Below are 576,716 nucleotides of genomic sequence, written 5' to 3' on the forward strand. Positions count from 1 at the left end.
GCGAAAAGCGCCTCAACATGCCATTACGTCTGAAATTACAGCCCCGTAATTTCAGCCGTAACGGAGGCTGCCGTGTGAACATACCCTTATATTCTACTTCATGTTCCTAAATCTTCTTGTACTTTGCGTTAGATTAACTCATTACAATCCACCTGTAAACCTGCCGCAGGACGGGCCCAGGTTAGGCTCCGATTACTAATAATTTGGAGGCGGATTGGCCTTGCATCATTTTTTTTCAAGCAGTAAAGGGTCTATTCACAAGTTGCAGTCAAATTGGGATTTCTACCGCGATTATGCAAAAAACGCAATATGGCCGCAAAGTGTGAATAGACCCTTATTTAAAGGGGTTGTCTCAGGATAACATAATGCTAAGATATACAACCAGTGTCCGATCGATCGCCAGAGGTCTGGCCGCTGTGATCGCTAAGAAGTTGCAGCAGTAATAATATAATAAACCCCAATCCCTAACATTGTACTGCGCTAGGAAATAAAAATCTGCAACAAATTCACCATGTGCAAAATTTGCGTCAGTTTTACCAAAAGCACACTGGAAAAATTGCATCGAATCTGCGTCAAATACGGATCAAAACCTACATGACGTGCTGTCAAATTGCGGTTTCTTGCCACGATTATCATGAAATTGCGTCAAAACGCCACGGTCTTGATGTCATTTTGAAAAACCCTGTGTTTTGTAAAGAAACGTCAATTTAACTGCACCATGTGAATGGACCCTCGTGGCTGTTAATGATCATAGGAGTTGCCGCAGAAAAAAAAATTGCTTTTTTTTTTCAGAAACAGCGCCACCCTTGTCCATAGGCTGTGGCTGGTTTTGCAGCCAGCCCGATTTACTTAAATGCTGCAATACCAGACGCAGTCAATTGCAAAAGTGGCGCTGTTTCTGTAAAAAAAACAAAAAACTGTTTTTTTTGCTAATCTCACACAATCCCTTTGCTATGATCTGAACATGTGATCGGTTATTACAGAAGATAATGAATGAGATCTGTAATGGCAAACGATGTTTCATAAAGAAAATCGTTCCCATTGTTTCAGCTCTATCGCAGTGTCTGCCCCTTTAACAACCAACTTCCCAATAGTGTAAAATAGAAGAATACTGGATGGATTGGGGAAAAATTGAGCAGATTATGGCCGGCTTTATGTACTGCATAACAAACATGTTATTCATATATCTATTAAACGTCATTTTTTTTAATTTCTCCCCTTTTTCAAGATCTCTGTTTTCTGTCAGTGAATGCATTTAATTACATCCAGAGTCTGGAAACCAGTACAGAGCTTGACTCCTGCACACATAACTGAAGTTTGTTACACTGTATCAGTGTAGATAAAATCACCATGGAGACCAGAACAGCTGAGAGATTTTCTGCTGCTGCTTTGTTTAGCTCACAGATTACCTACACTAATACATTGTAACAAACACTCAGCTCTGATAAATCCAGATGGGTTTTCAGCCACGTTTCCATTCATCGACAGCAAGCATAGATGTTTAAAATCGTCAGATACTTAAAACTTTTCATTGCACAGTCACTAAATATAACAATACACAAATCGTAATGGTTTCATATTTATAGAGCTTTTTGGCAGGTGCCTGCAGTGCAGGCTTTTGTCCAGCGGAGGGCGCTGCTCCGTCGCATTCCAGAGCGTGAGTGGGCGGAGTCTTTACCCACGTGTTGGGCATTTAATTTAAAGAGACAACAGCCTCGGAGAGACTAATGAAACTGACAGCCCGGCGGCTTCCAAGTGAAAGAGGATTCATCATCTCAAGGAGGAAGGAGCCGAGGACCAGAGCATCACCCGGGAGTCTCAAGTGTCACTGAAGTTTAGGGAGGAATAAGTGCAGGATCACAGCCAACTTCACTTATATTATTATAATAGTTTATAATCTACAACCTCCTATAATCAGCTAGTGAGCAGTATATAGAATATATATCTAGTCCATGGCATAGACCGGCCCTGATCTAATTATTAGACTAATCTGGAAGAGTCTGATTTAAAGGGGTGGAGTGCAGGGTGAGATAAAAGCTGCAGGAGTCGTTACATAGACATGTGGAGTAAGGACATATAATTATACACTGTGTAAGGAGGGCAGGACAGAAGCCATCAGCCTCAAGACTAACCCCAAAGATGTGAAGACTTGTCCCTTATGCTGGAGATGTTTGATTGACAGCCTGAGTAGTAGAGTGCAGATACTGGGGTGACCCAGGGGGCAGACTATGCAGGGTTGAGGGGAGCCCACAGCCTTTCACATCACTACTCATCACCCCCATCGTCTGGGATCCATTTCCTGTCATGCAGAACAAGGGATTCACATTCATTGTGTTCCTGGAATGGATTGTCTCAGTGCACACAGATCCAGGTGAGTCATGGAGGTCACATGACTACCAGCAAGACACAGGTATGGGGGGATTCCAAATCTCATCGTGTCCTGACACCGCTTGCTGGGCGTTATTAGATGATCTTTGATGTCAGCAATCATTGTACTTATTTATATGTTACTATATATGATGATCTGGATATATGGAGACAGAACAGATTCCATTTACATTACATATTAGAGATGGATATAAGATAATTAGATTATCTATCTATCTCTATCTATCTATCTATCATATTATATGATAATTCTATAAATACACAAGATATGGGATAATTAGATGTATAGACAGGTAGAGGTTATCATTAGATACATATTTTTACAGTGTTTCAGCTCAGATGTTGCATCTATTAAATAGATTTTGAAAAATAAGACCCAGCTGCTGCAGAATCTCTTGGGTAGAGCAGCTGTCAATAAATTGTATGCTCCAGCTTTATGATTGACCGCTTTCTATCCAGAGTGGAAACAGTCAGTTCCATATTTTTGCAGTTTGTTGGGTAGAATTCTTTATTTCCATAGATACATCAGGATCTTCTTTCTCTTTCGTGTCACTTGGCTCCAGGTCGGTTGTTACAGCCAAGAAAATGTGACACATGATCAATACTGCAGATGATTATAGAACAGTCCACAGATATTATATAGGTCAACCAGTATTGATCATGTATCAGATTGCCATGGGTTGTGTAGTCTTGTTTCACTTCGTCTGTATCACTGATCTATATCCTCCTGAAGTAATATTGAGAATTAACCCCCAGCAGCACAAAAAAAAATTGTACGTTTTATCTATGTGTGGTAAATCTGTGTGACAACAAATACAGTCCACACAAGGGTTGTCATCCAGCTATTCACCTCCTTGTAGCAATACGATCTAGGGGAGCCCAGGGTTTGCCATGTTTATTAGGCAAATACTAAGTAATTATTTAACGTATGTACACAGTGACTCCACCAGCAGAATAGTGAGTGCAGCTCTGGAGTATAATACAGGATGTAACTCAGGATCAGTACAGGATAAGTAATGTAATGTATGTACACAGTGACTCCACCAGCAGAATAGAGAGTGCAGCTCTGGAGTATAATACAGGATGTAACTCAGGATCAGTACAGGATAAGTAATGTAATGTATGTACACAGTGACTCCACCAGCAGAATAGTGAGTGCAGCTCTGGAGTATAATACAGGATGTAACTCAGGATCAGTACAGAATAAGTAATCTAATGTATGTACACAGTGACTCCTCCAGCAGAATAGTGAGTGCAGCTCTGGAGTATAATACAGGATGTAACTCAGGATCAGTACAGAATAAGTAATGTAATGTATGTACATAGTGCCACAACATTTATGTAGATTCAGGGGTGCAATGCTCCATACAGCACAATTTTCAGCAGGTTATAAAACTTTAATAGTTGGTCCCAACAATAGATTTCTGGATCCAAGGAATTGGCCTCCAGTAACTGATTTCTCGCTCGCACATGTTTGGACGGCACATTGTGAGCCTAGATGACGATGATAGATCATTTCCAATTCTGTTCTGTTCAGATAAGGGATTAATTAGCAAAATGTAATAGCAATCAATGGCCAAAATATTTTACTAACCATTTGTGCATTTCATTTTATGGGACTAGTTTAAAGGAGCAGTACACCCAAAGTCAGCAGGTTATAGTAGTGCAGCTCCGTTATAAGAGGAGCGGCTGATATCAGGCACACATATGGATATAAAAAAGTCTCAGCGCTGGAGATATGTGATATAAAGTAGTGATCATGGGGGGTTTTGTGCACTTCCGGTCACTCATCCACTTGTACACAATAGTCAGCATCTCTTTAGCCTGAAATGGCTGATAACAGGGAACAATAGATCACATTCAACTGCACTGCACATGGAGATCAGACAGGCTTTAGGTTTAGAGTCCTTTTAAGACAGAGCTACGTTGCGACTTTTCCACAAGGATTCTTCCTCATCACCCCGGCAGCTGGATAATTATCAGTAGCCTATATCTTCTTCTCCCATGTCAGTATACAGACCCTATAATCGATACCGGTATCCTGCAGAGCAAAGTCAGGGGTGTCTGATCCCAGGCCCCTTGTAGGAACATTCACACCTACAAAGAAAGCCATTCCAATAATAGGAATATACTAAGGAATTGCTATTTATGCCGTTTCCTGTCTTATGAGTGTGAATATATTAGAGAATTACTATTAAAAAGGGGTTGTCTATTTTGTACAATCCCTTTTTGTTAGAGGGGAAATCCAGCGATCAGCAGTAATCTGCAGGGGAACTCGGCGACAAGTGTTCAGTTTCCCTGCAGCGCCACCACAGGAGAAATGAAGCATTACACAGTTCCTGTTAAAATCAATGGACTGTCCTCCAAAGAGACGCTCCTTTTATACACTCTCCACTCTGACTGATAGATGAGGGTCCTAAACTAGGGACCCCTCCCTCACTATTAACTCAGAATTTCCTAATGGGATATTTGAAAATGGGTTTCCTAAACTTTACAACCCCCTTAAGCAGTTTGTTTAACAGATTAGTGTAAGTTCATCAAGGGTGACCCTAAATCAGAACAATTTTTTAGGGACAGAAGATCCCCAAGATGAAGTGTTACAGAACAGACTGTGACTGACCGCAACGCAGAGTCCTGGACTCCATGATGTCAGTCCTACATGTCCCCCCCCCCCCCCCATCCCATTACTGAGACGACCAGCAGGATCTCTGTGTAACCAGAACAGATATTATCGCTCGGCCGTCATGTTCTACAGTTCTGTATAAGGACCGGACTGACCTGTATGTGTTCTCCCCCAGGGTCATCACGTTTCAGGGCAGTGAAAGTTTATTCCACTCATTGCACTATGTGTGACATGTCATGATCGTTCTTCCTATACACTGACTACTACCCCCATCAGACTACAGATATAGACTAAATATATTTCTGCATTTTGCATTCATTTTCTAGCTGCAGCCAAGTTGTTTATCCACAGCAGCAGCACAAATCTCTCTTTCTGTCCTGATTTTTGCTACAATGTATCAGCGCAGGTAAAATGTATCAGTCCGGACTGATTAGCCCATAGAGGGTTATCTAGACTGGATGCAATTGTAGCAAACCCTCCAATCTCACTGGTTTTCAGTCTCTGGATGCAAACAAGAATGTCCCTATTCAATGACAGCAAGCAGTTATCATGGAAATGGTGAGGAATTTAGACACAAAGTGAAATAGAAAGTTGCAGAAATTATTTTATATAAAGATGGACCATCCCTTTAGAGATCTCCACATCTTTGAGATTTATCTTCATTAACTTTTTGCTATTTACACTTGTTTTTAGCGAGTTTATTCTCCATGCAGTGCTGCCTGGAAACCATCAACAAGCAGGCTGCTGCTGACGGATCTTATTACAATAATACTCTAATTATAGCCCTGCAGGTCAGATCATGAACATCCATATGAATCCAACTAATGAATGACTGTGGAGATAAGTTGTGAGTGGCACCCAATGTTGGGCACCATAGACCAGCTTCAATGGAAGGATAATATAGGGGTAGATACTGCTGGACTTTAGATGTCATGTACTATTCCCCGGATCAGTCCAACCTGTAGAGGCAGCGATTCAGGTAATAGGTATAAATCCCACATGGTCACCATCTTGCAGTGGTTGGGGGTCGTCTGTAAGTTTTTTTTTTTTTCCAAACCTCAAGAGTCCGGTGCCCCCTTGGGCAATGCCGTGTTGCATTAGCCTAATAAAAGAAACAGTGTATGAAGGCTACATGTACTACTACAGAAGCCTTGAAGGGCCACCTGCGGACCCATTTATGATGCCATCAGTTGGGTAAGATGCGGGTAATGTAGCGGGCCGGGTCCCTGGCTTATGAGAACGGATACTGGCTGATTATTGGTGAATGGATCCGGTTCAGCGGCGGCCGTCAGGGGATCAGTGAATGCAACAGCAGCTCCAAAAGAGATCAGACCGCTTCCCAGTCATCATTATTATATGAATTATTGAAGATCTGCGCTGGCATCTGAGGTCGTCTCCTTGCGTGGCAGGCTGGTGACCCCTGACTGTGGGCGAATGACATCATTATAACAAGAATTTAACTTGATCCATTAATTAGATTGCAAGCTCTTTGCACTACAGAGACTCCATATAATCACTGTATAGGGCGTTACTCCTGTGTGGTCCCTATTCATGATACAATGCTTCCTTATACCTCCAAATGTTCTAATATACACTGGATTTGAAGCGATTCCTCACCCTTTTCAAGGTCTCTGCTTTCTGTCAGTGAATGTGAACATTCGTGTTTATATCCAAAGTCTGTGCAGACCCAATGTTTCTCACAGCTGAGAGTTTGCTGCAATTGTAACCAGTCTAAACAATCCTCCTGTGAGCTAAACAGCCAGGTCTTCAGACTAATACATTTTACCTGCACTGATACATTGTAACAAACTACCATCACAGGAGAGAGATTTGTGCTTCTGATGGGTTTAGCTCACAGAGGATTGTCTAGACTGGAGACAATTGTTACAAATTCTCAGCTGTGAGAAGTATAAATGCCTTTCCACAGTTTCCGTGACAAAATCGGCGCCAAAAAACTCTGTGTGAACGGACCCTTAACAGGACTGTTACTATCTTGAAAACGATGAGGAATGTGGCACTGTGTGTGGAACAGCAGTTAGTTAAAGGGCCACAACGCTCCCTCCTCTTCCTTCATCTGATTGGTGGGGGTCCCAATTACACATTGATGACTTCTCTTAAAGGGGAATTCCCATCTTAGACAGTTCTGGCTTATCCTTGGGATAGATGCAGGTACCAGCTCTGGGACCAGCACCTATCTAAAGACCGGGAACCATACAACCCCTGCCCGCTTCCGCTGCATCCAGACGGATCATCAATAGAGAAGTGGCCACGCAAACAAGCTCGGCTTTTGTCCGTAACTCCCATAGGAATCAATGGTGAGAGCCACTCACATGCGCAGCCACCTGTCTATTGATTCTCCGACGGTTCGGTCACTCCCGTTCTGTAGACATGTGAGGGTCCCAAATCCGGAACTTACATCTATGAGACATTGGTGGCATATGCCATAGATATGTCTTATATGGGAATACCCCTTTAAGTATAGACTATTAAAGGACTTCAATGTTACAGGTGGAGACGATTTCGGACATGAACCCGGAGGCCTCACTGTCTTTCCGTTCTGTTTTCTAAACAGATTCATCTAAGTTCCACCGTCTCCGGTGCGATGGACATTCCTGCAACCCGCCAGTTGGAAACCTTGCCATCGGCCGGACGCCGGTCACCCTCACCACCTGCGGCCAGAATGTCAGTGAACTCTATTGCTTCTACCCCGAGGTCCAGTTTCAACAGACGCCTGTCGCCTGCGGCCAAAGCCAGTGCACGAAATGTAGCATCAACCAGCCGGAGAATTCCCACCTTCCTTCTCACATGACGGACGACGTCTTCTCCAGTCCGGCTACTTGGTGGCAGTCGGCTCAGGGCGTCCTCAGGGAGGAGATCAGGTTGGACTTCGAGACAGAGTTTTACTTGACGCACGTCATCATGGTCTTCAGGTCTCCACGTCCGGCAGCGATGGTTCTGGAGAGGTCTCTTGACCACGGCAAAACTTGGAGGTCTTCTAAGTATTTTGCTAGTAACTGCACGGCTACATTTGGCCTTCAGGACGACCTGAATGAAGAGGGGTCACTGTGCACCTCCAGGTATTCAGACGCCCGGCCATGTACGAGAGGAGAGGTGAGACCAGAAAACACCACACACATTATTTAGGGTCAAGTTTTTCGTATTTTATATCGGAGAGGTTTTCCTATTTCAGCGGAGGTCTGGGAGCTGAAGATCCAAGCGCTAGATTTAAAGGGTATGATTAGTTTTGTAACAAAATTTCTAATTGCTCCAATGCATCTCAAAAATGGAATCAACTTTGTAAATAGTAAAAGACCATGGGAACACATAGTTCTGCATAGGAGCTGTATACACAAAACAGTACAACATTTTTAATAAAGGCTGTTTGCAAAGATGCTGTTTCTTTTATTTATTTTTACTGAGATGCACTGGAATAGAAAATTTGTTGCAAAAGTAATCACACCCTTCAATGGAAACATGAGCGCTCAAGCCAGAAAGCAGCACCACGGAAATCTAGATAAGTTATGGAACCTAATGAGTGAGAATAATTATACATAAAAAAATAGAAAAAGTTTATTCTTCAGAATACTTGGGGGACAGCATAATGATACACTGACACTTGGGGTACAGGATAATGATACACTGACACTTGGGGTACAGGATAATGATACACTGACACTTGGGGTACAGGATAATGATACACTGACACTTGGGGTACAGGATAATGATACACTGACACTTGGGGTATATATAACAGGCTGGATGGCTGCACCCACTTTATTTACTAGATTTGTAGGTTAGGTGTGGTGGTGTCTTCCTACATCCCCTAGGGGGCGATGTGTGGATTTTTGCGATATAACCTCTCCTCTCTATCCATGTCGCTGATTGGATGGGGTGTATTGCAGTTCAGTGCTGAATTTTGCAAATTTGTTACCTGAATTATTCAGGATTTGGAACTTTCTTTGCAGTTTTAACTCCCAATTCCAGGAATCACATATTAGGGAATTGCCATTTAAGCAATTTTAAGCTAATTGGCTTCAAAAGGGTTAAGTGCGCAGAAGATCCCATCAGCCCCCCTTCCACATAACAGAACCACGGGGGTCCAGGAGCCGCCCGTCAGCAGCGGTAGACGCACTTGTGCCCGCGGCGTTGGAATTTAATTTCTTCCCGACTGCTAGTGCAGGAGAATGGAGCGTTTCTGTGTCACAGCGGGGTGAGCGTCTCCTAAACAGTGGGGGGCTGGGAAATCGGACCCGCTGCTCGGGATGAGGGAATTTGTTAGGATGTTCTTTAATTATGACAGTTGACCGGGCAGGAAAACCGCGACGCAGATCACGCTGTGCAGTGGGCGGGGCCATGCGCTTCCGTCATTATTCCTCAATCTCTATTCATTTTCCGTCGCATTATCCATCATACACAATACATAGTGCTGCTGTACTCTGCAGTATGCCTTATACTCTAGTCACATCCAAAGCTGCATTCAAAATTCTGCTGATGTCACCTAAACTAGGTTCTTATAAATGCAGAGCATTCCTAAATATGTAGCATTTTCTGCACCTGTATAAAGCCGGGGGTTAAATGCCACATCTCCCACAATGCACTGCAGAAAAGCTTGCGATGCAAAGACACAGCCAGCAGTGAAAAGCTGTGAGATTCCAGTTCATGAATCCTGAGAGCAGGAAAGCCGGCTCCAGGTTTATGTGGGCCCTTGGGCGACACAGACTTAGTGGGCCCCTTTGTGGGGAACTCACTGCGGCAGTAAAACAGCAGAAAACTGCAGCTTGTCCCCCATATAGAGGTTATGCCCCCATATATACAGTGCCTTCTGTAAATAATGCCCCCCCCTGGTAGTGCCTCACACACCCTCCCTTGTAGATAGCGCAATTGGGGATCTAGGAATGGAATCCCCAGCCAGAGGGTTGCCTGGCCAGGAATTTTGCTCCAAGAGGGACCCCCTGACGTCACTGTGCATATATGCACAGTGACGTCAGGGGCTCCTCCAGGAGCGGCACCACCGGCCAGAGCGCCGCCGACGCTCTGGCCCGGGATTCCTGACGTCACTGTCCATATATGGGATTCTGCTCCCAGACAGGGGCTCCCTCTGAGAGCGGAATCCCCGGCAAAAGCCATAGCGGCTGCGTAAAGCACCCAGCAGCCGAGAGGGGCCCCCCAAGGGTAGATGGCACTTGCCCAGGTTCGCCGGGTGCTGACGCCAGCCCTGCCTGAGAGCTAACAGAAAACCAGCAGAATTTAAAATGCAGCTCTGGATGTGACTGGAGCATAAGTCATGCAGATTTGCTCAACATAATATGTAGATTTTAACCTGTAAATTTCGGGGTGCACTATACATTGTATTTTCAATAACTTTGTGTTTGCATCCCCCTTACCTGCAGGTGATATTTCGAGCCTTAAATCCAGCCAATAGGATTGAGGATCCCTACAGTGCTCAGGCACAAGAGCTGCTGAAAATTACCAACCTGAGACTTCAGCTCTTAAAGAGACAGGAATGTCCTTGTCAGGCCGTGCCGGGGTTACAGGAGAAGCCCCAGAGATTCGCTCATTACGCCATTTATGATCTGATCGTACGTGGAAGCTGTTTCTGCAACGGACACGCGGAGGAGTGTGAACAGGCGGCAAGCGTTACAGGATCAGAAGCTGCTGTGAGTAGAGGGGACCGATTGTTGTGTGTTAAGGACACGCATTTCCTACTAAAGTAAGGTTTCTTAGTTATATTACGCTCCTACCAAGAGCTGCTGCATGACAACCACTACTGGCAGCCATTACATTGGTCATAGTGGTTGTCACTCAGCTTTCCACTGACCCTGAATGGCATAGTCTTTTGCATTGCAGAGAAAAATCCATCTGCTCCCCCTCTACTACTGTCCTATGTGTGTAAGTGTCAGTCTTTACTGCAGTTCTGGCATTCTATTCCATAATCAGGAAGATCAGAATGACCGGGACTATAAGCCCTGCCCAGATAGGACAGCATTTAAAGCTACACTGTACACTGTGCACGGTGTTTCAGAATTGGTTGTCAAAATGTAACTACAGGTCTGTCCTGTATTATATAGGATTCTGCAGGGTTCACAAATTTCTACCAATGTCGATACTGTTCATCAGACCATCTTTTTAGAAATTGGAATATAGTTTGCAACTCTATAATCGACCCCTGACCCCCCCCCCCCCCCCCGTAAAACATTTGACCAAAGACATTGTTTAATGAAGAGTTCCGCACCTTTTTTAATATACTTTGCACATTAAATCCTCAATATTGTAAGATCTCTGCTTGCCGTAGGCAATTTGGAACATTCTCGTTTACATCCAGAGTCTGAAAACCCCTCCAGACCTTATACTTCTGACTGCTGAACATTTGCTACAATTGTATCCAGTCTAGACAAACCTCTGTGAGATAAACACTCTGGACTCTGGGCTGATACGTTTGACCTGCACTGATACAATGTAGCAAAGTATCAGGACAGGAGACAGATTTGTGCTGCTGATCGCAGAGGATTGTGTAGACTGGATTCCATTGTAGCTGTGAGAAGTTTTAGGTCAGGGCAGGTTTTCAGGCTTTTGGATGTAATCAACAATGGTCCATTCACTGACAGCAAGCAGGTATTTTGAAAATGGCGAGAAATTGAGACGCAGAGTATAATAGAAAATTATGGAACTCTTCATTTTAAAATTATTAAGCTTTATTGACATAAAACCTTGAAAACCTTGAAAAACTAGGGAGGACTGATGGAGAAACAATAATCACGGGTTTTCCATAAATCCGATATTTCTACCTCACAATGGGGGAGGTGAGGACTTTATTATTTTTCTGTAAGATTCCTCCACTTGCAGCAACGAGTAACTCGTCCAGCGTTGTCATTACCCGGATAGCGTCCCACTCTCTGAGCATGAGGCCCTGGGGGGATGCTGGCACGACCTGACCTTCATAGTGATGGGGTAGCCGGCTCAACTAACACCTCACCCCACCCCATGCACACCGCCCAACTGGCCGCGCTCCAGCAGGGAGGTGACCCAGCCCCAACAGTAGCCCCCACAACACTGGGTTCAGCAAAATGTTAATGCACAGACATAGAGCAAGTGGCTCACAGCCGGAAACTTCCTGACCCTGTGATATGGGATATGCTGGAATCTTGTGGGCATCTTCTGCTATAAAATTATATATGATAAATACCTATATGGACAATGATGAAATAGCCTGCGGTCCTTCTGCTGCGTACGAGTGATGGACACTGGTCCTGGTGTCCTGTAGTTTAGTGCTGTATTTCCTGGTGTCCAGTGCTTTAGTGATCCAGTCCCTGGTCTTCAATGGCTCAGTTTCCAGTCCCTGGTGTCTGGTTGTTTTATACTCCAGTCCCTGGTCCTTAGTAGCTTAGTTCTCTAGTCCCTGGTGTCTTAATGTTCCAGTCCCTGGTGTCTAGTGGTTTAATGCTCCACTCCCTAGTCTTAAATTACTTAGTTCTCTAGTGGTTTAATGCTTCAGTTCCTGGTCTTTAGTGGCTTAGTTCTCTAGTCCATGGTGTCTGGTTTAATACTCCAGTCCCTAATCTTATGTAAGTTAATGCTCTAGTCCCTGGTGTTTAGTGGTTTAGTTTTCCAGTCCCTGGTCTTTAGTGGTTTAGTTTTCCAGTCCCTGGTCTTTAGTGGCTTAGTTTCCCTGTTTACACACCAAGATGTGCTGCCAACAACGATAATATTTTACTTTTTTAAAACGATACGATCAGCAGATGATCGAGTGTTTGCTCTTTCATCTGCTGATCGCTGATCTGTTTACACTGGCCAATTATCAGCAACGAGTATTATATTAACGCTCGTCTGCCCGATAATCGTCCTGTGTAAAACCCCCTTTAGTTCTCTAGTCCCTGGTCTTTAGTGGTTTAATGCTCCAGTCCCCGGTCTTCAATGACTTAGCTCTCCAGTCCCTGGTGTCTACTGATTTTCTTCTCTAGTTCCTGGTGCATAGTGATCCAGAGCTATAGTCCTTGATGTCAAGTGGTTCATTGGTCCAGTCTTTAGTGTCCAGTGCTTACACAATCGCCGCCTCATCCCCATGCAATCTGCTGACATGAAGTGCCGTACAATGAGCCACTAGGATGTTCACAAGAAACGTCAGGTTCCTGCTCAAATCTGTTTATCAGAAGGAACAGCTGCCATCTGAGAGCTGCTTCCTTCCCTGTGATGAGCTGGAGCTGTGAGTGAGCGGTCCCTACAGTCAGGGGAGACAGGATTGCTGTTAGTTGTCTCTCCTGCCTCTTCCTCACCCTGATGACACCAATGAATACCTGGTTATTCTCTATAATATTCCTTAGTATTAGGCTATGTTCACACGGAGTATTTTGGGGGAGGAATATCTGCCTCAAAGCTCCAAACGGAATTTTGAGGCAGATATTCCTCCCCCAAAACACTCCGTGTGAATAGCAATTATCGCGCCGTTTTTCGCCCGCGGCCATTGAGCGCCGCGGGCATAAAACACGCTTTCTCCTGCCTCCCATTGAAGTCAATGGGAGGTCGGACGCGGAAGCGCCCGAAGATAGGGCATGTCGCTTCTTTTTCCCGCGAGGCAGTTTTACTGCTCGCGGGAAAAAGACGCCGACGCCTCCCATTGAAATCAATGGGAGGCGTTCTCGGGCCGTTTCTGCCGAGTTTTGCGACGCGGTTTCCGCGTCAATAAACTCGGCAAAAGACCCCGTGTGAACATAGCCTTAGGCTCTGTTCACACACTTAACAAAAAACGGCTGAAAATATGGAGCTGTTTTCAAGGGAAAACAGCTCCTGATTTTCAGCCGATTTTTAAGCAACTCGCGTTTTTTACGGCCGTTTTTGGAGCTGTTTTTCTATTGAGTCAATGAAAAACGGCTCCAAAAAACGTCTCAAGAAGTGACATGCACTTCTTTTTATGCGGCGGTTTTAAAAAACGGCCGCGTAAAAACCGCCCCGTGGGAACGGAACGCTGTTTTTCCCATTGAAATTAATGAGCAGATGTTTGGAGGCGCTCAGCCCCCGCATTTTTAGCCGTTTTTAGGGGCGATTACGGCCCGAAAAACGGCTGAAAATAGGCCTTGTGAACATACCCTTACTCTGCTGCTGTTACAGTTAAGGGTTAAATAACACTATAATTGCCCCTGTGATTAGGCACATATATCTGAACACAGTGTGGCCCTTTCTGTGTAGTTGGGGGCCACATATGAGAGCCTTACTCTCCGCTTGCTGTACGATAGTCTAGGGGTGATGTTAGATTGCCATGAGGACCCAGTGATGTCATCACTCCTAGCACGATGATGTCACTTAATGTGAGAAAATAACATTGCTGATGTAGTGCAAAAGGATATTAGGGTCCCCAAAACAGTGCCAGGATCAGGAGGTGGTTGGGCCCTTGATATGGTCATGGGGCCCTTCCTCTTTAACCCTTCAGATCTCTCTATTGTTTTGCTGCAGATGAGTGCACGCTCCCTAATATGACTTGAATGTATCAGGGTTTGGTTTGTGAGGGGGTAATGTCTGGCGAGGGGCTCTAGTCTGGGGGCTCCGTCCCCTTCCCAGGTCACATGAGGTAAATCTTGTTTTTGCACACAGATTTCTTAGTGGATTTAATCACATTCCTTCTATAACCCTCCTCCGTTTCTAAAAGTTATCTCTTGTCCAAACATCTTGTGCCTTTACCCTGATAATCCCCAGCAGAGTTTCCAAACGATCTGCTGTACGCGGTGCCAGGCTCGGTGACCTCCAGGCATGGTGCAGCTCTGCTGATGGCTCGGCAATTCAAAGACCAGCTGGATGTAAAAAAAGAGGCTCTGGTTCTGTGCCAGGCGGAAAACATCCCAGACAGTGACATGAGCGGCAGCCCGGAGGGCGCTGCCTCCCCACATAGAGCCGCCGCCGTGCCCCCCATAGTTTACAAGCGTCAGACTAATGTGATACAAAGGAACAATGAGGGGCAGAGGCCGAATATATCAATGCCTGACCCACATATTCTCTTCTGGAATATACAGCAGGAAGACGCCAATGGCCGCCCCCTATCTCAGGATCCGCACCTCAAGTGGTTCTGAAGACAAGGGGGATATCAAGAGTCATTGGTGTCAACTTATAACATTACATGATGGGGATGTAGTCCTGTGGTTAGCTGAAACTGTATCACACATGACAGGCTTAGATACACCAGTTCAGCAGACAGTATCACACATAATAGGCTTACACGGCTTTAGCAGACAGTACCAAACATAATAGGCTTAGATACAAGGCTTCAGCAGACAGTATCATACTTGATAGGATTAGATACAGCAGCTCAGCAGACCGTATCACACATGATGGGATTAGATACAGAGGCTCAGCAGACAGTATCACACATGATAGGATTAGATACAGCGGCTCAGCAGACAGTATCACATAATAGGCTTAGATACACAGCTCAGCAGACAGTATCACACATGATAGGCTTAGATACACAGCTCAGCAGACATATTCCATGCAATGGACTTAGATACACCAACTTAGGCACAAACTGAATTCTGAATACACTTTAGACATAAATAACTTTCATTACATATAGTCTAATGTTCTTATACTGAGGGTGACATTTACACATTTAGCTCAATCTGCCTATAAGTCAATGGAACTTGTTCTTTATCTTGCCAGGTCCATGGTAAGTGTGTGTGCCAACATAACACAGCGGGGGATCACTGTGAAAGATGCGCCCCAATGTACAATGATCTGCCATGGAGGCCAGGAGATGGGAAGACTGGAGATCCTAATGAGTGCAAACGTGAGTGTGAAGAAAACACAAGAGAGGGAGAGAGAGATATAGATAGATAGATAGATATGAGATAGATATGAGATAGATAGATAGATAGATATGAGATAGATAGATAGATAGATATGAGATAGATAGATAGATAGATAGATAGATATGAGATAGATAGATAGATATGAGATAGATAGATAGATATGAGATAGATAGATAGATATGAGATAGATAGATATGAGAGAGATAGATAGATATGAGAGAGATAGATAGATATGAGAGAGATAGATAGATAGATAGATAGATAGATAGATATGAGAGAGATACTATCTATTTGTCTTCACGTGGTTGATTGTATATGATTGTCATATATGAACCCCGGTAATAACTAGTCTTCCTCCTCCCGTCTCCATGTTTAGGCTGCCGTTGTCACAATCACGCTGTCCGCTGTCGCTTCGATCACAATGTCTGGCTGTCCTCTGGAAAGAAGAGCGGAGGAGTGTGTGAGAACTGCCAGCACAACACAGAAGGGCACCGCTGCCAGAGATGCCGGGCAGGCCACTACAGGGATGCCACAGAGCCCGCCAGCTCCCCTCTAGCGTGCAAAGGTAAGTCCAGCAATGTACCAGGCTTAGAGGACACCGGCTCCTCGCTACTTATAGGCTCTGCACATGCTCCCAAGAAGCCAATTATGGGAGTCCCCCACCCCCAATATCTGTAAGATGAATATCTATCTGTGACAGCGCAGCGGCAATGTCTATACTCAACAAAGCATACCAAGGTGCCCATTGAAATTATTGCCCTAGGAGTGACCCCAGCATTTGTGAATCAAGTTGCTCCAACCCTAAATCTTCATCCCATATACGACATAATGTGGCCAATATTGGGTACCAAAGGCAAATCACATGAAATTGTAAGTTTCAATGCATGTTGGTGTGCCCATCGGTGGGCATCCATGCTGGTGCCAACTCTTCGCAGCTGTTACAGCGGGGTCTCTAGTGGAGCGGCCCCCTCTATTAGATAAGATGTGACACAGAGATATCTTTTGTAGACGACCCCTTTAAGATACGAGCTTGAAGAGCGTGCGCCGTGATGCATTGGTGAGCAATTTGTCTCAGCATCTTGTGCCAGGAAATAAGTCCATAAAAATGCACAAAACTGCCAGTATAGATGCCACATACCCAGCGCTTCAGACACAAAGGAAAGGGAGATAAAAGACGGCCGTCTGCCCGACACACACCTGCCCCTCAGCTACAGCATAACACCGGATTCCTGGGTTTTGATATAGTGTGATATGATTCATTTGGCGCTGGGATTTTCACTGAGAGCCGGGCATTACACTTCACGGGGGCCGTAATGCCAGCCCTTTGTTCTGTTAAGCCTCTGTCTCCTTCTGTGATACATCTGGGGCATTAGCGGTGCTCATTCAATTATATCTTGGCTTTTTTTTCTAGTCCCGTAATCCAGCGTGCCTGTGTATGCAAAGAACAGCTGTGAGCGGGCGAGGAGAGACCCGTTCTATTTAAATAGCTGAATTGTGTTTAACCAGCCTGATGCCAGGGTACAGTTAAAGGGACAATTAGCCTAAAATATATCTTTTATCAATTTGCAGTGCAGTGAATGCAACCTGTTGTATAAGAAAATAACCACTATAATACTGCCCCCTATATACAGAATATAACTACTATAATACTGCCTCTATATACAGAATATAACTACTATAATACTGCCCCTATATACAAGAATATAACTACTATAATACTGCCCCCTATACACAAGAATATAACTACTATAATACTGCCCCTATATACAAGAATATAACTACTATAATACTGCTCCTATATACAAGAATATAACTACTATAATACTGCCGCTATATACAAGAATATAACTACTATAATACTGCCCCCTATATACAAGAATATAACTACTATAATACTGCCCCTATATACAAGAATATAACTACTATAATACTGCTCCTATATACAAAAATATAACTACTATAATACTGCCTCCTATATACAAGAATATAACTACTATAATACTGCCCCCTATATACAAGAATATAACTACTATAATACTGCCCCCTATATACAAGAATATAACTACTATAATACTGCCCCCTATATACAAGAATATAACTACTATAATACTGCCCCTATATACAAGAATATAACTACTATAATACTGCCCCTATATACAAGAATATAACTACTATAATACTGCCCCTATATACAAGAATATAACTACTATAATACTGCCCCCTATATACAAGAATATAACTACTATAATACTGCCCCTATATACAAGAGTATAACTACTATAATACTGTCCCCTATATACAAGAATATAACTACTATAATACTGCCCCTATATACAAGAATATAACTACTATAATACTGTCCCCTATATACAATAATATAACTACTATAATACTGCTCCTATATACAAGAATATATCTACTATACTACTGCCCCTATATACAAGAATATAACGACTATAATACTGCTCCTATATACAAGAATATAACGACTATAATACTGCTCCTATATACAAGAATATAACTACTATAATACTGCCTCTATATACAAGAATATAACTACTATAATACTGACCCTATATACAATAATATAACTACTATAATACTGCCCCTATATACAAGAATATAACTACTATAATACTGACCCTATATACAAGAATATAACTACTATAATACTGACCCTATATACAAGAATATAACTACTATAATACTGCCCCTATATACAAGAATATAACTACTATAATACTGCCACTATATACAAGAATATAACTACTATAATACTGACCTATATACAAGAATATAACTACTATAATACTGCCCCCTATATACAAGAATATAACTACTATAATACTGCCCCCTATATACAAGAATATAACTACTATAATACTGCCCCCTATATACAAGAATATAACTACTATAATACTGCCCCCTATATACAAGAATATAACTACTATAATACTGCCCCTATATACAAGAATATAACTACTATAATACTGCTCCTATATACAAGAATATAACTACTATAATACTGCCCCTATATACAGGAATATAACTACTATAATACTGCCCCTATATACAAGAATATAACTACTATAATACTACCCCTATATACACGAATATAACTACTATAACACTGCCCCTATATACAAGAATATAACTACTATAATACTGCCTCCCATGTACAAGAATATAACTACTATAATACTGCCTCCTATATACAAGAATATAACTACTATAATACTGCCCCCTATATACAAGAATATAACTACTATAATACTGCCCCTATATACAAGAATATAACTACTATAATACTGCCTCCTATATACAAGAATATAACCACTATAATACTGCCTCCCATGTACAAGAATATAACTACTATAATACTGCCCCTATATACAAGAATATAACTACTATAATACTGCCTCCCATGTACAAGAATATAACTACTATAATACTGCTCCTATATACAAGAATATAACTACTATAATACTGCCCCCTATATACAGGAATATAACTACTATAATACTGCTCCTATATACAAGAATATAACTACTATAATACTGCCCGCTATATACAAGAATATAACTACTATAATACTGCCCCTATATACAAGAACATGACTGGACATTTCTACGGGGCTACTGGTGGCAACCAGTCTTATCTTCTTTTAGCACATAAATCAATATATTCAACTTGCGCAGTATGCTGTATCATAACTCTCATCATCCATATAACAGAATGTTACTGTAATACAATTGGCTCCGTGAATGAGACACTGAACCGCAGCTGGAAGTGTAACCCCAAAACTGGTTTCTGTTACTGCAAACCCGGTGTGGCCGGCCCATACTGTGATCGCTGCTTGATGGGATACTGGGGGTTTGGAGAGAATGGCTGCCGCCCATGTGACTGTGCGAGAGACTGTCACCCGGACACAGGGGAGTGTCGGAACAGGTATCCTGAATTTTTTTTTTTAACATAAACTGTCTAAAAATGTTACAAATCCCACTGATGACGTCACTACTTCTGATTTTTGCCGTAATCTAGTCACTTTATCCTTTTTCGGCAGCAATGACAATGAGCACTACCTAAACATTCCTATTGGTGGGCGGATTCCTGACATCATAGAAATGCCAGCCAATGAGAGTGAAGAAGACTGGAAGTGGACAAGTGAACAGGGCTTTTCAGCTCTACGTCATCCAGGTAACCACCGCGACCAATCCTAACATATGGGATTATCGGATTAAGCTTTAATTTACCAATAGAATTCTCTTACAGGAATACTCCAATTTTGAAGAACAATTTAGAAGCTTTCGCAGTGCAACTTTGTAAATCCTTAGTTTTACTGATCTTGTACTGCTATATAGATACAATGTTTTCATCTCTATTCACAACCAAAGTGAAAGTCTGTTTTTTACTGGTCTCCCCTTAAGTACATTTTGAGAGGTCACACGACAGCTGAACATTGAGAACTCAGATCACATGTCTGACAACAGGCAGGGCTGATCTGTTGTCTGTTTCCAAGGGCAACCACTAGAAGTTTCGTAGACTGCTCTAGAAGTGAATGGATAAAAGGAAATTAAAGAATTCAAAAAAGTGCAGGAGCAAACATTTTATTTTTTTACCTGCTATATGGATTACCCATGTCTGGATACATGTAGGGCAGGTGACCCAGCATTCTGTCACTTGTAGTGCACCACACCTGCCAGATTGCCTGTGTTAACCATTTGGCTGATATGTTGTCTTTCTTTACATGTACCTGGCACGTCATGTGCGTCCTCCAGAGAAGTGTGTGTGCAAGGAGCGGATGTTGCGGAGCATAACGGATTTCTGCCAGATGAAATATGCGTATGGTAAGTGGGAGAACGGATGTTACTGCGCTCTCCAGATCTTAACGATAGTAAAATAACGTCTTGCACTTGATAAATTCTCAATATTTCTGACCCGAGAACATTAAGATGACATTTTGATTTGCCAGGAATCTAAAAACATTTTAAGCATCCTAATGTTTTCTTGTCTTATACTCCAATCACACACAAAGCTGTATTCATAATGCCGGTTTGCCATTTTCTCCACTGCACAATCAAGTAGGTGACTTAACATCGGAGCTTCAAATGTATAACTGCCATACAACCTCCCAAAATGCAGTTTTCTGGTAATAGGCAACTAGTAGAATTGTGGATGCAGCTTTGGATGTGACTGGAGAAGAAAACACCATGTAATTTAAGAAGTAGATAGATATCTGTTCTTTCGTGCAGTCATAAAAGCACGGATCCTCTCCGCACATGATAAAGGAACACACGCAGAAGTGGTGGTGAAAGTGAGAAAAATCCTAAAATCTGGGAAAGTGAAAATTGGACGAAACAACCGGAGCATCTATCCTGAATCATGGACAAATCGTGGCTGCACCTGCCCCATCCTTAACCCAGGTATGGCCTGAAATATATAAATCTGACTTTTCTGTGATTTACTCCAGACTATATCTTTATAGGGTATGGAGCTCCTTTTTCTGATACAGAGCTCCAAATCCCCTGCTCCGATTAACACAGCCATAGAGTTAAATGATAAAGTTCTCTTTGCCTGCAGCCACCACTAGGAGGCGCTCACTGCATAGGGATTTATACAGCTTCCATTTAACTCAATAATAAATCTGCTCCTAAGCTCCCCCTAGTGGTGACTACCGGCAGAAAGAATTTTATCATTTATATGTGTATATGCAGGGGATTTGGAGCTCTATCAGAAAAATGTAGCTCTGATCGCTATCAAGATATATTAAGAAAGTAATCAGTGCAAAATGTTGGACAGATTTAGATAAAATAATAAAACAATAGGTAAAATGTATGTTTTCCAACCTCAAGAATGAGGCAGAAGACACAAACAGGAGCTGATAGAATATAGAGGGAGTTCAGCCAGGCTGTGAAGGATGTAGAAACTGCCGGGTGGGCGCAGGGTCGTGCCATGCAACATGCCACAGTCTCATCCGGTACTTAAAGGGTCAGGACTGGCAGCTCTGCAGTGAATGCCAGCGTTTCATTCTCTCCCAGAAATCGCTGACAGACACAGTGCCCTTTCTGTTCGGGGCAGGTCTGGCCTGTTTGCGACACAAGATCAATTTCTTCTGTCTCTTATCCAAGTCTCATTCCGCAAGTTGAACTGAATGAATCAAACGTTTCAAGTGAAGATATCTGGCAGAGCAGCTCCCACCCCTCGCAGCGCCAGGGTCACAGACGATGGGCATTCTACCCCTAATACTCTGTCACATATGGGATTTTCTTCATCGGCCCATATTACCCATACATGACCCGTACTGAAATATACTTTGGGCATCATCCTCACCATTTTCAAGATCTCTGCTTGATGGCTGAATAGCCATCCTGATAATATGAAACTGACACCGCTGCATGGTTCGTTCAAAGAAAGAATATGGATACAATAACCACAGCCTCACCATCAAGAATACTGGGACCCTGACTGATCCCTATAGAGTTAGTGGGGTTCGTCGGACCCGTCAGATCTTCATGGCTTCCGCTATAAAAACAGAAGCCGTGATGCTAGTGTGAACAGAGACTATGGGTGTATTCACACAGTCTGCACGGACAATGACCGCGCCAATTCGCAGTGAAAAGCGTGCAGTTTTGCGGCATGAGTTCTGACAGCGCGGTACACTATTGACCCTTGTGAATACACTCGTAGGTCTGTGCAGGTTTTGTGCTTCTGTATGTTAACAATGTCCTCATTCACTGACAGCAAGCAGATATCTTGAAAACAGAGGAATTCATACACAAAGCATATTAGAAAGTGTGATAAAAATGGAAGCAGTTTGTAACTCCATTCTGGTCCGGTCTGAGTTGGTCTTCGGTTAGTATATGAGGGTTCTCGTCCAGATAAGTCAGGTGTACCGATATCTCATTATTATGCGGTTTCTTTCAGGTGTAGACTATCTAATAGCCGGACCGGAGGACACCCGGAACAACAAGCTGCTGGTCAACATGAACAGTCTGGTCAAGCCCTGGAAGGCGGTCTGGGCCAAGCAGGTCATTGACTTTATCCGCTCGGGCTGCAAATAGGTCTCGGCGATCTTGGAGGAGTCGACGATCTTTGACATTTTCTAATAAGGGCTTTTTCTTCTATTCATCTGCCAGTAGCGTAGATCTCACTCCACACACAAGGAACTCTTAGGCCTCCTGGATAGACGAGCAATGAAGGTGAAAAGTCCTAGAAGCTCATGGCAGCAAAAAATAATTAACTCCAGTGCTGTGAGTTTCTGCTTTCACGATGGAGGGAGCTGCTCGTAAACCATCAGAAATCTATGATGACTGCAGAGATCTCATTGCTGGAGAACACACTGGATGTGATTTATTATCCAGAGACCCTATGATGGGATGGAGAATAACTAACACGCAAACAAAAACTAACTTGGTCCCTCATGGACATTTTAAAGGAGCAGTACACTTTATAATAATTCTGGAGCGTTATAAGAGGAGCGGCTGGATTCAGCCCTACATAGGGATGTAAATGTCTCGGCAGGTGTGCGATATAAAGTAGGGGTCATGGGTACAGGGAGTTTCCATTACTCATCCCATTGAAGAAGAATACAGTCAGCGCCTAACCAACCTGAAATGGCTGACACCAGGGAGCAATCGCTTGCATTGAGCTGCACAGTAAATAGAGAGACGATGGACTGCAGGTGTAGTTTCCTGAAGTTCTAGATTAAGTAATATACCGGCTTACGTTTTTCTGTACCCTACAATGATTTTTGGACGGTGGATATTATTTGATTTGTTTATAGGGTGAATGAATATTCATGAGATGACGGCCAATGAGAATGCTCCATTATTCCCCATTGACTATTTTGCTTTTAGGGAAATGTAACCATGTGTTTGCCATGCGGTCTTCAGAATGGATCTGTGTAAAAGTTTAGGGGTCATCTGTGTTATTCTGCCTGACCTTTCCCCCTTTTTGGGTTGAGCGCCGATTCCTCCTGTAAATATGCTTCCGTTTTCTTTGCGATGTCACTCGTTGACCACATCCGCTCAGCGCGGCTAGAACCCCCTTTTTGTACTTAAATGTAAATTAAAGTTATTTAAACATTTCAGACTGAAGGCGTGTGCTTAAAAATATATCACCGGGACAGTGTGCTGCTGTATCTAATCCGGTCATGTGTGATACTGTCTGCTGAGCTGCTGAATCTAATCCGGTCATGTGTGATACTGTCTGCTGAGCTGTTGTATCTAATCCTATCATGTGTGATGCTGTGTATCTAATCCTAACATGTATGATACTGTCTGCTGAGCCGGTGTATCTAATCCTATGTGTGATACTGTCTGCTGATCCAGGGTATCTAATCCTAACATGTTAGGATTAGATACCCTGCTTTAGCAGACAGTATCACACATGTAAGGGTATGTAGGATTAGATACCCTGCTTTAGCAGACAGTATCACACATGTAAGGGTATGTTCACACGAGGGCATCCGTTACGGCTGAAATTACGGGGATGTTTCAGCCTGAAAACATCCCCGTAATTTCAGCCGTACCGGCATGTGCAGGCGCTTGAACGCCGCGTCAATTACGGCCGTAATTAGCGCTGCTATTCATTGGAGTCAATGAATAACGGCTCCAATTACGGCCAAAGAAGTGACAGGTCACTTCTTCTACGCGGGCGTCTATTTACGCGCCGTCATTTGACAGCGGCGCGTAAATATACGCCTCGTGTGAACAGACAAACGTCTGCCCACTGCTTTCGTCTGCCCACTGCTTTCAATGGGCAGATGTTTGTCAGCGCTATTGAGGCGCTATTTTCAGACGTAATTCGGGGCAAAAACGCCCGAATTACGTCCGTAAATAGGCCGTGTGAACATACCCTTAGGATTAAATACCCTGGCTCAGCAGCCAGTATCACACAGGATAGGATTAGATACCCTGGTTTAGCAGACAGTATCACACATGATAGGATTAGATACCCTGGTTTAGCAGACAGTATCACACATGTGTGATACTGTCTGCTGAGCTGCGTATCTAATCCTATCATATGTGATACTGTCTCCTGAGCCAATGTTCCAAATCCTGTCACGTGTGATACTGTCTGCTGAGTCAGTGTATCTAAGCCTATTGTGTGATACTGGCTGTTGGGGGTTGTAGTTTTGCATCAGCTCGAGGACACTGCTCTACAGGAAACCAAAAATAATGGGGAAAAGATATCCAGGAAGAAGGTAAAAAGAGATTTAATATTTTCTAGTCGCTCTGCGCGTGATCCACAGATAAGGAGTCCGGTAAGTTCAGTGCATTCGGGAGGAGAGGCAGCAGTGGGTACGAGGTGAGGCACAGGCGGGTGCTGTCGGCTCCTCTACAGGTTTTTGTCCGCACCCCATAATTCTGCATTGAAAAGACAGCGAGGAGCAAACCGGAAACCAGGAAAAGTAACAGAAAAGCCCCACAATAAAGCCGATCGTTCCCTCCAGTCGTCCTCTTCAATTAAACTGAATGTTTGTTATATCCGATTCTGGAAAAGCCGAGTGGTCACCAATATGGTAGGGGTTGCCACCCAGCTTTACCAGACTACTGAATGGCAAATCTGCCTAGTGACTTAATAATAGTGGAACAGAAGAAATATCACTGGGTGGATTTGCCATGCAGGGCTCTAGGAAAGCTGAGTGACAACCCCAGTGGGAGCTGTAAAGGTACTCATATGGGTTGTAACCCAGCTTTCCCAGAAGCAGACAGAGCAAAGAAATAGTTGAATGGAGCTTCTTAACTCAGTGATTTATATTTACTGGGCTTTTTTTTTTTTCTTAAAGGGGAAATGCTCTTTAAGGATCAGCAGTGATCTCCAGCTATTAGACGATCTGTATCAGGCTCCTGTGGGGCCACACGTAAGATAGATAAGGTAGCAGAAGGTCAGCTCTGAATGACATGGTCCATAGAACAGTGGGAGGTAAAATCTTCCAGGAGGCCACGCCCCCTCCCTTACATTAGCTGGATGATGACTCCTCCTCCGTCACAGGCGTAGCCTCCGTAGGTGCCGGTTCTGGGCTCTGCTGGTCTTTGTTGTCCTCATCGTCTTCCTGGGGGTAGAGGTCGGGGTATTTCTGCATACACTCCTGCATACCCCGGAACTGGTCTAGGCAGTCAGAGCCCTTCACGTCATCCTCGCTGTAGTGGAAGCATGAGAAGGCCGCTTTGAATTGCTCCCCGCATGGTCCGCTGGCCATACCCCCCAGACACGGACAATTCCAATTAATGTCTCCATTGGGCAGAATTAAACCTGGAAATGAAAAAAAAAAAAATAAGACATGATTAAAAATTGACCAGGATTAGAAAAACATGGCAACAGTCTTCTCAAAACAGCACCACTCCGGTCTACAGGTTGTGTGTGGCATTGCAGCTCCGCCTCATTCACTTAAATGGAGCGGATCTGCAATCCCAGACAATCCATGGACAGGCGAGGCGCTGTTTTTGGAAAAAAGCTGCCATGTTTTTCTAATCCCCCTTTAGTGTAGAGTAGACAAATGTTGGGTGTTTTCCTGCTCTCCGCTGTTTGTGTAAATGCCATTTCTCTTTCCATGCTTACTGAGTGGGAGGGATCTTCCTGGTGTGATGTCAGAGCTGTGCTATGTACTCTGAGCCAATCAATGCCTCCCTCTTGCTGCTCCTCCTCCCCTCTCACATCCTCAAAGTAAAACTGCAGCTGCATCCCCCCTCTTCATCCCGGTCTAGTACTTACACTAGCTCGGTGACCACTCTTACTGCTCCCCCATGGGGTTGTCACCCAGCTTTCCTAGAAACAGATTCAGCTAAGAAACTGCTAAAGACAAGGATTTTTTTTTTGGGGTGTGGGATCTTGGGAGTACATGAATAGGTGTCAACTGCTCCATCCCAAGTTCCCTTCCCCCACCAGTGGGGCTGTTCTGGCATCTGCAGAATTAAAACCACAGTTTGCATGGCTCATTTTTCTCCTGTTCATCATTACGTCGCCTGCTGTCCCCAGTTCTCTTACAAGGTGTCCGTATATATGGTACATTTGCATGACAATGGGCAGCCTGGGCACATATGACAGATGGTGGCGGTGCCAGTGCTTCCTGAGCATCCACGAGGTCAGGGCACCCTCCCGCACACATGTTATCCATCCCCGGGTGGAAGGAGGGACGCCCGCAGCGCCCTGTAGTAATTCCCACTGACCTGCGGTTAAGGTTGCTGGTGACATAATGCTCAGCGCTGTACACACACACACACACACACACACACACACACACCTCTGTAATGCCAAGCCATGGTTTCAATCTTTTCGAGATCAGTGGCAGCTTTAGACAATATCTCCCACCCAGCAGACCCCCCCCCCTTTAATACAAGTGACAGGCAGGATAAATCCGACTATTCATGTCTCGCTGCCAGCTGCAGCCCGCCTGCTACACCAGTCCTTTCAGGAGCAGTCAGCCAATGACGGATGCATTAACCCTTCAAAATCCAACCATCACCCTTGTGATGGATGATGGAGCAAGAGAAAAAAAAAAACGCCTAAAATGTGATCACGGCAGTGACCGGAGTCAAATATATATATATATATATATATATATATATATATATGTATTTACGGGAAAACTCCACTTAAAGGGAACCTGTCACCAGCATTTCACCTATTAATCCAGCAATACCTGGTGGAAGTGGGTGAAAAATCATTGTTGTGTAACCTATAATTATCTTCTAAGTCGCTCTGTACCTTTAATATTCCATTTTTTTGTGTTCCCGCACCGTATGCTAATGAGCATAAGAGTCGGATCTTCATTCCTCAAGCCCTTCGAGTAAACCCCGCCTCCTTACTTTTGATTGACAGCTCCTCGCCTTCCCCCAGAACGCATGAAACCCCACGCTTGCGCATCGATATCCTGTTCTGGTTTGTACGCACAACGGGACACCACAGCGGCGCCTGCGCAGTAACTAGATTTGAGGCCCGGACAAAGCAGGGAAGGGCGTCGGACTATACATGATACGCACGGTCTCAGACGGGATTTCGGCATTCAGGGCGGGCACAGTTTTCAGCAGTGGGATGGCATAAGAAGAACGAGACTGCCGGATTATTACCATAAAAGGCGCAAAATGTTTGCAGACCGTTATTTACGGTCTTAGGAGGAGGAGTTTAGGAGACGGGATACAATGAACTTTTGACAGCAGCGGCCGGCGAGGAGAGTTCAATAGGTGAAATGCCGGTGACCGGTTCCCTTTAAATCTACAAAAAAGATTTACTATTTTTACTTATCGTCTCCTGTTCCGAATTCTTATTATTTAATGTGTTATTCTCCAATCAGGCAGAAAGCTAAAATCAGCATCCTGCATCTCCTGTGCAAAGAGCAGTGCATTATGGGAGCTCAGATGACAATTACACAGTAGCTTGCAGACAGTCATGTGACATGACAGCTGAGGATTCCAGATTCCAAAATTTTAGCTTTTTCTTTAGGTGTGAATGGAGAAGAAAACACCAAATTCATTACCCAAGAAGTGAAGGAAAGTATTGACAAAGTTACTTCACTTTTTACATAGATTTTAATGTCGGACTGTTGTACTGTAGGTGATCTGACCACCTATACGAAGCGATGGCAGCAATTTTTTGGGTTGAAGTAATATTCAGCCATAGTATTCACCCGCTGGTATCACTGCGCCTCCTGTCTTTATGATGCCGCCAACGCCAGTGTCATAAGTACCGGAGCTGGTCGCCAGCTGTTGTGATACTACAAGTCCCAGCATGCCAGCTCAGGCTGCAAGTAGCGTGTCCGACATGGCTGCAACTTCAGCATAACATGCGACACTACAACGGACGTCAATGCGAGTCTTATGTGAATGTCCAGATACTTTGGCGGGTGAATGAAGCAAATCGTCACGGTCATACAGTCTACGGCCTCATCCATCTCTATGGAGTATAACATCCTGCGCCCGTAACTCCGCCCACTTTAATGAACACGTACAGATAATCCGAGGGTACGCGCTCCCCATACCAGGACATGCTTAGAGACATCTGCTGACTCTGCAATACGGGATAATCTGGTTTTTGGATCGACGTCCATTTCAAATTTAACTCTTTGCGGCAAATCTAGGTTATTATTTTTTTGCAATCCGCTCAGTCTGGAGACAAAAACGACCAATGAGTCATTTCCAGCCGAGCAGCGGTGCCAAGTCTGAGGGTGATCTATGTGGTGCTGTGATGTACGACTCCCCCAAAGGAGAATGAAAAAGTGTCTATATGTTGCCCCCTGGAGGCGAGAGACAGAACTGCACTTGTTTTACAAAATGTGCTGCTAACATAGCCAGGAGGTATTTGATCTGCAGTTTATCCCAAATCTCTCCCACCAGGATCAAGGTTCGTATTACAAGCACCTTAGGGAATGGCGTATGATACGTTTTCTTAATATACTTGCTTTGTATTTTTCATTTTGTCCTTCCCGGTCACCTGAGCAAAACTCCAGATCAGACACAATGGGACGGATTTACTATAGTGTTTCATACGTCAGTCATAACTATCTGCTCCGCCGGAGTAAGATGCAACAGATTTATTATGTGGAGCAACAACTGCGGCCGTCCACCATCCATTCCCCCATTGGACATAGATTAAAAAATAAGTATACTCACCTTACCTCTCCTCCTCTGGCTCCCTCAGTGTGCGGCGGCTCATACAGGGTCTTATATGCGACGCAGCACTCAATGTCATCGGTCTGGACTTTGCGTGAGCCGCCGCCGCTCGCTGAGGGAGCGGTAATTAAAGTATAAATGTTTTATTTAACTGTCCGAAGGGGGGGGGGGTAGCCGATCAGGAAGGTGGGTATGGACCTCTACCTTGCTACGCCTCGCAGAGTGAAATCTACGCCAGCTAGGAGCTTGCGTAGTTTTCCCACTATATTTTATGCCAGTTTTCTGCCGTAGATTATAATAAATTTGTACGGCTACTGTGGCCCAAATTTTAGGAAGCCTGGCACAAGGTTGTGCTGTGCAAATTGCGACTTTTGGGTCCTTTATGACTTTTCTACATCAGAAAACTAGCGTAGAAAGGTTGATAAATCCCCCTAAAGAGCCGATTTACAAGGGAAACTGAAGCGGAGCAGCTAAATGAATGGCCTGGCAGGAGCATGCTCAGTGTGCTGATCAGACATGATCAAAAGGGACTACATTAAAAACCTGAATATTTGTTTGTTGGCCGAGTTAGGGTTAATCTACTATCCCCCAAAATCTCAGAGGGGTCTCAGGAGTGCTCATAGTAGTAACCGGAGACCTGATACATTGTAACAAACTATCAGGACTGGAGAGAGATCTGTGCTGCTGATGTGTTTAGCTCACAGAGGATTGTCTAGACTGGATACAATTGTAACAAACCCTCAGCTGTGAGAAGTATTCGGTCAAGATGAGGTTTATTTAGTGTGTGCGCGCGAGGTTGGAACTTTTCATTATACAGCAATTAAACTTAATTTGCAGAATAGACAACCCCTTGAATTTGATTACACATTCTGGAAACCTCATTGTACCCCATGCCGGGGCTGTAGAGACATCTTCGTCGGTAATAAGAGCGCTGTGATGTCACTAGGAATTATTATAAAGCAATAATTATACACGTCACCAACCTTGGTCTTCATAAGGGTCGTTGGGGTCATCGGGGATGAGCTCCGCGCTGCTCGGCGTTGCGTGGTCTTCTTTGGTTACAAAGATAATTTTGTCCTTTCCTGGAAGAATCATTAAAGGTGTTAGAAAAAAAATAAACAGGAGAAAACACCTTCTGCGCTGTGTGAACGGCGCAGTTATTTCCTTCAGTCTTCTCTCAAGAGATTCTATTCAACCGATTAGCTTTTTTTTTTTGCTACTTGGAAAAAGTTGGGTGACAACCAATATGGCTGCCATAGTGGATGTCACCCAGCTTTCCCAGAATGTAGAATGGCTGATCTGCCATTCAGGAGCCAGAGAAAGCAGAGTGATCACCCCAATGACTCCCATAGGAACAGTCCACAGCTTTCCACTCTCCTGAACAGCTGATCTGGGTCACTATTTCCTCCAATTCAGATCTCCCACCCGATCCAGCATCGAACGTGGAGAGACCCTACTGCACGCACGACGGTAGTTACCGTGGAAACCGTACGACTCCCAGAAAGTATCGTGCCCGAGTCCTATTAATTAGAACAGGACTCGTGCAGGATACACTCTGGGCGCTGCTAGATTGCCATGGCAACTAAACCATCCTGCGTGCAGTAGCGTCGCTCTACATCCGATGTCGGATCAGAGATGGGCAATGGAAGGACATTAATACATCCCCGCTGCATAATCAGACTATCTGCCATTCAGTTGTCTAATAAAGCTGGGTGATAACCCATCGGACTGCCATAGTGTAACCCAAAGAGGTTGTCACCCAGCTCTCCCGAACTCCAGAATGGCTCGTGATTTCATTGATATATCCCCAGTGCTGCCGAGCAGTCGTTAAGGAGCGTGGGACAAATAACTGGCAGCCATATTGGTGGTCATCCGGCTTTCCAGACCCGGACATCACAAGACAACGTCCAACTTTTATTTATTTTATTGTAGTTTTTTTTTTTTAGGTGGGGGGGGGGTTGATTTCTTAACACAGGTCACCCCTTTATGGCGAGCTGGAGATGTGCACAAAACGGTTGTCACTTCCCTTCCCCCACTCCTCATAGACTATACATTACTGAGCAGGCTGTGACAACCTGCAGAGGAGGAAGCTCCTCCCATAGTGGGGAACTTGTGATCTGTGCTTCCCCCTGAGGCATGCTGGGAATCACAATCAGAAAAGGAAAAAGGGAATTTTTCTGAAATTATTGTTAAAAACCATCTTCGCCGTGTTATCAGGAACGATTACCGCACCGGGGATCTGAAAATCAACACTAACTGGAGTTGCCCTTGAAATGAATTAACCCTTAGTGCCTTTCTCTTACCCTTTTCTGCTTTACTCACCTGCTTCCCTCCTAGTTACCCGTATGTGGCCCCTCGCCCTCCATTTCTCTGCCTCCGCCCGAGCTTTCTCATTCCGTCCCCAGTGCCTCCTACCCCTCATGTCCTTCCTTACCTTCCTGTTTGCAGTAGGACATGGCTGCAGCTCTCTCACACTGCGACCGGCGCCGCGCACTCTGTTGACGTCACGCAGAGAGACACTGAAGCCCCCGAACGGGCTGCCCTTGACATTGCCTGTTCCAAATGACCCTCTTTATAAAAGATTATTTAATTATTGTGAAACCGGTCGCATTGTACCTTGTCAAGTATCCATAATCAACAGACAAATATATTCAAATATACCAGTATCATCGTCTTCCGCAATAAAACTACATCTCCCATGCTGCAGGGCTGGGACTACAGAGCATGCGCAGATGTGCGTTGGGACAGGGAGGTAACTTTGTAACGAAAGGAGCTGGCAAGAAGTGAGAGGCTACAAGACTGAGGGGAGACGTCTGTTTTATAGTCTTCTTGGTAGCCAATATCTGAGCTGAACATGGCCAGACAGGTAAGATATGTCAGCAGCAGATGGTGTTACGTGTGTTATAGTAACTCTGCTATCCAGCTGTTGTAGAACTGCAAATGCCAGCGTGTCCTAATAAAGTAGGTATCTGTTTGTACGTAGATAAATCTTATAATGAACAGTTATGCAACTTTCCCCTATACTTAACATTTTCAATATCTCTGTTTGCTGTTAGTGAATGGGATTATTCAAGTTTGTATCCATTATTTCATACAAAGAAATACTTTTCAAAACTGTGGGCTTGTTACAATTGCATTTAGTCTGGACAATCTGTGTGCTAAAGACATCATCAGTGCAAATCTCTCCCCTACCCCGATAGTTTGTTACTCTGTATCAGTGCAGGCCAGACTGTTTAGCTCAAACGGGACTGTCATTGTCTTGACTGATCCCAATTGTAACAAACCCTCAGCTGTTACAAGTCAATTCCATCAAAGATCTCTGCTTGCTGCGAATAGGGACATTCTTGTTCACACGCAGGGGCTAGAAACCTGTGCGTACCTAATATTTTTCACAGCTGAGGGTTTGTTACAGTTGTATACAGTCTAGACAATCCTCTGTGATCTAAACATCCTGGATTCCAAACCGATAATTTTTACCTGCACTGATACACTGTAACAAACTATCAGGACTGATGTGTTTAGTGCACAAAAGATTGTCTAGACTGGATACAATTGTAGCAAAACCTCAGCTATGAGAAGTATTAGGTCAGGGTGGGATTTCTAATCTCAGAATGTAAACCATAATATACCCAGTCACTGACAGTAAGCAGAGATTGTGAAAAAATCTAAAAAGATAGATCTAAACTATCACACGTATACATAATGATATTGGATGTGTCTGTTTTTTCCAGTATGCAGATTCCACCAGAGAACACACGACGATTAGAAGTGAACCGGCGCCGGGATTCCTCCATCGTCTCAGTGACACAGCCGGGGGGATGCTGGTCGGCCTCGTCGCCTTCACCCTGTCATTCTATCTCCTGTTTACTAATGAGGTGAGAATATGCAGTTTATATATTATTCCTCTAAGGCCTGACTACGACTACGCAATCTCAGCCAGAGGCGGGTCACATGATGCCACTTGCGTGACTTGAGTCGTGCTCCAATAGAAGTGAAGGGGGGCGGTTACGGGATTTGTCGACGCCCACTCACGTTTATTGAAGTGCGACTATTGCGCAGTCATTGCAACTCGGATGCTTTTGCGAAAAGCAGGTTTATTCCTGTGGCTGTGACTCTTTCACTACTCCAAAGACGCCATCATCTAGTTCTTAAGCTGACCTTGAGATACAAGTCCCTGAGTCGTCATCGGTCCGTCCATTTACAAGTTCACAAATCGCAACAACTAGTACTGGCTGCCATTGCAGTGCCCATATTATTTGTCACCCAGCTTTTTAATGACTCTGAAAGGCATATAAATCTGCATTTTAATTCAGCCAGTGTTCTATTCCGTCTCCTTGCCTATATTCCTCCTGTCTAGGTGAGTGTCAGTACCTACTGAAGTATTTGCATTCTGTTCATGAATCAGGAAATCCTGGATATACAGAACTAGAGGCCCTGCCCATGTAGGAAAATATATAAAACTGTTTTGCAATGGATAAGAAAAGACAAATAAAATCTAAATTGAGCTGCAATCACAGACTCCATCAGCAGAATAGTGAGTGCAGCTCCGGATACAGGATGTAACTCAGGATCACTACAGGATAAGTAATGTAATGTATGTACACACTGACTCCACCAGCAGAATAGTGAGTGCAGCTCTGGAGTATAATACAGGATGTAACTCAGGATCAGTACAGGAGATGTAATGTATGTACACAGCGACTCCACCAGCAGAATAGTGAGTGCTGCTCTGGAGTATAATACAGGATGTAACTCAGGATCAGTACAGGATAAGTGATGTAATGTATGTACACAGTGACTCCACCAGCAGAATAGGGAGTGCAGCTCTGGAGTATAATACAGGATGTAACTCAGGATCAGTACAGGATAAGTGATGTAATGTATGTACACAGTGACTCCACCAGCAGAATAGGGAGTGCAGCTCTGGAGTATAATACAGGATGTAACTCAGGATCACTACAGGATAAGTAATGTAATGTATGTACACACTGACTCCACCAGCAGAATAGTGAGTGCAGCTCTGGAGTATAATACAGGATGTAACTCAGGATCAGTACAGGAGATGTAATGTATGTACACAGCGACTCCACCAGCAGAATAGTGAGTGCTGCTCTGGAGTATAATACAGGATGTAACTCAGGATCAGTACAGGATAAGTGATGTAATGTATGTACACAGTGACTCCACCAGCAGAATAGGGAGTGCAGCTCTGGAGTATAATACAGGATGTACCTCAGGATCAGTACAGGATAAGTAATGTAATGTATGTACACAGTGACTCCTCCAGCAGAATAGTGAGTGCAGCTCCGGAGTATAATACAGGATGTAACTCAGGATCAGTACAGGATAAGTGATGTAATGTATGTACACAGTGACTCCACCAGCAGAATAGGGAGTGCAGCTCTGGAGTATAATACAGGATGTAACTCAGGATCAGTACAGGATAAGTGATGTAATGTATGTACACAGTGACTCCTCCAGCAGAATAGTGAGTGCAGCTCCGGAGTATAATACAGGATGTTACTCAGGATCAGGACAGGATAAGTGATGTAATGTATGTACACAGTGACTCCTCCAGCAGAATAGTGAATGCAGCTCCGGAGTATAATACAGGATGTAACTCAGGATCAGTACAGGATAAGTAATGTAATGTATGTACACAGTGACTCCACCTGCAGAATAGTGAGTACAGCTCTGGAGTATAATACAGGATGTAACTGAGGATCAGTACAGGATAAGTAATGTATGTACACAGTGACTCGTATACATGTATATAGAGTGATGGGTCATGAATGCATCTGGTGTTATTACAGGGTCGGGCGGTGCAGACGGCGTTCTCTCTGGACGAGGGACTTTCACTTGTGGTCTCTATAGGAAATATCCAACGGATCGATCCTCTGAATGAAGCTAAATTGTTGCACTTGACTGGACCCCTGCAGACATTGAAGGTCAGTGTGTAGGAATTGTGTGTCAATTCATCTCTGGACATGTTTTTATATTAGTGTGAAATTTATTTAATCCGAAATCCAATACTCTATCAAATCTGATAATCCGGCACTTATTTACCATTGATACCAGATTATAGGAATTTTACTGAATATCAGTACATTTTGCACCACATTTTGTGTATTTTCAGTCTCCTCCAAGGGTCCGTGTTACACATACAGCGGGGATCTGCAAGTTGCGACTCTCCAGCTGTTGTGAAACTACAACTCCCAGCATGCTATGACAGCCCCTCCCTGTGTTTCCTGCTATAATTTTGTGAACTGCGCCTTTTGTAAAATAAGATGTGGCGATCGTTTTCAATTATCGGTAATTGCTGTCAGATAATGGAATTGAATCTGACATTTTGAAAATTTGCGGAATAGTCAGTCCGATCGAAAAGTCGTTTTGATATGATGACGGGATCCCCGCAACCCCGTAGCGTGCGCATAGTTTCACCGTCTCTGACAGGACCCGGTCTTATATGATTTTACAAAGCTGCACAACCTGCCAAGTTCACAGGGTGTTGGCTCAGCTGAATCATCATTGGCTCTTGGAATAAAGGCCCCGCTGTATGGGAAACATAAGATTCAGTCGTCTGTCCACTTGGTGGTAGTCATTTTGTGGGCTGCACTAATACACCCAAGATATACCATATAGTTCACTAAGAAATAAAGAAGCGAGGTATGGTGCACCTCATGCCTCAGTAATATCCTAGACCGTACCCCAAAGACTGTACCCCAGAAGTTAATAATGCCTTATTTTTATGTCCATAAGGCTTAATCATTGTATAATGAAAAGTTCTGCAACTTTCTAATATACTTTGTGTTTTCATTCCTGACCGTTTTCAAGATCTCTGATTGCTGTCAGTGACTAGGAACATTCTTACTTACATCTAGAGGCTGATAACCTGCCCTGACCTAATACATCTCACAGCTCAGGTTTTTTTTTTTACAATTGTATCCAGTCTAGACAATCCCCTGTGAGCTAAACAGTCTGAACTCCAGACTGATACAATGTAACAAACGATCAGCACGTTGTTTTTATTCCAATGTCCTTTTTTTTTATGCAGCCACTTTTTGACCCAAACTATGGGGTCTCCATGCACTGCGTGCAGCTGAAGCGCCAGGTGGAGATGTACCAGTGGGTGGAATATGAAGAATCAAAGTAAGAATTGTCTAGATCATCAACCTGTTCTTTTGCCGGAAAGCTAGGTGACCGCCTGTACGGACACGGGTATGATCACCCAGCTTTCCTGAGCTGCTATTCTGCCTGGTTAAGCAGTGACACATTTCATGCCCTTTCCTCCCCTTGTTTCATAACCCTGGACAGATTTACCATTCAGGGTGCCGGGAAAGCTGGGTGACGGCTGTAACAGTGGCCCTAATGATTATTACCCAGCTTAGCAGAAACTAATATAATAGAGTGGACTGGCGGTGTGATAACCTTTCTGCAACTGGATATGTGTCATGTGTTCGGATAATTTACCCCCCAGCGCGGTCTTTGCATAATGACTTCGTGCCCGGATCATAACCGTAAAATAAAGCCGGGGCCAAATGCCCTTTTGCGCAAAAAAACTAAACAAAAAAAACCCAACTACATAAAGTAAAATCCTTTTAATTTTGCATATTTCTATTCTTTTCTATGGCTGTCCGATAATCCAGAATATGTGATAATCCAGAATATGTGATAATCCGCCAAGTAATGCCAGATTAAAGGAAATTTACTTTATCTCTTTATTTATGGGAAAAAATAGTGTGGGGGGTAAATTGACATCATATGTGATTTATATCAGCTGCTCCTGCGCTATTATAAGCTGCTGATTTTAGGTGTAGTGGCCCTTTAACGTGCTGGTTCTTGATATATTAAAATTAGTATTGAAAACGCAGGGAAAGGCGTTTTTAGCAGCAAAAATCGCCAAAAAGTGAATTTTTCAGATTATAAATGGTCCTTGTGTCTGTTCTCCAGGGATTATGAGGAAGGTGGAGAGAAGAAGACAGAAACCAGATACACGTACAGTGAGTACTCGCCTCTCCTACCCAACACACCGGACAACTGACCGTTATCTGTCATGGCAGCCAGTCCGGCCAAGTCCACTTATGCAATAAAGTACCGTATGTTGTTTTAACGTGCAGGTGGACATGATATGGGCTCGTAAAGAATAGCTCCACCTTCTAAATGTTGAGCAAATATTTTAATTATTCAGAGTTACATCCTGTAACATTATTCTCTAGTCACACCCAGAGCGGTGTTCAAAACTCTGCTGGTTGTTCTTGGGGACAGACCGCATAGTTAACTGCCCATACACATAAAAAAGCTGTCGCCGATAGCTATTCCTCCCGACTCCCACATATACATGCACGCTCCCCCATTGTGTTTTCAGTGCGGAGAGGGGACACCCACATAGACATTAGATAGTCGGCTGGTAGCGCTGAGTTAGTCAGACTTTCATCTAATGAGTATAGGACCTAATAGCTGTTCTCTAACACTATGTAACTGTCCTCTAAGCTCCCAGAATGCACCTGTCTCTGCTATCAGAAAAAACAAGCGAATTGTTAATGCAGCTTTGGATGTGACTAGAGTATAATTATTATAACTGTACAAATCTTTGCAAAGTTTATGCTTTGTTCTAAATAACTAGAGACGAGACACTCGCCTACAAGTCACTTTAAGGTACAATGCGCTTCGGCCGCACGCTTTGAGGTGGTTCTTGTTTTCCTCAGACACTGAATGGAGGTCAGAGGTCGTCAGCAGCCGTCACTTCGACAGAGAGATCGCCCATCGGAACCCCAGGTAAGCGCTTGCTCGTATGTAATCCGCTAATAGAGTCCAATTATCCGGACATGAGCACAGCAGCTCCCTCTAGTGGCTGTGCGCCAGTAACACAATTACAAAGCCAGCGGCACGGATTTCTGTTGTTGCGCCGATTCGCTGAGGTTTTGAAAACGCCACAATAGTCGCGCACAGCTCACGTTCTAACTTCTGCTTATACCTTGTGTTAAAATGCATTCGCTGATCTGCGGCAGCCTCTTTTTACATCACGTCTACGGATACAAACATTTCTTTTACAGCGCTATGGCGGTGGAGTCGTACACGGCGGTGGCCGCAGACGTTCAGGTTGGAAATTACTATTTATCTGAAGGTAAGAGATTTTATCCACAACAGGAGACCCGAATATATTACAGCTTAATACCGTATGTCTGGAGGGAAGAGAAATTAAATCGCCAAATATTCTTTGCTTTATCCGTAGCGATGGATTGTAGCGTTAAGTAGAAAGATAGTGAAGGAAGAGGGTGGAATGATCCTCCAATTATACACATATGACCGCAGCTCAGGATTTTAAACGAAATCCTAGGTAAATGCAGTCTATTGCTCCCTGTTATCAGCCATTTCTGGTTGGGTAGAGGCTGCCTGTTCTTCAAAGGAACGACTAATTAGAAGTCCAGAGAAATGTTTTCTATTTTCAGGTTTAGTGCTCCTTTAATTAGTTTTTAGTGATTCTACTGAAAGGGGAGGAGCCTTGACAACTCTGACTCATTGTCATGGTTGTCGCTCTTCACGGATGGCCGGTGTGAACATGAAGGCCTGTTCTAAATAATGTAATGGGCTCTGGGCAGGCCGATTCACTCTCATTTATCCTTATTTAATATTATTTTTGCGTTCTCCGGTTTGCTGAGCTCCTCCCTTTTCTTCCAGGGCTGATTAATAAGATTGACAACTTCAAGCAGCTCCGCCTGTCTCCGATCAGCAGTCCGCACGCGGATGTTACCGCCGAAGGGAATTACTTCTACCAGAGCGCCAATCCTAAGAATCCAGAGGCGAGTGCAACATTGTATCTAGTTCCATGAAATTCCGATAATCCAGAATCCTCCGCACTGCTGGATTTTATAAATATCTATATACGTCGGATTATCAGGATTTTTAACTCATCGGGTGCCTGACTGACACTATTAAAATACACGAACCATAAATTGATCCCGACGTGTTTGTATTATTTGTAATCACCGCGTTCACCGGTCTCTTTCTGAATGGTCACATTTGGTCTCTCTCTTTTTCAGGTGGGGGATTTGCGCATTTCTTTCTGGCACGCCGGAGTTTCTATGGGAGGACCAACTTTTGGATCAGTGGACACGGTAATATAATATGATGAGCGTGCCGACTATTCATAGGCGCTAGTAACATCAGTGAGGTGCGACGCATTCAATTGACCTGCGGTGCGTTTTTTTAATCCGCAGCATGTCCATTGTATTTGCGTAATCACTGCGCGTTTTCCACATTGAATTCAATGCGCAGGTAAAACCCGCATGAAATAGCAGATGTTGCGATTTTTGTGGCAGAAAAGTTGCGATTCCGCCGCAAAAATCGCAAACCAGAAAAAAAAAAAGTTATACTTACCCAGAATTCTGTGCTTCTTCATCCAGGCTCCATTTGTGCGTTTTTTTTTCTGCCGGAATTTCCTGCGGTGACCAGTGCGGATACGCTGTGCACTTTTACGCAGCGTATCCTCCCTGTGTGAACATTCTCTTAAAGGGAAAGTCCACTTTACAGTAAAGTTGTTTTTTTTTTTTGGTCTTTTTCCCAGGTGAGCATAATAGCGCGGCAGCGAGGACAAGAACTGACGTCTTATAAGACCAGATCCGGAGACCAACTGGAGCTTCTGTACTTGGGGAGTCACACAGCAGAGGTCAGTGTGTATATCGATAAGTGGGAGGTAGCAGCCATTGACCCCCCTCCCCCGACCCCTCCGTACATGACGAGGCGCTCTATATCTTCTAGGAAATGTTCCTTGCAGAGCAGCAGAGCAACAACATGAAGACCTGGGCCCTGCGCGCCGCTGGCTGGCTGATGATGTTTGTAGGTGTATGTCTGATGACCAAGATCATCCACACTCTAGGTGAGCACTGAATTCCCCAGGAGAGATCTTGTATAAATGAGAAACAACTGGCGCCCCCTGTGGGACATTAAAATATTGCAACCTTCTAAGTAATACAGGCCATTTCTTGTAGAGGTCATTGTTTGCTGTGCTTTTCAGCTCTGCTTCAGAGGCTCCAACTTGGCTGCATTGTCTATTGGAGTCTAAAGTAGTCTAAAAATCCACCTTCTGCTCCAGCTGAGGCTCAGACCGCTGTTCTGTCACTTCTCCATACTTTATACTGCAGCTCTACTTCATTAGGAAACAGCTATGATCAGCAACTCCAGTGTAGCAGCATTGTCTATTAAGAGAGGCTGAAATCCACCTTCTCCCCCATGCTTTACACTGCAGTTCTGCTTCTGCAGATTGGCTGGTATTATAAGCACAGGCTCGGCTGGAAGTCATTGTATGGAGATTATGGAAACCTATGATGAGGAAAAGAGAATTATTAGATAACTGGTGCTCATTGACTGTGGGGAACCCGTAACGACTATTGGGCACGTGTGTCCTGGAAATTAGCGTTGATTTTCAAATTCGAGCGCTATTGCGCGTTTATTATATTAGAATTTGTTGATTTAAGTTTTTCCCATTACAGTGGACTGGCTTCCTATCGTCCGGGATCTCGTCAATCTGGGTCTCAAGCTGTTTGCCTTGTGCATCTCCACGTCTCTCTCGCTGCTGACCATCGCCTCCGGCTGGTTGTTCTATCATCCGCTGATGGCCCTGCTGCTGAGCGCCGCCGCCTTGGGTATAATCCTCCTCGCCCGATCCCGTGTACCTGCCAAGAAATACCAATAGGAACACTTCACGCTCTCAAATCCTGAATCAGAATGTGCTGTTCATGAGGTTCCAATTCCCCGACCTCCTGGGGTCATTGATGCAGTAATGTGTTTTCTGTCACAATGTAACTTTTTTGGTTTTGTTTTATTTTTATACTTTTTTTTTTTTTCTTCTTTTACTTTGTGGGCTATTGAATAACTGCAGATACTTTGCTTTGTAAATCTTGTACTGAATGTCATCTAGAATTGTACTCCTGTCACATCTAGAGCTGTCTTCAAAATTCTTCTGGTTTCCAGCTAAGTCTCTTGCCGATTGACCCGACATCTACCTGGTGCTCCTTCAGTATCTGAACCGAGCATGATTTGGTACAGGAGCATTGTGGGAACTGAGCTGTTAGGAAATACTTACCAGCAGACTTTTGAATGCAGCTTTGGATGTGACTGGAGGATAAGTAAACCAAAGTATCTGCAAAGTTACTTGACATTGTAGGTCCGATATCACTCCAATTTTAAAGGTCATAACAAGAATTAACGTAAATGTAGCATTCAGCTGATTGTCACCGTCCATCCATGGAAAATGTTGCCAAAGAGATTCTCTGTATTTTATGTTATAATTCCCGACTGATGAGGACGTAAATATCCTTGTCTGCCATACCCAGCTTTGTGGCGTGGAGCCCAGTTGTGCCTCCGAGCTGGCGGGATGAGTTGAATGTTTATGGCTGTGAGTGCAGGGGACACGTGAATCTTCTGTCTGCTGCAGCACTACAACTCCCAGCAGGAATGTTCACATGTATCATTGTATTGGCATTGTGCACGCTGCAGTCCGATGCTACTTTGTAACGAGGGGCATCTATTTAAGTTTCCCATTCATACAAACTCAATCGGTTTTCACTAAGTGGTGTTTTTTGCAGCAATGGGGGAAACCAGGGGGCATTAAAAAAAAAAGTTATTTTTCTTTAGTGGTATTTGTAGTTCTGCTTTGTCTTTCTCGTCACCACTGCGGCAGCCACAGCTTGTTACATTCCCTACTTATAGCTGCAGTCTCCGTACAGTCTGAGGAGTCACCGGGGGTTTCACATTTGTATCCTGAAAAGTTTTAAAACTTTAATGTACTTGTACTGTTTCAATTCCTCAGCATAGTTAAGAGCTTTGCTTGCTGTCAGTGAATGGTAAGTGATGATGAGAGCCGGGTATCACACTTTACTGCTCACACAGCTGCAGGTCTCATTGAGATTATCAAAGCACTTTTGCGACGAGCCGGGCACCTGTGTCAGCAGGACGGGCGTTCAACGCTGAAAACCAAACCAGCAGAAATGAAGGAAACAAATCTTAGAAAAAATAAAAAAGTGGGGAATTGAATTCTAGTAGATAATAAAGTGATTAAGCTTTAGAGGGATTTTGTGGATTCAGCAAATAAAAGTAATTTCTTGTATAACCTATTATTAAAGATTTCTCAATTTGTTACTGTGAAGATGATCGCAATCATTTAAAGGGAACGCTCAGGATTCACCTCCGGAGGAGGAGGAGGAGGATCCGTCCCGGTCACGTGATGATCACACAGACGAACGGCTCGTTACAAGAGCTCTGATAACTGTACTGCGCCTGTCCAATTATCACATGACCAGGAGATTCCCATTCAATGACTAAAAGCAGAGATCTTGAAAACATTTCCTGTTTTGTTTGTTTTTTTACAGATGTAGGCTAGATTCACGCGAACGTGCCAGTTTTGCGTGTGTAAAAAGACACGTTTTTCACGCGTTGCAGTTCCGTGTGCCATCAGTTTTTGATGTGAGCGTTGGTGCACATTTTTCAAATTTTTTTTTTCTCTGCGTTTCTTTAGTAACTGGTGCGTAAAACACAGACCGCATACCGATAACGTCCGGGATTTTCATGCACCCATTGACTTCAATGGGTGCGTGATCTGCAAAAACAGACTAGAATAGGACATGCAGTGAGTTTCACGTAGCGGAAACACGCTGTGTGAAAAATCACGCATGTCTGAATAGCCCCATTGAATTTCATAGCTCCGTGTGCGGTCTGTTGTTTTAACGGACCGCACACAGACGTAGACGTTTGTCTGAATAAGGCCTTAGCGCTCGTTTGGATGGTTGTATTAGGCCGGGTTCCCACGGGACTGATATGCTGCGTAAAAAACACGTGTCCAACCCGCAGGACGTTGCGTCCGAAAAATCGCACCACACTGCGGTGCAATTTTTCGGACGGAAATCCGCTGCACAAGAAAGCCGTTCATACAGCCTCCCTGGATGATGCTGCAGGCCGTGTGACGCTTCAGTCTGTGTTTGACTGCAGCAGTCACATGGGATACGTCATCCCAGGAGGCCGGACTGCAGGAAGGAGGGCGTTCTGGGTAGAAGTATGATTATTTTTTTTCTTCCTGCATGCGATTTTTGCGGCGTAAACGTTGCGATTACGGCGCAAAAGTCGCACCGCTTGGATTTCTGTTGCGGGTTTTGCATCCCCATTGAATTCAACGGAAAAACAAACTACATAAATTGATATGCTGCGGAATTAAATTCCGCAGGTCAAGTTAACAACGTTTACCCTGCGTTTTTTTTCCCCCGCAGAGTGGGCATGAGATTTACTTAATCTCGCCCACTTGGCCGCTACTCTAAACGCTGCGGAATTTCCACACAGAATTCGGTCAGTAACAGCTGGAAAGCCACGGGATTGTGACTACTGGTATATAGTATATGTACTGCCTTGCACCCCTGAAGCTCGTTGTGGGATCCCTACTAGAAATAAGTATCCAGGTACAGTAGCATAAGAGTCGCACTAGTTCTAGAATAGCGACACATGACTTGGGGATGTTACCGAAGGGCCCATTCACACGAACTGAATCTCGTACGTGTGCGGTACATGGAAATCACGCACACAGAACACAGAATCATTGATTTCAATGGGGCCGTTCACACATTCAGGAGTTTTCACGAAACTCACTGCATGTCCTATATTGGTGCGTTTTCATGCACCTACGCACCCATTGACGTCAATGGGTATGTGATTTGTACATCAATTCCTTTGAAGAAAAAAAGTGTTTTGCCAGTGTGTGAAAAACGCAACGCGCACTGATGCATAACGCACACCAACAGATTTATGCACGTAAGTGTCACGCTGGTGTGAATATAGCCTTAATATTCAGGCACCAATGTAGCTCCAAGTGGCAGATTATCAGGTAACACCTGTTAGTCCGGCATGCTGATAAAGTGGTGCATTAAAGGACTTGATTGCGGCCTCAGTGATGTAAAGAGATCAGTTTCATCTCCTCATTTCTATTCACATTATGTAGATGGACGAGGATTGTCCGGCTTGTGGAATAATAAAAAGCGCTTTTGCCAAACTTGTTTTTTCTCATCTCTAAAACATTTATTTTAAGTCTTTTACAAAAACAGATGGGAGACAAATTATTATTCTTTTTTATAAACAATTCTACTTTAATATTCTATTCTTACATTTCCTTGAATACAAATACACAATCTTTAAAAGGAATACTCGGGTCAAAAATGTATATGCTGTTATACCTAGTGAGGGGGCGGAGCATGACACGATTCTCTCTGGTGTGGTTTGAATTTCTGGGTCATGCTCCGCCCTCAGGTCCTGCACTAGACATAACCGTATCAGTTTTGCCCGGCCTGTTCCTTGAATGTCAGTCACTGATAGGAAGCGGAGACTTGTGGTTCATCTGTGCCCGTAAGACCTCACAGCTTTTCAAATGGGAATAAGTTTTTCTCTTCTCCTTTTTTCTCCCTCTTGGTTTTCTGCTTCGCTTTCCGTCCCTGCTGCGCTTCAGCCTCACGGTTTTGGGGCCAGGATACGGCAGCGTCTAGAGCTGGGGTCTCGGTTACCGGCTCTTCTTCATCGGATGAGAATCCTTTTCCGGCTGTGGAGGTCAATTGTTCGGAGTCCTGCAGAAATAACGGAGTGAGAATCAGGATAAGATTTGTATTTTATGTCCTACATATAGATACAAAACCGGAACTCAGCCAATGTAACCAGCCAGCAGCGCAACGTTATCAGTCTGGTGAAAGCATTGGATACAGGGGTCAAACCGGTTAATGTATAATTAATGCAAAGGTCAAGTGAGGGAACGGCCAGGGTCAAATGCAGATAAAGTCTGCAGCAAAACCCCCTCTGTGACTCGGTGTGGGAGATTTGCCACGGGTTGCATCCATGCAGTGAAACATGCAGCATTTCTGCAAGGAATTAGGTATAATGCAGATTTAAAAGGGAGACTCCAACCAAAACCAAAGTTTGCCACGTGTTCCGTTTAAGAATTCCATGTGTCAGTTTCTTACCTGTTCTTTTTCTTGCTGCTTTGAATATATATATAATATCACACTGGGGCGGTTGCGTAGCAAGTCTGAATCAGTCTGCGGTGACACACTTTTTCTACTTGAGTCAATGGGGATAATCCTGTGTCACTTATACAGGCACCAGAACTTCCTGTATGATGAAATTGCATGGACTGTTCCACACAGGTATTGAGGTATGTCAACCCGGCCAAAAAATGAAACCATCATAAGGTTGCGTGGTCTGTCACTAATCAACATTCAGGAGACTCCTTTGCTGAGTGAAGTTAATGCCCATGTGCAGACTTACTGGGTGACCGGCACCATCTTTGGTCGTAGCTTACCTGCTGTCCGTATCGCACTTTCAATCTCTCTCTGATCAGAAGCCCCTTCACCAGCAGTTTCCAGTTGCCCAGAGCTCGTTTTTCTTTCTTCTACAACACAAGGTTAGGGATTGGTATGAGTATTGGTTATGGATCAGTCATGGATCAATGTCTCCTTACACGCCCTCATATTTTTGCTCCCTGTTATTACATCAGGCTCATGTGAATTGACCCTGTACTGTATCATTTACCTCTTTCTGCTTGCGCTCGATCTCTGCCTGCTCATTCTCCCAGGCAGCCAGCAAGACGTCTTTATATTCCTCACATACAATGTAGCCGTCATTCCTAGGAGAGAAGAACAAGACTGACATGAGGAGGAGGAAGCCAAAATGACAAGAAATCTATAGCCTTAGTAAAGTTCTATAACTTTCTAATAGACGGTGTTTGAGTTTTTCAATTTTCAAGATCTCTGCGTACTGTCAGTGAATGGGAACATTAATGGTTTACAGGCAGAGGCTACAAATGTGCTTGGACAGGAACAGGGTAATAGCTCAGGCTGGATGTAAACGATTGTTCTTTTCACTGATAGAAAGCAGAGTTATTGCAAGCAGTAAAAGCAAAAGCTTCAGACTTTGGGGTTTGTGGAGTATGTACACTGGATAAATTAGGTACAAACCCCAAATGTTACGTCAGAGGGCGCTTCAGCCTTACACAGGATGCGAGAAGCCACAGTGGAAGTCAAAGCCGGTGATTGCCGTGGCGCAGTCGATGTCCAGCTTCCTGGCTACACGGTTAAGATTAGCGACCCGTAAATGAGAGCAGCCGACGGGCAGCATGCAGGGCTTAAACAGGTACACGTTGCCAAACTCATTGCGTGGAACCTGCAGACGAAACAGAGAATCTGGTAATACTCATGGACGTATGCGCTCTATGGAGGAGATACTTCCCTCATGTGTGGCTCCCTACCGAGGACGATCGGGGCCCTGACCCTACAATATTTATTATTACACAGACAACACATTGATATGGATGGACACTGTGTAATTCTTCATTTCTCCTGTGGTGGCGCTCCAGGGTAATTGAACAAGGCGGCCTCATGCACATGGCTATGCCCGTAATCACGGTCCGCGATTACGGGCACGGCCGACCGCGGACAGCCACCCACATTTTCGGCCCGTGCTCCCATACTATGGGAGCATGGTCCGTAAAAAGTAAAAGACAGGACATGTCCTATCTTTTGCGGAGGCTTTCTACGGCCCGGACACCTTCCCGCAAACATACGAAGTGTCCATGGTCAATAGAAGTGAATAGGTCGGTAATTGCGGACTAAATCTACGGTCGTGTGCATGGGGCCTTACTGCCAGGTTTCCCCACAGATTACAGCTGATCGCTGGAGGTCCCAGCAGGGGGACACTATGTAAACATGAGGGACACTTCTAACAAGAAAGGATTGCCCAAAGCCGAGGACCCCTTTAATGTGTTACATATAGGAACGCGTGAATCCCATGAAGCCTTCAATGTACTTTACAAACTTCAAGCCCTGACACCGCAGCGTTTCTCGGCCACCTCTGCGCTCACCTTTCCATCCACGGCTATGGGCGGCTGATACTCCTCGGTCTGCCACAGGCCAAACAGAGCCAGGTCATTGCTGTCCTTCTTCTCCGGATCTGCCAGGCGCGCTTTCCTCGCTCGGTTAGACTGTCCTTTCACCATCTGTGCATGAAGCAGAACGCGTGGGACATAAATTACATTACAGCGTATCCTCTACTTTTTTTCTTCACCATCTCTGTTAAAAGTTTATCTTCAGCGTCCAATTATTTTGCGCACAGGGGGGTAAAGTTTATTTCATCACCTTGTAAGGCACCTCCCCGAGCCGCACCACACGGGCATCTTTTAACCACGTGTCTCTGGAATGCATGGTGTGGACACAAGACCTGTAGAGAGAATTAGAGGTTACTTTCTATCAAAAAGCAAATTGGGTGCATGTGCAGTCATTTTATGTTTGACATTGGGACCCGAATATCTTGTAAGCTCAGGTGTTGGTGCTCCAGTCTTCTCCTGCATTCATTTTCTTGCACAGGAAGTAGCTATCTGCCAATGTCAGCCATATTAACTATCACAGGGCCGCTTTTTCAGTCACCCAGTCAGTCAGAAGCTCCTCCCCTTTCCTCTCTCAACGCTTCCTCTATGCCTTTCACCATGCAGAGACTTGCTCAATTGAATCTCTTCCTGTAGTGAGAGTCATGATCGGATATTGGTGACTAAATGCTTATCAGTCACATGTATCAGACCGACCAGGGCCTTCACTCTTATTTAAAGTCTACAAGCTCTTCACGAAGTTGAAAAACAGTGGAAGCTGGGAAGTGTAGTTTAGTTGTGATATGAGTGAGGAAGTAGCTAACTTCTCGTCCTATTAGAAGGATTGCAGCGTTGTCCATAACTACATAAAAAAGATTAGGGATTTATAAGAAACACATGTAGCAGTTTTGTTGTCTACCCTAAGACACATATCATTGATCACAGATCCCAAAGATCATTGGAAATAAACCTTTAAAGTCTGTAAAGAGTTGGTAGAAGGGCCCGGCTGCTGATTCAGGTTTCCCCGGTGGTCTGAGGCTGCATGTCACAGTGTGATACAACGATAATGTACGACCAGAGAAGGGATGCTGCTCCGTGTCAGCCCCATATTCCAATGGTAAAGTAGAAAAACAGAAATCTGTAAACATGTTTATAATTACTGACATATTCAACACTGAGCACAGCGTCATTACCTGGAATATACAGCTTCCCCTCTACAGTAGCCCAGGGTGGCCGCAGAATCCGGGTAGATGGCTTCATACTTAAGCAGGTGTCTCTTCAGAGCATAGAGAGGATGGTTCTTATACTCGGTGATTGAGGTCGGCAGGGGTTTATCCAGTAATTTAGCTTCAAACTAGAGAGATACAAGACCAGGAGTTAGTTTAGGGGTCTAGCCGTGAACAGTTAACATTTCTAAAAAGTGTCAGAAATAAACTAGAGGTTAAGGGTCAATTATTTAACATCACATTATACTTGAATATACAGGGCGAGTAAACCACTACCTTATATACTCCAGAGCTGCACTCACTATTCTGCTGGTGGAGTCACTGTGTACATACATTACATTACTTATCCTGTACTGATCCTGAGTTACATCCTGTATTATACTCCAGAGCTGCACTCACTATTCTGCTGGTGGAGTCACTGTGTACATACATTACATTACTTATCCTATACTGATCCTGAATTATATCCTGTATTATACTCCAGAGCTGCACTCACTATTCTGCTGGTGGAGTCACTGTGTACATACATTACATTACTTATCCTGTACTGATCCCGAGTTACATCCTGTATTATACTCCAGAGCTGCACTCACTATTCTGCTGGTGGAGTCACTGTGTATATACATTACATTACTTATCCTGTACTGATCCTGAGTTACATCCTGTATTATACTCCAGAGCTGCACTCACTATTCTGCTGGTGGAGTCACTGTGTACATACATTACATTACTTATCCTGTACTGATCCTGAGTTACATCCTGTATTATACTCCAGAGCTGCACTCACTATTCTGCTGGTGGAGTCACTGTGTACATACATTACATTACTTATCCTGTACTGATCCCGAGTTACATCCTGTATTATACTCCAGAGCTGCACTCACTATTCTGCTGGTGGAGTCACTGTGTACATACATTACATTACTTATCCTGTACTGATCCTGAGTTACATCCTGTATTATACTCCAGAGCTGCACTCACTATTCTGCTGGTGGAGTCACTGTGTACATACATTACATTACTTATCCTGTACTGATCCTGAGTTACATCCTGTATTATACTCCAGAGCTGCACTCACTATTCTGCTGGTGGAGTCACTGTGTACATACATTACATTACTTATCCTGTACTGATCCTGAGTTACATCCTGTATTATACTCCAGAGCTGCACTCACTATTCTGCTGGAGGAGTCACTGTGTACAAACATTACATTACTTATCCTGTACTGATCCTGAGTTATATCCTGTATTATACTCCAGAGCTGCACTCACTATTCTGCTGGAGGAGTCACTGTGTACAAACATTACATTACTTATCCTGTACTGATCCTGAGTGACATCCTGTATTATACTCCAGAGCTGCACTCACTATTCTGCTGTTTTTTTATTGGAAACATAATGTAGAAGTACACACTTTTTCTCTATCAGATTCGTGGTGTAATGACCACACTGCCCACTACAATGCAAATCAACAGGGCAAGCTCTGTGCAGACATTGAGGCAACAGGAATGCTGGGAGATTTCAGGTCTGAAGCCTGCAGAATCGTGAATGCAGCTTTGACTATAGTAAAGTCTGTTACTCTATTTAAAAATAGAGAAATCTTAATAAAGAGAACATCATATTGAGAGTTTTGCTGGACTGTTACGACCTGTAATCCCCCCACCCACACCCGGGTGGCGTTGCTCTGGCATTGTGGGATGACATGCCTTGGCAATCCAGCATGGGATCCTTTTGGCCCGAGTTTAGACTGACCAACAATTTTACAAAGATGTAAATTTTATCCCAGTTCTTTGCTTCTGACACTGTCATGAGGTCAGTCTATGCTCCGTACCTCTGCATCTTCCCCGTCTTCCAGAGTAGTGTCGGGGCTTTTATAAAACATCAGCGTCTCCTCCCACCACTCTGCGTCAACGCGTCGTTTGCGGGTGTTGGTCATCCACTCTGGATCGTATCTCCGCGTCACATCTTTAACGTGTCCAGCGGTGTCGATCCCCACAATATAAGTGGTCGGTTTGGTGGCAGCCTTGTAGCAGAGTGAAGGTTGGTTCACAGTCCCATACACACAGTCCACGCACATCCACTTCTCTTCTTTCTCCAAGTAAACCTCCACCCACTGATCGCTACCTCTGGGGGGCGGTGGCGCGGTCACGCCATCCTCGTCATCGGTGGAAATGATCTTGCCTCTCCTCCTAGGTTGTTGGCTGCCATCTTTAGGCGAGCACTTTGCTTTAGGCTGTCCTGGGGCAACAGGACTCTTTGCTGTGCCCTCCCCCGACCTCCTCTTGTTCGCCTTTACATACGATGACCCCTTAACTTTTCTTTCAATCGACTCATCCCAGTCGGAGAAGTCGCTGTCCTCGCTGTGAGTGTAGGAGTAGTCGGAGTCGCTGCTGCCCGTGCGGCTCTCACTCTCCTCCTTGTATGTCACTTTGGAGGCCGCTTTCCTCCGGAGCTGATTTTTGGGACTAGCTCTACTCTTAGGGTCTTCAGAAATCCCACCTGACTTGTTCTTCCTGCCTTTACGTACTTCTTTCTTAGGCTTGGTATCTTCTGATGGTTTCTGGTCTTCATCCTCTGAACTGTCCAAGAAAATTGTCTCTTCTTTCTCCTCCTTGAGTTTTGGTGCGGCTTTTGATTTCCTTTTAGGAGACTTTGGGGATTTCACGGTTTTCTTAGAGGACTTGCCCTTTGGGCTGCTTGTTGTCTAGAAGGTATAGAGATACAGTTGAGCTCAAGTCTCCATTACTCTTATGTCAATTATTAAGTAAGGCCCCATGCACACCACTGTAGAATTTGTTCGTAATTACGGATCAATTCACTTCTATTGACCATGGACGCCATTCCCATATATTTACAGGAAGGGGTCCGGGCCGTGGAATGCCCCCGCAAAGATAGGACATGTCCTATCTTTCACTTTTTACGGACCATGCTACCATATTTTGTATGGGAACACGGGCCGAATATATGGGTGGCTGTCTGCGACCGCCAGACGTGCCCGTAATCGCGGACCGTGATTACGGGCACGGCCGTGTGCATGAGGCCTAAGGCAGGTTTCTGCTCAGAATATTTTCCTATAAAGTTCATCAACAGCTGCAAGTGGCTCATGCCTCGCCTTGTGTGTTTGAAACATATCTTGACCTTACCTTGGTGGGTGGTTCCTTTAAGGGGATTGGCTGCAAGGAAAGCACCAAGCGGCTCAGAAGCTGCAACGCCCGAAGGAGAATCAAGAAAAGCTGCAAAAGAAGAAAAAAAAAAAAAAAACATCAACGATCTGCAGCACATAAATAAATAAATAAATCTAAAATACTTTTCCAGTTTTATGTAAACAAAAGCAAAAGGAATATTCCAGCCAGAATCATTTATTACCGCTCCAGTGGAGAGCGTTAGATCAGTGTGGGGGAGGGGGTCCGACTACTAGGACCCCTAACGATCACTCGGATGGAGAGGTAGGGCGTATGCTCAATCACCGCTCCACTTTAAATTCCTCCAAGCCGCTGTCATGTGGCCGGGTCCCCCATTTTAGCGATCAGTGCGGGTCCAAGCGGTCAGACCCCTACTGATCTATTGATCATCTATCCAGTGGAGAGCTAATAAATGCTATTGCAGAATAAAAAGTTCTGAGACTTCCTAATAGACTTTGCGTTTCATTTCAACTGCTTGCTGTCAGTGCACATTTCTCACAGCTGAGTGTTTGCTGCAATTGTATCCAGTCTAGATAATCCTGAGTGAGCTAAACTATCTGAACTCAACTGATACATTTTACCTGTACTGATACATTGTAGCAAACTATAAAGGACAGGAGAGAGATTTCTGCCGCTTTTGTATTTAGTTGACAGACAGAGGGGGTGCTCAGATTACAGTCGCACTTAGCCCTGATGCCTGGGGGGGTTGGGGGACCCTGGTACAGATTTGGCGTCCCAGGAGCTTCAAGTTAGGCCTCTAGCTCACAGAGGATTACCCAGATTGGATACAATTGGAGCAAAAACTCAGCTGTGAGAAAAGTTATGTCTATACAAGTTTTCAGCCCTATAAAGAATGGTTTGCTAATAGGAGGGCATCCCACAATCTAGATATTCCCTCTATTAGCTAAAGGTTTCAGGGCACTGATTAAATATAATGGATGCCACGGAACTCCATTGATTTACATAGACACCGACCACGTGGTTTCCCAGCAGCGAGATCCCACATAAATAGAATCTGGCAGCGGGATTGTCCGGATCATGCAAGTCAGGGAAATCAAGTACAAAGTTTGCATTTAGGTTTTGAATCATTGTGTGATCTTACATGGACCATCTCCTCTCCATCCCTCACTCCGTACACTCCAAATCTGCGCTCCAGCCGGGCTGATAAAACGTCTCTGTCATCAAGAGACATGTCCGGATTCAAGGTAAACGTGGTTGTAAACCTAGGAAGGGAGAGAAGTTTACCTGGAAACACGTAGCACGTTACATCGTCTCGCTATCCCATCATAGTTAACCCTGAATATGCTTGTAATAAACACAACCAGACAATTATAAAAGTTAACAAGGAGATGGTCTTACCACTTCACCAAGTTTGTCATGTACACCACATCTACCCGGGCAGCGGGAATTTTTATAAATTTAACTGGAACCACAGACAGCGCCACCGCCTGAAGGTCAGGGGAGTTACACGTGTCACTACGGAAGAAACCATTGGCAAGGAGGCAGAGCAAATGTACCTGAAGGGGGAGACCGAAAACAATAGCATTTAAAGCCGAGTCGTTCTCATCAGTTCCTTTAGGATCTATCTACATGTTGTGTACACTTCCTGCTGTGTGTCTCACCTTGTGCGTATCTTCTCGCAACTCCTTGCTGAACCGGGTTACCATTCGGCGCAAATAAGCGGCAAACTCTGCCTTTCTCTTCTCTCTGTATAACAAAGGCCACTCAGTCAGTACCTCGTCTCGGCCTTAATCCCATTGTAGACTTTGCTGCAGTATGTATTATACTCCAGAGCTGCACTCACTATTCTGCTGGTGGAGTCACTGTGTACATACATTACATTACTTTTCCTGCACTGATCCTGAGTTATATCCTGTATTATACTCCAGAGCTGCACTCACTATTCTGCTGGTGGAGTCACTGTGTACATACATTATATTACTTATCCTGTACTGATCCTGAGTTATATCCTGTATTATACTCCAGAGCTGCACTCACTATTCTGCTGGAGGAGTCACTGTGTACATACATTACATTACTTATCCTGTACTGATCCTGAGTTACATCCTGTATTATACTCCAGAGCTGTACTCACTATTCTGCTGGTGGAGTCACTGTGTACATACATTACATTACATTACTTATCCTGTACTGATCCTGAGTTACATCCTGTATTATACTCCAGAGCTGCACTCACTATTCTGCTGGTGGAGTCACTGTGTACATACATTACATTACTTATCCTGTACTGATCCTGAGTTACATCCTGCATTATACTCCAGAGCTGAATTCATAATTCTGCAGGTTTCCAAGCCGTTCTCTCCCAGTATTCCCTGCTTTTTCAGCGTCTGCACAGAGCATTCTCTGCCAATTTCCGAGCTACCTGACTGTTTCTAACAATCGGCAGAATCGTGAATGCAGCTCTGGACTAGAATACAGGCTACTAGAATTGTTCAGTGGAGGAGTTCTGTATATGGAATTATTCATTTTAGGCAATTATTTTACTTTGTACACCTTAAACCAAAAAAAATAAAATAAAGCGTGAGGATCAACCTTCTTAATCTTTTCTTTGCTGCTTCTGCTGTTTCGATCTCTATTTCCACGGACTCGGTGGGCAACGCAGAATCATTGGATGTTGTGGCTTGTAAAGCATCCAGTGTTGTTGCATTGAGTTCTATTGTAAAAGGGGAGACACAGAAAATAATTCAATGAGGATCGGTCACGCTATACGTATTTTTATATTGCAAAAGTACTAGCACCCCATGTGTCCCCAATTATTACATAACTGACGCATTGAATGATTTCTGATCATTTAAGTATTACCCAACAACATTTTCACCCATGTAAAAAAAAAAAAAGTACCTACCCCCTTGAACTCAATAACTGGTTGCACCACCTGTGACCAAGCTAGCGCCATATCAACTATACAGAGAAATGATCCGCAATAGGTGGCAAAGCCTGGAGCTCAGCGTTAACGAAGGACCCCACCCAATATTCCCATGTACTCCAAGTAATGAAAACTTGGGAGATGAAAGGTGGTGGGATAGTGAGTAACTTTATACCCAAAACTGAATTTCACGTAAACCTTTGAACACTTTGTTTTAGTAAAAAAAAATTAAACATATTGTGGGGTTTAATTGGTTTTTATAAAAAATAAAGAAAAAAATTTACTTTTTGATATACAACTTCTATGTATCCTGGATACATAGAAGCTGTATTTTGTGCTGAAACCCGAATCCGTCAGGTCAGCGGGACTGACGGCTGGGGTGACAGCAGGTCTTGCGTGTCTTTGACAGTTCACAACTTAGATGTTATTGATAACAAGTGGATTAGGACCTGCAGCCACCAAAACCGTCAGTCCCGCTGACCTGACGGATTCGGGTTTCAGCTCAAGATACAGCTTCTATGTATCCAGGATTGTATATCAAAAAGTAAACATTTTCTATTAAAAAAAACCAGTTACAAAGTTGCATTAAACACCATAAAACATTGTTATTTTTTACAAAAAATTGCCTTAAAAAGTCTTCATTACTTATACGTACAAACAGAAGTTTTACTCTTTACACCCCAAAAATGAAAACACTGCTGCACCTTAACTTACACCCCCCTCAATAATACCTTCCACGTCCTCCCAGTCATCGCTGTCCTCTCCATCCTCCGAGCTGCTCTCTTCTTTAACCGCTGCATCCGGGACGGCAGGCTGCGACTCCAAGTTTAATAAGTCTCTGAATGAAGATGAAGAAATAGAATGATACATTGTATCCGGCAGTGAACGAAAGATCTGACCGTGGTGCAGCAACACAGAGCATCGTATATGCTAATGAGCTGAAAGAGGAGGAGTCATGGAGGAGCACGGCCACGAGGCATTTTATTTATTTATTTTGGGGGGGGGGGGGCCCTTCGTTAATTACTTAAAGATACAATTGATGCCATCTCTTATTGGCGACCGGTTTCATTTAAAGGGGAATTCTACTTTTAGTTATATTTGATGGGTCACTGAGACAAGTAAGATGACTTCCCGAGGTGGAAATCACTCATACCTGGAATAAAGAAGTCACGGCAGTCTATAATGCACCAAGAGGGGTTCTGGTGCAGCCAATGAGATCTAGGAATTATTGGGAGGGGGCTGGGGGCAGCTAAAGGATAGATCTCCAGAATTGTTACCTTTAGAGCAGTATCTTTGAATAAACACCTTAAAGAGGACCGGTCACTAGGACATATACGTTAAACTGGTTACTGACCTGAATAGCGCTGTCTCCCCGATTCCAGCGCTGTTTTTCTTTTTTCCCTGGACACCCCCGTTCCAGAGATATGACCCAATGTTGTGTTGCCTCCCTCTATGCTAATTTGCTGTAGTAAACCAATGAGGCGGAGCTAGTTTCCCTGCCTCTGACTCTTACCAATCAGCACGAGGCAGCATGAGGGTAGTTCACGCCCTGTTGGCTAACTACAGCAAATTAGCATATAGGGAGCCAACACAACAACGGGCCATATCTCTGAAACAGGAGGGTCCAGGAAAAAAAAAGAAACACAGCGCTGGAATCAGGGAGACCGCACTATTCAGGTCAGTAACCAGTTTAACATCTATAACCTAGTACAGCTCCTCTAATTTGCGTTTCTCTAATTATAATAATGTGCTTGCTCTGGGGTTGCCATGGTAGCACCCACAAACTTCTGTGCATGGACATCATGTCATGTCACATTTACTCCAATGAATGTGCTCTTATTAAGAGGAAGTCACATGACAGGAAGTCCATGCAGAGATAATCGGTTAACGCTACCATGACAACGCCAGAGAAAGCGCAATATTTACATTAAATCATGCAGAAGGTGAGAAAAAACAAATAAGGGGTTTATCAGTTATTATTTTTAAATCTGACTCCAGGATCAGGATTGGTTTGTAGTCTGTCACCATGGAGACGAATAGGTCCGCATAGGAGCTGTATACACTAAACGGTAGGTGAATTATAATCAAGACTCTATGCAAAGTCGATTCTTTTTTTAATTTTAGATGCATTGGAGAAATAGAAATCTTCATAACGTTTAAATGTCCCTAGAACTGCTTCTAAGGAAAACAGAATTGTGGTACTGCAGTTTTCCATAGAAGTCGATCCCATTCCCCGCTACCGATCCAGCGGCACTTTATTATTGTGCAGGGAGGACTCTGGCACAGGACGATGCACTCACTCGATCTCCTTCCCTGGATCCTCCTCCTTCACAGTCGGCTTCTTGATTCTAGGAGATTTCTTCCCTGCAGATTCTCCAGCGGGCGTCTTGTCTGCCCCTTTAACAGTCTTTTTTGTGGTTCGGACACCTGGCGCTGCGACTTTGCGTTTCTTATTTGGCGCCTTCTCTACATCCTCCTCACCACCTGCTGGAGAAAACCACCGGAGGATACAGAAGTGGAAACAGTCAGTTAGCTGAAAATAACTTTTTTTCTAAAATTAAAAAAAACACAATATAAATCCTTTAGTGATTTATAAAAAAAATAAATAAATAATGTGATATTTAGGCCAAATGCACGCGATGCTTATTACGTGCGGATTTGCAGCGCGGATTTTCGTGTGGCAAATCCGCAGCGTAAAATACAGCACCAGCAAAGTAAATGAGATTTCAAGAAATCTCATCTCCACGTTTGCTGCGTTTTTCAGACGAAACGTCACCATCCCCCAGCACTGAGAAAAACGCAGAAAAATCTGCACCATTTTCTGCAGTAAGATGCGCGGGAAATGGTGCATAATTTCCGCATCGGAATTTCTGCTAGTTTGTGCGGGATCGCTGCAGAAATTTTCTGCAGCAATTCCGTTTCGCGTGGACGAACCCTTAGGCCACATGCACACGTTGCGTATTTTGCTGCGGAAAATACGCACCAAAACTGAGCAAAAACCCAGGAAATTGGCAGGTAAAACCCCAACCAGACCACGCATTTTTGGGTACGTTTTGATGCATAAATTGGTGCATTTTTCTTCGTATTAGGCAGATACAATTCGCAAGCAGAAACGCAAGAAACAGACAGGCTGCAGATTTTTTTTAAAAACACTGCAGGTCAATTTACGTGCTGAAAAATACTGCAGCGTGTACGTGAGATTTCCTGGAATCTCAAGGACTGCGCTGGTTCTGGATTATGCGGTTGATTTGCCGCACGTAATACGCATTGTGTGCATTGAGCCTTAACGTGTTCTCCGGGACTTTCACATTGATGATCTATCATTAGGATTAGTCATCAATTTCTGATCGGTGGCGGTCTAACTCCTGTCACCCCTCCCCCACTCGGCTGACAAAGGCTACGGCGTTCGCCGCCTCTTCACAGATTACAAGGCACGCCGCCGTTCACTTCCGTAGCGCCTATGTCTGGGATTCTAGTTCCATTCTAGCGTGAACCCCTTTAGTATAAAGAAAAGTTTAGCAACTTTGTAATATATTTAGTGTTGAAATTCCTACATCTCTGCTTGCTGTCAGTGGATCCAATATTTCTTACAGCTAATGGTTTGTAATAATTGTATCCAGTCCATCCAATCCTCTGTGAGCTGGAATCCAGACTGATACATTGTAACAAACTATCAGGACAGGAAAGAGATTTGTGCTGCTAATCTAACAGAGGTTTGTCTAGACTAGACACAAATTGTAACAAACCCTCAGCTGTGAGATTGCACAGGTCTTTACGCTCTGGATGTAAGCAACATTCAAAATTATATTAATACACAAAGTAAATTATAAAGCGGCGTTTGCCTAAAATAAGAAATTGTCAGGTGACCACGAGTGATAAACGCGATGGCGACTTTTCCATAGTGACGGAACAATGTGCGTCAGCGATTGGTTTATTGGTGGATGGCCCCTTTAAGAAATGTTTACAAAAAAAGAGAAAGCCCTTTAAGGGGCGATGCTGAAAGAAAAGGGCGGAGCTTATATTATAGCTGATGACGATTACGTGAGGCGAATATAGTCATATAATAGCCAGTAATTATAGGGACTGCAGCGGTCATCCCACCTCTGCCCCGTGCTGCCTGCGCCCTCTTCCACGGCTGCTTCCTTGGCTTTTTGCCGTCAGTCACGGCGTCCACGGAGCCCCGGCGCTTCCCCATCCTTCCCCGTCTCCCCGGTGCTCCGGTCCCTCAGTATCCTGTCAGTCACACATGCTGCAGTTGTATAACAAACTCACAGGAAGTCACATGACACCGGAGCTTACACCTGATTGGCTAACACTCCGGCCCGCCAGACAGCGGCATAAATCTCGCGAGAGTTCCGTTACCAGGGTGACCGGCCTCTTCCGCTGAGCGGGGTTTTCAAGATGGCGGATGATGGGGAGCAGGTGAGCGCGGTACTGGGGATCCGTGGTGTTATTTCCCGGACCACAGAAGGGATGAGTGCAAGTCACAATGACTGCTGGTGAATTCTGGATAGGCTCAGATAGTTTCTCTGCTTCTCTACCGCTGCTGACTTCTAGAGTGACTTACACCAGTTCTACAGGGGGAGTGCACCCTGCCGGCTGGATACTCTTCAAGTACAAAGCAACGGCTATCCGCATAATTCCGCTTTTAAATTAATTTAACCCCCACCTCAGCAGAATAGTGAGTGCAGCTCTGGAGTATAATACAGGATGTAACTCAGGATCAGTACAGGATAAGTAATGTAATGTATGTACACAGTGACTCCACCAGCAGAATAGTGAGTGCAGCTCTGGAGTATAATACATGATGTAACTCAGGATCAGTACAGGATAAGTAATGTATGTACACAGTGACTCCACCAGCAGAATAGTGAGAGCAGCTCTGGAGTATAATACAGGATATAACTCAGGATCAGTACAGGATAAGTAATATAATGTATGTACACAGTGACTCCACCAGCAGAATAGTGAGTGCAGCTCTGGAGTATAATACAGGATGTAACTCAGGATCAGTACAGGATAAGTAATGTACTGTATGTACACAGTGACTCCACCGGCAGAATAGTGAGTGCAGCTCTGGAGTATAATACAGGATGTAACTCAGGATCAGTACAGGATAAGTAATGTACTGTATGTACACAGTGACTCCACCAGCAGAATAGTGAGTGCAGCTCTGGAGTATAATACAGGGTATAACTCAGGATCAGCACAGGATGAGTAATGTAATGTATGTACACAGTGACTCGACCAGCAGAATACTGAGCGCAGCTCTGGGGTATAATACAGGATGTAACTCAGGATCAGTACAGGATAAGTAATGTAATGTATGTACACAGTGACTCCACCAGCAGAATAGTGAGTGCAGCTCTGGAGTATAATACAGGATGTAACTCAGGATCAGTACAGAATAAGTAATGTAATGTATGTACACAGCGACTCCACCAGCAGAATAGTGAGTGCAGCTCTGGAGTATAATACAAGATATAACTCAGGAAAAGTACAGGACAAGTAATGTATGTACACAGTGACTCCACCTGCAGAATAGTGAGTGCAGCTCTGGAGTATAATACAGGATATAACTCAGGATCAGTACAGGATAAGTAATGTAATGTATGTACACAGTGACTCCACCAGCAGAATAGTGAGTGCAGCTCTGGAGTATAATACAGGATGTAACTCAGGATCAGTACAGGATAAGTAATGTCATGTATGTACACAGTGACTCCACCAGCAGAATAGTGAGTGCAGCTCTGGAGTATAATACAGGATGTAACTCAGGATCAGTACAGGATAAGTAATGTCATGTATGTACACAGTGACTCCACCAGCAGAATAGTGAGTGCAGCTCTGGAGTATAATACAGGATGTAACTCAGGATTAGTTCAGGATAAGTATTGTAATGTATGTACACAGTGACTCCACCAGCAGAATAGTGAGTGCAGCTCTGGAGTATAATACGGGATGAAACTCCGGATAAGTAATGTATGTACATAGGGACTAAATTTTTTATGTAGATTAATTGTATATATTGTTAAGCTTTTTCTTCTCTAAGGATAATGAGACAAACTGGTATGTTTGTCCTTAGACTTAATTAAAGTTGACCCAGCAATCCCCTCCATTCTATAGTAACAATCCTACAGCTGTGAAAAGTATTAGTTCTGTACAAGGATGCAAACTTTCCATTTACTGACCAGTAGAGATCCAAAAAAGTTTGAAACTGAATATATTCGGAAATTCCACAACTTGTCATTATACAACTAATAATCTGCATTTACGACCAGAGCTCAGGACAAGAAGTAAATGTTTGTGTATTTTTGGTGGCGTTATGTTTTATTTTTGCTCTTTTTGTTTTCTATATTATGAACAGCAACCGACCACGAATACTGTAGAGGAGCCTCTGGATCTGATCCGGCTGAGCTTAGACGAGCGCATTTATGTGAAGATGAGGAACGACCGCGAGCTCAGGGGACGGTTGCACGTACGTGTCCAGTTTACCGTCTCTGTGGTCGTGTTAAATTGCAGACGCTGGACCATACCATTATTTTTCTCCCCCTTTTTTTGCTTTTACACAGGCCTATGATCAACACTTAAACATGATACTGGGGGATGTAGAAGAAACCGTGACCACCATAGAGATCGACGAGGAAACCTATGAGGAGATCTACAAGGTATTTAAAGTGACCTGTGATTGAAAGGAAACATTTTACTAAAGCAAACAGTCATTGTTGTGGTGTTGATGCAGGAGCTGTCAGTGAATTGAAGCTTTCTCGTTTACATCCAGAGACTGAAACCCATAAATAACTAATACTAAGTTCTCACTACTGAGGGTTTGCTACAATTTTTTTCCAGTCTAGATAATCTTCTGTGATTTTGTCCAGCACAAATCTCTCTCTCCTATCCTGATAGTTTGCTACAATGCATCAGTGCAGGTACAATATAGCAGCTTGGAGTTCAGGCTGTTAAGCTTACAAAGGATCGACTAGATTGGATACAATTGTAACGAACCCTCAGCTGTATTACGTCAGAATGGGGTTTTATCCGTAGGATATATACAAGAATGTTTCTCCTTACTGGCAGCAAGCAATGATCTTGCAAATGGCAAGATATTGAAACACAAAAGTATTTTAGAAAGTTTCATTATACAATGGTTACATTTTATGTAAAGTGTGGAAACTTTAAAAACTTTTGACTTGACATAGTGACATGTCAGAAGTTTTGATCGGCGGAGATCCGAACACTGCGAACCCCCCCCCCCCCCCACCCATCGCTAAAACGAAGCATTTGGGTGAGCGATGTGCCGCTTAGTTTCTGATCGGCTTTCCTCGGAGCGGTGTACAGGCTCAATAGAAAGTCAGTAGAGTCCGTACACCGCTCACTCTGCTTTCCTCAGGAAGCCGATCAGAAACAAAGTGGCATAGTATTCACCCAAACGCTTCGGTTTAGCGATCGGTGGGGGTCTCAGTGCTCGGACCTCCACTGATCAAAACTTCTGACATGTCACTGTCATGTCAAAAGTTTTTTAATAATTTAGTTATCCTTTTAAGAAAAAAAAATGGTAAATCCACTTGTCTTATTTTAACCCACTATAAACTATCAAGTTTCCGGTGAGCATGTCCTGTGAGTAACCGCATAGGAAAAGTATTCGTAAATAGGAGTGGTTATGTGGATATTCTGCCCTATATCTGTGCAGTGTAGAGGTCTGGACATTATCATGCCCAAAATGAAGTTAAGTGTAGAACCCCTTTAACAGCTGGCACCAACGAGGTCCAGTGCTTTGAATACAAGGGCCCCTCTTTCTGGAAATTGGGCTTCCTCCTCATGTACCTCTACTAGTCTGTCTGACAATAAGTGGTGAAACTTTTTTTTACCTATGTATTCATGTACCGGCCGTTATAGAAAACTTCTGAAATTAAAGAAGTTCTCATCGATGGGGCCCAGACACTTAGACCCCAATAAATGGCTGAAAGGAGTTGGTTTGCAGAGCTCAGTGCCCCTTTACCTCAACCGAGGAGCAGGGAAGACCGATCATAGACTGTAGGGAGATTATGGCGCCTCTTCCCCCTCTCCCAAATAAAACAGACCGGCCACGTTGCTCTGCACAACTCCCTAGCGTCTTCATTCATCGCCCAACCCACCAATGAGAACTCCCGACATGTCATAGAGGTGGATTGTACGCTGCTGATGTACAGCAATACATTTGATGGATTTCTTAGAATTTTTGTTTTTCCCCTCCTTTTCCAGTCCACGAAGAGGAACATCCCCATGCTTTTTGTTAGGGGCGATGGCGTTGTACTGGTAGCTCCTCCCTTGAGGGTCGGCTGATGATCCCAGGATACAATGGGGGTCCACAAGACCAGGATATCCAGACCTATCCATGGACTCCTCCTCAGCAAGATCCTTGCTTATGTCGGTACATTGGTCTTGTCTTGCTGCTGGAAAGAGACTTGTATCCTCAGTCTGTGGTTCGGTAGTAAAATAATTCTAATCTCCTACCAAAAATGTGGATCTTCTTCCCTTCACTGTTTTTTTAAGATATTCTTTACCGTTTTCGCTTTCTTGGCAGCCGCCACTGTTTACGTTTTACTTTTAAATTGGATTTTTTTTTGTGAAAGTGAAAACGTAAGTTTTATATTGAACGCCGGTAACCGAAATCTGATACAGGTTTTACTGTATTCGAAAAGATTGCTTTAATTTTGGGGAATTCAATTAAAGATCACTGGTGCCCATGATGGTTTTGTGTTTCTGATTTATATTTGTGATGTAAAACCTTGTAGGCTACAATTCTGATGAACTCCCCTGATCAACGTCCTACCCTTCACCCTCTGACGCTGAGGTCCGGCCGCTGAGTAGTGAGGGGGCTGAGAGTATGGAAACAGCTGAGCTTAGCTACGCTGTTTCTTTAACTCCCGTAGAAGTGAATGGGAGCTATGGAAACAGCCGGGCTAGCTGTTTCCGTAGCTTCCGTTCACTTCTCGTAACTCAGTGGCTGGACCTTAGCGGACGATGATAGGACTTGGAGGGTCAGGGGCCCCTTTCTAGAGATAGGTTCACATACCAGGGGTGGATCCCACCTCCTTCGCACATTTATGAAAATACCCTTTTTAAGAGCCAATTGCAAAGTTCTTTCCTTTTTCATATTAGATATGAGGATAATAACATTTGGTTGTGAAGTTGGACATGGCTTATATATCAGCAGCGTTATGACACTTTGCAGAATGTAAAACACAAGGGGTTGTCATGAGGGAGTCTCATCACTAGGTGGCAGTACAATCTATGACATATACTATAACTTGTGATAGGCACATTTACAGGGCTGTATTTTCAGGCCTTGTCGAGTCTGTTGAATTCCTGACTGAAGCCAAAGAAAGACCTCAGTGACCACTTTTAGGACTATTAATCTCTGGCGGAAACCAAGAAATAGTTATTTGAAGCTCCGAATAATAGCAGGACCCCCCCCCCCCCTCTGTTAATGTTTAACCCCTTCATGACTGCCATACGGCTCTATACGTGCAGTGCTGCTTCACAGTGAGCAGCACTACCCTCTCATGTCGGCCAGGCCTTTGGGAGCCCCGGAATACACCACCCACTGTAGATAGTGCCACCCACAACCCCCTGTAGTCAGCGCAAAACCCTCTGTAGATAGCGCCACCTAAGCTCCCTCCAGCATCGGAATCCCCGGCCAGCGCTCTGGCTGAGGATTCCCATCCTAGAGGGAGCCCCCGCCGTCTCTCCATCACCTCTGTAGATAGTGCCACCTCTACCGCAGATGCCACCCCCCCCCCCCTGCTGTAGATAGCGCCACCTGAACTGACTCTAGGAGCGGAATCCCCGGTGTCAGATGGCACTGGCCGGGGATTCCGCTTCTAGAGAGGGCCCCTGACGTCACTGTCCATTTGGACAGTGACGTTAGTGGCTCTCTCTAGGAGTGGAATCCCCGGCCAACACTCTCTAGCCCGGGATTCCGATGCTGGAGAAGCCCCTGGTGTCACTATCCATATATGGACAATGACGTCAGCGGCTCTCTAGGAGCGGAATCCCCGGTGTCAGATCACGCTGTGTCGGGGATTCCGCTACTAGAGAAGCCCCTGGTGTCACTATCCATATATGGATGGTATTTTCGGGCTACTCCTGGAGCGGAATCCCTGCTCTGGCAGGGGATTCCGCTTTTAGAGTTAACCCCTGACGTCACTGTCCATATATGGACAGAGATGTCAGGGGCTTTATGTAGGAGCGGAATGTTCAGCCAGAGTGATTCCACTCCTACAGGGAGCTACAGTGGTGCTATTTACAGGAAGGGGGTGCCATTTAGGGGGGTGGTGGCGCTATCTGCATCGGGGATATTGCTAAATACAGGGGGATGTGGTGCTATGTACAGGGGGTGTGGCACTATCTACATGGGTACTATGTGGCACTATGAGGGCATTATCTACAGGGAGAACTGGCACGATCTATATGGGCAATGTGGCACTATCTACGTTGGCACTGTTGTGTTTTCAGGGGATTGGGACAACAAACCGTAACAAATAAAATTCATCCATTTTTTTTATTTTTAACATCCATGAAAAATGGATGACAAACGCCGGTTACAAACGGTCGGACGGCCGGGAAATGGTTTCAAATTTTGCGACTCACTGATGCAAAGCAGCCAAGAAAAACTGACCGTTCATTCGTGGTTGACGGCCATTTTTTTCACGGTCCTGTGTATATAGCCCTCTTCACTCTCCCCTCACAACGATCCAGGGTGACGGAGGGAGAAGAGGACTAATTGTTACAGAGCTCTACAGTGTAATAGATAAATTATATCTAAAAAAAATGACACTTTTTTTTTTTCTGATAAATTAAAACACTGAATTAATTAAACTAATCTAGAAATTGAAAGCCTCATCAGTCGTGTAAAAATAGTTGTGATAATCAAAGTGGTTCCAAAGATATTATCAATTAAAGAAGTGCATATCAAAAATTCTAAATTGGACCTGGTCATGACCTTTGGTCATGAAAGGGTCAATACCAAACTATCAGAAAACCCCTGTTCCTGAACCTAATCTCTGGCCTCCTCTGATCTATAATTCCACACTTCGTGCCGCCTTGAACTCGGCCTCTTATTAACCTGACTTGTACTCGTGCAGTTGAGTCTGTAATCTCCCTCTGACCTGACACCGTCTTAAGCAATTTCACAATGTCTTGGCTGAGAACTTTTTCTTTTTGTACTGCGTTCAAGGGAAACGTCTCATATGTCCAGTCCGAAGAGTCAGCCGTGATTATATGTCATTCCTATTGGTGAAATCCATCCTGGCAAATTAAAGGAGTTCTCCACTTTGGACCCCCCCCCCCCCCCCCCCCATTCCCTTTTAGCCGTCTCCATTTTGGACGGGGTTTATGTGCACTTCTATTTTGAGCAGGATCCAATGTATACAGAAGAGAGAAGCGTCTGGCTCTGCTATAGGAAGAGAAGCTGCTACAAATGGTGTCTGGGTAATGGGTAAATACAGCGAGCGTGTCATATATGAAGCAGAAAGCCGTGACCAGCGTCATCCATCATCCGATCCTCCATTCATCGCGGCCAACTGAAGGTGACAGAGGAGAACGCATCGTCTATCCGGGTGCAGTCAGCCGTTCCCTCTGAGCTTTGATGCTAAAACTAGAGATTATGCTCAACAGGGAACTTCTTAATTATTCCCAAGATGTTTGGAGCAGCACGAGAGGCGACACATTTATTATTCCCACCTCACATCTCCGGCAGCTACAAGTTATAAACCTCTAGAGCAACCATCGAATGGAAACCAGTTCTAAATGAATGTCCTTAATACATAAGAGAAACAAACAAAAATGCATTTATGGTAAAAAGTCTTCACCAAGTTACTTAAAGCGTCTCTGTCACCACATTATAAGTGCCCTGTCTCCTACATAATGTGATCGGCGCTGTAATGTAGGTGACAGTAATGCTTTTTATTTAGAAAAACTATCTATTTTTACCACTTTATGAGCGATTTTTAGCTTTATGCAAATTACTTTCTTAATGCCCAAGTGGGCGTGTTTTTACGTTAGACCAAGTGGGCGTTGTACGGAGGAGTGTATGACGCTGACCAATCAGTGACCAATCAGCGTCATGCACTCCTCTCCATTCATTTAGGCAGCGCATAGGGATCCTGCTAGATCCTTATGTGCGGTCTTATACTAACACATTAACAATACTGAAGTGTTTAGACAGTGAATAGACATCACCTCCAGACAGGACGCGAGACGCCTTGTATATAGGGGCAGTATTATAGTAGTTATATTCTTGTATATAGGAGCAGTATTATAGTAGTTATATTCTTGTATATAATGGCAGTATTATAGTAGTTATATTCTTGTCTATAGGAGCAGTATTATAGTAGTTATATTCTTGTATATAGGGGCAGTATTACAGTAGTTATATTCTTGTCTATAGGAGCAGTATTATAGTAGTTATATTCTTGTATATAGGAGCAGTATTATAGTAGTTATATTCTTGTATATAGGAGCAGTATTATAGTAGTTATATTCTTGTCTATAGGAGCAGTATTATAGTAGTTATATTCTTGTATAAAGGAGCAGTATTATAGTAGTTATATTCTTGTATATAGGGGGCAGTATTATAGTAGATATATTCTTGTATATAGGAGCAGTATTATAGTCGTTATATTCTTGTCTATAGGAGCAGTATTATAGTAGTTATATTCTTGTATATAGGAGCAGTACTATAGTAGTTATATTCTTGTATATAGGAGCAGTATTATAGTAGTTATATTCTTGTATATAGGAGGCAGTATTATAGTAGTTATGTTCTTGTATATAGGGGCAGTATTATAGTAGTTATATTCTTGTATATAGGAGGCAGTATTATAGTAGTTATATTATTGTATATAGGAGCAGTATTATAGTAGTTATATTCTTGTATATAGGGGCAGTATTACAGTAGTTATATTCTTATATATAGTAGTAGCAGTATTATAGTAGTTATATTCTTGTATATAGGAGCAGTATTATAGTAGTTATATTCTTGTATATAGGGGGGCAGTATTATAGTAGTTATATTCTTGTATATAGGGGGCAGTATTATAGTAGTTATATTCTTGTATATAGGGGGCAGTATTATAGTAGTTATATTCTTGTATATAGGGGACAGTATTATAGTAGTTATATTCTTGTATATAGGGGGCAGTATTATAGTAGTTATATTCTTGTATATAGGGGACAGTATTATAGTAGTTATATTCTTGTATATAGGAGCAGTATTATAGTAGTTATATTCTTGTATATAGGAGCAGTATTATAGTAGTTATATTCTTGTATATAGGGGGCAGTATTATAGTAGTTATATTCTTGTATATAGGGGGCAGTATTATAGTAGTTATATTCTTGTATATAGGGGGCAGTATTATAGTAGTTATAGTCTTGTATATAGGAGCAGTATTATAGTAGTTATATTCTTATATATAGGAGCAGTATTATAGTAGTTATAGTCTTGTATATAGGGGGCAGTATTATAGTAGTTATATTCTTGTATATAAGGGCAGTATTATAGTAGTTATATTCTTGTATATAGGAGCAGTATTATAGTAGTTATATTCTTGTATATAGCGGGCAGTATTATAGTAGTAATATTCTTGTATATAGGGGCAGTATTATAGTAGTAATATTCTTGTATATAGGGGGCAGTATTATAGTAGTTATATTCTTGTATATAGGAGCAGTATTATAGTAGTAATATTCTTGTATATAGGGGGCAGTATTATAGTAGTTATATTCTTGTATATAGGAACAGTATTATAGTAGTTATATTCTTGTATATAGGGGGCAGTATTATAGCAGTTATATTCCTGTATATAGGGGGCAGTATTATAGTAGTTATATTCTTGTACATAGGGAGCAGTATTATAGTAGTTATATTCTTGTACATAGGGGGCAGTATTATAGTAGTTATATTCTTGTATATAGGAGCAGTATTATAGTAGTTATATTCTTGTATATAGGAGCAGTATTATAGTAGTTATATTCTTGTATATAGGAGCAGTATTATAGTAGTTATATTCTTGTATATAGGAGCAGTTTTATAGTAGTTATATTCTTGTATATAGGAGCAGTATTCTAGTAGTTATATTCTTGTATATGGGGGGCAGTATTATAGTAGTTATATTCTTGTATATTGGGGCAGTATTATAGTAGTAATAGTGTTGTATATAGGAGCAGTATTATAGTAGTTATAGTCTTGTATATAGGGGGCAGTATTATAGTAGTTATATTCTTGTATATAAGGGCAGTATTCTAGTAGTTATATTCTTGTATATAGGAGCAGTATTATAGTAGTTATATTCTTGTATATAGCGGGCAGTATTATAGTAGTAATATTCTTGTATATAGGGGCAGTATTATAGTAGTAATATTCTTGTATATAGGGGGCAGTATTATAGTAGTTATATTCTTGTATATAGGAGCAGTATTATAGTAGTTATATTCTTGTATATAGGGGGCAGTATTATAGTAGTAATATTCTTGTATATAGGGGCAGTATTATAGTAGTAATATTCTTGTATATAGGGGGCAGTATTATAGTAGTTATATTCTTGTATATAGGAACAGTATTATAGTAGTTATATTCTTGTATATAGGGGGCAGTATTATAGCAGTTATATTCCTGTATATAGGGGGCAGTATTATAGTAGTTATATTCTTGTACATAGGGAGCAGTATTATAGTAGTTATATTCTTGTACATAGGGGGCAGTATTATAGTAGTTATATTCTTGTATATAGGAGCAGTATTATAGTAGTTATATTCTTGTATATAGGAGCAGTATTATAGTAGTTATATTCTTGTATATAGGAGCAGTATTATAGTAGTTATATTCTTGTATATAGGAGCAGTTTTATAGTAGTTATATTCTTGTATATAGGAGCAGTATTATAGTAGTTATATGCTTGTATATAGGGGCAGTATTCTAGTAGTTATATTCTTGTATATGGGGGGCAGTATTATAGTAGTTATATTCTTGTATATTGGGGCAGTATTATAGTAGTAATAGTGTTGTATATAGGAGCAGTATTATAGTAGTTATATTCTTGTATATAGGAGCAGTGTTATAGTAGTTATATTCTTGTATATAGGAGCAGTGTTATAGTAGTTATATTCTTGTATATAGGGGCAGTGTTATAGTAGTTATATTCTTGTATATAGGAGCAGTATTATAGTAGTTATATTCTTGTATATAGGGGCAGTATTATAGCAGTTATATTCTTGTATATAGGGGGCAGTATTATAGTAGTTATATTCTTGTATATAGGGGTAGTATTATAGTAGTTATATTCTTGTATATAGGGGGCAGTATTATAGTAGTTATATTCTTGTATATAGGGGCAGTATTATAGTAGTTATATTCTTGTATATAGGGGGCAGTATTATAGTAGTTATATTCTTGTATATAGGGGCAGTATTATAGTAGTTATATTCTTGTATATAGGAGCAGTATTATAGTAGTTATATTCTTGTATATATGGGGCAGTATTATAGTAGTTATAGTCTTGTACATAGGAGCAGTATTATAGTAGTTATATTCTTGTATATAGGGGCAGTATTATAGTAGATATATTCTTGTATATAGGGGCAGTATTATAGTAGTTATATTCTTGTATATAGGGCCAGTATTATAGTAGTTATATTCTTGTATATAGGGGCAGTATTATAGTAGTTATATTCTTGTATATAGGGGCAGTATTATAGTAGTTATATTCTTGTATATAGGGGCAGTATTATGGACCTTACTTTCTATATTTATATTCCGTTCCTTGTTTTGGTTTGAAAAATACTTGCAAAATCTGCTGCAAATGTGAACAAGGCCTAATATAATGTTGTCATTAGTATCACTAAGGCTATGTCTTCAGGTAAAACGAAAAACGGCTGTAAAATATGGAGCCGTTTTCAAGGGAATACAGCCTCTGAGACATGGCTGAAAATAAGCCGTGTGTACCTACCCTCATAATACACACCTTGTCTGCTGTAGATCTTTTTCCTGCTGTAATATGGGTGCAGAAATGCTGGTGGGAAATGGACCTACTGCGCATCGCGGGAGGGATTTTTGATTGGAACATATGTTGTATCTTTTTGTAGGACTCTTCATGCTTTTGCCTATGCTTCGCATTCATTCATGCTCCAATTTTGGTAAGTTTTGTGCTGCCTTTGCCAGCAGAAAAGACTCATTTTATGCCCGTGGCAATTTTGCATTCGGTGACCAGTAGGGGGAAACTATCTCTGCGCCCCTGGGGGCCACAAAGTATACAGGGAAACAAAGTAACACCAACTCTACCCCTTTATATAAACTGAACATTTGACTCATTATTAAATACACAAGATTATTTGTTTCTTTGTGACATGTGACTGGACTTCTGCTTTGTTATCCTGATCACACTCGGGCTGTGTTCTTATGATAAGGGGATTCTGTGTCATTTACTTTAGGGTTTATTGATTCATATTATATAATGCAGAATAAGCGTTGTGATGGCTCGCAGGCCTTTGCTGTTTATTTACGTTACAAAGCTTGATTAATCGTAACGAGCTCCACCCAAAACACACAGTTGCTTTATTGATTTGCCGCTTATATCCTTGGCTTATCGCTGCAGGCGTTTTACACTGTGATCGTGAGACCCAGCGTGATATCCATGGATTATTGGAGCAGTGTGACAAGCGCTGTCCTTTTTCATCAATATACTGATGGGTTGTCGCCGCTCCACCCACTACGACCATCAATCAATCATCATAATATGGATATTAAAGGGGTTCTCCACTTTGGAAAATCCTTACTTGTCAGAAGGGTCCATTGACAAAAATCTGATCGCAAAGTGTCCCGCTGCTCAGACCCCCAGCGATCAGTTGTAATCTGTGGGGTTACCTGGAAGTGTTCAGTTTCCCTGCAGCGCCACCACAGGGGAAATTAAGTATTACACAGTGTTCATTCATGTCAATGCGATACCAGTGTAATGCAGGACAGGACAGGTCCTCCACAGAGAGGGAGGCTCTATGAGTCCTTCACTGTGGCTCTATGATTCTTTGTTGTTGCGGGATGACTAATGTGAAGTCGTCCATGATTACTGTAGGCTCCCCCTTACACAGGTCATAAGGCCAAGCTGCTAATTGTGCAAATTACTTTTGATCCGATCATCTGAGCATCTTGCCTTAAAGGGAATGTGTCGCTAGAAATAATTTTTTTTATTATTTTTTTTCAGTTAAACAGTTAGTATATAAATTATTACACATTGTTCTAATTTTCAGGAAATATTATAAATTGGATTCTAATTTATAAAATTTCCATGCGCTGGTCACTAGAGGGAGCAATTCCCAAAATTACAGCATTGGCATGTGGTAAAGCAACCTCATTGCTTTATGCTGCAAAATTGGAGAAGACACATTCGCTCTAGTGAGCTCACAGAATCCCCCCTCCCTTATTCTGGCTAGTGCCAGGAGAAAGGAGGGGGTTGAATGTTCAAACCTCCTACACTGTGTGCCATTATGTTTTGAGCAAATGCACAGTGTAGGAGGATTAGATACAGTGTAATCACACAGTATAACACGAACATACACACACATCACATACATAAACATAACTTACCTGCTCCTGCTGCCGCTCCCTGTCCTTGCGTCTGAACATATGAACGGAAGCTGCGACCGGAAGTAGTCATCTTATTGTCCGGCCGCGACCTCCGGTCCACATGAAAATGGCGCCGGATGTCGCTCTGCCGAAGACCTTCCTTTTGGACTGTGGGAGCGGCATGCGCCATTCCCACGCAGACGGCGTACACTATAGTGAATGGAACGGCTCCCGTTCGCATTCTCTATGGGGATGTATGTGCCGTATTCCATCTCTGTATGTGTCGTTAATAGACACATACAGAGATGAAAAAAAAAATGGCAGCCCCCCTAGAGAAGTAAAAAAAAGTAAAACACAAAAACACAAATAAATAAAATTTATTTTAATCTACTAAAAGCAATAACATATATATAAAAAAAATAATCGTGACACCTTCCCTTTAAAGGGCCCCTAACCCTAAAGTTTGCAGCATTATAACAGTAGAGTATTTTGACTTTGTGTGAGCGACGTATATTTTGATAAGAATCTCATCATGGGAATGCAGGAAAATCCCTCTTCTTTCCCGTGACGAGATCTGATCCGTAGTTCAGCACCAAATATAGGAGACCCCCCCACAGTGCCATTGTACACTCTTTTGCATGTATCGTAAAGGGATACGTTTACACGTATTTTAAAGGGATACTCCCATCTCAGTCATTTATGCCATAAATGTCTGGTAGGTTCTAGTGCTCTGCTATTTCTGTATCTCTTAGGGCTCATTCAGACGAGCGTATAAGTAGTCCGTGTGACGGCTGCTTAAACAACGGCTGTGACGCGAGCTCAAGTATTTCAATGGGGCTGTTGACACGGACGTTGTTTCAACGGAGCGTTTGAAGGGTCAGAGAAAAAATAGGACCTGTCCTGTTTTTTTGCGCTTCACGCATCCCTCCATAGACTCTAGTCTATGGGGGATTTGTGATAACGCGTCCCGCACGGGTGCACCTCGGACGTGAAAAACTGTAGTTTTTCATGTCTGAGGTTGGCGACGTTCGTCTGAATGTAGCCTAATAGTAGTGAATGAAGGGCTACCTCTGTACTCTACCTATATGTGGCGGCCGCCTCTCTAGGTTGGACGGGGGTCGTGTACATGTTATAATTTTGGGTTTTTTTTTCGCCACATTATAACTCCGTGCAACTCAGATCCATAATACAACCGTGTAGGCCTTAGGGTATCTTTAGGATATATCACAAGCCTCTGGGCCTGTGTTAGTCCTGGTCCAACCCTGGAGCCCATATCAATACAGGTCTGCAAAAACCAATATAAAATCAGCCCCAACAGGTCTTGTAAATACCTACCTCTCCCAGTCTTCCGATCATTGCTGCCATGTTCTTGGCATAACCTTTTTTTTTATAAAGAATTGAAAAATCCCACACATGGCAAGGTGACAGGATGAGGCATCGAGTGCAATGTCTTTCCTCCACGTCTCTTGGAAGTTAAACAATAAAAACTTTGAGAAATTGTTCTCGAGGAGAAAGGAGTTTGTGCTGTGGTCAGGCGTGCCTTCCGCGTCTCCCGTTACACTCGCTGGATCACTCGCCATCCTGCAGACTAAAGCAATTAATGATTTACTGCCAATATCAGTCACTGCCCTGATAAGTTCACCATCAGAAATATTTACACTGACTACTGTTTTGCTACATTGCACTAACGTATAACCGAGGCGACGGACTGCGCGGTGACAAGAAATACGTGTCTCTATGGTGATCTGGCAGGGCTGAGTGTTTCTACAGAACAGTCACGTTTACAGAAGACTGGAGAATTATTTATTTTTTTCGTTCTTAAGTTTAGAAAAATCCTTTGCCAAGAAAATCACAAACTAGAAGAAAACGCCAAATATCTTTCTCATCAAAGCAAAAGTAGCCAGTGGTTCCTTTCTGTCAAATTTTAAGGGGGTTATTCAGTTGTTTATTAGTGAAATCTGTTCCTGGGAAAGGTGGATGACAACCTGTAAGGCCACATTACAACACAAACATGTGGCTGTTAACCCAGTTTTCCATCTGTAAAACTTCGGCAATGGAGCAGCATTAAGATGACAGCTACTCCTACTGATCATAGTGAATGGAGCAGCAGTCATCTTACAGCTACTCCTACTGATCATAGTGAATGGAGCAGCAGTCATCTTACAGCTACTCCTACTGATCATAGTGAATGGAGCAGCAGTCATCTTACAGCTACTCCTACTGATCATAGTGAATGAAGCAGCAGTCATCTTACAGCTACTCCTACTGATCATAGTGAATGGAGCAGCAGTCATCTTACAGCTACTCCTACTGATCATAGTAAATGGAGCAGCAGTCATCTTACAGCTACTACTACTGATAATAGTAAATGGAGCAGCAGTCATCTTACAGCTACTCCTACTGATCATAGTGAATGGAGCAGCAGTCATCTTACAGCTACTCCTACTGATCATAGTGAATGGAGCAGCAGTCATCTTACAGCTGCTCCTACTGATCATAGTGAATGGAGCAGCAGTCATCTTACAGCTACTCCTGATCATAGTAAATGGAGCAGCAGTCATCTTACAGCTACTCCTACTGATAATAGTAAATGGAGCAGCAGTCCTCTTACAGCTACTCCTACTGATCATAGTGAATAGAGCAGCAGTCATCTTACAGCTACTCCTACTGATCATAGTGAATGGAGCAGCAGTCATCTTACAGCTACTCCTACTGATCATAGTGAATGGAGCAGCAGTCATCTTACAGCTACTCCTACTGATCATAGTGAATGAAGCAGCAGTCATCTTACAGCTACTCCTACTGATCATAGTGAATGAAGCAGCAGTCATCTTACAGCTACTCCTACTGATCATAGTGAATGAAGCAGCAGTCATCTTACAGCTACTCCTACTGATCATAGTGAATGGAGCAGCAGTCATCTTACAGCTACTCCTACTGATCATAGTGAATGAAGCAGCAGTCATCTTACAGCTACTCCTACTGATCATAGTGAATGAAGCAGCAGTCATCTTACAGCTACTCCTACTGATCATAGTGAATGGAGCAGCAGTCATCTTACAGCTACTCCTACTGATCATAGTAAATGGAGCAGCAGTCATCTTACAGCTACTACTACTGATAATAGTAAATGGAGCAGCAGTCATCTTACAGCTACTCCTTCTGATCATAGTGAATGGAGCAGCAGTCATCTTACAGCTACTCCTACTGATCATAGTGAATGGAGCAGCAGTCATCTTACAGCTGCTCCTACTGATCATAGTGAATGGAGCAGCAGTCATCTTACAGCTACTCTTGATCATAGTAAATGGAGCAGCAGTCATCTTACAGCTACTCCTACTGATAATAGTAAATGGAGCAGCAGTCCTCTTACAACTACTCCTACTGATCATAGTGAATAGAGCAGCAGTCATCTTACAGCTACTCCTACTGATCATAGTGAATGGAGCAGCAGTCATCTTACAGCTAGTCCTACTGATCATAGTGAATGGAGCAGCAGTCATCTTACAGCTGCTCCTACTGATCATAGTGAATGGAGCAGCAGTCATCTTACAGCTACTCCTACTGATCATAGTGAATGGAGCAGCAGTCATCTTACAGCTACTCCTGATCATAGTAAATGGAGCAGCAGTCATCTTACAGCTACTCCTACTGATCATAGTGAATGGAGCAGCAGTCATCTTACAGCTGCTCCTACTGATCATAGTGAACGGAGCAGCAGTCATTTTACAGCTACTCCTACTGATCATAGTAAATGGAGCAGCAGTCATCTTACAGCTACTCCTACTGATCATAGTGAACGGAGCAGCAGTCATTTTACAGCTACTCCTACTGATCATAGTAAATGGAGCAGCAGTCCTCTTACAGCTACTACTACTGATCATAGTGAATAGAGCAGCTCTCAGATTTTATAGTTTTTTTTTTTTACTGATTACTTGGATTTCAGATGACAGCCGCTTTTCTTTTCTGTTTTTGCTTACAACTCGGACATAGATTGAAAGGAATAGGAAGCTTGATGCAATTATATCAGGTGCTGCCAGTATGCACCCCAACCTCCATAGCTGGACAATGCTGTTCTAAAGTTTGCTTATTCCACTCGGCGATACTTTTACCAGTGTGCGCTAAGTATGTTAGGCCTACACATGGAGTCAAATGGAAAGCAATGAGTTGTATAAGTGTCATGTCCGTGGCTGCGGGCTGTAAGCTCCGTTCTTCCCCTGACAGCCACAGCCACGAGTCGGCAAGCGCTGGTCCCAGCCTCCTCCTCGGGAGAAGCCAGCGCTCGCGTCTACTCACCAATGCCGGATCCCGTAAGGTGCTCGTGCCCGCTCTTAAAGGGGCCGGACCACGTTCCTGAACTTTGACCCGTGCGTACCCTGGACTATAAGAAGGGTCCAGCCCCCTAGTTCTATGCCTGAGCTTTGTTGTTATATTCCTAGTCTGTCTTGCAAATGGCCGCCTAGTGTTTCCTTCTCCCAGTGGTTCCTGTTCCCAGTGGTTCCTGTATCCTGATCTAGTGCCGTGCTGTGCTGTATTCTACGCCTGTCCTGCTTCTCCACACCTGACGTCCACCTGCTTCCAAGTTCCTGCCTAGCCTGCCTTGCTACTGTCCGAGCTGCCACAGGTGCCCTATAGGAACTATAGACTTAGACCTGCGTCCTGTTGGCCAGCTGCCTTACAGCCAAGACGGTACGGCCCAGTGGGTCCACGAACCCCTCGTGACAGTAAGCTCAGGCCATGGACCCCGCTGGTCGATCCAAGACCATGATGACGTCACCGGAGATACGTGCGGATTTGCTGGATATCCAGTCTCGACAGAACCAACTCCTCCAAGCTTTGAACACTCTCGTTCGTCAGCAGGAAGCAAGAGCTGCCGTTCCTCCTACTATACCTCCTGGCAGTGTCGACCCGCGTTTTTCTTTGCCACTTCCGGACCGCTATGATGGAGACGCAATTTCCTGTCGTGGATTTTTTAACCAGTGTTAGATCCATTTCAGCCTGTATACTAGGACATTTTCGTCTGATGGTGCAAGGGTCGCTTTCATCATCTCTCTCCTCACTGGCAAGGCACTTGCATGGGTGAACCCTATCTGGGAAAGACAAGGACCTGAGACCCGTGACTTCCAAGCCTTTCTCCGGACTTTTCTAATGGTATTTGAGGAGCCTGGACGGGTCTCATCTGCAGCGGCATCTTTGATTAACCTACGCCAAGGAGACACCTCCGTGAGTGAGTACGCCATCCACTTCTGCACCCTGGCGGGAGAGCTGTTGTGGAACAATGAGGCTCTGGTGGCGGTATTCTGGAATGGACTGTCTCCTAAGATTAAGGACGAACTTGCCGCTCGAGACCTGCCATCTACCCTGGATGACCTCATCCTTCTGTCCGCCCGGATTGATATGCGGATCCGAGAACGCCTCCAAGAGGTTCGTCGGGAGGGAGACCCTCCTAGTCTGGGACCTACTTTGCAGCAACCCATGCTGTCCTCAGATGTCGATCCCCCTAAGGAGTCTGTGATGATGGACCGGGGTAAGCCATCCACCCAGGAGAGACAGCGCAGACGCACTTCGGGACTCTATGTCTATATTGCGGCCTCGGTGGTCATCTTGTGCGCCTGTGTCCCCTAAAGTCCCAAAGCCTAGGGTTGCTAGGAGTGACAACCCTGGGTAAAAAAGGACTTTCGTCCAAATTGTCCATACCAGCAACCATAGTGGCCGGCGAGAGAATGCATCAGGTCTCTTCGTATCTGGACTTGGGATCCGCTGCTAATTTCATCCGTAGAGACCTGGTGGACCTTCTTCAGTTGCCTACCACCCCTACCAGTTGCCTACCACCCCTATGGAGAGCCCGTTGACAATTGCTTCTATAGATGGTCTACCCCTGCCAGACCCAGTTATTGCTGTGACCAAACCACTGAGGTTCCAAGTAGGGACTCTCCACTCCGAACTGCTGTCGTTCTATGTCCTACCCAGAGCCGTTGATCCTGTGTTGCTGCAATACTGCAGGTTATTACGGCCGCGCCAATACGTGTATTTTATGTATTGAGACTTATTTGAATGCTTATTGTAAAAAAAAAAAGTGCATTTTTTAAAATTTTATATTACTTTATGTTTTTACTTTATTTTTCAACTTTAATGTACTGGCATATATCTATACACTGATAGTACACAGGCAGTTGTTAGGACATTCCTCAGTATGCCTTAACAACAGGAATTATGGTAGGACAGCCCTGGGTCCTTCAATGGACCCTGGGCTGTTTGCCCATATATGGTATGTCCCTCAATTGCATCACAGGGATTCCTGTGACGTAATCCAAAAGGCATCCACCCTTCTCATTTTCCTCTTGAATGCTGCAGTCAGGAGAATATCGGCGGAGATGAGCGGTTTCTCTGATCTCCGCCGTTATAGAGCGGGGCTGCGGCTGTGTAATAGTCATTGCCCCGCTCCTGACATTAGGTGCGCGCGGGCAGCATGAGGTGATGTGGCCGGCGCTGCGCTAATGAGCGGCGGCGTAGGCACTGAGGACAGAACATGGGGTTGTTTTGTAGTGCGCCCGCCATGTTCTGTCTTCATTGCCGGCAATCATTAGTGCAGCGCCGGCCGCAACGCATCATCCTGACGGAGCGCGCTTGTCAGGACTCAGGAGTGCGGCGATGACTGTATTACACAGCCGCTGCCCCGCTCTCATACATTCATGTGTTATTATACTTAGCTGTGCGGCCGCAAAGCTTAGTATTGAAATACATGAAAGAACGGTATCGAACCGTTTGAGGATGCAGAGTATCGAAACATTATCGAAGTTTTGATGCTTCGTGCATCCCTAGTATCTGCACTCAATACTATATGTGACTGTGTGTACAGCAGGGACCGCGCATGCGCGTTACGGGCGGTACAACAGAACAGCTCATACACAGCACGTCACAAGTGACGTGTCGTATACCCGGAAAAAAAATGAAGATCAACACAGCGGCCGGAGAGTGACGTCACCCGTCAAGTACCCCACGGCAGCATCCGGAAACGGGGCCACTTTGGAAAATGTAAGTATATTACCAATGTATTTATATTAATAAATTACAAGCATTAAGAGTCCTCTTATCTCGGACAACCCCGTAATCATCAACATTAGAAGGAAAAATGCTGGAAATAGATCCCTCTGTGTGTAATGAATCTATGGAATATATAAGTTTCACTTTTTGAATTGAATTATTGAAATAAATTAAAGGTTTGACGATATTCTAATTCATTGAGGACTAGTATATATAATATAGCGCTGTTGCTTATAGCAACCATTACTTTTCATTGAGAACCTCAGCGGGTGGTTTGGGCGTCACCCCTGATTTTTCTTGCCCTCGTTTTTATTAATATGTCTTATTATGTCCTTGGGTTTGTTATCCGGTCAAACGACATTAAAGAAAGGTATGATTTGCCAGGCAGGACTAATCGCTTAATTCGTACTTGTCATGGATTTGCCAGCCTAAGCTTTGCCCCAATAAATGAGCTGGGTCATGTGACGTGGCCGATTCTATCTCACCTTGTAAGCGCTGCCACTGTCCTTGTACCATTACAGGGCACTCTGCGGTGGACAGCAAGCAGTGTTATCTGCATCCTCGCATATTACATTATTACATTGAGTTGCTACTTTTTGCTCCCCCGGGCCAGGGAAGTAGTTCTGCAGCTAAAGGGGTTTTCTGCTTTTCCCTAGATGAAATGTAAATACTGTATAATGTAAAGTTCTGTAACTTTCTTTTTTACTTTTCGTTTTTTTTAATTCATGTTTTAAAATCTCTGCTTGCTGTCAGTGAATATGAACATTCTTGTTTACATCCAGTGGGTGAAAACCTGTAAAGATCTAATACTTCTCACAGATGAGGGTTTGCTACAACTGCATCTAGTCTAGGCGATACTCAGCAGAACAAATCTCTCTCCTGTCCAGGACGCCAGGCTGATAGCTCTGGCTACACTAATACATTGTAACAAACCCAATGCATCAACAAAAAACAAAGCATCAGACTGGAATCAAGAGCACTTGGCTCACAAATGTTGCAAGTCATTAGACCAACAGTCTCTAACCCATGACTCGGGAGATGCTGGGAGTTGTAGTTTCATAACATCTGGAGAGCCACAGGTTGTAAGCCACTCTACTAGACACTAATCCTTGTTAGGCAAAGTCCTAGCTGTCATATGATAGGGAAAAATTGATCAATTAAACTTTTTGCTAATGTATCAATATGGAGAATGGTAATGTATCATTTAGGAGAATAGAGGCTATATTGATTCTGTTGTCAGTTAAAATACCGGGAGTGACAGGAATTCCGTCTGTTCAAATAACGTTATCTTTATCACATTATGTAAAAATGTAACATTGTATATGATAAATCAACCTTATCTTGACCACATTGTATAATGTAAACATATACTATTGTATTCTTATTCTCTCGGTCTCCTGGTGCTCATGTCAAATATACAACATATACGTCCTGGTGCAGGGGAGAAGTATGGAGCATAGTCATGCGCTGAGCGCGCTTTATACGCAGCGGTTGTCAGCTGTGTTTTACAGCTGACACCCGGGACTAACGGCCAGGAACAGTGATGGTGCAGTTCCTGGCAGTTTAACCGATCAAATGCTGCGGTCTAACGTGACCGCAGCAAAAGAGGGAGCGGCCCCCTCCAACAGCTCATCGGCGCCCCTACAACGCGATCTCGGGACGTCGATGGTTGTCATGGCAGCCCAGGGGCCTAATGAAGACCCCCAGAGCTGCCTCTGTTGAGCCTGTAAAAATGACTATTTACTGCAATACATTAGTATTGTACCAGCGATCTAACTATCGCTGGTTGAAGTTCCCTAGGGGGACTAATGAAATGTGTTAAAAAAAAAAAGAAAAAATAGTAAAATATTTTTTTAGTAGTGAAAAAATATAAATTCAAAATTGAAAAAAAAAAATTCAACATTTTTCCTCTAAAGTAATGTAAAAAATAAAAAAGTAAACCATTTGTATTGCTGCGTCCGTAAAAGTCTGAGCGATTACATTATAGCGTTATTTAACATACGTGGTGAACGCCGTAAAAATAAAAAATTTAAAATGCCTAAACCGCTGTTTTTTTTGGTCAACTTGGCTCTCAAAAAATTGTAATAAAAAGCGATCGAAATGTTGTAATGGTACCAATAAAAACTACAGCTCGTCCCGCAAAAAAAATAACCCCTTACACCGCTCAATCCACGCAAATATAAAAAAGTTATGGCTCTCGGAATGTGGTGAAAAACACCAGTGTTTTTATATCATCTTGTACCAATAAATCCTTTCATTACCGACTATACCGTTATCCTTGAGGAATTTGGAATACACGTCTTTTGGAAGATTCTATTGATCAATAGCGCATGGAAGACACCCGTTTTTTGGCTTTCTGCTTTTATTCCTTCACAGAATAAAGTTAAGTTGTCGTTTTTACCGCATGGGAAAAGTCGTAAAAACAAAACCCCAAAAACTTTGGAGGAATCGCAGTTTTTAACAATTTTAGCCCGCAAAGAATTTTTAATTTTTTTTCAGTGTCATTACATGGTACTTTAAATGCTTCCAATAGAAACTAAAACTCCTCCCGTGAAAAATAAGCCCTTACACCACTTTGACCGAAAAAAAATAAATGTATGGCTCTTGGAAGGTGGGGAGTGAAAAACAAAAATAAAAAAATGGCTGCGTCCTTAACCCCTTGCCGCAGAATTACGTACATGCACGGCATAGAATGCACCCATTAGCATATTCTGCCGTGCATGTACGTGATGGAGATCGTGCGGGCACAGAAGCTGTGCCCGCACTATCGCCGCGGGAGCACGGCTGTGACTGAGAAACCTCCAATCCTGGCCGTTTAACATCTTAAATGCCGAGGTCAATATAGACTGAGACATTTAAGTTGTTTAACATAGGGACGGAGCTCCCTCTGTCACCGATCGGCGGCCCTCGAATGCAATCGCCGACCGCTGACCGGTTGCTATGGGAGCCGGGGGCCTAACAAAGGCCCTCAGGCCTGCCTTGGCTGTTTGCCTATTACGCCGTGTCAGAGGCATGGCCTAATAGACTGCCTGTCAGATTTACACCGACAGGCAATAATGCTTTGGTATATTAAAGAGGCTGTCACCAGATTTTGCACCCCCTATCTCCTATTGCAGCAGATCGGCGCTGCAATGTAGATAAGAGTAACGTTTTTTTAAAACGAGCATTTTTGGCCAAGTTATGACCATTTTTATATTTATGTAAATGAGGCTTTCTAAAGTACAACTGGGCGTGTATTAAGTGCGTACATCGGGGCGTTTTTACTTCTTTTACTAGCTGGGCGTTCTGATGAGAAGTATCATCCACTTCTCTTCACAACGCCCAGCTTCTCGCAGTGCAGACACAGCCGTGTTCTCGAGAGATCACGCTGTGACGTCACTCACAGGTCCTGCATCGTGTCGGACGAGCGAGGACACATCGGCACCAGAGGCTACAGTTGATTCTGCAGCAGCATCGGCGTTTGCAGGTAAGTCGATGTAGCCTCTGTCGCCTGGTGCCGATGTGTCCTCGCTGGTCCGACACGATGCAGGACCTGGGGCAGGAAGTGAGTGACGACACAGCGTGATCTCTGGAGAACACGCTGTGTCTGCACTGTCAGAAGCTGGGCGTTGTGAAGAGAAGTGGATGACACTTCTATACACAACGCCCAGCTAGTAAAAGAAGTAAAAACGCCCCGATGTACGCACATAATACACGCCCAGTTGGACTTTTACTTTAAACACGCCCAGTTGTACTTTAGAAAGCCTCATTTACATAAATATAAAAATGGTCATAACTTGGCCAAAAATGCTCGTTTAAAAAAAAACAAAAAACGTTACTCTTATCTACATTGCAGCGCCGATCTGCTACAATAGGAGATAGGGGTTGCAAAATCTGGTGACAGAGCCTCTTAAGTATACCAAAGCATTATATAAGCGATCAGAAGATCGCATGGTAAAGTCCCTAGTGGGACTAATAAAAAAAACAAAAAAAAACAGTTAAATAAAGTTTATTAAAAATAAAAAGATTACAGTAAAAATTTCAATAAAACCATAAAAAAAAAATTTTATTTACTAGAAGTGGAAAAAAATACAAAAAACACACACATATATGGTATCGTCACGATCGTAACGGCCCAAGTAATAAAGTTAACTGATTAATTAAATTGCGGGGTGAACACGCAATAACTACGGCAAAAAATATTATTTTTTTCCCATTCCCCCCACTTAAAAAATTAAATAAAAGTTAATCAATAAGTCCCATGTACCCCGAAATGAGACCAATGAAAACTACATCTCGTCCCGCAAAACACAAGTCCTCATATTGCGACATCAACATAAAAAAGTTACGGCTCTTGAAATGCGACGATGCAAAAACAAATAATTTTTCTTTAAAAGTGTTTTCATTGTGCAAAAGTAGTAAAACATAAAAAAATACTACACATATTTGCTACCTCCGTAATCGTACTGACCCATAGAATAAATTTAAAATATTATTTACACCGCATAGTAAACGGCGTAAATTTAAACCGCGAAAAACTATGCTGGAATAGCTGTTTGTTTGTTTTTTTTTTCAATTCCTTCTCTAAAAAATCAATAAAAGATAATCAATATAATATATACACCCAAAAATTGTGCAATTGAAAAATACAACTTGTCCCGCAAAAAAAAAGCCCTCATAAGGCTATATCGACATAAGAATAAAAAAAGTTATGACTCTTGGAAGGCGGGGAGGAAAAAATGAAAAAGAAAGCCTGGTCCTTAAGGCTGGGTTCACACGACCATGTTACGTCCGTAATGGACGGAACGTATTTCGGCCGCTAATCCCGGACCGAACACAGTGCAGGGAGCCGGGCTCCTAGCATCATAGTTATGTACGACGCTAGGAGTCCCTGCCTCTGCGTGGAACTACTGTCCTGTACTGAAAACATGATTACAGTACGGGACAGTTGTCCTGCAGCGAGGCAGGGACTCCTAGCGTCGTATATAAGTATGATGCTAGGAGCCCGGCTCCCTGCACTGTGTTCGGTCCGGGATTAGCGGCCGAAATTCGTTCCGTCCATTACTGACGTAACATGCTCGTGTGAACCCAGCCTAAGGCCGAAATACACCTGGTCCTTAAGGGGTTAACGTAAAAAAAAGCCAGCATCCATTAGAGTTCCTAGTGGAGATTGAGACGTTTTTACACTTCCGTAACAACGTATACAGCAATATTTTACTCCCAAATGTGTTCCTGGCCATAATAACTTTGGCGTAACCATGATTAGATCTAGACATTGAATAAAGTTCTTGGGCCCCTCTGCAAAAGCTTTACCTGAACCGATCGCCTGGCGGGGGACGACCGTCCATTCTCTGTATTACTCTGCATTATATTTATATATTCTATCTATTTACAATAAATATATCCAGTCCTCTGTATAGTGAGGTATTCCTATAGGGTTATATATTATATTCCCATATGTAGGACCTGTAAGACCTCCAGGAGGGGGCTCTGTCATAGCCGCTACCTCTGCTCCCCCTATAGCTTCTCCGCAGGTCCCGTACCATGTAATCAGCCATTTCTTCTAATTCACAGGTGTGAGCGGAGTAACAGCGTTCTGCTGATCGCGGCTGCCCGCCGCCTTTCATGTTCCTTTGCAACAGGATTATAAAATTCTCTTTCTTTGATCTCCAGAACATGAGAGGTCCCAATGCCTGAATATTGCTAAATTCAGAAGTCCGAAATTGGGTATTAAAAATCCGGAATCGAATATTGATTTATGTAAATAAAAGAATTGCGTAATATCCTGGCACGTTTTATAGCTTTTTTTTTTTTTTACCCCCCTTTAGAGGTGGGAAACCAAGAAGAAAAAAACGGTAACGTAGTCGCACATTTTCTATAGAAGCAGATACGGGAATTTTTCCTAGAACTCCTTTTAGTGTTTTTTTGTAATGTTTGAGGCTCACAGTCCCAACTGTCATGGGTGGTCCCTTTTAAGGACCTGTACTTCTCATCTTCTTGCTAAACGCAAGGTTATATCAACTGACAAGATAAACAGAGAAAGTCGGATACGCAGCAATATTCGCTAGTTAGCAGATAACGTATTACCTGCACTGCTGTGTATATTTGAACAACGAAAGGCGTCCAAGTATCAGGGTCAATGATCAAAGTGCCTGAACCGTATTCCCAGATGTGCAGTCAGGCAGCGTTCCTATCACTTTACTGCTTGAATTAATTTCCGCAATAGAAAGCTATACTGCTGTGATAAAAAAATAAGAAATTAAAAGTAAAACTTATTCTCCTGACCTCATTCTTCCTCTTGCAGCTATTAACAGGAGGTAGTTAAATTACAGCATCATATTCAGCCACTGCGGCGCTGTTGTTTAGTCACAGGGTCGCCCAGGCTTTCTTGACACGCATAGCCCCTGATTTGTACCTCCTCTTTTTTTGTTAAAGTTTAGCTTTTCATCTTGAAAGTGAAAATATGAAAAAATACATTAGTTTTCTTTTAACAACAAAACTATTCTGTTTTAATACACGTTGAATACTCAAGGCATTTTTTAGGAGGGACAGGAAGGGCAGTGTATGGCAGTCAGCTGATTGGTGGTAGCAAGGACAAACCAGAGGCAGCTCTGCAGCCTATAGAGAATAGCAGGGTCCCTCAGGGACCAGTCAACCTTCCCCATGGGCCGTTTTAACCCTCACCACAGGCCCGCAACATCACACAAGTGGAGAATTATCTAGATGGGATGGATGGGAAAGGAGAGTGCAAATAACAGGGTGTGTGATAGCATGAACCTACACCAGAAAGATGGTCTCTGGGTAGCAGGAAAGATGCAGAGAATTTGAGTCCGTCCCCCCCCCGTTAGGCCTTCTAGTTATTGTCTGAGTCCTCCTACCACTAGGGGGAGCCATTCTATTGGTACCATATTAAGGAATTGCTATATAAGCAAATAGTGAAATACAAATAAATTTTTTGAAAAACTATATATATAATGTTATGCTCCGCACACAGATGTTGATTTTTTATTTTTTTTAATTATTATTAGTGTCCCTTTAAAATTAAGCAGGGACTATGAGACGGCAGCAGCGATCGGCAGGCTTCCACCATGCAGCCTGCCCAAATTGGCTGTTTACCTGTTCCACAGGAGCCAACCCTGGCCGAGCCAACCTCCAGCCTCCCCTCTCTAACACCAGCTAATCCTAATGCATTGTGTCAGGTATGCTGTAATCAGCTGCGCTGCCGTCCCTAATGGATCAGATTAGAGTAGTTAATGAATTATTTTTAGGCAGCAAATCTCAAGCTGTGAAGGGTTTTTGTTTCTGTCTGGGAACAAATTGCAGCTAAATGGCTTGACATTTCACTAGGTGACATACTGGGCGACAAATACCAGGAAAGTAAAGATCCATTTTGACATCTGCACGGAAAGTATATAAAGCGAGCCCAAGGTGAATGTGTGTAAGGAGGCTGCATGCAAAGCAATTCCCTCATTTACTTCTATTACTGGAATTACTTATTTTCCAGGTGGGAGTGATTGGGAAGCAAAGTTCCCCCGCAGTTGCCATGTCCGTGCTTATGTGACAGCATTTGCTGTTCAAGTGTTGGGGAAAGCCGGGTAGAAACTTGCATCAGAGATTTAAAGAGGCTCCGTCACCACATTATAAGTGCCCTGTAATCTACGTAATCTGATCGGCGCTGTAATGTAGATAACAACAGTGGTTTATATTTTGAAAAACGATCATTTTTGAGCAAGTTATGAGCAATTTTAGATTTATGCTAATGACCAACTGGGCGTGTTTTTACTTTTTACCAAGTGGGCGTTGTACAGAGAAGTGTATGACGCTGACCAATCAGCGACCAATCAGCGTCATGCACTTCTCATTGTTACAGCCCATCTTTCACTGCACAATCCCACTGTAACAATGAGAAGTGCATGACGCTGATTGGTCGCTGATTGGTCAGCGTCATACACTTCTCTGTACAACGCCCACTTGGTAAAAAGTAAAAACACGCCCCTTTCCCATTAGCATAAATCTAAAATTGCTCATAACTAGCTCAAAAATGATCATTTTTCAAAATATAAACCACTGTTGTTATCTACATTACAGCGCTTATCAGATTACGTAGGAGATAGGGCACTTATAATCTGGTGACAGCCTCTTTAATGACTGCCGTATTGTTACACATGAAAATCCTATGGGTCCTTGTTTCGTGCTGCTGTATGGTGCCTCCAGTTCTCCTGTTAACCCAAATTTTTATAGTCCAGAATGCTGCCATACAATGTACAAACATTCAGTAAAGAAATAATTATACCATATAGTGCCCAAATAATACTGCCATATATTTCCCACACAATACCACTATTTAGTATAGAAATAATACTACCATATAAGTATCCATATACCACTGCCATATATTTCCCATGCAATGCCAAAATAAATCTTGTACATTACTGTACAAATAATACCGCCATACAATGCCTGAATAGTGAGGGTAAAGTTCCCGGTAGTTTAGGGCAGTACAGGAGTTACGGGCCCCTGTGATATCCTGATGTAACAGGAAGCAGAATAAAGTCAACGTGTCACGAGATAATCACTTCATCTTCTCTGTTCTCCTGCACGGATCTGTGTGATACGGCGAGGACAGTGCGGCCGGGAATTATCACCGTTCTCTTTCTCGTCGGGCAGAGCGCCCAGTGTAAATAATCTCTCTGCTCGACTACTGGAGCTTACAGTGGAGCAAAATGTGTTTCCACTCCACTCTCCGGTTGCTCCTGGTGGTGCAGTTTTTTGGGGGGCCCTAGAAAGGACGTGACTTGGAGCAAATGGCCAGTTTGCCTCTAAAACCGGCCCTGTCTCCCACCGAGACACGTGGCTGGAGCATTCTCTGGGCGGAGATGTGGTCACACAGAGGGCCCCAATGCAAAATCTGTAACGGTCCCCCACACCCCTATCCAGGGGCGTAGCTAAAGGCTCATGGGCCCTGGTGCAAGAATTGTCTCTTGGTGTAAGAGACGTGTATGACATATCCTGTGGACGCAAATACAGTTGGAACCGGGACTTCGGTGAGTGGCTCGCGACGCCCCACGGAGGTCTTCACATGACCCCCCCACGGGGTCGCGACCCAGTTTGTAATGTATTGTATCGTGCAGTTTGTGTTTGCGGGGGAGATAGGAGAGGGGGGCCTGTAATTTAAAGCCCCCCTCTCCTCTCTCCTCCGCAAACGCCGACAGTACAATACAGCACAACAGACATACATTACGGGCCCCCTCTGCAGGTCACCTGGAGTCCTCCAATCTCTTCCGCACCGGCTCTTCCACAGTGGCTGGAGCGCCCCTCAGGTGACGTCACGGTCACATGGTACACTGAGTGTACCATGTGACTATGACGTCTAAAGGAGCCTGGCCCGTAACCAGGAAGTGCCGGCATCACGGCACATAATTAGTATTAGAGCGCTGCGTGGCAACAGGGGCCCTGCAAGCCCCCCTGGAATAGGGACCCGGTTGTAAGTGCGACCGCTGCGACCCCTATAGCTACGCCACTGTCCCTATCATATTCCATTTAAAATGCTGGTGTCTTCCTATGTGGCAAAGAGGCATTAGGGCCCCTCAGGCACCAGGGCTTGTGTGCAATGGCTACCACTGCACACCTATAGCTACACCCCTGGTATTTTGTTCATAGGACTGCTTCTAAAGCATTTCTTGCAGAAAATCGTGTTGAAGTATTGCATATAAAAGCAGCAATTAGGACATGCTGAGGTTTTAAAATAAAATGCACATTGTTAGTAGTTGTACCACCATTATGTAATATAACAGAGCAGAAAAGTCCCGGGCACTTTAACAGGTTTTTACAAAGTATTTATAGAACAATTTCAACTGTTTTGATATACAGACGCCTCCGGCAGATCAAACGCGTGCAACTGTGAACCCGATATTTGACATTAGGGAATTATTAGGCAGCCCCCTTGTCAATGGATCGTATTAACGTCACTTATCTCTGATAATTTGGCGCACTCCGGGGAATTTCTGCGGCAGCTGCTACGTAAACTGAAGCTCGGATTGACTATTAATAGCCTCGCAGATTGATACTTGCTATCTTTTTACTGGTTTTGATTATGTTGACAGCTGTTAAACACCAAATACAGACATTTACAAATTCACACTCCTTAAAAGTCTACCCACAGCCTCAATGGAGGTTACTGAGAACACACTGAAGAATGACCGAGTAGTAGAGACATCATTTTACAGCATGAGTCTGCAGACCTACACGATTCCAAGATAACCCAATGCAGTGGCGGACACAGACTGCAAAAGGCCCCTGTGCAGATAATGTGCCAGGGCCCCCCCGCCCCCCCCCCAATACCGACAAAGTTACCTAAACATATATATGCATATAAAAATAAACCTTACTAATAAAAATTATGAAGGAAGATTTATATTGTACATTTTATTACCAGTTTAGAACACAAGTAACACATTTTTTTCCGGGTTAAATTCTTATCTAAACTAAGTCCCTAAATGTGGGCAAAGAAAATGAAAAACCTATACTCACCTCCTCCGGCGCCTCCGTTCCCCCTCCGCAGCCCCTATCCCTTTCTGTGTTTACAAAGCTGCTGTGGTGACGCGCGGTCGATGGCACATGACCGCTGCAGCCAATCAATGCCCTCAACAGCGATTTGCTGTGGAACTACTGTCCTCAGCAGCACACCAATGAGGAGTTATTGGCAGCAGCGGTCACGTGCCATCGGCAGCGCGTCACCAGTGCAGCCTTGTACACTTGTAACACAGACCGAGACAGGAGGATGGGGGCTGCGGCGGGTGAACGGAGGCGAGGGAGGAGGTGAGTATAGTTTTTTTATTTTCTTTGCCCACATTTTCTTTGCCCAGCTACTGTCCACGGGGGGCCCGCTGATGGGCTCGCAGCTACTGTCCACGGGCCTCTGTCTCAGTCCTCAGCATCGCGCAGCTGAGAACTGAGTCGGCCAGCAGAGGAACGGGCCCCCTTCCCACGCGGGGCCCTTGTGCAGCTGCACCGGCTGCACATGCGGTATGTCCGCCCCTGACCCAATGTGAAGTCAAGAAACTGCCCCTGTCAAGAGATGTGCAAGTCCCGTGAAACATTACAATGCACTCCCAAGGTGCGCTCTATGTACAGGAATCAAACTACTATAATACTGCCTCCTATATACAAGAATATAACTACTATAATACTGCCCCCTATATACAAGAATATAACTACTATAATACTGCCCCCTACATACAAGAATATAACTACTATAATACTGCTCTTATATACAAGAATATAACTACTATAATACTGCTCCTATGTACAAGAATATAACTACTATACTACTGCCTCTATATACAAGAATATAACTACTATAATACTGCCTCTATATACAAGAATATAACTACTATAATACTGCTCCTATGTACAAGAATATAACTACTATAATACTGCTCCTATGTACAAGAATATAACTACTATAATACTGCCCCCTATATACAAGAAAATAACTACTATAATACTGCCCCCTATATACAAGAATATAACTACTATAATACTGCTCCTATATACAAGAATATAACTACTATAATACTGTCCCTATATACAAGAATATAACTACTATAATACTGCCCCCTATATACAAGAATATAACTACTATAATACTGCCCCCTATATACAAGAATATAACTACTATAATACTGCCCCCTATATACAAGAATATAACTACTATAATACTGCCCCTATACACAAGAATATAACTACTATAATACTGCTCCTATATACAAGAATATAACTACTATAATACTGCCCCTATATACAAGAATATAACTACTATAATACTGCCCCTATATACAAGAATATAACTACTATAATACTGCCCCTATATACAAGAATATAACTACTATAATACTGCCCCTATATACAAGAATATAACTACTATAATACTGCTCCTATATACAAGAATATAACTATTATAATACTGCTCCTATATACAAGAATATAACTACTATAATACTGTCCCCTATATACAAGAATTTAACTACTATAATACTGCACCATATATATATACAAGAATATAACTGCTATAATACTGCTCCCTATATACAAGAATATAACTACTATAATACTGCCCCTATATACAAGAATATAACTACTATAATACTGCTCATATATACAATAATATAACTACTATAATACTGCCCCTATGTGCAAGAATATAACTACTATAATAGTTCCCCTATATACAAGAATATAACTACTATAATACTGCTCCTATATACAAGAATATAACTACTATAATACTGCCCCTATATACAAGAATATATCTACTATAATACTGCCCCCTATATACAAGAATATAACTACTATAATACTGCCCCTATATACAAGAATATAACTACTATAATACTGCCCCTATATACAAGAATATAACTACTATAATACTGCTCCCTATATACAAGAATATAACTACTATAATACTGCTCATATATACAAGAATATAACTACTATAATACTGCCCCCTATATACAAGAATATTTCTACTATAATACTGCCCCCTATATACAAGAATATAACTACTATAATACTGCCTCTATATACAAGAATATAACTACTATAATACTGCTCATATATACAAGAATATAACTACTATAATACTGCTCCCTATACACAAGAATAGAACTACTATAATACTGCTCATATATACAAGAATATAACTACTATAATACTGCCTCCTATATACAAGAATATTTCTACTATAATACTGCCCCTTTATACAAGAATATAACTACTATAATACCTCTCATATATACAAGAATATAACTACTATAATACTGCCCCCTATATACAAGAATATAACTACTATAATACTGCCCCCTATATACAAGAATATAAATACTATAATACTGCCCCTATATACAAGAATATAACTACTATAATACTGCCCCTATAGAAAAGAATATAACTACTATAATACTGCTCCTATCTACAAGAATATAACTACTATAATACTGCCCATATATACAAGAATATAACTACTATAATACTGCCCCTATATACAAGAATGTAACTACTATAATACTGCTCCTATATACAAGAATATAACTACTCTAATACTTCTCCTATATACAAGAATGTAACTACTATAATACTGCCTCAAATATACAAGAATATAACTACTATAATACTTCTCATATATACAAGAATATAACTACTATAATACTGCCCCCTATATACAAGAATATAACTACTATAATACTGCCCCCTATATAGAAGAATATAAATACTATAATACTGCCCCTATATACAAGAATATAACTACTATAATACTGCCCCTATAGACAAGGATATAACTACTATAATACTTCTCCTATCTACAAGAATATAACTACTATAATACTGCCCATATATACAAGAATATAACTACTATAATACTGCCCCTATATACAAGAATATAACTACTATAATACTGCCTCCTATATACAAGAATATAACTACTATAATACTGCCTCTATATACAAGAATATAACTACTATAATACTGCCTCCTATATACAAGAATATAACTACTATAATACTGCCTCCTATATACAAGAATATAACTACTATAATACTGCCCCCTATATACAAGAATATAACTACTATAATACTGCTCCTATATACAAGAATATAACTACTATAATACTGCTCCTATATACAAGAATATAACTACTATAATACTGCTCCTATATACAAGAATATAACTACTATAATACTGCCCCCTATATACAAGACTAGAACTACTATAATACTGCCCCCTATATACAAGAATATAACTACTATAACACTGCTCCCTATATACAAGAATATAACTACTATAATACTGTTCCTATATACAAGAATATAACTACTATAATACTGCCCCCTATATACAAGAATATAAATACTATAATACTGCCCCTATATACAAGAATATAACTACTATAATACTGCCTCCTATATACAAGAATATAACTACTATAATACTGCCCCTATATACAAGAATATAACTACTATAATACTGCTCCTATATACAAGAATATAACTACTATAATACTGCCTCCTATATACAAGAATATAACTACTATAATACTGCCTCCTATATACAAGAATATAATTACTATAATACTGCCTCCTATATACAAGAATATAACTACTATAATACTGCCCCATATATACAAGAATATAATTACTATAATACTGCCTCCTATATACAAGAATATAACTACTATAATACTGCCCCATATATACAAGAATATAATTACTATAATACTGCCTCCTATATACAAGAATATAACTGCTATAATACTGCCTCTATATACAAGAATATAACTACTATAATACTGCCCCATATATACAAGAATATAATTACTATAATACTGCCTCCTATATACAAGAATATAACTACTATAATACTGCCCCTATATACAAGAATATAACTACTATAATACTGCCTCCTATACACAAGAATATAACTACTATAATACTGCCCCTACATACAAGAATATAACTACTATAATACTGCCCCTATATACAAGAATATAACTACTATAATACTGCCTCCTATATACAAGAATATAACTACTATAATACTGCCTCCTATACACAAGAATATAACTACTATAATACTGCCTCCTATATACAAGAATATAACTACTATAATACTGCCTCCTATACACAAGAATATAACTACTATAATACTGCCCCTATATACAAGAATATAACTACTATAATACTGCTCCTATATACAAGAATATAACTACTATAATACTGCCCCCTATATACAAGAATATAACTACTATAATACTGCCTCTATATACAAGAATATAACTACTATAATACTGCCCCTATATACAAGAATATAACTACTATAATACTGCTCCCTATATACAAGAATATAACTACTGTAATACTGCCCCTATATACAAGAATATAACTACTGTAATACTGCCCCTATATACAAGAATATAACTACTATAATACTGCTCCCTATATACAAGAATATAACTACTGTAATACTGCCCCTATATACAAGAATATAACTGCTATAATACTGCTCCCTATATACAAGAACATAACTGCTATAATACTGCTCCCTATATACAAGAACATAACTGCTATAATACTGCTCCCTATATACAAGAACATAACTGCTATAATACTGCCCCTATATACAAGAATATAACTACTATAATACTGCCTCCTATATACAAGAATATAACTACTATAATACTGCCTCCTATATACAAGAATATAACTACTATAATACTGCTCCTATATACAAGAATATAACTACTATAATACTGCTCCTATACACAAGAATATAACTACTATAATACTGCCTCCTATATACAAGAATATAACTACTATAATACTGCCTCCTATATACAAGAATATAACTACTATAATACTGCCCCTATATACAAGAATATAACTACTATAATACTGCTCCTATATACAAGAATATAACTACTATAATACTGCCCCCTATATACAAGAATATAACTACTATAATACTGCCTCTATATACAAGAATATAACTACTATAATACTGCCCCTATATACAAGAATATAACTACTATAATACTGCCCCGTATATACAAGAATATAACTACTATAATACTGCCCCTATATACAAGAATATAACTACTATAATACTGCCCCTATATACAAGAATATAACTACTATAATACTGCTCCCTATATACAAGAATATAACTACTGTAATACTGCCCCTATATACAAGAATATAACTACTATAATACTGCCCCTATATACAAGAATATAACTACTATAAGGGCATGACCACACATGGCGGAATTCCTCCGCAACTGTCCGCATCAATGCCGCACCTAATCCGGGTTGCGGATTACGGCTGCGGATCTGCACAAAATGTGCAGAAAATTGATGCGGACTGGCTGCTGCGGACTGTGGGAAAAGTGCTTCCCTTCTCCCTATTCAGTGCAGGATAGAGAGAAGGGACAGCACTTTCCCTAGTGATAGTAAAAGAAATTCATACTTACCGCCCGTTGTCTTGATGACGCGTCCCTCCTTCGGCATCCAGCCCGACCTCCCTGGATGACGCGCCAGTCCATGTGACCGCTGCAGCCTGTGCTTGGCCTGTGATTGGCTGCAGCCGTCACTTACACTGAAACGTCATCCTGGGAGGCCGGACTGGAGACAGAAACAGGGAGTTCTCGGTAAGTACGAACTTCATTTTTTTTTACAGATACATGTATATTGGGATCGGTAGTCACTGTCCCGGGTGCAGAAACAGTTACTGCCGATCGCTTAACTCTTTCAGCACCCTGGACAGTGACTATTTACTGACGTCTCCTAGCAACGCTCCCGTCATTACGGGAGCCGCATTGACTTCCTCAGTCTGGCTGTAGACCTAGAAATACATAGGTCCAGCCAGAATGAAGAAATGTCAAGTTAAAAAAGCAAGACGTATCCGCAGCACACATGACCTGTGCATGACAGCTGCGGACTTCATTGCGGAACTTTGAATCTCCATTGAAGTCAATGGAGAAATTCCGCCATGAGTCCGCCACTGCTCCGCAACAGACAGAGCATGCTGCGGACACCAAATTCCGCTCCGCAGCCTATGCTCCGCAGCGGAATTGTACGCATCGTGTAAACGAACACTTCTAAATTAAAGTGAAAGTCAATGGAGAAACGGCTCCGCTGCGGATTAACGCTGCGGAGTGTCCGCAGCGGAATTTAAGTGAAATTCCGCCATGTGTGAACCCGCCCTTATACTGCTCCCTATATACAAGAATATAACTACTGTAATACTGCCCCTATATACAAGAATATAACTACTATAATACTGCTCCCTATATACAAGAACATAACTGCTATAATACTGCTCCCTATATACAAGAACATAACTGCTATAATACTGCTCCCTATATACAAGAACATAACTGCTATAATACTGCCCCTATATACAAGAATATAACTACTATAATACTGCCTCCTATATACAAGAATATAACTACTATAATACTGCCTCCTATATCCAGGAATATAACTACTATAATACTGCCCCTATATACAAGAATATAACTACTATAATACTGCTCCTATATACAAGAATATAACTACTATAATACTGCCCCCTATATACAAGAATATAACTACTATAATACTGCCCCCTATATACAAGAATATAACTACTATAATACTGCCTCCTATATACAAGATTATAAATACAAGAATATTTGTCTTATCGGGTAGGTGAATTATTTTAGTTCATTGGATTCACTATGTAAATTCTTTCCTTGGCGGGGTGGTAAAGAATTTCATAGGGCGATATATCACTCCGCTAGTTATGTACACATTAGTTGTATCACATGATTATATGACTTATTAATCATGTCAGGCTGGGGGACAGCTGCAATAACTTAGATACACAAAGACGTGCTACGCGCGTCGCACGGATCTATGTTAGTGAATGGGGCCGTTCAGACTGTCAGTGAATTTCACGCAGTGTATGTGCGCTGCGTAAAGCTCACGACATGTCCTGGTGATTCGCGCTACTGTATTTAAAGAAGTGAAGGGAAACATAAAAGCCCCTCCTTCTTTACTGTTTTGTAACATCAAAACAGAGTGTCATCATGATGCCGGCTGTGCGAAAATCACGCAGCCACGTGCCATATACAGATGACACACTGAACTTTTGCGTGCGTAAAACGGACACGTTCGTGCGAATAAGGCCTTATAGATACACAGAAGTCACGTCAGATTTGGATCCAGTAGAGGAGAATGTAACATAGAGAGACGTTTCTCAGTTCTATCTGTTTCTGGGAAAGTTGGGTGACTGGTTAGAAGTTTAATGTTTTTCTTACTTTAGGTGAAATGGCCCTTTAATAAATTTTGACTGCGTTGTAAAGAATGTGTTGTCAAGGAATTGCTCACATAATGTTCCCTCTTCTGCTCCGTAATTTTCAGATCCTCCAGGGTTTTCTTACTGTTTCTAAATTTGTTCCAAATTCCAAGTAATGAAACAAATTTCCAAACTTGTTCTGGGATTTTTTACACATTATATGAATGCGGTCAGCGGACCAGGCAGCCGAGGATCATCTGCCAGAGCGCACAAAAAGACATTGACCGAGTCTAGAGGAGCGGGAAAAACAACCACAATTTAAAGGAGAACTCCGGGGTGGGGGAGGGGACATTTACTATGGTTGCCCACTGCCCCCCTAGAGCGGCCATGTTTACTGACTTCCTTCTCTACATCAGTAGACCTGTTGGGGCTAAGTGATAAATAGGTTTATTTATTTCTCTCTCTATTGTATTTATTGCAAAATTCGGGGAGGGAAGATTTGAAAAAAATACTTGAGTTCTTTAAAAACATCCCGTTACCTATATCCTAACTTACCTGATGTTTTTCTGGTGAAATTGTCTTCCGCAAGTTTTTAACATATTTTGTGTTTCAGTTCCTCACTATTTTCACAATCTCTGCTTCCTGTCAGTGAATGGTAATTTTTAATTTTTTTATTTTTTTCTTACATACAGAGGCTGAGAAGCTGTACAGGCCCCCTGTTCACACAGAGTGTTTTTTTGCCGCGGAAACTGCTGCAAAAAAATGACGAAATTGCCTCTCATTGATTTCAATGGGAGGTGGAGGCGTTTTTTTTTCCACGAGCGGAAAAAAACCGCTTGCGGAAAGAAGGAACATGCCCTATTTTTAGGTGTTTTCCGCCTCAAAAATCCCATTGAAATCAATGGGAGATGGAAAAAAAGCGTTGCAACTGCCGCAGCGTTTTTATGACACGTTTTATGGCAATAAAACTCTCACGTTTTTATCCTTTGCCAAAAGAAAGAGGTAAAAAAAATGCTGCTAAATTCGAGACAAAAAAAGGCAGCAAAAAACGTCTGTGGTGCAGAATCACTTTAAAAAAAACGGAGCTAATTTTTACAGGCAGAATTTTCTGCCTGCAAAAAAGCTCTGTGTGAACAGGGGGCTTTGTAACAATTGTAACCAGTCTAGAAAATCCTTGTGAGCTAAATAATCTGGATTCTAGACTGATACATTTATCTGCAGCGATACATTGTAACAAACTTTCAGCTGTGAGAAGTATTAGGTCAAGAAACCTCTTTTCAGCAGCTCAGTTGACATGCTGATATATGGCAGGTGACGATAGAGTTGACCGATTGATCAGGATCTCTTCTGCGTCACACGAGTAATTGAATGGAATAGTCATTATGAAATATAATCCAATGCAGAATTTTCTTTGGCTCTCCTGGGATTCCTGATCATGTGAACAGATATCTGCCTCTTAGTGAAGGACGACGCTGGAGCCTCATCTGTTAGGACATATCAAGAAATCGTTGTAGCCAAGGAGCCGGGTGTCAGGTCGTCTGCTGAGAATAACCTCTCACTGGGTGCGAACTACTTGTACCTATATCTAAGAACATTATCTGCTCTGCGTGTAACGTGCTCAGTAAACAAAATGAACGGGAGAGCGAGAAGTTGACAGATCGCCGGTACATTCTGGTGCCGCAGTGTCCCATGCCTTCTATTCCAACTGCAGATACACTGGCCAAATGTTTGTGGACACCTGACCATCACACCTAAATGAGATTGTTAATTATCTCGTTCCATAACTATGGGCGTTAATGTGAAGTTTAGCCCCTTTTGTGGCTATAACGGCCCCCACTCTTCTAGGAAGGCTTTCCACAGATTTTGGGGTGTATGTGTGGCTCCAGCAACTCAGCGGCCCAACTCTTGAGTTCATGACGTGGCTGAGCTGTCCTTATTATTCTAATTCCACCTTACAATAATTTCACTTACAGGCGACCGGAGCAGATCCAGCAGATAATAATAGTACTTACAGGTGACCGGGGCAGATCTAGCAGATAATAATAACAGTCGCAGATGTCCGGGGCAGATCTAGCAGGTAATATTTACAGGTGACCGGTGCTGATCTAGCAGATAATTATAGCACTTACAGTCGACCGGGAAGATCCAGCAGATAACACTTACAGGTGACCGGGGCATATCTAGTACATAATATAAGCACTTACAGGTGACCGGGGCAGATCTAGCAGATAATAATAACACTCGCAGGTGACCGGGGCAGATCTAACAGGTAATTATAGCACTTACATGTGACCAGGGCAGATATAGCAGATAATAATAGCACTTACAGGTGACCGGGGCAGAACTAGCAGATAATAGCACTTACAGGTGACCAGGGCTGACTTAGCAGATAATAGCACCATGGCTGTCCCTATTGGCTGTCAGTTCTGTCAGTATGGCGTCATGGTCAAGTGTGGATGGGCATAAATAGGACAACAATTTACGCTACATTAAAACAGCACTAAAATTGCTTCTATGGAAAACAGCATCACATTAGTGCTGCATGTAGAGCCCATAATCACAGTTTACCCCATTGAAGTCATTGGGGAAAAGACAGCAGAAAATCCGGAACAAAACTGAGACAATGAATTACTCCTTATACAGTGGTAACTTATTTTTATGATAAATCAGCTTCAGCCTAAGAATGTTTCTTCTTAAAGGGGTTCTCCGCTTTGGACAATCTCTTCTTGTTAGAAGGTTCCCATGACCATAAGCAGCCTACAAAGTTTCCTCCTGCTGGGAGTCCCTGCGATCAGCTGTGATCTGTGAGGAAACTTGGAAGCAAGTGTTCAATTTTCCTGCAGCTCCTCCACAGGGGAAATGAAGCATTACACAGTGATTGTTCATATCAATGTGTTGTCTGTGTCATACAGGACAGGTCACCCGGAGAGATGCTCTATGTGACTACTCTCCACTCTGAACAAGAGGTGAGCATCCTGAACAGCGGACCCCCCTCTATTAGGTCGGAATTGCCTGTACTGGACAATCCCTTTAATAAGTACATGAGAAATAAAGTCGTTGAGGCTGGTGATCTACGAGGTGCATCAAGAGCTCATTACCAAATGTCATCGTAATGTCTTGCTCAGGATTCTGGGAAACATGTTCCGTTTTTCCTGGTTGACAGAGCCGGCGCCAGCACATTCCCAGGCTATCTCGTGTCTTGGCTCCATATGGCAGAAAAATAAACGTTCCTCTGTCGCAATCTCACTGGATGGGTTGTCTTTATAATTGTCACAGCAGCTGACAGATGTCACGTGTTTATTGAGGCAGCTGTCCGCTTAGAGGAATCCAAAGTAGAATGGAAAAGTACTGAGGCGACAGACCCTGAGCTGCGGGGTCCCACCAGCCAATAACGCCGGGAATTCTTTCTGCATTGGTTGTCACCTTACCTGTCCTAAAAATACAGCATCTAATATTCAGTAAAGATGATCAATATTACAGTAACAGTCCATATTGATTAAATGTGCCATTAATGTCTGAACACTGAGACCCCACTAATCTGTGGCTGCTCCCCCATTCTCGACTGAGAGGTGGGCACACATAAGCTGTCAATTTCCATTACAGTGAATGGGATATATGAAAACAGCCATTACCCCAGATCGGTGGCGATCCCATTGGTCTGATACCATTTATGTCTGTCAGGCCGGATTAATACGAGCGTGTGCGTTTTGCGTGCGCAAAAAACACTGCGTTTTGCGCACGCAAAAGCTACATAACATCTCCGTGTGTCAGCGGCATATGATGCGAGGCTGCGTGATTTTCTCGCAGCCGCCATCATTATGACACTCTGTTTGTATGTTTGTAGCACGTGGTGCTTTTCTGTTTTCAGTCATAGTTTTTACTGCTGTTGTGCGAATCACGCAGTGTACCACAGAAGTGCTTCCGTGTGATTTTCACGCACCCATTGACTTCAAAGAAGTGCCTGTCACTTCTTCAGACGTAAATGGAGCCGTTTTCCATTGACTCCATGGAAAAACAGCTCCAATTACGTCCGTAATGGACGCAGCAAAAAGCGTCTGCACATGCCATTACGGCTGAAATTACTGTGCTGTTTTCTCCTGAAAACAGCTCCGTAATTTCAGGCGTAACGGACGCTGCCGTGTGAACATACCCTAAACCTTTAACGGACTTTTTTCAGGGTTGTACAGGATTAGAAAAACATCTTTCTTGCAGAAACAGTGCCACACCTGTCCACAGGTTGTGTGTGGTATTGCAGCTCAGCATTATTCACTTAAGGCTTTATTCACACGACCGGGTGTCAAATCGGCCCTGCAAAATGGCCGTACTTCATTACACTGGAGTCTATCGAGGGATCCGGGAAAACAGCCAAAAATAGGACATATCCTGTTTTTTCCCGGGCCATTCACACGGTCCGTTAAAAAAAAGAAACCGCTGGAATATTAAAGGGAACCTGTCACCAGCATTTCACCTATTGATCCTGGTGGTAGTGGGTGAAAAATTATTTTTATGTAACCTATAACTATCTTCTAAGTCGCTCTGTACCTTTTAGTATTCAGTTTTTTCCCGTGCTGTATGCTAATGAGCATAAAAGAGTCATATCTTCATTCGTCAAGACTTTCCGCGTTAACCCCGCCTCCTTACTTCTGATTGACAGCTCCTTGCATCCGCCCAGCACGCACAAAATCCCACGCTTGCGCGTCGATATCCTGTTCTGGTTTGTACGCACAACGAGACACCACAGCGGCACCTGCGCAGTAACTAGATTTCAGGCCCGGACGAAGCAGGGAAGGGTGTTGGACTATACATGACGGGCGCATGCGCACTCTCTCAGAAGAGATTTCGGCATTCAGGGCGGACCAGTTTTCGGCAGTGGGCAGGAATAAGAAGAACGAGACTGCCGGATAATTACCATAAAAGGAGCAAAATGTTTGCAGACCATTATTTATGGTCGGAAGGGGGGTTCAATAGGTGAAATGCTGGTGACAGGTTCCCTTTAACCCCTTCCCTCCATCCATTTTTAGGATTTTCACTTTTGTTTTTTTCCTGCCCACATTCCAAAAGCTATAATTTTTTCATTTTTCCATTTTTCCATCAATGTAGCGATATGAGGACTTAAATTTTGCGGGGCAAGCCGTAGTTTTCACTGATACCATTTTGGGGTACATGCGACTTTTTGATCACTTTTTATTAAATTTTTTGGATCACTAAGCTGACCAAAAACCAGCAATTTGCGTGTTTTATCTATTTTTTCACCCGCTGTGTATGGCGCGAGCTCACTCCATACTTCCCCTTAACCCTTATCACGTACAGTTACGTGATTTTGCGTTAAGGACACGACCGCAGGATAATATTTCCGACGTGTAGTTGTTTTGTGTTTTTTTTCTTCACATTATGTTTTCCATGTTTTGTCACTGCAAATAATTTTTAATAAAGTCGTGGCTCTCACCGTCCGCTGACCTCAGATTTTGGGGTTTCTTTGTTTAGAATTGGTTCATGGGGGTTCCTCTTGTTTCTGTCATGTGATGATGTGACCCCGAATTCCTGCATCGTAAACAAAAGCCTACAGTCCGCTCTGTGACAATGGATGTGATTGTCAACGTCAAGTACGCGTTATCCTTCACTTTGATAAGACGGCGAGTAACCTTCAAACATATTTTACACTGCAAATATCTGTTGATCCGGAACTATAATTAGGAACATAAGTCAGTAGCCATTAGGTGTGTGAATGACAAGGTGCCCTCGGTCGCCTGGCCGTAAGCTGCACCCAACTGAAATGAAGAAGCTGCATAAGTTCAAGGTGAACCTGTATTAAAGGGTCCCACTACTTAAAGAGGCTCTGTCACCAGATTTTGCAACCCCTATCTGCTATTGCAGCAGATAGGCGCTGCAATGTAGATTACAGTAACGTTTTTTGTTTTTTTAAAACGAGCATTTTTGGCCAAGTTATGACCATTTTCGTATTTATGCAAATGAGGCTTTCTAAAGTACAACTGGGCGTGTTGAAAAGTAAAAGTACAAGTGGGCGTGTATTATGTGCGTACATCGGGGCGTTTTTACTTCTTTTACTAGCTGGGCGTTCTGACGAGAAGTATCATCCACTTCTCTTCACAACGCCCAGCTTCTGGCAGTGCAGACACACAGCGTGTCCTCGAGAGATCACGCTGTGACGTCACTCACTTCCTGCCCCAGGTCCTGCATCGTGTCGGCCATATCGGCACCAGAGGCTACAGTTGATTCTGCAGCAGCATCGGCGTTTGCAGGTAAGTCCATGTAGCTACTTACCTGCAAACGCCGATGCTGCTGCAGAATCAACTGTAGCCTCTGGTGCCGATGTGTCCTCGCTCGTCCGACACGATGCAGGACCTGGGGCAGGAAGTGAGTGACGACACAGCGTGATCTCTCGAGGATACGCTGTGTCTGTGCACTGCCAGAAGCTGGGCGTTGTGAAGAGAAGTGGATGATGCTGATTCGTCAGCATCATACACTCCCATTCACAACGCCCAGCTAGTAAAAGAAGTAAAAACGCCCCGATGTAACACACATAATACACGCCCACTTGTACTTTAACTTTAAACACGCCCAGTTGTACTTTAGAAAGCCTCATTTGCATAAATATAAAAATGGTCATAACTTGGCCAAAAATGCTCGTTTAAAAAAAAACCAAAAAAAACGTTACTCTTATCTACATTGCAGCGCCGATCTGCTACAATAGGAGATAGGGGTTGCAAAATCTGGTGACAGAGCCTCTTTAAAGGGGTTCTCCGATTTGGACAATCTCTACGTGTTCGAAGGGTCCCTAGACAATAAGCTGATCACATAGTATCCCCCTGCTGGCACCCCGAGCGATCAGCTGTGATCTGTGAGGAGACCTGGCAGTAAGTTTTCAATTTCCCTACAGCGCCCCCACAGGGGAAATTAAGCATTACATAGTGCTTATTCATATCAATGTGTTGTCTGTGTAATGCAGGACAGGACAGGTCCTCCAGAGAGAGAGACGCTCTTTGTACCCGGATGTTAGTCCCCGGAGAGTGTAGGTCAGAACTTGGGTGAACGCTTAGGAGCGGTGATGCAGAGTAAAGCAGCGGTATAGGACTAGACTTCAGTGGCAGGTTGACCTGAAGTGCGGAGTCTCCCATTCTTCATCCTTTACCCCTGCAAGGGCGTATGAACTTTGCCGGTAGGATTCTCAGGTCGTGGTCCCCCTGATAGTCCCCAATAGATAGTCGGTGCTGCAGATGGTGGGTAAAGGCAATATCATAGTCAAACGGGTCGAGTTGGCCCAAAAAACGGTATCAGGAGGCAAGGTCAGGCCAGAGGTTGGTACACGGATTATTGGATCAAGCGAGGTCAAGAGAAGCCGGGTCAAATACAAGAAAGCACAGGAAAAAATGCCATAGAAATTACCACCGTGGTTGAGCAAGGGACTCCAGGAGCAGTTCCAGTTTAAGGTCTCCAGCCGCTGGCATATTCTGCTGCGGCTCAGCCGCGCGTAGTGCAGAACAGAGCTGTGGCATTGCCTTAGGAACGGACACCACAGCTCCATCACAGCAGGGGTCCGCAAAGCTGACGAGCGCCCCGCAGGGCAAAATGGGCACTGCGGCGGGTCAGGTGCAATCCCTGGCATGCCCTCCGCCAGGCAGATGGAGTGGCATGGGGACGTCCCGGGCTGCCCCCATTCTCAAGGGTGGCCTCTGGACGCACAGACTGGATGTACTTTGACACTCCTCAAACAATTTTGGGCTCAATATTACAAAGAGGGGGCCTAGAAATTCTCATCAGGTCTCTACAGTAACTTCTCTCATCAGTTATTATTGGTCTAGGAGCAGGACATTCACTGGGTGGTCAGAACTCGGGGTAAAAGACTTCAGCGGCGATATATGGAACACAGTGTGAATGGATAATCATGACGGTAAATGAAGCTTGAAGGCTCGTCCACACGTAGCGGAAGTGCTGCAGCAATCCCGTTGAAAGTAGCAGACTTTCCGCTGCGGCAAAAATGCACCATTTCCTGCGTTTTTTACTGCAGGAAATGGTACATATTTTACCGCGTTTTTGTCATTGCTGGGAGATGGCGACATCTCCCGTGAAAAACGCAGCAAAACATTCCACTTTCCGCAGCAGGAATTTACATGCTGCTGTCTGAAAAAAAAAAAGGCACCGCATGTAAATTTTTGCACTAAATTTTTACGTGCAAAATTCCGCCTGGAAGATTGCGGCAATTCCGGAAAGTGGCCAGAATTGCTGAGTTTTTCAGAGGATATGTCGCCATCTCCCAGCAATGTGAAAAACGCTGCAAAATCCGCACCATTTTCTGCCATAAAAAAACGCAGGAAATGGTGCATTTTTTCCACAGCGGAAAGTCTGCGTTTTTCAACAGAATTGCTGCAGAAATTTTCTGCAACAATTCTGTTGTGTGTGGACAAGATGTAACTCTGGATCAGTACAGGATAAGTAATGTAATGTATGTACATAGTGACTCCACCAGCAGAATAGTGAGTGCAGCTCTGGAGTATAATACAGGATGTAACTCAGGATCAGTACAGGATAAGTAATGTATGTACACAGTGACTCCACCAGCAGAATAGTGAGTGCAGCTCTGGAGTATAATACAGGATGTAACACGGGATCAGTACAGGATAAGTAATGTAATGTATGTACACAGTGACTCCACCAGCAGAATATTGAATGCAGCTCTGGAGTATAATACAGGATGTAACTCCGGATCAGTACAGGATAAGTAATGTAATGTATGTACACAGTGACTCCACCAGCAGAATAGTGAGTGCAGCTCTGGAGTATAATACAGGATATAACTCAGGATCAGTACAGGATAAGTAATGTATGTACACAGTGAGTCCACCAGCAGAATAGTGAGTGCAGCTCTGGAGTATAATACAGGATGTAACTCAGGATCAGTACAGGATGAGTAATGTAATGTATGTACACAGTGACTCCACCAGCAGAATAGTGAGTGCAGCTCTGGAGTATAATACAGGATGTAACACGGGATCAGTACAGGATCAGTAATGTAATGTATGTACACAGTGACTCCACCAGCAGAATAGTGAGTGCAGCTCTGGAGTATAATACAGGATGTAACTCAGGATCAGTACAGGATAAATAATGTAATGTATGTACACAGTGACTCCACCAGCAGAATAGTGAATGCAGCTCTGGAGTATAATACAGGATGTAACTCAGGATTAGTACAGGATGAGTAATGTAATGTATGTACACAGTGACTCCACCAGCAGAATAGTGAGTGCAGCTCTGGAGTATAATACAGGATATAACTCAGGATCAGTACAGGATAAGTAATGTAATGTATGTACACAGTGACTCCACCAGCAGAATAGTGAGTTCAGCTCTGGAGTATAAGGGCATGACCACACATGGCGGAATTCCTCCGCAACTGTCCGCATCAATGCCGCACAGAATCTGCGTTGCAGATTCTGCAGCGGATCTGCACAAAATGTGCAGAAAATTGATGCGGACTGGCCGCTGCGGACTGCTGGAAAAGTGCTTCTCTTCTCCCTATTCAGTGCAGGATAGAGAGAAGGGACAGCACTTTCCCTAGTGAAAGTCAAAGAAATTCATACTTACCGCCCGTTGTCTTGGTGACGCGTCCCTCTTTCGGCATCCGGCCCGACCTCCCTGGATGACGCTCCAGTCCATGTGACCGCTGCAGCCTGTGCTTGGCCTGTGATTGGCTGCAGCCGTCACTTACACTGAAACGTCATCCTGGGAGGCCGGACTGGAGACAGACGCAGGGAGTTCTCGGTAAGTATGAACTTATATTTTTTTTTACAGATACATGTATATTGAGATCGGTAGTCACTGTCCCGGGTGCAGAAACAGTTACTGCCGATCGCGTAACTCTTTCAGCACCCTGGACAGTGACTATTTACAGACGTCTCCTAGCAACGCTCCCGTCATTACGGGAGCCCCATTGACTTCCTCAGTCTGGCTGTAGACCTAGAAATACATAGGTCCAGCCAGAATGAAGAAATGTCATGGTAGTAAAAACAATACGCTCCGCAGCACACATAAGATCTGCGGACTTCATTGCGGAATTTTGACTCTCCATTGAAGTCAATGGAGAAATTCCGCCATGAGTCCGCAACCAGTCCGCCACTGCTCCGCAACAGACAGAGCATGCTGCGGACACCAAATTCCGCTCCGCAGCCTATGCTCCGCAGCGGAATTGTACGCATCGTGTAAACGAACACTGCTAAATTAAAGTGAAAGTCAATGGAGAAACGGCTCCGCTGCGGATTAACGCTGCGGAGTGTCCGCAGCGGAATTTAAGTGAAATTCCGCCATGTGTGAACCCGCCCTAATACAGGAGGTAACTCAGGATCAGTACAGGATAAGTAATGTAATGTATGTACACAGTGACTCCACCAGCAGAATAGTGAGTGCAGCTCTGGAGTATAATACAGGATGTAACACGGGATCAGTACAGGATAAGTAATGTAATGTATGTACACAGTGACTCCACCAGCAGAATAGCGAGTGCAGCTCTGGAGTATAATACATGATGTAACTCAGGATCAGTACAGGATAAGTAATGTAATGTATGTACACAGTGACTCCACCAGCAGAATAGTGAGTGCAGCTCTGGAGTATAATACAGGATGTAACTCAGGATCAGTACAGGATAAGTAATGTAATGTATGTACACAGAGACTCCACCAGCAGAATAGTGAGTGCAGCTCTGGAGTATAATACAGGATGTAACTCAGGATCAGTACAGGATAAGTAATGTAATGTATGTACACAGTGACTCCACCAGCAGAATAGTGAGTGCAGCTCTGGAGTATAATACAGGATGTAACACGGGATCAGTACAGGATAAGTAATGTATGTACACAGTGACTCCACCAGCAGAATAGTGAGTGCAGCTCTGGAGTATAATACATTATGTAACTCAGGATCAGTACAGGATCAGTAATGTAATGTATGTAAACTTTTTATTTAGATTGATTTGTTTAGACGTAATAATACCAGCTTTGGCCGGAGAGGTTTATCAGACCGGTTACTATGCTCTCTGGCACTTGAATCTTGACCTGAATACGTTTTAGATGTTATAAAGGGGGAATTGAAGAGAAGTAAATGTAACGACACGTTGGGCTGTGTTTATTATCTCAGTCATAGAACATTACAGATTTTTATTTTATTTCTGGCTGTAGTTCAGTGCTATAAATATAATCGTGAATGGAAATATCTCCTTGTCATAACTGTAATATCTTGAGATGTGAATCTGGAACATCTCCAATGATGATTCAATTTAAAATATTTTTTTAGGGATAGTGTGCTTTTGAACCCGTATATCTAAACCTATCATATGTGTTACTGTCCGCTGAGCCCATGTATCTAGGCCTATTATGTGCGATCCTGTCTGCTGAGCCAGTGTATCTAAGGCTGTCTTGCATGATACTGTACTGAGCCCGTGTATCTAAGCATATCATGCGTGATACTGTCTGCTGAGCCCGTGTATCTAAGCATATCATGCGTGATACTGTCTGCTGAGCCCATGTTTCTAAGCCCATCAGGGTTGATACTGTCTGCTGAGCTTGTGTATCTAAGCCTATCATGTGTGATACTGCCTTTTGAGCTGGTGTATCTAACCTGTCATGTTTCATATGGTCTGCTGAGCTGGTTTATCTAAGCCTAGCATTTATGATACCGTTGGCTTATCCATGTATCTAATCCCATCAGATGTGATACAGTCTGGTAAGCTGTGTATCTAAGCCTAGCATTTGTGAGTCAGAGAAGCGCATAGCACTACATCTCCCATCATGTATTCTTACTAAATTTCATTATAAAATAACCTCCAGGGACAGATTTGGGATCCCATTTAAGGTTATAGTGGCTCAGCACTCACCATAAATATGCCCTGAGGGCTCTGTGCAGCGGAATCCCGTGCAGACCTGGCATGTATCATGCGCTGCCAACTTCTCCTTGAGTTTGGAATTAGACATCATTCAGATCTTGTCAACAGGAGATTTAATCCCATTGTCTGAGCGAGATTTATTCACATGTCAGTATTAAGGTGTGACCGAGACCACGAGACGATGATCGGCGGAGGCGGCTGAGCAGCTGCACTGGACAATGCGAAGGATACAATGGTATATAGTAAATGTGATAAGAGATTGAATATAGAAGTATAAAGCAGAGGGACAGCTGGGAGCTCCTGCGCCCCCAATGCAACGATTGGGGCTCCTACAACCATCACCTGCCAGTTATAATACTGCTGTCCTCTTATGTGGCAGAGGGGCTTTTAGGCACCAGGTCCTGAATGTGACTGCAACCTCAGCACCCCCTATAGCTAAATTCCGTCTATAAGGCTGGATTCACACGAGCGTGGGGAAACTCGGAATCTAGCCTTTCTGTAAGGGTAGATGGACTAGGTCAGTGTTTGTAGCTATAGGGGGTGCAGAGAATGCAGTTGTGCCCGGGTCCTTGGGGCTGATGGGTCCTAAAGGCCCCTGTGACATATCAGACACCAGTATTATAAATGGTAAGTGGGATACTGTGAGTTAAATCATGTTTCATTCTTTGAATGCAGCTTTGGATGTGACTGGAGTATAATAGCAGTGCATTATGGAAGCTCAGATGACCGTTGCACAGTTACAGCTAAGCTTTCCCGTCACATGACGGACTGCTCTCTGTCTCTCACTCTCAGGACATCCAGCAGAATGGTGAATGCAGCTTTGGATGTGACCGGAGTATAATAGCAATGCATTATGGAAGCTCAGATGACCGTTGCACTTGTACAGCTCAGCTTTCAGGTCAAATGACCGATTGCTGTCTGTTTCTCAGGGCATTCAGCAGAATTGTGAATGCAGCTTTGGATGTGACTGAAGCACAAGACATTATATAACTTCAGATCAGTGAAGTTACTCAACATTATGCGTCTATTTCAACCAGTGAACTACGGCCTGGACAGACCCCAACACTCGCTGGCTAGTATAAACACAGCATTCCGCAGTAATCGTGGGGACCCCGCCTATGTCATGTTTACAGCCAGTTAATCCATTCTTATTTTAAGGCATAATTCCTTTTAAACAAAATCCTGTATCTATGGCCGGGCCAGTCATGACATCATGCGCTCCTTCCAGATTTACTAGTTGTTTGTGAGCGCGGACAATCTTTATTGCTTACAAAAGCCATCATAACAGCCTTATCTAAGAACATCTACATCATTACAACATCTCACAGAACACCAGGTACTCGTGTAAAGGGGAAAGATGCCGCCATAAATGAGCGGGAGGTGGACGCCGGAGCAGCTTCACGTAGAGCGAGGCCGAATAAGAAGATGGAGGGGAATACTCTGGAGTCCCGGCGAATAATTCATCCTGGAGTCTATAAAGACGGCCGTAATTCTCAGCCAAAATCAATCCTGACCTGATACTTGGTTGGAATCTTAAAGTGTAACTCTACTTTTAACACCATTTAATTTTAGGTCCAAAATTCTGTTTTTTTTTATTTTTTCATATATCTTTATAGCGGCTGGAGCTCAGTTTTTCTAGTACACAGCTCCAAATCCCCTGCGTAGTAACATTATAAAATTCTAATTTCCTGCAGCCATCACTAGGGGGAGCTAAAGGGAACACAACCTATAAATGAATGGTAACACACTGTCAGTCTGCAAGATTTTCTGCATGTTCCTGAAATTGTCTCGTAAAAATCCTGCAGATAGCACAGGAGGGAATTTCTTGCTGATCTCTACCGTTTTGATGAGGTGGGGCTTAGCAAAGGGGCGGGGCTTAATGCTTTTTGCATCCTACTGCAGACAGGGCAGAGGGAGGAGGCAACTGATGCAGCCAGTTGTCTTACAGGCAGACAAAGGATTGTGATAAGGAGGGGAGACATGGCTGATCTACTGGAACACATACAGAAGATGTTTGTATCTTTATATATTTCTCCGTTTTAAAGGAACAGTGTCACCCCCAAATTTTTTTTTATATCAGTTTGATGTTAGTGTTTTATTAAAAACGTTTGTATTCATTTGTGTGTTTGTGTGTTACTTTTTTTTATTTTTACACTTTTTCTTCACTATGGGGGCTGCCATTTTTTTTTACATTTCTGTATGTGTCGATTAACGACACATACAGACATGGAATACGGCAGCTCCAGTCCCATAGGGAATGCGAACGGGGCCCGTTCCATCCACTATGGTGTACGCCGTCTGTGTGGGAATGGCGCATGCGCCGCTCCCACACAGTCCAATTTGAAATGCGCGCCGTCCGGCGCCATTTTCTTGTGGACAGGAAGTCGCGGCCGGACAGTAAGATTACTACTTCCGGTCGCGGCTTCCGGACTTGTGCACATGGAGCAGCGGCAGCAGACGGAGCGGACGGACCGGAGGGAGCGGCGGCGACTGGAGCAGGTAAGTGATTTCTATGTATGTTCGTGTTTCAGTGTGTTTTACTAGTGTATGTAAACCTACTACACTGTGTGTTAGCTCAAAAAATGGCGACACAGTGTAGGAGGTTAGACCGTTCAATCCCCTCGTTTCTCCCGGCACTAGCCAGGATAAAGGAGGGGGGATTCTGAGAGCTCACTAGAGCGAGGGCTTTTTTCCCAATTTTGCAGCACAAAGCAATGTGGTTGCTTTACCACATGCAATGCTGCAATTTTGGGAATTGCTCCATCTAGTGACCAGCAATGGGAAATATTATAAATTAGAATCCAATTGAATCCAATTTATAATATTTCCTGACTCGTGAAAAAAATAAAAAAAATTAGAACAATGTTTAATCACCCACACACTAATTGTTTAACTAAAAAAAAAAATACATTTTTTGCTAACAACACATTCCCTTTAAGTGCCATATGAGACAAAATTGGATCAAAGGAGAGGAAGCAATGAATGAAAGACTTGTTTCTAAATTTTCTATGTTTAGTGTTCCTATAAGCTCTTACTGCGTACATTCAACTCAATTATAAGTAAACTCCACAGCTCCCTCTAGTGGTGGCTGCAGGCAGTCACCGTTTTATCATCCACTTTATGACTATACAGGGAAAATGGAGATTCCACCCTTATAAAGATATATTATATTATGAAATGAATCCGCACATGTGGACCTACTATATGTATAGGAAATAATACAAAATGATGGCCATTCACTGATTACAGAGGGATCACATGAAACGTTTCCCTGTAGGCCTACAGGGGTGGGACCCAATTCTTTTGCCCCGAAGGATATTTAATAGGTGGAATTGCGACTGAATTGTGTTATACCTGGTCCAGGGCCTCTCTTTCATGTTCTTTTCCTTTCTGTGTCATGCTCCGCCCCCTCATGCCCTGCACTAGAGACATAACATGTAATGTTTAGAGTTACTGTAAATCCCTGATACCAGGAACTGTGTTAATTTAGGGAAAAAGCCATCCAGGGCTGAAAGTGTCAGGTCCAGATTTGTGTATGAGAAGAGTCGTGCCAAATGTGGAATATCCCTTTAAGAAAGTTAATAAAATAAAAGAAAAACAAGAAGTTCTGTATTTATTTTTAGGGAAATACATCAGCTCTGATGTGAATAAACAGGAGCTGGGGCCGGGCCGGGTTCTTGCAGGCTGGACCTTGTTTATTTTACAGTTATTTATTCATTTCAGTAAATTGAATGTTAATATTTAAATTCTACAAATATTTAAGAAATCCGGAGTGCCAGGAGGACCCTCAGCACTGCTGCTGCACCCGCACAAGTGTGTTTTCTGCTTGGGTTAGACATTCTGTTTTCTGGCTCCGTCCCCGGTCAGATTTATTTATTTGGGTAAGGATTGGCCGCTCTGTTGTGGAAGGAAAAATCAGATTTTTGTTTTTTTTCTTGTAAATGTTTAATTTTCTGTGAAAACAGAGATAATGGCGAAAACTGTTCACAGAGCGACTCCACGGAGGGGCCCAAGAACTGACGTCCGAGCACGGGGTTCCCATACACACTAAGCATCATATGTACAGTATCACACATGATCGTCTTAGATACAGCAGTCCAGCAGACAGTATCACACATAATAGGATTAGATACAACAGACTAGCAGACAGTATCACACATTATAGGCTTAGATACAGCAGGCCAGCAGACAGTATCACACATGATAGGCTTAGATACAACAGTCCAGAAGACTGTATCACACACGATAGGCTTAGATACAACAGACTAGCAGACAGTATCACACATGATAGGCTTAGATACAACAGTCCAGAAGACAGTATCACACACGATAGGCTTAGATACAACAAACTAGCAGACAGTATCACACATGATAGGCTTAGATACAGCAGGCCAGCAGACAGTATCACACATGATAGGCTTAGATACAGCAGTCCAGCAGACAGTATCACACATGATAGGCTTAGATACAACAGACTAGCAGACAGTATCACACATGATAGGCTTAGATACAGCAGTCCAGCAGACAGTATCACGTATGATAGGCGTAGATACAGCAGTCCAGAAGACAGTATCATGTATAATAGGCTTAGATACAACAGACTAGCTGACACTGTCACACATGAATGATAGGCTTAGATACATCAGTCCAGCAGACAGTATCACACATGATAGGCTTAGATACAGCAGTCCAGAAGGCAGCATCACACATGATCAGCTTAGATACAGCAGTCCAGCAGACAATATCACACATGATAGTTTAGATACAGCAGTTCAGCAGACAGTTTTACACATGATAGTTTAGATACAGCGGCTCAGCAGACAGTATCACACATGATAGGATTAGATACACAGCTCAGCAGACAGTATCACACATAATAGGCTTAGATACAGCAGTTCAGCAGACAGTATCACACATGATAGTTTAGATACATAGTCTCAGCATCACACAGTCCCCAGAAATTATTTTATGAGGAAATTCAGTAAGATTACATGATGAGGGATGTAGTTGGGTGTGGTTCCTCAGGTACAACTACATAGAAGGCAGCTGGCATGGGCACATCTTTTTGGTGCCACTGGAGGAAAAAGGGAGAATATTGCAGCTGCAGCTCTGAACTTGTACGTGGGGATCTGATACAATAATCCTATAACGCAGGGACTGAGCTTCCATGTGAGGCTTAAGCATCTGACCCTCATCTCCCTGCCAAATACACAGATTACACTGAGAATACCCAGCACATAAAATGCCCCTGTGTCTAACCCAGCCCTGCCCTGCGCGCTTCATGCCCAGCCTCCAGCAGGTACAGGTACGCGGCACGGCACACGCATTTCTAAGAATACGACTAAAGTCTCATGGGAATAATTTCCCCTAAAAATAGAAATAAGATCTTTTCTGAAGTCCGTGAGTCGTTCATTATTCAGCCAGTTATATCTATTTCTTGGAAAGCTGAGTGACAACCAATATCGAAGCCATTACATGTTCCCCAAGGCTTGGACCCGGCTTTTCCCAACTCCTGAATGGGAATATAGATATTGCCACATTTCTAGGCAGATTTGCCATTTATAAGCCTAGAACCCAACTTTCCCAAAAGAAGAGATTACTAAGAAACAGCTGAAAAAATGATGATAGACTTAAAGGAATTGTCGCTTTAAGATAACCTTTGGCCGTGTGCCCTCTTAAGGTATATGAACATCATAGAGGCCGGGACCCCCACACAGGACCCCCTTCTATGAGTAGAGAGTCTAAACCTAAAGGGGGTTTTACACTGGGCGATTATCGGGCAGACGAGCGTTCATATAACGCTCGTTGCCGACAATTTCCCAGTGTAAACAGGGCAGCGATCAGCAGATGATCGAGCAAACGCTGGATCATCCGCTGGTCGTATGGTTTTAAAAAAGTTAAATATCGCTGTCGGCCGCACATTTTGGTGTGTAAACGCCGCCAACATGATAACAATGTATGGGGACGAGTGATCGCAATAACGACCGCTCGTCCCCATCCATAGCTCCGTGTGACCAGAGCAAACGAGCGCCGATCAACGAGTGATCGGAGTAACGACCGCTCGTCCCCATCCATAGCTCTGTGTGACCGGAGTAAATAAGCACCGATCAACTTTGTCTCGTTGATCGGCGCTCGCTGCACTGGCCGATTATCTGCCAATAGTGTAATAGGGGCTTAAGTAAGAGCCGTCCTTGCTCTAGCGGACCCAGCCCCACCATGTATGACATGGCGGCTATTCATTTGAATGACCACCAGATAATACGCCCCCCCCCCCCCCCAGTAAAGCTGATTGGCGTGGCAGCTGTTTATAGGGAAGAGGTTTTCTCACGGCAACTACCCCTTTAAAGAAGTTTTCCGCTTTGGACAATCCCTACGTGTTAGTCTATGTTCACATCAGGTTTTCAGCCTTCATTTGACATATACACCAGAAAAAGTTTTATCTCTGACAAAAGGCTGCAACCTATACCACTGTGTAGATATACAGTCCGATGCGTAGTACATAGGCTCCCATTTAAAAAAAAACGTATACCATGCGCTATACATTTTATTGCTGTGTACAGGTGTATGGAATAGTCTAGACTGCTACACTATTTCATACTTTTTTTTTTCAGTATTCTATAGTATAGCTTCCCGTCATAGGCCAAAAGGACACTCTTTTGATCTTTCTCGGGTTAATGGAGCCCTATGGATACGCTTAACATGTACTCCGGGGGCATTTCCAGGCATACAAGCTAAGCGTACATCACTAATGTGATGTGAACAGGGCCTTAGAATGGTTACTCCATAATAAACTGCTCACAAAATGTCCTCCTACTGGAACCCCCAGCGATCAGCTGGTAGTAATTGTTCAATTTCCCTGCAGCGCCACCACAGGGAAATTGAAGCATTACACTGTGTCCATTCATATCAATGGGTTGTCTGTGTAATACAGGACAGGTCCCCCCCCCCAAGAGATGCTCTTTATAACCGCTCTCCACTTATTATCCCAGGATTCCCTAATAGGGTGTATAACAATGGGTTTTCTAAACTGGACAAACCCTTTAAGGGAACATTATTTTTAATTGTCATTTGTTTAAGGTTCTATAGAAAAGATCTGTCATTTTATTTGCTTCATCATCAAACACTTTCTATAAACTCATAAAAGTGACTATAAAACCGCTGCTATAAAATTATTCTCTGCAAGAGAGTTCCTAAAATAAAATATAATATAAACAGCAGGTGGAGGTTACAGTCTGCGCCTCTGACTGGGTATAGCAGTGGCCAAGGTGCCATATATAATTCCTGTGCCCCCCCACATGTGTGTTTCAATTCCTCACCATTTTCAAGATCTCTGATTACTTTCAGTGAATGGGAATATTCACTGTACAGGCAAAAAAAAAAAAGTCCTGACCCAATATTTTGCACAGCTGAGGGTTAGCTATTCTGGTATCCAGTATAGACACATCAGCAGAACAAAACTATCTCTTGTCCTGATAGTTGCTACAATGTCTTAGTGCAGGTAAAATGTATCAGTCTGTCCAGGCGTTTTTACATCATAGAGGTCGAGACTGGATACAGTTCAAACAAACCCGTCAGCTGTGAGAAGTTTTGGGTCATGTTTACACTTTAGATTGTAGTGCGGCTCGTCACAGACATTTTGATGTAATTTCATTCTTCCTTAGATAAAATTCTTGGAAATGTTTATAGAACTGCATTTATGGAAAAGGACATAAAGAAGGTCAATATTATATCCTGGAAACTTTTTTTGTGATCCATTGTCAACTCTGGTATTACAGTTATTTTAGTGAACATCCCTAGTAATCAAGTGTTTTTTTTCATCCCTGGTGTCCCAGTGGTTTAGTGTCGGTCCCTGGTGTCCCAGTGGTTTAGTGTCGGTCCCTGGTGTCCCAGTGGTTTAGTGTCGGTCCCTGGTGTCCCAGTGGTTTAGTGTCCATCCCTGGTGTCCCAGTGGTTTAGTGTCCATCCCTAGTGTCCCAGTGGTTTATTGTCCATCCCTGTGGATTAGTGTCCATCCCTGGTGTCCCAGTGGTTTAGTGTTCACCCCTGGTGTCCCAGTGGTTTAGTGTTCACCCCTAGTGTCCCAGTGGTTTAGTGTCCACCCCTAGTGTCCCAGTGGTTTAGTGTCCATCCCTGGTGTCCCAGTGGTTTAGTGTCCATCCCTGGTGTCCCAGTGGTTTATTGTCCATCCCTGTGGATTAGTGTCCATCCCTGGTGTCCCAGTGGTTTAGTGTTCATCCCTGGTGTCCCAGTGGTTTAGTGTCCATCCCTGTTGTCCCAGTGGTTTAGTGTCCATCCCTGGTGTCCCAGTGGTTTAGTGTTCATCCCTGGTGTCCCAGTGGTTTAGTGTCCATCCCTGTTGTCCCAGTGGTTTAGTGTCCATCCCTGGTGTCCCAGTGGTTTAGTGTCCATCCCTGTGGTTTAGTGTCCATCCCTGGTGTCCCGGTGGTTTAGTGTCCATCCCTGGTATCCCAGTGGTTTAGTGTCCATCCCTGTGGATTAGTGTCCATCCCTGGTGTCCCAGTGGTTTAGTGTCCATCAATGGTGTCCCAGTGGTTTAGTGTCTATCCCTGGTGTCCCAGTGGTTTAGTGTCTATCCCTGATGTCCCAGTGGTTTAGTGTCCATCCCTGATGTCCCAGTGGTTTAGTGTCCATCCCTGGTGTCCCAGTGGTTTAGTGTCCATCCCTGGTGTCCCAGTGGTTTATTGTCCATCCCTGTGGATTAGTGTCCATCCCTGGTGTCCCAGTGGTTTAGTGTTCACCCCTGGTGTCCCAGTGATTTAGTGTTCACCCCTAGTGTCCCAGTGGTTTAGTGTCCATCCCTGGTGTCCCAGTGGTTTAGTGTCCATCCCTGTTGTCCCAGTGGTTTAGTGTCCATCCCTGGTGTCCCAGTGGTTTAGTGTCCATCCCTGTTGATTAGTGTCCATCCCTGGTGTCCCGGTGGTTTAGTGTCCATCCCTGGTATCCCAGTGGTTTAGTGTCCATCCCTGTGGATTAGTGTCCATCCCTGGTGTCCCAGTGGTTTAGTGTCCATCCCTGGTGTCCCAGTGGTTTAGTGTCCATCCCTGGTGTCCCAGTGGTTTAGTGTCCATCCCTGTGGATTAGTGTCCATCCTTGGTGTCCCAGTGGTTTAGTGTCCATCCCTGGTGTCCCAGTGGTTTAGTGTCTATCCCTGATGTCCCAGTGGTTTAGTGTCCATCCCTGGTGTCCCAGTGGTTTATTGTCCATCCCTGTGGATTAGTGTCCATCCCTGGTGTCCCAGTGGTTTAGTGTTCACCCCTGGTGTCCCAGTGGTTTAGTGTCCATCCCTGGTGTCCCAGTGGTTTAGTGTCCATCCCTGTTGTCCCAGTGGTTTAGTGTCCATCCCTGGTGTCCCAGTGATTTAGTGTCCATCCCTGTGGATTAGTGTCCATACCTGGTGTCCCGGTGGTTTAGTGTCCATCCCTGGTATCCCAGTGGTTTAGTGTCCATCCCTGTGGATTAGTGTCCATCCCTGGTGTCCCAGTGGTTTAGTGTCCATCCCTGGTGTCCCAGTGGTTTAGTGTCCATCCCTGGTGCCCCAGTGGTTTAGTGTCCATCCCTGGTGTCCCAGTGGTTTAGTGTCCATCCCTGGTGTCCCAGTGGTTTAGTGTCCATCCCTGTGGATTAGTGTCCATCCCTGGTGTCCCAGTGGTTTAGTGTCCATCCTTGGTGTCCCAGTGGTTTAGTGTCCATCCCTGGTGTCCCAGTGGTTTAGTGGTGATCGCTGGTGGCCTTGTAGTTTAGTTGCCATCCCTTATAATCAGTGGCTTAATCATCAATGGGCCACGGGGCCAAGAAGTTTCATCTTTCCTAACTTCCTGCATCCAGAGCGAAAAAGGACAGAGCTGCTGTAAACTGACAAATGTTCTCCATGATTCTTGCCCGATTACTTGCTCAGGGCAGCAGCTGTATTGGTCTCTGGGTTTGAGGTGACGGACCTGACATTTAGGGTACAGGCCCGTGGTGTAACCCTTTGACTCTACATCTTCCCACCTTCCCTGCATCATTGCTCCGGCCTGATATACTGGTGGTGACAGCGCAGCGGAGCAGGACCACTCTACATTAGGAGTTTTGGCTGTTTCCTTCACATTCATATCTCACATAGTTCCACTTCTGGCAAAGAACCAAATGCTCATAGGGAAAATGTTCTGTAGAAGGGACTAAGCATTCCAGCGAGTAGAGAAATGTTCTGGAAAGTGATGTGCAGGGGAAGAGGTCAGGACAAGGTGCAAACAGAAGTCACTCCAGTAATCCCTGATTCCAAGGAACACATTGTATCCAGCGGAGGTCAGAATCCAACACAGATCATAGACTGGATATAGTGAGTGTGAGGCGCAGAGGAAGGAGAAAGAACTATCTATCTATCTATCTATCTATCTATCTATCTATCTATCTATCTATCTATCTATCTATCTATCTATCTATCTATCTCATATCTATCTATCTATCTATCTATCTATCTATCTATCTATCTATCTATCTATCTATCTATCTATCTATCTATCTATCTATCTATCTATCTATCTATCTATCTATCTATCTATCTATCTATCTATCTAATCTATCTCATATTTCTCTTGTTTTCCTTTGCACGTGTTTTTCTGTATCTTCCACACAGGCCCCTCCCCTCTTTCAGTATAACCCCGCCCTCGTCGTCAGTCCCGCCCCCGGCAGAGCAGTGTGTGCGGAGGAGCCGGTGATTTTCCACCATGAGTCGCGCGCTATCATCAGTTCCTCTCTGGATCCCGGAGCCTCCGTCCAGTGATTACTGAGCAGCTACCGGGAGCAGACGGGACCATACGGGAGTGCTGCCTCTGACCCTGGAGCTGGAGGACGGAAACCCCCAGGTGAGTGTGAGACCTGCTAGTGATGCTGCGGCTGTCTGCTGTTCCTCTACATATAATACTCTCATCATCCAGCATACAAGACCTATTGTACATATACTGTGCTCCTCATCCAGCATATAGGACCTACTGTACATATACTGCACTCATCATCCAGCATATAGGACCTACTGTATATATACACTGCACTCCTCATCCAGCATATAGGACCTACTGTACATATACTACACATCATCCAGCATATAGGACCTACTGTATATATACTGCACTCCTCATCCAGCATATAGGACCTACTGTATATATACTGCACTCCTCATCCAGCATATAGGACCTACTGTATATATACTGCACTCCTCATCCAGCATATAGGACCTACTGTACATATACTGCACTCCTCATCCAGCATATAGTACCTACTGTATATATACTGCACTCCTCATCCAGCATATAGGACCTACTGTATATATACTGCACTCCTCATCCAGCATATAGGACCTACTGTACATATACTGCACTCCTCATCCAGCATATAGTACCTACTGTATATATACTGCACTCCTCATCCAGCATATAGGACCTACTGTATATATACTGCACTCCTCATCCAGCATATAGGACCTACTGTACATATACTGCACTCATCATCCAGCATATAGGACCTACTGTACATATACTGCACTCCTCATCCAGCATATAGTACCTACTGTATATATACTGCACTCCTCATCCAGCATATAGGACCTACTGTATATATACTGCACTCCTCATCCAGCATATAGGACCTACTGTACATATACTGCGCTCATCATCCAGCATATAGGACCTACTGTATATATACTGCGCTCATCATCCAGCATATAGGACCTACTGTATATATACTGCACTCCTCATCCAGCATATAGGACCTACTGTACATATACTGCACTCCTCATCCAGCATATAGGACCTACTGTACATATACTGCACTCCTCATCCAGCATATAGGACCTACTGTACATATACTACACTCCTCATCCAGCATATAGGACCTACTGTACATATACTGCACTCCTCATCCAGCATATAGGACCTACTGTATATATACTGCACTCCTCATCCAGCATATAGGACCTACTGTATATATACTGCGCTCATCATCCAGCATATAGGACCTACTGTATATATACTCCTCATCCAGCATATAGGACCTACTGTACATATACTGCACTCCTCATCCAGCATATAGGACCTACTGTATATATACTGCACTCCTCATCCAGCATATAGGACCTGCTGTATATATACTGCACTCCTCATCCAGCATATAGGACCTACTGTACATATACTGCACTCCTCATTCAGCATATAGGACCTACTGTACATATACTACACTCCTCATCCAGCATATAGGACCTACTGTATATATACTGCACTACTCATCCAGCATATAGGACCTACTGTATATATACTGCACTCCTCATCCAGCATATAGGACCTACTGTATATATACTGCGCTCATCATCCAGCATATAGGACCTACTGTATATATACTGCACTCCTCATCCAGCATATAGGACCTACTGTACATATACTGCACTCCTCATCCAGCATATAGGACCTACTGTATATATACTGCGCTCATCATCCAGCATATAGGACCTACTGTATATATACTGCACTCCTCATCCAGCATATAGGACCTACTGTACATATACTGCACTCCTCATCCAGCATATAGGACCTACTGTATATATACTGCACTCCTCATCCAGCATATAGGACCTACTGTACATATACTGCACTCCTCATCCAGCATATAGGACATACTGTATATGTACTGCACTCCTCATCCAGCATATAGGACCTACTGTATATATACTACACATCATCCAGCATATAGGACCTACTGTATATATACTGCACTCATCATCCAGCATATAGGACCTACTGTATATATACTGCACTCATCATCCATCATATTGGACCTACTGTACATATACTGCACTCGTCATCCAGCATATAGGACCTACTGTACATATACTACACATCATCCAGCATATAGGACCTACTGTATATATACTACTCATCATCCATCATATAGGACCTACTGTATATATACTGCACTCCTCATCCAGCATATAGGACCTGCTGTACATATACTGCACTCATCATCCAGCATATAGGACCTACTGTACATATACTGCACTCATCCAGCATATAGGACCTACTGTATATACACTGCACTCCTCATACAGCATATAGGACCTACTGTATATATACTACACATCATCCAGCATATAGGACCTACTGTATATATACTGCACTCCTCATCCAGCATATAGGACCTACTGTATATATACTACACATCATCCAGCATATAGGACCTACTGTATATATACTGCACCTATCATCCAGCATATAGGACCTACTGTATATATACTGCACTCATCATCCAGCATATAGGACCTACTGTATATATACTGCACTCATCATCCAGCATATAGGACCTACTGTATATATACTGCACTCATCATCCAGCATATAGGACCTACTGCATATATACTGCACTCATCATCCAGCATACAAGATCTACTGTGTATATATACTGCACTCATCATCCATCATATAGGACCTACTGTACATATACTGCACTCATCATCCAGCATATAGGACCTACTGTGTATATACTGCACTCATCATCCAGCATATAGGACCTACTGTATATATACTGCACTCATCATCCAGCATATAGGACCTACTGCACTCCTCACCATTTAGTATACAAGACCTACTGCGCTCATCATCCAGCATATAGGACCTATTGTACATATACTACACTCATCATCCAGCATACAAGACCTACTGCACTCATCATCCAGCATATAGGACCTATTGTACATATACTACACATCATATAGCATGCAAGACCTACTGCACTCATCATCCGGCATATAGGACCTACTGCACTCCTCACCATTTAGTATGCAAGACCTACTGCGCTCATCATCCAGCATATAGGACCTATTGTACATATACTACACATATAGCATGCAAGACCTACTGCACTCATCATCTGGCATATAGGACCTAATTTATAAATACTACACATCGTTTAGCAAACCAGACCTACTGCAGTTCTGTCATACAGCACCTGCTGAACGTATTCTGCACTCCTCATCCGGGTCACTTAAAGGCACCCAGTGTGCTGTATACAGTTATACCTGCCCTCATCTATACAGAAAAGTGGCGGAAAATGGTTTCAATTAGTCACCTATGAAAATGCCTGTTTTCTGGGCCTCAATATAGCGTCATTGCTCCAGTGTGTGTCTATCTATCTATCTATCTATCTATCTATCTATCTATCTATCTATCTATCTATCTATCTATCTCTCATGTTGTGGAAACCCGATAACAGAGAGAACCTGCTGTACTCCTATATCTGCATCACACACAGTTCCAGTCATAGATAACATGATGACCCCTGCACTCCTGGCAGATACAGGTGTCATCTATTCAGTGATTGCAGTCCTCTCACTTGTCCTGTCCTCTGAATACTATTACAATATACTATAATGTTTAGTGGTATCCCATGTAATAATATAATAGGGTAAAATAATGATATAACGTATAGTGAGATATGTAATGTATATTATATAATGTGTAATAATGTTACATAGTAATATAATATATGTGTAATAAAATAAGGTGACCCTATTATAAAATATAATTTGTGTAATACAATGTAAGGGTATGTTCACACGTAGTCAACAAAAACGTCTGAAAATCCAGAGCTGTTTTCAAGGGAAAACAGACCCTGCTTTTCAGACGTTTTTTTACCAACTTGCATTTTTCGCGGTGTTTTCACGCCGTTTTCGCAGCGTTTTTTACGTCCGTTTTTGGAGCTGTTTTCATTGGAGTCTATGAGAAAACAGCTCCAAAAACGTCCAAAGAAGTGTCCTGCATATAATGTATATAAGTGTCCTGCATATAATGTATATAAGTGTCCTGCACTTCTTTTGACGAGGCTGTATTTTTACGCGTCGTCGTTTGACAGCTGTCAAACGACGACGCGTAAATGACAGGTCGTCTGCACAGTACGTCGGTAAACCCATTCAAATGAATGGGCAGATGTTTGCCGACGTATTGTAGCCCTATTTTCAGACGTAAAACGAGGCATAATACGCCTCGTTTACGTCTGAAATTTGGCCGTGTGAACATACCCTAACTGTGATACAATGTGTGTGTGTGTGTGTGTGTATATATATGGTGTAACAATATAATGTAACATGGTGATATAATATATAATGGGTGTAATAATATAATGTAACATGGTGATATAATATATAATAGGTGTAATAATATAATGTAACATGGTGATATATAATATATAATAGGTGTAATAATATAATGTAACATGGGGATATAATATATAATAGGTGTAATAATATAATGTAACGTGGTGATCTAATATTGTGTATAAGTTTCACTCCCAGCGCCCGACCCCCTGTAGCTGTTACTCAACTGACATAATCTCATTAGAAGGTGGTCGCAGGTTTGGCAGCTGTGGGTCCCAGAAGCTGAAGAACTACTAGTCTTAGATTGCTGAACATCTCTGACGCTGCTAATTTCTGCTGGGATTTGTAGTTCCACATCAGTGGTAACACTGCTGGTCTATGAATAGTGCAGGTGATTGTATCTATCCTTATGTGCTTATAAGATCTTGCCCAGGAGATGCCCCCGGAGAGCTGGCGCTGTACATAGTGATATTACACAGCGGCAGGTCTCATTGGTAGTTACCTTACAGCTTCACTCTTGCCTGATAGTTTTCAGTTTAGAACAGTTAAAGATTCAGATATAGCAGAGCTAAGCGTGTCACTTGGCACTACATATCAGTAGGTTTACCCACACTGACAATACTGCCCCAACATATTCCGCTCTGTTACAATAAAGTCTCAAGTTATGTCCGCTTCCCTCTTCATTATTAAGGTATCATAGTCCTCATACCAGGATTCCACGGTCAGCTTTTCAATTGTAATAGTACAGATGTAGCAGAGCTGGATCTGTCATTGAAGCCTTTAGGCTGCATTATTTGTGGTAAGATGCAGTAAGTCTACCGACAGTCCTACGTAAAACCACGTCCTATATGTCAAACGCCGCTCTACTACATCTGCGTACGTTTTTCAGAAGCAGAGTTGGGTACTAATCACTTTTGTGTTATAAATACTCAGATATAGTGTCCGCATCTGTTCTTTGTCCTTTATATAGGCAGCATCAGCAGCGATATTGTAACGGTAGTTAAATGTATCTTCGTAGCTATTATACCGATGTAGCAGAACTGAGTTAGTCTTGTGGCACAACCCATTGTGGCAGGGCAGTATTTTACCTGTGGTTTTACATTGCACTGCCAATAGAGGTTAGTTTGGACTTGTAATGCCTGTACATGTGGGGGACACAACCAGATCCATAGAAGAGCCCGGAGAAAAGGACGGGGCACCTACTTGTGTAAGAAATAGCTGGAACATATTAGGGCCGCTGTACAGCAAGCAGCAGGGGCCAAACAAAAGTTCATTAGATCATTTTGAAGAATTTCATTATAAATACCCGAGTGTTTCTATAAATGACGATTTCGGCTCTGCTACATATATTAGCAGTGACGTTGTAGAGTGTGTGTGTGTGTGTGTGTGTGTGTGTGTGTGTACACATATTGTTTTGGGTACCGGTCACCTCTATTCCATTCATTGCAGGGACATTCAGTGAGAACTGTCTCTGCTTTTTGCAATGAGCTTACAACTGCCACACACTGGATCCTAAATCCCTGCACTCTCGCCGTATAGCCGCTGCCTTCTGCACAGGTTCAGTTTGCTATGAAGCGCCACGCTATGTACGATAATACTGTCACTCGTCTAGTAGGGTGACCGAACTACCCATCGGCCGTGATATTGAGCGCAGGAAGAGATGCTTTTTACGTTAACTGGGCACTGCTAAGTTTTCTTAGAACTGCCTCTTTAAGAAAAACATGGCTGCCGTTCATTGTACCACCGTGTGTGAACATAGACACAGGGTAGAGGTTCCAAGCAGTGGAGGAGCGGAAAACTGTCTGGCCACCATTTTTTTTGCATGTTCTCAGGTTTGAGCCTGGGGCTGTGTGATGGCTAAAAGTCGTATGCGAATTGCGTGAAAATCTGTGCGCACAGTAAGTACCAAGTACTAATGGTAAAGACGGCAAATTTCCAACTATATTGAACATGTTGCAAGGTTGGTTGAGATTTTGTTTTCCCATTGAGAATAATTGGAGCGACCGTGATCCGCCATGTAGCCCCATGTGTGCCATGGTGGACCAATCAGAACCAGGTCAGCCAGTTGGATGTTTGTCTAATCTTTTGTAAATGCGCCAAATTCAAATACGTCCATGCAAAATTCCTGTGAACTTGGCGCAGGTGTAATAAAAAGACAAAATTTACACCGAGGCCTATCGGCTGTAAGGGCTTGTTCACACGCAGTGTTTTCAGGCGTAATTCGGGCGTTTTACGCCTCGAATTACGCCTGAAAAAGCGGCTCCAATACGCCTACAAACATCTGCCCATTGCTTGCAATGGGAATTACGATGTTCTGTTCCCACGAGGTGTCATTTTACGCGTCACTGTCAAAATACGGCGCGTAAAATGACGGCTCGTCAAAAGCAGTGCAGGACACTTCTTGGGGCATTTTTGGAGGCGTTTCTCGTTGACTCCAAAAACGGCCGTAACAAACACGAGTTGTTAAAAAAAAAAGTCTGAAAATCAGGAGCCGTGTTCGCCTGAAAACAGCTCCGTATTTTCAGACGTTTTTGCTCACTGCTTGTGAACATGCCCTAAAGGTGCGATGAAAGTGAGTGGATCCCTTAGGCTTCACACAGACATATTTTTTATGCCCCATAATACGCCTAGAAACCGCTGAGGTAAATTAGGCATTTCTGAGGCGTAAAATTACGCTTCGTATGCACTACCCAGCTTTTGTCCATTGAAAACATTGTGAAGCGGTTTGCAGGCGTTTTCAAGACGTATTTCGGAGTGTAATGTAACCGTTTTGAGCTGTGAAATACGCCTGAAAAACTTAGTGTGAACACGTTCGTCATTCCTCATCGCAGAAGATTTCAGACATAGAGCCTTGTAGGGGAGGGATGAAAACCGCTATAATGGCTGCGCCGCGTGCCACAGATTCGTCTTCAGTCATCGGCTGCTTTACATTTTTACTGTTCTGTTTATAGCTCTATGTTTCGGCGACAGCAGGTACGACCCGTGCAACTGTTGTCATGGAAACCGCCGTTCTCTCCCACTCATTTTGAATCATGGCTCCCACACACAAAACTGTTTATTCCATCGCTGGAACGGATGAAACTAATTACAACCAAAATCACGCATTTCCGGTTTTATCTCTCTGAACTTTATTCATTGTAAAATTTTAAAGTTCTGCTGTTTTCTAATAGACTTTGTATTTCAATTCTTCTCCAGTTCCAAAATCTCTACTTGCTGTCAGTGAATAGGAATATTCCTTTATTAGAAACTGTTATAGACCTAATACTTCTCACAGCTGAGGGTTTGCTTCAATTGGATCCAGTGTAGACCATCCCCCAATAGCTCACAAAGAATTGTCTAGACTGGATGCAATTGTAGAAAACCCTCAGATGTGGAGGCATTAGGTCAGGATTAGTTTTCAGACTGGATATAAACACAAATGGTCCCATTCACTGACAGCAAGCATAGGTTTTTAAAATGGTGAATAATTAATACTAAGTATATTAGAAGGTGGCAAAACCTTGATGATTAAGCTTTATTTACATGAAACCAGAAAAGCCTATGTGGAATTCTAAAGTACATGGCCCCTTTAAATGAAGTTCCGCCATTCATCGCTGTCATCGTATTTTACCACAAGCGGCCACTTCCCCCAACATGGTTTTGTTTCTGTCCAAATAAAAAAATAAAATAAGTTATCGGCTGATTTATATTGAAAGAGGAAGTGGTTTTTATTTCACTGCTTTGCGTTCGGCTCGTCTCTGTATGCCAAACTGGAAATTTCCATTTGATGTTAGAATGAACGCTCATTGTTATTGATTATAATCATTCGCACCTAATAAGTGAGTTCTGGAGACAATGGTCGATCCTTAGGGACGTGCTCGGCCCTTTATCATTGATCAAATGAAAAATAAAGCGGTGGCCATTGGAGTTTACAGGTTACACTATGCCCATAGCAACCAATCAGATTAAAGCTCTTATTTTACCAGAGCAGGTTAGAAGATGAAAAGAGTGATCTGATTGGTTAATGCATTAGGCCCATTGTATGCTTCTGTTAATGATGATGAAGCGCATGATTACCATGGCAACCAATCAGATCCCAGCTGTAATATTCCCAGTGCAGGTAGAAAAATGAAAGGAGTGATTTGATTGGTTTGATACATGAGATCTTATCGCCCTGAAATTGAATGATTATTTGGCAATTCACTAATTTATTTTGGTAGAGAACGGGCAGAAATGTTAGTGTTACCACACATAGCGGCCCACTCACAGTAACTTTATATGTAACGTGCCGCAACCAATTTTTCTAAATTTGTGTGGTATTATATGACTTATTGTTGTGTCGCTGCGTTTTGAGGCAATTTCTAAAAGATGCAGTGAACGGTAATGGGAGTTTGCGGCCACTCAAATCAATATGAGGCCATGTAATCCATAGCTGGGCTGAGTCCACCGTTTTTATTTAGCATCTCTCCGCTCTGGCTAATGGAAGGTGGTCCTGAGAGGGACATCCATCTATGATGTCAGTATGCCCTAATAGGGACAACCAGTCTCATCACAACCTCAGGCTACTGCTCTGGACTCCTCCATGCTTTATAGTGCAGCTCTGCTCCATTAGGGCACAGCTATAATCAGTTAAGACAGTTCACCTTTTCAGGTTGTAACATTGAGGGTATGTTCACCCGGCTTATTTTCGGCTGTTTTTCGGGCCGTAAACGGCCGAAAAACGTCCGACAAATTGGAAGCAGAACGCTTCCAAGCATCTGCCCATTGATTTCAATGGAAAAAAACGGCGTTCTGTTGCGATGGGGTGTTTTTTGAAAAATTGACTACAGAAAAACAGCTCCAAAAACGGCTGAAAATCAGGAGCGGTTTTCCCTTGAAAACAGCGCCATATTTTTAGACGTTTTTTTAGCCGAACTATTATTGCCATGTGATTCGGCACTTGTCCTGAGAGCGACGCTTTAGACGCAGGCAGGATTATAATGTTTCGGCGACTTCATTTTTATTGCGGCCAGATAAGGGATGAATGAAATCAAACCAGAAGTTGAAACAGAAACGGCTTCGAAGGGACGTTACTCTGAATATTTCTCTATTCGGCTGTGATTGTGTTTTTGGAAAAGATTTTTGCCATGATTTTTTTTCCAATCAGTGGGGCTGCCGGGATGGCTCGTCACCACCGCTCCGCACTCGCATCCTTTTTTGTGTCGTTCTGCAGCTGCGAAAGAGGAAGTCGATGAAACGGTGAAATCCTGGTTTTTATCTGATTGCCTTGTGACCTGCTGTCATATAGTGAATAGATAATAACAATATAATCTTTACCTGAGAATTACCCCCCTGCTCACCAAAGCGCTTATACATCCAAGACCGTTGACCTTTATGGGGGGCAGATGTTTCTCGGCGGTCTGTTATACCCCACTAGGGAGCAGGCCCACGCCATTATCTCACCAATAGAGAAGAAACTACCCCCAGCGCTGTGCCCAGACGTCGGCGCCCCATAGAGATCAATAACGTTTGCGATGGGCCATTTCTTCCCTAATGGTTTTTTACCCCTTGGGGTCAGTTCCATGGCCCTTTTCCAATCCACTGTCAGCCATCTTCTTCTCTGGGCTACCTGTGTCCAGAAGTGGTGGTAAGGCAGATCAATACACTTACCAGCCTCTCACTACAAGGCCTTGTTCACACAGTGCAGATTTGCTACCGATTTTTGCATGTATTTTTTTAAGCCAAACCCTAAAACGGAACCCAAAGAGAAGCAATATATAAATGAAGGCGTTCTAGGTCTACTCGGCTGGCTTTGGCTTAAAAGATGCCTGCAAAATCAGCAGCAAATCTGCACTGTGTGAACAAGGACCAATAACGAGCAATCCTCTAGAGTCTCACAGGAACTTGGAGATCCGTCGCCATCTTCCCCTGGCTTCGTCACCTGTTGCTAAGCGAGGCCTGAACAATTTCGGCAAGCAGCGGAAGCGAATCCGAGGGATGTTCTAATGTATAATTATAATAGAAGCTTTTCTTAGATTTTCTCTTTAAACAGCTGGGCCTACCACCTAACCGCCAGTGATGCCAAATCCGCCAGTAATGCCATGTCCGCCAGTTCGGACTCCTGCACACGACCGTAGTGGTGTGCACGGCCCGTGGTTTGCGGCTCGGGCGGCCGTGGAGTGTCATCCGCAGGCCGCACGCAAATCACGGGCCGTATACATTCATTTCAATGAGTCAGGACCGCAAAATGTGTCCGTAATAAGACATGTCCGGGCTACCAGGCAATGCACGGACCGTTTGTGTCCATGGGGCCTTGTATCACGCTGTGTAGGATCTATACATCCTAAAAGTCAGTGTAAAATGGAAAATATTCCATCGTTGCACATCTGCTCCGCCCACGAATACGGCACTTATATACTGGGACCCCTGTGGCCCCAGCAAGCGTAGTTGCCCATTTATAGCTTCAGGCTCCATGTACACGACTCTATTTTCATCCATCTGTAAATACTGTCCGTAAATACAGATCCGTAGTCATCCGCAACTTATCCGCATATGCGGAACGATATCTGCAAATACGTTCTGTAGTGAATCTGTATATACGGATCAGCAAAAAAAAATAAAAAATGACGTGCAACATCTGCAAACCTGCCGTCGCCTAGCAACGCTTCCGTAATTGCGGACGGCTACGGGTGCACATCCGTAGTAGTCTGTAATTATAGGATCTCCCATAGACTTCTATAGGGAGTCCGTGCCGTAATTACGACAAGGATATGACATGTTCTATATTTTACGGATCATTTCTACTGAACGGACACCCACCCGTAAAAATACGGAAATGTGTCCGTAGCCCATAGAAATGAATGGGTCCGTAATTACGGATGAAAAATACGGCCGTGTGCGTGGGGCCTCAAGGTCTGCAAACCAGGATATTATCTTCTCCTATCTTTCGTATTGTAACATTTGTATCCGTAATCAAATCTACGGGCTGCGTTCTAAACATTTTGGCAGATAAAGGGTTAATGACGGGCAGATCCTATAACGCTTCCCTCACCGCCACTTGTGGTTGTTATAATTAAGGAACGTTTCTTTACGTCGCTGTCGGGTTTATTTGTGTTTTGCAGAAACATCAATACAGGATAATTGTGTCTCGCGGGATCTGAAGATACAGGTGCGACGCCGCCTCACACGGAACGCTCAGCGATTAAGGCGAGGGCTACACGGCGACTTTGGCTGCAAAACAAATTGCTCGGCCAAAGATCGCTTTGTCGCGCTGACGGCATCGCAGGTAATGAAAGTCAATGTGGCAGCTTTTCCGCCCGCGAGTTACCGCAATACCAAAGTCGCAAAAAGTCCAGCGACTTTGACGTTCTTTACCTGTGATGCCGGCAGCGGGACACCGCCATCTTTAGTCGTGCGATTTTCGTCGTGGCCATAGTCGCTGTTCAGCCCTAGCCTAGGGGTATGTTCACATGGCTTATTTTCGGACCGAAAAATCGGAAACAGAACGCCTCCAAACATCTGCCCATTGATTTCAATGGGAAAAACGGCGTTATGTTCTGACAGGGCGTTTTTTTACGCGCCCGTTTTGAAAAACGGGCGCGTAAAAAAAACGCCCGCAGAAAAGAAGTGCGTGTCACTTCTTGAGCCGTTTTTGGAGCCGTTTTTCATTGACTCAATGAAGAAACGGCTCCCAAAACCGCCGTAAAAACCGCGAGTTTGATTAAAAAACGGCTGAAAATCAGGAGCTGTTTTCCCTTAAAAACAGCTCCATATTTTCAGACGTTTTTATTAAGCGTGTGAACAGAGCCTCAAAGTGAACGCTGCAATAAAATCTGAGCAATCTGGCTGTGATTGGTGGAAATCGATCAGCGCCGCTCCTGCTTAAAATTGTCCCCTTTAAGATGGTCGTTGTCATGTGGAAGGTAAATTATCGTCCCTGTGAGCCAAACACATCCGCAGCACAAACCTCTCAACTCTACTCCATAGTTTGCTACAATGTGTCAGCGCAGGTAGAATGTATACGTCTGTAGTCCACACTATGCAGCACTCTCTATAGGAGCTGCCAAGAGGAGCGGAGGAGGGGAACCGACAACCAACATGAGCGCAATTCTGCCTCACAAAAGGGGTTGTCACTTTTAAAGTCCGGTTGGGACAAAGTGAGCGGGCGCTGCTGATTCCCCTACATAGTGGCAGAGGAAGGGTTAATGTTAGTAGGAAAGTAAAAATCCCTCTCCCTGTGGCATTATATGGGCATTGAGGGCACGGACTCCTTGAGTCACCATGTCACGCACGGAGGGTGAGTCACAGATCAGCAGATGTTGTCCCTGCGCCAGGCGCTTTTGGACAGCAAAAAAAATAAGTTTACAAAGTGAATAACTGATAAGACATGGGGGGGGGGGGGGTCAGGCATAGAGGGTCCTGGATCACATCATCTGTAATATTGGGGGGGGGGGGGTCGGGCATTGAGGGTCCTGGATCACATCATCTGTACTATTGGGTTGAGGGTTTGTCATGGCAGAATTCGGGCTGTCCGGCTCCTCATTCTCTCCTGCTTTTTTCAATAGAAACTTTCTGTTGTCTCTGATGGTCAGACTTCGCCCTCATGCCACGTTATATGGCGGCTGCATCACCGTGGCGTTGTGTAGACCCATTGGCACATGTGTAATTATAATGTAATGAAGTATCTCCCCTTGTCGCCCGTATTACTTGTCGTTTGGGTTGGCAGGGGCAGCTCAGGGTGTTGCTGCGTCCTTTCAGACCCTCCTGGCATCATTCATTCAATGTGCCCAAATGATTAGGAAGGTTTGTATCTGACGTGCTGGTTGTTCTGGCATCTTCCTCGACAGTAATAGGCCACAGTTTCCAGTAACATCTGTAGCTTGTCTGAGATAATTCCACGTATGCTCAGGTCCTTGAACCAGTTTATTTCCTATACTCGACATCCAGAGCTGCATTCACAATTCTGCTGGTTTCTTGTTACCAGGGAGCAGTGCATTGTGGGATCTCGGATAACTACACAATTAGCACTGGGTCATTAGGTCTTCTATCTGACAGCAAAGTTGACATAAGGTACGATTTGTTTCCATTTTGAATGCAGCTCCGTGTGTGACTGGAGTATAAGACATGATATTGCTGAAAATGAGCACAAAATAAGTCATTGCTTACTTAGTCAGACTTTTTGGGTAATGATGCTAGTGGTGCGGGTTAAGGGGGTTTTACACTGGGCGATTATCGGGCAGATGAGTGTTCATATAGCGCTCGTTGCCGAAAATTACCCTGTGTAAACGGGAGCGATCAGCAGATGAACGAGCAAACACTCAATCATCTGCTGATCATTTAAAAAAAATAAAAAAAAGTAAAATATAAATTTTGGCAGCACATCTTGGTGTGTAAACAGGGAGAGGCGCTGCCGACATGATGATAATGGATGGGGACGAGCGATCGGAGTAACGGGCGATCATACCCATCCATAGCTCCGTGTGACAGGAGCAAACGGGCGCCGATCAATGATGTCTCGGTGCACCGGCCAAAATCGGGCGATGTTATAGGGGCATTACTGTACAGTCAGACCTCATAGTGACTTTGCTTTGTTCACGTCTCAGTTTTTGTCGCCTCTTATCTCTTATCAGGTACGAAGATGTCCAACAAGGAAAAGCTGCCGTATTTGAAGGACTTTCACAAGGACATTCTGAAGCCCTTCCCGGGCAAGAGTCCAGGGACGCGTCCTGAGGATGAGGCGGACGGGAAGCCCCCGCAGAGGGAGAAGTGGGCCAGTAAGATCGACTTTCTGCTTTCAGTGGCTGGAGGTTTTATCGGTCTCGGCAATGTTTGGAGATTCCCGTACCTCTGCTATAAGAACGGCGGAGGTGAGACGGCGCGTCCTCCGCAGATATCACAACCATGGACTTGTTACAATGTGTATGGAAGTGCCGTCAGATTGGAGTCAAGGACAGGAGAGATATTTGGCTATTGCTGTGTTTAGCTCACGGAGCGTTCCCTACACTGATCTATTGTAAAATGATGCAGCTGTGTGAGCAGGATTATTTCAGAATACGTTTTGAGCCTCTGAATGTTCTCATTCGCTGACATCAAGCAGAGGTCTTGACAATGATGAGGAGTTGAAACACAAAGTATGTTAGAAAGTTGGATACGTTTTCAAAATACAAAGGGGTATTCCGATTTTCGTAAATAAATGTTCTTTGTATAATGAAAAGTTACACAACGATCTCTGTCATTCAGTAGGAGACGTCACAGTTGACTTCACATGTGGTGGAGCACGGGCGCTTGGCTTGAGCTGTGCCCTGTATGTCCGTTCTTGTGCTCAGTTGCCTGTGGAAAGAAGTACAGAGCTTGTGTCCTCATGTCAACACCTCCTGGCTCTGTGCTTTGGCAGTTTAGTGTTCTCATAGGGACGCTAGGTCTATTAGCAGAATAAATCTCAGGAATGTTTCTTCTTGGTTGTTTGGTCGTCCGCTCACTACAGTCCGATCTTCCAGTTTTGGAGGAGTTAAATAAGACGTCTCATTTTTCTGCTTTACTTTATTTTCCAGGTGCCTTTTTAATCCCATATTTCATCTTCCTGTTTGGGGGCGGTTTACCTGTGTTCTTCCTGGAGGTTGTTTTGGGACAGTTTACATCTGAGGGTGGAATCACCTGCTGGGAGAAGATCTGTCCAATCTTCACAGGTAAGAACACCTTGTACCGCAGCAATAGCAGCCATTGTCCTGCTCCTCACCCCCCACAACGTGACCGCAACATAAAGCTCGTAATCACAAAAGCTTAAAGCGTACAAAAAAATAGAGGGAAGGTCCTTGTCCGAGAGCCTGGGATTATATAAAAATAACACGCTGACACTTGGGGTACAGGATAATGACACACACTTGGGGTACAGGATAATGATACACTGACACTTGGGGTGCAGGATAATGATACACTGGCACTTGGGGTACAGGATAATGACACACTGACACTTGGAGTACAGGATAATGAGACACTAACACTTGGGGTACAGGATAATGACACTGACACTTTGGGTACAGGATAATGATACACTGAAACTTGGGGTACAGGATAATGACACTGACACTTGGGGTACAGGATAATGATACACTGACACTTGGGGTGCAGGATAATGATACACTGACACTTGGGGTACAGGATAATGAGACACTGACACTTGGGGTACGGGACAATGATACACTGACACTTGGGGTACGGGACAATGATACACTGACACTTGGGGTACAGGATAATGACACACTGACACTTGGGGTACAGGATAATGACACACTGACACTTGGGGTACAGGATAATGATACACTGACACTTGGGGTACAGGATAATGAGACACTGACACTTGGGGTACGGGACAATGATACACTGACACTTGGGGTACGGGACAATGATACACTGACACTTGGGGTACAGGATAATGACACACTGACACTTGGGGTACAGGATAATGACACACTGACACTTGGGGTACAGGATAATGATACACTGACACTTGGGGTACAGGATAATGATACACTGACACTTGGGGTACAGGATAATGATACACTGACACTTGGGGTACAGGATAATGATACGCTGACTCTTGGGGTACAGGATAATGACACACTGACACTTGGGGTACAGGATAATGATACACTGACACTTGGGGTACAGGATAATGACACACTGACACTTGGGGTACAGGATAATGACACACTGACACTTGGGGTACAGGATAATGATACACTGACACTTGGGGTACAGGATAATGATACACTGACACTTGGGGTACAGGATAATGATACACTGACACTTGGGGTACAGGACAATGAGACGTTGACACTTGGGGCTTGTCACATGGTGGTGATTGTTGGAACTTTCATCTACGGAGTTATTTCTCTTTGTACATTGGGATTGCAGAATAATGTGATTTGGCAGCCGTTACCATAGTGATGTGAGAGGTGGCAGGATAAATACTCGGCGGCTGGGAGTAGTAGTGGGTGTCGCTTCATATGAATCCTGTAAGATTACAGCGCCAGGGCCGGTGCCAGGGCTGGCAGTTATTCTGAGCCCGTCCTTTGTGTTCCTGATGCTGCACAGACGAGGCCTCGGTACAGGAATGATGTGATGACAATGCTCAGAGGCAGGAGCTTTATAAAGGGGAGTAAAACAATCCGGGATCATATATAAAAATATACGAAAGAGGAACCGGCTCCAAATGAGAGGAATAAAGGCAGAAGAAAGGAAAATAGAGGCGCCATACTGTGTGTGTGTGTGTGTGTGTGTGTGTGTGTGTGTGTGTGTGTGTGTGTGTGTGTGCGCGCATTACTGTGTGTGTGTGTATTACTGTGTGTGTATTACTGTGTGTGTGTGTGTATTACTGTGTGTGTGTATTACTGTGTGTGTCGGTACAATACCTCTGTGTACGCTGTGTGCTGTACTTGTGCCCGCATTACTGCCCTGTGACTCCTCTGCTTCTTGCCCGGCTGACTTTTGGGTGCCCTGTCGGAATTTGCCATTGTGAGGAGTAACAATAGTGTGTTATGCTGCGGGATACATGGAGTGCCGTCGCTTTGTGCGCAGTGATCGGTGCCGGGGGGGGGGGCTTCACGCGCTGCTGCTGCGTACAGACCTGGAGCCGGGTATCTTCATGTTGTTCTGTATTTACAGCCGGTTATACGTTTATTCATCGTGGTCTCCGATGCTCTTTGTGTTTCCTTCGCTCCAGGGATCGGTTACGCCTCCATCGTCATCGTGTCTCTCCTCAACGTCTATTACATTGTTATCCTGGCCTGGGGGGTTTATTACTTGTTCCAGTCCTTCCAAAGTCAGCTGCCGTGGGCCCTGTGCCACCAGCCATGGAACACCCAGACCTGCGTGGAAGACACAATCCGGAAGAACACGACCATGTGGTTGTCGCTGAACTCCACAAACTTCACCTCCCCGGTGACCGAGTTCTGGGAGTGAGTATTTGCGCTGTGGTCTCGATGCCCGTACGCCGGGCAGTATACCCCCATTCCACTCAGCGTTTTGGGATGCTGGTCGTTAAAGGGCCAGACACTACAATATATCTGCAACGATCAGGAGGATTCTCCCGGCAAAAATGGTTCTGATCGGTGCAAATATCTTGTAAGATTGTAGTAATTAACCAGTATCATCCTAGACCAGAACCTAAACTAATCCTCGTAGAGCCATGAACAGAAGCTTAATAATCGTATCCTGAAAAATCCTGCAACTCTGTAATATTCTTTGTTTCAATTCCTCAATATTTTCAATATGTTCGCTTGCTACCAGTGAATGGAAACTTTCACGTTTAGAGGTCTGAAACCCGCCCTGTGTTCTCTCCAGTGATGAGCCATGCTCTAGTGTCAGCTGGAAATGATCAGATAAGTTTTTGGCTTTTTCCATTCACTGACAGCAAGGAGAAATCTGGAAAATGGAGAGGGATTGAAATACGAAGCTTATTAATAAATTGCAGCGTTTTACATTGATTGTGTCGGCTTTATACATATTGATTAGGTGAGATTTTTCAATGGGTTCCCACCTGTCGCTACTGTGCCCATATAAGCCTCCTGTGCGCCCCCTTCTGGCAAGCAATGAATGTGCCTACACACAGGAGCCGGTTCTCCCTGATGTCACATTGCTCCATCTCTTCTATGATCCTTCATTTTTAAGAGTAACTAAACTTTCGCAAAACTTTTGTTATGTAAGCGAGACCTATCAGAAGTTTTGATCGGTGGGGGATCGGGAATTGAGAGCCCCACCAATCGGTGAAGTGATGGGTCAGAATCGCTCCGATAAAAGCTCTGCATCGTCTCCTGTGCTGGGCTCTCATTAGTCTAGACGTTCAATGTCCGTCTTTAGCATGACGCGGAGCGCTGATCGCAGCTGAAGGTGCGGGACGTTTGCCTGAGCACTTCTGCCCCTTTGTTTCACTGATCGGTGGAGATCTCAGCACCCGGACCCCCACCGATCAAATCTTCTGATATGTCTCAAAAATTTAGCGAACGTTCAGTTACTCTGTAAACCTGGCTATAAAAAGTCACTCCGCTTTCCTAGAGCTCTGAATGGCAAATCTACCTAGTTCTACAGTGATCGGCAGCTGGGGCAGAGTAACTAGACAACCTTAGAAAGCCGGGTGACCGCCTATGGAAGCTCCAAGACCCATTGGTGGCCGTATTTTTTTGCACTCGGCTTTCCCAGTAACTGATATAACTAAGAGACGGCTGGATAGAGTTTGTCAGATGACGAAGACCCGGTGACTTATATTTGCAGATGAATTGTTTTATTCCAGGTGTAAAACATGAGCCGGTGCCCGGGGGAGATATTGACTGGTGCGTGGATTGTGCCAAAGGTTTCACTTCACAAACTTATTATAAAACTTTATTTCTTTATAGCTTTGTAGATGAATACAGGGAAATACCTTCTAATCTGGCATCCGATAATCCAGAATGTCTAATAATATGTAAGGGCAGAAAAACCGGAAGCCCAAAATAAAATGTCCGCTTTATCTACGACCATCCAATAATCCAGAATCTGTTACTCCAGAACAATTTGGGTCCCATTGATGCTGGATTAACAGAATTTTACTTCTAGAAATAATTACAGTTAACACTCGACCCCCCCCCCCCTGCACCAAATTATGGGCCACTCAGTTAGGTTGCCCATACACATTAGAGGAAAGTCGGATAAAACCCACTGATTACAGGACCGGAAAACGCCATAGTTTGTATGGGGGTCTTCTGACATCAGGGGCCGGGGATAGGGAGGATCAGGGATGTTGGGTTACTACATGCCTGATCCCTTGTTCTCGCAGGAGATAAGCTGATGCCAGAGGTGTCTGCCAGCGGCTTATTCCCCTCTCCCCATTGAATACACAAGCGGCGCGTTCAGCTGAGCCGGGTGTGCGTGCGTTTATGGGGGAGTCGGGAGGAGCAGCTGTCGGATATTGTAAGTATATGGGCAGCTTTACTGTAAACATTGTATACAGCGCCCCTCAGCTGACTTGTCATATCAGTACCCCCCCCCCCTCGTGTATATTCATCTAGTGATACAGAAGCTTCACTTGTCCGAACGGTTAATTATTAACTGCAACGTTTGACCTGCCCCATCTTGGCTTTGGCAAACAGTGTAAGTGCCGGCTTGGCACCCGATACATCCAAACATGCCGTATCTCTCGTCTCACGCCAAGTAGGTCCAATGTGACCGTTCAGATAGGAGATTCCGAGAATAAAAATTTTTTGCCTCCTGAAACAAAGATACAAAAATCTCAATCTGCTGTAACGTAATGAAAGGGCAATTCCTGCGGGAGCTCTAATGGCGGCCATATTGGTTGTCACCCAGCTTTCCTGGAAGCAGATACAATTGGGAAATGGCAGATTTGTCTAGTAATGAATCAACAAGGGGACAGGGATGGATCAAGGTCTAACTATTCAGATCTGCCGTTCAGGAGGCTGGGAAAGCTTGGTGACGACTACTATGCGACCTGTAATCTGTCATATTGGTTGTCACCCAGCTTTCCCAGAAACTGATATAAGTAAACAATGGCAAATCTGACAAGCAGGGGATTTATTAATGAATGAGTAAGCAGATTCACCATTCAGGAGCTTAGATCAGATTGGTGACCGCTTGAACCCATATTGGTTGTCACCCAGCTTTCCCAGATACAGATATGATCAGAACATGGAAAATCTGCCTAGAGGAGGAAGTATCAATAAATCACTAGGCAGGTTTGACATTCAGGAGTCTAGGACAGACTAGTGACAATTCCTGTGGGAGCTGCGATGAAACCCATATTAGTTGTCACCCACCATCTATGAGGTTCACATATTTTAGATCGCTGTGAGTCGTACGGACGTCACGCTCTGTGTTACACGATATATTGTATTTATTCGGATATTAATAGGCGCCGGGCGCCATCTGCTCTTTCCGACAGCGGCGTCTTGCTGTCCGGGAAGTTGGAAAATAAATACTTTAGATCTAAAATAGACACTACAGCTTTGAAGTTCTAATCCATCTTGTTCTGCTGCAGCTTTGAAAGGGTTGGAGTTTCTAAAGTAAATTATCACCTCAACCGAATGGGGGAGACGTATCCGGATTGGCACAAGAGGGAAATGGAGGATGTGCCCATAGCAACCAATCAGATTCCAGCTCTTATTGTGCTGCAGTGCTTTGGAAAATGAAAGCAGTGACCTGATTCGCTGCTATGGGCAACCAATCAGATCTCAGTCCACAACTTGCACTGGAAAAACTAAATGTGGGTTGCGGTTGGTTGCTATGGGCTACAGTTGGTTGCTATGGGCTACAGTTGGTTGCTATGGGTGACTCTGGTTGTCTGGGCAGGTTTAATACATGGGGTGCAGGCAGTTTGGGACATTTTCCTACAAAACATTTCTCTGGTGGAGCCTTTTTTAACCACTTAATTACTGGGTATTTTTGGGCCTTAAAGCAAAGCTCCTGCGCCTGATATGGAACAAGATGGCACTGCTCCCCGTATCTGGAATTGGGTTTCTCCTTCTGGAGGCTTTTTTCATGTTTGATCAGGTCTCTGTGAGTAGTTCCGTTATCACTGACCGCTGGGACCCCAACCTGTTTATAGACGGAGCCCCCCAATGTTTACAGCTAAAAGTAATTGAAAAAGGCCACAATAAGATCAGCAGATTTTCTGCTTGCTGATGGTTTCCATGTTACAACACAAAGGTAAATAAGAAATATGACACGGGTGCTGAATGCCGCTGTTGTTCGCAGGCTCGGAGTACGGTACATGTACCGGGACATCGGGTTCCAGTTTTTGTTTATTTCACAGATGGCTCTCAGGACCTGCAGATGTTCAGGAAATGAGGGTCGGACTAGATGAGGTCACTGCCGGCCTCTCACGAGCTGCTCTGTGACCTCGCTGGAATGTGTTTGTCTGTGGTTGGTTAGAAGACTCGCACTCCGCAGGGAAAACATAAAAATGAAAGGAGCATAATTGAACTCCACAAAGGTTGCACCCAGCTTTCCGGACTCCTGAATGGCAAATATCTTGTAATGGGTTCAGGAGATGTATTACTGCATGACCAGTGAGATTTGACATTCAGGACTCTTGGAAAGTTGGGTGACCATCAATATAACCATCACCACGGCTCCCACGGAGGTTGTTGCCAGACTTAGACCAGCGAATCTGCTGTATCACTGCATGACTACAGATTTTCCTTTCAGAAGTCTGGTAAAGTTGCATGACATTAGTTGCCGTATAATATCAGATGATTTAGAGATGTTGGTCCTCGGTCCGAATCCTTTCCTCCCGCACTCCATATAACATTGGAGATTAGATTGTGAGCTCCTGGGTCCAGGTACTGATGTGAACGATAACGTGGATTTTATGCTGGAAATACGAGGGTCCGGCTGAATACTTTTTCTGCGTTGCGATGTTTGCAGCGTGCCCGTCTCGTGGTGCGGGAGGGTCGACTCTGCCAGATATTTGTCGGGGGAACGTCCTGCCAAAGCGAAGCTGCAAAATCAAAGCCAAACACGGCGATTACTGGTCAGACCTGCGGAGGTAACGAGGGTCGAAAGTCATTTGGCCCAGGTTTACTAAGTCTGGCGATTCAGAAGTCATCAATTTTCTACTCTGAAGCGTACAGCTTTAAATAAATTCCCCCTTAGGCCCCATGCGTACAAACGTATTTTCCATCCATCCGTAAATACGGATCCGTAGTCATCCGTAAATCATACGCATATACGGAACGGTGTCCGTAAATATGGTCCGTATTGCATCCATATTTACGGATCGATAAAAAACATGGAAGAATCTTGGCTAATCTTCTGGCGTCTCATAGCAACGCTTCCGTAATTACGGAAGCGCCCATAGACTTCTGTGGGGAGTCCGTGCCGTAATTACGGACAAAAAAAAAAGACATGTCCTAGATTTGGCGGGGGCTTTCCATGGCCCGGACACCTTCCCACAAATATACGGGAAGGTGTCCATGGTCAATAGAAGTGAATTGGTGCGCAATTACGGACAAACTCTAAGGTCGTGCGTACAGATGGTTGCCGTACAGTGACCCCTACTGTCCAGGTCTGGTACTGCATGTCACTGTGGCTTAGCCAGATATACACCAAGTCGTTTGTGACCCTTCTGATTTTAGGGGCATTGCAGTTGTTCTGCAGAACATTGTGGGGGTCCTCAGCTTGGGTTTTCCCAATGCCCCTTGGGTAAAAGTGAGATAAACAAGTTCTTTGCCCTCCTATAAAGGGATGGTGGTTTGTACTGATGACGTGAACGAGCACAAGGAAGGGCCCTAGTTAGATTTTTGCGATGGGGTCGCCTCTATCTTTTTTTATATGTTTGTGTAATTAAACTCATGAGTCCGAGATCAAACGGGACAGTACGAGCGATTAAGTGTAGGGAGGAGTGTTTGCTATTCAGGGTCTGTGGAAAGCTGTGTGACCACCCCAGACTTGGACATATAATATAGTACAAGTTTTTATTTTATTTTAGGGGGAGATTTTCTTGAACCCCTAGAAATGACTGTTTTATTTTGTAAATTGTGATTTATTATATAGATTTTGTTTTTTAGGAATAAAGTTCTTAGCTTATCAAAGGGAATTGATGACGTCGGCGCGGTGAAGTGGGACCTGGCGCTGTGTCTCCTCCTCACTTGGGTCGTCTGTTTTTTCTGTATTTGGAAAGGCGTCCGCTCCACCGGGAAGGTAAGGGAACCCCTTGTGGTCTGTTCTCCAGGGAGGTTTATATAGAGGAGCACCCCCCCCCCTGACAATTTCATCTGCACCTTGGCGGCCAAATCACGCCACGCCTGAAAACTGTCGGCCATCAGGAGAATGGCGGCCGGGCGTTATCTAAGTTTGGCGCTCGTGCCTGTGAAATATGTCTATAAATACTGCAGCCATCTTTATAAATGTGCCCACAATTCTATAGGGGGAGGGGGACCTTCTCGTCTGCCGCTGTGACCGCTAGTGAAGGCGCTGTTTTATATTCCCCCACTAGGTGGTGTATATTACAGCCACGTTTCCGTTCATTATGCTTCTTGTGTTACTGATCCGCGGGGTCACCCTTCCCGGAGCGGCAGAAGGGATTAAGTTCTACCTTTACCCAGACATTGAACGCTTAGCAGACCCTCAGGTGAGTGCGCCATTATTATCTTTCATTATTATCCAGAGAGATGCATATAGTTCGGCCGTGTTCGCACGCCCGGAAGGGAGATATCGCTGATACAGAGTTTGTCTCCCATGCTACAAGGAGAATCTCAAGGTCACGTGTATCCGGTGGAGACTTCCTCCACGAGTGTTTCATATTTCCACAGTTGCTCCTTAGCAATCCTCACCAGCACCGATTCACACGCTTAACAAAACACGGCTGAAAATACGGAGCGGTTTTCAAGGGAACGCAGCTCCTGATTTTCCGAAGTTTTTTTAATCAAACGCGCGTTTTTCGTGGCATTTTTTATGGCCGTTTTTGGAGGCGTTCTTCTATTGAGTCAATGAAAAACGGCTCAAGAAGTGACATGCACTTCTTTTTACGCGCCGTTATTCGTAAATGAGGCGTAAAAAAAAGCCCCGTCGGAACAGAACGCCAATTTCCCATTGAAATCAAAAGGCAGATGTTTGGAGGCGTTCTGCTTCAGATTTTTCAGCCGTTTTTCGGGACGTTTACTGCTGAAAATAGCGCGTGTGAACATACCCTTATTGTTCATTGTCTTACTATTTTCGCATAGAAAACAACGGTGCAAAAGGTGACCGCTCAGGAGTCCACGTTGGTGATGGTTGCTAGGGCACAACCGTGAAGGAAATCTCCGGTCCCTCTGCACGTATACGTTAGAGAATTGTATTCACATCTATCCTATAATACACGTATCGTTTATGAGCAGCAGAAACAGGAAATTGTGCGGTTTCCTTGCCGGTTTTTGGGCTGGTGTCGGTGCAGCGATATTCTGTCTCCTCTTAAAGGACAAGTGACGCACAGGAAAGTTTCATTCAATAATGAATTGTTCCTGCCACGGCAATGAATTTACCTGAATTCTATGCAGATGACGAACCCCTAATGCCGACCTCTTGTAGGGGTCAGTCATGTGTCACCATGGAAGTTCCCCTTTAAGGGCTGACGGGGGAAGTCATATTATCTGACGGTTCTTGCTTATAGAGTGAGCGATTTTGATAAGAGAATCGCTGTATTTGCAGTCCCCTATTATAGTATGTAATATACAGCTCAGTGGAGGTGCAGCTAAGGGCACACTTTTTTGGAGATCTCCATTAAAGCCCCTTTAGGCGAAGTTCACACAGGGCGGACACGCTGCTTAAAAGCACACCGCATATTCACCCCGGGCACAGCAGGGAATTCCGGACGAAACATTGGAATGTCCACTGCAGAAAACTTTACGTAAAAAAACAAAACGTTTGATACTTATGTAGTCATGGTGACGCATCCCTCTGCCGGCCTCCTGGGATGATGTTTCATCCCATGTGACCGCTGCAGCCTGTGATTGGCTGCAGCGGTCACATGGGATGAAATGTTATCCCAGGAGGCCGGCCTGGACGAAGAAGCACAGAATTCTGGGTAAGTGTGTATATATATATATATATATATATATATATATATATAATTTTTTTTTTTTTTACGGACTTTTTTGGCAGAAACGCTGCTTTTCCACAGTAAAAAATGCAACATTTGCTGTTTGTTGCGGGTTTTACCTCCCGTTGAATTCAATGTAGAAAACCCACAACATAAAAGTCGCAACTACGCAAATACAATTGACATTCTGCGGATTAAAAAAAAACACAGGTCAATTTCTGAGCGTTTTTGCCGCTTATCATTTACGCAGCGTGCGGAGGTTTGTTCAGATCTCCTCCGTTCTGCTGTGGGCTTTCCGCAACGAAACCCGCAGTATTTATGCTACGTGTGAACTCGCCTTTAGTGTGTTTTTAAAAATTCAAAAAATGATTATTATTCTTATTCCAGAGCAGTGTTACCAACATTTGAAGCTACTGTCTCCTGTACTGTGTCCCCATGACAACACTTCCTGCCCCTGTGCTTTGGCAGCTCCGTATTCCCAGGAAAACTGGGCTTTAGAGCAAACCATCATGCACAGGAATGAAAATCATTGCTTGCTGAGAGACCCATTTTACTTCCGATAATGGAGCTACCCGGGCACAGGGGCAGGAAGTGTTGTCACGAGGACGCGGAACGAGGCGGTTGTGACTGCAACAGTTTATGACTTTTTACTTGCCCCTTATTGGATGTTTTTTCTTCTCCTTTCACCATAAGGTCTGGATTGATGCTGGCACCCAGATTTTCTTTTCCTATGCCATCTGTCTGGGGGCCATGACGTCGCTGGGGAGTTACAACAAGTACAAGTACAACTGCTATAGGCAAGTTAGCGTTCGCAGGGGGTGGGTGGTGTGCGGGTTTTGCTGTTGGTCATTAACACTGCTCCGTGACATGTGTGTGACATAGGGACTGTTTGCTGCTGGGATGCCTCAACAGCGGTACCAGTTTTGTGTCTGGCTTCGCAATTTTTTCCATCCTCGGCTTCATGGCACAAGAGCAAGGGGTGGACATTGCAGATGTGGCAGAGTCAGGTACTGTATGACGAGGACACGGTGAGGACTGTCACCGACTGCCGCTGGACAGTTGGGTAATAGCGCAATAAATAAAGGGGCTCTATTTTTTAGAGACATCGCAGGGAGGGTATTGGTGTCTCATTCCAGTTGTCGCCATGATTTGGGGTACGGTAACGATAAACATTCCTGTCCGCTGTGTTGCACTGGCACATTCATACATAACGGAGAGAGCCCGGTCACAGTCTGTTATATCTGATGCCGGCGTCAGTAGTGACCACCAGTATGCAGCCCCCGCGCTGCTTCACCCCCGCCCCGCTCCCACTTCTGCACAGAGGAAGGAAGCCGGGCCTGAACTTATGCCAACGCTCCTTCCTCTACTCAACATTTTTATTGAATCTCGGCTTGGCAGCCAGGATGTGGTTCACCCAACTCACTAATTGCTGCCACAGCTGAAGTTGGCCCTGCGGCAAGATCGGCTGTTACCCCCCCGGCCACTAAAACGCATTTTGTTGACCTTTTTACTCAAAGTTTGACCCATTGGTTTGCAGCATCTTAAAACAGAAATTGTATTTCATAGTTGGCAACCTCAATCTTACCATCTGTAATGCCGTCGTAGCGCCCCCACCACCATTGGCTTTGAATGATGACTTTGTGGGCACATGAGATTACATTCATTATTTCTGCTGGTGGAAGATCTCGCTGCATCCGCCATGCGGACTTCCTGTGCCAGTCACAGTGCATGTGGTGGTGGGCAGGTGTGCCTGCCCCCTCCCTTCTTGGGCATTCAGTAGAGTCACGAGGGCTCACATGATGGTTTCCCCTGAGCATGGAGTAAGAGGGGGGCACTGCATTGAGCTCCCTAGAAACTTCTAAGTAGCCAAAGGTTGCCAAAAGGCAACTGTATAAATCATAACATTGCTGCCCTGATGTCACCGCACAGTCTGTTCTTACAATGCGGTGTCCCTATATAACGAGAGCGGAGAGGTAGAAACACCACTGCGTCCAGTACATGTGCCAGGAGCCTGAACCCTGATGTAATCTACATCTGATGTTGAGGAAATTTGCAAATACTTTGCTTTACTTATCTCGTACTGATCTTCAGTTACATTGTGTCTTATACTCCATTCACATCCAAAGCTGCATTCAAAATGTTCTAATTTGCTGTTGGTTCTCAGGCTTCATGCTGCCAGTTCAGTGCCTGTAAAGATTACTCTACTGCTGCGTTGTGTGTTTTTAAATTCATGTGGAAAAAAAAAAAACACAACTCCCACTATGTGCCTTGTGCATTATGGGAGTTCAGCCCTTGCTCTTCACATGTACCGTTTTATCTGCATGTTACTCATAGCAACAGATTTTTTTTCCTAAAACCACAGCATGGCCTATGCGGCACGGTTTTGCTATAACCCCCACCCCGTTTGAGCTCTGAGTATTTTGTTAGAACTGTTGCAGTTGCATTTTTTGCCGCATCTTTTTTTCCGGTGTAGTGGGGCGGATTTTTGCTGCGCAGCCTGATTTCAGAAGGGGGTGAGAGTGAATGTAAAGTCGGATAGGAGTTTGCTTATTGACTTTGAACCGAATTATCGCTCAAGTGCAGATTCAAACCCCTCACTCAGGGCATGCTGGGATTTATAGGTTTCCTACTAACTGGCCCACCACCGCCCTAGATAGGCCGTCATTCAGTCAGAGCGCCGCGTCCTCCATCTTGTTCAGAGCTAGATTGATCGTGCTGTCTCCCGTCCCTGCCCTTTATCTTATTTTTCTAGGTCCAGGCTTGGCGTTCATTGCATACCCCAAAGCCGTCTCCATGATGCCTCTGCCCTCCTTCTGGGCGATCCTCTTCTTTATAATGCTTTTGTTGCTTGGACTAGATAGCCAGGTAAGTGACCTCAAATTGGACGCACTAGAAAGACCTTTATAGCCATTACGTATGATGTCTGTAAAAGTAAAAATTCTTGTTCCCTGCAGCCTCCACTAGGGGGAGCTCAGTACAGATGAATTTATCCAGTGTATGCAGTGAACTCCTAACCTCCCCCTAGTGGTGGCTGCAAGCATTCAGAATGTTATCATGTAACTCTACTTTGCCCTCCCTGTTGTTTTCAATGGGAATCCCCGTCGTTTATACAGCGCTGATTTTTCTGAATACGGCAGCCGAAACATTCATTGTTTCCTACCACAGAATGGACGTGGATGTGGGACAATTAATCCAGGAGGTGTCAGGAGAAGTCGTCCCTGGTCCTGTGGATTGTTTTTGAAAAATCGCATCAAAATCTGCATTTATTTTGAAATCGGCGACCAAAATCTTGGTGGAAAATGCTCTAATTATGGAGGCAGATTTAGCGTCTGATTTTTCAGCCTCCGTTTAATACCGTGTGAATATACTCTTTGGCCTCATGCACACGGCCGTGCCTGTAATTACTCCCTGCGGTTGCGAGCACGGCCGGCCGCCGACTGCCACGGGCTGCATTTTCGTGCCGTGGCCCCATACAAAGCAGGGGAGCACGGCCCGTAAAAATCGAAAAGTAGGACGTGCGCCGTAATTCACAGCACGGTTCTACGGCATGGACACCCTTCCGCTGCGATACGGAAAGGTGTCCGCGGCCAATAGAACCGGGCGGGACCGTATTGCAGTCCGCAATTACAGAGTTTTTTTTACGGTCGTGTGCATGGGGCCTGAGATACAGCCGGGAGCCATGTCATGAGGGGATTCCGTGATGTCACGGGTTCCTTGCGATTTGATTGGCTGTATACACTTGAGTTCACTCTATGGAAACGCAATCACAACCTGACATGTTGTTTTTTTTGCCAGTTTGTTGAAGTTGAAGGACAGATCACGTCATTAGTTGATCTGTACCCGTCCTTCCTACGGAAGGGTTACAGGCGAGAGATCTTCATCGCCATCGTGTGTTTCCTCAGTTATCTTCTGGGGTTATCGATGGTCACACATGTAAGTACCTTGTACCCGCTGATGGGGAACGTTCATAGTCGTGGAGCGCTCAGTGATATCTTTGCTTCTTTTCAGCGCTGGGGTTGTGGGTCCAAAGCCAAAATGGTGCAAGAAATGTGTGTCCTCCATAATATAGGCCAGTGTTTATGTATGTGGGATTAGATTGTAAGCTCCACGGGCAGCAGGGAATAAATATGTTCATTGTTGTCGCAAAACATTTTCCAGCTTAAATTTAAATCTCCCCAGTAAGTAGAAGCCTTTTGCAGAATGCCAGCCCTCCCTGTTAGAACCTGTGGGGTCGGGGCAAAAAGTGTCAGACGTAACGGAGTATGGAGCGCGCTCGTTTCACGATATGGGAGTTTGAGATTTCGGCTGCGGCAGGAGAAAGGAAGTCGGCCCAAATATTTGTATCCTAGAGAAGTGCTGACCGTACGAGCCCCATAAGGAGCGCGGCCAGATGGGCCTTGTGTTGATCTCTCTGTAAACGCTGTTGCCATTTTTTCCTCTTGGTTTCCATTTAGTGATTTAGGAAATGACACAATCCTAATTTTGCAGCCCCCGGCCGGCTCCAGACCGCTGCTCGTGTGTTTACAGCATTGTCCGCTCCGGTTAGCGAGTCTGCTGCCACTGTCTGCCCATTTAAAGGGACCCATTCACCACAATTTGTATTTTCCACTTTTTTTATTTTTTAATATTCCTCCTATTTTTTTGTACATCGGTTAGGACAAACCCTGTCTGTTTGCCCTGTTAGAGCATATGGACGTCATAGAGGGGGGGGGGGGGGGGGTCATTGAGGAGGGAGCTGCTGCAAAGAGCAGCGCCCTCTCTGGTGGTCTTGGCCTGGCCATGTATTACCTGATTGCGCATTTACAACCACTGTCCGCAGCTTCCCCAGTGATGCCATCGAGTCCTCATGTGAATATGTGTTTTAAATTCTATATTGGCCTTAAGCCAGGCACTTTCCGGATAACCCCCCCCCCCCCACTCTCTCGTGTGTCACACAGGGCGGCATGTACGTATTCCAACTTTTCGACTACTATGCGGCGAGTGGCGTCTGCCTCCTGTGGGTTGCATTCTTTGAATGTGTTGCTGTAGCCTGGATTTATGGTAAGTTTAGTGGCAATCAAAAATAAGTTCATTGTATCCCGGACCCTCATGTTTTACACCGGTTGTCGCTCCGCAGGCGCTGATAAATTATATGACAACATTGAGGACATGATCGGGTACCGGCCAGGACCGTGGATGAAGTGGAGCTGGTGTGTGATCACTCCGCTGCTCTGTGTGGTGAGTGTCTATAGCCGGTGGCACAAAACAGCAGCCTGGCCATAGTCCAACAGTAGGGATCTGAGGGGCGCCGTTGTTTACAAGGACTGACAAAGCTGATTCTTACACTACATAGGCAGCGAGACCCCTGATCTAGCCCCACTAATGCCTCATTGTGTTCTATTTTCAGGCGTGCTTCATCTTCTCTTTAGCCAAATACACCCCTCTGACGTACAACAAGTATTACACGTATCCAGACTGGGCCATCGGGCTGGGTTGGGCCCTAGCTCTGTCCTCCATGATGTGTATCCCGTTGGTCGTGGTGTATAGAATTGTGCGCTCGGAAGGATCACTGATCGAGGTACGGGAACATTGTGATGGATTTACTAACAGTATGAAAATAAACCCAAACTCCAAGTGTCCGTGTCACTGACCTGCAGCCCACGACTCGTCTTTCAGGGAACTGACACTTGGGCTACGTTACAAGAGACTGACGCTTGGGGTACAAGATAATTCTGCTTGGGTTATAGGACAGTGACACACTGACGCTTGGCATGCAGGGCTACAGGACAATGCCGCTGCCGCTTGGGGTGCAGGACAATGGCACTTAGTGTCAGTATCCTGTACCCTAAGAATCAGTGTGTTTTGTGTATGACACTTGGATTACAGGACAAAACACACTGGCGCTTGGGGTACATTACAAGGAGACTGATCCTTGGGGTACATTACAAGGACACTGATTCTTGGGGTACAGGACAAAACGCACTGACGCTTGGGGTACAAGACCATGCTGCTGGGGTTATAGGACAATGACATACTCACGCTTGCCATGCAGGGCTACAGGACAATGCCGCTTGGGGTGTGACGCTTGGGTGCAGGACAATGGCACTTGGGGTACGTTACAAGACACGGACGCTTGGAGTGTAGGACAATGGCACTTGGGGTACGTTACAAGACACGGACGCTTGGAGTGTAGGACAATGGCACTTGGGGTACGTTACAAGACACGGACGCTTGGAGTGTAGGACAATGGCACTTGGGGTACGTTACAAGACACGGACGCTTGGAGTGTAGGACAATGGCACTTAGTGTCAGTATCCTGTACCCCGACGCTGGGGTACAGGGCACTTGGAGTGTGTCATTGTCCTGTACCCTAAGCGCCAGTGTGTTTTGTGTATGTCACTTGGACTACAGGACAAAACACACTGATTCTTGGGGTACATTACAAGGACACTGATTCTTGGGGTACAGGATACACATTGTCATTGTTCTAGAGAAAAAAACATTGATATATTTGTCTCGATTATAAATTGATGTTTTTGTTTTCAGAGGATTAAGTTGGTCACGGCCCCGAGAGATGTGAATCGCTGGGCCAAGGAATCGGAGGGCTCTGCACCTTTCTGCCCCAACGGCAGCCACACGAAGCCCACGCATGTCATTGTGGAGACCATGATGTGATCCGGTTTCCAGCCGCCGTCAGACGAGCGAAACGCTCGATCCGGAGGTTTATTAACCCTTTCCTTAGATTCAGGTTTATGGAGATCTCTATTTGCACTAGAATTCTGATTCGTCGGCTCTTGTAGAGAACATTGTATAATATGTGTGCGCAAGTGCGTATTTTGTATAATTTTGTAGTGAGCCCCTGATCTCTCTGTGTAGGGACAGACTCATATCATGAGAAGATTTTAAACATTGAATTTTTATATATTTTAATATACATTTTAATGATCTTTTATTTCTTGCATCTACCTCCAGTCAATATAAAGAGGCGGCAGCCCAGCAGCGCTTCCTTCTCCGCCGCTCGTCTCCAGATGCAGGGAAGCGACAGGTTGAGTTTAGACTTGAACCTTCTCAGCATCTGGAGAAATAAAGATCAGACTGCTACAGAGTTCACTGCCAGAAAGCAAGAGCAGGTTCACAGATCTAAATCTATAGATTATAGAAACAACACTTCACTTGTACCGATCTTCTCCAGTCACAGCGAGAGCTGCATTAAAAGTTCTCTTGGCTACTCCTTTACTCTGATTTCACATCTCAATTCAAATCCGCCTGTTGGTTCAATGACTTTAGAGCATTCTCTACTGTGGGAGATGTACAAGACGGCATTAGTCTGGTGTTAACAAAAAATAAATTGCATCTACCAGAATACACCGACACAGTACAAAGATCAGGCAGCAGAATTATTTTTTATGCAGCTCTGGATGTGACTAGAGTATAAGACTTAATCTAATGGCAGCGAAGTAATGCAAAGGATTTAAAAAGTCCTCTGTAGATTTAAACTGTAAAATGATGATGATGATGATGGAGTGAACCTAACCTGTAACGGCTTATTTAATAAGAAATGTCTATTGCACCAGTCAGACATCAGCTCAGCGTCATCTTGTCAGTAAAAGCGAATGTGATTGGTTGCTGTAGATGCCGGCATTCCTGTGCTACTGCAGTATTTTATTAAATAAGCATTTATCAGTTTTGTCTTTTTACATTGTGCAGAATATAGTATTGTGGCGAAATGCAGTTCTGGCTCATAACATTGACATGTTGGCGACCACGAAGTGGATCTTGGATGTGGCCGTCCAGCATGTGATGTCGTAGGTATAATGGCCGTGTGCAGGTGAACCCCAAAGGAACGTACTGAATATATCAGTTGTCATAGAGCGGACGCCGGATACTGGGCAGCTTTTAGGTTACCAAATACAGTGCGTGTCCCATGGAGGGAGAGGGGGTTGAATTTCTCCAGCAAGCAAGGTGGTATTTTACATACTTTCTTGTAACTTATTTTTGCCATTTTCCCCCCCCTAAGGGTCAATGCACACGATGCTTATTACGTGCGGCAAAACTGTAGCATAATACCGTAGCAGCATCGACAATGAGATTCGAGGGAATCTCATGTACACGCTGCAGTATTTTTCTGCATGTAAAATTGACCTGCGGAGCGGAATTTAAAATCCGCAGCATGTCAATTTATGTTGCGTTTCCACTTGCGAATCGTATCTGCCTAGTGCTAAGGAAAATCACACAGAAAAACGCGTCACAAACTGAAGATACACACAATTAGGTGCGGCTTTGGTGCATATTTTCCGCAGCAATGTGTGAGTATAGCCAAAAGCACCGCAGCAAACAAACCACCCGCAGAACCACTTGGATTGGTCACTGGCCTTTTGCATGTTTTTTCCTGACAGTGGGACTGGAAACATCTCTGCTGCCATCTTGTGGTAAGATTGAAATTGGCATAATTTTATAATCGACTGTTAATCATCAAACCTTTGCAGAGATGACGGCAGTTCTGCTGCCCGCAACTTTTTGCTATGGACTTTGGGTTACCGGAGGGTTGTGCACACATTTCGGATCAGTCCTGTCTTTACATAAAACCTCTCATGGAGTGCAGCGTCTGGAGGGAACGCTGGAGTAGCGGTTGAGTCTCAACATACACAGACCAAAGAATGGTCATAATGACTTGATATGTGTTACAATAGTGTGACGGGAACGTGCAGTAGTTACATATAGGCAAAAGCCAAATTCTCCTAAGTATTGGCGCCATTGTTTTCTTGTTGCGGGCTGGTTTAACTCTTGCAGCTTTACATAAAACGAATGGTAACAGCCCATGACGTGATGCTCCTTTATGACAAATAGATTTACGTGTGGCACTCATGGCACCCTGCGGGATGTATCACCTACCTTATCAGAATTTAGGAAACCAATCTCAGCGAGAGGCCACACCCACAACGCTTCTCAGGTTGCAGTAAATTGTTATTTTTTTGGATAATTAAGTTATAAAATTTTCCACTATACTTTCTGTATTAATTCCTCATGGTTCTCAAATGTTCTCATTCAGTAGGAACATTCATTGTTGACTTCCAGTGGATGTGATGGACACAGGTGCATGGCTCGTTACAGGGTCATGTGATGGACACCGGTGCATGGCTCGTTACAGGGTCATGTGATGGACACCGGTGCATGGCTCGTTACAGGGTCATGTGATGGACACCGGTGCATGGCTCGTTACAGGGTCATGTGATGGACACCGGTGCATGGCTCGTTACAGGGTCATGTGATGGACACCGGTGCATGGCTCGTTACAGGGTCATGTGATGGACACAGGTGCATGGCTCGTTAGGCTGGGTTCACATGAGCATGTTCGGTCCGTAATGGACGGAATCGTATTTTGGCCGCAAGTACCGGTCCGAACACAGTGCAGGGAGCCGGGCTCCTAGCATCATAGTTATGTACGACGCTAGGAGTCCCTGCCTCACTGCCCCGTACTGTAATCATGATTACAGTACGGGACAGTTGTCCGGCAGCGAGGCAGGGACTCCTAGCGTCGTACATCACTATGATGCTAGGAGCCCGGCTCCCTGCACTGTGTTCGGTCCGGGACTTCCGGCCAAAATACGTTCCGTCCATTACGGACGTAACATGCTCGTGTGAATCCAGCCTTACAGGGTCATGTGCTGGACACAGGTGCATGGCTCGTTACAGGGTCATGTGATGGACACACAGGTGCTGGTATCAGTTGAAGCCACAGCTCTAATACACATATTGTAACTGACGATCCCAGCACCTGTCTATCTATCACATGACCATGGAGAGAAGTAAACTAATAACTACACTATTAACTATTTTACTAAATAACAGCAAGCAGAGATCTTGAAAAACATGAGGAATTGAGAAAAGCATGTTGGAAAATTGTATAAAATTAATTTGCTAAATGTGAAGGACTCCTTTAAGCTCTGCCTAAGGCCTCATGCACACAGCCGTGCCTGTAATCACAGCCCATGATTGTGGGCACGGCTGGCCAAAGTATGGGAGCACGGCCCGTAGAATACGAAAAGTAGGACGTGCTCTGTAATTCCCAGCCCAGTTCTACGGCACAGACACCCATCCGGAGCGATACGGAAAGGTGTCCGTGGCCAATAAAACTGAACGGGTCCGTATTTGTGAGCGAAGATTTTTTTTTTATTTTTTTTTACAAGTCGTGTGCATGGAGCCTCAGGGTATGTTCACACGGCCTATTTTCAGACGCTTTTCGCGCCGTAAATTCCTGAAAAATCAGAAGCAGAACACCTCGCCATTGATTTCAATGGGAAAAATGGCGTTCTGTTCCGACTGGACGTTTTTTTACGTGGCCATTTTGAAAAACACGGCTACGAAAAAAGTGCAGGTCACACCTTCAGGTGCGCGTTTCCTGTAAACCTAATTTAGCTTTATATGGAAATATTACATTTTTTTACGCCATTTTTGGGGAAATCGACAATGTCTGGTAATAATTCACCAGTCGACATTAAAAGATTATATTTGGAAAAATATCTTAAATATTTCAGTTACCTCACCGGGCACCGGGACCTTTCCATGTATCTTTTATTCTTGTCCTTCCACTCTTTTAGGTTTTCATTCTTCCATCTCTGACAACTGCAGCTTGATTTTGCGGTTGTCGTCACGCCCCTTTCTGCTCTGCGGGACGCGGGTCTGCTGTGGTTTTCTAGACGGATAAAACCAGAGAGATCATTGAGTAATGCAGATAAGTCTAACCTGAGCCCTGATGTATTATCCGCCGCTGTGTATGGGGGAGGGGGCCTCATGCCACAACCCCGTCCCTGGTGAGAGATGGAGGTGCCGTGAACCCCCTGATCCTCAACCCTCCGGGCATTGAGAGAAGGAGCTGGGAGGGCCCATAGCGGCCTGTACGCGCTTCGCCTCCAGTAATTGTACAGGTAACGGTTTGATGGCGCGCTCCACGTTCACTGGTCTATAAAGCAAAACCTGTCACATGTTATGAAAACCGAGTGTAAAACAATTTTTGTACAAAGTATAGAAAATAAAAAAAATATCTACTGCTATAAAATGATATAAAAACATAATCTTACAATACAAATATCAGGTCACATCACAACGAACCTGCTAAGGACCAGCCTGAACCCCTCCACGCGGGCCGTGACCGGCTTATTCCCAGCGGGGGAAGGGTGGACGGCATTTCCTGTATAGATTTGATCATAAATGATTTCACTCCGCTGTTTTATTCTGTGCTCGACCTCCACGGCTGCCTGTCCCCCGGAATACACGGACTATGTAAACCGTCTCATTGGCCGGTTCAACCCGTCTACAGTGATTAAAAGGGTTTCCACTATTTGCAATAGATTTTGGTTAAGAAGGTCCCCAAAAAATAAGATGATCAGTGCGACCTCTGCCAGGGAACTTGGCATCAAGGTTTCAATGCAGCGCCCCCACAGGCAAAATTAAGCATTACGTGTTGCCCATTGACATCAATAAGCACAGTCCTCCAGAGCAAGAGAGGCTCTTTGTAGCGGCTCTCCACTCTACTAATTAATGAGGGTCTTGAACGAAGGACCCCCCTTTTATTAATTCCCTAATATGTTTTTTTTGTCTACACCAGATTGGCGGCAGTGTGCGGCTCAGAAAAAACACGTGTTGACCTTAAAATCCGTGCGGCTGGAAAAAAGTAGTCGTTTACAGTAAAACGCGTGGCTTTGCTGCACATTTGACAGCGTGGCGCACACACCACCGCCATGTCTAATAAATGATATAAATACATTACTATTAATAAACACTTGCACCCCCTTCCACTTTTTAAAGGAAGACCCCGTTTAAACAATTTCGAAAATGAAGGATTTTCCCTCTCCATTTGCAGCTATAGCGAAATTATTCTAGTTTTAGCTCCCACAATGCACTGCTCTCTGGTAACGAAGACGACAAGGACACAGAACAAAAGCGAAGCGGTTAGGTCACATGTCTGTCTGTCAGTGGGTGGAGCTAAACTGTTGTCTGTTTCCCAGGGTAACCAGTAGAATTTTGAAAACAGCTCTGGACAAAGCAAATGACATAAAATAATAACACCAAAAGAGTAAAAGCAAGATTATTCCAGTCTGGATGTAAATTTAGACCGAGATATTACGAGAATTACGCTCTACAGTAGCGCGTGGAGGTCAGACGGTCAGTTTCTGTGTCAGAAGAAAATAAATTGCCCCACACGTGTAAAATTCCATATTTTATTATTAAAAACCCATTTCTTCACAATATTCCCATTTTCTTTTTTTTTTTAAATACAGAAAAAAAATTATTTACAAATGTGCCCATAACAGGAATAAAATAAAGTTCTCCGGCTCCTCGTAACGTTTTGTGCTTTCTTGAATACATAAGAATACCGAAATCTGTAGAAAAATACTTTACAAGTTAAGTTGACTCCTACGGATAAAAATACTCCTCTCGTAATGCGGGTAACTGGACGAGATTATTGAAAATGCATAGGAACGAGTAACGGGAGACGATTGTTAAAGCCTTCGGTTTAAATGCATCGTTTAAAAAAAAATTGGGGAGCTCTGTACCCACAAATATTGCATATAAAAATACCTTCAGTCCCTGCTATGGCACATAACGTATGCATGGCAGAATGAAGACGATGCGGGTGCTATAGGGAATGGTCGGTGCGTCTATGGTTGCGGTGATACTAGCCCTATTGAACACGGTAAGAATTTATGCAAATGCCATTTTTTTTTTACCTAGGAGGCAGCCATTTTAGCCTATATTCTCTAAATGCAGTCACTCACCTGAAAAAATAAATAAATAAGCGGTACCATGGTGGCCATCTTGTCAGCTGAAGTTATGTTTAGATCAGTGGTCTGTAACATGGAACTACAACTCCCAGGACACACTGGGAGGAGTTGATTCACAACAGCTGGAAAGTCGCAGGTTGGAGACCCCGGCTTTAGATTGTGGCCTGTAAATTCACAAATCCATTGACATCATGGCAGCCATCTTAATATCGATATAACAACAGTATGGAAGCATTACTGCAACAGTCACTTTTCATTGGCCGCCTCACAAGGAATATTTGCGCTGCGTACATATTCACTATAATTCAAAGACGTCATGAAAGCAATTTTACCGCCTCACAATCGTTAATTTATTTTCTTATATGAAAATATCATTCAGTCATTAGCTTACAAAATGGCCGCCAAATTACCTCAGAATTCTAAACATTACCCTAACATGTAAAATGGCTGCTCCAGAGACTAGGCCTCACCTAGAAACCAATGGAGATAACAGGGGGTGGGGTCTTGCCAATATCAACCAATGAGATCACATCTTTAATTCCTAACCTGCACTGAAAGCTGGATTCTGATTGGTTGCTATGGGCAACACCTTACCTTGCTCTAGGTTTTTATACACGAGGCCACAATTGCTGCAATGAATAAAAAAAAAACAAATGTTTACGTGCGGCCCAGATTTGTGCCATTTACAATAATTTCCACTCACTTTTCTAGGCATGTTTACAATGGTCCCAGGCAGCCGAATAGCGCCTTCAGGTGCGGTTGAACACTCTAAAAACCCCCATAAAAATGGCGGCATGCTACATTATAAAATATGCTGTCCTCTCATGCTTTTTTTCTTGTCGCTGGCAGTGCGGGTGCTAAACGTGATCTCCAAATGGCAAAAAAAAATAAAATCCAATTCAAGGTTATAACGAACGGACTCCATTATAACCAAAAAGGGTGGTGTTGTCCGTAGCAACCAATCAGACTCCGTGTTTCAGTTTTGCAGTGCGATTTAGAAAATAAAAGCTTCGTGCTGATTGGTTGGTACATACAAAAATCCACTTTTTAGTTATATATACACATGCCCCCCCCCCCCAAAAAAAGAATAATTCTGGAAATAAATAAAATGGCAGTGACGTGCGGTAACAAGCGATAAGAAGGGCGACACAGGGGAAAGTGAAGAACTGAACACAGTATAATATTATTCTCATGGAAGAAGTGCGCCACATAAGGCGCTGAGGTGTGAAGTGCATTATGGGTAAACCGTGTTAGGGATATAGCAGTGCAGAAGTCACCTGCCATTAAACTACAAATCCAGGGCATGCTGGGCTGTGACGGGTTGGTGTAGATAAAGGCCATGTGAAGGGGTAGGGAGACATTTTCGCAGTCAGTGCACCTACAGTGCGGTGGTGGCGGCCATTTTTAAATGGTGTCCAATCTATTATGTGCGCTTGTGGAGCGTGTACAACAAATCAAATACGGAGCATAAAGGGTGAAGGGAATATAAAGTGCGTCAGTGTTCAAAATACTATAAATGTGCAGTCCGTAGGGGGGGGGGCGAGGTTCACCTAAATATATCAGCGAATCACAAATATTGCACAAACCATTTGCGGCTTGGAGATCTGGGCGCTTCCGGTAATGAGAACCTAATAGGAGAATATTCTTATTATTAATACTATGAGGTAAAGGTTTAAATAATAAAACGTGTAGCACCACGAGAGGGGAATGACGCTCAACTACAGGGGTGGCTACTCCGATATCCTAATGAATACGCCAAAGAAAAGCAGAAGAAGGAAACTAAAAGTGCTTAAAACGGTCAAAATAAAAAAAAATCAGACCGTAGCCAATGTGCGCAGGAAGTCGCCGCCGGGCGCTGCCCTTCAAGTGAAGGGCCACGTATTCTGATTGGCTTTCTTCTAGGTTGGGGGGTACAGAAAAGTCATTTTCCAGGCTCCTCAAAGGGTCTTTGTGCTCGTCTTGGATTCTAAACTATTGGGGCGTTTAAGGGTCTCCTGCCGAACCCCACCGGACAGAGGCTTCCGGCTGATGACCAGGTCTAACCGGTCCCCAGCGTCAGACAAAAGAGGCACTGCCAGGCAACAGTCAAAATCTCGTGTGCGAACGTGGTTCACCTGTAACGGAAGACACATGGCGGGTTTATTAATGGGCAATTTAATTGTATTTATTTTATTTCATATAAATAAATCTTCAAGGGGATTTCTCACCAGTACATTAATCACCTATCCACAGGACAGGGGATACATTTTGTATTGCGAGGACCCCCCACCGATAACAAAGGGGAGTCCCAAGTCCAGCATTCCTCCTCACCAACAACTCCAGTTTTCTGCTACACCCATAGAGTTTGATAGGAACGGCAGTGCGCCTGCACGACCATTGCTCCATTCAAACTCCTCAGCACGGTTGTGTGGGTGAGGAGGAATCCGGTACTGGGTACCCCTGTTCTAGTTATCAAACATTTATGTTTTTACATTAATGGTGGGGGGAAACCCTTTAATCATTGTATAATGAAACATTCTACAACTTTTGAATCGAATTTCTGTTTTCAATTCTTGCTGTCAATGAATAGAAGAATTTTAGTTTACATCCAGAGGCAGACACAGGTGCCCGACTCGTTAGAAGACAAAACACTAATACATTTTAACAAGTGTCCCTGGTGTTAGTTGAGCAGGACAGGTTTCCAACCTCTAGATGTAAACAAAAAAAATCTTCCCATTCACTGACAGCAATCATAGATCTTAAAAAATGGTGGCAAATTAAAAAAGTGAAATCAGAAATTTGCAGAACTCTTCATTACATAATTTCTAAGGCATTAGACAAGGAATAAATAGAGAAGACTATTTAGAGAAGATTGTAAAATCTATTTAACATTTTGTAAGTTGCTCCCTAGCAACAGACTACAACCGTTGTCAGTATTGACGGTTTCGTTTTTTTTGGTGACAGTATGTAGCCTGTTAAGGAGCAACTCACAAGTTATTAAATGGCTTGTAACAAACGTTAGCGAGACCGAACCTTATGAAGACCACCCCTGTCCATAGGTTCTAATATTCACCTGCAGGATCCTGTCGTAAGGCTGAAGACCGCTCCTGTCTCCCGGACCCCCAGGACGGATCATATTGACGTAAACCCCTTTCTCCAGAACGCCGTCTGAGACACTGAACCCAAAGTCGTCTGTGTCCAGGTCCTTCATCACGGTCACCTGCAGAGGCAGACATACAGGTACGTTTCATATGCGGAGAATCCAAATCGTACAGAATCCTGGGAATCGAGCGTCCTCGACATTTACTGCAGGATTCTCATGTATAATATGAAGTTCTGGCTCCCAGAACTTTCATCACCTTTGGCATTGTCGTCATATGGACCGGGAAGAGGGTTATGTTGCGCTCGACCCGTAGCCAATGGTCTGTATCAGCAAGTGGGCAGTGTAGTCACATGGCAAAGACAGAATACAGGGCACCTGTGGCGTATCTATGACCCGCTTGCTGGAAAAATATTGGGGGTACAAGGTCATCTATGCTGCCTTATATTGGTCCAAGAAGCTGAGATATGGGTTGCTTTATGCAGAGTCCTCAAACTGGAAAGCTACTAAGATGTCCCTGTGCCCCCAGGACTGGCAGGTAGTCACTGGTAAGGGTCTTTAATGACCAAACAGAATAGTGGCTCTGCATGGCATAACCGGTCCACTCCCTGGTCACGTACGACCACGGCTAAACCGCACTGCAAGGATCCCGCGTACAGCAGCCCAGATCTCTGCTTGCTGTCCAGATAAGACTAGAGGGGAGTGGGATTATTGAGTTATTTTAACCACGGACCCCACCATTTGGATGTCTGGCATCCACCACGGTTTGGTCCATTATTGGTGCCTGTAATGCTCATGGAATCCCCAGACGCAGCAGAATGATATGATTATTCATGAAGCGATAACATATCCATCCACGCAGCGCAGCAGAGTCACCTTCAGCAGTTCTGCAGCAGCGGCGGACATTTCTTGACCATCGTCTTTCAGGATTTTGGCGTCCTGGTTGAGTTTGTTCTCTTTTTTGGGGCTATTTTTAGAGTGGTGGGAACCTCCTTTCCGATGCATGAAGCGACTACTTTGATTGGAGTTTTCTAGGAGCAGTTTGCTGCCATCAAGCCCGATACTCTGCACGCTGCCGGTCATGATGGAAGCCTGTGTAGGGGGCGCAAAACACTGGGTGACCCCCAAAGGGAAGAGAATCTGTAAAAATCATTCACAACTGCAGCACTGAAACTTACCCAAACTTATATATTTCTGGATACTTAAAGCAAAATATTTATTTCTTATACTCCAGTCACATCCAGATCTGCACTCAAAATTCTGGCGGCACGCGCACACACACACCTGGTGCAGACACTACATCTCCTATAATGCAGCATAGCAGAATATCCCCTATGCAGACACAACCAGCAGTGAGATGTGACATCCTGTAGCCTGAGAGCTAACAGGAAGGCAGCGGAATTGTGAATGCAGCTTGAATTGAGTGATTTCTATTAGAAATTCAACCACAGTAATTACCTCAATCTCCCTGAGGAGTTCCGACTGTCCACACGTTTCAAGATCTTCCAAAGCTTCTCCAAAGACCCTCCAGAAACTATCATCATGCTCGGTCTCCAGGCCATTGGGCTGGCTGGGGTATCTGTTGAACCAAACATGATGAGTCCTCAGGAGCATCTTCCGAGCACATTGTGGCTCCTACTCTCAGGTCTTCTGATACAACTGTACAAATCATGACTGCAAAATGCGAGGCCGCACGCGTCCCAGACAACGCAACGCGCTCGCCAGGTCATTCTCCAGAAAAGAGGAGACGAGGCAGCAAGCTGCGGGGGAGATGGGGGGACATGCAGGGGAAGACAGACAAGTGGAGACAATGGAACGGGACAATATGGGGGGGGGGGAACAAAAATAGCAAAACAGGAGGCCCCATGAGCGGTTAGTACACAGGAGGAGGGATGATGGGTTCAGAGCTGAGACATAGAACACCTGGGAAGAGAGAAAACACAGAGAGGAGAACAGAGACGAGGTGAGAAATGACAGGAGAAGAACCTCCAGCATCAAACAGAGTACAACCACGTATAACGGGGGTAGCCATGATGGTGAATGGGGGGAGGGGAGGTTAGTGTGACCCTAAATTCCGATTTTTGTCACTCTCAGTTTTATGTAAATTAAGGTTCTGCAACTTTCTATCAGACCTTATGTATCAATTCCTCACCCATTTCAAGATTTCTGCTTGTTGTCAGTGAATTAGAACACCTTTCTCGACACAGACCTGATGCTTCTCCTAGCTGGGTATCTGCTACAATTGTATCCAGTCTAGACCATTCTCTGTGAGTTAGACTGTCTGGACTCGAGACTGTTACAACGTATCAGCCGATCAGGACAGGAGAGGGGTTTGTGCCGCTGAGGTGTTTAGCTCACAGAGGATTGCTTAGACTGGATACAATTGTACCGCCTCTGGATGTAAAGAAGAATGTTCCTATTCACTGACAGCATGCGGAGATCTTGAAAATTGGGAGGAACTGTAACAAAGTCTATTAGAAAGTTGCAGATCTGTCGTTCTACAACGATTACGTTTTCTTTACGTAAACTAAAAAAACCCCAGCTAAAAAGTCGCAAGCGTTACAAAAGTCGCAATTTGCAATAAAAATTGCAACTTTTGTGCCGTTTCGACTGCCGCGACACTTTTCTATAGAATAGGTGGAGCTTAGAAGGGGTTGGACTACTCGCAGCCTCACAAATGGCGCAAAAATTATGCGCAACTCTACGCCAGCTCTGGACTATCGTAGATTTCACTTTCTAGCGCACGCACGGCCAGAGATGCGGCTAATTTATTAATATATTAGGCGCATCTTATTCCAACTTTCTTTATGTTCAGATTAAATGCCCCCCATAAACCTGGTCTAGTCTTGTGGAATTCTTCCTGCGTCTTCTCACTCTGCAGCTCTTCTGTGGATGAACCAGCAAGTTCAGGATGAACTTTGCTTCAGGTCCCTTAGGGTATGTGCACACGTAGTGACCAAAAACATCTGAAAATACGGAGCTGTTTTCAAGGGAAAACAGCCCCTGATTTTCAGACGTTTTTTGAGCAACTCGCGTTTTTCGCTGCGTTTTCTACGTCCGTTTTTGGAGCTGTTTTCATTGGAGTCTATCAGAAAACGGCTCCAAAAACTTCCAAAGAAGTGTCCTGCATATAATGTATATAAGTGTCCTGCATATAATGTATATAAGTGTCCCGCATATAATGTATATAAGTGTCCCGCATGTAATGTATATAAGTGTCCCGCATGTAATGTATATAAGTGTCCCGCATGTAATGTATATAAGTGTCCTGCATATAATGTATATAAGTGTCCTGCATATAATGTATATAAGTGTCCTGCATATAATATATAGAAGTGTCCTGCATATAATGTATAGAAGTGTCCTGCATATAATGTATATAAGTGTCCCGCATATAATGTATATAAGTGTCCTGCATATAATGTATAGAAGTGTCCCGCATGTAATGTATATAAGTGTCCCGCATATAATGTATATAAGTGTCCTGCATATAATGTATATAAGTGTCCCGCATGTAATGTATATAAGTGTCCCGCATGTAATGTATATAAGTGTCCCGCATGTAATGTATATAAGTGTCCCGCATGTAATGTATATAAGTGTCCCGCATATAATGTATATAAGTGTCCCGCATATAATGTATATAAGTGTCCCGCATATAATGTATATAAGTGTCCCGCATATAATGTATATAAGTGTCCCGCATATAATGTATATAAGTGTCCCGCATGTAATGTATATAAGTGTCCCGCATGTAATGTATATAAGTGTCCCGCATATAATGTATATAAGTGTCCCGCATGTAATGTATATAAGTGTCCTGCATATAATGTATAGAAGTGTCCCGCATATAATGTATATAAGTGTCCCGCATATAATGTATATAAGTGTCCTGCATATAATGTATATAAGTGTCCCGCATATAATGTATATAAGTGTCCTGCATATAATGTATATAAGTGTCCCGCATATAATGTATATAAGTGTCCCGCATATAATGTATAGAAGTGTCCTGCATATAATGTATATAAGTGTCCTGCATATAATGTATATAAGTGTCCTGCACTTCTTTTGACGAGGCTGTATTTTTACGCGTCGTCCTTTGACAGCTGTCAAACGACGACGCGTAAATGACAGGTCGTCTGCACAGTACGTCGGCAAACCCATTCAAATGAATGGGCAGATGTTTGCCGACGTATTGGAGCCGTATTTTCAGACGTAAAACGAGGCATAATACGCCTCGTTTACGTCTGAAAATAGGTCGTATGAACCCAGCCTCACAGAATGCCGGAGATACAGAACTACGGTGACAGGAAGAGCAGTAAGAGGGTTCAGGGAGAATGTACCTCTGAATAACAGTGCTATTCAGGGTCTGTGGAAAGCCGGGTGACAACTCCTATGGACAATATAAGTTGCTATCATCAGTGGTTGTCGCCGGCATCTGTACGTGGGAACGGCTGAATGTCCGGACTAGGTGACCATATAGGTAATCATTGTCAGGACGTATCAGCGGCAATCTGAGGGTTAATGTCCCCCTACTCCTCTCCAGCCACGTACCGAGCCGGCTTCTCCCACTCTTCCTCATTGAAACTCCCGTCCAGGAAGGGGTAACTCTTCCTGTGCTCTACTGGTGGAGTGTTCGTCTTCTGCCGGCTCGTTCTCCACTCGTGAGGATGTAATGAGATTCCCACAGCCTGGTGCATGTAGTTACCTGGAGGAAGCAAGCGGACAAGATCAGTCAGGAGCCCGGGTATCAGCATGCCAGCCGTGGATTACTGTCATAGGGGCAGACTCTGTGGTTGTCATGGGGCCCAGGAAGGGGGTCTAGTTCTGGTTTCATCACCCATTCAAGGGGTAAGAACGTGGTCCTCATATACCAAGTTGGCGAATGAGGTGCTTTGAAACAGAAATGGGCAGGGCGGCTCTTTTTGAGTTGGGACCCCATGGCCACGATACGTATCCCCATATTACTTACAAAATATGTAACTTATGTATGGATTCCCCCAGCAGGGGGGGCTCTTGTTCATAGAGATGTGCGATTTGGGATGGTGCAGGGGTAAGTGATGATTGGGCCAGTGGAAGTTTAGAAATTCTTGGGGCACAAGTGAGGGACCCTCCTCTATAATGTTCATATGCCCTAATAAGACATATGGAGAGGGCTCCGCTTACCCTGACTTCCATATCCAGTATCAATACCAGACCCGTCCCAAGATTCCAGGGCGCTGTCCACGCTGGGGACGGTGGTAGAGTAGATCTCGGATAACTTGCTGGTCTTCTGAGAGTCGGTGAGGTCGTCTTCAGGGTCACTCCCTTCATTGACACCATCCGAGAGCTTCTGAGAATGTGTCCCTGGAAAACCAAAGCCAAATTTAAAGATAAAGTCTCATGTATTCATCAAGAAGAGTTCAGTCTACGGAAAATAATGTGTTTGATCTTTTTTTAAATGATTTAAAAAATGTTTTTTTTTTTGTTTGTTTTTTTTTAGCAGCAGGGTGTGTGTGCTTTATGGCAGTTGCAAAGATTGGGAGTCAATTGACAGAGAAATGCCTCCAGGAAGTAACGGAGTGCAGCCCCTCTCCCAGAGAGTGACAGGGAAGATGCATGCAGAGCCTTATCGGTGTATAAAGTGTTACTATCCTGGCACTATAGTCTTCCAGCAGTACAATAGAGCGATCCTTACCTACCTACCCTCTAATGACAATGAGATGACTCTGCTCATCTTGTCCCAATCTACACAGCAAAGCTGACCAGTGAGATACATAAATAGGAAATATTGAAGCTGACCTGTAATTTATCTACATGCCCAACACCTAAATAATATATTCACCCTTCTGGTCTTATTATATATTCTTTACAAGAGCCAAGGGTATAAAGCCAAATTCAGCAAAGGTTATTATTACGGCCTCGGTCCTTCATGTCTTATTCTCCGTTTCCTTTGGTTTATCCATTTCTTCTCCCCTTCTGCTGCACACTCTTCCCCCGATGTCTTCTGTGGCTCCTGTAACAGTGGAGTTGGGCCCCTATAGCGGCTATACTGCCTGCTACCCTTATAGTCTCCCCTCGCAGAGGAGCCCACTCACGCTCTGCTTGCTTCTTTATCTTGAGGGTCACGGTCTCTCCAGCCATCTGCAGCAAGTGAATGGCCTCACTCAACGGTTTTCCCTTTAGACTCATGTTGTTAATAGCCAAGATCCGATCTCCTATATGAATCGCTCCAGTTCTGCAACAAAACCAGGAAAAGCAGTGATGGCGCTGCAAAGATACCAGCAAAAATATCAGCGTCAACACAGCAACTCTTCTCAGACAGACACTGCCCCCTATAAACGTATAAATAGTGTTAGGTTTGTTTGCCACCTCTGGTGGTCATGGGTGGTATTGCAGGCTATTTTAAAATATATGTTTTTTTTACTCCTTTTTGCCTTCGACACCCCAAACATTGTGGTCTCCACCATAACCCACCTTTCAGCCAGGCCTCTTTTTGTCAGGCCGGATATAACAATGGGATCAAAGGGTTCTTCAGTCCCCGATATCGTAATACCCAATGGCCCGCCGTATCTCTTCAGCTCCACTGTGTATATGATAGCACCTGTCGTTTCCTGCTCATCTGCAAAGCAAGTGAGAATATAAATACATGTCAGCTCATACATTTCAGGCAGTGATTGTGCTTAAATTAACATCTCATTAAAAAAAAAAAAAAAAAATCTATATATTGATTCAGTTATAAATGCTGAAAAAAGTGCTAATCCGCAGTATACGCTGCATAGAGAATTATAGTATATATGAATCCTTTCCAATGTAATCTACAAATTACATTATACAATGGTGCTCCCTACGACACCTGGTGGCCAACAGCTGTTAGTGCAGTTTGTCTAAATGTATTTATTGGAATTTAGTTTGGGAGAAGGGACAGTTATCGCCTCTGATAAGTTGCAGCATTAAGAGATTACATTGTACCTGAATTGTCTTCATCCTTTCGAATCTTCAGTTTGACGAGCTCCTCGCATTGGCGCAGAATCTGCACAGCATCTTCCATTGAACAGTTGTCAAGACGGATGTTATCTATTGCTAACAGCTTGTCACCGGGCTCTAAGGTGCCAGTTCTGCCGTGAGAAGCCACAATAGACACACAGGGTAATGTATCATATGAGAACATCCTAGATTCCGTCCTATATTATACATTATAACCTACTGAGGTCAATGGCGACTAACGGGTTCAAGGCGATTTCTAGGTTTTATGTTCCTGAAGCTTAAAGGGGTTTTCCACAATCAGACAACTGATGACCGATCCACCGGACAGGTCATCAGTATATGATCGGTGCGGGTCAGACACCTGGACTCCGCACCGATCAGCTGCTCCGGCTGCCTCCGGGCACCGGACGTCCATGCCGGAAACAGATGGCTCCAGTCACGGAATAGCAGCCGAGCTGCAGTACTGTATTCAAGTGAATAAGAGCGCAGCTGCAGTTCTGGAGCATTGTCGCTATGCAGTGGTCGGAGTCATCGGTTTCTGGCTCCAACTACAGAATACCGTTCACAGCATCCGGCGCCAGCTGATGAGTGTGGGGTCTGGGTGTCGGATCCGCACCGATCGTATACGGATGACCTATCCATTGGATAGGTCATCAGTTGTCCGATCGTGGAAAACCCCTTTAAAGGGGTTCTCCCATAGTCTATATTTATCACCCATCCACAATATAGCTGATAAATATCTAATCGGTGGAGGTCCGACTGATGGGACCCCCATTGATCACGAGCTTAAATTTCCATCTTCGGCAGCCCCATAGAAATGAATGGAGCGGTGGCCGAGCATGTGCGGTGCTGCTCTATTCATATGGGGCTCCCAGGAACGGCCGGGTAAGAGCATTCTCATAAATCGGTGGAGGTCCCAGCAGTCGGACCCCCACCGATCAGACATTAATCACCTATCCTGTGTATAGGTGATAAATATTGATTATGGGGAAAACCTCTAATGATCTGAATATTCTTTGTGTTTCAATTCTTCACCATTTCCAAGATCTCTGATTTCGGTCAGTGAATGGGGATTTTCTTGTTTACATCCAAACCTTTACAGACCTAATACTTTTCACAGCTGAGGGTTTGCTACAATTGTATCCAGTCTAGATAATCTTCTGTGAGCTAAACAGCCTGGACTCCAGGCTGATAAATGTTACCTGCCCTGATACATTGTAACAGACTATCAGGTCAGGGGAAAGATTTATGATGAGTTTAGCTTCCATTAATATAATCTAAACTTTGCCGCCACGACCCCCACCTGTGTGCAACGCTGCCCTTCTTGATGTCCGATATAATTAAAGGTTCGCATGGTTTTCTGCTGGCTGTTGACAAGACAGAATAGAAATGACAATTAATAACAATAATCTTTGCACCATCCGTTCTGATGCACAGAATTCCAGGACACCGGTGGCCACGGAAGAGTCAAACTGGACCATCGAAAAGTGACAGAGGTCAGAGGAGGCCACAGAACAGTCGCACGGTCGGCCTCTATAGTCCGAGTGTCCTCGTCAGCAGGTAGACAGGACAGTAGCTGGGATGACTTGTCCCTATATTCTCACATACCGGGCTTTGCATGCAGCTAGCTGGCACATTGCTATTCCAGACACTGGTCCTGGATGGCCAGGGATAGAAGTCATGGGAAGCAGAGATAATAAATCACCGGACTTCTCCTTCCGCAGGGACAGGAAGAGCAGCGAGAAAAACACAAGAGATCGATCGATTCCGTACGGATAATAAACGTCTCATTAATTCAGTGTCGTCTCCGTTGGAGCCTCCGTTTTGGAGATGATAAACGAGGGGGAGACGTGACGGGAGGCGGCGGTGGACGCTCCCGGTGACACATGACGGCAGCTGTGGGGATATAAACCTCCGGATTATAGGATCTCTCATTGCTTTTATTCTTCACGCCCAAAGCTACAGAGGAAAATGGCAGCGGGTGGGGGGAGGGGCAGCGAACCACTCACATGATACATAAGGATTTCCTATAGCCATGAGGTCTTTATTGATCGTTTCTTAGTTTGGTCATTGGGTTCTGGAGAAATATGAAGGGATTATCAGGGGTCAGGTCATTCATTACACGGAGTCAGGAGCGCTCCGAGATGTCCCCCAAAGTCACGCGCTGCCCTAGAGGGTGACGTTACACTGTATAAGGCCCATTATGGGATTTTTCAAAATATGCAAACATCTCCACATATCTCAGCTTCCTGGATCCCGGACAGTAGGACATGGAGACAGTAAAGAAGAAATCTGGCGATTTAGGATTGGGTGGTCAGAATGGAGATCATGTGACCCCCACGGAGGCCCGGATTGGAGCAGCTACACAAAAAATAACGCTCCTGGCAAGTCAATACACGTCACGACATTACATTTACAAACAAATAGGGGCGGAAAAAATAAAAAAATTGCCTCCGAAGTATTACCAATGGTGGAGATGGTGATTATTTCCCCCTCGTACTCACAGCTGATGGTAATGCCCAGCTCCACGCCTCTCTTTTTTGGCAGCTTAACATGGAACGTACCACTGCTCGGAACCACAGACTCTTGGAGAAACCAGAAAAAGGATGAATCAGTAACGGAAACATCGAGGTCAAAACAGTCGGCGCCGTTCACGACAACGCGGAAATCTGTCAAATATTAACATAGAAGACGTGATGGCGGAGCGGTTTCTCACCATCAGTGTATAATGAACAATCCCTAGAATACTTTCTGCAACTTTCTAATACGTATACACTTTGTGTTTCAATTCCTCACCATTTCAAGATCTCTGCTTGCTATCAGTGAATGGGAGTAATCTCATTTACATTCAGGGGGTTAAAAACCTGTAGAGTAGTGTTTGTGACAATTGTATCCAGTCTAGACAATCCTCTGTGAGGTAAACACATCAGCACAAATCTCTCTCCTGTCCCGATAGTTTGTTACAATGTATCAGCGCAGGTAAAACGTATCAGTGTGGAGTCACAGAGAATTGCCTAGACTGGATACAACTGTAACAAACTCTCAGCTGTGAGACATTTGGGGTCTGTACAGGTTTTTTAGCTGTGGATGTTAAAAATAGTCAATTTACTGACAAACAGAAGTCTGGAAAACTGAACCACTGAAACAAAGTTGCAGAACTTTTCATTATACACCTGATTAAGCTTCATTTACAAAAACTCCATTAGAGATCATCTCCCTGGAAAACCAAAAAAGTTTCCCATTGAGTCGTGAGTCGGCCTGTAAGTTGGGAAAGCTGGACGACCGCTAATATGGCAGGTGAGTCACCCAGCTTTCCTAAAGCCCTGAATGGCAGCTCTACGTATTTATACAACAGGTGATGAATTCAGATTTATCATTCAGCAATGGATGGAAGCTCTAATGGCGGCTGCGTGTATAGTCACCAAGGATCACACAGGGCATGCTGGGATATATAATACAGAACAGGATCAGGAAACACTTTATCTTTAAAGGAAAACTGCAACAAAAAATGAATACTCTGCATTATGCCTAGTGCGGCGCCTGCGTGGGCGGAACGTGAGATAGAATTCCTGTGTCATGCCCCGCCCACTCAGGCCCTGCATTAGGGAGAATACAGAACATAGGTGGAGTGTTCCTTTAAAGTTCTGTGATGACGGAAACGTTTCTCCTGCAACATTCGTTGGTGTTGTTTTTGTTCTGTGTGAAATCTGGGGCGATAATAGACGCAGACGGTACCAGTAAATGTGTGCACACAAACCCACACTCAGTCTGTTACATCCTCGGGGAAGCTCAGCTTTTCTGGCTGTTTGCAGATTATATTGAGAGGTCTGCTGCGCACTGCGGGGGGAGTGGAGACGTGGAGCCAAAATCTCTCATAACTCACCAGCCACATCATATTCAATTTCCAGGACGACTTTATTGGTCAGCGCCGCATCCCGCAGGAGCTGATTGGCTTCCTCCAGAGTCCCGTCCTCTGTTAATATACCGTTAATAGACAGCAGTCTGTCCCCCACCTGCAGGAGGCCGCACCTGGGGATATGGGAATCATTACAATACAGAAGTTCAGTGTTAAGAATTAGGACGCATTCACGCCGTTTGTGCTGCGCTATGGCCAGGTTACATTGTAGCGGATCTGGTCTGGGATTGAAATATCAAATTGATGGCCCATTGACAGGATATGCCATCAATGTCTGACTGATTGGTAAACCCATTTAAGCTACACACAGGCAGTAAAGCCTGCGGTACTATTTATATAATCACTTGTTGGGGTTGTTTCTGGCAGTTTTTGGGCACGCTGGCTGATGAGGAATGATCACTGTTTATATCGGCACCATGACTAACTTCAAGTCTGAGATTTTCCTGCAGGACTCAATCATCTGTGAACTGGCGGCCTTTGCTTGAATACCTACACCCAGCTATATACTGCATGAAGAATCACAGAACGGCCACCAGATGGCACTGCAGTACTGTCATAACACAAGCAAAAACATGCCGTAATACTAGATGGCCACCAGATGGCACTGCAGTACTGTCATAACACAAGCATAAACATGCAGTAACACTAGATGGCCACCAGATGGCACTGCAGTACTGTCATAACACAAGCATAAACATGCAGTAACACTAGATGGCCACCAGATGGCACTGCAGTACTGTCATAACGCAAGCATAAAAATGCAGTAACACTAGATGGCCAGCAGATGGTACTGCATTATCTTGAATGTAGCTGGTTATAATAGATTACATTTTTGTAAGGCGGCAGGCACATGAGCCAATTAATATGTATTTCCTATTGCTTATAGCTCCAACATATTCCGCAGCGCTGTATACAAGTGTAATCACTATCACAAGTCCCCAGCCGGGCTCATAACCAAAAGGTGTGACAAGTAACCATGGGGGCCCCATAGCAAAACTTGGAATGGAGAACATGGAATTTCCTTGATCTGCATTTATTTATTTTATATTCTCGCTTTCCGTCATTCATAGTTAGCAATTCCTCACGTCTGGGTGAAGACGAGCCCCCCTTAGTTGATGGACCCATTTACAGATTCTATACCTGATACTTTGGTAGTTATTTTAAAGAATTCTATATATATTATTCCCATTTTCAAGGTGCAATCAGATGAATTTTTCGGACGGGGAGGACATATTGGAGGCCAGCAGGTGTAAGAGGAGGGGGTGGGGAGCAGGAACGTCTGTGAGAGATGACTGTGGACCAGAGGAGTTCATTATAACAAGGGTCACCCTCCACAGGGATACTGTATGGTGTGTGCGCCCCTGGGGCCCTGCCCTGACCCGTTTACCAAGGACGGAGCAGCAACAATCTCTGTAATTTAGTTATCTGGAAGCAATGCGACCAGACACAGGAACAGATGACGGGGGGGGGAGGACTGCGAGGAAAAATAGAATCGTTCCTGGGTGTCGATACAGAAGCTAATTAACATTTGCAGTCAATTAGCTCTCGGAGTAGAATCCTGGGAGAGCGGAGCTATAGATCTCCCGTCCGTGCGGGTAAGCGCCCAGCAAACATGGCCGCCTTCCATTTTACACGTGCTGCGCAAAATATGTCATTCTGACAAAGTCCCCGAGTCCGAACTGACTGCTGAAGCCTGAACCTCAATAGGTGAAGTGGAATTAAAGGGGAACTCCATCCAAATATATCATGTCCATATGACTCATCCAGTTATCTCTGGTTTACCCATCAGGCCATTTTAGATTTCGACCACCCATTGATAAGAAGCTCCAGTTATATAATTTCATGTATTATTGGTCGCTACTTCGGTCACCTTCCAGGAGGTTGTCACAGACCCACCCCTGTAAGTCTTAAAGGGGAAGTCACCCAAAAATAAAATCTTATGAAATGTAAGAATATGGTAGCATTGGGGGGGGGGGGGGGGGGGGGGTCTATGTGCAGTTCGGAAACAAAGGGGGCCACGACTTCTCAAGAAGCTTCATCAGATTTTTCATCTCTCGTTCATTTAATTGCTTTTTAATTAAATTCTGCTGGATTAATTAAAGTGAAGCGTGTTGGGTCTTAACTTAGAATTCCCATAACTTTGATATACAATGAAGAGGAACTTCCAGCTGATCTAAAATGAGCTCAGGTCATATACTCGACCCATCATGGCTACGGAGGACTCCAAGTCATACAAGTCTACAGGAGGATGAATGGGCTTGAAGGGTGACAACCACCTTTGTAAGGCAGAAATGTGCTCAGAGCTGTTGTCACTTCCCTTCCCCCACTCCTTTGGACCCTGCTGGTCATATACAGCTCAGCAGGGGGCGACAATGAGCGCAGTTGAAAGCTACAGAACATCTCACCTCTCAGCGGGGCTGTCCGGCTCAATGAATCGGATAAGCGGAGGAGAAGAAAGGGTCTCTGTGGCAAATATTCCTCCTTGCAGCTGAATGCCAAAGCCATTTAAAGGGTCTCCACGTAGGACAATCTCTGTGATTTCTGTATGTATGATCTGCCCGCCAGGACCCACAGTGCTGGAAGCCAGGGATACTGCGGAGACAGGAGATGAGGAATGACCTGACACAGTGGCCACCTATGTATACCATCATTCATACTTGAGTGCCTATGAATGCCACCTGTATATTCTATGGGCTGCAGGGTACGAGGATGAAGGCAGGGATAGAGATAGGTCCTTTACTTTGGATAGGGACCTGTATCCGGTGAATGGAGGGAGCAGAGGGATTGGCGCAATGTTTGAATTACATCGCGACAGCCTCTAGACCCCTCCATTCACACATCAAGCAGCACCTAAATTATTCTAAGGACGGCAGAAGCACCGACTTTGAATTAATTGGACTTTTGGATGCTGTCCCTTTATGAGATGCAGTAGCGGTCAGGACTGCAGTGTATTCGCGGATTGAGAAGACCCCTTACTTGAGCTTTTATGGTCCTTCCTTCGCTGCCGCCGGCGGGTCATGGTGGTCCTCGGGCTCATTTGATGCGCAGAGCGTGGGAGGGTGTTGGAATTTTGGCTGCTACTAAACCCTGGGGTTCCGGCTGAGGAAGAGGAAGAAAAGTTGGTGGCGACCAAAGCTGAAAACGATAAGGAATGGATACATTACATTAAAAGCTTTTATTAAATGGGATTTTTTTTTTTTTTTTCACAATTCTGCAAGCTTCAGAGCTAACATTTCCCAGCATTCCCTGCTTGTTCAGTGTCTGCACAAAGCTTTTAATGGCGATTTCTGTTCTAGGACGTGTCATCATTACACCAGACACACTCCAGTAATCGAATGTAGAAAACAAGTAACTGACCCCTGCATTATAGGAGTTCAGCTAATCTGTCTGTCGACAAGCTTGCTGACTGTTTCCAATAACAACCAGCTGAATTTAGAATGCTGCTCTGCTACTATCATGACACAGTGCGGTGTCTTGAGATGGGCAGCGCACATTATACATACATTTACAGTAGTCTTGATTTGAGCTTGGGTTCCAGGTAGGAGTCTTGCAGTGCCCTGGGTGGTGAGTGTGACAGTAGTTGATGCAGGGGTCCCAGCAGTGGTGGTGTTCACTTTTTTGCACTTTAACTGGAAGGATAAAAAGGAGACAACAGAATGTGCAATACAGTAACAATAAGTCATAATATTCAATAAACCAGGAGATATTATTGCCAGTGTAAATGCCCTGAAAGCACAGATATTACTCCAATCACATCTAAAGCTGAGCTTTCTGGGAACCATCTAAATTCTTATTACAATAGGGGCAGCTAGACATCCCCAAGAATCCCCTGTCATAGTTAAACAGGGATTGGACTCATATGATGTCAAAGAGTCCGAGCCTATTATTTTCCTTGGATAAGCGGCAACACAGGTATGTGGCAGCCACTTATCTCCTCGCTCCAAAGAAATAACATGCCAATGTAGCCAGCTTAATAGTTTAATGTCGAGGAGTCAGATGGACAACAAGGGCAGATCAGGCCTTAAATAACCAACCAGGCAAGAACCATCCCGCATATGGTAAATTATATTTCTTATTGGAATTATTGGCAGAAATTCCACCCTGTGAATGTTGGAGCTGTATACAGGCGACGGCAGCTACATTGTCATAGGATATATCCCATCCCAGCCTATAGATGACTGCATTACATTGCTCCAACCTTGCCCTGTCAGACAACAGCCCTTCATGGATGAGATATTCCAGAAGAGCTGTTTCCTCTGCAGACTGACTGCAGGCAGCGGGCACCGACCTTCACCGGCCCATCAACACATACCCAGGGGCGAGACTCTGTATGCAGCAAGCTCATGGACTGACCAGTCTCTGGAGGCCTCAGGGAGAGTCGGCTGTGATGTGCTGGGAGGATCTCCAGTTTCACATTCTCTGTGGTGCTTGCAAGCAGCTGCGTTGCCTCCATCACAGTGCAATGCTCCGTACTGGTGCCATCTATGGACAGGATGTGGTCACCAGGGTGAAGGGCTCCGCACCTACAAAAGAAGGGGCTGCAATCACATATTCTGTGCGTAGATGCACATAGGAAGATGGTCTGCGTTTCATCAGGATTCTCAAATCCATAAAATGTTGTCTGCCTTGTTACTGCAGATAGAGCAGACCTTACTGCAGCATTATGTACCGCGACTCTCATAAAATAAAAAAGGTATCCTACATTGTAATAGAAAGGACCCTCTGTCAAATCCTTAGTCTGTACAGAGGTGGCATCTAATTCAACATTCAGATGGAGCAGCATATAAGACCCACAATGCAGATCTGGAGTATAGAATCCGTACAGGATAAGTAATGTAATATATGTACACAGTGACTCCACCAGCAGAATAGTGAGTGCAGCTCTGGAGTATAATACAGGATGTAACTCAGGATCAGTACAGGATAAGTAATGTATGTACACAGTGACTCCACCAGCAGAATAGTGAGTGCAGCTCTGGAGTATAATACAGGATGTAACTCAGGATCAGTACAGGATAAGTAATGTAATGTATGTACACAGTGACTCCACCAGTAGAATAGTGAGTGCAGCTCTGGAGTATAATACAGAATGTAACTCAGGATCAGTACAGGATAAGTAATGTAATGTATGTACACAGTGACTCCACCAGCAGAATAGTGAGTGCAGCTCTGGAGTATAATACAGGATGTAACTCAGGATCAGTACAGGATAAGTAATGTATGTACACCGTGACTCCAGCAGCAGAATAGTGAGTGCAGCTCTGGAGTATAATACAGGATGTAACTCAGGATCAGTACAGGATAAGTAATGTAATGTATGTACACAGTGACTCCACCAGCAGAATAGTGAGTGCAGCTCTGGAGTATAATACAGGATGTAACTCAGGATCAGTACAGGATAAGTAATGTAATGTATGTACACAGTGACTCCACCAGCAGAATAGTGAGTGCAGCTCTGGAGTTTAATACAGGATATAACTCAGGATCAGTACAGGATAAGTAATGTATGTAAACAGTGACTCCACCAGCAGAATAGTGAGTGCAGCTCTGGAGTATAATACAGCATATAACTCTGTACATACATTACTTTACTTATCCTGTACTGATCCTCAGTGACTCCACCAGCAGAATAGTGAGTGCAGCTCCGGAGTATAATACAGGATATAACTCAGGATCAGTACAGGATAAGTAATGTATGTAAACAGTGACTCCACCAGCAGAATAGTGAGTGCAGCTCTGGAGTATAATACAGCATATAACTCTGTACATACATTACTTTACTTATCCTGTACTGATCCTCAGTGACTCCACCAGCAGAATAGTGAGTACAGCTCTGGAGTATAATACAGGATGTAACTCAGTATCAGTACAGGATAAGTAATGTAATGTATGTACACAGTGACTCCACCAGCAGAATAGTGAGTGCAGCTCTGGAGTATAGTACAGGATGTAACTCAGGATAAGTAACGTAATGCATGTACACAGTGACTCCACTCTTTGGGTAGATTTAATTCAACCATGAAACGTTAATGATTTCTCCTTATAAATACTCACCGGTCTACTACACTGGCGGGCTTGACTTTGTCGATGATTATGACTTGCTTGTTCCGGTGAGTGCCAGTGCTTAAAGATATGCCCAGCGTGGATCCTGGGGTCTTGGCTATTTCCACTAGCAGAGGTCCTGATGCGTTAGTCACAGTGTCTGATAGGAGAGAAATAGGAGTATCACTACAGGTCTCAGCCCTCGGAGTATCACTGCATACATAACGTTACAAACATGCAATGTATATAAGATAGGTAGAGGTTTATCTTGCATTCTTGTTTATATTCTAGGTCGTGGTGTAATCTATAAACATCAGTTCAGTCCTCCACGAGTTACTCGCTCTTCAGTGAAATCCACAGAGAGGAAGTTGGATCTGGTCCAATCAATTAATTTGCTGCATCAGATGATAAGTGGGGTGACTGCGCCTCGGAGGGTTCCAACTTGTTAAATGAGTCCTAGCGAGACGCATCAGTAATCTGCCTTACAGTCCCTACTGGAGTGAGAACAACTTGCCAGGACCGGCACAGACACCGCAGTATGAGCAGCCCCTTCCTTCAGCTCGTGCATAAAAGACACCAGCCATGGCTGAAATCACTGCCGACCGAGGAGAGGACAACCACATGTAATCACGAAGCGCATCTATAATAACTCGCCGCTATATAAAACCTTCCAAAATCCTGCACAAACTATTTTTTTTAACACCGTATATCTTTACAGCATTAGGAGATCTGCTTTTCTGATACAGAGCTCCAAATCCCCTGCATAGACAGTATAACATGATAAAATTCTCACAGCCTGCAGCCACCATTAGGGGGCGCTCACTGCATACAGGTTTATACAGCACCTACAAGGCCACTTCTACATCTCTCCAGAAAGGTGAACATGAAGCTACGGATCAGAAAAGGGACAAAGGATTTTTAATTGCACTTCCATTCCATAAAACACAAGCGCACCCATAAGTGCCACATCATATTCAATCTGGAAGACTGCGTCCTGACTGCACTGCCGGAGAATGTTCAGAGCGTCACAGAGAGGAACATTGTGAAGAGCGATGCCGTCCACACACAAAATCCTGTCCCCAACTTTCAAAGTTCCTTCCCTGAAAGAGAAAAAACAGAAAATGTGAATACAGGAGAAGAGCAATCCATTAATAATCAGTGCTATAATAGTTATATTCTTGTATATAGGAGCAGTATTATAGTAGTTATATTCTTGTATACAGGGGGCAGTATTATAGTAGTTATATTCTTGTATATAGGGGCAGTATTATAGTAGTTATATTCTTGTATATAGGAGCAGTATTATAGTAGTTATATTCTTGTATATAGGAGCAGTATTATAGTAGTTATATTCTTGTATACAGGGGGCAGTATTATAGTAGTTATATTCTTGTATATAGGGGCAGTATTATAGTAGTTATATTCTTGTATATAGGAGCAGTATTATAGTAGTTATATTCTTGTATATAGGGGCAGTATTATAGTAGTTATATTCTTGTATATAGGGGGCAGTATTATAGTAGTTATATTCTTGTATATAGGGGCAGTATTATAGTAGTTATATTCTTGTATATAGGGGGCAGTATTATAGTAGTTATATTCTTGTATATAGGGGGCAGTATTATAGTAGTTATATTCTTGTATATAGGAGCAGTATTATAGTAGTTATATTCTTGTATATAGGAGCAGTATTATAGTAGTTATATTCTTGTATATAGGGGGCAGTATTATAGTAGTTATATTCTTGTATATAGGGAGCAGTATTATAGTAGTTATATTCTTGTATATAGGAGCAGTATTATAGTAGTTATATTCTTGTATATAGGGACAGTATTATAGTAGTTATATTCTTGTATATAGGGGGCAGTATTATAGTAGTTATATTCTTGTATATAGGGAGCAGTATTATAGTAGTTATATTCTTGTATATAGGAGCAGTATTATAGTAGTTATATTCTTGTATATAGGGACAGTATTATAGTAGTTATATTCTTGTATATAGGGGGCAGTATTATAGTAGATATATTCTTGTATATAGGGACAGTATTATAGTAGTTATATCCTTGTATATAGGGGGCAGTATTATAGTAGTTATATTCTTGTATATAGGGAGCAGTATTATAGTAGTTATATTCTTGTATATAGGAGGCAGTATTATAGTAGTTATATTCTTGTATATAGGGGCAGTAATATAGTAGTTATATTCTTGTATATAGGAGCAGTATTATAGTAGTTATATTCTTGTATATAGGGGGCAGTATTATAGTAGTTATATTCTTGTATATAGGGGGCAGTATTATAGTAGTTATATTCTTGTATATAGGGGGCAGTATTATAGTAGTTATATTCTTGTATATAGGGGGCAGTATTATAGTAGTTATATTCTTGTATATAGGGGCAGTATTATAGTAGTTATATTCTTGTATATAGGGACAGTATTATAGTAGTTATATTCTTGTATATAGGGGGCAGTATTATAGTAGATATATTCTTGTATATAGGGACAGTATTATAGTAGTTATATTCTTGTATATAGGGTGCAGTATTATAGTAGTTATATTCTTGTATATACTGGCAGTATTATAGTAGTTATATTCTTGTATATATGGGGCAGTATTATAGTAGTTATACTCTTGTATATAAGAGGCAGTATTATAGTAGTTATATTCTTGTATATAGGAGGCAGTATTATAGTAGTTATATTCCTGTATATAGGGAGCAGTATTATAGTAGTTATATTCTTGTATATATGGGGCAGTATTATAGTAGTTATACTCTTGTATATAAGAGGCAGTATTATAGTAGTTATATTCTTGTATATAGGGAGCAGTATTATAGTAGTTATATTCTTGTATATATGGGGCAGTATTATAGTAGTTATACTCTTGTATATAAGAGGCAGTATTATAGTAGTTATATTCTTGTATATAGGAGGCAGTATTATAGTAGTTATATTCCTGTATATAGGGGAGAGTATTATAGTAGTTATATTCCTGTATATAGGGGGCAGTATTATAGTAGTTATATTCTTGTATATAGGAGCAGTATTATAGTAGTTATATTCTTGTACATAGGGGGCAGTATTATAGTAGTTATATTCTTGTATATAGGGGACAGTCTTATAACAAGTTAGTTGGAGAGTAAGATTTAGACGTCGTATTAGTTATAGTGTTGGTGCTGATAAATTTGCAAAAAAAATTCAGATTTAACCAATTCATTCCTGACAGTCCCCTGGATAAGTCCATCTGCAGAATCTTCAAATAGCTGAAGCGACATCAGATTAGAGATTAACCCTCGCATGCACTCCAGGTGGCCATCGGCAGCCATGTACTACTCTCGGTTATATTTCTGGATGAAATCTCCATGCGCTTAAATGAGCAAATTATAATGACAAATGCTTTGACTCATCCAGGATATCGGACAGCGTCTCACTTTGATCAGTACAATCTGCTTAGGTCTGTCACAGCCGGGGCACCTGCATATCTTAATGGAAATTTTGCTCATTGATTTAATGTTAAGAATCAAGAGACTTTAAGACGGATGTATTCTGCAGGGATTCGGGCAGCCTTTTGTACAAGGTTATTGCGTCAAAACCATTGTGATGGTAGCGGGGCGGTTGAATGAATGAACGATCGGTTTGTCAAGGTCATTAGAGCAGGGAAGAAGTAGGAACACCGTGATTGCTGGTGTAAGGACGGCTTTAAAATGACCAAGTATTCACCAACTACAACTCCCAGCATACCGTAATTATGCTGGGAATTGTTGTTTCACAAACAGCTGGAGAGCCACAGGTTGCAAACCATCAGTCTAGACATTGGTAGTAATTCAGAAGCCCCCCCAACACTAGTGCACCTCCTAAAAACAACTGGACATCTGTACAGCAAAAAGTTCTACAATATTCGATTATATTTTGCGTTCCAATACAACTGCTTGCTGTCAGCGAATATGAACATTCTTGTTTACCTCCAGAGGCTGAAATTGGGTACAGAGCATATACTTCTCACAGCTGAAGGTTTGTTACATTGTATCGGTCTTGACAATTTGTCAATTCGATACATTTTTTAAAATTAGAACTTTGTGACAATTAAGAAATTTGCAAGGCAGTAGATGGAGAACGACTAATGAAGAGGGGACAATAAAAAAAAAAGGGACTGTACTGTAGCATATTTTATGTGATGATTATTCTGTTTTGGGCACTTCAGTTTATATATAGAATTAATTGACATAATAAATGACATCCTGTACTACACTCCAGAGCTCCATTCACAATTCCACAGACTTCAGAGCTGAACTCTCCCAGCATCCCTTGCTGGCTCGATGATGATGACATCACTAGTCTTAATTTTCAGTCATAGGGCCGCCTCATCTCACCACCAGCTGCCCAATTGGAATATAAAATATGCTACGGTCACTTTTTGTTAACCCTTTGATTGTTATAACCAGCTCAGCTTTCATCCTCACAAGAGACCGTAATATGGGAATCAGAGTTTTGAGATTATAGGATTATGTTAATTTATGTTGTATTTTAGGCTTTCCAGCTTGCTGCTGCTTTCGTATGTGAGTAAATCTTTTACTAAAAGACGGGACTTTTATTTAACGGAGGAATTAGAAGAGGCGCTCATCCGCCGTCCCAAACTGTCTGCTGTGGAATTAAAGTGACATTAACAGTCATTTGCAATATGCCTCCCGCTCCCAGCCTGTTGTAAGTAATACGGGGGATGGGAAGTGCCAGCCTGCGGATCCTCCTGTCATGCTCGCTGCATTAACCCGTTGTGTGCCGGGCGCTCTCACATCCTGCCGGGGCTTATTATACAGCCACAGAACATGTTCTCTCATGGCTTTATGGGGTCCATCCGTACCTGTCTGCAGGTCCCCCTGGTCTCACGTAGGTTATCACCAAAGGCCTCGATTTGTGCCAGTCGTCCTGTGCCCCTCCTGTAAAGCAAAGTAGCGGAACTTACTCATTGTTCAGTGTGTTTTATGTAAAAATACTGCAAGCTGCATCTATACGTTGCCAGGCACTCGTCCTATGCTGCCCCAAGTGGTCGCTAGGGTTCATGCAGACTCAGACTTTTTTTCAGTTCTTTTCCTGGCTTTCAATGTCTGTCTACAATTTAATATTAAAGGAATTGTCCAAGAAACTTGTCCAAGAAGTCTTCCAGGAACAGCGCCACACCTGTCTACAGGTTGTGTGTGGTATTACAGCTCAGCTCTAACTATTTCAATGGAGCTGAGCTGCAATACCAGACACAACCCATGGACAGCTGTGGCGCTGTTCCTGGAAGAAGGCAGCCATGTTTTTCTAATCCAGGGTCAATATGGAAATATTTATAGGAAATGCACACAGGAAGAAGAGAATAATATGGGCAGTACCAGTTACCAGTTCAATGTTCTTGTGGGGTAGACCTGGCACTGAATTTCCGAGAAAGCTGGAAGATAATCAGTGTAATGGACTCTCAGCTTGGTACCCACCTTTCTAAGACTCCTGAATGCAAAATCTGCCCTGTTATATAGCAGTATGGGGACTTGGCTTGTATTGCTGCAAAACTAGCAGTTTTCAGGAGTCTGGGAAAGCTGGGTATTGAACCCTTTGGGAGCTGCGATGGCATTCACATTGGTTGTCACCCAGCTTGCACAGAAGCAAAAAAGCTACGATAAAGCTGAATACACTTTTTAACAAGTGGGGGTGGTACATTTAGGGGGTAAAGACTTTTTAAACTGGACGCTGCTGTGCTCACCTCTCATAACAAACCCAAAGCTGTTCCCTTCCTTGCACAGGGTGATCTCCAGAGTCTTTGGGATGATGACCGCATTGTTATCAGGAGCTAGGGGGAAAAAAAAAAAGATGACCAAATACACTGAGAACCTTCCAAATCCCCATACACATCAATATCTACATCCTCCCTGGCTTGAGTGGTGGCAGTTGTATGTGATATTGGTGCATTTGGTGATTTCAATTCAAATGACGGGCCCCATGATAACACTGCAGGGACTTGCAAGCATCAGAAACCCCCAGTAGTGCAGCCTCAAGGCTTTAAGCCTGTCATATCACACAGTAAGGAAGGAAAAGCCCTATAAACGTGCCCTACAAGTGTATATGGAAATCACAGAGGGGAGAGCTTTCTTGGGACCCCCAGTATTGGCCAGAAAGGAGAGCTGCTGCAAAGAGGGAGGCTTTTGTTCTGAAGAATTCGGCGTGACCATATTTGCCTATCGATTTTTAATTGGCATCCCATAATATTCCATTTTAGGTGCCGACTGCCCCGACATTAACTCATTGTTAAGGCTCATTCAGACGAGCGTGTATCACGTCCATGGGAAAGGCGTTCAAACGGCCGTCCTACGGACTCATGTATTTCAATGGGGCCGTTCACACGACCATTATTTCAACGGAGCGTGTGGAGGGTCCGTGAAAAAATAGGACATGTCCTACTTGACTGCGTGTCCCGCATCCCTCCATAGAATAGTCTATGGGGGATCCGTGAAAACGCGTCCCGAATGGGTGCAACTCGGACCTGAAAAACGTCAGTTTTTCACGTCCGAGGTTGCCGACGCTCGTCTGAATGTAGCCTAGAGGGTTCCAGTAGCCGGATTATCTGGTGTCGGGGGATCTGTGGAACAAAGGGGTGGGTTGCCCTCACGGGACCCCCATTTGAGGACATTAGAAGTTACCTTAGAGTTCCATGACCAACACGAACACTCGTGCTTTGATATAACTCCTCGGCGTCTTCTCATCCCATTATAATGGACAGCAGGCGATACACGATGGCGTATATTAGTACATCACACATAGTAACACCTTCACTTACAGACAGCGGGCAGCTCGTACTCCACCTCCAGCACCACCCTCTCCCCCACGTTCTTGAGCAGGCTGATAATCTCTTCATGGCGCAGTTTCGTCAGATTAATGCCGTTCACGGCCTTTATATAATCTCCGATATTCAGCTGGTCACTTCTGTAAAAACATAAATATAATAGATGAGAAACTTTCGAGAACGACTGCAACTCCGAGACACCCCACATAGGTCACCGGTACAGGGGGCTCACCTGGCTGCCAAGCCTCCTGCCCTCAGGTTGGACACTCTGGGTTTGCCATCCTTGTCCGTGCCCCCTGAGATGGTCAGTCCCAGCGTGCTGCCTTCTTTCTTAATCAGCTCCACAATGGTCACTCCCCGGAACTCCTCTGAGAAGAAAAGTAACGACAACGATAAATCTTCCCCCTCCTTCACATTTACAGGGGGACATTTACTAACATTGGCACAGCTGCCCGCGGGTATGCCAATCAGATTTTGCAGTGTTTTATGCACCGTAATGGAATATTTCCCTGGGAGTTGTACTTCGCAAGGACAATGATGGGTCATCGAGTCAGTCCAGCTGCAACCTAAGCCGTCAATGCCACACACCCGGGTGGGTCTATAGCAAACAATTTAAAAGGGCACCCCCCTGGCAAGTTCTTCATAATTCTTTTTAGCCATTTCTTTTTGGGCAAAGCTAGGTGACTACCAATACGCCCCTTATTACAGCTCCCACAGGGTTTGACAGTCTGTTGTGTGTTCACCCAGCTTTCCCATAGTCCTGAAGAGAACTAGTTATCTATCAAGAAAACCGCAGGACATGTAATCTTGCACTACTAGGCAAATTTACCATTCAGAAGTCTTAGAAAGATGTGTCAACTAATATGGCTGACATTACAGCTCCCACGGGCGTTAATACCCAGCTTTACAAGACTTCTGAATGGTAAATTTGCCTAGTATTGCAGGTATACATTTCCTGCTCTTGCCTTAACTAGCGCTGTCGAGGACAATGGGAAAGCTGGGTGACCCGACAGTCTCTAGGGAGGCTGTAGTGCTGGCCACATGCACGATCACCCAGCTTTCCCAGAATAAACTTTTTAATAGAAAAAGGAAGACAATTAATTGAATATTTGCACCCGAACAGGGAAAGTGTATATTGGCGATTGGAGACTTTTCCTAAAAGCATTTACTCTTCACTTAAAATTATATAAATATTCATTGACCCAAAAATAAAAAGCAATTAAAGACGCTGGGAAGCAGCTGGTGACAAGTTGGCCGGGCACGTATAGGAATTGCATTAGCAAAAGTGGCAGAGAGAGGGCACAGGAAGGGTTAAGCTGGCACACGGTCCTGATCTGATCGCTTGTGGATGACGGACTGCTCGGCTGGAGTCCTCGTCCTATCAATCTCACCTGCTGCTTCTCGAATTATCAGCTGCCCGGGCCGGCCCCGCACACACATCTTAATATGACTGCAGATGGCACCTTGCGGGGATATTAATGCTTCCTCGCTGCGGTTTAATTTCTGTCCTGGCGAAAATTAAAATTGTAGTTTCGGGGGACCCGCTGCTCCGAGACGACTCGTGTGGATTCAGGATTATTCAATGGAGTTAAGAAAACACACGTGAAAGAGTCGCCAAAGTCTCTGCAGCAGAATATGTACTGAAAACGGCAACGGTTCGCTCTGAGGGGGGGGGGGCAAGAAGGGGAACGAGGTCAACTACACGTGAAGGGAGCCTGAAAGAAGACTTACAATGGGAAACTTCATTTTATGCTAGAGTTTCCCTTTAAGATTGTGTTAGCGGAGCCCTGTAGCCTTTCCTTGTGCTGTTTCATGCCACCTCCTCCCCTCCCCCATCCTAGTACAGAAGGGTGCGCAGTCTGCAAAGGCTTCATAAGGGCTAAACATATGGACCAGGCCCTTATCATGATGACCATAGTTAAAGGGAATTTCCACCTACATAATATTATCACACGAACACAACCGGCATTCAGGTATAGATATAATATTTTAGAAAAAAAATTCTTAAATGTCATTTTCATGGTCTTAAAATCATAAATGCATGATGCTTTGGGGCAGGGAACTACAATCCAGCTGCTCTGAAAATGGGCGGAGTTGTCCACTCATGATATGACAACTCCTCCCCCTTACCGTCCCCTCTGCCGGAGGGAAATGAGAAGCCCTAGTTTTAGGCTTACCACAGTGGTTGGGGAGACCTCCTTGTTAAGAGGGGGAAAAAAAAAATCGTATGTAGTTGACAATTTGAGAATAAACTAAAGAACCTGGTTGGGTAATTACCTGGAATGCTCTGACGCCTGGAGACCAACGCGACATCATTCCCTGACAAGTCTTTGCTTCCTTTGGAATACGGTCCATCATCTAAAACAACAAAGATGAAAGAGGAGGCTTAAAATAGGAATAAATTGTAAGGAACAGATTCAATGGACAAAATAATACAATAAACTGCCCTTCATAAAAGAAAATTGCCATTAATAAAAAGGTCTCAAAGGGGTTGACCTTTTTGGCGAACCCCTTTCCACAAGACCTATTCCAGCATATTTGGTTAGTAGAGGGAGTCCTTTTATTAAGGACCACCCCTCTATTAGCCAGGATGGGCGCTGAAGGACTATTAGTGTCCATGCATTATAAAGATGCCCATGGTTTTAGATGGGCACTCCGATGCTGAGCAGATCCCCCACTGATATCTGCTAATGCTGGGGTCCCGACAATGGTCCATCCCAATGATCAGCTCGTTGTTGGGGACTCTGCTTAATGAAAAGGACTGTTTAATGTAGATAACCCCTTAAAGGGTCCATCGAAGATCTGGAGTTCGGACACTCATATGAACAGGGGGTGACATGAAATGTGAAATTTTGTCTGTTTCGAGGGGGGTGGGGTACGTCATGCCTTCAGGCCCCTTAAACAGAATATTCTGGGGAAGCTTCCAAACGCCATGTCCTATATTATAGCCTATGAGAATATTGTAATTATGAAGAATAGGGAGAAAATGTCTTGGTTTAATGCAGTGGTCTTCAATATTTGGTTCTCTAGCCGGTGTGAACTACAACTTCTAGCATGCACTGAAAGTTAACAGCTGTCAGGGAATATTGGGAGTTGTAGTTTCAGAAAGGTTGGAGAGCCAGAGATTGGAGACCACTGGTATAAGGGGTAAATATTAGAATAATAATTTTACTGTAAAAGTCCATTAGTCCGGCACCCAAAAACATTCCAGTGAACGTGGAAGTGGTTGTTCCACATCCCGGAGATCGGACCATTCTTTATGGAGAATAATCTCCCAATGGGTCAGTCCAATGATGGACTATTTGATTTTTGAATTTTTTTTCCAGATTTCTGCAAATTTAGAATAAATGCTTCTAATGCTGTATTTATTTTTCTTATATATTCAGGTTCCTCAAAAAGTCCATAAAAAAAAAAAGTAAAAAAAGACTCGATCCACAGTAAATCCGTGTTTCTTCATCACATCTTAAGTGTCATCCTCCATACACTTCAAGGCTAGATGTCGCAATCTGTTTGAAGTCTGCAAAGCGTAAAGTTCTGACACATTTTACATGGTCGGTAACTTCGTCTTTCGATATATAATCATTATTTTTACTTCTGATTTTATCAGGGCCTAGAGAAGATTTCAAGGACTGAACAAATCCAAGGCAGCCGAATCTCAGCTGTAAAAAATAACAAGTTCCAAAAAATAAATTTCACATCAGCGGCTGCGGGAGATGGAAATCACAAGCGCAACGTGATGGTAAATACTACAAGGAAACATATAAGATAAAGATAAGAGGAGGATTAACTGGAAAAATCTTGTATGGGCGACGTGTCAAACGAGAAATCACCACTGCGACATATACGACACTACAAGTAAGATACGGAGAACAGATCTAGTACAGCATAACACCGAGGAGAACACGTCTACCGCAGCATAACACCGAGGAGAACACGTCTACCGCAGCATAACACCGAGGAGAACACGTCTACCGCAGCATAACACCGAGGAGAACACGTCTACCACAGTATAACACCGAGGAGAACACATCTACTACAGTGTAACACCGAGGAGATCACGTCTACCGCAGCATAACACCGAGGAGATCACGTCTACCACAGCATAACACCGAGGAGAACACGTCTACCACAGCATAACACCGAGGAGATCACGTCTACCGCAGCATAACACCGAGGAGAACACGTCTACCACAGCATAACACCGAGGAGATCACGTCTACCGCAGCATAACACCGAGGAGAACACGTCTACCACAGCATAACACCGAGGAGAACACGTCTACCGCAGCATAACACCGAGGAGAACACGTCTACCGCAGCATAATACCGAGGAGAACACGTCTACCACAGCATAACACCGAGGAGAACACGTCTACTACAGCATAACACAGAGGAGAACACGTGTACCACAGCGTAACACAGAGGAGAACACGTCTACCACAGCATAACACCGAGGAGAACACGTCTACCACAGCGTAACACCGAGGAGAACACGTCTACCGCAGCATAACACCGAGGAGAACACGTCTACCACAGCATAACACCGAGGACAACACGTCTACCGCAGCATAACACCGAGGAGAACACGTCTACCACAGTATAACACCGAGGAGAACACGTCTACCGCAGCATAACACCGAGGAGAACACGTCTACCACAGCATAACACCGAGGAGAACACGTCTACCGCAGCATAACACCGAGGAGAACACGTCTACCACAGCATAACACCGAGGAGAACACGTCTACTACAGCATAACACCGAGGAGAACACGTGTACCACAGCGTAACACAGAGGAGAACACGTCTACCACAGCATAACACCGAGGAGAACACGTCTACCACAGCGTAACACCGAGGAGAACACGTCTACCGCAGCGTAACACCGAGGAGAACACGTCTACCGCAGCATAACACCGAGGAGAACACGTCTACCACAGCATAACACCGAGGAGAACACGTCTACCGCAGCATAACAACGAGGAGAACACGTCTACCGCAGTATAACACCGAGGAGAACACGTCTACCACAGCATAACACAGAGGAGAACACGTCTACCACAGTATAACACCGAGGAGAACACGTGTACCACAGCATAACACCGAGGAGAACACGTCTACTACAGCGTAACACCGAGGAGAACACGTCTACTGCAGCGTAACACCGAGGAGAACACGTCTACCGCAGCATAACACCGAGGAGAACACGTCTACCGCAGCATAACACCACCGAGGAGAACACGTCTACTACAGCATAACACCGAGGAGAACACGTCTACCGCAGCATAACACCGAGGAGAACACGTCTACCGCAGCATAACACCGAGGAGAACACGTCTACCACAGCATAACACCGAGGAGATCACGTCTACCGCAGCATAACACCGAGGAGAACACGTCTACCACAGCATAACACCGAGGAGAACACGTCTACCACAGCATAACACCGAGGAGAACACGTCTACCACAGCATAACACCGAGGAGAACACGTCTACCACAGCGTAACACCGAGAACACGTCTACCGCAGCATAACAACGAGGAGAACACGTCTACCACACAGTATAACACCGAGGAGAACACGTCTACTACAGTATAACACCGAGGAGAACACGTCTACTACAGCATAACACCGAGGAGAACACGTCTACCACACAGTATAACACCGAGGAGAACACGTCTACTACAGTATAACACCGAGGAGAACACGTCTACTACAGTATAACACCGAGGAGAACACGTCTACTGCAGCATAACACCGAGGAGAACACGTCTACCACAGCATAATACCGAGGAGAACACCGAGGAGAACACGTCTACCACAGCATAACACCGAGGAGAACACGTCTACTACAGTATAACACCGAGGAGAACACGTCTACTACAGTATAACACCGAGGAGAACACGTCTACTGCAGCATAACACCGAGGAGAACACGTCTACCACAGCATAATACCGAGGAGAACACCGAGGAGAACACGTCTACCACAGCATAACACCGAGGAGAACACGTCTACCACAGCATAACACCGAGGACAACACGTCTACCACAGCATAACACCGAGGAGAACACGTCTACCACAGCGTAACACCGAGGAGAACACGTCTACCGCAGCGTAACACCGAGGAGAACACGTCTACCGCAGCATAACACCGAGGAGAACACGTCTACCACAGCATAACACCGAGGAGAACACGTCTACCGCAGCATAACAACGAGGAGAACACGTCTACCGCAGTATAACACCGAGGAGAACACGTCTACCGCAGCGTAACACCGAGGAGAACACGTCTACCACAGCATAACACAGAGGAGAACACGTCTACTACAGCGTAACACCGAGGAGAACACGTCTACTGCAGCGTAACACCGAGGAGAACACGTCTACTGCAGCATAACACCGAGGAGAACACGTCTACCGCAGCATAACACCACCGAGGAGAACACGTCTACTACAGCATAACACCGAGGAGAACACGTCTACCGCAGCATAACACCGAGGAGAACACGTCTACCACAGCATAACACCGAGGAGATCACGTCTACCGCAGCATAACACCGAGGAGAACACGTCCACCACAGCATAACACCGAGGAGAACACGTCTACCACAGCATAACACCGAGGAGAACACGTCTACCACAGCATAACACCGAGGAGAACACGTCTACCACAGCGTAACACCGATAAAACGTCTACCGCAGCATAACAACGAGGAGAACACGTCTACCACACAGTATAACACCGAGGAGAACACGTCTACTACAGCATAACACCGAGGAGAACACGTCTACCACACAGTATAACACCGATGAGAACACGTCTACTACAGTATAACACCGAGGAGAACACGTCTACTACAGTATAACACCGAGGAGAACACGTCTACTGCAGCATAACACCGAGGAGAACACGTCTACCACAGCATAATACCGAGGAGAACACCGAGGAGAACACGTCTACCACAGCATAACACCGAGGAGAACACGTCTACTACAGTATAACACCGAGGAGAACACGTCTACTACAGTATAACACCGAGGAGAACACGTCTACTGCAGCATAACACCGAGGAGAACACGTCTACCACAGCATAATACCGAGGAGAACACCGAGGAGAACACGTCTACCACAGCATAACACCGAGGAGAACACGTCTACCACAGCATAACACCGAGGAGAACACGTCTACTACAGTATAACACCGAGGAGAACACGTCTACTACAGTATAACACCGAGGAGAACACGTCTACTGCAGCATAACACCGAGGAGATCACGTCTACCGCAGCATAACACCGAGGACAACACGTCTACCGCAGCATAACACCGAGGAGAACACGTCTACCACAGCATAACACCGAGGAGATCACGTCTACCGCAGCATAACACCGAGGAGAACACGTCTACCACAGCATAACACCGAGGAGAACACGTCTACCGCAGCATAACACCGAGGAGAACACGTCTACCACAGCGTAACACCGAGAACACGTCTACCGCAGCATAACAACGAGGAGAACACGTCTACCACACAGTATAACACCGAGGAGAACACGTCTACTACAGTATAACACCGAGGAGAACACGTCTACTACAGCATAACACCGAGGAGAACACGTCTACCACACAGTATAACACCGAGGAGAACACGTCTACTACAGTATAACACCGAGGAGAACACGTCTACTACAGTATAACACCGAGGAGAACACGTCTACTGCAGCATAACACCGAGGAGAACACGTCTACCACAGCATAATACCGAGGAGAACACCGAGGAGAACACGTCTACCACAGCATAACACCGAGGAGAACACGTCTACCACAGCATAACACCGAGGAGAACACGTCTACTACAGTATAACACCGAGGAGAACACGTCTACTACAGTATAACACCGAGGAGAACACGTCTACTGCAGCATAACACCGAGGAGAACACGTCTACCACAGCATAATACCGAGGAGAACACCGAGGAGAACACGTCTACCACAGCATAACACCGAGGAGAACACCGAGGAGAACACGTCTACCACAGCATAACACCGAGGAGAACACCGAGGAGAACACGTCTACCACAGCATAACACCGAGGAGAACACGTCTACTACAGTATAACACCGAGGAGAACACGTCTACTACAGTATAACACCGAGGAGAACACGTCTACTACAGTATAACACCGAGGAGAACACGTCTACTGCAGTATAACACCGAGGAGAACACGTCTACTGCAGCATAACACCGAGGAGAACACGTCTACCACAGCATAATACCGAGGAGAACACCGAGGAGAACACGTCTACCACAGCATAACACCGAGGAGAACACCGAGGAGAACACGTCTACCACAGCATAACACCGAGGAGAACACCGAGGAGAACACGTCTACCACAGCATAACACCGAGGAGAACACGTCTACTACAGTATAACACCGAGGAGAACACGTCTACTACAGTATAACACCGAGGAGAACACGTCTACTGCAGCGTAACCGAGGAGAACACGTCTCGTACAGTATAACACTGGGATATTAGAAGTCTCCGTGTAACCATCGAACTCACAGGAGGTCGTAAAAAGACTTTAAATATTCAGAAAATAAAGATCCATAATAGTAATAAATATTTTTAAGATTAATTAAGTCACGTACAGTATGTCTGCTTCAAAAGGACTTAATTTTTTAGGCAGGGGCAAAAAAGTGTGTCCAATCTGGAGATGCCCAAAGGCACGCCAGCTGGAGGTGAAAGTTCATCCTAGTGCCTCGCATGCATACCTCACAGCTTTTAAGTATTGTAAAGAGGACACCTGGAGTGTAACCACACCCAATTCCAGTCCATATACACCCAGTTCAGTCCACACAGTGTAATGTCTCCATAGTGCCCACACACAGCATCATGATGCCCCCACAGTATAATACCATCATAGTGCACCCCATAGTATAATAATCCATAGTGCCCCTTCACACAGTATACTGCTCCAATAGAGACCCCCACACAGTATATTGCCCCATTGTGCCCCCACCCACAGTATAATGCTACCATAGTGCCTTTACACACACACACACACACACACACACACACACACACACACAGTATTATGCCCCCCACAGAATATGAGACTATAGTGCACATGACACACTATAATGCCCACACACAGTAACATGCCCCCCAAACAGTATAATGCCGCCATAGCTGCTCCCCATCTCCACTATAATGCCTTCATAGTGCTCCCACACAGTATAATGCCCCCACAGCTGGCCCCATGCAGTAGAATATCTCCCATAGCTGCCCCCACGCAGTATAATGCCCCCATAGCTGCCTCCACATCCAGTAGAATGTCCCCATGGCTGCTCCCACACAGTATAATGCCAACAAAGCTGCCCCCCACATCCGGTATAATGTCCTCATAGTGCCTAATAACAGTAATACAATAAATGCTCACCTAACCCCGATCCCAGGATGATTGGAGAAGATTAATTTGCAGGTCTCCTCCAGGCTGTGATCGGTTTGGCTCGGCACAGGCAGGCGTGATGACGTCGCTGCATTGCGCCCGTCTTTGTCAAACCACTCACGGCTGGCTTTTTGTAGTACCGTAAATGGTGAAGCAGGGAGCTCACTGCTCCACCACTGAATTCAGCTGTATCTGCAACCTGAGGATGCAGATACAGCTGACACTAGCATCCCACCCCACCCCCTGGGACAGTGGGACACCGGCCGGACTCCGGGGCAGTTGGGAGGTCTGTTACAAGGACAATTAACAGTGAATATCACCAAAGAGGCAAAATAAAAAAATGGAAGATTGTCACAGTTCTGCACCAGTGGATGGCACCGCTATGGAGACACTATGGAAGGCACCGCTATGGAGACACTATGGAAGGCACCGCTATGGGGGCAATGTTTAGCTCCGCTTCATATTTTCCAGGTGCCATAGTGCCCAGTTTGGTTCATAGACCAATCTCTTTCCCAACTGTGAGCTATGAAAATATACAATTATTACATGGAGAGACTTCCCGCCATAACAAGGGGGTTGGAGTGACCACTGTAACTCAGAGCAGGAAATATCAGGAGCTCCGTGTAATGCAAACCAACTACAGAGAACCGGCCACGGGCATCAGGCCCATCTCTAAATAACTTGGTGGATCTTGGAACTGTAGCTGAACTAGGACAGCGCTGGCATTGCTGCCATACCACGAACCAAACACCCAGTGCTTCTCTTTGGTCTAAACGTAACCTCCCGTGATGAGCGGAGCAGAGAACAAATCACGTTTCATGCGGCGAGAGAAACTTAACCCCTCTCTGGTCACCCATGCCAAAGTACATTCATTTACCGCATCTCACCAGCTACAAGGAATAAAAAAAAGTACTGAGTGCAATGAAAATATTTGGCCTATTTGTCATTAGGATTCTGGGAAAGATTCAAGGAAAATATAGCTAACACTCTGCCCACCAAATCCTCGTTACCAGGATATACCCATTCACAGGGGCGTAACTAGGACCGGGCGATCATCACCTAAATAAAAATCACGATTAATTGAACATGTAACCTCGATTATGATTAACGAATTATTATTTAGGCCATGCCCCTATTTGCATACCACTCCCCCTTTTTGCATGCTACGCCATTGAATTAATATTTATCCCGAGAGATGCATACTACTGTATACAATAGACCCTCTGACACTGACCCCGCAAAATAATGCCCCCCATGACTCCACTCCCCACAATATAATGCCCCCCACATAGTATAATGCACACAGTATAATGCCCCCCAAAGCTGCCCCCATACAGTATAATGCCCCTATAACTGCCCATCCACAGAGTATAATGCCCCCATAGCTGCCCCACACAGTACAATACCCCCATATCTGCCCTCCACGCAGTATAAAGTCCCTCATAGATGCCCCCCAAAGCTGCCCCCACGCAGCGCCAATAGTGCCTAAAAAGATCATCTACATACTCGCTAATCCCGTTCCAGTGACAAGTGGAGGAGATCCCTCCGCTCCTCCGGTCTGTGCAGCTCGGCGCGATGACGTCACTGCCTCGTGTCCGGCGATACATGAATGTAAGAGCAGGGGGACGTCAGGTCTCGGCTCTACCATTCAATACCATTGGATTCAACTGTATCTGCGTCCTGAAGATGCAGATACAGTTTACACCGGGAAAAAATAATTGAAAAAAACCGAAGTGTGCAAGATGACGTCAGATATTTGCGCTGAATTTCGGTTTAGTTTTTTGGGTTATTAATTGCCCAGTCCTAAGCGCAACTAGAAGGGGTGCAGAGGTTATTGCCACATCACCTGGGGCCCTATTACATAGAACCTCTGCCACTTTGCATCTGCAAGTGTCCCCTAAGTGGGCAGAACCCAGCAAATAAAAAATCCTCATTTTTATTTTAGTCATTGGATTTCCTCTCAAAAGATTCAAGAATGTAAATCACGTACAATCCAATAAATAAAGCCACTCATAGAGGGAAGATCTTTAATTGCTCTGAATTAAGGAGGCAGCGTCTTATCTGCACAATTCTCAGATCCTGGTCATAGAACAGCCACAGCGCCAATCATCTGCGCAATGTAATTGGTTTATAGGAAGTAGTAGAGCCCCCTACTGAGAAATTTTAATTTACTAAAATGTTCTTGCTAAGCAAATATTAGACAGAATGCGGCTTCTCCAAAGCGAATAACACGAGAAGATATTTATATCCAAAGCCGTCACACAGAAATAATCTCATGGGAGGACGAGGACGGTATATGGACGAGTCTTGAATAAAACTGGTATAAGTTATACATCTTCCTGTATATAGTGATATGGAGCATGCTGGTATAACCTGGGTATCTTCTGTATATAATTATATATGTACATCTGGTATAAGTTATACATCTTCTTGTATACAGTGATATGGAGCATGCTGGTATAACCTGGGTATCTTCTGTATATAATTATATATGTACAGCTGGTATAAGTTATACATCTTCCTGTATATAGTGATATGGAGCATGCTGGTATAACCTGGGTATCTTCTGTATATAATTATATATGTACAGCTGGTATAAGTTATACATCTTCTTGTATATAGTGATATGGAGCATGCTGGTATAACCTGGGTATCTCCTGTATATAATTATATATGTACAGCTGGTATAAGTTATACATCTTCCTGTATATAGTGATATGGAGCACGCTGGTATAACCTGGGTATCTTCTGTATATAATTATATATGTACAGCTGGTATAAGTTATATATCTTCTTGTATATAGTGATATGGAGCATGCTGGTATAACCTGGGTATCTTCTGTATATAATTATATATGTACAGCTGGTATAAGTTATACATCTTCCTGTATATAGTTATATGGAGCATGCTGGTATGACCTGGGTATCTTCTGTATATAATTATATATGTACAGCTGGTATAAGTTATACATCTTGTATATAGTGATATGGAGCATGCTGATATAACCTGGGTATCTTCTGTATATAATTATATATGTACAGCTGGTATAAGTTATACATCTTCTTGTATATAGTGATATGGAGCATGCTGGTATAACCTGGGTATCTTCTGTATACAATTATATATGTACAGCTGGTATAAGTTATACATCTTCCTGTATATAGTTATATGGAGCATGCTGGTATGACCTGGGTATCTTCTGTATATAATTATATATGTACAGCTGGTATAAGTTATACATCTTGTATATAGTGATATGGAGCATGCTGGTATAACCCGGGTATCTTCTGTATATAATTATATATGTACAGCTGGTATAAGTTATACATCTTCTTGTATATAGTGATATGGAGCATGCTGGTATAACCTGGGTATCTTCTGTATATAATTATATATGTACAGCTGGTATAAGTTATACATCTTCTTGTATATAGTGATATGGAGCATGCTGATATAACCTGGGTATCTTCTGTATATAATTATATATGTACAGCTGGTATAAGTTATACATCTTCTTGTATATAGTGATATGGAGCATGCTGGTATAACCTGGGCATCTTCTGTATATAATTATATATGTACAGCTGGTATAAGTTATACATCTTCTTGTATATAGTGATATGGATAATGCTGGTATAACCTGGGTATCTTCTGTATATAATTACATATGTACAGCTGGTATAAGTTATACATCTTCTTGTATATAGCGAATATGGAGCATGCTGGTATAACCTGGGTATCTCCTGTATATAATTATATATGTACAGCTGGTATAAGTTATACATCTTCTTGTATATAGTAATATGGAGCATGCTGGTATAACCTGGGTATCTTCTGTATATAATTATATATGTACAGCTGGTATAAGTTATACATCTTCCTGTATATAGTTATATGGAGCATGCTGGTATGACCTGGGTATCTTCTGTATATAATTATATATGTACAGCTGGTATAAGTTATACATCTTGTATATAGTGATATGGAGCATGCTGGTATAACCTGGGTATCTTCTGTATATAATTATATATGTACAGCTGGTATAAGTTATACATCTTCTTGTATATAGTGATATGGAGCATGCTGATATAACCTGGGTATCTTCTGTATATAATTATATATGTACAGCTGGTATAAGTTATACATCTTCTTGTATATAGTGATATGGAGCATGCTGGTATAACCTGGGCATCTTCTGTATATAATTATATATGTACAGCTGGTATAAGTTATATATCTTCTTGTATATAGTGATATGGAGCATGCTGGTATAACCCGGGCATCTTCTGTATATAATTATATATGTACAGCTGGTATAAGTTATACATCTTCTTGTATATAGTGATATGGATAATGCTGGTATAACCTGGGTATCTTCTGTATATAATTACATATGTACAGCTGGTATAAGTTATACATCTTCTTGTATATAGCGAATATGGAGCATGCTGGTATAACCTGGGTATCTCCTGTATATAATTATATATGTACAGCTGGTATAAGTTATACATCTTCTTGTATATAGTGATATGGAGCATGTTGGTATAACCTGGGTAACTTCTGTATATAATTATATATGTATAGCTGGTATAAGTTATACATCTTCTTGTATATAGTAATATGGAGCATGCTGGTATAACCTGGGTATCTTCTGTATATAATTATATATGTACAGCTGGTATAAGTTATATATCTTCTTGTATATAGTGATATGGAGCATGCTGGTATAACCTGGGTATCTTCTGTATATAATTATATATGTACAGCTGGTATAAGTTATACATCTTCTTGTATATAGTGATATGGAGCATGCTGGTATAACCTGGGTATCTTCTGTATATAATTATAGATGTACAGCTGGTATAACCTGGGTATCTTCTTGTACACAGTGATATGATATATATAAGACAACCTGATTAAATAAAGTAGCAGATGTATAAATTCACCTTGAGCATCAATTATCTGGTTCAGTCCAGGTTGTTATGGAAGAACAGAAGCATGAAACGTTGTTCCACTCTCGGGCAGGACGCGTGCTCCACATAATACACTGAACGCTTGGGAAGAGTTAACATCATTTCGTTCACTAAATCTAGGACATTATATATTATTCCTTGAATTTATGCAAATCTTAAAATTCTGCTCATAGAACTGGATTATCTCAATACCTGCCCTGTATTAGGAAGAGGGAAATGAGTCGGGGGACAGAGCAAATATGTCGCATTTATTAACAGGCTGCGAAATGCAAAAGAGCAGTAACCACGAGCAACCATCAGAACCGTGCCAGACAATATGTGGTTGCTGTGGGATCCAGATGGAGGACGGGCATTTATAGGTCAGTTTGTTTTTTTAATTACAGTATTTTCAAAAAAAATAGTTTTTTTTATTTTAGTAAAAAAAAAAACAACAAAAAAAAACACAATAATATTTCAGTGCAGACGATGATGATCACCTCTTAGACCGGAGACTGGTACCTTGAGCGTCGGCGCATTTCAACATTGAAATCTCACAAAACGGAGTAGAAAATCTTTAGAGACCGACCGACCTAACTAGCCCATCCGTCATACCACTCGACCGAACTGCAATATAACCGCCCTATTGAAGGGCATGAACAAATGGTAACCCCATTAGAGGGTATACAGACGCGGCCGCCATATCGGAGGGTATACAGACACGGCCGCCATATCGGAGGGTCTACAGACGCGGCCGCCATATCGGAGGGTCTACAGACGCGGCCGCCATATCGGAGGGTCTACAGACGCGGCCGCCATATCGGAGGGTCTACAGACACGGCCGCCATATCGGAGGGTATACAGACGCGGCCGCCATATCGGAGGGTCTACAGACGCCGCCGCCATATCGGAGGGTATACAGACGCGGCCGCCATATCGGAGGGTATACAGACGCGGCCGCCATATCGGAGGGTATACAGACGCGGCCGCCATATCGGAGGGTCTACAGACGCAGCCGCCATATCGGAGGGTATACAGACGCGGCCGCCATATCGGAGGGTATACAGACGCGGCCGCCATATCGGAGGGTATACAGACGCGGCCGCCATATCGGAGGGTATACAGACGCGGCCGTCATATCGGAGGGTATACAGACGCGGCCGCCATATCGGAGGGTATACAGACGCAGCCGCCATATCGGAGGGTATACAGACGCGGCCGCCATATCGGAGGGTATACAGACGCGGCCGCCATATCGGAGGGTATACAGACGCGGCCGTCATATCGGAGGGTATACAGATGCGGCCGCCATATCGGAGGGTATACAGACGCCGCCGCCATATCGGAGGGTATACAGACGCGGCCGCCATATCGGAGGGTATACAGATGCGGCCGTCATATCGGAGTGTATACAGACGCGGCCGCCATATCGGAGGGTATACAGACGTGGCCGCCATATCGGAGGGAGTGAAGCCCATTCCCCCTTTGGGGTCGCTTCCTCCATATAGAAGTTCATTACTTTAGGTTCTCATTTTACACATGCGCAATGTTCCTGCTTTGCAGACGTCTCCCTCCGGTAAGTGACAGAGGACTCCGGCCGCGGTCGGTGAACTGCGCACGGTATTCTGTATAATCCACAGGATCGCTCATATAAAAAGGTTTTCTTCCCTACAGCAGCGTCTGCCATCATTCAGCTTTGATCTAATTGCCCATTAAACCTTCACCCTTTGCCCAGTGTAATGGTTCATTCTGCAGCAGGATTACAATATCGCCAGCCACGCCGCTCATCCTAAAATAATTGCGCTGAACGGACAGTATCCGGGTGAAGGTTTTGTGGGATCATTAAATCCTATAGAATAAGGCTCTGCCCAGGCTATAGGTCCAGTGCATGAGGTTCTATGATTATCTAACTTCGACTTAGAACCGCGGGGGTTGGTGGATCCGGATGTGGCATTACCAGCATCTGAAATTGTTCTTATCCGGTAACATTCCCATAGGGCGACTGAAAACACAGAAATCATTCCAGGGCCCCCAACCATCAATCAATCCAATAATGCAGTAAATAGCAGGATCTATCGGGCGCCACCAGTAAAGTTAGAAGACCAAAGGATCATAAAATCACAAAACCGTTCATAGTCAACGTACAACGCGTTTCGGAGTCTCTCTCTTCTTCACCAGGTACATACAGGTGGTCACATGATGCCAGCTTTTAAGCAGTAATCAGACCCGCTTTCCTGTTTGACCAACGGAAAGATCATTATTGCTTCCATCTATGCGGACTCGCCAACTCTCCCAGAACATCCAGAATAAAGGGGAGAGGTCCAAGACCCCCTGAAGAGCAGACAAATCTCCCGCTCCCTGTTCCTGCGATCCGCTTTACTGCTGGGTGCCGCCGCCATGAAGTTGTCTGCAGCGCTGCCCTAGAGTGAAGAAGATTGAAGGAACGGGGAGCGGCGACGTCTGGTCTGTGGTCCGTATTAAGGGGGAGCTTGATCTGATTTCTGTATTAGGAGAGGGGCCGGTCCGGGGTCTGTATTAGGAGAGGGGCCGGTCCGGGGTCTGTATTAGGAGAGGGGCCGGTCCGGGGTCTGTATTAGGAGAGGGGCCGGTCCGGGGTCTGTATCAGGAGAGGGGCCGAGCCGGGGTCTGTATCAGGAGAGGGGCCGGTCCGGGGTCTGTATCAGGAGAGGGGCCGGTCCGGGGTCTGTATCAGGAGAGGGGCCGGTCCGGGGTCTGTATCAGGAGAGGGGCCGGTCCGGGGTCTGTATTAGGAGAGGGGCCGGTCCGGGGTCTGTATTAGGAGAGGGGCTGGTCCAGGGTCTGTAATAATGGAGTCTGCTCTGGGTCTATATTGGTTTAGGGGCTTTGGGCGGCTCTGTATTTATTTCGGGGGTCTGATGTGTGGATTTATTTAGGGTTCTGTATAAGTTCAGTGGAACCTATACAACTTACTTTCTGCTGCATGCGAATTAGGTTCTTACAGTAATGGGATCGCTTGATAGAACAGAGTTGCAGTGTAAAGCATTGGGGACAACGAATACACCTTTCATGGATTGTCATTGGACAATCAAATATTAACTTGATTGTTTTAAAAGTTATTTTGCTGCTTGAAAAAAAATAAAAAAATAAAATAAAAATGTTATCGGTCACTGTTTTGACTGAGAATCATCGCTTCTACGGTCGGATTCATTCACGGTATATCCCATTATGATGGTCCAGGATATAACAAATCCGATCCTGGTCTCCTGCTTATAATTAATATAGATTTAATCTGTAAGTGGAAGATAAATGGAGGATCAGACAACTAGAACAAATGTATTCAATAACTTTCCATGCGTCTGAACAGGGTACGCAGCAAGTGGAATGTAGGGGGAGGGGGGATAGAAAGGACGGAGGTGGGGAGGGGGTAAAAAGGGAGGAGGATGAACAATATGGGCGATAAACGCGCACGTCAGTATACAGATCTGTATGTCCTATCGAATATATGTAAGGGATTAAAAATATTTTTTAGACTATTTATTGGTTCTTGGGTACAAAGCGATCCACCATGCTGCACCTTTCCACATCTCTTCCTTCATCGGCATTGTTATATACAGTCTCATCCCCGCAGCTCCTGCCTTTTTCTGTTCTGTCTTGGTTAGCATTCTTCTCATGAAGTGCAGTATGAACCCAGGTTCTAAACCTTGTATCACCCAGCTTTCCCGAAGTCCTGAATGGCTATCCTGTCTAGACATGCAAATAAAAGCAAGGGAGATATATATATATAACTGTACAATGTGAGACATATAAAACTGCACAGTCGACTAGTTTGCCATTCAGGAGTATGAGAAAGCTGGGTGGCACCCTCTTTGGGAGCTTTAATGGAGGCCACATTGGTAGTCACCCAGCGAGGAGGACTCAGGTCTAAATTTACTGGTTGCATTTTCTATTGTGGGGGTCTCTTTAAATAAATGTGTATAATATACGAGACACATACAGCATCTTAGTGAGAGTTGTAGTACCGAGAATAATTACACAAAAGACACAGGACCGGGTAATGAATCCAGAACCGAGAGAAGTGGTACCGAGCAAGGACAAGCCAATATTAGGTCCTCAGTCTGACATCCAAAACTAAAAGGAGGGGCACAGTGCAATAGACCCCACACATCAGCTATTAGGACAAGTGATTGCAATCTATTGTTCCCTGTTATCAACCATTTCAGATTGTAGAACGGCTGACTATAGTGTTCTTCAATGGGATGAGTGACAGGAAGTGCAATCCTCCCTGCACCCGCGATCACTACTTTGTATTACATATCTCTAGTGTTCAGACAATTATATCATATGTGTGACTGATATCAGCGGCTCCTCTTATATCACTCCAGCACTATTATATCCTCCAGAGACATTACATCATGTGACTGATATCAGCCGCTCCTCTTATATCACTCCAGTACTATTATATCCTCCAGAGACATTACATCATATGTGACTGATATCAGCCGCTCCTCTTATAACACTCCAGTACTATTATATCCTCCAGAGACATTACATCATATGTGACTGATATCAGCCGCTCCTCTTATATCACTCCAGCACTATTATATCCTCCAGAGACATTACATCATATGTGTGACTGATATCAGCCGCTCCTCTTATCACTCCAGTACTATTATATCCTCCAGACATTACATCATATGTGACTGATATCAGCCGCTCCTCTTATAACACTCCAGCACTATTATATCCTCCAGAGACATTACATCATATGTGTGACTGATATCAGCCGCTCCTCTTATATCACTCCAGCACTATTATATCCTCCAGAGACATTACATCATATGTGACTGATATCAGCCGCTCCTCTTATATCACTCCAGCACTATTATATCCTCCAGAGACATTACATCATATGTGACTGATATCAGCCGCTCCTCTTATATCACTCCAGTACTATTATATCCTCCAGACATTACATCATATGTGACTGATATCAGCGTCTCCTCTTATAACACTCCAGTACTATTATATCCTCCAGAGACATTACATCATATGTGACTGATATCAGCCGCTCCTCTTATATCACTCCAGCACTATTATATCCTCCAGAGACATTACATCATATGTGTGACTGATATCAGCCGCTCCTCTTATATCACTCCAGTACTATTATATCCTCCAAAGACATTACATCATATGTGACTGATATCAGCCGCTCCTCTTATAACACTCCAGCACTATTATATCCTCCAGAGACATTACATCATATGTGTGACTGATATCAGCCGCTCCTCTTATAACACTCGAGTACTATTATATCCTCCAGAGACATTACATCATGTGTGTGACTGATATCAGCCGCTCCTCTTATAACACTCCAGTACTATTATATCCTCCAGAGACATTACATCATATGTGACTGATATCAGCCGCTCCTCTTATATCACTCCAGTACTATTATATCCTCCAGAGACATTACATCATATGTGTGACTGATATCAGCCGCTCCTCTTATATCACTCCAGTACTATTATATCTTCCAGAGACATTACATCATGTGTGACTGATACCAGCCGCTCCTCTTATATCACTCCAGCACTATTATATCCTCCAGAGACATTACATCATATGTGTGACTGATATCAGCGGCTCCTCTTATAACACTCCAGCACTATTATATCCTCCAGAGACATTACATCATATATGTGACTGATATCAGCCGCTCCTCTTATATCACTCCAGCACTATTATATCCTCCAGAGACATTACATCATATGTGACTGATATCAGCCGCTCCTCTTATATCACTCCAGTACTATTATATCCTCCAGATTACATCATATGTGTGACTATTATAACATGATGATTTTGGGTGACATTTAAGTGACACTTGGCTCCTTTGTTGCGGATGTAAAGTTGTTTGGTTTTTTTAATAGGAGAAGATGATGAACGGTTACATCTGTGTTGTAAGCTGCTGACTTTAGATGTACCGGCCCTTTAAAGAATAAAACTTTATGCTTGGTGTCAGTATGAGAGAAGTGGTACAGTGCAATGGAGCAAGCGTTACATAGAATATAATAATGAAGGCTCATGGTATATAGTAGTTGTATAGTTGGGGGGGGGATTGCGGTAGAGACCACTCAGTGATCTGTTTGCGATTGGGGTAGACAACCACTGCATGGAGGGGGGGGGGGGGGGAGTCATCCAATAGAAGACCCCTCTAATAATGGGAGACCATTATAATTTGTCATGGGGAGTAGAGAATTCCTGCAGAACTGAACCTCTCAGGCACATTCCCTAAATACCAGCTGCCCAATGTATACTGACACTGTCTAAACAAACCCATCATAGACCTAGCAGAGCTCAGCTATACCATGCAGTGTCCAGAACTACTACCTGCCCGCTCCAGACACGGTCGACTAAAACTTGGCTGCAAAGGACTCGAATTGATCCAGACAATGTACAGTAAAAGTCAGACAGCAAATTTTCATATCTACGCAGATGTAGCAGAGTTTAATTAATCACAATCATTATTTTAGGCGCAGAGCTGTAGTTAGGATGCAGTTTATTTCCCTAGTCCTGTATCTACCCTGACCGAGTTAGAATGGCATGTTAGTGCCCCCTGTGGTGCCCAGCACATGCCCTGCCAGCCCTCGAGCTACACCCCAGACTCTTGGGTAGGATAATGCCATTAGATTTACCTGCAGTCCTATGAAAACCAAATAGTACATCACAATATAACCAGATATTGCGCCAAATCAGCACTGCTACATTATATATACAGCACATATATACACTCAGGTCTGTCGGGTAGCGGTAGAACTACAAGACCCAGCAGACCGCACACGCGAGCGCATAAGGCAGTGTTTGCAAAGTGGACGGTGGTGGAGAACTTGTAGCTGGGCAGTAATCCGTTACCTATTAGTTGGCATAGGCTGGCACAGACTGGCATTAAAATACTGGGTCAGTACCCGTATTCCGGTTTAATGCCCCCAATAAAATGAAAAAAATGTATCCACTTACCAAAATCTGAGTGCAGATCCTTCCTGAGCCCACAGAGCATGTCTGCTGGAGAGCTGCGTACACCACACAGCCCGTGCCCCCTGCTCTGCCTTCAGCTCTGCTCCCACTGGCACATCCCACATAGCAGAGCAGACACAGCGCTCAGCACTGATTGGATGGCACAGGGCAGCTAAACTTTTCCAAGCAATATACAAAATCCTCAGGCTTTCTGAGCTTTTGCAGCGCCAGGGGCTGTGGGTTCGATGCCAACCAGGGCACAATCTGCACATTCTACATGGGGTTTGCAAGTTCTAATGTTTGGCGCTCAGATTTCCTCCCAAAGGCCAAAAATGTACCTACTGCTTAATTTGCTTGCTATGAAAATGGCGCTACAAGGACAAGGACTGCGAGCTGGTGGTGGTGGGGCACGATGTCACGATCACATGTAAGACACGGAGCGGCTCCATGTCCCATAGTAATACCCGTGTCACCCGGTCGCTGCGGACTTGGCTCTGTTAACACAGCAGTTACGCTACGCCGTATACGCCTGGAAAACGTCCCATCTTATACGGCAAATGTAGAGCCACAGTCGTATAAATAGTCTATGGAGTCACATTGTAAAAAATCATAAATTGCGTGGTATACGTATTCTTGCGGGGTTATAGCATACGTACCACTATATCCTATGGACACGATCACCGTATACCCTGAAGAGGAGAGGATTGGAAAAACATGGCTGCTTTCTTCCAGAAACAGCGCCACACCTCTCCCTGGGTTGTGTTTGGTATTGCAGCTCAGCTCCATTGAAGCTGCAATACCACACCCAACCTGTAGACAAGTGTGGCGCTATTTATGAAAAGCAGCCATGTTTTTTTTTAAATCCTGCACAACCTCTATAGGGCTGAATGCAATAACCAGTCTTGTTTCACAGACGCCGGAGGTCACAGAGTCGGAGTTTAATCCCATGAACCTTGTGCCAATGTGGGCGGATTAGATTGAATAGAATTTGCCTTATACGAGTGTGGCGAAATTAGATTGGTCCTGGTTAGATCTGGTGGGAATAAAAATCGGTCAGCACTAGGGCATGCTGGGAGTAGTAGTTATGCTACAGCTGGTCAATTATAGTTAATATGGCTGGCGATGGCGGGAGACGCCTGTTCGCGTCAGTCACATGGGTGCAGCTGTTGTGCCGCATATATATATATATATATATAACAGTTGTTTGATGTAACTGATATTTTAGGCGTGGAGAAAGTCTCTCAACCAACAGTACGGTAGAAAAACGCTGATTTCTGGTCAGGCCCGGTCCACACAGGGTTAACATAGAAATATTCCTTGCAGCCCTTTAAATGCAATGTTCAGATTTACTGACCCTTAAAAGGAAAAAAAAACCTTCAGGGTTTTAATTTGCATAAAATGATGAATAACTTTGGAAATACTTTGCTTTACTTAATTTAAATTGTGTCTTCCACTCCAATCGCATCCAAAGCTGCGTTTAGAATTAAATTGGTTTTCTGTTACCAGACAGCAGTGCATTGTGGGAGTTCACCGATAAGCTCCCATGATTGACAACAGGGTGTAGATAAACTGCCGTCTGTTTCCAAGGGCAACCAGTAGGATTGTAAATGCAATCCTACGGTACGTGTGTGCGACAGGGAGATTCGGTTGTGAGCCCCAGTGTATTTTGGCCGATAGTAATGGACTCCGTACATTTTTGTAATTTTAGTCTCTGCATTATAATATCCTTAAGGTGAACGTGGATGCATGATGGGAGTTGTAGTTCACCAATGCTGGAATCCACAGGCTTCATACTGCAGATGATACAGAGGGTAATGTACGGTGTAGGTTTTCGCCGCTTTGCACAGTTCTGCCTCCCGTATGATATAACCGCAATGTAAGATTTAAAGGGATTGTACAGGATTAGAAGAACATGGCTCCTTTCTTACAAAAACAGCGCCACACCTGTCCATGGGTTGTATCTGGTAATGCAGCTCCGAAGCTAAACTGCAAAACCACACGCATCCTGTTGAGAAGTGTGGCGCTGTTGCTCTAAGAGAGCAGCCATGTTTTTCTAATGCAGACCATTTCGAACAGCGGCAAAGCCAGAAACCCCTACACAAGAAAACATGGTCTCCCCCTCTCTACAGACTGCATGAAGGCCTTTATTCTCAACAGGACTGCTTATAGTGTGAATGGACCCTGTCTGGTGCCCAGGGAGCCTCTATGGGTCCATAATGCAGAGTTGATGGCGTCATCATGAGGCACTTTACGCTCCCCTAGAAGTAATGATTATAGGGGAGAACACTTTTTACTTTGTTTAGACTACAAATATAATTTGGAAATGTCAGTTTTCATTTTGGCCACTAGAGGCCAGCAGGGCAGACACATTTCTGACTGGTAAATTAAGACCATCTCACTTTACAGCTCGCTGCTCACTTCATAAATTCTGAGAAGTGGAGCTTTTCTGCACTTTAACGAAGTACACCGGAAAAATCCCCCCCCCCCCCCCCCGCCCGCTTAAAAACGTAATTAAAGGGAACCGGTCACCAGCATTTCACCTGTTGAACTCTACTTGCCCCTCGCCGACCGCTGCTGTCAAAAGTTAATTGCTGTTATCCCCGCTCCTAAACTCCTCCACTGACCGTAAATAACGGTCTGCAAACATTTTGCGCCTTTTATGGTAATAATCCGGCAGTCCCGTTTGTTCCTCTTCTTATGCCCGCCCACTACCGAAAACTGGCCCACCCTGAATGCTGTCAATCAAAAGTAAGGAGGCGGGGATTACTCGGAAATGCCTGAGGAATGAAGCTATGACTATTACGCTCATTAGCATACGGTGCGAGTACACTGAAAAAAAGGAATACTAAAAGGTTACATAACAATTATTTTTCACCCACCACGTGTTGCTGGTTTAATAGGTGAAATGCTGGTGACAGGTTCCCTTTAAGTGAAACGTAGCGAGGTGTTTTGCTTTACCAGGCACATTATTTTACGGTTGGCCGCTATTTTCTGGGCTGCCGTTGGGTCACGTGATCCCCACTCTTAGACTCCCTAAATCCTACAGCTACCACTGTAGGGACCGACCTCCTGCAGCAGACGCTGTAGGGGTTGGGTGGTCAGATTGGAGCCCTATGGCGGCCAGGAACAGCGTGGCTAACCATAAATGAGAGTGCCCGGTAAGGCATTACACCTCACGACATTTCAGTTAATTATGGGGGAATTTGATGGAGTGAATCTTTAAGTGCAAGATGGAAAGAAAAATATATTTAAAGGGTATGTAGACTCTTGCAACCATTTTCTTATTGCGCCAATGCATCCAAAGTAAAAAAATAAATAAGTAACTCTGCCAGTAGCGTTAATTAAAAATCTCTTACTGTTTTGTGTATACTTCTATTCAGATCTATGTGTCTCCATGGTTACAGACTACAAACAAACCCTGTGTAGTCTGATCCTGCAGTCATGTTTTAGAGTAAGGCCACACGGAGCGGCACGGACCCGGCCGTTATGCGGCACCATGTTCGGCACAGATGTCAAGTAGCCTGTTAATGGCTGCGCATTGTTGCAGATAAAACGGCCCCTTACCTGCAAAGTCGTGCGACCATAAAGGGTGTATTTATCATTGTCCACATGATTTTGCAGGTAAAGGGCTGTTTCACCCACAATGCGCAGCCATTAATAGGCAGTTCGACAGTTACGATGAACATGGTGCCGACGTGGTTGTTGGCCGGGTCAGTGCTGCTCTGTGTGCCCTTACCCTTACTCCAATCCCTCCTCTTCTTGTTGACCTATAGACAAAAGGAGTCAGATGGAAGACAGTAACAGGAGTGCAGAATCAGACAACACACAGGGCACAATAGGGAATGCTGCAGTTGCAAAAAGCCTTCACCCTCATGTATAGGTAATACGATTACCAGGAATCATGGGACTATAGCTCAGCAGTGACATCAGGGAGGGAGGAAGTAGCTAGCTTCTCCTCCTAATCAGTTTCCATAGAGATTAATGTAATTACAGCCTTGAACATAACTGAATGAAAAGAAAGGTAAGACCTGTGAAACAGAACACACACACACACACATGTAGCAGTGTTATTGCCTACCTTGAACACAGGGCCTATTTTCTTTTTAGAATACCTGGAAGTAAAAATGACGGTCTAGAGACCTATGTATGATGCTCCTTGTTCAGGTCAATAGACCCGCGGTCAGGCCGAGATTTGCTGCCATAATAAGGGCACAAAAATGCGCCTGTATTATGCTGGTGTGAAACTGGCTTTAAAGGGGTATTCCTAACTCAGACATTTAGGGCACATCCGATAGATATGCCATAAACGTCTAATAAATGTGGGTCCCAGCTCTTGCACCTATCATGCCCCACGATGAGGGTCAGGGATACCACATATGGATATACCATAAACATCTAAGTTGGGAATAAGCCTTAAATTAAATTGACGCAGTATGCCCTCTAGTGGGCGCTGTTTGTTTTGTGGTCTGCGTATAACAACTCGTTCTTCGTATCCACTGAAGCCATCCAGTACTTGACGTCCTTGCGGGAAAGTTTAAAACTGGTACATTCCCGTACTGCGGCTGTCACCTACTTTGAGTGACAGATGTTCGCTCGGGGTAGAAGTGCTGGAATAGTGAAGTTACCTACTTTTGCATTAGAAGAGTCAATTAATCAGTAAAGCTTCGATCGCGCCCCCCCCCCCCCCCCCACTGGCCACTGCTGTTTTCCTAAACTCATTCATTTGCTGCTTATTGAATTTTAGGTGAAAAAAACAAACAAACAGTGCAGCAACTTTACAAGAATAAATCACTTATTACTGCAACAAGCGATGATGGAACACCCAGCACATGAGAGGACGGCTTTATTTCTTCATTATTAAAAACCTTCAATGTTGTGGAATGAGTAGTCACATAGTCACAAGAGCATTACCACCAAAAAATATAAAAATGATCAATACATATGTATAAGTCCTTGCATTGCCCTTTACTCAACCTGTTAATAATGCTGGGAAGTGTAGTTCAAAAGTGAGGGAGGAAGTAGCTAGCTTCTCCTGCTTGGATTTCAATAGTGACCTCAGTGTGGGAGGAAGTAGCTAGCTTCTCCTACTGTGATTTCAATAGTGACCTAAGTGTGGGAGGAAGTAGCTAGCTTCTCCTGCTTGGATTTCAATAGTGACCTAAGTGTGGGAGGAAGTAGCTAGCTTCTCCTGCTTGGATGTCAATAGTGACCTCAGTGTGGGAGAAAGTAGCTAGCTTCTCCTGCTTGGATTCCAATAGTAACAGCAGCGTGGGAGGAAATAGCTAGCTTCTCCTGCTTGGATTTCAATAGTGACTTCACCGTGGAAGAAAGTAGCATAGCTTCTCCTGATTGGACATCAATAGTGACCTCAGTGTGGGAGGAAGTAGCCAGCTTCTCCTACTTGAGTTTCAATAGTGACCTCACCGTGGAAGGAGGTAGCATAGCTTCTCCTGATTGGACATCAATAGTGACCTCAGTGTGGGAATAAGTTGCTAACTTCTCCCGCTTGGATTTTAAAAGTGACATCATTGTGGGAGGAAGTAGCAAACCTCTCCTGCTTGGGTTTCATTAGTGACATCAGTGTGGGAGGAAGTAGCTAGCTTCTCCTGCTTGGATTTCAATGTAAAGGAATATAGCTGCTGTCTGGGACATCACTGCATGCGATGAAAAGAAAAAAGGTAAGACCTGGGACTTTTAAACGGTTTTAATAATAATAAGAATTGTACAAATTATTTTCAGTTAGGTCTTTTTCTGGGAAAGGCTGGGTGACTATCAATATGACTGCCATTACGGTTATCACAGTGGTTATCCCCAGATTTTCTAGACTTGTAAATGCCAAATGTGCCTAGTTATGTAGGAACCAGGTATGTGTATGTATAAAAAATAGGAATATATGTCAAGCGGGGGATGACTCACAAACCGATGTCTACATCCTTTTAGCAGAGCTATTCTAGAAATGTAAACTCATGAAGGCTGCAGTACTCTCTGCTACCAGCAGGTGGTGCCCTATGCCATACAAAAAAATAATAATATACTGTACATGTAAAAAATACCAAAAAATAAAATTAAAATAAATTATAAGTGCATGTCATTTCTTGGGATGTTTTTTGGAGCAGTTTTTAAATGACTAGAAAAACAGCTCCAAAAATGGCCGTAAAAAATGCAAGCTGCTAAAAAAAAGTCTGAAAATCAGGAGCGGTTTGTGTGTATGTGGGAACATAGCCGATGTCAAAAAGGTGCCCTCGCCAATACATGCGAGTTGCTCCCGACAGGTGAGAAAGAGGGCAAATTAGATCTACTTTCTAGGTGGGAAGAAGATCTGCAAATTACTTTTACAGAAGTAGAACGACAAACTATTTTGAAACATGCGCATGGATTTTCACAACATATTAAAATTAAGGAAAATTTTTACAAACTTATATCCCGGTGGTGTAAGACTCCAGTCTGGGTGAATATGGTTAATCCGGACAGATCAGACAAGTGCTGGAGATCTCTGGACGGGGGTCCTTACTTCACATTTGGTGGCAATGTCCTTTGATACGAGGCTCTGTTCATACGCTCAATAAAAAACATCTGAAAATACGGAGCTGATTTTCAAGGGAAAACCGCTCCTGATTTTCAGCCGTTTTTTTTGAGCAAATAGCGTTTTTCGGTGGTTTTCTTACGGCCGTTTTTAGAGCTGTTTTTCTATGGAGTCAACGAAAAACTGCTCCAAAAATGGCTCAAGAAGTGACATGAATTTCTTTTTCTCGGGCGTTTTTTTATGCGATCGTTTTTCAAAACGGCCGCGTAAAAAAACTCCCCGTCAGAATAGAATGCTGTATTTCCCATTGAAATCAGTGGGCAGATGTTTGGAGGCGCTCTGATGACGATTTTTCGGCCGTTTATGGCCAAAAATATGACGTGTGAACATACCCTTACCGTCTGACTCCTTTACTCCCAAACGACATGACCGCCACAATTCTACTCACAGCAGCTAAATTGTTGGTTCCACTGCTATGGACGTTTACTGCACCCCCATCTACTCATGAGTGGGAGCTGAAGGCGCAAGAAATTCGCAGGTTTGAGGAACTACTTCATTGGGAACGGTAGACTAGAGCTAAATTTTTACATATTTGGTCTCCTTGGTCAACTTATTTTAACTAGTTGCCGATCGGGCGCGGGGCAGCGGCTATAATACACAGTCGCAGCCCTGCTCGAGCGGCTGAGAGAAGAGAAACCTCTTCTCTCCGCCGTTAACCCCTTGAATGCCGCGATCAAAGCTGATCGCAGCGTTTAAAGTAAATAAGAGGAGGGGAATGCCCTTTGATCGCGTCACAGAAAATCCCTGTGACGCGATCAAAGCCCGTAACTTGTATGGCCAGACGGCCCAGGGTCCATTGAAGGACCCCAGGGCTGTCTGACCATATTTCCTGTTGTTCGGGCATACTGAGGTCTGTCCTAACCACTGCCTGTGTACTATCAGTGTATAGATATATGCCAAAACATTACAGTTAAAAAATAAAAATTAAAAATCCTTATATGGGATTAAAAAAATAAAAAATAAAAAAAAAGTACATTTAATTTAACTTTTTATGTTGAATAAAGAAAAAAAACACAATTTTTACAATAAACTTTTTAAAATAAAAGTCCCAAAACATGAAATAGACATATTTGATATCGCCACGTCCGTAACAACCTGAACAACAAATGTATAACATTATTTATGATGATCGGCGTATGGTGTAAAAAAAAAATATATTAAAACTGCAGGGGAACTGCTTTTTTTCTGCATTTTCAAAATAAAAATTTTATAGAAATTAAACGATAATGTATTTGGACCAAAAAAATGGTACCGACATAAAGTACAACTCGTCCCGTAATAAACAAAGTCTCATACAACTACGTCATACAAAAAATAAAAGTTATGAGCGTCGGGATGCAAAGAGGGAAATCTTAAAAAATTGTTCAGTCCTCAAGGCCAAAATTGGTCGTGTCCTTAAGGGGTTAATAGATCTCGGTCCACCTAGAATGGGTATTATTTTACAATGGTCTTCTACCTCCTTTAGATAGAGGATTTATGCTGGATCGTCCTTGTGTAACATTTACTTACATCACATACTCTTAGATCTCATGCACACGAACGTGCCTTTGTGGTCGCAATTCACAAGCAAATCTGCGGGAGAATTGCGGTCCCATTCATTTCTATGGGACCATGCACCCGACCGTGGTTTCCACGGTCTGTGCAATGCCCGGGAGCCCGGACCGCAAAAAGATAGGACGTGCCTTATTACGGCCGTGTTCTGCGGTCCAGGCTCATAGAAATGAATGCACACGGCCTGTGGTTTGCGGATGACACTCCACGGCCGTCCGAGCTGAAAATCACGGCTGTGAACACCACTACCTTAGGGTATGTGCACACGGCTTATTTTCGGGCCATAGACAGCCGAAAAATCGGAAGCAGAACACCTCCAAACATCTGCCCATTGTTTTCATTGGGAAAAACGGCGTTCTGTTCCGACGGGGCGTTTTTTTATGCGGTAGTTTTAAAAAATGGCCGCGTTAAAAAAAACTGCCGCGAAAAAGAAGAAGTGCAGGTCAGTTCGTGGGACGTTTTTGGAGCCGTGAAAAACGCAAGTGGCTTAAACATCTGAAAATCAGGAGCTGTTCCGTATTTTCAGACGTTTTTGACTTCGCGTGTGAACATCGCCTTTTATATTCAGGGTTAAAAAAAATGTAAAATAAAAGCATTAAAACTGCTGCAAACAAGATCATATAGGCAACTGCAATATGTCGCTGCTTCATGATTGGTGGGGGTCCAATCTATGTTCCCCCTGCTGATCAGAAGAACAGAAGCCCCCTCAGCAGTTTCTCAGCATACTGCGGGTTAAGTGGCCAGGGCTGCGGCTGCTTCGGCCCCTTCATTCTGAGCATTTGTCGGACCCCCACCTCAGTGATCGCATCTCCTCCAAATATCCCATCACTTCTAACAGAGCGAAAACCCTTTCTGCTGGGACTTGTAGTTCAGCGCCATAAACTAAGAACCCACCTGCGACTTCCTTACAATGAAAACGACTTTCACGTCAAGATTTTCTCCAGCAACAACTCTCGGCAAAGAGAAGAAAACAATAAAATATATTCCATTTATTTCCCCCCCAGAGGAAGGCAAAGCTTCATACGGAGAGGAATAACTCCGACCCCGGGAGACAGAGTTTCTTTTGTGTAAGAAAATTGCCAGACGCCGTTATAAACAGGACAAATAGACTCCGAGTGACAAGGGAACGCACAACGTCTTGAAACCGGTCCATTATGTGAGCAGCACAGAGGAGGATGAGGAATGGCGCGGTAATACGGGTTAATCGTATAAACGTTGCGGAGTCAGATATTTAGATATCTATACATATATCTCTGCTAATCCTTCAGTCGAGCATTAACAGGACATTGTTTATATTGTAAAGGCCGACAACCTACCCTGACTTTATCCCACACGCAGTTGTGTGTTTGTTACAATGTATCAGTGCAGTTAAAAGCGATCACCATGAAGTACAGGACAGTAGAGACATTAGCGCTGTTGCTGTGATTAGCGCATAGAGCATTGCCAAAACTCATACGGTGGAACAAGCGCTCAGCTGTGTGAGAGTAGGACTATTTTAAGATCAGCCTTGGGAGGGTAAACAAGAATGCTCCCATTCACAGACATCAAGCAGAGATCTTAAAAATGGTCTTAAAAATTCTGAAGATATATGTTACAGCTGTGTTATAAAAGGACCCCTCTTTCTTCACTCTTAAGTTTAGCCTTCAGTTTCTGGAACAGGAAGTAGCTATCTGACAGCTATGGTCGTCAGCCATATTAGCTCGCATAGGCTGCTTCTACTGTCACCCGGTCACATAGAGGTTTCTTATCCTTCACTCTGACTGCCAGGGAGGGCTGAGAAACACATTGATCCTCTCCCATTCCTTTTGAAGCATACACACGAATGGCAGAATCCGCACCTGTAGACTGCAAAACGGGATCTGGTATCAGTGCCTAAATGTCTACTTGTCCACCAGGTATTTGTCAGAGAGAACCGCGACTTCACCCTAATTTACAGCCCACGAGATTACCAGCCATCACTCTTAAACACGTTGACAAACAAGGAACGTCGGGAAGTGTATTTCAATGGTAACATGTGGGAGGAAGTAGCTAACTTCTCCTCCTCCTCCTTGTGTTTCAATGGAAATAATTATAGCTGCTGTCTGGGACATAAATGCATTCAAATAAAGAATTAAAAGAAAGGTTTGATATGAGATTTAGAACTCTGGAGATGTTGGGCAATGGGGGAACGTCCAAACATGAAATTATTGGTAGTGGGGGAGGGGACTAGACCTATGTAGACTGAGTCCATTATTTGGAGGATAGGGGGGGGGGGGGGATTTCAATATGTATAAATGTAAATATATTTTGCGCACTAGGGGGGGGGGCTCGGCATAATTTTTAGAAGCTGCTCACTTAATACCTCTTACAATTTAGAAAAAAAAATAAAAAAGACAATTTAATAACAGACCTGTCACATTAATCAGAAAAGACTTCTTAATTATACCTGCACAAGGCTGACATGTTCCCGTCATGAGCTGCGGAGGCAGAACAGCCGAGAGCAATAAGACAAGCGCCACTTAACCCCTTTCCGATCGACTCACGGAGAAAACATCTTGCCTGCAAAGGGTTAACAGGGGTAAAAGCAGCAACAGCTTCCACTGCTCAATCCACAGCCGAGTTCATCAACCCAACATTTATATGACCTTGGATTTGTCCATTTACTGCCAATCCGAGAGCAAAAATACTGCGGTTTATAATCCTAGAGCAGAATGCTGGGACTTGTAGTTCTGCCTTGCAGCCCTTGGTAAGGGGGTCGTCCAGTCCTCTACAACTAAAGCTTGATCAACGTACAATGGTCGTTCTGCCACTTTCAAATATACTGTGTGTTTTAATGCTCTGTTTTCCAGATCTTAACTTGCTGTCATTGAATGGGAACATTGTTATTTACATTCAGAGACTGAAAAGCTGTTCAGACCTAGTCCTACCATCATATTAGTTGCAGTTTGTTACAATGTATCAGAGTAGCAGCAGAATATGTAGCATAATATGATAGGGCTTACCTACACTGACACCTTGTAACAAACTGCAGCTGTGTGTTCACATCGTGACGTGATCCCGATTTAAAGGGATTCTCCTCCAAAATCTGCTTTTATGAGAGATAGAGAAAAGGTTGGTCCTAGTCTTGCCAGGTTTCTTTTGCCCCTTTATTTCTGTGCCAGTTTTGGCTTAACCCCCTAACGATCGCCCGTCTTTTGATGGCGGGTGGTGCAGGTCCTTAGTCTACAGCGACGTCTTTTGGCGTCACTGTAGAACAGGCTTAGGAGCGCTCCAGTGAACACATTCTCTAAGCAGGAGCCGTTATTAACAACTCCTGTTCTTAGGGAAGCCTTGTGAATACAGCTGGAATCAGACCCAGCAGTTTAACCCCCTTGATCGTCGCGATCAAGCCATGATCAAAGAAGACTGCACTCTTTGATCGAGTCACCGGAAACCCGATGACGCGACCAGAGACTGGAGAAACCCTCCGCAGTCAGTCCTGGGGAGCTAGAAAGGACGGTCTGTTCTGTATGGCTGCTGTTAGAGGGGTTTTCCAAGTTATATAAAAAATTGGCCACGGTAGGAGGGATGCAAAAAAAAAAAAAAAGGCATTGCTCAACTCACGGATCCCAGTAGTTCCAGCGCCGCCACTCCGCTCCTTCCTGCCGCTGTTTTTGACATAGCTGCAACGATCACGTTTCCATCTACCCACGTGATCGCTGCAGCCAATCACTGGTCTCAGCACTCCTGTGCCATATACCCACTGAGACCAGTGATTGGCTGCAGCGATCACGTGGGTAGACGGGTACGCCATCGCTGCAGCTATGTCAAAACACAGCGGCGGGAAGGAACGGAGCGGCGGCGCTAGACTGGCGGGGATCTGTGAGTTGATCAATGGCTTTTTTCTTTGCATCCCTCCTACCGTGGCCAATTTTTTTAAATAACTCGGAAAACCCCTTTAAGGCTCACGGTGTGAGGTCATAGTTGTAAAAAAGATATCCCTTCATGGGATTAAAAAAATAAATAAAAAAATGGGCAAAAGAAATATTATTTTGTATGAAATACATTCCATTGCCCATACATCAAAATAAAAACAAAAGAACCTACACATATGACATATCCACACGACCGTAATAACCCGAAGAATTTATTTAACAGGTTATTTAGCGTAAAATGTGAACGGGATAAAAAATATTGCTGGTCATTTTTGTCATCACTCAGACCGGAGTAAACTGAGACAGACTGGTTGCTATGGACATGCTGCCTGACAACCCCATATACAAGGCTGCAGCTGTGTACATAGCAACCAGTTTTCTATCCCGTTGACAGCTGAATTTAATATTTTTTTGGGGCAGGGAAAACGTGTGGCGTTGTGGTTAAACGTGACCGTACCCGTAAAGCTATGTTCACACGCTTAGCAAAAAACGTCTGAAAATGCGGAGCTGTTTTCAAGGGAAAACAGCTCCTGATTTTCAGAATTTTTTTATTCAAAGTCGTGTTTTTTACGTCCGTTTTTGGAGCGGTTTTTCTATAGAGTCAATGAAAAACGGCTCAAAAAACTGCTCAAGAAGTGACCTGCACTTTTTTGCTGTCGTTTTTTGAAAATGAGGCTTAAAAAAAACAAAACGCCCCGTCGGTACAGAACGCCGTATTTCCCATTGAAATCAATGGGCAGATGTTTGTAGACGTTCTGCTTCCGTTTTTTCAGGCGTTTTTCGAGGTGTAAATGCCCCGAAATACGCCTGAAAACACTGCGTGTGCACATACCTCGTAGTCGATTCCTATAGAAGAAGTTATATAAATGGCAGAACGGATAGTGAGAAATTTGTCATGCGAACCCCAAAATGTCATCAGTGCTATACGCTGCCCCAGTCACCAGAGGGCAGTATAATCCTGTCACTAATACCGACTCTGGCTTTGCAGCAATGATCTCGGTTCCTCCTTTTTAATTATTTTTCTTAGTTCAACTGCGAGGAATATAGAACTGCCCGATGCAATTTATATCTACAAATAAAGCGCAGGACTCGGCTTCCAGGAAATTAAACTGAACGGCTTAATATCTCCAGGATCGCGATGGGACACAGGGGAGTCATTCCTACATTATCTGTTTCACTGGGTCCAGCACATAAAGCTGCACCAGGAGCAGCGCTCATCCCTCATGCTGCAAGGTAGACAGATACCCAAGAGAGGCACCTTTCTGTATTTTGGATAGTGGTTAAGAATAATCTCTTCTCTATCCAGCCAAAAGTATGTGACCCCCTCCCCGTTACTACCCCAGGTGTGTAAAACCGACAATGCCGCCATTCAATCTCCATAGATGAACATTAGCAGTAGACCGGGTCACGGAAGTAGCAGCCACACGTGGGCCCAGAAGCTTCAAGTTTCGTCTCTGGGCTGGGTCATACTAAAGACCTCAGTGGCTTTCATCCTGGCGCGGTGATAAGATATCCCCATTCTGAGAAGTCCCTCTGATAAAGTTCCGGGAGCGGACACTATGGAGTGGGGTCGCGACGATACCGGAATTTGGACTTCATTAGTGCAGCGCGGGGGCCGCATCCCATCACGCCATTCACTAACGTCACGTATTACAGCACTAAGCTTAGTATAGAAATACATGAATTCACGGTATTGAGCCGTTTGGGGGTGAGCAGCGTAGAATTATTATCGATGTTTCGATGCATCGGGCAACCTGACTATGAAGTGGAAACATCTATGAGCAACCACAGGTCAGCAGAAGACGTAGTCAACCAGAGGTTGAAGTTCTATGGACCCAATGCAAAATCAGTAACAGAGCCGGAAGTGACCGCTACCTCTGCACCCCCATAACAAGGCTCCTGCGATCAACCGAAGCTGGCAGAATGGAACAACCCAGTGCTGAAGGGGCGTAGAGAACTGAACGGCCTCTGGAAGTAAGGACCATACAGGAGCCATTTATCAGGAGCTATAGATTGGACTTCCATGGTAGAGTGGCCCCTCACAGCCAGGAACTTACCACAGGCAATGCCAAGTGTTGGTTGGACTGGTGTAAAGCCACCACCATTGGGCTGTAGAACCATCTCAATAATGGTCTTGGGGACGTTCTTCATGAATTTTGCCTCTTCGGAAGTTCTAGTGAATTTTTGGAGTTTCCAACTTTTTGGCAACAGTTTGAGGAAGGTCATCGCAAGTTTCATCGTCAACAGAGACAAGTTTGTTGGATTATAGTTGGTTTAATCAGGCGTGGAAGAACTTGTCAGAGTCCTGATTTTATCCAACAGCAAAATTATGGGATGAACTAAAACAACTGTGAGCCGGAACTCCTCATCTTCATCACAGCCGGACCTCCATAATGATCCCGGGGCTGAATAGGTAAGATCCGAGCAGCCATGTCGAAAAACGTGCGACCAGCTTCATATTAACGGCCATGGTTTTAAACTCAGATGTTGAACAAGAGATGTCTGAGGGGGTGCACTTACTTTTGGCTGAGCTTGCTTCCACTATTGCAGGGGGTCAGCAACCTTCGGCACTCCAGATGTTGTTAAACTACAATTCCCAGCATGCCCTGCCTGCCTTTGGCTGGAATAATAAAGCCTTTTAGTTGTCAGGGCATGCTGGGAGTTGTAGTGTCTCAACAGCTGGAGTGCTGGAGGTTGCTGATCCCCTGCACAATGGAATACAAACCGAGACTGTAACAAAAAATGGTGTCCATGTTCTTTAATTTGGAGCTCCCCTCCTCGTCCCCCCTCTCATCCGTCATCCTGGGTTTTGACGTAACATAAGTATCTGTCGGCCGGATGTCTTAACCGACTTTGAACGGCAGAAAATCTGCATGAATTACCGGAGAGCGCGCTGTCAGACCCGAGCGCGGCTCCGCTCTCTGTGTAATGAAGTTTGGCAGAGACAATCTGCGGTAAATTATGTGTTTGTTTTTTCCATTTCCAACGATCAGAAATGACAGAAACCAAAACGTCGACTGGAAGGAAAGTTTCTAAAACAAAATCAAGTTCCATCAAGGAGACGAGGCAAAAGTAACGATTTACCAAAACAAAGAAGAAAATACAAAAATGACTTTCCGGAGATTCTTCCATAATTAGATAAATGATTGGAGCGGGAAGGGGCTGCACCCCCTCAATGTGATGAAGAAGGGGTCCCAATCCCAACCTGTATGTCAATGGATAGATGGTCGAGGGGTCACTCCTCACTGAAAAATGACGATTTTGGCCGGTATCACCAGCACAGTTGTGAGGCCATTGACCAGCGCATGCAGGCCGTGTGCACGGCCCGTGATAGCGGCCACAGCCAGCCGAGTGTCATCCGCGGGCCGCCCACAAAGCACGGACCATGCACACATTGATTTCAATGAACCCGGACCGCAAACGCGGCCCGTATAATGACATTTCCTATCTTTTTGTGGTCCGGGCTCCACGGTCGTATGCATGGGCCTATGGAAATGAATGGGTCCGCAATTCACCCGCAGATTTCTGGGTGAATTGTGACCGCAAGAACATTAGTGTGCATGAGGCCTTTGAAGTTTTTCACGTCTGATGTCGCACCCTTGCGGGACCCACCGGCGGCCCTTAACATACACCAAAAAGAGCGCAAAACACAGAGAGTCCCCACATTATGTGCCAAACACAATGGGTCCCATAACAGTGCCAATACAGTGGGAACCCGCAACATGTGGCAGACACAGTGACAGCTACAGGGGGCCAGGTCTGGATACAGATTTTGCATAGGGGCCCAGTAAACCGCCCAACAGGACCAACCACAATGAACCCGACAGCAGATTCCAGCCTTCCGTTTTTAGCCTCTATAAGGCTATGTACGCACGCAAACCTAAAATAAGTCTTAAATTACGGAGCTGTTTCAGGCGAAAACAGCTCCTGAATTTCAGACGTTTTTTCATTTGCAGGCTTTTTTCGCGGCGTCCATAACGGACGTAATTGGAGCTGTTTTTCTACGGAGTCAATGGAAAACGGCTCCAATTACGTCCCAAGAAGTGACATGCACTTCTTTGACGCGGGCGTCTTTTTTTACGCGCCGTCTTTTGACAGCGGGGCGTAAAAAAAAGAGACCGTCTGCACAGTTCATCGTAAAACCCATTCAAATGAATGGGCAGATGTTTGCCGACGCTTTGGAGCCGTATTTTCGGGCGTAATTCCAGGTGTAAAACGCCTGAATTACGTCCGTAAATAGTGTGTGTGAACATACCCTTAGGGCTCGTCCACATGTAACGGAATTGCTGCAGAAAATTTAAGAAACTAGCGGAAAAAACGCACCATTTCCCTCGTTTTTACTGCAGAAAATGGGTGCGGATTTTGCTGCGTTTTTCTCCACGTCGGGGGATGGTGACGTCTCCCCTAAAAACGCAGCAATTCAGTCCAAAATCCGCAGCAGGAATTGACATGTACGAAATATACGCACCGCAGGTGAATTTCTGGTCAGAAATTTTACGCAGCGTGTGGATGGGATTTGTTTCATCTCACCCGCTTTGCTGCTACTGTATTCTGCTGCGTATTTTCCGGGTAGAAAATACGCCGCAATTCCGTTACATGTGGACGAGCCCTTAAATTGTAGATTTCATAATAGACAATTAGGATCTAGAGGAACTGATAACATCACATTAGGGGATTGTTATTTATGAGATTTCCTAATATATTCATTAGAGAGGCGCCAAAGCTGAAGTGTTACTTTCTATTTGCTTACGTTTGCGCTCACACGCGGCGTGCTTGTATTGTATTTTCGCAGTGAATATAAAACGTTACCATGTTTGCCTATGTGAAAAATATTCGCAATAACGCAACAAATAGAGAAATCGGAGCTACGGAACATTTTTCCCGTAGGCGTACACTGTAAAGGTTTACGCTGCGGAAATACAGTGCGATTACGCCACGTGTGGGCGCCCCAGTATGCACTGCAAATTTTCAACATATCACAATTATGCATCAAATGTGATATTATAATTCATAAATAATACGACAGTGTAAGGCGTTAAAATTCTGTGGTCCACGGTGATAATGTTGCGCGGTGCGATTGCGGTAGATAACGTAGCTTTTCGCTGCTAGTGATAGGGCTTATTCGCACCGTGATTTGACCGCAACATGTGAACAATCTCTTACTCTATGGGGACGACGACGGTGCAAAAAATCTCACGTGAACATATAGTTTTACGCACCTGCGATTTCAGATAGAAAAAAAACGTATTCGCACGATGCAGCACGTACACGTGAAATGTTGCGCACCTCCCCTTCAGGGTAACAATGTCATGAAGCGCAGGTCGTAAAGGACTTAAGGGTTAATAACTCAGCCCCAAACGTATTGACCCCCAAACTTATACTAAAAAGCTTTTGCGAAACTACAACGCCCGCACGCAATGTCAGGCTTCGACTGGGAGTTGTAGTTCTGCAGCAGCCTCAGGTTGGACATGGCCGCGTTGCAGGATCACGCTGGGTTTGATCGGACACCGATGATTATACGACACTGTATATAGAGACACGGAGTACATTGAATGCAACGGGGGCACTGCGGTGACTTGGATCGTATACGGACGCAGGCACGAGCACCAGATTTATAAACCACGGCCGCCATTTTTTTTGCCTGTTTTCCTCACGGCGGTCAGGCTTTACTTTGAGGATCTGATTTAATCTGCACTAAACCAGGTGTCATGGCATCAATAAACCGCCGAATTGTTTACACAGGGGACGACAATAAAAGGGGAGCTCTGACCTTTCCTCGACTTCCATCTCATAAGTGTCGTAAGGAAATGCATTTCCCGGGCTCCACGCTGCCGCTCACATTGACCGAGCTCCCTGTACTGATCCTCTCACTATCCACACCTATAACCCTCATCAGCTGCACTAATATCCCCGAGCTCAGGCCTTGTAATCACTTGCAAAATCCGGCCCGACGTTCTGACTGTTCATCTTGTACAAGGAGAAGGTCAGAGTAAGGCTATGTTCACACGTAGCGGAATTGCTGCGTATTTTGCGGTCAGAATTGCGGACGGAAAAAACGCAGCAGAATACATTAGCAGCAAAGTGGGTGAGATTTAACAAATCCCATCCACACGCTGCGTAAATAGTCCGACTAGAAATTGACCTGCGCTGCGTATTTTTCGTACATGTCAATTCCTGCTGCGGAAAGAGGACCAAATTGCTGCGTTTTTCAGAGGAGAAGTCGCCGTCCTCCAACACTGAGAAAAACGCAGCAATATCCGCACCATTTTCTGCAGTAAAAAACGTAGGAAATGGTGCGTTTTTTCCACGGCGGAATGTCTGCTAGTTTCAATGGACTTGCTGCACAAATTTTCTGCAGCAATTCCGTTACGTGTGGACAAGCCCTTAGGGTCTGTTCACACGCAAACTCAAAAACGTCTGAAAATACGGAGCGGTTTTCAAGGGAAAACAGTTCCTGATTTTCAAACATTTTTTTAAGCCACTTGCGTATTTCGCAGGTGTTTTTTACGGCCTGCACTCATTTTTCGAAACGGCCACGTAAAAAAACGGCCCGTCAGAACAGAACGCCGTTTTTCCCATTGCAATCAATGGGCAGATGTTTGGGGGCGCTCTGCTTCCGATTTTTGAAAAACGGCTGAAAATAAGCCGTGTGAACGTACCCTTACTCATGCTACAAGCAATATATGTCTATGGAGGTTACGCGGCTGTGTGCTTGATTTAATACACCTGTTTGCAAAGGGTGTGGCTGAAATACCTGAAGTCAATAACTTGGAGGGGGTCCACATAATTTTAGGGTGCTTCCACACCTGCCGAATGACACCGTCTTTTTTCCGGATGGCCAATTATCGCTCGACAAAACCGCACTCGTTTTACAGCGAATTAAACTTCTTTCACCTGTAGAATCCGTGCGATCAAACACCGTATTACAAAACCGCTGTAAACCGCGTTTAGTTTTGCAGAGCAGTGATTGGCCATGTGGAAAAAAAGACGGTACCATTTGGCACATGATAAAGCACCCCATATAGTGTAGACTATAGAAATAGGTTGCAAAAAAAAAAAAAAAGTTTATTCAAAAAGTTTCAGATCTGAATCCTACTTCATGTTTGCTGCTGGCGGGGGCTATTAACACCGTAACTGCTCCGGAGTCTCTGGAGGTAAATCCATCCCATATCTGCTGCATTTATATGCAAAAAGAAGATTCCACATTTTCGTTTCAAGATCTCATCGGAATAACTGAGGGCCTCATAAGCAGCAATTAAAACACAGACAAGCGGCAAAGTTAATTTTTTCCATTATTAATGTCAACATAAAAAAGCTCTGGATTTCTCCGCTAATTAAGCTGTTGCTTTGAAGCATTCAGTAACCGCACAGAACGAGCGGAGCAGATTATGCAGCTCTAATCCCGGGAGAAACACCACTCGTATAGGAAAAACCAATATGGGCCCTTTAAATTAAAAATCAGCTTATAAAAATGTGTGATTCCCCCTCAAGAAAAAAAATAAACGTATGTAGATTAATAAAGATCATATAGAAGATAAAGAAGATACCCAGGTTATACCAGCATGCTCCATATCACTATATACAAGAAGATGTATAACTTATACCAGCTGTACACATATAATTATATACAGAAGATACCCAGGTTATACCGGCATGCTCCATAACACTATACACAAGAAGATGTATAACTTATACCAGCTGTACATATATAATTATATACAGAAGATACCCAGGTTATACCAGCATGCTCCATATCACTATATACAGGAAGATGTATAACTTATACCAGTTGTACATATATAATCATATACAGAAGATACCCAGGTTATACCAGCATGCTCCATATCACTATATACAAGAAGATGTATAACTTATACCAGCTGTACATATATAATTATATACAGAAGACGCCCAGGTTATACCAGCATGCTCCGTATCACCATATACAAGAAGATGTATAACTTATACCAGCTGTACATATATAATTATATACAGAAGATACCCAGGTTATACCAGCATGCTCCATATCACTATATACAAGAAGATGTATAACTTATCCCAGCTGTACATATATAATTATATACAGGAGATACCCAGGTTATACCAGCATGCTCCATATCACTATATACAAGAAGATGTATAACTTATACCAGCTGTACATATATAATTATATACAGGGGATACCCAGGTTATACCAGCATGCTCCACATCACTATATACAAGAAGATGTATAACTTATACCAGCTGTACATATATAATTATATACAGGAGATACCCAGGTTATACCAGCATGCTCCATATCACTATATACAAGAAGATGTATAACTTATACCAGCTGTACATATATAATTATATACAGAAGATACCCAGGTTATACCAGCATGCTCCATATCACTATATACAAGAAGATGTATAACTTATACCAGCTGTACATATATAATTATATACAGAAGGTACCCAGGTTATACCAGCATGCTCCATATCACTATATACAAGAAGATGTATAACTTATACAGCTGTACATATATAATTATATACAGAAGATACCCAGGTTATACCAGCATGCTCCATATCACTATATACAAGAAGATGTATAACTTATACCAGCTGTACATATATAATTATATACAGAAGATACCCAGGTTATACCAGCATGCTCCATATCACTATATACAAGAAGATGTATAACTTATACCAGCTGTACATATATAATTATATACAGAAGATACCCAGGTGATACCAGCATGCTCCATATCACTATATACAAGAAGATGTATAACTTATACCAGCTGTACATATATAATTATATACAGGAGATACCCAGGTTATACCAGCGTGCTCCATATCACTATATACAAGAAGATGTATAACTTATACCAGCTGTACATATATAATTATATACAGGAGATACCCAGGTTATACCAGCATGCTCCATATCACTATATACAAGAAGATGTATAACTTATACCAGCTGTACATATATAATTATATACAGAAGATACCCAGGTTATACCAGCGTGCTCCATATCACTGTATACAAGAAGATGTATAATATACCAGCTGTACATATATAATTATATACAGAAGATACCCAGGTTATACCAGCATGCTCCATATCACTATATACAAGAAGATGTATAACTTATACCAGCTGTACATATATAATTATATACAGGAGATACCCAGGTTATACCAGAATGCTCCATATCACTATATACAAGAAGATGTATAATATACCAGCTGTACATATATAATTATATACAGAAGATACCCAGGTTATACCAGCATGCTCCATATCACTATATACAAGAAGATGTATAACTTATACCAGCTGTACATATATAATTATATACAGAAGACGCCCAGGTTATACCAGCATGCTCCGTATCACCATATACAAGAAGATGTATAACTTATACCAGCTATACATATATAATTATATACAGAAGATACCCAGGTTATACCAGCATGCTCCATATCACTGTATACAAGAAGATGTATAATATACCAGCTGTACATATATAATTATATACAGAAGATACCCAGGTTATACCAGCATGCTCCATATCACTATATACAAGAAGATGTATAACTTATACCAGCTGTACATATATAATTATATACAGAAGACGCCCAGGTTATACCAGCATGCTCCGTATCACCATATACAAGAAGATGTATAACTTATACCAGCTGTACATATATAATTATATACAGAAGATACCCAGGTTATACCAGCATGCTCCATATCACTATATACAAGAAGATGTATAACGTATACCAGCTGTACATATATAATTATATACAGAAGATACCCAGGTTATACCAGCATGCTCCATATCACTATATACAAGAAGATGTATAACTTATACCAGCTGTACATATATAATTATATACAGGAGATACCCAGGTTATACCAGCATGCTCCGTATCACCATATACAAGAAGATGTATAACTTATACCAGCTGTACATATATAATTATATACAGAAGATACCCAGGTTATACCAGCATGCTCCATATCACTATATACAAGAAGATGTATAACGTATACCAGCTGTACATATATAATTATATACAGGAGATGCCCAGGTTATACCAGCATGCTCCATATCACTATATACAAGAAGATGTATAACTTATACCAGCTGTACATATATAATTATATACAGAAGATACCCAGGTTGTACCAGCATGCTCCATATCACTATATACAGGAAGATGTATAACTTATACCAGCTGTACATATATAATTATATACAGAAGACGCCCAGGTTATACCAGCATGCTCCGTATCACCATATACAAGAAGATGTATAACTTATACCAGCTGTACATATATAATTATATACAGAAGATACCCAGGTTATACCAGCATGCTCCATATCACTATATACAAGAAGATGTATAACTTATCCCAGCTGTACATATATAATTATATACAGGAGATACCCAGGTTATACCAGCATGCTCCATATCACTATATACAAGAAGATGTATAACTTATACCAGCTGTACATATATAATTATATACAGGAGATACCCAGGTTATACCAGCATGCTCCATATCACTATATACAAGAAGATGTATAACTTATACCAGCTGTGCATATATAATTATATACAGAAGATACCCAGGTTACACCAGCATGCTCCATATCACTATATACAAGAAGATGTATAACTTATACCAGCTGTACATATATAATTATATACAGAAGATACCCAGGTTATACCAGCATGCTCCATATCACTATATGCAAGAAGATGTGTAACTTATACCAGCTGGACATATATAATTATATACAGGAGATGCCCAGGTTATACCAGCATGCTCCATATCGCTATATACAAGATGTATAACTTATACCAGCTGTACATATATAATTATATACAGAAGATACCCAGGTTATACCAGCATGCTCCATATCACTATATACAAGAAGATGTATAACTTATACCAGCTGTACATATATAATTATATACAGAAGATACCCAGGTTATACCAGCGTGCTCCATATCACTGTATACAAGAAGATGTATAATATACCAGCTGTACATATATAATTATATACAGAAGATACCCAGGTTATACCAGCATGCTCCATATCACTATATACAAGAAGATGTATAACTTATACCAGCTGTACATATATAATTATATACAGGAGATACCCAGGTTATACCAGAATGCTCCATATCACTATATACAAGAAGATGTATAACTTATACCAGCTGTACATATATAATTATATACAGAAGATACCCAGGTTATACCAGCATGCTCCATATCACTATATACAAGAAGATGTATAACTTATACCAGCTGTACATATATAATTATATACAGAAGATACCCAGGTTATACCAGCGTGCTCCATATCACTGTATACAAGAAGATGTATAATATACCAGCTGTACATATATAATTATATACAGAAGATACCCAGGTTATACCAGCATGCTCCATATCACTATATACAAGAAGATGTATAACTTATACCAGCTGTACATATATAATTATATACAGAAGACGCCCAGGTTATACCAGCATGCTCCGTATCACCATATACAAGAAGATGTATAACTTATACCAGCTGTACATATATAATTATATACAGAAGATACCCAGGTTATACCAGCATGCTCCATATCACTATATACAAGAAGATGTATAACGTATACCAGCTGTACATATATAATTATATACAGAAGATACCCAGGTTATACCAGCATGCTCCATATCACTATATACAAGAAGATGTATAACTTATACCAGCTGTACATATATAATTATATACAGGAGATACCCAGGTTATACCAGCATGCTCCGTATCACCATATACAAGAAGATGTATAACTTATACCAGCTGTACATATATAATTATATACAGAAGATACCCAGGTTATACCAGCATGCTCCATATCACTATATACAAGAAGATGTATAACGTATACCAGCTGTACATATATAATTATATACAGGAGATGCCCAGGTTATACCAGCATGCTCCATATCACTATATACAAGAAGATGTATAACTTATACCAGCTGTACATATATAATTATATACAGAAGATACCCAGGTTGTACCAGCATGCTCCATATCACTATATACAGGAAGATGTATAACTTATACCAGCTGTACATATATAATTATATACAGAAGACGCCCAGGTTATACCAGCATGCTCCGTATCACCATATACAAGAAGATGTATAACTTATACCAGCTGTACATATATAATTATATACAGAAGATACCCAGGTTATACCAGCATGCTCCATATCACTATATACAAGAAGATGTATAACTTATCCCAGCTGTACATATATAATTATATACAGGAGATACCCAGGTTATACCAGCATGCTCCATATCACTATATACAAGAAGATGTATAACTTATACCAGCTGTACATATATAATTATATACAGGAGATACCCAGGTTATACCAGCATGCTCCATATCACTATATACAAGAAGATGTATAACTTATACCAGCTGTGCATATATAATTATATACAGAAGATACCCAGGTTACACCAGCATGCTCCATATTACTATATACAAGAAGATGTATAACTTATACCAGCTGTACATATATAATTATATACAGAAGATACCCAGGTTATACCAGCATGCTCCATATCACTATATGCAAGAAGATGTGTAACTTATACCAGCTGGACATATATAATTATATACAGGAGATGCCCAGGTTATACCAGCATGCTCCATATCGCTATATACAAGATGTATAACTTATACCAGCTGTACATATATAATTATATACAGAAGATACCCAGGTTATACCAGCATGCTCCATATCACTATATACAAGAAGATGTATAACTTATACCAGCTGTACATATATAATTATATACAGAAGATACCCAGGTTATACCAGCCTGCTCCATATCACTATATACAAGAAGATGTATAACTTATACCAGCTGTACATAAATAATTATATACAGAAGATACCCAGGTTATACCAGCATGCTCCATATCACTATATACAAGAAGATGTATAACTTATACCAGCTGTACATATATAATTATATACAGAAGATACCCAGGTTATACCAGCATGCTCCATATCACTATATACAAGAAGATGTATAACTTATACCAGCTGTACATATATAATTATATACAGAAGATACCCAGGTTATACCAGCCTGCTCCATATCACTATATACAAGAAGATGTATAACTTATACCAGCTGTACATAAATAATTATATACAGAAGATACCCAGGTTATACCAGCATGCTCCATATCACTATATACAAGAAGATGTATAACTTATACCAGCTGTACATATATAATTATATACAGAAGATACCCAGGTTATACCAGCATGCTCCATATCACTATATACAAGAAGATGTGTAACTAATACCAGCTGTACATATATAATTATATACAGAAGATACCCAGGTTATATCAGCATGGTCCATATCACTATATACAAGAAGATGTATAACTTATACTAGCTGTACATATATAATTATATACAGAAGATACCCAGGTTGTACCAGCATGCTCCATATCACTATATACAGGAAGATGTATAACTTATACCAGCTGTGCATATATAATTATATACAGAAGATACCCAGGTTACACCAGCATGCTCCATATCACTATATACAAGAAGATGTATAACTTATACCAGCTGTACATATATAATTATATACAGAAGATACCCAGGTTATACCAGCCTGCTCCATATCACTATATACAAGAAGATGTATAACTTATACCAGCTGTACATAAATAATTATATACAGAAGATACCCAGGTTATACCAGCATGCTCCATATCACTATATACAAGAAGATGTATAACTTATACCAGCTGTACATATATAATTATATACAGAAGATACCCAGGTTATACCAGCATGCTCCATATCACTATATACAAGAAGATGTATAACTTATACCAGCTGTACATATATAATTATATACAGAAGATACCCAGGTTATACCAGCCTGCTCCATATCACTATATACAAGAAGATGTATAACTTATACCAGCTGTACATAAATAATTATATACAGAAGATACCCAGGTTATACCAGCATGCTCCATATCACTATATACAAGAAGATGTATAACTTATACCAGCTGTACATATATAATTATATACAGAAGATACCCAGGTTATACCAGCATGCTCCATATCACTATATACAAGAAGATGTGTAACTAATACCAGCTGTACATATATAATTATATACAGAAGATACCCAGGTTATATCAGCATGGTCCATATCACTATATACAAGAAGATGTATAACTTATACTAGCTGTACATATATAATTATATACAGAAGATCTCCAGGTTATACCAGCATGCTTCATATCACTATATACAAGAAGATGTATAACTTATACCAGCTGTACATATATAATTATATACAGAAGATGCCCAGGTTATACCAGCATGCTCCATATCACTATATACAAGAAGATGTATAACTTATACCAGCTGTACATATATAATTATATACAGAAGATACCCAGGTTATACCAGCATGGTAGATATCACTATATACAAGAAGATGTATAACTTATACCAGCTGTACATATATAATTATATACAGAAGATACCCAGGTTATACCAGCATGCTCCATATCACTATATACAAGAAGATGTATAACTTATACCAGCTGTACATATATAATTATATACAGAAGATACCCAGGTTATACCAGCATGCTCCATATCACTATATACAAGAAGATGTATAACTTATACCAGCTGTACATATATAATTATATACAGGAGATACCCAGGTTATACCAGCATGCTCCATATCACTATATACAGGAAGATATATAACTTATACCAGCTATACATATATAATTATATACAGAAGATACCCAGGTTATACCAGCATGCTCCATATCACTATATACAAGAAGATGTATAACTTATACCAGCTGTACATATATAATTATATACAGAAGATACCCAGGTTATACCAGCATGCTCCATATCACTATATACAAGAAGATGTATAACTTATACCAGCTGTACATATATAATTATATACAGAAGATACCCAGGTTATACCAGCATGCTCCATATCACTATATACAAGAAGATGTGTAACTTATACCAGCTGTACATATATAATTATATACAGAAGATGCCCAGGTTATACCAGCATGCTCCATATCACTATATACAAGAAGATGTATAACATATACCAGCTGTACATATATAATTATATACAGAAGATACCCAGGTTATACCAGCATGCTCCATATCACTATATACAAGAAGATGTATAACTTATATCAGCTGTACATATATAATTATATACAGAAGATACCCAGGTTATACCAGCATGCTCCATATCACTATATACAAGACGATGTATAACTTATACCAGCTGTACATATATAATTATATACAGAAGATACCCAGGTTATACCAGCATGCTCCATATCACTATATACAAGAAGATGTATAACTTATACCAGCTGTACATATATAATTATATACAGGAGATACCCAGGTTATACCAGCATGCTCCATATCACTATATACAAGAAGATGTGTAACTTATACCAGCTGTACATATATAATTATATACAGAAGATTCCCAGGTTATACCAGCATGCTCCATATCACTATATACAAGAAGATGTATAACTTATACCAGCTGTACATATATAATTATATACAGAACATACCCAGGTTATACCAGCATGCTCCATATCACTATATACAGCAGATGCCTGGATTAGCCACACTAAATTCTGCTTTCCTATTAGTGCCACAGCAATGTTGATATGACAAGCCGGTGCCATACTGTGTATGTTTTATTCATATAAGTGCATTAGTGCCAATGCCTAATAAAATAGCAGGGAGGCTGTGTACCCTTTCATTTTTGACACTTTTATGTTGTTTTTCTTTGTTGTGTAACATTTACTCTAACACTTATACAATGTGACACTTTTAGAAGTAGCTGAGAATTTGGTGCACACGTCTGTTCCGTTTATTGTAAGTAATATCTACAGGTCAGTAATCCATCCAATCAGATCATCATCACGGCTACATGTGAGCTGACACGTGGGGGTATAAATTGCTTTCAGCCGAGCAGGTACCTTATACAGGTGCACTGTATATAGACGACTTACATTGTGTCCCACTGCATTCTACAGAAAGCATCGTAGTCAAACTGTGTACTAGAATAAGATGTGTATATATATATATATATATATATATATATATATATACACATACATACATACATATATATATATATATACATACACACAGCACACAAGAAAATGGCGACAGCACACTGTGAACACTAATGCCACCTAAGCCACTAAACATAAATATGCATTACTGCAAAATCTACTTCTAAGGCTGGGTTCACACGTGGCGGAATTTCACTTAAATTCCGCTGCGGACACTCCGCAGCGTTAATCCGCAGCGGAGCCGTTTGTCCATTGACTTACACTTTAATTTAGCAGTGTTCGTTTAGACGAGGCGTAAAATTCCGCTGCGGAGCATAGGCTGCGGAGCGGAATTTGGTGTCCGCAGCATGCTCTGTCTGTTGCGGAGCAGTGGCGGACTCATGGCGGAATTTCTCCATTGACTTCAATGGAGATTCAAAGTTCCGCAATGAAGTCCGCAGCTGTCATGCACATGTTATGTGTGCTGCGGATGCGTCTTGCTTTTTTAACTTGACATTTCTTCATTCTGGCTGGACCTATGTATTTCTAGGTCTACAGCCAGACTGAGGAAGTCAATGGGGCTCCCGTAATGACGGGAGCGTTGCTAGGAGACGTCAGTAAATAGTCACTGTCCAGGGTGCTGAAAGAGTTAAGCGATCGGCAGTAACTGTTTCTGCACCCGGGACAGTGACTACCGATCCCAATATACATGTATCTGTAAAAAAAAATGAAGTTCGTACTTACCGAGAACTCCCTGCTTCTGTCTCCAGTCCGGCCTCCCAGGATGACGTTTCAGTCTAAGTGACGGCTGCAGCCAATCACAGGCCAAGCACAGGCTGCAGCGGTCACATGGACTGGCGCGTCATCCAGGGAGGTCGGGCTGGATGCCGAAAGAGGGACGCGTCACCAAGACAACGGCCGGTAAGTATGAAATTCGTTTACTTTCACTAGGGAAAGTGCTGTCCCTTCTCTCTATCCTGCACTGATAGGGAGAAGGGAAGCACTTTTCCCGCAGTCCGCAGCAGCTAGTCCGCATCAATTTTCTGCACATTTTGTGCAGATCCGCAGCCGTAATCCGCAACCCGGATTAGGTGCGGCATTGATGCGGACAGTTGCGGAGGAAATCCGCCACGTGTGGTCATGCCCTAATAGGGAGGTTCTTAGCGCACATTTTGATCAAATTATGTGAGCCCTGCTGCCACGAAAAGGCGACCTCTATGAGGTGGGAACCTACGCTGCACATACACCCAGAACTGGGACTAAACCTACATATTCTTGGGGATGGTAGGAACCAGCATTAAACTAATTAAAATCACCCAGGGCAGAATGGAAGGAGCGCAAGATCAAAAAATGGAGGCACTCACTAACCCCACATATATGAATCACATAAACACTTTTGTTTGAACAGCACATTCCAACTAAATGAAACAAAACGTGTATACAGGTGCAAGACTGTCTCCATTTTTTTTTCTTGCAGTCCGTCCATTCTGCCCTGGGTAATTTTAATTAGTTTAATGCTGGTTCCTACCATCCCAAGATATATGTAGGTTTAGTCCCAGTTCTGGGTGTATGTGCAGAGGTCGCCTTGTCGTGGCAGGTGGGCTCACACAATTTGATCAAAATGTGCACTAAGAACCTCCCTATTGTAAGTAGATGTAGCAGTAATGCATATTTATTTATATTTATATTTAGTGGCTTAGGTGGCATTAGTGTTCACAGTGTGCGGTCGCCATTTTCTTGTGTGCAGTATAAATTTGCCGTCACATGCATTCTTGCACCTGTATACATTTTTCATTTTATTGGAATGTGATATATATATATATATGCACATACACACACGTAGCACTACCCCCCCCCCCATCATGGAATATTGCTGATTTTCATTATAAAATAATCCCGAGGTATAATGTGCTAGCGCTAACCCAACAGGGATGGTTTTTGAAAAGCCCCAGGACCCCTATCATTGCTTCTAGAGTGTCCCCATAACAATGTCAGCCTTAGTGCCTCTCTAAAAAAGTCAGCCAAAGTGCCCTACAAACAAATCAGCCTCAGTGTCATCATAGCAGTGTCAGCCACAGTGACCCCATAATAGACAGTTGGTGTCCACATAAGACATTACTCACACAAAAGGCCATCCACTGTGCTCCCATAGAAGTGTCATCCTCAGTGCAACCATAACACAGTCAGCCACGGTGACCCGACAAGTGCCATCCACAGTATCTCCATAACAATGTCAGTCTCAGTGCCACCTAAACAGTCATCCACAGTGTTCTCATGTCAGTGTCGGCCATAGTGCCCCCGGAAGGGCCATACACTTTTGTACGGCCCCCTGAAACAAGACATTTGTGATGCAAAACCCATTTAGAGTCGTGTTATGTGTATCCTAAATAATCCCAGCTCCATATTCTCAGCAATAGTAACTCCTGTACCAATAATGGCAAGAAATGTGCAGGTAAAAGCCGTGACTGAGGCTCTGACTTAGAGTTGACGTTTGACAGCCATGAAATGTGACACAGGCCGATCTCATCTCCAGTACAAATCCAGACCTGACAGCCCATCCTCAGAATTAATGTCTTCTATTCATTCCCCTTATTAATTTAGCTGCTCGTCTCAGGAGTTGTGCAAAATCTTGGACATTCTTTATATGAAGTGACACGTCTCTCATAACTTTACCAGAGCAAAATTCAATACAGCTCTGAGCGTTATGAATATCACTCCCATCATGGTGGAGCTACAATTTCATATTATTTTAACTATGAGAGGAGCTTTATTCTATACTCATTATCCCCCCCCCTGGTGTGTAATACATATTGTAGTAGCTGCCAAAAGGAGTGTGGGACGGTGTGTGAGAACCGCTCTGAGAACATTTCAGGAACATCTCAGTGGTTGTCACTCAATAAACCTATTCAGGTGTTGACCGGACATGTTTAAGAACTTTACTAAACCAGTGCTAACTACTATTATACTGCCCCCTATATACAAGAATGTAACTACTATTATACTGTCCCCTATATACAAGAATGTAACTACTATTATACTGTCCCCTATATACAAGAATGTAACTACTATTATAATGCCCCCTATATACATGAATATAACTACTATAATACTGACCCCTATATACAAGAATGTAACTACTATTATACTGCCTCCTATATACAAGAATATAACTACTATAATACTGCTCCTATATACAAGAATATAACTACTATAATACTGCTCCTATATACAAGTATATAACGACTATAATACTGCCCCCTATATACAAGAATATAACTACTATAATACTGCCCCCTATATACAAGAATATAACTACTATAATACTGCTCCTATATACAAGTATATAACTACTATAATTCTGCCCCCTATATACAAGAATATAACTACTATAATACTGTCCCCTATATACAAGAATATAACTACTATAATACTGCCTCCTATATACAATAATATAACTACTATAATACTGCCTCCTATATACAAGAATATAACTACTATAATACTGCCTCCTATATACAAGAATATAACTACTATAATACTGCTCCTATATACAAGAATATAACTACTATAATACTGCCCCCTATATACAAGAATATAACTACTATATTACTGCCCCTATATACAAGAATATAACTACTATAATACTGCCCCCTATATACAAGAATATAACTACTATAATACTGCTCCTATATACAAGAATATAACTACTATAATGCTGCCCCTATATACAAGCATATAACTACTATATTACTGCCCCCTATATACAAGAATATAACTACTATAATACTGCCCCCTATATACAAGAATATAACTACTATAATACTGCTCCTATATACAAGAATATAACTACTATAATACTGCCCTCTATATACAAGAATATAACTACTATAATACTGCTCCTATACACAAGAATATAACTACTATAATACTGCTCCTATATACAAGAATATAACTACTATAATACTGCTCCTATATACAAGAATATAACTACTATAATACTGCTCCTATATACAAGAATATAACTACTATAATACTGCTCCTATACACAAGAATATAACTACTATAATACTGCTCCTATATACAAGAATATAACTACTATAATACTGCCCCCTATATACAAGAATATAACTACTATATTACTGCCCCTATATACAAGAATATAACTACTATAATGCTGCCCCTATATACAAGAATATAACTACTATAATACTGCCTCCTATATACAAGAATATAACTACTATAATACTGCCCTCTATATACAAGAATATAACTACTATAATACTGCCTCCTATATACAAGAATATAACTACTATAATACTGCCCTCTATATACAAGAATATAACTACTATAATACTGCCCCTATATACAAGAATATAACTACTATAATACTGCCCCCTATATACAAGAATATAACTACTATAATACTGTCCCCTATATACAAGAATATAACTACTATAATACTGCCCCCTATATACAAGAATATAACTAGTATAATACTGCTCCTATATACAAGAATATAACTACTATAATACTGCCTCCTATATACAAGAATATAACTACTATAATACTGCCTCCTATATACAAGAATATAACTACTATAATACTGCTCCCTATATACAAGAATATAACTACTATAATACTGCTCCCTATATACAAAAATATAACTACTATAATACTGCCCCTATATACAAGAATATAACTACTATTAGGCTGGGTTCACACGTGGCGGAATTTCACTTGAATTCCGCTGCGGACACTCCGCAGCGTTAATCCGCAGCTGAGCCGTTTCTCCATTGACTTCCACTTCTATTTAGAAGTGTTCGTTTAGACGATGCGTAAAATTCCGCTGCGGAGCATAGGCTGCGGAGCGGAATTTGGTGTCCGCAGCATGCTCTGTCTGTTGCGGACCAGTGGCGGACTGGTTGCGGACTGATGGCGGAATTTCTCCATTGACTTCAATGGAGATTCTAAATTCCGCAATGAAGTCCGCAGCTGTCATGCACATGTTATGTGTGCTGCGGATGCGTCTTGCTTTTTTGACATGACATTTCTTCATTCTGGCTGGACCTATGTATTTCTAGGTCTACAGCCAGACTGAGGAAGTCAATGGGGCTCCCGTAATTACGGGAGCGTTGCTAGGAGACGTCAGTAAATAGTCACTGTCCAGGGTGCTGAAAGAGTTACGCGATCGGCAGTAACTGTTTCTGCACCCGGGACAGTGACTACCGATCCCAATATACAGCTACCTGTAAAAAAATAGAAGTTCGTACTTACCGAGAACTCCCTGCTTCTGTCTCCAGTCCGGCTTCCCAGGATGACGTATCAGTCTAAGTGACGGCTGCAGCCAATCACAGGCTGCAGTGGTCACATGGACTGACGCGTCATCCAGGGAGGTAGGGCTGGATGCCGAAAGAGGGACGCGTCACCAAGACAACGGCCGGTAAGTATGAAATTCGTTTACTTTCACTAGGGAAAGTGCTGTCCCTTCTCTCTATTCTGCACTGATAGAGAGAAGGGAAGCACTTTTCCCGCAGTCCGCAGCAGCTAGTCCGCATCAATTTACTGCACATTTTGGGCAGATCCGCCGCAGAATCTGCAACGCAGATTCTGTGCGGCATTGATGCGGAGGAAATCCGCCACGTGGGGGCATGCCCTTATACTGCCTCCTATATACAAGAATATAACTACTATAATACTGCCCCTATATACAAGAATATAACTACTATAATACTGCCCCTATGTACAGGAATATAACTACTATAATACTGTCCCCTATGTACAAGAATATAACTACTATAATACTGCACCCTATATACAAGAATATAACTACTATAATAATGCTCCTATATACAAGAATATAACTACTATAATACTGCCCCCTATATACAAGAATATAACTACTATAATACTGCCCCCTATATACAAGAATATAACTACTATAATACTGTCCCTATATACAAGAATATAACTACTATAATACTGCACCCTATATACAAGAATATAACTACTATAATACTGCTCCTATATACAAGAATATAACTACTATAATACTGCTCCCTATATACAAGAATATAACTACTATAATACTGCTCCCTATATACAAGAATATAACTACTATAATAATGCTCCTATATACAAGAACATAACTACTATAATACTGCTCCTACATACAAGAATATAACTACTATAAGGGCATGCCCCCACGTGGCGGATTTCCTCCGCAACTGTCCGCATCAATGCCGCACAGAATCTGCGTTGCAGATTCTGCTGCGGATCTGCACAAAATGTGCAGTAAATTGATGCGGACTAGCTGCTGCGGACTGCGGTAAAAGTACTTCCCTTCTCCCTATCAGTGCAGGATAGAGAGAAGGGACAGCACTTTCCCTTGTGAAAGTCAAAGAAATTCATACTTACCGGCCGTTGTCTTGGTGACGCGTCCCTCCTTCGGCATCCAGCCCGACCTCCCTGGATGACGCGGCAGTCCATGTGACCGCTGCAGCCTGTGATTGGCCTGTGATTGGCTGCAGCCGTCACTTAGACTGAAACGTCATCCTGGGAGGCCGGACTGGAGACAGAAGCAGGGAGTTCTCGGTAAGTATGAACTTCAATTTTTTTTACAGGTAGCTGTATATTGGGATCGGTAGTCACTGTCCCGGGTGCAGAAACAGTTACTGCCGATCGCTTAACTCTTTCAGCACCCTGGACAGTGACTATTTACTGACGTCTCCTAGCAACGCTCCCGTCATTACGGGAGCCCCATTGACTTCCTCAGTCTGGCTGTAGACCTAGAAATACATAGGTCCAGCCAGAATGAAGAAATGTCATGGCAAAAAAGCAAGACGCATCCGCAGCACACATAACATGTGCATGGCAGCTGCGGACTTCATTGCGGAAATTAGAATCTCCATTGAAGTCAATGGAGAAATTCCGCCATGAGTCCGCAACCAGTCCGCCACTGCTCCGCAACAGACAGAGCATGCTGCGGACACCAAATTCCGCTCCGCAGCCTATGCTCCGCAGCGGAATTTTACGCATCGTCTAAACGAACACTGCTAAATTAAAGTGGAAGTCAATGGAGAAACGGCTCCGCTGCGGATTAACGCTGCGGAGTGTCCGCAGCGGAATTTAAGTGAAATTCCGCCACGTGTGAACCCAGCCTAATACTGCCCCCTATATACAAGAATATAACTACTATAATACTGCCCCCTGTATACAAGAATATAACTACTATACTACTGCCCCCTATATACAAGAATATAACTACTATAATACTGCCCCCCATATACAAGAATATAACTACTATAATACTGCCCCTATATACAAGAATATAACTACTATAATACTGCTCCCTATATACAAGAATATAACTACTATAATACTGCCCCCTATATACAAGAATATAACTACTATAATACTGCTCCCTATATACAAGAATATAACTACTATAAGGGCACGTTCACACGTGGCGTTAATCCGCAACGGAGCCGTTTGTCCATTGACTTACACTTTAATTTAGCAGTGTTCGTTTAGACGAGGCGTAAAATTCCGCTGCGGAGCATAGGCTGCGGAGCGGAATTTGGTGTCCGCAGCATGCTCTGTCTGTTGCGGAGCAGTGGCGGACTCATGGCGGAATTTCTCCATTGACTTCAATGGAGATTCAAAGTTCCGCAATGAAGTCCGCAGCTGTCATGCACATGTCATGTGTGCTGCGGATGCGTCTTGCTTTTTTGACATGACATTTCTTCATTCTGGCTGGACCTATGTATTTCTAGGTCTACAGCCAGACTGAGGAAGTCAATGGGGCTCCCGTAATGACGGGAGCGTTGCTAGGAGACGTCTGTAAATAGTCACTGTCCAGGGTGCTGAAAGAGTTAAGCGATCGGCAGTAACTGTTTCTGCACCCGGGACAGTGACTACCGATCTCAATATACATGTATCTGTAAAAAAACATATAAGTTCATACTTACCGAGAACTCCCTGCGTCTGTCTCCAGTCCGGCCTCCCAGGATGACGTTTCAGTGTAAGTGACGGCTGCAGCCAATCACAGGCCAAGCACAGGCTGCAGCGGTCACATGGACTGGCGCGTCATCCAGGGAGGTCGGGTCATCCAGGGAGGTCGGGCTGGATGCCCAAAGAGGGACGCGTCACCAAGACAACGGCCGGTAAGTATGAAAATCGTTTACTTTCAATAGGGAAAGTGCTGGCCCTTCTCTCTATCCTGCACTGATAGGGAGAAGGGAAGCACTTTTCCCGCAGTCCGCAGCAGCTAGTCCGCATCAATGTACTGCACATTTTGTGCAGATCCGCAGCAGAATCTGCAACGCAGATTCTGTGCGGCATTGATGCGGACAGTTGCGGAGGAAATCCGCCACGTGTGAACGTGCCCTAATACTGCCTCCTATATACAAGGATATAACTACTACAATACTGCCCCCTATATACAAGAACATAACTACTATAATACTGCTCCTACATACAAGAATATAACTACTATAATACTGCCCCCTATATACAAGAATATAACTACTATAATACTGCCCCCTATATACAAGAATATAACTACTATACTACTGCCCCTATATACAAGAATATAACTACTATAATACTGCTCCTATATACAAGAATATAACTACTATAATACTGCCCCTATATACAAGAATATAACTACTATAATGCTGCCCATATATACAAGAATATAACTACTATAATACTGCCCCTATATACAAGAATATAACTACTATAATACTACTCCCTGTATACAAGAATTTAACTACTATAATACTGCCCCTATATACAAGAATATAACTACTATAATGCTGCCCGTATATACAAGAATATAACTACTATAATACTGCCCCCTATATACAAGAATATAACTACTATAATACTGCCCCTATATACAAGAATATAACTACTATAATACTGCCCCTATATACAAGAATATAACTACTATAATACTGCCTCCTATATACAAGAATATAACTACTATTATACTGCCCCCTATATACAAGAATATAACTACTATAATACTGCTCCTATATACAAGAATATAACTACTATAATACTGCCACTATATACAAGAATATAACTACTATAATACTGCCCCCTATATACAAGAATATAACTACTATAATACTGCCCCTATATACAAGAATATAACTACTATAATACTGCTCCTATATACAAGAATATAACTACTATAATACTGCTATTATATACAAAAATATAACTACTATAATACTGCTCCTATATACAAGAATATTACTGCTATAATACTGCCCCTATATACAAGAATATAACTACTATAATACTGCCCCCTATATACAAGAATATAACTACTATAATACTGCCCCTATATACAAGAATATAACTACTAATACTGCCCCTATATACAAGAATATAACTACTATAATACTGCCCCCTATATACAAGAATATAACTACTATAATACTGCTCCTATATACAAGAATATAACTACTATAATACTGCCACTATATACAAGAATATAACTACTATAATACTGCCCCCTATATACAAGAATATAACTACTATAATACTGCCCCTATATACAAGAATATAACTACTATAATACTGCTCCTATATACAAGAATATAACTACTATAATACTGCTATTATATACAAGAATATAACTACTATAATACTGCTCCTATATACAAGAATATTACTACAATAATACTGCCCCTATATACAAGAATATAACTACTATAATACTGCCCCCTATATACAAGAATATAACTACTATAATACTGCCCCCTATGTACAAGAATAGAATATAACTACTATAATACTACCCCCTATATACAAGAATATAACTACTATAATACTGCTCCTATATACAAGAATATAACTACTATAATACTGCTCCCTATATACAAGAATATAACTACTATAATACTGCCCGCTATATACAAGAATATAACTACTATAATACTGCTCCCTATATACAAGAATATAACTACTATAATACTGCCCGCTATATACAAGAATATAACTACTATAATACTGCTCCCTGTATACAAGAATTTAACTATATAGATGGTCATATTGTCATTATCCTGTCGGCAATCTTATTATGTTCTAGTTATAATACATACTATAATGTGGCTACCATTTTGCAGCGCTTGCTGTGTACACAATGATTACTTTTTTTTATAATTTGGTCTCTGCATCTAGTTTATTCAGTAGTAAGACACATTTGTTTAATGTATTCTCTTGTATTTGGTTGGCGGCTTTGTGTTCTTTTCCTTGAATTCCCCGGTGACCGCTATCGTTGGGTTTGTTTATGTAACACCAAGAAGCCAGCACACATTTCAGCGCTCACAATCATTTTTAGGAATCTTGGATCACACGACCCACCTGTCTTCTTGGACTTCAGCCAGAGACTAAGCACTTAGTCGACTGCAACTCTTCAGGAATCTGGGGATTCCCTTCCTCGCTGAGATGCTCCATTTTCCTCACTACAGCTTTTCTGACCCAGCTTTTCCGCACAAAAAAATTCTGATCCTTCACAAATGCACTGCAGCAACATCAGGACTGCGACAAGACAGGGAAACCGCACCACAAGGACAAGACTAAATACTTCAAGAGGATTTCCACCCAAGACTTAGACATGGCCATATATTTGTAAATCAAAAGTTAGAGCAATAGCTCAGAGGTACACTGCCAACAAGAAGTGCAGCCATATTAATTGACGGTCCCACAGTTCAGCTATTCCTGTAACTCCCAGCGTATGTTGACTGGTTAGATGATTTTTAGATATGTCACTATGTATATAATGAGGATAAAATTTTACTGTGGTGTTGGCTGATTTCTGTTTTGCTTGTTTTATATTCAAGAACGGCTTTCTCAGACATTTTGCTTGTGGAGCTGCAAGTTCAGGGCTCAGTGGGTGTTCCCCATGAAGCTGCTCTCTCTCTCCTCCTTCCTTCTCTCAATGATCTACCCTGTGTCTCCTCCTCCTCCTTCCCTCTCTCGCACTGACATGGCTGTGCAAGCAGTGATTCCTGGGATAAAATATTGCTCAGAGGTTTCCCCAGGGATATCAGGGATATACAACGTGCTGTGTGTGAACAACACTGACCTGCACTGACCATAGAGACCTCTACAGAGCTCAGGGGGAGATTAGCAGAAGGCAGGGGAGTAACATATGGCTGCAGGATTAGACTACACACAGTTTGTTTTTGTAATCTGTAACCATGGAGAAACATAGGTCTGCATATGAGCTGTATACACAAAACAGCAAAATAGTTTTAATCCAAGACGGTTTGCAAAGTTGCTTAATTTTGGAGCATTTGCATTGGAATAAAGAAAAAAAGTTTGCAAATATTCACATATCCTTGCACAGTGACAGTGTAGGTGAGGCCAACTCTCCGCTGGGGGCAGGGACCAGTTGGTACGCCATCAAATCTGTGATGTGTAAACCCCTTTAAAGGGTTTGGAAATGCCGTCACATGAGTCCAATTGGCGCCTCTATCTGTCCGGTGTCTAAAAAGTCTAATTTTGGTTTAAGATCAGCTGGTTCCCCAGTCATTTCTTTCCATGCAGCCATAAATTTAAAGTGCAGCTCTGCTCATAAATATCAAGTTTATAACTACATAAAAAGTTGAGTAACTTACACTACCGTTCAAAAGTTTAGGGTCATTAGAAATTTCCTTATTTTTGCAAGAAAAGCACCGTTTTTTTCAATGAAGATAACATTAAATTAATCAGAAATACACTCCATACATTGTTAATGTGGTAAATGACTATTCTAGCTGCAAACGTCTGGTTTTTAATGCAATATCTACATAGGTGTATAGAGGCCCATTTCCAGCAACCATCATTCCAGTGTTCTAATGGTACATTGTGTTTGCTAACTGTGTTAGAAGGCTAATGGATGATTAGAAAACACTTGAAAACCCTTGTGCAATTATGTTAGCACCGCTGTAAACAGTTTTGCTGTTTAGAGGATCTATAAAACTGACCTTCCTTTGAGCTAGTTGAGAATCTGGAGCATTACATTTGTGGGTTCGATTAAACTCTCAAAATGGCTAGAAAAAGAGAGCTTTCATGTGAAACTCTACAGTCTATTCTTGTTCTTAGAAATGAAGGCTATTCCATACGAGAAATTGCCAAGAAACGAAAGATTTCCTTCAACGATGTGTACTACTCCCTTCAGAGGACAGCACACACAGGCTCTAACCAGAGTAGAAAGAGAAGTGGGAGGCCCCGCTGCACAACTGAGCAACAAGACAAGTACATTAGAGTCTCTAGTTTGAGAAATAGACGCCTCACAGGTCCTCAACTGGCAGCTTCATTAAATAGTACCCGCAAAACGCCAGTGTCAACATCTACAGTGAAGAGGCGACTCCGGGATGCTGGCCTTCAGGGCAGAGTGGCAAAGAAAAAGCCATATCTGAGACTGGCTAATAAAAGGAAAAGATTAATATGGGCAAAAGCACACAGACATTGGACAAAGGAAGGTTGGAAAACAGTGTTATGGACAGACGAATGGAAGTTTGAGGTGTTTGGATCACACAGAAGAACATTTGTGAGACGGAGAACAACTGAAAAGATGCTGGAAGAGTGCCTGACGCCATCTGTCAAGCATGGGGGAGGTCATGTGATGGTCTGGGGTTGCTTTGGTGCTGGTAAAGTGGGAGATTTGTACAAGGTAAAAGGGATTTTGAATAAGGAAGGCTATCACTCCATTTTGCAACGTCATGCCATACCCTGTGGACAGCGCTTGATTGGAGCCAATTTCATTCTACAACAGGACAATGACCCAAAGCACCTCCAAATGATGCAAGAACTATTTAGGGAAGAAGCCGGCAGCCGGTATTCTATCTGTAATGGAGTGGCCAGCGCAGTCACCAGATCTCAACCCCATAGAGCTGTTGTGGGAACAGCTTGACCGTATGGTACGCAAGAAGTGCCCATCAAGCCAATCCAACTTGTGGGAGGGGCTTCTGGAAGCATGGGGGGAAATTTCTCCCGATGACCTCAGCAAATTAACAGCTCGAATGCCAAAGGTCTGCAATGCTGGAATTGCTGCAAATGGAGCATTCCAAGACCAAAGCAAAGTCTGAAGGAGAAAATTATTATTTCTAACCTTGTCAATGTCTTGACTATCTTTTCTAGTCATTTTGCAACTCATTTGATAAATATAAGTGGGAGTTTTCATGGGAAACACAAAATTGTCTGGGTGACCCCAAAGTTTTGAACGGTAGTGTATCTTCTACTGATCTGGAGTTATAGCGTGACTTAAGGTGCCCATACACATTAGGCCCTGTTCACACAGAGTTTTTTTGCCGTTTGCGTAATTTTTTTGTTGCGTTTTTCGCCCGCGGCCATTGAGCGCCGCGGGCAAAAAACACTGCTAAATGCCTGAAGGAATTTTGAGGCAGATTTTTTTTTCTACCTGCAAAAATCTCTGCGTGAACAGGTCCTTAACAGCTATGTACACCTTTGAAAAGTTTTTTCTTTTTTATAAAAATGTCTGTTTGGTGCAACTTTGTAATCACTTTTTGTTAAAAATTATTTTTCCTTTTTGAGATACAGCTGCTTTGTTTCCTGTATGTAGAGCAGCTATAACGTGAACTGAAACCTGTATCTGTCAGATCAGTGATACTGACGGGTTCAGTGACAGTGGGTCCTGCGTGTTTCTGACAGTTCATAACTTAGATGTGATCGGTAACAGGTGCAGCCTGCGTGTCAGAGACACAGGACCTGCTGTCACTGAACCCGTCATTCCCGTCGACCTGATGGATTCAGGATTCAGTGCTAGCTACAGCCGCTCTATTTACAGGATACAAAGCAGCTGTATCTCAAAAAGTAAAAATAATTTTTAACAAAAAGTAATTAAAAAGTTGCACCAAACACACACACACACAGACATATATATATATATATATATATATATATATATATATATATATATATACATACACATATACACACTTTTACAAAGGTGTACATAGCCTTTAATGCCTCAAACCCCATAATAAACCACAACACGCCAGAGACTAAATCATTAGAAGGATGGAGGTCAGAGCTAAAAACAAATCGGGTCAATTCTGAATGCAGCTTTAGATGCAACTGGAGAATAACCTATGTTATAACTCAAGGTCACAGCCCCAAACAGAATAGGTTACATAATAACTGAGATTTCTGGATTTAAGATCCAGACATAGAGGCATTTAGTGTCTGGTGACATCTGTAATGAAACAAGTAAAGTCGATGGTATAAAATGCAGCAATACACTAAACCCTGCTCATCAGTATTCCACAACAGCAAATAATGTGGCACCGCAGCCGCATACCTGGCTACATCACTTTCCTTGCATCACAAGCTTTAACTGATTGCATCCGAGAAACAGAACATTATTTGTGCCTCTGATCCATGTGGTGCATTGCAGTCGCCGTCATAGTAAACTATTCCAGGTATGTTGCTATAGTCGAGCATTAAAAAACACCATGTCTGTTCCTTTATCATCTTGTCCTACTTGAAAAGGAAACTTGGAGTCTGCAAGACATGACCCAAGTGTCACTCAAGTGTCTTAAAGGGCCAGTAAACCACAAGTCTGCAGCTTATAATAGTGCAGCAGTATTATAAGAGAAGCAGCTCAGTACTGGACATAGTCAGCGCAGTAGTGATCATGGGGGGCAAGGAGTTTTCTGCAATACCAGTCACTTATCCCATTGATGCACCCTACAGTCAGCCTGAAATGGCTGATAACAGGGAACAATAGGTTGTATTGCAGGTGCAATCAATTGTTAAAGGCAAGTCAGGTAACAGAACAGTTAATATTTTAATGTCTCCTGCCTGGCATGCCGCAGCTTTTGTGCTGCAGGTCTAGTCGCAGGGTTTTCGTACCTTTCACTCGTCGCTTTATGATCCCCAGTCGACACTTTAGTGACACGGAGAACATAGGTGCCCAGTGATGCCGGCTCCCGCTCCCTGTCCAGGTGTGCTCTGCCAGGGCAAGTCAGTCACGGTATGCAGCGCAGTCACTCGGGGCTCGTACTAAGATAGATGGGGAGGAGGGTGGTAGAAAGAAAGAGGAGGAAAAGTCTGGAGGAGCCTGGAAAGCAGAAGAGTTCTTACTGATCAAATAGTAGAGTTAGAAAAGAAGGCAAAATTCTCAAAGGACGAGGCAGAGGAGGACAATGAAAGTCAAGAGAGATGGGGAGAGGAACATAGAGAGAGGAGAGGGAGAGAAGAAGAGAAAGGGAGGAAGGCAGAAAGGAGGAGGAAGAAAGAGAAAAGGGGAGAGGATGATAGAAAGAAAGATAGAGCAAAAGAGAGAGAGGAAGGAAGGAAGGTAGAGAGGGAGGAAGAAAAGGAAAGAGAGGAAAATAGAGAGAAAAGAAGTCAAGGAAAGGTAAAGAGAGAAAGAGAAAGGGATGATGGAAAGAAAGAGAGCGGAAGAAGAGACAAACGAACTAAAGAAAGAACGAGAGAGACAGACAGGAAGGAAGGAAGGAAGGAAAGAAGGAAAAAAGAAAGAAAGGAAGGAAGAGAAAAGAAAAGAAAGAAAGAGGTAAAAGAAAGAAAGAAAATAAAAGAAAAAGAAAAAAATGCTAAATAATGAAAGAAAAAAAACAAAGAAAGAAAGAGGGAGGGATAGGGAGAATAGGAGAAAGAAATGGGTAAGGAAGAGATAATGAAGTGAGTGATAGATAGAGAGGGTACACAGAGGAAAAGAGAGGGAGACAGAGGAGGAGGAAGAAGAGGAGGGAGGAAGAGAGAAAAAGAAAGACAGAAAGAAAGAAAGAGAAAGAGAGAAAGAAAGAAAGAAAGAAAGAAAGAAAGAAAGAAAGAAAGAAAGAAAGAAAGAAAGAAAGAAAGAAAGAAAGAAAGAAAGAAAGAAAGAAAGAAAGAAAGAAAGAAAGAAAGAAAGAAAAAGGGGAAGAGTTAGACAGATAAGGAAGAATAAGTGTAAGGAAGTCAGGGGGAAAAAAGAGAGAAGAGGTAGAGAGAGAGGAAGAGGGAGTGATAAATGAGTTACAAGAGAGGAGAAGACAAGAGGAGGATAGAGAAAAAGGGAGAGAAAAAAAGAGAAGAAGTTAAAAGAAGGAATGGAGAGAGCAAGAAACTGATGGAGAGTGGGAAGAGAGGAAGTTCAGGGCAGAAGAGGGGTGGAAAAGGAGGAAGAGGCGATGGGAGAGAGGGATGACTGAAAGGAAGGAGGAAGGAAAAATTGGGAAAAAGACTGGAAGGATGTGAGAATAAGTCAGAGAATGAAGATAAAAAGGGAAAAGAAGAAAGGAAAAACAGAGGAAAGAGAATGAAGGGAGTACAGAGTGGAAAGACGAGGGGGAAGAGGGGCAAAGGGAAGCAGGGGGAGAAATAAGGGAGAAAAGTGAGAAATGGGGAGACGAGTGGGAGAGAAAAAAGAACAGGAAGACGGAATAGAAGCAGCTACTGAGGAGAGCGAGACAGGGAAGAAAGAGTGATGGGGAAGAGGAGGAAAGAGACTCCCAATGGTAGGAGAGAAAGTGAGAGAGTGATAAGGAGAGAGAGCGTTTTGGGGTTACGAGAGAGAGCAAGGAGTTGATGGAAAGAAGAAAATAACAAACGGACAGGGATGTGGAGAGAGAACGACCGCTCGGGAGGAGATCTGTGCCTGTCAGCATCTGTGTGAGTCTTCCTGCCCTGTCCAGCGGATAATGAAGTCCCATTAATATTAATAAGATGTTTATTTGCTCCTTGCTGCCTTATTGGAATTCTTCCTAATAATAACAGAGAGTCATTAACCCTTCCACTGTCTCCTCACTATGACAGTTCTGTAAAGCAAACTCAGGCAGGAGCTGGAGGTGCAGTCATGTTCATGTAGGTGCCTACTGTAGTACTACAAGTGCTAGCATGGCCTCCCAGCAGCAAACACCTGTACCGGCAGATCACTTTCCATATATAATATATTCCTAATATTGAGCAGCATGACTACAGCACATGTATCATGGACTATATGTATTATATTAAATGGTATATAAACCTATGTTACCAATTTATATTGCATTTATAATTTTTAAAAAAATGAAGAAACTCTGCAAATAGTCTTAATTAAAAATATATGTCATATGTGTATCCATGGTAACAGACTACAAACAAACAGACTACAATACGCTATATGTCCCCCTACTTCTTGCAAACACAGTGACTCCACCAGCAGAATAGTGAGTGCAGCTCTGGAGTATAATACATGATGTAACTCAGGATCAGTACAGGATGAGTAATGTAATGTATGTAACACAGTGACTCCACCAGCAGAATAGTGAGTGCAGCTCTGGAGTATAATACAGGATATAACTCAGGATCAGTACATGATAAGTAATGTAATGTATGTACACAGTGACTCCACCAGCAGAATAGTGAGTGCAGCTCTGGAGTATAAGGGCATGACCACACATGGCGGAATTCCTCCGCAACTGTCCGCATCAATGCCGCACAGAATCTGCGTTGCAGATTCTGCAGCGGATCTGCACAAAATGTGCAGAAAATTGATGCGGACTGGCCGCTGCGGACTGCAGGAAAAGTGCTTCTCTTCTCCCTATTCAGTGCAGGATAGAGAGAAGGGACAGCACTTTCCCTAGTGAAAGTCAAAGAAATTCATACTTACCGCCCGTTGTCTTGGTGACGCGTCCCTCTTTCGGCATCCAGCCCGACCTCCCTGGATGACGCTCCAGTCCATGTGACCGCTGCAGCCTGTGCTTGGCCTGTGATTGGCTGCAGCCGTCACTTACACTGAAACGTCATCCTGGGAGGCCGGACTGGAGACAGACGCAGGGAGTTCTCGGTAAGTATGAACTTATATTTTTTTTTACAGATACATGTATATTGAGATCGGTAGTCACTGTCCCGGGTGCAGAAACAGTTACTGCCGATCGCGTAACTCTTTCAGCACCCTGGACAGTGACTATTTACAGACGTCTCCTAGCAACGCTCCCGTCATTACGGGAGCCCCATTGACTTCCTCAGTCTGGCTGTAGACCTAGAAATACATAGGTCCAGCCAGAATGAAGAAATGTCATGGTAGTAAAAACAATACGCTCCGCAGCACACATAAGATCTGCGGACTTCATTGCGGAATTTTGACTCTCCATTGAAGTCAATGGAGAAATTCCGCCATGAGTCCGCAACCAGTCCGCCACTGCTCCGCAACAGACAGAGCATGCTACGGACACCAAATTCCGCTCCGCAGCCTATGCTCCGCAGCGGAATTGTACGCATCGTGTAAACGAACACTGCTAAATTAAAGTGAAAGTCAATGGAGAAACGGCTCCGCTGCGGATTAACGCTGCGGAGTGTCCGCAGCGGAATTTAAGTGAAATTCCGCTATGTGTGAACCCGCCCTAATACAGGATGTAACTCAGGATCAGTACAGGATAAGTAACGTAATGTATGTACACAGTGACTCCACCAGCAGAATAGTGACTGCAGCTCTGGAGTATAATACAGGATATAACTCAGGATCAGTACATGATAAGTAATGTAATGTATGTACACAGTGACTCCACCAGCAGAATAGTGAGTGCAGCTCTGGAGTATAATACAGGATGTAACTCAGGATCAATACAGGATAAGTAATGTAATGTATGTACACAGTGACTCCACCAGCAGAATAGTGAGTGCAGCTCTGGAGTATAATACAGGATGTAACTCAGGGTCAGTACAGGATAAGTAATGTAATGTATGTACACAGTGACTCCACCAGCAGAATAGTGAGTTAAAGCTCTGGAGTATAAGGGCATGGCCACACGTGGCGGATTTCCTCCGCAACTGTCCGCATCAATGCCGCACAGAATCTGCGTTGCAGATTCTGCGGCGGATCTGCCCAAAATGTGCAGAAAATTGATGCGGACTAGCTGCTGCGGACTGCGGGAAAAGTGCTTCCCTTCTCCCTATCAGTGCAGGATAGAGAGAAGGGACAGCACTTTCCCTAGTGAAAGTAAACGAATTTCATACTTACCGGCCGTTGTCTTGGTGACGCGTCCCTCTTTCGGCATCCAGCCCGACCTCCCTGGATGACGCGCCAGTCCATGTGACCGCTGCAGCCTGTGCTTGGCCTGTGATTGGCTGCAGCCGTCACTTAGACTGAAACGTCATCCTGGGAGGCCGGACTGGAGACAGAAGCAGGGAGTTCTCGGTAAGTATGAACTTATATTTTTTTACAGGTTGCTGTATATTGGGATCGGTAGTCACTGTCCAGGGTGCAGAAACAGTTACTGCCGATCGCTTAACTCTTTCAGCACCCTGGACAGTGACTATTTACAGACGTCTCCTAGCAACGCTCCCGTAATTACGGGAGCCCCATTGACTTCCTCAGTCTGGCTGTAGACCTAGAAATACATAGGTCCAGCCAGAATGAAGAAATGTCAAGTTAAAAAAGCAAGACGCATCCGCAGCACACATAACATGTGCATGACAGCTGCGGACTTCATTGCGGAAATTAGAATCTCCATTGAAGTCAATGGAGAAATTCCGCCATGAGTCCGCCACTGCTCCGCAACAGACAGAGCATGCTGCGGACACCAAATTCCGCTCCGCAGCCTATGCTCCGCAGCGGAATTTTACGCATCGTCTAAACGAACACTGCTAAATTAAAGTGGAAGTCAATGGAGAAACGGCTCCGCTGCGGATTAACGCTGCGGAGTGTCCGCAGCGGAATTTAAGTGAAATTCCGCCACGTGTGAACCCAGCCTAATACAGGATGTAACTCAGGATCAGTACATGATAAGTAATGTAATATATGTACACAGTGACTCCACCAGCAGAATAGTGAGTGCAGCTCTGGAGTATAATACAGGATGTAACTCAGGATCAATACAGGATAAGTAATGTAATGTATGTACACAGTGACTCCACCAGCAGAATAGTGAGTGCAGCTCTGGGGTATAATACAGGATGTAACTCAGGATCAGTACAGGATAAGTAATGTAATGTATGTACACAGTGACTCCACCAGCAGAATAGTGAGTGCAGCTCTGGGGTATAATACAGGATGTAACTCAGGATCAGTACAGGATAAGTAATGTAATATATGTACACAGTGACTCCACCAGCAGAATAGTGAGTGCAGCTCTGGAGTATAATACAGGATGTAACTCAGGATCAATACAGGATAAGTAATGTAATGTATGTACACAGTGACTCCACCAGCAGAATAGTGAGTGCAGCTCTGGGGTATAATACAGGATGTAACTCAGGATCAGTACAGGATAAGTAATGTAATATATGTACACAGTGACTCCACCAGCAGAATAGTGAGTGCAGCTCTGGGGTATAATACAGGATGTAACTCAGGATCAGTACAGGATAAGTAATGTAATGTATGTACACAGTGACTCCACCAGCAGACTAGTGAGTGCAGCTCTGGAGTATAATACAGACTGTAACTCAGCATCAGTACAGGATAAGTAATGTAATGTATGTACACAGCGACTCCACCAGCAGAATAGTGAGTGCAGCTCAGGAGTATAATACAGGATGTAACTCAGGATCTGTACAGGATAAGTAATGTAATGTATGTACACAGTGACCCCACCAGCAGAATAGTGAGTGCAGCTCTGGAGTATAATACAGGATGTAACCCAGGATCAGTACAGGATAAGTAATGTAATGTATGTACACAGTGACCCCACCAGCAGAATAGTGAGTGCAGCTCTGGAGTATAATACAGACTGTAACTCAGCATCAGTACAGGATAAGTAATGTAATGTATGTACACAGCGACTCCACCAGCAGAATAGTGAGTGCAGCTCAGGAGTATAATACAGGATGTAACTCAGGATCTGTACAGGATAAGTAATGTAATGTATGTACACAGTGACTCCACAAGCAGAATAGTGAGTGCAGCTCTGGAGTATAATATAGGATGTAACTCAGGATCAGTACAGGATAAGTAATGTAATGTATGTACACAGTGACTCCCACCAGCAGAATAGTGAGTGCAGCTCTGGAGTATAATATAGGATGTAACTCAGGATCAGTACAGGATAAGTAATGTAATGTATGTACACAGTGACTCCACCAGCAGAATAGTGACTGCAGCTCTGGGGTATAATACAGGATGTAACTCAGGATCAGTACAGGATAAGTAATGTAATGTATGTACACAGTGACTCCACCAGCAGAATAGTCAGTGCAGCTCTGGAGTGGGTGGAGTAGGAGGTGTGGAGAGAGCTGCTGAGACTACCGTGCAGGCCTTGGATCCAGGGACTTTCCTTATTCTATCTGCCCAGGCCTCATACCATCTGCCTGGGCTTGGAAAGTACCCTGAGGGGGGTTCCATCCTAGGATGGAGCCTCAGACCTCTACCTCCCGGAGCATGCCAGCGGGGGGTAGAGGGTCATCCCAGCTGGCTGGGAATATGCAAACAGTCGCGGGGGTGAGGAGATCATCTCGGGGCAAGGCTGTCCTGGCTCCCCCTGACGCTGGAACCCTGGATAAGGGTATGGAGACGCGGTCCGGCAGGGTGATCGAGGTGTTGTCATCTGGAGAAGGACCAGCGCCGTCCGGACATTTGGATGACGGTCGTGTGGAGGAATGGGGACAGCTGAGGACCGGAGAGACGGTGGAGAACTTCAGCTCCCGTCTGGCTATGCGGTTGGAGGAGTATCGGGACCTCAGGAAGTCGCTGCAACGGCTCCGTGCGGACTTGGCGGTCGCCAGAGGAAGAGCTGCAAAAGCCTCAGGAGGTAAGAGGTCCCGATACCTTTTAAACGTGAAATCCTTGTTGGAGGAAATAAAAGAAGTGGAAGAGAGACGTGAGGAGATTTTGGCAGGCGGAGGGGTGTTTGGTGAAAAATTAAAAAATGAAGAGAGGTTTGCCGAGATGGCAGAACCTATAAAAATAGAAAGTGTGGAGGAAGACAGCAGAGCCCCAGACACAGCAAAGGAAATTGTGGGGGAGAAAATGGAGAGCGACACAGTAAAGTCCAGAGAAGGCTCAGATTCTGATGCACCCAGGAGCAGTGAGGAGGAGGAGGGTGGACTCACAGCTGGGAGAAATCAGGAGAGTTTTGATACTGACAGTGAGCGGCCTCCAGGATTACTCACTCAGATCCGTAATGTGGAGTCGCCGGTATCCTTCCAGGGATTTTGTTTCGGTGCAGAGTTACCCGCAGAGGAGGAAAAGCAAAAGAAAAAAAAATTTAAGAAGAAAAAAAAGACAAAGGAAAAAAAATCTGCTGAAGGTTCATTTAAAATGGTGTACACAGCAAGATCCTTCCTGTGCTCTGAGCCAGATGCAAGTCAGGATCAGGGCGCAGGACCCGCAAGACCCCCAGCTCAAGCCTCTGCAGTGGGGCTGGAGCGGGAATGCGGGGAGAGTGTTACGGGTCCGGCATTAGAACACGTGGTGGTCAAAATGGCGCCGGACGCCAACCCCTGCAAAGGGGGCGGTACTGGTGGCCTGGTGACGCCAGGGGGTGTGTCCCCGTGTCCGGTTAATGGCGAGCCCGGGAAACTGGTCTCTGATGCGAGTCAGCGGTCTGGAGAACGGGTAAACCAGAAACCGGATGTGGTGTCTGAAAGCCGGAAGTCTGTCGGTGTCGCAGTAAAGCCGTCAGACGTTCCGGACAAGGGCGGTCACAGAGGGGGCTCCGGCTCTGTTGGCCACTCCTCTGTGGGAGGGGGGAGTGGTCCGGCGCCGGAGGCGGCTCCAGTGACATCAGTGGCTCCTTCGTCCGCATCACTGAAAAGTGGTGTAGGCGAGAAGGGGGCTGCTGGCGTCGGGGGCGGCGGTGGCCCCTTTCCCAAAAATGTTCCGCACATAGAAAAGATGGAGGTTAATGAGGCGGAGGGCACAGCGGGGACACCGCTTATAACATCTGGTGGCGTCCCTGCAAAGGTGCCTGATGATGCGGAGACTGAAGCAGTGTCTACCCACACAAAATGTACAGAAAAAATACATAACATAGAACCAGGCCTGGCCAGAAGGATGACTGCAGGGGGACCTGGTGGGTTAAATAAAAAAGTTGCGGCTGTGGATGTGGGAACTGCTGGGGGTATGCAGGTGTCTGTAAATAAAGTTGCTGGAGTGTCTGCTGGTAATGGGGTGTTGAGTGCTGTGTCTGTAGGTGGTGAGGTGGTGGGTGGTGGGGATGGGGTATCAACCAGGGGCAATGGGCCTGGCGCTCCTCTTGCTGTGACATCCGGCAGGTCTTATGCTGGTGTGGCAGCGGGGGGACAGCGGGCCCACCCATCTTCATCCTCAAGGTCCGGGGACGGTAACTTGCAACAACGTCTCTTGGACGCTTTAAGAGAGGGAAAGCAAACCCTAACCATAGGGGGAGTGCAGAAGGACCTGTCTTTCTGGATAGACAGATATGGTCTAAATGCCTTCCGAGAGCAACGAGGAGATCAGTGGTCGCTCCCAACAGCCGGGCAGGCTGTAGCCAGGAGGAATGTGGTCCGTCTCCGGTGGCGTGGCAATGATGCGTGCCCTCCCAGAAAGAGGGTGGTGGAGCTGCTGCTGGGGATGGGCTTCAAGGCGAGTGACATCTTTGCCTTGATACATCCTCATGGCTCGGTCGAGTTTGACATCAGCTTTGTTCACCTAGGGGGCCTTGAGGTCTTCTGGGGGAACTACGAGCTGATGAAGGACGAGCCTGGCTGGCGAGACTTTGCTGCACAAGCAATTTCTCGCCAAAGTGGTCCCAAGAGAGTGACCGTTCTTACCCGTAATGAGTCACTCTCTTGTATTGATATCATGACCTGGTTGGGAAGGTACGGAGAGGTAGTAGAGATGCCACGGAAGAACATGGATGAGTTTGGCATCTGGTCAGGGGCCTGGACGTTCATGGTTAAACTAAAGCGTCTGGGACAGACGGTGTCCCACATACCATCATCTGCTTTCCTGGGAAGAGATCGGATCCTTGTCTTCTACCAGGGGCAGCCGAAGTTGTGTCACCGGTGTGGCGACCCCTCACATTTGAGTGCAGGCTGCAAGGTGCAGAAGTGTGCTCATTGTGGGGGGATTGGTCATCTAGCCGCATCGTGTGACCGTATTCGGTGCAACCTGTGTGGTGACTTAGGTCACCCGTTCAGTCGGTGTCCTCGCTCTATTGTCAATGCTTGTTCCAAACCTGCGGAGGATGAAAGGAGGGAGGCCTCCGTGGGTGAGGGTGCGGGCAGGGACGATGGGGCACAGGGGCAAGGGAAGAATGCAAAGAAGGGTCCCCCTTCTCGCCAGAGAAGGGCGGAGAAGCGAAGGAAGGAGAGGATTTGGAGGGCGCTCCAGGAAACTGGGACAACCTCTGATTCGGATCTGGATGCCCCCCCTGAATCTGATGCCCCTGGGGAGGCCGAATTGAATGGGGAGATGAGGAGGATCCAAAGGGAGCAGAGGGCTGAGGACTCTCAGTCCTCCCACTATGAAAGTGTGGGAGAGGAAGAGAGGACTCAGCCTACAGCAAAAGGGACACCGGGCAAAACCCAAGGGCCAAATACATCTGGCCCCGCCCTGGCCCAGGAAGGTAAATCCTGTACCCCCCTGGTGCGCTCTACTGATCGATACCATGCTCTCGTGGACATTCCAGCCTCTCATACTAAGAGGGAGGGCATGGTAGGGCACCCTAGAGTCGTTGAGCCTCCCCTGCTGCAGGGGCCGTTGCCCCCAGAGGGGGAGGTTGACCCGGTACTTGGGGATGAAGATGGGAATAGGGTGGTGAATATGGACTCCTCAGTTTGCAAGAAGCGAGGCAAAGAAGGGGGGTCCTCATCAGATAGAGGGGGGGGTGGGAAGAAGAAAGCCGTCTAACTCAAACATCCATGATGGCGGCACCCACTCCGTTGACGCTGGCATCAATTAACGTTGCCAGCATTAAGTCAGATAGGGCGAGATTTGCAGCCTTTGATTTTCTTGGCCGAGTTGAAGCCGACATTTTGTTTTTGCAGGAGACCAGGCTGTCACTTTTGGCAGACGTCGTTAAATCTAGGAGGGAGTGGCGACGCGGGCCCTCCTACTGGTCTCTTGCGGCTGAGCCCTATAGCGGAGTGGCGGTCCTTTTCACCGCACCGGTAACATGCCGACGGATGATTGAGTTAGAAATGGGGAGGTGCTTGATCTTAGATGTCCTCATGAGGGGACAGGAATTAAGACTAATCAATATATACGGACCCCAGAGCAAATGGGACCGTAAAAGTCTCTTCATGAGGATTAAGCCTTTCCTTTTTTCAGGTCGACAAGTTATCTTTGGAGGGGACTTCAATACTGTCGTGAGGCCCCGAGATAGAGGAGGTTCCGGAGATAAAAAATTGACCTACGATAGTGTAGCATTAAAAAATATAGTTAGCGATGCTCGCCTGGTGGATATCCACATCAGGCATACCCCAGGCCACTCGGGTTTCACCTATCGTAGAGGTAGTTGTAGGTCTAGGATAGACAGGTTTTTTTTGAAGGAGGAAGCCATCTCTTCACCAGTGTCCGTTGTTGAGGTGGAGTTCTCCGATCACTGTATGATTATTTTCTCTTTGAACATTGCAGAGTCCCTCCAGATGGGAAGAGGTATATGGAGGCTGAATTCTACTCTCTTGGAAGAAGCGGAGATAAGACAGGCCTTTGAGGATTTTCTTCAGAGCCAGGTACCTTTGTTGGATCTCAGTGGTACTAAGTCTGAGTGGTGGGAGTTGTTTAAAGTCCGGGTGGCAGGATTTTTCCGCAGGCTCTCGAGCCTCAGGTCCATGAGTAGGTACCGCCTATATCAGGAACTGAGGAGGAAACTCGAACATCTAGTCTCAACCGGGGGTAGTGGGGAGGAGATCTCCGTGGTGAAAGCTTTGCTCAGGAGGTGTCAGTATGATAGGCACACATCTTTAGTTCTTGAGAGGGATTTCGGGAGGTACCGCTCGCCCGACCCCTACAGGAACTGTAAGATGTCAGTGAGTCGTAAGGTTGTGACAGGACTGATTGATAGTACAGGATCTCTGAAGAGATCCAAATCAGGGATCTTGGAGGTCGTCAGATCCTTCTACTCGCACCTCTTGGGGAAGCAAGATCCAAACCGAGACGAGATGTCGGCTTTCCTGGCTGAAACCATCCCTGAGCCAGGGGTAGACCCCTCTCTCGGTGTTTTGATAGATTCGATCAAGGAAGAGGAAGTGGGATTGGCGATTGATGGGCTTGCCCTCAAAAAATCGCCAGGGCCGGATGGCTTAACATCCGAGTTTTATAAGACTTTTAAAGGAACCCTAGTTCCCCTCTTGACTGAGGTGTTTAATGAGTGCCTTTCCTCGGGTACTTTGCCAATGTCAATGAGGAGGTCGGCCTTGATCGTTTTATCGAAGGGTAAAGACTCGACCCGTATTGAGAATTGGCGTCCCATAGCGCTGCTCAATACGGACAGAAAGGTTCTCGCAAAGGTGCTGTTTAATCGGCTGGTGAAGTTTGCATCCCGGCTCCTTTCGCCGGTCCAGCATTGCTCTGTTCCAGGCCGCAGCACATTTAGTGCTGTCCTCAGTGTCAGAGAGGCAGTGGAGCAGGGAAATTCTGGTCGGTGGGAGGGGTACATCCTGTCCTTGGACCAGGCCAAGGCTTTTGACCGGGTGGACCACGAGTACCTCTGGTCGGTCCTTCTGAGGTACGGCCTACCGGGGGGGTTTGTCAATTGGCTACAGACCTTATACACTGGGGCTGAGACTTTTGCGCTAGTGAACGGTTGGGTTGGAACCCCCTTTGAGGTTGGGTCTGGTGTCCGCCAGGGTTGTCCCTTGAGCCCTTTGCTATATGCGTTCGCAATTGATCCTTTTCTTAAAAGGATCGATCGTGGGCCATTGGCGGGAGTCGGGGCCGGCCTGGAGGGGCCGGAGGCCACTCAGAGGGTGGTTGCGTACGCAGACGACGTCTCCATTTTTGTCTCCTCGAGAGGGGAGGCAGAGTGGGTGATGTCGGAAGTGGAGCGTTACTCATTGGCATCTGGGTCCAAGATCAACCGGGATAAGTGCAAAAGTCTCTGGCTGGGAGGAGGAGATCCTGGTTTTGATCTCCCGGACACCCTTCCAGAGCCTCAGGGGTCTGCTAAGATCTTAGGAGTCGAATTTGGCCCGGGTGATTACCCCAAGAAGAACTGGGAGGATAGGCTGAATCTAGTTGCCCAGAAGGTCGACCAATGGAAGGGTTGGTCCTTAACCCTGAGGGAAAGGGTTCACTTGGCCAAGGCCTACCTGGTGCCCATGTTGCTTTACCTGGGCAGTGTGTGCATCTTGCCAGAACCTCTCTGGACTCGGGTCTATAGCCTGTTCTTCCAGCTGTTATGGGGGAACAGGCTCAACCTAATCAAGAGGGAGGTTACTTACCTACCAAGGACACTAGGCGGGTTAGGTATGGTTAACCCGGTGGTGTTCCTAGTGAACACCTTTGTTAAGATCAACCTGGCAAACCTCTGGCAAGAGAGGGCTCCTTGGTGGATATCCTCCTGCAGGGGGTGGTTTCGGCCTTTCTTCCAGGAATGGGAGAGAGGAGGGCAAGTGAAAGACCTGCGTACACCTCACGGACATCTCCCGGCTTATGCCACCCTGGCGCTGAAGATTGTTCGCCGGTGGGGTCTGGAGGTGTGGGAGATCAGGACCATGTCGAGAAAATTTCTTGACAGGAGGGTCCTGATGACCCACTTCCAGAAGCCCCTGGCGCTCAAAGACTGCCCAAGTAGTGACCTCGGGGTGGGATTAAAACTTTTAAATTCAGCGAGGATTCCCCAGAAGTTTTGGGATCTGGCTTGGCGTTGCTTCCATGGGAGACTGTATGTGAGGGACAATCTAAAGTGCAGAAGCTCTGATGATCGGGATTGCCCCCGGGAGGAGTGTGGCGGAGTGCTGGAAAGCATGGAGCATTTCCTGCTTCATTGCCCTTTCAATACAGAGGTATACAAAAGGGTGGGAGCCTCCATTGGTTGGCCAGGCCTAACCAGCCTCTCCTATGCTGGGTGGGCCTATGGAGTGTTCGGAGACCTCGGTGGTAGGGACCATTGCACCTTGTTTCTAGTCAGTATAGTGGTCAGGCACTTTATGTGGAATGCACGATGTCTAGTTTCTACCCAGAAGAAAATCCTCCTAGTGGATGAGGTTGTTAGCAATATCATGGGTGACCTGGTGAAGGTGCATTCTTTGGAGGTTGGCAGATTGGGAGCATCCAAAGCCTCTCGTCTTTGGAGGGGCTTTTCCTTTTGGGTGCCTTAATGTGTCTGCCTTCATGAGGGAGGGGGGGGGGTCGTCACCGGTGCTCAACTGGAGGTGGGGGTCTGCGTTCCGCTGAGTCACCAATAAAAAATATAGCGATAGGACTCGGAATAAGGGAAAGGTGAGGGTCAGCATAGGGTCAGCTTTCAATAGGGTCAAGAAAGGGCTAGTAATAGGGTAAGGAGATAGGGCAAGCGATAGGGAGGGTGCAGCGGTGGACGTGGTACCTTGGCCTCTGGGGGGGAGCTGGGGGGGGCTTTCCCTTCTCTCTATCTGGTGATGGGCTAGGTAAGCACTGGAAGATTTTTGTTTTGTTTAGGATTGAAATGGCAGGAAAAAGGTTTACAAGCGACCGAACTTGGTGCTTTCGGGTACGGTGTATTTTGTATATGGTTTGGTATTTGGACAGGTTGGTGACGTGTATTGTATTATAATGTAGAAATGTTGTTAGAATAGGGATAGACTTAAGGGGGTTAATAGATAGGTTGGGAGGGGGTCGGGGGGGGGGGGGTTTGCCTGACCCAGCCCCGGACTATGCGGACATGGGAGGACATGGGGCGGGGGGCTGGGCTGGGGTGTTGGGTGTGGTGGTGGGGGCCAGCATCTGGACTATGCGGACGTGAGAGGACATGAGGCGAGATGCTGGCTGGGGTGGTGGAGTTTAGGTAAGAAGGGTAAGGTTAGGGAAAGTCAGGATGTGTATAGTGTGATTAAAAAATATATATATATAAAAAAAAAAAAAATTAAAAAAAATTGGGATTAGTATTATTATATTTTGGATTTTTGGGGTTATTATTATTATTATTTTATTATTATTATGTTGTTGTTTTATTATTATTATCATCATTATTATGTTGTTTCTTTAGGCCCTTGGTTGACGCGGGTCGGGGGATTTTCTGTTAGTACTTTGGATTACGTTTATATGATGTTTGTATATATTCTAGTTATTGTTTAGCTTCGGATGAAGTGTAGATGTAAGTATATAAGAGTGGGGTGTATGTGGCCGGGTCTGGTATAGTTTTCTCTTCTCATATACAGAGATGTATATAAGAAAATTTGTTTATAAGAATTGGGTTGTGACTTTTTGGTTATATGGAATTAGTTATGTATTTGTTTTTCAGTTTATGTTTTGTAAATTTATATAAAATAAAGAGATACAGGATGTAACTCAGGATCAGTACAGGATAAGTAATGTAATGTATGTACACAGTGACTCCACCAGCAGAATAGTGAGTGCAGCTCTGGGGTATAATACAGGATGTAACTCAGGATCAGTACAGGATAAGTAATGTAATATATGTACACAGTGACTCCACCAGCAGAATAGTGAGTGCAGCTCTGGAGTATAATACAGGATGTAACTCAGGATCAATACAGGATAAGTAATGTAATGTATGTACACAGTGACTCCACCAGCAGAATAGTGAGTGCAGCTCTGGGGTATAATACAGGATGTAACTCAGGATCAGTACAGGATAAGTAATGTAATATATGTACACAGTGACTCCACCAGCAGAATAGTGAGTGCAGCTCTGGGGTATAATACAGGATGTAACTCAGGATCAGTACAGGATAAGTAATGTAATGTATGTACACAGTGACTCCACCAGCAGACTAGTGAGTGCAGCTCTGGAGTATAATACAGACTGTAACTCAGCATCAGTACAGGATAAGTAATGTAATGTATGTACACAGCGACTCCACCAGCAGAATAGTGAGTGCAGCTCAGGAGTATAATACAGGATGTAACTCAGGATCTGTACAGGATAAGTAATGTAATGTATGTACACAGTGACCCCACCAGCAGAATAGTGAGTGCAGCTCTGGAGTATAATACAGGATGTAACCCAGGATCAGTACAGGATAAGTAATGTAATGTATGTACACAGTGACCCCACCAGCAGAATAGTGAGTGCAGCTCTGGAGTATAATACAGACTGTAACTCAGCATCAGTACAGGATAAGTAATGTAATGTATGTACACAGCGACTCCACCAGCAGAATAGTGAGTGCAGCTCAGGAGTATAATACAGGATGTAACTCAGGATCTGTACAGGATAAGTAATGTAATGTATGTACACAGTGACTCCACAAGCAGAATAGTGAGTGCAGCTCTGGAGTATAATATAGGATGTAACTCAGGATCAGTACAGGATAAGTAATGTAATGTATGTACACAGTGACTCCCACCAGCAGAATAGTGAGTGCAGCTCTGGAGTATAATATAGGATGTAACTCAGGATCAGTACAGGATAAGTAATGTAATGTATGTACACAGTGACTCCACCAGCAGAATAGTGACTGCAGCTCTGGGGTATAATACAGGATGTAACTCAGGATCAGTACAGGATAAGTAATGTAATGTATGTACACAGTGACTCCCACCAGCAGAATAGTGAGTGCAGCTCTGGAGTATAATATAGGATGTAACTCAGGATCAGTACAGGATAAGTAATGTAATGTATGTACAGAGTGACTCCACCAGCAGAATAGTGACTGCAGCTCTGGAGTATAATACAGGATGTAACTCAGGATCAGTACAGGATAAGTAATGTAATGTATGTACACAGTGACTCCACCAGCAGAATAGTGACTGCAGCTCTGGGGTATAATACAGGATGTAACTCAGGATCAGTACAGGATAAGTAATGTATGTACACAGTGACTCCCACCAGCAGAATAGTGAGTGCAGCTCTGGAGTATAATATAGGATGTAACTCAGGATCAGTACAGGATAAGTAATGTAATGTATGTACACAGTGACTCCCACCAGCAGAATAGTGAGTGCAGCTCTGGAGTATAATATAGGATGTAACTCAGGATCAGTACAGGATAAGTAATGTAATGTATGTACACAGTGACTCCACCAGCAGAATAGTGAGTGCAGCTCTGGAGTATAATACCGGCTGTAACTCAGGATCAGTACAGGATAGTAATGTAATGTATGTACACAGTGACTCTACCAGCAGAATAGTGAGTGCAGCTCTGGAGTATAATACAGGATATAACTCAGGATCAGTACAGGATAAGTAATGTAATGTATGTACACAGTGACTCCACCAGCAGAATAGTGAGTGCAGCTCTTGAGTATAATACAGGATGTAACTCAGGATCAGTACAGGATAAGTAATGTAATGTATGTACACAGAGATTCCACTAGCAGAATAGTGAGTGCAGCTCTGGAGTATAATACAGGATATAACTCAGGATCAGTACAGGATAAGTAATGTAATGTATGTACACAGTGACTCCACCAGCAGCATAGTGAGTGCAGCTCTGGAGTATAATACAGGATATAACTCAGGATCAGTACAGGATAAGTAATGTAATGTATGTACACAGTGACTCCTCCAGCAGAATAGTGAGTGCAGCTCTGGAGTATAATACAGGATATAACTCAGGATCAGTACAGGATAAGTAATGTAATGTATGTACACAGTGACTCCACTTTTTATGTAGATTAATTCTATACATAAACTGTACAATGGGTGCACAGGTGGACATATTGCTATACTTACAGTATATGTGCGCACTTGACAGATCAGTTTATTTTACGTGTTCATACGGTTTCCCACAAACCCATCTCCGCTGCAGTACAGTACACACCTCAGCAATATTAAATACAATTTAAAGTCTTTTAAAAGCGGACAATGTTTCTCTTAGAAAATCATCCCCAAATAGGCCGTAAATATCCAGACATCTCAATTATCTCAGCGCTTCCTAGCAAAAAAACACAGTGTTCTCCATCTCTTACAGAATCCACAGTCTAATACCAGCTGTAAATTAAGAAGATTTGCACACTGGCTTTTGCATACATATTTGTCTCCCGCGCTCTTGTAGGGGCAGCGCTGTAAATCCAGAAATGAACACTTTGCTTTTGCTATTACAGCGGTGAACATTCTGCTCTACTTCAGCTCAAACGTATAGAAAGTCAATTATGTGGTCATTTCAGGGGCTGCGATCTGCAGGACAAGAATTCCCGCTGTAGGATATGAAAGAGCTGGTCAGACCATAAAGTCGGAATTTGGGTCCGACCCAAAAGCATCAGAGTCCCTAAGGCAGACAGTTAACATTTTTAATGCTGTCTTCCCACTGACATCATGGCTTTTGTCTTAACAGGAGCCAAGCCGATATGACCGATCTGTTTGATGGCTCCGTCAATATCCATTAAAGAGCAACAGAAATCTGACGGAGCTTCTGCAAGAGTGTCGCTCGACTCCCTTTGTCCCCTCTTCTACTGTTTGTAAGGGCCTGTTCACATCAGCGTTGGCTTTCCGTTCCGGGGTTCCGTCGAAGGTTTCCATCCGGTGAACCCCGCAACGGAAAGTCAAACTGAAACCACAGCTTCCGTTTCCATCACCATTGATATCAATGGTGACGGAAACATTGCTAATGGTTTCCGTTCGTCACCATTCCGGCTGGTTTCCGTTTCAATGACGGAATCAATAGCGGAGTCGACTGCGCTATTGATTCCGTCGGAAAAACGGAAACCTGCCGGAATAGTGACGAACGGAAACCATTAGCAATGTTTCCGTCACCATTGATATCAATGGTGACGGAAACGGAAGCTGTGGTTTGTTTGACTTTCCGTTGCGGGGTTCACCCGACGGAAACCTCCGACGGAACCTCGGAACGGAAAGCCAACAGGCCCTAAGTCTTCGTTCACATCTGCGTCCGGACTCCGTTCAGGGGTTCCGTCGGAGCTGTCCATCAGGGGAACCCATGAACGGAACCCTGATTGAAACAAACAGAAACCATAGGTTTCTGATAGCATTACCATTGATTTCAAAGGTGACGGATCCGGAGCAAATGGTCTCCGTTGGTCACCATTGTGTAAAGGTTCCGTCGTTTTGACGAAATCAATACTGTAGTCGACTGCGCTATTCATTCCGTCAAAACGACGGAACCCTTAAACAACAGTGACCAACGGAAACCATTGGTACCGGATCCGTCAGCATTGAAATCAATGGTGATTCAAACGGAAACCTGTGGTTTCTGTTTTGAGTCCGTTCATGGCTTCACCTGACGGAAAGGTCCGACGGAAACGCATGAACGGAGCCCCGACGCAGATGTGAACGAAGCCCAAGCAAGCAAGAGGAAGGGGGATCAGGAATAACACATGACTGTAGGATCAGACTACAAATGGTTTGTTTGTAGTCTGTAACCATGGAGACACATTGCTCTACATAGGAGCTGTAGACACAAAATGGTAGGAGAATTGTAATTGACTATTGGCAAAGTTGCTTGATTTTAATGCATTGGAGCAGTAAACAAATGGTTGCAAAAATGCTCATACCCCTTAAAGGGTTTATGCACATCATTTATTACAGCGTGTGCAGATTATAGAGTGGGCTGGGGGGGGGGGGTCCCCTGCTTGAACCTATTAAACAGAGCTGAGATCCATTGGATAGTGTATCTCCTAATCTGTAGGACTGTATTATATGGTGGCCCATTGATTCAATGGGCACCAAGTCAAGGCGGCAGCTGATTACCCAGTCAATAACAGATGATCAAACAGTGTGTTATCTATTATTAGAACTTACCCCGTAGTAGAGTCCCAAAATATTATTGTAATACCCCTCTTCCCTACTCCCTTATTGACACAGGAGTACAGATGTAGCCCTCTTTATCTTGACTCTTAAAGCATTAAATACACAGTGGCAAGAAACTTTAACTTGACCTATTCAATGGCTTTTGGTGTGAGATATCGCGCTGCAGCGAGTTATCAGAGTCAAGATAAACTTGGCTACATCTGTGTTCTAGCATTCTATTCAAGAGGATGAATGGAAATGGTTAATAAATCGTGATTTCCACTAAGTAATGCTGATTCCGTAGTTGCTATCTATAGATGCCTTCGATTAAAAGAAATTGCATAATTACTTTCCTATGACTGGAATGATCTCCGGGGCGGTGGGCACCTTTGGCATTTATTATTTTAAGTACCAATACCACCGAGCCCAGATATTCCTCCCACCCCATGGGCTCAGAAAAATGCCATCCTTCAGGATTATTAAGTTGTCAAACTGCTGACAGATGATTGTCTCCCTTTCATGTACGATTCTCGGCAATAGGTACTTTCAGAATTATCTCCCACACGAACCGCGCAAAACCTCCCACTCTCAGTATAAAGCGAATGTAATCTCCATATTCTGCAGAAATTCAGAAAACCAGATCAGTATCTGCCGTGTACAAAATATCCGCCGAGAAGCAGTGCCCTGCCGCAGAGAGATCATCGCGGTGTATAACGGGACCCCAGATCTATACTGTCACAGTGACCTTCATGAAGCAGGAGGCTCAGGATGAATGCACGACGTTATATATTAGCAATTATAAGGCTGGGTTCACACGAGCATGTTACATCCGTAATGGACGGAACGTATTTCGGCCGCAAGTCCCGGACCGAACACAGTGCAGGGAGCCGGGCTCCTAGCATCATACTTATGTACGACGCTAGGAGTCCCTGCCTCGCTGCAGGACAACTGTCCCGTACTGTAATCATGTTTTCAGTACGGGACAGTAGTTCCACGGAGAGGCAGGGACTCCTAGCATCGTACATAAGTATGATGCTAGGAGCCCGGCTCCCTGCAGTGTGTTCGGTCCGGGACTTGCGGCAGAAATACGTTCCGTCCATTACGGACGTAACATGGTCGTGTGAACCCAGCCTAACTGTGTTAGGCCAGGATCACACACACAGTTTTGATGCAGTTTTTGGTGCAGTTTTTTGACCCAAACCCAAATGTAGATCCAAAAGGACGGAAAAGTATAAAGAATTGACAGATGCATCTCATTTCTTGTATGTCCACGTCTGTGTCTGGATAAAAAAACTGAGCCAACAACTGTGTGTGTGATCCAGGCCTTACGGAAAGTTTGATAGCAATAATAACTTTCCACAATATAAAGGCCGGGTGTGTCCTTTTACATACATTGCTTCTTTTTGTGTCTCTTTAAGGCCTTGTTCACACAGTGCAGATTTGATGCAGATTTTAGAGATATTTTTTAAGCCAAAACGATTTAAGCCTAAATGGAAGAAATATATAAAGAGAGGCCTTATAGGACTAATCTCCTGGATCCAATTCTGGTTTTGGATTAACAAATGCATGTAAAATCTGCACCGTGTGAACAAGGCCTAAGGCTACATGCACACGTTGCGTATTTTGCTGCAGAAAATATGCACCAAAACCGCAGCAATACGCAGGAAATTCGCAGGTAAAACCACACCTAATCGCGCGCCTTTCGATGCAATTTTCGATGTGTTTTTCGGCGCGTTTTCATTGCTGTGGATTTTGGTGCGATATTCCTCAGCACTGGGCATATACAATTCGAAAGCGGAAACACAAGATTTTAAAATCCGAACCGCAGGTCAATTTACGTGCAGAAAAATACCACAGCGTGTACATGAGATTTCCTGGAGTCCCATTGACTATGCGGGTACTGTATTATGCTGCGGTTTGGCAGCACGCAAATACGCACGGCAAAACCGCACGTAATACGCATCGTGTGCATTGACCCTAAGGCCATGTTCAGACGTGACAGAATTTTTCCGCTGAAAATGTTGCTGCAGATTCATTGCGAATTTGACGCAGGCATGTCCTTTCTCGCTGCGGTTTCCGACCTCGCATTGAATTAATGCGAGGCATAAAAAACCTGCTGCGCTCATTTCCGAGTGTTTTTTGCCTGCAGTCTTTTCATTAGCTTCAATGGCCTCGGGTGAAAAACACTGCGAAATACACGGCAAAAAAGAGAAGGCAGGTCAAAATCTGCCTCAAAATTCCTGAAGGAATTCTGAGGCAGATTTTTTCTGCCTGCAAAAATCTCTGTGTGAACAGGGCCTTAAGATGCTGGAGTTTATATTTGCTTATTACAAAACCGAACACCAGGAACCATGTTCTTGGTTTTGGAAGACCTCTGACGTAGACCGTCCTAAATGGTCAAAATGCCGATCTATGCAGCAAGATGAAAATCAGGGATGAGGGACCAGATCGGTTGTTCCTCAGAAACAGAAATAGATGAACAGAATTTTGAACAACTTGTAGACTAAGCTAAAGAACTAATGTCGTGGAAGCTATTACCCCCCCCCCTCTCCAATGACTTGTAATAAACACATATTTGTAAGAGGACATGAATACAGCCAGAGAGCAGATTATAGATTTGCTATCCTATTTTTTGGGCAGCTGCTTCTTTACGGCATTGATTTTAGCGTTAGGAATACATAAGCACAAGTTGTATATCCGTAAGGGGTGAAATCTTTCATTGATCCCAGAGAACATAAAAGGAGATGAGAAAAGAGAAAATAATAAAGTAGAAATGTGCGGCTGTGTATCACCAGAGCAGATCTGTCCGAGTAGCAGAACAGACATGACAATGACTTGTGGACTGCAGTAATAAGAAGAACTAGGCTATGTTCAAGTCAACCACAAGCCCCTCCAACACCCAAATCTACATCATAGCAACACTGTATTATAGATATTCCTATTATATAGAATTTATATAGAGTAGATCATCATGTGTTTACGTATCATATCCATATCACATACAGTACAAACATATCAGCACCAATATGTCCAGTTCTAAATCACAAAAGTTATCATCACTTTCACATCACAAGTTCATTCATCTAATGTCATGAGAAATAAGAAGAACCAAATGTCTCTACCATACCTACTACTACCTGTATGTAAAAGAATATAAATACTATAATACTGCCCCTATATACAAGAATATAACTACTATAATACTGCCCCTATATACAAGAATATAACCTACTATAATACTGCCCCTATATACAAGAATATAACTACTATAATACTGCTCCTATATACAAGAATATAAATACTATAATACTGCTCCCTATATACAAGAATATAACTACTATAATACTGCCCCTACATACAAGAATATAACTACTATAATACTGCCCCTATATACAAGAATATAACTACTATAATACTGCTCCCTATATACAAGAATATAACTACTATAACACCGCTCCTATATACAAGAATATAACTACTATAATACTGCCCCTATATACAAGAATATAACTACTATAATACTGCTCCTATATACAAGAATATAAATACTATAATACTGCCCCTATATACAAGAATATAACTACTATAATACTGCCCCTATATACAAGAATATAACTACTATAATACTGCTCCTATATACAAGAATATAACTACTATAATACTGCCCCTATATACAAGAATATAACTACTATAATACTGCCTCCTATATACAAGAATATAACTACTATAATACTGCCCCTATATAAAAGAATATAACTACTATAATACTGCTCCCTATATACAAGAATATAACTACTATAATAATGCTCCCTATATACAAGAATATAACTACTATAATACTGCCCCCTATATACAAGAATATAACTACTATAATACTGCTCCCTATATACAAGAATATAACTACTATAATACTGCCCCCAATATACAAGAATATAACCACTATAATACTGCCCCCTATATACAAGAATATAACTACTATAATACTGCCCCCTATATACAAGAATATAACTACTATAATACTGCCCCCTATATACAAGAACATAACTGCTATAATACTGCCTCCTATATACAAGAATATAACTACTATAATACTGCTCCTATATACAAGAATATAACTACTATAAGGGCATGACCACACATGGCGGAATTCCTCCGCAACTGTCCGCATCAATGCCGCACAGAATCTGCGTTGCAGATTCTGCAGCGGATCTGCACAAAATGTGCAGAAAATTGATGCGGACTGGCCGCTGCGGACTGCAGGAAAAGTGCTTCCCTTCTCCCTATTCAGTGCAGGATAGAGAGAAGGGACAGCACTTTCCCTAGTGAAAGTCAAAGAAATTCATACTTACCGCCCGTTGTCTTGGTGACGCGTCCCTCTTTCGGCATCCGGCCCGACCTCCCTGGATGACGCTCCAGTCCATGTGACCGCTGCAGCCTGTGCTTGGCCTGTGATTGGCTGCAGCCGTCACTTACACTGAAACGTCATCCTGGGAGGCCGGACTGGAGACAGACGCAGGGAGTTCTCGGTAAGTATGAACTTATATGTTTTTTTACAGATACATGTATATTGAGATCGGTAGTCACTGTCCCGGGTGCAGAAACAGTTACTGCCGATCGCGTAACTCTTTCAGCACCCTGGACAGTGACTATTTACAGACGTCTCCTAGCAACGCTCCCGTCATTACGGGAGCCCCATTGACTTCCTCAGTCTGGCTGTAGACCTAGAAATACATAGGTCCAGCCAGAATGAAGAAATGTCATGGTAGTAAAAACAATACGCTCCGCAGCACACATAATATCTGCGGACTTCATTGCGGAATTTTGACTCTCCATTGAAGTCAATGGAGAAATTCCGCCATGAGTCCGCAACCAGTCCGCCACTGCTCCGCAACAGACAGAGCATGCTGCGGACAACAAATTCCGCTCCGCAGCCTATGCTCCGCAGCGGAATTGTACGCATCGTGTAAACGAACACTGCTAAATTAAAGTGAAAGTCAATGGAGAAACGGCTCCGCTGCGGATTAACGCTGCGGAGTGTCCGCAGCGGAATTTAAGTGAAATTCCGCTATGTGTGAACCCGCCCTAATACTGCCTCCTATATACAAGAATATAACTACTATAATACTTCCCCCTATATACAAGAATGTAACTACTATAATACTGCTCCTATATACAAGAATATAACTACTATAATACTGCCCCTATATACAAGAATATAACTACTATAATACTGCCTCCTATATACAAGAATATAACTACTATAATACTGCCCCTATATACAAGAATATAACTACTATAATACTGCCCCTATATACAAGAATGTAACTACTATAATACTGACCCCTATATACAAGAATGTAACTACTATAATACTGCTCCTATATACAAGAATATAACTACTATAATACTGCCTCTATATACAAGAATATAACTACTATAATACTGCCTCTATATACAAGAATATAACTACTATAATACTGCTCCTATATACAAGAATATAACTACTATAATACTGCCCCCTATATACAGGAATATAACTACTATAATACTGCTCCCTATATACAAGAATATATCTACTATAAGGGCATGGCCCCAAGTGGCGGTTTTCCTCCGCAGCTGTCCGCATCAATGCCGCACAGAATCTGCGTTGCAGATTCTGCGGCGGATCTGCCCAAAATGTGCAGTAAATTGATGCGGACTAGCTGCTGCGGACTGCGGTAAAAGTGCTTCCCTTCTCTCTATCAGTGCAGGATAGAGGGAAGGGACAGCACTTTCCCTAGTGAAAGTAAACGAATTTCATACTTACCGGCCGTTGTCTTGGTGACGCGTCCCTCTTTCGGCATCCAGCCAGACCTCCCTGGATGACGCTGCAGTCCATGTGACCGCTGCAGCCTGTGATTGGCTGCAGCCGTCACTTAGACTGAAACGTCATCCTGGGAAGCCGGACTGGAGACAGAAGCAGGGAGTTCTCGGTAAGTATGAACTTCTATTTTTTTTACAGGTTGCTGTATATTGGGATCGGTAGTCACTATCCAGGGTGCAGAAACAGTTACTGCCGATCGCTTAACTCTTTCAGCACCCTGGACTGTGACTATTTACTGACGTCTCCTAGCAACGCTCCCGTAATTACGGGAGCCCCATTGACTTCCTCAGTCTGGCTGTAGACCTAGAAATACATAGGTCCAGCCAGAATGAAGAAATGTCATGTCAAAAAAGCAAGACGCATCCGCAGCACACATAACATGTGCATGACAGCTGCGGACTTCATTGCGGAATTTAGAATCTCCATTGAAGTCAATGGAGATCTTCCGCAATGAGTCCGCAACCAGTCCGCCACTGGTCCGCAACATCCATTGTATGCTGCGGACACCAAATTCCGCACCACAGCCTATGCTCCGCAGCGGAATTTTCAGCCTCGTCTAAACGAAGCCTACTAAAAAGAAGTGGAAGGCAATGGAGAAACGGCTCCGCTGCGGATTAACGCTGCGGAGTGTCCGCAGCGGAATTCAAGAGCAATTCCGCCACGAGTGGCTTTGCCCTAATACTGCCCCTATATACAAGAATATAACTACTATAATACTGCCCCCTATATAGAAGAATATAACTACTATAATACTGCCCCTATATACAAGAATATAACTACTATAATACTGCCCCTATATACAAGAATATAACTACTATAATACTGCCTCCTATATACAAGAATATAACTACTATAATACTGCCCCTATATACAGGAATATAACTACTATAATACTGCCCCTATATACAAGAATATAACTACTATAATACTGCCCCCTATATACAAGAATATAACTACTATAATACTGCCTCCTATATACAAGAATATAACTACTATAATACTGCCCCTATATACAAGAATATAACTACTATAATACTGCCCCCTATATACAAGAATATAACTACTATAATACTGCCCCCTATATACAAGAATATAAGTACTATAATACTGCCCTCTATATACAAGAATATAACTACTATAATACTTCTCCCTATATACAAGAATATAACTATTATAATACTGCCCCCTATATACAAGAATATAACTATTATAATACTGCCCCCTATATACAAGAATATAACTACTATAATACTTCTCCCTATATACAAGAATATAACTACTATAATACTGCCCTTATATACAAGAATATAACTACTATAATACTGCTCCTATATACAAGAATATAACTACTATAATACTGCTCCTATATACAAGAATATAACTACTATAATACTGCCCTTATATACAAGAATATAACTACTATAATACTGCTCCTATATACAAGAATATAACTACTATAATATTGCCCCTATATACAAGAATATAACTACTATAATACTGCCCCCTATATACAAGAATATAACTACTATAATACTGCCCCCTATATACAAGAATATAACTACTATAATACTGCCCCCTATATACAAGAATATAACTACTATAATACTGCTCCTATATACAAGAATATAATTACTATAATACTGCCACCTATATACAAGAATATAACTACTATTATACTGCCCCCTATATACAATAATATAACTACTATAATACTGCTCCTATATACAAGAATATAACTACTATAATACTGCCCCTATATACAAGAATATAACTACTATAATACTGCGCCTATATACAAGAATATAACTACTATAATACTGCCCCCTATATACAAGAATATAGCTACTATAATACTGCCCCTATATACAAGAATATAACTACTATAATACTGCCCCTATATACAGGAATATAACTACTATAATATTGCCCCTATATACAAGAATATAACTACTATAATACTGCCCCCTATATACAAGAATATAACTACTATAATACTGCCCCCTATATACAAGAATATAACTACTATAATACTGCCCCCTATATACAAGAATATAACTACTATAATACTGCTCCTATATACAAGAATATAATTACTATAATACTGCCACCTATATACAAGAATATAACTACTATTATACTGCCCCCTATATACAATAATATAACTACTATAATACTGCTCCTATATACAAGAATATAACTACTATAATACTGCCCCTATATACAAGAATATAACTACTATAATACTGCGCCTATATACAAGAATATAACTACTATAATACTGCCCCCTATATACAAGAATATAGCTACTATAATACTGCCCCTATATACAAGAATATAACTACTATAATACTGCCCCTATATACAGGAATATAACTACTATAATACTGCCCCTATATACAAGAATATAACTACTATAATACTGCTCCTATATAACATTCCCTAATCTGACTCCTTTCCATGGCCCTCCTTTTAGATTAGTTATCAGAATAAGATTCCCTCACACTCCTTCTCTTCATGTGCGTCATACACAGATACCGGCTGGTGATCGGCTCATGCAGCTTTATGTTACCACCGCATGTGTATAAAAATGGCCGGACCATTGTACAGAACAAACACTGTTACACTTTGTGTCTCCTTTATTTCCTCATAGATTGTAAGCTCCTGCGAGCAGGGTCCTCACTCTCCATGTTTGAACTGTAAATGATCTTTGTCACTATGTAATGTCTGATATTGTTTGTTTCATGTCCCCTCTAAATTGTAATGTGCTGCGTAATATGTTGGCGCTATATAAATAAAGATTATTATTATTATTATTACAAGAATATAACTACTATAATACTGCCCCTATATACAAGAATATAACCACCATAATACTGCCCCTATATACAAGAATATAACTACTAGAATACTGCCCCCTATATACAAGAATATAACTACTATACTACTGCCTCCTATATACAAGAATATAACTACTATAATACTGCTCCTATATACAAGAATATAACTACTATACTACTGCCTCCTATATACAAGAATATAACTACTATAATACTGCCCCCTATATACAAGAATATAACTACTATAATACTGCCCCCTATATACAAGAATATAACTACTCTAATACTGCCCCCTATATAGAATATAACTACTATAATACTGCCCCCTATATACAAGAATATAACTACTATAATACTGCTCCTATATACAAGAATATAACTACTATAATACTGCCCCTATATACAAGAATATAACTACTATAATACTGCATCCTATATACAAGAATATAACTACTATAATACTGCCCCTATATACAAGAATATAACTACTATAATACTGCCCCTATATACAAGAATATAACTACTATAATACTGCCCCTATATACAAGAATATAACTACTATAATACTGCTCCTATATACAAGAATATAACTACTATACTACTGCCTCTATATACAAGAATATAACTACTATAATACTGCCACCTATATACAAGAATATAACTACTATAATACTGCCCCCTATATACAAGAATATAACTACTATAATACTGCTCCCCTATATACAAGAATATAACTACTATAATACTGCTCCCTATATACAAGAATATATCTACTATAATACTGCCCCCTATATACAAGAATATAACTACTATAATACTGCCTCCTATATACAAGAATATAACTACTATAATACTGCCCCTATATACAAGAATATAACTACTATAATACTGCCTCCTATATACAAGAATATAACTACTATAATACTGCCCCTATATACAAGAATATAACTACTGTAATACTGTCCCCTATATACAAGAATATAACTACTATAATACTGCTCCTATATACAAGAATATAACTACTATAATGCTGCCCCTATATACAAGAATATAGCTACTATAATACTGCCTCCTATATACAAGAATATAACTACTAATACTGCTCCTATATACAAGAATATAACTACTATAATACTGCCCCTATATACAAGAATATAACTACTATAATGCTGCCCCCTATATACAAGAATATAGCTACCGTAATACTGCCCCCTATGGATTACTCTTTAGCTCCATTGGTACATTTAGCCTCCCAGTATTTTCTTTTATACCTGTAGTTGCACATGGTGTTGCCTGTAGTGGCTGCTATGACACTTCTTGCATTTCCCTGAGTTCCTTGTGCTTTGCTCCTGGGTTAATAAGTTATACACAATCCTTTCAGCTCTTCAGCGATGTGTCCGGCATTTCCTCCTATTAATGCAGCCGTAAAACTGTGCCGTCCCTCGAGGAACATTCTGCCTGAAAAATGGCTTGCTTTTATTATTGTTATGGTTTGTGTAACTGCCCGCAATCTTTCATCTCCTCTGTCTGCGCCGGAATTCCCGCTGCTTTCACCCTGCCAACGATCCGGCACCGCGGACTCATATAAACACTCGGTGCCAAATTTCTCTTTGCAATTTAACAGCAATAATAATTACCGTCCATTGTAAAATGAGGTTGTGTATGATTTATAAGAAGTGATTATTTCCTGTGTGGGGGTAATAAAACACATGGCCGCAGCCTGCTGGTTGTTCTCTAAATACTGGGATTCGGAAAGTTGTTCTCTTCAGTCTTATGGGCACAGGCAGAAGAGGATGATACTACATAAACCCAACAGACAAGGGCGTACATAGGTTATTGGGGTGTGATGGGATAAATGGGGTTCCCCTCTGTTCTATGTACCCACAGAGGGGTAACTTAAAGCTCCTGGGCCCCAATTACAAATCTGTGAGGGCCCCCAATTATCATGTCATTTATAGTAGTGCTTGGCAAGTGGTGGCACTGAGCTGCTCCAGCTACTTCCCTTCAAAATAAAATGCTGTTTACCTGTAGCCACCACTAGGGGGAGATCATTTCATATAATATATATGAAGGTATACAGCTTTCAATAAGTTTAATGCAGTGAGCTCCCCCTAGTGGTGGCAGCAGGCAGCCAGAATTTTATAAATATAAAACAATTTTGAATTTTGTATCAGAAAAACTGAGTTCTGCCCCCTATAAAGATATATTATGAAATTAATCAGCACAGAATGTTTGACTTGCCCACTTGCCATTAGTTCAAATGAGTCTATTGCTCCCTGCTATCAGCCATGTCAAGCTGCCTGCCGTGTTTTTCATTGGCATAATGACAGGAAATCCAGGAAAATGTCTGCCGCCAGCACGGTTCAATGTAGCGTGGATCTTAAGACGGTGTGGAAGTGCTCTTTAATCCCGACTCTGCAGTGACAGGTGCTCCAGGTCTATACTTTTCTTCTGTCTCCATTGACCAAGTTTCCTTTCATACAATTTGCTCTTTCAGCTCTCAGATGCCAAAACGCAGCAGAGTAATTACCGTCTTCTTTTTAAGGCCGCGGGAGGGGAGATACAGTGGAAAGGAATAACCGGAGACGTAATAAAGAGAAAAAGACCCTCATTAAAATGTATGAGACAAAGAAAATGCTAGGTTAAAATAATAGAGATAAAAGACATTTTTTTCGGGCTGCGCTCCCAAATTCTGTGCTGAAAAAAAAAATGGTTTGGCTTTAAAGGATCACAAAGCCTTCAAATGTAACATTTTTGCTACAAGCAGCAGAATTGGGATAGATTATTTAGGATTATTTATAAACATTAGTCTCACAAGGCAACTAGGTAAAGTGGCGAGGTGTTTCTGAAGTACAACATAACCCCTCCAAAGGTCTAGAAACTCCAAAAATATAAACATATACACAAAAGAGAAGCAGGAGTCATTTACTATTATGGTATGAAAATGGAAAATGTAATTCTTTATTGATACACGTAAATAGACAATACAAAAGTATCAAAATACAGAGGATCCAAAACTGGATATGACTGCATGTGAGCCACTATAAAATATACAGGTAACGAGATTATAGCATTACTGATGCAACAGGATCACACAAAGTTGAAGAGGAAATGTTAACTTATGTAACAAATCAATGTGAAACAATGCCCTCTCAGGAACAAGTGGATAGCCTGTTACATGCACTCTCAGGGACAAGTGGATAGCCTGTTACATGCACTCTCAGGAACAAGTGGATAGCCTGTTACATGCCCTCTCAGGAACAAGTGGATAGCCTGTTACATGCACTCTCAGGCACAAGTGGATAGCCTGTTACATGCCCTCTCAGGGACAAGTGGATAGCCTGTTACATGCCCTCTCAGGCACAAGTGGATAGCCTGTCACATGCCCTCTCAGGGACAAGTGGATAGCCTGTTACATGCCCTCTCAGGGACAAGTGGATAGCCTGTTACATGCCCTCTCAGGGACAAGTGGGTAGCCTGTTACATGCCCTCTCAGGGACAAGTGGATAGCCTGTTACATGCCCTCTCAGGGACAAGTGGATAGCCTGTTACATGCCCTCTCAGAGACAAGTGGATAGCCTGTTACATGCCCTCTCAGAGACAAGTGTAGCTTTACCTCTTGACTACATTACTCCCTATGGGTAAAGAGACTGTAAATGGCAAAGGGTATGTATACTTTTGCAACCAATTTTTTTTTTTATTGCTCCAAAGCATTTAAAATAAAAAAATTAAGCAACTTTGTAAATAGTTTTCATCAAAAATCTCCTACCGTTTTGTGTATACAACTACTATGCAGACCTATGTGTCTCCATGGCAACAGACTACAACAAAGCATGTGTAGTCTGATTCTGCAGTCATGTATTACTCCCCTCCCTCTGTCCCCTGCAGACAGTAGAAGAGGAGGTACTGTAGATGTAAAAGAGTAATAATAAAATAACCAATGATAACGCAAAATATCACGCGGTAATCTACCGCCATCGCGATAATCGTGTACGTTTAGTCACTACGGAGCCCTAATTTAAGAAAAATCTTTATTATATAACAGAGAGCATTATAAAACCCAACTGCGGCAGTCACATGAAAGCCGAAGATGTGCAGGGGGAGCGTTGTGATGTCGCGGGGGATATTTCCAGCTGTGAACTCGTTGCTGTGGATTTTCCCCGGTGATTGCAGTCTTGCTACGATTCGCAGCGCTCCTTGTAAGGTTCCCTGAACTAAAGCAGCGATAGGACATAGAAAAAGCACACGCCGAGAGCAGAAATCCCCCATTATCTTACGTGACGACCCTTCCCTGCAAATTCTATTCTTGGCAAGAAAGAAAATTCATGACACAATTCTGACTATAATCTTCTCTATATATGCAGAAACGGTTTTAGTGGGTGGCAAACTGGGCAGTTGCCCGAGGCCTACATTTACTAGGGGTCTCAGAGGAGGGAAACCCCAGGAACAAACTAAAGCCACATAGTATTATTTAGCGGTATGGTTATATTATATGGGAATTATTTGCATTATTATGTGGGCTCTTTAAAGGGGTATTCCCTATCCATACGAGTCCTGAGCCCCCCCTCCCGAGTCCCCCCCCCCAGCGGACGAGGAGGATGCACCCCGCCACTCTATTCAATGTTTATGGGGTTGACGTCCGCCGCTCCATTTAAAGTCGTGCAGTGAGGAGTAACGAGGACCTTGGGACCCCTGTTCTCGTGTTTGGTTAGGGTCCCAGCGGTGGGGCCCCTAGCGATCAGACACTTCTCACCTATCCTGTGGATAGGTGATACATTTTAATTCTAAGAATATATGTACTTGTGGTAAGACACAAAAATGGAATTTAAAGGGGTTGTCCAGGATTAGAAAAACATGGCAGCTTTTTTCAAGAACAGCGCCACACCAGTCCACAGGATGTGTTTGGTATTGCAGATTAGTTCCACTGAAGTGAACGGAGATGAGCTGAAACACACGACCCGTGGACAGATGTAATACAGTTATTTTTTTAAGAAAGCAGACTTTGATTTCTAATCCTGAACAACTTCATTAAAATATCATCAGTAAACGTTGCTGCGTCAGTAACGGCAATCTATGGGCCATGGTGGAATAGCCCTGGAACGGTCAGGATTTATGGGGTTGTGACCTCTCTTACAGTCCTCTACATGTCATCACCAGGGTCTGGGGCCAGCCTTAGGTTGGTGGCCTGTGCAGTACCTTGTATTGATGCCCCCTCCATTATGGTGTATCATATGGTGCCCAAACAGTTCAGTGCAGTGTACCAGTAACCATACAGTGCCCACATAACATAATGTGCCCCAAAAAAAAACACTGCAGAAGCAATAAATTGGAGAATGTATCTGGACACAGTACAGTTATTAATCATTGGTTTGGGCACCAAGTGAAGGATCAGGGGTACAAACTCTGGGGAACTCAGGCCAACCAAGTCAGTGTGCACCTTTCAGTAGTGACAAGAGATGTGCCCTTCGAGACCCCTCAGCCCTTTCATGCAAATAACCATCGTTGTCAACTATGACTCCACCACTGATTCAATGCATTCAAGACTTTTACCCCAACTGAAGCCCTAGGCACACACACATATTATATAAACACACACACACACACACACACACACACACACACACACACACACACACACATGACACATGTACACCAATTACACACACACACACAAACGATACATGTACACACACAAGAGACATGTACACAAATTATGCACACACGACACATGTACACACACACACGACACATGTACATACACATATTACATACACAAGACACATTTACACACATCACACACACATCACACACACATGTACACACGACACATGTACACACACATATTACATTCACCAGACACTTTTACACACAGAGACATGTACACACATATTACATACACATGATACTTATACACACATACAATGCACAGGGACATAATACACAAAACGCTTACACGCCTGATACAGGTACACAACATGCACACAATCCAGACACATACTTCTTTAATACAATCGGTTTACGTGTAGTCATATGTAAATCTGCAGATAGCACATCATGTTACCAAGAATTAAGCCAATGACCATCTCAACTCTGCTACATATATATATATATTCTGGAGAATCTATAAGAAAACCAACCAAATAGAATACAAAAAGACATCAACACCTCGGTACATTACTTCTAAGAAACAATAGGAAATGTGCAGCAACTTGGACTGGATCAAAAACATCATGTATAGAAATGTTACTACTGTATATATACACACACACACACACGCACACGCACACGCACACACACACACACACACACACACACACACATACACATACCGGCCCCTGCCTTTAAATGACAAGTGTCACGCACAGGATGATAGGACCCACATACGTACAATCACTGTCCTAACTGGTCAGCAGATAAGGTTTTTCTTTCCAGTTCACCAAACATGGCCGAAAGTCAGTAACAATGCTAGCAGTCAGTGAATAGTGGGCACCATGCCTATGATAAGTGCAGAGCTGATAAATATTACCAATAGCTGTACTAGGATACAGTTACAGTTATAACATGGTGTACCTACAGTCTTATCCTCTCTGCATTTGCTGTGCAGTTAAATACCATCTATTATTCCCTGTTATCAGCCATTAAGGCTCTTATAATGCTATAAGCTGCTGAGGTTTTCTGTATTGACCCCAGAGGTATAAAGGTTGCATTACTCACCGCTCACACATAAGCTTAGACTACACAAGCCTTCTTCACAAGTGTCCTCCGGGCTGTCCTGGTCTTCATCTTCCTCATCCTCTCCTGCTCTGATATTCTCCCTTCTCTTCCTCCGAGAGGATCTCCTGACGCTCCTGAGGACCTTGTTGACCCTGTTCATGGGCTGCTGGTGCGGAGACTTGTCTGATTTTCTTCTGGCGTCAGATCTTGGATGAGGAGAGGTCAGCTCTGGAGGTTCTTCTACCTGATGTGAGAAGGTCTGTGCATGGTAGAAGAGCAGCACAGAGTCTCTAAGGGCTGTGTGGGCAGATACAGGAGATTTCTCCCTCTCCCCCTCTCTCTATATATAAGAGCTGGTAATAAGTGCTCAGGGCAGTGCTTTCCTTCTTTCTTTCTTTCCTTCTCTCTTTCTTTCTTTCTTTCTTTCTTTCTTTCTTTCCTTCTCTCTTTCTTTCCTTCTCTCTTTCCTTCCTTCTCTCTTTCTCTCTTTCCTTCTCTTTCCTTCTCTCTTTCTCTCTTTCCTTCTCTCTTTCTTTCCTTCTCTCTTTCCTTCCTTCTCTCTTTCTCTCTTTCCTTCTCTTTCTTTCTTTCTTTCCTTCTTTCTTTCCTTCTCTCTTTCTTTCTTTTTGTTTCCTTCCTTCTTTCTGTTTGATATGTTGGATGTAGCGTGCGCTCAGGCAGCCTGTGATTAGCTCTCCGCAGGCTGAACAATGAGCTGCCCCCGTTCAGAGCCGTCAAAGCTCAGAAACTATCAGCGGGGATGGCGGGGCGACATGTGGAACAAATACATCACGTCGTTCATACAGCAATAAACTTCATCGGCAGCTTCCTCCGAGCTAAATAGATAAAAAAAAAGGGGGACAGACGAAGAAATGGGAAGGCGCTGCGCAGGAGGAAAAAACAAAGGAGAAGCTGATTGTCAGCTCTTCAGACGAAGGGAAGGAGCAAAATAATCTATATATTATATAATCCTATATCCAGGGAGCATGTCTATCTATCTATCTATCTATCTATCTATCTATCTATCTATCTATCTATCTATCTATCTATCTATCTATCTATCTATCTCATATCTATCTATCATCATCTATCTATCTATCTATCTATCTATCTATCTATCTATCTATCTATCTATCTATCTATCTATCTATCTATCTATCTAATATCTATCTATCTATCTATCTATCTATCTATCTATCTATCTATCTATCTATCTATCTATCTATCTATCTATCTCATATCTATCTATCTCATATCTATCTATCTATCTATCTATCTATCTATCTATCTATCTATCTATCTATCTATCTATCTATCTATCTATCTATCTATCTATCTATCTATCTATCTATCTATCTATCTATCCCATATCTATCTATCCCATATCTATCTATCTCATATCTATCTATCTATCTATCTATCTATCTATCTATCTATCTATCTATCTATCTATCTATCTATCTATCTATCTATCTATCCCATATCTATCTATCTATCTATCTATCTATCTATCTATCTATCTATCTATCTATCTATCTATCTATCTATCTATCTATCTATCTATCTCATATCTATCTCATATCTATCTATCTATCTATCTATCTATCTATCTATCTATCTATCTATCTATCTATCTATCTATCTATCTATATCTATCTATCTATCTATCTATCTATCTATCTATCTATCTATCTATCTATCTATCTCATATCTCTTATATTCACCTCACTAATCCATGTTCTGGGTACTTTCATCCCAGTGAACATATGTACTAGATTTATATCCACATTCAGTTTGTGTCATCAGAATGTGGATATACCCTCTGTACGCCATTAATCCTCCAGATGCTCTAATTAGCGGAAGGTTTAAAACTTCAAATAAACGGATGTCTCAGCTCGGAGCGGCCCGGAACTGATAGAAGAACTGGGCAAAAAGACGAGAAACTGCAAGTGCTGCAGGAGTTTGGGACTGAGAGGGGAGGATAATTGTGCTGATGTGAGATATATACATATATCATTACAGAATGATTGTAGTCAATATGGTCTATAGTGGGAAACAGGTGGTCCAAGATTTGTAGGTGACAAAATGAACTAAGAACATTTATAGAGTGAACAGCCTATGTACTGGAAATATACCCTGGAAAACATCCTATGACCTGGAGTTTGTTTCCAGTTGGCACTATAAGCTGTGTGTGAATACACAATGAATGAGTAAATGTGCTCCCAACATGCATAGGCCATATTCTAGTTTCTGTGCTGCCCCCATAAACTGGTGCACCCTCGACAAGTGCCTAGATTGTCTATACGGTCCTGTCAATGATACCAGCCCATTGGCTCTAAATGATCACATGATCTCTGGATTACAGGATCAACTGCTCACTTTGCAGCTCAGTTATATACACCCAGCTATATACCTTTTTAAAGGCTTCCTAAGAAAACTAAAACTGAAAGGGATATTAGGTAAATGATCTTACTGTACGTTAGAACATACTTCATGACAGACCTTTATTAAAAGTGGTATGCTATTCCAGGGGGTCCCATAGATTGCAGCTACAGATGCAGCATTACGCCTTATTTTGATGAATAGAATACCAGACCTACAGTGAAGACTGACACAATAACCTTTATTGGCAACCATTAGGCCAATACCCGTCTACAAGACTAAAATGTCAGAAACAACTGAGCAGAATATAAGGATTTAGTGGTAAGTGCTCTTCAAGGAACTTTTCGGTTGCAGAACCAGCAACTCAACTCTGCTGAGAACTTTCCTTTTAAATCATGACGTCCTTTTTAGAAATGCCAAACTTTCTATTTGATTAATTCTTTTGAAGTTACCGCAAGCTGATAATCTTCCATTTCCTCACTTATCTGATGTCTCACAGCCTGCTCGGCTCCAAAAGACGCATCTTCTCTACTATGACAGAGAAATTCTCAGCCTGACCTGCAAAATCCAGAAATGGGGGTGAGGGGAAGCAGCCAACCCGCTGGTTTGTTTTTTTACGATGGTATATAGAATGCTAGAGCTGAACGAACATAAAAGGTTAATTGATTGGCTTAATATTTGCAGCCAAAAATAAAATCTTTCCTGTGCTCCTGACGTCACTGTGTGCAGTCTCTTCCTCTTGTAATCTCTGCTTTATGTTCTCTAGACTTCTCCAGTTTCTGAAACAGGTAGTAGCTGTCTGATACTTACCATTGTCAGCCATATTAGTTCCCATGGAGCTGCTTTTTCTGTCACTTGGTCACCAAGAGCGTCCTGGCAGTCAATCAGTGAGAGAACCCTTCCTCTCATTGTGCAGAGACATGCCTTATTGAATCTCTTCTTATAGAGTGTAAAACACGATCTGGTATCAGTGGCCAAATGTTTATTTGCCAATTAGGAATGTATTAGACAAACTGGAGCCCCCCCCCCCCCCTGGCCCCCTTATAACATATAAGGTCACAATCAGTTTTGTATTTGTTTAAATGGGTTGAAAAACCAGGACTGTAGGATCAGTGGTGATATCAGAGGGAAAGGAAGTAGCTAGCTTCTCCGCCTGGTTTTAAGAAACATAAATATAGCTAGCATTCTGGGTCACAATTCAATAGTAAGTAAGGTAAAACACGTCCGGCCAAATCCCAGGAGCCAAGTAGCCAATCAGTTTAGAAATTTGCCACAGGGTCCCATGTTTTTGGGTTGTCTTCTCTTGATATTTATGAAATCTCTAATCGTTCGGCTACTCAAGTCTTCTTCTGGATTCCCCAGAATAAGGGTCTTAATACATGGCCCGATAAGGGCTGTCAAAACGAGCGGCGATCAACATGACAGCTCGTTGATTGGCGCTCCTTTCACAAGGAGCAATGATTGGTTATGGATGGGGACGAGTGGTCGTTACATTTTCATCCTGTCGGCAGCGCGTCTGCCTGTTTACACAGAGAGATGTGCTGCTGACTCGCGACCATTTTATTGGCCGCAGAAACGAGACGATCAGCCCAACCGCTTGCTTGTTCATCGGCTCATCGTCGCCCTGTTTATACAGGGAAATGCTCCGGAACGGGTATTCATATGAACGCTCTATTGCCCGATCCTTGGCCCGTGTAAAAGGGCCTTATCTCCCAAAGTCTACAGTATTCTACCCATCCCTGAGAAAAGACATAGGACTCATTGAAGTGTAGTTCCGTCCCTACTTCCACGAGGGAGGAAGTAGCTAACTTCTCCTCCTACTATGTTACAATGAATAAAGCTGACAGTCTGGGACATAAATGAATGAAAACATAAGAAACAAACACACGTAGCAGTTTTATTGTCCACCCTGAAATACAGACGTGGACAGTTGTTGTTTTTTTTACAAATCGATGGAAAAACATTTTAAAGGGAAACTGTCAGCAGGTCCATCATCCTATGTTATTTGCTTTGTATTACAGGATATTATAGCCTATTAAACCTTTTCACCCTGGTAGTAGCCGGTTACAGATATTCTTGATCCCAGACAGTCACTTTCTTACAGAAGGGCAGGTCCCCTTTAAATAATGATCCAGCCGCCTTCCCATGGATGTCTTATGTATATCCTCATCTCTCGCTTGAGACGTCTTCTTGATGCAGCAATACCATTTCTGTTCAGCCATTTCTCATTTATATCTCGATCTGAAAAACCCGGATGACAACCAAGATTGCAACCGTTTCACACTCAGCTTTCTAGGAGTCCTGAAGGGCAAGTCTAACTAGTGATGACCTGATACATCCCCTGCTCCTATAGTGATGCATAACTCCGTACATATGTAATTCAAAGCTATAGCAATGTGGGTTGATCCCCATGGAGCTATAATAGCGGCCATATTGGCTGTCACACAACTTTCCCGAGAACAGATAAAATGAAGAAATGTCTGAAGTGTTTTCATTTTTTAACAGAAGAGGATTTATTTTAGGATTTTAGGGGGAAATGGTCTTTAACAATTACATTTCTTTTGTCGTAACATTATCATGATTTATTTTCAATGTTTTCAGCTCTCCAGGACCCAAAGCTAAAATTATTCATATTTCACTGCACCGGATAAACAGTTGCGTTTACAGCGCTCGGGGCGCAGATTTAACTTTTTAATCCCAAGGGAAAGAAAATGTAAAGCTGATATAACAGTTTCTAGACTTTTTACTGAAATAATGAATTCCGACATCAGGCGATGAAATTAAAGGCCCCCCCATCTCCCTCCAGCATCCATTTATAGCGTCCCATGCCCAGATAGATCTACCTCCGGCCGCTGCCATTCCCTAAAAAGTTTCCTCGTGCTAAATTGTTACCGTCAGCGCGGGATGTTCATGCTCTGGAGGGAACGTTTAGCCATTGATCCCCCGTCACCATAACCTGTAGATGCCGACTGGCGGAGGGCAACAGCGAGGAAGCGTCAGAGGTTTCTATGCCATCTGGGAATGCAGCCAACCGATGAATAAAGTCAGATTACAACTAAAGACTTCACATAGTAGTCAAGGGGCATTTGATCTCATAATTTGTTACATAACTGCTCCAGTGCCCCCACTTTGCTCCGATAATAGGGCAAGCTACAGTGGCCCCATGACAGTGCCACAGTCCCCATAACTGCTGCAGCCACAGAGGCCCTGTTAGGTCTTGTTCACACGTAACGGAATTGCTGCAGAAAATGGTGCGGATTTTGGTGCGTTTTTCTCAATGTTGGGGGATGGTGACATCTCAGAAAGACGCAGCAATTCAGTCCACTTTCCGTGGCAGAAATTGACATGCTGCGGTCCGAAAAATACGCACCGCAGGTCAATTTCTGCTCGGAAATTTTGCGCAGCGTGTGGATGAGATTTGTTAAATCTCCCCCACTTTGCTGCTACTGTATTTTGCTGCGTATTTTTCAATCGGCATTTCCGGACGGAAAACACGCAGCAATTCCGCTACGTGTGGACGAGCCCTAACACTGTCAGGCATGTGACCCACATAACAGTGCCAGCCACAGTGTCTCCATAACAGTGTCAGAAACCGTGCCTCCATAACTGTTATTCACAGCATCACCACAACAGTGCCGGCCAAGGCCAGATGAAGATGGTCCTGGGCAAATTATGTATGGGAGGTAGAAGTGCCATAGTACTTCCCAAATGATTGCGCCTTACCCGGCCTAAATAATGCCACCATTCACTGCAACATAAAAGTAATGAAACACAATGCTAACATCATACAGTAATTAATATAATGCCCAAATAACACCACACTCAGCAACTTGACCGAAATCCAAGATGACCAGGGAAGGAAGGATAGAGTAGACTATATGAGGTTGAGGTGGGGTGGTGGAGACCTAGAGCCATTGCCCCTTCTGCCCATGCTACATGCCCGAGTGCCCCGTAATATAGCCAACCATAGCGTTCTCAAATGCAGGCCACACCGATCCCACAAACTACAGACACAGTGCCTCTAAACCAGGGCAGTTACAGCTCCCCCATAACAGTGTAAGTCACAACGTCCCATAAGGGTATGTGCACACACACTAATTACGTCCGTAATTGACGGACGTATTTCGGCCGAAAGTAGTGGACCGAACTCAGTGCAGGGAGCCGGGCTCCTAGCATCATACTTATGTACGACACTGGGAGTCCCTGCCTCTCCGTGGAACTACTGTCCCGTACTGAAAACATGATTACAGTACGGGACAGTTGTCCTGCAGAGAGGCAGGGACTCCTAGCGTCGTACATAAGTATGATGCTAGGAGCCCGGCTCCCTGCACTGTGTTCAGTCCGGGACTTGCGGCCGAAATACGTCCGTCCATTACGGACGTAATTAGTGTGTGTGCACATACCCTAACAGTGTCAGCCACAACGCCCCATAACAGTGTCAGCCATAACGCCCCATAACAGTGTCAGCCATAACGCCCCATAACAGTGTCAGCCACAACGCCCCATAACAGTGTCAACCACAACGCCCCATAACAGTGTCAGCCACAACGCCCCATAACAGTGTCAGCCACAACGCCCCATAACAGTGTCAGCCACAACGCCCCATAACAGTGTCAGCCACAACGACCCATAACAGTGTCGGCCACAACGCCCCATAACAGTGTCAGCCACAATGCCCCATAACAGTGTCAGTCACAACGCCCCATAACAGTGTCGGCCACAACGACCCATAACAGTGTCGGCCACAACGCCCCATAACAGTGTCGGCCACAACGCCCCATAACAGTGTCGGCCACAACGCCCCATAACAGTTTTAGCCACAATGCCCCATAACAGTGTCGGCCACAACGCCCCATAACAGTGTCGGCTACAACGCCCCATAACAGTGTCGGCCACGGCCAGTCCCAATAAGAGAGCCATGAGCAGTATAGTCGCCACCTCCCGGCTCCTGTTCCTGCCCAGGGGCCTCTGCTTTTCAGTCATCTGTACACCAGACGTCACGTCTTAACACCTGATGCTCAGAGGTCGTCCGGCGTTCATTCTGTTTTACCTGCATCACATTGAATCGGTTTATAACGGACAGAATTATGTTATATTATAAGCTCCGCCGTACTGGGAAACAGACCTAAGATGCTGCATGACGTACCTGCTGTGATAAAAGATAGGAATTACAGCGCCACCATGTGGTGGGCCGCAGATCGCCTCTACTTGGCAGGCCAAAATAAAATACTGCAAAATAAATGTACCGTGGTTATGACAGGAAGAGTTGCTGAGCCTCCACAATGAGACTGAATGCAGAACATGACGGGTATTGTGCCAGGGTATTCATACCCGGTGCCAACGTGCCCGTCCCACAGCATTTATAACACCAGATGGACATGAAGCAGTAAAAGCCGTGCACACACCACAGCTCCTCCGAGCAGCAAGATTCATCTACAGTCCTGAGACAACAAATACACAAATACATACAAGAATCATAATATCCAGGGAGACTCAGGAACGTGTGAGAGCTGCTGCTCTCTGGTGTCACGTACAGCCGGAGCTGCCTGCAGTATTTCTTAATAGATCTAAATCTATACTGTCCGATATTGTGCTGAAGATCCGCTGTATCTAAGCCTAACATATGTGATACTGTCTGCTGATCAAATTTATCTAAGCCTATCATGTGTGATACTGTCTGATTAGTCATTGTATCTAAGCCTTTCATGTGTGATACTGTCTGATTAGTCATTGTATCTAAGCCTTTCATGTGTGATACTGCCTCCTGACCTGCTGTATCTACGTCTTTCATGTGTCATTCTGTCTGATGAGTCATTGTATCTAAGCCTATCATATGTGATACTATATGCTAAACTGGTGTATCTAGTCCTATAATGTGTGTCACTGACTGCTGAGCTGGCGTATCTAAGCCTATCATGTGATAATGTCTGATGAGCAGGTGTGTCTAAGTCTATCATGTGATACTATTTACTGAGCCAGTGTATCTAAGCCTATCATGTGTAATAGTCTGCTGAGTTGGCGTATCTAAGCCTATCATATGTGATACTAACTTATGAGCTGGTGTATCTAAGTCTATCATGTGTGATACTATTTACTGAGCTGGCGTATCTAAGCCTATCATGTGTGATACGGTCTGCTGAGCCCATGTATCTAAAACTATCATGTGTGATACTGTTTGCTGAGCTGGCGTATCTAAGCACAACCTGTGTAATGCTGTCTGCTGAGCTGGCGTATCGAAGCCTATCATGTGTGATACTAACTTCTGAGCTGGTGTATCTAAGCCTATCAAGTGTGATACAGTCTTCTGAGATGATGTATCTAAAACGATCATGTGTGATTCGGACTCAGAGAACAGCACTGCACTACATCCCCCATCATGTTCCTGAATCTTTATTTTCAGTCTTTGCAGGAACAGGTCCCATCGGACAGGGACGGGGCTTGCACTAAACTGGGACCGTCAGCGCGGAGTTTCACGTATTTCGTCCTGTTAAGTCACAGGGATCACACTGGGAAAACCATTGGGCAGGAATAGGAACGTGTGACTTCCCCTTAAACACATTGAATGATTTATTTGGTCTCGCTGTGACTCCAGAATATGGGGAATCTGCGTCTCCTCTGATAATAAGCTGCAATTAATTCTAAGATCAGATACATAGTATACAAGTATAAGCAATTACAGAAAGAAGAGGTGGCGAGTAATGAGATTTATAGGCAGAAGATGAGAAAGAAAACTACAGAGCAGAGTCTGACATCAGAGACGCTGCGCCCAGGAGCCTGCGGAGGCGCTGCTGGGGGTGACCGAGCGTAAAGATGAAGAGGTCTGGTGTGACACTACAAATCCCAGCATGAGTTTACATCGTAAAGAGCAAGTCCCCTTTAAAGTCACTAAGTATCACCTGTAAATACTTAAAGGGATTTTCTCTAATTAACTTTTATGATCAGGAACCCCCAGTGATCCCAACATGGAGTGGATCCCAATTCGGACCTGGTCCCTGATTTCAGTGGAGAGGTGGCCATGCACGCCGGATAATTGAAGGATCCCCCTCTGTCAACTCAGAATTCTCTAATGGGGTATTTAAAAATGGGTTTTCCAAACGAGACTGGGATACCCCGGTGGTCTCACTACAAGAACCCCTGTCTATCTGTCCTATTAGAAATGGGGAGGGGTCTTCAGCTCTGGATCCCTCTCTATGTGCCAGACCGGATCCCCCTCTGTGTAGCGACTCCCATTCTTCATGCATTACATGGCTGGCAGTGTAGGGATAATGTGTGGCTGACCGCGGGTTCCCCCACAATCACCGCCACGCCCGGATTTGTCTTCATGCGGCAACCCCTTTTATAGTTATATCTGTGTGACAAACCAATATTTCTGCCATTACAGCCCCAACAGGGGTTATCACCCAGCTCTCCTTTAGTCCTGAATGGCAAAGCTAAGCAGCTGGTATGCAGGAATACAGTCTCATCCTCTAGACAGATTTTCAGCTCGGGACTCTAGGAAAGCTGGGTGAAACTCCGGCAGGAGCGGTGAGAGTGGTCTTATTAGTGGTTACTCAGCTTTCCAAGAAACGGATATTACTAAGAAATGGCTGATGATGCTGCATCCGGCGCTTCTACCACATTTCACGCTTTCTTATTATTCTGCTCAGCCTAAAGACCCTTTTGCACGGGCCAATGATCAGGCAAACGAGAATTCATATGATCATTGCCCTGAATAAACGGGGCAACGATCAGCCGATCAACGAGCAAGCGCTCATTCATCCTCTGATCGTATTGTGCGTGCAGCAGAAAATATTATCAGGGAGATGAGCTGCCGACATGATGGAAATGCACGGGGACGGGCGATCGTAGTAACAAGCGCTCGTCTCTATACATTACTGATGTGAAAGGAGCAAATGAGCGCCGATCATCGAGCCGTCTTGTTGATCGGCGGCCATTTTTACGGCCAAAATTGGTTCGTGTAAAAGGACCCTTAGAAGCAGCGTAGTGACCCCACTAAAGCAATCCCTCATCTATCCTGCCCAGTGTCGTCTCCCGGAATAGACAGGTCATGTGTAATGGGGAATAATTACGGAAATAATGAATGGTGGACGGAGACGCGGGAGGAAGGTCAGAGACGTCTCATCCACCTCAGTGACCGGCCCCGCGGCTGCTGAAGGGTTTTGACATCAGATGTTCTAAATTCTCAGGTTTTCAATTAAATGTGCATTTTCCCGGGTACATCATTTCAGATTTTTTACATTACGTAAAATCTCTTCTGGAAAAAAAAAAACATGCGGCAGATTCATTTATTACGTCCTTAATTCAGACAGGATAAAACTAGACCGGACAGCAGAAATTCATCATCGTGTAGGATAAATTTGGTTTATTTCGTTATAAATGAGACTTTTTACTCTTCTTTACACCGTAAACGTTAAAAAAAAATGGTGCCCGCTGTTAATAAAACTGGCGCTATTGCGACTCCTCTCAGCCACACTGATTTTCTAGATGCTTTCCAAAATTGTTGAGGAAGATGCAAAAAGTGTCTAAAACACATCATAAATTTGGCACGTGGCATGTGCTCCACTTTTGTGGCGCAATTTTGGTGCACTTTTATTAAAGGAGTATTTGAAATTGCCTGATAGGTGGGTTTCCATTTCAAAGCCTACCACCAGAAAAATGGGGGTCCCCTGACTTGTCTGCTGGAGCGAAATAGCCATTGTTGAATCGGTTTCAACGGAGAGGTGGCTGTGCTTGCTCGGCTTTTTCCATAACCTCCATAGATGTCAATAGAGAGAACCACGCAAAAACGTGGCCACTTCTCCATCGATTTCAATGGTAAAAGCTCCCGCCGGTGGCCGCTTTGACTTGACAAAGGTGAATTATCAAGCATAGGCACTAGGGGGCAGAGCACAATACGACTGGTCACCAAGAACTTCCACACTAGAGTGTCAGACACAACATTGGGTCACTACTAAGACACCAACTCACTTGACACCCAGGACTGGGGCCCGAAGCACTGAACACTACACATTGGGCATTATGGCACTGGACACCAATGAGTGGGGCATCAAATCGCTGTACATCAGGGTCCTAAACCACTGGGCATAAATCACACAACACCAGGGAATGTGGCATGAATCCATTAACCCCTTAACGACATGTCACGTACTAGTACGTGACAGCCGTTAAGGGGAAGTATGGAACGGGCTGAGTGCGCTCCATACTCAGGTCAATTGCGACCGCAGCATTTAAATTGTTAGAATCAGGGGGGCGCCCCCTCCAACACGCCATCGCCCCCCACACGACCCGATCGGTGGGTGACAGTGGTTGTTATGGCGGTATTAGTTAGTATTGCAGTATATTGCGCAAGCAACCCAACGATCGCTGGTTCAAGTCCCCTACGACTAATAAAATAAAAAGTAAAAAACTGTTAAAGTTTTTTATAATGTTCCAAAAAAATAAAAATTAACATAACTGGTATCGTTGCGTCCATAAAAGTCCGACCTATCACAATATAGCGTTGTTTAACCCGCTCGGTGAACGTCGTAAAAATAAATACATTATATATATATATATATATCAAAAATTTGCATGTACCTGAAAATGGTATCGGTAAAAACTACAGCTCGCCCCGCAAAGTTTGAGCTCTCGCACCGCTAAATTGATGGAAAAATAAAAAAAGTTATGGCTCTCCGAATATGGCGACAGAAACATTTTTTTTTGTTTTAGCAAATAGTTCTATTTTTTTTTTAAAAAGTGGTAAAACATAAAACAAAATATATAAATTTGGTATTACCGTAATTGTATCAACCTGTAGAATAAGGTGAATATGTTGTTTTTACCGCCTGATGGACGCCGTAAGAACAAAATCCCCCACAATATTGCGTAATCGTTGTTTTTTTTGCCCATTTCACCCCACAAATAATTTTTCCCAGCTTCCCAGTACATTATGCGGTACAATAAATGGTGGAAACCTGGGACTGGGAAACAACTGCACAAATCTGAAAAATTGCCACCCATTACAGCTGTGACGTGGGGCCCAGAGGTCGAGGGGGCCACTTCTGCCATCTAGCGCTATATGTGGGTTCTCCTTTGTGCTATAGGACACTACAACCCCTGATGGCGGCTCCAATAAAACTAGTTTTGCTGCTGTTTGCATCACTGCCGCCAAGGTGGGGACCCCATAAATTCTAGCTACACCCACAGCATCGCAGGCACCGAGTCTATAATGGTAACGTCCTGTGTGTGCAGTTCGTTAAAGGTTAAGCTCGTCTTTGTTGGAGGAGCGGGCGGTTGAAGCCGACACTGTACGCGGGTCCCCATTTCTGCGCACTCCTGGGGCTCTCTGATAAAGAGATTTAATAAATCTGTGGCTGAATTTTCTTGTAGCGATTAATAAGTCCACATCGGGTACAAACACTCCAAGAATCCGGCTTATCTCCGCGCCTGGCTCAGGAGCGAGTCGGCGGCCGGCCTTCGGGGTCTTATCGCAGTCAGCATTCCTCATTCCTATTCCGTAGCCTCAATAGGCTTATAGACGTGGCGCGGCGGCACCCACTGTATGAAGCTGCATTAACAGGCTCCAGTGGAGCTGCTCCAGCTACTGCCCCGACATAAAAACCCCCCTCGCCCGCCCTGTAAATACAAGCGGCATTACATTGTGTTCTCACGGCCGGATGGAGCACAGGGTGCAAATATTAAGGCAATAACCGCGGCTCCAGCTGATAACGCTGATAATTACACCTCTGTGCGCCGGTGAAGCCCGGCGTCCGTCTGTTCGGGATCAGGACCTGATAATTATCTGCTGATTTCCATAGAGCGCGGAGCTGGGCAATGCCGATCACAGAATTTTCGTTAATGCTTCTCTACAAGCCGCTTTCATGTCTTTGCCTCTGGGTTCTCGCAGAGAGAAGAATAAAATTGGGTTGAATGGAACATAGGAAGATCGATTAACCCCCTGATGTCCAAAAAGGAGCGCCGCACATTTTGGCAGATTCAACACCCAAACCAACCTGGCACATTTACTACTGTGTCTGGGTCTAGAGTGTCAAGAAATGAGCCAAGTTTTAGCACAAACTGTTGTTTTTTTTTTAGCGCAATTTTTATGTTTATGCGGCACTAGAACTTCACTGTTTCTGAAAAAAGGGCGTGGCTTAGCGAGAAAGTGGCACGCCGAAAAGTGGGTTTGGCCTAAATTGCGCCCAAAAAACGGGCACAAAATTCTGGCATAAAAGAAAACAAATAAAAAGTGGTTTAATAAAGAGAAAAGTAAGTAACAGGTCACGCAAGACGCGCCCAAATTATTATGCAGCATGCACCGTCTTAAATTTGTCTTAAATTCTGTCTAACTATTAGATAACATTGGTAAATGTGGACCGATGTGTAAAGAACCTTTTATACCTGCTATGCAGATTATGGAATGAGCAGGGTCTCCCTGCAGCACAGAGGATTTCAGGAGAGAAGTGTTCTGATCTCGTGAGAAGCAGTGACCAGTCCATTAGTGTGACTATGTTGGTGAGTAAAGGCATGAGGGTTAGATAGTAGAAGAAGAAGCAGGGTTCCCCAGTAGCACAGAGTATTTCAGGAGAAGGATATGCTGGTCTTGTAGGGGGGCAGTGATCTGATAATGTTAGTGAGGACAGGGGCTGCAGGTGATCTGGACAATGTCACGATGTGAAGAGGGAAATGTTGATAAATGGGAGGTCACTGACGAAGAGTGAAAGAGCAGGGTCCACCAGCAGTACAAAGTATTTCAGGAGAAGTATGTGCTGATCATGTGGATGCCTGTCCGTCCACTCATGTGATGATGTTAGTGAGGGCAGCGCTACATAGAACAGGCAATGTTGTAATGTGAGAAGGGCGGAGATAAGTGAAGGTTAAGAGACTGAGACAGGAAGTAGTAGGGTGCCCTGCTGCACAGAGTATTTCAGGAGAGTAGTGGATCTTGTGGTGGGGGGGGCAGTGGCATGTCCACTCCTGTGATGATGTTACGTAGAACAGGGACAATGTCATGAGAGGAGGAGAATGAGGACATGTAGTAGATCACAGACTAAGAACAGAATGAACGCGGTCTGTCAGCAGCACAGAGTATTTCAGAAAAAGACTGTGGTGATCTTCTGGGAGGCAATGACCTGTCCATTCATGTGATGAGGACGGGGCTCTATGGGACAGTGACAAGATCATAATGTGAGGAGAAGAATGGAGACTAGTGGGAGGTCCCAGACACAGCTAGATAAGGAAAGACAGTTTTCCCACGAGCAGCACAGAGTATTTCAGGAAAAGTGTACCGACTTGTCTATTCATAGACTAATCAACCCTTTATATTCTCAGCCAAGACAAGACCCTGGATAATTCGGTAGATGGGTCCAGGGCGGATTATGAGAAGACAAATGAATCACCATGAAGGGATCCAGGAAAGGACGGTACGTGGAGGAGATACAGCAGCAATTGTCACATCAGCCGCTCCTTAAAACAATGTAATTGTCTCTATTCTTGGTGGATATAAGTGTAGCCCCAGTCCCAGTAGATGGAGGGGTGTGGAGCGCCCCGGCTGTAATTATCAGGGACTGCTGGGTTCTTCTCTATCATACATGTACTAGTGTGACCCTGCACCTGGAGGACGGCAGCGAGAAGATGGAATAGACGCAAATTACCGCACTGATTAGCTTTTCATCACTCAGCCTTTCAGCGGCACCTGCTCCGAGCGACCACAAAGTGCGCAATCTGCGGCGGAGACGATAACTCATTGGGAGCTAAAAGCACGAGCAGTATAGGGTTAATCCATCTGCTCGCACGGGAACTTTCTCGGGGGGCAGATGAAGATGTAAGTCGACACAATGAGGCATCTGCTTCGTTAGATTTCCTTTCAGATAAGGGCGAATCTGGATGATGAAGTATTGTGGCGGTGATTCCTGCAAAAGATATCGAGATATAAAGCGCACCTGTCACCTGCCCGCAGAATAGGAAGCGGGAAGTGTATTTAGCGTATATGTCCGAGAACCGGCACAGATCAGGGTCCATGGGCACAAATGCAATGAGGTTTTTGTTTTTTTTTGCCCAATTTATGAAGCATATGGGTCTGGGATGGATACGGATTAGAGACTGCGCCGCCACTAATACAGACCTGTTGCTAGGACTGGGCGACTATGACCTAAATCAAAATCACGATTAATTGAACATGTAACCTCGATTACGAATAATGAATGATTATTTAGGCCACACCCCTTTTGCCATGCCACGCCCCCTGCTTGTATGCTACACCAATATTTATCCCCTAGCCTGCTGTATATAATATACCCCGTGACACTGCCCTCATAGTGCTCCCCACACAGTATAATGCCCCTATAGCTGCCCACACACACACAATATAATGCCCCCCATAACTGCCCCCTCACAGTATATTGCCCCATAGCTGCCCCCAAGCTTTATAATGCCCCACAGCTGCCCCCACATCCCCAATAGGGACGGAATAAAATTAATAATAAACATATTCACCTAAACCCTGTTCCAATGACGAGTGGAGGAGATCCCTCCGCTCCTCCGGTCTGTGCGGCTCGGCGCAGTCAGGCGCGATGATGTCACTGCCTCGCGGCCAGCGATAAATAGTGAATGGAAGAGCAGGGATCTTACGGCTCCCTGCCCTACCATTGGATTCAACTGTATCTGCGTCCTGAAGATGCAGATACAGTTTAAACTGGGAAAAGATAATTGATAAAACCGAAATTCACCAGATGACGTCGATTAATTGTGCTGAATTTCGGTTTCGTTTTTTCCCCCCGATTACTTGCCCAGCCCTACATGTTGCTATAACGATCATGGGGGCAAGTTTTTAGCTACAAGCACTTCAGAGAGGTGCAGGAGTAGTGGATTTTGAAGCCGCATGCAGCAAATTGATGGCACACGCTGCATATATATGGCGCTACCTATGGCAAACTAGACACCCATCTCTTCCTTATTGTGAGTATATGCCAATATTTTGCCCCTTTGGCGCATCTCTTTTGTACACGTCATACAATAAAATGAATAGTAATGCAAGTCTTTTATTAAATGTGGCGAATGTAACTTGTGTCATTTTGGAGCGCACGTGATGCTATATTTCTAGTGCATTTGATTTGTGCCCCAATATTTTTCCTGTCATGCTCCCCCCTCTGTCTTCCATAATAATATAAACTTACATTATACTAGTGGTGGCACTGGCGGACATCTGCGATATACAAGGGGGCATAAGCAATAAACGTCACTTCTATACAGTATTCTACAAGGTGACCGGTCTACACAGGAGTGTGAAGATGCAGCGGGGCCACCGATGGCCGCAGTGGCCTGTTACTGGGGGGCAGCATAAGCTCATGTGGGCACTACCTGGCAAGCGCTTGGCTCACAGAATCTATTTGTTAGGGTGTGGGGCTGAAGTTTCCCTGTGGGCTCTAATATATAATACTGGGCTCCATGATTTTCACATAATGAGGATGTTCTCCTGCCTGTTACGTGGTAAATCCTATACAATTACCGTCGTCCTTCTCCTTTACCTCCTCATAGAGAATTCAGCAATAACATTTACATTTACCAAGTTACTAAATCTGTCTTATAATTAGATGGTGATCGCTATGAGCGTCTCTGATCCCCGCAGGACGACTGTGTTGGCTCTGAACCGATGAATTAGAGGCAAAGATCTTACAAAAATTGTGACACATTGGGCCTCATGTTTACCCTTCCAAATAACACACATTACTGCCATACAGTGCCCAAATAATGGTGAGCTGTGCAGCAAAAAAGGTAAGGGTATGTGCACACACACTAATAACGTCCGTAATTTACGGACGTATTTCGGCCGCAAGTACCGGACCGAACACAGTGCAGGGAGCCGGGCTCCTACCATCATACTTATGTACGATGCTAGGAGTCCCTGCCTCTCCGTGGAACTACTGTCCCGTACTGAAGACATGATTACAGTACGGGACAGTTGTCCTGCAGAGAGGCAGGGACTCCTAGCATCGTATATAACTATGATGCTAGCAGCCCGGCTCCCTGCACTGTGTTCGGTCCGGTACTTGCGGCCGAAATACGTCCGTCAATTACGGACGTAATTAGTGTGTGTGCACATACCCTAAGGGAATGGCAGCGCTCCTCCGAGACTATATGTGAGGTAGAAAGGTGTAGGTTGCCGGCTGCCACCCACTGCGGTCCCTCGGTGCTAAATCCTTAGTAACTGAGACAAGGTATGTATAAGATAAAAAGGCAAAAAAAATTTGCAGTCTAGTAACGGGCATCGGCGCCAAACTGACCTGACGAAGGGACCAGTCCGGTCCAGAAACGCGTCGTCCTCTGAATTAAAGATCTCCTTGATCATACTCACCTGACTCCGTTCCTTATCCTCCTGAGCCTGGCGCCGATGCCCGTTACTGGACGGCAATTTTTTCTTGCCTTGTTATCGTATACAAATAATGGTGTCACACAGTTCAGGACCGGCTCCAGGGTTATGTGGGCCCTTGAGCGACACAGACTTAGTCAGCCCCTTTGCTGGGGAACTCACGGCGGCAGTAAAACAGCAGTTTGAGCCTCCATATAGAAGTTAGGCCCTGTTTATGCCCCCTTATATATAAAGTTAGGCCCCCATATATTTAATGCCCTCTGTAGATGGTGCCCCAAAGCCACCCTCGTAGGTAGTGCCCCCACAGCCCCCTCCCTGTAGATGGTGGTGCCCCAAAGCCCCCCTCCCTGTATGTCGTGGTGCCCCACAGCCCCTTCCCTGTAGGTAGTGGTGCCCCACAGCCCCCCACCCTGTAAGTGGTCATGCCCCACAGCCCCCTGTCCCTGCAGGTAGTAGTGCCCCCACAGCCCCCTCTCCCTGCAGGTAGTAGTGCCCCACAGCCCCCCACCCTGTAGGTGGTCATGCCCCACAGCCCCCTCTCCCTGTAGGTAGTAGTGCCCCACAGCCCCCTCCCTGTAGGTAGTGGTGTCCACAGCCCCCCTCCCTGTAGTTGGTGCCCAACACCCACCCCCACCCCCATTTAGGTAGCACCATTGGGGCTCACTATAGGAGTGGAATCCCCAGCCAGAGCGCTGCCAACAGATTCCAATCCTGGAGGAGCCATGACGGTAGCAACAGCACCCGGCAACCGAGTTGGCCCCCCTAAGGGTAGTGGGCCCCGGCACTTGCCCTGGTTCGCCAGGTGCTGACGATGGCCCTGCACATAATCACAATCATGTCACATCAGTGGCCATATAACAGAGCCTGCTATATCAGCAATAACATACTGCTGTCAGCCACAGTGCCCCATAACAGTGTCTACCACAGTGCCCACCCACTTGTGCCTGCCCACCCACTGGTGCCTGCTAAGTGCTCTTTAATAGGGTGCCCCACAGTGCTCATTTAAAGCGCACACGCCGGTCGAAGTCTCAACACTGAGAAAAAAATATATATATGCAAGTGATTTCCCAGGATTATAAATATACAGCCTAAATTATGGGCATAAATTAAATCATAAACATTTCTGCACAGTGAATAGGATGGGAGGGGTAGGGTAGTCTCAGTGATTGGCTGCCAAGTAGAGCTGACAGGGGGAGGAGACGAGAAGTCAGGAATGATTACAAATACCCAATAGTAGGCTCTGTAAGGGTACAAAAGACAGGAGATTTCCACACTGATTTCAACTCTGAAAAAGAGATTATCAGTGTGCAAAAAACGCTGTGTGAACCTTGCTAATCGGTAGACTCACGCACGCAGATTTTCTTACGGAAATTTCTGCAACTGAAAAACAGATCCATACATGTAAAGGCAGCTCTGGAGTATAATACAGGATGTAACTCAGGATCAGTACAGGATAAGTAATGTAATGTATGTACACAGTGACTCCACCAGCAGAATAGTGAGTGCAGCTCTGGAGTATAATACAGGATGTAACTCAGGATCAGTACAGGATAAGTAATGTAATGTATGTACACAGTGACTCCACCAGCAGTATAGTGAGTGCAGCTCTGGAGTGTAATACAGGATGTAACTCAGGATCAGTACAGGATAAGTAATGTAATGTATGTACACAGTGACTCCGCCAGCAGAATAGTGAGTGCAGCTCTGGAGTGTAATACAGGATGTAACTCAGGATCAGTACAGGATAAGTAATGTAATGTATGTACACAGTGACTCCGCCAGCAGAATAGTGAGTGGAGCTCTGAAGTATAATACAGGATGTAACTCAGGATCTGTACAGGATAAGTAATGTAATGTATGTACACAGTGACTCCACCAGCAGAATAGTGAGCGCTGCTCTGGAGTATAATACAGGATATAACTCAGGATCAGTACAGGATAAGTAATGTAATGTATGTACACAGTGACTCCACCAGCAGAATAGTGAGTGCAGCTCTGGAGTATAATACAGGGTGTAACTCAGGATCAGTACAGGATAAGTAATGTAATGTATGTATACAGTGACTCCACCAGCAGAATAGTGAGTGCAGCTCTGGAGTATAATACAGGATGTAACTCAGGATCAGTACAGGATAAGTAATGTAATGTATGTACACAGTGACTCCACCAGCAGAATAGTGAGTGCAGCTCTGGAGTATAATACAGGATGTAACTCAGGATCAGTACAGGATAAGTAATGTAATGTATGTACACAGTGACTCCGCCAGCAGAATAGTGAGCGCTGCTCTGGAGTATAATACAGGATGTAACTCAGGATCAGTATAGGATAAGTAATGTAATGTATGTACACAGTGACTCCACCAGCAGAATAGTGAGTGCTGCTCTGGAGTATAATACAGGATGTAACTCAGGATCAGTACAGGATAAGTAATGTATGTACACAGTGACTCTACCAGCAGAATAGTGAGTGCAGCTCTGGAGTATAATACATGATGTAACTCAGGATCAGTACAGGATAAGTAATGTAATGTATGTACACAGTTACTCTACCAGCAGAATAGTGAGCGCAGCTCTGGAGTATAATACAGGATGTAACTCAGGATCAGTGTAGGATAAGTAATGTATGTACACAGTGACTACACCAGCAGAATAGTGAGTGCAGCTCTGGAGTATAATACAGGATGTAATGCAGGATCAGTACTGTAATGTATTTACAAAGTGACTCAACTTTATATTTAGATTAATTATATTTATAAACGATATAAGGGTATGTTCACACGGAGGAATTTTGCGCCGCAAAATTCCGCCTCCCATTCATTTCAATGGGAGTCGGACGCTTCTTTTCTGATTATTTCTGCTAATGGGAAAAAGAAGCGTTCTGCTCGATTTTCGGGTGGATTCAACTCGAACCTCCCATTGATGTCAATGGGAGGAAGGCATAGTCGGCAGGAATAATTCCATGACGGATTTTGAGGCGGGGACCCGCCATGCAAAATCTGCCGTGTGAACTAGCCCTAATAGTGGCCCAGGCCTCAAGTGAAAGCATCTTTCCTGTGTGTGGACACCAAGTTTATTCATGATACAGTAACCATGTCTGTATGACTGCCTCCTATAGCTCAGCATTGTCTTCACTTCCTCAAGCTGTCCAAACATTGAGTAATCGCGGATGATATGGCTCCTCCGGCGTTTCTTCGTGCCGCTGTTTACATAACGTAGGCTAATTCAATTATGGAACAAATTGTAATTATTTCTCCTGAGGACGAACGGGCAAAGTCACAGTCAGTCATGGCACAATGAGAGCGCTGTCCGAGGTCATGTAAGAGCGCGGTGCCAACAGGGAACACTTAACCCCTTCATTGACACACTTATATTTCATATTGGGTGGCAGAAGGGGTGCCAGGTTGTCAGGTGCTGCATGAAAGCCCGACCACTTAGCCTGCCCGTACTAGGCGAGAAGTCCCGACTGTGTGACCAGGCGGTGATGTCGTATTTTGTGCCATGATTATTACACAGCGGGCTGGCCCATTTGTCTGATTGGATTTTACACATTTTCCTGTTCTCGGCGTCTATAAAGCACAGCGGAGGGACAGCCCCAGGCAAGTTCTGTAACTGAGCAAGCTGCATAATATGGACAAAACTTCCCACAAGGACGTCAGTCATTTATAACAGCACTTGATATTTTGCAGAATTTGGTAAAGTTAACATAAAGGTGACAGTCACCTCAAGAGGACTGCCACGAAAAATTGTCTTCAAAGATGGAGATTTTAGGGACTACATAAAGGATCCATATATATATGGAGCCCCCGGAATTAAGAGACCTTTTCTTTCGCTCCATCTTCCTTCTCTAGGACAATCTCATTTTATGGCACTCGGCTGCATCAGGTGCTCAATCAGCTACAATTAAAGGGCAGTTCCGCTCACATGTCATATTAACATCAATGATGCAGGACACATTCCTAAGTAACATAGTAAAAAGATTACAATAATAAGTCCTGCTAAATAAGTTTTGTCTTCTTGTAAAAGTCCCTCCCATCATGCATCAGGATCCAGAACAGATTTCATACTGCTTTACACTGGGAGGAGTTTTGTCCTGTGCTCATTGTCACCCCCTGCTGGATAATTCACTTTTGATGTGCGGTTCTCCGGTTTCAGCAAATAAATTTATTTATTTTTGTATAATGAAAAGTTGCACAACTTTCCAATATACTTTCTGCAATAATTCCTCACGATTTCAAGATCTCTGCTTGTTGTTATTCAGTAGGAACAGTTATGGTTTACTTCCAGTGGATAAAAATATTTCTTTGGTCATGTGATGGGCACACAGGTGCTGGGATTGTTACATGGTTATATAATGAACACACAGAAGCTGGGATTGTTACAGGGTCATGTCATGGGCACATAGGTGCTGGGGTTGTTACATGGTCATATGATGGACACAGGTGCTGGGATGGTTACAGGGTCATGTTATGGACACACAGGTGCTGGAATCGATACAGGGTCATGTGATGGACACACAGTTGCTGGGATGGTTACAGGGTCATGTGATGGACACAGAAGCTGGGATTGTTACAGGGTCATGTGATGGACACAGAAACTGGGATTGTTACAGGGTCATGTGATGGACACAGAAGCTGGGATTGTTACAGGGTCATGTGATGGACACACAGGTGCTGGAATCGATACAGAGTCATGTGATGGACACACAGGTGCTGGGATGGTTACAGAGTCATGTGATGGACACAGAAGCTGGGATTGTTAAGGAGTCATGTGATGGACACAGAAGCTGGGATTGTTACAGAGTCATGTGATGGACACTGATGCTGGGATCGTTACAGGGTCATGTGATGGAAACACAGGTGCTGGGATCTTTAAAAGACACATCTCTGATACACATACTGTAACGATCCCAGCACCTGTGTGCCCATCACGTGACCATGGACAGAATTGTATCTACTAGAAGTAAACAATGAATGTTCCTACTGAATAACAACAAGCAGAGATCTTGAAAACCGTGAGAAATTAATACAGAAAGTATATCGGAAATTTGTATAACTTAAAGGGAACCTGTCACCAGCATTTCACCTGTTGAACTTTACTTATCCCTCACTGGCCGCTGCTATCAAAAGTTCATTACCGTTATCCCCTCTCCTAAACTCCTCCTCTGACTGTAAATAACGGTCTGCAGGCATTTTGCGCTTTTTATCGTAATAATCCGGTGTCTCTTTGTGCGCACACACCAGAAGGGGACATCAAAGCACAAGTGCGGGATTTTGTGTGCTGGGGGAAGGCGAGGAGCTGTCAATCAAACGTAAGGAGGCGGGGTAAACTCGGAAAGACATGAGGAATGAAGATTTTACTCTTTTCTACTCATTAGCATACGGAGCGGGAACACTAAAAAACTGAATATTAAAGCTACAGAACCGACTAAGAAGACAATTATAAATTATATAGAAATTATTTTTCACCCACTACCACCAGGTAATGCTGGTTTAATAGGTGAAATGCTGGTGACAGATTCCATTTAAAGGGGTTGTCCACTACCGGACAACTGATGACCGGACAACTGATGACCGATCCTCTGGATAGGTCATCAGCATATGATCTGTGGGGGTCCGACAACCGGACCCCGCACCGATCAGCTGCTCCGGCTGCCTACGGGCACCGGTAGTTATTGCAGGGTATGCAATGTACGGAGCCGGAAGCAGTTGGCTCCGTACACGGCACAGCGGCTATGCTGCAGATCTGCTCCTGTTCACTTGACCGGAGCCTACTCTTATTCCGTGACCGGAGCCATCTGCTTCTGGCATGGTCGTTCAGTGCCCGGAGGCAGCCGGAGCAGCTGATCGGTGCGAGGTCCAGGTGCCGGACCCGCACCAATTATATACTGATGACCTATCCGGTGGATAGGTAATTTGTTGTCCGGTAGTGGACAACTCCTTTAATTATACAGAAACATAACATTAACTTGCTGAAACTGGACGATTCATGCTACGAAAAAGTGGGGGAAGGGAAATTAAAATTGTGCTGAGCCGGCACATTCATGGGGTCCAGTGATGCAAATATTATACCTTCCATGCTAAAAACAGGGATAACCTCCCAATAGACAACTCCTTATTAGAATGATGCCACCCAGGGATCATGTAAAGGTCCATGTAGTCATGGCAGGGTAAATTAAGTACTATCTGCTCCTATTTGAATGAACGCACTGAGTAGTCAGTGTGGGAATTGCTTGGGACCCTCTGCCCTCAAAGGGAATATTAATAGGGATTGTTCAGAGGGGCAAACACATGAAAAAATATAATATAAAAGTGTAAAAATAAATTATCTATAAAGAAAACATAAAGTATATGACAAAGACACAACGACTGCATACCACCTGAGTTATACCCAGCACTTCATTTGCCAGTGAAGAAAGAGGTCAAGGTGATAACCCATGCCCCGTCCCCAAGGGTGATGTCAACCCATGCCCCTTCCCAAATGGGAGCTGGCCCAAAGGGACCCAAAAGTGAAAGGTGTGGTGGCATGAAGGGGGTCCAAGTGTTAATCCTGGTATGGAGCCCCCTCTTTGATTATATAATGTTTGGGTATCTTATATTCCCCCTCCCCCCAATACATTGGCAGTTGCTTTATCTTATAGGGCGATTCTACTACACGAGGACTTTCCAGGTAGCTGCATGCGGAGAACAATTATTGACTCAGTTTTGATGTTACCCGATTGTCGCTTCCTACAATTAACCTAATGCGAGGTCATTAAATCGATGGACCAAGGAGGAAATAACCCTACTGCCCATATGTTATTCCCTCCACCCACCCGTCCAGCGCACAACCCAAAAATAGAAGGAAAGATCAATTAAACGTCAAGAACACAATAACGTCTGAGGACCTCTGAGGTGCAAATGGATTGTAGGTCCCTGCTGGTAAGGACTGAACTGTGACTCAGATACCGGGACCTGAAGGATCCTGCTGAGATTAACGTGTTTTCTGCTCATACTGGAACCTGCTATCCCAATAATTACCCCTGGATCCACACAACTAAGTGATCACAAGTGCTGAGCGGGGAAAACAGCTCGAAATACATATATGATGGGGCTCACGTGAAGAACTGACATTACACGAGGGGAAGTGACAACCCAGGTTATACCAGCATGCTCCATATTACTATGTACAAGAAGATGTATAACTTATACCAGCTGTACATATATAATTATATACAGAATATACCCAGGTTATACCAGCATGCTCCATATCACTATATACAAGAAGATGTATAACTTATACCAGCTGTACATATATAATTATATACAGGAGATACCCAGGTTATACCAGCCTGCTCCATATCACTATATACAGGAAGATGTATAACTTATACCAGCTGTACATATATAATTATATACAGAAGATACCCAGGTTATACCAGCATGCTCCATATCACTATATACAAGAAGATGTATAACTTATACCAGCTGTACATATATAATTATATACAGAAGATACCCAGGTTATACCAGCATGCTCCATATCACTATATACAAGAAGATGTATAACTTATACCAGATGTACATATATAATTATATACAGAAGATACCCAGGTTATACCAACATGCTCCATATCACTATATACAAGAAGATGTATAACTTATACCAGCTGTACATATATAATTATATACAGAAGATACCCAGGTTATACCAGCATGCTCCATATCACTATATACAAGAAGATGTATAACTTATACCAGATGTACATATATAATTATATACAGAAGATTCCCAGGTTATACCAGCATGCTCCATATCACTATATACAGGAAGATGTATAACTTATACCAGCTGTACATATATAATTATATACAGAAGATACCCAGGTTATACCAGCATGCTCCACATCACTATATACAAGAAGATGTGTAACTTATACCAGCTGTACATATATAATTATATACAGAAGATACCCAGGTTATACCAACATGCTCCATATCACTATATACAAGAAGATGTATAACTTATACCAGCTGTACATATATAATTATATACAGAAGATACCCAGGTTATACCAGTATGCTCCATATCACTATATACAAGAAGATGTATAACTTATACCAGATGTACATATATAATTATATACAGAAGATACCCAGGTTATACCAGCATGCTCCATATCACTATATACAAGAAGATGTATAACTTCTACCAGCTGTACATATATAATTATATACAGAAGATACCCAGGTTATACCAGTATGCTCCATATCACTATATACAAGAAGATGTATAACTTATACCAGCTGTACATATATAATTATATACAGAAGATACCCAGGTTATACCAGCATGCTCCATATCACTATATACAAGAAGATGTATAACTTATACCAGCTGTACATATATAATTATATACAGAAGATACCCAGGTTATACCAGTATGCTCCATATCACTATATACAAGAAGATGTATAACTTATACCAGATGTACATATATAATTATATACAGAAGATACCCAGGTTATACCGGCATGCTCTATATCACTATGTACAAGAAGATGTATAACTTATACTAGCTGTACATATATAATTATATACAGAAGATACCCAGGTTATACAAGCCTGCTCCATATCACTATATACAAGAAGATGTATAACTTATACCAGCTGTACATATATCATTATATACAGAAGATACCCAGGTTATACCAGCATGCCCCATATCACTATATACAAGAAGATGTATAACTTATATCAGCTGTACATATATAATTATATACAGGCGATACCCAGGTTATACCAGCATGCTCCATATCACTATATACAAGAAGATGTATAACTTATACCAGCTGTACATATATAATTATATACAGAAGATACCCAGGTTATACCAGCATGCTCCATATCACAATATACAAGAAGATGTATAACTTATACCAGCTTTACATATATAATTATATACAGAAGATACCCAGGTTATACCAGCATGCTCCATATCACTATATACAAGATGTATAACTTATACCAGCTGTACATATATAATTATATACAGGAGATACCCAGGTTATACCAGCATGCTCCTTATCAGTATATACAAGAAGATGTATAACTTATACCAGCTGTACATATATAATTATATATAGAAGATACCCAGGTTATACCAGCATGCTCCATATTACTATATACAAGAAGATGTATAACTTATACCAGCTGTACATATATAATTATACACAGAAGATACCCAAGTTATACCAGCATGCTCCATATCACTATATACAAGAAGATGTATAACTTATACCAGCTGTACATATATAATTATATACAGAAGATACCCAGGTTATACCGGCATGCTCCAGATCACTATATACAAGAAGATGTATAACTTATACCAGCTGTACATATATAATTATACACAGAAGATACCCAGGTTATGCCAGCATGCTCCATATCACTATATACAAGAAGATGTATAACTTATACCTGCTGTACATATATAATTATATACAGAAGATACCCAGGTTATACCAGCATGTTCCATATCACTATATACAAGAAGATGTATAACTTATACTAGCTGTACATATATAATTATATACAGAAGATACCCAGGTTATACCAGCATGCTCCATATCACTATATACAAGAAGATGTATAACATATACCAGCTGTACATATATAATTATATACAGCGGATACCCAGGTTATACCAGCATGCTCCATATCACTATATACAAGAAGATGTATAACTTATATCAGCTGTACATATATAATTATATACAGAAGATACCCAGGTTATACCAGCATGTTCCATATCACTATATACAATAAGATGTATAACTTATACCAGCTGTACATATATAATTATATACAGAAGATACCCAGGTTATACCAGCATGCTCCATATCACTATATACAAGAAGATGTATAACTTATACCAGCTGTACATATATAATTATATACAGAAGATACCCAGGTTATACCAGCATTCTCCATATCACTATATACAAGAAGATGTATAACTTATACCAGCTGTACATATATAATTATATACAGAAGATGCCCAGGTTATACCAGCATGCTCCATATCACTATATACAAGAAGATGTGTAAGTTATACCAGCTGTACATATATAATTATATACAGAAGATACCCAGGTTATACCAGCATGCTCCATATCACTATATACAAGAAGATGTATAACTTATACCAGCTGTACATATATAATTATATACAGAAGATACCCAGGTTATACCAGCATGCTCCATATCACTATATACAAGAAGATGTATAACTTATACCAGCTGTACATATATAATTATATACAGAAGATACCCAGGTTATACCAGCATTCTCCATATCACTATATACAAGAAGATGTATAACTTATACCAGCTGTACATATATAATTATATACAGAAGATGCCCAGGTTATACCAGCATGCTCCATATCACTATATACAAGAAGATGTGTAAGTTATACCAGCTGTACATATATAATTATATACAGAAGATACCCAGGTTATACCAGCATGCTCCATATCACTATATACAAGAAGATGTATAACTTATACCAGCTGTACATATATAATTATATACAGAAGATACCCAGGTTATACCAGCATGCTCCATATCACTATATGGCCTTTGCCACCATAAGTATTGGTGGCATATTGATTAGATATGTCATCAATGTTGGATTGATTATTGACTGACCAATAGGCATGGGATAAAGAGCATTGCCCCGTTTGGCCTTTTTCTGAAACAGCACAATTTCCCACAAATGAATGGGACTTTTGCAATTCCAGCACAGCCCTGGGTTAGGAGTGGCACTGTTTCAGAATAAGCAGAAGGCACTGTGCTCTATGGTGGGGTTCCTAGCATTTAGGCCCCCACCTATCAAAATGCCATCAATACTTATGGTGAAAACCCCCTGTAACCCTCTGTACAGTTCTATGCGGCCTATGAGTGGGTTAAGTGGCCTATGAGTAAGCCAGTGCTGGCCGTGTGATGAAGGAGAGGAGATATTTGCGTGGCCGGCGGGAAGCTGGTGAATAATGAATGTGACATGTCGGCTACACCCAGCACCCCCTCCGTCCCACGCCTGACATTTTATTCTACCTGAAGGGCTTTGTGCTATTTGGGACAGGATCACCGGCCGAGTGCGGCGTTTCTCCACCGTCACTTCATATCACTTGTTGCTGCTGGCGTGAACTTTAAAAGGCACGGCAGATTAGGTGGATGCCCTCGCCATGTCAGCCCGTGACCCTCTCCATCTGGGTGACTCTCTGTTGCTTCTTTATCTAGACCTGAATGTGGAACATTTGTAAAATCAGCAAAATCTGTTTTATTCTCATCATTAGAGCTCATCCAGGCGAGTAAAGTGAAGAACGCCCAAAGAAAGAGCGCCAAATAGCTGGAAAATATGACCGTCCACATGAGGGAATTTGTTATGTCTCTTTTAATCTGATACCCTAATAACTGTAATCAGTGGGGGCAATAGTACCTCCTGAATGCCCCCCCCCCCCAAAACCCTGTGTGCTGTATGTAAAACTGGGCAACCCTCTTACCTGTAAGACCCGTGCTCCACAGAGATATGAAGTCATGTGTGAATCGCCATAAAACCGTGTTGGATATTTTGCAATAGTTGCAAGATATGAAAATGAGGGTCGCATATTATAAGCTAACAATTCTGCTGCGACTAGAGGGACCGGGGATGGTTTTTTTTTAGAAAAAAAGGGGCAACAATCATCCTAGAGCCATATGTAGACAATTTTCCTCAGAATTTCAAAATCCCTGGTGGTCTAGGGTAGCCAACGGGTTAATTGTCAATTCTTTGGTGCCCTAAAGCAGGCCATACACCTAAAAAAAAGATTGTCCTTGGGATCGTACCTATGAACGATCCCGCAGGCTACAAGACAGACAAAGCTAGATGATCAGGGGGTCAGTTTTAAAAAGTAAATGACTCTTCGGCCGATGATGGCATAAAAAAGTCGTTTTGGCTGATCACGGGCGACATTTTCCAACCTGGCCAATTACATTTTCGGCAGGCAGATGTCTGCCATTGGTGGTCACAAACATTTGCGGACATTCTACAGCCGATTGTCCACCAAAATGGGCAAAATAGGCCATTACAGACAACTATTCTCTTACGTGTATGGCCAGCGTAAGGCAGTAAAGGGGTCAATGGTAAATTCATTTTGCTCCCAGGAGGTCCCATCCTTGAGGAGATTGATTCCCCGGGGCAAATGCCCAGTTTGCCACAAAATAAAACAGGCCCTGTGACTGACGTCATGCTGCGGAGCTCCAGCTTAAAGGTGCGGTGGAGCCGGTCAGATGATCCATCTTGTTTTTCATGCGGCTTGTACTTGTGGCCCCCCTGTCTGGGCTCTTCATTGGGCGTTTTTGCTGGCCATATACACATGGTACTGACAACATTCATCCCCAAATCTCAATAAACTTTAACATTCAGTTAAAGGAGAGATAAGTAGCGACCTGACACTTCTAGCACCAGATTCTTGGGGATTATAATAGATTTTGGCAGACTGAAGGTCTATGGTTATTAGATGACTGCAGGATCAGCCAACAAAATCTGTAACCATGAAGAGACACATAGATCTGCACAAAAGCTGTGTACACCAAACGGTAGGAGATTTTTAATCAAGACTATTTTCAAAGTTGCTTCATCTTGTATTTATTTCAGATGTATTGGAGCAGCGATGGTAGCAAAAATGGATATAATGTTTATTGGGTAGGAGATGGTTAGAGATATTGGTTACAGCTCATTATGAGCTTTCATTTCAATATCTCCACCCATAATGCAATGCTTCAAGGGGCTCTTACACTTGTGAAGCATGTTCTTCCAGTGTAATGCATATTGATGAGCTGAAAAATGCATGAGCTTCCATTGCCACATAGTAACATGCGGAAATATGATGAAGGGCCAGGATGCGGACCTCATAGGGAACGCGGGTCTTGTATTCTGTGGTATCTTTGTGCCCCTATGCAGCAGATCTATAGACAAAACCCTGGAAATCAATTCAAGGACACAACCTCCAGGAGCGATCCCAGGGAGATGCATTGTATGCCGCATAAGGTGGGTGTACTCTTATATGAGCCGGCGGTGTTCCTCCTACGCCGCTGTACAAATATCATGTAAAATGAAGCCGCACGCGAGACTTTATTTGCATATATTGTGTGGCTCTATATATATATATATCTTGTGATGTGTTCGACAAAAGAGGAATTGTAAACCTCACTAACAAAATCACGAGTGGGCGGCTCACTGCCGACCACAAGATGAGCATCCTAGTCTCCCGAAACACTCTGTGCTGCTGTAGGGACCTTGTATCTTACACAAACTCCCAGCCTATGGCGTACTGACCTACAGTAATAGTGAAAAGACCACTGCCTCCCACAATATCAAGACCCTGCTCTCCTGAAATACTCTGTGCTGCTGTAGAACCTTGCATCCTACACTGTCTAACTCCCAGCCTATGGCTTACTGACCTCCAGTAATAGTGAAACGGTCACTGTCTCACACGATATCAAGACACGGCTCTCCTGAATTACTCTGTGCTGCTGTAGAGACCTTGCATCCTACACTGTCTAACTCCCAGCCTATGGCGTACTGACCTACAGTAATAGTGAAAAGGCCACTGCCTCCCACAATATCAAGACCCTGCTCTCCTGAAATACTCTGTGCTGCTGCAGAACCTTGCATCCTACACTGTCTAACTCCCAGCCTATGGCTTACTGACCTCCAGTAATAGTGAAACGGTCACTGCCTCACACGATATCAAGACACGGCTCTCCTGAATTACTCTGTGCTGCTGTAGGGACCTTGTATCTTACACTAACTCCCAGCCTATGGCGTACTGACCTACAGTAATAGTGAAAAGACCACTGCCTCCCACAATATCAAGACCCTGCTTTCCTGAAATACTCTGTGCTGCTGTAGAACCTTGCATCCTACACTGTCTAACTCCCAGCCTATGGCTTACTGACCTCCAGTAATAGTGAAACGGTCACTGCCTCACACGATATCAAGACACGGCTCTCCTGAAATATTCTGTGCTGCTGTAGAGACCTTGTATCCCACACTGTCTAACTCTCAGCCTATGGCTTACTGACCTCCAGTAATAGGGAAAAGGTCACTGCCTACCACAATATTTCGATCTCCTGAAATACTCTGTGCTGCTGTTGGACCTGGCTCCTTCTATTTCTATAAAATCCTTGTATTTTTTTTACAAATAAAACAGACAAGTCACTGCCTCTCAATGCTTTTGTAATAATTCTAATGATCTGATTGGCCCCTTATGTGCATTAAGAATGGAGAGTTAAATTCAGGTTGCCTAGCAACTACCTAACTTTTCACCTAGGTGACCACCTTTTGAGTACATGTAGCTTTGTGTACAGAAGTGCTTACAGGAAGTTCCGCCTGCTATATAAAAGGCTGCCCCTGCCAGTAACACAGACTTGTGGGGTCCCATCCGTCAGGGGCGTAAAGTGCACAAAGGAAAGGTTTGAGGAGACATTGTGCAGCAAGCAGAGATAGGATGTACCAGGGGCGTAACTAGGAAAGACTGGGCCCCATAGCAAACTTTTGACTGGGGCCCCCCCTCCCCTGGGTGTCACACAACCCCCCCCCCTTGTAGATAGTGCCTTTTTTACAGCCCCCCCTGTAGATAACGCCATACAGCCCCCCCTCTGTAGATAGCGCCATACATCCCCCTGTAGAGAACGCCATACAGCCCCCCTGTAGAGAACGCCATACAGCCCCCCTGTAGAGAACGCCATACAGCCCCCCCCTGTAGGGAACGCCATACAGCCCCCCCTGTAGAGAACGCCATACAGCCCCCCGTAGGGAACGCCATACAGCCCCCCTGTAGGGAACGCCATACAGCGTTCCCCCCTCCCCCTGTAGGGAACGCCATACAGCGTCCCCCCTCCCAAAAAAATGCGACCTACAGTGTGTCCTACAAAATACATGTATCCCCTCTCCACAGGACAGGGGATACATGTGTGATCTCTGGCAGCGATAGGGAGAACGGGGGACTGAAAGTCCCCTGAACTTCTCCATGACAAACCTCTGACTATCCCCTATACATGTCTTTTGCTCTATTTTGAGCCTTTAGGACCAGACACCATTTAGCCATTTTTAGCACGTGTTAGTTAAATGGCTCTAACTTTTTTATTTGTTGGGCTAACGACGTGATTTTTGCGACGTTTTTTCCATAGACAAAGCAGGTTTAATTTTTTATCGTTTTTATACGCACCTTTTTTGCTATTTTAGAATTTTTATTCATAAAGTTTGAAAATAATAGTAAAAAAGTAAGCTTTTTTACATTTCAGCTATTTTTTTTTTGGTAATAACATAGTCTTACCCTAAAATATACCTTTTATTTGTGATCGTCATTGTCTACCGTAAATCTTTATATATTACATGTCTATATTAGGGTAATTGGGTCAGCGCTAGCGTTACAAAAATGATTGGCGGGGGGGAACGTTTTTTTTTTTGGGTGGGTATTTTATGTGTATTTATTATGTACATTTTTTTTGCACTTTACTTTATTCTTTTTTTATTACTATGGTCTGTCCCCCAAAGGTCAAAGAAGACCTTTGGGGAACTTTATATATTTTTTTTCTTTATTTGACACCATGTTTTTCCACTGTAATTGGGGTTGCACAGCAGCCCCAGTTACAGAGGAAATCAGCCCTCTCATAGTGACGATTGTCACTAATAAGGCTGTGCTGGGTCTAGTTAGACCCAGCAGCAGTCTGTCACTAACGGCACCCGGCGATCATGTGACCAGTCACATGATCACCGGGAGGAATAGAGACAGCGCCGCTGCTGCTGTCTCTATTCCTGTACACAGCGCGCATTCAGCGCTGTGTACAAGTCATCAGAGAAGACAGAAGCAGCGAAAGCTGCTTCTATCCTCTCCTCAGGGTCCCCGGCAGTCACTGACAGCCGGAGACCCGACATTCAGCTGCCCGATCGCGCGGGCAGCAAGTTAAAACCCGAGCCGTAGAAAGTCTATGGCTCGGGTTTTAAGGACCCTGACCGCTGGCCATAAAAATACAGCCAGCGGTCGGGAACCAGTTAATGGCAGAGCGGGGAGATACCTCCCTGCTCTGCCGTAGTGTTCAGTGGCGTCCCGCTGTAGCAGCCATAGCGGCTCCTAGCGGAGCCTCCGGCCATGGTGGGGGCCCGTGCCGGCGGGCGACACGGGCCCCCTCATGCCGCGGGCCCCGTAGCAGCCGCTACTGCTGCTACGGCGGTAGTTACGCCACTGGGATGTACGTATACTATCACATTTGTTGTAAGTTCATGTGAGGACACAAACATATCCACAGTACACAGGCTGCCAGTTCTGCGCTTGTTCTGCCTGGCGCTGTCCATTTGAGCGTGGTGCTGATCATCCTGACAAGGTGGTGAGAGAACGGCTCTGAATCTAATGTAAGATAATGAATGTTCCTCTTCTCTGCGGAGACTCATCTGAGCCGGCGTTCAGTTCTCTGATAAATCCTGCCTGCAAAACTTGTGCTAACTAAATCATTCCCTGCTCCCTGCCCTGACACTGGAATGCTGGGTAAATTATGCAAATAATTCACTACACGGGAAACCTCTACGATCGCACAGCGCAAAACGCATCCTTCTCCACTGACATCAACCACATCACATATAAAAGGGTAACACACCCATAATATATATACACATATCTCCGTATACTAACCATAATGTATGGAGGCAAATCTCCTAATAAAAGGTGAAGTTTGGTTTGCACAATCTCTTTTGATTTGGAAGTTGCACGGGCGATGAGCTGTTCACGGAGCGCATTGGTGGGCATGTTTTAAAAAAGGGGCCTAGGCAATAAATGATATATATGGCTTGGTTCACATAGTGACATTCCGTTTCTCTACTCCGTCAGAGGAGCAGAATAAGAGACTAACGGAAGAAACGGTTCCTTTGCACAAGGGACACCGCCGGCGGCCCACAGAACCCATTGACTTCAATGGGTCCCGTCAGCTATCCGTTGGGGTGTCCGTGATTTTACCGGACACAATAGTGCAGCATGCTGCGCTATTGTCTCTGGTAATCTCCGGTAATCCTTGTCGGATCTGCGACGGAGGCCCCTAACGGCTTCGTTCACATCTGCTTCGGGACTCCGTTCATGGGTTCCGACGGACCTTTCTGTCGGGGGAACCCATGAACGAAATTCAAACTGAAACAAACATCATATGACCAAATAATACCGCCATACAATGCCTAAATACCACCATACAGTATCCAAATAATACAGAGATAAAGTGCCCACATAACACTGCCATATATTATCCACAAAATACTGCCATTCATTCACTGCTCAAATAATACCGCCATACAATGCCTAAATAGTGAAGGGGTTAATGGTAAAGTCCCTGGTGGTCCAAGGCAGTGAAGGATTACATGCTGCACTCTCAGGTTGCTCCCAGGGGTTCAGTCTTGGGGGGACCTCTAGTAAATGGGACCTCTAGGTAATTGCCCAGTTTTCCACCCCCTAATGTTGGACCTGCATTTTAGGGTACTACTTTGTACAGAAGATTCTCTATTGGATTCTACTATCCAACGCTCATGTAAATGGAGTTATACAGCGGTTTTTATTACTGCAACTCAGTTTACGGTCAACAAAGCGGTGGTGGGGCTCATCCCTGACTTTGCTATAGAACCCTTTGAATTCTAGTTATGCTCCTGACGGATGGGACCCCACAATATTAGCCGTTAATAATGGGGGAAGCAGCCCACAAATCCTTATTTGCCCTGCAGTAGTGCTGCATGGAGCATTGATTGGGACAAATTTTTAGCTTCATGATATAAACAATGTTATTTGTATGCACTAACAGCAAGCAGAGATTTTAAAAATGACAGTGAATTGAAGCACAACATAGAAGATTGGGAGTGATTCCTGCTGGATTAAATGGCTACAGATAAATGGTTAGGTCATGTACGGTTTGAGTCCTGCAATACTGATTCGTATTTGTAATGTCTCCAGACGGAGGAAGGGTCCTAAGGGGAAATTAAAGATTCTCAATTTGGGGTCCAGGTGAAGGCATTTTGGTGCTAGGCTAACCCTAAACCACATCCGTAGGGGTACTGACTGCTGGTACACGGTAGCATCCAAGATGGGCATGATCGGGTGGTGTTAGGGGGTTGGCTGCCATGGTTAGTTGATCTAATGGGGAAGGGGAGTTGCAACTCGGCACGAGAACGGGGGCCACGTTTTAATTTTCCTCCTCACCACTGATGTCAGCAGCAACTTCATAGATGTAAAATGTTTCATCTGTCCAAAAACTTCAACGGAACTTTTTTTAACCAGGTCTCTTTTTTTTCCCCGTCAGTGCAGCTTTTTATTTAGTACTTGCGCTGTCCTACCTTCCATCAACCCCCTTCAGGCTGGTAAGAATTATCACCATCGCTGTCAGCCTGACCCCCCCTCCCCCGGGCCAGCATCACCTATATTCTATATTATAACAGTTTAGCCTTAGCATCTCTGCTTGTCACAAACTTGGCAATCAATCCGGGTCCCGGGCTCCCCACGCACTTCACAAACGCTTTGCTCTTTCCCAAGATGAATTGACATTGCAGCCAAAACACGTCCAGCCCGGCCGGCGCAGATAAATGACTCAGCGGCCCCCTGCGCCACGGCAAGTCATATCCTTCTTTATGGCCACTGATTAAATACAGGCTTCTGGTTGTGGATGTGAGTCGCATCGTCGGCTCCGGGGGACGCCATCAACAACGAGTCTCGGCTTATGACTTATAACCGGGCACGGAGACGACTCTGAGAGATGTTTATTGCCCTGCACTGACAGAACGTGTATATATGTGACCCCCTGAAACTTCCTGGCGGTGAAGAAGTGTCATCAAGATCCCAAATACAACAAGCATGGCTGCATAATCTATGACGTCTCTCAGGGGGGGGGGGGGGGGGTATAAAATAGCACAGGGTATTTCCACATAAAATAATTACTTGTAACAGCGGTGCACATAGAAGAAAGGGGCCCCTCATTATGATCAAAATGGGCCCCTCATTATGGTGCTTTGTTTTACTACCCCCTCTACACCCTTTTATGCCCATGGGCTAGTGACCCACCCTTTTGTTTTTTAACAATGCAGTTCCTCTGGGGAGGGGCGTCCTACATGGGTCTACCCTACCCAGTAGCAAAGAGGGTGGGACCAACAAGGGCTGGGCCCCCTCTCTCCAGGGGCGTCATAGTTGCCTCTCGATCTGCCTCTATGGTATATACGTCATATACCTATAAATATAAACCCCCTTGTTGGCCCCTTAAGCGACGTATTTCAAATTTGTACACAAAACCACTAATGGCAGCCATTATAATGGGCATCATATTTGTTGCCCAGCCCACAGACCCACAATGGCATATATATATATATATCTCAGCATGGTGTTCCTTTTCTCCTATGGCATTATGGCTATGCATGTCAGTCTTCACTGCATTTCTAGCATTCTATTCATGAGCTATGAAGCGGATGAGAAGTGCTGTAGGTCTCACTCAAATAGCAGAGGGTTTGATGCTTTGCTGCAGGTAAAAAACGTAATTAAAAAATGTTACATTTGATATTTTCTTTAAAATAAAACAATTCAATGTAAAATTGTGCAACCCTCCCCGAGAACGACACGTTGTGTTATAAATAGATCCTGTTGTAACAGGTGAAATGTGAAGTTTTATTCGCTGCTTGAGCCGTAAAATGTCTAAAACATTGTGTTACTGGGGGGGACTACGGCGTGGTGGAGGGGAGCGATGGAAATCTGGGGTGTCTTATACATCATATCTGAATTGTACTAGAACCAAATCCTCTGTCATTCCCTGGTAATGTCTTGCTGCTATTGGCGTGTGCTTATGTTTTGTACTCTGTCTTGATCTAACGGGTCGGTTTATATTTATTGCTTTATTTTCCTCTGAGGTTTCGATCTTTGGAATATTTGTCTTGTGGTTTCCTGTATAAGCTTCACCCAGTATATTGTAGAAAGATGTAGTCTTATTGTATAAGTGTCCCTGTCCCTAGTGTATAAGTGTCCCTGTCCCTAGTGTATAAGTGTCCCTGTCCCTAGTGTATAAGTGTCCCTGTCCCTAGTGTATAAGTGTCCCTGTCCCTAGTGTATAAGTGCCCCTGTCCCTAGTGCATAAGTGTCCCTGTCCCTGGTGATCCAATGTTATCAGTGTCCAGTTCCATGTGTTGTAGTGGGAGCAGCGTGTTGTAGATGTATTAGTGTCCAGTCCCATGTATACAAATATAATCCGTATCTCCTCAGTGGGGATCACTTCCCCGTCTTAGTTCATCTAGTGATATCTATGTCCTGTCCCTGGTGGTCTAGTGGTATTTCTGTTCAGTCTCAACTAATCTGATGGTATCAGTGTTCAGTTTCATGTTATGTAGCGGAATAGTCCCATGTAATCTAACGGTACCATTGGCCAGTCCCATGCAATGCCAGTCTCTTGCAATGTCTGTGTCCAGTGATTGGAGACCTAGCGGTATCAATGGCCAGTCCTATGGGATATAATGGTGTAAGGGACCAGTACATAGTAATCTAGAGGTATAAATGGTCAGTCCTATATGATATAGTCGTGTAAGTGACCAGTACATAGTAATCTAGTTGTATCAATGGTCATTCCTATGGGATATAATGGTGTAAGTGACCAGTACATAGTAATCTAGTTGTATCAATGGTCATTTCTATGGGATATAATGGTGTAAGTGACCAGTACATAGTAATCTAGTTGTATCAATGGTCATTCCTATGGGATATAATGGTGTAAGTGACCAGTACATAGTAATCTAGTTGTATCAATGGTCATTCCTATGGGATATAATGGTGTAAGTGACCAGTACATAGTAATCTAGTTGTATCAATGGTCATTCCTATGGGATATAATGGTGTAAGTGACCAGTACATAGTAATCTAGTTGTATCAATGGTCATTTCTATGGGATATAATGGTGTAAGTGACCAGTACATAGTAATCTAGTTGTATCAATGGTCATTCCTATGGGATATAATGGTGTAAGTGACCAGTACATAGTAATCTAGTTGTATCAATGGTCATTCCTATGGGATATAATGGTGTAAGTGACCAGTACATAGTAATCTAGTTGTATCAATGGTCATTTCTATGGGATATAATGGTGTAAGTGACCAGTACATAGTAATCTAGGTGTATCAATGGTCAGTCCCTTGTAATCTAATGGCAGTATGATGTAATCTAGTGGTATCAATGGCCAGTCCTATGTGATATAATAGTAAAACTAGTTTCATGATCGAGTGGTATCAGTAACCAGTCCCTGTTGATCTAGTGTTCCCATGTAATAAAATTATTTTATTTTTTTAAAAATGGACCCAAAAGATGTCCATAGCCTTTAAGTGACATTTAAAAGGGGTTTGTTGGAGATGATAAAAACATGGCTGCTTTTTCCCAGAAACAGCTCCACTCTTGTCCATGGGCTGTGTCTGGTATTGCAGCTCAGCCCCAGACACAGTCCACGGACAAAAGTGTCGCTGTACTACTTATAAGAAAGCAGCCATGTTTTTATAATCTCCCAAAACCCCTCGACCTGTCACTTAACCTCAATCACCAGTGACACATGAATATCAATCGTTTGTGCCGTTTTGGAAGTTAGGAGTATTTATCCCCCCACCCCGTAAACAGTGTGCCGGCCCGCCAGCGTTCTTCTGGCTTCTTAAAGACTGTCTTAACTTAATGGAAGGAACAAACAGCATTTGATGCCCTTGGAGTGCTGCAGGCAGTGTAGAAAAAAACTAATGAGTGAGAGATTTATAGAGCGCTATAAAACACGAAATCCGTGTAAAGAGAACGGTCACAAATGAGGGAACCTGTGAAGCGCCTCTGCCATTAACTCTCTCAATTCGCAAATAAAGCGAATGTCTCTACAGGAAGATGATGATTGAAGGGTTATCTCACCAACCATATGGAATAGGTGTTAAATGTCTGCTCGCTGGGGGCCCCACCGATCACTAGAAAGGGGGTCCCGCTCGATTCCACTTCTATGGGGCTGACGGAAACAGCTGAGCGCTGTATTCGGCTGTTTCCGTCAGCGCAATAGACATTGGGTAGAAATGAACACCAGCGTTTCATACGTCAGTCTTAATCTAAAAAGCGCTAGAGTAAGATGCGCCCAATTTATTAAGAGGCGCTCAAAGGTCATAATATTTTTTGGCGCAAATCGAGAGTTTTGAGGCATTTGCGACTTTTCTATGTCAAAAGACCCCAATGAATGGATCGGCAGGGCACGTGGGGATCACCGCTCCATCTAAACTCCTCTTCACTGCGTTGATGAGCAACAGGGGGCTCAGGACCCCCAGCGTTCAGACATTAATCAACTATCCAGGATCATATTTAAAAGAGGTCAAAATAAAAGCTGAGGAGTCGAGCGCTTCAACACAGTCTTCTGTTTCCAGTTCATTATAAATAAAGTTTAATTATTGTGGAATGAAAAGTCCGGCAACTTTCTAATATACTTTGTATTTTCATTCCTCACCATTTTCAAGATCTCTACTTGCTTTTAGTGAATAGGAACATTCTTGTTTATATTCAGCCGCTTAAAACAGTACAGGCCTTATACTTCTCAAGAGTTGAGGGTTTGATACAATTGTATCCAGTCTTGACAATCTTCTATGACGTAAATACATCAGCACAAGACTCTCTACTGTCCTGAAAGTTTGTTACAATGTTTTAGTGCAGGAAAAATGTATCAGTCTGGAGTCCAAGTTATTTAGTTCATAGAGTGTTGTCTAGACCAACCTTTCTTACCTTATTATTATTATTACCAATCCCTTTGTCAATGGGGGAATGCCATTACACAACCTGGCAGTGTCAAATCTGTGCTGACAATGGGAGACGGAATAGGGACATAGCCTATTAACAAGGGGAGCGCCTAGTTGCCTATTTATCCATGCATTTCCAGGAGGCACAACAGAGGAATGGCACCATGCAGCACTCTAAGGGTATGTTCACACGTAGTCAACCAAAACGTCTGAAAATCCAGAGCTGTTTTCAAGGGAAAACAGACCCTGCTTTTCAGACGTTTTTTACCAACTCGCATTTTTACCAACTCATTTTTTTACCAACTCGTTTTTGGAGCTGTTTTCATTGGAGTCTATGAGAAAACAGCTCCAAAAACGTCTGAAAGAAGTGTCCTGCACTTCTTTTGACGAGGCTGTATTTTTACGAGTCGTCGTTTGACAGCTGTCAAACGACGACGCGTAAATAACAGGTCGTCTGCACAGTACGTCGGCAAACCCATTCAAATGAATGGGCAGATGTTTGCCGACGTATTGTAGCCATATTTTCAGACGTAAAACGAGGCATAATACGCCTCGTATACGTCTGAAATTTGGCCGTGTGAACATACCCTAAGGGTATGTTCACACGGCGGGGGTCCGTAACGGCTGAAATTACGGGGATGTTTCAGCCTGAAAACATCCCCGTAATTTCAGCCGTACCGGCATGTGCAGGCGCTTGAACGCCGCGTCAATTACGGCCGTAATTAGCGCTGCTATTCATTGGAGTCAATGAATAGCGGCTCCAATTACGGCCAAAGAAGTGACAGGTCACTTCTTTGACGCGGGCGTCTATTTACGCGCCGTCATTTGACAGCGGCGCGTAAATATACGCCTCGTGTGAACAGACAAACGTCTGCCCATTGCTTTCAATGGGCAGATGTTTGTCAGCGCTAACGAGGCGCTATTTTCGGGCGTAATTCGGGGCAAAAACGCCCGAATTACGTCCGTAAATAGGCCGTGTGAACATACCCTAATTCTAAGACGCGTCAGGAGAGCTGGCCTTGAGCTGTGGTCTCTGACCAGTATTATGCAGTCTTCTCAGCCAGGATTTCAGCACTGCCGGCCTGGACAGCTCCTACTCCAGTGGTAGATATGACTGCACTCGCTTCTCTCCTGTGAGATTGTCCTGCCCGTATCTCTGTCTGCCAGGAGGAGAGATGGAAAAATGCGGCACAAACTGTTCTGTCAGACATTCAGGCTATGTTCACACGCACAAGTAAAAACGGCAGAAAACAGAAACAGATTTTCAGCCGTTTTTGAAGCTGAAAACGTTTTTTTGAGGCGTTTTTTCGACAGGTTTTTGACACAATGAAAACAGCTCCAACAACGGCTCTAGAAGTGACATGCTACAAATTTTTAAGGGGCGGTTTTTTACACGCCTTTTTTTTTTTGTAAAACGGCAGCGTAAAAAAAAATGCCCCGTCTGAGTGTGAACATACAAACGTTGCGTATTTTGCTGCGGAAAATACGAACCAAAAACTGCAGCAATACACAGGAAATTAACAGGTAAAAACTGCACCTAATCGTGCGTTTTTCTATGCGATTTTCAGTGCAGTTTACACGTTTTGATACGTTTTTCGACGCGTTTTCATGTTGCGGGTTTTGGTGTGATTTTCCTCAGCACTAGGCATATACAATTTGCAAGTAGAAACGCAACATAAATTGACATGCGGCGGATTTTAAACTCCGCAGGTCAATTTATGTGCACAAAAATACCGCAGCGCGTACATGAGATTTCCTTGAATCTCATCATCTATGCTGGTACTGTATTACGACGCGGTTTTGCCGTAATAAGCATCGTGTGCATTGACCCTTAGGGTATGTTCACACGCTAAACAAAAAACGGCTGTAAAATACGGAGCTGTTTTCAAGGGAATACAGCCTGATTTTCTGCCGATTTTTAAGCATCGAGTGTTTTTTGATGCGTTTTTTTACGGCCATTTTTGGAGCTGTTTTTCTATAGACCCCATGAAAAACAGCTCCAAAAACGGCTCAAGAAGTGACATGCACTTCTTTTTTACGGGGCGTTTTTTTATGCACCGTTTTTACAAACGGCCCCGTAGGAACGAAACGCAGTTTTTCCCATTGAAATCAATGGGCAGATGTTTGGAGGCGTTTAGCCCCCGTTTATGGCCCGAAAAACGGCTGAAAATAAGCCGTGTGAACATACCCCTACACTTTGTATTTTTATCCGTCCACTTTCGTTTATTTGTATCCCATCTTCATCGAGGAGTGAGAAATCTCCTGCACAATGTGCTGCAAAACCTGACGATTTGCTCCTTCCATTTATTGTTTCAATTTCTTCCGCGGGGGAATAAATAATCCTGATATAGCCGGGGATGAGACAATAAAGGAGCGGTGTCTTATGTTCCGTACGGTTACTCTCCGATTTATGGGGGAAATATCTCAGTGTTACAATCTGTTGCTGGATTTGTGGCAGCGTCAAACCTTATATTTGAGCCCCGGAATCTTTTGGACCTTCATAAGATCAGTTTGTATAACACGACATATCAATAGTTGGATGAGCTGCTTATTGCTGTGCCCATGCAGGAGGTGATTTGAAATACGCCAATATAAAATTCTGCAAAAATGTGGCAAGACAAAGCCAATCTTATGGGGCCCATCATATGGGGTGGGGGGACTGTGCAAGACAACACCGACCTCAAGCACAGATTCAAGATTCGCTAGGGTACGTTTTCCTAGGGGAGGGGGGGATCTGGGTAACACTACATATCCCATGTAGATCTACTGATTTTGGGCAAGAGTTTTGAACTATAAGAAGTGGAGAGGAAATGAAGGGTTAAGCTAATGCAGAACTTAATCCCAAAAGGCTTGTAGGGTAGATACAGCGAGCGGCTGAGGATTTGCACTCTATTCAGGCATTGCTAAAGATGGCCACAGCCATGGGATCGATGATGATTTTTGGCTATGCCGCTATTTCAGATGCAATAGGGGTATAGACAGGGGTTGTCCTAAAGGTAACATCCCTGCGTCTCCTACTTCATAATACTCGATTGGTTGCAAAGATATATTAAGAAATGATTCAGGCAAGAATTTTTGACCGAGAGATGACATGGTGTTAAAAGGTGGAGAATCCCTTTAAGTTATCCGGTAATAAACTGTAATTATTATCAGAAAGCAACGCTGCAGCTGTAAATGGAATCCATGGGGCCTCAGATCGTATAACAAAATCTGCTAACCCGAATATCAAACCCCCGGTATCAAATCAAAAAGCTCTTAAAGAGGACCCGTCATCTCTCCCGTCACCTCTCCCGTCACCTCTCGTCATCTCTCCCGTCACCTCCCCCGTCACCTCTCCCGTCACCTCTCCCGTCACCACTCCCGTCACCACTCACGTCACCACTCCCGTAACCTCTCCCGTCACCTCTCGTCACCACTCCCGTCACCTCTCCCGTCACCTCTCGTAACCTCTCCCGTCACCTCTCGTCACCACTCCCGTCATCACTCCCGTCACCTCTCCCGTCACCACTCCCGTCATCTCTCCCGTCACCTCTCGTCATCTCTCCCGTCATCTACACGTCACCTCTCCCGTCACCACTCCCGCCACCTCTCCCGTCACCACTCCCGTCATCTCTCACGTCACCTCTCCCGTCACCTCTCCCGTCATCTCTCCCGTCACCTCTCCCGTCATCTCTCCCGTCATCTACACGTCACCTCTCCCGTCACCACTCCCGTCACCTCTCCCGTCATCTCTCTCGTCATCTCTCCCGTCATCTCTTCAGTCACCTCTCCCGTCACCTCTCCCATCACCTCTCCTGTTTTAGTAAATATTTGTATTCCCCATGAAATGACAATTCTGGATAATCTTTTATTACAACTCCACATTGTGCCATTCCTCTATTATTCCTCCTACAAATGTATGAATGAATTGACAACTGGTTGTTACCAGTTCGGGGGTGTGTCCCTGCACAGTCTGACACTGTCCAATCAGTGCTGACAGAGTGAGACTATGAAACTGCAGGGACACGCCCCTTTGACAAGGGAATGGTAACACCCAGTTGTAAATGTATTCATAAATTTCTAGGAGGAATAACAGAGGAACAGTAAAACAGATTTCTAACAAAATATGTTCTGGAATTGTAATTTCATGGGGAATACAAGTATTTAGTCAAATAGAAATGTCAGTACAGGTGACAGGTCCCCTTTCAGTGAATGGAATTCATGCTACATGTCAGCAGAATTCACATGGCACCGGCAGAGCGGCTCTTAAGCAGCCCAGATGTCTCATCACAGACAATGTTAATAATCTCATTAAGTTCTTTCAACTTGTAAACTAGAATAAACCCAGTGAATCCTGGAATCTAGTGCAGCGAGACTGCAGCACTAGGACCGCTCGGCTTCTGCCAAGGTCAGGGGTGAATAAGCAGCAATTCATCATCTCATACTGAAGTCTGCACAACCCTGTGGAGCTCTGCCAGGGGCCTGTGCGAACTGCCAGCCTCATCTCCTGCGCTCTGGCATCTCCTGCCCCACACTCTGCAGGAGCCGAATGAAGAAATAAGATTCTGCTGCTGGTCCCTGGGGCTGAGAAAGGGGCTGAGCTCGCAGTTAACTCTTTCTGGGCCACGCTCAGATAATCACGTTGCTGCAATAACGTAACGTAGAATAGATTTAAATGTGATATCATGTGGCATAGTAACATGGCAGAGGATGGAATCATATTTGAGCTCCCCTGCCACATGAGGACAGCAGTTCTATAGTATATAAATGGGGATGAGGGGCACTATGACATAGTATGCTAATTGTGTAATGATGGAATTATATTGGAATAAGATACTATATTGTGTCAATTAATGCTTCATGTTTCTTGTATATATAGAACCTATAAAGTACAATGTCATCACATACAAAAAGTATAGATATTGCACCAGTGTCCATGTTACTGGCAATGATAGAGTCTAGGATTACATTCTACAGTTTAGAAATACATACAATCCACATAACAAGTTCAGTACAAGATAAGTAATGTAATGTATGTACACAGAGATTCCACCAGCAGAATAGTGAGTGCAGCTCTGGAGTATAATACAGGATGTAACTCAGGATCAGTACAGGATAAGTAATGTAATGTATGTACACACTGACTCCACCAGCAGATTAGTGAGTGCAGCTCTGGAGTATAATATAGGATGTAACTCAGGATCAGTACAGGATAAGTAATGTAATGTATGTACACAGTGACTCCACCAGCAGAATAGTGAGTGCAGCCATGGAGTATAAGGGCATGACCACACATGGCGGAATTCCTCCGCAACTGTCCGCATCAATGCCGCACCTAATCCGGGTTGCGGATTACGGCTGCGGATCTGCACAAAATGTGCAGAAAATTGATGCGGACTAGCTGCTGCGGACTGCGGGAAAAGTGCTTCCCTTCTCCCTATCAGTGCAGGATAGAGAGAAGGGACAGCACTTTCCCTAGTGAAAGTAAAAGAAATTCATACTTACCGCCCGTTGTCTTTATGACGCGTCCCTCCTTCGGCATCCAGCCCGACCTCCCTGGATGACGCGCCAGTCCATGTGACCGCTGCAGCCTGTGCTTGGCCTGTGATTGGCTGCAGCCGTCACTTACACTGAAACGTCATCCTGGGAGGCCGGACTGGAGACAGAAACAGGGAGTTCTCGGTAAGTATGAACTTATATGTTTTTTTACAGATACATGTATATTGAGATCGGTAGTCACTGTCCCGGGTGCAGAAACAGTTACTGCCGATCGCTTAACTCTTTCAGCACCCTGGACAGTGACTATTTACTGACGTCTCCTAGCAACGCTCCCGTCATTACGGGAGCACCATTGACTTCCTCAGTCTGGCTGTAGACCTAGAAATACATAGGTCCAGCCAGAATGAAGAAATGTCAAGTAAAAAAAGCAAGACGCATCCGCAGCACACATGACATGTGCATGACAGCTGCGGACTTCATTGCGGAACTTTGAATCTCCATTGAAGTCAATGGAGAAATTCCGCCATGAGTCCGCCACTGCTCCGCAACAGACAGAGCATGCTGCGGACACCAAATTCCGCTCCGCAGCCTATGCTCCGCAGCGGAATTGTACGCATCGTGTAAACGAACACTGCTAAATTAAAGTGAAAGTCAATGGAGAAACGGCTCCGCTGCGGATTAACGCTGCGGAGTGTCCGCAGCGGAATTTAAGTGCAATTCCGCCATGTGTGAACCCGCCCTTATACAGGATGTAACTCAGGATCAGTGCAAGATAAGTAATGTACTGTATGTACACAGTGACTCCACCAGCAGAATAGTGAGTGCAGCTCTGGAGTATAATACAGGATGTAACTCAGGATCAGTACAGGATAAGTAATGTAATGTATGTACACAGTGACTCCACCAGCAGAATAGTGAGTGCAGCTCTGGAGTATAATACAGGATGTAACTCAGGATCAGTACAGGATAAGTAATGTAATGTATGTACACAGTGACTCCACCAGCAGAATAGTGAGTGCAGCTCTGGAGTATAATACAGGATGTAACTCAGGATCAGTACAGGATATGTAATGTATGTACACAGTGACTCCACCAGCAGAATAGTGAGTGCAGCTCTGGAGTATAATACAGGATGTAACTCCGGATCAGTACAGGATAAGTAATGTAATGTATGTACACAGTGACTCCACCAGCAGAATAGTGAGTGCAGCTCTGGAGTATAATACAGGATATGACTCAGGATCAGTACAGTATAAGTAATGTATGTACACAGTGACTCCATCAGCAGAATAGTGAGTGCAGCTCTGGAGTATAATACAGGATATGACTCAGGATCAGTACAGGATAAGTAATGTAATGTATGTACACAGTGACTCCACCAGCAGAATAGTGAGTGCAGCTCTGGAGTATAATACAGGATATGACTCAGGATCAGTACAGTATAAGTAATGTATGTACACAGTGACTCCACCAGCAGAATAGTGAGTGCAGCTCTGGAGTATAATACAGGATATGACTCAGGATCAGTACAGTATAAGTAATAAAATCGTATCCTAGTTTGCTATGAGACATTTCACATGTGCTACATGGGGTCTACTGCTTTGCAATGCCAATGGTGCAATGTCCTGTGACTTGACTCAAATATCCTTCTGTCATATAACTTGGCATGCTATTCCATGATCTTCTTTGGTATGTGACAGTCACTGCGCGGATCAAGAAAGGTCATTTCAATGGGACCTCATGAGACCATACAATGCGTGTTCCCTCACGTAGCCGAAGTCATGAAACAGCATTGGCCTTATGCTAATAAAGCTATTGTATCCGACAAAGACCTTGTTTTGTGGATGTCTCAGCTCCTCTGTAATCCCGCTTTGTTTCCTCGCCAGATATATAGATTTCAGCTTGTAGATAATTACTGTTTGATTACCCATTAGGGACTCTACTTAAGAGCCGCCCAGAAGCAGAAACGTAGAAGTAGCATATTATTGATATAACCAAGTACTGAGGACCTGTTGAAGGGCCCTATTACACGGGCCAATGAGCTCGTTCCCGATCATTGCCCTGTAAACACGGCAACGATCAGCCGATGAACGAGCAAACGCTCGGCTGATTGTATCGCATAAGCAGCAAGAAAAATTATCGCTGTCGGCAAAACGACAGATATCACATGATAGAAATGTATCGGGACGAGTGATCATAGTTCTGATCGCTCATCCTCACACATTACTGATCACTGCTCCATTTCTAAAGAGCAAACAAGCGCCGAGCTGCCTCGTTGATCGGCGTTCGTTTTCACGGCTCATATCAGGCCATTACCCTCCCGGCCCTTGATTTCTCCTTCCAGTTCAAAAGCAAAGCAGAGAATCACCTACAATCAGGAATCTGCAGGTGTCCTCTGAGCTCTGACCTCACCGGTAACCCCCTGCTGGTTCAATACCTGTGCACTGCATGCTCTGTACATTTGCATTCTGGGGCTTTTTTCTAATCACGGTGCAGCAGTTTGAAATAGTGAATCTCCCAGAATGCAAAACCAATTCCAATAACCACTGTCCATGCTCCCTATTAAGACACATGGATATCATAGATGGGGTCCCCCGCTCGGGACACCCTTAATGATCCAGAGACGGGAGACGCTGCAAACAGCCGCTCTCGCTCTGAAGGACCCAGCCCTTCCATGTATTACATGGACGGCCAGTCACTTATATGGTCGGCATGTAATACTACATTTTCCCTGCAGTGGCCCCTCTACAGGAAAACCATGGCCAGCCGGAAGTCCCCCAAGTGAATAGAAATGAGGGGACTCATGGCGATTAGCTGATCATTGAGCCGACTTCTGCATAAAAAATGGATTGCCATGATGAGACAATCCCTTTAAGACCTTGATGAAGGCAGTAGCGCGAGGAAACGAAGTAGCAGTGTGTAGAGTAGCGGAGTATATCATATATACTCAGAGTGTGACTCCTTCCATTTTTTGGTGAAGCCGGATTGCACTTCTTAATCTACGATCGGACAGGTTCTCTGTAACTGCAAGGCCAAGTATTCTGCTTCTCTTATCACTAGCTGGATATAGATAGTCTTAGAAAATATGTGCGTGACATAAACAATTCTTAGACATATAGTTGTGTAGGTATTAGAAGGCGATGTGATCGGGGGAATCTGTGCTGCTCAAGCATGTGAATGTTTTAATTATAAGGCAATGTTCACACAGGGTGGATACGCTGATAACCACAGGATAGGTTATCAGTATATGATCAGTGGGGGGGTCAGATACGCGGACCCTGCACCAGATCAGCTGTTCCGGGCGCCGGAGTCTATGCAGGGGTCGGGCCGGAAACAGAAGGCTCCAACTGTAGAGTGGCCGTGCTGCAGAACTGCTTTATTTGAGCTGCAGTACCCAGCACGGCCACTATACAGCGCTTGGAGCCTACTGCTTCCAGCACCGACCCCTGCATAGATTCCGGTGGTCGGAGGCAGCTGGAAAAAACTGATTGGTGCGGGGTCCGGGTGTCGGACCCCCAGCGAACATACACTAATGGCCTATCCTGTGGATAGGCCATCAGTATAAATAACAACCACCAGCCTGGACAACCCATTTAAGAGACCTCAGTGTTACATTTGGTTTCAGAGGTGGGGATCCCTTTTTTGGAAGATAGATGCCTCTCCATGGCAGAAAATGGTGCGGATTTTGTTGCGTTTTTCTAAATTTTTGGAGATTGAGACATCTCCTCTGAAAAATGCAGCAATTCAGTCACTTTTCGCAGCAGGAATTAACATGCTGAGGTCCGAAAAATACGCACCGCAGGTCAATTTCTGCTCGGAAATTTTCCGCATTTTGTAGATGGGATTTGTTAAATCTCACCCACTTTGCTGCTACTGTATTCTGCTGCGTGTTTTCCGTCCGGACAGAAAATACGCAGCAATTCCGTTACATGCGGACAAGTCCTACGTGTTACACATTGGCGCTAGGGCGGCGATGTGTCCCTTCAGCTTTGTTGGCTCACAAATGAGTTACACGTGTTCTTGTGAAAAAAACACCTTCATTTCTGCCAGAAACCCCCTGTGGGGGGTTAAAAACATGTTTGTTCCAAAACCTCTAGTGATTTATTGTATCTGGGTCATTTTAATCACTTGTCAAAACAATGTTCTAATAGTAACATGCCGTCCGGCGGGTGAGGTGCCACCTACTAAGCAGCGCTGCCAATCAACCTTCTCCCTCAACAACTTCTGCTCCACGACCACGCGACCTGCCAAGAAACTCAACGGTGACTGACGTTTCCCGAAACGCGTAACGTCCACTGGTGAGAGCGGCTGAGCTCAATCTCTACTGTGGTTATTATATGAAAAAGACTCCAGACCTTTCTCTGCTACACAATGTCCCCCAAAGCCTCCGACTCCTGCACATTCCCCTCCTCGTCTTGATTGTCTCATACCCTAAAGCTGCATTATTTATTGTGCCATCGTCCTATGATTCCTGCTGCCTCTGTAGGAAAGACCTAAAACAAGCCTGTGCATCATTCAGAAGCAGTCTATTGTATAGCAGATCCGGCCATGTATTAACATGTCTACAGAGGGTGGTCACTCACACTGGAAATCAAGTGGTTGTTAGGCAACCTGAACTTCCACAATCTACAGAATACATAACCTAATTGGGGAACTGCAGCAAGAAATTATCTTCTGGGATGAAAACCCCCTTTAATGTAAAGATCCCTGCATGGAACTGGGAGAAGTCTTTGCATCTATTCCTAGCTTTAAAAAGTTAAAGATAAAAATCAATCGTCATTCAGCTTCTTAATAAATTTTCTGATCTAATTCCTCACCACTTTCAAGCTCTCTGCTTGCTGTCAGTGAATGTAAACCGTCATATTTTCAGGATACCTACCTGACCATGTCCACCTGAAACAGGTGCAGGGCTTGTTACAGTTAAAGGGCTTATCCAGTCACTAAAAATTGATGGCCTATCCTCAGGTGATCGATCGGGGTCTGGCTCGAGGGACCCCCGCCGATCATCCGTTTTGAAGGGGGTGCAGCGCTCGTACGTGCGCTGCTTCCCTTCATTTCTTCCTGCTCACTGTAAATCATAGACACGGATGTAGCAGCGATTCACAGGTATTGCAGCATTTTCTCCCACTCACTTCAACGGGAAAGACACAACCGTGTCGACGATTTACAGTGAGCATGAAGAAATGTACGAGCGATGCACCCCCTTCTAAACAGGCCTGAGGATAGGCCATCAATTTTTAGAGACTGGACAACCCCTTTAATAAGAGCTCTCTCCTGAACCTGTGAAAATTGGGCATAATTAGGACGGGTTTCAGCCTCTTGGTGGAAAGAAGAATGTTCCTATTCACTGACAGCAAACAGAGATCTTGAAAATAATGAGGAATTGAAACCCAAACTATATCAGAAAGTTGCAGAACAACGATCAATTACTCTGTGACTATTGTAGTGTTCTGCGACCTCCACGTTTTTGGGAAGGCTGCACAATAGGGAAACTCAAGGAGGCAATACTCATCAAATAACTGGGGAAAACCATTATATTCAGATGACGGCCTTGTTATTCTACAGTATTTCCAAAATCATCTTGAAAGGAAGTCCTAATAGAAGATGCTAGAAATTCCTATTAGGTAAATGAGTCCCATGAAAGGGGGCGCCCGAGCGTGCAACACATGCCCCTCCACCTGTCAATGCTTTTACTTCATAATTCCAGGCATGTTAAATAGCTCCGCAGTTAAGCTGCGAAATTCGATTCCAAAAGTCACGTCAATAAGTAAACGAGATAAAACATTACACGGCCGAGCTGGGGATTAGCCGCAGAGGCAGAGGCGGCCATTGTGTAACAGTCAAGGCGAGCAGGAAAAGACAGCGCAATTTGTAAGAAGCTGCGAGCGCCGGGCAATTCATTGTGACACATTGAAGGGAGGAAAACGACCCATTGTGACAAAGCAAAGACAATAAATCACAGATGATGATCCTCAGATTAGAAAATAAATCAGTGCGGCGTTCACTTCTTGCCCGTGAGGTTTGCAATGAGGAGACGCGACAGGGACACAAATTATCTTCACTTGGTCCCCAGAAGAGGAACGTGGGTGTCAGGCAAGGAGGGTGCGATCCTCTGCAACCATCCCTGTAACACAAGGTCTGGGATAAATCGGCCACTGACAGGAAGATTTCCCCGCTTCCCCCGTTTGTCCAGTGTTTCAATTGGAACGACCGTTACACAAATCGATATTTTCCTCAATATGAAGCATTTTCCTTCTGGTGGGAATGACTGTGCACTGCCCCTTTAAGGCTGAACGCACACGATGCGGTTTTGCCACATGTATTTGCGTGCGGCAAAACCGCAGAGTAATACAGTACCGGCATAGACATAGACTCATGTCCACGCTAGAGTATTTTTTTGGGACGTAAATTGACCCGCGGTGCATACTTTCGAAACCGCGGCACGTCAATTTATCCTGCGATTTCGCTTGCGTATTCTATTACTGTAGTTCGACAGAAATACGCAGCAAAACGTAAAAACCGCACGAAAAAACACATTATAAAATTTCGCTTTTTTTGTGGCGGAAAGGCAGCGAATCCACCGCATAAAAAGCAACTAAGAAAAAAATAAAATCTTATACTTACCCAGAATTCTGTGTTTCTTCCTTCAGCGCGGCCTCCTGGGATGATGTGACCGCCGCCGCCGCCGCAAGCCAATCACAAGCTGCAGCGTTCTCCTGGGATAAAAACTCATCCCAGAAGGCCGGCCTGAGGCCGGGTAAATGCTGAGGTTTTCTGAAGGTAACATTCCGGCTGAAAAACTGCACCACATTTTGGTGCGGTTTTTCGACCGGAATTCCCTGCGGCCACCGGGGCGCATACGCAGTGTAACTCTCCGTTACGTGTGGACAAGTCCTAAGGTTTTGTTCACACGGCTTATTTTCAGAACGCCTCCAAACATCTGCCCATTGATTTCAATGGAAAAAATGGCGTTCTGTTCTGATGGGCCGTTTTTTTACGTGGCTGTTTTGAAAAACGGCCGCATGAAAAACGGCCCTCGAAAGAGAAGTGCATGTCACTTCTTGAGTGGTTTTTGGAGCCGTTTTTCATGGACTCCATAGAAAAACAGCTCCAAAAACGGCCGTGAAAAACGCAAGTTGCTAAAAAATCGGCGTGTGAACAGAGCCTAATACTACATTTTCTCTGCAGCGGTCGTTGGCTGACTGCGGCTACCCCAAGCCATATTGGCTAATGTATGAAACTGAAGCTAAATGTGGATTTTTTTTCATCCCGATCAACAACAAAGCAAATATACCGAAGAGCAAACCTGAAGACGACAACAAATACGGCTGCGCTTCTTCTCGTCACTCCAAAACGTTCGCCTAATAAATGTGTAAATACATTAGAAATTAAAAAACTTTGCTGCTCGAACTTCTAGTTTACTGACGGACAATTTTACATTTTGGGTGGAAATCCCGTTTAATGTGAAAAATTAAAACTTTTGGTATAAGAGCGATAACAAAAAAAAACAACAAAAAACACTAACAAAAACAACATAAAAGTCGCTGGATTCCTCTCCAAGATATCGATACGTCTCTCCACGCATACATGACAATATTAATGTCTTCATCTCTCGCCCCTCCCCCACTCGCAGAAACGTTTAATCAGCATTTCACTCAGGCCAGAAATGTCAGGTGTGAAAAGATTAATGGCGTGAAGCGTCTCGTCCGCTGTTGCTTTACTGCGCTCTGCCAAAATCATTAGACGCCCGCTGTACGGTGACCTTGGATGCGGAGAAAAAACGTCCCTCCTCGTTACGGAAGTCGCTGTTCTACTTTCCAACAAAAGAAAGTTCCCTCTTCCCAAGTCAAGTACTTCAAGGGGGAAGAAACTGTGAGAGTCGATTATATTCTACTGATCTATTATTCGCCAACAATTCCCTGGAGTAGTACTTGAGATAAGTAATGACCCCCCTCTATAATGTATATTACAGAGCGCCATAACGCAACCATTCGGAGTTGGGGGTGTCTCCGCTCATGAACCCACAAAGATTTTATCGTCCATTACGTCGCAATGTTTTAGTAAATACTTGTATTCCCCATAAAATCACAATTCTGGAGCATCTTTTCTTAAAACTGTCCATTATGCTGTTCCTCTGTTATTCCTCCTGGAAATATATGAATACATTGACAACTCAGTGTTTCCATTCCCTTTGTCAAAGGGGCGTGTCCCCACACAGTCAGAGAATGTAAGCACTGATTGGACAATGTCAGTCTGTGTAGGGATACCCCCCCCCCCCAACTGTAGCACCCAGTTGTCAATTTATCCCTAAATTTGTAGGAGGAATAACAGAGGAATTTGTGCTCTAACTTTATCTGATGTCTCCAATTGGATCAACTTTGCATAAATGTCTAGCAAATCACTTAAAGAGGACCGGTCACCTCTCCTGACTTGTCTGTTGTAGTAAATAATAGTATATTCCCCATGAAATCACAATTCTGGAGCTTCTTTTTGTAGAACTCTATGTTGTGCCGTTCCTCTGTTATTCCTCCTCCAAATTTAGGGATAAATTGACAACTGGGTGCTACAGTTGGGGGTGTGTCCCTACACAGACTGACACTGTCCAATCAGTGCTCACATTTTCAGGCTGTGTAGGGACATGTCCCAGTGACAAAGGGAATAGTCACACTGAGTAATCAATTTATTAATCTATTTTAAGGAGGAATAACAGAGGAACAGCACAACGGAAAGTTTTAAGAAAAGATGCTCCAGAATTTTATGGGGAATACAATTATTTACTAAAACATTGGTGACGTAATGGAAAATCTTTGTGGGTTCATGAGCGGAGACACCCCCAACTCATAATGGAGAGTTACGGCATCCTGTAATGCGGCTATATAAACCCTTTCAGTGCTGGTTTGAGACTCTGGATCTCCAAAGGATAGCGGGGGTGTTAAAGCTAGAACATGTCAGTTTGTGAATAGTTTAATAGGTTGTACGAGATTTCAACAAAACCTCAAATTTGGGCCAAATCTGTACAAAAATAGAATAAAAATTTTTGGTATTAAACTTACTACAAAAATTATACTGCGCTGCCACTCATCAGTCCCGTGTAGGGACCGGGCCACAGTGACGTCTTATCCATACTGACAAATCCTATGGAATATTCTAGATCAACGCAAATCCAAATCCATATTGAATTACATGAGTTCCATCTTAACTCTAAACCAGCGCAGGACGGCAGAAGACAGGCACAGTGTTAGGCCCCGTGCACGCGACTGTAATTTTGATCCGCAATTACGGATCCGTAAATGCGGATCAATGTACAGATCAATTCATTTCCATTGCCCACGGACACTTTCCCGTATATTCACGGGAAGATGTCCGGGCCGTAGAAAGCATCCGCAAAAAATGTCCTATTTTTTTTAAATTTACGGATCATGCTACTATATTTTATAATCGGCGCACACACCCGAAATGCGGGTGACTGTTGGCGGCTGCCGGTGCCCGTAATCACAGACCGTGAATACAGCTACGGTCGTGTGCAGGAGGCCTAATGGAGACCTGGTACTTTTGTCACTTATAAGCTGTTTAAGGTATCACCAATTTGCCTATTTGCCAAATTTTTCTTATTTCCTACAGTTGTGAACATAGAAAACGGGGACCTCCTAGCAAAGATAAAAATAAGGCCCCTTTCAGCAGCTGCTTGACACCACAACAGTTCTAACTAACCAGCCAATACAGAAAGATCTGGTGCCTAGTAGATTTTCCACTTTGCGAAGGCCGAATCCAGACGACCGTAGTAGACGTCCATGTGGCAGGCGTAAAAACAACGGCCGTCACCCGGACGCGTGTATTTCAATGGGGCCGTTCACGCGGCCGTTGTTTCAACGGACCGTGTGAAGGGTCCGATTAAAAATAGAACACGTCCTATTTTCTTCCGTTTTCACGGATCCCTCCATAGTCTCAAGTCTATGGGGATCCGTGAAAATGGGACCCGCACAGGGGCACCTCCGATGTGGAAAACGTCCGTTTTTCACGTCCGAGTTTCCCCACGTTTGTCTCAATTCGGTCTAACATTTTCAGTCCTTATCACCCGTATTAATGGGGACAAGACAAACCTGGAATGGTCCCTTCCTATTGAGGAACCATATCTAATCCATTTAAGAGAAGGTCTAAAATAGGAAATTTTTACGTGTTCCCTTCGTCTCTAGATAGTAATTTATTTCCACTTCTTGTTGGCGCCATCATGCTCTGCACTCAAAAACCTGAACAAAGCGACTCTCCGGTCCATTTTCATTGCTATAATTTACCGGGAATTCACCCTTAACGGCGTCTATAGAGAACAATTTTGTACAAATCAGGTATAAAAATCTGTTTGCGCTTTTCCCCCTCGTTGCCATATAACTAATAGCCTCAAACTGTGAATTGTGAAGTAAAAGTCGTACAGGTCGCGGCGGGGGGATGAATGTTCGTTTAGAAATGCTGATCGGTCGTTTCCTTTACAATGGAAAATATAGAGATTGATCAGGCTCTCGCCATCATGGGATTCATCTTACATCTGGACCGGACATTAAATTGCTCGCCGCTTTCATATAATCGCTGGATTGGCGGAGGGCTGGCGAGGAAGAATGTCATGATAGAAGTCACCGGAGAGCTGATGGTCCTGATATATTACAGTCCTCTGCTTATAAACGGCTCGGCTTTTACTGGTTTACTTTCGCATTTTCCCTCAAGCCCAGGATACAGCGTGCGGAGTATACATGACTGTATGGCACCACAGGTTCAATATGGCCAATGCGGTTTTAAAGGGGTTGCCTGGTTTGAACATGGGGCTGGGGGTGCTGCTTCTGAAGCATGCCGAGCAACCCTCCCCCCCACGATTAGCTAATATTGGAACATAAATCCCCCCGCCCATGGCAGGTGGCGCCGCTAACAGCCACTATGGCTGCTACAGCGGTAGCGATGCCACATTCAATAGTATCTTCATCCTTAGGACGAAGAAGCTACTGAACGCTATGGCGGCGCCGGGCGGTATCTCCTTACTCTGATATTTACTAGGCTACAGGCCACGTTCAGTTTGTTCACGTTCGTGATGCTTTGGAGCAGCTCCGTTCGTCGCGGGAACGGGGCCTGGGTGAGTATAACTTTTTTATTTGTTTGGGTGGGGTGATATCTACCGGGGGGGCTTTATGGTGCTATCTATGAGGGGGCTGTATGGCGCTATCTACATGGGAAGGTGGGGGGCACTATCTGCAAGGGGGGCTGGATGGCACGGTCTACAAGGGGGTAGGGGGCACTATCTACAGGAAGGGTGGTACTATCTACAAGGGGGGGTGACACTGTCTACAGGGGGGGCTGAATGGCACTGTCTACAAGGGAGTGGGGGCACTATCTACAGGGGGAAGGGAGACACTATCTACAAGGGGGTGTGTGACACTGTCCACAGGGGGGCTGTATGGCACAATCTACAGGGGGTGCTGTATGGCACAATCAACAGAGGGGCACTATATACAGGGGGCTGTGTGTGGCACCCAGGGGAGTGGGGGGGCCCAGTCAAAATTTGCAATGGGGCCCAGTCTTTCCTAGTTACACCCCTGATGAGAACCCATTAAAATGTATTTATGGCAGCTCTCTGGCTGATAAAAGGGGTGTTTAAAGGGGAACACCCTCTATTAACACAAAATACCCCAATATCGCACCTAAACTTCTGTGGTACCCTAAAAACCCCTGTTATGATGGTGCATGTCCTGGGTGGCTCCTTTATAGAGGGCTAAAGTACTGGATTTACTTATTTATTTCCCACCAAAGCAGCGGTGGATCCTTCTACCTGCAGAACCAAGAGGCTTCAGATTAAAGACCATCTCCAGTGGAGCACATGAAAATGCTTGACTATAATTGATTAGCAGCTCATCCGGTCCTTCCATAGGCGTTTACTCATAATGCTCAAATCACTGTGCTGGGAGCAGACGAGCAACACTCGAAAAATCAAGAATCTAGAACTCACAGAAACCTTGAAAACTTCTTAAATGGGTTATCTAAGAAAACAGGGAACAGGAAAAAGGCAAAGCTCACTGGTCTCTAGAAGGCAGCGCTTAAAAGGCTCCGGTCTGTGAATGAAGCAGTTCTCTCTCCATCTCTCACAGCAGGAAGACACAGCACAAACTTAAGCACCAATCAGCTGCATGTGACGAAATTCAAATATTTCTAAATTTGAGAAAAATCCCTCATTGCCTGCCACACGAAGGCCGGTTCCGACGTAGCGTAAACGTTGCCGAATTTCCAAAACGGAATTCAGTGCGAAAATTCTGCAGCATTTATAGTAGCAGCAGAATTTGGATGAGATTTTATAAATTAACCTGCGATGCAGAATTTGAATCCGCAACATGTCAATTTATGCTGCGTTTTCATTGCTTTTCTGTTGAATTCAATGGGATGCAAAACCCGCAACAGATAGCCAAGGGCTGCAACGATTTTGCGGCGGAATCGCTGTGATTCCGCCGCAAAAATCGCAACTCAAAAAATAAAATAAAAAATTCATACTTACACAGAACTCCCTGCTTCTTCCTCCAGTCCAGCCTCCTGGGATGACGTTTTATCCCATGTGACCGCTGGAGTCAATCACAGGCCAATCACAGGCTGCAGCGGTCACATGGGCTACAGCGTCATCCAGGGAGGACGGACCGGACGGCAAGGGAGGGACACGTTACCATATGACAACAGCCGGGGTAAGTATGAATGTTTTTTGAGGGGCGTTTTCTACGCTGCTTTCCGCAGCGGAAATTCCATCCGTAAAACAGCACCACGATGTGGTGCGGTTTTTCAGACAGAATGTGCTCCGGGTTCCAAGTTGAATCCGCTGAATAATTTTTATGCAGCGTACCTGACCCGTAGGAACCCGGCCTTAGGAGTCAGGAGAACACAATAGAAGTTGTTTTGTCATGAATTGCGCTGAGCATTGTAAGACCTATAAATATAACTGTATGCGTATTACGTACGTCAAAACCGCAGCATCATACAGTACCAGCATAGGCAATGAGATTCCAGGGAATCTCACGTACACGCTGCGGTATTTTCCCGCATGTAAATTGACTCGTGGTGCGTATTTTCGGAAACGCAGCATGTCAATTTATTTTGCGATTCTGCATGCAAATTCTCTCTCCCTAGTTCTGGACAAATATGCAGCAGAACCTGCAGCACGAAAAACGCAGCGATTTATGCAAAAAAAGTGAAAACTGCACTGAAAAACGTATAAAAAAACGCACCTTTGCGTGCGTTTTTTACCTGCGAATTTCTTGCGGTTTCGCTGCGTATTTTTAGGAGCAAAATACGCAACGTGTGCATGTAGCCTAAAGGTATGTACACACGGCAAACTAAAAACGGCCGTAAAATAAGGAGCCTCTAATTTTCAGCCGTTTTTTATGCACCAGGCGTTTTTTGATGCATTTTTTGCGGCCGTTTTTGGAGCTGTTTTTCTATTGAGACAATGAAAAACGGCTACAAAAACGGCTCAAGAAGTGACATGCACTTCTTTTTACGGGGTATTTTTTTTTCCTGCCGCTTTTTCAAACAGCCGTGTAGAAAACTGCACTGTGGGAACGAACCACAGTTTTTCCCATTGAAATCAATGGGCAGATGTTTGGAGGTGTTCATCCTCCGTATTTTTAGCCGTTTTTCGGGGCGTTTACGACCCAAAAAAACTGCTGAAAATCAGCCGTGTGAACATACCCTAAGGCCTTATTCACAGGAGCGTGTGCGTTTTGCGTGCGTTGCAGTTGCGTGTGTCATCAGTGTTTGCTGCGTGGCTGCGTGATTTTCACGCATATGCCATCCTTATGACACCTGGTTTTGAAGTTTAGAAAAAGGTGCTTTTATTTTCTTCCTTCATTTCTTTATCTACTGTTGCGCAAATCACAAGCGGCACCCGGAAGTACTTCAATGGGTGCGTGATGCGCGAAAAACGGCCAAGTATAGGACATGTCGTGAGTTTTACACAGCGCACATACGCTGCGTGAAAATCACGGACTGTCTGAACGGCCCCATTCACTAACATAGGTCCATGCGATACGCGGGATTTTCACGCGCGTAGCACGGACGCAATACACGTTCGTGTGAATAAGGCCTAAGGGTGATCTGACAGGTATCTATGCAGCTGAAGATTGCAGGCCCTCAGGCTTATTGGCCGCTGGGCCTATGACTGTGGGCATGGAAGGGATTAATCTGGCTCCGGTAGGGCTAGGGAAGATTTATTTACTCCCTTCCCCCTTTTTCGCTTTTTAGCGGTGTAGCCTATAGGGCCATAGGGTTTCCTCCTACAGGGCGTTCCTGGGGGGAGCATGGGCGGGTTAACCCCCCTCATTGGTTTATAAGGCAAGGGCGGGAGGACATCTCCGTCTTTTGGCCATCACTTGTCCCACCCTCCATTCCTGTTGACTGTTTATCTCTGTGTTTTCTTACAAACAAAAAAAAAACAACAAAGAAAATATTAAGAAAACTATATACACGTATGTAATACCAAAAAAAAAAAAATGGTATATCTGCACATCCTCTTATTGTATTTGTACTTGAACGATTTAGGCCTCATGCACACGACCGTAGCCATGTGCACGCCCGTGATTTCCGGGTCGGCCGGCAGCGGACTGTCATCTGCGAGCCGCCCGCAAATCGCGGGCCATGCCCATGACCGCTGTCATTATTTGACACGGCCGTAATAAGACATGTCCGTTCTTTCTGCGGTCCGAGCTCCCGGGCCATGCACGGACCGTAAAAGCTATGGTCGTGTGCATGGCCCCATAGAAATGAATGGGGCCGCAATTCTCCCGTGGATTTTTGGGGGAATTGCGGCCGCAAAAGCACGTTCGTGTGCATGGGGCCTAAGTCTATTTATTTATTGTTTTGTCTGTTTTCAATTCTTCTGTATGGCAATACCACAGCACAGCAGGCGGTGTTTGGTAAAGGTCTGACCTACATGTCCTTCCATAGGCGGGCCGGCATTCCGGTAATAAAATCGTTATGTCTTGCAATTGTTTATTATTAAATAAAAATAAGGAAAAAAAATTAAAAAAATCGAAAAAAATCTATATAATAAAGCTGTGGCCGACCCTCGTGTCAACCCGTCATAAACTAAACTAAAGCCTAGCTTGAGGTATTTCACCCGAGTTATGGTAATCCAGCCTAGCCAAAATTTGTATCTTAGTGGTATGCACACAGGAGACTGTATCTAAGCCACAGGTGGAAACCCAAGAGTTGGCTACGCTTATCAGCGCTCATTATCTCAATAGGAATCGCTTCTCCCTCATTTCTTTTATTCGGAGTATTCTTGCATATTCCCTTTGGGTAGGTGCATGTCCTCTGCCTGTTCTCCTCCTCGGTGAGGCTCAGGTTCAGAGTAGTAGACAGGGCATGTCACTCTGTATCAGGGAGATGCTGTTTGTTTGTAGACGCAGAGATACGCGATGCTCCCAGGGGATCCCCAGAAAGGTGAAGGGCGACGTCTTGAATCACTCGGCTGCTGTGTGATCCCGGAGAAAACAGCAGCTCTCCCGGCGGCAGCAATCAGACGATCTGGAGGAAGCGGATCCTGTCCGGAACGCTTTGTGTACAGAACGCAGAGGGCAGAAGTGATCGCAGGTGCTGCCTCTGAACGGTTCAGATGTGCAATATGCTGCGGCGTTATCCATATCTACAACGACAGGAGGCGCCGAGTACGGGTTTAAAGGTTTATTCAGGTCGAAGGGTTTAAAAATAGTAAATCTTCACATTTTAACACTGTGATCATTTTTGGGTTCTACATTCTGTGCTGAACAATTTCCTCATATATCTTAAAGGGAACCTGTCACCCGCATTTCACCTATTAATCCAGCAATACCTGGTGGAAGTGGGTGAAAAATCATTGTTGTGTAACCTATAATTATCTTCTAAGTCGCTCTGTACCTTTAATATTCAGTTTTTTAGTGATCCCGCACCGTATGCAAATGAGCATAAGAGTCGTATCTTCATTCCTCAAGCCCTCCTTACTTTTGATTGACAGCTCCTCGCCTCCCCCCCCAGCGGACGAAATCCCAGGTTTGCGCGTCGATGTTCTGTTCTGGTGCGGGACACCACAGCGGCACCTGCGCAGTAACTTGATTTGAGGCCCGGACGAAGCAGGGACGGGTGTCGGACTATACATGACGGGCGCATGCGCGCTATCTCGGAAGAGATTTCGGCAATCAGATCGGGCTACTTTTCGGCAGTGGGCAGGAATAAGAAGAGGAACGAATGAGACTGCCAGATTATTACCATAAAAGACGCAAAATGTTTGCAGACCGTTATTTACGGTCGGAGGAGGAATTTAGGAGAGGGGATAACAGCAATGAACTTTTGACAGCAGCAGCCGGCGAGGGGCGAGGGGTGAGGGGGGTTCAGTAGGTGAAATGCTGGTGACAGGTTCCCTTTAATAGCGATTGAAGCTCCATTTTTACTAATACAGAGCTCCAAATCCCCTGCATTGTCATTTTGGGTGCCTGCAGTCGCCACTAGGGGGGCTCTCCTCTTTTATGATGTTTGATTGACTTCAATGTCTTAAAGGGGTTGACTTATCATGACAATCTTTTTTTATACTAAAGTCGGCCTGGCGATTAGCTAATCGCTACAGGTGCAGAAGTCCAGTTCTCACTGGCCATACAGAATTACATCACCCAAAATAAACTCTGTGCAGCAGATCATTGTTTTAATGTAAGACACATTTTCCAAACTGTCTCACAGTAAATCTGGTCCTGTTGCCTAAATCAACCAATCAGAGCAATTTGTTTCATTATTGAATTCAATGTATAAACAGTATGCAGTAAACTCCTGAGCTCCCCCTACTGGTGGCTGCAGACAGAGAGAATTTCAATACATCTCACAGCTAAGGGTTTGCTACAATTGTATAACTACTTTTGACAATCTTATGTAAGTTAAACAGCATGGTGTAGGCGAATAAATTTTACCTGCACTGATACATTGCAACAAACTGTCAGGACAGAGGAGAGATTTGTGCTGCTGATGCGTTTAGCTCACAGAGAATGGTCTAGACTGGATACAATTGGCGCAATCCTTCAGCTGTGATAAGTATTAGGTCTGCACAGCTTCCGGGTGTAAATATTGGCATTCACTGACAGCAAGCAGGCCTCATACATTTGGTTCCCTTTCATGGGAACTGAAGCACAGAAGTTGTCTTGATTGCACAAAACCAGAAAGCCTCTATAACAGTGACACTACTGCTTATTACCCAGCTCTCCCAGGAACAGAAGATTCAAAAACTGAAGAGTCACAAATATATAATTTACTGAACAGTTTTCTTCCAGGTCGAAAATTCTCTTATAATAGAAAATATGAAAGAATAAGGGGGTCATCATGTCGGGGGCTAATGACTAGTGAAGGTTATGAATTTACAAGCCTCATTTCTAGCTCTGACTTAGCGTCGTTAGAGTATGCAGCCCATGTGCACAGTAATGACAGTCGCTAGGTGGAGGGAAGATGACAATGCCGACCGCCCTGACGCACACCGACATACAGAGCCCAGCGGCACGCCAATCTGAACTGAAGCGAGCGACGATTAATGTGTGGAGTCATCGGGAAGAAGAGTAATCCGCAGGCCAAGCCTTATAAGAGGACAGGCTGCCTCTACAGCGTACAATATTATGGCATTCACATTGTCTTCTGCAGCAAATAACATTATATACACACACACACACACACACACATATACACACACACACACACATACACACACACATATACACACACGCACACATACATACACACATACATACACACACACACACACGCACATACACACACATACACACACACACACATATACAAACACACACATATATACAAACAAACACACACACACACACACACACACACATACATACATATACACACACACATATATACAAACACACACACATATATACACATACATACACACACACATGCACACATATACACACATATACATATACACACACATATACACACATACACACACACGCACATATACACACACATACACATATACACACACACACATATACATACACACGCACATATACATACACATATACACACACAAACACACACACACGCACGCACATATACACACACATACACATTCATACAGTGAAACCTCTTTTAGACGACCACCCAAAATTGCATAGAAAAGTGGTCTTCTGGGGGAGGGTCTTTTCAAAGAAGTATACTGGTCGAAGAGGAGAAACAAGGACTGCACATCCACAATATTAATCAATGAACATGAGAATCTTCGTTAACATTTTGATCAAATTGTATAAGCCCACTTGCAGAACTCTACGGGTTGCAGCACCGCATGGCGGCGCCCACTACCACAATACCGCACCCGCAGAGGGAGCAACCGAGAGGCCCAGAAGCACCCCTGCTGCCAGACCAGGCCACCTTGGCTCTTTTCAAATGTGTCCAGCATGAATAATATGTGGTGGAACTGAAAATCTGTCACAGGAAGTCTGGTCTGTATAAGGGGGTGCTCTTCTCAAAGAGGTGGTCTTTTGGAGAGATTATAATATATATATAATCCAGCAGCACAGGCTTAAACGGGAGGAGGTGGAAACTGACCACTGTCCCTCTAGACCAGGGGTCTCAAACTCGGCCGGGTAAGTGGGCCGCATATAGAAAAAATGGGAAGTTGACGGGCCGCATTACTTTCAAATTTGATACAATACAAAATTATTGTTAATAAATTAGTTATTTGAACTACTATAACACTATTACTATAATAATAATAATAATAATACTACATTACTATAATAATATTGCTAGGTTTAAAATTTGAGATATTTCTCCACGTGCTTATTTCAACAATCCAGCTTTCCAGTTTAAGTGTCGCTAAATGCAGTCCGGCGGCTCAGTTAGCACACGTCAAGATTGGGCAGCCCCTTTTTAGATGGTGCCGCAGTGCCCTCTGTGGATGCTGCCGCAGTGCCCTCTGTGGATGCTGCCGCAGTGCCCTCTGTGGATGCTGCCGCAGTGCCCTCTGTGGATGCTGCCGCAGTGCCCTCTGTGGATGCTGCCGCAGTGCCCTCTGTGGATGCTGCCGCAGTGCCCTCTGTTGATGCTGCCGCAGTGCCCTCTGTGGATGCTGCCGCAGTGCCCTCTGTAGATAATGCAACACACCCCTAGATAAGGCCACAGTGCCCTCTGTAGATAAGGCCACAGTGCCCTCTGTAGATAATGCAACACACCCCTAGATAATGCCAGTGTCCTCTTCAGATACTGCCACACACCCACTTGTAGATAATGCCACAGTGCCCTCTGTAGAGGCTGCCACACACCCACTTGTAGATAATGCCACAGTGCCCTCTGTAAAGGCTGCCACAGTGCCCTCTGTAGAGGCTGCCACAGTGCCCTCTGTAGATAATGCAACACACCCCTAGATAATGCCAGTGTCCTCTTCAGATACTGCCACACACCCACTTGTAGATAATGCCACAGTTCCCTCTGTAGAGGCTGCCACACACCCACTTGTAGATAATGCCACAGTGCCCTCTGTAAAGGCTGCCACAGTGCCCTCTGTAGAGGTTGCCACAGTGCCCTCTGTAGAGGCTGCCACAGTGCCCTCTGTAGAGGCTGCCACAGTGCCCTCTGTAGAGGCTGCCACAGTGCCCTCTGCAGATGCTGCCACAGTGATGTCAGGGGCTTGCCCAGAGCTGGAGTCCCGGAGCAGAGCCGCTTCTGGCACTCTGCCTGGGATTCCAGCTCTGCTCCTGACATCACTGTCCATATATGGACAGAGATGTCAGGGGCAACCCCAGAGCTGGAGTCCCAGGCAGAGCGCTAGTAGGCTCTTCCTGGGACTCCAGCTGTGCTCCTGACATCACTGGGACTCCTGCTCTGGGGAAGCCCCTGACATCATTGTCGATGTATGGACAGCGATGTCAGAGGCTCCCCAGAGTCCCGGAGCAGAGCCGATAATAGCGCTCTGCCCGGGACTCCGCTCTGGGGAAGACCCTGACACACTGTCCATATATGGGCAGATATGTCAGGGAATTCCGCAGCGTCCCGGAGCAGAGCCTATACTAGCGCTCTGCCCGGGACTCCGCTCTGGGGAAGACCCTGACACACTGTCCACATATGGGCAGCGATGTCAGGGAATTCCACAGAGTCCCGGAGCAGAGCCTGTACTAGCGCTCTGCCCGGGACTCTGGCTCTGGGGAAGCCCCAGACATCGCTGTTCATATGTGGACAGCGATGTCAGGGAGTTCCACAGAGTGCAGGAGCAGAGCCGACACCAGCGCTCTGCTCCGCTCTGGGGAAGACCCTGACACACTGTCCAAATATGGGCAGCTATGTCAGGGAATTCAACAGAGTCCCAGAGCAGAGCCTGTACTAGCGCTCTGCCTGGGACTCCAGCTCTGGGGAAGCCCCAGACATCGCTGTTCATATGTGGATAGCGATGTCAGGGAATTCCAGAGTCTCGGAGCAGAGCCGATACTAGCGGCTCTGTGTCCCGCGGGCCGCAGATGACAGCCCCAGGGGCCGCATGCGGGCCGTGTGCTTGAGACCCCTGCTCTAGACAAAATGCAGTAAATAGGCAGCACTCACAAAGGCTGAGGACTTGTCCACACGTAAAGGAATTGCTGCAGCAATTCTGCACAAACTAGCAGACGTTCCACTGCGCCAAAAACGCACCATTTCCTGCGTTTTTTTACTGCAGAAAATGGTGCATAGTTTGCTGCGTTTTTCTCAATGTCGGGGGATGGTGACGTCTCCTCTGAAATACGCAGCAATTCAGTCCACTTTCCGCAGCAGGAATTGACGTGCTGCGGTACGAGAAATACGCAGGTGAATTTCTGGACGGAAATTTTACGCCGTGCGTAGATGTGTTTAATCTCAGCCACTTTGCTTATACTGTATTCTGCTGCGTATTTTCCGACCGCAATTCCGCTACGTGTGAACGAGCCCTTATGGTGAAAAAAGAGGGTCGATGAACAAAAGATTCAAGTTGAAAATCTTTACTGATATAAATTGTGAGAATAAAATGATGTATCAGCGGTCAATGGATCATTATTGGCGCTAATTTGTGGCGTTGGATGCAATGATTTATAATGTCCCAGAGGTTATTTGATTTTAGATCAGGGGAACCGTGAGGGACAGTCAATGCCTTCATCATCTATGAACTGAAATCAATGGAAAGATGTTTGGAGGCGTTCTGCTTCCGATTTTTTGGCCGTCTACGGCTCGAAAAATGGCCGAAAATAAGCCGTGTGAACATGCCCTCATAGCATTGGCAGACCAGGGGGCCTTTGTCAAGCCATCAGCACCCCCCCCCCCTCCCATCGCGTCTCAGGGACACCAATGAGGTAAACAGTGACATCATATAAGGGGTTAATCGACGGGAGCCCAGCTGTACGTGTTATTGCGGTTAGGTGTCATCCAGCTTTTCTAGAGCCCTGAATGATAAATGTGGCTCATTGATGCCTCCGCTGCCTCAGTTTTGCTGCATTACCAGGACATGACTAACTATGGAAGACTCGGAGACTGTTGGGCCATTTTTATTTTCACAGCCTCAAACCCCCAGTGACACGGTACAATCACCGAACGATTATCTAAATTACGTATTTTTTTCAGATTAAATTAACTGCAAAGGTCAAAGAATTTCATTTTACACAGAAAATGTCATGAAAAGTCAAATGAACAAAAGAGATTACAAAAAAAAACGGGACTTTTTCTGCCAGTGGAGCGCGGAACTGAATCTGGTGGAGTCAAACATTACAAGTAGCGCAGGGAATCGCAGGGTGATGGAAGCCATAATAGGGTATGTTCACACGGCCTATTTTGGCCGTTTTTCGGGCCGAAAAATCGGAAGCAGAACGCCTCCAAACATCTGCCCATTGATTTCAATAGGAAAACAGCGTTCTGTTCCGACGGAGCGTTTTTCGCGGCCGTTTTTTTACGCTTAAAAAACGGCCGCGAAAAAGAAGTGCAGGACACGTTTTTTAGGCCGTTTTCCATAGACTCTATTGAAAAAAGCTCCAAAATCGGCCGTAAAAAAAGCAGCGAAAAACCCTTAGTGGTCACCCAACTTTCTCAAAAACAAAGAGTCTGACTGATCAACTTATATTTATCGAGGATTTCAAACTTAAATGGGCTTTCGAGTTTAGGCTCTGTTCACACTGATTTTTTTTGCGGTGCGGTTTTGATGCGGAAACCATGTCAGAAACCTCGCCAAAAAACGGCCGAAATCTCATCCCATTAATTTGAATGGGATATGACCGCATCAACGCTCGCGGGTATAAGAGTCATGCCCTTTAGGCGTTTCCGCCTCGGACCTCAAATTGACATCAATGGGAGGCAGAGAAAGTAGTTTTCGCTGCGTTTTTTGCCTGTGGCGCTCAATGGTCATGGCCAAAAAGCGCTGCGAAAAACGCGGCAAAGAGAATGCATGCAGGTCAAAATCTGCCTCAAAGTTCCTGTCGAAATTTTGAGTCAGGTTTTTCTGCCTGCAAAAAAACTCAGTGTGAACAGGGCCTTAGAAAGCCTATTTTCATATATCCTATAAGAGAATGGGGTTCCCCGTTCAGGATCCTTGTCTATTCTTCTTGATTATTTAATGAACAGCCCATTGATTTAAATAGGCATCATGTAATGCCTTATATGCCCTGTGGTGGCGCTGCAGAAGAATTAAACGCTTGCTGCCAGGTTCCCTCACATTTTACAGGCTGGGGTCCAAGCAGGGGAACACCCTTCTAACAAAAAGTGATTGTCCAAAGCAGAGAACCGAAATGGTCTATTATTGACCATAGCATAGATTGCAAGCTCTTGTGTCCCAGGGACTATTCCACAGCAGATTTGGGCGAATGGTATCATCCGATTCGCCAGTACATAGAATATAATCGAGAATCAATTTCCCTAATATCCTTTCCAATATTGTCAAAAGCAGTCCAGAAGCTGACAAACCCGTTCACCAAATGCCTCTTAATGGGCGGAAAATCGTGAAATTTTCGGGTGAAAAATGAATCTCTATTCCAGACTTCTAGTCCCTGCAGCGATGATGAGGTTAATTATACAGAGACATAGAAGGAAAAAGTTTTTAATATCCAAGAAAGCAAAAAATAAAAGTGAAGACAAGCGGCGTCTGCGGAAATAACCGTTAACTCTATTGTTTTATTGATTGACAAATGCACTTGAATTGCAATTGGTTACAATAAAAGCCGGCGAATTCATTGCAGGCCGTGCTGCGGCCGCGGGGAGAGGCTGCTTATTGATTCTCGGTAGCTGCAGGAGTCTTTATTACCAGGCTTTTATTCCTTGCCGCTCATGCTGAGAGTCAGGTCTGAGTTGCGACGCTGGAGGAGAGCGCAGCTTCTACCGCTACCGATGGAACAAACCAGGAGACGGACGCGGTGTAAATTATTCACAACGACAAAACCTTTAAACATTTTCTGTCTGTGCCGGGCGCACCTTATATCCCCGACCTGCAGACACATGAACTTCAGATCTCTGGCACGTCTCCTGCTGCTGACTCAGGAAAGAAGTCTCCAAACTTACCTGACGGCTAATTGCTCTGCGTCCTGTATTCCCTAAACCGAGTGCCAGCCCCTGATGTGTGTGTATACAGTATAAGGCCGTGTTCAGAGTTTTTTTGCAGGAGGAAAATTCTGCCTCAAAAGTTTGGGATTTTGAGGCAGATTTTGTCCTTCCTGCGCGTCGTTTGCCGCAATTTTCGCTGCGTTTTTCGCCCGCGGCCATTGAGTGCTACGGTCAAAAAACTCATCGAAATACGCTCTCTCTGCCTCCCATTGATGTCAATGGGTGGTCAGAGGCGTAAACACGCGAAGATAGGGCATGCCCCTTCTTTCTCCCGCAAGGCGGTCTTACCGCTCGCGGGAGAAAACCACCCCCGCCTCCCATTGAAATCAATGGGAGGCATTTTCGGCCGGTTTTTGACGAGTTTTGCGGAGCGGTTTCCGCTCCAAAAAGCTTGTCAAAATACTCTGTGTGAACAGGCCCTATGGCCCTGTTCACATCTGCGTTGGGGTCCCGTTCTGACATTCCGTCGGAGCTTTCCGTCAGAACGGGACCCTGAACAGACACAAACAGAAACCAGAGGTTTCCATTTTCATCACCATTGATTTCAATGCTGACGGATCCGGTGCCCATGGTTTCCGTTTGTCTCTGTTGTGCACCGGCCCCGTCGTTTTGCCGGAAGCAATAGCGTAGTCGACTACACTATTGCTTTCGGCAAAACGACGGGTCCAGTGCACCCAAACGAAAACCATGGGCACAGGATCCGTCAGCATTGAAATCAATGGTGATGAAAACGGAAACCTCTGGTTTCTGTTTGTGTCAGTTTGTGTCTGTTCAGGGTCCCGTTCTGACGGAAAGCTCCGAAGGAATGTCAGAACGGGACCCCAACGCAGATGTGAACGAGGCCTAATATATGCATATATACAGGGCGATTACTGTAACAGGAGAAAAATTGTATAGGGTAACATAGGTCAAGGGTGCACCATGGGTCCAAAACAAAGTGGCAATGAGGAGATCAATAAACTGTTAAAGGTTTTGTTAAAAGCAGTCAGCTGAGCGCTACAACCGCCAAACATATGAAATATTCTATATAATCGCAGTGCTAATGTTATGGGGACCCCTGTGCTCCAGATGTAAGCTCGAGACCAGATTGTTAAACGTCTTTAAACATTTTACAAATAACTGAGAAGTCCATAACTTCTGGCCTAATAAAAATGACCTTTTATGTTTCCATGACAACAGACTACAAACACATCTTTTGTAGTCTGATCCTGCAACCATAATCCTTTTCATATGTCCCCTACTTCTTGCTAACCTACCAAAAGTATGTTAGCGAAAGTAGGGGGCAGATAGAGGGTAGTGTGACTGCAGGATCAGACTACACAGGGTTTGCTTGTAGTCTGTAACCATGGAGACACATAACTCTGCAAAGGAGCTGTAGAGACAAAATTATATTAGCAAAATTGCTTTCTTTTTTATTTCAGATGCATTGGAGGAATAAAAAAAAATACAACAACTGGTTGTGAATGTGGAAATGGCCTTTAAATGATTACAAGCAATACATAAGAGGTGCTTTATAGTCATATCAATACGATCTCCCCTGACGTAAGAACACAGTGTCCTGCCATAAAGACCATCTTCACCCAATTACGACCAAGAGCCATACATGTACAGTACGTCACCTGGTCGCGGGCTTTAATCCTGCACTGTTATAAATGTACTTTGTGGGTTTAAAGCTCCTGCAATCGAGCAGAAACAGCTCCAGTTCCTGGCCGTCAGAGACAACCGGGGACCCCGGGGAGAAGACAAACACGGTTTTATAACCAATGAGCGCTATGCAGTGAATAAAAGTAATGGCAATGCGCCGGGTGCCCCACAGCATGGCGGAGCTGTTGGGTTTTAGCTAACGCACATCAGCTCTGCCAGTGACTAATGTCACCACAGGGGGGTGTTTTCCTCTGTAACTCAGGCTCCTACAGTATATAAACTGCAAAAAACTAATGTGAATGTTCCCCAGAGACTTTTTTTTTTTATACCTCTTTGGGGAACATATTATGTAACAAAAATATATACACAAATAAGTAACAAATACACAAATAAGTAACAAAATAAAAAGAAATAAAATACAAATAAAGAAAAAAACTCACTGCCCACGTCAACACAAAGCATTGCCGATTCCGCCCCATTCACCTTAGACTATAGAAACAATGTATAAAACCGATGAAAAAACAGAATTTGAATACTTTATTTTAGTGTCAATTTGCAAATTTAAAGTATTAGGGGGGATTCACACGAGCGTGTATTCGGTCCGTGCGGGCCGCGTGGTTTTCACGCGCTACGCACAGACCAATACAAGTCTATGGGGCAGTACAGACAGTCCGTGCTTTTTGCGTAGCGTTTGTCTGCTGCGCAAAAAGCGCGACAGGTTCAATAACTCAGCGTATTTCGCGCATCATGCACCCATTGAAGTCAATGGGTGCGTGAAAACCACGCAGGTCGCACGGAAGCACTTCCCTGCGAACCGACTGAAACAGCGCACCAGCTGTCAAAAGGATGAATGTAAACAGAAAAGCACCACGTGCTTTTCTGTTTCCGAACATCCAAACGGAGTGTCTTTGCGATGAGCGAAGCCGGACAAGCGAACCGAACTTCACCGGGTTCGGCCGAACTCGTTTTGGCCGAACCCGGCAAAAAAATTATCGGTACACGACGTCAGGAGATAGTCACTGTCCATGGTGCTGAAAGAGTTAAACTCCCGGCTTCTTCCTCCAGTCTGACCTCCCGGGATGACAATTCAGTCCAGGTGACAGCTCCAGCCAATCACAGGTCAAGCACAGACTGCAGCGGTCACATGGACTGGCGCGTCATCCAGGGAGGTGGGGCCCGATGTCGAGATGCGCGTCACCAAGGACGCGTCACCAAGGACGCGTCACCAAGGCAACGGCCGGGAAGTTCTCGGTAAGTACGAACTTTTTCTTTTTTTTCAACAGGTTTTTCGATATTGTGTTCGGCATTCACTGTCGAGGGTGCTGAAAGAGTTAGCTGTGACGGGCGTCGACTAGCCTCATCTCTATGATGGCGGCTGCGCGAAAATCACGCAGCCGTGCATCATACACGGATGACACACGCAGCTGTCAAATGGTTTTTGCACGCGCAAAACGCCGCGTTGTTTGCGCGTGCAAAAACGCAACGTCCGTCTGTATCTGCCCTTAAGCACTATACAGTAAAAAAAAAATAAAAAAAAAATAAACCTAAAAAATAGATTTAAAACAGCCTTATCTTTCAGGAAATAAAAAAGTTAGGGCCGTTCAACCGCAACGTGCGCAAAATCGCTGAAAAGTGTCTGGTCATTCAGGACCGAAACACTCTGGTCGTTAATGGGTTAATTATCTACCGTTGAATGAAAGCAGATGTGAGGGTCTGTGCGGAGTGCCTCTTTATATGTTAGACGCTGTAACTGATGTGAAATGATCCTTTGCCCGTTGCCTGGAGACATAACACAATTTAATATTTAAGAGACCAATTATGATTTTTGTCATAGTCTGAAAGTAAATAAACAACTTGACCCGAATCATTGAAGCCGTTTATGCAAGTTATTAAAGGGGTGAGAGCTGACAAAAGGGGGACACAACCTTCTTCTGTAGGGTCAATAATCTTTTTTTTTTTTATTACGGGTGATCTGGAAATTAAAGGGTTAGTCCAGTTGTATTTGATGAGTGAAATGAAATACACAATATTTTATTCGGATTGTCCCTCCCATCATGCCTCAGGATAGAGCACAGATTATATCCTCGATCCTGGGAGGAGCTTTCTCCTATGCTCATTGTCGCCCCCTGCTGGCCAATGCATTTTATAGGCGCTCCAAATAGTAAGGGTAAGTTTACACGTTGCGTAAATACTGCGGATTTTCCAAAACAGAATTTGTTGCAGAAAATCCGAAGCATGATACAGAAGCAGCAAAGTGGATGAGATAAAACAAATATCTCATCCCCACGCTGCGTAAATATTGAGTGAATTTTATTCCGCAGCACGTCAATTGTATTTGCGTAAACGCTGCTTATTTGTTGTGAGTATTCCCCATTAAATTCAATGGGGAGGCAAAACCCGCAACAAATAGCAGCTGTTGCGTTTTTGCCGGCGGGTTCGCAGCGATTCCGCCACAAAAAACGCAACTCAGAAAAAAAAAATGTCATACTTACCCAGAAGTCTGTGTTCCTCCCTCCAGCGCGGCCTCCTGGGATGTCACATTTGATCCCATGTGACCGCTGCAGCCAATTACAGACTGTAGCGGCGGTCACAGGGGATGAAACATCATCCCAGCAGGCCGGCTTGGATGACGTCAGAGGGCCGGCCTGCTGGGATGACGCTTCATCCCATGTGACCGCTGCTGCAGCCAATCACAGTTTGGTGTGTTTTTTCGCCCGGAATTCCCTGCGGCGCACAGGGCGGATACGCTGCGTGTGAACTCAGCCTAAAAGGGGAAAGTGAAGTAAGAACTGTGTTCCAGCTCCACTATGACGCCAGTAATATTATAACATAATGGCAGGTATACAAAACGAACGGAATAAGGAAGGGAGCCCCCTGACAAGTCCCCTTTAAAAGATATTTTGTAAAACGAGTTGTCGAATAGAAAAAAGAAAGCGCCCTTCACCCTCTCGCTGTCAGAAAACCGGTCGGTGTTCTTGTGTAACACGTCGCAGCCTATTCCGACAGATTTAATGAAGGAACATTACTGGCAGCTGCACAAAGAAAGAAAGAAATACAATCTGCATATTTTGTGATAAGTGATAGAGAAACAGAGCCGAAAACATATGCCGAGCTTCCCCGAATGCGCAGATTATGTCGCCATAATTAACTATGCATGAGCATCGGATCAGCTAATTACTCCAGTATTTACCAATGGAAAACTGCTGTTTACTTGTCTTGAGGCAGGACTATGAGCGCTGAGCCCCAAACCTGAGCTCTGGACGGAAGAGAGAAAAAAAGAAATAGAAGTCCTTGATTCATCGTCTTCAGTCAAGTTGTCAAAGTGGTTCTCCACGTTGGCAATCTCTACTTATTAGGGTTTGTTCACACGGTTTATTTCGGCCGTTTTTCGGGCCGTAAATGGCCAGAAAAATCGGAAGCAGAACGTCTCCAAACATCTGCCTGTTGATTTCAATGGGAAAAACTGCATTCTGTTCCGATGGGGCGTTTTATTGAAAAGAGGCCGCGTAAAAAAACGCCTGCGAAAAAGAAGTGCAGGTCACTTCTTGAGCCGTTTTTGGAGCTATTTTTCATTGACTCTATAGAAAAACAGCTCCAAAAACGGCCGTCAAAAACGCGAGTTTGATTAAAAAACGCCTGAAAATCAGGAGTGGTTTTCCCCTGAAAACAGCTCTGTATTTTCAGACGTTCTTGATTTTGTGTGTGCACATACCCTTAGGAGGATCCCTTGACAATAAGCTGATCACATAGTCTCCCCCTGAAGGGACCTTCAGCGATCAGCCTGTGGGGAAACCTGGCAGTAGATGTTTAATATCCCTGCTGCGCCACCACAGGAGAAGTGAAGCATTACACTGTGTCCATTCATATCAATGTGTTGTCTGTGTAATACAGGACAGGTCCTCCAGAGCCAGAGACGCTCTATGTGACCGCTCTCCACTCTGACCCAAGAGATGAGGATCCTGGTGGAGTATGAAAATGGGGTTTCTAAACTGGACAATGCTTTCATATGTCCTATTAGGGTATATGGTTGTCATAAAGGGGGTCCCCTGCTATTAGCCAGAGTGGCGAGCCGCTAACAAATAGTGTCTTTCTCTCTGGCAGACCCGGCCGGTACATTTATTTGAATGGCCAGTATGTAGTACTACATTTCCCCTGTAGAGGCCGCTGCAGGAGGAATGTATTACCAACAGAAAGCCAGACCTGCTGCAATTGATGAGACAACCCCTTTAAAAGTTCTGTTCCCGTTTCTTAGTTATATCTGAAAAGCTGGCGACCACCGATTGGAGCGACGTTATAGATCCTACAGGGGTTTTCACCGGAACGAAACATGTGCCTTAAAAATCACCGAAAAAGCATCACTCTTGACCATAGGCTGTAATCTTGAATGGGGCCGAGCTGCAATACCAGACATAGCCTATGAACAAGAGTGGCGCTGTTTTCAGGACGAGAGCAGCTATGTTTGTCTAATCTCATACAAGAAAACAGATAAAACTATGTAAAGGCTGAATAGCATTTATAACAAGTTAACAGAAGAGGCCACTTTGCGATTTCCACAAAGCCCAGTCTGAAGAATGTGAAAGAATGGGGGAGGGGTGTCATACATTTGGGGCAATCACTCATCACAAAACTTGAGCGTTATAAGTCAACACGACCGGAGGTCCCCTCTCCTCCTGTCACTTGGTGGCCTGGCCAGATCGCAACACGTGATGTCACTTCTCACTTTGTCACACACAACAGGTGGTTGTATTATGACTAATTAGCTGGTCACATTTTCTGTATCCCCCATAGCTAGAGCCGGGTTAATTGCAATGTGACTGGATGACCTCCGACTGCTGTATTCATTACTATGAAAACTCATTTTACTTCTGTGTTCTCTCAAATTTCCAAATACTGTATAGAACGGCTCATCCTGAGCTTCCTGGTTTACCAGCACATTGCCAGGACTGCCTGGTAACGTTGTAGACTATAAATTAGGATAAAGGTCTCTCTGACACAGATACAAGGTGATGTCTCTCACTCTATGGGCCAAGATTCAATCAACCAGGTCCTTGCACAGAGTGAGAAATTGGAGAGAAAGGGTTCTCTCATTGTGATTACCTGCCAGGGAGAGCTGAGAGAGGGGTGGAGGCTCGGGGTGGTGGCCGGGTGACAGAAAAATCTGCTCCATAAGAGCAAATGTGGCTGACAGGAAGTTGCTGACAGACAGCAACGTTCTGTCCCAGGCAGCAGAGGTGTGGAGTGCAAAAAGCTGAGCTCACAAGAGACTGCACATAAGGAGCTGGAGCACAGGTGAGTTTATCTTCTAGTTGGAGGTCCGCTTTAACATCTAGGACGTTTTTGTACAAGTTCTGGTCCTACATACAAGGACATTCAGCTTCCTTCTCCTACAACTTTCTGCTGTTTTTATCAGAAATCTGAGCTGGTTTCAATTCAGTATCAGGGAAGTCTTAATCTGATGTACAACGTACAAAACTATTTACTTTATCTCGTGTCTGCTTTATTAGCACAGGAACACCGGAAATTAGATTTCAATTGAACTGTAGTTACCATCAAATCCTGAGTCATTACTGCCCCTTGTGCCAGTCACGACACCCCATGATCAAGTGCGGGTGACAGTCTACGAGAATGCGTTACCAGACTGACCACTGCATACAGGTGAGAAGCGACTACTGCGACACGTGCGATCGATGATCTTCTCCAGCACAGTGACCCGTCAAATGAAGGGGAATAATGATATGTATAAAGCCTCTCAGGGCCGTATCGTATATTTTATGGCGCGGATCTGCGCACTTACGAAACAAAGGGCACCATGTTGGCAACCAGTTGTGCACATCACTATCCAATAAATAGAGTCCTTTCATTTTATATGTGAAAGTTTGTTGCTCTAATGCAACGCTGGTGGGTAGTGGATAGTTGGCAGCCCACAGGTGTATTTGGGCCCCTGACCGCATTACTATCGGTCCTAGCCTGATGGTGGCGCCCCCTGGTAATAAGGTAACAACATAGCATGTACGTATTACACATTTTCCTCTACATGCTGCACTGAAAGAACGGCACAGTTCGGTTTAGAAGTTACTTATACTCTATTGAATTAGGTTTTTCCTCAAAAACATCTTTATATTTGTAGGAAAATTTTTAGGAAGTTTATAAAACGTGCTGTTGTATCTTAAAAAACTGCTGCAGGCCCCATCGGTTACAGATTTCACAATTTCATTTATTTTAATTAAATTGTAAAATCGGCATTTGTATTTGCAGAGAAACATGCAGATATATAAAATATGTATACGCGTCTGGCGGAATTATTACTTCACATGCGCATGGATCGTTACAATGTATCAGAGCTCACTCTCGAAATTAAGTTCTGCAGCTGTGTGAGAAAGACATGATTAAGGCCTCATGCACACGGCCGTGCCCGTAATACCTGCCCGTGATTCCAGGCATGGCCGGCCGGCCGCCGACAGCCACCCGCATTTTCGGCCTGTGCTCCGATACGAAGGGAGAACGGACCGTAAAAAGAAAAAAATAGGACATGTTCTATCTTTTGCGGAGGCTTTCTATGGCCCGGACTCCTTCCCGCAAAAATACGGGAAGGTGTCCGCGATCAAACTGTAGAATCTGTCCGTAATTACGGACCCATTCATTGCTGGAAGGTGTCCGTGCTGCAGAAAGCCTCCGCAAAAGATAGGACATGTTCTATTTTACGGACCGTGCTCTCCTACTTTAAAATGGGAGCACGGCCACACAATGAGGGCGGGCACGGACGAGTTCAAGGGACCTAAGACAGATTATCAGTCTCTGGATGTAAACAAGGTTTCTATTATGTGACAGCAAGCAGAGATCTTGAACATTTTCAGCAACTGAAACACAAAGTATACAAAGTATATTGGCTTTATTATAAAACCGGAACCCATTAGGGCAATCTACTCCCCCCATTAGGGCAATCGACTATAAACTGCATCGTTATCAGGTAGTTATCGCCGTTCCTTAATTTTCTAAGTAATTGTTCTCCAGTTAAATAACACAATAAGAGTCATCTATAGTAAAGTCTAGAATTCAATAACGGAGAACGTGCTCTTGTCGTGGAGGAGGAGAGTTATTTCTGCATTACCTTTGCAGTTGTCTTAAGGGGACAGTAAGCCATTTATCCGTCTGCATTCTCTTCCTTGGTGGCGGTTGAATCCCGGCCCTTTAATTCCTATATGCGCCGTTCTGTATATGTTACATATTCCTGTTTTATCATCACATGTTAATAAATAAGAACAAAGGAAGTCGGATCAGACCGCAGGGACCTCATAGGGAGGAAAATGAAAACATTGCAATCTATGGCAGCATCACTAATTTATATGTTTATGAGGGAAGATATTCTTAGCCCAGAACGTTACATTATTACCCTATAGATGTTCATTTATTCAATTTATCAATATCTGTTCGCTGGGTTATTTATTTGATGTCATTTTTTTTGGTTTTTTTTTTCCTCCTAATGTCCAGGATATTGTTTTACAAATGGTGCACTTTACCTTTAAAAAGCAGTCCCCCCCCCCCCCCGCCCCCTCATTACATAAAACAAAGCCCGGAGTCGCCCTCTACTGTCAGGGTGCGTTACATGTCGCGGCCGTGCACTAACCCTGCATTTTACCATCATTAGCCGCTCGGCGAAAACCACATGCGGAATTTTGTGGTAAAACAGCGTGAGGTTCGTGGCTATGTGGCCCATTATTGCGGCGCGGCCGCTCTTAGCATGGTGAAAGATTCTACTCAGCTGTATTTTGATTATATCTGTTTCTGGGAAAGCTGGGTGACAACCAATATGGCTGCCATAAAAGTTCCCTTAGGGGTTGTCACACTGCTTTTTTGGGCTCCTGAATAGGAAATCTGCTCAGTTATGCAGTGATAAAGTCACCGCTCTCACTATCATTTCATAAATAGGTAGATTTGCTGTTCAGGAGTTTGGAAAAGCTGAGTGATCATCTCTGTATGCCTTATTAGTTCTCACACAGCATTACCAAGAACAGGTATAAATAAGGTCTCATGCACACGACCCTAAGGATTTTTACTGCTGCAAATACGGATGCACATCCATAGCCGTCCGCAATTGCGGAAGTGCCCATAGAGTCGGGGCCGCAATAGCGGACAAGAATAGGACGTGTTCTATATTTTGCGGATCATTTCTACAGCCCGGTGTCCAAGGCCTATAGAACTGAATGAGTCCGCAGATTATCTGTAATTACGGATGATTACTACGGTCATGTTAATGGGGTCTAACTACTTTTTTTTAAAAATGGTCTGGGGGCTTATATGTATTATGTAATTTTTGATTTATGAGCATTTTACGCTAGGACACCTTTTATTTTTTGCGCCGAGATTACTGTATTTGCAGCATTTTTTTCAATCACGAAATCGCAGCTGCACTAAACAGTCGGCGTACAGTCAAGGCCATACCAATATCGGCGCAATATTGTACCGCGATCCACGGCAGAAGTGCAATAATCAGGCTGAGTTCACATGTTGCAGATTTTCAGCGCAGATTTTACACTTTGCAATGCAAAAGGGTGAGATCTGCGTCAAAACCGCAACGAAATCTGCGACAAATGCTCAACGTGTGAACTCAGCCTCACAGCGCAGGAACGCCAAGGAGTCGGGGTCTCAAACCAGATAAATAGAGACGAATACACAAGATCGTGCACCCATTTGTGCTGGAACTTTGCCCCAGGATTCCCGCTGTTAGTTGTAGTTCCCCAAAATAAGGTGCAGAATAAGATGCCCGTCCTGACATTATACACAAAGCTCAAGATATTTATTTTTTTAATATAAATATTAAATTTTTTTTAAATAAATTTGCATTTCATTTTACCCCTGTTGTAGAAATGTGCGTTCATTATAAAGTTACACTGGAGAGCTGAATTTTATGTATAATCTTAAAACCCATAAATCTCCCTACAGCAAATGTCAGCACGAACAGAAGACGTCGCGCCGCTGGGCACCAGCATGACGAGCACTCGCGGCCACTTTTTAAACCAAAATCATGAGATGTGACATTTGCAGTTTATGTTTATTAGCAGATAATGTAAGCAGTTCAGGCGATTATTGTTTTGCTCCACCTCAGTAATTTCAAAACAGGGTCCAGAGTACGATTCACCCTCTAGATGTGACTACTGCGACTGGTCCGGAAAATACAAGATCTAGTAGATGTCAAATATTCTGATACTTGGAAGAGGAATGATGGGAATGGTTTATGTAATGACATTACAATATAGAACTTTATTTTCAATATTAATGAAACTCCCATCATACCTTTATAAATTTCACAATCTCTTTACCCTGTGCTAAGTGTCACCCCCTGCTGATCAATAAACATTATAGGAGCTGCCAAGTAAAGTAAAAGGAAGGTAAGCTACACATTTCTGGCCCTGCTCCTACGTACAAGAATATAACTACTATAATACTGCTCCCTATATACAAGAATATTACTGCTATAATACTGCCCCCTATATACAAGAATATAACTACTATAATACTGCCCCTATATACAAGAATATAAATACTATAATACTGCCCCCTATATACAGGAATATAACTACTAGAATACTGCTCCTATATACAAGAATATAACTACTATAATACTGCCCCCTATATACAAGAATATAACTACTATAATACTGCCCCTATATACAAGAATATAACTACTATAATACTGCCCCCTATATACAAGAACATAACTAATATAATACTGCCCCTATATACAAGAATATAACTACTATAATACTGCCCCCTATATACAAGAATATAACTACTATAATACTGCCTCCTATATACAAGAATATAACTACTATAATACTGCCCCCTATATACAAGAATATAACTACTATAATACTGCCTCCTATATACAAGAATATAACTACTATAATACTGCCCCTATATACAATAATATAACTACTATAATACTGCTCCTATATACAAGAATATAACTACTATAATACTGCCCCCTATATACAAGAATATAACTACTATAATACTGCTCCTATATACAAGAATATAACTACTATAATACTGCTCCTATATACAAGAATATAACTACTATTATACTGCCCCCTATATACAAGAATTTAACTACTATAATACTGCCCCCTATATACAAGAATATAACTGCTATACTACTGCTCCTAAATACAAGAATATAACTACTATAATACTGCCCCCTATATACAAGAATATAACTACTATAATACTGCCCCTATATACAAGAATATAACTACTGTAATACTGCCCCCTATATACAAGAATATAACTACTATAATACTGCCCCCTATATACAAGAATATAACTACTATAATACTGCTCCTATATACAAGAATATAACTACTATAATACTGCTCCTATATACAAGAATATAACTACTATAATACTGCCCCTATATACAAGAATATAACTACTATAATACTGCCCCCTATATACAAGAATATAACTACTATAATACTGCCCCTATATACAAGAATATAACTACTATAATACTGCCCCCTATATACAAGAATATAACTACTATAAGGGCATGACCACACATGGCGGAATTCCTCCGCAACTGTCCGCATCGATGCCGCACAGAATCTGCGTTGCAGATTCTGCAGCGGATCTGCACAAAATGTGCAGTACATTGATGCGGACTAGCTGCTGCAGACTGCGGGAAAAGTGCTTCCCTTCTCCCTATCAGTGCAGGATAGAGAGAAGGGACAGCACTTTCCCTAGTGAAAGGAAACGATTTTCATACTTACCGGCCCTTGTCTTGGTGACGCGTCCCTCTTTCGGCATCCAGCCCGACCTCCCTGGATGACGCGCCAGTCCATGTGACCGCTGCAGCCTGTGCTTTGCCTGTGATTGGCTGCAGCCGTCACTTACACTGAAACGTCATCCTGGGAGGCCGGACTGGAGACAGACGCAGGGAGTTCTCGGTAAGTATGAACTTATATGTTTTTTTACAGATACATGTATATTGGGATCGGTAGTCACTGTCCCGGGTGCAGAAACAGTTACTGCCGATCGCTTAACTCTTTCAGCACCCTGGACAGTGACTATTTACAGACGTCTCCTAGCAACGCTCCCGTCATTACGGGAGCCCCATTGACTTCCTCAGTCTGGCTGTAGACCTAGAAATACATAGGTCCAGCCAGAATGAAGAAATGTCAAGTTAAAAAAGCAAGACGTATCCGCAGCACACATGACATGTGCATGACAGCTGCGGACTTCATTGCGGAACTTTGAATCTCCATTGAAGTCAATGGAGAAATTCCGCCATGAGTCCGCCACTGCTCCGCAACAGACAGAGCATGCTGCGGACACCAAATTCCGCTCCGCAGCCTATGCTCCGCAGCGGAATTGTACGCATCGTGTAAACGAACACTGCTAATTTAAAGTGAAAGTCAATGGAGAAACGGCTCCGCTGCGGATTAACGCTGCGGAGTGTCCGCAGCGGAATTTAAGTGGAATTCCGCCATGTGTGAACCCGCCCTAATACTGCTCCTATATACAAGAATATAACTACTATAATACTGCCTCCTATATACAAGAATATAACTACTATAATACTGCCGCTATATACAAGAATATAACTACTATAATACTGCCTCCTATATACAAGAATATAACTACTATAATACTGCCGCTATATACAAGAATATAACTACTATAATACTGCCCCCTATATATAAGAATATAACTACTATAATACTGCCCCCTATATACAAGAATATAACTACTATAATACTGCTCCTATATACAAGAATATAACTACTATAATACTGCTCCTATATACAAGAATATAACTACTATAATACTGCTCCTATATACAAGAATATAACTACTATAATACTGCCCCCTATATACAAGAATATAATTACTATAATACTGCCCCCTATATACAAGAATATAATTACTATAATACTGCCCCTATATACAAGAATATAACTACTATAATACTGCTCCTATATACAAGAATATAACTACTATAATACTGCCTCCTATATACAAGAATATAACTACTATAATACTGCCTCCTATATACAAGAATGTAACTACTATAATACTGCCTCCTATATACAAGAATATAACTACTATAAGGGCATGACCACACATGGCGGAATTCCTCCGCAACTGTCCGCATCAATGCCGCACCTAATCCGGGTTGCGGATTACGGCTGCGGATCTGCACAAAATGTGCAGAAAATTGATGCGGACTGGCCGCTGCGGACTGCAGGAAAAGTGCTTCCCTTCTCCCTATTCAGTGCAGGATAGAGAGAAGGGACAGCACTTTCCCTAGTGAAAGTCAAAGAAATTCATACTTACCGCCCGTTGTCTTGGTGACGCGTCCCTCTTTCGGCATCCAGCCCGACCTCCCTGGATGACGCTCCAGTCCATGTGACCGCTGCAGCCTGTGCTTGGCCTGTGATTGGCTGCAGCCGTCACTTACACTGAAACGTCATCCTGGGAGGCCGGACTGGAGACAGACGCAGGGAGTTCTCGGTAAGTATGAACTTATATTTTTTTTTACAGATACATGTATTTTGAGATCGGTAGTCACTGTCCCGGGTGCAGAAACAGTTACTGCCGATCGCGTAACTCTTTCAGCACCCTGGACAGTGACTATTTACAGACGTCTCCTAGCAACGCTCCCGTCATTACGGGAGCCCCATTGACTTCCTCAGTCTGGCTGTAGACCTAGAAATACATAGGTCCAGCCAGAATGAAGAAATGTCATGGTAGTAAAAACAATACGCTCCACAGCACACATAAGATCTGCGGACTTCATTGCGGAATTTTGACTCTCCATTGAAGTCAATGGAGAAATTCCGCCATGAGTCCGCAACCAGTCCGCCACTGCTCCGCAACAGACAGAGCATGCTGCGGACACCAAATTCCGCTCTGCAGCCTATGCTCCGCAGCGGAATTGTACGCATCGTGTAAACGAACACTGCTAAATTAAAGTGAAAGTCAATGGAGAAACGGCTCCGCTGCGGATTAACGCTGCGGAGTGTCCGCAGCGGAATTTAAGTGAAATTCCGCCATGTGTGAACCCGCCCTAATACTGCTCCTATATACAAGAATATAACTACTATAATACTTCTCCTATATACAAGAATATAACTACTATAATACTGCCCCTTATGTACAAGAATATAACTACTATAATACTGCTCCTATATACAAGAATATAACTACTATAATACTGCCTCCTATATACAAGAATATAACTACTATAATACTGCTCCCTATATACAATAATATAACTACTATAATACTGCCCCTATATACAAGAATATAACTACTATAATACTGCCCCCTATATACAAGAATATAACTACTATAATACTGCCTCCTATATACAAGAATATAACTACTATAATACTGCCCCCTATATACAAGAATATAACTACTATACTACTGCCCCTATATACAAGAATATAACTACTATAATACTGCCCCTATATACAAGAATATAACTACTATAATACTGCCCCCTATATACAAGAATATAACTACTATACTACTGCCCCTATATACAAGAATATAACTACTATAATACTGCCCCCTATATACAAGAATATAACTACTATAATACTGCCTCTATATACAAGAATATAACTACTATAATACTGCCTCCTATATACAAGAATATAACTACTATAATACTGCCCCCTATATACAAGAATATAACTACTATAATACTGCTCCTGCGTACAAGAATATAACTACTATTATACTGCCCCCTATATACAAGAATTTAACTACTATAATACTGCCCCCTATATACAAGAATATAACTGCTATACTACTGCTCCTAAATACAAGAATATAACTACTATAATACTGCCCCCTATATACAAGAATATAACTAGTATAATACTGCCCCTATATACAAGAATATAACTACTGTAATACTGCCCCCTATATACAAGAATATAACTACTATAATACTGCTCCTATATACAAGAATATAACTACTATAATACTGCTCCTATATACAAGAATATAACTACTATAATACTGCCCCTATATACAAGAATATAACTACTATAATACTGCCCCCTATATACAAGAATATAACTACTATAATACTGCCCCTATATACAAGAATATAACTACTATAATACTGCCCCCTATATACAAGAATATAACTACTATAATACTGCTCCTATATACAAGAATATAACTACTATAACACTGCCTCCTATATACAAGAATATAACTACTATAATACTGCCGCTATATACAAGAATATAACTACTATAATACTGCCTCCTATATACAAGAATATAACTACTATAATACTGCCGCTATATACAAGAATATAACTACTATAATACTGCCCCCTATATATAAGAATATAACTACTATAATACTGCCCCCTATATACAAGAATATAACTACTATAATACTGCTCCTATATACAAGAATATAACTACTATAATACTGCTCCTATATACAAGAATATAACTACTATAATACTGCCCCCTATATACAAGAATATAATTACTATAATACTGCCCCCTATATACAAGAATATAATTACTATAATACTGCCCCTATATACAAGAATATAACTACTATAATACTGCTCCTATATACAAGAATATAACTACTATAATACTGCCCCCTATATACAAGAATATAACTACTATAATACTGCCTCTATATACAAGAATATAACTACTATAATACTGCCTCCTATATACAAAAATATAACTACTATAATACTGCCGCTATATACAAGAATATAACTACTATAATACTGCTCCTATATACAAGAATATAACTACTATAATACTGCCCCTATATACAAGAATATAACTACTATAATACTGCTCCCTATATTCAAGAATATAACTACTATAATACTGCCTCTATATACAAGAATATAACTACTATAATACTGCCCCCTATATACAAGAATATAACTACTATAATACTGCCCCCTATATACAAGAATATAACTACTATAATACTGCCCCTATATACAAGAATATAATTACTATAATACTGCCCCTATATACAAGAATATAACTACTATAATACTGCTCCTATATACAAGAATATAACTACTATAATACTGCCCCCTATATACAAGAATATAACTACTATAATACTGCTCCTATATACAATATAACTACTATAATACTGCCCCTATATACAAGAATATAACTACTATAATACTGCCCCTATATACAAGAATATAACTACAATAATACTGCCCCCTATATACAAGAATATAACTACTATAATACTGCCCCTATATACAAGAATATAACTACTATAATACTGCCCCTATATACAGGAATATAACTACTATAATACTGCTCCTATATACAAGAATATAACTACTATAATACTGCCCCCTATATACAAGAATATAACTACTATAATACTGCTCCCTATGTATAAGAATATAGAAGAGTATTCCAGTTCCATAGTGCCTTCATATAATGCTTTGCCCTTTTTACATGTGTATATGTATATTTTCAGGCACCCATCTGATTACAGGACTCATAAAGACATATTTTCTTTATCAGTAGAAGCAAAAAAAAAAGCATCAGCTAAGCAGATTATTCTGTGATTTAGATCTTTTTTCATTCCTCCAGAATGTTTTACAGATGGATTAAATGAACTCTTTGCAATAATATTGGATTAGAGGAGGTTTTTGGTTTCTCCACCGCTGGATGATAGATCTGGGTATTTGTCTAATCCCTGCTTGCCTGACAACATTTACACTTTGGCGCTGTATAATGCTGGACATCGTGGGAGAGCGCAGGCAGCGGCTACATCCGTCTCTACATAAAGGTTCCAGGTTTGGAGGTTAAATGTCCGAGCTGCAGGCGGTCGTGATTATTTTTTTCCTTTTACTTTCCAGACACAAAGGTGATCAAGATGCCGGGACTTTGTCTTGTGCTCTCCTGACACTGGCGGCATGGAACGGACTTACGGCAGGAGCCTGCTTTAGATAAACGATGATGCGGGACATGATCACCCTCCAAGCCCAATAATCAGCGAGCACCTGTCACTAAATATTATGCTAGTACGAGTTCATCACATGGTTGCCGGCAGTGAATAGACTCCGTTGTGGACCAGGTCGGGACAAACGTTTCAAAGAAACTGTCACGATCTGTGGGTATGTGGACCCACTGGGCCGTACCGGGATAGCAGCTGGCCAAACAGGGTACAAAGTGAATGTCTATAGTTCAGATAAAGGTACCTGTGGCAATTCAGACAGTAGCGATGGTTTAGGCTCGGATGGAACTCTGGCAGATAACAGGTGCGATGAAACACAGCGGGCGTAGCAGGCGACACAACACGACTCCAACTCTGTACAGCACAGGAACACGGAAGCACGGGATACAGGTTACAGGAACGGGAACACTAGGAACTGGACAACACTCAAGGGACCATTTGCAAAGACAGGCACGGGTAGGTACAAACAACTCTCAGGCAATGAAGGAAGGGGCAGGGCCCTTCTTATAGTCCAGGGTGATCTGGGAGCAATCAGCTCAATCTCACACATGTGTGCACTCTGGCTCTTTAAGGCTGAACTGAGCTCGCGCGCGCACTCTAGTGGTCACTGCGGGACAGGATGGCCGCATGTGATGGCATCTCTGTAGAGAAAGGCGTCGGCAGGATGAGAGGAGTTCGTGGTCAGTGACCGCGGATGTTTTCCGATAGATAAATCTTCACATTGGATTTTGCGGCGCTTACGTATTTTTGTATATGAGTGCGTATTAGTACTGGCGACAACAAGGGTTACCGTCATTTCTCACAGTAACAATAAAAAGGCTATTCCTGGAGAACCGACGGACTACAACCACTGATGTAGCATTGTCGACGATGATGATCACTTGTTTTATAGTATTCATCGTGGAACTTTAACTTTGAATATTATTTCCTGCTTAAGTAAAAAAAAAAAAAAATCTGTACTTTTTTGTCTTTATAGCGGTCAGAGCTCCATTTTTTTTTTTTTTTACATATAGAGCTCCAAATCTTCTGTATAGACAAAGAGTTAAATAATAACATGCTGGCTGCCTGCTACCACCACCAGAGGGAGCTCAGGAGTTTACTGTGTAAGTATTGAGTTCAATGTATAAACAGTATTCAGTAAGCTCCGCCAAGTGGTGGCTTCAGGCATTTCACTAATTAACACTATGGCTAAGGAGGGAAAAAAAACAAAGCTCCATCCCCTGTAAAAATAATTTTGCCGCTTAAAACAAAATGATGTTCAAAGTTGGAGGTAAATTTTAATGTAACTTTTTTTTTAACCTGTCTTCCCAAATCGCAAAGAACTGCAGATCAATCTCAAATTCTCTGCTATCTGAGCAGGACTAGTGGATCATTGATCATCCTGAGATTTCTGGTTCATAGATGTTATGACTACAGGATGTAGTTCTGCATTTTTGTGCAGATTTTTAAGTCATTCATTAGGAAGCTGGGTGACCAGCCCATATAGGCGTTGTAAGTACGAATATAAGGCTGGGTTCACACGAGCATGTTACATCTGTAATGGACGGAACGTATTTCAGCCGCAAGTCCCGGACCGAACACAGTGCAGGGAGCCGGGCTCCTAGCATCATAGTTATGTACGACGCTAGGAGTCCCTGCCTCGCTGCGGGACAACTGTCCCGTACTGTAATCATGTTTTCAGTATGGGACAGTAGTTCCACGGAGAGGCAGGGACTCCCAGCGTCGTACATAACTTTGATTCTAGGAGCCCGGCTCCCTGCAGTGTGTTCGTTCTGGGACTTGCGGCCGAAATACGTTCCGTCCATTATGGACCGAACATGCTCGTGTGAATCCAGCCTACGCGCTTCTTACCAAGGCTCTACTCACCTAGGAAATCAGGATAACCCATTTAAATGGGGTTTCCCAAGTCTTACATTAAAAAAGCAGAATCATTGTATAATGAAAAGTTCTACTACTTTCCAATACACTTTGTGTTTCATCTTCTCACCATTGTCAAAATCTCTGCTTGCTGTCAGTGAATGGGAATATTCACACTTAGGCCTTATTCAGACGAACGTGTCAGTTTTTCGCGCGTAAAAAACGCTGCGTTTTTCCTGCGTTGCAGTTCCGTGTGACATCCGTGTACGGTGCGTGTCTGGATTTTTTACGCGCGTATGTCATCAGTATGTCACGCGTTTCACGTCAGCAAAATAAACTGAAGGTGTTTTTCTTTTTCAAAATCATTTCTTTAGCAACTGTTGCGTGAATCACGCACAGCACACGGATGTGCGTCCGTGCGCTGTCCATGATTTTCACGCACCCATTGACTTCAATGGGTGCGTAATGCGCAAAAAATGCACAAATATAGGACATGAAGTAAGTTTCACGCTGCGGACACTGAATGTCTGAATGGCCCCATTGACTTGCATAGGTCCGTGTGACGTGCGTTATTTTCACGTGCGTAACACGGACGTGAAATACGCTCGTGTGAATTAGGCCTTACATCCAGAGGCTGAAAACTGGTACTGACCTAATACTTAGGGCTTATCCACACGTAGCGAAATTGCTGCGTATTTTCTGTCCGGAATTGCGGAATGAAAATCCGCAACAGAATACAGTAGCGGAAAAGTGGGTGAGATTTAACAAATCTCAACTGCACGCTGCGTGAAAATTCCGACCAGAAATTGACCTGCGGTGCGTATTTTTCATACATGTCAATTCCTGCTGTGAAAAGTGGACAGAATTGCTGCGTTTTTCAGAGGAGACGTCACCATCCCCCAACATTGGGAAAAACGCAGCAAAATACGCACCATTTTCTGCAGTAAAAAACGCAGGAAATGGTGCGGTTTTTCTGCAGCGGAACGTCTGCTACTTTTTGCGGAATTGCTGCAGGAGTTTTCTGCAACAATTCAGTTACGTGTGGACAAACCCTTACAATTGTATCAGGTCTAGATAATTCTCTGTGAGCGAAGACTGGATCTTTCTATGTACATATCCGGAGAAGACTCTGCTTATTGGAATATAGGATGACAAGCAGCAATAAAGACGGATGGAGACAATCACAGGAATCATGAAGACGTCATTGAGAAGCCTGAAGACTTAAAGGGATTATGTTGCTAGAATTTTTTTTTTTTTTTTCAGTTAAACATTTATTATTTAAGTGATTACATGTTGTTTTAATTTTTTCACAAGTCAGGAAATATTATAAATTAGAGTCTAATTTATAACATTTCCATGTGCTGGCCACTAGAGGGAGCAGTTCCCAAAATTGCGGCATGGTCACTGTGGTAAAGCAACCTCATTGATTTATGCTGCAAATTTGGGGTGGACACACTCTCTCTCTAGTTTCCTCACACAATCCCCCCTCCCTTCTTCTGGCTAGTGCCAGGAGAAGGAAGGGTTTGAATCTTCAAACCTCCTACACTGTGTGTCGCCATTTTCTGAGCAACTGCACAGTGTAGGAGGATTAGATACAGTGCTCAGCAGACAGTATAACACAAACATACACGAACATAATACACACATCACATACACGAACATAAATTACCTGTCGCCACCGCCTCCGCTGGTCCACGATCCTATTCCTTGCGCCTGAACATATGGCCGGAAGCCGCGGCCGGAAGTCGTAATCTTACTGTCCGGCAGCGGCTTCCGGTCCACATGAAAATGGCGCCGGATTTTGCTCTGCGAACGAGCTTCGTTTTGGTCTGTGTGGGAGTGGCGCATGCGCTGTTCCCACAGACGGCGTACGCTGCAGTGAATGGAACGGCTCCCATTCGCATTCACTATGGAGTTGTATGTGCCGTATTCCATCTCTGTATGTGTCGTTAATCGACACATACAGAGATGAAAAAAAAATGGCAGCCCCCATAGAGAAGTAAAAGTAAGAACAATGTAAAAAGTAGAACACAAGAACACAAATAAATACAATTTATGTTACTATCCTACTAAAAGCAATCTGATAAAAAATAACATTTCATGACCCCTTCCCTTTAAAGAGACAGGACAATTTGGAGATCCAACAATTATACGGTTACTGGGAATCGGAATGGACTTGTTGGCTCTGTCGTTGTAGCTCGGTTTTCATTAAGATGAATTCTTCCTATAAGGTAGAATGAGTCAATTACAGGAACGTGGAATCATCATGGTCCCTCTGGTGGCTTTAATTACACAATTAACGAGTTGTGCTTTGATTTCATGAAAGTAGCAGGAAATTACCTTTCTTACTCTTTTATTTATTTGCCTGACTTTGTACCGGTATGTCAGCAGAATTCCCCTATGAATAGGGTTCTGGAAAACGTAGAGCCGTTCACGTTGTGGTCCAATGATCTTTCAGGTCAGTGCTCTCCATGAAGTGACCAGAAACTGACCGCTGGGACCCGCAGCGATAAGGAGAACGGGTAACCGAAAATCCCCCCGAAGTGCTCCATGAGAAGCTTGGGACTTCCGGAGTCTGTGTCCGGCTTGTGTGTCCAGCAGCTCCATAGAAATGAATGGAGCGCCGGTCACGCATGCGCACAAGCGCGGGAGGCACACCATTCATTTCTATGGAGCTGCTGAACACAGAACCCGGAAGTCCCAAGCTTCTCATGGGGGACTTGGGGGGAATTTTGGTCCCCCGTTCTCCTTATCACTGTCGGTCCCTGCGGTCGGACTCCCAGTGATCACACATGTATCCCCTATCCCGTGGATAGGGGATACATGTGTTTTTTAAGACAACCCCTTTAAAGGGGTTATCTCATAAGAGACAATTCATTTAACAATGCGGCTGCTGCGGATTCGGCTCCTGGTACCCCCGGCAAAACAGCTGCTAGGGGAAGCCTTGTCTGGCCCATTCCCCTGCAGCGGCCGCTAGTATTGCATGGCGGCCATTATGATGGTGACCGCTCCAGTCCGCCACAGCGGTAGACAATGCTTGTTAGCAGTTCTCCGTTCTGGATCATAGAGGGAGGTGCCGAGCGGAGGATTCCCCTCCATGACATCCATATCTCCTAATAGAGCATACGGACAGGAGTTGTCTGCATGACACAAACCCTTCAAGAGGACCGGTCACTAGGACATATAAGTTGAACTGGTTACTGAACTGAATAGCGCTGCCTCCCTGATTCCAGCGCCGTTTTACTTTCTTTCCTGGACCCCCCTGTTGCAGAGATATGGCCCATTGTTGTGTTGGCTCCCTCTGTACTAATTTGCTGTAGTTAGCCAACAGGGCGTGAACTACCCTCAAACTGCCTCATGCCGATTGGTCAGCATCAGAGGCAGGGATGCTAGCTCCGCCCCATTGGCTTACTACAGCAAATTAGCATAGAGGGAGCCAACAAAACAGTGGGCCATATCTCTGGAACCGGAGGGTCCAGGAAAAAAAGAAACATAGCGCTGGAATCAGGGAGACAGCGCTATTCATATCTGTAACCAGTTCAACTTATATGTCCTAGTGACAGGAGCTTGTCCACTTTTAATTGAAGAAAGCTTAATCACTGTGCAATGAAAAGTTCCAAAACTTTTCCTAGTCATAGCCTGGAAACCCATCCTGACCTTGTCCTACATTCACACAGCAGAGGGTTTGTTACAGTTTATCAGTATAGGAAATCCTGTGAGCTCAACACAAAAGCAGCACAAATCTCTCTCCTGTCTTGAGCTTCATGTTCTTACCTACACTCAGTGGCGTATTATCATTAGGGCGGTTCAGGCAGTCGCACGGCGCACAAGACCGCACGGGCTCCCTCATGCACGGTGGCGTCGCTAGCACCGGAGGGGGCCCGGTGCTAGCGGCAGCCACATTCATTTGTATCTGAGTTCTCAGATACAAACGAATATTATAGGCTGCAGGCCACATTAGGCTTGCAGCCTGTCAGGTGCTGAGAAGACTCCCTGCGCAGGCCGGCGTGATGAGGTACTACATCACGCCGGTCTGCGCATGCTTCTAGTCCCGAGGCTTCACATGCGTCCAGCTTGAGCGGCCGCCACGAGAGCGCAGCAAGGTAAGTAAAATATATATTTATTTTTTTAGGTGGGGGTAGCGCTGTGTATATATTTAAGGAGGGGGGAGGGAGTGCTCTGTGACACTATATACAAGGGGGGAGTGCTGGGTGGCCCTATATACAAGGGGGAGGTTAGCGCTGTGTGGGCCTATATACAAGGGGGGAGGGGAGTGCTCTGTGACACTATATACAAGGGGGGGGTGGAGTTCTCTGTTACACTATATACAAGGGGGAGGGGAGCGCTGTGTGGCACAATATACCACAGGGCAGAGCACTGTGTGCACTATATACAAGGGGAGGGCTATGTGGCCCTATATACAAGGGGGGAGCGCTAAGTGGCCCTATATACAAAGGGGAGCGCTATGTGGCCCTATATACAAGGGGGAGCGCTAAGTGGCCCTATATGCAAGGGGGGAGCGCTGTGTGGCCCTATATACTAAGGGGGAGCGCTGTGTGACACTATATACAAGGGGGGGCTGTGTGGCGCTATCCACAGCGGTATGTGTGTGGCGCTCTTTACAGTGGGGGGGGGCTCTGTGGCACTATTTACAAGAGGGGGAGGGTTGTATGGCGCTATCTATAGGGGGCTGTGTGTAACGCCCTCTACGGGGGGGATGTGTGTGGTGCTGGCTATAGGGGATGTGTAATATCTACAGGGGCTGTGTGTGGCACTATGTATAGGGGGCTGTGTGTATGTGGTGTTTTACAGCGTTTGGTATTCTTATATTCAGGCGTGCAGTCTTTTGTGCTATTATATTTAGGGGCACAGTATGTGGCACCATGATAATTTTATTTTCGTTTATAGGTGTGGAAATTTTGGAAAAGTGAGGAGCCGAAGACATCTGAGTGGCAAATTGGTCATGGCCGGGAGAAATCGTCATGTGCTCTGGACCGGATGGATAAGAAAAGAGGAAATCGGAACACCCATTTGTTAATGCTTGCCCAAAAAACTTAGTGTTAAATATAGTTACGGCGCGGTATGGCGGCGGTGCGGAACGGGGGCCCAAGTTTGGGTAACAGCCCAGGGCCCATGGTCTACTTAATCTGCCACTGCCTACACTGACACATTGTAACATATTGCAACTGTGTGAGCAGAACTGGGTCTGGATGGGTTTTAAGATACAACTCTGGGGTAAAAATATTTAAAATCACATGTTTATGAGTACAATTTTAATTAGGAAGGTTTTTGGGGGATTTCAGAAAATATACATTGATGGTATCAATGTGTGATCGGCGGTGGTGTTGTCTGACCGCCAGGTACCCCACCAATTCACTTAAATGGGGCCCGGCCGTAGGTACGGATGTCCCTGGATAGACATTAAAGGGGCCGCAGCACTTCTTCATTCTGCTGATCAAGGGGGGGGGGGGGGGGTTCGGACCCCTACCAATTGCCTGTCAATGTGTTTTTCCCTAAAAACTCCCTTTAAAGGGGAAGTGTTTAATAAATACGTGACATTTTTCAGGACCCTCTTGAGCCTGTTTAAATCTGACGAAACGGTAGTCAATAAATGGCCCATTATCTGATACTCATCCCAAATAAAATAATAAAACAATATCAGCAAAGTAAACATTTCCTTTAATTATAAAAATCAGAAAAAATCATTAGGCGGCCGATTCCTTTCCCTTCAACGATAGAAATATATAAAGTGGTTTCCATAAAAGTGCAATAAACTCCTAAAAGTGCGGTTCCGTATCTGTGGGCAGGATCCGCTATAAATAGCTCGGTAAATACGTGGTCTCGCTGCGCTGTGCTCCGTGACGTACGACATATGTAGCCAGATCTAGATAAATAATAATAATTATCGTAATGAGTCTAAGGAAAGACGTCCTCAGCCAATGCTAATTACATGCAAATCAGGCTCATGAATATGCAACAGAGTGCTGCGGACCATTATCCATCTCTGAATGAATAATGGTTCTTACAGAGTTTGTATATATGGGTCAGTGCACTCGTGTGCGAGGAGGAGGGAGCGCTGCCTGCCGCATGTTCGCCAACCGTCACGTCCAAACGTCTTCTATCACGAATACGTCTTCACATATTGTCTAATTCACTCTTTCAACGCCAAAGCTTTACACCGGACTCAACGAGCGCCACGATCTGCTGCGGCCATAGGCGTTTCTACAGGGGGGAAATCATACTGAACCATCAGCACCAAGAGGAGGTTCAGCTTGTGCGGTTTGAATCTTATTAGCACAACAGGCAGAGAAGGTAAAATAGTGACCACCATTCTAGTTCCATATAGAGAAACCTTTTGGGGGGCTGTTACCCCTTAATTATATAAAGGTCATGGTCATACATGGCAGTAGTGGTGCAGGACAAGGTTACATAACTACTGGGGCACAAAAAATACAACTCCTGAAGCTGCTCCCACCGCAAATTTCAGCAATAGATGTGGCTAGGATAAGTGACAGTGTCACTTTAAAAGGGTCAGTTCAGACGCTGCATAAATACTGTGGATTTTCCGCAACGGAGATCGTTGCGGAAAAAACGCAGCAAATACAGTAGCAGCAAAGTGGATGAGATAAAACAAATCTCCTCCACACGCTGCGTAAATAGTGAGCGGAAAAATGCTCAGAAATTGACCTGTGGTGCAGAATTTTATTTGGCAGCATGTCGATTGTATTTGCATAAATGCTGCTTATTTGTCGCGGGTTTTCCTCATTGAATTCAACGGGGAAGTAAAACCCGCAACAAATAGCAGATGTTGCGTTTTTTTCCGGTGGGTTTGCAGCGCAAAAACCACAACTCTGATAAAAAGCAAACAACTCCTACTTACCCAGAAGTCTGTTTTCCTCCCTCCAGGGTGGCCGCCTGGGATGACGTTTCATCCCATGTGACTGCTGCAGCCAATCACAAGCTGTAGCGGCGGTCAATTGGGCTGAAACGTCATCCCAAGAGGCCGGCCTGAATGAGGTCAGAGGGCCGCCCCCCTGGGATGACGCTTCAACTCATGTGACCGCTGATGCAGCCAATCACAGGCTGCAGCGGTCTCCTGAGATGAAACGTGATCCCCGGAAGCCGGCCTTCTAGCAGGCCGGCTAAGGCTGAATGCACACGATGCGTATTACATGCGCCGCACGTATTTGCGTGCAGCAAAACCGCAGCGTAATACAGTACCAGCATAGTCAATGAGATTCCAGGTAATTTCATGTCCATGCTACAGTATTTTTCGGGATGGGAACTGACCCACGGTGTGTATTTTTAAAACCGCGGAATGTAAATTTATCCCGTATGGAATTCTACACCTCTAGTTCTACATGAAAACGCAGCGATTTACGCACCAAAATGTAAAAACTGCACCGAAAAATGCATAAAAAACGCACATTCGGGTGCGTTTTTTTGCTACGAATTTCTTGCGGTTTCCTGCAGTTTTGCTGCATATTTTCCGCAGCAAAATACGCAACGTGTACATTCACCCTTAGTGCAGCAGTTTTCCACAGCGGACATTCCGGGCGATAAGCTGCACCAGTTTGGTGCGATTTTTCATACGGAATTTCCTGCGGCGCACAGGGCGGATACGCTGCGTGCCTCTACTCAGCCTACAGTGGCTGATAACAGGGAACAATAGATTGCATTCACCTGCACAGCAAGCATAGACAGAAAGAATTTAGGTTTAGTGTACAGGTGTGGATTATATCAAATTGAAATGGTTACACAGACTAATAATGCGATATGGGATTTATATGTTGTGTCTGTAGCCGTCAGTCCACTGAATTCCCGTGCAGTGAAGCCGACTTGGAAATCCACCAGATATGACGGCATCATTAATATCACATTAGCTATTCGGGCTGCATTTTGTACTGAGCCATCACAAACAAATACGCCATAAATTGGTAATTGCGCACTCAGTAGAGCGCCCGGCGTCCTCCTCCATCTGTATCCAGAGTGCAGAATAGAAAGTAGACATCACTCTTCTGGAGACTTCTTCCTCTACTAAGATCTTGGCATCCTCAACCTGTGAGGAGCAATGCCGCCCTCTTCTCTATTCTGTGCTGCGACGTCAGGTGCGCTGAGCAGCATCACAGCCCGACGCACAATCACTCCTACAGACGAATATCAGATGTAGTGGAGCCAGATCTGCATAAATTCCCTCTACATACTGGCTGAGCGGAGGATCAACCTCATGTGATCTTGGAGATGTGGCCAATCAGATTTCTCCCCAATTCTACTTCCCTTCCCCTCCAGTCTCACAGCTGCACTGAGAAGGGAAACTGCAGCTTCATCCCCCTCCTCCCAGTCTACTATATAGTTTACTACTCTAGATATATCTTAGGCTACGGCCATGGGCATGAGGCTTTAGACCTCGTGCACACATCCTTTACCCTTTTCACGCCCGTAAAAAGCGGATCCATGTGTCTGTTTTGACATCCGTATGGTTTCCGTTTTCCCTCCGGATCCGTTCCTCCATGTTTTGCATCCGTAGTGCTTCCGTATGTTGTCCGTTTTATACGGTCCGCAAAAAAAACGTAAGGAAGTAAAATTGAGCTGTACTTGTTGCGTCACAGGGAACACCTGGAAATTTTGCCCGTCCTGACGTTGCTTGGCAACGGTTCCGCAAATAATGGACCGCACACGTATGCCTTCCGTGTGTGGTCCGTTATTTTGACGAACCCATAGGAGTAGGACATGTTCTATTATTTTCAGAACGGACACATGGATCCGCGAAAATAACGGAATTGTGCATGGTCCCATAGAATGATGAATGGGTCAGCGTGCTATGCGTTAAAAAAACAGATAGCACACTGAAGAAAATCACTGAAGGGGGCTTGAGGCCTTATGCACGGCCCCAGCCAATGCACGGACCATGGAAACCACGGTCGTGTGCATGGGCCCATAGAAATGAATGGGACCACAATTCATCTGCATTTTTGCGATATGGTGAGCGCCTCCACATGTGGCAAGCCGCAATACACTAAGCGCCATTACGCAGGACCCAGGATATTACAGTGCCTGATGAAGGTCAGAGACATGACCGAAACGTTGCACTTATACTGGCATAATTACGAATATTAAAAATCTATCTTTGGATAACGACTACTGGTGTGCATTGTACCTTTTCTTATATTATACGTGTTGGGCCCCTACGCATGCACCCATACGAAAACCTAGTGCGGCCTGAACACCTTCAAATGTGCTACACGTAATATACACCTACAGCTGCCTAAAGTGCACCTTAAAGACAACATATAGAAGGCAGATCCCAGCATAAGGCAGTCCCGGCAGTCCCAATTTCTATATTCCTTTAGTAGTGACTTGCAGGTGTGGAGCCCGACCTCAGATAATCCGGGTGTGTAACTCTCTAGGCCGTCAGCGCAGCACCATGGCCCCCCATGACATTTATCACACTGCGACATTTAACTGGAGCAGCTGTCAGATCAATCTCCCCGCAGTTGTGGAATCTGTATGTTGTCCAAGATAGAGAACAATGTTTCTGGGTGATCTGAGGCAGAGCATGTGAGGACACCCCTGGGGGCCAGTGAGATATCCAGGAGCTCATTTCATAGTACGAGACTCCTTTATCTGACACCTACCTGCAAAAGTGGGACAAGAGAGGGTTAATTCCCCTGCAGCAACATTCATCATACAATTCCCCAGGTGCCCACTTTTAATTTCATTGATAAATCCCTGAATTCTGGAGGGGTGCAGGGATCTATTCCGCCGCTTGTAAAGGGTTAACCCTATCACAACCACAATGAGCCTTCCACTACCCCCACAGTACAATGCACAATGGCTCAGCCTTGCAGCACTGGGATCATGGATTGTAATCTAAGCAGGGCCTTGCGATATTACGACATGCTGGGAGTTGTAGTTTTACAACAGTTGGAGATTTGCAGGTTGCAGACCACTGGTCTATGAGGAGTATTTATTTCTGTGTGTCTTCTACCAAACCATAGAAACGTAGAATAAGCTGTCCATACACTTTAGATCGATGTCAGTGCATCCTGATATTTCTCGTTGCCTCCTCAAAAAAAAAAATATTTTGTATAAGGGCAGCCAGACCGCTCGGCCATAGACTACAAGGAGCGAAATTAATTGGTCATAGTAGGTGTTAAAGGATTTACCAGAATAGATGATGAATGTTAGAACGGTAAGTGTCTGTCTGACCACAACCGGTCACTAGAACCGATGACCCCTTACCCAAATCACTGTAATCAGGTTGGCCGTGGCGCTAAGAAAAAGAGGGAATAATGTGTCTACCTTATAGTTACTTTACATAGAATTAATCTACATTACTTATCCTGTACTGATCCTGAGTTACACCCTGTATTATACTCCAGAGCTGCACTCACTATTCTGCTGGTGGAATCACTGTGTACATACATTACATTACTTATCCTGTACTGATCCTGAGTTACACCCTGTATTATACTCCAGAGCTGCACTCACTATTCTGCTGGTGGAATCACTGTGTACATACATTACATTACTTATCCTGTACTGATCCTGAGTTATATCCTGTATTATACTCCAGAGCTGCACTCACTATTCTGCTGGTGGAGTCACTGTGTACATACATTATATTACTTATCCTGTACTGATCCTGAGTTACATCCTGTATTATACTCCAGAGCTGCACTCACTATTCTGCTGGTGGAGTCACTGTGTACATACATTACATTACTTATCCTGTACTGATCCTGAGTTACATCCTGTATTACACTCCAGAGCTGCACTCACTATTCTGCTGGTGGAGTCACTGTGTACATACATTACATTACTTATCCTGTACTGATCCTGAGTTACACCCTGTATTATACTCCAGAGCTGCCCTCACTATTCTGCTGGTGGAGTCACTGTGTACATACATTACATTACTTATCCTGTACTGATCCTGAGTTATATCCTGTATTATACTCCAGAGCTGCACTCACTATTCTGCTGGTGGAGTCACTGTGTACATACATTACATTACTTATCCTGTACTGATCCTGAGTTACATCCTGTATTATACTCCAGAGCTGCACTCACTATTCTGCTGGTGGAGTCACTGTGTACATACATTACATTACTTATCCTGTACTGACCCGGAGTTACATCCTGTATGATACTCCAGATCTACACTCACAATTCTGCTGGTGGAGTCTCTGTGTACATACATTACATTACTTATCCTGTACTGATCCGGAGTTACATCCTGTATTATACTCCAGAGCTGCACTCACTATTCTACTGGTGGAGTCACTGTGTACATACATTACATTACTTATCCTGTACTGATCCTGAGTTACATCCTGTATTATACTCCAGAGCTGCACTCACTATTCTGCTGGTGGAGTCACTGTGTACATACATTACATTAGTTATCCTGTACTGATCCTGAGTTACATCCTAGATTATACTACAGAGCTGCACTCACTATTCTGCTGGTGGAGTCACTGTGTACATGCATTACTTATCCTGTACTGATCCTGAGTTACATCCTGTATTATACTCCAGAGCTGCACTCACTATTCTGCTGGTGGAGTCACTGTATACATACATTACATTACTTATCCTGTACTGATCCTGAGTTACAGCCTATATTGTACTCCAGAGCTGCACTCACTATTCTGATGGTGGAGTCACTGTGTACATGCATTACTTATCCTGTACTGATCCTGAGTTATATCCTGTATTATACTCCAGAGCTGCACTCACTATTCTGCTGGTGGAGTCACTGTGTACATACATTACATTACTTATCCTGTACTGATCCTAAGTTACATCCTGTATTATACTCCAGAGCTGCACTCACGATTCTGCTGGTGGAGTCACTGTGTACATACATTACATTACTTATCCTATACTGATCCTGAGTTACATCCTGTATTATACTCCAGAGCTGCACTCACTATTCTGCTGGTGGAGTCACTGTGTACATGCATTACATTACTTATCCTATACTGATCCTGAGTTATATCCTGTATTATACTCCAGAGCTGCACTCATTATTCTGCTGGTGGAGTCACTGTGTACATACATTACATTACTTATCCTGTACTGATCCTGAGTTATATCCTGCATTATACTCCAGAGCTGCACTCACTATTCTGCTGGTGGAGTCACTGTGTACATACATTACATTACTTATCCTATACTGATCCTGAGTTATAGCCTGTATTATACTCCAGAGCTGCACTCACTATTCTGCTGGTGGAGTCACAGTGTACATGCATTACTTATCCTGTACTGATTCTGAGTTACATCCTGTATTATACTCCAGAGCTGCACTCACGATTCTGCTGGTGGGGTCACTGTGCATACATTACATTACTTATCCTGAGTTAGATTCTGTACTCAGAGCTGTACTCACTATTCTGCTGGTTGCCATTCCAAACAGTCAACAAACTTGTTGATAGACACACCCCTAACAGCTTAGCTGAGCTTCTATAATGCAGCAGGACAGTTTGTGTTTTCCTACATCAAACCACCTCCTATTTTTTAGGCATGAACCGGTGCTGTCCTTTTTTAGTGGCCCAGCTATTCCATAGATCTCCAGAAAGGGCAACCAAAAAGGTAGGTGCCAGTAGCAGATTTCTATTTTCCTGGCTCCAGACACTGCAACGTTAGTAAACATGAGACAGGGGCACTTGCAGAACTTCTACAAGGATTCTGGAGTTGGTGGCCCTACTATCCAATCTTGGAATTGAGGGGGGAAAGTAATCGGCGCCAGGCAGGGGCTCCAAATAGGTTTTTGCCATCCTCTATGCATGCCCCTATTCACTTCTCTGCAAGATTTTCACCTCCCAGAAGTTAGCACATTGTAAACAAGAAGCCAAAGTGGCAAATTTCCCATCAGTCAAATCTTAGACCTTTTTTGATCCTTCAGCATCTTTCGTATTCCACAGCTAAACAATATTCTGGCAGGACATAAACCCCAGACAACTGAGCGAATGTAGAAATCTGAAGGGTAGAATGACAAGGGCTATGACCCAGTCTATACTGGAGGGGTGCCAGGACTCAACTATGGGCAATGGAGTAGTAGAGAGTGTGGCAAACAAAGCGGGTGTGTGTATGCCGTACAAGTTGTGTGTTCATGACACCTACTGACAAAATGAGAAATAACCAGGCACCGAAAAGAGAGCACCACACATACAACACTGCCACAACAAGATACCACACATACCACGCTGCCACAACAAGACACCACACATACAACGCTGCCACAACGAGATACCACACATACAACACTGCCACAACAAGATACCACACATACCACGCTGCCACAACAAGATACCACACATACAACACCGCCACAACGAGACACCACACATACAACGCTGCCACACATACAACGCTGCCACAACGAGATACCACACATACCACAACAAGATACCACACATACAACACTGCCACGAGACACCACACATACAACGCTGCCACAACAAGAAACCACACACACAACGCTGCCACAATAAGATACCACACATACAACGCTGCCACAACGAGATACCACACATACAACACTGCCACAACAAGATACCACACATACAACACTGCCACAACGAGATACCACACATACAACACTGCCACAACAAGAAACCACACATACAACGCTGCCACAACAAGATACCACACATACCACGCTGCCACAACAAGATACCACACATACCACGATGCCACAAGATACCACACATACCACGCTGCCACAACAAGATACCACACATACAACACTGCCACAACAAGGTACCGCACATACAACACTGCCACAACAAGATACCGCACATACAACGCTGCCACAACAAGACACCACACATACAACGCTGCCACAACAAGACACCACACATACAACACTGCCACAACAAGATACCACACATACAACGCTGCCACAACAAGATACCACACATACAACACTGCCACAACAAGATACCACACATACAACGCTGCCACAACAAGATACCACACATACAACACTGCCACAACAAGATACCACACATACATCGATGCCACAACAAGATACAGGCGTACAACACTCATGAAACTTGTCTTTTTTGATTTCCCTACATTTTCAATTTGGATATTTATAAGACATCTTGTTGGCTATTTCTACATAATTCATGTCTGTCAGAAAAAGGATATTTTCAAGGGCCGCTGCTATCCATGAGTCAGATATATTACTATTCACAATTACTGCAATTTCAGTCTACTTGACTCAGATTGGCTGCTCTATAATTTATTTTTTCTATGTATTAAAGAATCCAAGCACAAAGCCTAAAGACGAGTGATGTCACCTACAGAAAGAAGCTTCTGATATCTCTGCTCACCTTATATCTCTACACCATCAATATGTTTCCTTCTAGACAATCACAACATGTAATCATATAGTAAATTCTAGTATTTTATTACTTTTTATCTTGTACATAGGGGGCAGAATGATAGTAGTTATATTCTTTTATATACGAGCAGTATTATAGTAGTTATATTCTTGTATATAGGAGCAGTATTATAGTAGATATATTCTTGTATATAGGGGGCAGTAATATAGTAGTTATATTCTTGTATATAGGGGTAGTATTATAGTAGTTATATTCTTGTATATAGGGGCAGTATTATAGTTATATTCTTGTATATAGGGGGCAGTATTATAGTAGTTATATTCTTGTATGTAGGGGCAGTATTATAGTAGTTATATTATTGTATATAGGGGCAGTATTATAGTAGTTATATTCTTGTATATAGGGGTAGTATTATAGTAGGTATATTCTTGTATATAGGGGGCAGTATTATAGTAGTTATATTCTTGTATATAGGAGCAGTATTATAGTGGTTATATTCTTGTATATAGGAGCAGTATTATAGTAGTTATATTCTTGTATATAGGAGCAGTATTATAGTAGTTATATTCTTGTATATAGGGGCAGTATTATAGTTATATTCTTGTATATAGGAGCAGTATTATAGTAGTTATATTCCTGTATATAGGGGGCAGTATTATAGTAGTTATATTCTTGTATATAGGAGCAGTATTATAGTGGTTATATTCTTGTATATAGGAGCAGTATTATAGTAGTTATATTCTTGTATATAGGGGCAGTATTATAGTAGTTATATTCTTGTATATAGGGAGCAGTATTATAGTAGTTATATTCTTGTATATAGGGAGCAGTATTATAGTAGTTATATTCTTGTATATAGAGGGCAGTATTATAGTAGTTATATTCTTGTATATAGGGGGCAGTATTATAGTGGTTATATTCTTGTATATAGGAGCAGTATTATAGTAGTTATATTCTTGTATATAGGAGCAGTATTATAGTAGTTATATTCTTGTATATAGAGGCAGTATTATAGTAGTTATATTCTTGTATATAGGGAGCAGTATTATAGTAGTTATATTCTTGTATATAGGGGCAGTATTATAGTAGTTATATTCTTGTATATAGGGGCAGTATTATAGTAGTAATATTCTTGTATATAGGGGGCAGAATGATAGTAGTTATATTCTTGTATATAGGGGCAGTATTATAGTAGTTATATTCTTGTATATAGGGGCAGTATTATAGTAGTTATATTCTTGTATATAGGGGCAGTATTATAGTAGTTATATTCTTGTATATAGGGGCAGTATTATAGTAGTTATATTCTTGTATATAGGGGTAGTATTATAGTAGGTATATTCTTGTATATAGGGGGCAGTATTATAGTAGTTATATTCTTGTATATAGGAGCAGTATTATAGTGGTTATATTCTTGTATATAGGAGCAGTATTATAGTAGTTATATTCTTGTATATAGGAGCAGTATTATAGTAGTTATATTCTTGTATATAGGGGCAGTATTATAGTTATATTCTTGTATATAGGGGGCAGTATTATAGTAGTTATATTCTTGTATATAGGAGCAGTATTATAGTGGTTATATTCTTGTATATAGGAGCAGTATTATAGTAGTTATATTCTTGTATATAGGAGCAGTATTATAGTAGTTATATTCTTGTATATAGGGGCAGTATTATAGTAGTTATATTCTTGTATATAGGGAGCAGTATTATAGTAGTTATATTCTTGTATATAGGGAGCAGTATTATAGTAGTTATATTCTTGTATATAGAGGGCAGTATTATAGTAGTTATATTCTTGTATATAGGGGGCAGTATTATAGTAGTTATATTCTTGTATATAGGAGCAGTATTATAGTAGTTATATTCTTGTATATAGGAGCAGTATTATAGTAGTTATATTCTTGTATATAGGGGCAGTATTATAGTAGTTATATTCTTGTATATAGGGAGCAGTATTATAGTAGTTATATTCTTGTATATAGGGGCAGTATTATAGTAGTTATATTCTTGTATATAGGGGCAGTATTATAGTAGTTATATTCTTGTATATAGGGGGCAGAATGATAGTAGTTATATTCTTGTATATAGGAGCAGTATTATAGTAGTTATATTCTTGTATATAGGAGGCAGTATTATAGTAGTTATATTCTTGTATATAGGGGGCAGAATGATAGTAGTTATATTCTTGTTTATAGGGGGCAGTATTATAGTAGTTATATTCTTGTTTAAAGGGGGCAATATTATAGTAGTTATATTCTTGTATATAGGGGGCAGTATTATAGTAGTTATATTCTTGTATATAGGGGCAGTATTATAGTAGTTATATTCTTGTATATAGGAGCAGTATTATAGTAGTTATATTCTTGTATATAGGGGGCAGTATTATTGTAGTTATATTCTTGTATATAGGAGCAGCATTATAGTAGTTATATTCTTGTATATAGGGGCAGTATTATAGTAGTTATATTCCTGTATATAGGGGCAGTATTATAGTAGTTATATTCTTGTATATAGGAGCAGTATTATAGTAGTTATATTCTTGTATATAGGGGCAGTATTATAGTAGTTATATTCTTGTATATAGGAGTAGTATTATAGTAGTTATATTCTTGTATATAGGAGCAGCATTATAGTAGTTATATTCTTGTATATAGGGGCAGTATTATAGTAGTTATATTCCTGTATATAGGGGCAGTATTATACTAGTTATATTCTTGTATATAGGGAGCAGTAGTATAGTAGTTATATTCTTGTTTATAAGAGCAGTATTATAGTAGTTATATTCTTGTATATAGGGGCAGTATTATAGCAGTTATATTCTTGTATATAGGGGGCAGTATTATTGTAGTTATATTCTTGTATATAGGGGCAGTATTATAGTAGTTATATTCTTGTATATAGGCGCAGTATTATAGTAGTTATATTCTTGTATATAGAGGGCAGTATTATAGTAGTTATATTCTTGTATATAGAAGCAGTATTATAGTAGTTATATTCTTGTATATAGGGGCAGCATTATAGTAGTTATATTCTTGCATATTGGGGGCAGTATTATAGTAGTTATATTCTTGTATATAGGGGCAGTATTATAGTAGTTATATTCCTGTATATAGGGGCAGTATTATAGTAGTTATATTCTTGTATATAGGAGCAGTATTATAGTAGTTATATTCTTGTATATAGGGGGCAGTATTATAGTAGTTATATTCTTGTATATAGGGGCAGTATTATAGTAGTTATATTCCTGTATATAGGGGCAGTATTATAGTAGTTATATTCTTGTATATAGGAGCAGTATTTTAGTAGTTATATTCTTGTATATAGGGGGCAGTATTATAGTAGTTATATTCTTGTATATAGGGGGCAGTATTATAGTAGTTATATTCTTGTATATAGGAGCAGTATTATAGTAGTTATATTCTTGTATATAGGGGGCAGTATTGTAGTAGTTATATTCTTGTATATAGGGGGCAGTATTATAGTAGTTATGTTCTTGTATATAGGAGGCAGTATTATAGTAGTTATATTCTTGTATATAGGGACAGTATTATAGTAGTTATATTCTTGTATATAGAGGCAGTATTATAGTAGTTATGTTCTTGTATATAGGGGGCAGTATTATAGTAGTTATATTCTTGTATGTAGGGGCAGTATTATAGTAGTTATATTCTTGTATATAGGGGCAGTATTATAGTAGTTATATTCTTGTATATAGAGGCAGTATTATAGTAGTTATATTCTTGTATATAGGGGCAGTATTATAGTAGTTATATTCTTGTATATAGAGGCAGTATTATAGTAGTTATATTCTTGTATATAGGGGGCAGTATTATAGTAGTTACATTCTTGTGCATAGGGGCAGTAATATAATAGTTATTATCTTATACATAGGGGGCAGTATTATACGTCTGTCCTTATAGTGCAGAATAACAATAGTAAGTGCTGGTGGAGTAAAGATATTTAGTCCAGATTGCCCAGCAAATGGCTTGAACTTTGACAACCACTTCTGTGAGGTAGAAATATGCACAGAGCAGTAGTCACTTCCCTTCCCCCACTCCTCTTAGCGGCTTATACAAAATACTCAGCAGGGGTGACAATGAGCTCAGTAGGTTAAAGGGAATATGAAATCTTTGCTCCATTTTAAGGCCTGAGTGATTTTTAGAATAAAGTAAATAGAAATATAAATTACCATTTTATTGATCAATCTTTGGCATATAAACTGAAATAGTTCTTCACACACATGATAGATGAGTTTGCAGACTGACCAAAGTATAAACTGAACATTAGACCATAAGATAATCACAGAGATGGTTGTATATCCATGTAGGAACACAACTAAAAATGTGAAAATATGAAAATTTAGCTATTTCTTAAATGCATTCCTTTTATTTTTGATAAACTATTAACAAAAAGTACGAGACAGATGTACGGGAGTATAACTGCAGGATCTGACTACACAGGGTTTGCTTGTAGTCCGTTACCATGGAGACACACAGATCTGCATAGTAGCTGTCGACACAAAATTGTAGATTGTTAGACTATTTGCAAAGTTAAAGAGGCTCTGTCACCAGATTCTCAAATCCCTATCGCCTATTGAATGTGATCGGCGCTGCAATGTAGATAACAGTAACGTTTTTGTTTTTTTTTAAAACGTTCATTTTTGGCCAAGTTATGAGCTATTTTATATATATGCAAATGAGGTTTGAAATGGACAACTGGGCGTGTTTTTTTCGTTATGTCCAACTGGGCGTGTATTGTGTTTTTAACTGGGCGTGTTTACGTGTATGACGCTGACCAATCAGTGACCAATCAGCGTCATACACTCATCTCCATTCATTTACACAGCAGCGATGTGCAGCCACATAAACAGAGATTAACGTTAATCGAGTGTCCTGATAATGAATACACATGAAATCCAGCCTGGACGTCATGTGTATTCACAATCCTGACACTTCTGACTCTTTTCTTTGAGATTTCTAGCAGGGGAAACGAAATCTCGCGAGATTACGGAGGTAAACGAGATTTCGTTTCACTTGCTGGAAATCTCACAGAAAAGATTCAGAAGTGTCAGGATTCTGAATACACATGACGTCCAGGCTGGATTTCATGTGTATTCATTATCAGGACACTCGATTAACGTTAATCTCTGTTTATGTGGCTGCACATCGCTGCTGTGTAAATCAATGGAGATGAGTGTATGACGCTGACTGGTCACTGATTGGTCAGCGTCATACACGTAAACACGCCCAGTTAGTAAAACAAGTAAACACGCCCAGTTAAAAACACAATACATGCCCAGTTGGACATACGAAAAAAAACACGCTCAGTTGTCCATTTCAAAGCTCATTTGCATATATATAAAATAGCTCATAACTTGGCCAAAAATGAACGTTTTTAAAAAAACAAAACGTTACTGTTCTCTACATTGCAGCGCCGATCACATGCAATAGGGGTTTGAGAATCTGGTGATAGAGCCTCTTTAAATAACTTTTATTTTAGATTCACCGAAGCAAAAAAAGAAAAATGGTCGCAAAAGTGGCCATGTCCTTTATTAACTATGAAAAGCCGAGATATAACCAGTATGGCCACTATTATAGTCCCTGTCAGATTCACCAGACTCCTGAATAGCAGATCTGCCTATAAAGTGATATATCCCGTATCACTGCACTGATGTGTTAGTAAATGCCTGTGTTCTGGATCACAAGTCTTGGTGACACTTGATAAGACAATGTAATTTGCTGGCCATGTTCTCCAGTGACGGCTATAGACTGTATGTCACACATAAAGACGTTAGTGTCAAGGTCTTTCCTTCTCTCCATTTAATACGTCCACAATAGTAAATCCCCACAATCCGTGATATGTGAACAGGATACTCAGGATGTCACTCTGTCTCCTCGCTCTGTGATAGACCCCGTCAGTGATATATACTTCAATCTTGTAATGTGTCACAATACACAACCGACAACGTGGATGAGCCCAATGTGGCCAGATCTGCAAATAAATCATAAAAAGAGGCCTTATGGGAAACGAGGATGTGTTAAACCTACAGATCTTCAACTCATCTTGCTGTGCAAGAGAAAACTCTCTATTGTTCCCTGTTACCAGCCATTTCTGAGAGGAAGTGCATAAATTCCCTCTCCTCATTTCTGTCACATATCTACAGTGCTGAGTACCTCCAGAGAAATGTATATCCATATGTGTGACTGATATGAGATGATTAATTTAATAAATTTTATATTTATTCATTTAGAATTAGTTTACAAAAAAAGTTGGGTCACTGCGTACAAACATTACATTACTTATCCTGTACTGATCCTGAGTTACATCCTGTATTATACTCCAGAGCTGCACTCACTATTCTGCAGGTGGAGTCACTGTGTACATACATTATATTACTTATCCTGTACTGATCCTGAGTTACATCCTGTATTATACTCCAGAGCTGCACTCACTATTCTGCTGGTGGAGTCACTGTGCACATACATTACATTACTTATCCTGTACTGATCCTGAGTTATATCCTGTATTATACTCCAGAGCTGCACTCACTATTCTGCTGGTGGAGTGACTGTGTACATACATTACATTACTAATCCTGTACTGATCCTGAGTTACATCCTGTATTATACTCCAGAGCTGCACTCACTATTCTGCTGGTGGAGTGACTGTGTACATACATTACATTACTAATCCTGTACTGATCCTGAGTTACATCCTGTATTATACTCCAGAGCTGCACTCACTATTCTGCTGGTGGAGTCACTGTGTACATACATTACATTACTTATCCTCTACTGATCCTGAGTTACATCCTGTATTATACTCCAGAGCTGCACTCACTATTCTGCTGGTGGAGTCACTGTGTACATACATTACATTACTTATCCTGCACTGATCCTGAGTTACATCCTGTATTATACCCCAGAGCTGCACTCACTATTCTGCTGGTGGAGTCACTGTGTACATACATTACATTACTTATCCTGTACTGATCCTGAGTTACATCCTGTATTATACTCCAGAGCTGCACTCACTATTCTGCTGGTGGAATCACTGTGTACATACATTACATTACTTATCCTGTACTGATCCTGAGTTACATCCTGTATTATACTCCAGAGCTGCACTCACTATTCTGCTGGTGGAGTCACTGTGTACATACATTACATTACTTATCCTGCACTGATCCTGAGTTATATCCTGTATTATACTCCAGAGCTGTACTCACTATTCTGCTGGTGGAGTCACTGTGTACATACATTACTTATCCTGTACTGATCCTGAGTTATATCCTGTATTATACTCCAGAGCTGCACTCACTATTCTGCTGGTGGAGTCACTGTGTACATACATTGCATTACTTACCCTGTACTGATCCTGAGTTACATCTGTATTATACTCCAGAGCTGCACTCACTATTCTGCTGGTGGAGTCACTGTGTACATACATGACATTACTTATCCTGTACTGATCCTGAGTTACATCCTGTATTATACTCCAGAGCTGCACTCACTATTCTGCTGGTGGAGTCACTGTGTACATACATGACATTACTTTTTTGTATGGTTCCTGGTTTGCCTCGATTGTCAAGAACTCTGCTTGTGGTTAGTGAATGAAAACACGATTTACATCTAGGGGCCTGAGGTTGTTCTGCTCAGCGCTAATTATTTATTACAATGTTTCAGGGTAGACCAAACTTCTCTTCTGTCTGTGACTCTAAGTTGATGGCTTTGTAATGTTTCAGTCATTGAATGTAAATAAGAATGTTCCCCCTGACTGACATCAGGCAGCTATCTTCTACGGAAAATGAGGCGGTATAAGGAAGGAAAAGTGCGTAACTTATTTATCAATCAACGTGCGCCATTCTGATAATTTCCGTGAACTTTCTGTCAGTCTGGTCTAGTTTTATCCTATCAAACATTAGGACAGTACTAGTAAATCTCCCCTATTGTCTAATGTACATTATACAACTATAAGGGTCAGTTCACACGTTGCGTAAAAACTGAGCAGACAAAACGTTCAAAAATTGACTTGCGGTGCGTTTTTTTAATCCGCAGCATGTCAATTGTTTTTACGTAAACGCTGCGTATTTGTTGCGGGTTGTCAGCAATTCTGCCGCAGAGGACGCAACTAAGAAAAAAAAATCTTATACTTACACAGGAGTCTGTGTTTCTTCCTCCAGGCCGGCCTCCTGGGATGACAATTCATCCCATGTGACCGCTGCAGCCAATCACAGGTTGCAGCGGTCACATGGGATGAAACGTCATCCCAGGAGGCCCGGCTGCAGGACGTCAGAGGGACACGTCGCCATGGCTCTGGGTAAGTATGAAACTTTAGTTTTCCGTAGTGGACATTCTGGATGAAAAACCGCACCTGCGGTAACTGGGGCGGATAGGCTGTGTGCTTTTATGTGGCGTATCTGCCCTGTGTGAACATACCCTTTACAGGTTCCCGACCACTGGCTGTGTTTTTATTAAGGCCAGCGGTCAGGGTCTCTGAAGTCCGCCGTATAGACTAATTACGGCGGCACTTCAGAGAGTGTGCACTCGCTATCACATGCACACAGCCCTGAGCAGAGTATAAGGGGCCAATCTTTTGGTCCCTGAACATGTGATCGCTGTGAGAACCAATCACAGCGATCACATGCATTTCTATGTAAAATATAGTGTAAAAAATATTGTTTCAGTATGAAGAGAAGAAGAGACTTAGAGAGAATTGCTGCCAGAATAATACTGTCAAAAAAATAAAACATAGTGTTACACAGATACATTCTGTAACACCAATGGCCGCAGACCGTCCGGATTACTCACCTTCTGACGGCCGGAGCCATGGATCAGTGAGCGCTGGCCCGCATCTCCTCCTCAGGAAACGCCAGTGCTCACTTCCGCTTCACTCTGCTGTGTCCCGTAGGGCGCGCACGCTCATGCCCGGTCTTAAAGGGCCAGCGCGCGCACCTGAATTAGATACCCTTTCTGCATTGCCTGAGCGATGTTGTTGTATAACCGTGTTAGTCTTTGCAAATGGTCCCTTGAGTGTTCTCGTTCCTGTAACCTGTATCCCGTGCTACCGTGTTCCTGTGCTGTAGAGAGTTGGACTCGTGTTGTGTCACCTACTACACCCGCTGTGTTTCACCGCACCTGTTGTTTGCCGGCTGCCGGAGTTCCATCCGAGCCTAAACCATCGCTACTGTCTGAATTGCCACAGGTACCTTTATCCGAACTATAGACATTCACTTTGACTTTGTACCCTGTTTGGCCAGCTGAAATCCTGCTACGGCCCAGTGGGTCCACACCCCTGCCGTGACACATTCTTTGTATAGATAGATTTCTATCTATACACTCTATCCATTGATCTTTTGTTCTATCTATCTACCTTTCTATCTTTAGTAGAATATTAGAATAGGCAGGTAGGGAATATATAATTTTTTATATATATATATATATATATATATATATATATATATATATATATATATATAATCTCTATATATCCACAAAAAAAATATATATATCCACACAAACTAACTGATATATATACATATATATATCTACACTACCGCTACCTAAAAAATAAACCACTATTGATATATTTTTTTGGTAGCGGTAGTGTAGATAGATAGATAGATATATATAATCTGTTATAAAAAAATATATGATTGTTTGTTTAGTTAGTGTTAGCTACATTACGGCGAGGACGTTGTTTAGCGCTGAGGAGGCATACGCCATGCTCTGGTCAGAGTCTGAGACCGCATCAGAGATGGTGTCAGAAATGGAACCTGTTGTAGGCAGTGACGATGATCGCGTCACTTCTGGTTCCACGTTATCCCTGACGCAGTTGAAACAGGAGAACATGAAAGCGCAGGGCCTAGTAGCGCTGTAGCACGGGACAGCATGGTCGCCCCAGTTGAGGCTCTTGTATGGGCACCTGCCCCATCTTTTTGGCCTAGAATCCATGGATTTATTGCCACTCCTGGCATAACCGTGGACAATGCAAATTTTGTCCAAATGGATTACTTCCATTTATTTATTACTGATGACCTCCTAAATATGATTGTCCATGAAACCAATATATATGCCCAGAGTCGTAGCTAGGTTCTCCTGCACCCGGGGCAAAGATTCAGATTTGCGCCCCCCACCCTCCCCCCCCCCCACAACTTCTTTCCCGACATCTTCTTCCCCCTGGCCGTGTTTGCTTGCTCTATCAATCAATGAGGTGTAATTTTTTTCACACAATTTTTTTAATGTAACTCTAGCATAAAACTATTTGTACATTTTACAAGCCATATAGTTCTATAAGGGAGTTACCACAACAATAAATTAGAAGAAAATAAATAAAAGAGGCCACACACAGCCCCTTGTAGATAATGCCACACACAGCCCCCTGTAGATAGCGTCACACACAGCCCCCTGTAGATAGCGTCACACACAGCCCCTTGTAGATAATGCCACACACAGCCCCCTGTAGATAGCATCACACACAGCCCCCTGTAGATAGCGTCACACACAGCCCCTTGTAGATAATGCCACACACAGCCCCCTGTAGATAGCGTCACACACAGCCCCCTGTAGATAGCGTCACACACAGCCCCCTGTAGATAGCGTCACACACAGCCCCTTGTAGATAATGCCACACAGCCCCCTGTAGATAGCGTCACACACAGCCCCCTGTAGATAGCGTCACACACAGCCCCTTGTAGATAATGCCACACACAGCCCCCTGTAGATAGCGTCACACACAGCCCCCTGTAGATAGCATCACACACAGCCCCTTGTAGATAATGCCACACACAGCCCCCTGTAGATAGCGCCACACACAGCCCCCTGTAGATAGCGCCACACACAGCCCCTTGTAGATAATGCCACACACAGCCCCCTGTAGATAGCGTCACACACAGCCCCCTGTAGATAGCGCCACACACAGCCCCTTGTAGATAATGCCACACACAGCCCCCTGTAGATAGCATCACACACAGCCCCTTGTAGATAATGCCACACAGATGCCTGTAGATAGTGTCACACACAGACCCCCCTTGTAGTTAACGCCACACAGCCCCCCTGTTGTAGATAGCGCCACACACAGCCCCCCTGTTGTAGATAGCGCCACACACAACCCCCGCTTGTAGATAATGCCACACAGCCCCCACTTGTAGATAATGCCACACAGCCCCCACTTGTAGATAATGCCACATAGCTCCCCCTTGTAGATAGCGCCACACAGCCCCCCCTTGTAGATAGCGCCACACAGCCCCTCCTGGTAAATAGCGCCATACTGACCCCCTTGTAGATAGCGCCACACACAGCCCCCCTTGTAATTAGTGCCAAACACAGCCCCCCCCCTTGTAGATAGCGCCACACAGAGCCCCCCTTGTAAACAGCACCAACACAGCCCTCCTTGTAGATAGTGACACACACAGCCCGCTGCCCCCCTTGTAGATAGCGGCACACTCCCCCCTTGTAAATAGCGCCACACTCCCCCCTTGTAGATAGTGCCACACACAGCCCGCCACCCCCATTGTAAATAGCGCCACACTGTAAACAGAACGGAGAGCGGTAGCCTACCTCTACCACTCTCCGCTCTGCCTGACGTGACTCACCGGAGGAGCCGATGAGGTCATGCGGCGCAGGCAGCGGTGGAGTTCCTTCTGACTAGGGTCGGTGACAGCCCGGGAGTGGACCAGTGAGGTCAGGTGACAAGTTAGGTGACAGGTCAGGTGACTGGACTGGTCCACTCCCGGGCCGTCACAGACTCCTGTCAGAACAGCGCCGCATGAACTCCTGGCTCTTCCTAACGCTGATCGCTGCTGCTGGTGTCCGACATACAGGGCGCCTATAAGCAGCGATCAGTTGCTCTGCCACGGCACCCCCCTTCCCTACCACCTAGTTGCGCCCCTTCCCCCCCCTAGCTACGCCCTTGATATGCCGCTCAGTATATAAGGCAGAAACCTTCATCCACCCATGCCAGAGATTGGACGCCCACCAGTTTGCCAGAATTAAAAAAAAAAATTGGGTCTCACCCTAAATATGGGTATTGTAAAAAACCCTCCATTAGGTCTTTCTGGTCAACAAGACCCGCCCAAGCCACCCCAGTATATTCTGCAGTAATGCCCAGGTCTCGTTGTGAAACAATAATGAGGTTCCTCCACTTCAACGACAAAGCACAGGCCCCCCCAAGTACCGATGCAAACCGTGATCGGTTGTTCAAAATAAGACCGCTAATAAATTCCCTCAATTATTTATTTTTGCAACTTTACACCTCTGAGCAGAATGTAAGTGTGGACGAATCCCTCCTCAACTTTCATGGCAGACTTAGCTTTCGCCAATATCGACCTTCCTTTAGGGCAAGATATGGCGTTAAACTGTGCGAAGGCCTCATATTTGATGTTCATGACACGAGAGAAGGCCCCCAGTCTGAGGATGTCAAACGACTGACTGAAAGTCATTTTATCACTCGCATTTCCCCCCAACATCAACCCCCAGAAAAAGTGCCGCATCTGCAGAAAAGACGGGCACCGCAAAGATTCCCGATATTTCTGTCCCTCGCAACCAGGCCTGTGTTTTAAAAAAATACCGCACTGTTCTGAATTATTCGATTTTAGTTAATTCGTTGAAAATATATCTGTCCTACATAAAAATTTTATTTTTCCCCTGATTTTACTCCAAGGGTGAGGGAGGGAATTGGTGGGGTGGGGTGGGGTGGGGGGTGGATGTCATGTTTGCATATTTTCTAAAGTTCATCTGCTGGAAAGCGCCATTTGCATAAACCTGCAATTTCTTATTTTAGAATACCCCAAAAAATGTATTGCCATTATACCCCTAGATGAATATTTTGGGATTTCTGCTTCAAGAGCAGATATTTTGGACGTGTTATAGAAACTCTGTTGAGCTTTGAAAAAAGGCGATTTGTGAAATAATCTTCTTCTATCGTCCGCCCTCCTACATCTCTATGTGAAGAATAAGGCACACATATTTGGTATCCCCGTGCACAGGAGAAGTGGCAGAACGTGAAAGGAGATGAATTTTGTCTGTGGTCCATCCTGTGTGTGAAAAATGCTCATGTAAACTAACGCATTTGCCCAAAAATAAAATTTTTATTTTGTTCCATCTTCTTCAAGAAACTTTCAGAAGAAAACTGGACTTTCTAAAAAGATGATAAACCCCTTGAAGGAAACCTTGTGGGGTCTACTTGTGTGAATGAAGTCATTTATGGGGGTGTTTCTAATGTTTCAGCAGCATTACGCCCCCCAGAGAACCGTATGCTGCCATAAAATCAAGTGCAAAATTCCTGGACCGAAAAGGCCATAAAGCCTCCTTTTATGCCAAGCCCTGGCACATGCCCGCACAGTGAATAAAGCACACATATTTGGTATCCCCATGCACGGGAGAAGTGGCAGAACGTGAAAGGAGATTAGTTTTGTCCGTGGCCTATACTGTGTGTGAAAAATGCTGGTATAAACTGACGCATTTGCTAAATTCTTGAATTTTTTTCCAATTTTGCCCACTTTAGAGAAAAAAATAAAAATGACGTATACTGACAAATGCCATTAAAACAAAGCCCTATCTGTCCTTTAAAAAGAGTGTAAAATTCAAAGATGAACTTTATTCACCTGCAGAGTTATAAACATCTAAGGGTATGTGCACACACACTAATTACGTCCGTAATTGACGGACGTATTTCGGCCGCAAATCCCGGACCGAACACAGTGCAGGGAGCCGGACTCCTAGCATCATACTTATGTACAATGCTAGGAGTCCCTGCCTCTCCGTGGAACTACTGAAAACATGATTACAGTACGGGACAGTTGTCCTGCAGCGAGGCAGGGACTCCTAGCATCGTATATAAGTATGATGCTAGGAGCCCGGCTCCCTGCACTGTGTTCAGTCCGGTACTTGCGGCCGAAATACGTCCGTCAATTACGGACGTAATTAGTGTGTGTGCACATACCCTAAAGAAGCGCATAGCAAAATTGTGACATTTTCTCTGGTCATTTAGCTGTAAAACAGCCTGGTCCTTAACCGGTTAAACAGGAAGACGTGCTGCCGACATGGTGCAAATGGGGACGAACAGTCATAAATGGCGCTCCTTACAGCACGGCCGATATCGGTCAGCGTAAAAGCACCCTAGCTTATAGGCCAACATTTTTTAGGGGAAAGCCCAAACGCAGTCCCCCACTACCATAAATTTAGGGAAATTGCAGTGGTTCAGCCCATCCAAAGTGCAATGGGTGGGCCTCGCCCTGGCAAAGTCGCCTGAATGACCACGGATTTCCCCCATTTTAGCCAATGTCTAGGTTAAAGCTCGGATACTTTATTGACATACGTCGCAACAGGTTTATGATTTCATGTTCCCTAAATCTGTCACATTATCACGGCCATTAACTTTTTTATAAAGTTGCATTACATAAATGTGTCCTAATCCAGACGATGCGGTAAAACACGCCAAACTATCACTCCACTTTTACAAACTGACGTACATGACGAAAATTGTGCTAAAATCTGTCAGAAATGGTTAATAAATGTCACACGGCAGATTAGACACTATTTGGGAGTAAAACGCACCCCAAATACGGTGCAAATACATTGATAAATGTGTTCCATAGTAGTTGGGTACTATATTATATACTAGGGCAGACAGTAATACAATGCTGCAAGTCCAGCACAATCTCCATAGAGTGAAATTAGATTCCTAGAAAGTGTGGCTGATCACGGGTGATTGAGGAGAGTGAATGCAGATCCAACAAATCATTCCTGGAGCAAGAAGCAATAGTGAGGAGACACGTGTAGGAATCCCATATATTGACAATCGGTAGGAAGAGATTTATCGATATAATGACATCCGTTCTGCCGGCGCAGTTGCATCAATAACATTGGCGTTTTATACAAACGTAATATTTGTGAAGGTCCCCAGACCGTTTTACTGACACTTTGTATCTGCCTGTAGAAGAGGCGTCTATCAGACTGATCTATCAACAAAGATAAACAAGACAATAAATGACGCCAGGACCTCGCGCTCTTTTGTGCGCCATATTCCCAAAAAGATGTGCGCTATGTTGGGGAATATAGCGAATGCCACGCAGATTTTAAGACCGTTGTAGAGCTCGGTGGTTCATCTCTTCTAAAGAGAAACGTTATAATATATCAATTTTATGAACTATCATGTATCACATGTATGAAATATTACAATCGTAAAGTGCTGCGAAATATGTTGGCATTATATAAAGATTATTATTATCATCACGTGTATGAAATGTTACAATGAAGCACGCTCCACATGTATAAATTGTTGCAATGTATCAAGTGTATGAAATGTTACAAGGTATCGCATGTATAAAGTGTCACATTTCTGGGCTATTCCCGGACATAGTCTGCACAGTAATGAATGATTTCTGCCACTATTTTGTGCTTATTATTTATAAAGGTCATTAAACGAACAATTTTACCCAAACGGCAACGCTTATGAGGTCACCCCAGGCCACGTTCAGCGCCTGCAAGAAATCGAATTGACTCGCCCCCCACACATATTTAGATAAGCTGCAAATTCAAGTTCTGCCCATTCATTATTAACGAACCGTAGTACAATGCACAATCATTAATGTGACTCCACAGCAAAAGCCTGGCGAGAAAACAAAGGGTTAATTCTTGAAATCACCCAAGCTCTCTGCCAGGACCAGGCGAGCCTATAGGCCTTTCTTTCTGTTTTTTTTTTTCCCAGCACTGACATAGTTAAACCATCATCACACCTGAGTGTACACCCCAGAAATGCCCAGATCATCCCAACCCTTCCCGCAGCCTCTTGTCTTACCATCATCTTGCATCCTCAGCCAACAGAGAGAAAGGCTCCTTCTCCAGCCTGGCATACTGGCACATGTGAGGGATACGGGCAGCCTGTCCACTGTCTCCGAGGCACTACGGTGTGTATTTGCAGAAGAGGTGCCTTATTGTATGGCTTAACATTGGACTATGGTCTGCCCTATTAATGCACAGGTTGGCATGTGCCATGCATGGTGTGGCACTGTCTTATTCCTGGTGTCTTGCTCTTTCTATGAAGTACAGTCCCTCGCTCTCATCACCAGTTTTCCTTTGTGCCGGGTCCCCGGTCACTGGGTGTAGTGAGGCTCCTTGGCAGTAGACCTTAGACTTGCATTAGAAATACTGGCAGTGCCCTCATCAGAAATGACCAATGCCTCTATATACAGCTGACAGCCACTGGACCTCTGGGCTCGGCCAGCGTTCCTCCCCCTGCCACCTGAACAACGCATCCCAGACAGTGAGGATCATACTATATGGGCAGGGATCTGAGGGGAGTCTGACAGGAGCAGCTGATGAGTGCCCCCTGGCATTACCTAAGGGCTACATCATGTTATTTGGCAGGGAGGCTGATGAGTCTTTCTTCATGTTGATCTATGCCAAAAATTGAGCTGGGACTAGAGACATGTTACCTTTAATAGAGGGAGGGGGCTCATGCCTCCTATAACACAATAGTACAACCCGATTCCCAGGAACAGATAGGTCTTCTGTCTATTATGTGCAGTGGATTCCAGGGGCGGCTAATGGAAGTAAATCCCAGTGTGACGTAGCATTGCGATACCTGCTGCAGGAATGTCATGTGTCCTATTATATACATAGCAGAACTCATGGCTGGCCTGCAGAGCTGACAATCTAAGGCTCTATTCATACCATATATCACCAAACTGTGGCCCCGACATAGGCAGCCGAATACGTCGTCCATTGACTCCCATTGTAAAAAACATATACTGGCGGGATGTACTTTTTTTTTTTTGCTTTATTTGCCTGTAATGAAAAGTGTAGTCGACAGTGAAATATGATTAATAGTGATAGACAATGGACTGTGCAATGTATAGCGGGTGTAGGGGACTCCACCTAATATATTCCTAGAACTGGCCTGCAGAGCTGACACTCTTTGGAGACAAACTAAGGCCCCATGCACACGACCGTGCCCGCAATCCCGGCCCGCGATTGCGGGCACGGCCGGCCGCTGACTGACAGCCGCATTTTCGGGCCGTGCTCCCATACAAAGTATGGGAGCTCGGCCCGCAAAATGCGAAAGAACGGACATGTTCCATAATTCCCGGAACATTTCCACGGCACTGACACCCTTCCGTAGTGCTACGGAAAGGTGTCAGTGTTCAATGAAAGTGAATGGCTCCCTTTTTGCGGACCGCAATTGCGGTCCGCAAAAACGGAGGTTTTTTGCTGTCGTGTGCATGGGGCCTAAGATCTTATGATTCCGTATTAGGGATCCGTATACCCTCCGTGTGGCGACAAATGGCATCCCTGTAGAGCACCATATTCTCTTTTAGGCTCCATGCACACGACAGTATTTTTCATCAGTAATTACGGACCCGTTCATTTCTATTGGCCGCGGACACCATTCAGTATTTTTACTGACGGGTGTCAGTGCTGAAAAAATGATAGAACCCGTCCTATTCTTGTCTGTAATTACGGCCGGACTCTCCTAGAAGCCTGCGGGAACTTCCGTAAATACAGACGGCCACGAATGTGCATCCATATACCGTCCGTATTTACAGAAGCGTTGCTAGGCAACATGTTGATGACATCATTTGCAACCTCCCTCTTTTTGTACGGATCCGTATATACGGATGGAATACGGATGCAATACAGACAGTATTTTCGGACACCCTTCCGTACATACGGATGAAATGCGGATGGCTACTGACCCGTATTTACTGACAGTATTTCTGGATAGAGGAAAATACTGTCGTGTGCACGGCCCATGATTACGGGCACGGATGGCCCCGTTCTATCACCTGGGCCGTGCTCTCATTATAAAGTAGAGGAGCATGGTCCGTAAATTCGAAAAATAGGACATGTCCTATTTTTTGCGGTCATTTCTACGGCCCGGACACCTTTCTGTACATGTACGGGAAGATGTCTGTGGGCCGTAGAAATGAATGGATCCGTATTTTTAGCCGCAATTCCACATCTGTAATTGTGGATACAAATTACGATCATGTGCATGGAGTCCGTGTTTTGTGGATCCGTTGTTTACAGACTGCAAAATACAAAACGGTCGTGTGCATGAGCCCCTAGAAGCGGTAGGTTGAACACCTTTATCAGACGGCCGTATGGTGGCCGCATTTTAGGATTCGTATTACGGTTGCAAGACTCGAACCAACCCCGGTTCAAATGAACAAAACTTAGATTAAAGCCTCATGCACATGAACGTGTTTTTGCGTTCGCAATTCATCTGAAAAATGCGGATGAATTGCGGACACATTCATTTCTATGGGCCCGTGCACACGGCCGAGGTTTCCACGGTCTTCTTCGGACCACAAAAAAATAGGACAAGTCATTATACGGGCCACATTTGCGGTCCGGACTCATTTAAATCAATGTCTGCACAGTCTGTGATTTGCGGATAGCCCGGGGATGACACTCCGCAGCCGTCCGTGCCGTAATCATGGGCCGTGTGCTTGATGTCTAACACAGAACCCCATTATGGCAATCCTATTAAATTAGAGGCACATGGAGGAACATTAGGGGACACAGATTTCTATGAGGGACGTATTACGGATCTGGACATCATAGACCTATAATACAGCCGTGTGCAGGAGCCAAAAACTTGTCAACTGGTGATATATATATATACGGACCCTGCCCCAAATACACGACCCGATGTTACGTTTCTTCATCAACAGACTGCGAATGAGGGAGTGGATCTCATAGAATCGACGCTCGGGATGTGAATCGACACGATCCAAATTGCGAATTGCGCTGCCCATTCTCAGGGAAAAGCCGCAAGATATGAACCATTTAAAATAAAGAGGTAAATATGAATTATTAGGTTTAATAATTGATCGGAAATTCAATTCTGGAAATGAAAGATAAAAAAAGCAGAGAATCCAGAATTGAGTTTTCAGACGTCAGATAGAAAACAAGATGTCTTCAAAAATAGAGAAAGTGTCAGTGTGGCGGGCGGGGAGCGAGGATTACACACGTCTCCTGATCCAGCAGGCGCTCACGTTCCCTGTGTTGATGTGCCAGCCTTGAGCTGCTATTACTAGATCTGGGGGATGGTCCAAGATGTGGGGGTGTGGGGTGGGGGGGGTACACATGGAGGATCAGAAATATCACTGATGGAAAACCAGCGTCTGCATCCGTCACAGATTTTGCGCCTCATTGATATGCATCGATTCTTAACCCTTTATAAGCTGCTGCGGCCATTTGTGCATTGACTGGATATGCATTATGGGAAATGTAGTTCATCCGCAGCATTTTGCTTCTGTCAAGTTCCAGCTTTTGCGGAGCTGCCTGTTATTAGATAACTAGAAATCTTTTAGTGTATGTAGAAGAAGAGGAGTCCAAGGAAGTGAAGAAGCACATGACTGCAGGATCAGACTACACAACTTTTCTTTTGTAGTCTGTAACCATGGAGACACATAAGTCTGCATGGGAGCTGTATACACAAAACGATAGGAGATTTTTAATCAAGACTACTTGCAAAGTTGTTTTGTTTTTTTTAATTTTAGATCCACTGGTGCAATAAAAAAATGGTGGAAAAAGTCTACATACCCTTGTATGTATTCTGTTCAGTTGTTTCTTAGTTATGTTTGTTTCTGGGAAAGGTGGGTGAAAAACAATTTGGCTGCCAATTTAGCTCCACGAGAAGGTTGTCATTCAGCTCTCAGACTAGAGGCAGATGTACCCAGTTATTTAGGTATCACTAGTAAACTGCATGATAAATGTGGGTCATTGAGATCAAGCGGGCGCCCATGGCAGCCATCCACTAATGGACAGAATGACGAAGCTTCATCCACAGCTCCTTTAAGGTGCTATTACACGTAGCGGTTTTGTAATACCTCGCTTAGGCTGTATTCACATGTCACAGTCAATTTACCTTTTAGCCGCAACTTTTTGCAAACCGCAAATTCACCGAGATGTGCGGCCTAAGTGACGTATTTCTTCCTCTCTGTCCTTTAAGTGTTTCCATCTGGTAGTGGAGGATCACTCAGCCCAGGAGTATCATCTTCCTCGCACCATCAGCAAATACTGGCTTCACCCACGTGGTTCTGACCGCACTCTTACTATAAATGATCTACTACGCCATTCCATACAGTGAGAAAGAAGGACATCATTGAGGCATACCCCGGGTGAATGTAGCCCCATGGATAGTGGTTTACAAATGAAGTGTGAACGTAAGTTTTACTAAGACCCCATGCACGCGACTGTTGTTTTACGTCCGTGTGCTGTCCGTTGTTGAACGGAGCGCACATAGACCCATTCACTTCTTCTGGCCCCACGGACACAATCGAGGTCTCCACTGATCCGTGTGGGGGCCGTGGGACAGAGCAGCAAAACTCAGAGCAGTTCCCTTTACTGTCCGTGTCTGCGGCTCTGTCTCGCCCATTCAATTCAAACCTATGGAACATAAAACCTGGATGTGGAGGATACACGGACCAAAAAAAAAGCGGATAATCTTTTATTCATGGGCCGCAAAATAAAACCGGTCGTGGTGCATGTAGCCTAACAGATGAGGACGACTCAAGGACTTGTATAAACGGAAGGATATTTTGATAAGGGGGTTCTATTACCATGTTAGTTGCCCTTTAAAAAGAAGCTTGCGGTCTCCAAGGGCAGAACAGTAATAAGAGGTACAGCAGCAGCAGCAGCGACAATTGTATCAGCCTGCCATGATACAGAACCTAATGACTAAAGTCGACTCGTTACACGTCCCCGACTCGTTAAGAGCTCCCCTGAGGGGCCCGGAGCGGCTGTGACATTGTGGCTGAGGGCAGCGACACTACATCAGCCTCAGTGGGACGCGCTGCCTCTGCTCATCCTTCTGCTGTGTTATCATAAGCCCTAGAGCCTGGCAGCATGCAGAACTGCCTTTATTAACCCTTTACATTCGCCAAAGTTTTAGGCCCCGTGCACACGTCCGTAATTTTTACGGATCCGTAATTGCGGATAAAATACTGATAAAATATACTGACACATTCATTTTTTTTCGGCCACGGACACCTTCCCGTATATACTGGTGTGTATCCGGGCCGTAGAAATGAGGCAAAAAAATAAGACCTGTCCTATTTTTCGCATTTACGGACCGAGCTCCTATATTTAAAACTCAGCACGATCTACAAATGTGGATGCCGCTCCGCGGCCCGTGCGTGCGGTATTTAATCATCGTAAATACTGCACGGACGTGTGCGTGGGGCCTCAGTCAAAGGCGGCCAACCTGTTGTATTTTAGGCCGCGTCGGAAACCGCGTAAAAAAACATCCGAAATCGCCTCCCATTGATTTCAATAGGAGACGGAGGCGTTTTTTTTCCTACGAGCAGAAAAACGCTCGCGGGAAAAAGAAGCGGCATGCCCTTTCTTCTAGCGTTTCCGTCTCTGACCTCCCATTGACATCAATGGGAGGCAGAGAAAGCGTTTTTCGCTACGTTTTTTGCCCATGGCGCTCAATGGACACGGCCAAAAAACAGCTGAAGGAATTTTAAGGTGTGGTTTAGCTGAAGGGGCTGGACCTCCGCTGGAATAGATTTATCATAATTTAAACCAGAAACTGGCGTAAGTTATGGCGCAAATCTACACCTGCTAAAAGCAGGCAAAGATTTGCATTTCTGTCGCACCGTTTTGATATATTTGGCGCATTTACTGCTGACGTAAATTAGTATTCATTTGAAATGCCAGTCTAAGACGATGCATAGAACAAGCGGAAAATCCGTAGCGTAATACAGTACCAGAATAGCCAATGAGATTTCAGGAAATCTCGTGTACACTCTGCGGTATTTTTCGGGACGGAAATTGACTGGTGGTGCATTTTTTTAGAATCCGCAGCACGTCCATGTAAAACCCACTCAAAAAACAAGGGGGCGCACCCTCCGTCTGGAGAAAAAAAGGTTCAACCTGCAGAGGCGACAAGTCTTCTTTAGGCCGGATTCACACGAGCGTGTGCGTTTTGGGCAAGCAAAAAAAACACGGCTTTTGCGCGTGCAAAAGGCACTTGACAGCTCCGTATAATGCGCGGCTGCGTGATTTTCGCGCAGCCACCCTCATTATGACACTCTGTTTGTGTTTGTAGCACGTGGTGCTTTTCTCTTTTCATTCATACTTTTCACTGCTGTTGCGCGAATCACGCGCATCCCACGGAAGTGCTTCCGTGTGGTGCGCGTGATTTTCACGCACCCATTGACTTCAATGGGTGCGTGATGCGCGAAATACGCCCAAAGAACGGACATGTCGTGACTTTTTCGCAGCGGACTCACGCTGCGTAAAAATCACGCACATGTCTGCACGGCCCCATAGACTAATATAGGTCCGTGCGACGCGCGTGAAAAACATCCCGTTCGTCTGAATAAGCCCTTACTGTGAGAACTGTGAATCTGCGGAATAGTCACCGCAGGGACAGGAGATGCTGCAAAAAAGGCAAAGATCATTTCCTGGAACAAAAAAGTATCAGCTCCTGTGTCAATGTGTAGAAATGTTTCCCTTGGTTGAACTTGATGGGCATGTGTCTTTTTTTCAACCGTACTAAATAACTATGTAACTATGTCAATTGATTTTGCGTTTCCACTTGCGTATTGTATCTGCTTAATGCAGTGGAAAATCGGACCAAAAGCCGTAGCTTGAAAACGCACAAACAAAACGCATCAAGACGGAAAAACTGCACCGAAAACTCATTTGAAAAAAACACGATCCGGTGCGTTTTTTACCTGCAAATTTCCTGCCTATTGCTGCAGTTTTGGTGCGTATTTTCCGCAGCAAAATACGCAACGTGTGCCTGTAGCCTAAGGGATTGTCCACACGTTTCAGCATTTCCGCTGAAACTAGCAGATATTCCGCTGCGGGAAAACCTGCACCATTTTGCTGCGTGTTTCTCAATGTTGGGGGATGGTGACATCTCTGAAAAACGCAGCAATTCAGTCCACTTTCCGCAGCAGGAACTGACATGCGGAACGGAAAAAAAACGCACCGCATGTGAATTTCGGGATGGAAATTTTACGCAGTGTGTGGTTGAAATTTGTTAAATCTCACCCACTGTGAAGCCCCTGTATTCCGCTGCGTATTTTCCGTCCGTAATTCTGGACCGAAAATACGCAGCAATTACGTTACATGTGGACAAGCCCTTAATATATTCCCCCTTTTTGTATTTGAATTTTGCACCATTTTCAAGATCTTTGTTTGCTGTTAGTGAATGAAAAAATTCCTGTTTACACCCATTGGCTGAAAACTTTAAAGTTAACCTAAAACTTCTCACAGCTGAGTTTGTTTCAGTTGTATCCAGTATAGAAAAATCTTCTATGAGTTAAACACATCAGCAGCACAAATCTTTCCCCTGTCCTGGGAGTTTGTTACAATGTATCACAGAAGGTAAACATATGTACCAGCCTGGAGTTGAACTTTTGTAAAAAAAAAAAATTCACATTCACTGACAGCAAACAGAAATCGTAAAAAAAGAAAATAATTTCCAAACAGTTATCAGGCTGGATCAACATATAAATATCTTATAAGACTTTATTCCAGATGCAACTGTGAGACCTTTGGTACTTGTGTCTATATTCAGGATGTCCCAAGGCAGAGGAAGCCACCGCTGGACACGTCACCTGCTGATTGATGACGGCCGAAATGCTAATTCTATCCGGTGAGGAGTGAAATATAGCGACAGCGACAGCTGATTCTCCGGCAGTGTGGAACTACAAGTCCCAGCTAGAGAGGACCAAATTGATTCGCTGAACAAAAACAATTGATTCCATGTGAGCAAATCACAAACATGTCAAAAAGATTTGGACGATGCATCATAAGAGTCCGTACACGTGGCGGTCGTGGTTCAGCAGAAGACAGCGCCATCCCTGCACCGTGACACAAACTCTTTGTTCCGCAGTCGGTCAGGGCATGCTTGGAGTAGTAGTTCTACTACAGTTGGAGTCCGCGGGTCATAGACTTGAGATGATATCTACCTGTCAAATGGACGACTAAGACGATGTTCACACGCAAAGTCAAAAACGGCTGAAAATGACGGCGCTGTTGTCAGAGAAAACCGCCTCTGATTTCCAGCCATTTTCGAACCGGAAAACATTTTTTGAGGCGTTTTTTTTACGTGCCATTTTTTTTCGATTGAATTCAATGGCCGGACGTTTGTAGACGTTTAAACCCCGAAATACGCCTGAAAACTCAGTGTGTGAAAATACCCGAATAGGATTTGTGGCTGATAGAATTACAAACTTTTATGACCCGGTACCGAGAAATCTCATCGGATGGAAAAACGATACTCCTCTTCGGCCGCTCGCTCATACAGTCCATTCGTCCGCAAATCGTAACGTAAACTTCATATTGCGATACAATGCGAAATGCGACCGAATGTGACCAAATAAAGGGGACGTCTGACCTCAGAGTTCTGCTTTTTTATAAGGGGAAAAAGTTTGGAATATACTTCTTGCTGGAATTCTTCTTCTGACCCCCGTCGATCTTCATCGCTCCCGCACTTTTATTCTGCCGCATTTTGCACTGGCTGTAGTCCCCAGAAAAAGTGAGGTGCCAATGGCAAGTTTCTAGCTGCATTGGCTACCTGGGATCTGTCCGCCCTGGTATACACGTATTATTGGCTGCTTTCTTCTGGTGAACACATTGTGCACGTTCAGCGAATGTCAGGAGTATATGGCGCTATGATCGTTCAAGGACAGGCTAATACAATCGTAAGGGACACTTGGCGGCTTTTCCCGAGCTAGTCTCGATAGCCTGTGTTATATTGTTACTTCCATGGAAAAGGCCAGAGAACAATCGCGACGTTCTATCTTGACTAAAAAGAAAGAAAAAAAACGTTTCAATACAATTTTCCAAGGAGACTTTGCTGCTTTACATGACACGCCGGACTCGAGGAGCAAATGTAGCAGAAGGAACAGTAGACGAGTCCGTGGGCAGCGGAGTCCTGGGGGCATCTCCTTCCCCTCCGCAGCGTTATCTCGTCTCCAGTAAAATGCAAATATAAAAAAAGACCAAACGTATCAGCGGAAAAGAAAAAGGGTCATTTACGGGCAACAAAAGGAACAAAACTGCAATATGGATTATTTTCTGTCCTCAGTGCGGCCGCATTCACTCCGGCCACAGACGGCCCCATTGTCAGGCGGATAATGCGGAGGCGACGTCATCCGGATTTATCTAATTGGCCTCATCTATAGACACTTCCTGGATAACTTCACTCTGGCTTTTTGTGGAAAAAATACTAAATATTAGATCACTGGGGTCCAACCAACGGCTAGAACGGGGGACCCCACACCTCCCCACCAGCACGTATACAGTTAGGAGGAGTTGTATCCTTCATAAAACTCCTCTCGTGCTGCTGGGAAGCAATTGGAGACTGGGGTCCCCCTATCAGCAAAGAGTGGGGGTCACAACAGATGTAGGCCCTCTCATCTAACACTTATGGTAGGAATACCCCTTTAAATACTTTCAATTAGTAAAAAACAAAACAAGAGTAAGAGTAAGGGATTAGTACAAAAAGGAAGGATTTGATCCAGCGCTGCAATGATGTGATTTAAAAAGGAACGTATTCCCAATTTTATTGGTATCAAAAAAGTTTTTAAAAAATTCGATAACAGGCTTGGCGTCAAGGCAGTATTAGGTAGGTGTAATGGGCCTACGCGTTTCGAGCACGACTGGTGCTCTTAGTCATGGCATTCATTCACTCGCTGGGACACGAGAGTATGGGTTTATATAGTTGGTTTTAGATAGGTGGAGCTGAAAAGCCTTACCAGGTGGTTAATCAAGGTCACCCTATGTGTGTGTTCTGGTGGTTAGATACAGCAGTTAACCCTTCCAGGTATTATTTCTAGCTAGAAAGTCTCATCACACCCAGTAGAAATAAAGCAGGACTGACGTTATAGGCGCTTTAACTGCAGCCTCCTCGAATAACGCGTGGGCATGAAGATTCCTTTAAGATGGATCAGCGCTCCTAGGAGTTTTATTGTGTTGTATTCAGACGGTCGTCCCAGATTTTCAAGGACGTTAACTTTGTGGGCGATAGACTCAAGCTGGTCCGCTAGTATCTGTACGAGGTCCCGAGCGCTCGCTGGACGGCACGAGCGTGTTATAATTGTTCCTACACACAGGATACAGCGCAGATTTTTTGCAACAGAAAATCTGCAGCGGAATCTCAAAAGAAAACGCTGGTAAATTTATCACAGAAATCCGCACCAAATACTGCGTTTTTCCTGCTCATATCGCTGTGCTTTTTTTTTCTGCAGCGGTTTTACCTGCGGATTAAGTGTTAAACATTGATTATAGCGGAGTATATGTGCACCTGCGGATTTCCTGCGTAAACGCTGTAAAAATCGCAACGAAACAAATCTGTTGCGGAATTTCTGCTCCCCATTGAAGTCTATGGACCAAACACGCAGCATCGCCGCACAGAACCCGCAGCAGAAATTGACTTTCCGCACGAGTTTTGTGCGTCTTTTTTTTCCGCAGCGCGGGCATGAGATTTTCTAATTCTCATTAACTTTGCTGCTACTGTAAATTATAAGTAAGAATGTAAAAATTCTGTTCCGGCCTTAGGCTGTGTTCACACCAGGCGGATACGCTGCGTAATAGCACGCAGTGTATCCGCCCTGTGCGCCACAAGGAATGCTGGGCAAAAAAGCGCACCAAACCGTGGTGCTGCATTTCGCCCGGAATGTCTGCGGCGGTCACATGGGATGAAACGTGATCCCAGGAGGCTGCGCTGGAGTGAGGAACACAGACTTCTGGGTAAGTATGAGATTTATTTTTTTCTGAGTTTAATTTTTTGCGGCGGATTCGCTGCAAACCCGGCGCAAAAAAAACACGCAACAACTGATATTTGTTGCAGGATTTACCTCCACATTGAATGGAATGGCGAAAACCCGCAACAAATCAGCAGCGTTTACGCAAATACAATTGCCATGCTGCGGAATAAAATTTCTGAGCGTTTTTTCCGCTCACTATTTACGCAGCGTGTGGAGATTTGTTTTATCTCATCCTCTTTGCTGTTACTGTATCTGCTGCAGATTTTCCGCAACAAGTTCTGTTGAAAAAAACCCGCAGTATTTACGCAAAACACGTGAACTGAACCTTAGGGTGAATTCACACGAGGCAGATTTCGTTACAGGAACATCTGCGACTTAAAGTCAATCATAAATATTTTCTCCATATTGCAAAACTGTTCATGTTATTCAACGGAGCAATAGACATATTTTGTGGCGTCTGTATATGAATTGCGCAGCCTGTCCTGTTTAGGGTTGTAGTCACGTCTATATTTGAAGCCGGGTCAGTAAGTGGAATAATATCCCAACCTCAGAATCCCTCACTAAGCACCAAAAAACTGTTTTTGGTAAAAACGTGGTGGATGCCACTGATATTAAACCATTTACAGATAATACAGACTCAGGGCTCGTCCACACGTAGCGGAATTGTGGACGGAATATCCGCAGCAGAATAAGTAGCAGCAAAATGGGTGAGATCGAACAAATCCCATCCACACACTGCGGAAAATCTCCGACCAGAAATTGACCTGCGGTGCGAATTTTTCATGCTGCGGGCAGTGGACTGAATTGCCGCGTTTTTCAGAGGAGACGTCACCATGTCCCAGCATTGAGAAAAACGCCGCAAAATCTGCACCATTTTCTGCAGTCAAAAACACAGAAAATGGGTGCATTTTTTGGGCGCAGCGGAAAGTCTGCTACTTTCTGCCGCAATTCTGTTACATGTAGACAAGCCCATAGTGAGCCCAGTACTACCACAACACCCCACGAACGCCCACCCCCCTGCCATTCTATCATGCGGCTGGGCACACTTGCCCTACTGCCCATCTTCCCAACTGAGCCCGGGCCCCCGTCTGCTCCCCACTGGCCCCTGTGACAATTGATTGCCCTCCCAACTGGTTTTCTGTACTGTCCCAGGCCGACCAAAGGAGACATGTCGCACCAGCCTATGTCCGCCATCTTTCACCAGGGGATCTGATTCACTGTTACTTGAGATCTAATAACCCCCCAGCCCCTCCCCGGTCAATTACATGCAGAGATTTCCCATGCCGTTACAGAAAAACCACATATGAAAATTGCATGCATTTTTACTGCAATTGAATACGTTATTCGATGCGATGCATTTTTAATGCAACCGCAGCGAAAAATGCAACAAATCGCGGTAAAAATACATAACGTTTTTTTGATGAAGTTCTAACCGCACTTCAAATGCAACGTGTGAATAGACCCGAACAGTCCCCCGGATGTCGGCGGTCAGGAGAAAAAAAGATTATGTATGATGGATTTCAACATGACCGATCCTTTCTTCCTCTGGGAGATAAGCTGCCACCAGATGTTTCAGGCAGCCGCTTATCTCGCTTTCCCTATTGACATAAATATGTATATTCCATTTTATAATAGTTATTAATGACTTTTCTGCACTAGAGTCTACTGGTAGATATATATATATCCACCACCATGTTGTTACCTAACTTTCCCATATAGGAGGGTGGATGTCTCGCTGCATAACCAGGGGGAATTGATGTCCAGGTCTAACGGAAAGTTGGGTGACAACCTCAGCGTTGGAAAGTTTGATAGGCGGTCATATTGGTTGTCACCCAGCTTTTCTAGATATTACCAGGAAATGGCTGAATAGAATTGAATTCGGGACAGAAGAGGACGATTTAATGATTTATACTCTGATATATATATTCATTTTAATTCTTTTAGGGGGAATAGTTTCATATACGCCTGAGCCCCCTCCCTTTACTTTTTCGTAAAACATGTTGCATCTGAACCTCTTCCTTCTAGAAGAAAAACTCCCGAGATGCGATCACTTAAGAGTCTCCGACCATTATTTATACCCATAAAACTGCCATAAAAACCACAAAAAAAGAAAATGACAATACGATAAAATGTCTTCAAGAACAGAAGAAAAAGCCAATTATACCAGCAGATGAATGGGGATCCGCGCCGGCCGTACAGAAGAGGCGCCAAATCAATAATCAATGTTTCTCATTCTGTCACTCACCATCGCGCTTTTCGATTACAGAAATATAAAATGGACGAGGCGCCATTGATTTGAATAAAAAAGCATGTGGTAGAAAAGAAAAGATTTCTCAGTTAGACAGATGGTTTAACAGCAGCGGCATCAATGAGGCTGCCCAGGAAACCGAGAGGTTAAAGGAATATTGATGAGACCCGACGCGTTTATTTGATATCTATTATTTCGGCTTATCGCCTTTTATGAGGTGCGATCATAACCCATGCGGGGAATCAATGCCAGCCTGAACTCTGTCTAACAGGTTGTCAGGATCTCTCCAGAAGCGGGCACGTTCACCCCCGTTCACTAGCCTGACAGTGTGCCAGGATGGTACATAGAGAAAGGGGATTATCAGAAAAGTTATATGGAGCCCCCTACTGGTGCTGATTCTTGACACCACGTTACCCCCATCGTACAATACGAAGACCATGTACTTGCCAACATTGGGGATCCTAGATAGAAGGGGTTCCTGGACAAGCTCACAATGTTCTTGGGTAAAGGGGTCAACGTGAGTTGGGCATCATGCCCTCCATAGGAGCAGGGACTTACCCTTGGGTTGGCTGTCCATGCCTTGAATACTGAGCGTTGGGCAGGGTCACACGACTTATGGGAAACAGAGATGAGGCCCGGCTGAACTGGAGCCCATTAAGGGGGGGGGGGGGGGGGGTCCTTCATGATGATATTTGTATGCCCATGTTTCCTTTTTTGTTAGGTATCAGGTAGGGGGACTGAGCCATGCTGTTTGCTAAGCAGCCTGCCCAATTGGTAGGATTGTGGACTGGCAGGTATTTGTTGCTTGCCATTTTCAAGTCCTCAGCTTGCTGTCAGTAAATGGTAAAATTCTTGTTTATATCCAGAGCTGAAACCTTTATTAAGACCTAATACGTTTCGGAGTCTGGTTTGTTACAATTGTGTCCAGTCTAGACAATGCTCTGTGAGTTAAACAGACTGGAATTCAGACCGATACATTTTACCTGCACTGAAACATTGTAGCGAACCATTAGGACAAGCAAGACGTTTGTGCTGCTTAGGGCCTGTTCAGATCACCGTTTATTTCCGTTCCGGGGTTCCCTCTGAGGTTTCCGTCGGGTGAACCCCGCAACGGAAAGTGAAAGCACAGCTTCCTTTTCAGTCACCATTGATCTCAATGGTGACATAAACATCGCTAATGTTTTCCGTTCGTCACCATTCCGGCAGGTTTCTGGAGTCGACTACGCTATTGATTCCGTCGGAAAACCGGAAACCTGCCGGAATGGTGACGAACGGAAAACATTAGCGATGTTTATGTCACCATTGAGATCAATGGTGACTGAAAAGGAAGCTGTGCTTTCACTTTCCGTTGCGGGGTTCACCCGACGGAAACCTCAGAGGGAACTCCGGAACGGAAATGAACGGCGATGTGAACAGGCCCTAATCTCTGCTGGATCTGCAACGGAGCTTCCAACGCAGATGTGAATGATCCTCTGTTTAGCTCACAGAGGATTGTTTAAACTGGATACAATTGTAACAAACCCTCAGCTGTAAGAAGTATTTGGTTTGTAGGGGGTTATGGCCTATAAACAAAAAGTTTCTCTTCACTGAAAGCAAGCATGAAACACAAACTATATTAGCAAGTAGCAGAAACATTCATTGCACAGTGATCAACGGCCGGGGTATCTGCTCATCGATGTCACTGATGTCTAATTATTTGTTCTTTTTTTGTCGAGCTGCTTCTCAACAGTGAATTGAAGGTTCTGTATTCTGATCTACTGTAAATAAATATATTTCTTTTGGTTTTCTTGTTTTAAAAATCTATTTACTACAATGGACCTAAGAAATAAAATCTATCACTTTATTAAAGGGAAGATTTTCTGCCGACCAACGCTCAGACTTCATAAAAAAATGAATTTTTACAGCGGATCCTCTATTTATTTATCACGAACGAAACAATTCTGCGCTGGCGATATTTTGTGGCATTACAGAGAAGAGCGCTTTTATATGGCGAGAAGGATCCTGCAAACTCTACAGTGGTGACATGCTGCCCTCTAGTGGAAGTTTTGGGTAGTGGCACTTGCTGGATTTCATTGCCCCCTGATATAAAATAAAGACTATAAAACTAGCAGGAAACACCAGTCCCCCTGAGACGTCTTTTTATACTGCACTCCGACATCTCTGACTTATCTTAGTCTCCAACCTATCTTGAGCGTAAACTACTAATAACGGCCACTATAAAATGCATATGGGTTGTCACCCAACTTCCCGCAAACCCTGAAAAGCACATACATCAGAATTGCTATTCAGAGCTTCATCCCCACTCCTTCTCGCCTACTGCTCTTCCCATATTACACAGTACTTCTTGTAGTTCTGTTTTTTGTATTTTTGTGTACCAGGAAGATCAGGATGAGCAGTACTATAGGTTTGTGCCACTCTAATACATTGTGGCCTGAAAACTGCGTGGTGTTATCTGCCTTGTCCAGACTGGATTTTACATCTAAAAAGTGTCAGGGGCAATAATGCAGATTTTATCGGACATAAGCCATATTTACAAAAATGGCGCACACAAGTACTTTCATTTAAAAGGAACTATATACTCCTGTACATTATTGAGGTCTAAGGAACAAAGCAAGAGGAGAAAGGCGGGAAGTCATATAGGAAGCATCGGAGCGGCGGAATACACTATTATATATATATACAGTGAAGGACATAAGTATTTGATCCCTTGCTGATTTTGTAAGTTTGCCCACTGTCAAAGACATGAACAGTCTAGAATTTTTAGGCTAGGTTAATTTTACCAGTGAGAGATAGATTATATTTAAAAAAAAAAAGTGAAAATCACATTGTCAAAATGATATATATTTATTTGCATTGTGCACAGAGAAATAAGTATTTGATCCCTTAATACTTGGTGGCAAAACCCTTGTTGGCAAGCACAGCAGTCAGACGTTTTTTGTAGTTGATGATGAGGTTTCCACACATGTTAGATGGAATTTTGGCCCACTCCTCTTTTGCAGATCATCTGTAAATCATTAAGATTTCGAGGCTGTCGCTTGGCAACTCGGATCTTCAGCTCCCTCCATAAGTTTTCGATGGGATTAAGGTCTGGAGACTGGCTAGGCCACTCCATGACCTTAATGTGCTTCTTTTTGAGCCACTCCTTTGTTGCCTTGGCTGTATGTTTCAGGTCATTGTCGTGCTGGAAGACCCAGCCACGACCCATTTTTAATGTCCTGGTGGAGGGAAGGAAGTTGTCTCTCAGGATTTGACGGTACATGGCTCCATCCATTCTCCCATTGATGCGGTGAAGTAGTCCTGTGCCCTTAGCAGAGAAACACCCCCAAAACATAATGTTTCCACCTCCATGCTTGACAGTGGGGACGGTGTTCTTTGGGTCATAGGCAGCATTTCTCTTCCTCCAAACACGGCGAGCTGAGTTAATGCCAAAGAGCTCAATTTTAGTCTCATCTGGCCACAGCACCTTCTCCCAATCACTCTCAGAATCATCCAGATGTTCATTTGCAAACTTCAGACGGGCCTGTACATGTGCCTTCTTGAGCAGGGGGACCTTGCGGGCACAGCAGGATTTTAATCCATTACGGTGTAATGTGTTACCAATGGTTTTCTTGGTGACTGTGGTCCCAGCTGCCTTGAGATCATTAACAAGTTCCCCCCGTGTAGTTTTCGGCTGAGCTCTCACCTTCCTCAGGATCAAGGATACCCCACGAGGTGAGATTTTGCATGGAGCCCCAGATCGATGTGGATTGACAGTCATTTTGTATGTCTTCCATTTTCTTACTATTGCACCAACAGTTGTCTCCTTCTCACCCAGCGTCTTACTTATGGTTTTGTAGCCCATTCCAGCCTTGTGCAGGTCTATGATCTTGTCCCTGACATCCTTAGAAAGCTCTTTGGTCTTGCCCATGTTGTAGAGGTTAGAGTCAGACTGATTCATTGAGTCTGTGGACAGGAGTCTTTTATACAGGTGACCATGTAAGAGCTGTCTATAATGCAGGCACCAAGTTGATTTGGAGCAGTAACTGGTCTGGAGGAGGCTGAACTCTTAATGGTTGGTCGGGGGTCACATACTTATTTCTCTGTGCACAATGCAAATAAATAGATATCATTTTGACAATGTGATTTTCTGTTTTTTTTTTTTTATATAATCTCTCACTGGTAAAATTAACCTAGCCTAAAAATTCTAGACTGTTCATGACTTTGACAGTGGGCAAACTTACAAAATCAGCAAGGGATCAAATACTTATTTCCTTCACTGTATATATAGTGATTGCGCTATTCGCCATAAACATATGTGTTAAATTTATTGTACGGGTTGTTACCTTGATATGGATTCCAAATATATATATATGTTATTTCTTTATATATAAGCATACGCCTAATGCTAGATTCACACAAGCGTGGGGACACTCGTACGTGAAAAGTGTGAAGTTTCTCACGTCCGAGGTGCCCCCGGGCAGGTCCCGTTTTCATGGATCCCCATAGACATGAGTCTATTGAGGGATCCGTGAAAACGGAAGAAAATAGGACGTTTTATTTTTCAACGGACCCTTCACACGGTCTATTGAAACAACGGCCGTGTAAATGGTCCCATTTAAAAACATCCGTGTGCGTCCGTGTGAATCAGGCCTAATAATATATACATGCATCTGTCCTAACAGGCACTATCACAGGACAGCCCTGGGGGCCTTTCAACGGACCGGGGCTCCCTGTATATAAAGGCTATCACATCCGATGGGCTCCACTCCCTTGACATTGCTATTATTGATCACAGTGTAGTGTATTGATCAGATGTCGATACTGCGCCAAATCTTCCAACCTTTGTATTCCCTGGACGCAAGACATATTAAGCCACGCCCTATCTGACAAGGAACGCCCACAAAGCCTTCCAGAAACGCCCACTTTTGGCACATTTGCATAAATTCCTCCTCCTCTGAGGTCCAATTCGCAGAAGAGAATCCCACGAAAAACAGGATAGTTGCGAGGTCTGGTGGACGAAAACCGCGCCAATTGAGTGTACAACCGTGTGCTGTTTTGCCGTGTGATTCTTGGTTCTACGTGTACGGGAACCCACAGCAGAGGAGGGAGGCAGTCAATTATATATATATATACCCCCTCTGGTGATTGTGCCCCAGGTTATCACTAGGTTGCTGGTATAACCAAGGGTCTATATACACTGTGTGGTCACACTATGGTTTAATGGCGCAATTACTGCAAAATAGCGGCAAAACACAGCGGTTTTTGCGAATTTGCAGCAAAAACCGCACTGGTAAAAAAATTTTTTTATTTGAATGCACTGTGTGAATAGACCCTAAGCGCCCTGGGATTAGTATCTATTGCACATCAGATATTGGAATCTATTGCTCGCTGCTGTAAAACGTGATGCGGAAACAGGGCTGGCACCTGGCAATGAAACGGTTAAGGCAATTAGTTTATTTCAGATTGAAGGCAATTTGTTTGCTTGTTTGGCTCATTAAAGGGCCGGATGACATTTTTTAGATTTCTGTAAATTTCTAAAAAAAAAAAAATAATAAAAAAAAAAATCTTCCCTTTATGTCACAGTCTCGAGAATGAGAGATAAGAAGCAAGCGCCGAGTGACAGATCCAATTTAATATGTGCCGTACAAAGAAACGCAGCAGATGAGAGCGCAAATTGCAGTCAGCCGCTTACTCGTTCCTAATATTTCACTCTTTGGGTCCGGGCGATCTGTCTGAGCGGAATGAAGATTTGCAATCGGCAGATCAGATATATTCTTAGCTCCACTTGTGGGGATCATTTATTTACAGTGTAAATCCACGTAAAACACTGAGGAACTTTGTAAATACTTTGCGTTAACTAGTTTGTACTGATCAGTAAATTTTATACTCTAGTCATAGCCAAAGCTGCATTCAAAATTCTGCTCTTCTTAGGATCAATAATGAACTCTTCTCCGATGCACTGCATTATAGCAGATGTTTTTTCTCTACGCTACTGTACAATATCCGATGTAAACATTAAACCTCCCACAATGCACCACAGCGGAGCATGTGTAGTATAGACACTGAACTAGAAAAAGGCAGCAAGGAGATTTCAGTTCCTGCAGAAACTCCCACAATGCACCACAACACAAAATGCGCTCTACAGACACTGCGCCAGTAGGAGGAAGCAGGAAGTTGTCAGTTCCTGCAGCCAGAGAGCTGACAAAAAACGAGATAATCTAAATGCAGCTCTGGATGTGACTAGAGTATATAATGCAATTTAAATCCTAATCAGTACATGATATGTAAAGCAAAGTATTTGCAAAATGAATTAAGAATAGATGAATATTTAATCAGGCTGTTCATGAAATTCTAGGCAGAATACATATGCGTCATAGGCAGAGTACAGGCTGCCATAAATGGTAACTGATTTAAAGGGCAATGGTCGGGATTTTCAGTTTGCTCCTGCAATTTCATCAATCAACCTACCATGAGGACTTGCTATTCAGGCAATTGTCCGGACCCTCAGCATAGGATCACAGGCTACATGGAGTTTGCATTTATGATGGTGGCGTCCATTGCTGCTCTGTCATTCATTTTTTGGGGGGGGGGGGGGGGTTCTCATCCATTTTTCTTGATGCCTTTTCATCTCAAAATCTATTCCCCGAGTGCCACTAAAAGCTGAGTTATCAGAGAGCTCCCCGCCAGGCGCAGTAAGTGAAGCCCCCCTTTATTCACAAGGCTCGATGTGGAGAAGACGCTCCTTTGATAAGTCGGCCTGGGTAGTAGGGGTATTGCTTTGTTTTACAGTATTTTGGATTAGCACGCGGAGCCATTTGGGGATAGGACGATTATTTTGTCAACTACAGACAATGAACATAAAAATGATCCTGTTAATGTTGTGTTCGCTCTTGCTGCGCTGTGACAGAGCTCCCAAAACATCTTAAAGGGGCAACGTCACCTCTCAGACCCCTTTAAATAAGGGCCAACTGAAATGCCTTTTTGGGGAGGGGGTGTCTCGTGTTGACATTCTCCTTCCCTGGGGTGTTTTGTGTTGGAATGCCCCTCCCCAGTAAGATTCACACAAGTCTGAGGGTGTCAGGAGAGCTCCCATGGCAATGCTGGCATCAGCACCAGGCAAACCCGGGCAGATGCCAAGCCCCACAGGGGCTTGACCTGTAGTGATCTGAGGAAATATACTTTACACTTATCAAGCAAAAATGTGTCTACCAAGAGCATGAAGGTGGTCCTGTCCCCCGGCAGTTCTGATGGGATGAGATAGACAGCTTGTGAAACAGGCAGCTCAGGATGAACAGAGCTATGTGTACATATATAGGAGTGCTGCAGTGCCTGGCAGTGAGGGCCGAATATTTTTTTAATCAGCCTCTTTACAACTCACATCAATGTTATTATCAGTTGTGAGGGGAGTCATGTTATAGGTGAGTGGAGTCATGCTATAGGTGAGTGGAGTCATGCTATAGGTGAGTGGAGTCATGCTATAGGTGAGTGGAGTCATGTTATAGGTGAGTGGAGTCATGTTATAGGTGAGTGGAGTCACGTTATAGGTGAGTGGAGTCACGCTATAGGTGAGTGGAGTCACGCTATAGGTGAGTGGAGTCACGCTATAGGTGAGTGGAGTCACGTTATAGGTGAGTGGAGTCACGTTATAGGTGAGTGGAGTCACGTTATAGGTGAGTGGAGTCACGTTATAGGTGAGTGGAGTCACGTTATAGGTGAGTGGAGTCACGTTATAGGTGAGTGGAGTCACGTTATAGGTGAGTGGAGTCACGTTATAGGTGAGTGGAGTCACGTTATAGGTGAGTGGAGTCACGTTATAGGTGAGTGGAGTCACGTTATAGGTGAGTGGAGTCACGTTATAGGTGAGTGGAGTCATGCTATAGGTGAGTGGAGTCATGTTATAGGTGAGTGGAGTCACGTTATAGATGAGTGGGGTTGTTCTTTAAGATCCAGAAAGAAAGGAGATTGTTACATTTTGCCGCGTTCCTCTCCGTTCTTCTTCCCCAGATTTGAGGTTTATATTAAAAGTACAAAGTCGTCGCTTCTACTGAAATCCGGGGACGACTTCATGACGCAGCTCAAACTCCCATCAGTTCATGTCCTCATAAATCCACCTCAGAACAGAACTATACAGTATATATATATATTACAATCTACAATTAATTTACAGTATCACACATGATAGGCTTAGATACACAGGCTCAGCAGACAGTATTATATATGATAGGATTAGATACAGCGGCTAAGCAGACAGTATCACACACGCTAGGCTTAGATACAGTCCGTAGATCATGTCACACAAGGTAGATTTAGATAAAGCGACAGCAGAAATTATCACACATGAAAGGCTTAGATTCACTCAGCAGAACGGTATCACACGTTATAGGCTTAGATACCCAGCTCAGCAGAGAGTATCACATGATAGGCTTAGATACACGTTCTTACGACAGTGTAACACATGATAGGCTTAGATACGTTCAGTGGACAGTATCACAAATGATCGGCTTAGATACAGTCTGTAGACAATATCACAAGGTAGAATTAGATAAAGCAACTCAGCATACAGTATCACACGATATGCTTAGATATGCTGGTCAGACAGTATCACGCATGCTAGAGTTAGAGACACGGCTCAGCAGACAGTATCACACATGATGGCCTTCGATACGCTCAGCAGACCGTATCATACAAGTTAGGTTTAGATACAGCAGCTGAGCAGAAAGTACCACACAGAAGGCTTAGACAAGTTCAGCAGACAGTATCACACATTATAGGCTTAGATACCCGACTCAGCAGACAGCATCACACATTATAAGCTTAGATACCCGGCTCAACAGACAGTATGGCACGATAGGCTTAGATACCCGGCTCAGCAGACAGTATCACACATTATAGGCTTAGATATTAGACATTATGACACGTGATCGTTGGAAATTTATGCCACTTTTTACTCTATAAGACCCAATCCTGAAAGTCCCTCCACTAATATTCATCTAATTTACAATATTTCACAAGATCCGGTTTACAGATCTGCATCCAATCATCTCACAGATAAAGACGATTGTTTCCAACCGCAAACATTGTGTCTCGTATATGTACCCGCATATAACACCGGGGCTCCTCGATTAATAAAGTCTGTTGTATTTCATTCGATTTGTTACTCTGCTGCTGAAAATGTCAGAAGCTACAACAACAACTGAAAAAATGGCGCAATCCATTCATAAATATGGTGCAAATCTCAGCTACTGGATTTATGCCATTTTTATAAATATGAGCCCCAATACAAAAGCCCCCTAGTAATGGTGAAATGATGACTGCAGTCCCTGGGTAATTGGCGCCTTGCGGTGGATCCTTGGCTTGTGCCATGTCTTAGATCTCGACACTTCCCTACTCCAGCTCACTGGATCCGTAGCCTGGGAATTCCCACGCTTCATCAGTCATTTGTAGTAAGCATCGGATAACGTAATGTGAATAGTGGCCGTACCTGCATCCTCAATTCTGCGTAGACAAAGCATCAGATTCCTCCACCAGCTTGGCATGGCAGTGACCGGGAGCTGGAGCAAAGGCGTAATGATGATGTGCGGCTAGAATACGGGAGAGACGGTGCTAAGCGTTCAGCGTGCAGATCATTGCCTGGCTGCCTGCGCTGCGAGCAGAGCCCACACTCCGCACTGCATAGGGGCTCACATCTGAACCCAGGCTGAAGCACGCAGCCTCTCCACATGTTCCCCTGCAGTGACGGTGCACAGAGGGGGGATCACACAGATGGCTCTGCTCAGGCCTGTGTGCGGGGCGACTTAATGCTGCATGACGGGATCGCCATTCACTTTCTGCGAATAATTTAAAAAAAAGAAATAAAAATTAACCTCTTTGCCGCTTGCACAATCATAGTGATAAAATAGGGGGGGTAAAGGACTATAATTGCTGTATTACGCCATCAGCCCCCCCCCCCCCCTGCATGACTGGTGCACTCATATTTTGTGCAGTACGATTTAGGATGAATTGAATTTATGGCGGTTTTGAAGACAGTGACTCATCTCAATCGCATTAAAATGTCAGTGTATAATGAAAATGAATGCGCTGCCGGAAATATTGAGTGTTTAATGTACGACAAAGAGGAAAGAGTCAGCAGACTGTCTGGTGTGGAGGTGTATTCATTCATTGTACAATAAAAAAGTTCTGCGGATTTGTAACAGACTTTCTAGTTCAATTGCTCGCCATTTGCAAGATCTCTGCTTGCTGTCGGTTAATGTAAACATTCCTGACCTAGTCCTGCTCACACAGCTGAGGATTAGTTATAATTGCATCCCATCTAGACAATCCTCTAAACAGTCTGGATTCCATTTTATCTACATTGATACATTGTAACAAACTTCCAGGATAGAGAGATTGGTGCCGCTAATGTGTTTAGACACAGAGGATGGTCTAGACTGGATACAATTGTAACAGACGCTCAGCTGTGAGAAGTATTAGGTCTGTAATCAGGAATGTTTCTATTTAGTAACAGCAAGCAAAGATCTTGGAAATATTAGAAAGTTACAGCACTTTTCATTATACTATGATTAAAGGCATTTTCCAACGGCCTATCCTTAGGATAGGCCATCAATATGAGAACAGTGGGGGTTTGACTCCTGGCACCCTCGCCAATCAGCTGACTGAAGGGGCCATGGCACTTTCTAAAGAATTGCGTTCCCTTCATTATTTACCAGACACAGCGCTGTATGTTTGATTGTGGCCGTGCTTGGTACTGCATCTCAAAAGCATTCAAGTCAATAGGACTAAGCAGGCACAGGAGCTCGGCCAAGCGGCGGTGGTGGTGGTGGTGGTGGAGACGGCGGCGGTGTTGTTGGTGGTGGTGGGGGGTGGGTGTCTGAAGACAAGACAATACTTACAATGAAGGAGAAAAGTTATATTTCCATATAAACACAATCAGTATCCATGAATACATTTCCCACAGCCACTTGACACTGCACCCTAAAGGTCCTATTAGACGAAGCGATTATCGTACAAATTTTTAGAAGATCCTTAAATTGCAAGAGATAATCGCTATGTGTAGTGGCGTGCAAAGATCGACGATAAATCGTTGGGTTTCCGTGGATCTGCCACATCTACCTGAAGGAAAGATTATCGTTCGTTACCGCCACATCCCCTCGTCTAATCAGAAATCTTCCAGTCGTTAGCAGTTCACAGATGAGGTGTGGGCAAATGAGCCACGATCACAGTAAGGGTAAGTTCACACAGGGCGGATACGCTGCGCAAAAGCACAAAGCGTATCGGCACTGGGCGACGCTGAGAATTCCAGCCGAAAAACCGCACCAAATTGTGGTGCAATTTTTCGGACGGAATGTCCGCTGGGAAAAACTGCACATAGAAAAAACAAAAACACATACTTACCCTCTGACGTCCTGCAGCCCGGCCTCCTGTCATCCCAGGAGACCATCCTGGATGAAGAAACAAAGAATTCTGGGTAAGTATAAAGTTTTATTTTTTTCCCGAGTTGGATTTTTTCAGCGGAATCGCTGCTTTTCCGCTGCAAGAAATGAAACATCTGCTATTTGTTGCGGGTTTTACCTCCGCATTGAATATAATAAGGAAAACCCGCAACGCAAAAGCAGCGATTACACCAATACAATTCACATGCTGTGGAATAAAAAAAAACGCACCGCAGGTCAATTTGAGCGTTTTTCCCTCTCATCATTTACGCAGCGTGTGGATAAGATTTGTTCAGATCTCATCCATTCTGCTGCTACCGTATTATGCTACGGATATTACGTGTGAACTTACGTCTTTCAAACGTAAACGACTCGCTAAATCATCGCTCGGTCAGGAGAATTTTTTTCTACATCAGATGATTGTATAGTCCCTGGTATAAAGAGTCTTCCCAAACTACAAATTCAGCAGAATAGTGAGTGCAGCTCTGGAGTATAATACAGGATGTAACTCTGGAGCAGTACAGGATAAGTAATGTAATGTATATACACCGTGACTCCACCAGCAGAATAGTGAGTGCAGCTCTGGAGTATAATACAGGATGAAACTCAGGATTGGTACAGGATAAGTAAGCTAATGTATGTACACAGTGACTCCACCAGCAGAATAGTGAGTGCAGCTCTGGAGTATAATACAGGATGTAACTCAGGATCAGTACAGGATAAGTAGTATCATGTATTTACAAAAGACCATTTTTTTTAGATCGATTACTGTAAACTAGTGTTCATATGTGGGCATGCCCTTTAATTCTATGTAAATTATTATGATCCCATTACCCCTGTTGTATCTATTTCAGCCTGGGAATATGATGCTTTGGAAGACCCCCAGACCCAGTACACAGTGAGTCATGAATGTGAGCCCATAATGAGGCACTTGTGTATCCGCCGCCTTGATGCTTGTTATATGCTGGGTCGGAATCAGTGACCTTCTTTTTATTAATCCAGTCTCTCCGAGAAGAGGCAACTCCTGTGTGTTTTGCCTTTTTTCTTTAGTTTTTTCATTAATATCAACTCTTAAAAAAAAACAAAAAGCAAGCAAAAGCTACAAAAAGCAAATGAAAGAGCTTGTGCTTCTCCGGCTCAGTGGAATCAAATGTGATTTGATCTTTTCCGCTGTAATGAACAGAATAACAATGAATCTTCTACCACTCGACTCACTTCTTACAATACCGGCCGCGAAAATAAACGGCTTATTTAAGCTTCTGCTAATTTCTTTGTGGTCGTATTAGACTCAGAACACTCTGTTAATGTTCAGTATATAAGAGGGGCTGATATGAGCCAAACCTCCATGTAGACAGCGAAAACGGGTCAAATCACACTTATTGGTTTTATAATATTTCTTAAAAGCTACTGTGACTTCAGATGACAACCAAAAGAACTCCAGTCAAATATGATTAATATACCTATCCTATATTCTTGTATATAGGGGGCAGTATTATAGTAGTTATATTCTTGTATATAGGAGCAGTATTATAGTAGTTATATTCTTGTATATAGGGGGCAGTATTATAGTAGTTATATTATTGTATATAGGGGCAGTGTTATAGTAGTTATATTCTTGTATATAGGGGGCAGTATTATAGTAGTTATATTCTTGTATATAGGGGCAGTATTATAGTAGTTATATTCTTGTATATAGGGGCAGTATTATAGTAGTTATATTCTTGTATATAGGGGGCAGTATTATAGTAGTTATATTCTTGTATATAGGAGCAGTATTATAGTAGTTATATTCTTGTATATAGGGGCAGTATTATAGTAGTTATATTCTTGTATATAGGAGCAGTATTATAGTAGTTATATTCTTGTATATAGGGGCAGTATTATAGTAGTTATATTCTTGTATATAGGAGCAGTATTATAGTAGTTATATTCTTGTATATAGGGGCAGTATTATAGTAGTTATATTCTTGTATATAGGAGCAGTATTATAGTAGTTATATTCTTGTACACAAGGAACAGTATTATAGTAGTTATATTCTTGTATATAGGGGCAGTATTATAGTAGTTATATTCTTGTATATAGGAGCAGTATTATAGTAGTTATATTCTTGTACACAAGGAACAGTATTATAGTAGTTATATTCTTGTATATAGGGGGCAGTATTATAGTAGTTATATTCTTGTATATAGGGGCAGTATTATAGTAGTTATATTCTTGTATATAGGAGCAGTATTATAGTAGTTATATTCTTGTATATAGGGGCAGTATTATAGTAGTTATATTCTTGTATATAGGAGCAGTATTATAGTAGTTATATTCTTGTACACAAGGAACAGTATTATAGTAGTTATATTCTTGTATATAGGGGCAGTATTATAGTAGTTATATTCTTGTATATAGGAGCAGTATTATAGTAGTTATATTCTTGTATATAGGGGCAGTATTATAGTAGTTATATTCTTGTATATAGGAGCAGTATTATAGTAGTTATATTCTTGTATATAGGGGCAGTATTATAGTAGTTATATTCTTGTATATAGGAGCAGTATTATAGTAGTTCTATTCTTGTATATAGGAACAGTATTATAGTAGTTATATTCTTGTATATAGGGGCAGTATTATAGTAGTTATATTCTTGTATATAGGAGAAGTATTATAGTAGTTATATTCTTGTATATAGGAGCAGTATTATAGTAGTTATATTCTTGTATATAGAGGGCAGTATTATAGTAGTTATATTCTTGTATATAGGAGCAGTATTATAGTAGTTATATTCTTGTATATAGGGGGCAGTATTATAGTAGTTATATTCTTGTATATAGGGGCAGTATTATAGTAGTTATATTCCTGTATATAGGGGCAGTATTATAGTAGTTATATTCTTGTATATAGGACGCAGTATTATAGTAGTTATATTCTTGTATATAGGGGGCAGTATTATAGTAGTTATATTCTTGTATATAGGAGCAGTATTATAGTAGTTATATTCTTGTACACAAGGAACAGTATTATAGTAGTTATATTCTTGTATATAGGAGCAGTATTATAGTAGTTATATTCTTGTATATAGAGGGCAGTATTATAATAGTTATATTCTTGTATATAGGAGCAGTATTATAGTAGTTATATTCTTGTATATAGGGGCAGTATTATAGTAGTTATATTCTTGTATATAGGAGCAGTATTATAGTAGTTATATTCTTGTATATAGGGGCAGTATTATAGTAGTTATATTCTTGTATATAGGAGCAGTATTATAGTAGTTATATTCTTGTACACAAGGAACAGTATTATAGTAGTTATATTCTTGTATATAGGGGCAGTATTATAGTAGTTATATTCTTGTATATAGGAGCAGTATTATAGTAGTTATATTCTTGTATATAGGGGCAGTATTATAGTAGTTATATTCTTGTATATAGGAGCAGTATTATAGTAGTTATATTCTTGTACACAAGGAACAGTATTATAGTAGTTATATTCTTGTATATAGGGGCAGTATTATAGTAGTTATATTCTTGTATATAGGAGAAGTATTATAGTAGTTATATTCTTGTATATAGGAGCAGTATTATAGTAGTTATATTCTTGTATATAGAGGGCAGTATTATAGTAGTTATATTCTTGTATATAGGAGCAGTATTATAGTAGTTATATTCTTGTATATAGGGGCAGTATTATAGTAGTTATATTCCTGTATATAGGGGCAGTATTATAGTAGTTATGTTCTTGTATATAGGACGCAGTATTATAGTAGTTATATTCTTGTATATAGGGGGCAGTATTATAGTAGTTATATTCTTGTATATAGGAGCAGTATTATAGTTGTTATATTCTTGTACACAAGGAACAGTATTATAGTAGTTATATTCTTGTATATAGGAGCAGTATTATAGTAGTTATATTCTTGTATATAGGGGGCAGTATTATAGTAGTTATATTCTTGTACGTAGGAGTAGTATTATAGTAGTTATATTCTTGTATATAGGAGCAGTATTATAGTAGTTATATTCTTGTATATAGGGGCAGTATTATAGTAGATATATTCTTGTATATAGGGGGCAGTATTATAGTAGTTATATTCTTGTATATAGGAGCAGTATTATAGTAGTTATATTCTTGTATATAGGGGCAGTATTATAGTAGTTATATTCTTGTATATAGGGGGCAGTATTATAGTAGTTATATTCTTGTATATAGGAGCAGTATTATAGTAGTTATATTCTTGTACACAAGGAACAGTATTATAGTAGTTATATTCTTGTATATATGGGCAGTATTATAGTAGTTATATTCTTGTATATAGGAGAAGTATTATAGTAGTTATATTCTTGTATATAGGAGCAGTATTATAGTAGTTATATTCTTGTATATAGAGGGCAGTATTATAGTAGTTATATTCTTGTATATAGGAGCAGTATTATAGTAGTTATATTCTTGTATATAGGGGCAGTATTATAGTAGTTATATTCTTGTATATAGGGGGCAGTATTATAGTAGTTATATTCTTGTATATAGGAGCGGTGTTATAGTAGTTATATTCTTGTATATAGGGGCAGTATAATAGTAGTTATATTCTTGTATATAGGGGCAGTATTATAGTAGTTATATTCTTGTATATAGGGGGCAGTATTATAGTAGTTATATTCTTGTATATAGGAGCGGTGTTATAGTAGTTATATTCTTGTATATAGGGGCAGTATAATAGTAGTTATATTCTTGTATATAGAGGGCAGTATTATAGTAGTTATATTCTTGTATATAGGAGCGGTGTTATAGTAGTTATATTCTTGTATATAGGAGCAGTATTATAGTAGTTATATTCTTGTATATAGGGAGCAGTATTATAGTAGTTATATTCTTGTATATAGGGGGCAGTATTATAGTAGTTATATTCTTGTATATAGGGGGCAGTATTATAGTAGTTATATTCTTGTATATAGGAGCAGTATTATAGTAGTTATATTCTTGTACACAAGGAACAGTATTATAGTAGTTATATTCTTGTATACAGGGGCAGTATTATAGTAGTTATATTCTTGTATATAGGAGCAGTATTATAGTAGTTATATTCTTGTATATAGGGGCAGTATTATAGTAGTTATATTCTTGTATATAGGGGGCAGTATTATAGTAGTTATATTCTTGTATATAGGAGCGGTGTTATAGTAGTTATATTCTTGTATATAGGGGCAGTATAATAGTAGTTATATTCTTGTATATAGGGGCAGTATTATAGTAGTTATATTCTTGTATATAGGGGCAGTATTATAGTAGTTATATTCTTGTATATAGGAGCAGTATTATAGTAGTTATATTCTTGTATATAGGGAGCAGTATTATCGTAGTTATATTCTTGTATATAGGGGGCAGTATTATAGTAGTTATATTCTTGTATATAGGGGCAGTATTATAGTAGTTATATTCTTGTATATAGAGGGCAGTATTATAGTAGTTATATTCTTGTATATAGGGAGCAGTATTATAGTAGTTATATTCTTGTATATAGGGAGCAGTATTATAGTAGTTATATTCTTGTATATAGGGAGCAGTATTATAGTAGTTATATTCTTGTATATAGGGAGCAGTATTATAGTAGTTATATTCTTGTATATAGGGAGCAGTATTATAGTAGTTATATTCTTGTATATAGGGGGCAGTATTATAGTAGTTATATTCTTGTATATAGGGGCAGTATTAGGGCGGGTTCACACATGGCGGAATTTCACTTAAATTCCGCTGCGGACACTCCGCAGCGTTAATCCGCAGCGGAGCCGTTTCTCCATTGACTTTCACTTTAATTTAGCAGTGTTCGTTTACACGATGCGTACAATTCCGCTGCGGAGCATAGGCTGCGGAGCGGAATTTGGTGTCCGCAGCATGCTCTGTCTGTTGCGGAGCAGTGGCGGACTGGTTGCGGACTCATGGCGGAATTTCTCCATTGACTTCAATGGAGAGTCAAAATTCCGCAATGAAGTCCGCAGATCTTATGTGTGCTGCGGAGCGTATTGTTTTTACTACCATGACATTTCTTCATTCTGGCTGGACCTATGTATTTCTAGGTCTACAGCCAGACTGAGGAAGTCAATGGGGCTCCCGTAATGACGGGAGCGTTGCTAGGAGACGTCTGTAAATAGTCACTGTCCAGGGTGCTGAAAGAGTTAAGCGATCGGCAGTAACTGTTTCTGCACCCGGGACAGTGACTACCGATCTCAATATACATGTATCTGTAAAAAAAAAAATATAAGTTCATACTTACCGAGAACTCCCTGCGTCTGTCTCCAGTCCGGCCTCCCAGGATGACGTTTCAGTGTAAGTGACGGCTGCAGCCAATCACAGGCCAAGCACAGGCTGCAGCAGTCACATGGACTGGTGCGTCATCCAGGGAGGTCGGGCCGGATGCCGAAAGAGGGACGCGTCACCAAGACAACGGGCGGTAAGTATGAATTTCTTTGACTTTCACTAGGGAAAGTGCTGTCCCTTCTCTCTATCCTGCACTGAATAGGGAGAAGAGAAGCACTTTTCCTGCAGTCCGCAGCGGCCAGTCCGCATCAATTTTCTGCACATTTTGTGCAGATCCGCTGCAGAATCTGCAACGCAGATTCTGTGCGGCATTGATGCGGACAGTTGCGGAGGAATTCCGCCATGTGTGGTCATGCCCTTATAGTAGTTATATTCTTGTATATAGGGGCAGTATTATAGTAGTTATATTCTTGTATATAAGGGCAGTATTATAGTAGTTATATTCTTGTATATAGGGAGCAGTATTATAGTAGTTATATTCTTGTATATAGGGGGCAGTATTATAGTAGTTATATTCTTGTATATAGGGGCAGTATTATAGTAGTTATATTCTTGTATATAGGGGCAGTATTATAGTAGTTATATTCTTGTATATAGGGGCAGTATTATAGTAGTTATATTCTTGTATATAAGGGCAGTATTATAGTAGTTATATTCTTGTATATAGGGGGCAGTATTATAGTAGTTATATTCTTGTATATATGGAGCAGTATTATAGTAGTTATATTCTTGTATATAGGGAGCAGTATTATAATAGTTATATTCTTGTATATAGGGGCAGTATTATAGTAGTTATATTCTTGTATATAGGGGGCAGTATTATAGTAGATATATTCTTGTATATAGGAGCAGTATTATAGTAGTTATATTCTTGTATATAGGGAGCAGTATTATAGTAGTTATATTCTTGTATATAGGGGGCAGTATTATAGTAGTTATATTCTTGTATATAGGGGCAGTACTATAGTAGTTATATTCTTCTATATAGAGGGCAGTATTATAGTAGTTATATTCTTGTATATAGGGAGCAGTATTATAGTAGTTATATTCTTGTATATAGGGGGCAGTATTATAATAGTTATATTCTTGTATATAGGGGCAGTATTATAGTAGTTATATTCTTGTATATAGGGAGCAGTATTATAGTAGTTATATTCTTGTATATAGGGAGCAGTATTATAGTAGTTATATTCTTGTATATAGGGGCAGTATTATAGTAGTTATATTCTTGTATATAGGGGGCAGTATTATAGTAGATATATTCTTGTATATAGGAGAAGTATTATAGTAGTTATATACTTGTATATAGGGGGCAGTATTATAGTAGTTATATTCTTGTATATAGGGGCAGTATTATAGTAGTTATATTCTTGTATATAGGGGCAGTATTATAGTAGTTATATTCTTGTATATAGGGGCAGTATTATAGGAGTTCTATTCTTGTATATAGGGGCTAGTATTATAGTAGTCATATTCTTGTATATAGGGGCAGTATTATAGTAGTTATATTCTTGTATATAGGGGCAGTATTATAGTAGTTATATTCTTGTATATAGGGGCAGTATTATAGTAGTTATATTCTTGTATATAGGGGCAGTATTATAGTAGTTATATTCTTGTATATAGGGGCAGTATTATAGTAGTTATATTCTTGTATATAGGGGCAGTATTATAGTAGTTATATTCATGTACATAGGGGTAGTATTATAGTAATTATATTCTTGTATATAGGGAGCAGTATTATAGTAGTTATATTCTTGTATATAGGAGCAGTATTATAGTAGTTATGTTCTTGTATATAGGGGCAGTATTATAGTAGTTATATTCTTGTATATAGGGGCAGTATTATAGTAGTTATATTCTTGTATATAGGAGCAGTATTATAGTAGTTATATTCTTGTATATAAGGGCAGTATTATAGTAGTTATATTCTTGTATATAGAGGGCAGTATTATAGAAGTTATATTCTTGTATATAGGAGCAGTATTATAGTAGTTATATACTTGTATATAGGGGGCAGTATTATAGTAATTATATTCTTGTATATAGGGGCAGTATTATAGTAGTTATATTCTTGTATATAGGGGGCAGTATTATAGTAGTTATATTCTTGTATATAGGGGCAGTATTAGGCTGGGTTCACACGTGGCGGAATTTCACTTAAATTCCGCTGCGGACACTCCGCAGCGTTAATCCGCAGCGGAGCCGTTTGTCCATTGACTTACACTTTAATTTAGCAGTGTTCGTTTAGACGAGGCGTAAAATTCCGCTGCGGAGCATAGGCTGCGGAGCGGAATTTGGTGTCCGCAGCATGCTCTGTCTGTTGCGGAGCAGTGGCGGACTCATGGCGGAATTTCTCCATTGACTTCAATGGAGATTCTAATTTCCGCAATGAAGTCCGCAGCTGTCATGCACATGTTATGTGTGCTGCGGATCCGTCTTGCTTTTTTAACTTGACATTTCTTCATTCTGGCTGGACCTATGTATTTCTAGGTCTACAGCCAGACTGAGGAAGTCAATGGGGCTCCCGTAATGACGGGAGCGTTGCTAGGAGACGTCAGTAAATAGTCACTGTCCAGGGTGCTGAAAGAGTTAAGCGATCGGCAGTAACTGTTTCTGCACCCGGGACAGTGACTACCGATCCCAATATACATCTATCTGTAAAAAAAAATGAAGTTCATACTTACCGAGAACTCCCTGCTTCTGTCTCCAGTCCGGCCTCCCAGGATGACGTTTCAGTCTAAGTGACGGCTGCAGCCAATCACAGGCTAATAACAGGCTGCAGCGGTCACATGGACTGCCGCGTCATCCAGGGAGGTCGGGCTGGATGCCGAAGGAGGGACGCGTCACCAAGACAACGGGCGGTAAGTATGAATTTCTTTGACTTTCACAAGGGAAAGTGCTGTCCCTTCTCTCTATCCTGCACTGATAGGGAGAAGGGAAGTACTTTTACCGCAGTCCGCAGCAGCTAGTCCGCATCAATTTACTGCACATTTTGTGCAGATCCGCAGCAGAATCTGCAACGCAGATTCTGTGCGGCATTGATGCGGACAGTTGCGGAGGAAATCCGCCACGTGTGGTCATGCCCTAATAGGAGTTATATTCTTGTATATAGGGGCTAGTATTATAGTAGTTATATTCTTGTATATAGGGGCAGTATTATAGTAGTTATATTCTTGTATATAGGGGACAGTATTATAGTAGTTATATGCTTGTATATAGGGGCAGTATTATAGTAGTTATATTCTTGTATATAGGAGCAGTATTATAGTAGTTATATTCTTGTATATAGGGGCAGTATTATAGTAGTTATATTCTTGTATATAGTGAGCAGTATTATAGTAGTTATATTCTTGTATATAGGGAGCAGTATTATAGTAGTTATATTCTTGTATATAGGGGTAGTATTATAGTAGGTATATTCTTGTATATAGGGGGCAGTATTATAGTAGTTATATTCTTGTATATAGGAGCAGTATTATAGTAGTTATATACTTGTATATAGGGGGCAGTATTATAGTAATTATATTCTTGTATATAGGGGCAGTATTATAGTAGTTATATTCTTGTATATAAGGGCAGTATTATAGTAGTTATATTCTTGTATATAGGGGCAGTATTATAGTAGTTATATTCTTGTATATAGGAGGCAGTATTATAGTAGTTATATTCTTGTATATAAGGGCAGTATTATAGTAGTTATATTCTTGTATATAGGGGCAGTATTATAGTAGTTATATTCTTGTATATAAGGGCAGTATTATAGTAGTTATATTCTTGTATATAGGGGCAGTATTATAGTAGTTATATTCTTGTATATAAGGGCAGTATTATAGTAGTTATATTCTTGTATATAGGGGCAGTATTATAGTAGTTATATTCCTGTATATAGGAGCAGTATTATAGTAGTTATATTCTTGTATATAGGAGGCAGTATTATAGTAGTTATATTCTTGTATATAGGGGCAGTATTAGGGCATGACCACACATGGCGGAATTCCTCCGCAACTGTCCGCATCAATGCCGCACAGAATCTGCGTTGCAGATTCTGCAGCGGATCTGCACAAAATGTGCAGAAAATTGATGCGGACTGGCCGCTGCGGACTGCAGGAAAAGTGCTTCTCTTCTCCCTATTCAGTGCAGGATAGAGAGAAGGGACAGCACTTTCCCTAGTGAAAGTCAAAGAAATTCATACTTACCGCCCGTTGTCTTGGTGACGCGTCCCTCTTTCGGCATCCGGCCCGACCTCCCTGGATGACGCACCAGTCCATGTGACCGCTGCAGCCTGTGCTTGGCCTGTGATTGGCTGCAGCCGTCACTTACACTGAAACGTCATCCTGGGAGGCCGGACTGGAGACAGACGCAGGGAGTTCTCGGTAAGTATGAACTTATATTTTTTTTTTACAGATACATGTATATTGAGATCGGTAGTCACTGTCCCGGGTGCAGAAACAGTTACTGCCGATCGCGTAACTCTTTCAGCACCCTGGACAGTGACTATTTACAGACGTCTCCTAGCAACGCTCCCGTCATTACGGGAGCCCCATTGACTTCCTCAGTCTGGCTGTAGACCTAGAAATACATAGGTCCAGCCAGAATGAAGAAATGTCATGTTAGTAAAAACAATACGCTCCGCAGCACACATAAGATCTGCGGACTTCATTGCGGAATTTTGACTCTCCATTGAAGTCAATGGAGAAATTCCGCCATGAGTCCGCAACCAGTCCGCCACTGCTCCGCAACAGACAGAGCATGCTGCGGACACCAAATTCCGCTCCGCAGCCTATGCTCCGCAGCGGAATTGTACGCATCGTGTAAACGAACACTGCTAAATTAAAGTGAAAGTCAATGGAGAAACGGCTCCGCTGCGGATTAACGCTGCGGAGTGTCCGCAGCGGAATTTAAGTGAAATTCCGCCATGTGTGAACCCGCCCTAATAGTAGTTATATTCCTGTATATAGGAGCAGTATTATAGTAGTTATATTCTTGTATATAGGGTGCAGTATTATAGTAGTTATATTCTTGTATATAGGGGCAGTATTATAGTAGTTATATTCTTGTATATAGGGGGCAGTATTATAGTAGTTATATTCTTGTATATAGGGGCAGTATTATAGTAGTTATATTCTTGTATATAGGGGCAGTATTATAGTAGTTATATTCTTGTATATAGGAGGCAGTATTATAGTAGTTATATTCTTGTATATAGGGGCAGTATTATAGTAGTTATATTCTTGTATATAGGGAGCAGTATTATAGTAGTTATATTCATGTATATAGGAGCAGTATTATAGTAGTTATATTCTTGTATATAGGGAGCAGTATTATAGTAGTTATATTTTTGTATATAGGGGGCAGTATTATAGTAGTTATATTCTTGTATATAGGAGCAGTATTATAGTAGTTATATTCTTGTATATAGGGTGCAGTATTATAGTAGTTATATTCTTGTATATAGGGGCAGTATTATAGTAGTTATATTCTTGTATATAGGAGCAGTATTATAGTAGTTATATTCTTGTATATAGGGGCAGTATTATAGTAGTTATATTCTTGTATATAAGGGCAGTATTATAGTAGTTCTATTCTTATATATAGGGGCAGTATTAGGGTATGTTCACACGATGAGAGGCATTTACGTGTGAAAAGACAGACTGTTAACAGCTGCCTCGTTTCACACGTAAATGCTCCTCCTCGCATTTTGCGAGCCGTCTGAGACGCTCGTAAATCTTGAGCTGTGCTTCATTGAGTTCAATGAAGAACAGCTCAAATTACGTGGCAAAGAAGTGCCCTGCACTTCTTTGCCGAGGCAGTCCATTTACGCGTCGTCATTTGACAGCTGTCAAACGACGACGCGTAAATTACAGGTCGTCTGAACAGTACGTCGGCAAACCCATTCAAATGAATGGGCAGATGTTTGCCGACGTATTGTAGCCCTATTTTCAGGCGTAAAACGAGGCATAATACGCCTCGTTTACGTCTGAAAATAGGTTGTGTGAACCCAGCCTTATAGTAGTTATATTCTTGTATATAAGGGCAGTATTATAGTAGTTATATTCTTATATATAGGGGCAGTATTATAGTAGTTATATTCTTGTATATAGGAGCAGTATTATAGTAGTTATATTCTTGTATATAGGGGCAGTATTATAGTAGTTATATTCTTGTATATAGGGGCAGTATTATAGTAGTTATAGTCTTGTATATAGGAGGCAGTATTATAGTAATTATATTCTTGTATATAGGGGTCAGTATTATAGTAGTTATATTCTTATATATAGGGGCAGTATTATAGTAGTTATATTCTTGTATATAGGGGCAGTATTATAGTAGTTATATTCTTGTATATAGGGGCAGTATTATAGTAGTTATATTCTTGTATATAGGGGGCAGTATTATAGTAGTTATATTCTTGTATGTAGGAGCAGTATTATAGTAGTTATATTCTTGTATATAGGGGCAGTATTATAGTAGTTATATTCTTGTATATAGGGGGCAGTATTATATTAGTTATATTCTTGTACATAGGGGGCAGTATTATAGTAGTTATATTCTTGTATATAGGGAGCAGTATTATAGTAGTTATATTCTTGTATGTAGGAGCAGTATTATAGTAGTTATATTCTTGTATATAGGGGCAGTATTATAGTAGTTATAGTCTTGTATATAGGGGGCAGTATTATAGTAGTTATATTCTTGTACATAGGGGGCAGTATTATAGTAGTTATATTCTTGTATATAGGGAGCAGTATTATAGTAGTTATATTCTTGTATATAGGAGCAGTATTATAGTAGTTATATTCTTGTATATAGGAGCAGTATTATAGTAGTTATATTCTTGTATATAAGAGCAGTATTATAGTAGTTATATTCTTGTATATAGGAGGCAGTATTATAGTAGTTATATTCTTGTATATAGGAGGCAGTATTATAGTAGTTATATTCTTGTATATAAGAGCAGTATTATAGTAGTTATATTCTTGTATATAGGGGGCAGTATTATAGTAGTTATATTCTTGTATATAGGGGGCAGTATTATATTAGTTATATTCTTGTATATAGGGGGCAGTATTATAGTAGTTATATTCTTGTATATAGGGGGCAGTATTATAGTAGTTATATTCTTGTATATAGGGGCAGTATTATAGTAGATATATTCTTGTATATAGGGGCAGTATTATAGTAGTTATATTCTTGTATATAAGGAGCAGTATTATAGTAGTTATATTCTTGTATATAGGGGCAGTATTATAGTAGTTATATTCTTGTATATAGGGGCAGTATTATAGTAGTTATATTCTTGTATATAGGGGCAGTATTATAGTAGTTATATTCTTGTATATAGGGGGCAGTATTATATTAGTTATATTCCTGTATATAGGGGCAGTATTATAGTAGTTATATTCTTGTATATAGGGAGCAGTATTATAGTAGTTATATTCTTGTATGTAGGAGCAGTATTATAGTAGTTATATTCTTGTATATAGGGGCAGTATTATAGTAGTTATAGTCTTGTATATAGGGGGCAGTATTAGGGCGGGTTCACACATGGCGGAATTTCACTTAAATTCCGCTGCGGACACTCCGCAGCGTTAATCCGCAGCGGAGCCGTTTCTCCATTGACTTTCACTTTAATTTAGCAGTGTTCGTTTACACGATGCGTACAATTCCGCTGCGGAGCATAGGCTGCGGAGCGGAATTTGGTGTCCGCAGCATGCTCTGTCTGTTGCGGAGCAGTGGCGGACTGGTTGCGGACTCATGGCGGAATTTCTCCATTGACTTCAATGGAGAGTCAAAATTCCGCAATGAAGTCCGCAGATCTTATGTGTGCTGCGGAGCGTATTGTTTTTACTACCATGACATTTCTTCATTCTGGCTGGACCTATGTATTTCTAGGTCTACAGCCAGACTGAGGAAGTCAATGGGGCTCCCGTAATGACGGGAGCGTTGCTAGGAGACGTCTGTAAATAGTCACTGTCCAGGGTGCTGAAAGAGTTACGCGATCGGCAGTAACTGTTTCTGCACCCGGGACAGTGACTACCGATCTCAATATACATGTATCTGTAAAAAAAAATATAAGTTCATACTTACCGAGAACTCCCTGCGTCTGTCTCCAGTCCGGCCTCCCAGGATGACGTTTCAGTGTAAGTGACGGCTGCAGCCAATCACAGGCCAAGCACAGGCTGCAGCGGTCACATGGACTGGAGGGTCATCCAGGGAGGTCGGGCTGGATGCCGAAAGAGGGACGCGTCACCAAGACAACGGGCGGTAAGTATGAATTTCTTTGACTTTCACTAGGGAAAGTGCTGTCCCTTCTCTCTATCCTGCACTGAATAGGGAGAAGGGAAGCACTTTTCCTGCAGTCCGCAGCGGCCAGTCCGCATCAATTTTCTGCACATTTTGTGCAGATCCGCAGCCGTAATCCGCAACCCGGATTAGGTGCGGCATTGATGCGGACAGTTGCGGAGGAATTCCGCCATGTGTGGTCATGCCCTAATAGTAGTTATATTCTTGTACATAGGGGGCAGTATTATAGTAGTTATATTCTTGTATATAGGGAGCAGTATTATAGTAGTTATATTCTTGTATATAGGAGCAGTATTATAGTAGTTATATTCTTGTATATAGGAGCAGTATTATAGTAGTTATATTCTTGTATATAGGAGGCAGTATTATAGTAGTTATATTCTTGTATATAGGAGGCAGTATTATAGTAGTTATATTCTTGTATATAAGAGCAGTATTATAGTAGTTATATTCTTGTATATAGGGGGCAGTATTATAGTAGTTATATTCTTGTATATAGGGGGCAGTATTATATTAGTTATATTCTTGTATATAGGGGGCAGTATTATAGTAGTTATATTCTTGTATATAGGGGGCAGTATTATAGTAGTTATATTCTTGTATATAGGGGCAGTATTATAGTAGTTATATTCTTGTATATAGGAGCAGTATTATAGTAGTTATATTCCTGTATATAGGGGCAGTATTATAGTAGTTATATTCTTGTATATAGGGGGCAGTATTATAGTAGTTATATTCTTGTATATAGGAGCAGTATTATAGTAGTTATATTCCTGTATATAGGGGCAGTATTATAGTAGTTATATTCTTGTATATAGGGGGCAGTATTATAGTAGTTATATTCTTGTATATAGGAGCAGTATTATAGTAGTTATATTCCTGTATATAGAGGCAGTATTATAGTAGTTATATTCTTGTATATAGGAGCAGTATTATAGTAGTTATATTCTTGTATATAGGAGGCAGTATTATAGTAGTTATATTCTTGTATATAGGAGGCAGTATTATAGTAGTTATATTCTTGTATATAAGAGCAGTATTATAGTAGTTATATTCTTGTATATAGGGGGCAGTATTATAGTAGTTATATTCTTGTATATAGGGGGCAGTATTATATTAGTTATATTCTTGTATATAGGGGGCAGTATTATAGTAGTTATATTCTTGTATATAGGGGGCAGTATTATAGTAGTTATATTCTTGTATATAGGGGCAGTATTATAGTAGTTATATTCTTGTATATAGGAGCAGTATTATAGTAGTTATATTCCTGTATATAGGGGCAGTATTATAGTAGTTATATTCTTGTATATAGGGGGCAGTATTATAGTAGTTATATTCTTGTATATAGGAGCAGTATTATAGTAGTTATATTCCTGTATATAGGGGCAGTATTATAGTAGTTATATTCTTGTATATAGGGGGCAGTATTATAGTAGTTATATTCCTGTATATAGAGGCAGTATTATAGTAGTTATATTCTTGTATATAGGAGCAGTATTATAGTAGTTATATTCTTGTATATAGGGGGCAGTATTATAGTAGTTATATTCTTGTATATAGGGGGCAGTATTATAGTAGTTATATTCTTGTATATAGGAGCAGTATTATAGTAGTTATATTCCTGTATATAGGGGCAGTATTATAGTAGTTATATTCTTGTATATAGGGGGCAGTATTATAGTAGTTATATTCTTGTATATAGGAGCAGTATTATAGTAGTTATATTCCTGTATATAGAGGCAGTATTATAGTAGTTATATTCTTGTATATAGGAGCAGTATTATAGTAGTTATATTCTTGTATATAGGGGCAGTATTATAGTAGTTATATTCTTGTATATAGGAGCAGTATTATAGTAGATATATTCTTTTATATAGCGGACAGTATTATAGTAAGAGAGAGCAGTTGTCACTTTCCTTCCCCTACATATCTCAGAATCCCATACACTGAGGACACCAAGCAAAGAAGAAAGTTTAGAAGAAGGAATATAATTATATTTGTAAGCACATAATCCTAAGGATGGTGCTCGCCGCTCAGGAAGTAACACCCATCCGTCAGATATATGCTGGTCTCTGGCCTCCATTATTTTTATTCCTGTTTCTTCAATTTGAACAATAGCTGCCAATAACGCATGCCCAAAAAAAAAAAAGACGAAGGCTCCGTCTCTTAATTTGTATATAGCTGCAAAATGCCCCAATAACAGTGAGAGCTGTATAACTATAACAATAGCCAGGGCTTCGCTCCGCCTGCGGACATCTGATAACATGATTCACTTAATGACTTTCGGTATTGGACAAGAATTTCGCTCTCTGAGGCTGTGTTGGGAATACAGTTATTTGCAGAAGAAATGGCCGTGGAGATGAGTTCAGCATCTCAGATGCAATTATAACGGTGCGGTTCAAACGGAAAACTGGAGAGGGCTATTAACCTATAGAAGCGTGGCCGTCCATGGTTATAGAATAGGCTTTTAATAACATCCGCTACTGCTCGATTGTACTGCGGGAAAAAGATGATACGTTTTTGTGATAAGTGGGAAACTCGTTTCCATATGTGATTTTTTTTTTTTTTTTTACAAAGGAGACCAAGATTAGGTGGCCATTCCTGTGAGATAGAGCAGCGGAAAATGGAAGCTACAACTTAACATCGGTTCTATAGTCAACAAATGCAAAAGCCATTAACCGATTAACATATCCTTTACTTAATTTTGCATTTGTTTTTGCAGTGGAGAAAAAAAACGCTGGAAACCATCAGCAAGGAGGTTAGGGCTTTTGAGCAATTCTATTAATTACTTTATTTTTTGTCTAATTGTGGCTAAGGTTTATTCAGACAGCTACATTACAAGCATCCCTGAATTCCCCTGATGGGATCCGATCCTGTTTTTGGTGCCACATTTAGGCCCCCTGCGCACGCCCGTGCCCATAATCATGGTCCTTGATTACAGGCACGGACAGCCGCGGACAGTCACCTGCCGTAAAGTATAGGATAAAGTATAGGAGCACGGTCCGCAAATAAAAAAAAATGTCCTATTTTTTGCCGGTCATTTCTACGGCCTGGACACCTTCCCGTAAATATACGGGAACGTATTAGTGCGCCATAGAAATGAATGTATCCGTACCATAATCCGCAATTAAGGATCCGTAATTGCGGATCAAAATGACGGTCGTGTGCATGGGGCCTTATGGGTCGCACACAGAACTGTAAGGCTATCAAAAAACGTCTGAAAAGACAGAGCTGTTTTGAAAGGAAAACAGCTCCTGATTTTCAGTAGTTTTTTTTTAGCAAACTCACGTTTTTCGCGGCGTTTTTTACGGCCGTTTTTGGTGTTGTTTTACTGTAGTCAATAAAAAACAGCGCCAAAAACGGCTCAAGAAGTGACATGCACTTCTTTTTCGCGGGTGTATTTTTTATGCGCCCATTTTTCAAAACGGCCGCGTAAAAAAAATGCCCCGTCGGAACAGAGCGCCGTTTTCCCATTGAAATGAATCGGTAGATGTTTGGAGCCGTTCTGCTTCCGATCCTTCGGTTGTTTTTCATCCGTTTGCGGCCCGAAAATAAGCCGTGTGATCCATACCCTAATACAGCCAACTGAATAAAGCCTAAGGCTCTGTTCACACAGCATTTTCGATGGAATCTGCAATGAAGGCTCCTAATGGAGCCTCCAACACAGATGTAAACACAGCCTAAAGCTGCATTCACGTGCTGTTTTTGAAGTATTCTCCCTATAGTTACGGAAACAGTCGAGCTCGCCGTGCTACACTGTTTCTGTAACTCCCGACCACCTAATCAGGAAGTGGTTGGGAGGATCCAATAGAACGCGGTTTAGGGGGCCCCATTCTAGAGATAGCCGCGACCCGCATTTATTGGACATTTATGACATATCCTGTGTAAGTGCCATAAATGTCCAAGTTGGCAAAACCACTGGTTTCCGTGGCTTTACCGGAAACGATAGCGCAGTATGAAACGCTATTGTTTTTGGTATTCTCAGCCAGAACTGCAACGGAGGCCCCTAACGCAGATGTGAACGAGGCCTTAGACCTCATGCACATGACCATAGCTGTGTGCACGGTCCGTGATAACGGCATGGACGGACAGCAGAGTGTCATCCGCGGGCCATCCGTGATCATGGACCGCTCACACACAAGATGCGCATTCATTTCAATGAGCCCGGATCATTTTATCGTGGTCCGGGCTCCGGGCAATGCATGGACCGTGGAAAACACATTGGCCTATAGGATAGCATGTGTTCTATAGCATCCGCAATTGCGGATAGTATACGGCCGTAAATGCGCGGTCGTGTGCATGATGCCTTATTATTTAGGGGGTCTGCATTACAGCGTTTCTGTTATCTCGGTTGTCAAATACATAAAATACTAATAATGTTCCCCAAATGTCATTTTTGGCCCATTCAGAGACGCGCTATAATAAAAATTAAATATATATAAAAAACTTTGCCAAACACGTCCATAGAACTGGCCCCACCGCCACAACTATTACGTGATAAATCAAAATGAAGAATGGAAAATGGCGGACACAAATCTAAATTCTATTCTTAGGGCATGTTCACACGCAAACTCAAAAATTTCTGAAAATACGGAGCTGTTTTCAAGGTAAAACAGCTTCTGAATTTCAGAAGTTTTTTTAAGCCACTCGCAATTTCCGCTGCGTTTTTTGAGCTGTTTTCAATAGTCTATGAAAAACGGCTCCAAAAACGTCCCAAGAAGTGACATGCACTTCTTTTTCGCGGCTGTTTTTTTAAACGGCCGCGTAAAAAAACGTCCGGGCAGAACAGAACGCTTTTGTTTCCCATTTAAATCAATGGGCCGATGTTGGAGGCGTTCTGCTTCCGATTTTTCGGGCGTTTACGGCCTGAAAAACGGCTGAAAATAAGCCGTGTGAACATACCCTAAGGGCTTATTCAGACGAACGTATAATATGTCCGTGCAACGCGCGTGATTTTCACGCGCCTCGCACAGACCTATGTTAGTCAATGGGGCCGTTCAGACAGTCCGTGATTTTCACGCAGCGTGCGTCCGCTGCGTAGAACTCCCTGCATGTCCTATATTTGTGCTTTGTTCGCGCATCACGCACACATTGAAGTCAATGGGTGCGTGAAAATCACGCGCACCACACGGAAGCACTTCTGTGGGACGCGCGTGATTCGCGCAACAGCAGTAAAAAGTATTAATTAAAACAGAAAAGCACCACGTGCTACAAACATACAAACGGAGTGTCATAATGATGGCGGCTGCACGAAAATCACACAGCCTCGCATCACATGCTGCAGACACACGGAGCTGTTATGGACATTTTGTGCGTGCAAAACGCACACGGCCTAAGGCTACTTGACCTCATAAAATGTGACTTAGGCTGGGTTCACACGAGCATGTTCGGTCCGTAATGGACGGACGTATTTTGGCCGGAAGTCCCGGACCGAACACATGGAGGGAGCCGGGCTCCTAGCATCATAGTTATGTACGACGCTAGGAGTCCCTGCCTCTCCGTGGAACTACTGTCCCATACTGAAAACATGATTACAGTACGGGACAGTTGTCCCGCAGCGAGACAGGGACTCCCAGCGTCGTACATAAGTATGATGCTAGGAGCCCGGCTCCCTGCACTGTGTTCGGTCCGGGACTTGCGGCCGAAATACGTTCCGTCCACTACTGACGTAATGTGCCCATGTGAACCCAGCCTTAGGGTGTACTCAAACATTGCGGTTGAAATGTGGTTGAAACCGCATTAAAAAAACGCATGCAGTTTTCTGGTTTTTAAAGGTATAACTAGGGCTGGGCAATTAATTGAAAAATAATCGAAATTTAGCGAAATTAATCGACGTCATTTTGCGAATTTTGGTTTTATCAATTATTTTCTCCCGATGTAAACTGTATCTGCATTTTCAGGACGCAGATACAGTTGAATCCAATGGTAGAGCAGGGAGCCGCAAGGTCCCTGCTCTACCATTCCACTATGTATTGCCGGACGCGAGGCAGTGACGTCATCGCGCCTGAACTGCACAGACCGGAGGAGCGGAGGGATCTCCAACCCTCGTCATTGGAACGGTGTTAGGTGAGTATGTAGATTATTATTTTTATCAGTCACTATTGGGGGCAGCTATGGGGGCAATATACTGTGTGGGGGCAGTGTCAGGGGGTATATTATATACAGTAATAAGCAAGCTCAGGGGATAAATATGAATTCAATGGCGTAGCATGCAAATAGGGGGCGTGGTCTAAATAATTGTTCATTAATCGTTTTCGAGGTCACATGTTCAATTAATCGTGATTTAGATTTGGGTCATAATTGCCCGGTCCTCGGTATAACTCATTTATTCAATATATTCCACCTCAAAAACACAGCAAAATAGCGTGCGTTTTCTTTATGCGGTCTAAATACAATGTAATGTGATGCTATATATATATATATATATATATCTATCACACTTATCAATATCAGGTTTGTTGTAAATGACGGCCAATTTATTAATTTTTACGCCAAAACTGACACAAGTCCAAAGCACATTTGGCGCAGCCATTGAGAATTGTTTCGTCACGCCCCTTTGATGCCCTTTTTATCATGGCGCTCAACACTTGTAATAGGACACTTGGTAATTGTGCCGAAGAAGCAGCAGATGATCCTCTTCAATATGTCCGTACTTGATGAAAACCCATTTAAATTGCATCTTATGGGGGGGGCATCACCTCATAATCATTATTTACCACAGACTGTAGAAGGTTGACCGACAGTCTTTGCCGCTTCAAACGAACTACAAGTCCCAGCATGCACTGTCAGTTCTGGGGATTGTACTTCCAGTGCTGTTCTCACATAAACATAAAGACGGATGTATTCAAAATTAGAAAGTGGAGCAGTTTCCCATAGCAACCAATCAGAATCCAGCTCACATTTCTGAGGGGCCCTTAGGAAAATGAATGCTGGAACTTGATTGGTAGCTAGGCACAACTGTCCCAGTTTTCGCTTAGCTTTCATATTTCTCCCTTATAGCTTCTCCTTAACCCACAATATGATCTCCGCATATTTAAAATAAATCAGAGACAAATTACGGCGGCACCATCTAATTTTGACCTTCAGAAAATTGCGCCGACATCCACCCTCTGACCTTCTCAATATGGCGGCGAATATTTGGATGCGTAACCATTCTATTCACGGCATGACGTCAGACTACAGAATTGTTCCAATCACAATATGGCGCCTGCAGATCGCTGACATCCACAATATGGCGCCCGAACTCTGCTTCGTCTGGAATCTCGCGTAGACTGTAGCGTCGTTTTACGGCTATGTGGGAGAAACATACATGGCGCGCTGAGGAAGAAGCTGTTGTGTAATATCTTCTATCTGGAGCTTGAACAATGGATAAGAAGAAAAAGCTGCTGGGTGCCACCGCGGCCTCGGTAAGTGAAAGGCTTCTCCTGTCATATCTGTGAGCACTACCTGTAATGGCGGCCAGCTTGACGGCCAATGTTGCCCTGGGGTGTTGTGGGAACTACATGTTCCAGCATGCATTGACAACTATGTACTCATAGGTTGTTCTGAGACTTGTAGTACCAGGACACTGATCTCAGCTTGCTGGGAGTTGTAGTCCTGCAACTTTTCCGCATCAGAAACCTGTCATTTAATATAACCTGTATTTATTGCCGCTTTAACTGGAACTACTTCACCATTTACAAGATCTCTGCTTGCTGTCAGTAAATGTTTACATCTGGAAACCTGTACGGACCTAAAGCTCGGATGTAATTCCCATTACGTGGGGAAATAGTGTGATGTGCAGCGCTGTTGGCGTCAAAGTTACCAGAAAACCTGGTAAGATTCGCTTAAAAATGGATCCGGCATGAACGGAAGCCATGACGCTAGTGTAGACCGAGCCTAATACTTTTCACAGCTCAGGGTTTGTTACAATGTATCCAGTCTCTACACCCCTCTGAGATAAAGACATCAACAGCACAAATCTCTCTCCTGTCATGATAGTTTGTTACAATGTATCAGTGCGGGTAAAATGGATCAGTCTGGTGTCCGTGCCGTAGAAATGATCAGTAAAATATAGACCGTGTCCTATTCCTGTCCGCAGTTGCGTCACGGACTCGCACTTAAAAGTCTATGGGCGCGTGCAAAATTGCAGACGGCTACGGATGTGCGTCCGTAGCCGTCTGTAATTGCGGAAGCGTTGCTAAGAAACGGCAGGGGATTCCCCAAGGAAATGGCTCCTGGGCGATCATGTGACCTGAGCTTAAAAAAAATGTGGCCATGCGGCAAAACCGCGAGTGGATTTGCCGTGATTTTTACAGGAGAAACTTGTAAATGAATTGGGTTTCACCTGTAAAAAAAAAAACGCACAGGCAAAAACCGCATTGCAGGTCACATGACTAAATAAATCCCATCCAAATACACCCTAAAGTTCCAGTTGACTTCACCAAGTCCTGTCATGAATGTTGGGGTGTAAATCGCATCACGTAGATTTCTGTACCTGGCGTTAGGGCTGGGCAATTAATCTCAATCAAAATTCAGCCCAATTAATCGGTCATCTTGCGAATTTCGGTTTCATCCATTATTTTTTCCCGGTTTATCTGTATCTGCATCTTCAGGACGCAGATACCGTTGAATCCAATGGTAGAGCAGGGAGCCGCAAGGTCCCTGCTCCACCATTCACTATGTATGGCTGGACGCGAGGCAGTGACGTCATCGCGCCTGACTGCGCCGAGTCACACAGACCAGAGGGATCTCCTGCACTCGTCATTGGAACGGGATTAGGTGGGTGTGTATTATTATTTTAATCAGGCGACTGGGGGGGCATTATACAGTATGGGGGCAGCTATAGGGGCATTTTACAGCATGGGGGCAGCTATAGGGCAATATACTGGGTGGGGGCAGTGTCAGGGGGTATATTTTATACAGTAGTATACAGCAGCTCGGGATAAATATTAATTCAATGGCGTAGCGTGCAAAAAGGGGGCGTGGTCTAAATCATTGTTCAATAATCGTGCTTTTGATTTAGGTCATAATCGTCCTGCGTGGCGTCGTCCGTAACTTTATAGATTTTTTTTTTTTTTTTTTTTGTAGTTGGTCGACTTGAAAGCTGAACTTTTTCGTAAACAAGAGGAATTCAAGCATGAGAAGCTCAGCAAAGTGGCCGGCGGCGTTCCGAAACCAAGAGAGGCCCCCAAGGTGAGTCCACGCGTACACTATACAGCGGCACAGGTATCAATGTAGTCGTCAGGACTATGGGGGGGGGGGAGGGGGCGATACAGATTAAATCGGATGTTACTGAATCTTGTGTTCATTTTTCTTCAGAAACCGAACATCTGGAGCAAGCAGAACGCCGGGGTGACTGCACGAGCCGAGAGAGACGTGGAGGAGAAGACGGAAGAAGACGACTCGCTGGCCAAATCCAGGTCACACGAGGGGGAGATTTTTTTCAAATTTATTCTGTCCCAAAGTTAGACGGGATAAATGTAGACCAGGCAGAAATTGCGCCACGTTTATCGCTGTGGTGCACGCTGTATGATAAATTTGGCGCATCTTGCTGGACGTGTTAGAGACTTTATCTTCCTTATGTCACTTCTTGGCCGGCGTACTATACATTCATATTTTGTGCCAAATTAATGGCACAAGTCTGGCGCATTTTATGACTCCTTTTAGCCACGCCCCTATAGCGTGAGACTCTTTTTTTTATTTTTTAAACTGTCGCGGAAAGTGCAAAAAGTGTCTAAAACACAATGACCCAAATTTACTAAGACTTAAAGAGGCTCTGTCACCACATTATAAGTGGCCTATATTGTACATGATGTGATCGGCGCTGTAATGTAGATTACATCAGTGGTTTTTATTTTAAAAAACGATCATTTTTGCCGGAGTTATGACCTATTTTAACTTTATTATGAGTTTCTTAATGGACAACTGGGCGTGTTTTACTATATGACCAAGTGGGCGTTGTACAGAGGAGTGTATGACGCTGACCAATCAGTGACCAATCAGCGTCATACACTTCTCTCCATTCATTTACACAGCACATAGGGATCTTGCTAGATCACTTTGTGCAGCCACACACACACACACACACACACACACACACACACACACACACGTTACTCAAGTGTCCTGACAGTGAATATACATTACCTCCAGCCAGGACGTGATGTCTATTCACAATCCTGACACTTCTGTAGCGTCTCTGTGAGATTTCCAGCAAGGCAGGCGTAATCTAGTTTTAAATGGCAGGTTACATTGTAATCTCGCGAGATTACGCTTGCCTTGTTGTAAATATCACACAGACGCTACAGAAGTGTCAGTATTCTGAATAGACCTCACGTCCTGGCTGGTAGTGATCTCTATTCACTGTCCGGACACTTGTGTAACGTTACTGTGTGTTTATGTGGCTGCACATAGTGATCTAGTAAGATCACTATGTGCTGTGTAAATGAATGGAGAGAAGTGTATGACGCTGATTGGTCACTGATTGGTCAGCGTCATACACTTCTCTCCACAACGCCCACTTGGCCATATAGTAAAACACGCCAATTGTCCATTAAGAAACTCATTAGCATAAAGCTAATACAGGTCATAACTCCGGCAAAAATGATCGTTTTTCTAAATAAAAAACACTGCTGTAATCTACGTTACAGCGCCGATCACATCATGTACAACATAGGCCACTTATAATGTGGTGACAGACGCTTTAAGTCTTACATAAAAGCCCGCCGGTGTAAGAGGCGAAAAAATTATTAGGCGCGCAATGTCTGTGCGCTGCAAACGGAAATCAACACCAACTGCGAGCTGGCGTAGATTTCCGCTATGATTTATGACAATTACTGGTAGATTTGTCAGGCTGCTGTTGACCCCGCCCCTTCCACCTAACCCCACCCACTTAAAAAAAAACAACAAATGTGCTTCTTTTTTTTAATGCCATTTTAGTTAATAAATTCCCTACAATAAAATTGGCGCGTGACATGCAAACTACTTTTTACTGCAATTTGTGTCCGGTTTCCAGAGCATTTTGCTTAGTAAATCTCCCCCAATGTCTGATTTTTTTTTTTGCCATCAGGTCAATCCCCCCCCCCCCCCCCGTCTCTCCCCCACATAAGATGCAGGCTAATGTCTTATATTGTGCAAATTGAAGTTAATCGTCAGCTTTCCCCTTCCCGTAATACTCATTTAGGGTACCCACACTTGTAGCTGATCTTTTTTATATTAAAAAGGGGAAAATCCGATAAAAAAAACCTGCCGCATGCTCTGGTTCCCGCAGCATTTCTGTCCTGAACAGACGGCCTCAGGCCGGGTTCCCACTTAGCGTAAACGCTGCAAAATTTCCGCGGGGAAGTTCTGGAGCGTTTACAGTAGCAGCAAAGTGGATGAGATTTAGAAAGTGTCATGCTGCGAAAAGAAACCGCAGCGTAAATGTTAATAAATTGACATGCGGAATTTAATTCCACATGTCAATTCATGCTGCGTTTTTGTTGATTTTCCGTTGCGGGTTTTCCCCATTTGAATTCAATAGGGATGCAAAACCCGCAACAGAAAGCCCAGTGTTGCGACTTTTGCGGCGTATTCGCAGCGATTACGTCGCAAACGACGGAAAATAAACAAAAAAATCATACTTACCCAGAATGTCTTCCTGCAGTCCGGACTCCCTGGATGACGTTGCACCCCATGTGACCACTGCAGCGTCATCCGGGGAGGCCAGACCGGACAGCGATGGAGGGACGCGTCGCCATAAGAACGACCTACGTAAGCATGAGCGTTATTTACCGCTGCTTTCCGCAGCGGAAATTCAGTCCGAAAAAAAACGCACCATCGTCTGGTGCGGTTTTCGGACGGAACGTGCTGCGGGTTCCAGATCGGATACGCTGCCTGGTTTTTACGCAACGTATCCGTCCTGTGGGAACACGGCCTTAAAGTTATCGGATAACTACTCCTATTCAGCCCCGTGCAGCTCATTGGAGCCATCTACCACTGACTACAGATCGCCCTCTAGTGGGTGTTACAGGTATCGGAGAGTATTACAAGTTTGTCCAGTGCTAGAGAAATGCAGCATCCGAGTAGATCAGAAAATGCTCTGAATCATTTATGCTGCTGATTTCTAAAAAAAAAAAAAAGAATGCAATAATCCGAAGAAATAATTAATATATTGTTATTACAAGAGTTGCCCAATTTCTGATGACATCCGCTGCTCTTAGTGCTAAATGTCAACCCCAAAGAGACCACTGCTTTATTAACACAAGGCAAAACCCAATTTGTTTTCCAGGAAGAGGTTGGAGGAGAAGGCTCAGTTGTACGAGAAGATGACCAATGGAGATTTTCCAGGTAAATACGCTATTTGTGGGCTCAGAGTGCGTCTAGCAGCGCCACAACCACACGGCTCTACCCTCCTGCGATCAGTTGTCTTTTTTTTTTTTCCACCTGTTTGTAATGGTATTTTGGTGTATTATGTGAATACTGGTCTTGGGCATTAATATTGTTATATCAGAAAAAAAACTGTCAGCCTTAGGCTGGATTCACACAAGCATGGACGGAACGTATTTCGGCCGCAAGTCCCGGACCGAACACAGCGCAGGGAGCCGGGCTCCTAGCATCATAGTTATGTACGACGCTAGGAGTCCCTGCCTCTCCGTGGAACTACTGAAAACAAGATTAGAGTACGGGACAGTTGTCCCGCAGCGAGGCAGGGACTCCTAGCGTCGTACGTAACTATGATGCTAGGAGCCCGGCTCCCTGCAGTGTGTTCGGTCCTGGACTTGCGGCTGAAATACGTTCCGTCCATTACGGACCGAACATGCTTGTGTGAATCCAGCCTTAAAGAGAACATTTCAGCCCCCCATACACGTGCAGCATGTAATGGGCAGAGCTGCACAAACCCTGGGGCACTTTACATTTTTTTTTTCTACCCTCCTCCGTTATTTAGATATCGGTGCCGTTATATTTGGCGGCCGATATTTAAATAACCCCCTGAACTGTCAACGGGACGTGTAATGGCAAGGGGGGCGTGTTACTATGGCTGTGACACCGTCCTATCAGCTACGGACAGTATCACCGCAAGAGCTGCAGAGAGGAGAGCGTGTGTGCCACACCTGTCCAAAGGTTGTCTGTGGTATTGCATCTCCGCTCGACTCGACATCAAAAGAGCTGAGCTTCTATACCAGATACAACCCATGGACCGGTGTGGTGATGTTTTTGCAAGAAAGCAGCCATGTTTTTAGACTCCTGGATATAGTGGGGCCATCAACTCTCTGAACTAACATCAATTTAGAGGCTTTTTTGCCGTGTTTTATTCGGCCGCGGCCATTGAATGCAGCGAAAAACCGTTTTCTCTGCCTCCCATTGATTTCCATGTGAGGTCAGAGACGGAACCGCGGGAAGAAAGATCATGTCGCCTTTTTGTTTTCTTCCCATTAGTAGGTAAAAAACACCTCCGCCTCTCATTGAAATCGATGGAGGGCGATTTCGGACGTTTTTTTGGTGCGATTTCCACATCAAAAACAGCGCAAAAAAACTCAGTGTGAACTAGCCCTTAGTGTCGCTGAGTCACTGTGGATCACAGCGCGGCGTCGGTGCTTGAGCTCGTTACTGGGGAGCTGAGGCTGTGATTACCGCAGCAGCTGCTCCTTTTATGTCGGAGACGCGAGCCTCTTGTGTGCCGCACTTCACTCGTGCTTGTTTTTTAAGTTCCTCTTGTGCTTTTATGAAGCGCAGAATCAAAGCCCCGACTTCCGAGACACTTATTTATTTTACGCCGCCTGAAGTGGAAACATTTCTCCTTCCTGCTGCTGATACAATGTCCTCTGTTCTGACAGACGAGGAGACCGAGGAGCTCTTCCTTGTTGACTTTGCTCAGAAGATCATAGACAAGAATAAAGAAATACAGGACATCTGTCAAAAGCACAGAAAGAACGCAGAGACCGCGGAGGAGGAGAAGACGCCCGATCTCCCCATTCCAGCGCCACAGAACCCAGAGGAAGAATGGTTAGTTTAAGAGCAACCAATCATGAAGAGCTCTGCGACTTTCAAATATACTTTGTATTTCTATTCCTTACCATTTTCAAGATCTCTGTTTGCTGCCAGTGAATTTGAACATTGTTTTTTATATCCAGTGACTAAAAACCTGTACAGTAGTAATAATTTTCACAGCTGAGGATTTGCTATAATTGGGTCCATCCTAAGCAATCGTAAAAACTAGACAGTCTTGGACTCCAGACAGATTTATTTTGCCTGCACTGATACATTGTAACAAACTATCTGGTCAAGAGAGATTTGTGCTGCTGATGATGCTCTGTTTATAGTGGATTGTCTAGACCTGATACAATTGTAACAAACCCTCAGCTGTGGAAAGTGTAAGGTCTGTACAGGTTTTAATTCTGTGGAAGTAATGTTACAATTCACTGACCACAAGCAAAGATCTTGAAAATGGTAAGAAATGTATACACGAAGTCTATTAGAAAGTTGCAGAACTTTTCATTACGCAATGATTAAATGGGTCATCCCACGAGGGACTTTGGTCACCTATGCACAGGATAGGGGATAAGTATCTGATCGCTGGGACCCCCATTAATCATAAAAAAAATGAGGCAGATACAATTCGCAAGTGTAAACGCGGAATAATTTGACACGCTGCAGATTTTAAAATATGCACCGCAGGCCAATTTCTTGAAATCTCCTTTACCCTCCTGGTACTGTTACGCTGCGGTTCTGCCTCACACAAATACCCGCAGCAAAGCCTCATGCAATACGCATTGTGTGCATTGAGCCTATTCTAAGACGTATTAGTAAATCTGCTCCGTTTGTGTTTCAATTTCTCACCGATTTCAAGATATTTGTTTGCTGTCAGGGAATGAGAACCTTTTTGTTTACGTTCATAGGCTGCATACTGGTACATCCCTAGTCCTGCTCTCAGCTGAGAAGTGGATACAATGTATCAGTGTTGCACAAATGCTCTCTGCTGGTTTGCTACAATGTATCCGTCTGGAGTTCAGGCTGTTTAGGGGTTTAACAAATGAGAAGTTTTACTGTATGTTTTTCCTTGCAGGGTGGATTATTTGGACTCACTGGGTCGGTCAAGACGTTGTATGAAGAAAGATTTACCCGATCTCTTGAAAATGGATAAAGAGTTACAAGGAAAAAAGTGAGTTTTATGACTGGATGAAGAAGGATATTGGAGAACGTGTTGAAGAATTTTTAATTTCTCTGCAGGAATAGAAACTTATAGCATTGAACGTCTTCAAATGCTTGTCCATCTTAAGGTCCTTTTACACGGCCCGATTCCTGGCCGGTAAAATGTGCGCCAATTCACAATACAGCACATCGATTGGCGCTCGTTATATCCATTTACATTCTCGTATGTATTAATTTGATCGTTCATCCACATACATTTGCAGCATGTTCACTGAGATGTGCTGCCGGCTAGCGACCATTTTTATGGCCGCATAAAAGACGCAATCAGCTGATGAACGAGCGTCTACTTGTTTTCCCCAGTTTGCCTCGAATATGATTAAGTGCCGTGTGGCTCTCCTCTGGAGGTGGCTGGGGTTTTTAGCTAATAGGCAATGTGTATGCAGTCCGGATATACTGCATAAAAGCACACAGCGTATCCATCCCGGAACCTACAGGGAATTCCGTAAAAAAAAAAAAAGAAACAAATTGTGGTACAGTTTTTTGGGCGGAACCTCCGCTGCGGAAAACAGTGGTTAAAAAAAAAAAAAGTTTAACCTGGTCTCCATTCTCATAGCGACACTTCCTTCTGTTCTCGTCCAGCCGACCTCCTGGGATGACGCTGCAGCAGTTACATAGGATAAAACGTCATCCTTGGAGGCCGGCCTGGACGGAGAACCGAAGAAAGCGTCACTATGACGATGGCCGGGCTGTAAGTTATAAACTTTATTACTCATTTTCTGCCGCAAAAATAGCAACATTTGTTGTGGGTTTTACCACCTTATTGAATTCAATGGGGGAAAACCCGCAATAGTAAAGCAGCGATTCTGGACATGCTGAGAATTAAAGAGGCTCTGTCACCAGATTTTGCAACCCCTATCTGCTATTGCAGTAGATCGGCGCTGCAATGTAGATTACAGTAACGTTTTTATTTTTAAAAAACGAGCATTTTTGGCCAAGTTATGACCATTTTTGTAGTTATGCAAATGAGGCTTGCAAAAGTCCAAGTGGGTGTGTTTAAAAGTAAAAGTCCAAGTGGGCGTGTATTATGTGCGTACATCGGGGCGTTTTTAATACTTTTACTAGCTGGGCGTTCTGAAGAGAAGTATCATCCACTTCTCTTCAGAACGCCCAGCATCTGACAGTGCAGACCTGTGACGTCACTCACAGGTCCTGCATCGTGACGGCCACATCGGCACCAGAGGCTACAGTTGATTCTGCAGCAGCATCAGCGTTTGCAGGTAAGATCGACTTACCTGCAAACGCTGATGCTGCTGCAGAATCAACTGTAGCCTCTGGTGCCGATGTGGCCGTCACGATGCAGGACCTGTGAGTGACGTCACAGCGTGATCTGGCAGAAGCTGGGCGTTCTGAAGAGAAGTGGATGATACTTCTCGTCAGAACGCCCAGCTAGTAAAAGTATTAAAAACGCCCCGATGTACGCACATAATACACGCCCACTTGGACTTTTACTTTTAAACACGCCCACTTGGACTTTTGCAAGCCTCATTTGCATAACTACAAAAATGGTCATAACTTGGCCAAAAATGCTCGTTTTTTAAAAATAAAAACGTTACTGTAATCTACATTGCAGCGCCTATCTGCTGCAATAGCAGATAGGGGTTGCAAAATCTGGTGACAGCCTCTTTAAGAAAAACGGCACCGTGGGTCAATTTTCTGAAAGTTTTTTTTTTTTTTTTTCTTTTTTTTTTCTTTTGGGCTGATTTCTTTTTTTACGCAGCGTGTGGATGAGATTTGTTTGAATCTCACCCACTCTTCTGCTACTGTAATACACTGCGGATTTGCCGCAATGAAATCCAGTGCGGAAAATCCGCTGTGTTAATCTACGTGTGATAATACTCATATAGGGATGGCGTCCAACTCAAGTTTGAAGCCTTTGCTTATAGACTTGATTTTTTTTTTTTTCCTTTGTTGAAATGAAGTTTTACTTTTGTCTCTCTAGACTAGTCCCACAAGAGAAGACGTTGCTGTCTGAAGATATGAGAAGGGAGATGCAGAGACAGCAGTGGGAGCAGGAAGAAGAGGAGGCCTTGAAGAGACCAATGGGACCAATGCATTATGAGGACATACGAGACAATGGTATGTTGCATAGCAGATTCCCTGTAGGATCCTCAAAGGCAGTGGCTTATAAGGCTGTTCACACAGGGCGGATAAGCTGTGTAAGAGCACGCAGCGTATCCGCCCTGTGCGCCGCAGGGAATTCCGGGCGAAAAAACGCACCAAACTGTCAGCTGCGGAAACTGCGGCACTTAGCCGGCCCCTGCTAGCAGGAAGGCCTCCTGGGATGACGTTTTATCCTAGGAGACTGCTGCAGCCTGTGATTGGCTGCAGCGGCAGTCATATGGGATGAAGCCTACCCCGTCTGGGTAAGTTTAGGATTTTTTTTCTTCTGAGTTGCATTTTTTTGCGGCAGAATCGCTGCGAACCCGCTGCAAAAAATGCAACAACTGGTATTTGTTGCGGGTTTTACCTCACCATTGAATTCAAGCGTTTACGCAAATAAGATTGACATGATGCAGAATAAAATTCCGCACCGCAGGTCAATCTCGGAGCGTTTTTTTTTTCCGCTCAGTATTTACGCAGCGTGTGGATGAGATTTGTTGTATCTCATCCACTTTACTGCTACTGTATTTGCTGAGCATTTTCCGCAACGAATTACGTTGCAGAAAATCTGCAGTATTTACACAACTTGTGAACTGACCCTAATAGTGCGGAAGTGTTATAAGAGAAGTGTCTGATCTCCGGGAGTCCCATAGATCAGTGGTCCCCAACCTTTTTTGCACCGGGACCAGTTTGATGCAAGAAATTTTTTCCATGGGTTTAGAGTCCGTTCACACATTGCGTAAATACAAAATCCGCCGCATAATACAGTAGCCACAAAGTGGATGAGATAAAACAAGTCTCATCCGCACGCTGCACAAATACTGAGCAGAGAAAAACTCTGGAGACCTGCGGTGCCGAATTTTATTCCGCAGCAATTCAATTTTATTTGCGTAAACGCTGCTTACTAGTTGCAAGTTTTCCCCATTGATTTCAATGTGGAGGTAAAATCCACAACAAACAGTAGGAGGTGCGTAGCTAAAGGCTCATGGGCCTTGGTGCAAGAATTCAGCTTGGGCCCCCCTACCCCTCCCCAACACTACCAGACCCCTCCCTATGCCCAGCCACCTTGCCCAACAGTCCCCATGACTGCCCCCACAGTATAATGCCCCCATTGCTGTCTACGCCGAGCCGCTCACGGCAGGGTGAGTGCTGGAGCACGGAGCCGTCACTCGTGCTCCAGCATTCAATTCCTAAGGATGCAGATGCAGTTGGAACTGGGACCAGCGGCGGTCACATGGGTTGAAATGTCATCCCTGGAGGCCTGCTCAGAAGTTTTACGTAGCGGATATTCCCCTGAGGCGACCGGGGTGGATACCAAATACCGCGGCCCGGTACCAAATGTTCTGCGGCCCGGTGGTTGGGGATCACTGCCATAGACAGTGAATGGAGCGGCCGTGCACATGCGCGACCTTCTGCTCCATTCATTCTAAGGAACGGGACTCCCGTTCTCATGATCGGTGGGGGTCCCAGTGCTCGAACCCCCCCCACCGATCATCATGTTATCACCTATCCTGGGGTTAGGGGATAACATTTAACGTGTGATCTTACAGCGGTGGGATGCCATTGATGTTGGATATTAAACTTGCAATCCTAACGTATTCTGTGGCAATTGATCTCGGTATTCCTTGTTCCACGCAGTTAGTGATTGGATGTATACAGACTAATATCCCTCTCGCACACTGATGTGTAATGATTTTTGCTCTGTGTGATTGCAGAGGCCAGACAACTAGGTGTCGGCTACTTTTCTTTTGCGCGGGATGAGCAAACTCGTCGGAAGCAGATGGACACCCTGAATATGTTGCGAGATCAGGTATGTTGAGTGTTGCAAAACCTGGTGAAATGCAACAAATAATCTTACTGCGCTGTGTAAAACAAATCTAATTCAAGGTAGTAAGATCTGTCTATGGATACAGTGCATAGAGGTTACATAGAGGTAGGTTATGGGTTGTGGCTGCGGATTTGACCTGGAATTACATTTATTTCTAGACTGAGGATCAAAGAGTGAAGCGTGAAAAACTAAAAACCAAACGTAAGGCAATGCTGGACGCACGGCTCGCCAAACTACGACAGAGGAAAATGAAGCAAATGAAAGGAGAGGGAACGGAACCGGAGACGGCGCAGGGTGAGTCTAAAATAATACGCTGATGTCATCTACAGCGGGGGGCAGCAGCCTTCGGCACCCGAGCTGTTTTGAAACTACAATTCCCAGCATGCCCTGACAGCCTTTGCCTGGAGTAATACAGCCTTTGTCTGTCAGGGCATGCTGGGAGTTGAAGTTTCACAACAGCTGGAGTGCCTGCGGTCGCTGACCCCTGATCTACGGCTATGTTCAGTGCAGTGTCCTAATAGCACTGCATACGGCGCTGTTTTTCCCACCAAATTTGCCAGAATCTGTGAGGAAGCATCTGACACAGATGTGAACGGGGCCCATAAGTTTAGAGCTTATACGTTGTATACCGAAAAGTTCAGCAAGTTTCTGATCTACCATTACAGTTCCTCATTATTAAAAGATCACTGCTTGCTGTCAGTAAATCTCAGACCGGTCTCATTGGTGAGAAATCGGTGTGTAAACCTAGTTTTAAGATCCTTTTACACATCCAGATATTCTGCTTGTTAAACGAGCGCCGATCGACAATACAGCATGACGATCGGCGCTTTTTTGCTCCATAAGCAATGATCGAAATATATGGGGATGATCTATCATTAATAGGATCCTCCGTCATCTTCTCAGCAGCACATCTGCCTGTTTACACAAGGAGATGTGCTATTGACAAATTATCGTTTTGCTGGCCCCATAAAAGGTCCGATCGGCCGACGAGCGAGCGTTTCCTCGTCCATCGGCTGATCGGCAACAAGCGTCTGTATGAATGCTCGTTTGCCCGTTCGGTGGCCCTGGTCTTAAGTAATTTTTCTTGTTTTATTTCATAAGATTTTTTTTTTTTAATTATTCTTATGTCCTAGAAAACCGCTTTTGTTATGGAATATTTCAAGCAAATACTGGATTGACTACAGCGTCTTAGGCAAAAGAGCATGACAGATTTACACGCGTAAAAAACGCGTGTAAATCGGTCAATTTGCGTTTTTGCATCAGTGTGCTTTGCGTGTGTTTTTCACGCACTCGCGAACGCTTCTGTTTTTGTTTTGTTTTTTCTCCAATGTAACTGATGCGTAAAACACGGACAGCACACGGACGTGCATCTGTGTGCTGTCCGTGGTTTTCACGCACCCATTGACTTTAATAGGTGCGGGAAAACGGACCAATACAGGACATGCAGTGAGTTTCACGCAACCGACACTCACTGTGTGAAAACTCGCATGTGTGAACGGCTCCATTGAAATCCATGGGTCCGCGTGCTGTGCGTTGTTTCAATGCACAGAACACGGGTGAGAATCACGCTCGTCTGAATGAGCCCTTATTCCGCGTCCTTTTCCCTCTTCCTACACTATATGCGTTAAATATCAGATTATTGTTGAACTCCGACTCCGTTCCTTGTACTGATCCGCTCTGTATAATGTCTAATCCCAGATGAAGAAGATGAAGTGATTGCACCCGAGCCCACGGCACCAGTGGAACATAAGAAAGTGGAGGTAGTTGTCCAAGAGCGGAAAGACACCAAACCCGGAGCGCCACACGTCAGAGAGTGGGACAGAGGCAAAGGTAGGAAATGTATATATGAATGTAAATGGCGCAGTTATATAATCTGACTCCGCTGCTGGACATTTACTAATAAACTGAACGGATCAGGCGGATATGAACCTTCATTTTATACATTTGGGTCGGCCATATTTTATTTGTATCTGTTTCTGAGATAGCTGAGTAACAAACAATGTGGCCCCTAATACAATTTGCCATCCAGCTTTCCCTGTGTTCTGAATGGCTTATCCGCCCAGGTATGTGGTAAAGCATTCCCTTTTACTTATTGCTACATAATTCGGCAATCCATGAAACACGGATACAAAGTGGAGCTACACTTTAACCCTTTCACTGACCAGGACGTATGTAATATTGAATTATATGAAGGATAGGGCTTCCAGCCCAGATACCAAATTATACCAAAGCCGTAGCTCTAGGTGTAATATTTGGAGAGCAGCACCCCTTTGAAGTCGGGGAGCAGTATAAAAATTTCCTGGTTCTGTGTCTGTGTAGGGGAGGATGGAGGGGGAGCTGCAAGTGAGAGCAAGCCTGATACTGACTATCATCTCTTCCCCTGTACAGCCTCAGTGACCCCAGTGGGGGGGGATACAAGAACTTTTCTTGTTGTTATCTTAATATCTTCTATTATATTCTACATTTACGTAGTCGTCTTGTTTTCCTACAACCCTTCACCTAAGCGGGACACTTGTTAACTCCGTGACTCGGATCTTACCGGCTTCTGATTTGGCCTCTTCAGTTCTAGTGATTATAAAATTGTTGCAGCAGCAAAAGGGTTAAAGACAGATCTCACCTGAGCGACGAGTGAATCTCTATCCACGGTAATAATATTTGGTTCTTTATTGTAGAATTCACATTTGGACGATGGTCGAAAGTCTGTGATGACCTCAGAAACGAGCGAGACCCTGATTTCGCCCCTCCATCCTTCTATGCATCAGACCAAAGGAAATCTGAGAAAGATCAGAAGAGCAAGTGGAAGCAAGGGGGATCCTCTCATGAAGCGGCAAGTTCTGGTCTGTCATATGACTATCACTCACAAGAAGAGCCGGGCACCCAGGAGCAAGGGCCCCTGGATGAACAGAGCTTAGATGACATGTTGTCGTACTATAGAAAGGTGACCTGACTCCACGGGGGGAGGGGGAGCGGGACCGTTACCTGTGTACTGAGGGACTGGAGAATACATTAAGTTATTTACATAAACATTTTTTATTCTTTACAGTGAATATTCACCTTACACCAATGTCCTACTTAGGTAGAAAGTTCTGTTCAGATTTCTTAGTATATCTTTATAGCGGTCCATGCTGAGTTTTTCTGATACACCGCTCCAAATCCCCTGCGTGGACATAGTAAAAACTTCTGGCTTCTGGCAGCCACCACTAGGGGGAGCTTACTGCATGCGGTTTTACTGTTGTGCTCATTGTATAACAGTACGCTCCCTCTAGTGGTGACTGCAGGTAGCTAGATTTTCATCATGTTAGGCCCACGACCGTGAAATTACCCGGGACCATTAATTTCTATGGCCGACGGACACGTCGTATGTCTACGGGAGGGTGTCTGTGTCGTAGAAATCTGTAGAAAAAAATAGGACATGTCCTATTTTTTTAAATTTACGGACCGTGCTCCTATACTTTATAATGGGAGCACAGCCCGTAAAAACGGCCAGCTGTGCCCGTAATTACAGGTCGTAATGCATGAAGCCTTACTCTGTGTGTGTGTGTGTGTGTATACAGGGGATTTGGAGCTTTGTGTCAGAAAACTGGAGTTTCGACCGCTAAAAAGATTAATTAAACAGCGCAAGACTGTTGTATATGTTTATACTAAACAAAATGGTGAACATCCGTTACCCAGGATAAGAAAAACATGGCAGTTTACGTCCAAAGACAGTGCCACATCTGTTCACAGGTTGGGAGTGGTATTGCAGCTCAGACCGTTCACTTCATAGGAGTTGAACTGCAATACTAATTACAACCCATGGACAGGTGTGGTGCTGTTCCTTTGTGTCTCTTGTCCTGAACAGCCCCTTTTAACCCCTATGAGGTTTGACTTATGAAAGGTGAGATGGAGTTTTCTCTAATACGCAGAACATGGCTACAGGGGGAGCAGCAAAACCTGACTGTGCCTGCTATGAGGGTGTTGTAGGGTTACAGTTAAAGTATCCGGCACAAGTGGATCTCTGCTGATCTCACACATGGGAGACCCAATGACATAATTGTGGGGTTGTTACCCAAACACTCCAAGCAAAACTGAATTCAATTTTTTCCTGAAGGGTTTCCTTATTACATATAATCAAATTATGGACTGTATCTGGATTTATTGATCTATTGGAACGCTGGTCATTAAACGGGCCGTACCCTGCAAGATGGCTGCAACATTTTCCCAAAGAAGAATGAAGTCAAATCCATTTGTTACAACTGATGAGAAAAACTTTCAGAACGTTTTACAAAATGCCTGTAAATTCATTATTAGTTTTCTTTCCCGATCAGGTTATGATGGATGTTGTCCAACTATCTCCATTGGAAAAGAAGAAATTTGATTCCTCCCCGTTCTAGGAGTAACCTGTGGCTTTGTTCATCCTGAGCCATCTGGTTCATGAATAGAATGCCAGAACTGCAGAACTTCCCAAATATTGTGACACCTACTAAGGCCCCAGGCACACGACCATAAAAATTGTCCGTAGTTGCTGACAGCGATTATGGACGCATTAACTTCTATTGTTCACGGACACCTTCCCGTTTATTTGTGTGAAGGTGTCCGGGCCGTAGAAGTGTACCGCGTCTGCGTTTTACGGTCCGTGCTCCCATACCGCATTCGCGGCCCATGATTACGGGCACGGCCACATGCACACGATCGTATTTTTTCATCCATCAGTAAATACGGAGCCGTAGTGATTTTTAAAGTCCTCCATAAATCATCCGCATATACGGAATGGTGTCAGTAATGCATCTGTATTTATGGATCCGCAAAAAAAAACTGAGGAATCTTGGGTAATCCCCTGGCGTCACATAGCAACGCGTCCGTAATTACGGAAGTGACCATAGACGTCTATTGGGAGTCCGTGCCGTAATTAGGAACAAAAAAAAGGACATGTTCTATCATTTCTACGGCACGGGCACCCATCCGTAAACATACGGAAAGGTAGTCGTAGCCCATAGAAATTAATGGGTCCGTAATTAGGGATAGAAAATACAGTCGTGTGCACGGGGTCTAAGACTCATCAGTAGTAAGTAGGAGACGGGGCCATGTTGCTTTCCCTAACAGTACATATTTATGTCATTCAGAGCCCTCAGAAAGCTGGGTGACAACCACGGCTGTTGGAGACAAATTTCTGGATAGAATATAATTAAATAACTTAAAGGGTAATTGTATCATAAACATTTATGGCAGGTCCACAGGAGAGCTGGGACCTGCTGCGATCTCCAGAGCGGGGTTCCCCTGACCTCTATCCCGCCTGGTAAGGCAGCGGCAGCATCAAGGCGGTAAATGAACGGGGAGAGGTGACGGCGCGGGTGCATGGCTCTCCATTAATCTCTATGTGAGTTGCGGAAACAGTCGGACAGGGGGTCGGGGGATACCATTCTCCAAATAGGTGCAGGTACCAGAGGGGGGAGCAGCCCCTGCCAGATATTTATAGTATATAGTATAGTGCCATAAATGTCGGACGGGAACACCCCTTTAATTTGAGACGACGACTTAAGGATTTATGATTGTATTTTTTTTATTAATATTTTAGGGGCCGTCTATCATTATTTCCACTTTATAGTTAACATTAAATATTAATTGGCCTAAAATACCAGGTAATTGTGATTTTACGCCTTTACTGTTCCCGGGAGTTTTCACCCACCTTCTCCTGAAGCTGCGTTCTGCGCTGCCCCCTCTGCCTGGCCTTTCCACGGAGACCTTTCCAAGTCTTCCCAGAGGCTCCATTACCCTTTCCCGGTGATGAACGTGCGGCTCCTCCGCCTGCCTTCAGCGCTTTGTTGGTGGCTTTACCCAAATATTTATACAATCGGTGCAGTTTTACCTAAGCTGAAGCCTATCAATTAGAATATGTTATTACCCTGAAGACCTTTCATAGGACGACCTTGAGCTGCAATGCAGGAGGGTAATTGCCCCATTCTTCACTCCGGTGTCATGCTTTGTCAAAACAACATCATCCGCTGCTGACTTAACGGGTTCCATAGCGCAATGGGAAAGCTTAACAAAGCCGCTGCTCCACTTTGTGAAGAGGTCGTCGTAATGTTCATGCTACCAATAAGATGTGATGTGATGTATGGTCCGTGTGCTGCTGGGAATGGCCTGCACGAATCCTGCTGTGTTGGGTATTTTGGATTCATGAAAAATGGTTTCCTCGTTAATAGAGAACAGAAGAGTATCAGTGCCCAGGTGTAAAATCTCTACCATCCCATGCTGCCATATACATGCCCCTCAACATCTGCAGAAGGGAAGGAGGGACCCCTCAAAGCCAAAGTGACCCTATAAGGGAAGTCGCAACAGAGCAGCCATAACAAAACCAGCAACAGGGTATGACAAAACCAGCCCCAGAGTCCCCATAACAGTGCCATCTACAGTGCCGCTGTAATAGAGCCATCTACAGTGCCGCTGTAATAGAGCCATCTACAGTGCCGCCATAATAGAGCCATCTACAGTGCCGCCATAATAGAGCCATCTACAGTGCCGCCATAATAGAGCCATCTACAGTGCCGCCATAATAGAGCCATCTACAGTGCCGCCAAAATAGAGCCATCTGCAGTGCCGCCATAATAGAGCCATCTACAGTGCCGCCATAATAGAGCCATCTACAGTGCCGTCATAATAGAGCCATCTACAGTGCCGTCATAATAGAGCCATCTACAGTGCCGCCATAATAGAGCCATCTACAGTGTCGCCATAATAGAGCCATCTACAGTGCCGCCAAAATAGAGCCATCTGCAGTGCCGCCATAATAGAGCCATCTGCAGTGCCGCCATAATAGAGCCATCTACAGTGCTGCCATAATAGAGCCATCTACAGAGCCGTCATGATAGAGCCATCTACAGTGCCGCCATAATAGAGCCATCTACAGTGCCGCCATAATAAAGCCATCTACAGAGCCGCCATAATAGAGCCATCTACAGTGCCGCCATAATAGAGCCATCTACAGTGCCGCCATAATAGAGCCATTTACAGTGCTGCCATAATAGAGCCATCTACAGAGCCGTCATAATAGAGCCATCTACAGTGCCGCCATAATAGAGCCATCTACAGTGCCGCCATAATAAAGCCATCTACAGAGCCGCCATAATAGAGCCATCTACAGTGCCGCCATAATAGAGCCATCTACAGTGCCGCCATAATAGAGCCATCTACAGTGCCGCCATAATAGAGCCATCTACAGTGCCGCCATAATAGAGCCATCTACAGTGCCGCCATAATAGAGCCATCTACAGTGCCGCCATAATAGAGCCATCTACAGTGCTGCCATAATAGAGCCATCTACAGTGCCGCCATAATAGAGCCATCTGCAGTGCCGCCATAATAGAGCCATCTACAGTGCTGCCATAATAGAGCCATCTACAGAGCCGTCATGATAGAGCCATCTACAGTGGCGCCATAATAGAGCCATCTACAGTGCCGCCATAATAGAGCCATTTACAGTGCTGCCATAATAGAGCCATCTATAGAGCCGTCATGATAGAGCCATCTACAGTGCCACCATGATAGAGCCATCTACAGTGCCGCCATGATAGAGCCATCTACAGTGCCGCTATGATAGCCATCTACAGTGCCGCCATGATAGAGCCATCTACAGTGCCGCCATGATAGCCATCTACAGTGCCGCCATGATAGCCATCTACAGTGCCGCCATGATAGAGCCGTCATAATAGAGCCATGTACAGTGCCGACGTAATAGAGCCGCCATAATAGAGCCATCTACAGGACTGCCAGAATACATCCTGTCAATGTGACACCATAACAGCCATCCACAAAGCCCACATAAGACTACGTTCACATGTAGTGCAATTGCTGCAGGTTTTCTGTCCTGCTTTGGTAGAGGAAAATCTTTAGCCAAATACAGTAACGGCAATTGAATGAGTTAAAAATAAATAAATCTCATCCACGTGCTGCAGAAAATGTCCGTACGGAAATTGACCTGCAATGCAGATTTTTTTAATCCTCATTTTAAAGGGGTTGTCCGGGCACGGGACATTTTATCAAACTCATGACCTATCCACAGGGTAGGTCATCAGTATATGATCAGTGGGGGTCTGACACCCGGAGCCCGAACCGATCGGCTGCACTGGATGTCCGGGCTGGAAGCAGACGGCTCCGGTCACAGTAGCGGCCGTGCTTCGTTACTGCAGCTCCGCTTCTGGTCAGGTGAATAGGAGCAGAGTTACAGACTGCGGCACGGCCGCTATACTGTGACCGGAGCCGTCTGCTTCCGACACCGACCACGTATAACATCCGGCTGCCACTGGAACAGCTGATCGGTGCGGGTGTCAGACCCCCTCAGGTGATCGGTATATGATCGATCTTGTGGATAGGTCATCAGTATGAAAAATGTCCCATGCCCAGGCAAACCCTTTAATTTCCGCTACAAAATGGTCGCAGATTTGAGTTCAATGGAGAACTCAAAATCTGCAACAAATGTCAATTGTTGTGGATTGTTCTGCGGATCTGCAGCAAAATCTGCGAGTAAAATAAAAACCACAAAACACAATTTTCAAAGTTTAAACTCCCTTCTTCTGGCACTCCCGTAGCAACGCGTCCCCGAGCTGGTCTCCCCACAGGAGGCCGGGGGAGCAGGGACACGTTGCTACAGGAGTGCCCGGCAAGGTGAGTGTAGAATTTCTTCATTCTTTTTTTTTGTTGAGTTTTTTTTTTCTGCAGCGAAACATCTGCTACAAAACCTGCACGTAAATAAGTAGGATTTGGTGTGGATTTCCTTGTGGATTTTGGGTCGGATTTATGTGCACACTTAATTTTCCCCTCTTCTAAAAAAAAAAAAATGAATGTTTCTCCAGACCAGAGGCCGGCAGTGTAACGCTGATGAACATTTCCAATCTGTTGGCGAAACTAAAGTAATAGAAGAATTATACCGGACGATGAGTTAACTTTTTACAGCATAATTAACATTAGCAGCAAGACCCCTGCGCTTTTATTATCACTGTGTATATTCTTTCCACCACCAGAGGGAGCCAGAGATCCACCCTGAATTACACACAGATCATCATATTGATTCTATTCAATAATACTATAGTAGGTTATAGCAGAGGGTTTTAATTGGGGGTGACTCCCCTCTATTCCCCCTATATTTCCTAATATATAACCCTTTTAAGTTACAATAAAGTTATGTAAACATATCTCATAGATTTCGCCATTCTGCTGGCTCTGCAATGAATACTTCCATGACTTTCTATTGTCGTCTGATCCCCATTATATATACACCTATAACTGGATCCGCTTTTGTGTCCTCATACCAGGGTCTGACCCTATATGCCACCCTGGATGCTGCACAGATGCTTATCTTGCCACGCTCCGTGCTCCTCTCCTTAATTTTCCTGTTTTTGTGCACCTCCTATAGTTATTTATGATCTGACTCTGCGCAGAGATAAAGGAAGGAAATCTTTTGGGGTTAAACGTCCAACATCTGGGTCCGCGGTGAAGTATAGCTGAGAACCGGCTCATTCCCAGTTCCCTGTAAACAATGTATGAGAACAATACATCTGCCGAAAAACTGCAAAATAACAGGATAAATTCATTAGATGATCCTTTCCCAACTTCCGGAAATTTTAAAAACAACAGTTGACACATTGATTCCCAAATTTCGATGAAAATTCCCATCAAAGAGTTTTCTTTATTGTGGGGACAGAGCAGAGTCCCTTACAGTCTGCCCATACCCCTCATTAGAGATTGGAGACGATTCTGATGGTTTACAATGTTTATGGGGACAGTCCGACCATACGGAAGCAGTGGCGGTAAAGTTGGATGTTAACCTCCCTTATCCTGTCTTTCCCAAATTTATTAAAAGGCGCACGAATCTTAAAGAGAGACTGTCACCACATTAAAAGTGCCCAAACTCCTACATAAGGAGATCGGCCCTCTACACCGTGTTCCAAATTATTCTGCACATTGGATTTAAGTGTCATAAACATTTAATTATTCGTTTTTCAATGAAACTCATGGATGGTCTTGTGTCTTAGGGCTCTTTGGATCATTGTAATCAATCTCAGACACCTGTGATAATTAGTTTGCCAGGTGTGCCCAATCAAAGGAAAACTACTTAAGAAGGACGTTCCACATTATTAAGCAGCCACAGGTTTCAAGCAATATGGGAAAGAAAAAGGATCTCTCTGCTGCCGAAAAGCGTGAAATAGTGCAATACCTTGGACAAGGAATGAAAACATTGGATATTTCAAAAAAACGTAAGCGTGATTATCGTACTGTGAAAAGATTTGTGGCTGATTCAGAGCACAGACGGGTTCGTTCAGATAAAGGCATAATGAGGAAGGTTTCTGCCAGGTTTCTGCCAGACAAATTAATAGGATTAGGAGAGCAGCTGCTAAAATGCCATTGCAAAGCAGCAAACAGGTATTTGAAGCCGCTGGTGCCTCTGGAGTCCCGCGAACCTCAAGGTGTAGGATCCTCCAGAGGTTTGCAAGTGTGCATAAAGCTATTATTCGGCCACCCCTAAACAATGCTCACAAGCAGAAACGGTTGCAGTGGGCTCAGAACTACATGAAGACTAATTTTCAAACCGTGTTGTTTACTGATGAGTGCTGTGCAACCCTGGATGGTCCAGATGGATGGAGTAGTGGATGGTTGGTGAATGGCCACCATGTAACAACAAGGCTGTGACGTCAGCAAGGAGGTGGCGGAGTCATGTTTTGGGCTGGAATCATGGGGAGAGAGCTGCTAGGCCCCTTTAGGGTCCCTGAAGGTGTGAAAATGACCTCTGCAAAGTACGTAGAGTTTATGACTGACCACTTTCTTCCGTGGTACAAAAAGAAGAACCGTGCCTTCCGTAGCAAAATTATCTTCATGCATGACAATGCACCATCTCATGCTGCAAAGAATACCTCTGTGTCATTGGCTGCTATGGGCATAAAAGGAGAGAAATGTGTGGCCCCCATGTTCCCCTGACCTCAACCCTATTGAGAACCTTTGGAGCATCCTCAAGCAGAATATCTATGAGGGTGGGCGGCAGTTCACATCAAAACAGAAGCTCTGGGAGGCGATTCTGACATCCTGCAAAGATATTCAAGCAGAAACTGTCCAAATACTCACAAATTCAATGATGCAGAATTGTGCAGGTGATATCAGAGAAGGGGTCCTATGTGACATGTAACTTGTCCTGTGCAGGTGATATCAGAGAAGGGGTCCTATGTGACATGTAACTTGTCCTGTGCAGGTGATATCAGAGAAGGGTCCTGTGTAACATGTAACTTGTCCTGTGCAGGTGATATCAGAGAAGGGTCCTGTGTAACATGTAACTTGTGCTGTGCAGGTGATATCAGAGAAGGGTCCTGTGTAACATGTCCTGTGCAGGTGATATCAGAGGAGGGTCCTGTGTGACATGTAACTTGTGCTGTGCAGGTGATATCAGAGGAGGGTCCTGTGTAACATGTAACTTGTGCTGTGCAGGTGATATCAGAGAAGGGTCCTGCGTAACATGTAACTTGTCCTGTGCAGGTGATATCAGAGGAGGGTCCTGTGTAACATGTAACTTGTGCTGTGCAGGTGATATCAGAGAAGGGTCCTGTGTAACATGTAACTTGTGCTGTGCAGGTGATATCAGAGAAGGGTCCTGTGTAACATGTAACTTGTCCTGTGCAGGTGATATCAGAGAAGGGTCCTGTGTAACATGTAACTTGTGCTGTGCCAGTGATATCAGAGAAGGGTCCTGTGTAACATGTAACTTGTGCTGTGCAGGTGATATCAGAGGAGGGTCCTGTGTAACATGTAACTTGTGCTGTGCAGGTGATATCAGAGGAGGGTCCTGTGTAACATGTAACTTGTCCTGTGCAGGTGATATCAGAGAAGGGTCCTGTGTAACATGTAACTTGTGCTGTGCAGGTGATATCAGAGAAGGGTCCTGTGTAACATGTAACTTGTGCTGTGCAGGTGATATCAGAGGAGGGGTCCTGTGTAACATGTAACTTGTGCTGTGCAGGTGATATCAGAGAAGGGTCTTGTGTAACATGTAACTTGTGCTGTGCAGGTGATATCAGAGAAGGGTCCTGTGTAACATGTAACTTGTCCTGTGCAGGTGATATCAGAGAAGGGTCCTGTGTAACATGTAACTTGTGCTGTGCAGGTGATATCAGAGAAGGGTCCTGTGTAACATGTAACTTGTGCTGTGCAGGTGATATCAGAGAAGGGTCCTGTGTAACATGTAACTTGTGCTGTGCAGGTGATATCAGAGGAGAGTCCTGTGTAACATGTAACTTGTGCTGTGCAGGTGATATCAGAGGAGGGTCCTGTGTAACATGTAACTTGTCCTGTGCAGGTGATATCAGAGAAGGGTCCTGTGTAACATGTAACTTGTGCTGTGCAGGTGATATCAGAGAAGGGTCCTGTGTAACATGTAACTTGTCCTGTGCAGGTGATATCAGAGAAGGGTCCTGTGTAACATGTAACTTGTGCTGTGCAGGTGATATCAGAGGAGGGTCCTGTGTAACATGTAACTTGTGCTGTGCAGGTGATATCAGAGAAGGGTCCTGTGTAACATGTAACTTGTGCTGTGCAGGTGATATCAGAGGAGGGGTCCTGTGTAACATGTAACTTGTGCTGTGCAGGTGATATCAGAGGAGGGTCCTGTGTAACATGTAACTTGGCCTGTGCAGGTGATATCAGAGGAGGGTCCTGTGTAACATGTAACTTGTGCTGTGCAGGTGATATCAGAGGAGGGTCCTGTGTAACATGTAACTTGTGCTGTGCAGGTGATATCAGAGAAGGGTCCTGTGTAACATGTAACTTGTGCTGTGCAGGTGATATCAGAGAAGGGTCCTGTGTAACATGTAACTTGTGCTGTGCGGGTGATATCAGAGAAGGGTCCTGTGTAACATGTAACTTGTGCTGTGCAGGTGATATCAGAGAAGGGTCCTGTGTAACATGTAACTTGTGCTGTGCAGGTGATATCAGAGAAGGGTCCTGTGTAACATGTAACTTGTGCTGTGCAGGTGATATCAGAGGAGGGTCCTGTGTAACATGTAACTTGTGCTGTGCAGGTGATATCAGAGGAGGGTCCTGTGTAACATGTAACTTGTGCTGTGCAGGTGATATCAGAGAAGGGTCCTGTGTAACATGTAACTTGTCCTGTGCAGGTGATATCAGAGGAGGGTCCTGTGTAACATGTAACTTGTGCTGTGCAGGTGATATCAGAGAAGGGTCCTGTGTAACATGTAACTTGTCCTGTGCAGGTGATATCAGAGGAGGGTCCTGTGTAACATGTAACTTGTGCTGTGCAGGTGATATCAGAGGAGGGTCCTGTGTAACATGTAACTTGTGCTGTGCAGGTGATATCAGAGAAGGGTCCTGTGTGACATGTAACTTGTCCTGTGCAGGTGATATCAGAGAAGGGTCCTGTGTAACATGTAACTTGTCCTGTGCAGGTGATATCAGAGGAGGGTCCTGTGTAACATGTAACTTGTGCTGTGCAGGTGATATCAGAGAAGGGTCCTGTGTAACATGTAACTTGTGCTGTGCAGGTGATATCAGAGGAGGGTCCTGTGTAACATGTAACTTGTCCTGTGCAGGTGATATCAGAGAAGGGTCCTGTGTAACATGTAACTTGTGCTGTGCAGGTGATATCAGAGGAGGGTCCTGTGTAACATGTAACTTGTGCTGTGCAGGTGATATCAGAGAAGGGTCCTGTGTAACATGTAACTTGTGCTGTGCAGGTGATATCAGAGAAGAGTCCTGTGTAACATGTAACTTGTGCTGTGCGGGTGATATCAGAGGAGGGTCCTGTGTAACATGTAACTTGTCCTGTGCAGGTGATATCAGAGAAGGGTCCTGTGTAACATGTAACTTGTGCTGTGCAGGTGATATCAGAGAAGGGTCCTGTGTAACATGTAACTTGTGCTGTGCAGGTGATATCAGAGAAGGGTCCTGTGTAACATGTAACTTGTGCTGTGCAGGTGATATCAGAGGAGGGTCCTGTGTAACATGTAACTTGTGCTGTGCAGGTGATATCAGAGGAGGGTCCTGTGTAACATGTAACTTGTCCTGTGCAGGTGATATCAGAGAAGGGTCCTGTGTAACATGTAACTTGTGCTGTGCAGGTGATATCAGAGAAGGGTCCTGTGTAACATGTAACTTGTCCTGTGCAGGTGATATCAGAGAAGGGTCCTGTGTAACATGTAACTTGTCCTGTGCAGGTGATATCAGAGAAGGGTCCTGTGTAACATGTAACTTGTGCTGTGCAGGTGATATCAGAGGAGGGTCCTGTGTAACATGTAACTTGTGCTGTGCAGGTGATATCAGAGGAGGGTCCTGTGTAACATGTAACTTGTCCTGTGCAGGTGATATCAGAGGAGGGTCCTGTGTAACATGTAACTTGTGCTGTGCAGGTGATATCAGAGAAGAGTCCTGTGTAACATGTAACTTGTCCTGTGCAGGTGATATCAGAGGAGGGTCCTGTGTAACATGTAACTTGTCCTGTGCAGGTGATATCAGAGAAGGGTCCTGTGTAACATGTAACTTGTCCTGTGCAGGTGATATCAGAGAAGGGTCCTGTGTAACATGTAACTTGTGCTGTGCAGGTGATATCAGAGAAGGGTCCTGTGTAACATGTAACTTGTCCTGTGCAGGTGATATCAGAGGAGGGTCCTGTGTAACATGTAACTTGTCCTGTGCAGGTGATATCAGAGAAGGGTCCTGTGTAACATGTAACTTGTCCTGTGCAGGTGATATCAGAGAAGGGTCCTGTGTAACATGTAACTTGTCCTGTGCAGGTGATATCAGAGAAGGGTCCTGTGTAACATGTAACTTGTGCTGTGCAGGTGATATCAGAGAAGGGTCCTGTGTAACATGTAACTTGTCCTGTGCAGGTGATATCAGAGGAGGGTCCTGTGTAACATGTAACTTGTCCTGTGCAGGTGATATCAGAGAAGGGTCCTGTGTAACATGTAACTTGTCCTGTGCAGGTGATATCAGAGGAGGGTCCTGTGTAACATGTAACTTGTCCTGTGCAGGTGATATCAGAGAAGGGTCCTGTGTAACATGTAACTTGTCCTGTGCAGGTGATATCAGAGGAGGGTCCTGTGTAACATGTAACTTGTCCTGTGCAGGTGATATCAGAGGAGGGTCCTGTGTAACATGTAACTTGTGCTGTGAAGGTGATATCAGAGAAGGGTCCTGTGTAACATGTAACTTGTGCTGTGCAGGTGATATCAGAGGGTCCTGTGTAACATGTAACTTGTGCTGTGCAGGTGATATCAGAGAAGGGGTCCTGTGTAACATGTAACTTGTGCTGTGCAGGTGATATCAGAGAAGGGTCCTGTGTAACATGTAACTTGTCCTGTGCAGGTGATATCAGAGGAGGGTCCTGTGTAACATGTAACTTGTGCTGTGCAGGTGATATCAGAGAAGGGTCCTGTGTAACATGTAACTTGTGCTGTGCAGGTGATATCAGAGGAGGGTCCTGTGTAACATTTAACTTGTGCTGTGCAGGTGATATCAGAGAAGGGTCCTGTGTAACATGTAACTTGTCCTGTGCAGGTGATATCAGAGAAGGGTCCTGTGTAACATGTAACTTGTGCTGTGCAGGTGATATCAGAGAAGAGTCCTGTGTAACATGTAACTTGTCCTGTGCAGGTGATATCAGAGAAGGGTCCTGTGTAACATGTAACTTGTGCTGTGCAGGTGATATCAGAGAAGGGTCCTGTGTAACATGTAACTTGTCCTGTGCAGGTGATATCAGAGAAGGGTCCTGTGTAACATGTAACTTGTCCTGTGCAGGTGATATCAGAGGAGGGTCCTGTGTAACATGTAACTTGTGCTGTGCAGGTGATATCAGAGGAGGGTCCTGTGTAACATGTAACTTGTGCTGTGCAGGTGATATCAGAGAAGGGTCCTGTGTAACATGTAACTTGTGCTGTGCAGGTGATATCAGAGAAGGGTCCTGTGTAACATGTAACTTGTGCTGTGCAGGTGATATCAGAGAAGGGTCCTGTGTAACATGTAACTTGTGCTGTGCAGGTGATATCAGAGAAGGGTCCTGTGTAACATGTAACTTGTCCTGTGCAGGTGATATCAGAGGAGGGTCCTGTGTAACATGTAACTTGTGCTGTGCAGGTGATATCAGAGAAGGGTCTTGTGTAACATGTAACTTGTGCTGTGCAGGTGATATCAGAGAAGGGTCCTGTGTAACATGTAACTTGTGCTGTGCAGGTGATATCAGAGAAGGGTCCTGTGTAACATGTAACTTGTGCTGTGCAGGTGATATCAGAGAAGGGTCCTGTGTAACATGTAACTTGTCCTGTGCAGGTGATATCAGAGGAGGGTCCTGTGTAACATGTAACTTGTGCTGTGCAGGTGATATCAGAGAAGGGTCCTGTGTAACATGTAACTTGTGCTGTGCAGGTGATATCAGAGAAGGGTCCTGTGTAACATGTAACTTGTGCTGTGCAGGTGATATCAGAGAAGAGTCCTGTGTAACATGTAACTTGTCCTGTGCAGGTGATATCAGAGGAGGGTCCTGTGTAACATGTAACTTGTGCTGTGCAGGTGATATCAGAGAAGGGTCCTGTGTAACATGTAACTTGTGCTGTGCAGGTGATATCAGAGGAGGGTCCTGTGTAACATGTAACTTGTGCTGTGCAGGTGATATCAGAGAAGGGTCCTATGTAACTTGTGCTGTGCAGGTGATATCAGAGGGTCCTGTGTAACATGTAACTTGTGCTGTGCAGGTGATATCAGAGGGTCCTGTGTAACATGTAACTTGTGCTGTGCAGGTGATATCAGAGAAGGGTCCTGTGTAACATGTAACTTGTCCTGTGCAGGTGATATCAGAGAAGGGTCCTGTTTAACATGTAACTTGTGCTGTGCAGGTGATATCAGAGGAGGGTCCTGTGTAACATGTAACTTGTGCTGTGCAGGTGATATCAGAGGAGGGTCCTGTGTAACATGTAACTTGTGCTGTGCAGGTGATATCAGAGAAGGGTCCTGTGTAACATGTAACTTGTCCTGTGCAGGTGATATCAGAGAAGGGTCCTGTGTAACATGTAACTTGTGCTGTGCAGGTGATATCAGAGAAGGGTCCTGTGTAACATGTAACTTGTGCTGTGCAGGTGATATCAGAGGAGGGTCCTGTGTAACATGTAACTTGTGCTGTGCAGGTGATATCAGAGGAGGGTCCTGTGTAACATGTAACTTGTGCTGTGCAGGTGATATCAGAGAAGGGTCCTGTGTGACATGTAACTTGTCCTGTGCAGGTGATATCAGAGAAGGGTCCTGTGTAACATGTAACTTGTGCTGTGCAGGTGATATCAGAGAAGGGTCCTGTGTAACATGTAACTTGTGCTGTGCAGGTGATATCAGAGAAGGGTCCTGTGTAACATGTAACTTGTGCTGTGCAGGTGATATCAGAGGAGGGTCCTGTGTAACATGTAACTTGTCCTGTGCAGGTGATATCAGAGAAGGGTCCTGTGTAACATGTAACTTGTGCTGTGCAGGTGATATCAGAGGAGGGTCCTGTGTAACATGTAACTTGGCCTGTGCAGGTGATATCAGAGGAGGGTCCTGTGTAACATGTAACTTGTCCTGTGCAGGTGATATCAGAGGAGGGTCCTGTGTAACATGTAACTTGTCCTGTGCAGGTGATATCAGAGAAGGGTCCTGTGTAACATGTAACTTGTGCTGTGCAGGTGATATCAGAGAAGGGTCCTATGTAACATGTAACTTGTGCTGTGCAGGTGATATCAGAGAAGGGTCCTGTGTAACATGTAACTTGTCCTGTGCAGGTGATATCAGAGAATGGTCCTGTGTAACATGTAACTTGTGCTGTGCAGGTGATATCAGAGAAGGGTCCTGTGTAACATGTAACTTGTGCTGTGCAGGTGATATCAGAGAAGGGTCCTGTGTAACATGTAACTTGTGCTGTGCAGGTGATATCAGAGAAGGGTCCTGTGTAACATGTAACTTGTCCTGTGCAGGTGATATCAGAGAATGGTCCTGTGTAACATGTAACTTGTGCTGTGCAGGTGATATCAGAGAAGGGGTCCTGTGTAACATGTAACTTGTGCTGTGCAGGTGATATCAGAGGAGGGTCCTGTGTAACATGTAACTTGTGCTGTGCAGGTGATATCAGAGAAGGGTCCTGTGTAACATGTAACTTGTCCTGTGCAGGTGATATCAGAGGAGGGTCCTGTGTAACATGTAACTTGTCCTGTGCAGGTGATATCAGAGAAGGGTCCTGTGTAACATGTAACTTGTGCTGTGCAGGTGATATCAGAGAAGGGTCCTGTGTAACATGTAACTTGTGCTGTGCAGGTGATATCAGAGGAGGGTCCTGTGTAACATGTAACTTGTCCTGTGCAGGTGATATCAGAGAAGGGTCCTGTGTAACATGTAACTTGTGCTGTGCAGGTGATATCAGAGGAGGGTCCTGTGTAACATGTAACTTGTCCTGTGCAGGTGATATCAGAGAAGGGTCCTGTGTAACATGTAACTTGTGCTGTGCCAGTGATATCAGAGAAGGGTCCTGTGTAACATGTAACTTGTCCTGTGCAGGTGATATCAGAGGAGGGTCCTGTGTAACATGTAACTTGTGCTGTGCAGGTGATATCAGAGAAGGGTCCTGTGTAACATGTAACTTGTGCTGTGCAGGTGATATCAGAGGAGGGTCCTGTGTAACATGTAACTTGTGCTGTGCAGGTGATATCAGAGGAGGGTCCTGTGTAACATGTAACTTGGCCTGTGCAGGTGATATCAGAGGAGGGTCCTGTGTAACATGTAACTTGTCCTGTGCAGGTGATATCAGAGGAGGGTCCTGTGTAACATGTAACTTGTCCTGTGCAGGTGATATCAGAGGAGGGTCCTGTGTAACATGTAACTTGTCCTGTGCAGGTGATATCAGAGAAGGGGTCCTATGTGACATGTAACTTGGCCAGTTAATTTTTTTTTGATTGAAAGCGCTTTTGATTTCTGTAAATATGACCTCCTGATGCTGCAAATTCAACAAATTACCATTTTCGTTCTCTTTACAACCTTTACAATGTTTTGATCTCTGTTGTGCATAATAATGTGAAGCAAAAAAATCTGTTATCATTAGATTTGTTCAATAAAATTTGCATTATTCTCCAACGGTTGATGCTGAAGATTATACTGACTGTCATTGCATCGACTATTTAGGAAAATCAGCGAAAAATAACATTTGCATAATAATTTGGAATGCGGTGTAATGTAGGCGACAGTAATGCTTTTTATTTAGAAAAACGATCTATTTTTACCACATTAGGAGCGATTTTAGTTTTATGCTAATTATTTTCTTAATACTCAAGTGGGCGTGTTTTTACTTTAGACCAAGTGGGCGTTGTACAGAGGAGTGTATGACACTGACCAATCAGTGTCATGCTCTTCTCCCCATTCGCGCATAGTGACACTGCGTTGTTCGCCATGTGCTGTCTTAGGCTATGTTCACACAGAGTATTTTGCCGAGTTTTTTGACGCGGAAACCGCGTCGCAAAACTCTGCAAAAACGGCCCGAGAACGCCTCCCATTGATTTCAATGGGAGGCGTCGGCGTCTTTTTCCCGTGAGCAGTAAAACTGCCTCGTGGGAAAAAGAAGCGACATGCCCTATCTTCGGGCGCTTCCGCCTCTGACCTCCCATTGACTTCAATGGGAGACAGAGAAAGCGTATTTCGCGCTGTTTTATGCCCGCCGCGCTCAATGGCCGCGGGCGAAAAACGGCGCGAAAAACGGCGTGCAGGGAGAGGAATATCTGTCCTCAAAGTTCCAAACAGAATTTTGAGGCAGATATTCCTCCCCCAAAATACTCCGTGTGAACAAATATACTGACATATTAACGTTACTAAAGTGTTTAGACAGTGAATAGACATCACCTCCAGCCAGGACGCAATGTCTATTCACAATCAATCCCAACGCTTCGTTAACGTTTGTTTGGTACTTTCAACAGAGAAAGCGTAATCTCACGAGATCACACTGTAAATGACAGGTTACAGCGAGGTTACGCTTTGCTCTGCTGTAAGTACCAAACAAACGTTACGGAAGTGTCGGGATTGTGAATAGACATCGCGTCCTGGCTGGAGGTGATGTCTATTCACTGTCTAAACACTTCAGTAATGTTAATGTGTCAGTATAAGGCTATGTGCACACGACCTCTTTTCAGATGTAATGGAGGCGGTTTACGCTTCAAATTACGCATGAAAAGACTGCTCCAATATGTCGGGAAACATCTGCCCATTGCTTGCAATGGGTCTTACGATGTTCTGTGCAGACGAGCTGTTATTTTACGCGTCGCTGTCAAAATACGGCGCGTAAAATGACGGCTCGCCAAAAGAAGTGCAGGACACTTTTTGGGACGTTTTTGGAGCAGTTTTCTCATAGACCCCAATGAAAACGGCTCCAAAAACGCAGTGAAAAACGCGAGTTGCTCAAAAAACGTCTGAAAATCGTATTTTCAGACGTATTTTGTTAATCGTCTGAACATACCCTAAGACAGCACATAGTGATCTAGCAGTGTCACTATGCGCTAACTAAATAAATGGAGAAAAGTGTATGGCGCTGATTGGTCACTGATTGGTCACTGATTGGTCAGCGTCATACACTCCTCTGTACAACGCCCACTTGGTCTAAAGTAAAAACACGCCCACTTGGGCATTAAGAAACTAATTTGCATAAAGCTAAAAATCGCTCATAAAGTGGTAAAAATAGATCGTTTTTCTAAATAAAAACCACTGCTGTCACCTACATTACAGCGCCGATCACATTATGTAGGAGACAGGGCACTTATAATGGGGTGACAGAGACTCTTTAATAAATTTGGTGCATTTTGGACTGTCCTAAAGTCAGAAGCACGAGCAAGTGTAGATTTGCACCAACATTTTGACCATTTTCTGGCTTTAGCCTTAATAAATCTGTCAAAGTTGGAGACCACACCCACTCCCAATTAACCCCGCCCTCTTTTTGCTCCACTTCTCAAAACTGGTGAGTGCCGAGAAAACTAGCAAATATGACGCGCGCCACCATTCTCAACTTTTAAAAGCTGGTTCAAATCTATTGATAAATTCCCACCTTTGTGTTTGTTTCTCACCATTTTCAAGATCTCTGCTTGCTATCGGTGAATAGGAACATTCTTGGTTACATCCAGAGACTAAAAACCTGTACAGATCTAATACTTTTCACAGCTGAGGAGTTGTTACAGTTGCATTCTTTCTAGACAATCCTCTGTGAGGTGAATACATCATCAGCAGGAATCTCTCTCCAGTCCTGATAGTTTGTTACATTTTACCTGGACTGATACATTGTATCAGTCTGGAGTCCAGGCTGTTTAGCTCAAGGACGATTGTCTAGACTGGATAAATTGTAACAAACCCTCAGCTGTGAAAATATTTGTAACCCTTTGTTACTAAAATGTCCTTTATGGGGATGCTCCTAAGGATTATATGTGGCCACCATTCACTTGAAAGAAGTCTTTTTGACAGGTGTAACCTCTGCGATAAGTTTATAAAAGGGTCACATCATTATTGGAACTACCTACCCAACATCCTAGGAAACTGTCGCTATCTGGGGCTGATTGGTCAGAATCTCGTTAGTACGGAGCATGTTTAGGGCGCCATTTTTAAGTCATAGATACGTTGATCGGAAAGCTCCAGAACCGTAATCGCCGATCCTCTCCGCGTGTTCTGTCTCTTTCCAAAACCGTAAAGGGTTAAGAAACTATCTACACCTCTATCCTCAAGACACTTAATGAATATTAATCTGTATGGCATTCTCCGCAAGATCGTTAATCACGGCGTCTAATCTTCAAAGTGGATTCTGTTCAGTACACTAATTAATACTCGCTAATTATACAGTGATGCTGCGATTCTTTATAAACATTTTTAAGAGTAGAATTGATTGTACCCGACAATGAGAGAACAGATGAAGCAACCGGGGGGGGGGGGGGTCAGCGGGCAGTATGGATGGGAAGGTAAATAAAAGTGCACAACGCAGCCTCATTCAATGGAAGTGCGACGTCATGGCAGGCGCTCTCAGAAGACTGTCCCTTCAAATACATTCTGGGAGGTGGACATATTGTAGGTCTAATTAATTCAGCTACCAATTCTCCAAAAACGAGAAGAGTTATTCTGGTGCCATTACTAGCAACAAGCTTTTTACGGCTTCTAAATGGTGCCTTCTCCATAATGTATAGAGTCACTGTGGACGTATATTACATCACTTATCCTGTACTGAAGACCCTGAACAGGCTGGGATATTTCAGCTCTGGAGTATAATACAGGATATAACTCCGGATCAGTACAGGATAAGTAATGTAATGTATGTAACACAGTGACTCCACCAGCAGAATAGTGAGTGCAGCTCTGGAGTATAAGGCTATGTTCACACAGAGTATTTTGGGGGAGGAATATCTGCCTCAAAGTTCCAAACGGAATTTTGAGGCAGATATTCCTCCCCCAAAATACTCCGTGTGAACAGCAATTATCGCGCCGTTTTTCGCCCGCGGCCATTGAGCGCCGCGGGCATAAAGCAGCGAGATATACGCTTTCTCCTGCCTCCCATTGAAGTCAATGGGAGGTCGGAGGCGGAAGCGCCCGAAGATAGGGCATGTCGCTTCTTTTTCCCGCGAGGCAGTTTTACTGCTCGCGGGAAAAAGACGCCGACGCCTCCCATTGAAATCAATGGGAGGCGTTCTCGGGCCGTTTCTGCCGAGTTTTGCGACGCGGTTTCCGCGTCAAAAAACTCGGCAAAAGACCCCGTGTGAACATAGCCTAATACAGGATCAGTACAGGATAAGTAATATAATGTATGTACACAGTGACTCCACCAGCAGAATAGTGAGTGCAGCTCTGGAGTATAATACAGGATGTAACTCAGGATCAGTACAGGATAAGTAATGTAATGTATGTACACAGTGACTCCACCAGCAGAATAGTGAGTGCAGCTCTGGAGTATAATACAGGATGTAACTCAGGATCAGTACAGGATAAGTAATGTATGTACACAGTGACTCCACCAGCAGAATAGTGAGTGCAGCTCTGGAGTATAATACAGGATGTAACTCAGGAGCAGTACAGGATAAGTAATGTAATGTATGTACACAGTGACTCCACCAGCAGAATAGTGAGTGCAGCTCTGGAGTATAATACAGGATGTAACTCAGGATCAGTACAGGCTAAGTAATGTAATGTATGTACACAGTGACTCCACCAGCAGAATAGTGAGTGCAGCTCTGGAGTATAATACAGGATATAACTCAGGATCAGTACAGGATAAGTAATGTAATGTATGTACACAGTGACTCCACCAGCAGAATAGTGAGTTCAGCTCTGGAGTATAATACAGGATATAACTCAGGATCAGTACAGGAGAAGTAATGTAATGTATGTACACAGTGACTCCACCAGCAGAATAGTGAGTGCAGCTCTGGAGTATAATACAGGATGTAACTCCGGATCAGTACAGGATAAGTAATGTAATGTATGTACTCTACCAGCAGAATAGTGAGTGCAGCTCTGGAGTATAATACAGGATGTAACTCGGGATCAGTACAGGCTAAGTAATGTAATGTATGTACACAGTAACTCCACCAGCAGAATAGTGAGTGTAGCTCTGGAGTATAATACAGGATGTAACTCAGGATCAGTACAGGATAAGTAATGTAATGTATGTACACAGTGACTCCACCAGTAGAATAGTGAGTTCAGCTCTGGAGTATAATACAGGATATAACTCAGGATCAGTACAGGAGAAGTAATGTAATGTATGTACACAGTGACTCCACCAGCAGAATAGTGAGTGCAGCTCTGGAGTATAATACAGGATGTAACTCAGGATCAGTACAGGATAAGTAATGTATGTACACAGTGACTCTACCAGCAGAATAGTGAGTGCAGCTCTGGAGTATAATACGGGATGTAACTCAGGATCAGTACAGGATAAGTAATGTAATGTATGTACACAGTGACTCCACCAGCAGAATAGTGAGTGCAGCTCTGGAGTATAATACAAGATGTAACTCAGGATCAGTACAGGATAAGTAATGTAATGTATGTACACAGTGACTCCACCAGCAGAATAGTGAGTGCAGCTCTGGAGTATAATACAAGATGTAACTCAGGATCAGTACAGGATAAGTAATGTAATGTATGTACACAGTGACTCCACCAGCAGAATAGTGAGTGCAGCTCTGGAGTATAATACAGGATGTAACTCAGGATCAGTACAGGATAAGTAATGTAATGTATGTACACAGTGACTCCACCAGCAGAATAGTGAGTGCAGCTCTGGAGTATAATACAGGATATAACTCAGGATCAGCGCAGAATTTCTATTTCTATCAACTGTAAATTCTTGTGCTAAGTTTAACATTTGCTCTAAGTTTCATTATAGCCCCGATCTGGCAAGAAACCCAAAAACGTTTGTTAAACTATAAATTGCTCTTTCGGGAATAGAACGATGTCACCCGGCTGGATTTAGTCAGTTTGAAGGGGTTAATGTCTCCTCTTCACAAGTTTTCTGCATTCAGCATCTTTAAGAACTCTGTGAATCTGCAGAATCTCTTCCAATAAATTAGCAACTTTTCCTTGAGTCTCACAGATTGCATTAAGGCTCCTGGATTCTGTCAGTGTCCCGAGACCTCGCTATGAATAATGGGGTTGAAGCGACCATGGTTCATGTTTATAATGTTGACGGATTATGGGGCGTTAGCCAGAGCGTAACCCGGAGCTGCGAACATTGGACACCCCAGAATATATCGCATTGCTGCAAATACGAGAACAAGTTAGAGAGCAAAAGAGTGTGATCACCAATTACAGTCTGCAAACTGCATGATAATGAATCAACTTAACCAACCAATTAATCAGCAGCCCATCCCCCACCCCCGAAGAGAACATCAGAAACCAAAGAGCTTGACTTGGAGTTAATTAATAAAGAAATTGGACTAGATGACAGGCCTGGGAGTGTGGAGGTGGGCGCGTTGTAACTGGCGGACCCAGGCCTGCTGCAGCGTATAGGAGGGTATAGAGTATCTCTATACTGTACAGCTGTGGGCTGCAACATGTGGCTCTTCAGCTGGTGCACAACTACAACTCTCATCATGCAGTGACGTCAATGTTTCCCTGCGGCTTTTCCCTGCGGCTTTAAAAAAAACATTAGTAAAATTGTGTTTAATAATTGTCTAATGGAAAGTTCTGCAACTTTCTAATATACTTTGTTTCAATTCTTACCATTTTCAAGAGGTCTACTTGCTGTCAGTGAATGGGAATATTCTTATTTTTATCTGGAGGCTGAAGACTTTTTCGGCCGCTTTTCAGGCCTGTTCCGACAGGGCGTTTTTTCACACGTTTTCCAAAAACGGCACGTAAAAAGACGCCTGCGAGAAAGAAGTGCATGTCACTTCTTGGGACATTTTTTGGAGCCGTTTTTTATTGACTCCATAGAAAAACAGCTCCAAAAACGGGCATAAAATGCGAGTTGCTAAAAAAAAACGGCTGAACTCGCGTTTTTCACAGCGTTTTTTATGCCCGTTTTTGGAGCTGTTTTTCTATCTCAAATTGATGACCTATCCTAGGAATAGGCCATTAATATAAAATGCCTGGAGAATTCCTTTAAGCTTTATTTGGTTAAAACTGGAGAGTCCCTTTAAGAGCAAAGTGGTGCTGATTGGATTAGAGTTGTCACTGAGGGGGGTGAAAAAGCCATAGTATACAGCATGTGCTTCGTTTTGCCCCCCACAATTTGCACTTTGTTGAAGATTTCACCCACTTGTAATCCTGCTACAATAAATGTGGACACTAGGGGGCAGATGATGAGTTCGGATGAAGACGATCCTGTTCATATTCAGGACCATAATGAGTAAATGTCCATCTGTATCTCAGTATTTCAGGAAATATCATGTCCCAAACACAAGATCAATGTCCCCGCAATACAGGCAATACCTCTGCTGTGGTGAATCTATACTAATATATAAGGGACTGGCAGAAATAACAATTATTATTATTGGAATCGTTTATTAGGTCTCAGGGTTGTGGGGAAGTTCAATCCAATATTTACTGACGAACTGGATTATTTTCTTTATAAAAAGATTTCTATTTGGGGGAATTGCTATTCATAAGTCCTCAAAGTTAAAAAGTGAAACTCTCCTTATATCATAATCTTATTTAGGTGCTAAACATTGTGCCCGTTAAATTCTTAATATGGTTTTCTAGAGGTCTGAGCTCCATTTTTCTGATACAGAGTTCCAAAGCCTCTGCATAGTCAGGGTTAAATGAAAATGTACTGCCTGTCTACAGTCACCACTAGGGGGAGCTTACAGCATACTGTGTTTTAGTAACCTCAATGAATAAATTGTATGCGGTAACCTCAGCTCCCCCTAGTGGTGACTGCAGGCAGATAGAATTGTATCATGTTACTCACCTATGCAGGGGATTTGGAGCTCTGTATCAGAATTTTGGATTTATTATGATTTTTTTTGACAGCTTAGTGATATACAATTTTCTGTTAAAATAATATATATTATTGTTGGAGCTGAATGGTTTAGATCTGGAATATAACAAAAATGATCCCATGCTGGATTAGCGGGAGGTTGCGTGACACTCCGACACTCTCTGTCTTCCGGTTTTTCTTGTGCTTGTGGTGTCTGTAGTATCTGTGTGATGGGGCATCAGGGGCGTGCCAGTCAGAAGGGTGGCATCAGGACGTCACCGGTATCCGCAACGTGGGTCAAACTGAATGTCACTGTAAGTAGAAGAGACTGGGGATTATAGATATTTGTATATTTTCTCTGTCTATATCTGTCCAAACTTTCCAATAATCCGGCATCTAGTAGTCCAGAGCATGCCAGATTATCAGACTTTCAATGTATATTTGTTTTCCAAACACTTTATTACAATGTACTCAGCGCCCAGACGTGCCAAACGAGAGAACATGAGCCATGCATAAAACATGAGGCGAACGATCGAAGATCTATGTGATAATTACCTTGCGCAATACTTGTAAAATCGTCTTCACCCGACATAAAGCTGAGATCTGGTTTTCAAATATTAAAGAAAATTTCCTGTTCCTTGCGCAAAAAATAAAGAGAATCATTTATGATCTTGTTTTACTGCTGCCCCCCCCCCCCCCCCCCGCCTCCTAATATAAAATAACAAGTAAAAATAGAGCAAAAAGGCGACATCTTCAGATTGTGCTAAAACTAAAGACCTCGACAAAGGGAAGATGATCAATGGGGGGGGATAGACATTACTGCTATAAAGAGGAGAATTACTAAAACAGACCCCTGCACAATACAACATCCTGGACTTCAGGCTGATACATTGTAACAAATCTTCAGGACAGGAGAGAGATTTTTAGCTACTGATTTGTTCATTGTCTAGACTGGATGCAATTGTGTCAAATCCTCAGCTGTGAGAAGTATTTGGCTCTATTCACTTTTTATAGTGGAGACATCCGGAGACTGATGGACCCCATTGGCTTTAATGGGGTCTGTTAAGGGTCCGGTAAGTTTGATAGCAAGAATACTGATGCAGACTGCGCCATTTTTGTCGTCATAAATAACGGAAATCTTGATGAAAACCCCAACAGAACCCCCCTAGTGTAGTGTGAACAGAGCCTTAGGTCTGTACAGGATTTTAATTTGTACTCAAAACTGATACATTTTATCTGTACTGATACATTGTAGCAAATCAACAGGACAGGAGAGATTTGTGTTGCTGACATGCTTAAGATTGTCTAGACTGGAATCACCTTGTAGCAAACTCTCAACTGTGTCAAGTATTAGATCAGGGTTTTTAGCCTCTGGATGTAAACAAGAATGTTACTTGTCACTGACTGGAAGCAGAGATCTTGAAAATTATGAGAAATTGAAATGTAAACTATATTATAAAGAGGCAGAACTTTTCTATAATTTACAGAAGACTTTAGAATACTGTTTAGATTTTTAGTCTATAAAGCAATGGTCTCCAACCTGTGACACCCCCCCCCCCCCGGCTGTTGCGGAACTACAACTCCCAGCATGCCCGACAGGTTCGGTTGGAGACCACCGTCATAATTTAGGGTGTTTTCCACGTTCTAAACTGATAATGATGACGGCTTCTGCAGCTGTGAGCCGCCATGATGTTCGGCTCTTCCGCCGCTGGACGGTCGGGTTACGGTGGATTTTCGCTTTCGCTGATTTTACTGCCGCCCTTTCTAATAATAACAGTAGCACAAAGCAGAAATATCGCCCCCCCTCACCCACAGCTTCATCTAATGGAAGTTTTACGACTGTATGAGGATTTCTCGCGCATCTCACACCGCCACTTCAATAACCATCCGGCTGAGCCTGGGGATCGAGGAAAGAGCAAATAAATCCACGGTTTTATTCCAAGCTTCACTTCCTTCTGATTCTCTAGGGGTGAATTGGGGGGAGGATAATTAACCCTGTGAGATCTGCAGCACATTTATACATGGTCGCTTTGTAAAATAATCTGTGGTTACTCTACCTGCGAATCCTTAAAGGGAAAGTGCACATCTGAAGCTCATCTTCACTGCTGGATAGAGATTTCCAAGACTTGAAATCGACAACATCACATTCCTCATACAAAACTATCAATATCAATGGCCTCATGACGAGAGCGCTGTGCCCAGGATGGGGCTGGCACAGAAAAGGTTCAGACATTTGAGAGATTGCTGCGCCCCTTTAAATGAGTGGTCCAATTTTATGTAAATAAAGTTTAATCATTGTATAATAAATAGAATTTAAGTTTCTAATAGAATATATGCTACAATTCAATTCCTTACATGTTCAAAATCTCTGCTTGCTGTCAGTGAAGGGACATATTCTTGTCTAGATATGATCTCGTAATGCCCTCACAGCTGATGAGCTAAGGGGTCAGCAACCTCCGGCACTCCAGCTGTTGTGAAACTACAACTCCCAGCATTCCCTGGCAGCCAAAGGCTTTATTATTCTAGCCAAAGGCTGTCAGGGCATGCTGGGAATTATAGTTTTACAACAGATTGAGTGCCGAAGCAGCAGCGCAAGCGAATGTTTCTCCTGTCCCGACTCCAGGCGCATAGCTTTTACATATGCTATAATAAACTCTAGGACTATATCTATACGAGTTTAAAGCCTTTACATTGTACTGTAATCAAGCATTTCTGATCACTAACAGCAAGCAGAGATCTTAAAAATGGTGAGGAATAAAAACACAAAGTATATTAGAAAGTTACTGAACTTTTCATTATACAATGACGGGTTGTCTGGTCCCAATAATCGCTGTATAATGAAATGTTCTGCAATTTTGTCATATACTTTGCTTTTCAATTCCTCACCCTTTCAAGATCTCTGCTTCTTGTGAATGGAAACTTTTTCTTTACATCCCACCCATACATACCTAATACTGAGTGTTTATTACAATTGTATTAAGTCTAAACAATCCTCTGTGAGCTAAACACATCAGCAGCAGAAGTCTTTCTCCTGTCCTAATAGTTTGTTACAATGTATCAGTGCAGGTAACATGTAGCAAGCTGGAGTCCAGACTAGTTCGCTCACAGAGGATTGCTTAGACTGGATACAATTGTAACAAAACCTCAGCTGTAAGAAGCATTAGACCTGTACAGATTTTTAGCTTCTGATATTTTATAAATTCACTGAAGCAAGCGAAAATCTTGAAAATGGTGGGGAATTGAAACGCAAAGTAAATGATAAAGTTGCAGAACTTTTCATTATATAATGGTTTATCTTAAGATTGTTGATCTGATGTTCTGCAAATATCCAAATACTGCTCCAAGAAGTGAAAATCTGTGTGTATGTGCAGCATAGGTTCCCACCTCATAGAGGTTGCCTTGTCGTGGCAGCAGGGTTCACACAATTTGATCAAAATGTGCGCTAAGAACCTCCCTATTGTAAGTAGATTTAGCAGTAATGGAGGTTTATTTATATTTAGTGGCATTCGTGCTCGCAGTGCGCTGTCGCCATTTTCTTGTTTGCTATTTATATTTATTATATGCTCTAATTCTCCCATTTTTTGGCCAGCTGCTCCGCCATAAGCGCTGCGCCATTGACCGGCCTCATTATACAGTGAGAGTCGACTGATGTCCTTTGTGATAACCTCGTCCACCCAACGCCACAGCCTCAAAAGCTGCTTTATTGACGGATCTGTCTGGGCCGAGGCCTCTCCTTTCTCTGGATCTTCCCACCCTCGTCCCGTCTCTGATAAGGAATGAGATCCGGGTTCTTGTTTCTTTCAGATAAATGTGTGGGCGCCTGACGAGGTGCCAATTTCAGCTCATCAATGGGAGACGCCACTCACAAAGCCATCAGGTCCAGATCTGACATTCTCCTGAAAGCAGCAGCATCAGATAATGAAGATTGTTAATAAGGTCCCTTTATTGGCAAATACCTATCACAACCCCCAGCAGAAACTAATGATGGAGGCGCTACACAGCATAATGCATTCACCGCGGGCAAGGTCATGCTGCCCTCAACTGCAGACAGCAACCTGATAGGATGTAATGAATCATAGCCTAGTAGATTTGTCATTCAGGAATCGAGGAAAGTTGGGTGATGGGCAGACATCCTGGTTTCCACCTAGCTTGCCCAGATATGACTAAGGGGAGTGCAATTTTTTTTTACTTGCAGTACCCCTTTTCACCACTGCTGTAGCAAATTAGTCCCATAGACTTCAGTGCAATAGCGCCACCAGATGTAGGATGCATGTGGGGATTGCAATAACTGGTTGGTTGGAAAAGAGAAACGTACTGTAAGTGCATTGTATAATTTTTATCGACGTGCATTAGAAAAAAAAATTCGATTAAGTTGCAATATGTTACATAGTTGGCACAGAGCTTGGCATATTGTGGCACAAGTTGGCGCCTGACTAGTCTTATTAATTTTTTTACTTATTGTAATCAATAAAGGAGAACTCGTCATGTGACATCATCTCACACTTTTAGGTTGTTTCTTGCATTGGGTAAAAGGGCTGGTGGGAGGGAGCAATGGTCAAAACATGGCGGTCGGTACCAAGAGCTGTATATATACAGGAGTGTCGTTCCTGTGTTGCCACCCCTCTCCATCACAAAACATTTATAGCACCGATGTTCTCTTATATGGCAGGTCTGAGCCGGTTTTAGAGGGTGGCAAACTGGACAATTGCCCAGCGCCTTTATTTCCTAGGGGCCTCCGGAGTCTGGACCCCAACAAACAACCTGAGGGTAAAGCAACACAATCCTCTCTGTCTCCTTCTCTGCACTGATGACCGTTTTATTTGTGCATTAAATGGCAGTGTTATGTGGGCACTATATGGCAGCGTTATTCAGATATTGTATGGCAGTTTAGTTTGTGCATTGAATGGCAGTATTTTGTGAATAATATATGGCACTATTATGGGGCACTATATCATAGTATTTGGATATTGTATGGAGTTATTATTTAGGCATCATATGGCGGTATTATTTAGGAACTATATGGGAGTGTTATTTGGATATTATATGGTAGTATTATGTGGGAACTATATGGTAGTATTATTTGGCTATTGTATGGAGCTATAATTTAGGCATTGTATGGCAGTATTATGTGGGCACCACATGGCAGAATTATGTGGTAACTATATGGGAGTATTTGGATACTGTATGGCGTTATTATTTAGGCATTGTATGGTAGTATTATGTGGGCACTATATGGTAATAATACGTGGATAATATATGGCAGAAATATGTAGTAACTATATTGGAGTATTATTTGGATACTATATGGAGCTATTATGTAGGCATTGCATGACAGTTATGTGGCCACTATACGAGAGCATTATTTGGATACTGTTTAAAGTTATTATTTAGGCAATGTATGGAAGTATTATGTGGCAGTATTCTGAAAGAAAAATTATGTGAAAAAGTGAATGTGTCTGTTTTTTTTTTTTTTTTTAATATATATATTAATTTTAGGATTTTATATAGTCTATGAAATGACTGTATCGAGCCAGAGAGTGACCTGAGAGTCCCCGTCCCCTCCTCTCTTCTCCTCCTCCTGTTAAGACAAATAGATATTGTGAGGAATCCGCAATTAATTGGGCTGTTTCCAAATGAAATAACCCAAGTTAGAATTAATCTTGTTTTCATTATGTTTTTAATGGAGCTACAATTATTAGACTGCCTCTCAGATTTATGTTTTGACATTAGACTAATTGGCTCGTGTTCTTAATTTTCATAATGGAATAAGCCCCATCGCTTTATGCCGTTTTTCTCTAAGACAGGGAGAAATATTCATTAACCTCGGATGCTGCAAATTTCGGTGCAGCTGTAAGAAAAGTCCTGATAGAATCAGGGAAGACTCTGGGAAACACAATTGTTTAACATACTCAAGATAAGTGGAGGAGCCAACCTGTGTATGTAAGGGTATGTGCACACACACTAATTACGTCCGTAATTGACGGACGTATTTCGGCCGCAAGTCCCGGACCGAACACAGTGCAGGGAGCCGGGCTCCTAGCATCATACTTATGTACGATGCTAGAAGTCCCTGCCTCGCTGCAGGACAACTGTCCCGTACTGTAAACATGATTATACTACGGGACAGTTGTCCTGCAGCAAAGCAGGGACTTCTAGCGTCGTACATAAGTATGATGCTAGGAGCCCGGCTCCTTGCAGTGTGTTCGGTCCGGTACTTGCGGCCGAAATACGTCCGTCAATTACGGACGTAATTAGTGTGTGTGCACATACCCTCATACTGTAGACCAGGGGTGCACATATTTTGTTAGTCCGGATTTGTGCCATAATAAAAGTTTAAACACCATTTTACAATTAATCTACGTAAAACAATATATTACTGATCCTGAGTTACATCCTGTATTATACTCCGGAGCTGCACTCACTATTCTGCTGGTGGAGACACTGTGTACATACATTACATTACTTATCCTGTACTGATCCTGAGTTACATCCTGTATTATACTCCAGAGCTGCACTCACTATTCTGCTGGTGGAGTCACTGTGTACATACATTACTTATCCTGTACTGATCCTGAGTTACATCCTGTATTATACTCCAGCGCTGCACTCACTATTCTGCTGGTGGAGTCACTGTGTACATACATTATATTACTTATCCTGTACTGATCCTGAGTTATATCCTGTATTATACTCCAGAGCTGCACTCACTATTCTGCTGGTGGAGTCACTGTGTACATACATTACATTACATATCCTGTACTGATCCTGAGTTACATCCTGTATTATACTCCAGAGCTGCACTCACTATTCTGCTGGTGGAGTCACTGTGTACATACATTACATTACTTATCCTGTACTGATCCTGAGTTATATCCTGTATTATACTCCAGAGCTGCACTCACTATTCTGCTGGTGGAGTCACTGTGTACATACATTACTTATCCTGTATTGATCCTGAGTTACAGCCTGTATTATACTCCAGAGCTGCACTCACTATTCTGCTGGTGGAGTCACTGTGTACATACATTACATTACTTATCCTGCACTGATCCTGAGTTATATCCTGTATTATACTCCAGAGCTGCACTCACTATTCTGCTGGTGGAGTCACTGTGTACATACATTACATTACTTATCTTGTACTGATCCTGAGTTACATCCTGTATTATACTCCAGAGCTGCACTCACTATTCTGCTGGTGGAGTCACTGTGTACATACATTACATTACTTATCCTGTACTGATCCTGAGTTACATCCTGTATTATGCTCCAGAGCTGCACTCACTATTCTGCAGGTGGAGTCAATGTGTACATACATTACATTACTTATCCTGTACTGATCCTGAGTTACATCCTGTATTATACTCCAGAGCTGCACTCACTATTCTGCTGGTGGAGTCACTGTGTACATACATTACATTACTTATCCTGTACTGATCCGGTGTTACATACTGTATTATGCGCCAGAGCTGCACTCACTATTCTGCTGGTGGAGTCACTGTCAGGCCTGATTTACACGAGCGTGTGCGTTTTGCGCGCGCAAAAAACGCTGCGTTTTGCGCGCGCAAAAGGCATTTGACAGCTCCGTGTGTCATCCGTGTATGATGCGTGGCTGCGTGATTTTCGCGCAGCCGCCATCATAGAGATGAGGCTAGTCGACGCCCGTCACTGTCCAAGGTGCTGAAAGAGCTAACTGATCGGCAGTAACTCTTTCAGCACCCTCGACAGTGAATGCCGATCACAATATACAGCAACCTGTGAATAAAAAAAGACGTTCATACTTACCATGAACTGCCTGCTTCCTCCAGTCCGGTCTCCCGGCCGTTGCCTTGGTGACGCGTCCCTCTCTTGTCATCCGGCCCCACCTCCCAGGATGGCGCGGCAGTCCATGAGACCGCTGCAGCCTGTGATTGGCTGCAGCCTGTGCTTGGCCTGTGATTGGCTGCAGCTGTCACTTGGCCTGAATTGTCATCCCGGGAGGTCGGACTGGAGGAAGGAGCCGGGATTTATCGGTAAGTCCGAACTTCTGTTTTTTTTTACACGTATATGTATATGGCGATCGAAAGTCACTGTCCATGGTGCTGAAACAGTTTAAGTCTTTCAGCACCGTGGGCAGTGACTGTCTCCTGACGTCGCGTACCCACCCGAACATTTTTTGCCGGGTTCGGTCAAAACGAGTTCGGCCGAACCCGGTGAAGTTCGGTGCGCTCATCTCTAATTTGACACTCCGTTTGGATGTTTGTAAACAGAAAAGCACGTGGTGCTTTTCTGTTTACATTCATCCTTTTGACAGCTCTTGCGTGATTTTCGCGCATGCAACGCAGTAGCGTCCGTGTGGCATGCGTTGTTTTCACGCACCCATTGACTTCAATGGGTGCGTGTTGCGTGAAAAACGCACGATTATAGAACATGTCGTGAGTTTTACGCAACGCACTCACGCTGCGCAAAATTCACGCATCGTCTAAACTGCCCCATAGAGTAATATAGGTGCGTACGACACGCGTGAAAAAGCACGCGCGTCGCACGCGCGTATATTACGCTCGTGTAAATGAGGCCTCACTCTAACAGCTAAGCTGAGCTCCTATCAATTTAGTTTTTCCTACATCAGATACCTGTACAGAGTCTGGTGTAACGATGACAATTCTCAGAATGAAAATGATCCATCGCAAACTCTGAAGACACTGAACAAGCAGGAAATACTGTCAGAGGTATTTGTGCTGTTAAATAAACTTGCATAGAATTGTCTAGACTGGATACAATTGTAGCAAATGCTCAGCTGTGAGAAGTTTTAGTTCTGTACAGGTTTTCATTCTCTGGATGTAATAAGGAAGATTTCCTTTCACTGAGTGCAAGCAGAGCTCTTGCAATTGGTGAGGAATTGGAATACAAAGTATATTAGAATCTTCGAGAATTCTTCATTACGTAATAATTAATGTATTTACATAAAAATGAACATATCCTTTAAGCGGTCCATACATAGACTGTTATCGGTTGTGTACGGGGAAAGGGTAAAATCATAATCGGTGGAAACGGTGGACACGGCTTCATAGATTTTCTATATTTTGCAGCACATTATAGACTATATTATATGATGTTTATATAAAATAATCACAGCTGTAAATCCAACATGTCAATAATAATCATCTCACTTAGTATAATTATCCCCCCTCGAAGGGACAGTGGGGGAGGGGAGGTGATCGAGGCCGGTCCAGGGATATGATGCAAACCCTTCAGCCTGGAGTCTATTTTCCCTTTTATTTCCTTCAGGTGCTGATCGACCAATCTCAATAACGGAGCCTCGCGGCAACAGATTGGATATGTGATATGTAACCCCCTCATTATCGGTCAATAATAGCTGCGCTCTTACTTGTAAACACCATCGATGTATCCCGGCCCGTAATGTAATTAAATGTGTCCAGATGATAAATGGATGAAAATTTGATTAAATTAAAATGCATTATTAGGTCTATGTACAGTTATAGGAAGGTTTAGAGTGATTCTTAAAGGGACACTCCACACAAAAGATGTAATTATTCCACTGCTTTTTATGGTTACTGGTTATATTTTTAGCTGCTTATTAAATAAAATGTTTGCTTTCCTTTTGACTATTGATCTAAAAATAATTTTTTAAATATGACATTTTGCACATTGGCCACTAGAGTGTGCACTACTGGCTGACATTTCCTGTTTTGTACATCTCACTTTACAGCTGTGCTGTGCAGACTGAATGTTAATGGAAGGTTCACCCAAATAAGCTTGCGGGGGGGGGCAAGTTATAATAATTAAGGACACGGCTGCATTACGGAATTGTGTTGTATAGGTCTTTTATACTGCTTTCATAGAAAACTATTACACAGAGGACCGGAATCCATGCTGTATCAAGAAGTATTCCCTACTAGTCTATAATACAGAACTGTAAGGACTCGCCACTGTTCAGGGTATGTGCACACGAGGGCATTACGTCCGTAATTGACGGACGTATTTCGTCCGCAAGTACCGGACCGAACACAGTGCACGGAGCCGGGCTCCTAGCATCATACTTATGTACGACGCTAGGAGTCCCTGCCTCTCCGTGGAACTACTGAAAACATGATTACAGTACGGGACAGTTGTCCTGCAGCGAGGCAGGGATTCCTAGCGTCGTACATAACTATGATGCTAGGAGCCCGGCTCCCTGCAGTGTGTTCGGTCCGGTACTTGCGGCCGAAATACGTCCATCAATTACGGACGTAATGCCCTCGTGTGCACATACCCTTAGAGTCTTTGACTTGCGCATTAGTCCTAAATGACAGATTTATTGTACTGCTGGAGACAAGATAGGCAGGATTACACCAGTCAGAATAGCACCAATGTATACTCAAACTCTGCTATGTACTACTGCTGAGATTGCTGTATGCAATAGTCCTAGTCATGGGGGGGGGGAAACTAACTGGATGTTATGAGGGTCCCTATGATAATGCTGAGTTGCTAGAGCACGGGAACAGGAAGTATTGTCATGTAGACAGAGGAAGTGTCTCAGGAGGCCTTCTATATTTTGCTGCGCAGTAACAAATCTCCACATGCTGCGTAAATGATAAGCAGGGGAAAAAAACTTGCAGAAACTGACCTGCAGTGCGTTTTTTAAATCCGCAGCATGTCAATTGTATTTGCGTAATCGCTGCTTTTTTGTTGCGGGTTTTCTCCATTGAATTCAAAGAGGAGGTAAAACCTGCAACAAATAGCAGATGTTGCCATTTTTGTGGCTGAATTGCTGTGATTCCGCCGCAAAAATCGCAACTCAGAAAAAAAAATTTTTTTTTATACTTACCCAGAATTCTGGGCTTCTTAGTCCAAGCAGGCCTCCTGGGATGAAGTTTCATCCCATGTGACCACTGCAACCAATTACAGTCTGCAGCGGTCCCATTGGATGAAACGCCATACAACTATGCCGAGCTGCTGGATGGCAGTGGGTAAGTCTGGGCGTGTTTTTTCCGCTTCTTTTTCTGCAGCGGACATTCTGGCCGAAAAACCGCACGGTTTTTCGTCCAGAATTCCCTGCGGCCGCCAGGGCAGATATGCTGTGTGCTTTTATGCAGCATATCTGCCCAGTGTGAACATGCCCTAAGATTTACTAGGTTTTTGTATACCTCCAATCCTTATGGACGTGGTGACATTGTGAAGAATACGACCAAACAAATACTTCTGTGACCGCACTGCGTTCTGTCGTGTCAGCAAAACTGCAGCCGAACCCCTGAATGGTGCTCAGCATCTCAAACATCTGTTCATCATCCAGCGGGAGCCACAAAACCATGAAAAGATGAAATGAAGAATTTATGGAAAGAAAAATGTTTGCCGTTGTTAAGGATTCTTACATAAAAAATACATAAACTATCTAATATCTATCTATCTCATATCTATCTATCTATCTATCTATCTCCTATCTATCTATCTATCCCATATCTATCTATCTCATATCTATCTATCTATCTATCTATCTATCTATCTATCTATCTATCTATCTATCTATCTATCTATCTATCTATCTATCTATCTATCTATCTATCTATCTCCTATCTATCTATCTATCTATCTATCTATCTATCTATCTATCTATCTATCTATCTATCTATCTATCTATCTATCTATCTATCTATCTATCTATCTATCTATCACTATAAGATATTGTTATTTATCACTGTATGGCACTATATGTCAGTATTATGCTGGCACTTTATGATACTGTTATTTTGCACTGTATGGCTGTATCATTTAGACACTATATGGCACTGCTTTCGATGTCACATTATGGCAGCACTACTCTCCATATTCCATCTTCCAAAACATGTGATACAAGGCCAGACACATTTTCTAAGCTTTGCTTAGTGACAATAATAATATTTAGTGGTAAAAATATCTATCTATTCTCAGTTTTTGCAGCAGACCACCAAGTCAGGGAGAATAGATCAATATATGTCCCACAAATAAAATGTCATATATCCAGCTACTGCCCCCACCATATAGCAGACCTGCGATTAGACGACATCTGCGCCCTGATAACATTGCTGCATTTTATCTTTCCCGCTCCGCTGAGTGGTGGTGACAGCTGAGAAATGAACTCTTATCTTATCGGATATATGTAGACGGCTCAGGCTCAGTCTAAAATAATAAAGAGATTGTAATCTATGCAACAAAGATGCAGAAAACGAAATCCATGGGTCAGGTCACTTGGGAACGAACAAGAACAAAGTCTGGACACATAATGGCTTGGGCAGACATACATCATGCATGTTATAGGATATAAGAAATCCTGATTATAAATGGGAAGGTTGGTATATGACAGGCGTTAACTTCTTTTAGATTAGGACATTATCTGATTCTCTACATAAGATCAACTAATGCGAGCCGATTCAATCGGATAGATTTTGAGGGTAAAATACGATAAAATAGTTGGCAGCATCAAGGCCTCATGTTTAATGTGACGATGTTCATGTGTATTTGCTGCCCTAGCCAACTCACAAGTAAATGCATGGCTGTAACATTTGTGTGGGGTCAGCTCTTCTGTATGGTGAAGTATAGAGGAGCTGTCAGCTCTCCTGTGTGGTGTAGTATAGAGGAGCTGTCAGCTCTCCTGTGTGGTGTAGTATAGAGGATCTGTCCGCTCTCCTGTGTGGTGTAGTATAGAGGAGCTGTCAGCTCTCCTGTGTGGTGTAGTATAGAGGAGGTGTCAGTTCTCCTGTGTGGTGTAGTATAGAGGAGCTGTCAGCTCTCCTGTGTGGTGTAGTATAGAGGAGCTGTCAGTTCTCCTGTGTGGTGTAGTATAGAGGAGCTGTCAGCTCTCCTGTGTGGTGTAGTATAGAGGAGCTGTCAGCTCTCCTGTGTGGTGTAGTATAGAGGAGCTGTTAGGTCTCCTGTGTGGTGCAGTATAGAGGATCTGTCAGTTCTCCTGTGTGGTGTAGTATAGAGGATCTGTCAGTTCTCCTGTTTGGTGTAGTATAGAGGATCTATCGGTTCTCCTGTTTGGTGTAGTATAGAGGAGCTGTCAGTTCTCCTGTGTGGTGTAGTATAGAGGATCTGTCAGTTCTCCTGTGTGGTGTAGTATAGAGGAGCTGTCAGCTCTCCTGTGTGGTGTAGTATAGAGGATCTGTCAGCTCTCCTGTGTGGTGTAGTATAGAGGATCGGTCAACTCTCCTGTGTGGTGTAGTATAGAGGATCTATCAGTTATCCTGTGTGGTGTAGTATAGAGGAGCTGTCAGCTCTCCTGTGTGGTGTAGTATAGAGGATCTGTCAGCTCTCGTGTGTGGTGTAGTATAGAGGAGCTGTCAGCTCTCCTGTGTGGTGTAGTATAGAGGATCTGTCAGCACTCCTGTGTGGTGTAGTATAGAGGATCTGTCAGCTCTCCTGTGTGGTGTAGTATAGAGGATCTGTCAGCTCTCCTGTGTGGTGTAGTATAGAGGATCTGTCAGTTCTCCTGTGTGGTGTAGTATAGAGGATCTGTCAGCTCTCCTGTGTGGTGTAGTATAGAGGATCTGTCAGCCCTCCTGTGTGGTGTAGTATAGACTATCTGTCAGCTCTCCTGTGTGGTGTAGTATAGAGGATCTGTCAGTTCTCCTGTGTGGTGTAGTATAGAGGAGCTGTCGGCTCTGTTGTGTGGTGTAGCATAGAGAATCTGTCAGCTCTCCTGTGTGGTGTAGTATAGAGGATCTGTCAGCTCTCCTGTTTGGTGTAGTATAGAGGATCTGTCAGCTCTCCTGTGTGGTGTAGTATAGAGGATCTGTCAGCTCTCCTGTGTGGTGTAGTATAGAGGGGCTGTCAGCTCTCCTGTGTGGTGTAGTATAGAGGATCTCTCAGTTCTCCTGTGTGGTGTAGTATAGAGGAGCTGTCGGCTCTGTTGTGTGGTGTAGTATAGAGATAGAGGATCTGTCAGCTCTTCTGTGTGGTATAGTATAGAGGAGCTGTCTGCTCTCCTGTGTGGTGTAGTATAGAGGAGCTGTCAGTTTTCCTGTATGCTGTAGTATAGAGGAGCTGTCAGTTCTCCTGTGTGGTGTAGTATAGAGGAGCCGTCAGCTCTCCTGTGTGGTGTATTATAGAGGAGCCATCAGCTCTCCTGTGTGGTGTAGTGTAGAGGAGCCGTCAGCTCTCCTGTGTGGTGTAGTGTAGAGGAGCCGTCAGCTCTCCTGTGTGGTGTAGTGTAGAGGAGCCGTCAGCTCTCCTGTGTGGTGTAGTGTAGAGGATCTGTCAGCTCTCCTGTGTGGTGTAGTATAGAGGAGCTGTCAGTTCTCCTGTATGGTGTAGTATAGAGGATCTGTCAGTTCTCCTGTGTGGTGTAGTATAGAGGATCTGTCGGCTCTGCTGTGTGGTGTAGTATAGAGGATCTGTCGGCTCTGCTGTGTGGTGTAGTATAGAGTATCTGTCGGTTCTCCTGTGTGGTGTAGTATAGAGGATTTGTCGGCTCTGCTGTGTGGTGTAGTAAAGAGGATTTGTCAGCTCTCCTGTGTGGTGTAGTATAGAGGATCTGTCAGTTCTCCTGTGTGGTGTAGTATAGAGGATCTGTCAGCTCTCCTGTGTGGTGCAGTATAAAGGATCTGTTGGCTCTGCTGTGTGGTGTAGTATAGAGTATCTGTCAGCTCTCCTGTGTGGTGTAGTATAGAGGATCTGTCAGTTCTCTTGTGTGGTGTAGTATAGAGGAGCTGTCAGCTCTTCTGTGTGGTGTGGTGTAGTATAGAGGATCTGTCAGTACTCCTATGTTGTGTAGTATAGAGGATCTGTCAGTTCTCCTGTGTGGTGTAGCATAGAGGATCTGTCAGTACTCCTGTGTTGTGTAGTATAGAGGATCTGTCCGCTCTCCTGTGTGGTGTAGTATAGAGGAGCAGTCAGTTCTCCTGTGTGGTGTAGTAAAGAGGTGCTGTCAGCTCTCCTGTGTGGTGTAGTATAGAGGAGCTGTCAGCTCTCCTGTGTGGTGTAGTATAGAGGAGCTGTCAGCTCTCCTGTGTGGTGTAGTATAGGGGAGCTGTCAGCTCTCCTGTGTGGTGTAGTATAGAGGAGCTGTCAGCTCTCCTGTGTGGTGCAGTATAGAGGAGTTGTCGGCTCTCCTGTGTGGTGTAGTATAGAGGAGCGGTCAGCTCTCCTGTGTGGTGTAGTATAGAGAATCTGTGAGCTCTCCTGTGTGGTGTAGTATAGAGGATCTGTCAGCTCTCCTGTGTGGTGTAGTATAGAGGAGCTGTCAGTTCTCCTGTGTGGTGTAGTATAGAGGAGCTGTCAGTTCTCCTGTGTGGTGTAGTATAGAGGAGCTGTCAGCTCTCCTGTGTGGTGTAGTATAGAGGAGCTGTCAGTTCTCCTGTGTGGTGTAGTATAGAGGTGCTGTCAGCTCTCCTGTGTGGTGTAGTATAGAGGATCTGTCAGCTCTCCTGTGTGGTATAGTATAGAGGATCTGTCAGTTCTCCTGTGTGGTGTAGTATAGAGGAGCTGTCAGCTCTCCTGTGTGGTGTAGTATAGAGGAGCTGTCAGCTCTCCTGTGTGGTGTAGTATAGAGGAGCTGTCAGTTCTCCTGTGTGGTGTAGTATAGAGGAGCTGTCAGCTCTCCTGTGTGGTGTAGTATAGAGGATCTGTCAGCTCTCCTGTGTGGTGTAGTATAGAGGATCTGTCAGCTCTCCTGTGTGGTGTAGTATAGAGGAGCTGTCAGCTCTCCTGTGTGGTGTAGTATAGAGGAGCTGTCAGCTCTCCTGTGTGGTGTAGTATAGAGGAGCTGTCCGCTCTCCTGTGTGGTGTAGTATAGAGGATCTGTCAGCTCTCCTGTGTGGTGAGGTATAGAGGATCTGTCAGCTCTCCTGTGTGGTGTAGTATAGAGGATCTGGCAGTTCTCCTGTGTGGTGTAGTATAGAGGAGCTGTCAGTTCTCCTGTGTGGTGTAGTATAGAGGATCTGTCAGCTCTCCTGTGTGGTGAGGTATAGAGGATCTGTCAGCTCTCCTGTGTGGTGTAGTATAGAGGATCTGTCAGCTCTCCTGTGCGGTGTAGTATAGAGGATCTGTCAGTTCTCCTGTGTGGTGTAGTATAGAGGAGCTGTCAGTTCTCCTGTGTGGTGTAGTATAGAGGATCTGTCAGCTCTCCTGTGTGGTGAGGTATAGAGGAGCTGTCAGTTCTCCTGTGTGGTGTAGTATAGAGGAGCTGTCAGTTCTCCTGTGTGGTGTAGTATAGAGGAGCTGTCAGTTCTCCTGTGTGGGGTAGTATAGAGGAGCTGTCAGCTCTCCTGTGTGGTATAGTATAGAGGAGCTGTCAGTTCTCTTGTGTGGTGTAGTATAGAGGAGCTGTCAGCTCTCCTGTGTGGTGTAGTATAGAGGATCTGTCAGTTCTCCTGTGTGGTGTAGTATAGAGGAGCTGTCAGTTCTCCTGTGTGGTGTAGTATAGAGGATCTGTCAGCTCTCCTGTGTGGTGAGGTATAGAGGAGCTGTCAGTTCTCCTGTGTGGTGTAGTATAGAGGAGCTGTCAGTTCTCCTGTGTGGTGTAGTATAGAGGAGCTGTCAGTTCTCCTGTGTGGGGTAGTATAGAGGAGCTGTCAGTTCTCCTGTGTGGTATAGTATAGAGGAGCTGTCAGTTCTCTTGTGTGGTGTAGTATAGAGGAGCTGTCAGCTCTCCTGTGTGGTGTAGTATAGAGGAGCTGTCAGTTCTCCTGTGTGGTGTAGTATAGAGGAGCTGTCAGTTCTCCTGTGTGGTGTAGTATAGAGGAGCTGTCAGCTCTCCTGTGTGGTGTAGTATAGAGGAGCTGTCAGCTCTCCTGTTTGGTGTAGTATAGAGGAGCTGTCAGCTCTCCTGTGTGGTGTAGTATAGAGGAGCTGTCAGCTCTCCTGTGTGGTGTAGTATAGAGGAGCGGTCAGTTTTCCTGTGTGGTGTAGTATAGAGGATCTGTCAGCTCTCCTGTGTGTTGTAGTATAGAGGATTTCTCTGTTCTGGTAACATGTCTGTCACGTAGAGTTCGTGGACCCACTGGACCGTACCGCCTTGGCGGTATGGCAGCTGGCCAACAGGGCGCAGGTCAAAGTCTATAGTTCGTATAGGGTACCTGTGGCAGCTCGGACAGTAGCAAGGCAGGTTTGGCTGTGACTAGGCAGCGGGTAGACGTCAGGCGTGGAGTAGCAAGACAGGCGTAGAATACAACACAGCACGGCACTTGACCAGGATAGCATGGGATACAGGAACAGGAACACTGGGAGCTGGACAACATTAGGAGACCATTTGCTTAGACAAACTAGGATATGACAAACAACGCTCAGGCTTCGAAGCAAGGGGCTGGGCCCCTCTCATAGTTCAGGGAACTCATGGGCTGATTAACATTAAAGTCCGGTGCGCGCGCTGCACCTTTAAGAGCGGGCACGAGCGTGCGCGCGCATCCTACGGGACCCGGTGAGTGGAACTGAGCGCTGGCTTCTCCTGAGGAGGAGACTGGGGCCAGCGCTCACAGACCCATGGCTGCAGCCGTCAGGAGGAGAGTGAACCTGACAGCCCGCAGCCACGGACATGACAATGTCTGTATTGTTAAATACTTGTCTTCTTCATACAATATCAATTCAGAAGTATGTTTTCTTATAAATCCGTATTGTGCAGTTCATGTTGTGCGTCCTTGAAACGTATCAATCACTTTAAGTGAATAAGTGTCATGATATTGTGTATTGAGCTCTCCAATGCAATGAGCTGTACGACTGTGTGAGTGGGACATGGTCAGGATGTTGTTTTTTTTATCCTCTTAAAATGCTCTGCGTTATACTCCAGAGCTGCAATCACAATTCTGCTGGACATTATTTGAAACAGTCAGAAAGCTTGTTGAGAGACTCACCCCTAACAGCTTGTCTAACCTCCCATTCTCATTGCAGACACTGAACAAGCAAGGAATGCTGGAATAGAGTTTTGTGCTGCTGAGATATTTAAGTTACTGAGCAAGGTCTAGATTGAATACATTTGTAGCAAACCCTCAGCTGTTAGCATCAGGTCATCCTCTGGATATAAACAACAATGTTCTCATTCACGCACAGCTAGCAGAAATCTTGAAAATGAAGAAGAACTTAGTTTTTAATTATGCATTGCATAAAATCAGGAAACCTATTTAACCTTTTTTACTTGCTGATACAATGTAGCAAAAAGTTTAAAGGGCCAGTCTGCTTGGCAGCGTGAGTTATCTCTCTATCCCTCTTCGGTTATTAGATGCCAGCTTCGCCCGGCGGGTTATTAAACTAGGCCTTTAGTGCAGACCTCGCCTTCTAAGTACGGAAACAAGTGAGGTGTCAGCGTGTTCTCCTATCTGTCTGCAATCTGCCGCGGTCCCACAAGACGCAGGAAATGAAATCGATGAAGCACGGGATCATGTAATGATGAGTAAGACGGCTTCCTATTGTCTGGGGAGACCCGCTGGGTTTTAAAAGCGGCAGCGACAGCACAACAAGAGTGAAGGGGAAAATGTGATGTTTAATGGTCTTTATTTTCCACGCGTATCGGTAAAAGCTGGTTTGGATACATCAGTAAACAGGGCATCCCCGGGGCACATCTTCCTGCCAGGTAAACAGGTCCCATTTGCTATCAAGGACTTAGTCTGACCTCATTAGCATTGGCGTGAGCGGATGAGAAAAAGAGATAAACTCGCATGAATGACGACTGCGGGGAGATGTGAAGATTCAACCTCTATCTCAGGCCGTATTTTCCTGTAGAACTGGGTCACGAGAAGTAGGGACCTGTCCAGGGGGCATAAGAAAGACCAAACTGTCCATTCATCCTAATGTTGTCAGTATCAATTTTTATTATTAGATCCCATAATTAAATATTCTTATCTTATACCAGAAGATACCCAGGTTACACCAGCATGCTCCATATGACTGCATACAAGAAGATGTATTACTTATACCAGCTGTACATATATAATTATATACAGAAGATACCCAGGTTATACCAGCATGCTCCATATCACTATATACAAGAAGATGTATAACTTATACCAGCTGTACATATATAATTATATACAGAAGATACCCAGGTTATACCAGCATGCTCCATATCACTATATACAAGAAGATGTATTACTTATACCAGCTGTACATATATAATTATATACAGAAGATGCCCAGATTATACCAGCATGCTCCATATCACTATATACAAGAAGATGTATAACTTATACCAGCTGTACATATATAATTATATACAGAAGATACCCAGGTTATACCAGCATATTCCATGTCACTATATACAAGAAGATGTATAACTTATACCAGTGGTACATATATAATTATATACAGAAGATGCCCAGGTTATACCAGCATGCTCCATATCACTATATACAAGAAGATGTATTACTTATACCAGCTGTACATATATAATTATATACAGAAGATACCCAGGTTATACCAGCATGCTCCATATCACTATATACAAGAAGATGTATTACTTATACCAGCTGTACATATATAATTATATACAGAAGATACCCAGGTTATACCAGCATGCTCCATATGACTGCATACAAGAAGATGTATAACTTATACCATCTGTACATATATAATTATATACAGGAGATACCCAGGTTATACCAGCATGCTCCATATCACTATATACAAGAAGATGTATAACTTATACCAGCTGTACATATATAATTATATACAGAAGATGCCCAGGTTATACCAGCATGCTCCACATCACTATATACAAGAAGATGTATAACTTATACCAGCTGTACATATATAATTATATACAGGAGATACCCAGGTTATACCAGCGTGCTCCATATCACTATATACAAGAAGATGTATAACTTATACCAGCTGTACATATATAATTATATATACAGAAGATACCCAGGTTATACCAGCATGCTCCATATCACTATATACAAGAAGATGTATAACTTATACCAGCTGTACATATATAATTATATACAGGAGATACCCAGGTTATACCAGCATGCTCCATATCACTATATAAAGGAAGATGTATAACTTCTACCAGCTGTACATATATAATTATATACAGGAGATACCCAGGTTATACAAGCATACTCCATATCACTATATACAAGAAGATGTATAACTTATACCAGCTGTACATATGTAATTATATACAGGAGATACCCAGGTTATACCAGCATGCTCCATATCACTATATACAAGAAGATGTATAACTTATACCAGCTGTACATATATAATTATATACAGGAGATACCCAGGTTATACCAGCATGCTCCATACCACTATATACAAGAAGATGTATAACTTATACCAGCTATACATATATAATTATATACAGAAGATACCCAGGTTATACCAGCATTCTCCATATCACTATATACAAGAAGATGTATAACTTATACCAGCTTTACATATATAATTATATACAGAAGATACCCAGGTTATACCAGCATGCTCCATATCACTATATACAAGACGATGTATAACGTATACCAGCTGTACATATATAATTATATACAGGAGATACCCAGGTTATACCAGCATGCTCCATATCACTATATACAAGAAGATGTATAACTTATACCAGCTGTACATATGTAATTATATACAGGAGATACCCAGGTTATACCAGCATGCTCCATATCACTATATAAAGGAAGATGTATAACTTCTACCAGCTGTACATATATAATTATATACAGGAGATACCCAGGTTATACAATCATACTCCATATCACTATATACAAGAAGATGTATTACTTATACCAGCTGTACATATATAATTATATACAGAAGATACCCAGGTTATACCAGCATGCTCCATATCACTATATACAAGAAGATGTATTACTTATACCAGCTGTACATATATAATTATATACAGAAGATGCCCAGGTTATACCAGCATGCTCCACATCACTATATACAAGAAGATGTATAACTTATACCAGCTGTACATATATAATTATATACAGGAGATACCCAGGTTATACCAGCGTGCTCCATATCACTATATACAAGAAGATGTATAACTTATACCAGCTGTACATATATAATTATATATACAGAAGATACCCAGGTTATACCAGCATGCTCCATATCACTATATACAAGAAGATGTATAACTTATACCAGCTGTACATATATAATTATATACAGGAGATACCCAGGTTATACCAGCATGCTCCATATCACTATATAAAGGAAGATGTATAACTTCTACCAGCTGTACATATATAATTATATACCGGAGATACCCAGGTTATACAAGCATACTCCATATCACTATATACAAGAAGATGTATAACTTATACCAGCTGTACATATGTAATTATATACAGGAGATACCCAGGTTATACCAGCATGCTCCATATCACTATATACAAGAAGATGTATAACTTATACCATCTGTACATATATAATTATATACAGGAGATACCCAGGTTATACCAGCATGCTCCATACCACTATATACAAGAAGATGTATAACTTATACCAGCTATACATATATAATTATATACAGAAGATACCCAGGTTATACCAGCATTCTCCATATCACTATATACAAGAAGATGTATAACTTATACCAGCTGTACATATATAATTATATACAGAAGATACCCAGGTTATACCAGCATGCTCCATATCACTATATACAAGACGATGTATAACGTATACCAGCTGTACATATATAATTATATACAGGAGATACCCAGGTTATACCAGCATGCTCCATATCACTATATACAAGAAGATGTATAACTTATACCAGCTGTACATATGTAATTATATACAGGAGATACCCAGGTTATACCAGCATGCTCCATATCACTATATAAAGGAAGATGTATAACTTCTACCAGCTGTACATATATAATTATATACAGGAGATACCCAGGTTATACAAGCATACTCCATATCACTATATACAAGAAGATGTATAACTTATACCAGCTGTACATATATAATTATATATACAGAAGATACCCAGGTTATACCAGCATGCTCCATATCACTATATACAAGAAGATGTATAACTTATACCAGCTGTACATATATAATTATATACAGGAGATACCCAGGTTATACCAGCATGCTCCATATCACTATATAAAGGAAGATGTATAACTTCTACCAGCTGTACATATATAATTATATACCGGAGATACCCAGGTTATACAAGCATACTCCATATCACTATATACAAGAAGATGTATAACTTATACCAGCTGTACATATGTAATTATATACAGGAGATACCCAGGTTATACCAGCATGCTCCATATCACTATATACAAGAAGATGTATAACTTATACCAGCTGTACATATATAATTATATACAGGAGATACCCAGGTAATACCAGCATGCTCCATACCACTATATACAAGAAGATGTATAACTTATACCAGCTATACATATATAATTATATACAGAAGATACCCAGGTTATACCAGCATTCTCCATATCACTATATACAAGAAGATGTATAACTTATACCAGCTGTACATATATAATTATATACAGAAGATACCCAGGTTATACCAGCATGCTCCATATCACTATATACAAGACGATGTATAACGTATACCAGCTGTACATATATAATTATATACAGGAGATACCCAGGTTATACCAGCATGCTCCATATCACTATATACAAGAAGATGTATAACTTATACCAGCTGTACATATGTAATTATATACAGGAGATACCCAGGTTATACCAGCATGCTCCATATCACTATATACAAGAAGATGTATAACTTATACCAGCTGTACATATATAATTATATACAGAAGATACCCAGGTTATACCAGCATGCCCCATATCACTGTATACAAGAAGATGTATAATATACCAGCTGTACATATATAATTATATACAGGAGATACCCAGGTTATACCAGCGTGCTCCATATCACTATATACAAGAAGATGTATAACTTATACCAGCTGTACATATATAATTATATATACAGAAGATACCCAGGTTATACCAGCATGCTCCATATCACTATATACAAGAAGATGTATAACTTATACCAGCTGTACATATATAATTATATACAGGAGATACCCAGGTTATACCAGCGTGCTCCATATCACTATATACAAGAAGATGTATAACTTATACCAGCTGTACATATATAATTATATATACAGAAGATACCCAGGTTATACCAGCATGCTCCATATCACTATATACAAGAAGATGTATAACTTATACCAGCTGTACATATATAATTATATACAGGAGATACCCAGGTTATACCAGCATGCTCCATATCACTATATAAAGGAAGATGTATAACTTCTACCAGCTGTACATATATAATTATATACAGGAGATACCCAGGTTATACAAGCATACTCCATATCACTATATACAAGAAGATGTATAACTTATACCAGCTGTACATATATAATTATATATACAGAAGATACCCAGGTTATACCAGCATGCTCCATATCACTATATACAAGAAGATGTATAACTTATACCAGCTGTACATATATAATTATATACAGGAGATACCCAGGTTATACCAGCATGCTCCATATCACTATATAAAGGAAGATGTATAACTTCTACCAGCTGTACATATATAATTATATACCGGAGATACCCAGGTTATACAAGCATACTCCATATCACTATATACAAGAAGATGTATAACTTATACCAGCTGTACATATGTAATTATATACAGGAGATACCCAGGTTATACCAGCATGCTCCATATCACTATATACAAGAAGATGTATAACTTATACCAGCTGTACATATATAATTATATACAGGAGATACCCAGGTTATACCAGCATGCTCCATACCACTATATACAAGAAGATGTATAACTTATACCAGCTATACATATATAATTATATACAGAAGATACCCAGGTTATACCAGCATTCTCCATATCACTATATACAAGAAGATGTATAACTTATACCAGCTGTACATATATAATTATATACAGAAGATACCCAGGTTATACCAGCATGCTCCATATCACTATATACAAGACGATGTATAACGTATACCATCTGTACATATATAATTATATACAGGAGATACCCAGGTTATACCAGCATGCTCCATATCACTATATACAAGAAGATGTATAACTTATACCAGCTGTACATATGTAATTATATACAGGAGATACCCAGGTTATACCAGCATGCTCCATATCACTATATAAAGGAAGATGTATAACTTCTACCAGCTGTACATATATAATTATATACAGGAGATACCCAGGTTATACAATCATACTCCATATCACTATATACAAGAAGATGTATAACTTATACCAGCTGTACATATATAATTATATACAGAAGATACCCAGGTTATACCAGCATGCTCCATATCACTATATACAAGAAGATGTATAACTTATACCAGCTGTACATATATAATTATATACAGAAGATGCCCAGGTTATACCACCATGCTCCACATCACTATATACAAGAAGATGTATAACTTATACCAGCTGTACATATATAATTATATACAGGAGATACCCAGGTTATACCAGCGTGCTCCATATCACTATATACAAGAAGATGTATAACTTATACCAGCTGTACATATATAATTATATATACAGAATATACCCAGGTTATACCAGCATGCTCCATATCACTATATACAAGAAGATGTATAACTTATACCAGCTGTACATATATAATTATATACAGGAGATACCCAGGTTATACCAGCATGCTCCATATCACTATATAAAGGAAGATGTATAACTTCTACCAGCTGTACATATATAATTATATACCGGAGATACCCAGGTTATACAAGCATACTCCATATCACTATATACAAGAAGATGTATAACTTATACCAGCTGTACATATATAATTATATACAGGAGATACCCAGGTTATACCAGCATGCTCCATACCACTATATACAAGAAGATGTATAACTTATACCAGCTATACATATATAATTATATACAGAAGATACCCAGGTTATACCAGCATGCTCCATATCACTATATACAAGAAGATGTATAACTTATACCAGCTGTACATATATAATTATATACAGAAGATACCCAGGTTATACCAGCATTCTCCATATCACTATATACAAGAAGATGTATAACTTATACCAGCTGTACATATATAATTATATACAGAAGATACCCAGGTTATACCAGCATGCTCCATATCACTATATACAAGACGATGTATAACGTATACCAGCTGTACATATATAATTATATACAGGAGATACCCAGGTTATACCAGCATGCTCCATATCACTATATACAAGAAGATGTATAACTTATACCAGCTGTACATATGTAATTATATACAGGAGATACCCAGGTTATACCAGCATGCTCCATATCACTATATAAAGGAAGATGTATAACTTCTACCAGCTGTACATATATAATTATATACAGGAGATACCCAGGTTATACAAGCATACTCCATATCACTATATACAAGAAGATGTATAACTTATACCAGCTGTACATATATAATTATATATACAGAAGATACCCAGGTTATACCAGCATGCTCCATATCACTGTATACAAGAAGATGTATAATATACCAGCTGTACATATATAATTATATACAGAAGATACCCGGGTTATACCGGCATGCTCCATATCACTATATACAAGAAGATGTATAACTTATACCAGCTGTACATATATAATTATATACAGAAGATACCCAGGTTATACCAGCATGCTCCATATCACTATATACAAGAAGATGTATAACTTATACCAGCTGTACATATGTAATTATATACAGGAGATACCCAGGTTATACCAGCATGCTCCATATCACTATATACAAGAAGATGTATAACTTATACCAGCTGTACATATGTAATTATATACAGGAGATACCCAGGTTATACCAGCATGCTCCATATCACTATATACAAGAAGATGTGTAACTTATACCAGCGGTACATATATAATTATATACAGAAGATACCCAGGTTATACCAGCATGCTCCATATCACTATATACAGGAGATACCCAGGTTATACCAGCATACTCCATATCACTATATACAGGAGATACCCAGGTTATACCAGCATGCTCCACATCACGTATTAACCCCTGTGACAGAGAATAATTAGTGATGCGGATCATAGTTCCAGTTTTGTTCATCTGCTGCTAATTTCCAAGGTGAATTGAACGGTTTGTCGGATAATGAATGCAGGAAAACTGCTCCAGATGTGAGGAAGAAAAGAGTTAACGCACCTGACTCCTGATATCTCAGCTCATTGTAGGTCCTTTGTTAATGTCTTATCGAATCTCCCTGAGACCTTTATCTGCCATTTAGAGAGAAAGGCGCGGTGACATTTTCCCAGCCGCTGGGTTTAATAGAATGTTCTATAGAGGACAGAAACATTGTATCATGAATTCCAAGTGGGAGAGAAAGTTTACAAATGGCTCTAACATTAGAACATCGGTCACGATGCCGAGTATCTCATCACTGAGCGTTACTATACAGCGGACACTGGCTGCATCTCTAATTATCTCATGGCATTTTAGCTCCAATTGTAATGTCACAGCATAAGGGGACGGGTGACAGAGGTGGAACATTACTCCAGAATGACTTGGGAAAAACGGAAAATAATAATTTTAAAAAAATTCAAAAAATAATAATTTCTCCCCAAAATCTGGAAAATATTCTTTATTGCTTATTGATCTCTGCTCTTTGTCAGTAAATGGAAACATGTTAATTTCCAACCAGAGGCTAAAAACCTGGCATGTGACCTTGTGGTGTTCCTGAGTTACAGCCTGTATTATACCTCAGAGCTGCATTTACAATTCTGCAAGCTTCACAGCTGATATCTCCCAGTTTTCTTGTTTAAGGTCTGCACAAAGCTTGTTCTAGTGATTGCATTTTGTAAAGTGCAGTCCAAACACAAAGCACTGTACAAACATCTAATATAGGGAAAAAAATAACACCAAAAAATATATTATAGAAGAGCAGCTAAGATGGTAAATGTGTGTCTGTCAACAAGCTTGCTGACTTTCTAATAATTAGCAGATAAATTCTGAATGCAGCTCTGGAGTATAATACAGGATGTAACGCAGGATCAGTACAGGATGAGTAATGTAATGTATATACACAGTGACTCCACCAGCAGAATAGTGAGTGCAGCTCTGGAGTATAATACAGGATGTAACGCAGGATCAGTACAGGATGATTAATGTAATGTATATACACAGTGACTCCACCAGCAGAATAGTGAGTGCAGCTCTGGAGTATAATACAGGATGTAACTCAGGATCAGTACAGGATAAGTAATGTAATGTATATACACAGTGACTCCACCAGCAGAATAGTGAGTGCAGCTCTGGAGTATAATACAGGATGTAACTCAGGATCAGTACAGGATGAGTAATGTAATGTATATACACAGTGACTCCACCAGCAGAATAGTGAGTGCAGCTCTGGAGTATAATACAGACTGTAACTCAGGATCAGTACAGGATAAGTAATGTAATGTATGTACACAGTGACTCCACCAGCAGAATAGTGAGTGCAGCTCTGGAGTATAATACAGACTGTAACTCAGGATCAGTACAGGATAAGTAATGTAATGTATGTACACAGTGACTCCTCCAGCAGAATAGTGAGTGCAGCTCTGGGGTATAATACAGGATACTTTTGAAGATGAAAGTCCAACTTGGCCATGCCCACTTACACAGGTGCACAAATTAATTTCAGTAGTTACTTTGACACATTACATGTGAACTGATGGTTCCCCTGCATTATAAGACCTCAGCCAAGCTGTTGAAGATTTATTAATGACGTGCGCCATTCTTGTGGTGCAAATATTAGTGTAATGTTCGCCAGTCAAGACTTGACATGAGAAAAAGAAAAGTATCTAACATGTATAGCAAAATCTGAATACTTATCACACAGCGTGCAACATTGTGATCGTTTTGGTGCAGTGTCTACTTGTCTGGAGTTTTGTCCTGTTAAACTTTAGGACAGTGCAGTATTAGTAAATCTCCTCTATTGTATATTAGAAAGTTACAGTATATTCACACATCGCAAGTTTTCCTTGACACGGCTGTCCAACTTACAGTGTTAATAAATCTGCCCCACTGTGTTGCTTCCTATCACTTACAATACAAAAAAAAACCACACAAGCAAACAAGCAGCAAATCACAGCATTGAGCACAAAATCCCCCGAAGAGCTAGCAATCTAATCCAGTATATGAGGTTATAATGATTCTCTGCACCAGTCCTTGGACCACTGTGCCGTGTTAAATGAAGCACAGCTCCTGCAATCTGTGTGCCCAGCATCAGGCAGGCTCTGCGAGTGTGACAGATGCCAACTGGCATTGGCAAATTAATAACATAATACCTTTCCTATAAAGCTAGGATAGTAGAGCCCTCTCTCTGTGACACCCAGTGCTGCGGGCAAACTCCTCTAATTGCTTTTATCTCCGAGAGGTTACAACAATTTAACTCAAAATCATATAAAAAGTAGATTTATGTCTCAATGATATTCAGTACAGCGGCCCGGCCTCAATACTGCACAATAAATAATATACATCAATGAAGACTCATCACTGAATCCGGGGAGTCTGATTATTGTCCTGCAAATATTGGTGAGACGCCATTCACTGCTCTCTATTGTGTCATAACTTACAGGGTGTGTTTATATGATTACAACATTTTTATTTTTCAGAGACCGTATATAATATATCTACTGTATACATAGGTTATTTTTTACATAAAGCACTGATTTTATACTTAATTTACCATGGGAAAAGCTGCTGTGAAGTGTGGGGGAAAAGAAGTGTTATAATCTGATCACATTTCCAGTTTGCAAAAGTCTTTCTCACTCTTCAAGCCCACTAAACCATAATCAAAAAGTACTATATCTTACTATACTAGCACGAACTACTACAATACATTCTTGTATAGAAAAGTTAATTTACAAAAAAGAATATAACTGCTATTATACTGCCCCTATGTACAAGAATATAACTACTGTAATACTGCCCCTATGTACAAGAATATAACTACTATAATACTGCTACTATATACAAAAATATAACTACTATTATACTGCCCCCTATATACAAGAATATAACTACTATAATACTGCCCCCTATATACAAGAATATAACTACTATAATACTGCCCCTATATACAAGAATATAACTACTATAATACTGCTACTATATACAAGAATATAACTACTATAATACTGCCCCTATATATAAGAATATAACTACTATAATACTGCTCCTATATACAAGAATATAACTACTATAATACTGCCCCTATATACAAGAATATAACTACTATAACACTGCCCCCTATATACAAGAATATAACTACTATAATACTGCCCCCTATATACAAGAATATAACTACTATAATACTGCCCCCTATATACAAGAATATAACTACTATAATACTGCCCTTATATACAAGAATATAACTACTATAATACTGCTACTATATACAAGAATATAACAACTATAATACTGCCCCTATATATAAGAATATAACTACTATAATACTGCTCCTATATACAAGAATATAACTACTATAATACTGCCCCTATATACAAGAATATAACTACTATAACACTGCCCCCTATATACAAGAATATAACTACTATAATACTGCCCCCTATATACAAGAATATAACTACTATAATACTGCCCCCTATATACAAGAATATAACTACTATAATACTGCTCCTATATACAGGAATATAACTACTATAATACTGCCCCCTATATACAAGAATATAACTACTATAATACTGCCCTCTATATACAAGAATATAACTACTATAATACTGCCCCTATATACAAGAATATAACTACTATAATACTGCTCCTATATACAAGAATATAACTACTATAATACTGCCCTCTATATACAAGAATATAACTACTATAATACTGCCCCCTATATACAAGAATATAACTACTATAATACTGCCCCCTATATACAAGAATATAACTACTATAATACTGCTCCTATATACAAGAATATAACTACTATAATACTGCCCTCTATATACAAGAATATAACTACTATAATACTGCCCCTATATACAAGAATATAACTACTATAACACTGCCCCTATATACAAGAATATAACCACTATAATACTGCCCCCTATATACAAGAATATAACTACTATAATACTGCTCCTATATACAAGAATATAACTACTATAATACTGCCCCCTATATACAAGAATATAACTACTATAATACTGCTCCTATATACAAGAATATAACTGCTATAATACTGCCCCTATATACAAGAATATATCTACTATAATACTGCCGCCTATATACAAGAATATAACTACTATAATACTGCTCCTATATACAAGAATATCATCAGCGTTTCTGACCTGGCTGTGTCCATTTGTAAGTATGGCCTTTTTCGGTGTTTTTGCATAAATGTCCTTGTTTTTATCTGTTTTGTCTGTACATCAGGAGCTTTTCGCTCCAGTTAGGGACTCGCAAGTCTGGGGATCCTTGTCGTGGATTGCGAGCTTGCGTCCTTTTGGCCAAAATGATCACTAATACCCCAGGTATTTTTCATTATTACTTATATTCGCTTCTTTTGGACACAGCCAGGTCTTTGATGCTGGGAGAGCATGGTGTGTTGTTGTTTGGTCTAGCAAGCAGGGTAGCCCGCTCTATGAATTATCAAGGCGTCACAAATAGGCTTCTACCTGGCTAGTCACGTTGCGCCTCATGACTTACACACTATCTCTCCATGTTTCACACACTTGCATCCCATTATTCATTTATTTTTTAGGCACTTTACTCATTACTGCCCCCTATATTTCACTTACATTATTACACTTGCACATACACTATTCATTTATTATTTCTTACTACACATCCCATGCACCACATACCACTCCCCTCAAGACTAGTGGGAGTGGCTATTATTATTTAAAGCACCTGCTCACTCGCCTTCATCAGCGTTTCTGACCTGGCTGTGTCCATTTGTAAGTATGGCCTTTTTCGGTGTTTTTTCCCCTATATACAAGAATATAACTACTATAATACTGCTCCTATAAACAAGAATATAACTACTATAATACTGCCTCCTATATACAAGAATATAACTACTATAATACTGCCCCCTATATACAAGAATATAACTACTATATTACTGCCCCCTATGTACAAGAATATAACTACTATAATACTGCTCCTATATACAAGAATATAACTACTATTAGGGCGGGTTCACACATGGCGGAATTCCACTTAAATTCCGCTGCGGACACTCCGCAGCGTTAATCCGCAGCGGAGCCGTTTCTCCATTGACTTTCACTTTAATTTAGCAGTGTTCGTTTACACGATGCGTACAATTCCGCTGCGGAGCATAGGCTGCGGAGCGGAATTTGGTGTCCGCAGCATGCTCTGTCTGTTGCGGAGCAGTGGCGGACTCATGGCGGAATTTCTCCATTGACTTCAATGGAGATTCTAAGTTCCGCAATGAAGTCCGCAGCTGTCATGCACATGTCATGTGTGCTGCGGATGCGTCTTGCTTTTTTAACTTGACATTTCTTCATTCTGGCTGGACCTATGTATTTCTAGGTCTACAGCCAGACTGAGGAAGTCAATGGGGCTCCCGTAATGACGGGAGCGTTGCTAGGAGACGTCTGTAAATAGTCACTGTCCAGGGTGCTGAAAGAGTTAAGCGATCGGCAGTAACTGTTTCTGCACCCGGGACAGTGACTACCGATCCCAATATACATGTATCTGTAAAAAAACATATAAGTTCATACTTACCGAGAACTCCCTGCGTCTGTCTCCAGTCCGGCCTCCCAGGATGACGTTTCAGTGTAAGTGACGGCTGCAGCCAATCACAGGCCAAGCACAGGCTGCAGCGGTCACATGGACTGGCGCGTCATCCAGGGAGGTCGGGCTGGATGCCGAAAGAGGGACGCGTCACCAAGACAACGGCCGGTAAGTATGAAAATCGTTTACTTTCACTAGGGAAAGTGCTGTCCCTTCTCTCTATCCTGCACTGATAGGGAGAAGGGAAGCACTTTTCCCGCAGTCCGCAGCAGCTAGTCCGCATCAATTTACTGCACATTTTGTGCAGATCCGCTGCAGAATCTGCAACGCAGATTCTGTGCGACATCGATGCGGACAGTTGCGGAGGAATTCCGCCATGTGTGGTCATGCCCTAATACTGCTCCTATATACAAGAATATAACTACTAGAATACTGCCCCTATATACAAGAATATAACTACTATAATACTGCTCCTATAAACAAGAATATAACTACTATAATACTGCTCCTATATACAAGAATATAACTACTATAATACTGCCTCCTATATACAAGAATATAACTACTATAATACTGCCTCCTATATACAAGAATATAACTACTATAATACTACCTCCTATATACAAGAATATAACTACTATAATACTGCCCCTATATACAAGAATATAACTACTATAATACTACCTCCTATATACAAGAATATAACTACTATAATACTGCCACCTATATACAAGAATATAACTACTATAATACTGCCCACTATATACAAGAATATAACTACTATAATACTGCCTCCTATATACAAGAATATAACTACTATAATACTGCCTCCTATATACAAGAATATAACTACTATAATACTACCTCCTATATACAAGAATATAACTACTATAATACTGCTCCTATATACAAGAATATAACTACTATAATACTACCTCCTATATACAAGAATATAACTACTATAATACTGCCACCTATATACAAGAATATAACTACTATAATACTGCCCACTATATACAAGAATATAACTACTATAATACTGCCGCTATATACAAGAATATAACTACTATAATACTACCTCCTATATACAAGAATATAACTACTATAATACTGCCCCCTATGTACAAGAATATAACTACTATAATACTACCTCCTATATACAAGAATATAACTACTATAATACTGCCCCCTATGTACAAGAATATAACTACTATAATACTACCTCCTATATACAAGACTATAACTACTATAATACTGCTCCTATATACAAGAATATAACTATTATAGTACTGCTCCTATATACAAGAATATAACTACTATAATACTGCCCCTATATACAAGAATATAACTACTATAACACTGCCCCTATATACAAGGATATAACTACTATAATACTGCCCCTATATACAAGAATATAACTACTATAATACTGCCTCCTATATACAAGAATATAACTACTATATTACTGCCCCCTTATAAACCTGCACAGAGAATATATATTTTTGTTTCCCATTTAATTCAGTTGATAAATTATTGATTTTTCTTTCCTCTTTTATATATTTTGAAGTCAAACTTAAATTAAGACAAATAAAACAGATCTACCAGTTGTGTATGAACATTAGATAGGTATTGGTCATCATTGGTCACTTCTCTGCTTGTTTTACTTGTCACCATGGTCCTGAGAGTCCTCGTCTTTCTAGTAGGTGAATCCTCGTCGATCCGCTCGTCTATCTTTCTTCTAGATGATTCTTGCAAACAAGTCGTTAAATCAGATAAATGATACAAATGGCGTCTTTCATCACTGAAATGAATCGCTTAATATGCAGAGAAATATGACTTAAAGTGCGTCATAAATCATGGAGAGACCCCACAATGGACAAATTAACACCAATAAAGAGGTCCTTATAGGGAGACATGTGGAGGATCAGTGGACGGAAACCTGGACAGATCAGGGTCCGGGGATAGGAGAAGAGCAAAAAAAAATAATTGAAAAGTAAGATTATTGTATAAACAAGTTCTAGTAAAAAGTGATTCAGTAATCTTACATGATGGGTGATGTAGTGCTGTGAAGTTTTCTTAGAAAGTGTCACGCACAATAGCAATAGATACAGTGACTCAGCAGACAGTACTACACTTACTAGGCTTAGATACACCGGCTCAGCAGACCGTATCACCCACAAGATAAACCTAGAGGCAACATTATCACACAGGATAGGCTTAGATACACCAGCTCAGCAGACTGTATTAGGGCCAGTTCACATAGAGTTTTTTCCTGCTGATTTTGATGGGGAAACCGCGTCGGAATCCGTGCCAAAAAGCAGTCGAAACTGCCTCTCATTGATTTCAGTGGGAGGCGGAGGCGGTATTTGTTCTGCGTCGGCTTCTGCCACCGCTCACGAAAAAAAATGTGGCATGCTCTTTCTTGCTGCGGTTCCGCCTCTGTCCTCCCATTGAAATCAATGGGAGGCAGAGAAAGCGGTTTTCTGCATTTTTCGCGGCCGTTAATGGCCAGTGGGTGAAAAACGCAGTGAAAACCATGGCAAGAAGAAAGTGCAAAAATGTGCCTCAAAATTCCTGAAGAAATTTTGAGGCAGATCTTTTCTGCCTGCAAATTCCTCAGTGTGAACAGGGCCTTACAAATGCTATGCTTAGATACGCCAGTTCAGCAGACACACGATAGACCTAGATGCAATTTCATCACACATGATAGGCTTAGATACACCAGCTCGGCAGACAGTATCACACATGATAGGCTTAAATACACCAGCTCGGCAGACAGTATCACATGATAGGCTTAGATACACCAGCTCGGCAGACAGTATCACACATGATAGGCTTAGATACACCAGCTCGGCAGACAGTATCACACATGATAGGCTTAGATACACCAGCTCGGCAGACAGTATCACACATGATAGGCTTAGATACACCAGCTCGGCAGACAGTATAACATGATAGGCTTAGATACACCGGCTCGGCAGACAGTATCACACTTAGATACACCAGCTCGGCAGACAGTATCACACATTCCGTGATGTTGAAAAACCCCCGGAAGAAGCCGTTCAAGGCAAAACTCAGGTTGTGTGTATTATCGGTATTGCCACGTGGATTTTATTGGATAATATGCTGAATTTACTTCCCATTTGTCATTTTTTGCGCTTTGTGTCTCTTTATGCTGTTTCTCTTTTATACTGAGGAGATCAACATCTCGGCTTTGAGACTTCGTGCATGTCCAAGAAGATATCAAATGGAAAAACATGAAATTTTATTCATGGGAAGACGTGGAGGAATTCACTGGAATTTTTTTTTTCCGTATCCGGGGTGCCGGTAGTGCACAACAAGTACGGTACAAATGTTGCACCCAAAATTACTAGTCATCCTTATTTTGCAGTACCACACACGATAGGCTTAGATACATCGCTCAGCATCACACGGTTCCTGGAGATTGTGATGAAGTGCAGTAACATGTATATTGTTGTGAGCTTCATGCTTATAACATTACATATTGTCTCATTAATTAAACTCCGTAAGTTAAATAACAACAATAATTTACAATGCTGTCATAATGAGAAAATAGACACATTCTGAGCTGTTGGGTACTGGGTAGTAATTACTCAGTAGGATACTTCACAAGTCTTACCGAACCCCACATAAAATAATATTAAGATACTTAATTGGAATTACTGTGTGTTGAGAGTCACTAATGATGTGATATTCAGCAATGAAAGATTATTAAATAGAAATATTCCAATCCTATCCTCATAATGATGGCACTTAGAGATAAAATGCTACTGCTAACTCATCTTTTGTCATTACATTAGAAACTATTTAAAATACTGCCCTTTATGGACAATATTATAATTACTATAATACTGCCCCTATGTACAAGAATATAACTACTATAATACTGCTCCTATATACAAGAATATAACTACTATAATACTGCCCCTATATACAAGAATATAACTACTATAATACTGCCCCCTATATACAAGAATATAACTACTATAATACTGCTCCTATATACAAGAATATAACTACTACAATACTGCCCCTATATACAAGAATATAACTACTATAATACTGCTCCTATATACAAGAATATAACTACTATAATACTGCCCCCTATATACAAGAATATAACTACTATAATACTGCTCCTATATACAAGAATATAACTACTACAATACTGCCCCTATATACAAGAATATAACTACTATAATACTGCTCCTATATACAAGAATATAACTACTATAATACTGCCCCTTATATACAAGAATATAACTACTACAATACTGCCCCCTATATACAAGAATATAACTACTATAATACTGCTCCTATATACAAGAATATAACTACTATAATACTGCTCCCTATATACAAGAATATAACTACTATAATACTGCTCCCTATATACAAGAATATAACTACTATAATACTGCCCCTTATATACAAGAATATAACTACTACAATACTGCCCCCTATATACAAGAATATAACTACTATAATACTGCTCCTATATACAAGAATATAATTACTATAATACTGCCCCTATGTACAAGAATATAACTACTTTAATACTGCTCCTATATACAAGAATATAACTACTATAATACTGCTCCTATATACAAGACTATAACTACTATAATACTGCCCCATATATACAAGACTATAACTACTATAATACTGCTCCTATATACAAGAATATAACTACTATAATACTGCCCTCTATATACAAGAATATAACTACTATAATACTGCCTCCTATATACAAGAATATAACTACTATAATACTGCTCCTATATACAAGAATATAACTACTATAATACTGCCCCTATTTACAAGACTATAACTACTATAATACTGCCTCCTATATACAAGAATATAACTACTATAATACTGCCCCCTATATACAAGAATATAACTACTATAATACTGCTCCTATATACAAGAATATAACTACTATAATACTGCTCCTATATACAAGAATATAATTACTATAATACTGCCCCTATGTACAAGAATATAACTATTATAATACTGCTCCTATATACAAGAATATAACTACTATAATACTGCCCCCTATATACAAGAATATAACTACTATAATACTGCCCCTATATACAAGACTATAACTACTATAATACTGCCCCATATATACAGACTATAACTACTATAATACTGCTCCTATATACAAGAATATAACTACTATAATACTGCCCCCTATATACAAGAATATAACTACTATAATACTGCCCTCTATATACAAGAATATAACTACTATAATACTGCTCCTATGTACAAGAATATAACTACTATAATACTGCCCCTATATACAAGAAAATAACTGCTATAATACTGCCCCTATATACAAGAATATAACTACTATAATACTGCCCCTATATACAAGAATATAACTACTATAATACTGCTCCCTATATACAAGAATATAACTACTATAATACTGCCCCTACATACAAGAATATAATTACTATACTACTGCCCCTATATACAAGAATATAACTACTATAATACTGCCCCTATTTACAAGACTATAACTACTATAATACTGCCTCCTATATACAAGAATATAACTACTATAATACTGCCCCCTATATACAAGAATATAACTACTATAATACTGCTCCTATATACAAGAATATAACTACTATAATACTGCTCCTATATACAAGAATATAATTACTATAATACTGCCCCTATGTACAAGAATATAACTACTATAATACTGCTCCTATATACAAGAATATAACTACTATAATACTGCTCCTATATACAAGACTATAACTACTATAATACTGCCCCATATATACAAGAATATAACTACTATAATACTGCCCCCTATATACAAGAATATAACTACTATAATACTGCCCTCTATATACAAGAATATAACTACTATAATACTGCTCCTATGTACAAGAATATAACTACTATAATACTGCCCCTATATACAAGAAAATAACTGCTATAATACTGCCCCTATATACAAGAATATAACTACTATAATACTGCCCCTATATACAAGAATATAACTACTATAATACTGCTCCCTATATACAAGAATATAACTACTATAATACTGCCCCTACATACAAGAATATAATTACTATACTACTGCCCCTATATACAAGAATATAACTACTATAATACTGCCCCTATGTACAAGAATATAACTACTATAATACTGCTCCTATGTACAAGAATATAACTACTATAATACTGCCCCTATATACAAGAAAATAACTGCTATAATACTGCCCCTATATACAAGAATATAACTACTATAATACTGCCCCTATATACAAGAATATAACTACTATAATACTGCTCCCTATATACAAGAATATAATTACTATACTACTGCCCCTATATACAAGAATATAACTACTATAATACTGCCCCTATGTACAAGAATATAACTACTATAATACTGCTCCTATATACAAGAATATAACTACTATAATACTGCCCCTATGTACAAGAATATAACTACTATAATACTGCCCCTATATACAAGAATATAACTACTATAATACTGCCCCTATATACAAGAATATAACTACTATAATACTGCCCCCTATATACAAGAATATAACTACTATAATACTGCTCCTATATACAAGAATATAACTACTATAATACTGCCCCTATATACAAGAATATAACTACTATAATACTGCTCCTATATACAAGAATATAACTACTATAATACTGCCCCTATATAAAAGAATATAACTACTATAATACTGCCCCTATATACAAGAATATAACTACTATAATACTGCCCCTATATACAAGACAATAACTGCTATAATACTGCCCCTATATACAAGAATAGAACTACTATAATACTGCCAGTATGTACAAGTATATAACTACTATAATACTGCTCCTATATACAAGAATATAACTACTATACTACTGCCCCTATATACAAGAATATAATTACTATAATACTGCCCCTATATACAAGAATATAACGACTATAATACTGCCCCTATATACAAGAATATAACTACTATAATACTGCCCCTATATACAAGACAATAACTGCTATAATACTGCCCCTATATACAAGAATATAACTACTATAATACTGATCCTATATACAAGAATATAACTACTATAATACTGCCTCCTATATACAAGAATAGAACTACTATAATACTGCCCCCTATATACAAGAATATAACTACTATAATACTGCCTCCTATATACAAGAATATAACTACTATAATACTGCCAGTATATACAGGCATATAACTACTATAATACTGCTCCTATATACAAGAATATAACTACTATACTACTGCCCCTATATACAAGAATATAATTACTATAATACTGCCCCTATATACAAGAATATAACTACTATAATACTGCCCCTATATACAAGAATATAACTACTATAATACTGCTCCTATATACAAGAATATAACTACTATAATACTGCTCCTATATACAAGAATATAACTACTATAATACTGCTCCTATATACAAGAATATAATTACTATAATACTGCCCCTATGTACAAGAATATAACTACTATAATACTGCTCCTATATACAAGAATATAACTACTATAATACTGCTCCTATATACAAGACTATAACTACTATAATACTGCCCCATATATACAGACTATAACTACTATAATACTGCTCCTATATACAAGAATATAACTACTATAATACTGCCCCCTATATACAAGAATATAACTACTATAATACTGCCCTCTATATACAAGAATATAACTACTATAATACTGCTCCTATGTACAAGAATATAACTACTATAATACTGCCCCTATATACAAGAAAATAACTGCTATAATACTGCCCCTATATACAAGAATATAACTACTATAATACTGCCCCTATATACAAGAATATATCTACTATAATACTGCTCCCTATATACAAGAATATAACTACTATAATACTGCCCCTACATACAAGAATATAATTACTATACTACTGCCCCTATATACAAGAATATAACTACTATAATACTGCCCCTATGTACAAGAATATAACTACTATAATACTGCTCCTATGTACAAGAATATAACTACTATAATACTGCCCCTATATACAAGAAAATAACTGCTATAATACTGCCCCTATATACAAGAATATAACTACTATAATACTGCCCCTATATACAAGAATATAACTACTATAATACTGCACCCTATATACAAGAATATAACTACTATAATACTGCCCCTACATACAAGAATATAATTACTATACTACTGCCCCTATATACAAGAATATAACTACTATAATACTGCCCCTATGTACAAGAATATAACTACTATAATACTGCTCCTATATACAAGAATATAACTACTATAATACTGCCCCTATGTACAAGAATATAACTACTATAATACTGCCCCTATATACAAGAATATAACTACTATAATACTGCCCCTATATACAAGAATATAACTACTATAATACTGCCCCCTATATACAAGAATATAACTACTATAATACTGCTCCTATATACAAGAATATAACTACTATAATACTGCCCCTATATACAAGAATATAACTACTATAATACTGCCCCTATATACAAGAAAATAACTGCTATAATACTGCCCCTATATACAAGAATATAACTACTATAATACTGCCCCTATATACAAGAATATAACTACTATAATACTGCTCCCTATATACAAGAATATAACTACTATAATACTGCCCCTACATACAAGAATATAATTACTATACTACTGCCCCTATATACAAGAATATAACTACTATAATACTGCCCCTATGTACAAGAATATAACTACTATAATACTGCTCCTATGTACAAGAATATAACTACTATAATACTGCCCCTATATACAAGAAAATAACTGCTATAATACTGCCCCTATATACAAGAATATAACTACTATAATACTGCCCCTATATACAAGAATATAACTACTATAATACTGCTCCCTATATACAAGAATATAACTACTATAATACTGCCCCTACATACAAGAATATAATTACTATACTACTGCCCCTATATACAAGAATATAACTACTATAATACTGCCCCTATGTACAAGAATATAACTACTATAATACTGCTCCTATATACAAGAATATAACTACTATAATACTGCCCCTATGTACAAGAATATAACTACTATAATACTGCCCCTATATACAAGAATATAACTACTATAATACTGCCCCTATATACAAGAATATAACTACTATAATACTGCCCCCTATATACAAGAATATAACTACTATAATACTGCTCCTATATACAAGAATATAACTACTATAATACTGCCCCTATATACAAGAATATAACTACTATAATACTGCTCCTATATACAAGAATATAACTACTATAATACTGCCCCTATATAAAAGAATATAACTACTATAATACTGCCCCTATATACAAGAATATAACTACTATAATACTGCCCCTATATACAAGACAATAACTGCTATAATACTGCCCCTATATACAAGAATAGAACTACTATAATACTGCCAGTATGTACAAGTATATAACTACTATAATACTGCTCCTATATACAAGAATATAACTACTATACTACTGCCCCTATATACAAGAATATAATTACTATAATACTGCCCCTATATACAAGAATATAACTACTATAATACTGCTCCTATATACAAGAATATAACTACTATAATACTGCCCCTATATACAAGAATATAACTACTATAATACTGCCCCTATATACAAGAATATAACTACTATAATACTGCCCCTATATACAAGAATATAACTACTATAATACTGCCCCTATATACAAGACAATAACTGCTATAATACTGCCCCTATATACAAGAATAGAACTACTATAATACTGCCCCCTATATACAAGAATATAACTACTATAATACTGCCTCCTATATACAAGAATATAACTACTATAATACTGCCAGTATATACAAGCATATAACTACTATAATACTGCTCCTATATACAAGAACATAACTACTATACTACTGCCCCTATATACAAGAATATAATTACTATAATACTGCCCCTATATACAAGAATATAACTACTATAATACTGCCCCTATATACAAGAATATAACTACTATAATACTGCTCCTATATACAAGAATATAACTACTATAATACTGCTCCTATATACAAGAATATAACTACTATAATACTGCCCCTATATACAAGAATATAACTACTATAATACTGCCCCTATATACAAGAATATAACTACTATAATACTGCTCCTATATACAAGAATATAACTACTATAATAGGAGTTTATATCTTTGTCTGTTCTCAATTTCTTCATCTTATAAATATTTGTATTTGCCTCAAGAACTGACGTAGTCACTAAACCAAAATCAGCCATTGACGTGTCTCATAGATACTTTGTGCTCGGCTCTATGGCATAATAATTTGGCAAGAAGAATTGGCAAGTGGGTTATTGGAAGTGTATATAATGTAATCTAGACCAGGCTCCGTTGCTTCCGTGCTGTGATAATTAAGACAGATTTCTCTTAATTGCTTACAAGTATCATTACAAAGCAGGGCAATTATACAGAGCGCCGGGCCAATAAATATTAATATCCGCTCAGTCTGTTGTGCTCGGTGCTCATAGAAGTCCCTGTCTATTCATAGACTGGGCTGTGCCAAGCCCAGGATGCCCATACCACCTCCGAACATCGTGGGTAGACCATGTCATCTGTTATCAGATGTGTCTTTGTCGCTTCAGGTCCGGAATGGTACAATAAACCTCCTGCAGTATTTTCGGACTCCTCTTTGTATCATGCATCATGTCGGGAAGCTTCTGTCAAGATTTTAACAAGTTCATTCTAGCGCCGATTCCCTTCAAGTGAATCTCTGCCATTTAATACCACTATGTTGCTAAATTTGCATCCTTCTGTGCTGAGTAATTTCATAATCTATCTTTATAGCGGTCAGTGCTAATTCAGAGCTCCAAATCCCATGCAAATACAGTTATAATAAAACTCTGGTTGCCTGCAGCCACCACTAGGGGGAGCTTAGGAGCTTACTGCATACAGTTCATACTCATTGAACTCATTAATAACACAGTATGCAGTAAGCTCCTAAGCGCCTCCTAGTGGTGGCTGCAGGCAGAAGAATTGTATTATTTAACTCTTTGACTATGCAGAGGATTTAGAGCTCTGTATGAGAAAAACAGAGCTCAGACCCCTATAAAGAAATATTAAGAATTTCATTAACCTAAATGGATCAATTTATAATGAAGTGTAACTAAACTTTTAAAAAAAACGTTTGACGTCATAGTGACATGTCAGAAGTTTTCATTGGTGGGGATCCGAGCACTGAGACCCCCACCTATTGCTAAAACAAAGCGGCAGAAGCACTTGGGTGAGTATTGTGCCGCTTTGTCTCTGATCGGCTTTCCACGGAAACCGGGAGCGTGGTAAATGGACTCATAGACTTTTTATTGACCCCGTACACTGCTCCGAGGAAAGCCGGCTCAGCGCTCACCCGAGGGTTTCTGCCACTTTGTTTTAGCGATCGGTGGGGGTCTCCATGCCTGGACCCAACTGATCAAAACTTTTGACATGTCAGAAGTTTGTTGAACATTTAGTTACCCTTTAAAAAAAAAAATGGTGTCAAAGATGGGCATTCACTTTAAAATAAAGTTTCGGTTTTCTCCAGTTCTGATCCCGAAGAAAATGAAAGAACAAACAAACAAAATAAATTGAATATTTTATCATCATAAAGAATGAGAACTCTGTCTGATAATCCAGAAATCCTGATAATCTGGAGTCCACGTCAAATAATAAGTGATTAAAACAAATACCCACGTCCATATATAGCAGAAGGAAAGGCAAAACTTGCACCAATGCAGTTGTGTTAGGAAACATCCACATGCGGCGGCAATGGTGCGGCAGAAATCCACGACGTTGCCAAACCGCAGAAAACACAGGTATTCGCAAGCAGGTTTTTCTTGCAGTAGGACCACCGCTGCGTCTTGATGCCACACGGAGGCACAACGAGGGTTTTTTGCAATGCAATGGACCGCAACGAACCCGTGGTTTTACGGACCGCAAAATCAATGCGGTCGTGTGCATGAAGCCGTACAGTGACATACATCTCTCATAGGATCCCGTTGTAAAAAACGTATATTGTTACGTTTTTGTTTCTGGATGCCTCTATATTGAATCGAATAGTCGACTGCCATATAGTAAATAAACAAGTATGGCAATGAAAAACGGCCCGGAATATTCCAAAAGGACACTCTTGGCATACCTTGGATCAATGAGACCCTATAGTTAAATTTGGCATATGTGCCAGAAGCCAAGGGTAGTGTTCAAACGTGATGTGAATTGAGCCTTTAGGCCACGTTCAGACGTGGCGGACAGTCCGCAGTGGAATTCTGCAGCAGCCGTTTTTTACATCTCTTTCTATACATTTTTAAGAAACTTAGTTCAGACGTTGCAGAAAATAACTGCGCGGAAATCAGGCTGCGGTGCAGAATTTTCCTTCCGAGCAGCCCATGACGTTGCGGAGAAGAAGCGGAATTTCACTGCGGATTTCAGCCTTTGCAATGCAAAAACTGAAATCTTTGGCAAGTCCGCTGTGATATCTGCAACGTCTGAATTACCTGTCAAATATGCAAATGTTGGTGCAGATTCGTTGCGTAATTGCCTCAAATCTGCACCCACATTTGCAGCGGAAAAATTCTGCCACGTGTGAACGTGGCCTTAGGGTGTGTTAACACGTTGCGGTCAATTTGGCGATCGGACTATAGTCACATTTCACGAGGTGTCTATATAATTGCAGATCACAGCTCTACACGTGTAAATTGTTACTTTAGACATTGAGGTTTAGATTCTGCACTGGGATCGCCTCTGGGTGGGTATGATCCTCTGATCTATTATATGGGATCCCATCCCCCGCAGCTAATAACTGGTATTTGCTGTGATAACGATTCACTTTTCCTATTACTGTTCCCCTCGTTTCTTCATACTTGATATGTGGCCTGCAGCCGCTCACGCTGAATATTGCGGCATCTTTCATCTCTTTATCTTGTTATGAATATTTATCACGGCCGCCTCTTCTCACAAGTGTTTGGATATATTGCATATTATCCACAGATTACAGTCTCGCTGAGGATTCCCAACTCTTCTGGTTATTTAGGGAGGAAATAGTGGAAAATATCTTTCAGGAGGCTCTTATTATAAGATGACGGAGCACCCTGGTCAAGTGCTGCAGAGTATTTCAGGAGAGGAGTGTGCGGTTCTTGTGGGAGGTTACGGACTGGGAGTTAGGTAGTAGAAGTATTAGGGTCGGGAGCAGCACAGAGTGTTTCAGGAAGGAGGGCGCTGATATTGTGGGAGGTCAAGAGTTGCATAGTGGTAAGATTAGGGTCTACAGTAGCACAGAGTATTTCAGGAGAGGAGTGTGCAAATCTTGAAGACGGTCACAGACTGAGAGTTGTAAGATTGGGGTATACAGTAGCACAGAGTATTTCAGGAGAGTAGTGTGATGATCTTGTGGGAGGACACAGACTAAGTTACATAGTGGAAGGAGCAGGGTCCCCAGCTGCACAGAGTATGTCAGGTGATGTGTGCTAACCTTGTGGGAGGTCGCACACTGAGGGTTACATAGTAGAAGATTCAGGAGCACAGAGTATTTCAGGAGAGCAGTGTATAGATCTTGATGCTAGTGCGGACATATATAATGTATAAAGGCTGCCTTACAGTATATAACAAGGCCACATTATAATTTTTTTAGCTCTTCTGACAGCAGCAGGTAAAATCTTCAGGAAAACATAGCCAAAGATCCCACGGAGAAATCGCTGGAAGACATATAGGCCACGTGTGCCCTTCCCCCGCAGTCCTGACACCTCACACTTTGCTTCCTGCATCAATACTTGTTAATTTTACTAGTATTTCAGGGGCTGGTGTGACAGACGCCTCTGGTCTGACACGGGTACAACATACAGGAATATTTACTGGGAAATAATCGTGTAAATCCCCTGAGGCTCCAGCTGAGAATTGGATTTAATGTAAATTCTCTGCATAATTTCATCACCGTCAAACTAACAATAACAATATAATCGAATCAAACCCTGTGTGCGCTGCGTGATTGATGTGTACGAGCGCAATTACCATAGAATTACAACATGGAGATAGAGAAGAAGTTATGTCCTACGTCCTATACATTGCACTATGCCAACTATGTAATATATATGATAATCTAACATCATTGGTGGTCACTGGATATTGTCAAATCAGACAAATGCAAAGATTCAACACATTCTAAAGAGAAACTTCAGGCACTGAACATTGATGGCGTAAAAAAAAGATTCCTTACATAATAAACAACATAATAAAACAAAAACATTTTTCAAATTCAAAATGTAACTCCCAGAATGGAGCATAAACCTGTGCTTATTGTGACCTCCTAATAAGTAATTCACATTGTGTATCTTCCCATGGACAAGAATATAACTACTATAAAACTGCCCCTATATACAAGAATATAACTACTATAAGGGTATGTGCACACACACTAATTACGTCCGTAATTGACAGACGTATTTCGGCCGCAAGTACCAGACCGAACACAGTGCAGGGAGCCGGGCTCCTAGCATCATAGTTATATACGACGCTAGGAGTCCCTGCCTCTCCGTGGAACTACTGTCCCGTACTGAAAACATGATTACAGTACGGGACAATTGTCCTGCAGAGAGGCAGGGACTCCTAGCATCGTATATAACTATGATGCTAGGAGCCCGGCTCCCTGCACTGTGTTCGGTCCGGGACTTGCGGCCGAAATACGTCCGTCAATCACGGACGTAATTAGTGTGTGTGCACATACCCTAATACTGCCCCTATATACAAGAATATAACTACTATAATACTGCCCCTATATACAAGAATATAACTACTATAATACTGCCCCTATATACAAGAATATAACTACTATAATACTGCTCCTATATACAAGAATATAACTACTATAATACTGCCTCCTATATACAAGAATATAACTACTATAATACTGCCTCTATATACAAGAATATAACTACTATAACACTGCCCCCTATATACAAGAATATAACTACTATAATACTGCCCCTATATACAAGGATATAACTACTATAATACTGCCTCTATATACAAGAATATAACTGCTATAATACTGCTCCTATATACAAGAATATAACTACTATAATACTGCCCCCTATATGCAAGAATATAACTACTATAATACTGCCCCCTATATACAAGAATATAACTACTATAATACTGCTCCTATATACAAGAATATAACTACTATAATACTGCCCCCTATATACAAGAATATAACTACTATAATACTGCTCCTATATACAAGAATATAACTACTATAATACTGCTCCTATATACAAGACTGTAACTACTATAATACTGCCCCCTATATACAAGAATATAACTATAATACTGCCTTCTATGTACAAGAATATAACTACTATAATACTGCCCCCTATGTACAAGAACATGTAGTTTTCACATTTCTCTCCTTTAAATAAAGCTAATGTGCCCCACGGCTGAAATGCACATAATATTTGGACCAAATTTGTACTGAACACAGAGGCATAATAATGGGGCCCCCAAAAACATGTGCCAATGTATACTGGTGTCTTCTTACATAACAGAGGCACTTTGGGGCCCCTCCTTGCACCAGGGCCTGGTGCCCTTCTTTCTCCTGTACCCCCTATAGCTATGCCCCTGACTGAACACTATAAACTAACTATAGGGAGGTATAAAAAAATGATACAAAAAAAGTGACCACTACTTTATTCCCCCTACACCCCTAAGGCATACCTCCCAACCGTCCCGATTCCGGCGGGACAGTCCCGGTTTCTCACCGCCGGTCTTCAAAATGTCCCGCTGGGCGCTGCATCAAAACAGCTGATCGCTGCTCACTGCAGCAGCGATCAGAAGAAGGCAGGAGTCTTGCGGCGGTGTTCTCACTGGGATCGATGCCGGCCCGGGAGTGGACCAGTCCAGTCACCTGACCTGTCACCTGACCTGTCATATGACCTCACATGTCAGGTGACTGGACTGGTCCACTCCCGGTCTGGCATCGAAACCAGTGAGAACGCCGCTGCAAGACTCCTGCCTTCTTCTGACGGTGAGTGAAAGCAGAGTGCATGTGAGGAGGAGGGTCTTTTTTTGCTCCCTGTAGGAGTCGGAATTCCGCTACAGGAGAAGTGAGTGACTACACTATCCATATATGGACACTGCGACGTCACTCACTTCTGAAGCGGAATCCCCGACCCTATGGCCGGGGATTCCGCTACAGAAGAAGTGAGTGACCAAACTGTCCATATATGGACACAGTGACGTCACTCACTTCTGAAGCGGAATCCCCGACCCTGTGGCCGGGAATTCCTCTCCAGGAGAAGTCAGTGACTACACTGTCCATATATGGACATTGAAGTCAGTGGCTTCTCCTGGAAGGGGGGTGGGGGGGATGGGTGCAACCTACAGGGGGCTGGGTGGCATTACATACAGGGGGCTGTGTGGCATTACCTACAGGGGACTTGGTAGCATTACATACAGGGAGCTGGGTGGCATTACCTACAGGGGGCTTGGTAGCATTACATACAGGGAGCTGGGTGGCATTACCTACAGGGGGCTGGGTGGCATTACCTGCAGGGGGCTGGGTGGCATTGCATACAGGGGGCTGGATGGCATTACCTGCCAAGGGCTGGGTGGCATTACATACAGGGGACTGGGTGGCATTACCTGCTGAGGGCCGGGTGGCATTACCTGCAGGGGGCTGGGCGGCATTACCTGCAGGGGGCTGGGTGGCATTACATACGGGTTGGGTGGCATTACCTGCCGAGGGCTGGGTGGCATTACATAAAGGGAGCTGGGTGGCATTACCTGCCGGGGGCTGGGTGGCATTACCTGCAGAGAGCTGGGTGGAATTACCTGCAGGGGGCTTGGTGGCATTACCTGCAGGGGGCTGGGTGGCATTACATACAGGGGGCTGGGTGGCATTACCTACCAGGGGGCTGTGGCATTATCTACAGAGGGAAGTGTGTGGCAACAAATTTAAATTAAATTCATCCGATTTTAAAACGGACAGGGAAATAAACGGATACAAAACGGGTCAAAATCGGCCGTTAAAAATGGCAACACGGCCCGGAACAGAATTGGAATGGATGCAAAACGGCCGGGAAAAATGGCCCAAAACGGCCGTTTTTATCGGCCGACACTCGGACCCTGTCATGTGAATAAGGCCTAAGGGGCTGTGTGTTGCGCTACCTACAGGGGGGCTGTGTGCGGAGCTATCTACAGGGGCCTGTGTGTGGCACTATGTACAGGGGGGCTGTGTGTGGAGCTATCTACAGGGGGGCTGTGTGTGGAGCTATCTACAGGGGGGCTGTGTGTGGAGCTATCTACAGGGGGGCTGTGTGTGGAGCTATCTAAAGGGGGGCTGTGTGTGGCACTATCTACAGGGGGGCTGTGTGTGGAGCTATCTACAGGGGGGCTGTATCTGGCGCTATGTACAGGGGGGCTGTGTGTGGAGCTATCTACAGGGGGCTGTGTGTGGCGCTATGTACAGGGGGGCTGTATCTGGAGCTATCTACAGGGGGGCTGTATCTGGAGCTATCTACAGGGGGGCTGTGTGTGGCACTATGTAAAGGGGGGCTGTGTGTGGAGCGATCTACAGGGGGGCTGTGTCTGACGCTATCTACAGGGGGGCTGTATCTTGAGCTATCTACAGGGGGCTCTCGTGGATGATTTTTCCATTGACCGGTAGCAGAGTTACACAACTGGAAAAAAAAAAGTCCCCATCATGTAACTCTGCTACCTGTCAACCACCACAGGGTCTCCCTCTTGACTTTCATTGTTCTCAGCCCTTTGTTTTGTCCTGCAGCTGCTGCCGCCGTGATGAGCAAATGTTCTACCCAAGATAGGAAAAGTAACACAAAGACGATATAACCGGATCCATAATATCTGTGATATCCAGACAGTCCAGAGATCCGCAGTGAGAATGTGCGCGCGTTATTTGCAGAAGATCTGGCCGCGATTTGATGTGTTTATGCCGGATATTGGGCGTGGTTAGGGGCGTGGCTTAAAATGTCCCTCTTTTCCGAATTCAAAAGTTGGGAGGTATGTCTAAGGATAGTGTCTTGGCTCGTTCACCCGTCATCGCTTGCTAGTCGGTGTGTAGAGGGTTTGACTTGCATAGGTTCTTTAACCAATAGGTGAAGCAAATGGGGCCAGTGTTAATTGGGGGCCCGATTTCCATTGACACTAGCAGCTGCAGGGCCACCTCTATGGTATATACGGCCTTGTTAGGGGGGGGGGGGTTCTGCTACTGTGCAGAGTATCATGTCCATCCAGCGTCTCCATGACATAATCCTCTAATCTTCAGCTCTTCCTGCTGACCCGTCAGACGTCTGAGTGGCCCCTGTGAGCCTATAAATTCCATCTTGCACTAATCACTTTATTATATCTCCAGCAGTTTGTCAGACGGTTCAGATCGGAGCAGCGGATTCTCTCCGTAGCCTCAGGAAGCGCTGAGTGCAGATGTTGTAGTAAGTGGTGATAATAGAAGACAGTAAATGATGTCAGGAGCTGAGTGAAGATCTCCCCTCCAGGTGCTTCCCGACTCTTTATTCAGGGTTTATAGAAGGTAAAGAGATCTGCTGAAGACTCAGGATAAGAGCCTGGGAGGCTGCGGAGGCCACAGTAACGACCAATATCTGCGCTATTTACTATAGAAATGTCTATCCTACTGTATAGGCGATATGTGAAAAGTTAGGGGGTCACCAACTGAGGAGGCATAATGGAGTAATGAACTTAAAGGGTTTTTGTTCACCTCTAAGAACCTCATTAGAGATTATATAATGATATAAATAATGACATTACTTCTGTTATACTGATCCTGAGCTACAGTCTGTATTATACTCCAGAGCTGCACTCACTATTCTGCTGGTGGAGTCACTGTGTACATACATTACATTACTTATCCTGTACTGATCCTGAGTTATATCCTGTATTATACTCCAGAGCTGCACTCACTATTCTGCTGGTGGAGTCACTGTGTACATACATTACATTACTTATCCTGTACTGATCCTGAGTTATATCCTGTATTATATTCCAGAGCTGCACTCACTATTCTGCTGGTGGACTCCCTCTGTACATACATTACATATCCTGTACTGATCCTGAGTTACATCCTGTATTATACTCCAGAGCTGCACTCACTATTCTGCTGGTGGAGTCACTGTGTACATACATTACATTACTTATCCTGTACTGATCCTGAATTACAGCCTGTATTATACTCCAGAGCTGCACTCACTATTCTGCTGGTGGAGTCACTGTGTACATACATTACATTACTTATCCTGTACTGATCCTGAGTTACATCCTGTATTATACTCCAGAGCTGCACTCACTATTCTGCTGGTGGAGTCACTGTGTACATACATTACATTACATTACTTATCCTGTACTGATCCTGAGATATATCCTGTATTATACTCCAGAGCTGCACTCGCTATTCTGCTGGTGGAGTCACTGTGTACATACATTACATTACTTATCCTGTACTGATCCTGAGTTACATCCAGTATTATACTCCAGAGCTGCACTCACTATTCTGCTGGTGGAGTCACTGTGTACATACATTACATTACTTATCCTGTACTGATCCTGAGTTACATCCTGTATTATACTCCAGAGTTACACTCACTATTATGCTGGTGGAGTCACTGTGTACATACATTACATTACTTATCCTGTACTGATCCGGAGTTACATCCTGTATTATACTCCAGAGCTGCACTCACTATTCTGCTGGTGGAGTCACCGTGTACATACATTACAATACTTATCCTGTACTGATCCGGAGTTACATCCTGTATTATACTCCAGAGCTGCACTCACTATTCTGCTGGTGGAGTCACTGTGTACATACATTACATTACTTATCCTGTACTGATCCTGAGATATATCCTGTATTATACTCCAGAGCTGCACTCACTATTCTGCTGGTGGAGTCACTGTGTATATACATTACATTACTTATCCTGTACTGATCCTGAGTTACATCCAGTATTATACTCCAGAGCTGCACTCACTATTCTGCTGGTGGAGTCACTGTGTACATACATGACATTACTTATCCTGTACTGATCCTGAGTTATATCCTGTATCATACTCCAGAGCTGCGCTCAGTATTCTGCTGGTCGAGTCACTGTGTACATACATTACATTACTTATCCTGTACTGATCCTGAGTTACATCCTGTATTATACTCCAGAGCTGCACTCACTATTCTGCTGGTGGAGTCACTGTGTACATACATTACATTACTTATCCTGTACTGATCCTGAGTTACATCCTGTATTATACTCCAGAGCTGCACTCACTATTTTGCTGGTGGAGTCACTGTGTACATAATTACATTACTGATCCTGTACTGATCCGGAGTTACATCCTGTATTATACTCCAGAGCTGCACTCACTATTCTGCTGGTGGAGTCACCGTGTACATACATTACATTACTTATCCTGTACTGATCCGGAGTTACATCCTGTATTATACTCCAGAGCTGCACTCACTATTCTGCTGGTGGAGTCACTGTGTACATACATTACATTACTTATCCTGTACTGATCCTGAGATATATCCTGTATTATACTCCAGAGCTGCACTCACTATTCTGCTATCTATCTATCTCCTTATAAATATTCATGTTTCCAGTACATAGAGCGCGCTCATAACTTGATCACTCCGATGCGGGAGGATTAGTTGTGACATTTCTACCATCAGGGAATTTCTCAGTTTTTTCTTTTTGTGATTTCAGTATTTTTGTTGATCCTTCCAGGAGATCCGGTGCCTCCAGGTGTCTGGGAGAAGAACGCTCTCACTTTGCAGAATGAGGAATACGATTATCTTATTGATCGGACTATAATGTGATTTTCTTTCCGCCTGTTAAACACGATTGTCTCCCTGGGAATATGTATCTTCCAGATGCGAGAGACAGTTTAATTAGCAGTGTGCCACACGACCACGCGGCTGCCTGCACCAAATCCAGGGTGATAATATCCACAGCGAGTTACAGCAATGAATGAGATACTAAGACCGCATTAACCCCTCCTGTGCCAATTAAAAAATGATAAGTTGGTCTGTTTTCGGCTGAATTTCTACCTGAGGGGGCGGGGCATGACCATAGCTGTATGATTGCCACTTTTCAGGCCAGCAACAAGTATTTATATTCCCTGCAGCGCCACCGCAGGGCAAACTAAGTATTACACAATGCCCATTGAAATCATTGAGCTGTCCAAGTAATGCATCAAGTCATTCAGCGTGAGAGACCCTCTATGATCTGACTGATAGGTAATGGTCCTGAATGGGGGTCTCCTCTCTACGTACTCAGGATTATATCATCGGGTATTGGGGTTTCTAAACTAGGCCCCGTTCACACTAAGTTTTTTGCAGGTAGAAAAAATCTGCCTCTGAATTCCTTCAGGTATTTTGAGGCAGATTTTCAACTGCCTGCTCGTATTTTCCCTTGTTTTTTTCGTGACGTTTTTCCTCCCTGGCCATTGAAGCTAATGCAAGGACCGTGGGCGAACAATAAGCTCGGAAACTAGCGCCGCAGGTTTTTTTCTGCCTCCCATTCATTTCAATGGGAAATCAGAGGCGGAAACCGCGGCAAGCAAGAACATGCCACTTTTTTTCCCCACGAGTGGCCAAAAAGATGCCGGGAAAAAGAAGGGATATGCCCTTTCTTCGGGCGTTTTCGTTCCTGACCTCCCATTGACATCAATGGGAGGCAGAGAAAGCAGTTTTCAATGCATTTTTTTGCCCGTGACGCTCAATGTCTGCGGCCGAAAAACGTAAAAAACACGGCAAACAGCGTTTGAAGGAATATTGAGGTAGATTTTGCTGCCTGCAAAAAAACTCAGTGTGAACAGGGCCTTAGGGTCAGTTCACACAGAGTTTTTTTGGGCGCTGATTTTGAGGCGGAAACCGTGTCGGAATCCGCACCAAAATCCGTCTGAAATCGCCTCTGTAGCGTCGGTTCTTTTCCTGGGCAGCTTTTGGCCGCCTGCAGGAAAAAAAAGTGGCATGTCCTTTCTTGCCGTGGTTCCCGCCTCTGACCTCTCGTTGAATCAATGGGAGGCAGAAAAAACCTGTAGCGCTCGTTTCGGAGCGTTTTTTGCTCGTAGTCTTTGCATTAGCTTCTATGGCCACGGGCAAAAACCGCAGTGAAAAAACATGGAAAAATACTTTTAAGTAGATCTAAATCTGCCTCAAAATTCCTGCAGGAATTCTGAGTCAGATTTTTTCTGCATGCAAAAAAGTCAATGTGAACAGGGCCTTAAAGAGATGTGAGTTGTGGTGTCTCTAATCATCCGTTTCCCGTCTCTTTTAGCGCTGAGAAGTTCTGGAGATTCTTGTTCGGTTACAGAGACATGTTTGCATGGGATACATTCCGAGCCCAGACGGCTGTAGCAGAGCCCCAGCCCCTCCGCATACATGGAGTCATGTAGGTGAATGATTGCCTGTATATATTTAGAGACTTTTCATGGAGCTTCTTGTTCTGGAAATACATCTGGGTCGCCCTTCCTATTCCGTGTAGAGAAGCTGCAATTACAGAGCTAAATATAACAAACTAACCTGCATATATGAATATAAAGAGGATTAAACACGGCCGCAGGTGGGCAGAGGCCGGAGCTCTAAAGGGCTTTTGCTTCATCTCTTCAGTCTATTTAAAGGACCCGGTCTTGATCTAGCTTTATTTATAGTGCACCTATTGTTACATGTTTTTCATTAAGGAATAAGCAGAATAAATTGCTTGGAATGTTTTTCTAATATACATAAGACTACGGGTCACTGATCCTCTGTTCTCCCAACTTTTAAAATTCTCAGCTTCCTGTTGGCACCACTAGGGGGCGATCTGTATATGCTGTTGTAGAGATCGCCACCTAGTGGAAGCAGCAGGCAGCTATTTGTGTGGGGGAACAGAGGCAACTCCTCCAGAATGTTTTTTTTCCCTTTTAGTTCTGGTTGTTTTGTGGCAACTACATGACTTCCTTTACAGATGACCACCATTTGAGTCCATGCAAGCAATGTCACAAGAAGGTCTACTTACTGTACAAGAGGTTGCCTATCCATGCGACACAGGATTGTTTAGGACGCTCCCACTTATGGGTGTATGCGGAAGTCATAGAAAAACTTAGAATAGCCCCCCCCCCACCCCCACTGAGTTGAGAGAAATGTACTATTTTTTTTATAATGTCAAATAATGTATATTCATAGGGGTCGGAGCTGCGTTTTCTTACACATAAAAATCTGAATTCCCTTCTTTCCTACACATAGCCATAAACTTTAATGATAAAATTATTTTTGCATGCAGCCAACACTAGAGGGAGCTCAAGTCATATGGATTTAAAGGGAATGTGTGGCTCGAATTTTTTTTTTCAGTTAAACAATTATTATTTAAGGGATTACACATTGTTTTAATTTTTTCACAATTCAGGGAATGTTATAAATTAGATTCTAATTTATAACATTTCCATGTGCTGAGCACTAGATGGAGCAGTTCTTAAAATTGCAGCATGGTCACTGTCGTAAAGCAACCTCATTGATTTATGCTGCAAATTTGGGGTGGACACACCCTCTCTAGTGTCCTCACACAATCCCCCCTCCCTTCTTCTGGCTAGTTCCAGGATAAGGAGGGGTTTAAATGTCTTCAAACCTCCTACACGGTGTGCCGCCATTTTCTGATCGACTGCACAGTGTAGGAGGATTAGATACAGTGCTCAGCAGACAGTATATAATACACACATCACATACACAAACATAATACACACATCACATACACAAACATAATACACACATAATACACACATCATACACGAACATAACTTACCTGCTCCTGCCGCCTCCACTCCTATTCCTTGCGCCTTTGCTTCCTTGAACATATGGCCGGAAGCCGCGGCTGGAAATTCTCATCTTACTGTCCGTCAGCGGCTTCCGGTCCACATGAAAATGGCGCCGGATTTCACTCTCCGAACGAGCTTCGTTTTGGTCTGTGTGGGAGCGGCGCATGCGCCGTTCCCACACAGACAGCGTACGCTTCAAAGGATGGAGCCCCACACAGACAGTGTACGCTTCAAAGGATGGAACGGCTCCCGTTCGCATTCTCTATGGGGATGTATGTGCCGTATTCCATCTCATACAGAGAAAAAAAAAAAAATAGCAACCCCCACAGAGAAGTAAAAGTAAGAAAAAAGTAAAAAGAAGAACATGAGAACACAAATAAATAAAATGTATGTTAATATCATACTAAAAGCAATCTGATAAAAAAAAAATATTTCATTACACCTTCCCTTTAAATGGCTAGTACTGAACTCAATGGGATCTCCCCCTAGTGGCAAGCAGGGGAAATAGTTCAGTGGCGGACCCCTCTTCTGACTGTGGACCCCTCCTCTGACTTTGGACCCTACACTTACATGGTCGGCTACTACAGTAGATACGGCACTACTCTCACTTAGGCAGCAGAGAATATAGGAAGAATCTATAAGATATGACATGAGACACGTGCAGGAACAAGATCTGCGGGCTTGGTGGCGACATTTACAGATGAGAGTAAAATTCCTTTAATCCGACATCCAACAGTCTGACATGAGCATTATGTAATGTGGTGAACACTAGTTGTTCTTGGGCAACTCATGTCCATCTGATAATCCGGAATGTCTGATCATACGGCATCGGCCAATTCCCATTGAATGAACGGAGCCTTCTTGCAGTTTTGTAAATGATATTTTTGCAGATCTTCTGCCCGGAGTGTTTGTTATTTCGAGGCTTTCTGTCTGGATGAAGACGAGCTGCGCATATTTTGCATAAAAGATTTATTGGGAAGTTCCATCTTTGTCAGTGAATCATTCGATCTCCTGCGATGAGGGAGACGTTTTACTTATTATATTATTCTCGCTCCTTATCGGAGCGTCTTAGCGGCTGCCACATGCACATACAGGCTCATTTAGGAAATGAGAGGGGTAATGGATACTTCTAGTGTGAGGTGCAATGATAATGTGGAGCTTATTGTTATTCATATTGGATCTCCCTCAATAAGCCACTTATAGTTACTGCTCTCCAGCCCATATTGTGGATAGGCAGGATGCTCTGTCATCTCTACAGCTCCGAGTGTTCAGGCACTTCCCAAAGATAATAATAAAAAATTACTTATGGTGAAACAATGTATCCTGCCATCTATTTAAAAAAAGCAATTAACGTTTTTCTCGTAATTTGGCCTGTAGGTGGCGCTGTAGTACAGTTTAATATACCATAAAGATCCAGGATATCATTATTATATATCCTGGCATCTTTATATAAAAAGCCATTAAGGTTTTTCCAGTAATTTGGCCTGTAGGTGGCGCTGTAGTACAGTTTTAATATACCATAAAGATCCGGGATATCATTATTATAAATATGTATTGCTTTTTACAGTGACTGTTTTGCAGCTATAACTTAGATCCCTGCCTTAGATAAAAAAATAAATAAAATACATTTGGTCGCAGTATATAACTAGGACCTTAGAGTGAATTTCCACCTTTTATCATCCGGTCATTTTTAGTTAAAAAATTCTGAACAGATTATTTTCTTAATATATCTTTATATGAGTTGAGCTCAGTTTTTCCTTATACAAAGCTCTAACCCTTCTGCAGAGCCATAGAGATAAATGATAACATTTAAGCTGCCTGTTGCCACCACTAGGGGGAGCTCTATCTGCATACTGTTTTATTATTGCTTTCAATGTATCAACAGTATTCAGAAGGCTCATAAGCTCCTCCTAGTGGTGACAACAGGCAAAATTATTCCCCTTCCTAGCAAGGAATTTGGAGCTCTATATCAGAAAAATGGAGCTCTGACCCCTATAAAGTTATATTATGAAATTAATCCGCTCAGAATGTTAGACCTATTAAGCTAAAAAAAAAAACAACAAACCTAAATGGGATTCAAGGTTGGACATTGATTTTAAAGGTGGCCAACATCTTTCCATTTGTCCAATAAGGACTTCTATGGGTGTCCATACAGTGTTGTGGGGCCACACGTGGTGGGGGAGGGGTAGTTTAATTGCGTCTTCTGCCAATGCTACAATCCGGCCCGGCATATATATATAATGGATATGCCATATACGCAGATCTTTGATGAAATGTCTTTCTTTTCAGATCCTGTATCGGATGCTTTGCTTACAGAATCCTGAATATATTATAGGACAATTCATAGACGTCAGTCCCCAGGACTGCTGCGGTAAGGTAGAAGCCATTTCTTTCTGATGATGTTATAATTGCGGGTGTGATGTGTCCGCCCCTCTCCAGACCACAAACCGCTGATTCCGCCGGAACATTGCAGATTATAAGAGACGGAAGAAAACCCCAGCGTGATATAAAGAGCAATGGAGGAGCATAGTTGATGTGTACAATACAGGGCAGGAGTGACTTCAGTATTATAGCGCACCCCTAAGTATGAACATTATTTTGTTTTAGGTGGAACATTTTGTGACGTTATAATATGTAATATATCTATATAGGGGATCGGAGCTCCATTGTTATAAAACATAGTTCCAAATCCCCTGCTCCCCTCCACACAGCCATAGAGTTAAATGATAAAATTCTGTCTGCCTGCAGCCACCACTAGGGGGAGCTCACTTAAGACAGATTTATTATTAAGTTCAATAGAAGCAGTATAAATCTGTATGCAGTGAGCTCCCCCTAGTGGTGGCAGGTTCGAATTTCATCATGTAATTCTGTCTGTGGGAAGACACATGGGGGATTTGGAGCTCGATACCAGGAAAATATATATTATGAATTTAACCATCACAGAATATGTTCATAGTCGGAGTCCCACTTTAAGCAGACTCCAGTCCTTATGAGTCCAAAGACTTTCATACCTCTCCATTATGTGAGGAGGGGAATGGAGACAAGTGGGAGGTCACAGATTGAAAGCTGCATGGTGGAAGAAGCAGGGTTCCCAGAAGCACAGAGTATTTCAGGAGATAAGTGTGCTAATATTGTGGGGGCAGTAAAGTGTCCACTCATGTGATGATGTTAGTAAGGACAGGGCTGCATGTGATGGGCAATGTCATTATGTGAGGAGGGGAATGGAAACAAGTGGGAGGTCACAGATTTATAGTAACATAGTGGAAGGAATAGGGTTCCCAGCAGCACAAAGTATTTCAGGAGAGTTGTGTGCTAATCTGGTGGGAGGACTCAGACTGGGCGTTACATAGTAGAAGGAACAGGGTTCCCAGCAGCAGAGTATTTTAGGAAAGGTGTGTGCTGATGTTGTGAGAGGTAACAGACTGAAAGTTACATAGTGGAAGGAACTGGGTCCCGCAGCACAGAGTGTTTCAGGAGATCTTGAAAAAAACAATGATCATCATTTCTCAGTTGCTTTAAGAGAATAATATAATATTTTGATCAATGAGGCAGCGTGATCTCCCATCTGATATCGCCGCCTGGTCTCCCAACCGCTGGGGCGCATCCTCAACCCAAGCCCTTTCTATCCTCTCACCTGAGAAGTAACGAAGTTGTTTATTGCAGTCATTTGGCTGCGAACGATTCTGCGCCTCGGGGGGATAATTACTGATTTACAATATTCTTGTCCTGTCTCATTCTCTTCCCTGTCGGTCACCTGACATGAGAACTCCTAATGAGATCTATTTCTTAGCGACCTTATAATTTGATTATCTTAACCCCTCAAGTGCTGGAGACAACCGTAAGGTTTTGTCTTCTTCCATTCTGCGTAGTATCATATGGGGCTGCTTCTATGTTTCTTCTATGTTTGAACATAAATGGATCGGTTTGATCACATGGATATTTTGCAACATGTTGGAATTGGAGAATCACTGTATCAGGGTAGGACCGGCTGCATCTTTGTGATATGTACCCTTCCTGGAGTATATACCCAGCTCCTCTCTGCCCCTCATAATCTCTGCACAGTTGTGGGCTACATCTTGTATCACATCAGCATATGGGACACTATTACCCTAAGGCAGTGACCTACAGCCGGTTGAATCTCCATTTCCAACATGTTGCAAAATGTTCACGTGATAAAACCAACCCATTCAGTCCATTTCACCCCTATTTAGAGAGGATCTGTCACATTTCCTGACATGTCAGTATTAGTAAATACTTGTCTTCCTCATAATATAAAACTTCTAGATCATATTTTATTAGAACTCCATGTTGGGCGTTCCTCTGTTATTCCTCCTAGAAATGTACGAATAAGTTTACCATGGGTGTTATTAGTTTGGGGGGTATCCCTACACGGACTGACATAGTCCAATCAGTGCTGAAAGTGTCAGATTGTGAAGGGACATACCTCTTTGACAAGGGGAATGGTAACACCCAGCTGTCAATTTAATCATACATTTCCAGGAGGAATAACAGAGGAATTGAACAGTGCAATGTTCTAAGAAAAGTTGCTTCAGAATTGTTATTTCATGAAGAATACAATTATTTACTAAAACAGACAAGTCAGGAGAGGTGCCGGGTCCTATTTAAAGGGAAGCTAAACCTGAGGTTTATCTTCTCTCCATTTGCTGACTGTAATCCATTGTTCCCTGTTATCAGCCATTTCAGGCTGGGGAGAGGATTACGGTATGACAGCTGAATAAATCTATTGTTATTTTTTATAAGATATTTCAGGTTGCGGAGGAATACAATCTATTTTTTCCTGTTATCAGCCTATTCAGGCTGGAGGGAGAGACTGTAGGGACAGGTGAATGTAACCTATTACTCACTGTTATCAGCCATTTGAGGCAGAGAGAGCCAAATTTAATGTTCCCCAATAGTATGAATGTCCAGACACCTCCCTGCCCCCATGATCACTACTTTGTATTACATATCTCCCGTGCTGAGACATTTAAATCACATGTGTGACTGATATCAGCCGCTCCTCTTATATCACTCCAGTACTATTATATCCTCCAGAGACATTACATCATATGTGACTGATATCAGCCGCTCCTCTTATATCACTCCAGTACTATTATATCCTCCAGAGACATTACATCATATGTGTGACTGATATCAGCCGCTCCTCTTATATCTCTCCAGTACTATTATATCCTCCAGAAACATTACATCATATGCGACTGATATCAGCCGTTCCTCTTATATCACTCCAGTACTATTATATCCTCCAGAGACATTACATCATGTGTGACTGATATCAGCCGCTCCTCTTATATCACTCCAGTACTATTATATCCTCCAGAGACATTACATCATATGTGTGACTGATATCAGCCGCTCCTCTTATAACACTCCAGTACTATTATATCCTCCAGAGACATTACATCATGTGTGTGACTGATATCAGCCGCTCCTCTTATAACACTCCAGCACTATTATATCCTCCAGAGACATTACATCATATGTGTGACTGATATCAGCCGCTCCTCTTATAACACTCCAGTACTATTATATCCTCCAGAGACATTACATCATATGTGTGACTGATATCAGCCGCTCCTCTTGTATCACTCCAGTACTATTATATCCTCCAGAGACATTACATCATATGTGACTGATATCAGCCGCTCCTCTTATAACACTCCAGCACTATTATATCCCCCAGAAACATTACATCATATGTGTGACTGATATCAGCCGCTCCTCTTATAACACTCCAGTACTATTATATCCTCCAGAGACATTACATCATGTGTGTGACTGATATCAGCCGCTCCTCTTATATCATTCCAGCACTATTATATCCTCCAGAGACATTACATCATATGTGTGACTGATATCAGCCTCTCCACTTATAACACTCCAGTACTATTATATCCTCCAGAGACATTACATCATATGTGACTGATATCAGCCGCTCCTCTTATAACACTCCAGTACTATTATATCCTCCAGAGACATTACATCATATGTGTGACTGATATCAGCCGCTCCTCTTATATCACTCCAGCACTATTATATCCTCCAGAGACATTACATCATATATGTGACTGATATCAGCCACTCCTCTTATATCACTCCAGCACTATTATATCCTCCAGAGACATTACATCATATATGTGACTGATATCAGCCGCTCCTCTTATATCACTCCAGCACTATTATATCCTCCAGAGACATTACATCATATGTGACTGATATCAGCCGCTCCTCTTATATCACTCCAGCACTATTATATCCTCCAGACATTACATCATATGTGACTGATATCAGCCGCTCCTCTTATATCACTCCAGTACTATTATATTCTCCAGAGACATTACATCATATGTGACTGATATCAGCCGCTCCTCTTATAACACTCCAGTACTATTATATCCCCCAGAGACATTACATCATATTTGTGACTGATATCAGCCGCTCCTCTTAGGCTGGGTTCACACGTGGCGGAATTTCACTTAAATTCCGCTGCGGACACTCCGCAGCGTTAATCCGCAGCGGAGCCGTTTGTCCATTGACTTACACTTTAATTTAGCAGTGTTCGTTTAGACGAGGCGTACAATTCCGCTGCGGAGCATAGGCTGCGGAGCGGAATTTGGTGTCCGCAGCATGCTCTGTCTGTTGCGGAGCAGTGGCGGACTCATGGCGGAATTTCTCCATTGACTTCAATGGAGATTCTAATTTCGGCAATGAAGTCCGCAGCTGTCATGCACATGTTATGTGTGCTGCGGATGCGTCTTGCTTTTTTAACTTGACATTTCTTCATTCTGGCTGGACCTATGTATTTCTAGGTCTACAGCCAGACTGAGGAAGTCAATGGGGCTCCCGTAATGACGGGAGCGTTGCTAGGAGACGTCTGTAAATAGTCACTGTCCAGGGTGCTGAAAGAGTTAAGCGATCGGCAGTAACTGTTTCTGCACCCGGGACAGTGACTACCGATCACAATATACAGCAACCTGTCAAAAAATATAAGTTCATACTTACCGAGAACTCCCTGCGTCTGTCTCCAGTCCGGCCTCCCAGGATGACGTTTCAGTCTAAGTGACGGCTGCAGCCAATCACAGGCCAAGCACAGGCTGCAGCGGTCACATGGACTGGCGCGTCATCCAGGGAGGTCGGGCTGGATGCCGAAAGAGGGACGCGTCACCAAGACAACGGCCGGTAAGTATGAAAATCGTTTACTTTCACTAGGGAAAGTGCTGTCCCTTCTCTCTATCCTGCACTGATAGAGAGAAGGGAAGCACTTTTACCGCAGTCCGCAGCAGCTAGTCCGCATCAATTTTCTGCACATTTTGGGCAGATCCGCAGCAGAATCTGCAACGCACATTCTGTGCGGCATTGATGCGGACAGTTGCGGAGGAAATCCGCCACGTGTGGTCATGCCCTTATATCACTCCGGTACTATTATATCCTCCAGAGACATTACATCATATGTGACTGATATCAGCCGCTCCTCTTATAACACTCCAGTACTATTATATCCTCCAGAGACATTACATCATGTGTGACTGATATCAGCCGCTCCTCTTATAACACTCCAGTACTATTATATCCTCCAGAGACATTACATCATATGTGACTGATATCAGCCGCTCCTCTTATAACACTCCAGTACTATTATATCCTCCAGAGACATTACATCATATGTGACTGATATCAGCCGCTCCTCTTATAACACTCCAGCACTATTATATCCTCCAGAGACATTACATCATATGTGACTGATATCAGCCGCTCCTCTTATAACACTCCAGTACTATTATATCCTCCAGAGACATTACATCATATGTGACTGATATCAGCCGCTCCTCTTATATCACTCCAGTACTATTATATCCTCCAGAGACATTACATCATATGTGACTGATATCAGCCGCTCCTCTTATATCACTCCAGTACTATTATATCCTCCAGAGACATTACATCATATGTGACTGATATCAGCCGCTCCTCTTATAACACTCCAGCACTATTATATCCTCCAGAGACATTACATCATATGTGACTGATATCAGCCGCTCCTCTTATATCACTCCAGTACTATTATATCCTGCAGAGACATTACATCATATGTGTGACTGATATCAGCCGCTCCTCTTATAACACTCCAGTACTATTATATCCTCCAGAGACATTACATCATATGTGTGACTGATATCAGCCGCTCCTCTTATAACACTCCAGTACTATTATATCCTCCAGAGACATTACATCATATGTGACTGATATCAGCCGCTCCTCTTATAACACTCCAGTACTATTATATCCTCCAGAGACATTACATCATATTTGTGACTGATATCAGCCGCTCCTCTTATAACACTCCAGTACTATTATATCCTCCAGAGACATTACATCATATGTGTGACTGATATCAGCCGCTCCTCTTATATCACTCCAGCACTATTATATCCTCCAGAGACATTACATCATATGTGACTGATATCAGCCGCTCCTCTTATAACACTCCAGCATTATTATATCCTCCAGAGACATTACATCATATGTGACTGATATCAGCCGCTCCTCTTATAACACTCCAGCACTATTATATCCTCCAGAGACATTACATCATATTTGTGACTGATATCAGCCGCTCCTCTTATAACACTCCAGTACTATTATATCCTCCAGAGACATTACATCATATGTGTGACTGATATCAGCCGCTCCTCTTATATCACTCCAGCACTATTATATCCTCCAGAGACATTACATCATATGTGACTGATATCAGCCGCTCCTCTTATAACACTCCAGCATTATTATATCCTCCAGAGACATTACATCATATGTGACTGATATCAGCCGCTCCTCTTATAACACTCCAGCACTATTATATCCTCCAGAGACAGTACATCATATGTGACTGATATCAGCCGCTCCTCTTATAACACTCCAGCACTATTATATCCTCCAGAGACATTACATCATATGTGACTGATATCAGCCGCTCCTCCCGCACTATTATAAGCCGCTGAGTTTGGGCTCGTCTGTTCTGTAACAATGTTAACAATGTTAATGATCCTGGGACGTCTGACAATGAGGACACTTTGTTAGATGTAGAATTAATGGTTGCTGACAGCTCCTGTATCCAAAGACGTCTTTATAGGAAGTGACAGTTCAGCTCTCGGGGTCTAATATTACATGACATGACTCGGTCATATTGATTGATTGGTCTCCTATTCTCACCCTCCTATGTAATTAGTAGAATTTGTCTCTTGCTTGTGATGAAAAATTCCAGGTTACTTAGGAAGTCATCTGATATTTTGCTGTATGTCTTTTCATAATCCAGCATATCAAAATTCCCAAAAATGCCGGATTATCAGATTACTGTAGATGGACTGTCACAGAGCTCCAATTCACAACTTTCCCTCATACAAAGTCAAATGATAAAACCCTGACTGTCTGCATTCACCACTAGGGGGAGCTCACTGTAGATTGATTTATACTACTCAATATGAACTGTATATATCTGTATGCAGTGAGCTCCCCCTAGTGGAGACTTTTTATTCTATTTATCATTTTACTTCGCTGCATAAAATCGCACCTCCAGCAAATTCTACAAAGAGTAACCACATTTTTAATGTTATTTTTTCAAGAATTTTAAACCTCACAAAAGCTTGTTAATATGGGAAAATAATAACGTTTTGAATATTCTTATCATCCTGCTGCTGTCACTTACAACTGTACACCTGGACTAGTTGACGTAAGAGGTGAAGAAGGCTATTGGTGTAATCCATCCTTCATTTTACTCGGGTCACGTTGTCGTATGGCAGGAAACAGTTGTGTGATTGGATATCCTGTGGGAACATGTGGTTCACCTTATTCCAGACCTGTGGCACGGACACCGGGAGCATTTAATAAACCGTCTATTAATAATAAAAATAAAATTATATGGTAAAAATAAATTGCAATTGAAATGAATCTATATACAGTTTTGTGCACATTTGTTATGCTGCTTCCAGTATTGTTACATGTAGTTCCTCCCTACAGCCTGGAGGTGTCACTGTTGCTACAGCTGACTATGGAGAGTTTTAGTTGGTGGCCAAGGCTGGAGCCGCTCTGCAATTTTTTTTTTGCAATTCCTAGCAGCAAAGTTGCACATCACAAATCGCAGTTCGTTATATCATGTGATTTGCGGACAATTTACGTTGTTCAACTCAGTAACTGCTGACATTGCTCCCTGATGAGCAATACAAGGGGACTTCTGGGGGGGGGGGGGGTCAAAATGCTATTTTATAGCCAGTCACAACCTTAGATGACATTGAAAATTTCATCTTATCAAAGAATAAATATGAACCAAGTCTTAAGATGCTAAGTTTGTGCTTCTACTAACTTTAAAGTGAAACCCCCAACTTAGAGCTATCTAAACATTAATAGTAATTAGATGAATTATCACTTATTATATATTACCAGAATTGCTCTCTTTATGAGTGTAAGGGATTATGGGTAATTCGAGTTCCCTGCTGCTGCTTTCTCAAAAATGTGTAACGAATAGGGTCTTCAGCACATAGGAGAACCTATTGTTGTGGAAGTCAATGGCACAAAATATATATTAGACTGAAATTTAGACGAGTCCAACAGACACTCACGCCAGGAACTTTATCCAGCATCCTAATCAGGAGATTTCATACCAATATATATATAGAGAGAGGAGAAATAACACACAGACGCTGCTGGTATGCTCAAAATACTCCTCTGGGGGTTTATTGCCAAATTACAATAATATCATTCAAAAGGGGTGTAAGCTTGACGTTAACCAATCAGAGGCAATGTGACAATAATTCTTATTCAGCCAATAGCAGACCATAAGAATATTTCAAGTACATAATTATAATTCTTCATTAAAATGCTGACATCAGGTAACACCTGGAGACAAGCGTACAATGGGGTGGTGTTAACAGTTCTTTCCCATGAGGGAGTTTGTAGCGATAACGACAAATAGTTACATTTTATGTCTGGGGGTTCAGCCAACCCGCTAGCCATGGATGCATGAAGGCCACACGATGATCACATAAAGATAAGATCTTTCTTTGAGACTCGAGCAGAGCTATGTAGAGGAAATTCATTAAAATAATGGAGAATACATATCTTAGTAATTCGGCATCCTGCTTGATAATTCATAATGTCATTTAATACAGAGAATATAAGCAAATAGACAATTCTTCACACCATAATGGAAAAGACCTAGACTGTGTTCTTCATACCTCCCCCAATAACTTCTGTAAGCCCCAGATCAATGCACAGAGGCAGAATCAGGACGGGGTCTATACTAAAAAGTTGCACCTCATCCCAACTCCAACCTCTGGAGCCCAAGTTTGCTATAGTGCAGGGCCCCTTTAAATAAAGCCAGCTGTTGCAATATGATGACGGCTATCATGACAACCCCTCTGATCCCCCCATTTGTTCCCACTTGCAAAGGAAACCATCCAGTTAATAGATGTATATTGGGATATTGCAGATAATTTGTAATGTTTAAAGGGGCCCCAAAAGGTGGTGTTTCACTTTAATTTAATGACACTTTACATGGTATATTTCAGGCTGCCTAATTTCAGCCATTTATTTACAGTATTAAATATAACTGACCATGGCCCCTGTCATCCATAGGAGCATCTTCTCAAAAATCTACATTGCGAAGTAGAAAAATTCTGTACCACTAGTGTCCAGCAGGTGGCACTGCAACTTACTTGTTTTGACCGTTGGACTTAACTATTTTTGAGCTTCATGTGTTGGTACTACTCTATATAATTATTTGTGCAGGGCCAAAGCAAGGACTGTGGAGGTCCTCGTGCGAAACACATTGTGTAGGGACCCCCTCTACTTTCCTGATATAAGGAAAATGAAAAGATAGCTCAGAAAAAACTAATAACAGTACTATATAGTGCCCCATAATTTGGCCATGCAGTGCCCAACTGTAGTGCCATATAGTGCTTTACACCACACACTATCACATTGTGCCAAATAACTGTGCCCAACAGAGGTAACATATAGTGTCATAGTCCATACACCACAGAACCACTATACCAATGCACCACACTACTACCATATAGTGCCAAATAGGTGTGCCCAACAGCAGTGTCATATAGTGCCATAGACCATACACCATAGTGCCACCATACAGTGCCCAAATAATAGTGCCATATAGTGTCCAACAGCAGTAGCATATAGTAATATAGACCAAACTGAACAAAACGACCAAACATTGTGTTACGGCAGTGTAAAAAACTTTCTCAATATCACAGTGCCCAAATAATGGTGCCATATAGTGCCAAACAGCAATATAATATAGACCAAACTGAACAGAAGCACCATACAGTGCCCAAACAGTAGTGCCACATAGTGGCCAACAGCAGTACCATATAATAATATGGACCAAATGAACAGAACAACCATACAGTGTGTTACGGCAGTGTAAAAAACTTTCTTAATATCACAGTGCCCAAATAATGGTGCCATATAGTGCCCAACAGAAGTACCATATAGTAATATAGACCAAACTGAACAGAAACCGTAGTCCCATATAGTGCCCAACAGAAGTGTAATATTGTGCTATATAAATACAGTGCACAAATAACACTGCTATATATTGCCATGCATTATACACCATAATACCACCCAAATAACAGCGCCCGATGGCAGTTCCCTATAATACTACAGACCATAGATGATTAGTAATTTCCAACTTTTTTAATCATGGGTGAACCATTGTATCACAGTTTAGAAACATTGGCATAAACCATAGAACCACCACGCAGTGCTCAACAGAAGTTCCTCGTAATGCAACATACATCTTGGTACTACCATACAGTGCCCAAAAAATAGTGCCATATCGTGCTTAATAATAACATGGGCATACAATGCCTAATTCTCACCAGTAATCCTGGGCGCCTACTCATCTGATTGTGATGGCGTCAGGGCAATTGCCCTTTTTACCGCTACTATAATCAAGGCCAAATATAGGGCTGAAATAGAAAGATAACGGGCCACCAGTTTGTTTTTGTACATGCCACCCTTGCCCTGGCCACGCCAAATATAACATTTCTATATTCAGTATAAAAGGAGGCCACTAAAACCCAAGCGGGCGCCTAATCTAGAAACAGGACGGGGCCAGCGGTATGTTTAAAAATCAGGATCTCAGCTCCACTCCAGCACCGCAGCCCCAAAAAAATTACAGCCAGGCAGTGTGGTCACTTTTTGAAGTACACAAGGTGCACAAGGCATACCGGAGGAACAGGAAAAATCCACCACTGGACTTTTACAGTGAATCGTACTATCCTCTAGTGATGCCTGGCGCCGAGTGCCAAAACAACAAGTGATTATATTCTAGTAATAGGCTATTTGCGCAAATTTTTCCTACAGGGGAAATTCCAGAAGTGTTCCACTGATAAAATCCACGTTATGTCAACAGATCTAAAACTGACATCAGACCCTGAGAAAAGAGATAGAAATTAAGATCCAATCAACAGAATCATTAATAGTTCTGGGCACAGAGTCCGGGCAGACACAATATAAAAAAAAAAAAGTTGGCCGTAGTTTATAAGTTTGATATAAACCTGCGGTTCCATAACCACTTCACTCATATTGTTTACCACGAAGTACAGAGTACAGGCTGCCAAGTTCAGTTCCTGATGTTTTTCATGTCAGATTGTGATGTAGAGGCAGTGGATAGAGCTAAATGGTGACTTGCCCCACACCATGGGTGTAAAAAATGGGAAAAGTCAGGAAAAGCGGCATCACTGCCACCGGGGGAGCCGTAGGCAGATGATATTGCTGTGTACCCCATTTTTGGAGTCAATAGAAAAGGGAACATCTGCATGTAAAACAGTTTTGTGTGTAATGAGAGATCTGTCATTATTAAAGTGAGTTACTCAGGCTACAATAACATTTTATTAAAGAGGTTTCACTTGGAAACCGTCAACAAGCAGGTCATCTGCAGCTGATGGATCCTATTATTTATTTTTATTCCGATTACAGCTTATGTGAATACGTGAAAAAGTGACACATGAACATTTACAATTCGAAAGACCCCTGCATAACAATTCTGAATATTTTTTTTATTTTTTTTTATTTTTGTTCTGTGCTGTTCCTCTGTTATTCCTCCTGGAAATGTATGACCAAAATTTACAGCCGGGCATTACCATTCCCCTTGTCCATTGGTCGTCTCCCTACACACTCTGATACTGTCCAATCAGTGCTGTCCATGCCAGATAGACTATTTTGACAAGGAGAATGCTAACACCCAGTTAACAATTTATTCATACGTTCCAGGAGGAATAACAGAGGGGCAACACAATGCAGAATTTAAAAAAATATACATGGTCAAGAATTGTTATTTTTAATGGGCAATACAAGTATTTCCTAAAACATACATATCAGTAGATTAGCCGGCGCGTAATACTACATTTCCATGTCAGAGCATGCTGGGAGTTGTAGTTTTGAAACAGCTAGAGAGCCACAGTTTGGAGACCACTTCTATAAAGTAATGGGGAATATGGATTTCCCCCCAGCACCCATTCCTAGGATTAAATCCCAGCTAACGGAAGTCGTTTCCCATAGTAATGGTATAACAGGGAATTGCTATGTAAGCGATTGCCTGCTGTATTCTGCATTGGGATTTATTTTGTTACTGTGTGTGATCTTCCCAGATCCGTTGCTTCTCGATGACAAAGACCCCCGTTGTGATGGCCCACTTAAGATGTGAATCGTTACAACTTGGCTTCATGTCACAGAGTTTTATACACAATCCAAGTTCCGGAAGGTTTTTATAGTCATTCAAAACACGTCTCCCCGTCTCCAGCCCCGGAGAACACAAGGTGTACACATATATATAAAGTCGGCGACCTCTCCGCTTCCCTTTCGGCTTATTGGACGGAGTCTTATTTTGGTGACAAGTGAGGAAGTTGTCTCTCAAACAGCACAACATGTTTTCATACATTATCCATCCGCAGGTCAAATGTGATTCCTCTGAAATGAAAAATGAAATGTCACGAAAATACGCTTACTTTCCAAAACAGCAAAAGCAGCCGGCGCCAAAAACTTATTTGTGTCACTTGTTTTTCACTTTTTCATTGTTTTGGTTGTTTCTTTGCTACTTTTTTAGTTTGTTACTTTTTTGGGAACACAGATGGAAACATGCAATAAATAACTCTGATTTCTTTTCAGCTACTTAATATCCTAGAGCAGAGATCCCCAAATGTGGCTGTGGCTGTCTGAGCATGATGAGGGTTGTAGTTATACAACAGGTGGAGAGCCACAGATTGGAGATCACTGTCCTAGAGGGATATTGCTGCTAGTTACAAGTCACTGGCCCCAGCATGGGGTTGTGTCTGCTGGACCTTTAGAGGATCTGAATCTTTAGGGGAAGTCATGATAGAATTTTATCTGCCACCACCAGTAGGGGGAGCTCACTGCTTACTGATTTTATATTGCTTCTATTTAACTTAATGATACATCTGTATGCAGCAAGCTCCCCCTAGTGGTGACTGCAGATTGAAAGTTTTTTTTAATCATTTAACTCTATGGATGTATGCCGGGAAGCTTAAGATTTGTAGCTCTTTATCAGGCTCCGACCCCATAAAGTAATGCTAGGAAATTATTCAGCACAGAATTTTGGACCTAAAAAACAAATACCCTAAAAAAAGGCATTTGTAGAACAGCGGCTTTCAGGTTAGCCAAAATTTTTGGAGATTTAGAGAGCACTAACTCTGTCTCTTCCAAAAGCTGGAGTTACCGTTGAAATAACATCAGGTATCCCGACTCCTATGAGGATATTTGTAGCTTTGTCTGAGGAACAGGGTATTTAAACATTAAAAAATTACTTATTAAGTTATTTGCAAATCAATGACTTCATACATGATTTGCATGTATATGGAGATTTAATGATACAGTCTGAACAATGACCTTGAATGTTGCTTTTTAATAGTGGTCAAAAATCTATTACAATACTCTGTATGCTGGATGCAGACCTCACTTGTAGGACGAATTGTCTCGGCTTTACCGGATAAGATTTATGGAAGTCACTGCAGCGTCCCCTTAATACATACTCTAAGGATAACAGCAATGAATGTGGTACAACTGCAAAGTTCAAATTAATAAGTTTCATACCTGCAGACTACATAACTTCTTTGAAATGTCCATATTATACTTCATGTGAGCTCTGAATACTCTATTATATAATATATTATAAATGATAACTAAAGGGATCATATAACAAATGTAGGATTAGGTTTTATGGAATCAGGTATCAAAAAAACTTCTATAATACTGCCCCCTATGTATAAGAATATAACTACTATAATACTGCCCCCTATGTACAAGAATATAACTACTATAATACTGCCCCCTATGTATAAGAATATAACTACTATAATACTGCCCCTATATACAGGAATATAACTACTATAATACTGCCCCTATATACAAGAATATAACTACTATAATACTGCCCCTATATAAAAGAATATAACTACTATAATACTGCTCCCTATATACAAGAATATAACTACTATAATACTGCTCCCTATATACAAGAATATAACTACTATAATACTGCCCCCTGTATACAAGAATATAACTACTATAATACTGCCACCTATATACAAGAATGTAACTACTATAATACTGCCCCTATATACAAGAATATAACTACTATAATACTGCCCCTATATACAAGAATATAACTACTATAATACTGCCCCTATATACAAGAATATAACTACTATAATACTTCTCCTATATACAAGAATATAACTACTATAATACTGCTCCTATATACAAGAATATAACCACTATAATATTGCCCCTATATACAAGAATATAACTACTATAATACTGCTCCTATATATAAGAATATAACTACTATAATACTGCCCCCTATATACAAGAATATAACTACTATAATACTGCCCCCTATATACAAGAATATAACTACTATAATACTGCCCCCTATATACAAGAATATAACTACTATAATACTGCCCCTATACACAGGAATATAACTACTATTATACTGCTCCCTATATACAAGAATATAACTACTATAATACTGCCCCCTATATACAAGAATATAACTACTATAATACTGCCCCCTATATACAAGAATATAACTACTATAATACTGCCACCTATATACAAGAATGTAACTACTATAATACTGCCACCTATATACAAGAATGTAACTACTATAATACTGCCCCTATATACAAGAATATAACTACTATAATACTACCCCTATATACAAGAATATAACTACTATAATACTGCCCCTATATACAAGAATATAACTACTATAATACTGCTCCTATATACAAGAATATAACCACTATAATACTGCCCCTATATACAAGAATATAACTACTATAATACTGCCCCCTATATACAAGAATATAACTACTATAATACTGCTCCCTATATACAAGAATATAACTACTATAATACTGCCCCCTATATACAAGAATATAACTACTATAATACTGCCCCCTATATACAACAATATAACTACTATAATACTGCCTCCTATATACAAGAATATAACCACTATAATACTGCCCCTATATACAAGAATATAACTACTATAATACTGCTCCTATATTACAAGAATATAACTACTATAATATTGCCCCCTATATACAAGAATATAACTACTATAATACTGCCCCTATATACAAGAATATAACTACTATAATACTGCCCCCTATATACAAGAATATAACTACTATAATACTGCTCCCTATATACAAGAATAGAACTACTATAATACTGACCCCTATATACAAGAATATAACTACTATAATACCGCTCCCTATATACAAGAATATATCTACAATAATACTGCCCCTATATACAAGAATATAACTACTATAATACTGCCCCCTATATACAAGAATATAACTACTATAATACTGCCCCCTATATACAAGAATATAACTACTATAATACTGCCTCCTATATACAAGAATATAACGACTATAATACTGCCTCCTATATACAAGAATATAACGACTATAATACTGCCCCTATATACAAGAATATAACTACTATAATACTGCTCCCTATATACAAGAATATAACTACTATAATACTGCCTCTATATACAAGAATATAACTACTATAATACTGCCCCTATATACAAGAATATAACTACTATAATACTGCCCCCTATATACAAGAATATAACTACTATAATACTGCCTCCTATATACAAGAATATAACGACTATAATACTGCCTCCTATATACAAGAATATAACTACTATAATACTGCCCCCTATGTACAAGAATATAACTACTATAATACTGCACCTATATACAAGAATATAACTACTATAATACTGCCCCTATATACAAGAATATAACTACTATAATACTGCCTCCTATATACAAGAATATAACTACTATAATACTTCTTCTATATACAAGAATATAACTACTATAATACTGCTCCTATATACAAGAATATAACTACTATAATACTGCCCCCCTATATACAAGAATATAACTACTATAATACTGCCCCTATATACAAGAATATAACTACTATAATACTGCCCCTATATACAAGAATATAACTACTATAATACTGCTCCTATATACAAGAATATAACTACTATAATACTGCTCCTATATATAAGAATATAACTACTATAATACTGCCCCCTATATACAAGAATATAACTACTATACTACTGCCTCCTGTATACAAGAATATAACTACTATAATACTGCTCCTATACACAAGAATATAACTACTATAATATCGCTCCTATATACAAGAATATAACTACTATAATACTGCCCCTATATACAAGAATATAACTACTATAATACTAGCCCCTATATACAAGAATATAACTACTATAATACTGCCTCCTATATACAAGAATATAACTACTATAATACTGACCCCTATATACAAGAATATAACTACTATAAAACTGATCCTATATATAAGAATATAACTACTATAATACTGCCCCCTATATACAAGAATATAACTACTGTAATACTGCCCCCTATACAAGAATATAACTACTATAATACTGCCCCTATATACAAGAATATATCTACTATAATGCTGCCCCTATATACAAGAATATAACTACTATAATACTGCCCCTATATACAAGAATATAACTACTATAATACTGCCTCCTATATACAAGAATATAACTACTATAATACTGCTCCTATATACAAGAATATAACTACTATAATACTGATCCTATATACAAGAATAGAACTACTATAATACTGCTCCTATATACAAGAATATAACTACTATAATACTGCCTCCTATATACAAGAATAGAACTACTATAATACTGCTCCTATATACAAGAATATAACTACTATAATACTGCCCCTATATACAAGAATATATCTACTATAATGCTGCCCCTATATACAAGAATATAACTACTATAATACTGCCCCTATATACAAGAATATAACTACTATAATACTGCCTCCTATATACAAGAATATAACTACTATAATACTGCTCCTATATACAAGAATATAACTACTATAATACTGATCCTATATACAAGAATAGAACTACTATAATACTGCTCCTATATACAAGAATATAACTACTATAATACTGCCTCCTATATACAAGAATAGAACTACTATAATACTGCTCCTATATACAAGAATAGAACTACTATAATACTGATCCTATATACAAGAATAGAACTACTATAATACTGCTCCTATCTACAAGAATATAACTACTATAATACCGCTCCCATATACAAGAATATAACTACTACAATACTGCCCACTATATACAAGAATATAACTACTATAATACCGCTCCCTATATACAAGAATATAACTACTGTAATACTGTCCCTATATACAAGAATATAACTACTATAATACTGCCCCCTATATACAAGAATATAACTACTGTAATACCGCTACCCTCTATGGACAAGACCATGAATTTCACTAGACAAATGTTAACACTTGACTGGAAGAATCTACAGATTTGAGACTGGGCACTGATAACACTTCATCATTTGTTTCTCTTGCAGTTTAAGGTCATCGATGTATTCAAAAGATTTCATTGACATCATAACAACGACTAAAGCAAAAAAAACAAAAAACACCCTGGTGACAGGTAAGGTCGAAGTTAGAAGGTATTTGTGCTCCAGTTTACTCCTATTTAACAACCCTAAGGACCAGAGCAGCGGGGGTTAACTCCTGTCTTCCAGGCTTGCCTGAGAAATGGTTCCTGGCCTTCAGGAAACCAAAAGGGCCATTTCCTGTTATGAAGGTTTCAGGGTTACTTCACTCCAATCATACACTGCGGACATTGGCAGGAAATGGTGACAGTGCAGGCTCGGTGTTGGCGCTGCAGACCTGGAGCTGGTGGCTCAATTGTTACAGCGCTCCATTAACATGAGCATTATTTTATACAACATAGGGCGCGCTCATTAGCCTTCATTTTGGCCGCAGATACTTATTATCTGTATTGATGGATTAAGAAAGATAATGGAGAGTTACACTGCGATCACACTGCCCAACTATGCCAACATAATACTAACATACACTGCCAAACAACAGTACTACACAGTACCAACATAGAAGTACCATACCAAAAGCACAGTACAAAGATAGCAGTACCATGACAACAACAACCACAAAGTACCCACATAGTAGTAACATGCTCGGTACCCACATAGTAGTCACATGCTAAACCACAACACTACAGAACTAACATAGTAGTACCATGCGAAATTACTACCATACAGTACACACATAGCAGTACCATGCCAAATAACATCCAAACTGTCCCACATAGTGGGAACATGCCAAACAACTACCATACACTACCCTCATAGTACCATGTCAAATAACTACCATATAGTACCCACATAGCAGTTCAATGCCACATAACATTCAAACAGTAACCTCGCAATACTATGTCAAATAACTACCATATGGTACCCACACAGTAGTAGCATGCCAAATAACAATACGGTATCAACATAGTACTACCATGCCAACCAACTACCATACAGTACCCACGTAGTAGTAACATGTGAAATAACTACCATAGAGCGCCCACATGTTAGTACCATGCAAAATAACTACCATATAGTACCCACATAGCAGTACAATGCCAAATAACATCCAAACTGTCCCACATTGTAGTAGCATGCCAAATAGCTGACCCTTAGTACCTACATAGTAGTCCCATTCCAAATAACTACCATATAGTACCCTAATAGTAGTATCATGCTATATAAGAGTACCTTACAGTGCTCACAGAGTGGTACCACGTAAAATAACTACCATATAGTACCCACATTAACTACCATATAGTACCCACATTTTATTACCGTGCCAAATAACTACTATATAGTACCCACACTGTATTACCATGCCAAATAACTACCATATAGTACCCACATTGTATTACCATGCCAAATAACTACCATATAGTACCCACATTGTATTACCATGCCAAACAACTACCATATAGTACCCACATTGTATTACCATGCCAAATAACTACCATATAGTACCCACATTGTATTACCATGCCAAATAACTACCATATAGTACCCACATTGTATTACCATGCCAAATAACTACCATATAGTACCCACATTGTATTACCATGCCAAATAACTACCATATAGTACCCACATTGTATTACCATGCCAAATAACTACCATATAGTACCCACATTGTATTACCATGCCAAATAACTACCATATAGTACCCACATTGTATTACCATGCCAAATAACTACCATATAGTACCCACATTGTATTACCATGCCAAATAACTACCATATAGTACCCACATTGTATTACCATGCCAAATAACTACCATATAGTACCCACATTGTATTACCATGCCAAATAACTACCATATAGTACCCACATTGTATTACCATGCCAAATAACTACCATATAGTACCCACATTGTATTACCATGCCAAACAACTACCATATAGTACCCACATTGTATTACCATGCCAAACAACTACCATATAGTACCCACATTGTATTACCATGCCAAATAACTACCATATAGTACCCACATTGTATTACCATGCCAAATAACTACCATATATTACCCACATTGTATTACCATGCCAAATAACTACCATATAGTACCCACATTGTATTACCATGCCAAATAACTACCATATAGTACCCACATTGTATTACCATGCCAAACAACTACCATATAGTACCCACATTGTATTACCATGCCAAACAACTACCATATAGTACCCACATTGTATTACCATGCCAAATAACTACCATATAGTACCCACATTGTATTAGCATGCCAAACAACTACCATATAGTACCCACATTGTATTACCATGCCAAATAACTACCATATAGTACCCAAATTGTATTACCATGCCAAACTACCATATAGTACCCACATTGTATTACCATGCCCAATAACTACCATATAGTACCCACATTGTATTACCATGCCCAATAACTACCATATAGTACCCACATTGTATTACCATGCCAAAAAACTACCATATAGCCCCCACATTGTATTACCATGCCAAATAACTACCATATAGTACCCACATTGTACTACCATGCCAAATGACTACCGTAAAGTATCCACATTGTAGTAATGTGTAAAATAACTATGCAATAGTTTCTACATATTTGTACTATAACTTATAACTACTATATATGTGGTACCCCAATAATATTAACATGCCAAATAACTACCATGTATCAACATACTAGTGCCATATATACACTTGATAGACATAACAGTCCAGTTATCTAAACTTTAATTTCTCACTAAAAATATCTCCCTTCCCCCTCTGCCCCTGTGTTGATGGTGATTACATCATTTGTGTGTATTCCGGCATTATTCTTGTGTTTTGTCAATATTCAAAATAATTGTTGGTCATTGTGTCACCATAAAAGAGGACAGGTGACACCATCCAAAAACACCTATGCAGCTGCCACTGCCCTATAGTCCGTCATCCAGGTGCCCGGAGAGGGAGGCATTAACACTTTCTCTTCCTTCATACTGCCATATGGCTGCATTCACTTAGATTTACGTTCTATGGACACCTTTAAATTATTTCACTGAAATGAGCACAAAAGTCTACACAAGCAAATATTAAATTATTTCTCATAAAGACCTACTGGCGAAATTATATAAGTATAAGTTATACACCTTGTATATAGTGATATGGAGCATGCTGGTATAACCTGGGTATCTTCTGTATATAATTATATATGTACAGCTGGTATAAGTTATACATCTTCTTGTATATAGTGATATGGAGCATGCTGGTATAACCTGGGTATCTTCTGTATATAATTATATATGTACAGCTGGTATAAGTTATACATCTTCTTGTATATAGTGATATGGAGCATGCTGGTATAACCTGGGTATCTCCTGTATATAATTATATATGTACAGCTGGTATTAGTTATACATCTTCTTGTATATAGTGATATGGAGCATGCTGGTATAACCTGGGTATCTTCTGTATATAATTATATATGTACAGCTGGTATAAGTTATACACCTTGTATATAGTGATATGGAGCATGCTGGTATAACCTGGGTATCTTCTGTATATAATTATATATGTACAGCTAGTATAAGTTATACATCTTCCTGTATATAGTGATATGGAGCATGCTGGTATAACCTGGGTATCTTCTGTATATAATTATATATGTACAGCTGGAATAAATTATACATCTTCTTCTATATAGTGATATGGAGCATGCTGGTATAACCTGGGTATCTTCTGTATATAATTATATATGTACAGCTGGTATAAGTTATACATCTTCCTGTATATGGTGATATGGAGCATGCTGGTATAACCTGGGTATCTTCTGTATATAATTATATATGTACAGCTGGTATAAGTTATACATCTTCTTGTATATAGTGATATAGAGCATGCTGGTATAACCTGGGTATCTTCTGTATATAATTATATATGTACAGCTGGTATAAGTTATACATCTTCTTGTATATAGTGATATGCAGCATGCTGGTATAACCTGGGTATCTTCTGTATATAATTATATATGTACAGCTGGTATAAGTTATACATCTTCTTGTATATAGTGATATGGAGCATGCTGGTATAACCTGGGTATCCCCTGTATATAATTATATATGTACAGCTGGTATAAGTTATACATCTTCTTGTATATAGTGATATGGAGCATGCTGGTATAACCTGGGTATCCCCTGTATATAATTATATATGTACAGCTGGTATAAGTTATACATCTTCTTGTATATAGTGATATGCAGCATGCTGGTATAACCTGGGTATCTTCTGTATATAATTATATATGTACAGCTGGTATAAGTTATACATCTTTTTGTATATAGTGATATGGACATGCTGGTATAACCTGGGTATCTTCTGTATATAATTATATATGTACAGCTGGTATAAGTTATACATCTTGCTGTATATAGTGATATGGAGCATGCTGGTATAACCTGGGTATCTTCTGTATATAATTATATATGTACAGCTGTATAAGTTATACATCTTCTTGTATATAGTGATATGGAGCATGCTGGTATAACCTGGGTATCTTCTGTATATAATTATATATGTACAGCTGGTATAAGTTATACATCTTCTTGTATATAGTGACATAGAGCATGCTGGTATAACCTGGGTATCTTCTGTATATAATTATATATGTACAGCTGGTATAAGTTATACATCTTCTTGTATATAGTGATATGGAGCATGCTGGTATAACCTGGGTATCCCCTGTATATAATTATATATGTACAGCTGGTATAAGTTATACATCTTCTTGTATATAGTGATATGGAACATGCTGGTATAACCTGGGTATCCTCTGTATATAATTATATATGTACAGCTGGTATAAGTTATACATCTTTTTGTATATAGTGATATGGAGCATGCTGGTATAACCTGGGTATCCTCTGTATATAATTATACATGTACAGCTGGTATAAGTTATACATCTTCTTGTATGTAGTGATATGGAACATGCTGGTATAACCTGGGTATCTTCTGTATATAATTATATATGTACAGCTGGTATAAGTTATACATCTTTTTCTATATAGTGATATGGACATGCTGGTATAACCTGGGTATCTTCTGTATATAATTATATATGTACAGCTGGTATAAGTTATATATCTTCCTGTATATAGTGATATGGAGCATGCTGGTATAACCTTGGTATCTCCTGTATATAATTATATATGTACAGCTGGTATAAGTTATACATCTTCTTGTATATAGAGATATGGAGCATGCTGGTATAACCTGGGTATCTTCTGTATATAATTATATATGTACAGCTGGTATAAGTTATACATCTTCTTGTATATAGTGACATGGAGCATGCTGGTATAACCTGGGTATCTTCTGTATATAATTATATATGTACAGCTGGTATAAGTTATACATCTTCTTGTATATAGTGATATGGAACATGCTGGTATAACCTGGGTATCCTCTGTATATAATTATATATATACAGCTGGTATAAGTTATACATCTTCTTGTATATAGTGATATGGAGCATGCTGGTATAACCTGGGTAACCCCTGTATATAATTATATATGTACAGCTGGTATAAGTTATACATCTTCTTGTATATAGTGATATGGAACATGCTGGTATAACCTGGGTATCCTCTGTATATAATTATATATGTACAGCTGGTATAAGTTATACATCTTTTTGTATATAGTGATATGGAGCATGCTGGTATAACCTGGGTATCCTCTGTATATAATTATATATGTACAGCTGGTATAAGTTATACATCTTCTTGTATGTAGTGATATGGAACATGCTGGTATAACCTGGGTATCTTCTGTATATAATTATATATGTACAGCTGGTATAAGTTATACATCTTCTTGTATGTAGTGATATGGAGCAGGCTGGTATAACCTGGGTATCTCCTGTATATAATTATATATGTACAGCTGGTATAAATTATACATCTTTTTGTATATAGTGATATGGAGCATGCTGGTATAACCTGGGTATCTTCTGTATATAATTATATATGTACAGCTGGTATAAGTTATACATCTTTTTGTATATAGTGATATGGACATGCTGGTATAACCTGGGTATCTTCTGTATATAATTATATATGTACAGCTGGTATAAGTTATACATCTTCCTGTATATAGTGATATGGAGCATGCTGGTATAACCTGGGTATCTTCTGTATATAATTATATATGTACAGCTGGTATAAGTTATACATCTTCTTGTATATAGTGATATGGAACATGCTGGTATAACCTGGGTATCCTCTGTATATAATTATATATATACAGCTGGTATAAGTTATACATCTTCTTGTATATAGTGATATGGAGCATGCTGGTATAACCTGGGTATCCCCTGTATATAATTATATATGTACAGCTGGTATAAGTTATACATCTTCTTGTATATAGTGATATGGAACATGCTGGTATAACCTGGGTATCCTCTGTATATAATTATATATGTACAGCTGGTATAAGTTATACATCTTTTTGTATATAGTGATATGGAGCATGCTGGTATAACCTGGGTATCCTCTGTATATAATTATATATGTACAGCTGGTATAAGTTATACATCTTCTTGTATGTAGTGATATGGAACATGCTGGTATAACCTGGGTATCTTCTGTATATAATTATATATGTACAGCTGGTATAAGTTATACATCTTCTTGTATGTAGTGATATGGAGCAGGCTGGTATAACCTGGGTATCTCCTGTATATAATTATATATGTACAGCTGGTATAAGTTATACATCTTCTTGTATATAGTGATATGGAGCATGCTGGTATAACCTGGGTATCTTCTGTATATAATTATATATGTACAGCTGGTATAAGTTATACATCTTTTTGTATATAGTGATATGGACATGCTGGTATAACCTGGGTATCTTCTGTATATAATTATATATGTACAGCTGGTATAAGTTATACATCTTTTTGTATATAGTGATATGGACATGCTGGTATAACCTGGGTATCCCCTGTATATAATTATATATGTACAGCTGGTATAAGTTATACATCTTCTTGTATATAGTGATATGGAACATGCTGGTATAACCTGGGTATCCTCTGTATATAATTATATATGTACAGCTGGTATAAGTTATACATCTTCTTGTATATAGTGATATGGAACATGCTGGTATAACCTGGGTATCCTCTGTATATAATTATATATGTACAGCTGGTATAAGTTATACATCTTTTTGTATATAGTGATATGGAGCATGCTGGTATAACCTGGGTATCCTCTGTATATAATTATATATGTACAGCTGGTATAAGTTATACATCTTCTTGTATATAGTGATATGGAACATGCTGGTATAACCTGGGTATCTTCTGTATATAATTATATATGTACAGCTGGTATAAGTTATACATCTTCTTGTATATAGTGATATGGAACATGCTGGTATAACCTGGGTATCCCCTGTATATAATTATATATCTACAGCTGGTATAAGTTATACATCTTCTTGTATATAGTGATATGGAACATGCTGGTATAACCTGGGTATCCTCTGTATATAATTATATATGTACAGCTGGTATAAGTTATACATCTTCTTGTATATAGTGATATGGAACATGCTGGTATAACCTGGGTATCCTCTGTATATAATTATATATGTACAGCTGGTATAAGTTATACATCTTTTTGTATATAGTGATATGGAGCATGCTGGTATAACCTGGGTATCCTCTGTATATAATTATATATGTACAGCTGGTATAAGTTATACATCTTCTTGTATGTAGTGATATGGAACATGCTGGTATAACCTGGGTATCTTCTGTATATAATTATATATGTACAGCTGGTATAAGTTATACATCTTCTTGTATGTAGTGATATGGAGCAGGCTGGTATAACCTGGGTATCTCCTGTATATAATTATATATGTACAGCTGGTATAAGTTATACATCTTCTTGTATATAGTGATATGGAGCATGCTGGTATAACCTGGGTATCTTCTGTATATAATTATATATGTACAGCTGGTATAAGTTATACATCTTTTTGTATATAGTGATATGGACATGCTGGTATAACCTGGGTATCTTCTGTATATAATTATATATGTACAGCTGGTATAAGTTATACATCTTCCTGTATATAGTGATATGGAGCATGCTGGTATAACCTGGGTATCTTCTGTATATAATTATATATGTACAGCTGGTATAAGTTATACATCTTCTTGTATATAGTGATATGGAACATGCTGGTATAACCTGGGTATCCTCTGTATATAATTATATATATACAGCTGGTATAAGTTATACATCTTCTTGTATATAGTGATATGGAGCATGCTGGTATAACCTGGGTATCCCCTGTATATAATTATATATGTACAGCTGGTATAAGTTATACATCTTCTTGTATGTAGTGATATGGAGCAGGCTGGTATAACCTGGGTATCTCCTGTATATAATTATATATGTACAGCTGGTATAAGTTATACATCTTCTTGTATATAGTGATATGGAGCATGCTGGTATAACCTGGGTATCTTCTGTATATAATTATATATGTACAGCTGGTATAAGTTATACATCTTTTTGTATATAGTGATATGGACATGCTGGTATAACCTGGGTATCTTCTGTATATAATTATATATGTACAGCTGTATAAGTTATACATCTTCTTGTATATAGTGATGTGGAGCATGCTGGTATAACCTTGGTATCTCCTGTATATAATTATATATGTACAGCTGGTATAAGTTATACATCTTCTTGTATATAGTGATGTGGAGCATGCTGGTATAACCTTGGTATCTCCTGTATATAATTATATATGTACAGCTGGTATAAGTTATACATCTTCTTGTATATAGTGATATGGAGCATGCTGGTATAACCTGGGTATCTTCTGTATATAATTATATATGTACAGCTAGTATAAGTTATACATCTTCCTGTATATAGTGATATGGAGCATGCTGGTATAACCTGGGTATCTTCTGTATATAATTATATATGTACAGCTGGCATAAGTTATACATCTTGTATATAGTGATATGGAGCATGCTGGTATAACCTGGGTATCTCCTGTATATAATAATATATGTACAGCTGGTATAAGTTATACATCTTGTATATAGTGATATGGAGCGTGCTGATATAACCTGGGTATCTTCTGTATATAATTATATATGTACAGCTGGTATAAGTTATACATCTTCCTGTATAAAGTGATATGGAGCGTGCTGGTATAACCTGGGTATCTTCTGTATATAATTATATATGTACAGCTGGTATAAGTTATACATCTTCTTGTATATAGTGATATGGAGCATGCTGGTATAACCTGGGTATCTTCTGTATATAATTATATATATACAGCTGGTATAAGTTATACATCTTCTTGTATATAGTGATATGGAGCATGCTGGTATAACCTGGGTATCTTCTGTATATAATTATATATGTACAGCTGGTATAACCTGGGTATCTTCTGTGTATAATGATATATGTACAGCTGGTATAAGTTATACATCTTCTTGTATATAGTGATATGCAGCATGCTGGTATAACCTGGGTATCTTCTGTATATAATTATATATGTACAGCTGGTATAAGTTATACATCTTTTTGTATATAGTGATATGGACATGCTGGTATAACCTGGGTATCTTCTGTATATAATTATATATGTACAGCTGGTATAAGTTATACATCTTGCTGTATATAGTGATATGGAGCATGCTGGTATAACCTGGGTATCTTCTGTATATAATTATATATGTACAGCTGTATAAGTTATACATCTTCTTGTATATAGTGATATGGAGCATGCTGGTATAACCTGGGTATCTTCTGTATATAATTATATATGTACAGCTGGTATAAGTTATACATCTTCTTGTATATAGTGACATAGAGCATGCTGGTATAACCTGGGTATCTTCTGTATATAATTATATATGTACAGCTGGTATAAGTTATACATCTTCTTGTATATAGTGATATGGAGCATGCTGGTATAACCTGGGTATCCCCTGTATATAATTATATATGTACAGCTGGTATAAGTTATACATCTTCTTGTATATAGTGATATGGAACATGCTGGTATAACCTGGGTATCCTCTGTATATAATTATATATGTACAGCTGGTATAAGTTATACATCTTTTTGTATATAGTGATATGGAGCATGCTGGTATAACCTGGGTATCCTCTGTATATAATTATACATGTACAGCTGGTATAAGTTATACATCTTCTTGTATGTAGTGATATGGAACATGCTGGTATAACCTGGGTATCTTCTGTATATAATTATATATGTACAGCTGGTATAAGTTATACATCTTTTTCTATATAGTGATATGGACATGCTGGTATAACCTGGGTATCTTCTGTATATAATTATATATGTACAGCTGGTATAAGTTATATATCTTCCTGTATATAGTGATATGGAGCATGCTGGTATAACCTTGGTATCTCCTGTATATAATTATATATGTACAGCTGGTATAAGTTATACATCTTCTTGTATATAGAGATATGGAGCATGCTGGTATAACCTGGGTATCTTCTGTATATAATTATATATGTACAGCTGGTATAAGTTATACATCTTCTTGTATATAGTGACATGGAGCATGCTGGTATAACCTGGGTATCTTCTGTATATAATTATATATGTACAGCTGGTATAAGTTATACATCTTCTTGTATATAGTGATATGGAACATGCTGGTATAACCTGGGTATCCTCTGTATATAATTATATATATACAGCTGGTATAAGTTATACATCTTCTTGTATATAGTGATATGGAGCATGCTGGTATAACCTGGGTAACCCCTGTATATAATTATATATGTACAGCTGGTATAAGTTATACATCTTCTTGTATATAGTGATATGGAACATGCTGGTATAACCTGGGTATCCTCTGTATATAATTATATATGTACAGCTGGTATAAGTTATACATCTTTTTGTATATAGTGATATGGAGCATGCTGGTATAACCTGGGTATCCTCTGTATATAATTATATATGTACAGCTGGTATAAGTTATACATCTTCTTGTATGTAGTGATATGGAACATGCTGGTATAACCTGGGTATCTTCTGTATATAATTATATATGTACAGCTGGTATAAGTTATACATCTTCTTGTATGTAGTGATATGGAGCAGGCTGGTATAACCTGGGTATCTCCTGTATATAATTATATATGTACAGCTGGTATAAATTATACATCTTTTTGTATATAGTGATATGGAGCATGCTGGTATAACCTGGGTATCTTCTGTATATAATTATATATGTACAGCTGGTATAAGTTATACATCTTTTTGTATATAGTGATATGGACATGCTGGTATAACCTGGGTATCTTCTGTATATAATTATATATGTACAGCTGGTATAAGTTATACATCTTCCTGTATATAGTGATATGGAGCATGCTGGTATAACCTGGGTATCTTCTGTATATAATTATATATGTACAGCTGGTATAAGTTATACATCTTCTTGTATATAGTGATATGGAACATGCTGGTATAACCTGGGTATCCTCTGTATATAATTATATATATACAGCTGGTATAAGTTATACATCTTCTTGTATATAGTGATATGGAGCATGCTGGTATAACCTGGGTATCCCCTGTATATAATTATATATGTACAGCTGGTATAAGTTATACATCTTCTTGTATATAGTGATATGGAACATGCTGGTATAACCTGGGTATCCTCTGTATATAATTATATATGTACAGCTGGTATAAGTTATACATCTTTTTGTATATAGTGATATGGAGCATGCTGGTATAACCTGGGTATCCTCTGTATATAATTATATATGTACAGCTGGTATAAGTTATACATCTTCTTGTATGTAGTGATATGGAACATGCTGGTATAACCTGGGTATCTTCTGTATATAATTATATATGTACAGCTGGTATAAGTTATACATCTTCTTGTATGTAGTGATATGGAGCAGGCTGGTATAACCTGGGTATCTCCTGTATATAATTATATATGTACAGCTGGTATAAGTTATACATCTTCTTGTATATAGTGATATGGAGCATGCTGGTATAACCTGGGTATCTTCTGTATATAATTATATATGTACAGCTGGTATAAGTTATACATCTTTTTGTATATAGTGATATGGACATGCTGGTATAACCTGGGTATCTTCTGTATATAATTATATATGTACAGCTGGTATAAGTTATACATCTTTTTGTATATAGTGATATGGACATGCTGGTATAACCTGGGTATCCCCTGTATATAATTATATATGTACAGCTGGTATAAGTTATACATCTTCTTGTATATAGTGATATGGAACATGCTGGTATAACCTGGGTATCCTCTGTATATAATTATATATGTACAGCTGGTATAAGTTATACATCTTCTTGTATATAGTGATATGGAACATGCTGGTATAACCTGGGTATCCTCTGTATATAATTATATATGTACAGCTGGTATAAGTTATACATCTTTTTGTATATAGTGATATGGAGCATGCTGGTATAACCTGGGTATCCTCTGTATATAATTATATATGTACAGCTGGTATAAGTTATACATCTTCTTGTATATAGTGATATGGAACATGCTGGTATAACCTGGGTATCTTCTGTATATAATTATATATGTACAGCTGGTATAAGTTATACATCTTCTTGTATATAGTGATATGGAACATGCTGGTATAACCTGGGTATCCCCTGTATATAATTATATATCTACAGCTGGTATAAGTTATACATCTTCTTGTATATAGTGATATGGAACATGCTGGTATAACCTGGGTATCCTCTGTATATAATTATATATGTACAGCTGGTATAAGTTATACATCTTCTTGTATATAGTGATATGGAACATGCTGGTATAACCTGGGTATCCTCTGTATATAATTATATATGTACAGCTGGTATAAGTTATACATCTTTTTGTATCTAGTGATATGGAGCATGCTGGTATAACCTGGGTATCCTCTGTATATAATTATATATGTACAGCTGGTATAAGTTATACATCTTCTTGTATGTAGTGATATGGAACATGCTGGTATAACCTGGGTATCTTCTGTATATAATTATATATGTACAGCTGGTATAAGTTATACATCTTCTTGTATGTAGTGATATGGAGCAGGCTGGTATAACCTGGGTATCTCCTGTATATAATTATATATGTACAGCTGGTATAAGTTATACATCTTCTTGTATATAGTGATATGGAGCATGCTGGTATAACCTGGGTATCTTCTGTATATAATTATATATGTACAGCTGGTATAAGTTATACATCTTTTTGTATATAGTGATATGGACATGCTGGTATAACCTGGGTATCTTCTGTATATAATTATATATGTACAGCTGGTATAAGTTATACATCTTCCTGTATATAGTGATATGGAGCATGCTGGTATAACCTGGGTATCTTCTGTATATAATTATATATGTACAGCTGGTATAAGTTATACATCTTCTTGTATATAGTGATATGGAACATGCTGGTATAACCTGGGTATCCTCTGTATATAATTATATATATACAGCTGGTATAAGTTATACATCTTCTTGTATATAGTGATATGGAGCATGCTGGTATAACCTGGGTATCCCCTGTATATAATTATATATGTACAGCTGGTATAAGTTATACATCTTCTTGTATGTAGTGATATGGAGCAGGCTGGTATAACCTGGGTATCTCCTGTATATAATTATATATGTACAGCTGGTATAAGTTATACATCTTCTTGTATATAGTGATATGGAGCATGCTGGTATAACCTGGGTATCTTCTGTATATAATTATATATGTACAGCTGGTATAAGTTATACATCTTTTTGTATATAGTGATATGGACATGCTGGTATAACCTGGGTATCTTCTGTATATAATTATATATGTACAGCTGTATAAGTTATACATCTTCTT

At 42.7% G+C, this 576,716-nt stretch overlaps 8 protein-coding genes across 18 annotated transcripts; 5 read left to right on the forward strand and 3 right to left on the reverse strand.

Annotated features, from left to right (window-relative positions):
• The first annotated feature begins 1,728 nt into the window (after positions 1-1,728).
• Positions 1,729-23,859, forward strand: LOC142656864 (netrin-4-like). The gene is made up of 10 exons (XM_075831812.1): positions 1,729-2,371; positions 7,584-8,122; positions 10,402-10,668; positions 15,653-15,779; positions 16,178-16,366; positions 19,536-19,749; positions 19,865-19,998; positions 20,580-20,648; positions 21,054-21,224; positions 22,726-23,859. Exons 1-10 carry the CDS (start codon positions 2,305-2,307, stop codon positions 22,860-22,862), a joined length of 1,914 nt encoding a protein of 637 aa, XP_075687927.1. The 5' UTR covers positions 1,729-2,304; the 3' UTR covers positions 22,863-23,859.
• CHCHD4 (coiled-coil-helix-coiled-coil-helix domain containing 4) lies at positions 20,228-31,931 on the reverse strand. 3 transcript variants are annotated; one of them, XM_075831814.1, is made up of 4 exons: positions 31,734-31,839; positions 30,395-30,493; positions 25,765-26,058; positions 20,228-20,625 (listed from the first exon to the last, which is right to left on the reverse strand). In XM_075831814.1, exons 1-3 carry the CDS (start codon positions 31,831-31,833, stop codon positions 25,766-25,768), a joined length of 492 nt encoding a protein of 163 aa, XP_075687929.1. In that variant the 5' UTR covers positions 31,834-31,839; the 3' UTR covers positions 20,228-20,625; position 25,765. The 3 variants fall into 3 exon arrangements, with proteins under 3 accessions (XP_075687929.1, XP_075687931.1, XP_075687928.1); XM_075831816.1 differs by lacking the exons at positions 20,228-20,625; positions 31,734-31,839 and adding an exon at positions 31,846-31,931 and having other exon boundaries at positions 25,003-26,058; XM_075831813.1 differs by lacking the exon at positions 20,228-20,625 and having other exon boundaries at positions 25,003-26,058.
• Positions 31,932-32,151: 220 nt separating this feature from the next.
• On the forward strand, positions 32,152-42,523 carry TMEM43 (transmembrane protein 43). The gene is made up of 12 exons (XM_075831817.1): positions 32,152-32,277; positions 33,143-33,286; positions 35,225-35,359; positions 36,466-36,560; positions 37,362-37,411; positions 38,117-38,186; positions 38,465-38,535; positions 39,090-39,211; positions 39,452-39,526; positions 39,976-40,077; positions 40,170-40,287; positions 40,901-42,523. The coding sequence occupies exons 1-12, from the start codon at positions 32,266-32,268 to the stop codon at positions 41,101-41,103; spliced, it is 1,197 nt and encodes a 398-aa protein (XP_075687932.1). The 5' UTR covers positions 32,152-32,265; the 3' UTR covers positions 41,104-42,523.
• A 1,934-nt stretch (positions 42,524-44,457) lies between these two features.
• Positions 44,458-58,873, reverse strand: XPC (XPC complex subunit, DNA damage recognition and repair factor). Of its 4 annotated transcripts, none has more exons than XM_075831818.1 (16): positions 58,689-58,872; positions 56,888-57,074; positions 55,319-55,425; positions 54,254-54,374; positions 53,323-53,407; positions 53,060-53,217; positions 52,803-52,923; positions 51,662-51,751; positions 50,350-51,222; positions 48,486-48,646; positions 47,567-47,648; positions 47,293-47,427; positions 46,426-46,595; positions 45,966-46,059; positions 45,736-45,825; positions 44,458-45,007 (listed from the first exon to the last, which is right to left on the reverse strand). In XM_075831818.1, the coding sequence occupies exons 1-16, from the start codon at positions 58,780-58,782 to the stop codon at positions 44,801-44,803; spliced, it is 2,775 nt and encodes a 924-aa protein (XP_075687933.1). In that variant the 5' UTR covers positions 58,783-58,872; the 3' UTR covers positions 44,458-44,800. The 4 variants fall into 4 exon arrangements, with proteins under 4 accessions (XP_075687933.1, XP_075687934.1, XP_075687936.1 ...); XM_075831819.1 differs by having other exon boundaries at positions 56,888-57,071; positions 58,689-58,871; XM_075831821.1 differs by lacking the exon at positions 50,350-51,222 and having other exon boundaries at positions 58,689-58,871.
• Positions 58,874-58,899: 26 nt separating this feature from the next.
• LSM3 (LSM3 homolog, U6 small nuclear RNA and mRNA degradation associated) lies at positions 58,900-63,316 on the forward strand. The gene is made up of 4 exons (XM_075831822.1): positions 58,900-59,009; positions 60,955-61,065; positions 61,160-61,255; positions 62,829-63,316. The coding sequence occupies exons 1-4, from the start codon at positions 58,989-58,991 to the stop codon at positions 62,907-62,909; spliced, it is 309 nt and encodes a 102-aa protein (XP_075687937.1). The 5' UTR covers positions 58,900-58,988; the 3' UTR covers positions 62,910-63,316.
• Positions 63,317-119,604: 56,288 nt separating this feature from the next.
• On the forward strand, positions 119,605-152,255 carry SLC6A6 (solute carrier family 6 member 6). The gene is made up of 14 exons (XM_075831830.1): positions 119,605-119,801; positions 133,660-133,896; positions 134,581-134,715; positions 136,752-136,986; positions 142,585-142,717; positions 143,013-143,147; positions 145,287-145,390; positions 145,476-145,600; positions 147,346-147,458; positions 148,389-148,526; positions 149,531-149,633; positions 149,710-149,810; positions 149,980-150,150; positions 151,119-152,255. Exons 2-14 carry the CDS (start codon positions 133,668-133,670, stop codon positions 151,245-151,247), a joined length of 1,851 nt encoding a protein of 616 aa, XP_075687945.1. The 5' UTR covers positions 119,605-119,801; positions 133,660-133,667; the 3' UTR covers positions 151,248-152,255.
• Positions 152,256-156,776: 4,521 nt separating this feature from the next.
• GRIP2 (glutamate receptor interacting protein 2) lies at positions 156,777-402,620 on the reverse strand. Of its 6 annotated transcripts, none has more exons than XM_075831827.1 (24): positions 402,189-402,620; positions 186,453-186,533; positions 184,408-184,543; positions 184,170-184,315; positions 183,099-183,185; positions 182,220-182,295; positions 178,315-178,460; positions 177,373-177,520; positions 175,672-175,841; positions 174,822-174,947; positions 174,295-174,453; positions 173,724-173,910; positions 171,286-171,431; positions 169,907-169,987; positions 168,706-168,769; positions 167,388-167,533; positions 166,893-167,037; positions 166,514-166,653; positions 165,603-165,782; positions 164,991-165,144; positions 161,892-162,012; positions 161,310-161,546; positions 160,407-160,553; positions 156,777-159,468 (listed from the first exon to the last, which is right to left on the reverse strand). In XM_075831827.1, exons 1-24 carry the CDS (start codon positions 402,241-402,243, stop codon positions 159,292-159,294), a joined length of 3,255 nt encoding a protein of 1,084 aa, XP_075687942.1. In that variant the 5' UTR covers positions 402,244-402,620; the 3' UTR covers positions 156,777-159,291. The 6 variants fall into 6 exon arrangements, with proteins under 6 accessions (XP_075687942.1, XP_075687941.1, XP_075687938.1 ...); XM_075831826.1 differs by lacking the exon at positions 402,189-402,620 and adding an exon at positions 282,935-283,727 and having other exon boundaries at positions 174,295-174,417; XM_075831823.1 differs by lacking the exon at positions 402,189-402,620 and adding an exon at positions 282,935-283,727.
• A 45,987-nt stretch (positions 402,621-448,607) lies between these two features.
• On the forward strand, positions 448,608-463,537 carry CCDC174 (coiled-coil domain containing 174). The gene is made up of 11 exons (XM_075831831.1): positions 448,608-448,806; positions 450,470-450,574; positions 450,701-450,801; positions 453,651-453,709; positions 455,197-455,365; positions 456,426-456,521; positions 458,511-458,647; positions 460,387-460,481; positions 460,658-460,793; positions 462,198-462,329; positions 463,172-463,537. The coding sequence occupies exons 1-11, from the start codon at positions 448,765-448,767 to the stop codon at positions 463,444-463,446; spliced, it is 1,347 nt and encodes a 448-aa protein (XP_075687946.1). The 5' UTR covers positions 448,608-448,764; the 3' UTR covers positions 463,447-463,537.
• The last annotated feature ends 113,179 nt before the right edge of the window (positions 463,538-576,716 follow it).

This window comes from Rhinoderma darwinii, chromosome 7, assembly GCF_050947455.1.
Source record: "Rhinoderma darwinii isolate aRhiDar2 chromosome 7, aRhiDar2.hap1, whole genome shotgun sequence".
Taxonomy (NCBI): domain Eukaryota; kingdom Metazoa; phylum Chordata; class Amphibia; order Anura; family Rhinodermatidae; genus Rhinoderma; species Rhinoderma darwinii.

Excerpts from the sequence above, each read along its gene's own strand:
- LOC142656864 (XM_075831812.1), top strand. The coding sequence starts at position 2,305 with ATGCAGAACAAGGGATTCACATTCATTGTGTTCCTGGAATGGATTGTC. Across the intron at positions 2,372-7,583 it reads CTCAGTGCACACAGATCCAG|ATTCATCTAAGTTCCACCGT; the intron begins GTGAGTCATGGA and ends TTTTCTAAACAG. Across the intron at positions 8,123-10,401 it reads GGCCATGTACGAGAGGAGAG|GTGATATTTCGAGCCTTAAA; the intron begins GTGAGACCAGAA and ends CCTTACCTGCAG.
- CHCHD4 (XM_075831814.1), bottom strand. The coding sequence starts at position 31,833 with ATGAGGGGTAGGAGGCACTGGGGACGGAATGAGAAAGCTCGGGCGGAG. Across the intron at positions 30,494-31,733 it reads GGTAACTAGGAGGGAAGCAG|GAAAGGACAAAATTATCTTT; the intron begins GTGAGTAAAGCA and ends TGATTCTTCCAG. Across the intron at positions 26,059-30,394 it reads CGACCCTTATGAAGACCAAG|GTTTAATTCTGCCCAATGGA; the intron begins GTTGGTGACGTG and ends TTTCATTTCCAG.
- TMEM43 (XM_075831817.1), top strand. Across the intron at positions 35,360-36,465 it reads GACCCCTGCAGACATTGAAG|CCACTTTTTGACCCAAACTA; the intron begins GTCAGTGTGTAG and ends TTTTTTATGCAG. Across the intron at positions 39,527-39,975 it reads CTTTTGGATCAGTGGACACG|GTGAGCATAATAGCGCGGCA; the intron begins GTAATATAATAT and ends TCTTTTTCCCAG.
- XPC (XM_075831818.1), bottom strand. The coding sequence starts at position 58,782 with ATGGGGAAGCGCCGGGGCTCCGTGGACGCCGTGACTGACGGCAAAAAG. Across the intron at positions 53,408-54,253 it reads GCAAAGAAAAGATTAAGAAG|AGAGAAGAGAAAGGCAGAGT; the intron begins GTTGATCCTCAC and ends TTTGTTATACAG. Across the intron at positions 46,596-47,292 it reads CCATAGCCGTGGATGGAAAG|GTTCCACGCAATGAGTTTGG; the intron begins GTGAGCGCAGAG and ends TTTCGTCTGCAG.
- LSM3 (XM_075831822.1), top strand. The coding sequence starts at position 58,989 with ATGGCGGATGATGGGGAGCAG. Across the intron at positions 59,010-60,954 it reads TGGCGGATGATGGGGAGCAG|CAACCGACCACGAATACTGT; the intron begins GTGAGCGCGGTA and ends TATTATGAACAG. Across the intron at positions 61,256-62,828 it reads CCTATGAGGAGATCTACAAG|TCCACGAAGAGGAACATCCC; the intron begins GTATTTAAAGTG and ends CTCCTTTTCCAG.
- SLC6A6 (XM_075831830.1), top strand. The coding sequence starts at position 133,668 with ATGTCCAACAAGGAAAAGCTGCCGTATTTGAAGGACTTTCACAAGGAC. Across the intron at positions 133,897-134,580 it reads CTGCTATAAGAACGGCGGAG|GTGCCTTTTTAATCCCATAT; the intron begins GTGAGACGGCGC and ends TTTATTTTCCAG. Across the intron at positions 136,987-142,584 it reads CCGGTGACCGAGTTCTGGGA|GAATAAAGTTCTTAGCTTAT; the intron begins GTGAGTATTTGC and ends TTTGTTTTTTAG.
- GRIP2 (XM_075831823.1), bottom strand. The coding sequence starts at position 283,094 with ATGAACAGGGTCAACAAGGTCCTCAGGAGCGTCAGGAGATCCTCTCGG. Across the intron at positions 178,461-182,219 it reads CCAGGGGGACCTGCAGACAG|GGAAGGAACTTTGAAAGTTG; the intron begins GTACGGATGGAC and ends TTTCTCTTTCAG. Across the intron at positions 173,911-174,294 it reads GAAGGACCATAAAAGCTCAA|TATCCCTGGCTTCCAGCACT; the intron begins GTAAGGGGTCTT and ends CTGTCTCCGCAG.
- CCDC174 (XM_075831831.1), top strand. The coding sequence starts at position 448,765 with ATGGATAAGAAGAAAAAGCTGCTGGGTGCCACCGCGGCCTCG. Across the intron at positions 450,575-450,700 it reads AACCAAGAGAGGCCCCCAAG|AAACCGAACATCTGGAGCAA; the intron begins GTGAGTCCACGC and ends ATTTTTCTTCAG. Across the intron at positions 455,366-456,425 it reads CAGAACCCAGAGGAAGAATG|GGTGGATTATTTGGACTCAC; the intron begins GTTAGTTTAAGA and ends TTTTCCTTGCAG.